Below are 575,936 nucleotides of genomic sequence, written 5' to 3' on the forward strand. Positions count from 1 at the left end.
AAAGATCCAAGGGTACCGGTAGAAGTGTGACATGTGAGGTGTTATGCATGTCAAAGGAATTGCAAGATTTCACCAATTCACATTAACTGAAACCCAAAGTATATGTATGGGAATATTTCTTAATGGTTTTGTAGTAGGGCAGAAGAAATACAATGCTGTATTAGCCTACGTGTTTTTGATATGGGTTCACTAAGTGGAGCTTCTGGATTCAAAGTGTTATTTCATGTGACTAGGAGTAACTCTTAATAATGTGCCTGAAAACTAGACCCAGTGGTGGTCCACCCTGAATAAAATGGAGGTGCCCAAACTTCCTTATTACAATGTAGTCTATAGGAAAGTGTACAACATTTAGGGAGATTGGTTTTAATATGATAGATGCTCACCCACCTGTTAAATATGTCCCCTGAGAGGCTCCAGAGGGCATTTCCTTCACCAAGCTTTGAACTCCCTTCACATCAGCAAAGGCTGGATTGGAATCCTGAAAGAACTTCCTAGTGGCGTTTCTCTGAAAGTCTGGAATAAGGAAATGCTGCCGCAGAACTGGGCTTCTTAAATTTAATGAGGATGATGGAATTCCATAAAGGCAGGAACCAAAGGGCTGCATTTCACTATCAGAGACCAGATGGGAATGGTTACCATAAAGGGCAGCAGAACCAAAGGGGTAAACGGAACGGTTTGACTTGCAAAGATTTTGGCTAATTGATCATGGAGTCCCTAGGACTGAAATAAGACAGGCATTCTACTGAAGTGTTAACTTTATTTGAATAAGTGTTAAATCTCTAGACTTTGTGAAAAGAGGTCTGATTTGGATCACCACATCAGGATATTGCATTCCCTTGGTCAATTTCCATATGAGAATAGGTTCACTGACTCAGACTCCTTGAATGAAGGGGAGGGTGAATCATTTTAAGGAAGGATCCTGCTACACTGTCCAATTTTATACTGTGTATTTACCTTCAGGTTTTCCCTGATGGGCACAATGTACTTACTGGAGGAAGGGAAAAAAATCAGACTTTTTGATGATTACTGAGTCTCATCTGATACTATTCCTGGTGATCCTAAATTCCTACTGTAGCCCCAAAGTCAGAGCAAGAGCTTATGGAAGTCAGATAATTTAATCAAGTTTTGACTTAAATCTGCTCATAAAGAACCCAAGAGTCTCTGATCCCCCCCACCCCCATAATTATTTTCCTAATTCTGGAAGGCATATTTGGAATAGAAATACTTAGAGACTGGCAGAACCCCTGCTTACCTTGTTGGTTCCATGATCTATAGAATGAAGGCTTTAAGATGATGATGGCAGTGGAAGACCCTAGAACTGTCTCCACATCCCAAAACTGGAAACAAAACCAATACTGCATTTTTGGAGGGATTTCAGAACTACTTCTATTATGAAGGATTTGAAGGACACAGAAATGGTAATTCCCAACCCCCCAACACTAGTGCCAGACTGAATATTTAAAAAAAAAAAAAAGACAGACATGGCACTGTTCTGTTGGGCCATTTGCTTCAGGGTGATGGGGAACATGGAAATACCAGAAGTTTGCATGAGCATGACAGCCCACTGCTTCCTTTTATTTGTTGTTTTATTTCAGGGAACCCATGTTACAGCAAATAAAAGGTAGCCCAGGCCTCATGCTCATGTAAATCTCTGGTATTACCATGTTCTCCCATCATCCTGAAGCAGATGGCCTGACAGAAAGCTGCAATGTCTTTTTTTTTTTTTCTTTAATATTCAGTTCTAGCACCAGCTGGGTGAAAACATTCTGACGATATTGTATCTGGTCTGATTCATCCACCAATACGTGGTGATATTTCCACCAAGATTCATGGATTTAGGAATCAAGGGACGTAATTGAGAATGTCTCTTACTAAGTAATTTTTACCTCTCTCATGTCCCTACTCTCTTACTTAAGATGTGTTGATATTAGTTAATTTTCTATCTCAGCAATTCAATGAAAGGATATACATAAGTAAGGGGCCATCTAGAAACCAAATGCCCCCCCATATTAAAAGGAAGGTAAAACACATGAATGAGGAAGCGTCACAAACTGCACAGATGTTGAGGTTTTACTCTACTTACGACCTATCACATGAGCCTGCACACTTTCAGGGCAAAAGACAGAAGACCCCTGAGTTACAGACAAAGGACTTTATTACTCACAGCAAGAGCAGTAGAAGAGAGGCAGCATTTTCTTGCACCGGTTTCCTGAGCCCCAATTGCCCCAGAGGGACACCAAGAGAGCCACATGATATTTGCACATGCAGTGGCTTAGATCACAGGAGAGAGACCCCCATTTTAGGGCCAGAAATCTATTTATAATGAGAAGTCAGCATATCTGCCCTTTGCTGCACCATCTCGATCTTCCAGGCTGCTCATTACACAAACATTCCTTAGAAGACGCTCCCGAACAAAAGAAGACAGTGCCGAGACGTGTAGAGACGTGAGAGACCTATGAAGAACTGCCTCCCAACAGGAAGCTTCACATATTTTATTGAAAAAAATCTAAGAAATCATGTGAATCATGTACAACATTTTCTCACAAGAAAACATTTAAGCTGGTTCTTTTAACGTTTCACAGAATTGTAAAACTTTTTAGTTTTCAAAAGGAAAAAACACAATGAAACTACCACAGTATTATAAGTGTTTTGTTTTTTTCTTGTTTCTAGGGGAAAAGCTGAAAAATATTTGGTAAATCTTCTCATGATTTGTGAGGCTAAGTACTATAGTCTTTTATAAATCTGCTAAAAAGATACAAGGAGACGGGTGGATCACTGCTTTCTTTGTTCAAAATATTTAAAAAAAAAGCTAAAATCTAATGACAACATGTTAAAATAATACATATTTTTGTAGGATGTTACCATTTCTATACTGATTTCTCTATACTATATCAACAGTGCAATGGTGATTCAGTGTAAATCATTACAGTGTTTCATTGTTAAAATACTTGTGTTCAAGTAGATGTTCATGAACATGATCAAAGTCTCTATTTTGACTTTTTTTTCCATTATTAAAATAAGGTTATAATTACAGTAGAATTTTTCCTATGGATATTTCTAAGTCTGAACCAAATTCATAATACATTCTCTAAAAACCTGTTCGACACGATGAGGTTTGTTATGTTTACACATTTCCTGTAGATTACAGAAAATGGGCTAATTCTGCATTAAGACACCAAAAACCAAAAATGATTTCTCTCCATATATAACTAAACGATTACATTAAGTTAGTATACATTCTGGATAACTCAATGGTATTGGCAGGGAGAGAAGAGCACCTTAGAGAGAGCCCTAACTGAAACAAAAAAAAATTTTTTTTAGAGCCTAATGATCTTGTTTTTTTCTTTTTTCTTTTTTTTTTTCCCTTTTTATTTTGATTCTGGAAACTGGATCCAACTTATTCATATAAAATTATTTATGAAGCCATATAGTATACGTCGAAATGTTTGTATAGCCCAGACAAACACCATACTGGATGTTCGGCAGGCACAAAAATAAATTAATTCGATTAAATTATATGTAATCTGATAATATTTGGCCTGAAAAACATGCTAGTGTGTGTGTTTATAAATAATGTAATTGCAAAGCGCTGTGAGCCAGCCAGCCTGCTTGAGGTCAACTCTTCTGCTGCAGCTTCTGGGCATAGAAGTCCCGGCAGGTACCACAGCAGCGCTGATACCAGCGCATGTCCTGACAGAGGTTCTTCTCGCGTATCACTCGGCAGTACACAGGCCACTGATCCCCCAGGCACTTGAACGTCAGCGCGGCTGCGAAGCAGAAATTAGGGAACTCAATGCATGCAGCTATCCTAGGTGTCAGGAGTAGAAACAAACAGCAAGCATTTAAGTGGGGGGATTTTGAACATTCACTTTGACTCATTTGTACTGCCTCCTGGAACTTAAAAGAGAGAAAGAAACACACACAGACACACACATCCTATGATAAGGAATAAAATGAATGAATAATGGTCTTACTCAGGAGCTCTTTCAGACTCATTAAAGCTAGACTTCCCAAATTCGGTGAGTTGTAATACAAATGGCTTTTAAGGTTCAATTGTATGGCTTTCATTTAAGCTTCTTTTGGATTTTTAGTTGAGAAGATTAAAAAGAAAAAAGGACTATGCTCGCTATATCCACTTTTATGGGATACAAATGAGTAAGTATGGTTATGGATGAAATAGCAAAACGAATATGCTCACACTTATTTCATATTCCTTATTTCTTTGAGAGCAGACATACTAGGTGGGCTATCTGGGGATCTTGATTTCACACATCTTTAAAATCAGAGCTGATTATCAAAAGTGATTGAAATTTACAGTTATTAAGTATGTGGAATCTTTCTTTTGCCACCATTCTAAGATGAATCATTATTTTATTTTTTAAAACCTCAGGGTTTCCACTGTGCTTGTGTGGTTGGGGATATACCTTCAAAAAATAATAAATAGAGAAAATGCAATTTTAATTAAATTTTACTTGTAATCCATCGTTTTCTGCCACATGATACTTCAAGAAGGACTCCAGCTAATTGCTAGAGAAAGGGATTATGTTGTTCTGAATACATGGATTTAGGGCATCTGCTCTAGGATTGCTTAACTTTTTGTCTTAATTACTCTTAATTCTACTTGAACTGATTATTTCCTAGAAATGTTAATTATTTGGCTTGAAAAAGAGAATTTTTGTGTTTCTGTGAAGAACCAGACTTTTCCATTTGATTGAATCCTATGCTCAAAAAATATCTAAGACAATGAAACTCCTTTCATTTTAGCAATATCGTTCTGTACGATTAAATTGTTACCCTGTAGGTTGTACAAACAGATTAAAAGTGAAGGTGTTAAACATAAATTAACCCAACAACAGTCAGGTGGCAGTGCTGTTAAAAGCCCCTAATTGCCAAAGAAATAAAAGCTAATTCATTTACGAAATTTTTTTAGGCAAGTGCAGGCTATATTTACTTAAAATACATAATCTACTTTTTGAGGATAGATTAGATTGAATAACACGAATTGAGAGTATATACGAAACCATTTATAACATAAGAAACTATGTAAATCAATATGTTACTAGCATTTATTTGTATATAATATTATGTCCTTAAGGATTCAAAACTGTTACCTCTTTTTCAGTGGTTTAGATCCAGGTACCCACTCTTCTTGAAAGTCATTTTTACTCTATGTCTCTCCGAAGGATAATTTGTACCCAGGATCAAAAGGACGGCTATTAACAATGGAGACATTGAAGATATACACCACAACCTCACCTGTCCAGAGACATTACCTTTGTCGATAGTTCTGCCACGAATCTGGTCAGAACCCAAAACATGGTTACATCCTGCAACCCTTTATAAGATGACCTTGAGAGGTGTGGCATTCGTATTTCCAGGACCAGGCACTGAGGAGACAGCTTCAGGAATCCTAAGTATTTAGTCTTTAGGATTTTTTACCCCCTGACCATTTGCCCTAAACTATAGTTAAATATATCCCTTTTAGTCAGAACAAAACTAACTCCTATAGATTAAGAACTTAACTTTACAATACTATGCAAAACAGAAGAAGCCATGAGCATTTCCATGTTTCTCAAAACCATCCTCTTTTTGGTCTGCTTACCCAGCCTGGGTGATGTTATGGTATTTACATTAATCTTCTCATTGCAGGGTTGAAGGTGGCATGGTCTGTATGCTGCAGGTTTTTCTGAAGAAAAACACTCATTTCCATGTCTTCCTGTGATCTTATGCATGCACTGGATGACACGGGACTGCATTCCTTTGCCACAGGTGATTGAGCACTGGAGAGATACAAGATGTGTTAAAAGTCCTTGTTGCTCTTTCCTTTTTCTAGATTGTGAGCCGCCTTTCCCAACCATCCCTTCCTTAAAATTTAACATGAGTCACAACATCCAGAGTTGATGCAAAACGGGGGTCAGAAATGTCGATACTCATAACTTGGGCATGCCGCTGTTCAGAACCTCTGGCTGACCTCAGGCACAGCATTGGGTCATGAAGGACATAGGTGAGTAAAGGAGAAAGAAAGGGGGACAGCATGACTTGGAGGGAAAGACAGTGAATGATACCAGGGATGCACTGAGGTGGACAGTGTTTAAAGTTCTAATATCTAGTTTGCAACAAATTCATTATTTTTTTTGAAGACTTTATTTATTTGAGAGAGAGAGAGCATGAGCAGGGGGAGGGGCAGAGGGGGAGGGAGAAACAGACTCTCCGCCCAGCAGGGAGCCCGACCCGGGGCTCGATCCCAGGACCCCGAAATCATGACCTGAGCCAAAGGCAGACGCTTAACCGACTGAGCCACCCAGGTGCCCATAACCTGGATTTTTTTAAATAAAATATCCTTTTAATAAATTCCTTATACTTTAGCTAAATGGACTTTTCTTCATTTGTAACATATTTTACAAAGAAGAACACACTTGATGTACAATGGTCTTTTATTAGACAAATATTTTGGGTCCAAATGTATCACCAGATTTAATTTGTTACACAAATAAACGGATGCTTATTTGACTGTGAAAATACAACTATTCTATGGGATCAAAATTACATGTGAAAGAGTAAACACGGCTTTGTTTCTGAAAATAATGATTTATTTGCAAATCATATTATTTTCTGCATAGTAAAGATTTAGCCTTATGTAGCCAAATAGTTGTAAAGAATTATATCAACTCCAAAGGACATGAACAAATCAAAGTAACACATCATTTTTCAGGATTGTAAAAAATAAAAAAAAGTAACTATTGACACAGGATGACTCAAAATATATAATTTTAGCAGATAATGGTTAAATAGTGCCTTTCATAAAATTTGAAAACTCATAAGAGAAAAAGATGTTAGTTGCATTCCTTATGCAAGTTAAGTTTTGTAACAATCTGGGAATAACCTGGAAACGAAAATAGTATCCAGGAAAAAATGGAAGTTCTATAATTCATTTAAGTAAAACAGAATCATTTCTGCCTTTGAAACTAACAGAATAAGCTTTATCACAAAATTAAATAGTCTAAAACCTTTTTTAAATAAAAAATAAAAAATGAAAATGAAAAAATAGTCTAATAGCCTTAGGATCTAATTTTCATTAGCATACTTTAGTAATAAAAAAAATCAGGCTCTTACTAGTAATAACCTTCTTTATAAAATACATTTTGGTAAAAATTTTATAGATGAAAAGTGAACAGATATTTGAAATAAAACAATTGAAATCACAAGGTATCTTCTAAATTAGCTCTTACTTTATTATAGAAGATACTACTAAACAGGTGGATAGTTCTTCAAATCATGTCACTATGATTAAAGACAGAGGTTAAAAGAAAAAGCCAAAATAATTCTGGCCTTGAAATGACGAGACTGGGCTCTAATATTGTCTCGTGCAACTAATTGACCTGGGACTTATTTTTCCTTTTTGTTAGGAAGGCATTGCAGTAGATTATAACTACACTTTCGGGTCTAAATTACTACGAAAGTAAAAATTCCCAATCACTGATTATGAAAAGTGACTGTAGTGGGGCAATTGTTAAGTGGTGAAGCTTCGTAACAGGAATGACTCTCTAATTTCATCATCTAGTCATTTAGTGTGCCAGCCAACAATAGTATGGTACAGGTTCTGTCAAGATTATAGTTTGATTAAATGTCTCAGAATATCCAATTGATTGATCACCCATTATGTTCAGGATCCCATGCAGAAAATAAAGACAGCAATAAAAAAAAAAAATATGATGGAGTTGGTGCTTTCATCCGTAAACTTTATTAACAAGACACTAAAACATATAAAACAGATGGACTCAGAAACAGATTATGAAACAAGGCAGAAGCTGGGCAATTTCATCCACTTTTAGCCAAGTGTTTAATAATTAATTAATTAATTAATTAATTTTTAATTTTTCCCCGATTGTTTAGTATTTTAAACAATGAGTTGCCCTATAGAACGACAGTTTGCCGCTTTAAGATCAAGGGAAACTGATACCACTCCCTCCAGAAGATTTTACTTCATACGATACTAACACTAGTTAGCACTTACTTAATATTTATTATATGTCAGGGCCTGTGTTAGGCCATAATTATTTTGGTATCTCATATGAAGCCCATGAATACTAGTTTTATTCCTTTTACACAGATAAGATAGAGGCTCAAATAAGTGAAATAAATTGCCTAAAGCTTTATAGTTAAGAAGTAGTGGAATTGGAATTTCAACTCACATATACTAAATTCAGAGATCGGATGCTTAAGCATTACTTGATAGTAGAACATTGCTAATACTCCTCTTTATGTTAATAGTCAGATATCTTTTCTTGTCCCTATCCTGCCCAATGGACCTCTAATCCTCGTATCTTACTATTAACTTAAACATTAGTGAATTAGAAGGGCTTTTTTGTTTTGTTTTGCTATGACCCAGGTTATAAGATAGGAGATAAACTTGTTCGCCTTAAAGACAATTCACATGCATGATTTGTCTTGAGACAGGGTGAGCATATAATTTCTCACCCAAATCAGGGCACTTGTAATAGAAGTGGTTAAAATTATTATTCCTATACTACAAGCACACATTGGACAGTCCTGGGTAATCTGGGGCATACAGTCACCTCATCTACAGACATTTTACTGGTAGATCTATGTATTAGATGATAAGGGAGATGATAGAATGTATTTATCTAATACATTCTAAATCTTGCTCTTCACAAAAGTACCAAGTAAATTTAAAATGTATTTGAAACAAGGCAGCACTCTAGACTTCCACTAAAGGCTAAAACGCTAAAATGTCAACATTAATTTGCCAGCAACTGGTAAAGAAACACAAGGTGTACCTGATAACTTGCCATTTGATATTTCTTTTACAAGGAAAGTTCCCTGACTAGAGTATTTTAAATAGAGAGACTTGTACTGTCTGACAAAAACTCAATAGTTAATCTTGCCTGGAAGGACCTTTGAAACAAAGCACCTCATGAATCAATTCCATGAACTAGAAGTCTTTAATTATGAACAGGAAATGCAACCTTGATGTCCCAGATTTACCAGAGTAAAAAGGAAACCGTCATCTTTAGAACAAACTTAAACCGTTCAGAAAATTGCTCACATGACTTTGGAGTTAATTTTGACCAAGATAACAAGGTACAAGGAGAACTAGTGTTGGTAATCTCTCTTTCCCACCAAAAAATGAGCCCCAAATTCTCTGGAAGTGAAATTTGTTTTACTGACTTAGTGATATGCATCATTTCAGTCTACTTGAGAAAATTATGACCTTCCCTGAACTTGGGAACACATGGGCCATATCTTTAGATAATATCACCATAGATTTCTCTTTTAATGGAACAAATCCTTCCTGGCCCTGGAACATTAGTGACAACTTCTAACACTGGATTAAATTATGTTTACACTGTACCTTACGTACCAAACACTAAGCATGGTTAGGGAAACTTTCTCAATAATTCACATTTTGGACTATTAAAATAATTAGGGAAGTCATTTAGTAAATGAGAACCATGAATACAAATGTTGGCAAATCAGTAAGAACGCTTTATCCTCTTTTAAAACGAGATACACATTTATAGAACCTTATAACCATTTCTATTACCTGAAATTTTATTTTCTTTCTGTCATTCTTGTGCCAGGTAATAAGAACTAACAGACTTTATTCTAGCTAAGAAAATTTCATTTAAACTAACTGGAAGAAAAATATCTGGAGAAGCAAGCGATGTACAAGTTGGGGGAAGCGTATGTGGATGTTTCCTTGGCTCATATATTTTTCTAAAAATGGCCAAGGATGACCTGGTGTTAGATACAGATATAAATCTTGGAAAGTTATTCGTACTGAGTTAGATGATAGCCCTGCAGTGGACAGGGACCAGCTTGGTTTCACAAACTTATGAATTGGCCTAAATGCAAACACATGAAGGGAAATAGAAAAAACGTAGGAAAAACAAACACACTAAAAACTTTCTTAACAAACTCTTAACTATGTGGCATTATTATAGAAAGAGATGAAATGAACTCTGAATGGCTGTGAAGTCCATCTCATGGGTAGGCCAAGGTGTGGAATCCTTCCTTCCATCACAAAAGATGGATGAGTGTTGAGGCACTGCCCAACCTGTGAACTGCAGGGAGAAACTTACCATGGACATTTCACTCCTGACATAATATTTATGGCATTATTAGACAGTGTTGCTCAGGTCTTGGTTTAAGACTTTGAAAAACATGTAAACACCTTAGAGAAGGTGTTCAAGAAAAGGCTGTATATCTTGAGACATTTTATTGATGCCTGATGAAATGATTTGTTTTCAAGTCTAATCTTGAAAGATTGAAGATAATTAGGTCTTAATTAGCACAGTGGTATAAATAAGTTTTTGATGCATCGAATACTACATAGAAGATATGAGTGTACTCTGCTGCTAAATTCTCATTATTTTATATAGAAATATTCCTTTTATGATAGATTTGAATATGTTTATCAAGAATCTGCATCTTTTAAAAATAATCTACATGTGTTGTTCCCTAAAGTTTCTATGAATACCATTATGCTGAGTGACATAAATTTACTAAATAGTAGTGAATGACAGCAAATGTGCTCTGTAATACACTTACATAAGTAAAGCATGCTTAATTCAAAAAAAAGAGCTACATAAGCACCAAGAAATAGCCACATACAAATTTATGAAGTGTCAAAATCACAGAGGAGAATGATTTTCAGAGATTCCCAATGTTCATAGGTTCTTGTCCATCGCACTACTTGAATCTACTTTTGCAATGTGATAGAATTATCTTTCTGTCAATTGAAAATTCATGAATCATGTAGGAATTTCCATAACAGCTCATGGTAAAATCTACCAAGTGTCATATCTCTGTTAAATTCATCAAAGAACATTGTTTTCTTCTTGTCTAAGAAGTGATCTACGTACTTCTAGAAAAGTTATTTTCACTTAAGAACCCTTTATAAATGGCATATCCACAAATATCTCTTAACTACCCACCTATGTAGAGAGGAGACTCTCATTCTTTGCACTGATCTCTGATTCTTACAGTGCTTCTGTGCTTGATAGGTTCTGAGATCAAGTAGATCTACTCTGCATACGTGATTCTGAACATGGAGCTAAAAACCACTTCCACATCTAGTCTTAGGTATGGAGATTCTGTAGTAAAGCGCCAAACTTTAAAATTGTTGGTTAAATGATAGTTTCTTACCTCTCCTTTCAGGACATTGGAATAGTCACAAAGACAATGTTTTGGTGCTAGTTATTTGTTACCCTGGATATTTAGATAACTCGGATTTGGCAACACACCAGGACAGTGTAGTATAAATAAATTTGTAGACTCAGTTAAATAATCAACTAGTTTGCCAGTGAGTTTATAGAACTATTAATCTGTGCATATTAAACTGTAAAACTCTTCAAGGTGTAAATGCTGTCAAATGTCCTCTGAAACATCACACCAAAGAGGCGGAAAACCCAACAGTAAAAATGCTACCCTAAGATATTTATTTGCAGTTTTGTTGCCTAACAAACATAACTAACCCTGGTTTGCTTTTGAGTTCCTTAGAAAGACAAACAAAATTTCAGTATATTCAGGGGTTAAAAATAATAATTCTCACACTTGGCCAGCAGAGAGATTACCCGAGATTCCTTCCTTCTAGACTGTGCCAAAGATATATATTTTGGAGAGAATGTGTATTCTCTAGGCCAACAGCTAAGGAAGGCTCTGTAATGCTTTACTCATTTCCAGCTGGCCTCTGTACGAAATAGGAATTCCTAAATTAAGAGAAAATTGTCACTGGCAAACAGAGTTCAAAAAAATTTTTGAAACCAATATAATAGGCAATCTCACAGAACCTGATATAATCTCTAATGATCAGTGCCAATCTATAACAAGGTTAACAGCATTGACTTGGATAATTTGTCTTTGGGAATAAGTGGATTATTCCAGAGTGGTTTAACAAGAGTGAATTAGCGTTCGCAGTGGAGAGTGGACCTCATAAGGAAAGTAAATGATGACTTCTACTGGAAATTATTAGCACAGCATTCCTATTCATTTATGTATATGTTTGGCAGGTCCATCTTTCAACTTTTTAATAAAGTGAGTGTGAAACAAGCATACTAAGGAACAAAAGTTAGGTTTGTTTTTTAAGATTTGCTATGTATTTTGGTCAGTGTTTCAGCGTCTTTTTAAAGTAGTTCATCTGCCTTATTTAACACATGGGTATTTGGAATTGAATCTATTCCTAGAGGTCAGACGTTTGAGGATTTTTTTTTGCATATGTGTTTAATTAATTCATCTTTTAGTTCTACAGTTCCAACTATTCTTTTCTCTTTAATGAAAATGTCTGCATATCATTAGAGCAAATCAAGGAAATGTGTGGCACAATCAAGCCGAATAGCTTATGAATGAGTAGCAGAGAAGTGAATATGTTATGAAAGGGCCATCAAATTAACCCCCCAAATAACTTTTTATATCAAAGTACACATTGATCACCACAATAATGGAAGAAAAAAGATGTTTTGCATTAAGAAGCAATTAATAAACACAGAGTCTTGAACACATTTGCGATTCTGCTAGCCTATGAATCACACGGTGTTGGAGAGGTGAAAAAAGACTATTGAGACATTTCTATTTTATCTCTATCATTCCAGTGAAACATCTTCCCACCAGAGAGAACTGTTTGGAATGACGGCGATTGAATTTCCTTTTCAAATAAAATGCTTTCCAGGTCTAGTTGAACAATTCTGTGTCCAAAATGGATCAGATCCCTCTGTGGCCATGTGAGAGAAGTGTGTATGTTTTGTTTTGTTTGTTTTAATAAAGTCTTGGTTTAAAATAGCACAGAGAGCACTATGTTAGTTACCTTTAAGTTATGCCAACCTGAAATAAACCAAGTATTTGCCAGGCCACAGAGAAAATTCGTAAGTGTGCTTTGCTTTCATCCACTGCTTTCTTTCCAGGTTAGATAACTGCCATCTAAACTGATGGCAGCAATTTCAGTCACATGGATTCCAGAGAATGCAGAAGAAGTCCACCAGCTACCTCAAAGCTCAATGTTAAGCACTTTTTTGGCTTAAGCAATATGTTATTCAAATAAGGGTGGATTTACCTTTCTTTTTTTAAAAAAAATCACATTTTTTAAGTAGTTTGACCCACCATACAGAAAAAGGTCAAGGGAGTCATATATTTACATAAAATTATACTGATTGATTTTCCTGAAGAAAAATAAGCTAGTTACTAATTCTTTTGTAGTAAAATATATGCGACATTGTAGTTCTTACAGAATTAGAGTCAGAAAATAAAATGGATCAGAAGAAAAGAAATGCAATGTTTAGATGTAGACTACATTTTTTGCTTACTTGATGAAAAAGTTTAGTGATCATTTATTCAATAAACATCACTAAATATAATGCAATATTCTGGTCACGCAGAGAGATTTGTGAGAAGGGTAAAGGGGGTTAAAATATTCTTTTTTTAAAAAAATATTTATTTATTTACTTGAAAGAGAGAGAGAAAGCAGGGGGAGAGAGAATCTTAAGCAGACTCTGCTGAGGATGGAGCCCAATGTGGGGCTCAATCCCAGGACGCTGAAATCATGACCTGAGCTGAAATTAAGAATCGGATATGTAATCAACTGAGGGATCCAGGTGTCCCAAGATATTCTTAATCAGACAGCAACAACATAAGGCAGTAAATAATTAACAGAGAAAAAGTAACATAGTCATTAAGTGCAAAGAAATTCTGTCATTTATTGTGGAAGCCTTTGAAAAATCAGACACTTCAGATGGTCCTTGAACGACTCAAGTATTGGAGGAAACACATTCTAGGTGAAGATATTTCAACAAAGACACAGAGAATGTACAAGTACAAACTGCTCAGGCCTCAGCTTAGTGGAGATACCCAATTAAGGAGAATAATAAGACAGTTCTCAATAGGTAAGTTAGGACCAGAATATGGAAAGCTTTGAATGCCAGCATGAGTATCAAAAGGCAATTCTCTGGAAATACTTAGGCTATAGGATAGAGTGATGAAGTCATCCCTGTGAGTGGATGGGTATGAAATAGGAGTACTCGGGGAAGGAAGCACATTAGAAACTGTTACTCTAATCCTGGGGGAAAAAAATAAAAAGGACTGCATTATTATATTGGAAGCAAAAAACAACTGAAGCAAAGCCCTATTTGTATCAAGAAGAAGAGCCAAGGATAGTTTCCAGCCCAAGGAGCTGGGAAGATGATAATTGACATTTTTCAAGAAAAAGGAAATTGGGAGTGGGGTATGGTTTGAGGAAATAAAATGAGGAATTTTGTTTCAAATATACACAATTTGAGGAACTCTTGGCATGCTGATGGCGGAGTCCAAGGGCAACTGAAGTTTGGGCAGAGAATAAAGACACAGCCTGCCTCTCCCTCAACTCTCTCCAGCTACACTCCCTTTTCTAGCTACACTCCCTCCTTGGGCACAATTAGACTTGAAAAATTTAAACATCATCTAAATGTGGATGATTCCAAAATTTATATTTCCATCCCAATTTCTCTTCTCTGATCTACCTACTAGATGTCAGTATTTAAGTCTTTTACAGGCAAATGAAACAGTTCAAAAGAGAAGTGGAAATCTTTCCCCTCCAACCTGACTCTTCTCTTAGGGTTTCCTATTTCCTATCACAGAAGAATCATCCGTACAAATTGTTCAGACCAGAAAGCCAACCTGGGAGTCCTTCTTAATACCTTAATACCTGCTTCTTCCTTATCTCCCTCCACAAATAACCAACCCCAGTTCTGTTCATTTTAACCTCAAAACAATTTCTCAAAGCCAACCATTTCTCCTCATCTCTACTTACACTACTATATGAATGGCCAGCATTTACTTGGTTACTATGTATCTGACACTATGCTAAGAACTTTCCATGAATTATTTCATTTGGATTCATTAACTTATCTGAACAGAAGATCCAGAATTCAAACCCAAGGCTGTGGGACTCCATACACTGAGCTATCATACCTCTTACAGATCCCAATCTTCTCCCCTCCCTAGGAATTTTGTAATATTCTCTCGGCATCTTTCTATACCCATGACATCAGTCAGTTTTGACATGGTAGCCTGAAAATATTTGAGTATTAGGAAAGTATGAGTTTTCTTTTAATTTCAGACAGAAAATGTTAACCTGTTTATAAAATTAAAAGTAATATATGGATATGGTAGAATTATAAGCACAGAAGGCCCTTTTTTCCAATGTAATTCAAATAAACTACTCTTTGTATATCTGTGCAGAAAATTTTTTGAAAAAGATTTTATGTATTTATTTGAGAGAGAGCAGGAGCATGCAAGCTGGGGAAGGAGCAGAGTGGGGAGGGAGGGGGACAAGCAGACCCCATGCCAAGCATGGAGCCCAAGATGGGGCTCGATCCCAGGACCCTGAGATCATGACCTGAGTCAAAACCAAGAGTCGGATGCTTAACTGACTGAGCCACTCAGGCACCCCCAAATTTTTAATATGTATAAAAATCATATATGTAAACAACTTCAGTCCATACTATATGACTCTTCTGCATAATATTTGCTCACTTAATAGTAGGTCTTGGAGAAACCTTCCCATCGTTATGTATTTATCTATAAATATATTTTTAAAAACTACAGTATGCTACTGTTTGAATATGGTATTATGATTTATATAACTAGTTAATGGACATATGGGTCGTTTCCAAATTTTTGTTGTGCCAAAGAAGGCCGCAATGAGTATCTTCATAAATACGGTTGGCAAATTAGGTAAGAATGTCTGTAAGGAAAATCTTTGGCACTGGAGTTGTTGAGTCAAAGAATGTGTGCATTTCAAAATGAGATATCATTTTTCTCACCTATCAAATTGGTTAAAAGAAAGTGTGATAACATCCAATCTTAGTAGTATGGGGAAACAGATATGTGGAGGCACCTGGGCAGAAAGAAGTAGAAATTGCTCCCCGTAGATGGAGCTTTCTGATTGTCCCATGGCACCCCTCAATCAACATCTCTTGTTGCCTTTCTGAGCCCTGAAGCCGCGCGCGCATGCATGTGCATGTGTGTGTTTATATCTAAACGTGTTTCCTACTTTTATTTTCCTATATGGACTTGTACATATTCTGTATATAGTATATAAAGTTACAGGTTTATATATTTCTAATCCAATCAATTTGTGTTTTGTCTCTAAAGTAGATCTTTCATTTTAAGTAGCTCAAAATACTCTTCTTTGGGCTAGGCACCATTTGGACCACTGCATCACTGACACTGGATTACTACTTTTACTTGCACAGTTAGAGCACTGTGATATTCAGAAAGACCTACAGTTGCTTTGGCACATTTTACAGCTGTAGGAATGAGGTTAGGGGGCCTGTGGAACTGCTCTCTGGCATACAAGATGGATGCTGGTTGTGCTCCTAGGCTCTCTGGGTGCCCCAGACAAACTTAAGCAAAACCAGGGACCTGTTAAAATAATTTTCCCTTTTGTTACATTCTGCATCCAAAGACCCCATATGATGCCTTTCTAACTGGCTACTCATTTGTGTATGTTTCTTGCATTTTAAAGATGTCTTTCTCTGGTAGTCCTGGTGATCTGGTTCTATCTATCTCTGGATATCCTCTATTTGGTAAACATATACTTCACTACATCTAAGCAAAAAACAGTGCTAAGACTACTGAATTTAGAACATTCTTATCAAATTTCTTTGTATTTTTTAGTGGAAACTTTCCATCCCCATCCAACAACCTACTGACACTCAATGTCCCCAAAATGAATTTTGGCATGTTCCATGCTCTATACCCTATAAAGAACATCAAGAGTAATTTTTTAATTAAGTCATATTTATTTACTGAAATGCTTTCAGGTATGATTTATAAAGTGAAATTACAGATACCCTGGTATGTAGCAAAAGAGCATTGACAGTATTATTTTATAAGTCTAGCAATTTTTCAAGGATTTATTTAGAAGACAGTATAATTAAGCCTTGTGGATTAAAAAAATCCTCTTGCATTTTCCAATCCAAAGGATGTTAAATACATGTTCTTGTATCTGCATTTATTTATTTATTTATTTTTTAATTTTTTTTATTGTTATGTTAATCCCCATACATTACATCATTAGTTTTAGATATAGTGTTCCATGATTCATTGTTTGTGCATAACACCCAGTGCTCCATGCAGAACGTGCCCTCCTCAATACCCATCACCAGGCTAACCCATCCTCCCAACCCCCTCCCCTCTAGAACCCCCAGTTTGTTTTTCAGAGTCCATCGTCTCTCATGGTTCTTCTCCCCCTCCGATTTCCCCCCCTTCATTCTTCCCCTCCTGCTACATTCTTCTTCTTTTTTTCTTTCTTAACATATATTGCATTATTTGTTTCAGAGGTACAGATCTGAGATTCAACAGTCCTGCACAATTCACAGCGCTTACCAGAACACATACCCTCCCCAGTGTCCATCACCCAGTCACCCCATCCCTCCCACCCCACCCCCCACTCCAGCAACCCTCAGTTTGTTTCCTGAGATTAAGAATTCCTCATATCAGTGAGGTCATATGATACATGTCTTTCTCTGTTTGACTTATTTCGCTCAGCATAATACCCTCCAGTTCCATCCACGTCGTTGCAAATGGCAAGATCTTATTCCTTTTGATGGCTGCATAATATTCCATTGCATATATATACCACATCTTCTTTATCCATTCATCTGTTGATGGACATCTTGGCTCTTTCCACAGTTTGGCTATCTGCATTTATAATTATACATGTATATGCATATATAATATATACATTACATATATATACACACATACACATAGACACAGAGACACCACTTCAATCTCTCTAAATTATAAATTTTCTCTAGATAGAAGATATAACACAGATAGTATGTGTGCATCACTTTTTAAGCTAATATATTTCTGCTATGTTCAATCATATCAGCCAAATGCTTTGACAACTTTGAGTAATTCAAACATTTTAAAATTTGTGGTTTTTTTCATAAATTCATTTTTTAAATATTTATTTATTTGAAAAAGAGAGAACAGAGAGAGAAGGGAGCATGAGCAGAGGGGAGGGGCAGAGGGAGAGGGAGAAGCAGATTCCCTGCTGAGCAGGGAGCCTGATACGGGGCTCGATCCCAAAACCCGGGATCATGACCTGAGTTGAAGGCAGATGCTTAACTGACTGAGCCACCAAAGCGCCCCCCCCCTTTTTTTAATGTACCTGGGGCAAGAGATCAGATTCTTAGGAGACTTTAAAACTAAAAATGGTAGCAATGCAAAAAATGCCCCACTCTCTTGCAGTATAAAGAGTCAGAGGCAAAACAATTTGATAGCCAATAGTTTGGGGATTTTGTGCATGGTTTAGAAGACAGCTATCTTCTCCAGATAGAATGGTGAATAGCAAATTGTGTAAATGCTCAGTGGATGTATCTGAACAACACAGTAGAAAGTCTTTCCTGATGAAAAGTATCCTGTTTATCACTAATTTCTTTACTCTGCACAGCTTACTCAGAGACAAGTGTATTTCGAAGTAAATATTCCTATAATGTAAAATATGTCTTCTGTAGGACATCTTGCCCAAATGTTTAAAACCAAACCCACAACCTCTGATTTCTTTAATTCATTGACTATCCAACAATGATAGATTTCAGTGTGACAGATTCATGTTCATTTATGAGGTAGCTGCTCAAATCTTCCTGTCTTAGGAGACTCTAATTGTAAAAAACGGTAGGCAGTTATCTTTCCAATGACTTGTAGACATAATTAGAAAATAATGCTATATAGAAATGCTAATCCACCAAGAAGAGTTTTTTAGATTATAGATAATTTCAGTTTGGCTTCAATCTACAAATTTTCTCCTGTTTCAAAAAAAGCACTTACAAAACTAGTGTTTCAAATTTGAGTAATCTAATGTAAGCCTTGCCAAAGTGTATTACAGTAAATAACAAACTAGCTATATGCTCTGCAAAAGTGATCTTTGGTTAAAAGAAAAAAGAAAAGAGAAACACTAGAGTCTCTCTTGGAGATTTACCAAGTATAGAAAAACGTTAAAGGATCTGAAAGTCCTATAGCAAACAGTATTTGATTATCTTTGTTTAACTACATTATTTCTCACACCTGGAGACCATATCCCAAGGAATGAGTTTTCCATGGAACTTAATGTGGGGAATGTAAGACTTAAGAATTCATAGGTTAATATAAATTTAGTCTTATAAAAAGGATGACATTCGGATCTTTGGTAAATATCAGTCTTAGTAATGTATCTATTTAACAATATATTCTCTCCATTATAGCAGTTGTCATTTTATTCATTCCTTTGATTCTCTGATGTCAGCTGATACTTAACATTTTCTATTTTTACATTCTATTAAGGTATTTAATTTGGTTATTTGCAGCTAATTATTTCTTTAAATTTGAATGGGAAATCCTCTAACAAGGGGTTAAACTTCCCTCTACTACTCTGTTACAAATCCACTTGGTTTATTTGTATTAAAAACCAGCAAGATATACATTTGGATTCTGCGACCTCCAGCAAGTGGATTTTAATTGGAGTGTGTGTATGCCAGCATTGGGTCAGTCCAGATAATGCAGAATTCCACAGTCCTAAAGCCTCGCCCAGCCATGGGGCAACAAGAAATTCCTCCTTTGGGAATTCTGGCTCTGGTTCTTTTTGTCTCTTTTGACTTAATGCAAAAATACTAGGTTCTGTAGGTGCATGATTAAAAACATAGTGTCATCTAGTCATTTAGTTTAGGACATTCTTGATTGCATTGGTCAGGATTTCTTTCTTTAATTTTCCTTCAATGATTCACTGAGCTTTCCTCCAGTGGAAGGAAAGGTCCTCTGTGATTATTCATAATTTCATAGTTTTTAGATTCCTCTTCAACTGAATATACTGGATATAATTATGGTTTCCTTTTACAGGATAAGTTAAAAATTACTCATTATACTGCAAGCTTTATATTTATCACTTCTAAAAAAAGATAGACCATATTATTTGTACAATTAAATCATCCAAAATGATTTATTGTGCTTCCAGCATTATTTTGAATTATACCATCACAAAAGACTCATCATCTCTTGTCCAAAAATCTATTCATCATGTCATGATGTGAGATGTGGCCAAAACTATTCATTTTCCAGAATTTTGAAGGAATAAATTAAATTCAAATTATAGAATATGAATTGAATCTAAGGACAAACCAGGAATAATTATGTATAATTCCAAGGTGTTTTGTGTCTCATTAAAATTCACTTGAATTGAGTTCTCTTGTTAATACTGCACAAAAAGTTAATGCTATAAAAGCTTCAGGAAGGACCAAATTTTGTGTAACAGGTAGATAAAACAATACTTTTTATTTGCTCCTCTATAGGCCTCCAATAATGAAAACAAGAAGCTGCAGACGTTCAAATAAAGGCAGAAAGGTCAAATTCTGGCAGACAATAAGGCATTTCATTAAACATAAGGGACTATGTTATTTTTCACGTCAGTATTCTAAGGACGGCTTAAATGAGTGAATATGGATTTTTTTACTGCCCAGAAACATATGGGTCATGTTCTGTTCTCCTGAGAAAGACCCCAAGGCCACATCTATATCCGAGATATAGTAGAATGTGGCATATAATTGTGTGAATAGTTAATGCAAGCCAGAGCTAAGCAGCCACACTGTTTGTATCCTATTTTTTGCCAATTTTCTAGTCTCAATGAAATAAACATAAGTACTGTCCAACAAAGGCTGTATTATATCTACTTAGAAATCAGAGGTGATGTTTTTATGAGTGATTTTTCTCTTTTGAATATTCCTGGATTTATATTTTTCTCTCTCAAATTGAGAGCAATTTCTCCACTGTTTACACAAAGCTACCAAAACATAAATGATGGAGATCACATAGGCTGATACGAATGCAGTGAACAGAGTTTGAGGCATAAACAAACCTTTTTCTTAGGAAGCTTCCATTTAGTCGATACACCACTGGCTCAGCAGTGGTTAACGACTTCTAGCCAGTGGGAGAGGCTGAGGATATATTTGTCTTTTAACTGATTCTCTAGTGATTCCCCCATATTATGGAGGGAAGAACATGGTTTCATAGCTAGATTTTTGTGGATATCTCATTGAATATCCCTGATTAAAGCCAACCCGAGGCTTCATTTTAAGTCTACTTCAGTTTATCAATAGTTTAAAAAATACTAGTAGAATCTGAGTGAAACTGACAGATTAATTGAACTCCGGGGAGCACAGAAATCCACCCACAATTGCACACATCTTGTTGCTATTCCTGTGCCAGGGACACAGCTGATAAGAATAAGAAATCTATGTGCTCCCTCTGTCCATAAATACTTTAATCACTGAAACTTAATAATCGCAGCATTATTCCGTTTCTCTGTAATTATTGGGGGATGGTTTTTATTTTAACATGAAAGTGATATGTTAGGAGTGAAAAAGGAGTGAAGTCAATAAAATTCACATGGAGCCACTTGCTTTAATTGTGCATGCTGTTTAAATCTGTTATGCTGAGACCTCAGTCATAAAAAAGAACAAGGAAACAGGTTTAAAGAAAAGAGCAGACTTATATCCATATAAAGAAAAAAATGCAACATACTGAATCTTCTAAATAAGCAAACAAAAATCAACAGGCTAACAGACAAAGGTAAAACATCACAGAACAAAGATGAATAGTTATTAGAACTATCTACTCCTTTCCTTACCCGCAAAGGCTATCTATGTTCAAGCTGGGTAGCAATATAATAACTCCACAAAACCAACTTAAAGTAATTCAGTTTCAGTATACCTAAAAAGGGACACACATGTTACTCTGGTAAATTGGAAAAAACATTTTTTCAGGCTTAGGATGGAAAACCAAAAGTTACGTTTTTTATGATCTCCCCAGTTAATTTTGATTTTGCCTAAGATGTAACCAGAGGCCACATAATAGGCACGTTTATTAATCAAGAGCAATAGTATGGGTCACGCAAATAGGATTTGCTAGCCACAGTTCCACATGCAGCAATGAAGGAGCTTATAGTTCTGTGCCATAAATTTTAACAACACCTGGATCTTCTGTTTTTTGCAATTACAATTTTTCTTTTTTAGAGTTACCTGGAGATTAACACTTATCACTTAAAGCATTTCCTTTTTTTAAAGACCTCACCACCTGGAGATCTTGACCTGAGCCAAAACCAACAGTCAGCCGCCCAACCGACTGAGCCATCTAGGCACCCCTCACTTAAAATATCCCTATTAATTAATAAAGCTGGAAAAGTAGAGCTCATCTATTCTAGTGGTTTTTAAACTTTTTCTTAGAAAAAGAACTGTTTCACTTAAGGAAAACACCTCAAATTTCACTAGCCAAAATAAACAAATGTGGAGTAGCTACAATGAAAAGAGAGCAATGGATGGTCTTTCCCATACCCCTCCAACTAGGACTTTCATTCCCTTGTCCTATTTTGTGCGTTCAGTGCTGAAGAAAGAGTTAATATACACAGAGCTTGAAAATTATGGTGTTATCTATTTTCCTTATTTCACTCATAGGGAAGCAAAGATACAAAGGTATTCAATAGCTTGACCAATTGGTCCATCTGTATAATGAGGGAGTCCAAACTATGCCCCTCCTGTCTTGACTTCCAAACCACGTCTTGCCCCTATCATCCCACTGTATTTCCCTCCCTTAGAATTAGGAAAACATTAACCCTAAAAATAAAATAAATTGTGGTTAATTTGGAATTCTCTTTCCCCTAAAAGTTGTTTCCTCTAAAGTGTGAAGTTTTCCTTCTATGGTTCACCAGTTCAAAGCTGCATGGATTGGGTTGAATATTTCCTAATTCTGTAGGGAGGAATCAATTTACATTGTCTACAAATGCATCCTTTAAAGAGTCCCAATGTAAACTTTGAATGTTGTACGTCTTTGAAAGAAGAGTATAGGTTATGAGAACATGGGATGCTAATATGCAAACAGTTTTAGAGAGGAAAGACATCAGTAATCACAAGAAAATAGATTTTCAGTGTCAGGAATTTCTTTTGGGGCAACGTTACACAAACTGGCTAACCACAGTGTGGTACACATTGAGAATATTTCTTCCAGAATGTCCTTTAGGATTCTTTATGAAAAGGCACCACACTCCCTACCATGCCCCAGCAGCTACCACTTGTTTTTTTCACATATAAAATAAAGGGAAAGAAGAGAGGATTTATTATGTCTCTTCTAAGCCTTAGTATTTTATGATTCCATGATAATAAGTATATAATATCACAGCTGAATGTGGCAAGGCACAGGGGATTATTTGATTAATACTTACATTTTTGAAGACTAGTATTTGAGAGCTGTTTTCACCCAGAAATGATCAGAATTTTATCTTAAAACATAGGATTTATTAATACTTTATATAGAATGAATAGATGAGCTGTTTTCTATGGCTCACTTATATATGAGATTCTACTTTATTCATAAATTTAAATATTTTCACAAAATTAAACTTACCATTCACCTGCCGTATGAATTGTGTCTACTTGATTTGACCAAACACCTTCAAGAATGCCGTTCCTTTCCATTTCTTCTATACACAACCCCAAAATTGGTGGGAAAAAGAATGCCTTTTACATATTAAGATGGAAATTGCCTCTGCGTGATGCTGTTACTACATCCCTTAGTTATATTTTCAATGTACTTATCTGATAGTATTGTTTATTAGATAAGTTTAATGCAAAAATATTCTGACAAAGAACGATATCAATAAAAATTCACATCAAAATAATAATAGATAGTATTTTTTGAGAGCTTCCTTTGTGTCAAACTACATTAATCTCACTTGATCTTTAAAATGGTTTTATAGAGCTCATGATCATGGACAGACAGATAGGATGTGAACCTGGGAATATAACACTCCATCTCTCACGATCCATACCTCTATAGATCCCCTAATACTGAGAATGTACAGAATGAGTCTCACCTTAGACCAGTCGCCCATTCGCCACACGTAGCATTTCGAGTAATCCTCACAGTCCTCAGCCTCCCTGGGTCTGGTGGAGAGGACGCATTTCTTTCTAGGGTTAGTACACCTCACAGTCCGATGACGTACACCTTTGCCACACTTGACCGAACACTAGAAGATAAGACCAGAGTCTGGATGAGGTCGGGGATTAAGAGATATAGACCAATGGTTAAATTATGTTAAGTAGTATTTCTAATCATCTCTTGTAAGCCTATCCCTCACATAAAAACCACGTTAAAGAATAAAGAGAAGGAAAACACCCATTACATCCCAATACCAGGAGCCAGATGAAGCTTAGCGCACAGTGTTGGAAGTAAATGAGTTTCAGGAACACAGGAGCATTAATACACAGAGCAATATAACATAGGATTGTTGATGAAAGACAAATAATATACGGTGGTCAAAATGTAAAATACTAAACTTGATTGACATCACATATTTATATACAGTTATGTAAGAAAATTCAAAAATTTATTTTTGCTAAGATTTAGTCTGTTTTAGCCCCAAGAAATGCTTGTGAAAAATGAAAATGTTTTTAGAGTGTTATTTCTCACAGACTTCTCTTAAAGCGAAAACAGAGAAAATCTTAGCAAAAAGAAAATATTTCATTGCATAATTATATACCCCTAGAAATCATCATTCTAAATGGCTATATGCATTGCAAATATAATTCAGTTCAAAAATAGTTTAGTTCACTTCATAAATAATTGATGCCTGATTTAAGATGGTGACATAACACATAAAGCACGTATGTATATTACACCTATTTTTTCTAGGTGCAACTTAGCATCTCATTTTCATTTATGCTCCTTGTTATGGAATATGTATAAAGCTTCTCAGTTTTACAAAGATACACCTCACTGACTATCTGGGCACAGGGACCAAAAGGGCATTGGGCAGGAGAAGGGAGAGGACAGAGAGAAGGGAAGGGATGAAAGATATGGCAAAACTTGAACATTCAATGAATAATTGTGTCTGAAAAAAGTCCAAAGCAAGATTTGCAGGTATACATTTAACAGTGATATAGTATACAAATAACCATGTGGACTCCAACAGTTGTGTTCCTGAAAATCTGAGCATGGAAGTAATGATATTTTAAATATGATAAATTTTGCACAAATGAGTGATTGTCTCATTGGCTTATGTTTGAACATGTTGGACTTTAAAGTGCACTACATGTGTAACTTGGCATTTTAATATTTATCTTTTTATTTTTTTTGCAACTGGAATTAACCCTGATCCCTAAAATCAATTTTTAAATTAAATAAAAACGAGAGAGAGATTTTTTAATTGGTAGACTGCATTGAGACATATTATTGCTCCCAGCTGGTGCCAAAAATCTGTATAGAATATTTCTGACCTATTTCCTCCTAAAGAGTTTGCAAAACTGTTATGGTTTGGCTGAAGGTGTGGTATGTTCCTTCGCTCATGTGAATCTTCTCTCCAGATCCAACTGATTGATTGTGATGTAAAATTAGATCCTACCTTCATTGTCAAAAGTATATTTTACCAATGAGGAAGAATCTGTTAAACAGCAAGGTATAACCCAGAAAAGGAAGCCAACAGAAAGTCATGCTACTTGCGGAGAAGCAAGATGGTGGAGGAGTAGGAGACCTAAATTTCGTCTGGTCCCAGGAATTGAGCTAGATAGGGATCAAACCATTCTGAACACCCACGAACTCAACAGGAGATCAAAGAAAAGAATAGCAGCAACTCTCTGAACAGAAAAGCGACCACTTTCTGGAAGGTCTCTTCTGATTTGTTTAGCGTATATTTTTCTGGGGTCGTTGTTACCCTGTTAGCATTTTGTTCTCTCATTCATCTATTCTCCTCTGGACAAAAGGACAAGATGGAAAAAATCACCTCAGAAAAAAGAACAAGAAGCAGTACCGACTGCCAGGGACCTAATCAATACGGACATTAGTAAGATGTCGGGACTAGAGTTCAGAATGACGATTTTAAAGATACTACCTGGGCTTGAAAAGTGCATGGGAGATACTAGAGAAACCCTTTCTAGAGAAATAAAAGAACTAAAATCTAACGAAGTCAAAATCAAAAAGGCTATTAATGAGGTGCAATCAAAAATGGAGGCTCTAACTGCTAGGATAAATGAGGCAGAAGAGAGAATCAGTTATATAGAAGACCAAATGATGGAAAATAAAGAAGCTGAGAAAAAGAGAGAAAAAAAATTACTGGATCACGAGGGCAGAATTGGAGAGATAAGTGATACCATAAGATGACACAATATTAGAATAATTGGGATCCCAGAAGAAGAAGAAAGAGAGAGAGGGGCAGAGGTATATTGGAGCAAATTATAGCAGAGAACTTCCCTAATTTGGGGAAGGAAACAGGCATCAAAATCCAGGAGACACAGAGAACCCCCCCTCACAATCAATAAAAATAGGTCAGCACCCCAACATCTAATAGTAAAACTTACGAGTCTCAGAGACAGAGAAAATCCTGAAAGCAGCTCGGGACAAGAGATCTGTAACCTACAATGGTAGAAACATTAGATTGGCAACAGACCTATCCACAGAGACCTGGCAGGCCAGAAAGGACTGGCATGATATATTCAGAGCACTAAACGAGAAAAATATGCAGCAAGAATACTATACCCAGCTAGGCTGTCATTGAAAATAGAAGGAGAGATAAAAAGCTTCCAGGACAAACAAAAACTAAAGGAATATGCAAACACAAAACCAGCCCTACAAGAAATCTTGAAAGGGGTCCTCTAAGCAAAGAGAGAGCCTAAAAGCAACATAGACCAGAAAGGAACACAGATAATATACATTAACAGTCACCTTACAGGCAATACAATGGCACTAAATTCATATCTTTCAATAGTTACCCTGAATGTAAATGGGCTAAGTGCCCCAATCAAAAGACACAGGCTATCAGATTGGATTAAAAAACAAGACCCATCAATATGCTGTCTGCAAGAGACTAATTTTAGACCCAAAGACACCCTCAGATTGAAAGTGAGGGGGTGGAAAACCATTTACCATGCTAATGGACACCAAAAGAAAGCTGGGGTGACAATCCTTATATCAGACAAATTAGATTTTAAACCAAAGACTATAATAAGAGATGAGGAAGGACACTATATCATATTTAAAGGGCCTATCCAACAAGAAGATCTAAAATTGTAAATATCTCTGCCCCTAACATGGGAACAGCCAATTATGTAAGCCAATTAATAATAAAAGCAAAGAAACACATCGATAACTTTAGTGGAGGGGACTTTAACACACCCCTCACTGAAATGGACAGATCATCTAAGCAAAAGATCAACAAGGAAATAAAGGCTTTAAATGACACACTGGACCAAATGGACTTCACAGATATATTCAGAACATTCTAACCCAAAGCAACGGAATACACATTCTTCTCTAGTGCCCATGGAACATTCTCCAGAATAGATCACATCCTAGGTCACAAATCAGGTCTCAACTGGTACCAAAAGACTGGGATCATCCCCTGCATATTTTCAGACCACAATGCTTTGAAACTAGAACTCAATCACAAGAGGAAAGTCGGAAAGAACTCAAATACATGGAGGCTAAAGAGCATCCTACTGAAGAATGAATGGGTCAACCAGGAAATTAAAGAAGAATTTAAAAAATTCATGGAAACAAATGAAAATGAAAACACAACTGTTCAAAAGCTTTGGGATGCAGCAAAGGCAGTCCTAAGAGGAAAGTATATAGCAATACAAGCCTTTCTCAAGAAACAAGAAAGGTCTCAAATACACAACCTAACCCTACACCTAAAGGAGAAAAAACAGCAAATAAAGCCTAAACCCAGCAGGAGAAGAGAAATTATAAAGATCAGAGCAGAAATCAATGAAATAGAAACCAAAACAACAGTAGAACAGATCAATGAAACTAGGAGCTGGTTCTTTGAAAGAATTAACAAGATTGATAAACCCTTGGCCAGACTTATCAAAAAGAAAAGAGAAATGACCCAAATAAATAAAATCATGAATGAAAGAGGAGAGATCACAACCAATACCAAAGAAATACAAACAATTATAAGAACATATTATGAGCAACTATATGCCAGCAAATCAGATACTCTGGAAGAATTGGATGTATTCCTAGAGATGTATCAACTACCAAAACTGAACCAGGAAGAAATAGAAAACATGAACAGACTTATAACCACTAAGGAAATTGAAGCAGTCATCAAAAATCTCCCAACAAACAAAAGCCCAGGGCCAGATGGCTTCTCAGGGGAATTCTACCAAACATTTAAAGAAGAATTAATACCTATTGTTCTGAAACTTTTCCAAAAAATAGAAATGGAAGGAAAACTTCCAAACTCATTTGATGAGGCCAGCATTACCTTGATCCCAAAACCAGACAAAGACTCCATCAAAAAGGAGAATTACAGACCAATATCCTTGATGAACATGGATGCAAAAATTCTCACCAAAATACTAGCCAATAGGATCCAACAGTACATTAAAAAGATTATTCACCAGACCAAGTGGGATTTATCCCTGGGTTGCAAGGTTGGTTCAACATCCACAAATCAATCAATGTGATACATTAATAAAAGAAAGAACAAGAACCATATGATCCTCTCAATAGATGCAGAAAAAAACATTTCACGAAGTACAGCATCCTTTCTTGATCAAAACTCTTCAGAGTATAGGGATAGAGGGTACATACTTCAATATCATAAAAGCCATCTATGAAAAACCCACAGCAAATATCATTCTCAATGGGGAAAAACTTAGAGCTTTCCCCCTAAGGTCAGGAACACAGCAGGGATGTCCACTATCACCACTGCTATTCAACATAGTATTAGAAGTCCTAGCCACAGCAATGAGACGACAAAAAGAAATAAAAGGCATCCAAGTTGGCAAAGAAGAAGTCAAACTCTCACTCTTTGCAGATGATATGATACTTCATGTGGAAAACCCAAAAGACTCCACCCCAAAACTGCTAGAACTCATACAGGAATTCAGTAAAGTGGCAGGATATAAAATCAATGCACAGAAATCAGCGGCATTCCTATACACCACCACCAAGACAGAAGAAAGAGAAATTAAGGAGTCGATCCCATTTACAATTGCACCCCAAACCATAAGATACCTAGGAATAAATCTAACCAAAGAGGCAAAGGATCGGTACTCAGAAAACTATAGAATACTCATGAAAGAAATTGAGGAAGGCACAAAGAAATGGAAAAACGTTCCATGCTCATGGACTGGAAGAACAAATATTGTGAAGATGTCAATGCTACCTAGAGCAATCTACACATTCAATGTAATATCTATCAAAATACCATCAACTTTTTTCCAAAAAATGGAACAAATAATCCTAAAATTTGTATGGAACCAGAAAAGACCCCGCATAGCCAGAGGAATGTTGAAAAAGGAAAGCAAAGCTGGTGGCATCACAATTCTGGACTTCCAGCTCTATTACAAAGCTGTAAGCCTCAAGACAGTATGGTACTGGCACAAAAACAGACACATCGATCAATGGAACAGAATAGAGAGCCCAGAAATGGACCCTCAACTCTATGATCAACTAATCTTCGACAAAGCAGGAAAGAATGCCCAATGGAAAAAAGACAGTCTCTTCAACAAATGGTGTTGGGAAAACTGGACAGCCACATGCAGAAGAATGAAACTGGACCATTTCCTTACACCACACACAAAAATAGACTCCAAATGGTTGAAAGACCTCAATGTGAGACAGGAGTCCATCAAAATCCTAAAGGAGAACACAGGCAGCAACCTCTTCGACCTCAGCTGCAGCAACTTCTTCCTAGAAACATCACCAAAGGCAAGGGAAGCAAGGGCAAAATGAACTATTGGGACTTCATCAAGATAAAAAGTTTTTGCACAGCAAAGGGAACAGTCAACAAAACCAAAAGACAACCAACAAAATGGGAGAAGATATTTGCAAATGACATATCAGATAAAGGGCTAGTATCCAAAATCTATAAAGAACTTATCAAACTCAACACCCCAAGAACAAAGAATCCAATCAAGAAATGGGCAGAAGACATGAACAGACATTTTTCCAGTGATATCCAAATGGCCAACAGACACATGAAAAAGTGCTCAACATCGCTCGGCATCAGGGAAATCCAAATCCAAACCTCAAGGAGATACCACCTCACACCAGTCAGAATGGTTAAATTAACAAGTCAGGAAATGACAGATGTTGGCAGGGATGCGGAGAAAGGGGCACCCTCCTACACTGTTGGTGGGAATGCAAGCTGGTGCAGCCACTCTGGAAAACAGTATGGAGGTTCCTCAAAAAGTTGAAAATAGAGCTACCATATGATCCAGCAATTGCACTACTGGGTATTTACCCCAAAGATACAAATATAGGGATCTGAAGGGGTACACGCACCCCGATGTTTATAGCAGCAATGTCCACAATAGCCAAACTATGGAAAGAGCCAAGATGTCCATCTACAGATGAACGGATAAAGAAGATGTGGTAATATATATATATATATGTATATATACACACACAGTGGAATATTATGCAGCCATGAAAAGGAATGAAATCTTGCCATTTGCAATGATGTGGATAGAACTGGAGGGTATTATGCTGAGCGAAATGTCAATCAGAGAAAGACATGTATCATATGACCTCACTGATATCAGGAATTCTTTTTTTTTTTTTAAAGATTTTTATTTATTTATTGAGAGAGAGAGAGAATGATAGAGAGAGAGCATGAGAAGGAGGAGGGTCAGAGGGAGAAGCAGACTCCCTGCTGAGCAGGGAGCCCGATGCGGGACTCGATCCTGGGACTCCAGGATCACGACCTGAGCCGAAGGCAGTCGCTTAACCAACTGAGCCACCCAGGTGCCCCAATATGAGGAATTCTTAATCTCAGGAAACAAACTGAGGGTTGCTGGAGTGGTGGGGGGTGGGAGGGATGGGGCGGCTGGGTGATAGACATTGGGGAGGGTATGTGCTATGGTGAGCGCTGTGAATTGTGTAAGACTGTTGAATCACAGACCTGTACCTCTGAAACAAATAATACATTATATGTTTAAAAAAAAAAAAAAAAGGAAGAAGATAGCAGGAAGGGAAAAATGAAGGGGGGGAAATTGGAAGGGGAGATGAACCATGAGAGACTATGGACTCTGAGAAACAAACTGAGGGTTCTAGAGGGGAGGGGGTGGGAGGATGGGTTAGCCTGGTGATGGGTATTAAAGAGGGCACGTTCTGCATGGAGCACTGGGTGTTATGCACAAACAATGAATCATGGAACACTACATCAAAAACTAATGATGTAATGTATTGTGATTAACATAACATAATAAAAGAAAAAAAGAAAGAAATATTAAAAGTTAAAAAAAAAAGAAAGTCATGCTACTTGCTAATGTACTTTGAGGCGGGGAGAGGGGTTGGGTTAAATGAATATTCCCAAACCTTATTATCTAAGCCACTTTATCCTTATTTTCAAAAGATTGGCTACTCATTGTAATCTAGCATTTTCCACTTGTCAGTTTTATACGCTAATAGTCTGAGATTAAGCATATGAATGATTTTGCTCTGGGTGTGCATGTGTCTGCCCACGTGTATGGGTGTGTAAGTGTGAGCGTGTGTGTGGGTGTGTGTGCATGGGGCCCCCTGCTCACCTAAAAGGCTTCAGAGCAGCTAGAAAATCTAAGTAATGACTGGTGTTGATTATGATGCACAGATATACATCATGATAATAGAAAAGAAAGCATACAGCTGGGCATGGAACACACCCGTACTTGGCACACGACATGCTAATGGGTGTGTGATGCAGTGAGTGTGATAGCACTGGGTTCAAATCCCAGATCTCCCACTTACATAGGATTTGGGTAAACTTCCCTGAGCTCTATTATAAAATGATGAAACTATTAACCTTCTTGGATTGGTGACTAAATATAAACAATATCCTAAATAAGAAATAATAAAAACAGAGTCCTTGCTTACAGGAGATGATTGTTAAATGTTAATGTCCTTTCTCCTTTCCCTTTTAAATGTTCAGGAATAGATGGTGAATCAAATGTGTATTAACATTAATGTCCACTAAAGGGTATACTCATGGTATATAAATGAAATAGCAGCATTCTAAAATGTACATATAATATGTTCTTATATTACAATATTGACTGGATGAAGTGTAAATAACTATTTTCCTGTTTGCAAAATTATATGTAATGAGTATATTCCTTTTATTTATTTTTATTTATTTTTTAAATAAAGATCTGATGTATTTATTTGAGAAAGTGAGAGAGAGCTCAGAGGGAGAGGGAGAAGCAGACTCCTCGCCGAGCAGGGAGCCCAATGCGGGACTCGATCCCAGGACCCTGGGATCATGACCTGAGCTGAAGGCAGACGCTGCACCGACTGAGCCACCCAGGCGCCCCATATATTCCTTTTATTATCAGAAAAATGAAGAGATGGTATTGACACTGCTGTGCACAGAGATTCTGAATGTGACAGCTCATGACTTCACACAAGCTGAGAGTCAGAGGAGAGCAAGGACACGGGAAGGGGCGGGGGTGTGCAGCGTACCTCAGACCACACTCCTGCCTCCCACACGGTCATGCAGTCCTGGCCCTCGCAGCGCTGGGCAGAGGCAGGCTTGGGCCCGGCGCAGTCCCTCTCCCGGGCTCTGGTCAGAGTCCCGTTGCTCAGTTGTTGGGTACAAGCCACTTGTCTGCTCTGCATCCCTTTTCCACAAGTTCGTGAACAGGGGGTCCATTCTGTCATCATCCATCTAAAAGTAAAGCAAGAACCACTGAAATCAAAAGATATCAACCCATTGTGTGTTTTGACATGTCTGGAGTTAAGAATTGTTGCACAGTGACTTTTACCCTTTTTTTTTATATAGTTTTGTCTAAAACACCTGTGCTTTCTATCATTTTGAGTTCTCTGTATTTCTAATGTCTGTCTTAGAATCTCAAAGACTGAGATTCTGTCCACGCCATACTACATGCTTTGCCTGTTACTGCTTATCACATTGGCCACACTGAGATACCCAATAAGTACGTAACTGCTAACATACATGAGTTATTCCTATTCTTTGTGTTTTAAATCTTCACAATTAACTCCATGTGTTGGGTGCTACAACTATCACAGCCTTTTACAGAAAGGGAAACCAAGGTAAGGGGAGATTTAGCAACTTACCAAGGGTCACAAGGTTGTAGAGTCAGCAATTGAAATGAGGCTGTAGATGATCTCACCATGAGACAAACACAGATATGAGCAAGGTAACAGAGCCCTGTCACTGAGGATACCCTTTTATGTGGGGGAAGCAATCGTTAGTACATCAATAATGGCCTGCAACAAGATTCTGTGTCTGGGCCACATCCTCCGGATAAAGCTACGTGGACTTCTTTAGGCTGGCTTCTATGTATTGCCATGTAATCCCAGACACTGGAGGTGCGGACTCAGAGGGCTAAACACGAAGTGACCTCATTTTAGAGGTCCTCAAGAACTCCAAATCTTTTTCTTGGATTTCACCGATTCAGTGATTCTGCCAATACATAGGCATTTTAACACCTAGATGGACATTCTTTTCTCAAACAATCATCAGGGCAGTGATACATATCTCTGGCACTTCCATTTCCAATGAGTTGGGATATAGCCTAAGGACCACTAATTTAAACACCTCCCCAAATTTATTTCAGGAAGAACCAAGGCTTGTGCCAGAAAAGTGATTCATGAAATTTGTATGATTCTTGTCAGTAAGACCTTCTCTGCATTTCCCATTATTAGGTCAACCCTATAGGGGGATCTAAGTCCACCCCAAACTACCTGCACAATCCAATTTCAGCACAGTGCAGGGCAGTGAGAAGTCCCGAGCTTAATTTTGGGTTCCTTACTAGTTGTGCACATTCTTGAAACAATACTCATAGCTGTTAAGTTTCCATTTTGTCATTTGTAAAAGTGTTTATTATTATACTGTCTGACATACAATAGGGACTCAGTATATAGTATATACTCTATATATGACAGTATATTTATAAGTAATTTATACTTACTCATTTCTCTAGCTTCATCTCTCATTTGTTTGGAAAAAAACCATATGCTCAGCTTGCTCCTCAAACACTTTCTATTTTCACCACATTGTACCTGTTTATGGAGCATCCACTGCCTGGATCCTTGACAGCCAGCTCCAAGTCCCTTCCTCCTAAAAGGGTTTCTCCATCCAACCCACAAAGATTGTGCTCTCCTTTGCCCTCTGGTACCTGGCTTGTGGCACTCATACAGCATTTGTTAGATATTCCCTAGGGAAGTGGAAGGGTTCACACCCTCCCTACAAAATTTGCCCTTCTTTTCCTCATTAGTATATAAACTCTTTTTTTTTAAAATTTTATTATGTTACGTTAATTACCATACATTACATCATTAGTTTTTGATGAAGTGTTCCATGAAAACTCTTTAAAGGCAGAGATCAATGTCTTATTCTTCTTTGCATCCATAACACATTGCATACAATAACTTGTCATTAAACATTTCTCAAATTAAACATCTACAGCCTCATTTCAAAACATTTCTGTTTTACAGAAATAGCATCAATTCTTCCAAATTTACTTAAGCCCAAATGCTCCTGGCAATGATCCAAAGTTTGGAAAGTCACATCTAATGCAATCTAGTTTTCTCATCTGTACAATGGTTTAATTCAAAATGATTCTATGCTTCTATTTCTGAAAAGGAAAAAAAAAATCCCGGTAATATTTGCATTCCAGTACTGCCTCTAACAAAGTTCTTGTCTGCTGGTCTATCAAGTATGATGCAGATCTACCATTTTGCTTGGGAGTCCCCTAGTGGATTTTTCCTAAAGTATTTATCTTCTAAATTTATTTAGTTTCTGATTCATCTTTCTACATGAAGATACACAGGTTATAAGCACAATTTAAACCCATTTTTGTACCTTTCCCTTTCCCTCCAATTATGGAACCAAGAAGACACAACCAAAAAGAGAAGTATTTGGGACTTCATCAAGATAAAAACCTTCTGCACAGCGAAGGAAACAGTCAACAAAACAAAGAGGCAACCCACAGAATGGGAGAAGATATTTGCAAATGACACTACAGACAAAGGGCTGATTTCCAAGATCTATAAAGAACTTCTCAAACTCAACACCCCAAAAAACAAACAGTCAAGTCAAAAAATGGGCAGAAGACATGAACAGACACTTCTCCAAAGAAGACATACAAATGGCTAACAGACACATGAAAAAATGTTCATCATCATTAGCCATCAGGGAAATTCAAATCAAAACCACATTGAGATACCACCTTACACCAGTTAGAATGGCAAAAATTGACAAGGCAAGAAACAACAAATGTTGGAGAGGTTGTGGAGAAAGGGGAGCCCTCTTACACTGTTGGTGGGAATGCAAGTTGGTACAGCCACTTTGGAAAACAGTGTGGAGGTTCCTCAAAAAATTAAAAATAGAGCTACCCTATGACCCAGCAATTGCACTCCTGGGTATTTACCCCAAAGACACAGATGTAGTGAAAAGAAGGGCCATATGCACCCCAAGGTTCATAGCAGCAATGTCCGCAATAGCCAAACTGTGGAAAGAGCCAAAATGCCCTTCAACAGATGAATGGATAAAGAAGATGTGGTCCATATATACAATGGAATATGACTCAGCCATCAGAAAGGATGAAGCCCCAACTTTTACATCAACATGGATGGGACTGGAGGAGATAATGCTAAGTGAAATAAGTCAAGCAGAGAAAGTGAATTATCATATGGTTTCACTTATTTGTGGAACATAAGGAATAGCATGGAGGGCATTAGGAGAAGGAAGGGAAAAATGAAGGGGGGGAAACCGGAGGGGGAGACGAACCATGAGAGACTGGACTCGAGAAACAAACTGAGGGCTTTAGAGGGGAGGGGGTGGAGTGGGGATGGGTTAGCCTGGTGATGGGTATTAAGGAGGGCACGTATTGCATGGAGCACTGGGTGTTATACGAAAACAATGAATCATGGAACACTACATCAAAAACTAATGATGTATTGTATGGTGACTAACATAATAAAATAAAATAAAATAAAATAAAATAAAAAGAAGTATTTGCAATTTCATGGAATCTCATATTTTTAAAATAAAATACATTTTTAGAGATCCTCAGTATAATGATAAAAGTTACTTTTTCTTTTTTAAAAAATATTTTATTTATGGGGTGCCTGGGTGGCTCAGTCATTGAGTGTCTGCCTTTGGCTCAGGTCATGATCCCAGGGTCTTGGAATCGAGCCCCACATTGGGCTCCCTGCTCGAAGGGAGGCCTGCTTCTCCCTTTCCCACTCCCCCTGCTTGAGTTCCTGCTCTCGCTATCTCTGTCAAATAAATAAAATCTTTAGAAAAAAAAGAAAAAATTTTATTTATTTATTTATTTGAGAGAGAGAGAGAGAGCGAGCGCATGCAAGCACGAGCTGGGGGGCAGGGAGGGGACAGGGAGAGAGTCCCAAGCAGACTGGGAGCTGAACACGGAGCCCAATGTGGGGCTCCATCTCACCACCCTGAGATCATGACCTGAGATCATGACCTGAGCAGAAACCAAGAATGGGACGTTTAACCCACTGAGCCATCCAGGTGCCCCAAAAGTTATTTTTTCCATTCCTTGTGAAAGCTGCTCAAAAATAAGAATTAGAATGTAAAACACATTCTAATAAAGCTCTTTGTATTTTAGAATTAATCTAGTTTGGAATTATTCTATTTCCTTATCTTTAAGATTCCTTCTTCCAAAGTTATTTACTATTACATTGATATATTTTATATTTGGCACATAGGGTTCCACCAGTCTATTTAGTGACCTTTTCAATAAATGGAAATGGAAATTGGAACGAAGGTTATGCTATGCCAGTAAGTCACAGAAAGTTTTCCTACTATGACCCCCAATAATTGCTCATGTCCATTTCTTACTTTTCAGTATTTTGGTTAACCTCACTGACATTGCTTCTTGGTGGTTTGCAATATATTGACTCCTTTTCCAAGAGAAGGAAGATAATAATCTCTAACAAAAAAGACATGCAGCGTCCAGCTGCAAAAATTTCTCACTCAGAAGTGTAGTGACCTTTTAAAACTATTCATTTTACCAAGTCATTAGCAAGGCATTTTCCCCCAAGATAGCTGAGGTCAGTGAATGAACAATAAATGGTGTGTATTGTACATTCTGGTCCTTTACAGACCAACTTAGGAAGTGACAAATATGCTCTAGTCCTCAAATCCAACTCCCCCAAGAATTCCTGATAAATCAGAAAAAGCCAGTGCTCTTTCCTCCAAATGGAAAAGTTATATGGTATATGAAACAAATGGTGTTTTGAAATATTTTAGCAAATAATTTAACACAAGATAAATTAGCATTTTAATATCTATTAAAAGAGATAAAGAAAAAGATAATTCTTATGAATGGTAATAACAAAAATGATCCAAGTTCTCTAGCTGACAGGGCAAAGGCCAAAAATTCTGCTTTTCTATCTGTCCAGCACTGAACGGAAGGGAGTCAAAGACCCGACTGCAGGTAACAATAATTCCCCTCGATCAATTTTCCTGTTGATTACTACATTGCCTCAGAAAAAAGCTTAATTAGTTCCTCTACTTATGAAGTTACCCTGAAAAGCAGAGAGCCAGGTACTGAGAGTATATTAATGTGCTTTTATCTTTTTGCACATTCTTTTACGTCTCATTCTTCTGTCCTATTCCTTAGAAGCCTAATTTTCCTTGGGGGTTGGGGAAGGACAAGAATATTAGAGCAGGAATGCAAAGGAAAGGAAAAGTTGATAATCAGCTTTTGTCACCTTAAATACACCAAATCTACAGAAAAACAAACCTTGAAATTTCAGCATTGTAGGGGAAGAAAGGATTTTCCAAATTCTTTTAAGCTCTCATTAACATAGCATGAGCTGGATCTGAAGGGCTTCATAACTGAGTTTGGCAGTGAGCCAGAAACAGAGGGAACTCAGGATCAGTGCTACATCAGAGGTAGGGGAAGGGGGCGGGGGGCGGAACAGGGAAGCCAGAAGAACTGAGCATTAGCCTGGATGACACTAATTCCCAAAGAGATTAAGACAGAGAGGTTTAAATATAGTTAATTGGCAACTTTGTTTCTCCTCCCTCCATACTTACTGTAGTGGAGGGTCAGGAAGAATATTCTATTAGTTACAGACCACTACAAAGCCACAGATTCTTTGCATATCTGAGATGCAGGACCTGTAAATTCACATAGTGCAGGAGCCAGTGGGAGGGGCGATCAATCTCTGCAGCTCCCTAGGAACTCACAACTAACTACACCCTCATTCATTGAGCCTCAACAGATCTCTGAGTGTCAAGACCCAACAGATGTCCCTGTCCCTGTATTCCAGAGGAATCACTGCAGCCTCACACTTTTTTTATCATTCTATCTCTGAAAGCTTTTAGGACCTTTGACACCAGGGGTCAGTCCCACTTAAGCCCACTAATTTTTATATGAAAGCACATGGATTTTCAAGGAGCCCTATAATGGGAACTGCTCCAAACAGCCTTGCTGCTAGCTCACTCCCAAATTAGACTCGGGCTCCTCGTCTCTGAGGGTTATTAAGGCATAGTCCTCTTTCTACACCACTTTCAGCTGCTCAGCATCACTGTCTTATTTCCTACTCAAGAGGTTTTTGCCGACTTTGTTGCCTCATCCTCACTGGGGAAGTCACAGGAGACCAAAACAGCTGACTGTTTGGTAACTAGGACCCAGTGCAGGGATCCAGCGAGCAGAGGTCAGGAATCGGGCAGTCAGATTGGGGGAGCTCTGGGAGAGGAAGTGAGGAGGCAGCCTGGGGAACCAGGAGGACCACACTGTCCCTGGTGTCCTGTGAGGGACTGGGTCCCGGCCAGTCCTGCTTTGGTTTATATCATCTTTGGCAAGTTCTAACACATCATTTCAGAGAATTCAAGAACAAATAGCTAAATTCAACTCGTAAGCAGATTTTTGAAGAAGTGACCAACAGATGACCACATAATTTTAATTACACGTCGTCCGTCCCACTTAGTTGTTTTCACACTGTGGAGAATACAGTGAAAGTTGAGGGAAATCCTAGCCTTGCTGCTTTAATACTCTTTCCATTCAGGCAATGATCTGCCTTTCCTAGACCTTGCCTGTTTAAAACCCTACATTTTGGTACATATTCCTTTGCACTGTCTTTAGGAAAAAGTGATTTTGTTGATATTTTGAGTATGTTTTAAGCGTTAGTAATCTAGGGGCCACACGGAGTTTTCACAAGTGGTGGGACTCGGTTACCTTGTTTGGCACGGCTGCTCATGGCACTTGCGGATCTGTGGTTCAGGCTTGCTTAAGTATTTGCACTTCTTGTTGTCCACGATGCTGATGTTTTTGTTCATGATTTTTGTGCAAGACACCGTTGTCTTCCTTTCTCCTGAAAAGAGCAAACAAACACGTAAAGAAATTATAGGCCTTTATGTAAATGACTTAGGAGGTGTGTATAGGTTTGTAATTTTCAGACTTCAAAAGGAATTTTAAGTTAGATCGATGAAGATATGATTTATCATTTACATAAAAATGCATCTCTAGGCTTAAGGAAGATAAAGGTCACTTTTTTCCTCATTAGAAATTACATGGCAGGGCATCTGGGTGGCTCGGTCGGTTGAGTGTCTGACTCTTGATTTCAGGGTCATGATCTGGGTCATGGGATCAAGCCCCGAGTCAGGCTCCATGCTCAGCACAGAATCTGCTGGAGATTCTCTCTTCCCTCTCCCTCTGCCCCTCCCCCAGCTGGCACATGTGTGAGTGCTCTCTCTCTCTCAAATAAATAAATAAATCTTTAAACAAAAGAAATTCAATAGCAAGTTTTATATTCCCAAGGGATTGTGGCAGCATAAGGTGCCAAGACATTAATTAAAGATTCGTTAGTAAGGACTATGCCATCTTTTAGCATTAAGTGGTGGAAAGCTGTAATTTGCAAACAACCTGTATGTCTTCATGAAAGCACATAAACACGCATGCATATTTTATCATTTGGCCTTATACCATCAGTGCTATGTAGTAAGTTATGGAAAGCAAGCTTGTTTTCAGTATAACTCAGAACTTTATTCTTACTGTCTCTGATGAAGGTATTCTAGAGCAATGAGGAATTCTTGAAATCCTCATTCCCTGTTTATTGTGACGTTCTCTAAGAAAAGCCATGGGACTCCTGTATTTTTCACCAGATTTCAGAAGAATTGCTTTTCTCCTTTCTCTGTTAGGATAAAGTCTGATTACAGGAGGTAAAAATGACCACTTGTATGGTGTATTTATTTTTATCTGGGCCCTTATAAGCACACTTACTTGACAAGATTTTCATTATTTCTTCTTGCACCTAAAGAGCCTACTAGACACGTGTTAATTCTCTTTCTCTACAAAAGTCTAAATATCTATATAAGATTTCATAATCTAATTTAACTGATTGTTTGACATTATGAAGTAATTAAATCAACCAACAATTTTAAAGCCAGATGGGTCATAAAGGATTAAGAAAATAATCACAAGTCTTCTGGGTCTCTACTGCAAGGCCATTAGTTAGGGTCCGATGACTGTCATGCAGTGATAATTAGGAAACAGAGCATTCATGCTGGTCGTGCCAAATATGCCTGGGCTGGTGGCAGAGAGGTCACTATGTCATTTAATTAACAGAGAGGGAAGGCTGGTGTCAAGAAAGAAGGAAAGAAAGAATGTAGAGAGAGAGCTACTTTGAATAATTTTTGAGTATCTCTGACCTGAATGGGGGATGGGGAGAGGCAACAGGGTGGCCCAAGAGAAGGCAGAAGAACAGGTATAGGTTTAGGATCTTTCCTTCCTTTCCCTCTCAACAACCCTGAGCACAGTCCCAGGACAATTTTTAGTCTACAAAAAAATGACTACCTCTCTCACCTCTCTCTCTCCCCTGCCGTGTGTGTATGTGTGTGTGTGTGTAGTAACTAACAATTATATCTATGATTATTGCATATCATGTTATTGAAATCATTTAGTTTTATCTTCAGTTTTATGTCCTAGTACAGGCAGCACAATGTTGGCCAATTATGCCTTATCTGGAGAATTCCAGGTCTGGTGCAATGCGACTTATTCTATGGGAGCACAATGCAGACAACAGAGTGCCAGGCAGGTAAAAGGTCTTTTCCCAGCTTGGCAAATAAAACGTGGGCTGAACTGCAGGACTCTATGGCCAGTTGCAACGTGAATGAACATCTCCGCTCAGAAGTCCGCTAAGCCTGCCCTGTGCCCCTCACACGGTCAGGCGAGCTGATGGGATCTGGTAGAGAAGAGACAACATTTCACGCCTGGGGTAAATGCTTTGGGGCTGCTCAGGCTATTCTCTGGTAGGTAAAGAAGGGGGGAGTGTGGCATTAGATTTACTCATAACAAGTGTTCAATACCTACCAACTTCAATTTTCAAATAAACTGCAAAAAAAGCAGAAAAGGCTTATGTTCATTCTTTCACAGAGAAAACTGGCCTCACAAGGTAATTAGTTACCTAAGCGTAAAAAAATTGGGACAAGGGGGTTGTGGTTAACTTCCTCCTAGTTTCCTATGCTCCAGGTGCTCCTTTATGACCTGATGCTCATACTAAATAGATATTGTGCAGATTCTGTACAATGCTAACATATGTGAGTACAACTTCTACATTACAATGATGCCTACTTTAAAGCAGGATTAACATGCAGGTTACTCTCATTAAATCTAAATGTTAGCTTTAAAATCTAATTTAAAGCCTTCAAATTCATAAGACACTCTTTTGCATTATAGATGGAGTTGCCTAAAGTAATTTAAATAGTGGCTTTCTGCCAACTACAATACGAAAAAAATGACTAACAGACATTATCCAGAGAACTTTTGCTGAACATATATGTAGCTATGAGGTAAATAACTCAGGGCTAATTATACGGCATTTTTTTTCTTTCTTCAGAAAATACATAATTTTAGTTATACTCCCCTAGAGCTAACATATTAAGCTCTTGAAAAATATCCTTTAAGTGTAAGTGTTGATATATCAAGAGACAGAGATACCTGTGTCATTTCAGGGATCACCTTGGTGTTCTAAGAAAGTAGAGAGGCATGGGATTGTGAATTGGGACTTCTCCATCCACAGTGTAGCAAGGAAGCTCACATCATACATGTTTTGGCAGATAGGATAAGCTTGGCCCTACTTTTAAAAAATTTCATTGAACAAAAACAACAGAATTGGGGGGAAGAAATCTATTGCTCAGCTCCAGGCACACCATGCCTATGAAAATACAACTAGATCTTAAAGCCATATGGAAATGTTATTGTTTGACTTTTTTCTTTTATATATTTTTATGTTCCAGCCAACACAGGAAATTTCCATTCTAGCATCTAATAGCAGTATTAACAATGCATCCAATACTGTGGAACCTAGGGACGGGCAGAAAGTGATGAAGTAACAGGCTTCCTGCCTGAACCACGAGTAGCTGCAAGCTGTTGACAGTGGATTACTTGCTTTACGGCAATTAACTTCACCTCTGGCTCATTCCTATTAAATCAGCATTGGGGAAATCAGTTTCGATGTTCTGAATACAACTAGGAATATAAGAACATAACCATTATGCAATTGGTCTCATTACCGAGTGTGGGCAAAATCTGAAAACGAACGGTAATTTTTATGTATTGACTCTTTCTTTGTTCTCTGAAGATACTTAACAAAGACTAGATATTAGATCGGGTGCCTTCTTTTCCCCTCTCAGATATAAGCTGATATTTTTTTCTAGGCTCTGTGTTTAACCCCATGAAATGGATATTTTTAATAAAAGTATGTTCTATCCATGTAGATCACATTTCTAGAACTGGCATCATAAATATGGAAACCTGTTCTTGGGAGTGTGTTCAGTGTTTCAATATACATTATTGAAATTCTCTCTATCTTACTGGATGCTCCAAACTTTTAAATAAACTTGTGAACCTCTATAAGACTGAGACTACATATGTTCATTCGTCTTTATAATTTTCTCTCAAATTATTTATTTATTTGTTATCGAACTAACAATGGCCAGCAAGTAAGTGAACCAAAAATAAGTGTATTTTACTGAGGACGAAGGGTTTTTCCCTGTGCACTTCTTAGAAATATGTAAGTTTTTTTTTTTTAAGCATACATTTATTTATTTATTTTTTTATTATGTTATGTTAGTTGCCATTCAATACATCATTAGTTTTTGATGTAGTGACCCATGATTCATTGTTTTTTAAATTGAACAACATCCAAAATTGTGCACGCCATTTAATTCTTAGCCATTTTTTGACATTTCTATAAAAATTTTCCCTCAGGGCTTGGGCTTAATATTAAAATGACTATTTCATCTTTTTTAAATGAAAATATTTTTATTTTGTATTGTTTACAACACCCAATATATAACCCAACCTAACCTTATCATTCCCATGCACATAAATAGTTTAATGGGACCCCATAACTTTCAAGACAAATTTAACTCGAGTGCTAGCATAACACTCAGGAATCTTCATGCACTAGCTTCTCTCTATAAAAAAGTAGAAAATGGTCAAAGTATCTCCCACTCCTTGATCCTCATATTTTGCACCCTAGAAATAAGCATTCTCACAAACCTCAGTGCCTTTGCACCTATGCATATCCCTGGAATGATTTCTACATCTTCCCATATCACTCTGTACAGTGATTTTATTAGCTGATGCCTACTAGATGAACAGTGAATCCTCTAAAAGCAGAAAGCACTCATCATTGGACTACTCAGCAACAGTGAGTGCGTATTTGGTATTGGTAAAGAAATCGATGAGTGAACTATAAGAATGTAAGTCAAGGCCAAAGTGCTTTTTGTACTAAGAAGTTGATCTTAAGACTATTTCCTAAAATGGTGAAAAGTCATTTGCAAAGCAAATGACTAGTTATGGGAGATAGTTATCTAAGGCAATTTTAGCTAATGAATTTTGTAGGTATTAAAATTTGAGTTTATAAAGAGTTCACATTAATATAAAAATGTTCTTATTAAAGAAAGTAGAATTTAAAACTGTATTAAATATTACTGAAATGAAATAATGCAGAGAAAAAAATATATTTTGGTGCATTTTCTTTAGGTAATAACATTTATTATGGTGCAGGCAATATGTCTTTAAAATGGAAAAATGGAAACAAACTGTGCCGGCAAAAAGATAGGGGTATTCTACTCGGAGCCTTAGAATCTGTTCATGCACAAAGAAAGCCATGGCTAAAGGATATCAGAGTGAGAGTCTTCAGCTGGTTGGGTTTGGACTAAAGCGAAGAACGTGGAATATTGGCTTATTTTTTTTCCCCTTCAAATTGTATCTATTTAGATTTCCTAAAAACATGTCTATTCATTTATTTCAAAATGGATTATTGAATTTGGGGGGCTCTTACTCTAGGTTTTATATCACTAATCCATCCACCAGCTCAAAATAAATTCTAGAGTAACGCAGTTAGTGTATGCAGTATGAGGAACACTAATTCAATGCACAACCCTCAGATACTATGAAATGATAGATCTCGAATGCCTCTCAAAACCAAGATCACTTAAAACAGGTCTTTTATGTAAAAAAGAACTTTATCCGGTGAACCATACTTTTGAGGTGCCAAAATAAACTTAAAACTTCCCTTCAAAGAGTTTTTAGATGCTTCAGAACACCAGTGCAAAGTAAACATTTATTTCCCAAATACATTTTAAGCTGTTTGAAAGTAAAAGGACTAATTTCAATGGCCAATGCTAAAATACGAAACGATATATATCCTTTCAAACAGTTCTAAAACTATCATTAGAATTTGAAAAGACGGTGCCAAAAAGCATACAGATGTTATACTGTTGGAAAAATTTTCCTGAGATCATCAACATCCATTTGATATTTAAAAATATTCCTTCTAAAAGGCTTTTCATATCTTGTAATAACTGATATTAATAAAAATAATTAAAATGCACAGTGAATTAACCTTAAGTCAGGTTTTCATTCTAAAACAGTTTGAGATTCTAATGTAAAAGATAATTAGAATAAAAATTTAGCTACACGACAGTAGGTATCTTTAAAAAATTTCTTTTCCCACTTATTGCTGGCAATCTAATGCTTTACAACAGAATCCAAAAAAATAACATGTCAAACATTGAAATTTTATATTGCTCTGTGTTATTTTATTTGCTCTTGCTTAATATAGTCCTGTGAAGTAAAATAGTTCTATTATTTCTCTTTGCCGTTGAAGATAAATTTTGCATGAATCTGTTTCCAATGTTCTGTGCTTTGAACTGACTGTCCTTCAATTCATGAATATGCTGAAAGATTACAAAGCTCTTTCAGGCTATAAAATGGGCAATATGAAGTTAGATATGATGCGATTCTTAAAATCCTGTCCATCCGCTTAATTTATGAACTGCAAAGGAAAATAATATCCAAAAGTCCAGAAATGTGTTGACACTGAAAGGAATATGTACCCAATTAACATAGTCAGAGATAACTGAAAACTGTTCACTAAACACAATGAAACAGATTTGAGAAAGAAGGTCTATTCAAGTGCAAATCATATAAAGGTTGTGTCTAATTAGGACTATTTTACAAAATAACCCATTTGAAATAAAAAATAGGGACATATCTACCACTATCACCACTGCTATTTAACATAGTATTAGAAGTCCTAGCCACAGCAATCAGACAACAAAAAGAAATCAAAGGCACCCAAATTGGCAAAGAAGAAGTCAAATCTCACTGTTTGCAGATGATATGATACTTTATGTGGAAAACCCAAAAGACTCTACCCCAAAGCTGCTAGAACTCATGCAGGAATTCAGTCAAGTGGCAGGATATAAAATCAATGCACAGAAATCAGTGGCATTCCTATACAACAACAACAAGACAGAAGAAAGAAAAATTAAGGAGTCGATCCCATTTACAATTGCACCCAAAACCATAAGATACCTAGGAATAAATCTTTTTTTTTTTTTTTTTTTAAAGATTTGATTTTATTTATTTATTCATGAGAGACAGAGAGAGAGAGAGAGGCAGAGGGAGAAGCAGGCTCCCCGCTGAGCAGGGAGCCCGATGGCGGGACTCGATCCCAGGACCCTGGGATCATGACCTGAGCCGAAGGCAGACGTTTAACCATCTGAGCCACCCAGGCGCCCTACCTAGGAATAAATCTAACCAAAGAGGCAAAGGATCTGTACTCAGAAAACTATAAAATACTCATGAAAGAAATTGAGGAAGACACAAAGAAATGGAAAAACGTTCCATAGTCATGGACTGGAAGAACAAATATTGTGATGATGTCAATGCTACCTAGAGCAATCTACATTTTAATGCAATCCCTATCAAAATACCATCCACTTTTTTCAAAGAAATGGAACAAATAATCCTAAAATTTGTATGGAACCAGAAAAGACTCCGAATAGCCAGAGGAATCTTGAAAAAGAAAAGCAAAGCTGGTGGCATCACAATTCCGGACTTCAAGCTCTATTACAAAGCTGTCATCAACAAGACAGTATGGGACTGGCACAAAAACAGACACATCGATCAATGGAACAGAATAGAGAGCCCAGAAATGGACCCTCAACTCTATGGTCAACTAATCTTTGACAAAGCAGGAAAGAATGTCCAATGGAAAAAAGACAGTCTCTTCAACAAATGGTGTTGGGAAAACTGGACAGCCAAATGCAGAAGAACGAAACTGGACCATTTCCTTACACCACACACAAAAATAGACTCCAAATGGTTGAAAGACCTCAATGTGAGACAGGAGTCCATCAAAATCCTAAAGCAGCACACAGGCAGCAACCTCTTCGACCTCAGCCGCAGCAACTTCCTAGAAACATCACCAAAGGCAAGGGAAGCAAGGGCAAAAATGAACTATTGGGACTTCATCAAGATAAAAAGCTTTTGCACAGTAAAAACAGTCAACAAAACCAAAAGACAACCGAAAGAATGGGAGAAGATATTTGCAAATGACATATCAGATAAAGGGTTAGTATCTAAAATCTATAAAGAACTTATCAAACTCAACACCCAGAGAACAAATAATCCAATCAAGAAATGGGCAGAAGACATGAACAGACATTTTTCCAAAGATGATATCCAAATGGCCAACAGACACATGAAGTGCTCAACATTGCTCGGCATCAGGGAAATCCAAATCAAAACCTCAAGGAGATACCACCTCACACCAGTCAGAATGGCTAAAATTAACAAGTCAGGAAACGACAGATGTTGGCAAGGATGTGGAGAAAGGGGCACCCTCCTACACTGTTGGTGGGAATGCAAGCTGGTGCAGCCATTCTGGAAAACAGTATGGAGGTTCCTCAAAAAGTTGAAAATAGAGCTACCATACGACCCAGCAATTGCACTACTGGGTATTTACCCCAAAGATACAAATGTAGGGATCCGAAGGAGTACGTGTACCCCAATGTTTATAGCAGCAATGTCCACAATAGCCAAACGATGGAAAGAGCCAAGATGTCCATCGACAGATGAATGGATAAAGAAGATATGGTATATATATATGATGGAATATTATGCAGCCATCAAAAAAAGCCCCCACGAAATCTTGCCATTTGCAATGATGTGAATGGAACTAGAGGGTATTATGCTAAGCAAAATAAGTCAATCAGAAAAAGACATGTATCATATGATTTCACTGATATGAGGAATTCTTAATCTCAGGAAACAAACTGAGGGTTTCACAGGGGAGGGGGGTGGGGGGATGGGTTAGCCTCATGATGGGTATTAAAGAGGGCACGTACTGAATGGAGCACTGGGTGTTACATGCAAACAATGAATCATGGAACACTACATCAAAAACTAATAATGTAATGTATGGTGATTAACACAACATAATAAAATAAAATTAAAAAAATAGGGGCATATCTAAATTCTTATTGAACAGATTAAATAAAACATCTCTCTGAATCCAAACAAAACTTATATGATCTCTAAGGGACATGTTCTATTTTGTGAAAAGAAATGACATTAAGCCTTCTGAGCTGCTCTTGAAGAAAGTATGAGACCTGAGGAGGAGAGAAGATTTGAATTTAGGAGTCCTGGATTCTAATCTGCCCTCTACCCCCACTGGGCATGTGGCCTTGAAAAATCACTTAATCTCTATGCATTTAAATTTTCTCATGTTAATAATTAAGAAGTTATGCTTAAGAATATCTAAAAGCCATTCTGAATCTGGACCTTAAGGAATTTACAGCAACCTCTATTCCTTAAGTTTTGGCAACTGGCAAAACATATTCTACGTTGTAATTAATGTGATTTTTGGGAAAAAATGTTAACCCCCCCAAATTTGTTTGTTCAAAGTGAAGATTGATAAATCCTGTCTGTTTACTTCTGACGTAGCTCCAATTAGATAGCAACTACAGAAGCAAGAAAAAAATGAGGAAAACAAAATTTACTGGGCAAACATTTTCCTGTCTGGACTTTCAAATACAAATGGATTTTAATAACTGCCTTTTTGGTGCTATAATAAGAACTCAACCTCTTTATCACTCCATTCCCCCACAGCCCACCATTGGATGGGGGCTGGTCTTTCTTGTCTGAGTTATATTAAAGAGAAAAGTCTAACCATATAAATTTTCATTTCAAATGTGTTTGTTTCTATTTGTGTTTTTGTTTTTTATTTGGATAAAGGATGTGAAGCAGAATCCCCTAAGTGAAATGGCCCCTGGCATCACTAAAGAATGGGACTTTGGGTGTGTTTTGGGAACATTAGCAGGAGGGGACGGGAAGGCAGAGGATCCCACGTCACTTGGCAATAATGGGGGCCCAGAAGAAACATGGCCTTTGAAAATGTCACTGTGGCAAGGATGACTGATAACATTTTTTTTTAAACTTGACATCCTTCTGCTGTAATTACTCTATATCCTCAGGAGTTAAGTGTGTCCTATATAATCTCATTCCCTCAATTTTCTTTTGAACCCACTCCATTTAGTCTTTTGAGCCAAAAACTTCATTAAAATTATTTTTGACAAGGTCATAATTGACCTCTATGTCTCAAATATAATAAAATATAATAAATATATTTAGATATAATAAATATATTTTAAAATACAGTACATATATTTAAATGCAATAAGCACATTTTAAAATATAATAAATATATTTAAATGTAATAGTCAATTTTCAGTCCACATTATTTTTTACTTTATAGCTTTGGATAGAGTTGATCATTCCCTCCTTCTTATAATACTTCCTCACTTGATTAACAGGAAAGCATTCTCTTCTGCCTGCTTCTTCTCCTGTGTTGGTGACCACTCATTTTAATCTGCTTTGCTGGTTCCTTCTCTCTCTGAATTCTAAATGGTAGAGTGTCCCAAGGCTCAATACTTTAGTAGCTTCTCTCTCTTGTCACTCACTCCTTAAGTGACTTGATTTAGTCTCAGCATTTGAAAATATCATCCATATATTTTCTTTTTTTTTTTTTAAAGATTTTATTTATTTATTCAACAGAGAGAGCGAGAGAGTACAAGCAGGGGGAGCAATAGAGGGAGACAGAGAAGCAGGCTCCCCACGGAGCAGAGAGCCTGACATGGGGCTCGATCCCAGGACCCTGAGATTATGACCTGAGTCGAAGGCAGATGCTTAACCATCTGAGTCACCCAGGCGTCCCATCCATATATTTTCTATCTCTACTCTGATCTTCTCTCCTGAATACCTCACTTATAGATCATACTTGATCACACTTAGATGTCCAATAGGGATCTCAAACTTCTGTTGGAAATCAAACTCTTTCCTAATCCGGCTGTTGCACAGGCTTTCCTAGGTAAGGTAATGGTGACTTCATCCTGCCAGTTGCTTGGCCAAAACCATCACAGTCAATCCTTGACATCTTTCTTTCTCTCACACTCCACATCTAGTCTTTCAACATATTCTATTAGTTCTACTTTCAAAAATACACAGAACCTGACCACTTCCCCCTACGTCCTCTGCTACCATTGTGGTCAAACTACTTTCATCTCTTTCTTGGACTGCTGTAGTAACTTTCTAACTGATCTCTTTACTTCTACTCTTTTCTTTTATTCCATCTACTCTCAACTCAGATACAGAAATAACTTTTAAAAACAAAAAACCGGAACAAATCACTCCTTTATTCAAATTCTCCAATGGCGTCTCACATCACTCAATAAAGGAAGGCCATCCTAGCATTTTTACTACTCCCTGAGCTCGCCAGCTCTACTCCTGCCTCGGAGCCTTTGCCTGGAACTCGTTCCCACCAGATACCCTCATAGGTGGTGCCCATTCACACTCACTGCAGATTTTTATTTATTTATTTATTTTTTTAAGATTTTATTTATTTATTTATTTGACAGAGCCACAGCGAGAGAGGGAACACAAGCAGGGACAGGGACAGTGGGAGAGGGAGAAGCAGGCTCTCCACTGAGCAGGGAGCCCGATGCGGGGCTCGATCCCAGGACCCTGGGATCATGACCTGAGCCAAAGGCAGACGCTTAACGACAGAGCCACCCAGGCGCCCCCCACTGCAAATTTTTAAATCAGTGTGATCTCCTAATTGAGACCTTTTGGACCACTGTATTCTGCACCTACCCCTTCCCAACTCCCAACCCATATTTATTTCTCAATCTTGCTTAATTTTTATCCAGAGTATTCACCACAATTTGATACTATGTTACTTACTTATATTGTATATTTTCTGTTTCCTCTTCCCCCAAACACTCTCCCCCACATGTTAGTCTAATGTGCACCTTTGCCCACTCTTGCTACAGTACCCTTAGGCTATGTGTATCAACAGTTTCTTGCCTAGAGAACAAAACTGATATTCCACTTCTCTTGCACAAGCTAGTTTATATTATACACATAATATATATGTAATATAGATATATACACATATTGTATATATACATTATCTATATTATATACATATTATGTGTATATATACATTATCTATATGTGTATATATTATATATAATGTGTATAATATAAACTAGTTTGTTTTTATTATATATACATATGTTATATATATGTCATAAACTAGTTTATTTATGTTATATATATTATATATACTAGTTTATATATTATTTATATATTGTTATATTATGTATTACATATATATTACATATATAATGTATATATATTATATTATGTATATATTATATTATGATAATATATGCACAATATATGATATATGTATATATCTTATATATAATTATATTATATATAGTCATATTATATATTGTTTATATTATATATTATATATACTGTTTTGTTCATATTATATATTATATTGCACAATATATGCATAATATACTTATGCTATATATAATATGTATTATATATAATACAATATACATATATATGTTATATATGTTATAAACTAGTTTGTTTATATTATATATACATATGTTATATATACACATATATTTTATATATATAATATTTTTATAAAATTTAATATAATGCTTCTTTTCAGCCTTAGGAGGAAGCTATTACTAAAGAACTATAGAAAATTTGTTATTAAATGCAGAACACAAATGGAATCTACACTGCTGACATATGGGATACAAAGGGAAGCTGGGAGCCTCATGCCCTGAGATCTTGTCTTGGCCTCACTGATTCTGAGAGTCACTGACCATCTGTTTAATCTCTGGTCCTCAAGGGTCTCATTAGTAAGATTAAGTGATTTGCTAATCTCACATTTTATGCTGAAGCAATTTGGTTTTTTTGCCTGCTAACTTCTAATATGAAAAAATAATTTAAAACTGTTGAGTGAAATTTCAGGATACATCTCTATTTATAGAACATAGTGACAGACACTTTTGGAGAATCAAAATAATGGAATAGGGAAAATTAAATGATTTTCTTCAGGTGCTCTGTCTATTCAAACTAAGTATGTGGATGGCACAGAAGCAAGCTCGATGTTACTCTTTCATAGCACCTTTATATTTATTGCAGGTCTGCAATTCTTGTGGGTAGATGTCCTCTGGAATTTAGAACTTTGTAAATTTTATAAAAATAAAAAAGTAAACATAGAAAGTAAATAGAAAAGCACATATATATGGCAGAACAACTTGTGTGGTGTCTAGGGCAGTTCCTGTAGGCAAATGCATTAATATTTATGCAAAGCAATGCAAAGACTAACTGTAAATGGCCTTTCTTCAGTTCACGTCAGATTTTGCCACACAAGAGTTCAGGCATTTAGACACTACACGTGTCACAAAAATCTTTCAGTTTCCAATCCTTTATGGAGTTTGGAATTTCAGATAAGGGCTTGCAAATGTGCCTTAATTATCAATGATAAATCAGAAAGCAACTGCTGTTTTGATAAGATAAATACTGGAAAATCCCTCACCTCCTCCACACGTGGCATCACAATCTTCCCAGCCTGTGTGCGTCCACATGAAAAGGGGTTCAGGTGCTTTTGAGCTCTGATTCTCTGGAAGAGGGTCTGATGGGATAGTATATTCATAGTGAAGGCCATAATTCTGGTCCTGAAATAGCAGCACCTATAAAATATGAAAGTGATCAAGGCAGCAATAGGGTAAAGGAGAGCACAGACAATGTGAAGTATAATACTAAGGATAAATGATACCTTAAAATGCTTATTGCATGGTGTGCACACTCCTTTTATATGTAGAATTGTGACATGATTACTGAAATCTTCAAAGTGACGTACTTCTGCAAAGTTTGGAGTTACACACTTACCCTGAGCTAAAGACATCATGACAAACAGCCCACCTGAATGAGGTCAGAGACATCGGGTCATTTTTTTTCAAGTCGATGAATGGACCAGGCAGTTTCCCAAAGTATGATATATGTAGATGATGACTTTAGTAGAGGGGATGGGGTTATCTGTCCTATCTAACATCAAGATATAACCCACAATCTATTATCAAATGTAGCCTTTCCATTCATATAAAACAGGAAGATGGATAATAAGTCCCTGTGTCAGTGGAGGAAGAGGATACAAGACCACAAGAATCACTTCACTCCATAAGGGTAGAGAATGTCTAACTGACCAGAGGACCATAATACCTTTCCATGTTGCTTACTGTTAACTTTCAGTTTTGGCAAGATTATTAATTTTCCATTTGTAGGAAAGATCATTTTGTTTGAAAAGAAATTTATATTCAACTGAACTTTTAAAATAAATATTAACTTAATGGTACAGTTATGTACACATATATAAACAGTGCAATAAACCATGAGAAATATCTGAGAATGACTGAACTCTGGGCCACACACTGGACTAACCCATAGTGGGGACCATGTCTGTTTTGCTCTCCCCTGGTACTCACTGCCAAGCTTAGGAGTGCATCATCATGGGCAATGTGATTTATTTTATTTTATTTTATTTTTAAATTTTTATTTGTTTATTTGAGAGAGCGAGCGAGCACGAGAGGGGGGAGGGGTAGAGGGAGAAGCAGACTCCCCGCTGAGAGGGAGCCTGATGAGGAACTGGATCCTGGGACTCCAGGATCATGACCTGAGCTGAAGGCAGTCTCTTAACCGACTGAGCCACCCAGGCTCCCGGCAATCAGATCTATTTTAAATGAAAGGAAAAAATGCCTGAAGTATGCTCATTTTAAATGAAAGAACGAATGAGAATATATGTTCCTTTATAAATACATTTGCACAAAATATGTCAAACAACCCCATGGATTATATCACTTCTATGAATCTGAGGATTTATGAAAGCAATCTATGTAATACAATATCATGCATAAAAATGTATCTAAAATTTAAATTATGTTAAATTGTTCAAGAACTTTGTTTGATATTAAGCCTCTATCAAGGTAGTTGTAATGACAGGTAATTCAGAGTTAACGCTCAGTGTGAAAAAATGGACACGAGCACAGGGTTAATTTTCTTTGCTTCTTCATCTTAATACTCTGCTCAATATATCAACAGAAATGCTAAGGTATATTTTAATACATGGATTTGGGAACTAACATAATGGAATTGTAAACCAGCTCTATCAACAATAAATATAATAGTTTTCAAATTCACATATACATAACATACCGGGGTACTCATTCTAAGTACATCACAGTGTTTACTTTGGCCTTAAATATCTCATTTGATGTCGCCAGTTATAAGGGACCTCCAGCTAAATACGTTAAAAAAGAGAGAGACAGAGATTGACTTATCTTGTTTATGGACATAACCAGACTATTACATAGTTTTTAAATTGATAAAAAGGACATAAATTATAGCTCTTTGCCAACTTCTTTAACTTAATAAAAACATGTCTATTTTTCCTTAAAAAACTACCTTTTCATTGATAGAACTTTAGATTGTCCTTGAATCTCTAATGCCACTTAAAATAAAGACATTGGCTACAAAATCATTAGCTCTTTCTTAAACCATTCGGATTTGGCAGTAGAGTTTTGCAAGAAGGAAAGTGTGACCGTGTTGCAGTGGAGGGGGCACACAGGGAAGCATGGCAGCAAAAGGTCTTGCCTTTCAAAATCCAGTACCGGCTTTCAATCTGTAATAGTCATTAAGGAAAAATACCTTAGAAGTGCAGTTTCCCTTGGATTACTGAATAAATCCAGGTCACATAGATGCCTTCTTTTAGACATAGTTCACTGATTTTAATTATGCTTCATGCTTCCAGGAAAAACCTTGGTAATTACCAGTCAGATTAAGGATTCTGCAGCAAGGAGACTCCCCCGCCCAACACTGAGGTCTCATATACTGTTTAAAGATTTTGAATTAGAGGCTCAATAAAGAGCTCCGGTCTTGTTTCATAAAAAAAATGTAGGTTACATTCATCTAAGGCAGGTCACCTGATGGCTTTCTCTGCAAACCCATCCTTAAAAAATACGTTTGTTGTTGATAATGTTGTTATTATAAGTGACCCAATCATGGAAAGAGCCAGATATTGGTCATACAATGTTTGTTTAGTCATTTTTTTTCTCTCTCCAGATGGCCCAAGGCACAGAGTAGAGCTTCTAATTCAAATTAAATAATAGGATCCAAAGGATCTGGAAGGAGATGAAGAACACAGTTATTGAAAGTATGTGTATACTTAGGATCCCACGTTGTCTGGTGTAAAGAGCTTAGAGCTGAGCCTTCCATCAGAGAGGCAGCAACAAAGATTGATTAATACCTGGTTTATTCACAGCTAAATAACTTACTGGGAGACACTGTGCACATTACTTAACTTTATCATACTTAGTTTTTTTTTTTTAATCTGTACCTTGGAGTAATAATGATACATATCACACAGGGCTTCTGTGAGGACTGAATGCTGTAATAAGCAAAGTACTTTTGAACAGTATCTGACTCAGTGCGCAGTGAATGGGATGTATTATCATTATTATGATGATTTGGAGCAGAAGGTTCCCATGCATCTATCTCACTTTGCTCCCTTCATTCCTGTTGGTCAGGCCCACGATTGCAGTTCTATAAAAAACTGTGATCTGAAATGTGGTCCCTGGACCAGCAGTAGTGACATCAGCTGGGAGCTGGTTAGAAATGCAGATCTCAGGTCCCTCCCAGACCAAATGCATCAGAATGTACATTTTAACAAGAACCCCAGGTGATCTGTAGGCACATTAAAGCAGGAAAAGCAAACGGGCTGATAAGTGATTTGAACTCTGGCTACCAGACCAGCGACACAGATGTCTCCAATTGAAGACAAATTCAACTTGAATCGTGCAGCGATATTAAATAATGTGGCACACCACACTCCAAATAAACAGTCAGATGATCGTGTTTTAGAGTTGTTTTTATGTGTGGACTTAAGGAGGTGTTGAAGTGTCTGAATTCCAGACTCTGCCACTAGGATGGAGAACATGCCAGCTATGCAGTCAGTCCTCAGGCTCCTGAGACATTACCACTGACTGCAAAGTTCAAGGTCAAAAGGAGCATGTGAACCAGCCACCAGCTTGGATGCAGAGCCCCACTGTTCGGCTTCCTTCACTCCATTCTCTGTCCTGCCTCAGACGCAGTCATCTACTACATAGTAAAGAAAGGTGTCATCCCAAAGATTCAAACTTTCATAATTCTTAACAGGAATCAATTCATCCAGTAAAAAAACAGAAGAGGGTAATTGGAAGCATTGTTAGATACGTTTACCAAAGCTTTTCCCACGCAAGTTATCATTTTATCAAAGGCATTTTATACAGATTCAGAAAATGCCCATTCCATGGATGCTACGAGTTGCCATATTATAACACTATCTTTACAGACACCTACTCCTGTTAGTAATTCACTAAGCCGTTGCTGCTCTTTTAGAAAAAACAGGCTCCTTATTGCCTGACAATTCACTTCTACTTTGAGTCTGTGAATTCCCTAAAACGTCTTGCTCTTCTCGCAATAATTTTTGGTTTTGACATCATGATTTAAAACACATTAAAATGAAAACCTAAACACCCCCCCTTAAATAATTTTGAACGTCTACCTGACAATTCAAACTTGGAAAAAAGATTAGAGAAGGTACAGTGGGAATGGCCTTTGATATAGGAAGTTGATTATGCAATGTTATCAGTTGGTCCCCTCATACCAGGAGGTGTAAAGGTGATGTAGTAGGACCTTTAGCGGAGATCTTCTCCCAGAGGCCTCGTCTTACATAATGGACAGTAGTGCCTGCTAAGTTGAAAGCTCCCGAGTGTTCGATCTTCCAGTCACTATTAATAGACTGTTTTCCAGTGTCTCGTAGAGCTATAAAGAGGTTCAAAAATATTACAATTGAACAAGTCAGCATCATTAATCAATATCCACTTCACATGATTTTGTTAAAAGCAGTTCATTCATTTCTAAACTAATGGGTTAAAACTCCCCGGTATGACACAAGGCATCTCCTCTTTAGGGAAGTACATAGTCAGAGCACATGCCATAAGCTCGCCTTCCCTCCTCACACTGACTACAGCTACTCAGCCACATTTATCTTTGCCTCTTCCAACCTCCTCTGGACATTTGACATCTGTAACCCATATTTTGGCCCATAATTATTTATTCTTTAACAGATTGTTATCTTAAGACTACGTGTGTCCATGGACACCTGGCTGGCTCAGTCGGTAGAGCATGTGACTCCTGATCTCGGGGTTGTGAGTTTGACTCCACTTTGGGTGTGGAGATTACCTAGAACTAAAAACTTAAAAAAAAAAAAAGACTCTGTGTATCTGTGTTGTCTATGCAGTAATCCCGTGAAGAATGTGAGGGCTGACACTACATCTTTTACATGCCCTGTGTGTCCCATGCCACCCAAAAAATTGATTAAGGAAAGGTCATTAAAAAGCATGTTAACAAACAGATCAGAATGACAAGGTTATATTCATTACAAAACAATTCAAATATATGTGTTGGTTTTATAAACAGAACTCAGGACTCTTGAACATCACGTTTGTGATTTGCTGTGTACAAGAATGGAAGATGAATGCTAATTCTTACTTATAAACAGCCATCATTTATACAGGATTTTACAGAATAACTTTGTTTACCTACATTAATTTTTTTCTTTCTTTTTTCTTTGATCTGATCTCTGCTACTATTTAAATAAGATTCATGACAAGGAACTGAAATGTCATAGTTACCATTTTAAACTAAGGATTCCTTCTTATTTTGTTTCAAATGATTTATTTGTTTAAACTTCCAGGCTCTTGCATATAATTGAATTCTCATCCTAAGAGACATCTACATGAAGATTAATTGAAGGTTTTTATGTCATAATTCTATGAAAATGTTTTGAAAACTTAAGCCAATAAATCTTCCTAAATATCATTCAAACTAATCTCCATTTATTGAATATTTGGTTTCCCAGTTTTTATATTGTAAATAATGCTCAGATAAATACACTGTATACTAAATATATGTGTATCTGATTATTTCCCTTGGAGAGAAGCCCAGATTTGGAATTACAGAGCCAAATAATGGAACATTTAAAGATTGAAAAACAATTTCAAGTTGATTTTCACAAGGCACCAATGTAGGCTTCCATAACAGTCACTGAGAGTACCATTTTTGAATACCTTCTGTGAAGCAACTTTTTCATGTAAAATATTTCATCATGACTGAATAATTACTTATTAACCAATAAAGTACAAAGTAGGATATACTCAAAGTTGTGGGACCTCCCAAAATTAACAATTATAAATATGTTCTCCAGCTTTATGGAATTTATAATCTAACTGGAATTCGCTGGAACTCGTGTAGGAAGAATGAAGAAAAACTTGTCTGAAGGACATCATTTCCCAAGGCTATAAGCCAGGGGAAAAAAGAAGTAGAGAGAGAACATTCAGGACTGAGGGAGCTACAAATGGGAAGGTCTTAAAGGTCCCACAGAGGGATTTTTCTGGGGCTGATATTCCCATTGTTATAAGTGACATATCAATAAAATGATTGAAATTTTACCTTATCAATCTTAATTTCTCCCAAATAAGATCTTTGCCATATACTGCATATAAGGTATAATGTTTTAGATAAGATATTAAGCATACATATTTTCAGATTTATGAAAAATATATAAGTATTCATTTTTAATTTGAATTTTAAACTTGAAGAGGTAATATGTTGACAGAAAACTTAACACTTTGCAAATAGCTATTACCATCTATAAATGGATATACTTCAGAAAATGCTAAACTGATTAAAAAAGTGATTTTGCCTAAAGTCAATCAGAGAAACACATGTATCATATGACCTCACTGATATGAGGAATTCTTAATCTCAGGAAACAAACTGAGGGTTGCTGGAGTGATGGCGGGTGGGAGGGCTGGGGTGGCTGGGTGATAGACACTGGGGAGGGTATGTGCTATGGTGAGTACTGTGAATTGTGTAAGACTGATGAATCACAGACCTGTACCTCTGAAACAAATGATGCAATATATGTTAAGAAAAAAAAAAGAAGAAGAAGATAGCAGGAGGGGAAGAATGAAGGGGGGGAAATCGGAGGGGGAGATGAACCATGAGAGACAATGGACTCTGAAAAACAAGCTGAGGGTTCTAGAGGGGTGGGAGGTGGGGGGATGGGTTAGCCTGGTGATGGGTATTAAAGCGGGCACGTACTGAATGGAGCACTGGGTGTTATACGCAAACAATGAATCATGGAACACTACATCAAAAATTAATGATGTAATGTATGGTGATTAACATAGCATAATAAAAAAAAAGTGATTTTGCCTAAAAGGTAAAATACTTCCTTGAATTTCTCAAAACCTATTAAATATTTTAAGAAACCTTTTTGGCCTAGATTTGTAACTGTGACCACTATAATTCCATATTTTTTCTGTATTTCAACATACACTCAGGACATAATTATAAAGAAATAATTCCTGAAAATCTCTAATAAAAATGCCTTAAAAAACCCTCTGGGGCTACAGTATAATGTTTAGACTCAATTGATATTTCTGGAATTCCGCATTTCCCCCAAAATGGCACACACACACGTACCTGAAAACTCACATAATTTATAAGCTTAATAGCATATGAAGAATCAGTATGCTGAGTAAGCAATTTTTCTTGTTCTATGTTTTTGTTTTTAATTCATTAACTCAAAAAATGTGCTTTTAGAAAACCTGTTTCTGGCCATACCTTAGTAAGTGGAATTGTACTATCTCTCGTACTTTCGGCAATGAGAAAACTGAACAGTGTATGAAACGACTGTTTTCAGACACTGGACAACAGCAAGAGAGAACTGAGGTCCCTAAGAGAAGGAGAACAAATGTGATCTCTAAAACTGTTTGACTTTCTGTCTGAAGATATTTCTCAGAACAAACCATAGGGAGGGGGGAACTCAAGCAGAGCACAGATAAGGGGGGCTTCAGTGAGAAGACAATGCAGAGAAGGGAGTTCAAATCGCCTGAGGCATCTGGAATCTATTTTATGGAGTACTGGAGAAGAGGGAGCTGCACAGACAAGCTCTAAAAATCTGCAAAGGTGTTCCTTTGAGCCTGTGGCTACATACCAAGCTGCAAATAAGTGTGGTGAGATTTCTCAAGGCTGGGAAAAGAGCAACTACATCGAGCCTAGAAACGATACAATTCCTGGAGCTCATGTAGGGTTGGCAGACATATGAGTTCTATTCAATTGGAGTGGATAGATCCTACTGAATATACAACAGAGACTTGAGTGGAGCACCTAAAAAAATTTTGCACATTAGAAATAAGGTTGGCCTAGTCTTAGAATAAAGGCTACTCTGGATCCACCCTAACAAAGCCTTCACAAAACCTTCAAGAACTTAAGCTGATCTGCAATTCAATTAAGTGGACAGCAAAATGAAGCTCAACAATCAATAAGAAGAATAGCCATTCGGTACTCTCACATTAACAGTGTCCAGCATCCAACCAAAAAATTACTAGCTATGTGAAAAACTTCAGAAAACATGACCCATAATCAGGGAAAAAAATCTGTCAATAAAATTAGACCCAGAAATAATAGAGATGATGAAACCAGCAGACCAAGACTTTACAAAAGCTTATATATATATATGTTCAGTATGCACAAGAATTTAAAGAAAAACCTATAATATTAAAGAGAAAAGTGGAAACTATAATAACCAAATCAAATTCCTCAGAAGAGAAATATAAAATATCTGAAACAATAAATTCACTAAATGGGCTTAAGGGCAGATTAGACATGGCACAATAACCCAGTGAACTTGACGAGAAGCTGATAGATTAGAACTAAGTGGAATGCAGAGAGAAAAATAAAGGCTGAAAAAATAAACAAAAGTGGGGCGCCTTGGTTGCTTAGTCGCTTAAGCGTCTGCCTTCAGCTCAGGTCATGATCCCAGGGTCCTGGGATTGAGCCCTCATCAGGCTCCCTGCTCAGTGGGGAGCCTGCTTCTCCCTCCCCCTGCTTGTACTCTCTCTCACTCTCTCTCTGTCAAATAAATAAATAAAACCTTTTAAAAAAATGAACAGAGCATCAGTGACCCATGGGAAAAAGCTGGTAGACTCATACAGGTGTAACTGGAATCCCAGAGAACAGGGGGTAGGCAAAAAAATTATTTGAATACATAATGTTCCAAATTTTTCCAAAGTTGAAAACCATAAACTTACTGTACTAATCAATACAATGGAACCCAAGCAAGAAAAGCACAAGGAAAGCTCACCAAGGTACATCATAATCAAACTGCTGGAATCCAAGGATAGGGAGAATAATATTAAATCCTAAAAACGTACTTTATATATAGAGGGAAAAAAGATTACAAATTTTCTGGATATACCATCAGAACTAATAGAGGCCAGAAGACAATGAACCATTACCTTAAAAGTGAAGAAAACAAAACAAAATAAAGCAAAACCAAACAAAATATAGAATTCTATATCTAGTGAAAATATCCTTCAGATAAGGAGGAAAAATAAATACACTGTCAGTAAACACAATCTGGGAATTTTGCTGCCAGCAGATTTGCTCTGCAAGAAATGTTAAAGGATGTTGTTCAGGCTGAAAGAACATGGTTCCAGGTGGAAACAGTTGTCTATGTGAAGGCATGAAGAATGTTGGTACAAATACATAAGTATTTCTTTTTCATTAATAAGTTCTTTATAGGATGATTGACTTTAAAGCAAAAATGATTAAAATCTATTTTGGTGACTGAGGCATATATGAAAATAAAGTGACTATATGAAATGTAGAAATAAAACGCATAATAGCACAAAGGAAGGGAAACAGGCAAAGGGAAATACACTTTTAAGGAACTTACATTACATGCAAAGTGGTATCATATAATTTGAAAGGAGACTGTAATAAGTTAAAAATGTATACTGTAAATCCTAAAGCGACCATTAAAGATATAAAACAAGAGCCATATACAGCAAATAAGCAAACAAGAGATTAAGTGGAATGCTAAAAACAAAAACAAAAACAAAAACCCTCAGTCCAACAGAAGACGCAGACATAGGGAAAAAGGAATAAAAAGGAATGGAAAACAGAAAATAATTCAATGTATCCATAATTATATTATGTTTAAATGCATTAAGGGTATTGGTTAAAAGAGAGAGACTGTCAGGCCAGAGGGGGGAAAAAGGCCCTACTATATTCACTTTAGAAGAATGCACTTTAAAAATAAAACATAGGTAGATTAAACCTAAAAGGATGGGAAAAATTAAGCATGAGACACTAATCATAAAAAGGATGTATTGGCTATATCAGTATCAGATAGCATGGACTTCAGGGCAAGGAATACTTCCAGAGATAAAAAGAGAATTTTTAAAAATGCCGTTTAAATTTAAATTACTCCTAAATGTGTAAGAGAGCATTAAAATGCATGAAGCAAAGCTGACATAATTGAAAGGAGACATGGACAAATCCACAATTTCAGTTGGAGTGTAGTTCTCTTTCCCTAATTTATAAAACAAGAAGAAAATCAATAGGAATACAGAAAATGTAAACCAAATGGAGCTAAGCAATATTTAGAGAAGAGTCAGCAACTACAGAATATAGCTTTTTAAAGTATAAATGTAATATTAACCAACATGGGCCATGGGCCATGAAACAAGTCTCAACTGAAATCACACTCAGTGAATCCTCTAACCACATAGATTGAAAGTAGAAATCAATAACAAAGTATCTATTTAAAAAATCTACAAGTATTTGGAAATTAAACAATACATTTATAAATAACCCATGGGTCAAAGTAGAAAATTACAATGGTAATCTGAAAATATTTTAAACTAAAATTACAATACCCATGAACTGTGATACACAGCTAAAGCAGTTTTTAGATGGATAAATTGTCATATTAACAAAGACGAAAGGACTAAAATCAATTATCTGAGTTTCCACCTGAAAATGGTATAAAAATGAGCAATTCAAACCTAAAGTAAGTAGGAAGAAAAATAAAGAGCAGAAGTCAAATTAAATAGAAAGTAGAATAACAACAAAGGCAATCAATGACATCAAAAGTTGGTTATTTTAAAAGATTGAAAACTGATAAAAGTCTAGTTTGACTAAGTAAAAAAAGAAAGATACAAATTAACAATATGGGAAATGAGTGAAGGAATATTGCTATAATGTTATAGACATTGTAGTATAATAGGAAAATGTGATAAACCACTTTAAGACAATAAATTTGACAAGGTAAGGGAAACGGCTTAATTCTTTGAAGACACCAATTACCAAATCTGACCAAAGAAGAAATCACCTGGACAGTCATATACATACACACATATGAGTGTGTACACACTCATTCACAGACACACACTAAAGAAATTAAGTTGGGATTTAAAAACCTTCCAACAAAGAAAATACCAACATTCAAACATTGAAGAAAATTTACTGCCAGTTTTAACAAAATATATTATAAAATAGAAGAGGAGGGGCTCAGAGTTCTTTAAATGTACTAAAAATAACTTTTAAGATGGATAATAAATATAAATACCTTTATGTTATTGTTTCCTTGATAAGTAATACATTAATTAAGAATATTTATTGGTATCTATTAGATATTCAGGAAAATTACATTTTTATATATTTTAGAGACAAGTTTTTTTAAAAAGATAAGTTTTTTTGCAAATATTTTTCTGACACTATGACTTGCCTTTTTATTTTCTTAGTGGTGCCCTTTAATGAGCAATAGTTTCACTTTTGATGAAATCAAACACATTCATTTTTGGGTGAAGGGGCTGGTATTTTTGCACATCTATTGTAAAGAAATCTTTGCCAGCCACAATGTCTTGAAAGTTTTCTCTTATTTTTTTTTAAAGATTTTATTTGTTTAGAGAGAGTGAGAGAGAGTGCATGAGCGAAAGCATGTGAGTGGTGGTGGGGGCAGACAGAGTGAGAGGGAGAGAGAATCTCAAACAGACTCCTGACCGAGCCTGGAGCCCCATGTGGGAGCTGGATCCCAAAATCCAAGATCATGACCTGAGCCGAAACCAAGAGTTCCATATGCTCAACCAACTGGGCCACCCAGGTGCCCCTCTCTTATGTTTTTTGCTAGAAGTTTTAGAGTTTTAGCTTTTTTGTGTAGATCTCCATTCCATTTTGAGTTAATTTTTGTGTATGATACGAGGTACGAGTTAAAGTTCAGTTTTTGCCCCTCACATAAGTACCCAATTATTCCAGCATTACTTGTTTAAATAATTTTATCTTAATCTGTGTTACCTAAACACGTTGGTTGGAAGTCAGTTCACGCCCATATTTAATGTATAATTTCACTATGACGGTAATTTGTTAATTTGTTAAATTTTCTTTGTCAATTTTTGCTTAAAAGCTTTCAAGCTAAATTCCTGGGTTCATACAATTTTAAAATTATAATGTCTTTATGATGAATTAAATTATTTTTTAATTATTCTGTGACTTCTTTTTATCTCAAACAATGCATTTTCCTTTAAAGTGAGTTCAGACTTGGGTGCCTGGGTGACTCAGTTGGTTAAGCATCTGCCTTCAGCTCAGGTCATAATCTCAGGGTCCTAGGATCATGTCCTGCATGAGGCTTCTTGCTCAGCAAGGAGTCTGCTTCTCCTTCTGCCCCTCCACCAGCTCACGCAGGTGTGCATTTTCTCTCTCAAAAATGAATAAAGAAAATCTTTAAAAAAAAGTGAGTTCTGACTTATATTACTATGGCTCTATCAGAATTCTTTTGGTTTGTATTTTTTCTAGTATAGTTTTGCATTCTTTGATTTTCAGTTTTTGTGACTCTTACATGAATATCATATACCTGAATTATTTTTAAAATCCAGTCTGATAATTTTTGTCTTTTAACTAGAGATTTTAGTTTTTAAATGCTTAAAATTGCTGGTATGTTTTGTTTTATTTATACCATCTTATTTTATGCTCTCTTTTTTTCCTTTTTGCTGTATATTTCTGTTGTTTTTCTCCTAGTCTTGTAGTTTATTGATTGATTGAGTTTTTAAAATTTAATTTTAAAAATTGTATTTGGTTATTTAAATATGGTTTTAGTCAATTTTGTTTATTCTTATTTTTAAATCCCTTTTTCATATTTTAAAACAACTATACTATTTTTGTATTTTCTGTATATGATCCAAATACATACCTGATTCTGCTCTCCCTTATTTTTGCTGTGTCTGTTCCCTGTTGTGTTTCCTGAACTTTTTTTTTTTACTACAAAATTATATTTGTTGAACCTTATAAAATTCCTTTGAGGCCTGGTTTGAAGGTGCATTACTTCAAAAAGGATTTGCATTTGCATATGCCAGCCACCTTGGTAACTTTATTAAAATAAATGTCTTGGAGTTTTGGACTTCCTAGTTGGGTAAATTAGTGCTACGAATCCATTGAGCATTTGTTTTGGGTTTGGAGTCTTCAGGGAAGTTCATTTTCTACTTCCACCCAGTACCAAAGTTAATACAGACACATTTCCTTTCGTTCTCCTTTTATGGTGCAAATGCATTTCTATGTCTCCTTCACACTGAGCTTGTAGACCTTTGGGGTCCTGCTTTATGTCAGTGTCTCCTGTTCCAGCCTCCACTTTATAAAGCCTCAGGCTTTGTTTTCTGTCCACGGTCTGCCTTGGTGTTCAAAATCTAAACTAGTCACCAGGTTTAAGCACAAGTGAGGTTTCAGTCAGCCTAATATTCTGGTTTCCTGTTCTCACTTTGTTTTTGGCCTGTGAGGGTTCCTTAATTTCTTCTCAGTTTAGAGGTAACTTTAAAATGTGTTTTTTTTTCTTCCTTTTATAATTTGCTCAACACTTTAAATTGTTCTTAGCAAAAAGTTTTTCCATAGTGGTTTGCATGCAAAACTGCAGGCAAGGTAAGTGGACCCATATGACCTTTATTTCTTTAGACTTTTACAAGTCCTAAGCTATAATGATTTTGTAAAGATGTATAGTCCATCTGAACTCCTGTACATTTTAGACTTTCTCATTAATTTTTAACAAAACAATTAAGCCATGATATTCAGAAACACAGATTATAATTACGTATGGGAATACAACTCAGAGAGTAATGAAAAAGAATAATGGTTTTGGGAGGGAAGTAACTGTCTCCTTTGAGGTAATATATAGTTTTATATATAGTTTGCCAGGAAATAATCCATTTTCCTAATGCTATTTCAGAAAAAAGATTTTCAATAACTTCCTTCCAATGCCTGAAAAGGCCTTTAGGAAACGTGTTTTATGATATGTATTCTCTGTAATAGGTTTGAAATCTATGATTTGAGGCTTAAAATCTAGGATTTTAATACTGTATCATTTTTTTTTACCAAATTTGACCCCCATCCATGTGTGCTATCTCAGTAAATGCCATTATTATTTGCCCAGTTGTTTAATCCAGAAATCTAAAAGTCATCCTTGAATCTTCATCTTCTATCAACACATCCATTTGCAAAAGTTTCATGAGCTCAACTTCTTCAGTTTCTAGAAGCCACTGGGTTCTTCCCATTCCCATTCTTCGATAGGATTATGCAAGTGGTCACTTTGTCTTCATTCTTGCACCCTTCCTCTAAATTCATCAGGATAATTGTGATTTCCTCAGTTAAGCAGAAAACTTAGTGGGTTCTTGAATAAACATGGTAACATATTTTCAACCCCAATCTCTAGAGTAGTATTCAGGATGTTCAGGAGCACTCATGCTGTTTCCTTATGAAGTAAAAGACCCTAATAACTTATGCCTAATTCTAAGTACAAAGAAAACTGACAATAATGAGGCCAGATATTAACACAGACATGTGGTTCCATTTTAAATTAAATGTTCTTTTCATAAGAAAAAGTAGTTGGAGATTTATGTTTAGAGATATGCATCAGAAAAAGAAGATGGGATCTGGCTGACCCGGAGGCAGTGATGGGAGAAGAAAACTGTCTTTTCATGATCTGTATTCCCCTGAGTTAGCTCTATACACTTGATCTCATTAATTAAGAAAAGGGGGGAAAGAAGGGAGTTTGGGGGAAAGTTCAAGGCCAATGTGTTCATATATGACATGTACCTTAAAATAACAAGTGTAATGTGAGAGGCAATGAATAAAAAAGTAAAAAGAGATACTAGGAATAAGATACTATGACCACACTGCTTGGTCTGAAATCCAAGATAACAGTTTTTTAGGTTTATGATCTTGGGAAAGAAACTTAAAACTCTCTTGTCCTTTAGTCTCTGATTTTAAAAAAATTAGTGGTGCCTACTTCATAGAGATGTGAGGATTTATTTAACAGATATATTTAATGAAGTGGCCCATACTAATTACTATACAAGTATGAACCATCTTTTCTTAATTAAAATTCACTCATAAAAAGTCTTTATTACTTTCTGTGTGCCAGAGTCTGCTTGAGTTATTGCAAGTGAAGCTCCATGCAACATGATCCCTGCCTTCAGAATTAACCATGGAGATACACAATATAAAAGCACACATGTGAACAGATAAGAAAACTCAGATGGTGATGGTGATAAATGCTCTAAAGGAGATAAAGCTGGACAGGGCAGCAGGGACTGACTTGGTGATGGGTCACAGTGGTTATGGAGAGAACGTGATACATTTGAGTAACTGACAGGACTCACTGATGCATTAGAGTGATAAAGACAGTCATCAAGGAGAACTAGCACTGGTATAAACTACTTGATAGAAATTAGTAACTGTGGTGGGATAAATAATGGCCCCCGAGAAGATAGCCATGTCCTAAGAGATAGATATCATTACAAAGTACCTTCTCTGACTATCAAGGGACTAAGTTAGATTAGAGATCAATCACAGGGAAAACTGGAAAAATCACAAATGTGGAAATGAAATAACACACTCAAAAAGCCAACGGATTAAAGAAGAAATTACAAGGAAGTTAGAAAATATCTTGAGACAAATGGATATGAAAACCCAACACAGCAAAATGTAGAGGACACAGCAAAAGCAGTATGATGGGGGAAATTTAGAGCAACAAACACATGAAAAGAGAAGAAAGATCTTGGGAAGCCTGGGTGGCTCATTAAGTGTCTGACTCTTCTTTATGGCTCGGGTCATGATCTCAGGGTCATGAGATGGAGCCCTGAGTCAGGCTCCATGCAGAGCATGGAGCTTGCTTAAGATTCTCTCTCTCTCCCTCTCCCTCTGCCCCTACCTCCTCCCCACATGTGTGCACCCAATCTCTCTCAAAAAAAAAAAAAAAAAAAAAGAACAAACATCTCAAATTAACAACCTAACTTTACAACTTAAGGAACTAGAAAAAGAATAAACTAAACCCAAAGCTACCAGAAGGAAGAAAATAATAAAGATTAGAGCAGAGATAAATGAAATAGAGAATAGAAAAATAATAGAGAAAATCAATAAAACCAGAAGTTGGTTTTTTGAAAAGGTCACCAAAAACAATGTAACTTTAGCTGTATTGACTAAGAAAGCAAAAAAAAAAAAAAAAAAAAAAAAAAAGAGTCAACTAAAAAGTCAGAAATGAAAGTGGGGACATTACAAGCTGATGCTGCAGAAATAAAAAGGATTATAAGAAAGTTAGTATAAATAATCCTCATACCAGTCAGGATGGCTAGGATCAAACAGACAAGAAATAACAAGCTTTGGCGAGGATGCAGAGAAAAAGGAACCCTCATGCACTGTTGGTGGGAGAGTAAACTGGTGCAGCCACTCTGGAAAACAGTATGGAGGTTCCTCAGAAAATTAAAGATAGAAATTCCATATGATCCAGTAATTCTACCTCTGGGTATTTACCCAAAGAAAATGAAAACACTAATTCTAAGAGATATCTGCACCTCTATGTTTATTGCAACATTATCTACAATAGCCAAGATATGGAAGTAACCTAAGTGTCCATCAATAGATAAATGGATAAATAAGAGATGGTGTGTGTGTGTGTGTGTGTGTGTGTGTGTGTGTATGTATATATATGTATATATATAACAGAATATTACTCACCCATAAAAAACGAGCTCTTGTCATTTTTGACAACACAGAGGGACCTAGAGGGTATTATGCTCAGTGAAATAAGTCAGACAAAGAAAGACAATGTGACTTCACTCATATGTGGAGTCACAAACAAGCAAACAAAAACAGAAACAGAAACAGACTAATAGATACAGAAAACAAACTGGTAGCTGTGGATGGTGGAAGGATGGATGAAATAGGTAAAGGGGATTAAGAAGTACCAACTACCAGTTATAAAATAAAGTTATGGGGATTAAAAGTAGAGCATGGGGAATATAGTCAAGTATACTAAAATAATTGTATGGTGACAGACAACAACTACATTTGTCATGGTGAGCATTGTGCAATGTATAAAACTGTTGAATCACTATACTGTGCAACTGAAACTAATATAACATTGTATGTCAACTATACTTCAACAAAAATTTTAAAAATTTGTATGCTAACAAATTGGATAACCTAAATGAAATGTACAAATTCCTAGAAACACAAAACTTACAAAGACGGAATCACAAAGAAATAGAAATCCTAAAAATATCTATAATTAGTAAGGACACTGAGTCAGTAATCAAAAATATCCCCCAAAAGAAAAGTGCTGGATGTTATGGCTTCATTGGCAAATTCTACGAAACATGTAAAGAAGAACTAACATCAATCCTCATGTTTTCCAAAGAAGTGAATTGGAGGGAAGACTTCCTAACTCACAGTATGAGGCCTAACTCATTCTTTGCTACCAAAGCCAGACAAAAACACACAGACACAAAAACAAAATTACAGACCATTTCTCCTATGAACACTGATGCAAAAATTCTCAACAATATACCAGCAAACTGAATTCACAAGTATAAAAGGTATTCAAATCAGAGAGGAAGAAATACAATTATTTCTGATCACAGATGATACGATCTTCTATGTAGAAAACCCTAAAGATTCTACACACACATACAAAAGAGCCTGTTTTAAAAGTAGCAGGATACAAAGTCAACACACAGAAAAGCAGCTGCATTTCTATACATTAACAATGAACAATCTGAAAAGGAAATTAAGAAAGCAATCTATGTACAATAGTATCAAAAATAATTAACTCAACTGGGCGGGGGGGGGGGGGCGGTGAAAGACTTATACAATAAAAACCAGAACACATTGCTGAAAGAAATTAAAGAAGACATAAGTAAATGGAAACACAACCCAGGTTCATGGATTGGAAGACTTAAAACTGTTAAGATGTCAATATTATCAAAGTGATCTACAAATTCAATGCAATCCTTACCAAAATTCCAATGACCTTTTTTACAGAAATAATAAAACCTATCCTAAAATCCATATGGAATCTCAAGTAACCCTGAATAGCCAAAACACACTGGAAAAAGAGGAACAAAGCTGGAGACTCATACTTCCTGATCTGAAAACTTACTAGAAAGCTAGTGTAATCAAAACAGTATGCTGCTGACATAAAAACAGACATATAGACAAATGGAAGAGAATAGAGACCCCAGAAATAAGCCTTTGCATATGGAGCCAAATGATTTTCTACAAGGGTGCCAAGATCATTCAACAGAGAAAGGGCAGTCCTTCTACCAGTGGTACTGAGAAAACAGAGTATCCACATGCAGAAAAATGAAGTTGTACACTTGACTAACATTATCTACAAAAATTAACTCAAAATGGATCAAAGATCTAAATGTAAGACCTAAAACCATAAAAGCCTTAGAAGCAAACATAAGGCAAAACTTTACAATATTGAATTTGGCAGTGACTCTTTGGATATGGCACGAAACACACAGGTGATAAAAGAAAAACAGACAAACTTCATGAAAATTAAAAACTTTTGTGTATCAAAAGACACCATTAACAGAATGGGAGAAAATATTTGTAAATCATATATCTCATAAGGGGTTAATATCCAGAACATACAGCAACCTCCTAAAACTCATCATCATCATCAACAGCAACAATGAATCAAACAAACAACCTATTTCAAAAATGGACAAAGGACTTGAATAGACATCTCTTCAAAGAAGATATGCAAATGGCCAAGAAGTACACGAAAAGGTTTTCAACCTCACTAATCATTAGGGAAGTGTAAATCAAAACCACATGAAAAATCACCTCACACCCATTAGGATGGCTACTACCTGAATAAAGGGAAAACAAAAGCTGGTAAGAAGTGGGGCGCTGGGTGGTTCAGTCAGTTAAGCATCTGCCTTCGGCTCAGGTCATGATCCCAGGGTCCTGGGATCGAGTCCCGAGTGGGGCTCCCTGCTCAGCAGGGAGTCTGCTTCTCCTTTTCCCTCTGCCCCTCCCCCCTGCTAGTGTTTGCTCTCTCTCGCTCTCTCTCTCTTGCTCTCTATCTCTCTCAAATAAATAAAATCTTTTAAAAAAAGAGTTAGTAAGAAAATACAGAAACTGGAACACTTGCACGCTGTTGGTGGGAAGGGAAAATAGTACAGAACTGTGGGAAAGGGTGTGGCAGTTCCTAAAAAATTAGAAATAGAATTACCATAATATACAGCAATTCCACTTCTGGGAATATACTCAAAAGAATGTAAAGCCGGATCTTGAAGAGATATTTGTACACCCACATTATTATTCACAACATTATTCATAATAGTTAACATGTAGAAGCAGCCCAAGTATCCATGGATGAACCAACGGATGAGCAAAATGTGGTATATGCATATCATGAAATACTATTTGGCCTTAAAAAGGAAGGAAATTTTGACACATGCAACAGCATGATTAAATCTTGAGGAGATTATCCTAAGTGATATAAGATAGTCACAAAAGAACAGTTACTATTCTTATGAAAGAACAAAAGAAGAGATACCGCATATAGAGAATATGATTCCACATATGCAAAGTGGTCAAATTCATGAAGATAGAAAGCATAATGGTGGTTACCAGGGAATGGGAGGAGAGGGGAATGGAGAGTTACTGTTAAGGGGGACAGAGTTTCAGTTTTGCAAGATGAGAACAGTTCTGGAGATGGATGGCGGTGGTGGTTGCAAAACAAAGCGATGCACTCAGAGCCACTGAAATGTACACTTACCATAGTTAAGATGGTAAATTTTATGTTGCAGGTATTTCACCCCAGTTAAAAAAACAAGTGTTATTAAGGAAAAAAATAAAAATCAATTTCTGAATCCCTGGAACCTATGAATGCTAACTTATATGGCAAATAAATAAATAACTTTGCATATATGAGTAAGGATCTTGACATGGGGAGATTATTCTGGATAGTCCAAGTGGGTCTGAAATAAAATCACATGTATCCTTAGAAGAGGTAGGAAGAGAGAACTTTGAAGACAGAAAAAGAGGAGACGTCAAGGACACTAGGGAGGCAGGCAGTGGAATGATGTGGTCACAAGCCAAAGAATGCTGGCAGCCACCAGAAGCTGGAGGAGGCAAGGAGTGAATGCTCCCCTAGGGTCTCCAGAGAGAGCACAGCTTTGCAGATGCCTTGATTTTTGGTCCAGTGAAAGTACTATGGCCTCTAGAACTGTGAGAGAATACATTAAACCACCAGATGGGTGGTACTTGATAGAGAACTCCTAAGATACTCATACAGTGACACAGACTATAGCAGGGTACGCTGAAGGAGGAAGAAGTATCAGCATGGGGTGAGAATACAATTTTTGACTTAGACTTCTTATTTCTCAGGTACACGAGATATCTGATAATTTACATCCAATAAACATGTCAAGCAACGGAGCTAGATGGGATTCCCTAGGGAGACAGGACAGCAAGGAAGGGGGCAGGGCCCAGGCTTGAGACCCACAGTATGGGAACATATGGAAAATATGTAGAGGAGGACAATCCATCGAAAGAGACCAGTAAGGGGCATCCAATGAAGTAGGGAGCCTCAAGTCTTCAAAGTCAAAAGAAGAAAGTATTGAATGAATGGTGGCCATTGGATGTGTTAATATGGAGGGCATTTGCTGACTTTATAGTAACTCCCTTTGCCAGAGGGGAGACAGAAACAAGACTGGATTGGTCGAAGAGCCTAGGAATAAGAAATTAGAGCATGGAGATGTCCCATTTGTAAAACTGGCTGGTTCTTCTAGTCACATTTGTTAAGTTACTAAAAATCATAGTACAATGTCGAGTTTTACAGAATATGAGAACATTCCATTTGAGACATCCATATTCCTTTCCAGCTTGGAAAAAAGAAAACATATTCCCAAGTGTAAGAGCCAATTGTTGGCTATTGAACGAATGTCCTGAAATTGTCTCGGTTTTGTACAGTGTCTCCAAAAAACAGGTATTAGTTTTAATCCCAATTTGGATATCTGGGATGATTCACTTGCACTTAAAATGAATTTAAAAACCTAGCAGATAAAAGTAGATGAAATTGGTAATTAATAATAACAAAACTAATGAGTGTGTCACATGACAAAGGATTTCTTTTTACTGTCCCCTTTCCTCATATTTTCCTACTCCTAGAAAGCAAACCCTAATGAGAAAAATAACTCAGTCCAAGAGTAGACTATTTTTAATATTGCAAAGTAGAAACAATCATGTAATATTGGGTTATTTTCCACGTACAAAGCGTTTCCCTTGGGATATTATTTCTTTTGAGAAAGAATAATGAGAACATTATTTCTGTTAAGAAAAAAAAAGACATGCAGGCTTTCTTTAAAGACAATATAAATACAACGTTTAAATTCTGGGAGAAACTTTACTGTTTTTCAGACCTAATCACATTAGATCCCTTTATCCGGGGATGCCATAACTATAGATGATCATTTCACATGACTTAATTGGTTTGTAATTTTGATATATAAACAATATGTATTTTGGCAACTATTTTCTTTCATATATTTAAAATCACTAACTGGCCTAATTAAAATGGCTGATACAATTCTTTCCAGATGCAATATTTAAAAATTTAAAATACTCTCTTCATAGGTGAAAATACCTGAAGTGAAACAAGACATAGCATCTTTTCCCATTAAAAGATTGTCTGTTCAGTATATCAGAATCTTTTTTAAGAATCCCACAAGATTTTCTATTTCTAAAGTAATCATTCATATATACGCATTTGCACATGCAATAAATATGTGTATATGTATGTGTATGTATATATGAAATAAATACATTCATGAAATATATATCCGTGCATATATATGAAATAAAACATACCTAAATCCTCCAACAAGTGTTTTTTTTTTAAACATGGACTAACATGTGGAAGCAATTTATACTCTCCCCAAAACATAGACAATCAGATTGCTTTTGCTCTGGTAAGTCCCCGGGAGAGAAGAAAAGAAATTCCTACTTGATATGACAAGAGGTGCTTCCTGGGAAATTCAAACATGTAACTAGAAACAGACTGATGTCCTCGTCACCAGAGAACTGTCAGGGCAGGGGGAGGGGGGCTCGTACTTGGATCGGCTCTGTGTCAGGTTACCTAAATAGCTATGTGCCGGCTTTTCCTCCACAACTTTGATTCTTCTTGCTCCAGCAGGTATCACCAGCACTTCTACATAACCTGTAAGAGTCCATAAAACATGAAATAAATCACGAGTTCTTTTAAGATCTCTTTTCTTAATTGACTTGCCCCCCTCCTTTTTTCCTTTTGGTTTTGGTTTTTGCTATGATATTTCAATACCTACACAAAGAAAAAAAGTTGTATATAAAAGCTGTCATAATTTCAAGTGGAGAAGTTTCTTGGAAAGATGTTGAGTCTATGGCACTATTAAGGGCAAACAGGTAATTGTATGTTATGTAAAGAAAAAAGCTCACTGATATCTCATGAAGTATGAGGGTGAAAAAAAGCACAATGGTCCAGCCCATTCAGAAACACAGTAGATCCTGGAACAAAGCAAATAACTTCAGATTTTGTTCATGAAACTCCTTTAAGTTAGAATGTGTGGGGAAGAAGGAAATGTAGCTGGAGAAAATACAGATGGCGGGATCAGGTGCCTGGGTAGCTGAGTATAGGACAAGAGAGACCAAGCACTCCCTTAGGAAATTAACAAAGGGTTTTGAAACTGGGGCTGGAGACAAGTAAGTGTCAGGCCACACCAAGCAATCTGGCGTCACCCTGGAAGATGTCAAACAGCTAGAAGGAAGACACATTTAGATGTTTCTTAGGAAAGGTTTTTCAGCAGAGGTTAGGGATGTAATACTCAAAGTGAAATAAGATAAAATAAAGTGAGAAAGAAGAGAGTGTGCAGAAGTCAAAATTAAGACTTCATTTAGTGCAGAACAGTGATAAGGCAGACATCTACTTAGGCTGAATAGTTATGTTTTAAATTATAATACATATGATGTATAAAATAATGTTTAATATTCTTCTTAATATCTGGATAGTTACATATATCTGATCAAAGTCTAACTTCAAAGTTAGTTTTTAAAAGGCACAATAACAAATCCCAGAATTGTCATGTGTTGATTAATTATTCGAATTCCTGAAATTGTTTAGAATTATTGGTATATACCCAAAGGTAGCATACACCCCACCTGGTGGCAGTGGCTGGAATTCGAGGCATGTACTTTTCGAATAATAATTTCCACTAGCCAATGCTGCTTATCCAATTTAACCATTTTTAGTAACACCAAACCATACAAGCACTATCACTTTGATACATGAACAAAATAGGCAGCAATGAAAATAGAAACAAATGCTTACTTGCCAATTTATACATAGAAGTACAGTAAGAAGATCTGGGCACTCAATGAGCTCATAATGAAATTGGAAAGACAAGGCAAAAATACCTTTTACAAATATGAGTTTAAAAAAACTTCCAAAATTATGTAAAAGAGATCATATGCAAGATGATATGGTTAATTCCCTGCTTAAGAATATAAACCAATGTTTCAACTGTCCTCCTAACTTGATCGCATCATCACTCAAAAGATTCACTGCTATTTTTAACTCACAGAATGGGATTTTTCTTGTTTTCCTTTTAAATTGTTATATGCAGTACTCATGTTTGAGAAACACTGGCATCAGCTGGAATCACTCTAATTCACAGAACATTTCAGAGAGTCAAGGAAAGCTTCATCAAGAAGTAAACAGATGTGGGGCGACTGGGTGGCTCAGCCGTTAAGCGTCTGCCTTCGCCTCAGGTCATGATCTCAGGGTCCTGGGATCGAGCCCCGCATCGAGCTCCCTGCTCGGCGGGAAGCCTGCTTCTCCCTCTCCCACTCCCCCTGCTTGTGTTCCCTCTCTCGCTGTGTCTCTCTCTGTCAAATAAATAAATAAAATCTTTAAAAAAAAAAAAAGAAGAAGAAGTAAACAGATGAACTGTCCCTGAAGAATGGACAGGATTTAGATATGTGTAGAAAAAGTATGAGTTTGCTGTATGAAAAGAGAAGTAAGAGAGTCAGTAATATTTTTAGTAACATATCAATAAAATAATTCTGTCAGAAAGAGAAGATGTTAGAATATGTCTCTGTTAAAGACATATGCATGCCCGGGGGCACCTGGGTGGCTCAGTTGGTTGGGCGATTGCCTTCGGTTCAGGTCATGATCCTGGAGTCCCGGGATCGAGTCCCGCGTCGGGCTCCCTGCTCGGCGGGGAGTCTGCTTCTCCCTCTGACCCTCCTCCCTCTCATGCTCTCTGTCTCTCATTCTCTCTCTCGCAAATAAATAAAATCTTAAAAAAAAAAAAAAAAGACATATGCATGTCCAAGACGCTGAATTGATCCATCTGAAGCTAGTGAACATTCTATAACAAGGAACTTGGTAGGTAGACACTGGTTTGGAGAAGCTTTATCTGACAACAGTATGCAGGATACTTAGTGATATAGTTGTGGATAACAGTGTCAGGAGGTTCCTATAAAATCCCAGGAATATGAGAGGCTAAGGAAGAAAATCCAGGGGGCCCTGTGAAGAAAAAAAAAAATCTGAACTTGACAACCAACAGAAAGTGGGGAAATAAACACTGAACACAATGCGTTCTTATTACTTCTGTGAGAATGCAGCCATAGTTTATAAGAATATGGAAGTCAAGTTTTGGTAGTAATCTGATAAGTTCGACTTTGCAATCTGTACTTAATAAAACTGTGTAACACACTAGTAAAAAATATCTGCTAAGAACTGTGGAACATCTGGAACTCCAGACAAAAGTCAGGCGAGTGGAGTACTTTTGTGAGAAAGTAATATCAGCCATGAAAGTAATTAGAAAAAATGGAGAGAAGAGAAGTGCAGGACTCAACCTAGGACAGCCATCGTTTTCACCAGACTGAAAATAAAAAAGAATCCGGAGAAGGAATAATCACAAGAAGACCTGGAGATCTGGCTGTTTTGGTGCAGTGGGATCCTATGGATTGGATTATCTCCAGGGGAGCCACTGGTCAGCTGTGTCCAAAGCTGTACAAGAATCAGAGAGAAAGGTGACAAAGGAGAGCCCATCGGATGTCACAATCAAGAGGTGACTGTTAACAAACAATGAATCATGGAACACTACATCAAAAACTAATGATGTAACATATGGTGATTAACATAACAATAAAAATTTTTAGAAAAAGAGGTGACTGTTAATCTCTGAGCAAAAGAATTCAGTAAAGTATTTGGAGAAGAGGTTAAATTTCAGGATGTTAAGAAAGAAGAGTAGAGAGAGAGAGAAGTAGAGGGAGTAACTGTCAATTCCTATTCGGGTTTAGCAGGAAACTCAGAGATTTGCTGTGCATTAGGACACCAGATATATCCAAGTTCATGGATATATCTGGAGCAATTCTCTATTACTCAACTGGAATGGCTTAAAGGACAGATGGGTTTAGACTGAGTTTAAAGAAGGAAGGGAGGGAGAGAAATACTGAGCAAAGACATTCGAAGAGAGATAGCCAATGACTGCGGGGCCTAGATAGTTTTCAATAATGAAGTCATTTAGCACAATTAAGAATGCACTGTTTTTCAAGTTTTTATTTAAATTCTAGTTAGTTAACATATATTTAAATCAATGAATACGAGAGTGGCTATTGCCGAATTTAGCAGTTGGAATAAAGTCTGTGATGTCCACGTCGTAAATTTGATCCTCATGTTGGATAGTTGGCTTTGTACACAGGAACATCTTATTTAATAACCAGAGATCCCATCCTGAAACAGACCTCTTAAGATACCAACAGCAGTCATTATCTTCGTGGTAATGATAATGATAAATGTCACATTTTGAACAACTGCTATGTGCTAGATACTACTACAGGCAATTTACATAAATTATTCATTTAATCATAATGATAGCATCCAAGGTAGATACTACATTTCTCATTTGATAGATGAGAAAATGAAGGTAGAGGGAAAAAACACCATTTTCAAGACTGTTTTGTCAGTAATTAGCTGACCAAAGCTTTGACCTCAGATCTGATTCCACTATGTGCTTCCAGCTAGGACCCGCTGCCACTGTTGCATAAAATAGAATACATAACACTATTTCTCTCCTTCTGCTATGCCAAACATACAAACCAAAAGCCTCAGACCATGTGTTCCTTATACAGGATCAGTATCATCATCTCTTCTCCTAAGAATAACACATTTTATGCCCAGTTTCTTCCTAGTATATATTGGTAACTATCTAATTCCACAACCAGCCAAAAATACAATTTATCTTTAAAAATTCCTTTAAAAACTTATCCTGCAGCTAGGCAAGTTAAAATGAAAGACATGATAAATGCACTAAGAAAAAAATCCTCCTCAAGTTTATTTTCTAGCTCCAACAAAAATGATTTAGCAAACTCTAAATAGAGCACAGGGACTGAAAACACCCACATGTGTCTGCACATGTGTTACTCATACAATATATACAGTGTGCATGGCCAATTGGACCAAAGAAGCCTGCAATTCCTTCAAGAAATTCTAGGAAGTCCATAAACTATAAGGATAAAATTGTCTCCAGAGAAATGAACACAACATTCTTTAAGTCACAAATAGATGAAGCCCATGATATAATTAAGGACTTACACAGATTTTTGTTTTTCAAACCTACTAAAAAATAATGTTTCATTATTAATTATGTTAGTAAATATTAATGGATCATACACTATGCTGGTCATGGGGAATATGGTGTTAAACAAAAGTAGTCAGGAGATTTTTCCGCATGATCTTAAAGACTACAGGGGAAACAAAGACGAGTAAATGTAAACTTACAAATGTGATTAGAGCCTCACCAGATGGATACAAATATGGTGTCACTGAACAAGTTGTTAGTGATGGGAGGTGGAGGATGTTCAGTGTTCACTGAAGAAGTGCCATTTGAACTGAGATCTAAGTGACGTCTAGAAATGAACCGAGCAAAGCTAAGAGAAAGCTAACAGAACCGTATTTTTAAATTCAAGGTGCTGGAGGGAGCATGGTGAGTTTGAGCATCTGTAAGAAATCTGGAAAGGAAAGGGACACTGGTGTGAGATGATCCTGGAGAGACAGGTAAGGACAACACCACGCAGGACCTTATGGTCCAAGCTAACAATTTTAGTCTCTTTCCTGAGAGTCATGTGAAACTAGCATAGAGTTGGAAGGAAAAAAAGCAACATTATTAGTCTCCAATATTCCCAGTATCTTAGGCATCTCAGACATTTTCCAAATAATAGCTTCCATTAACACGAATTACCAATAGCAAATGAACAAATGAACAAAAGTAGAAATAAAAGTGCAATAAAAACAAAGGAGGTTTGAAGTAGAAATCTGGGGGAAAATGTACCCACACAACTGCAGTCAGAATGAAAAGCATCACTCATTTTTAAACTGGTATTTCTGTTTTCTATGCTTAGTGGAAAAATAAAGTGTTACTACAACTAAATAAAGATGTCAGTGCTGAATGTGATCAGTAATCTTCAGTGAACTCTTTCCATGCATATTAAATAACCATGCAAGAATATTCTTCAAAAATTCTTGTATCTTTAAAAAATCTCTTTGGTCTTTCAGACTTCATCTGAACTTCTATACTGTAAGCCCTCCTCTACTACAATCATCCTGGAAAGCTTCTTATAATTGTAATTCTTAGTTGAAAGTCTGAGAGGCTATTACAGCAAAGTATGATTTTTCTAAATGAGTTCTGGCAGATTTTGACTTGTAGGACCTGTCACATTTTTCACAGCTTTGGAGGTTGAGATTTTGATCTGCAATTTACCCTGGGCCTCAGTTATTTTTAGGCTTCAAGATCTTCAAGCTCACTTATCTTTTATTCTGCTGGGGCTATCAAAAGGTTATATTCCACTTCAGAGGGCTGTCTAATTTTCTTTTTTGAAGGACTCTTTTATCCAGAATGAACTCAGTTTTCTTGATTATTCAGACACAAATGGATTGGTCTTTGTATTCAAACTAAAACATTCTTTAGTTTCAGATTTTTTGATATTTGAACAAGAAAAGAATTTAAGATAGGAAAAAACTGAGGTATGTAATAGAAGCATACTAATAATGATGAAAATATAATCATAAATACTAAGGAATGTTGAGAAGATGCCCAGGTAAGATGCTAATGTAAATGTCTGCTTACTCCCAGTAAGCTGGAGGATAAGGTGTTTTCTACATATAAAGCAAACCTTTGGGTCATTATATTTCAATACAAACACTATCACGTTTCGTTGTGGATCACTTTAAAACTCACACTACATGGATCATTCATGGCCATTTCATTCTCACATCCCTGGGGTACCAGTATTTATAGATGAGGATACAAGAGAAGAGGGGCTGACTTCCCACTATTAATGTATCTGGACCGTGATCCCACATCTCCTGACTGTCCCTGCTACCACTTCCACTCTACCACACTGCTACAGACTCTCTATTTCTAAAATCTTATTCCTTCAAATTGAATAAAAACATTAAGAAAAAACAAACAAAATGGAAAGCTGAAAACCTGAAGACTAGTACTCTCACTATAGCTGCCCTAGGCTGTTACAAATCTTTCTTCTCTGTTAGACATCATGCTTCGCATTGGAGAATTAGGTCTGAAGAAACCTGATAACATTAGCCAATGCAAATTAGATTATTCCCTTTCTGCTCCACTTTATTAAATGAATAACAGATGACTTCATATTTACATTAATGGGACATGGGCTTGTTAGAATCTCTGGCTCATGTCACATGTATCATATGTCATCACGAAAAATCACTCAATCCCCATTACAAAAGTCTTCAATTAGGGAGTCAGAACTGTGATTTCTAAGTCAACTTCAATGTAATCTCTCTGTTCTCGAAGACTGTTTGGATTAGTAATTTTGAAAAAATAAAAAAAAAATAATTACCTGCTCCTCTAGTATGATTAAAATCCCCTTTAATAATTTTGCATGATTTTCCATTGCCGTTGCATACGCCGCAGTGATCTTCCCTGGCAAGGGACCCTAATAAACCATCGCAGCCAACTTTCTGTAACAAGAGATTGACAGTAGATCATAAAGTGAGTTTTTTTTCCCTTTTGCTTTTTTAACCACTGATTTAGAACAAACCTAGTATCTCCAGACTAGACCTATCTAATTGACAGACTAGTAAAATGTCATATTTTCTGGTGCAAACTAATAGAGCAAGCTCATGTCGAATGATGTCATCAATAAAGTGACCAAATAGCAGGACAGTGATGAGGATATTTTTCCCATATTAAGAATTAAATGGTATCCTAAAGCAATTTGGAAAAACATCATTGAGACAAATGCAATTTATATAAACCCCAAAGGAAATCACATTTCTATTAAATATAACATTATTAATCTACTTCATCCTACTTAACATAGAACAGATACACTTCATTATATGGAAGGCTTCACTTCTTAAGGTGGTCGCAAAGCAAAGGCTAAATATTAAATATTAACTTTGTGAAAATCAAACATAAATGTTTATTTTCACTACAGTTCACGAATAGACTTCTATCCCCATCTGCTTTGGCACCCAGCGCATGAATGTGAGTAAGGCTGCTCACAACCCATGCCCCATGGCCACTGTAAGAAAATACGAACAGTGGGGAAATTCATTTTAATTTGCTTCCAAGGGAATTATGTTAATATGAATTTTCTGGGAAAAAAATCATTGACTCTTTTCTAGTGAATAATGTTGGTCTCCCATTGATATTCAGAAAATATGATTATAATTTGCGAAGTTGTGCATACTCAAAGGGCAGAATTTAATGTCAATATTGTCAGAACTAATGGTACACTTATTCTGTTACCCTTAATCAAGAAGGAGTTGCAAGAGAGGCTGATTTATAATGTTACAATTATTTTAGAGGAATTTTTAACATCTTAAATAAAACACGAACGAAAACAGGGTCCTTTTCTGTGGTTAGTGTTGGTAGTGTTCGGGTGGGGGAAGAAAGCAGATTATAAAATGCAGCTGCATGATGAATATCCTGAGAAAGCCAAAATCACATTAAACCTGCATAATATGGCATCCTTTCCTTTTATCAAGGGGATCTATCAGTGTCAAGAGGTAGACAAAGTAATGCATTAGTGGAGAAGTTTGATCTGCAAATCAAAGCTTATTCAGGGAGAAATAAAGAGAATGTCATGGATGAAAGAGGTGGCCACCACAGGAAATTCTCAAAATACAACAAAGGTACTGGAAGAGCTCACTAAGCAGGAGCCATAAAAAGACCTGAAAAAAAAAAATCTCTCATTTACGTACAAATGAGGAAAAATTGACAGTAGAGTGTAAGTGGTCTTTGAAATGATAAAAACAATAATAATGCTCTATCCCTAGCTTGTTTCTTGTCAAATACAATAAACCCGAGAAACAGTAGCTAAATGACTGAAAAATTAGTACCTACTAATTTATTAGTTCTTTCCAACCCTTGTAACTGGGATATTACAAGTCTGTAAACCTAAAATAAAGGCCAGGGATAGACATGATGTCATGGCTCAACAATCACGCATTTAAAAAATAAGAATAAAAGATTTTTTTATTTTGGGGGTGCCTGGGTGGCTCAGTCGTTAAGCGTCTGCCTTTGGCTCAGGCATGGTCCCAGGGTCCTGGGATCGAGCCCCGCATTGGGCTTTCTGCTCAGCAGGGAACCTGCTTCTCCCTCTCCCACTCCCCCTGCTTGTGTTCCTTCTCTAGCTGTCTCTTTCTCTCTGTCAAATAAATAAATAAAATTAAAAAAAAAAGATTTTTATTTTGTAACTGATAGTTTCAAGTATCCACACTTATCACAATATGCCCCCGTATCTCCAAAAGTTGAGGTTGAAGGACTTTGCAAAGGCAATATCATCGCGCTGGTGGTGGGCGCCCGAAGTGCCACCAGCATGCTGGAGTGGGCGGATAACATGATAATACAGAAAAGGGCTTGTTCTATCCTTTTCCACGACAGAAATATAGAGACAAAATGGGTCGTGAGGAGAAAGCTATCTATTTTCAACTGCCCTCCTTCGTCCCTCACCAAGTTTACAATTCTACATTCAGTTTCGGTGCTGTGTATTTTGTGTAGCCAAAGCTGAAAAATAGGAGCTTGTCAGAAAGAAAAAAGAAAGTAGCATGCTTTTAATTATATTCAAAGACAGAATGTAGCATTTTAGTTAAAAAGCCAGAATCTTGAAGTATTCCAATTCTGTCAGAAGGCACAATCTAGTTCATGGAACTTTAATTATAACCATCAGATTCACCAAGCGGTTAGGCAGAATTTTGTTGTTGTTGTTATAATTTTGATGTCTAGGGACTCTGTAAAAGATCTGGCTTACACAACACTGTTAAGTGAAAAGAATAGCAATTTAGGCTATTGTATTTGGCATATACAGTTAGGGAAATACATTTTTTTGAAGAACAAATTCATTGAAGACATGCACTAATCTGACAGACTTACAATAATGATGAAATAGAGTTAAAAGCTTTAATTGCACAACATACAGGTCTGAAAACAAAATATGTATAGGTAAATGCCTGCAATGATTTTTTTTTTACAGGAAAATGAAAAATTACATTTCAGGTTACTGATACAGGCTGTTAAAGAATAAAGGAAATTAAAATGTAATTATAAGACTGTTTCTTATGTCAATGGTATTACAGGATTCTGTGCTTTAACCTCTATAGTAGAGGTAAAGGTCTATGATTCAACAGTCTTACACAATTCACAGCTATGGTGAGCGCTGTGAATTGTGTAAGACTGTTGAGTCACAGACCTGTACCTCTGAAACAAATAATACATTATATGTTAAAAAAAAAAAAGAAGAAGAAGAAGATAGTAGGAAGGGAAAAATGAAGGGGGGGAAATCGGAGGGGGAGACGAACCATGAGAGACTATGGACTCTGAAAGATAAACTGAGAGTTCTAGAGGGGAGGAGGGTGGGGGACGGGTTAGCCTGGTGATGGGTATTAAAGAGGGCACGTTCTGCATGGAGCACTGGGTGTTGTGCATGAACAATGAATCATGGAACACTACATCAAAAACTAATGATGTAATGTATGGTGATTAACATAACATAATAAAACAAAGAAAAAAAAACTATAGCATGCTAGCAAAATATAAAATCTGAGAGCTGGGAAAGCATTTAAATTTCATAGTGTTTCCAAGTTTTTACCCAGAATTCCATAGGTCTCTATTGGAATACAGGTTGATCCACCCACACCTTGAAACTCTTTTCAAATTTTGGCGCGCACGCTTGTGTGTGTGCACGTGTGCACAGACATGCATTTTTCTGGGAAGAAAGGAAACTTTTCATCAAATTCTCAAAGGAGTGTATTGCACAAAAAAGTCAATGACCACAGGTCTAAAAACTTCATTTGACGTGTGCATACGGATTTTAGGTGATTTTCACAAGAATATAGTTTCTTAGTGGCTGCCATGGATTCAGCGCTGCTCTACTCAGATACCTCTTTCATAACTAAGGGATTTATTTCCTTCCTGTGCCCACCATTTCCTTCCTGTGCCCACCCACTTTATCAGCTGATAGCTCTCAGCCATCAGCCCTTGGAAGAAATTGCCTAGTCTGAAGAAAACTGCCTTTCCCAAGGTCCCATCCCCCTCCTGGTGCAGCTTGCAGCTAGACGTTAGGGGTAAAAAGGCCTGGTTTTCTCACCACAAATGAGGACAACTCTAAAGAGCCATCTCGGCTTCCATGCCCCTCACAGGGTGGGCTGAGGTCCTGTTGTGACTGTACCATAGCCCCCTTTCTCCCTGTGCCCAACCCTGTCTTCTTCCCCTCCCAACATGGATGTTGATCCATGTGATGTGAAGACACTTGGCATTAATCTTTCTGCCTATTAATCTCCCAGGGGGGAAGCCAACTTGAGATAGTGGTAGAATTATAAGTAGCAACTTTAAAGTTCTAGCCTTTGATCTTCCCACTATGCTGTCCATACTTACTCTCCTTTTCTAAAGATAAATGAAGAAGCATGCATAAATGCATGTAGTAAATGGAGATTGCTTTTAAAAAGAAAGATAAGAGCAAGTGAAATGTTGAAGGATTTTAAGAAATTTGAATATATATATATTTAAAAATCGGTTGGTTCCAGTATGTTAAAAATACTGTAATATTAAGTGAGTAACAAGACTGATTTTATAAGTTTTTGCCACATGGCTGAGCCTTGGGCACAAGATATGGAGAACTGGAGTACTTGAATTTTGGGTCTGGAGTATTTTGACAGAAAATGCCATTTTAGATGTGTAATATGTACATTCCAGAATAAAAATCTCAAGTTCTTTGAGCTAGTCATAGATTTTACAGATTATCTAGTACAAACCCTTCATTAGACACATGAAGGGAATTTCAAAGCAGATCAGACTTGCTCAAGATGACAGTTGAATCAGGACTCCATCCGCAGCTTTTGAATCTTGGTGCAGAGCTTTCCAGCACCCTGTGGAGCTGCTCAAAGCCTCCCTCAGCACATATGGTCTCCCTCCTGGAGTGTCTTACCTGACACCTGCCATTTGCACAGACATCTAATCCCTGATATCCACAAGAAGTTCCATCCATCACTTTTTCTGACAGAAGAATAGGCTCTTCTTTCCCAACAGGAGAGCAAAACAAGGCACATGGTTTTTCTACACACAGAGTGGATAAAAAAAAAAATGAGCAAAAGTTACTCCATAAATATTTTTATCTCGAGCTTTATTTTTCAGGACAGCTGTTGAGGAAAAAATATAATTTGATGTGAATGCAATAATGTAGCTCTAGGGTAGTTATTATGAGTAGTAAATGAGAAGATGCCTGGGAAAAAATAGATGTCCAGTGAATATTTATCTCCTTCTTAAGAAATATGTCTTCAGATTATTTTCAAAATGTATCACTTATTTTCTGGCCCCAAACCTCTACCTCTACCACACAAACCAATGATTCTTGCGCCCAAATATTTCAAACACCACCATTTCTTGCTCGTATCTTTTGGAATGAACTCCCTTTATCTTAAGTACATCTGAGAATTTTGCCTATTTCAGATTTACTTCGTTCATGAAGACTTTCTTGATGTGTCACTTCTAAATTCCCATACACGAATTTGCAATCTGATGCATTTGGCATTTTCTAATTGAAAAATTACTAAATGGAGAAAGAAGAATTTCTGAGATGAGCAATTCTCCTAAGATCTTCAATTACAAGGATGTGTAGAAACGCAACACAATCCCATGAGAACATCCACTGGAACGCACAATTGCTGAAGGGCTATCTAGGACTTAACTCCCTTCATTGCTTCCTTAGAAAGCATGCCAGTATATATGATATCTAGGGGGAGGAACACCTTTCTGGGTAAAGAGTTTTTGAATGGCTGGCAGTCTTCTTCAGTGCTTCATTAAGCAATAAGGTAGGATGGGTAGAGTTAAAAACGCTTGCCTATCAGGCTCAGTCAAGAGTGGCAAAATATTTTTAAAGGGCTGTTTCTATTTCTAAGCATCCTACAGAAGAACTGTAGTATTTGGTAACACCAGTAGGAGAATTATCCAAATCTGAAACTTCAGAGCAATTTCCATGCTACATTACTACTCTGTTGGCTTGATACCAGTCAGGCCCTTTACTGTTTATTAAGCTCATATAAATAGAATGGAAAATAGTTTACAGTCTTTGACACTGATCTTCGCTTATGTCTTCAGTAAAGTTCCACGTAAGCTGATGGGAGTCTATAAATACCAAATAACAGCCAGAGGCATGGAACAGGGTATCACTTTGCAAAGGGAAGACAGACAGTTAAATGAGCCTTCAGAATTGAACATTTCAAGCAGTTTTCACATGTGGCTTCTGAATACTGCTCTGAACAATTCTGGGGAGTTGGAACATGGCCTTCAATGTGCATGGTTTTGAAATTTTCCTTTAAGATGCCATTATAAGCCGCAATAAAGCATTTCAGTATGCTCTCACACCTCAAAGTAGGTTATGTTTATTCAATGACTGCTTACTATGTCATATCTTTGGACTTAAAAACAGCTGTTATAATTGCAACACTTTAAAAGTGATATTTTATACATACATACGTGTGTGTATATATATATATACATATATATATAATTCTCTTTCTGGAGTTTTCATGAAGAGAGGAGCAAACCAGATATATGAATAATGTGGAAAGGAGCTCATCTAGAAAATTCCATTCACATTCCAAGCAAGAATTCAGATAAAAATCTATTTCTCCTTTTACAACATATTGTCAATTCACTGTGCTTTACAGATGACATAAATATTTGATCCCAATCTTCCCTCCTGGAGTATACCCTTGAGATTGTGACATTAGAGTGATCCATGTAACATGCCAGTACTTACTTGGCAGGCAGGCTTTGTCTTGATTTAAGAGACCAACCCTTTCCAAGATATGCATTAAACATGGATTTCAGCCAAATCTCAACACAGTGTATGTAAAATACCTGAATGTTAAAGCCATGCATCTTTTTTTTCCTCTAAAAATAACTGTTCACTACAGCGCTGATATCCTGTATTTAATTTTCCTAGCCATAGATTCATGTATTACATAAGAATAACAGAAATAGCCCCTTGCAATTTAAGGTGTCATATGCTATGAAGACTTGGGGTTTTTAAAAGAATCATATATTCAGTTTCTCCCATAGTGCCATGTAACACATGAAGACTACTGTTGTGTATTTTATTTAACATATGGACTGATGTGTTTGATGGATATGTGTTGTAAAATTATAAAAAAGGTTAGCCTACTAATTATATAAGTATTTATTATGGATCATTCTGATGATAGACATCACTTTATAAGAGGTGGGGGCTTTTAAAATTGTAATTTCCAATGGCTTTAATATTTTAAATTGGCTCCCATACAATCCCGTTTTTTTTTTTTTTTTTAATTTGGAAGGAACCTGTTTCCTTTCTCTTATTTCACTTCTGAATGAACAGGCTTCAAATGACTTTAATATTATCAAACTCCACAGCTAGTTAGAGGCAGAGATAAGATAAATCCTCAGAAGATCAGATGATAATTTTCATTGTTTGAGCAGTCATCATTTCTACAACAAAAATTTATGCAACAAATATTTATCAGAAGCTTAATAGCTTAGTATCTGTCAGTCTGTCCCCTAAACACAGGTAATAGAGAGAATACAGAAACATTAAAATCTGTGATATTAGGGTGCTTGTGAGGTGCTTGGAAGGAGCACATACCCAATTTGGAGGATCAGGGGGATTCTTTTTTCCTAGAGGACTTGACATAAACTGAGTCCAAAAAAAATCAACAGGCATTTTTCAGGTAAATAAATGGCGGGGGCGAGGGGGAAGGGGAGAGAGAGAGAGAACAAAGCTTGAGAAATAAAAGGTATGCCAAGAAATTAGCATGTTTACAGGCCCAGATCTAAGAGAGCATGATGTGTATGAGGGATGGAATGGAAGTTGGTCTGGATGTGCTGGAGAACACAGAAGGGAATGACGGAGAAGAGGTGAGAGAAGCTAAAGGGGCAGGCCACACAAACAACCTTAAAAACCAGGCAGTGATGTTTGAGATTGGTCCTGAGAGCAGTGGAGCTCATGGAAGGGTATTACTTGGCACAGTGGCTGACAGATCCAGCCTTTGAAAGGCAAGTCTGGCTGGAATGAGGAGCAGGGTTTAGAGAAGACTATGGTCAGAGAGAGGGAAGGAAGCTGTTTGAGAATCCAGGTTTGAGGGAGTGCAATCATGAGTGAACACGCTGATAGGAGAAAGCTTTGGACAGACAGGGCTTGCTACTTGATTACAGATGGGTGGAGACTGAGGAAGAATGATTCTGGCTAAGTGGGAATGAGGTTGATCATGATGCCATTCTGTGTGAGAGAGCACCGTGAGAGAAGCAGATGGCAGGACTGAGAGAGAAAGGAAAGGGGCATGTTGAGTTAGAAAGAACGAGATGTTGAGTAGAGATGTCATGCAACAGATGGGTAAGCAATGAAGGGGCTTGGGATGGAGAGATCTGGGTTGGAGAGAAGTATCTGTGTTCCTTTAGCATATAGATGATAAATAAAACCTAGTGAATCAAGTAATATTATCCCAAGGGGAATGTTTAGTGAGAAGAGGGGCCAGGACAGATCAGTAGAAAATTCCTGTAAGGTACATCATTCATTCAACCTAGTTTATTAAGTGCCTATTCTGTTCAGGTACTGTTTACGATGCCACACATAGAGCAGTGTGAAAATAGGATAATCCCTGCTCTTCCAACAATTATGGGGGGCATATAATAAACAAAAGTAAAAGTATTATGGCGGATGGTGATGAGTTCTGTGAAAAAAGAATAAAGCAGGGAAAGGAAAGGCACTGTGTTACTGTTTAACAAAAGACCTGAAGGTGGTGAGAGACTGAAGCCTAACGATATCTGGAGACGATGTCACAGCAAGGAAAGCAAGAGCTTCCAAGACACTAGGACTTATTCTGGGAAGAGCAAGGGAGCCAGTGTGGGTGGAAGGGTGACAGGGAACAGTGGAGATGAAGTCTGAAGGTAAGAAGAAGCCAGGTAGCAGAGCTCCTTAAGTCCTTCCCTTAGAAGGAATGAATATGGACTTTGAGCGAACTGGGAAGGTACCCGAGGCTTTTGAATGGAAAAGTAACAGGACATGACTGACAATTTAAATGTATCACTCTGGCTGTTGAGACTGAAGGAGAACACAGGCATAAAGACCAGTTAGAGGGCTTATTGCAATCACTGGGGAAGAGAAGGTGGCTTGCGCCAGGGTAGGAGTTCTGGCGATGTTGGGAAATGATCAGACTCTGGATGTACTTCAGAGATAAGGTTCATGTCCATAAAAAAGAGTGAAATCTTGCCATCTGTACCAACATGGATGGATCTAGAGAGTATAATGCTAAGTGAAATAAGTCACAAAAAGACAAATTCTATACGATTTCACTCAAATATGGAATTTAAGAAACAAAACAAATTAACAAAGAAAAAAAGAGACAAACCAAAAAACGGACTCTTAACTCTAGAGAACAAACTGATGATTACCAGAGGGGCGGTGGGTGGGGGGATGGGGGGAAATAGGTGGAGGGAATTAAGAGTACACTTGGCTTGATGATCACTGAGTAATACATGGAAATGCTGAATCACTGTATCGTACACCTGAAACTAACATAACACTGTATCTTAACTACACTGGAATTAAAAAAGATAAGGCTAGTGTGACCTTACTGATATTCTGAATGTACAGTAAAAGAAAAGAAAAAAAATGATGACTCCAAGATCTTGTCGAAGCATCTGGAAAGAGGGAAGTGCCATTTATTAAGAGGACAGTGGGAACAGAAGGCTGTGCTTATCATTTCCTCTCAGCTGAGGAAACAGTCCATTTGGAGTCCATCATGGGGAAGAAAACAGGGCATGTTTGAGGCAGTCAAACAAGGCCAAGATCTGGAGTGCAGAGTGACAGGGAACAAGGTTCTAGAAGAGACATGAGGTAAGAGAAGGGAACAGATTACCTCCTCACCCTCTCACTGTCAAACACGTAACACTACTGTATTTATAGTGGAGTCATCTGCCTTGTTATCTGGCTGTTGCCATTAGTGCTTCTGTGTTCAGAAGCCTACATGAAGAGAAGGTTTCTGTCAGGTGCACTGAAATTGATCAACAATGGAATTTAGGCTGTTGACAAGCATATTATTGAAATGATGGAAAAGCACAGTACAAATTGACTAAGTCCAAATCAGGACAGGAGAGACTAGGGGCATGATGGTCAGGTAAGTCAGAAAATTCACCACCATGTTTGGTAACTGTAGCTCAAACCCATAGCTCACTGACTGACCATGGGCAGGAACTATCTTAAGTAAAGAAGTTATTAAGTTATTTCTAAGTAATGCTTTTTTTTTTAAAGATTTATTTATTTACTAGAGAGAGAGCACAAGCAGGAGGGACAGAGAGAGAGACAGAGAGAATCTCAAGCAGACTCCCTTCTGAGCGTGGAGCCTGATCCTGGACTATGACTTGAGCCGAAACTAAGAATCAGATGCTTAACCGACTGAGCCACCCAGATGCCCCCCTAACTAATTCTTAAGTAATAAGGTAGCGTATAATTTACTTAACATTCTTATTCTGAAATAATTAAAGACTTACAGGAAGTTGCAAAAATAGTACAGAGATCTCATATACCTTGTCTCCAGTTTACCCCAGTGGTTACACTTTGGTAACTACAGTACAATAGCAAACCCAGGAAATGGACATCGGTACAGGTATGTGTATACTTCTGGGCCATTTTACCACATGTGTAGATTTTACAACCACCAGCACAATCAATATATTTAAGAGTTTTATCAGCATGAAGTTCTACCTTATGCTACCCCTTTATAACAACACCCATCCATCCTTTTCCCCACCACCATCATTGACTTCTGGCAACCTTTATTCTGTTTTCCATCTCTACAGTTTTGTCATATATATATGGAACCACAGAATATATTATATATAAGTTATATAAATGGAATAAGTTATATAAATGGAAGCACAGAATATCTGATGTTTTGAGATTGGTTCTTTTCACTCAGCATAAAGCTCTGAAATTCACCAAGTCACTACACACTTCAATAGTTTTTTCCTTTTATTGTTGCATGTATCCCAGGGTATGGATGTACCTCAGTGTGTCTGACCATTCAGGTACTCAGAACTTTTTTGGTTGTTTCCATTTTTTGGCTATTGAAAATAAAGCTGCTACAAACATTCATGCATGTGATTTTTTATGGTTGTAAATTTTCACTTCATTGGGAAAAATGCCCAGGAGTGTGTTTTCTAAATTGTATGAAAAATGTATATTGAGTTATTTAAGAAACTACCAAGCTATTTTTCAGAGTGGCTGTACCATTTACATTCCAATCAGTGACGTATGAGATCCAGTTTCTCCTCATCCTCACCAGCATTTCCTATTGTCACTTTTTTAAAAAAAATTTTAGTTCATCTAATTGGTGTGTAATAATATACTCTGCATTTAAAAAAAAATATACTTGGAGTCAGTGCTTGTGATTATTATAGGTCATTAGGGTTCAAAAAAAGAGAGCTCTGAAATAATTTAGAATATAATCTGTATCATCTATTATATAATACTGACTACTACTGTAAAACATTTTGCAAATCTAGAAGTCTACTTAATTAAGACGGTGGCGATGTGGGTTGTCATACCTTCATCCATGACAGCTTGCCACTGAAGAACATGCTTTGGGTATGAAGTTCTAACACTATAGGCCTGACATTGCCAGTCTCTGAATCCAGGCAAACCTGCAGGACAAGGTGGATTCTCACATATTCTGTATTGTTTTCTGGGACCATTACAATCCCTTGCTTCAGAACCTAGCCTAGAAGAGATAGTACAAATAATCAATTTTATCTTATTTTAATGTTAACTACTCATTTAAAAAAATTAAAAGGCATTGAATTAATAAGGTATAATCCTTTATATTAAATCTACTTTTGAAAATGTGGATACGTTAAATGATTGCTAATGGGAGGAAATCCATACGCTTATTAAAAACCATATATATATATATTTCCTATTCTCAATCAATTTAACTTCTAAAACACATGAGAAATAAAAGCCAACTTGCCATGGAAATGGAAGAGTAAAGGGCAGAGGCTGGGAGCAAAATAGAAAGCCTGTGATTCCCGTGAAGGCGTTTGGCATTTTTACATCCTTTCTTTAAAATTGCTTATGAAGGAATCGTGCCACTGAGCCCACACCAAGAGTAAAAGCATAAAGCTGAAATGATTTTCTCACGCGCCTCCCTGGGATCACTCTAGGAAGCATGGGGTTGAGCAAGCAGACCCTGAAATGCTCCCTATCTGCACACGTGCTTAGCACATCTTCATTTTTCAACACTCCTCACTTATATTGACGTTGATTTTGCTCTCCTTCCCTCCCTTCCTGAAGTCTCATCACCTTCCTGCCTTCTCACAGTTCCCTTCATTGTGGACTTACTTTTTCTAATGCATGTCTCCCTGCTCATTTAAACACACCAGTTTCTTTGATTTACTCAAGAAACCACCCCATGCAACACTTAATTCTTTGTTCTTAGAAGCATTGGTCTTATTTTCTTCTTGGGAGATTTTTTTATCATTTAAACAGTTTGAGGGATTTTTCTGTTTCCCAACATGGGGTGGGGTTTGAGGGGCTTCTTCTGCTTTCCAACACTGTTTATCAGTAAAACCTTTGCCTTTGGAAATTGAGGAAAAAAATGCCCTCCCCCGATCCAGGAACTTTGGCGTTTACCCAGGACATTTGCGCTCCCGACTGCTGATCCCAGAACCGCAGGTTCGGCTACAGGGGCTCCACTCGCTCCACTCTCCGGCCACATGTCCAGGTGCTGAGGTCCTGCTGGTACATTCTCCAGCCTTACACCACTATTCCAAAAGTTATGTCTTAGGTGAACAAATCAGGGCACAACGGAAAATCATTCACTGGCTTACAGAGTCACTGGGATTGCGATTAAATCATGCCTCCTAGAGCCCCACACATACAAATTGAAAAAGACCAAACATAAGTTGGCATTTGCTTCTTGTCATAGTGATATAATGGTCCGTTCTCTCAGTTCTCCTGTCAGATCATATGGGCTTGTTACGAAAACAGCGCACCCATATTCGCAGGACAGCCCTGAGAATTCAGTACGTACGACAGAGATAGGGTAAAGAGGGAAGTTGGGGTGGCACAGCCACAAAGGAAAACTAACACAGTCTAAGAAACATAACAGTTTAAAAGGGACAAATGACAAAAGCACAGAGTCATACATCAGAATGGAAAATAAAACCTAAATGTTCTTCCATAACTGGAGTGAAGCAGACATTTCGGTAAACCTAGCAACTGTGATTTGAAATGTTGGTGGTCTTCTTTCCTTGTAATTAAAAAAAAAGTATGATTTAATTTTAGCACTTTCCTTTATGCCTTCTTTCTTTTTTCTGAAAGAGTTCCCATCAAATATAAACGTTAACATTACAGGAAGTTTTCTTTTGAAAGCCGTTTACTTGAAAGACTTAGGCAAATGGATTCTATGAAATTCCGTCACTTCCTTCCACTTATTCTGCAGCTTATTTTGTATTGATTAACTGAGAAAGATAACCATGAAAGAAGAGAAAGGAATATACTCATTCTCTTGTTTATATTTATATTTTCATCCACTTTAAACAAAGGCAGCCGAAGAGGCTGTTTCTGGGGCCACTAAGGAATGGGTGCCAAGACTTGGAAGGTAAACTATAATAATTTCTCTTTATTTCTGAAAAATCAGATATATCACGGTCATGGCAAACATGTTAGAAGTAAAATTAACTGAACAAAATCATGTTGAGAATAATAAGTAAATATTAGCAAAATTCAGATTAATGATTGTAGATGGAGTTGAGCAAGCTGATCCTTCCAGATCTAAACAATTTTCTGCACTTAATAGCAACATGATTTATAAGGGATTTTGCAGAAATTAGAGAAACACTCTAATCTTCACGTTTTCCATTTCAAAATGTGAATGATAATCATATTTACCTAATGGACTTTGCAGGAGTAGAATGAAGCACTAAGCACAGTGCGTAGCGCATACTAAACTTAATAAAAGTTAACAATAATTAATAATGATAACGACAAATTGTATGTAATATTATATTAATGTCATTAATTAGTTTCTAGAAGTCTAACCAAAATTCTATTCATTCTGATCTTAACTGATCTATATCTCTTTAGAATTTATTTTGAGATTAGGTTTTTAAATGCTGTTTTTAGAGGAGAGAATTTAGAAAACTGCTACATAGGTTTGTGTGAGCCCAGATAATGCTTTTCTAGGCAATAAAATAATTAGTTCCTGCAGATTTTTTCCAATAATGTCAGATTTTAAATTCAACCTCTTTTAGATTTCAAGAACTTTTAAATCTATGCTTGAAAAAAAAAATCTCAACAACTCAGTGTATTGATAGCACAGTACACTGAGATTTTGTATGAAGATTGCCATTAAACTGAGATTTTGTGTGAAGATTCAGTCTGAAAATTGCAGAAGGGGGGAAACCATGTCCTTTTAAACAATTTGCTGGCGTTAAGGATTAACAATCTAATGCTATTCATGGAAAAAAAAAATCCAACATGAAAACTGTCAAACTTCAGTTGGTCAAATCGTTCTGGCCTACTTGAAGGGTGTTTATGTTTCCCATTGTGAATATCATAGCTCTTTGCTCATTTAGCAGCAAGCTGGCGTTGAAAGGCTGGGCTAGCATTCACAGCAGACTAAAAATATGTTGTAAAAGACCAGCATCTGGGCTTGCACATCATTTAAACCAGACCACATGGGGCAGATGAAGAGAAATAGAGACAGATCTACAAGCTAAATTTGCATACACAAATCAGTGAAATTTAAAGAAAGCATAGTATAGTATTTAAAGTTCATCACCTTGCAGAGAACCAGATCTCTGGATGAAACCAGGGAGAACCTGCCTTTGTGTCTTCTAGTTGGTGTTGTACTTCAACATTGAGGGAAGTGTTAAATGTTTTGTTTAAATTATAGTACAGTTTTGTTCCATTTGGTTTTTGTTTAAATTATTATATAATATATTCCATTCGGTTTATGTATAAAATGACCCTAATGATGCTTTTCATGTATTTTCTGGCAGCATATTTTGCTTCATTTGTATTTTTGAGCCCCCCAAAAATGATATTACAACGTGGTTTTAAAAAGACAAAATTTGTCATATCTACTAATTCAGTCTGATTTATGAAAATGCTAAGGAAATATAAAATATAGGTTATTTCTGGGAGAGTACATGATCTAAAAAATTGACTGTATTTCCATTCTGTCAAGTTTCTATGTGGACATGTCTGGGGAGTTCATGAAAACATCAGATTGGAAGAGGTCTGTGAAGATGACAAAGGGAACATCATTGTCTAATCAAATCTTCTTGTACATACATTGTTGGATGAGAGAAGAGGAGGACAAAAGGCAATAAACTCTCTACATATGCAAATGTGTGAGTGTAAGGATATTACAGTCATTATATTTTCAATAAAGAATCATGACGGTAAATTTCAAGAATCTCAATTTAGGGAAGTAAATAACTAAAATATACTACGTAGAATTCTTCAAAACAGGCTAAAATTTTACTAAATTTGTATTTAACTTTCCTTTCCCCTCCCCCAATTCCTAGCAGGTTTTGTCAGTGAAAAAAACATAGATTTCTTGGTTTTTACTACATCATTTACCAACTCTTTAGCATCTCTTAAATGTAGATGTAAACATAGGTGATAGAATTATAAAAAGAAGAGAAGAAAGAAAAAGGCTGCTTTTAATTTGGAAAAGGCTATGTAGAAAGTGTAGATAAATCCCTATCTTTACAATTATTTTGAATCATAAAATTCTGTAGGCACCTTCTCAGACTTAATTATACACTCTTAGATGACCTAGTTATATAGTTAGATTAATATCACTCTACACTATCAAAAATTACAAAATTACACAATCTTGTAACAAATTGTAAAAAAATTCCCAGTTTTGTTTCTTGGTTTACAGTGTACCAGGCTAGCAGCATTTTGTGTGAGGTTGAAAGCATTCAAATATTTTAGCACTACAGCACTCCTCAGCCGAGTGTTGGAAACTATTTTCATAATGGCTCCTAGAACAGCAGGAACAGATGGATATTTGAAGAAGCCCACCTGGTCTGAGGAACTGAGAAGTCCATTAGTTATTTCAATACAAAAGCATTACAGAACCGCTAAAAGAATATTGTTAGCACAATTAGAGGGAAATAAAAACATTTTACTTTTGATGAGCAATTACAACTTTGATGGCTAAAAGAATTAAGTTTATTTTAGAGACCTTCAAGAATGCAAATCATTCTCATAAATATCAGATGAAAAAAATAATAGCAGAAAAATACTGAGGACATCAGTTTATAAAAATGAAGGGATTTTATATTGCTAAAGAACTAAGAAGAATGGGTTGTGTGATGTTTGAAGAAATACGGCTGAATAGTTGGTTATCTTTGTTTATTAGGGTTTTCATGTTTCAGGAAAGATAAAAACTATAGCTGGGGCAGAGTTTTATGATTCCAGCAATAAATTACTCAACATAATACTGTGAGGCTTGCCCAATACACACACATTATTGTACTTTTGTGTATAATTAAAAAAATAAATAAAACCAACCCAGATTCTGACTCTCCATATAAACTCACAGAAAAACATCTGGCACAGTCTGTAAACAACTGGCTGATAATTCACAGAAATTCCCTTTCCAGAAAACATTTTTCTATTGATTGTATCTAGTGATAAAACATTTCTAGTCTTAAAGATATTTTGTACTTAAACAGTTTGTACATTTTTTTCTTTTTTAATTAGAGAAATCATAGAAGTAATAAATGATGACACGATTATGTCAAACCAACCCAAAAGTGTCTGGGAAAATAATTTTATTTACCCTCAGCTACCCTTGCTTTCAGCCATCAATCCCACTTCCCTCTCAAGAGCTAACTACTAATTACAGTTTGGAGTTTATATTTTCAAACCATTTTCTAGGAGTTTAGTAATATATACAATGTATGTGTGTATTCATAACTGGTTTTTTGGTAAATATCAAAGGGTATCAAAGTATTAATTTTTCTGACATGCCTACATATTAATCATCATGTCTTTTAGATCTTTTCAGTTGGTATGTATATATCTACCTCATTCTTTTAACAGCTACATTGTAACCATTCTCCACATCATGAATATTTTCATTGTTTCTCATGCTCATCATTGCAAATTGCATCCTTACATAAGTATTTGTGTGTGTGTGTATTTACATGCACACACATCTATCTTGTGAAAGACGTGCATTTCCTTTGCACAAAATTCTAGCAGTGGAAAGGCTGAATTTCCATAATGTTCATTTTTAAAAACAATGTGTTTTTAAGCTAGCATTCTATATAACTTCATTGTTTTCATTAAGTAATTCACTCCAAGTAAGCTTTAAGTTGTTGTTTCTTTTTAAATGTAATAAACATATATGTTCTTCAGAGGCAAGGTTTCTGATCTTATATCTATAATGAGTAAAGTGATTAACCATTCCGCTTTCTCTTTACAGAATAAAAATTAGAAAATAATGTAAGCTATTGAACTGTTATCTTTTGAGTAAGTTTAACTATGGCTATATATTTAGATGGGATCTACCTCCTTCATATTCTTCAAAAGAAAATTATTTTTCAACAGCAATAATTTTGATATGAAAATCAAAAGAAAATTAATTTTCAACAGCAATTACTGTGATATGGAAATGTGTATTAATAAATATTTCTGTAACTTTACGAAACATATTAAATTAAACAACTCAGCCAAATATTTACTAATCTTCAAAATGTCAATTAGAATATTTTATTTATGATGTTTGAAATGACAAGGAAAAATTATACTCAGTGGCTTTTCTGAGATAATGTTTTATAACTGAAAGGATTCATTAGCTCTGGAAGTTTGACTTTATGCTATTATTTGTGATTATTTACCTCTGTTTAACTTAAATACTAAAAATAAATTCATTTTTTTGGTTAAAGTGATACACATATCTTTCAATGTTCTCATAATCAACAATAATAAAAAAACTGCATTTATGTTAACAAAACAACCATAGATTTGGTAAAATATAAAGTTAAAATTGAAAATGAGTGAAATACTGAAAATTTTTTATGTATTTACTGAAGGTATTCCACTGATATTAAGATGGATACATATATAACTGGCAGAAGAAAGTGCGAGTTTCTTGAGTTTCATTCCATGTTCTTAATTAACTTCAGACGACTCAAATGACTTACCTTACCAGCGTCACAATCAGTTCCATCCATTGGTGGATCTAGCTTCGTCCTGCATTCTTTCTCACCCTCTACCTTGCACCATAACCCTGTGCAAATAACATGCTGAAAACAAGGCCATAATAACTAATAAGGAGAGGCATCATATTTTTGAGGTGAAGTCAATAATTTTTGAGAAAGCTGTTTTGATAGAACAACAGAAATTGTTTGAAGAAAAATATGCTTTAGGTACTTTTCATATAAACTTATCATTGAAATAGCATATGGCTGATGTATAGTGATGAGAATATTGATACATGAAAAACAGAAAATCTGTTTAATATATTTAAATATTTGTACATTTCTTAAATAAGACACATGTGATTACTCAAGATTAAGTAGCTACAACAGAACAGTGTAGGCTAAAAACCATTATTTGTACCATTCCATGAACCAGGCTGGAAGAATAAAAGTGATGTGTTTGTGGTATGAATTTAGTGCCTGGTGTCCTAAAGCCTGTCCTCACTTACGCTCTGCTTTACACTGAAAGGCCATGGTTAGTATTTCATTATTTCACCAAATAGCTTTGGCCCTTGACACAATACAGACTCTGTTATCAGTCATTTTCACCTCAGTCTGAATGAGTTCTAGGTCTCCAGGATACAATGAACTTTTTCCAGGGAAAAGTTAGAGGGAATAGCAAAAATCCTGGGATAGGGCAGCAGAGACATAGTTAGTAACCGTGAAAGAAGAGAACTCTGAAAACAGGCAGGAAGGAAGACTGTGAGAAACCTAAGCCCCAGCTCCAGTGGCTGCCATCCCAGAGACAGAATGAGGCACACAGGACACATTCACATTTCATAGAAATATGAAATCCACGAGGGACATTTAAAGGTGATTCGAGTAATGCAGAGTGAAGATGACTGCGTTACCTATCCAGATACGTGGAGAAGGTGGAAGAAGACAGATCAATAAAGAGAATAAGTCATGGCAATGTGAAAGGCACAGTCTCAAATAAGATTTTAAAGTAAACAAGATTTTAAAGATTGAAAAACCAAGTCTTGAATACCACGAAGGACGAGGGACTCCATATTTGGAGGGAAAAAGAAGCCACTTAGCAGTTGACCAGCAGGTTGAGAAGATAAAAAGGCTATTTTAGGGGGTTTACTCTGATGGTATAGGCAAAATAGATGAAAAATCACCACAAAGTAAAAATTAGCTTATGACCCAAATTTATTAAATACTTTGGGAAAGATATTTAAATGAATGCTTTAAGCAGTTTAGTTACAATTCTAATACTGAATTTGTCACAAGGCTCCAAATAATATTTTCCTATTCTTTCTTTCTTTAAAAATATAATTTCTCTTAAAAATTATATAATGTATGGCAAGAGTGGGAAATATCCTATTCCCCTTATTTTATCTGCTGTGATAGCTTTCCCGCTTCAAAATACTGCATCCAAATATATTGCATTATATTTAGGAGATGATTTAGCTTAACTTACATGCTTTGTTTACATATAACATTTACCAAAAATTCATCCAGGGATTTACTTTAAAGAATGTCAATGTCTAAATCAAATTGCTTCTCTGCAATATTTTAGACTCTTTCAAATAAACAGATAGGTTTTTTATCATGTACTTTTGTGCACACATTTATATTTGAATTAATGGATCTCTAACCTAAGAATCACAGTTCCTAAATGTATTCTTCCCCTTAATAACTTTCTGTTAAGGTTGTTGTTTAATCATGGGATCAAATGCTAAATTTGCCAACAAAGAACAAGTTTGCTTTATGTGTATTCAATAAATCTTAGCTGTATTATTACATGAGTTATTTTTGCCAAGCTCATTAGTTAACAAATGCATATTGAACAAAAAAGCAAATCTTGTATACTGTAGTTTTATAATAATACTGGCTTACTGAACACTGTTGGTGGTCTAAATTCTGACCTTCCACTATTATCTGCTATTCAAAACAGCAGGTACTCTAATTGATTCCCACTTGAGGCGCTGGGAGCATAAAAGCAAACTTGGCAGCTTTTCAAGATAAGCACAATCATGTAGAATAAATCTCTCAGAGAGGAGATCTCTTTACCCTTTATGTTCTGCAGGTCCAGGGATCTTATGGGAAGTAAATTACAGCCTCATTCTTAAAAATAACTCAGATACAGGATTTCAAACTAAACTGTCAAAAGTAACACAAGAAAATGTTGAAGAAATGGTATGGACTGTTTTCACCTTGAGAAGTAGAATATCTCAGATGTGGATGTGAGGGCTAATATCAAGCCCTTCTTAAGATATTACAAGGATACTATTAAGGGGCAAGGGGCACCTGGGTGGCTCAGTCGGTTAAGGGTCCAACTCCTGATTTTGGCTCAGGTCATGATCTCATGGTCCTGATATCCATCCCTGCCTCAGGCTCCCCACTCCGTATATGTTAGGCTAGAGTCAAATTTTTTTTTTTTTAATAAGCCAATTGCCTTTTTTTTTTTAAAGATTTTATTTATTTATTTGACACAGAGAGAGACAGCGAGAGAGGGAACACAAGCAGGGGGAGTGGGAGAGGGAGAAGCAGGCTTCCCGCTGAGCAGGGAGCCCGATGCGGGGCTCGATCCCAGGACCCTGGGATCATGACCCGAGCCGAAGGCAGTCGCCCAACCAACTGAGCCACCCACGCGCCCCAGAGTCAAATAATTTTTGCAACTGAATTGCTAAAAGCACTTAATGTATCAATTAAGAAAAGAACTTTAAAACTTCAAATTCAAAGCTTTGCATAGGAATCCAGGACAGAAATGCACACCTCAGCTTTTCCTAGAAAACTAATAAATAATAATGCAATATTCTTTTTTAAAATTCTTCCATAATAAGAAAAGACCATTAAAAGCATATAACAGGAATTTGGATGTTTATCTCAAGTAGGCTTTTTTAAATGTTTACATAAAAATACCATATAGTTTAAATGAAATAATTTAAGTGGAAGATTAATTGTCCATGTATAAAAATCATAAATTTTATCTTCAAAGATAACCTATACTCATATCTTTCTTTATAACAAATAGTTACATTAAGATATTCTGAAATTTATGTCAAAATAAAAAAATCTTGGGGTGCCTGGGTGGCTCGGTCAGTTAAGCATCTGCCTTCGGCTCAAATCATGATCCCAGGGGTCCTGGGATCGAGCCCCGCATCGGGCTCCCTGCTCAGCGGGAAGCCTGCTTCTCCCTCTCCCACTCCCCCTGCTTGTGTTCCCTCTCTCGCTGTGTCTCTCCCTGTCAAATAAATAAATAAAATCTTTAAAAACTTTTTTTTTAAATTAAAAAGTAAAAAAATCTTAGGTGCATACATATGGAAGTAACAATTAAATCTTGTACATGTAACTCCTTGTTCTACCACTTATATTATCTTCCAAAATACAATTTCAATAAGTTAACATTTGGTTGCAAATGTAATTCAGTATGGGATAATATTATTAAAAACATTCATTTCCATCACAGATCATCATAGTACTTTTAAGGGTAGAAGAGAAGAAAAAGGGGGAGAAGGGTATTTTAAAACACAGAAAACAAAGACTCTAAGGGAATAATAAAAAGCAGGAATATAGTTCTTTGTAAATACTAATAAAATTGAAAATTAATAAAGAAAAAAGAGAAGGCAAAAAAAAAAAAAACACCCTACTATTAGGAATAAAATGAAGGTATAACTACAGATAATGTCAAGTTTAAACAAATAAAAAGATATGGACAACTTTCTGCCAATAAACTTGACAACTTATTGGAAATGAAAAGATATTTTAAAAAACTTACTAAAAACTTACTAAAACGGACTGAAGAAGAAAAAGAGAAGCAGAACTATTCTGTAACAATAAAATAGCTAAAAGTGATTGTTAAATATCTCCCCACAAAGGATACATCTGGTCCAAAAACTAACAGTCTTTCAAAAAACTTAGATTCTCATTTTATGTGAGCTCTCTAGAGAAGAGAAAAAGAAGGAACACGTTTGAACACACTTACAATATCCAAACTAGACAAGGATTTCAAAAGAAAATGAAAACAGTAATCTACCTTATTTATTAATCTAGATTTAAATATGCTAGATTAAATATGCTAAGTTTTAACAGCAAAGCATTAAAAAAATGCAATGCCATGGCCAAGTTGGGTTTTTCTTCAGAACACAAGGTTACTATAATATCAGAGATTTGATGAATATAATCAAGTGCATCAATAACTTTAAAATCTATGATTTCTATATCTATGGTACAAAGTACATAATGCAATTCAATATCTATTCATTAAAAAAAAAATCTTAGCAAACTAGCCACTGAAAGAAATGTCTTCACAATTACTGGACACCTATGAAACTCTACAACAAACAGCATGAAAAAGAGTGAAATGTTGAAAGTTTTCTTTTAAAATTAGGAAAATGGCAAAGATAGCATCTTGGCACCCACATCAGCAAGTGAGTACATGGTGTATTCAAACTGGCAAGAGGAAAAAAATAACTGTCAATGTAAACTCCTGAACTCAGCTAAAATTTTATTCAAGACTGACAGTTAAATAAAGAGTCTTTCCAGGAGACAAAAACTGAATATTTACCACCAACCAACCTTCTCAAAAAGGAACTTCTAACTGATGTATTTCAAGAAGGAATATGATCTCATAGGAAAGGACTGAAAAACAACAGTGAGCAAAGAGACTGATAAAAATGAGGATAAGTCTAAATAAATGTTGAATATGGAAAGCAACAATAATTGGATTTTAGCCTATGTTATAAAACTTCCTCATAGGGGGAAAAATACTAGAAATGTAGCTCATTTACATCTCAAAAACTTTATCCTTTAACAGAGAAGATTTGGCCCCTGGCAGTCAAATAAGCTTGATGTTTTTTCTCTTTTCCCTCCTCTACTCCAAATATTTCAAGATCTTTAGTGGCAGAAGTTGAGTAGCAGACATGGGGAAAAATGCAGTCCAAGCCCAGCCAAAAAAATAAGGCGGCAAGCTGCAAAGGACTCCTGAACAGAACACATCAGAAAGTATGAAAGAGAGTCAGGAGTGAGAAGAAATGTAGAGAAAGGAAGATTTTCAGGACCTAGTTAATGAAGCTCCAAAGAAAAGAAAAAGAATGTAAAGTAAAAAGGAACTCTCTGAAATATTTCAAAGAAAAATGATGCAGAAATCCCTAGTATGAAAGAGAGAGAAAAAATAAAAAGATTCCCCTTTTGCAATGGTGGAGTCAGTTCCCCAAGGCCAACCATCTTGTAGATCACAACAATCATTTGTGGGCAGAATACAAAAAACAACCACCTGCTGGTTCTGGAGAATGAACAGAGGTAGGTGAACTTTTTAGGGGAGCTGGAGGGATTGGCACAAGTTGCATTTACCACCTTTGTAGCTTTGATCTGACCATGGGCTGTGGTCATGGCATGACACTAAATGGCTAAAGCAACAGTGAGAAACATGCCATCTTTTTAGACTCGTGAAGACAGACACTGCTGTGGTGAAAGCTGTCAAAAACTGACTGGCCAATCTCAAAAGGAAGAGAGAGAAGCCTGTCATCAGCTTGCACCTGACCCACACATCCAGAGAACACACTCCGTATAGGCCAGATAAGGAAAAAGTGGACTGAAGATATGAGCTGTTGTCCACGGTGGGTAAGACAAAGTTTCCAGTTTGAATCTAACACTTAATTCTCTGGGGAGGGGTAGGGGTTGTGGATGAGTGCGGAGAGGAGATACTCTTTAGAGGAATATAACAGAATTCAGAGTACCTGCAACAGGGTCAGCAAACTTACTCTGTAAAGTGCCAAAGAGTATATATTTTAGGCTTGTGGCCATATGGTCTCTGTTGCAACTATTCAACACTGTCACTGTAGCTTGAAGGTGGCCAAAGAGAACATATGAACAAATGGGGGTGACTGTGTTCTAGTAAAACTTTATTTACAAAAGCAGGGAGCCAGTCCCCAGGCCACAGTTTGTAAGAAATTAATGTATTAATATATAATGTGTTAATGTACTCATATTGCAGAACAAAACATGTCTACACAAATATTTATTCACAAATGATCAGAGTAGCCTTACTCATAATAGCTAACATCCCAGATGTCTACTAAGGGGTGAGTTAATAAAGAAAATAGGTTATCTACCAGTGGAATACTATTTACCATGAGAGAAAAAGACTGATTCCTGATACACATAAAAGCATATAATGAATGTATGATTTTTGAATGCAGGGGGAAAACATGGTTTCTCTAATACGAAGTGGTAAAGGAGAAAAAGAGGAAAAATAGAATATAAATATGAAACACTAACACAAAACAGGTTGACAGAATTAAAATTCCAAATAAAACTAATTTAAATAAATGCAAAAATGTTAAATTAGCTGATGAAAATACCAAAAAAAAAAAAAAACCCTATTACATTGGTTTAAACAGAAAAATACTGCTTTTCTCTAGTAGACATATCTATATCTAGATCCATAGTCATAGGTATATTTATATCTGGAAAGGCTGAAGATAGAGGTATGGAAAATATTAGCCAGAATAGAAGTTTTAATGCCAGACAAAATAGATTTTAAGGCACAAGTCATAATAAAATGGAAAAGGAAAAAAGGATCAAGCAAATGAAAAACTGTGTGTATATACCTAGTAATATAAATCAACATTATTTAATATATATAATTCTCTGCATGAATAAATTAAAAAACAAATCCAAAATGTCTCTGGTGCTAAAGAAATATTTAAGCTAAAAGAAAGGGAAGGTACTATATAAGATTTTAATTCCAAAGTAGGGAAGAATGCGTAGAAGATGGAAAAACAAGGAAACAAACAAAAAATATAAATAGCACAACCTTCATGGGAGAATTTGATGGATTCATCCACCTCAAAATTAAGAGACAAAGGACAGTGTATAAAAAGTTAGTACACACACAACAAACACACTACTGCTAAGGCAAAAGGAATTTTTACCTAGAACATAGAACAGCAAATCAGCAAGAAAAAAGCCAGAAAACTGAAAAAATGGGTGAAAATGTAAATAGGCAATTTACAAAGATAGGGACTTAAAAAGATAAAAGCCCATGTCAATAAAAAGTCATGGGAAAAAATGAGTTCTAGGAAAAGAAGTAGCTGGATTATGCGGTCAAGTAAGTTGCCATGAAACTCATGTCCTCACAGACTAGGCAGTGCTAAAGCTCGAAGGATAAGATTTAGCTTTGATTAGAATACGACACATTCAGAATCAATTCCTGGTAGTTCTAACCCACCATAGTTTTACTGCTCTTATAGGAAGGAAGGATTTAAAATTTGCAACTTCATCAATCTTTTTTTTTTATTTTATTATGTTATGTTAATCACCATACATTACATCATTAGTTTTTGATGTAGTGTTCCATGACTCATTGTTTGCGTATAACACCCAGTGCTCCATTCAGTACGTGCCCTCTTTAATACCCATCACCAGGCTAACCTGGCAACTTCATCAATCTTGACAACATGTTTTATCAGTGATGCTATCTTAATTGCCCTAACAATTACTAGCCATCGAGGGCTATTTGATGCCATGTCTTTTCAAGTCCAAATTCCTGTTGCCTCTGGAATTTCACAAGGCCAGATCAAAGACTCAGCCTTTTAGAATTCTTCATAATCTACCTCATTTCAATGGCAGCCTCTTCACTGGATCAAATGAGAGGTTTTAGAAGTCCACTGCCTTTGATGTACCAATTCAATATAAGAAAAATGTGAAACTGGAACTTTCTTCATTACTTTTTTAAGTCACCATATGATTTGATCAAAGCAGGAAGCTTTCTATATGATATAATATACATCCAATTCACTATGTGCCTACTCCAAAACCAAAGGCAGATCCTTAGGTTTCCTGGAGGTCTTCAGGTTTTTAGCATACTTCCTTCTCACTCAAAAAAATGCAACTCTCATGCAGCCACTCCTTACTGTTTCTAGGAAAACACCCATACTTCTGAATTCTGAGCCAGGGTAAGTAAGTTCAGGAAGCTACTATGATGACTTGATGCTGTTTGGAGCTGGCTCAGCCACAAGATGCCAGATGGCCTAGAAGTACCAACTACTTAGGACTCAGGAACCAGCCTTCAAGAAGTTAGCACATTAAGTCAGAAGAGTGAGCTATTATTACTGGAGGTTGAGTTGTTTCACAATCATTTAAACATTGTCTTTATGCCTCAACAGATGTCTATTCCTTTAAACATTTTGCAGATGTAAGTTACGATCCTAAGGGTAAATTTACATCATTAATTAGATCAGCATGTATGTAATGTTGGAGTCTCTAGCACTTGTGTATAACTATCTGTTTACACATATGGAAAGCCATATTTCTTAGCTAATTCAAATACTATGGACCAACTGCCATTGTCTCTAAGACTCTACCAGAGACACACATGTAGAAGAGTTGCTATGAATCCTCACTCCATGCAACCTGATACTTATTTATAATTGATGGGAAATGGGATGATCATAGGATGCCTGATTAACTCACATATAAGATGTGAAACATAAGCCATCTGTACTTATAGTTGGTTTTTGTGTAATCACTGAGTTAATACTGAATAACATTTAGTTTATCTTAATGCTATCCTGATGTATGATACATCCAAGACTTGACTATGAGTGAAAATTTAGAATCATTATTCCATCATTCAACTGGTTCACTTCTTCATTTAACATATATTTTTTGAGCACTGTTTTAGGTGCCAGAGGAACAGTAATAAAAAGGACTGATAGATAATTTCTTCGATGTTACCAAGCCTGTTCTAAGAGACTTGTTTTGTTTATAAAGGCTGGATGACTGACTAGCAGATGTGGTGACTGCATGTGTATCCACGTGTGTGGCTTAACCAGGAAAACTCTCCAATATTCTACACTTCCACAACTATTTCCCTTATATTTTTAAGTTATACCTCCTGACACTTACATGTTCAGGGATTTCCAGATGGCTCCAACTCACAGAGTACCAAATCTTGTGGGAAAAATAAATAAATTACATATTCTCAGACTTCTTTTTACTCCGCTCTTTTCCGCCTTTTCATTTCCACTTTGAAAAATGTCTTCACTGAGCCTCCATGATCTTGCTTTCTCTTGGTTCCATTCCTACCAACAGATGTCTTCAGAGTTTTACTTGTTGGTTTCTCCTTATGTTCCTCGTCTCCAAATATGGTAGTCACCAACTTCTCTGTCTCTCCCTTGTCGTTTTTATCTAACTCCATTCCTGCTGTAGTCATCTAGTATCACATCTTCAATATCACCTACTTATTGATGACTTCCACATAAATATCTATCCCGGACCAACTTACAGCTCTAGCTGGATATTTAATGAGCATCTTAAACTTGAAACATGACTAAAACTTCATTCCAGGGCATTCTGCTTTCTCTTTTCTCTTTCCATATTCCTCCCACAATAAATGCATAGCCTGCTCTCTCACTGCCTTCAGATCTCAAAATAAATGTCACTTTCTCCAGGAGGCCTTCCCAGATCACCCTATAGAAAATAACATCACTCCTACCCTCCCAATCCCTGGTTTTACTCCTTATTCTTCTTACCTGGGTTTACACCTCTCCAAAACATTTATTACCAACTGACATGTTATAAATGTATTTGCTAAAATGTATTTATAAATGTTTTCGCCTGTTTTTTGCAACAAAAATGTAAGCTCCATGAAAGGTGGGGTCTTTGTTTCCTGCTCTATTATTAGTGTACAAAGCTGTGCTTGAAAAGTAGTTGGAACTCAAAGAAATATTTATAAACCAGTGACTATATTTGTAAATAATCTCTTCAATGGCTCTATTGATCTAGGCACTACACTTTGTACTCTGCACTAATTTGGAATTGAACTCATGATTTTCAGGAGTTGTATCAGAAAATGATTGTGGAATCACAGAGGTCCATTCTCTTAGCTCTAAGACTCAGAAAGATAACATAGTCCAACTTTTTGTTTTATAGAGTGTGTCTTAAAGAGAAAAAAATTTTTGACTAAGGCTACACAACTAATAAGAGGCAGAAGCATTATTAAAGACTGGGTTCATGGCCCTCCAACCAGTGTTCTCCAATCAAACCCTGACCCAGAGGTGTTGCTTTTCCACAGCAGTCCAATTCTTTCAGGATTGTTTTAAAAATAATCTTTAAGAAATATTACACACAGATATAAATAAAGAAAAAACTGATTTTATCAATAAAAATGTCAGACACATAAAACTTGAGGGTAAAAAAAGAATATTTCTGAATACCTGAAACTTAATTTTATTTACAAAATGCCTAGTTAAAAATACAGCAACATCCTAGGACACTGAGAAATACAGATTCAAAATCCTGTAATAAACACTTACATTTTCAGAGATGTAAGAAACTCCATGCAGGTAGGTTAGTGAGAAATAACATATAATAGAGGAGAATAGTTTAGAAAAATAAAATAAGTCAATTAAGATATTTCTTAACCCTAATGACGCAGATGCTGTAGCAGAAGAAACAAAGTCAGTTAAATAAACAGGATATGATTTATGATTTTTTTTTTTGAGACACAGAGAGAGCATGTGATGGGGGTGTCAGGGAAGGGCAGAGGAAGAGGGAGAGAGACAATCTTAAGCAGGCTCCATGCTCAGTGCAGAGCCCAATGTGGGGCTTAGTCTCATGATCCTGAGATCATGACCTGAGATGAAATCAAGAGTCAGACACTGAACCGACTGAACCACACAGGCACCCTGGGATCTGATCTATGATTTTAACCCTTAAAGAAGTTTGAGTTCCCTAAGAGGCAGTAAAGCACAGTGGTCAGGATGTACTCCATTGTTTGCATCTGCACCTAACCCTCCCTCCTGATGGGTATAAGAACTTAACAGTTATTTAACTTCTACAGGCCTCAAATTTTGTTTGTAAAATTTGTTGTAAAACAGGGCCGAGTAATAACTATGGCATATAATATCTATAGGAATCAAATTAGATCACAAATATAAATAATTAATGTACTATGAGGCATTTTTTGAGAGTTCAAAATATTGTAGAATGGTAGTAGTACGATTTAACTAACTGCAATATAAAATAATTTCTAAAAGCTCTTAAATACAATGCTTGTGAAAAATAATCTAAAATTTACCAAAATCATGTTTGCGGTTGATCATTTGCAGAGTTTTTCTAACACTTGGGGTGCCTTCTAAAACATGAAAATTTTACATTTATCAGCACTATCAATCCTCTATATCGCATGAACTGAAACTACCTCCCACATAATACTACAATGGGGAGCAGAAAGAGCCTAGTCTGTTTTCCAAAACAATGCTAATCTCAGCACGCGGAAATGTACCTCAAAACACTCGTTTTGCCATGAAGATTTAAGAAAGAAGACTATAACCCACTTTTTTGATTGTCTGAAGGCCCAGAATGAGAACAGTGAACAAGAAGGTCAGGGAGGTATCGGGCAGATTGTGCAGAGCCAAGTTGCCAACTACTGAATCATCACACCTGAGACTAAGTCTCAAGGACCTATAACTTTGCCACATACAAAGTTCCTTGGGAACCAGCTCACAATCACACACCTACACCAGCAGTTCCTTTTTTTTTTTTTTTTTAAAGATTTATGCCTGTGTGTGTGTGTGTGAGAGAGAGAGAGAGAGAGAGAGAGGAGGGGCAGAGAGAGAGAATCTCAAGCAGACTCCACACTGAGCATGGATCCTGACGCAGGGCTCGATCTCACAACCTCAGATCAGGACCTGAGCCCAAACCAAGATCAGTTGCTTAACTGACTGAGCCACCCAGCCACCCTGCCATCAGTTCCTTTTGAGCTCCACTATTGCCAGATGGATTCTATAGTCTACACATTTTTTGACATGTCACATTTAAGGCAGCTCCAACTCCTTCATACATTCACTTATATTAATCTTAAGTCAAACACTCACTGAATGCCTACCATGTGCCAGCCACTGGGCTAGATGCTGGAGAAATGCTCTCTGCCCTCCTGGAGCTTACCCACCAGTGTGGGAAATGGATAAGAAGAAAATGGTAAGTAAAAAACTCCTTGGATAAGAACTACAAAGAAGAGAAAGCATCAAATATTTCATAATGCCGTATGCTTTTTTACTTATAATGGATTTTAATTATGCTGCTAGTACTTCAAAACAGCATTATCTTCAACAAAGCCAAAGTCCTTTGAGGCAATCATAGAAACTTAGGTAGAATGAAATACAACTACCAACTAACTCTAAGCATGACTATCAGTTTATTCCTGCAATACAAAGTGTGTGTGTGTGTGTTGTGTGTGTGTGTGTGTGTGTGTGTGTGTGTGTGTGTTGGGAATAGATGGGAATAGATGGGCAAGTAGGGGATGGGCAGCCAAAAGAAAAAAGAAAAGAAAGAAGGGAAAGTAAGAAGAGCTAAAATTCTTATATCAATTAAGAAGGTCATTTTGCTCAATCTTTCAGACTTCATATTTTCTAGACTGGTACCATTTGCCTCTCTGAATAATTAGTGACCATTTGCGTATTAATATATAGATATTACAAAGTTTACCATCATATATTTACCCCTTTCCTGTAGTTCAACTATTTAAAAATGTACTCTCTAGTTTTTGTTCTGGTAGAACATATTTTTAACACTTTATTTTCAGGGTTAAAAAATATAATTCTTCCTCTCCAATTACATGTTCATGTATCTTTTCCACTATACTTTCACCCAGTTACCTACCATGTAAGAAAGTAAGAGATTTAAAATAGAAGCACTGAACTGGCACAATATAAATACTTCCTTGACTTCAGTGCCCATTTTTGAAATTGAAATTCTTGGGTCATTCCTTCCTGACTTAGATTAAATGTCCACACCTTATTTCTATCACTTCCAAAAGTGCTAGGGGAAAAAATGCAATAACCTTTTCTTAGAAAATCTCTCTTTCCAAGATTGGGGTGCTCTCAAAAGAGCCACAAACTCTGAAATAAAGTTACCTCTCCCACCTCCAATCGATGCTTCTAAACAATGAATGTGAACATACACTTAAAAAATCGCATCTGGACACAACCCTTACCTGCATCTCTTGACAAAAGGAAGCCAATGGCCCAAAGAGAATCTGACATTGCTCGTCAGCGGTGTATGTCATCCCTGGCAACTTGGAGGGAACCATCACGGAATTGACACTCTGGGGGTTTGTTTGTAGCAAGCAGTTACTGGCCTTCGACCTGGCAAAATGCAGATGTGTGTAAAATTTTGAATTTCATGTAAAAACTTGTTATAATTAGCATAGCAACAGGAAACATTTTTATAATGTTAAAAATACGTTCTTACTTTGATTTATAAGTTCTACCGAATATCCATAGAAATCATCCCCTATATGAGAATCATTTAGGTACAACTATATAAGATAATCCTAATAATAATAATATTCAAGTTAACAGAATGTTTTGGATTATAAAGGTCTCTCATAGGTCTTTCAGCTAATCTACATAACACGGTAAGGTGATTATTATTATACACACTTATAAGATGAAGAAGCTCAGACCAGGAGCGTAACTTGCCCAAAAATAATGTGTAAAGGTAAGAAATCAATTATATTTGGGGGCTGAGAGAATATATGGAAGGCTCTGTCGAGTGAGTATTAATAGTACCGATATTTTAGTACTTGACATTGTAATACAACTGCCATTTACGAGGTGACATTTAATTTTATCATGCATCTGATTCTTGTGAAGGCCATACAATATCACGCATGTTCCTTAGGAACTACTCAAGGGTTACTGTTGCAGTGAGGTGGTGAGATTAGATATTACAGGTTCTGCATGCTGTTCTCTACATCATTCACAGAATGTACTGCACATACCTCACACCAGAGTTATGGTATGGTAGAAAACATTGTATTTTGGTGGATTTTAATATTCATTGAACAGAAAAAATAGGCTTGCCAATTGAAATGGTATGGAAACCTGAATAAAATTTATCTGTACAGTGAACTTAGCTAGCTAGGTGCTCCTCTCTACCTTCGTGAGACTTGTGCATACTTGAAGCATCTCTCACTCACTTTGTATATCACGTACTATTTCAACTGCTCCTTTAATACCAAAGGGATAAGTAAATAACAAGGGCTTTAAAATGAAAAATAAAACAATAATAATATTTTTCATTTCTTTTTCCAACCAGAGAGAAACTGCTCCCGCTGTTGAAAGTGGGAAAGACGAGAATGAGGACTATTATAATGGTGACAACGACGTATTAATGAAAAAAATTCAGAGTTTAGAAGTATCACAATGGAAGAGTGGAGCTTTTGTTAAAGAGGTTCTTTGTGATAACGGATGTGCTGAGTGATGAGCAATGAGAATGTTTCCACGGGGAAATTTTGAAGAGGCAATTAAATACTGTGACAGATAATTTTCCAATCTTACAAATCATCTTGCTCATTCTTTTATAAGAAAATGTGGAAACTAAGAAGCAGATGGGTTAAATAATATGTTCCAAATCACACTATGAGTCAGTGGGAGAGCCAGCATTGGAACCGACTGCCTTGATCCTTAATCTGGTGTCCTCCCCACTCTACCGTGCCACCTTCCCTGGTGGGTAGCAGAAGCAGGCACAGGTAAACAATGACAATACAACAATAGTAAATGACCTCAGTACCTTAGAAATCTTTCCAAATCCTCCTTGCTACATCGGGACCATGAAACATCACCAAGATTTTGTCCTTTAATCCATTCACCAGACATGATATGAAGACCATCAGCACATGATGGGTGGTCATTGTCATGATTAATGCCCATGCTGATTCAGAATATAATTAAAATAAAAAATTACATTAGATAAGTATGTTTTAACTTTTTATAATGGCAATAAAATAACAGATAAATACTTAAAATAATGGGAGATGAATTGGTTTAAAAGACCAAAAATAAAACCAGGTTTCAGATTGATTTATTTTTTAAAATTCTGTTATTTTGTTAAAGGTAAATATTTTTATTTAGTAAAAAACATTTTCCCAATCTATCTGGTAAATAACATATTTAGTCACCTTTATCAAAATGATCTGTAGATAAATTTTTCACAGAGTAGTATATATGAAACACATAGAAATAGTCAAGTTTCTATTCAACCATACAAAATTCTTGTTCTTGCCTGGAGATCCTTTATTCATACCTTCTATCAAATCTGAAACCACATTAAAACTATTATTTTCCCCATCTGCTTCATTAGACTGCCTTCTTCCACTCATCATATAACAAAAACTGTCCCTGGGAAACCTTCCCATTCCTGGCCATCTTTATTTTTTCTAGTGAATCTTGAAGCTGTTGCTTTAAGTTGAAACTCTATTTAAAAATCTGACTTATCTCCAAATGGATGTACTAGGAGAATGTTAAATTCAGTATGTGGAAAAACTGCTCTCACTATTTTCTCTTTCAAACCTCTACTTACTCCTATATTCTTTTTCCTTCACTCTCTTCTTTGTGCCTTTGCTGGCCACCCAGTCTGCCAAATCAAGAATCTTCAGGTCATTTATCCCTTCTCTCAGATCATCATCCCCCCAGGCTATTTTATTTACTCCGTGTGAGAGGGCAAGTCCTGCCAGTTCTACTTCCCAAATATTTCTCTCATCTGTCACCTCCTTTCAATTCCTTTGTTACTATTAAAAAGGATTATAAAGTATTTAGTCTCAACAATTATTACGGCGTTACTGGGTTCCGGGGCTCTAATCTTTACCAACATTCTCTCTTCTTCTTCTACTCTGCCCCAGTGAAGTTAATTTAAAACACAACCCACTGCCATTACCTTCCCCATTACCCCTATGGCACTTCCCAGCTCTCTAACATGGTACAAAGTCTCTTTATCTTCTTCCAAATCCTTTACTGCATTTTCTTTTCAGTAAATGATTTCTCGTGTTGCAAACAGTATGTTCTTTCTTATTCTTTTACAATTAATTGTCATTTAGCATTTTCTGTGTGTCACACACCATACAAACGGGTTTATAAGCTGGAATTAAAGACTCTACGAGGTAGGGACCATTAAAACCCCATTTTTGCTGATGAGAAATAACTTTCCCAAGGTTCTACAGTGAGAGAGTGGGAAGTGGTGAAGTCTGTAGCGAGGTGGCCGGCTCTAGAATCAATCACGTGACGGGCCGCGATACATTTGGCATCTACGAATTCCATTCCCTCTCCTGCCCTGTCCAAGGTGTCTCTCCTTCAATGTCTTTGCCTGGATAAATTCTACTTCATCTCCAAGGATATTGTTGATTACCTTCATGAGGTTTTCTTTCACTAACTTCCATCTTATGTATGTGTACTCTGTCCTACCATCGGATTCTGCGGACAACGCTGTTACTGCATTTTCTACATTGCATTATCCATTTTAACTTCTGGTTAATGCTGCAACTTCTTGAGGGTAGGAACTTGCTCATCTCTCTAAGATCATGGCATACTGGAATCATACTCTATAAACCGTACTTAAATGCTGAATCAAGTCACCATGTAGAACCACTTCTATTGCAGGAAAACGTTCATATAATCCACACTGAATTCTCATAGTGAAGGTTAACAGTGAAGACACAGGAGGAGGAAAGGTTTGATTTTGTACAGGCCAAGTTTGAAATGATGGCAGGATAGTCAAGGGTTCCCTTTTCTCATTTTATATGATCTAGATAATAAAGTAGTCCTTTATAGTAAAAATAACAAAGAGCTAAAATATCTACATTATATTTTAAAATGTTAATAAAAGAATTGTTGTGGAAGCTGCTAAGGGAAATCACAACTAGACTACGTATGTGTTCTCAAATTGAAATAAAAATTTTCATGATGATCAAATTACTTTTTTTTTCTTTTTTTTTCAAGATTTTATTTATTTATTTGAGAGACAGAGAGAGAGAGAGAGCATGAGGAAGGGAGGGTCAGAGGGAGAAGCAGACTCCCCGCCGAGCAGGGAGCCCGATGCGGGACTCGATCCCGGGACTCCAGGATCATGACCTGAGCCGAAGGCAGTCGCTCAACCAACTGAGCCACCCAGGCGCCCTCAAATTACTTTTTCATTGAGATGAATTAAAACTTTGAATCAAAATTGTTATATTTAACATGTTTTGAAAGAAGAAAATGATATGGCTGGAATAAGTAATTAACTTCTGAGTTAAAAATAATGAATGAGGAAATCACTGTTTACTAACTTTTGAAGACTCCAAAAATTCTGGTCTAAATAAAACTGAAAATATATGACTGAATATCATTTTCCATATTTTCATGTTAGAAAAATTCAGCTCTATGTTGAATCATATTTTTCACTCCTATTCTAATTAATGTCTTTAAGGTCTGTATCAACACACATTAATAGGATGACTGACAGATTAGGAAGATAAATGTTTTTCATATTTTAATGATAAAGAGGAAAAGTAAGAGGTGATGTGGAGTAGGTATGGACCAGTTTAGTTACTGGGAGGTGCGGTGAAAGATGTTGAAGTTGAAAGAGATGTGAATTCTGTATCTCCCGCCCCCTTATTCATGGGTCTAGAGACAAGTAAATAATAATAAAGAAATGTGCCTCAGTTTCCTCATTTATGAAATATACTTTCCCAACTGGTTGTTAGGAAAATTACATGAGGATGATGTAAAATGCCTGCACGGTGCCTGGAATATAGTAGGAACCCATAATGATTCTTTTAATGGGCAAGAAATCAGAGAAACCTCATCATTCTAACTTGTCAAAAAGCACAAAAAGATAAAACATCATTATGTGAAATTTGCTGTTATTTGTAGAAGTTGCTTTGGGGGAAGTTGTGGACTTTAAGGAAAAACCAAGTAAAGAATAACGGCAAGAATTTACTTTGCTTTGATGTTAAATTAAGAAAAGAAATTGCTGGGGTGCCTGGGTGGCTCAGTCAGTTAAGCATCTGCCTTCGGCTCAGGTTGTGATCCCAGGGTCCTGGGATCGAGCCCTGTGTCAGGCTCTCTGCTCAGTCTGCTTCTCCCTCTCCCTCTGCCTGCCACTCTGCCTACTTGTGCTCTCTCTCTGTGTCAAATAAATAAATAAAATCTTAAAAAAAAAGAAATTGCAAATAAGGCAGAATCTCACAAATTGAATAAAATGCCTTAATGCATTTCTAACAGTACGGTTTGGACGCAGTCCTTGCCAGGATCACTGTCTCACCTCCACAAGGGAGGAATTCTGGCGGCAACACACGTTGCTGGGTGACCCTGTTTTATCAACAGCCACTTGCTCTGTGGAACATGCTCAGCTCTTCCATCTGTGATGGTACAGTCTTTCAAACCATACACAAATGCTATTACTTCTGAAAGCAACTGGTCTTTTTCAGAAACAATAAAACTTCTTAAATAATATGTCCATTTGAGAGAAGGAGAGGTTTTGTTTCCAAGATTTAGCAATTTGGAGATTTTCCCAAAGTAGTGTAATGTGATTTTCCAAATTGGGAAGATTACAACTTCTCATCCAGATGATCATTTTCCTTTTGGGATCGTGATTCTCATGTAAGAAATTAGCTCTAGCCATGGAGAGATCTGATGATTCAAGCATTGTTTACCATTAGTTCAATTTTCCTAAAGCTATTTAACTTGTAACAGAAAAGATTATCATTAAATTGGGATGGGGCTTTTTTTTTTTTCTTTCAACCACACATCTGGAACTATCAAGAAACATAGCTTAGTTCTGATTCTACAGATTTGAAATAAAACAAACTGTGAACCTTTATCTGCACCAGTCATTGTATTAATCATTAACAATGATGATATCACTTGATCCTCACAATATCCCCATCATGTTTCTATTATCATGATTTCTTTTCTATACATGAGGAATGGGTAGAGGTTAATGGTGGAGTTGGGACTCAGAGCCAGGCAGTCCGAAGGTCAAGCAGAGAGATCTCTAAACAACCAAACCTGAGTGGATCAAAACTCTCCATTTACGCATATGATTTTTTTTTTTGTTTCCTGAATAATTTTAAGTGTCTCTTCTCTGATAGCAGAAATACACCTCCAAATATATAGTTCTAAAACCAAGTCCCATGCATTGTACGGAAAACATTCTTGAAGTAAGACATTAGCAACACCTCTCCTCATACTGTGCAACTGAGCTACATTTTAATAATCTCAGTTTAAATTCATTTTGACAAAGAGCCTTGGGCAAATAAACTCTCCACTAACATTGTACATGGTTGTCAAGTCAACTGAAAAAATATTTTTATCTTATAAAACTTCTCAACTTGTTTAAAAGTCACTGCCAGGAAGTTTTGTGATATCCTGCGGAAAGCTGGAGAAACATTTGGATTTTGAAGATGGTCCCTTTTGATGTTTAAAGAGTTAGAGAGGAGAACATTTATGAATTCACTCACAAATTTTGCATAATTCGGAAAGGATCAGATTTGTAAACAGTAGTTCTTTAGAAGAGTAAACTTTTTTGTGCTAAATATATTAAATATTTTGTCATGGTGTATTATTTCCCACTAAAAGCCATATATTATATGGAAAATTTTATTTTAAAAAAAGAAACAAACTGTCACAATGTCTAAGTGGAAGTGTATTATGTTTCCATGAAATGACAATTTCATACAATTCTGTGGCTGTATCTGATGTGATATAAGTTCACTGCTCATGGGAAAAAAATCAAAATATGTTTATTACTTTTTAGATTTTAAGTAATTTTAATCACTTAAATTTCAGTTTTCATAAAACAATTAAATATGAACCTCTATTGGAAGTCAAAAGGCAAGGTAAAGCAAGTCAGTCATGGTGTCAAAAATAAAAAAAAAATAAGTAGAGGTACTGAAAGTGAGATTCCTTTCGACTTTGCTGTACATTATAAGACAGGTTTATCTAGGAACTGAACAAACGCTTGTTGAGAATGCACTGTGTGCTGGGTGCTGTACTGAGCTGGGGTCATAAAAATTAGTAAGATCCACTTCCTACCCTCAAGGGGTTTATCATCTACTGGGGTTAGGACACACTATTCTTTGCTCTTAGGAAGCGAACCCATGCCTGGATTCTATTAGTTCTGTATTCCTTAAAGCTCTCCCACCTATCCCGTCCTTTCTACAACTAGTTATATCAACCAGGACAAGTGTTAATTCTCCTCACTTCTGGACTCTGATAACGTCTGTCTGACTAGCCTCATGCCTGTTAACTTTTTGCTTTATTAAACCATGCTTTAATTACTTTAGCTTGTTATGAATACATTAATACAAAAAACTAGTTTCCTAGACAAAAATTTTTTTTTTTTTTTGAGAGAGAGAGAACAGGGTGGGAGGGTAGAAGGAGAGGGAGAGAAAGAATCTCAAGGAGACTCCCTGCTGAGTGCTGAGCCTGAGGAAAGGCTCAATCTCATGACCCTGAGATCACGACCCTAGCTGAAACCAAGAGTTGGACGCTGAACTGACTGAGCCATCCAGGTGCCACCCCACCTTGCAAATATTTCAGTATTCCTTGACAAGCAGTGATACTGAAAATGTGAATAATGAACCACGTACGTCAAAATCCTAGGGCATGCTGATGTTGGGTTAGTTAAAATGCAGAGTCCTGGGGTGCCTGGGTGGCTCAGTCATTAAGCGTCTGCCTTCGGCTCAGGTCATGATCCCAGGATCCTGGGATCGAGCCCCACATCGGGCTCCCTGCTCGGCGGGAAGCCTGCTTCTCCCTCTCCCACTCCCCCTGCTTGTGTTCCCTCTCTCACCGTCTCTGTCAAACAAATAAAATCTTAAAAAAAAAAATAAAAAATAAAATGCAGAGTCCTGGGTCCTGCCACAGTGGATTGAAAGAGACTATCTAGAGATAAGGCCCAAGAAACTATATTTTAACTTGTTTTCTGATGATGCTTACTCAAAATTTGTAAGAAGCCATGATCTATAGGACAAAAACCCAAGCTTTTATCTTATTTTTCAAGTGATCTGTAAACTCACTTCAACCTAATTTTTATTGGAACAGTTAATTCTGCTTTTTTGCACAATCCCTTCTTATCAAAATGCTTTCCCCAGATTATCTATATTTACAAATGCAACCCAAATTTTAAGACCTTATTCCTATATAAAGGACTCTTCAGTAAATTCTAGCATATATTTCCCATGATTGTTAACTTTGGTGGCTTTCCAATATATGGCAGGTATACATATCAGAACTACCTTCTTTTTCTGGCAAATTTTAAGTAATACATATAAGCTCTCGCCATCTAGAATTTAAGTGCTTGGACAACAAGAATTCTTGACATTAAATAAATGTCTACAGACTTACCAAGTGATCGAGAATCAGAGAAGCAACTAAATATTCTGTAAATTTGACAGCAAGTAGAAACTAATGTGGCCTCTTCCTGACTTAGAGAAATTATAAGCCTGAAAAGTCTGTAGAGGATCTGCTCAAGGAAGGTTGCTTGCCTGACTCTGGACCACACATTTGCCAAGATACATTAGAGAAATGGAAACAGAAAGCCAATTCTTATAAGACCCTTCATTAGCTGGGTGATTTTTTCCCCTCTTCCACCTACTCACTCTGACATCCAAACCTACGTTTGGAGAGAGTCTGTTGCGGGAACACTGCCACATCTATACTGGCTGAAGGCCCATTATGATTATTAACTTGGACAAACTACTTATTACTCTAACTGGTATCACTGTCTAAATAAAGTATCAAATGCAAAAGCTGTGTTAGTGGTCTATAAGGGTCTCCATAATAAGCTCACTTCCTGCCAATCCAGTAAGAATTCTGAAGGATGTGAATTCAGTTCCTTGAATGAAGAGAGACATATATGGCCAATGGAAATTGAAGATCTCCTTTTTACATTACAGCTTTTCATAAAAACAAATACACTACTACTAATTATTATTATTATTCATGCTCTCTGTATTATGTGTCAACCACTATGCCATGCAATTAAAGCATGAACAATCGAACAATGAACCTTGAAAGGAAAACTTATCCAAATTGTAGGGATGAAGAAAATTAGTACAGACACATTGACTTGCCTCAAGTTTATTCACTGAGTAGCTGGCATGACAAGAATTCAAGCCCAAGTCTATTGCTCTAATATGTTTTCCCTAGCACCTGCCCACTGAGTAGTTTCTAACCTTAACCAAGGCATGTATACCTCAGGAAGATACTTGTGACTTCGGCTACAGGGAATCCTAAAGAGTACAGTGTGGTAAAAGAGCACAATGTAGTTACATGTGGCCATTAACAATTTTAGTGGGTCAAGGAACATTAATTAAAGAATAATTAAATTTGAACATTTTAAGGAGCAATGGATTTCTAGGGGTGAGTAAGGGTATATTTATTTATTTATTTTTTACTATTACAGCAATTTGTTATTAGCTACTGTATTCCCATCCTAATAGTCCTAGATTATGATGTAATGCCTTTATCTTCATTTCTCATTTACTTTTTCCTGTTTGTCTACTGACCTTTAGAATATATCTTCTTTCTTATCGTAGATGCAAATCAATGTAGAATGAAAAGCAAAATTTTTACTCCCTTCTGAAAAGTACTCTTCTGGCAAGCTGAGAGAGATTAGGCAAATTTAGGTTTGACAGCATGTCTCCTGGGGCATATGCTAGCTTCTTACTGAATTAGCAGAATTTTAGATTAAATAATCTTAACTAGCTGAAGTGCTGGATTTGACCCTTCCAAGTCCCTGACTTCAGAACTCACATGAAATGTTGGATAAGCCTGTACCCAGACTTCAAGGTAGATTCATCATAACTGATACGTAATGTAAGTATTGCATTTCCTAATAGTTAATTTTATATAAGAATACAAAATATCATCAGGTACCCAAAATATCTTGCCATATTTATATTTATATAGTTATAAAACTACACATTTTTTTCTTCTCTCAGTTAAGGCAACTGCATTCCTTGACCCAAACTAATTCCTCATTTCTACTTCTGGAACTCAGCTATCCTCTACTTTGAATTTCAAGAGGACTGCCCAAGAGATGAGCATTTGTACAACAAATGCTTACTCATTCAAACACATTTAACGTACAATGCACTCAACATTGTGGTGTGGGAGAAAAAAATGTATCAGACAGTAAGTCTGTTTTCAAAGAGACTGCTGTTCAGTAAGATATGTGTGTAGCAGTTTGTAAATATCAGTACAAATCAGTATATATTAGAAATTAAGTGGTATTTACAATAAACAGTACAAAGGAGCTAAAAAAGGAAATATTTTTCCAGCCAGACTTTTAGGTCTAATTTCAGAAAAGTGATAGCTTTTGCCTTGGCCATTAACAGATAAGTAAAATTGCAAGAGATATAAATCAGTGGGACTGGAAGTTGAAATAAGAAAAAAGCATTAAGAAAGACAAAGTTTGAAAATTATGGATTGTTTGCATTCATGAAATAGAGAAGTGGATTATACAGTGAGAAAGGTAGACAAGGACCACTATAAAACTCATGAATCTAAGGCTAAGTAATTTGGAGTTCACTTGGGGCGCCTGGGTGGCTCAGTCATTAAAAGTCTGCCTTCGGCTCAGGTCATGATCCCAGGGTCCTGGGACTGAGCCCCGCATTGGGCTCCCTGCTGAGCGGGGAGCCTGCTTCTCCCTCTCCCTCTGCCTGCTGCTTCCCCTGCTTGTACACACTCTCTCTCTCTCTGTCAAAAATAAATAAAATCTTTAAAAAAAAATTTGGAGTTCACTTATTAGGAGGAAAAGGGCAATAAAGATTTCTGAACTAATGGGTGAGACAGATCCGAAAGATAAAGTGTTACAGTGTAAAGACCAAAGAAGCAGGTATTGCAATAGTCCAAGCCTGGAAGAATGACAGAAGTAACAGACAGATGGGATGGGGGGATGGGTTAGCCTGGTGATGGGTATTAAGGAGGACACATGCTGCATGGAGCACTGGGTGTTATACGCAAACAATGAATCATGGAACACTACATCAAAAACTAATGATGTAATGTATGGTGATTAACATAACATAATAAAAAAATAAATAAAAATTTAAAAAAATTTTAAAAAAAATTAAAATGAAAAAAAGAAAAATGAGTAAAATTTGGCAACTGATTATGAGAGGAATTAAGGGGAGAAAGAGTTAAAGATGTTTCAGATGTCTCAACTGAAGAACTGACAGCTGATGCCAGTAACAGAAATGCAGATATCTGAAGAAGCAGGTCTGGTCCTACCCTTGGTTCTATTCCAGGCAAAATTTCCAGCAGATTATGTAAGCAAATGTCATTGATTTCAAAGGCTTGTTAGTTCACAAGACATCTGCATTCTTGGTATGCTAGCAATACTTAAAACTTTAGCAGGTGCCCCAAATATTTATTGCCTTCAAGGAGCTAACTTTGCATATTTATTGCCTCATTATCCTCCCAGTTCTGAACAAACTCCTGAATTGCCAATTTTGTGGAAAAGCCGGGGCGCCACGCCAAAGATCAGTTAATATAGACCAGTCTTTTCCCCTGGTTCAACAAGTAAAACAAAATCCAAAAACACATAAGCATTTTTTTGGCCATATCAAAAAATGTTCTGTGTTTTTATAATGACGTGATTTATAATTTCCCCTCACTTATGTAATTTTATCCACTTATGTATTAGATTGCAAAGTGAGCAATCTAATTACCATATGAAAGTCTTCATCAGTAAATAAATTATATATGCTTAATGCACTTTCTTTTAACTTATCAAAATACAGAACTCTGCTAGAGCTTTTTTATTTTCTTGACATTGTTACAAGTATAAGTCCTCATAAATGTGCTAAAATCAAATTACAAAACTGTGTCATATACCAATCTCAAGACAAACAGTTTTGTCCACAACTTTAGGACCCTTGGACTATTTCAAAATATAACATACCTTAAAAGGGCACTTTTTATGTAGAGGAAAAGAAAGTACTGAGCCACCAGATGCTAATCGCCAAAAAATAAGTATTGTTTTATTAATGTAAAACAATGACCATTCTCAAGTCTTTAGGATCATTTTTATTGGCTGTGTGTTTTTTAAGTAATGGAACCAACTTTAGCTACTCAGAAAAACGTGAGATGTTCAACTATTCTAGTAAGCAGAGAAACACAAATACAAATTAAATTAGAATTTAAAACGTGTTATACTCAAAGCTGGCAAAAGGAGCTGAAAATGTAGGCACAAGCAGTCCTCTAAATTTGGAAAACTATTGCCCACATGGCCTCCAAAAATAGTGCGGCACTTTATACTCCTCTCAAAAATGTATAAGAATATCTGTTTCCCCACACATTCCAACGCTTTATACTCACACTGTTTAACAAAATATGATTTAATAGCTCTTTATTGAGCACATACGAAGGGTGTTAGACAATGTTAAACAACAACAGCCACATAAAAGAACAGAAACAAAAAACCAAAACAAAACAAGACACAGCCCCTGTCCTCAGGAACCACAATCTAATTAGACACTGAGAGATCAAATAATGATACAAATAATATAAACCTACAACAGTGAAAAAATTGGGAATGAAAACTACAGAGAGCCTATGAGAACATATGTTAAGAGATTTAACTATCCATAGAGCACTTTTGTGACAAAACGATCTGAAATAAAGTAAGAGAAAATGGGGAGGAAGGCAGGAGTTTTCTTGCCAAGGGAAGGAAATGGTCCTTACAGTGGAAGTAAATATGGATAAGATTTATGTAATCTGATAGGTGAAAGGAGAATTGCTGTGGTCTGAACTGGCATTCTATGAATGATGCTAAGTTTTGTGTTTGTTTTGTTTTGTTTTGTTTTGTTTTTATTTATTTATTTATTTATTTTGGTTTCTGAACCCAATCCTTTTTTTTTTTTAATTTTTTTTTATTGTTATGTTAATCCCCATACATTACATCATTAGTTTTAGATATAGTGTTCCATGATTCATTGTTTGTGCATAACACCCAGTGCTCCATGCAGAACGTGCCCTCCTCAATACCCATCACCAGGCTAACCCATCCTCCCACCCCCCTCCCCTCTAGAACCCTCAGTTTGTTTTTCAGAGTCCATCGTCTCTCATGGTTCTTCTCCCCCTCCGATTTCCCCCCCTTCATTCTTCCCCTCCTGCTACATTCTTCTTCTTCTTTTTTTCTTTCTTAACATATATTGCATTATTTGTTTCAGAGGTACAGATCTGAGATTCAACAGTCTTGCACAATTCACAGTGCTTATCAGAGCACATACCCTCCCCAATGTCCATCACCAAGTCACCCCATCCCTCCCACCCCACCCCCCACTCCAGCAACCCTCAATTTGTTTCCTGAGATTAAGAATTCCTCATATCAGTGAGGTCATATGATACATGTCTTTCTCTGTTTGACTTATTTCGCTCAGCATAATACCCTCCAGTTCCATCCACGTCGTTGCAAATGGCAAGATCTCATTCCTTTTGATGGCTGCATAATATTCCATTGTATATATGTACCACATCTTCTTTATCCATTCATCTGTCGATGGACATCTTGGCTCTTTCCACAGTTTGGCTATTGTGGACATTGCTGCTATAAACATCGGGGTGCACGTAGCCTTTTGGGTCCCTACTTTTGTATCTTTGGGGTAAATACCCAGTAGTGCAATTGCTGGATCATATGGTAGCTCTATTTTCAACTTTTTGAGGAACCTCTATACTGTTTTCCAGAGTGGCTGCACCAGCTTGCATTTGTTTTGTTTTGTTTTAAATAAAAGACATGGATAGACCTCCATGAGCTGTGTGATGCCATTTTTTCTAACGGGGCTTTTGTCATTTTTTGTATTGATATGTATGAGCTCTATTTATACTAAGGAAAATATTACTTTGTCATGTATCTTGCAAATACTCTCACTGATTGTGATTTATCTTCTGACCATTGTATTTCTTCCCTTGCAATGATATTTGAGTTGTTAATTATATGTGACTTTTCCTTAAATATTTCTAGATTTTGTATCTAGAATGACAGACATTCCCTAGTTAAAGACAGAAAAAGAAAAAAAGCTAACAAAACAAAAAATGTCAATGTACACAATCATTTTGGTGTGTTCTGATGTAATATATGTTATAGAATCAGATTCCTGTTGTATTTGTATACTTTTTTTTTTTTTTGAGAGAGAGAGTGCAAGTGTTTGTGGGGAGGTGGGAGAGGCAGAGAGGGAGAGGGAGAGAGATCATCTTAAGCAGGCTCCATGCCCAGCGTGGAACCCAATGGGGGGCTCAATTTCATGACCTGAGATCATGACCTGAGCCGAAATCAAGAGCTGGACACTTCACCAATTGAGCCACCCAGGCGCCCCAGATTCCTGTTATTTTTTTGACTGAATGATTCATTTCTTTCTACTGATTATAAGTGCAGCTTTTATTATATGCTACATTTCTACATCTTTTCCTACTTATAAGTTTACTTTTTTTACTCTCTCTTCCATTGACTTATTTCTTTATTCAAGCACCAACACAAACTGCTTTATCTATTATGAAATGTATTAGTATCTGATAGAGTTCACCCTTCTCCTCCCCATTGTTTTTTCTTTTTTAACAACAAATTTCTTATGTTGATTTTTCCACATGGAATATAAAACTGATATGTCTAATTAAAAAAAAGGAAAGAAAATTATATTGGCATTTTTGGGCAGGTCATAATAAATTTATATATAGATAATTGTCATTTTATAATATTGACTCTTCCTATCCCAAACCCGAAAATGTCTTTCCATTTATTTAAACCACTTTTATGACTCTCTGCGTGGATAAAAATTCTTCTTTTTTTATGTCTTGTACATTCCTTTGTAAGTATTTTCCTAGGTATTTTATCTTTTTTTTAGTTTTGTGTTATTTTATCTTTTGCTATCTTCAATATAATTGGATTTTTTTTCTTTCTTTATAGTGTCCAAGTGGCTCCTGCTTATGTACTGAAAAGCAAAAATTTTCATATACTTTTGTAACAGGCCAAAAAAATTCTCTTGTTCTAATAGAGCTTTTTTTTTAGCAGGTTGTCTTGAGTTTTCCAGTTATACAAATAATGCTCATTTTGCCATTCCTTTCTAGTTTTAATTTTCTTTTAAAATTATGAAACATTTTCATGAAAACAAATATGTGTAATATATACATTTACACATATTATATATATTTGTGTGTGTCTATATGTGTTATGTAGTCTAATACAACTTAAGCATTAAGGGAAACCATCACACAAATAAAAAATCTTAACAATCTGATCAATTCTAAGATCCATGTCAAATCTTTCTATCAGGTATCATGTTTCTGCCTTCAAAAGAAGACACAAAGTATGTACTGTTTTAGAAATCATTTCAATCCTGAAGTCCTAAAGATAGTGTCATATATTTTCTCTTAAAAGTCTTGTCTGTTATGTATCAGTCTTTATTCTATCCAGAATTGACTTTTATGAGTAATCTGATGGTATCCAATTTCATTTTTATATATGTAGTAAACCAACTGCATCATCACATTTTTCTGAAAAGTCAACTTTCTCTACTGATCTGCCAAACCTTGCTCAGATATCAGGTTTTCATGTAGCCATAAACCTGTTTATGGATTTTGTTCTATTAGTCCATATCTGTCCATATTTGCATAAATGTCAAAATGTCTTAGGTACTGTACTTTTGAAATTGGTCTTGATTTCTGTTAGGGAAAGATTCCCACATTATTCTCCTCATCTTTCTCTATCTGTGCCTCTATTGCCATCTCTTCCTTCTCCAATTAAGTTTTGGTTATTTTATCTATTTGTACTTAAATACAAATTTTGAAAACATTTGCCAACCACAGTATAAGAAGCTATGGTGGTCTATTTATTGGAATTTCCATGAATCTCTAAATCATTTACAGCAGAATTGACACCTGAAGAGAATAAATTTATCCACAAACATGGTATATTTTCATTGACACATTCAAAAAAATTTAATAATACTTTTTGTTGGATTCATTCCTATGTACTTGGTGTTTTCTATTGCTACAGTAAATAGTATTCTCTTTGTTAATGGCATTTTGTATTTTTGCGCTGACCACTGATTTTTGTGTATTTATCTTATATTTAATAATCTTACTAAATTCGTAAATTAATTCCATACTTTACTTCTACATTACATCATGTTTTTATAGGGAGTCACGCCATTTGCAAATTAAAGTAGGTATGTTTCTCCCATTTTCATCTCTACAGCTCTTATTTATTTTTCTGCTATGCTTTGTTTTGTGTCTCCAGTACATATTCGGATGTAGTAAGATCCTTGTGATTTTCTCAATTTTGTAGAAGTGTTTCTAATATTTCACCATTAAGAATGATGTTTCCCAGGGGTGCCTGGGTGCTCAGTTGGTTAAGTGTCCGACTCTTGATTTCAGCTCAGGTGTTTATCTCAGGGTTGCGAATTCAAGCCGTGTTGGCTCCATGCTGAGCCGGCTGCCTACTTAAAAAAAAAAATGTTTCCCATCAATTTTGGTAAATATACATCATTAAATTTTATCTTGTTGGTTTTTTATTAGGCATCTACTGAGATACTATAGTTTCTACCTGTAATCTATTAACGTGGGGAATAAGATTTTTAAATGACAAATGACCTTGGCTATCCTGACACAAAGCCAACTTTATTCCCTTGTATTACTTTGTTTACAGTGTTGCTTTATTTTGAAAATGTGTTTTTCATCGTTCTCAGATAAGAAAGGACTGTAGCTTTCCTTCCTTATAATTGTACTTATTGATTTTTATTTTTATTTTTTATATTTTTTAAGATTTAATTTTTTAAGATTTTATTTATTTATTCATGAGAGAGAGAGAGGGAGGGAGGGAGGGAGGGAGAAGCAGACTCCCCACAGAGCGGGGAGCCTGATGCGATGCAGGTCTTCATCCCAGGACCCTGGGATCATGACCTGAGCCAAAGGCAGACGCTTAACTGACGGGCCCACCCAGGCACCCCCCTTATTGATTTTTATATTACATTAATACTAGCCTCAAATAAGGAGTTGTAGGGGGTTCCTTTATTTACTAGAAAAATTAGATTAATATTAGCATTATTTATTCATCGAACCTATTCCTATGTCTGAACTGGTGTTTTCTTTGTGAAGATTCTAATGTGCTGACACAATTTCTTTAGACGGTTATAAGGCTTTATGTCCTTCTATTATGTTTTCTTAGATTTTTCCCATTTCATCTGCTTTTAATTTTTGTCATGACAGTATTCAGTGTATTTTCATAGTATCTTTTTAATACCTTTGGTATCTGTTATACCACCTTTTCTCATTTCTAATACTGATGAATTGTGCATTTTTTCCTTAATTAATTTTATATTTGTTAATATTATTTGCATTTTCATAGATCTAATTTTGACTTTATTTTTCATTTTCATCACATTTTTCTATTTTATTAGTTCCTACTCTTTGCAGTTTCTTTCTTCTAATATCTTTTAATTTGTTGTTATTTTTCTAACCTCTTAATATGAAAACTTAAGATCATTAATTTCATAATTTAATCTTTATATATGTGTTTAAAGTTACTAATTTTCCTCTATGTGCTGCTTTATCTTCAATGCTACAAACATGCAAAGTGGTATATTTGTTATTGTTTAAAACTGAATGTTTTCTGGTTTCCCGAATGCTTTCTTCTTTGATCTATGGGTTTTTCAAAAGTATGCTTATAAATTTCTTAATGTATGTATTTCTTAAGTTTTCCTTTTGTTATCGTTTGTTTAACTTAATTGTGTTGTGATAAGAAAAGTTCATCTGTATATTAATTTTAGGAAACTTGTTTAGAATTAAAGAATATAACAATATACCTTATTCTTCATAAATATCTGGTGTTTTGAAAGAGCAGGTTTTCTTTATTAATTGGCTGCAAGTTTTATATCTGCCCAGTATATCAATCTTTCTAGTTGTTCAAATCTTTTCTCTTCCACAGAGATCTTTCTGTTCAGTTGATCTAACAGTTCAAGAGAGCTGTGTTAAAACCTCCTACTATTGGGGCCCCTGGGTGGCTCAGTTGGGTAAGTAACTGACTCTTGATCTTGTGGTTGTAAATTCGAGCCCCATATTGGGCTCCATGTTTGGTTCCACCTGTGCATGGAACCTACTTAAAAAACAAAAACAAACAAAAAACAAAACAACAACAACAAAAATCTCCTACTATGACTGCGGTTATTTAACTGTTTTGTTAATGTGTCCATTTATGCTCTGAAGCTCTGTAATTACAATCTGTTTGATCTCGATGGATTTTTTTTTTTTTTCCATTCCATGTCCTGAAGCAAGCTACTTGCTTCTAGCAGGCTGGAAATACACATTGCCATGTAAGGGGCTATGAAACTTCGGCTCCCATTTACCAGAGTGCATTCAACCCTCAGCTCCTCCATCCGGGACCAAGATTTAGCCCCCGGTGAATGAGAAATTCCAGCTTTTTCATATGGAAAGATTCCTACCTCTCTAGCATGTGTAAGTTTCTCCTTCTGGCTCTTTATCCTGGCTATTTATATAAAAAATTCTCCTTTTGGGATTTTTGAGCATTTGTAATGGGAATGGGAGACTTTAATGTCTTTTCAACTTCCACTCAATCCAAATCTTAATGTGAATCCTCATGTGAATTTTTAATGTGAAAGGAAATGCCAACATATTACTTAGATATAAAAATGAAGTTCCTTAAAAAGAATATTCTTTTTCATTTCTGCCAGACAATTAGTACATTTGTATATTCAGCTCTTCAATAGAGCACAGGAGGTTATACAAACTACACTTTTAGAAATAACAAATTTCTCTTCACTTAATAAATACATTTTTGAGTATATACTGTGCCAAGTATGCAAGTACTATTGTTCTAGGATGCTGGGAATATTATAGTGAACTAAGGAGTTAAGAATTCACTATACACATACAGATAGATCAATAGATAGACAAATATATAGTTGGAATTGGAAAAGTTTTATGAAAAAAATAAAAGAAGACAGAGGGTCATAAGCTGAGGCTGTGGGTATGTCTACATTTTTAAGAAATGTTAACAAAAAGGTCTCACTGAGAAGGTGATAGTTGAGCAGATACCTAAAGAAGAAAGGCAAAGGCTTTGAAGTGGGTGTTTTGAGTTACAGAAAAGAAGCTGGTGCATCTGGAACCCTGTTAGTAATAATCCACCTGAGAGACGATGGTGGTTTGGTCTGGAATGGCAACAGTAGAACTAGTGAGATATAAACAGAATATGGACATATTATGAAGGCAGCTTCAACACTGGTGGATTGAATGTGGAGACTGAGAAACAGAGGGCTTAAGGATAATTTCACTGTGTTTGACTGAGCAACTAGAAGGATGGAGCTTCCAATTACTGTGATAGGAAGATGTGGGGGGAAGCACTTCTAGGTTGTGGGGAGTCATTTCTGTATCTGCATAATGGGATAAAGGCTCACTCCATGTGGTCTTGGGTATATTTACAAATACACAACATTATTTTTAAAAAACTTTACCTGATAACTTCTTAAAAGTTTCATACAATATTTAAAAACAGTCTAAACACTCTGTGCATATAGCATCTTTTCTCTAACAAATTTTCATTGACATTCTATGCATAAGAATATTTTACTAAGAAAATTACTATATTAAAGCATTCACTTATTTTATACATATTTACTGAATGCTTAATATGTCCCAAGCACTAGCAAACGCATTAGGAATCCCACGATAATGAAAAACGGGCATGGTTCATTACCTCTTGGAGCTTACAGCCTTTGAATGATGAATGAATGTACATTTATAGAGAGATAGTGCCATTAAGTGTTTAATAGAGAGACTAACCTACACAGAACACACCCTGTAGGAAATGATTATTGATATGGTATATGAATTATGATCAGTAAGAGATAATAATGCGGCTGCAGTGCTGACAATAAGAGGGAGCGTAGTGTGAGGTATGGCTGAAGAGATAAGGTAGGGACAGATAATACAGAGCTAGCCCACAAGTAAGCTGAGTAAAGTTAAGGTACTCAGAAGTATCTTTCAGGGGCCACTGGGTGGCTCAGTTGGTTAAGAGACTGACATGATTTTGGCTCAGGTCATGATCTCAGGGTTGTGAGATTGAGCCCGACAACAGGCTCGCACTGGATGTAGAGTTTGCTTGAAATTCTCTCTGTCCCTCTCCCTCTGTCCCTCCCCCTCCCCACTAGCACACACACTCTCCGTCTCCTTAAAAAAAGTATCTTTCAGGATTTGTGACATAGTACAGACTAACAACATGAACTCTGGTTTGGACAGCTTGACTCTGAGCATCCATGCGGGCACTTAATTAGCTGTGTGAGATTTGGCAATCAACTTCTCTAAGATAAAGCTAATATTACTACCTTCTGCAGGTGGGAGCAAGAGTCTTTGGTCTCGATGTGCTAAGTCAGTGTAGTTTTGCTGTTCAATAACTCTCCAGATTTAGCAAGGTCAGAAAAATACTCATATGGTTATGTTACTAACAATTATCTTTAAAACTATTATTTCCCTGATAATTTATATATTTACAATATCTAAGACCTGGGGATAAATTTTAGTAAGAGCTTATCCAATATGAGAGGTTATTTTACTTTTGGTTGGAATTCACAGAGAGGATTGAATTATTTATGACCATAAAGAAAAAGGATGTGATATGTATATATGGTATGTATTTATATTTTTGTTATATAAATTACATATGCATATATGTATTATGTATATATGATACATATATTGACATTTTTGTTATAACATATATATGTAAAATATATATATGTGTGTATATATATATATATATATATAAAACAAAACAATTTAAAACACCACTAACTACTTGTACAAAAAAACAACTTGTATTATTGGCAAAGGATTGTGTCGCAGAATTGACAGCTAAAAGTACTTCACAAATATATGAGAACAGACGTATACAATTCAATTACAGACCACCTTTTAGGCTAAAAATAAAAATGCTGGGCTCTCTACCAACTCAAACATGACCTGCAATGTAGCACTAACTTAGAATAAGTATTATGTGGCAGGGCTACTCAGAGTGTGGTCTGTGCCCTCCCTGGCTGCCATTAGATGAACTCTTTTTTTACAGATTTGTATCTAGAAATTTTAAGACCACTGAATAGATCAAAGTGAAGGATTAATTTATTAGGATAGCCCCCATGGATAAAACTCCTATTGTATGGATTTGAATTCCATTGGCAGTTTGGCACCAGACTGAATACTAGTCTAAGCCAAAATTTTCTCTTTAGTGTTTAGAAGCCCAAACAGGTTTTCCTTCAGGTTAATGGAAAAACAAACAAACAAACAAACCCCCCAACTATAACAGAACCCCATTAGCTTGACATTGAGTATGTTGAATGCAACTTGGCTTAGGTCACCACTATCTGCTATAGAATTCCAGATGATGAAAGCAAATTGGCCTATGGTAAAGAATTTGAAACCTAAGTGAGATGTAAATTTGTAAAAATTTACAAAAAAACTCTAACATAGCTGGCATTACAATATAAATCAGCTATATCACTAAGCACACAGTTGAATTCAGCTGACTGTATTTTCTTTTTTTTCCCTTTCTTTCTTCATTTCAAGACTTTTTCAATGAAGCAAGCAATATGCTGTATTCTGGCATAGCCCTTACATCATCAGAGACCACATTTTGAACAGTAAGATAATTTATTGAGCAGTTAATGAACAATCAAATTTAATGGAGAGAACTTTACTACATACACTAAAATAGGTTCTAGGTGGTCTTCTAGTGCTCAATGGTGAAAAAGGGAGAGAGAGAGAAGAATGAGAGAGGAGAGAGAGAAGAAAATATAAAACAAGTAGACAAAAATGTGTTTTTTAAATTTTAGAATGAGGAGGCCCTTCTAACTGTAAAAAGTTACAGAAGAAATAATAAAAAAATGACATTTGACTACTAAAAAAATTTGCAGTTCAAAAACATGAAAAAACAGGATTACATTAACTAAAAGAACTAGAGAAATCTTAACAATGTATTTGATTAAAAAAGAATGCTCTTAGCTACCATATGATCCAGCAATTGCACTACTGGGTATTTACCCCAAAGATACAAATATAGGGATCCGAAGGGGTACATGCACCCCGATGTTTATAGCAGCAATGTCCACAATAGCCAAACTGTGGAAAGAGCCAAGATGTCCATCGACAGATGAATGGATAAAGAAGATGTGGTATATATATACAATGGAATATTATGCAGCCATCAAAAGGAATGAGATCTTGCCATTTGCAACGACGTGGATGGAACTGGAGGGTGTTATGCTGAGCGAAATAAGTCAATCAGAGAAAGACATGTATCATATGACCTCACTGATATGAGGAATTCTTAACCTCAGGAAACAAACTGAGGGTTGCTGGAGTGGAGGGTGGGGTGGGAGGGATGGGGTGGCTGGGTGACAGACACTGGGGAGGGTATGTGCTATGGTGAGTGCTGTGAATTGTGCAAGACTGTTGAATCACAGATCTGTACCTCTGAAACAAATAATGCAATACATGTTAAGAAAAAAAAAAAAAGAAGAAGAATATAGCAGGAGGGGACGAATGAAGGGGGGAAATCGGAGGGGGAGAGGAACCATGAGAGACGATGGACTCTGCAAAACAAACTGAGGGTTCTAGAGGGGATGGGGTTGGGAGGATGGGTTAGCCTGGTGATGGGTATTAAAGAGGGCACGTTCTGCATGGAGTGTTATACACAAACAATGAATCATGGAACACTACATCAAAAACTAATGATGTAATGTATGGTGATTAACATAACAATAAAAAAATTTAAAAAAAAAAGGCTCTTAGTATCAAAAGAACTCCTGAAAAATTAGTCTCTATTAGCTTCAGTTTCCTCATCTATAAAAAGACAGTAATCACAAAGGATAGCTCCAGATTTTTATGAAATTGTACTATAGAGGAATACACAGTATTTAGTGCAATATCTTTTAATAAAAGAAGACATTATTATTTTTATTAGAAAGGTTTTAGCAATCTAATATAAATATGATACCTTAAAACTTAAAAAATATTATACAATTATGCAGTAAAAAGTTAACTCTGCAAGTTTGGGTGGTCCAAAACCTACATATAGGTCTAGTCCTTGCCCAGCTCCTGGGAGGTAACCTGTAAGCCTTTGGAATATCTTTTGTGATAAGAATATCTTTGTTTACCTGGGGGCCCTAGGGCAAGCCGGATAGCTTATACTAATGATATGATCTTGGGGTAGGGCTTGGCCAGCTTGACCTCTGGAGGGGATGGAGAATGAAGGTCTGCCTTGTGGGTGGTCAGTCATGCCTCCACGACCAACATTACCATCTATTAAAAACCCTGGATACCAAAGCTCAGGTTAGTTTCCTGGGTTGGCAATACTTTGTGTGTGTGTTTTCACGCATCATTGTTTAGAGAACTAATACACAGTTCATTCTGCACAACTCCACTGGGAGAAGACAACTTTAAGTTTGTGCCATATGTTCCCTGGATCCTGCCCCATATGCCTGTTCCTTTGCTGATTTTAATCTATACCCTTTTACTGTAATAAACTATCATTTGAATAACATGGCTTTTTTGAGTTTTGTGAGTTCTGCTAACGAATCAGTGAACCTGAGGGTGGTCTTGGGAACACTCCCCAAACACAGTAATCTAACCACAATCTATATATCGATAATAAAGAATGGCTTGAAATCAAAGTAAAATTTCTTACTTTAACAAATTATTGTTTATAAAGGTCATATAAAATACATAAAACATAGTGCATATGTATATACATGTGCACTCAACAAACTCCATCAAATTCATGAATAATTTCCTAAGGTATTATTTATAAAAATAAAGTTTTAAAAATAAAGTTTTAACCTCTATCACAGTAAAATAATGAAGCTCCCATTTGTATTTCATGGATATAAATACCTTTAATACCAATAAAAACGTTCTATTGTTGAAAATTTTGGTTATAAGAAAAAAAACCACACCCCCTTGACCTACTGTTTAGAAAGGAAAATAATTTTGAAAAAGAATCATAAACATTGGTATAAATCATTTATTTCCTCTTTCTTGCTATGGATACTAATCTATACTTTTGTATATAATTAGACAGAAGATTTTTTTTTTTTTTAAGATTTTATTTATTTATTTATTTGAGAGAGCGAATGAGAGAGAGAGAGAGAGAGAGAGCATGAGATCAGGGAGGGTCAGAGGGAGAAGCAGACTCCCCGCTGAGCAGGGAGCCCGATACGGGACTCGATCCCGGGACTCCAGGATCATGACCTGAGCCGAAGGCAGTAGCTTAACCAACTGAGCCACCCAGGCGCCCCTAGACAGAAGATTTTTTTATTAGGCAATTTCCCAAAGGAAAATTTGATACATTTTTACATTTAAGATTCCTTTGAAATAGTAAAAAAAGTATTTTTTTGTTCTCTTCAATTACTCAAATTGTCACCCTTAAGCCTCGGTTTTTATTACTTGGTGGCCCTTACTGTCCAGCCATATGTGGAGTTTCTCCGGGAAATTCTAGAAACCAAATTCAAGGTAACAAACATAAACACACTCATCCCAAATCAATGTAGAAACATTTCATGTGTGATTACAAAGGCATTCTTTAATTGGCAAGTTTAAATAGAATCATTCTGCCATTCTAAAATTGTGGTTTGCAGAATTATATGATCCATTCTCTGCATAAGGAAATAAATTGGAAAAAGTTATAACCTCTCCCCCACAAAAAAAAAAAAAAACAAAAGAAAGAAATTAGAAAAGACAAAAAATAAGAATTTAACCGATTCACTTAAGTAGTTGACTTAATTATATCCCTAAGTAAAAGAGCTCTATTGATTTCTGTGCGTGCACACATAGGATCCCTAGATATAATTATCTAACGTTTGTGAAAACTGCCTATTTGAGAGGCTATGTGTGTATGAACATTGTTTTTTATTTCTTTTTCCTACGTTTTTCTTTCATTGTGCTTTATATCTTACGCTGGATGATGATGATATAATTTATACAGATGACCTCTCTCCTGTCTGTATGTTCTTTGTTAAAGACACAATTATTCTGTTAATGTATCCCACTTTCTAGCATTAAGAAGAACAGTAGCCTCTACTTTTGAGACAAATATTGCTTACAAGTAAGGAGGATTTTTTAGTAACTAAGTAGTTCAATATATATCATATGTCCTGGTCTTAATCCATCAAGCATTACCCTACCTTTGGCACATTTCTATTGATTTTGGGTACAGCTCTATAAAAGTCAAATAAAATAATATTTTACTGCCATTTTAGCCATTCCAACCTGAGTTCCCGGTCATAAACCAATGTTTCTACTACATAAAGCTCAAGTGGCCTTTCCTTAAACAATATCATTTAGTTTTTTAAGTAGTTGGAAGTTCTTGACCAAGCCTTTGCATGTTAATAAAGTAACTTGCATTGTGGCAGGTTCCTTTAATTTGTGTTTTTCCTACATTTTAGAATTCATCAGAGATTAAAGAAATTTATTTTACATATACTAAAGTAAAGATTGCTTCATAAAGTGAACCTTCTACTATTGAGGTTACTTGTCTGTTTCATAAAAATATACTGAAATTGCTTGTATACCATGCTGTTAATGCATAGCTAGAGTGAAAGTTGCATTATTAGGAAACTAGCATTTAACTTATAAAAACTGTACTTGTGATTGAATTTGCCCTTGTGGTCTTAAAATTTTTTAATACCAACTTTTTCTTGCCTCTAAACATTATTTTCAGTATGTTTTGTTCAAATAAGGTACACGGTTTTCCTTAATATGATTAAACTGGAATATCTTTAAATTATGAAAATTATATTGGAATTAAGATTCTAAATCCTATCATTCCTGGAGTGGAACACTGAATTAGGTTATTGCAGGGCATACTTTCCCTAAAGGATGATGATCTTAAAGTGTTATTTATCTTTTTTTTTGTTTCTTTTTTGACTAACAAATAAACACTTTGTATTCTAGAACACTCCAAACTGACTACTGAAAGCCTGCATGGGAGAAAATGAAAGTGTATTTACACGTTTAAAAACAGTGACATCAAAAACCAACCACTGTTGATAATGTCTTATTTCTTAGAATAGGTTATGGGCACAAGGTCATGCTCAATTTCTGAGAACTCATTGAGCTATGTAATTATAACTTGATCATTTTTCTATACTTCAGTTTATTTGAATAAAAAGTTATTTTAATCAAACACCGTTATGTCCTATATAATTCTTCTTGTGAGCTTTCTCATACCAATCGAAGTCCATGGCTCAATTTACTCAGTTGTCTACCGAGTCCAGGCATATAATGAAAATAGAGGGAGCTGGGTCTACGGTACACTACAGTACTACGGAGCTGCAGCCTGTGATGAGCTGGGAAAGATGGGCCCAGTCTAAAGGGTACAGACGTTACTCAGCTCCAAGGAATGGCTGCCATATGGGACTGTAGGTCTAATGTTGCCAGGTCTGGAAATTTGCATTTTTATGTCAAATTTATACTTTTTAATGTTGGCAACTGATTCAAATTTTTAAACACTACCAGCCAAACTAAATATGTCTTTGACCAAAGAGGCCTCCATAAAGATCACCTCCCTGAGTAGGACCACTAAATCTGAGTCCAATTAAAATACTTTTCATATGTACTGCTGATCCTGCTAGCATGCAGGGAAGGCCACAGTCAAAATCCTGTCTGACTCCACACCATTTCTACTATAATATACTGCCTGTAAATATGTCCTTGTTCTTACATAATCTGAATCCCAGACCAAACTCATAACACAGGTATTATCCCCATTTTACTACTGAGGGATCAAAGGCCCAGAGATAGCAGATAAAAGCACAGAACAGTATGACTTCATTTAAATGGACTGAGTTCACATCCTTCCTCCAACACTTACTATTTTCATAACTTTGGGAGAACAAAGTAACTTCTCCATACTTCAGTTTTCTCCCCTGTAAGATGGGTACTCTAATAGCCATACCTCCCCAAAATGTTATGAGGATATATAAAGCACTTAGAAATGTCTTGGCACATGGTAAGTACTATATAAATGTTGCTATTACTAATTATGATTGCTATTAACATTATCTGTAAAATGAGATCCTTGCTTTTTGAATTTTAAATGAACCAAACTATGTAAAATACTTAGAATTGTTCCTGAGACCTACTGTTCATCACATAGTAACTGTGTGACCAGATGAAGTTTCTTTCAAATACCTTACTCCAAGCCATGCAGATTAATTTCTTTACTCTGTATCAGGTAATAATAAACATGCTATTATAGGTTGGAAGGATTTTTATTTGTACTAAATGTTTTCTTTGAACATTTGAATAATAAATAACTCTGTAGTGTCATGATTTATCGCCATGTTTATACCATTTGGAAATGTGTAGTGAAATGAATCATGTGCCATGTAATGAATATCCTAATGTGAATGTTAATAATGTAGTAAGATTTTATTCAAAGTATAAGGAATGGCTACAGTATTCAGAAGACACTTTATTTTATTTTTTTATTTATAGTTCCTGCTGTGAAGTTTGTTTTTTTCTATTTATTTTTTATTTTTTATTTTATTATGTTATGTTAGTCACCATACAGTACACATCATTAGTTTTTGATTTAGTGAAGACACCTTAAATTAGATGATATTCGCCATCTGTTTCCCTAAATTTTAAAAAAACCTAAACCCCCCAAATACAAAATATATGAATGTAATTCAATAACTCAAATTACAAAGTTATATGCTAATATGTGGCATAGCCAGAATTTTTACTTACTTGTGACCCATTTCATGAGCAATTGTAAATGCAAGATTCAGGCCATTGTCTTCAGCAATAATACATTTTCTCTTTTCACTACACATTCCACTCAAATAAGCTATACCTAGAAAACATACACATGAATTATCATATGTCAGAGTCAAATGTAAATATTTATGCTAGGCATCAGTAGAAGAAATGAAAAATGATGGTATTTCCATTCAAATAATGTCAATATTAAACTATGATATCTAGCCCTTATAAATGGAATTTTAAGGGAAATTGTGTATGTATAAGTCACTCAATAAACTTAATATTCTTTTCAATTTCATATTTCAGATTAAATTATTTGATCAATTATCCAATTCTCAAAACGCATGCTCTAAGAATATATTTTACAAATACCACTTGTCATTGTCATGTAAGATAAATGAATGGACACAACTTTGAAAATGTAAATCAAAAAGCAATGATTAAGTTAAATATTTTTCAATTCTTCTAAAGAACCTAGTTTCAGAGAAATATCCTAAAATAAAATAAACTACATATGTATGGCATTCTTGAACTTACACTGATATTGTGAGTTAATAAAATTTTGAAATTTTATTTTGTAAAATACCATTTTAACTAATATGAATAAGAACGACCTGTGATATTGGGAATATTGAAAAGTATTTCCTTTGAACATTTTTTGCTCACAAGATGGTCCAACTGCAGAGTATATGATAATGAAATATTATCTAAGACAACAATTGCAGTAAGATATTTGATCTTTTGGTTTAAATCAATGGTAAGATAATATGTAAAATCACTGATATTCCTTAGTCAAAGATTTATGTACTATATTACTAATTAAGATACATCCCTGAATAAATATCATTTAACACAAAGAAATGTAACCTTCCAAATATAAGTTTTAACGCATTTTCAAAAAACAAAGGTTATTAAAGTAATATCTAGTGTTTATTGAATTATATGTATGTTCCATAATCCTCATATCCTTATAAAATACATTTAAACTCATTATATGAAGAAATTAAGGCCTGTAAAGGTGAAATGATTTGCCAAAGATCACATGACTACTAAATATTATGGAATGAGGATTTGAAATGAACTTTGACTCCATCTACCAACTGACGCTTATTTTCCTGCTAGTTACAATTTAGTGCAGAGTGATCCCTAGTTAAAGATGGTTAGCTGACTGCTTGTGACTTTTCTTCTCTCTTCAGAAACATAAAAAATAGTGTTATGAAATGATTAATGATTACATTTATTTAAAGATGTAAATAAATCACCTTGCCCTTGTTTTGGAAATATAGAAGATTCACGGAAGAATATGAAATGATTTAGGGGAGCCACAGCCCAAATGACAGGGGAGAAGGATTTTATTACTATGGTAGAACCCCATAGAGACTCAAGACTGAAGCACACAGGTTTGAACAGAGGCATTGTTCGAGGATTGAAAATGGAACATCTGAAATCCTCAACTACTACTCTCAAGGCCTGGTATCCATTGGCCTACCAGAAAAATGAAGATACATTCTCTAAGCAAAATATAGTGTAAACATACTATTTTAAAAACATAACTATAGGAAGAAACGGCCAAGAGATGAAATATGCAAAGATGTTATTTTATCTATATACGTAGAAATATTTTATTAAAATATAAAATCAACAAGTAAACAAAATTACTTCCTTATGAATGGATGGACAGATGAATAGACAGGTGATAAGCCCTACTACTTCATTTGGCTGATTAACACAAATGGAATTACTCCCGGATTAAATCAAGATATGGTGGGAAGGAAAGATGAAGGTAGGGGTAAACACAGAGTGGTTAGGAAAGGGAGAAAAAGAGGAGGAGGAAAATGTATTTGTTATCTAGTTCCATTAAATAACAAATCAAATAAAAACTTCAAGAGATTCTTACCATAATGTGAATTTTAAGAGAGCTAAGTCATGCATTTATTAATGCAACAAAATATGGAAAACAAAGATATAAGAGTGACTGAACTTGTGTTATGGTTGAAAGGAAGAAGGAAGGTAAGAAAGATGGAAGGAAGGAGTGAAGGAGAGAACCAAAAGTATCTTCTCTTAATAATTCTCTTGCACATTTGAAAAATTTTAAATGTATATAATGAGAATAAATACAAAAATACTAAATTAAGTTCAACTATAATTACCATGTCAAAGATCATTGTTTGGTACAAATTTCCCTTAGGATGCACCTATATTTCACAACTACAATAATCTTATCACCATATGCAGATTAAAAGTCAGCCAATGCGGTTGTCATCACGTTATATCTCTTTGCTGTATGGACCAGTACATACTAAATTTAGTCACTTTAATAAGTTTTACATTTCTTCTCCTGTACCCCTTCAAATATATTGTTCCCACCAAAAACAGTATTATCATCTGTTTCTAATTCTTACCTCTTCTATATTATTCTTTCCATTCTATATTGGTATATTTTTTCCATACTGTTCTGTACCTTACTACATTGGCTAGGATACCTTTTTTAAAAAGATTTATTTATTTATTTGAGAGAGAGAGAGAATGGAGGGGAGGAGGAAGAGGCGGAGAGAGAGAGAGAATCTCAAGAAGACTCCCTGCTGAGCGCAGAGCCTGATGCACAGCTTGATCTCAAAACCCTAAGATCATGACCTGAGCTGAAACCCAAAGTCAGTCTTGCTTAACCAACTGAGCCACGCAGGCACCCCACTGGAAGGCTTTCACGGATACCATTTGTTAAGTTAAAGAAATTACTTTCTGATATTCTTGTATGTCAAGTGAAAGAGGATACAATGTTAGGTGAGGTGTGGGTCAAATGTAGATGGGAGTTAGTATTTTTTGAAAAAGAAACAAACTGGAATAGTGAGAGAAATGGGAAAGAGAGCTGATTAAGTACTAGGGGAATAGTTAACGTTCATGATTAGGTATTGCCAGGATAGCAGAGAAAGTTAGACGTCATCCAGATCGAGGTCAAAGGATTATTAAGTAGTATTGGTTGGACTGACTATATGAACTTGAAATTGCACATGATGACAATGAACTCAGGAAGGGGGGGAGGTGGCCAACATCCATGTGAAACGTGGGTGAGGATCAAGGAGAACAACCGATCATGGTGACAGAGACAGTTAAGATGGTAAAGTTGAAGAGCTTTAGCTCCAAATGAAGAGTTTTTATATGAGGACGAGAGATTTTGACTTAGAAGCAATAGCGGGAAGCAAGAGGAATGCAAGAGGTATAGAACTTTGACATTTTCCTGGCACCAACCCTGTGGGATAGGGGAAGAGAAAGAATGAACAGTAATCTCTCTGGGGGCCCTAGATTCCTCACCAAGCTATGGGAAATCAATGACTACTGTGTAGTCATGAAAGAAATTTGCTGATAAAAATTATAATTTGTAATGTAAAAGACATATTTTATACCATAAAATATAAATTTATATACAATGAAATGTAATTTAAAAATGAGTACATATTGGCATAGAGGTATGATTACACCTAAGTATTAAAAAAATCCATACCATCACATTTTCACAGGAGAACAAAAAGACTACATAAAAATGGGGGCACCTGGCTGGCTCAGTCGGTAGAGAATGTGACTGCACCTCAGGGTTGTGAGTGCAAGCCCCACACTGGACATAGAGTTTACTTAAAACAAAAAACTATATAATTACAATAATTTTTTAATAGCAATTGTATCATGTAGAGAGATAATAAGTAATTTTTCTTCCTCTTTTCCAATATTCCAAATTCATTTAAGTGTTTACAATACTTTTATAATGAGAAGATTAAAGACATAAATATGATAATCATGTCTATGAAATTTAAATAGTAATTAACAGAATTTCTTATAGACCAGGAAGTAGTTTAACAAACAAAATGATTCTCTCCTCCTATTCTTTTTTTTACTTATGTGTAAAGTCAGAGTCTTCAACTAAGACTCTGATAAATTCGAATTTCATTGTCTTACATTTGGCACACCAGGAAGATTTTCTTTAACTTGAAAGTTATGGAGAATAATTGTAACCATGACTAATTTAAATGACTTGCATTATTCTGTTTAAAAGCCTATGCTTTTCAGTTCCTTTCAAAAACTCACGTTTCTTATTATAATAAGGGGTAGAGTTTAAAGGGGAAAGGATTTAACACAGCTGTTATTTAAAGATACATATAATACAGACTCTTTTTAAAACACTCTTTGAATATACAAAATTCTACAAACACCAAGGACACCAAAAAACCCTCTAATTTCCCACCTAAAAATGAATCAAGTCATGTATGAGGTGTCAACAGAATCTCTCATCTGAAAACAAAAACATACTATCCTAGGATGTAATTTGATACCTCTTCAAGATAATCATGGACCCCCAAAACCCCACAGGAAGCATGTTATAATAATGGACTACTCAGGAAATCAGTTTTATGTGATCAGATGCACGTATCCTAACAAAATTAAATTGTCTAGCTCCAGCCCTGCTGTCTTTAAGCACTAGCTAGACTACCTAAGTTCAATATCTTGTCTCTCCTGGCACAAAATCCTGCATAGTTCTAGGTAAGATATTTGTCCTAGGATTGTATCCTAGGAGGAAAGTATTTTACCTCTAAGTCCTACTATTGCTTGAGGCCCTAATGGAACAAGTAACGTAAGAGGTGACAAGTACCAAAGGTACAAAGATGAATACATGCTGAGCATACCTTCAGGGGCATGAGCCACACAAATACTCATTTGAAAATGTGATCATTAAAACCTAGAGATGTACATAAGATATTATGGGAGAATAAAAAGAAACACCAAAGCAGAAGAGGCTTTTAGGGAAAGAAATAGCTTGGTGGTATCACTGAGTGGAGAGAGGTTAATGAGGGGAAAAGCAGAGGAAGTTTGGGGTGGGGGGCTGTCTGAACAAAGGACTGAGCAGGGAAAAGCCTAAGCAGATAGTGATGAGAGTTGCTATTGTTCACAGAAGGGTAGCTTAAGTTCTTTAAATGTGCACGCCATGTAGTACATCTCTGCAGCAATATGTATTTAGCATATCCTCAATCAAGGGTATATGAAATGAATGGCAGAGATGAAATTCCTTGAAACAAAGACCAATATAAAGTGTAACTTAATGTGGGGCCTTAACTAAAATGTAATTTTGAAGAATCAAAATGTATTTCGCCCATGAATTAGAAAAAAATTTTTAGAATTACTTAATGATGGTGCCCACATAATATGAAACCCATTTACATGATTACATTCAAATTGGGCTTTGAACATATTTTAAAATAACTTGCCTTACTAGCTCGCTAATTATCTGCCTCTGTTCCATTAAAAGACAAGATGATGATCTAGGAATATAAAAGTACAATTATGTAAGTTATGAGTTTAATATCAGTAGAGTTATAAATGTATTTTAAAAAACAGCCTTCCAGATTCTCTTAAATGTTTAATCCATAACATTCTTCCTAACAGTTTCTAAGAATACTAAGAAAAAAATGACTTCTAACAACAATAAATAGAATACCAGTTTAATAAAAACTACAGTAAATCTCTGTGGTCAAAAAGGCAGAATATTTTATAGACAGTAAAAACATTGTTTATGTGTTCCTGCAACATAGCAGACAGAGTCCTTTTGAGAAAAACACATAGAGGTGGGCCAAATAAAATCTAATATACAAAGTTTTTAATGTATAGTTAGTTTCGAGAAAAAAGATTCCCAAGTGCAAGAATAAAGCTTAAAATTTTTCAAATTTGGGGGCGCCTGGGTGGCTCAGTCGGTTAAGTGTCTGCCTTCAGCTCAGGTCATGATCCCAGGGTGCTGGGATCAAGCCCCACATTGGGCTCCCAGCTCAGTGGAGAGCCTACTTCTCCCTCTCCCTCTGCCTGCCTCTCAGCCTACTTGTGCTCTCTCTCGATCTCTCTGTCAAATAAATAAAATCTTTAAAAAATTTTTTTTCAAATTTGGAATGATAATATCATGAGTTAATGTTGTTAGAGTCTGCGTATCAGAAAAGACACAAGTCTTATTAAATAATGGGTATGGTTTCAAAATGTCTGCAGGGACAGGAATTAAGGAGTAAGGAACTGAGATCCATCATCAAATCATAAAGCCTGAAATTGCTATTAATGTGTGAAAGTAACCTCAAAAATCCATATGCAAGAGAGCAACAAGGAACCCTGGCTCAAAATAAATTCAGGGTATGCTAGAAAAGGCTCCACTAACAAACTGAAACCCAAACCACCAGCATGCACAGGTATGAAGCCACAGGAATATGAAGCCGTAAATACAATGCACAAATTGATCATACAATTTGGGGATCATACAAGGATTGGGAAAATCCTTGTCAGTTCAGTAAAAACAAATGAAGGATCACTATAACGAGACACTTTATCATCTCAGCAAGCATAGTGTTCCCACAGGAAAAAAAGTTCTACTGAAGATAAGCTCACAAATAAAAATGACAAACCAAGTAAAGAAATGGCTCACTGTGAGAAGGTGGCCACTGATACAAAAACTAGAGAGAAAATGATGATGAAATAAAGACATTTTCAACATAAAGGTGGGGAGCTTGAGATCCACATTCACTGGGCCACGGCAACCCAAATGAATCTTTTTGTAAATCAGAGAAAGAAACCATTTCTCCATGACACTTTAAATCAAAGTACTGGTGTAAAGAAATGTTAAATTTCTTCAAACAGAAGGAAAAATTCCAGACTAAAACATGAAAATAAAGAGGAGGAAATAAAGGACACCAGAAAGATTAAATGTATGAGTAACCATAAATTATTATTGAATACACAAAACACCAATTTTAATGTCTTCCAAACTTTAAAATAGTGAGAACTGAAGTAAAAGCAACAACACATAGTTCAAGTGCTCAAGAGTTCTAGCAATAATCAGTGATAGAATGATACATGTCAGAATATACAAAGTAATTGCAAAACAGTAAAATAATATATAACTAAAAATTATAATTACATAGATTGAAAATGATATACAAATATTGGATTTACCTATTTTTAAAGGCAGGGAAGGAAGAAAATAAGAGAAACATGACCTAAAGGCAAATATAAAACAAATATAGAAAGATAGCATCTCATACCAGGAATTTCATTAAATAAAAAAGACTATGCCATGAGAACTGTGACTGCCAAATTGAATGGATATTTAAATTCTCTAAGGTGAGAGTTGTGTGAATTAACTTGATTGTAATAATCATTATACCATGCATAGGTATATTAAAACATCATTGTCTACCTTACACTTATACAACTTTTAACTGTCAACTTTATCTTGATAGAGTTGGAACGAATGAATGAAAAATAAAGACTATATTAAGTCCAAACTAAGATTTTTAAGACTGAATTAAAAAAATAAACCCTAACTGCATTGTGCTTATAGGAGATACAGCTTAAGTATAAGAACATAAATAAGTTAGAAGTAAAAGAATAGAAAACAATATGCAAACATCAACCAAAATAGAGAAAGGGTGGCAATATAAATATTACAAATATACAAAATTAGACAAATTGAATTTAAGTGACAAGCACCTAGAGAGATAAAGAAGGATTTTTTTTATGATAAAAGGGTCACTCCAACAAGAAGACATACAATTCTATATCTGTATTTACTCAATAACTAAGCCTCAAAATATAAATAGTAAAAATGAACCAAATTAAGAGAGAAAAATCCACAGTGAAACTGGGAGACTTACTAAGTCTCTTAATAGCTGATAAAACAACTATTAAAAACTTCACTCAAGACATGAGTTCTGAACAAAATATCAGCAAATCTGTCTTAATTGATGTAATAGAACATCACATCCAACAACAAAATTCATTCTTTTTAAGTGGTTATGGTACATTTATAAAACTTGACCATATACTGAGTAGCAAAAAAAATCTCCACAAATTTCAAAAGTGGAAATAATCCAAAGTATGTTCATTGGGCACAATGAAAATAATTTGGAAATCAAGAATGAAAAAGGTAACTAGAAAAACCCAAACTGCCTAGACATGAGATGATACACTTCTAAATAGCCCACAAGTGAAAGCAATTATAATGAAAATTAGAAAATATGTTAAACATAGTTGCAGTAAAAATAGAACACATTAAAAATGTGTGGCCTGAAATGACAGTGCTCAGGGAAATTCATAGTATATTTTATAAAAAATATGAGACTGAAAATCAATGATTAAAATTCCTTACAGGAGCTGGAAGAGAAGAGAGCATCAAAGCTTACGAAAAGAGAAGGAAAGAAATAATAAAGAGTAAAACCAATGAACTATAAAACAAATGTAAAAGAAAATTGGCAAAACTGGTAATTCCCTAGTAAACCAATCAAGAATTAGAAAAAAAGAGAGACAAATACAAATTACCAACATCAACAAAGAATAAGGAAATGTCTCTATAATCCTAAAGACATCAAGGTAATATATATAAATGTATGCCAATAAACCTTACAATTTGCCAAAGCTGTCAAAAGAAATACAAAATCTAGAATTTTCTATTATAATCCCATGTATTCATTCTACTCCAGCTACATTGGCTTTTTTTTTTTTCTTCCCTTTTCTTTTCTCTTTTCTTGTCATTTCCATCTCAAGACCTCTTCACTGGCTTTTCCCTCTGGAACATTCCCTCATTAGTTCCTCTCTCCAGATCTTCTTGATCACCAAATTTAAATTACAAATACCCTTTTCCCCCACCCTGGAACTCCCAGATTATCTCTTACTTACATCTACTACTTTTTTTCCTGAGGGGGTTTATCTTTTAATGTACCAATTAATTTAATTATTTGGATATTGGCCATTAGATATTGGCCATTCTCTTCATTAGAACGTAAGCACCACAAGGGCAGGAAAGTACTGAGAAGTCAATTTGTTCATCCCCAATGTGTAGAACTGTATAGTACTATGTACACTACACATTGTATAGTGCCATGATAATACATTTTGAGGTGTATTAATATACATTTCTCTTTTTCCACACAGGTCAACCGCTTCTTGGCCTTTTGGCTAAGATCAAGTATTGTATTTCCACCCAGGTCATGTCTTCTTAGTCATCTACAGGCTTTGCTCTGAGGGCAGGTGCGAAGGGTAGGACTAGTGGTAGGTAACCTTTGGAACTCTGGAGGATAGCACATTGGGGAACTCCAGGCTGATACAGGATGACTCAAGTAGGGAATTAATGAAAACACTGGGTGAGTACGTGAAAAGAAGGGCTGGGCTGTCATGTCTGAGACTACTTTGACTCTCTTTCCAAGAAGGCAGGAAAGGTGGGCAGTTAACCTTGGGGGACCCATGAATGACATGACTGAGATTTGGCAGCATCTTCAGTAGCACTAAGACCTGGACAGGTAGGGACTGGGGAGGGTGGGAAGATAAAGAGAGTGGTGGAAAGAGTTGAACAGGAGTTACAGTGCCCTAATCAAACCATTATTCTTGAGTTGAACGCACCAAATGCATTTGAAGGCCAAGTCCAGCATGTAGACAAAGGAATTCACTGCAAAGATGTAGATAACCAACATCTCAGAGAGCTCTGTAGGAAGCTAGATGCAACATTTTCTTTTCCTAATTTAGTATTATCTTTGAACTTATAATGTGTATTGCGGCAAAATTAACTAGAGATGAGAATGTACATGTTAAAAAAAGTGTGTATGTGTTTTTAATTGGTTGCTAAAGGTAAATTAAACAGTCAATAATCACTCCTTTTATTTTATTATCCTAAGGTGTGATTGGAGGTATCTAAAGTCAATGAAGTACTGGACTAGACAGCATATGGATAGCATGTCTAATTCTCTGGCAAGCTTTATATGAAATATTAATACGATATAGGAAAAAGAAGGTGAAAGATGGTTCAAGTAAATGTTCATCATAAATAGTGAAAGAGAGTCCGGGGCGTGGGGGGAGCGGCATGCAGGGTAGGCAGAGGTGGCCAATTCCTAAATTCTGCTCTTTTGAGAGCTGGGGAGAATGTCATGGTCATGGACAAGTTCCAAAAGAGGTTTACTCGTTGCTTTTCTTGTTTTCACATGTCCTTAATCTTTATAATAAACTTTCCCACCAAGCAGACCCACCTTCTCCCGACATTAAGATAATGAAAAGGACTGCTTTTGTATGAAAGGAAGAACAACTAGGAAAATTTATGTCTGCAGGCTGGTTTTGTGCTCCCGCTATTGTATTATAGATTTATTCTACTTCACATTCACTTTTCTCTTTCAGAAAATTTAAGGGCAAGTTATTGGATGGTTTCAGAAGTTAAACTCTCAAATCCTTAGGGACTTTAAATTAAGCCAGACTCCACTGTACCTTACTGTAGTTTGGGTATATCTTTAATACATCATTAATAACATATACCATCTAAAATTCTTAATTTAGATTTCAGTGCAACTCTGAAAATATAATGTTTGTGGCACATTGATAAAGCCATATGTGGTAGATTATACATCTAACGCTTATAAATCAGAAATGGGAAATTTACTGTGCAGTCTACCACAAACATGGATTAAAATTGGTATTCGCATTGCTAAGTTAATTTAAAAATGATAAATCAGAGTTCTTAGGCTTTCTGTAGGACTTTGGCCACAAAAGCAAAACAAAAACAAAAACAAAAACAAACTAGGCTTAATGATTTCATCTGCCTTGGAGATTAAAAAACTGTCATGACTTTAAAAAATAGGTAAGATGAATCACAGTTAAAGATTTTTGTGAAGTAAGTTGAAGGATACAGCTGGAAAAATTTAAAAGTGTTCTGATTGCATATAAATCAGGAATTTTGGCTAACGCATTTTTATAATGTTATAACGTAATCATATCCTGAAGGCATTAAACAGGGACAATTAAAACTAAAAATATCATGCTACTAAAAAGCTCTATAAATTGTTTTTTTAGAATACTAGTAAAAACACTGACAGCATGCATTTATAACTATAAACCAACTCAAACTTCAAAACAGTGTGATACAACATTCTTTTTTCATCATGCCAATTTTTAATCATTTTGCTGCTTTTTATAACTTGCTTTCTACTCAGTATGATCAGTGGCTTTTATTCAAGTAAAGAAAAGAAATAATTCTATAAACTGGAAAAATCTGAAGAATATAATTACAATATATTACAATTACAAGTATCTAATATTCTTAAATCTCAACTACTAAAATTTAAAATATTAAGTTTAATACAGAGATTTGACATAATTTGTTAAATAAAACACATTTAATTAAGGACAAGTATTCCAACTTTAGATGCATTTTTAAGATCTCAGCATTTTTAGGGCGCCTGGGTGGCTTAGTCGTTAAGCGTCTGCCTTCGGCTCAGGTCATGATCCCAGGGTCCTGGGATCCAGCCCCGCATCCAGCTCCCTGCTCTGTGGGAAGCCTGCTTCTCCCTCTCCCACTCCCCCTGCTGTGTTCCCTCTCTCGCTGTGTCTCTCTCTCTCTGTCGAATAAATACATAAAATCTTTAAAAATAAATAAATAAAATTAAAAAAAAAAAAGATCTCAGCTTTTTAAAGGTCTATACACCAAGGGAGTTAAGAGTAAACTGGTTAAAAACCTTCTCAAAAATGATTTGATGTTTTCTAAAATCCGATTGGAATTCAACAACAAATTTTTCATGACCTGTTTTCTGCATGAAGTATAGTGAAGGCAAAATGCAGAGAATAAAGCTTTAAGAATCTATGCTCTTGGGGCGCCTGGGTGGCTCAGTCGTTAAGTGTCTGCCTTCGGCTCAGGTCATGATCCCAGGGTCCTGGGATGGAGCCCCGCGTCGGGCTCCCTGCTTGGCGGGAAGCCTGCTTCTCCCTCTCCCACTCCCCCTGCTTGTGTTCCCTCTCTCGCTGTGTCTCTGTCAAATAAATAAATAAAATCTTTAAAAAAAAAAAAAAAAAAAGAATCTATGCTCTTGTGTCAAAGATTCTAGGGCTTGAGTCCCAGGCTTGATTTTTAGCTGTGTGACCATAGGAAAGTTACTTCTTTTTTCTGAGCCTCAGTTTTCCTAAGAGTAAAACTGGAAAATTAACCATTTGGCTTAGGAATGCTAACTAATGTAGATAAAATATTTCAAGCCTATGTTGGCTTATGTGAAACATGGTAACCATTAAATATTAAACTTTCTTACCTGTCAAATGAGCTTAACAATCCCTTATGACACAGAGGTTCTGAAGGGTTAAAGGAGGTGATATATTTAAAAACCCATGGCATGTGGTAGATTTTTAATAAGTGTTCTCCTACACTGACAACACTGTGTAAGTGTGTGGTGAATACAAAGTTGCACTTGTAGACCTTATAATAAGAACAACTCTTAAAAACTATAAGGAAGACCTCAGAGTATTTTCTAAATTAAGATGTGTTTTGTTTCCCAAGGATATATTCAGCATATTTTAATATTTATATAGTGTTTAACAGTACCATTAAAATATTTTCTAATATAAACAAAATCCTATAACTAAATGAAGCTTTAACAGTAAAGGATCTTGAGAAGGAAAGTATCTTATGAACAATCACTTTCCATAATAATTCCTTAAGAATTATGTATCCAAGACTTATCCCTGTAACGTGTCGTGCCAAAATAGAAATATAAAGTGTCTGATTTATGTCCTGGCCAGAGCCTAATAAGAAATACACCAGCAGCCAAGAGTTAAACGAGATAAGTTCAGCTTTGCTTTTATTGTAAACCACAGGAAAAAATGTCATTTTCCTATCAGGAATTCGTTTCTATTCAGAAATACCAAGATGGAGTACCTGGGACGCTCATTACTGTGCTATGTGCTGAGGACACAGACAAGCAGGGAGCAAGATCCTTGATCACAAAGAGATCAGAAGGAGAGGAAATGAACAGAATGCAAGGTATATTGAATTCCTCCAAAAGCATGCCTGGTAGAGTCAGAGAGTCTAACAAGTCCAAAAGTGGAAATTAATCAGGGTTCTGAAAAATGGGTAGAATTTGAACAGGGATAAAGGAAAGAAAGGAAAACAAAGAAACAGACTTCCATTTGGAAATTCTAAAACAATACATTTGAACACACTCACTAAAGTCTGCAAAAATTATCAGCTCTTCAGCAGGGCCTCAGTTAGAAGAGTGCATTAGTGTGAATTTAAAAGGGGCACAGTGGGGAGATGAGGTTTTAAAAAGGCTTCCCAGTGAATGAGCAAAGGTGTTTGGTAGGTGAAGTCTGGGTGGGATTTCAGTCTCTTTTGTTCCTTAGGCCCTATAGATAGGTAATCTGTGCAAGATACAACCTGCTGAAACCTTTGGGAAATCCCTGGCTGGAATGCCAAAAGCAAATCTAATGATCACATAATTTCTTTCTCTCTTTTTTTTTTTTTTTTTAAATGTTTATTTATTTATTTATTTATTTATTCATGAGAGTCAGAGAGAGAGAGAGGCAGAGGCAGAGGGAGAAGCAGGCTCCCCGCCTAGCAGGGAGCCCGATGCGGGACTCGATCCCAGGACCCCGGGATCATGACCCGAGCCGAAGGCAGACGCTTAACCATCTGAGCCACCCAGGCACCCAATTTCCTTCTCTTTTTGTTTTAATTTTTAAATTCATTTACAGTAACATGTACTTTTTATTTAACAGTTCTACGAATTTTAACACTCACACTGATTCATTTAACCACCATCACCATCAGGAGCCAGAAAAGGTCCATCACTCCCCAAAACTGTTTTGTGACTTCCCTTTATAGTTTTTTAAAAAAACTTGCCCATTTTTAAAACAGGAGTGACCACTGAATCACTGATCTGATCATCATTACAGGGTTGTCTTTTAGACAATGTCATGTAAATGGATTCATAAGGCAGGTGACCTTACGAGACCAGCTTCTTTCACTGAGCATAATGCTCTGACAGTCCTCGAATTACTACAGATTGTTTAAACCATTCGCCTCTTGAAGGCCATTGAATTGCTTCCAGTTTTTCCCAATTGTGAACAAAGTAAGTATCAACATCCATGAATAGGTTTTGTATGAAGATAAGTTTTTGTTTTTCTGAAGTAAAAACCCAGAAATTGGATTGCTGGGCCATATGGTAAGTATATGTATATCTTTATAAGAAATCGCCAGATTGTTTTCCCAAGGGGTTATGAAATTTTGCACTGCCAGCAGCAATGTTTGAGGATTAAATTTGATCCACATTATCCACAGCACTTGATAGTGTCAGTATTTTAAATTTTAGTCATCAAATAGGTATAGTGATATCTCCTTGTGGATTTAATTTGCATATCCGTAACGACAAGTGACGATGACATCTGTGCAGTGTTTATTTGCCATCTATATATTCTTCTTGTGAAATATCACATCAAGTCTTGCACATTTTTAAATTGTTTGTTTTCTTAGTGTTGAGCTTTGAGAGTTCTTTATATATTCTGTATATAAATCCTTGTGTCTGGATATGTGATTTATGACAATGGTTGCCCCTTGAGAATGCAACGGGTAGAGGTGCTGAGCCCCCCAACACACACACAGTCAAAAATCCACAAATAAGTTTTAGGGGATCAGTAGGTTAAGCGTCTGACTCTTGGTTTCTTCTCAGGTTGTGATCTCGTGGGTCCTGGGATTAAGCCCCATGTTGGGCTCTGCATTCAGCAGGGAGTCTGCTTGAAGATTCTCTTCCTGTGCCCCTCCCCTGGCTCATGAGTGCTCTCTCTCTCTCTCAAATAAACCAATAAAATCATTAAAAAAAAAAATCCACATATAACCTTTGACTCCCCCAGAACTTAACTACTACTAAAAGCCTACTTACTGTTAATCAGGAGGAGGCTTACTGATTAACTGACACCTATTTTGTATGTTATATATATTATGTACTGTATACTTACAATAAAACAAGCTAGAGAAAAGAACAGGTTATTAAGAAAATCACAAGAAAGGTAAAGTACACTTACAGTACTGTACTGTACTGTATTTATCAAAAAATATCCACACATAAATGGACCCATGCAGTTCAAACCCATGTTGTTCAAGGGTCAATTATATTTTCTCCTGGTCCATAACTTGTATTTTAATCTCTTAACAGAACAAACGTGCTTTTGGTTTTGTTGTTTAATATCGATGAAATCCAGTTCACCAATTTTTCCTTTAATGGATCATGCTTGTGTTTTTATATCTAAAAACTCTTTACCTAATTCAAGGTCACAAAGATTTTCTCTTATGTTTCCTTCCAGGCTTTTATAGTTTAACATTTACATTTAGATTAATAATCCATTTTGTATAAACATTTATAAAATTTTATTTAAAAAAGTGAAAGAACTATATTATTCTTCATTATGCATAATGATGTCCAGTGTTTTCAAGACCATTTCTTGAAAGATCATTTTTTTAAAGATTTTATTTATCTTAGAGAGAGATAGAGAGTGTGAGCAGGGCGAAGGGCAAAGGGGGAGGGAGAGAGAGAATCCAAGCTGACTTCACGCTGAGCGTGGAGCCCAACGTGGGGTTAAATCCCAGGACCCTGAGATCATGACCTGAGGCGAAATCAAGAGTCAGACACTTAACCGACTGAGCCATCTGGTGCCCCTCTTTCTTTATTAAATAGAATTTGTACCTTGTAGAAAATCAACTGGCCATATTTGTGTGGATCTACTTCTGGAATGTATCTATGTATCTATTTCTTAATACCACACTGTCTTGATTACTGAAGTTTTGTAGTAAGTTTTAAAAACAAGTAGTATGATTCCTTCAAAACTATTTTTCTTTTCAAAATTGCTTTGGCTATTCATTTATTTGCCTTTTCATATAAATTTTAGAATCATCTTATTTATATCTACAAAAAAGAGCTCAAACTTTCATTTTGCGTTAAATCTATAGATCAATTTGAGAAGAGTTGCATCTGTGCTATGCTGAATCTTCCAATCCATGAACATTGTATGTCTCTCCATTTATTTAGATTTTCCTTTATTATTCTCATCAGCATTTTACAGTTCTTATCACCCAGATTCCACACATGTTTTGCTAACTTTATATGCAGATACTTCATTATGGAACTATGACAAATTATAGATATATTTATATTACATATGTATTTGTATGTATATTGTATATATATTTGTATGTATACACACATATATTTAAAATTTCAGTTTTGGAATGTTCAATTCTAGTACAGTAAACCACACTGACCTTGTTGACTTTGTATTCTGTGATCCCATTAAGCTCAAATATTAGCTTTAGTTTTTTCTTCATATATACTTCGTCATTTTCTAATATGTAAAGAATCATGTTTCTTGCAAAAAGGGACAGTTTTATTTCTTACCTCAAATTATTTATGTTTTTCATGTATTATCATGTTCCACTTCTGGACATCCCTAGGAAGGATGCAGTGGACAAACCTGCCTTGTTCCAGACTAAATGCAAAAGTATTCCTTCTTTCACCATTAAATGTGATGTTAAGTGTCAGATAGATAGATAGTAGATATTCTTTATTAAGCCTGTTCCCTTCTATTCCTAAATTTCTGAGAGTTTTTATTGTGAATAGATGATGAAATTTGTCACATGCTTTTTCTGTATCAGTTGATATGATCATGTCTCTTCTTTGGACTTTAAATAAGTTTAATTACATGAATTGATTTTCAAATATTTTATCAGTTTTCCTTTTCTGATATAAGCTCTATTTGGTTCTTTTCTGTTACTCTTATATATTACTGAGTTAAATTGCTATTTTTTATGTATGGTCATGAAGAATATTGGTCTGTAGTTTCATGGGTACTTTTCTCCTCGCACTTTGTGATTTGGTTTTTATATCAGGGTAATGCTGACTTCATAAAATGAGTTGGGAAGTGTCCTCATCTGTCTGTTTCCTTAAAGAGATAATATAGAATTGGTATTATCTTTTCTTTGAAAGAGTTCACCAATGAAACTTTCTGGGCCTGAAGATTTCATTCTTGGATGGTTTTAAACTACAAATTAAATTTCTTTAATATGTATAAGATTATTCAGGCTATTTCAGATCGGGGTAAGTTTTGTTAGTTTGTGATTCCCAATAAATTGGTCTATTTCATCTAAGTTGTCAAATTCATATGCATAGATCTCTTTGTATTATTCCCTAATGATTTTTTTTAATGTCTGAGGTAGTAAGATATGCCCTTTTGTTGCTGATATTATTTTTCCTATTTTCTATTTTTCTTTGTCAAACTTACTAGAGGTTTAGAATGTATTGACATTTTCAAAAAACCAGGTTTTCTTTCATTAATTATCACTATTGTTTTTCTGTTTTCATTTGATTGATATATACTCTTTAGTATTTCCTTCCCCCCTTTTTTTTGAGAGAGAGACAGAGAGAGCAAGAGAGCATGTGGGAAGGAGGGGCTTGAGGGGGAGGGTCAGAAGGAGAAGGAGAAAGAGAATCTTAAGCAGGCTCCATGCCCAGCATGGAGCCCAACTCGGGGCTTGATCTTATTACCCTGAAATCATGACTTGAGCCGAAATCAAGAGTCAGACGCTTAACCAACTGACCCACCCAAGTGCCCCAGTATTTCCTACCTTTTGTTTGATATGAATGTCTTTTTGTTTCGTTTGTTCCACTTTTTCCATTTATTTAGGTAGAAACTTAGATTATTGATGAGACCCTTCCTCTTTTTAATAAAAACATTTGATCATATAAATTTCCCTCTAAACATTGTTTTACCTGCATCCCATAATTTATATGTTGTCTTTTCATGGCTTATTTCTTTTTTTTTCAGTTCAAAGTCTCTCTTTTTTTTAAATTTCCTCTTTGACCCGTAAATTACTTATAAATATTATTTTCTAAATATTTGGAGAACATTTTCTTCTTATTTTTCTATAGTTCATTATTAGTTTAATTCCATTATATTCAAGAACGGAATGCATATGATTTCATTCTTTCAGATTTCTAAAAGTTTGTTTTATGAGCTAGAAAATGTTCTCTCAGAAAATGTCACTTGAAAAGCACATGTATTTTGCTATTTTGGGTAGAGCAGTGTGTCCATGTTAGTTGATGTGTTGTTCAATTCTTTTACATACATGCTGATTTTCTGTTGACAATCAATTACTAAGAGAGAAATGTCAACATCTCCAAATATAACTGTGCATTTGTCTATTTTTCCTTTTAGTTCTGTTGGTTTTTCTTTCATGAATTTTAAAGCTCTATTGGTAGGTGCTGAAATATTTAACATCATTATATCTTCTTGGTGAATTGACCCTTTTATTATATAAAGTCCCCCTTAGTTTTTAGTAATTTTCTTTGTTCTGAAATGTACATTTTAGCCATTGGACTATTCTTAGTTTTTCTATTCATGGTATATATTTTTCATATTTTTACTCTTACCTTACCTATTACATTTGAAGTGAGTTTCTCACAGACAGCAAAGAATGAGGTCTTTGTTTTTTTCAATACAATCTGGTAATTTTTTAAATTGGTGTGTTTAGACTATTTTAATTTACTCTAATTACTGGTATGTATGTTGGGATTTAGGTCTGCCATTTTGTTATTCGTGTTTAATTGTTGATGTTGAAAGCCCTCTGCTTTCCTTTCTTCTGTTTCCCTTTCCTGCCTTGTTTTTGTTCTTTTGAAATAAAAGCTTTGCTAAAAGGGAAGATTTCAAATTTTTTAGTATACCATTTTAATTTATTTATTGTGTTTTCAACTATATGTTTTTTTTTTTTTTTAAAGATTATTTATTTATTTGACAGAGAGAAAGACAGCCAGAGTGGGAACACAAGCAGGCAGAGTGGGCACAGGGAGAAGCAGGCTTCCTGCAGAGCAGGGAGCCCTATGCGGGGCTTGATCCCAGGACCCTGGGATCATGACCTGAGCTGAAGGCAGATGCTTAACAACTGAGCCACCCAGGCACCCCTCAACTACATGTTTCTATATACTTGTTTAGTAGAAGTGAAATGTGGGAAGTTTAACTTCATGTAGGTCCTTTTACCCTTCTCCATGTATGTTGGAGTTGTCTTGGGTATTACATTTAAATCTATCAAAAATACCATCAGATGATGTTATAATTTTGCTTTCAACTATCTAACATATTTAAAGTACTCAAGAGGAGAAAAAGTATATTATATATACCAATTTTCCATTTCTTTTGCTCTTTCTTTATTACTGATGTTCCAGTTTCCATTAAAGATAATTTGCCTTCCCTCAGAATTACTTACTTTGGCAGTTCTTTTAAAGATGCTCCTTTTGGTTATGAATTCTCTTAGTTTTCCTTCATCTGAGAATGCTCTTATTTTATCTTTATTTATATTGACAATCTTTTCTGTCAGTATTTTAAAAACAGTGTGCCACCCAACTGGCTTTCATGGTCCGTTGGAATAAATCTGCTGTCATGAATATCATCGTTCCCCTAAAACTAACAGTTTGTTTGTTTTGTTATTTTGTCTTTCTCCTTAGTTTTCACTGTTTGTGATATCTCCGGCTATGCATCTCTTCAGGTATTTCTTATTTGGAATTTGCTTGGCCTCTTGAATCTGATGATTTAAATCTTTTGCCTAATTTGAAAAGTCTTCAGTCCTATTTCTTCTCTTTCTGTCTCCTTCTGGGACCCATGATGATTACTTGTGATACTTCCTGCAGATCCCTAAGACTCTCTTCATATTTTTTTCCCAATCTTCTTTTCTCTTTGGTGTTCAGAGTAGATAATTTCTTCTGATCTATCATTAAGTTCACAAACTCTTTTATCTGTCCTCTTGATTCTACTACTCTGTACACGTAGGGAAATTCTTATTTTGGTTATTCTTCTAAAATTCTAATATTTCCATTTGTTTTGTTGTTGTTGTTGTTATATATTCTACTTATTTCCTGAGACTTTCTATCCTTTCATTCACTTCAAAAATATGTACCCTTACTTTTTGGAATATCTTTATAATAGATATTTTAATCTTTGTCATATAATTCCAAAATTTGCAGCATCTTGGAGTAGTATGTGTTGAGTGTCTTTTCTAAGGCAAATTGAGATTTTCCTATTTCTTTATAGATGGTGTAATTTGGGGTTGTATCTTGGACATTTTTAATACTATATTTTGAGACTCTCAGTCTAATTTAAATCCACTGAAGAATGCTGATACTTGAAAATTTTTTAGCATAAAATGATAAAAGTTCCAGAATTCCAAGGCTCTATAGGCTTTGGTTTCATTGTCAAATTTCCATTGTCAATTTTCAAAGCACTTTAGACTCCTATCCTATATGGTTGTCATCTAGTGACCAGGCTGGGAATTAGTGGCTCAGCAGCTTAGTAGCTCATTTTGCAAAGAAATTTTATGGTCGTGTTTACACATGCAAAGCTGAGGTGAGCAAGAGCAGTTGATAAGCAACTGTATGAGGTTACTTTCCCTAGCTCTTCCCTCTCCATTATCTCCTTTGTACTTTCCATGTTCTTATGGTTCTCATTTCAGTAATGCTGCCAGGAAATCTGGGCTTTAGATACCCCACTCTGTAGTGCACTTTTCATGACTGTGTCTAGGTTTGAGCAATAAAAGGGCTGAAACAAAAAGCCATGGTGTTCACCCTTCCTTCTTAAAATAAAAGCTCTATAGACCAGAGAGGAAGGTTCATCTCAGATTTTTATGACTTCTGGTACTGATACTGTTGTTGTCCCCACTACCACTATCATAGGATTGCTTGGTAGATGGGGCAGGAAAGAATGCAGACAACTTTTTTGAAGGGGGGAATTTCCCCCACTTTCTCTGAGCATTAGGAGACCTTCCAGGTCCTTGATGCAAACCAAAGGCATTTCCTAGCTCCCTCTCTCGCTATGCATGCCCTAATGACCACTTCCAAGTTGGGGCTGTTTTGAGTCCAGGACATAGAAAAATAAACTTACTGCTGGTTTGGTGGTACTTCAAATTTTTGCCTTATTCTCAATCCTCACACTACTATTTACCTTTTAAAATCCTCAAATCATTGTTCCATTCTCCCATATTTTATAGGTACAGTCTGAAAGAAGGATGGAGTATGTTCACTCCAGCTTACCTTAAACTAAATACATAAGTTTCTTCTCTGACCAAAAAAAAAAAAAAAAAAAAAAAAACCAGTAAGAACCAGCATTTTGTAATTTAAAGAAAATTACCTATGAAATTGTATTATTTCTACAATGCAAATGAAGTATCTCAATATTCTCTAGAGTCATTACCATTTCCAACCATTTAAGAACCAGAATTGGAAAGACTATTGCACATGCAAAGGAAAAGATGTGCTGTATCATCAGATTATTTAGGTATGAAAGACACAAAGCACTGTAATATCTGAAAAAGCATTTTCTTCTGTATGGGCTTACACAGTTGCTGCATTTTTTACCATCTAATAATTGATAATATCCTAATAGAACTGACCTACTGAAAAATTTCATTAAAATTATATAGATTACATTGATATTAGTACATACTTATAATTAAACAAACAGAAAAGATGATTTATAAATTCAATTTTCTTCAATCCTCTTACTAGAAGAAAATAAATGATATAGAAAAATTCTAACTGAGATCAAGACAGAATCTTCTGATCATGAGATTATTAAATTTTGATGACCCAAATTTAAAAAAAAAAAAATACTAACGCTTTTTGATACTTAAGAGAGGTGTATCAATAGATTTATGCTTGGAAGCCATGATGATATAAATGTGGAGAGAAAGCGTGATTCAGAGTAAAGGAAGACAAATGGGAAGTACTTTTTTAGTTACCTAGGCAAGAATAACAAAAGGAAAGCAAAAAGGAAAAGATTTAAAAGATTGTATAAATAGTTTCATTTTATTCACCACTCTGTCTTTAGCAACTAGCACCTAATATGTTTTTAGGCACAGAGCAGTTACTACAAAATACTGGAGAAAAAAAATGGATAAATGAAAAACAAAAAAGAGAAGGAGAGAAAAATAAGTCAAAAGAAGATCATCTGCAATGAAAGAACCAAGAAAAATCGAGGAGGAAGGACAAATAAAGAAGCACAGTTCCTATTACCCTCTAAGTCTGATTTGAGGACTTTCAGAGATCAGAATTTAGAACATGATGAAAATCATCACCTTTTTCTGATATATCTGACGGTACACTCAGACCATAATGCTCTGTGGAATCTGGATTGAAGGAAAGCAAGGTTGAGAGAAATGGTATAAAACCAGCTTCCAACACATGTAGCAAATGCTCTTCTGTTGATTCCTACTAAGCTTAATTGTTGTGATAGGGGGATTAAGTAATGAAGTACCTAAATTACAGAAATAATTATATCTTAAGATTTCTGAATTAAGTACTTTGAATGTATAATTTACAATTCTGAATAATATCTAAAATCATGTCTGAAGTATGTTAATAATAGAGTGACCATACAGTTAATCTGCCTGGGGCATTGTCTTATTTTATGCTTTTGTCCAAACGTTCTTATTAATTACACCTCCTTTAACTTTTCAAAGTCTCTTAGTGTAAATTATAGGTTATATGATCACCTTATCAGTATATGAATGTCATGGCCTTTTTGTTGCAAAGCTAGAGTGGCTTAATCTGACTCCTTGGGTTTTCTTATTTTCTTTGCCAAAAGCCCAAACTTTGGTGTATCTTCCTATATTCTGGTTTGGTGCCACCCAACTGACTTCCATTGACACCCAGTTTTCCCCACACTTTTCCTTGCTGCTCCACAGGGAAAATGTTCAGACCCGTTTTAATTTAGTATGTTTTTTGTTCATCACTGATGCAACAATGGGAAAAAATATTCAATGTGGAGAAATTGCAAAGATTGTAGGTTGTAGCAAATTCTTGCAAAATCCTCTTAAAATCCTTTCAATGTTCTACTGTCTCATCAGGTATGGTAAGTGAAAATCTCCTTGAATGTCTCCTTTTAACTTTTATTTTTTAACACATATTTTCTTTTTTCTTACTCTGGTTTCAGAGGGTCATGAACTATAATTTCATCTGAGATGGCTTTATTTTCTTCCAGTATATAAACCCCCAACATATAATGTATAATCATACGCAGCCTTTAGTCTGACAGTGTTAGTTTTCTCTAACTGCATAGCAAATTACTATAAATGTAGCGGCTTCTAGGGGCGCCTGGGTGGCTCAGTGGTTCAGCATCTGCCTTCAGCTCAGGTCATGATCCTGGGGTCCTGGGATCAAGCCCCATGTTGGGCTCCCTGCTCAGCGGGGACCCTGCTTCTCCCTCTCCCGCTCCCCCTGGCTTGGTGCTCTCTCTCTCTCTCTCTCTCTGTCAAATAAATAAATAAAATCTTAAAGAATGCAGTGGCATCAAATAACATCCATTTATTACTGTACAATCCAATAGGTCAAAAGTCTGGGATGGCTTAACTGAGTTTTCTGCTTAGCGTCTCACAGGGTCAAAATCAAGGTATCATCCAGGCTGGACTCTTAGCTCACGTCTGGAGAAATACCAGCTTCCATGTTCATATAGGTTGTTGGTACAATTCAGTCTCTTGCCTCTGCTTTAAAAGGTGAATGGAATTAGACCTCCAAATCTTAAGGTGAATGGAGGGAATGTACTTAAATCTGCGAAATCCCTTCACAACAGTACCTAGTTAGTGTTTGAGCAACCAGGGAACAGGAATGTTAGGAGTGTCATCTTTAGAATTCTGTCTACCACATAGAATATATTCTGTTTGCATTTCTGGGCACATCCACATTATTAAACACTGAGCAGCAATTTATAACAACATATCTCATACCAATATGATAAATTCTCGGTACTTCAAACCTGGATCTAGTTTAGTAAAAGAGATTATTAAACCTGTTAGACACATGCATTGCCTTAACTGTATATAATTTTATATAAACTAGATATATGCCACTAGACTGAGTGAGCAAGAGGGCCCACTGTGATTGTTGAATCTTTCAAGGCCTTGGAATGGGACTTTGAAGATGTTGAACACCCAAACAGTGTATTTGAATTCCCCTGAAGACTTAATTACATTACTAATTCAATTAGAAAGTAAGATTTATACAGGAAAAATGGTAACTTCATTCTTTGCCTGGTCCAAAAGAATACAAATTTCAAAATCCTGAATATGAAACTAGCATGATTTTTTGGTAGAAGAAATATAGTTCTAACCAAAAGGGTATTAAAATAGAGTTGATCTCAGTAATTACATATTTCCAGGCTCTAAAATTCTCTGTGCTCTAGGTGCCATAACGCAAAAGAAAATGGACAACAGCTATTTTAATGAAAATTAAGCTACTTAAAAAAATTGGCTTAACCTCTTCTTCTCACCCAATAAAAATGATTACTTCTGCTGAAATGTGGTTTGGAGAATGTACTGGTGTTTGAAAAGGGAAGTGTCTGGAGATTCTCACATGTACAGTGTCAACATGAAAGGGTTATTTAAGTATGTTTTAGTCTCTGAATATGTTTCTTCTTGGCAGTTGCTTTCTAGGTGGTCTGTATGCTTGTTTGACAATTCGCGAGTACATAAAATCAGAATTATTCAGAAGTGTGCAGAAGAATAAACCATCATTCCAATCTGCTAAAAGATAGGACAAGAAAGCTTATTAATAATGCAGGAGCATCCAAGTCTTAGCAACAGAATGCAGAGAGGATCAGAGCATCCCAGAATGGAAAATCTGGTGGTTAGGGATGCATAGCCTCTCTCCTGAACAAGAGCTAGAAAAATAGTCACAGCTAAAATCTCATAGTGACCAATGTATACCTTTGCCAGCTCTACATATTTACCCACGTTCTATACTTTAAAGTCCTTAGGAGGCTTCATTAAACACACACACACACACACACACTAGCAATCACTGACTTCTCACCATTGATTATCAATCATTCCCAAGTTACAGCAGCATTTCTCTAAGAGTGTTCTGCAGAATCCTGGGCTTCTATAAAATCTTTTCTAAGACCTTTTCAAGAGGTCCACAAGGTCAAAACCATCAATATTTGCACTGATGGGACAAAAGCCATGGTAGGTACAATGGCCTAACTCAAATAAAGGCAGGGGCACCAAACTTGGCTGTCAGTCATTTTATTTTTCACTGACACTCGCTCCCAGTGGGAAAAATGACAATTTCCCTTTAAAATGTCCTAGATGAAGCAGGAAAGGTATTAATTTTACTAAATCTGCACCCTTGAGTATACACATCTCTTAATATTTCATAACAAAAAGGAAATATAGATAAAGCATATCTGCTGCAGACTGAAAATATGATGTTATCTCTAGGAACAGGTCTGTGAGGCAGTTTGAGCTATGAGCTGAACTAACTTGGCTTTTCACTGAACACCATTTTTACTTGAAAGAATGTCTAACAGACAAACACTGGTTATTCAGACTTGGGAATTGGGCTGACATTCACCCCAAAATGAACAGAATGCAACCTGCCCCTTTAAGGTAATGAACAGGTGGTATGTGTAGATATACATAATGAATATGTTACCTATTGTTACATATGTAATAGGTAATATATATAACTGCTGGTGTGTGTGTATTTATCTACTTATATATATAGGCCAGTGACAAAAATCCAAACTATCAAGTGAAATCAGAATACTGGAAAACTTTCTTTTTTTACTTTTAAAAAAATTTTTATGAAGTTTTATTTATTTATTTGAGAGAGAGAGAAAGAGAGCGCATGAGCAGGGGGAAGGGGCAGAGGGAGATGCAGACTCTCCACTGAGCAGGGAGCTAGACCTGGGACTCGATCCCAGGACCCTGGGATCATGACCTGAGCTGAAGGCAGACACTTAACTGACTGAGCCACCCAGGCGCCCCAAATTCTTTTTATTTATTTTTATTTTTTTATTTTTTTATTTATTCATGAGAGAGAGAGACAGGCAGAGGCAGAGGGAGAAGCAGGCTCCCCGTGGAGCAGGGAGCCCGATGCGGGACTCGATCCCAGGACCCTGGGACCATGACCTGAGCCAAAGGCAGACGCTTAACCGACTGAGCCACCCAGGCGTCCCCCCAAATTCTTTTTAAAAATAATCTCTATGCCTAACATGGGGCTTAAACCCACAAGCCCCAAGATCAAGAGTCACATGCTCTACCGACTCAGCCAGCCAGGCACCCCAAATATCGGAAAATTTTCATCTGCCAATGTGAGCTTGGCAGCTTTCCAACACTTAAAAACTTTTCTGATGAGATTTAGGGTGATATCGACAAATATATATTTCTTAATAATTTCATATGTTATATATATGTTAATATATATAATTTCATTTTTAATATATATAATTTCATATGTTATATATATGTTAATATATTAACATATATATGTTAATTATGAAATTAACTCTAATACTCTTAAGGTATATGTAAATTTTTTTTATATATATTGCATGGTGAAATGTGTCAACATTTAGAAGATCTGCCCAACTCAGTGAACTAATATTTTCTAACTGACCAACAAATGATGCTAAAAAGCCAAGTACCCATCCATTTTCAAACTACCTATCTTTGTGAGGTCCTTATTTTCCTCAAACACTTCAACCAAAATAACAAATAGCAACACTGTATATGCCGAAGCACGTATAAGATCTGCGCTGTCCTTGACAAACCAGATATAAAGAGGTGTGCAAAAATATAAAAGCCATGTCTTCTCAGTATTTTTTGTTTTGAATAATGGAGTGAATTTTTATAAAAAGTATGTTCTTTATGCTAACCTCTGATGAGTTTATTACTGATCATTTTAAATGACTTAAAATATTTTTGAGAATTTCTCAGCTTTAACTTCTAATATGGTGACAACTGACAAATTGTATTGACATAAAAAAAGCCCTTTGGGATCTTCACTAATTCTCAACAGCATAAAAGGGTGCTAAGACCAAAAAGTTTATAGTCTATACACAATTTAAGTACCTACAAGGAAGCTTCTAAAACTATTTTTTTAAAAACTTGTGGGAGTCGTCATAACTATTAACACCAATTCTCCAGAAAACATTCACAGCACATGTGAATGCTGACAAAGTGAACTGTGTGACCAAGAGAAGCTATAGTGTGTAAAATATATTTTATACATATATACATGTATATATATATAATAATGCTTTAAAAGTTTTTCTGGACTTCCATTTCTAGCAGCAAGACAATTCTGTTTACAACCCTATACATATAAATGCTGAATGAAAAATAACAAAAATCCCCTAAATTCAAGGCTGAGTATATAAATAAGGGAAATCCTCCTGCAGGCCTAAGGAAAAGAAAGGAGAATGCGGAGTTCTGAGCTGGCACTAATAATATGTTAGCTCCTCTGGGTGTTTGCCAAACTCAAAATCAAAGGTGTTCAGGCCAAGTCATGACAGTGAGACAAAAAGAGAGACTGTTCAAGGTAAGACGTTGGAACTGAAACTTCTACATAAAGTTATTTCTATCTAAAGTGAGAAGGAGGGGATACCATTTTCCTTTCCCTCAACACAATGAAAGAGTAGTTTAGTAAAACAACTGCTCCCTGGCAAAAGGTAATGACATAAAACTTTGTCTACTTTGACCTAGACTCTCTTTTTAAAAAAGGCCTCCCCTGAGAACATTCATAGTTGGCATATCTAATTTACGTTACCTGAATGGTCCAAGGAATACTAACCCAAGAAATTAACTCTAATACTCCTAAGGTATATGTAAATGATTTTTTTCCCCACAGGTGCCCCTGTGAATAAAAATTTTATCTTGAGAAAGGTACTTCTTTTCCAGGCCATACAGGATTCCCACAGATAAAAGAAATTAAGAAATAAGAACTCAAATACAAAATTATATGACTGAGTGACTAGTCACCAAAAACAAGATTCAACAAAATGAGTAAATAGGACTAGAACCACAAGAACGTCAGTAACAGAATTATTAGTTAAGTGAATGTTCAAAAGTATACCTTTAATGATTTCAACCTAAAAGAAGAGACTGAATACATGAGGAAGGCTCAGTATGTTATCAAAATGCCATAGCAGAGAGAGAAAAAAGCCAAATGGGGTGTTTAGAAATAAAAGAGCTATTGAAATAAAAAATCCTTGATAGCTGAACATATGAAATTATTAAGAAATATATGAAGAGGGGCACCTGGGTGGCTTAGTCAGTTGAGTGTCCGACTCTTGGTTTTGGCTCCGGTCATGATCTCAAGGTCGTGAGGTCTTGAGGTCGAGCCCCAAGCTGGATTCCACACTCAGTGGGGAGTCTGCTTGAGATTCTCTCCCTCTCCCCCTCCATTTGCCCCTCCCACCCCTGTGCACTCTATCTCTAAAATAAATAAATCTTTTATTTTATTTTTTTTTAAGATTTTATTTATTTATTTGACAGAGAGAGACACAGAGAGAGGGAACACAAGCAGGGGGAGTGGGAGAGGGAGAAGCAGACTCTCTGTGGAGCAGGGAGCCCAATGCGGGGCTCGATCCCAGGACCCTGGGACCACGACCGGAACCGAAAGCAGACCCTTAACGACTGAGCCACCCAGGCGCCCCTAAATAAATCTTAAAAAAAAAAAGATATGTATGAAAAAAAATAGTCAATTGGTATAAACTGAGAAACACAGATGAAAAAGTTACCTGGAACACAGCACAGAAAGACAAAGATGGATATGAAGACCAAAGAGATACATAGAAATCAGAACAAGAAGCTGAAATGTGAATATATTAAGATTTCTAGAACAAATGGGAGATTTTTGTTCTGATTTTAAAAAGTGCACTTGGTAATATCAGACTTTTTTTTAAAAATCATTCTCATTGGCAGAAACCTTGTAATCTGAACGTCTTTCTTACTACTAATTTGGTTGACATCCCTTTCCTTTCTTTTCCTTCCTCCCTCCCTCCCTTCTTCCTTCTTCTTCCCTCCTTCTCTCTTTTTCTCCTCTCTCTCTCTCTTTCTTTCTTTCTCTTTTAATTCACCCTTGATGTATTCTGTTCTAAAAACGGTTGTTGGAGTCTTCGGTTCTATTTGGTACATCTACTTCTTGTTTGTTTCTTATAGATGTTGTTTTTTATATTCTGGGTTCTAATAATTATTGGTTACGTGTGTTGCAAATACATCACTAATTCCAAGATTCACGTATTTCACATTGTGATTTGCCTTACAGTCGATAGTGTCTTACAATTAAGAATTTACCGCATTGGTTTTTTTTTCTCTTCAGCGGTACATTATATAATGGTAAGTCTTAAAAATCAATGACAATAAAGGCACCTTAAAATCCATGAAATATGGTTGTCTTCTACCTCAGAGAAGTCTGTTTTTTCCCCTGGTGTTATTATGATATCTTTTGATACATAGAAATTTCAAATGTGAATATAGTTGAATTTATCAAGCATTTCCTTTATAATTAGCATTTTTATGTTATTTAAAAAAACTTGTCTCTACCTCAAAAATATAAAATTAATTTTCTATATTTTCTCTTCTAATTTTTTATAAATTCAAACCATGTGATTCATTTTAACTTGTCTCCTTGTAAATAAACTTCTTAACATCATGTGTTCTGCTCTCAGTGTTCTGGTTTATTTGTCAATTTCCCAAACACATGCAGCTGCCTTGTCCTATTTATCACATAATGTACTTGATATGTGATAAAACAGATTCCCCTTCCATATTCTTTCTTCACTAGTGTCTTGGCAATTCTTAGGCCTAAGCTCCTCCATAACATTTAGAATCAGCCTATCAATTTTCCTCCAAAACTCCCTTTAGAATTTTTATGGAAATACATTCCATCACTAGGTCAATTTGAGGGAAATGGCCATTTGGTTTCATCTTTAGTCTTTCAGACCATGAGTATAGTTTATATCTTCATTGAGTTATACCTTCTTGATTGAATTATAAAATAGCTCAATAATTTTCCCTATATATCCTATGCATTTTATTATTAGTTGTATTCCAAAGAATTTTATTTTTTCCATATATTTAATAGAATTTTTGAATTAAATGTCTCACTGAAAAATGCTGGTATATATAAAATGCAAGTGGTTACTGAATATTGCTTGGATATCCAACACATCACTTTCCTGTTAATTTTAATAATTTAATTGCATATTCTTTGTTTTTTGCTTAAATGGAGACAATTCATAACACCCACTGCATTTTAAGGCCTAAAATTTCCAATGCACTGTTGAATAGAAACAGTGATGATAAAATCCTCTCTTTGTTTCTGATTTTGAAAGGAATGCTTTTAATGCTTCACTATTTTTCAAAAGATATTTATGCATTTTGTGTAAATATCTTTAAGTGAGTTAATAAAGTTTCTACTTTGTTCTCTTTTGCCAAGAGTCTTTACCATGAATGTGTTTTGAGTTGTATGAAGGACATTTTCTTTATCCATTGTGATGATCATATGGTTTTTATCTTTAATTGTATTACATAGTTACATTTTAAGATTTTCTAATGTCAAACTACCGCTGTGTTTCTGGAATAAATCTCAAATAAAATAACCCTACTTGGTTATTTAAAAATACCTTGTGAGATGATATCTGCTAATATTTGGTTTAGAATTCTTTCATTTCTTTCCTGAGTGAGAAAAGCTTATTGTTTTCTTTCTTACACTGTCCTCTTCAGGATTTGGTAAAAATTTATATGGTTTTAATTCACCTTTTTCTATTCTCTAAAATAGCTTGTATAATATTAGAATGGTCTGTTCTTTGTAATTTTAGTAGAACTCATCTGTAAAATCCTTAGTGCTTGGTATTGGAAAGATTTTAAAGAATTGATTACATTTCTTTCACTGCTCATAGATGAGAGACTATTTTTTTAGTCTAGTCTCTCAGCTAGAAGTGTTCACCTGTCATTAATCATGTTTCTTAGCACAATCCTCATTTGTTGCTCTTTACATATATTTATGTATCATGATACAAATTTCTATTTTTTATCTAATGCAAAAATCATTACCAGTTCTCAAAATAAACTATAGGGTGAGGATTGTTGAATCCCCAGTCTATAAAGATTTGAGAGCACTGGATTTCTGGATTCCTTCTAAGTCATGGGAGGAGGTAATTGGTTATTGGAAAATATATTATTTTTCTACGGCTACTGTAATATGTTACCACAAATTTAGTGGCTTAAAACACCCAAGTTTACTATCTTAAATTCTCTACATTAGAAGCTTGGCCCAGTTCTCACTGGCTAACATCAAGGTCTCACAAGGCTGTCTATGCATCTTTCTGGAGGCTCTAGGGGAGAATCCATTTCCTTGCTTTTTCCAGATACTGCAGGCGCTGATGTTTCACTTTCCTCCACCTTCAAAGGCAGTAATGATGAGTTGAAACCTTCTCACATTACATCTCTCTAGGCCTTTCTTCAGTAATCACATCTCCCTCTGACTCAACTCTTCTGCCTCCCTCTTCAGCTTTTAAGGATCCTGGCAATTCCATTGGGCATAGCAAGAGAGCCCAGGATAATCTCCCTATTTTAAGGTCGGTTGATGGGCAGCAGCCTTAATTCCATCTGCAACCTTCATTTCCCTGTGTGATGTAACCCAGCATATTCCCAGGTTCCAGGGCTGGAACCCGTACATCTTTGGGGATCATTATCTTGTTGCCACAGAAAGTAAGGCAATTTCACCAGCAACACCAATAAACAGTTGCCACTTGCATCCAGAATTGTATATTATTTCTCCTGAAATTTGATGATATCACAGAGTTCACCCAACCTAAGATCTTAAAATTCTGAATTACACTGGCACAATTCTATAGGTCTCTGGTTACAAAATGAATCTCAACTTCAAGAATGTTAGAGGGTGAACATGCATATGTGTTAGAATTGATACTGTGTTGATAAAAACATTTAATAGCATTTTTTTCTTCCAGTACCTATATACCTATCCACCAATCTACCAAACCATACATGTGACAAAAACAACAGGAAAAAGTGACTGAGAAAATGGTAAAACAACTTTTACTTTTACCTTCTAAACAGCTTTTCAAATATAAGATTAATATGTACAAATTATCAAATGAATCATTTATTTATAATATCCCACAACTCCAATATAGCCTAACACATTTAAGATGTACATATCTTTTGCATCAGCAAATGAGCAAAATATCTTATTGTTGCAAAGTTAAAATGCTGATAAATAAGTTTTTTCCAAGTGTATATTTGCCATTTCTTTATATATTTTAATTTATACAATTTTATTCTGTAACTGCATTCAAACTTAGCACTTCTAGCTGTATTGTCCTCTATTATACAAGTATATTACATTATAGAGGAAAGCTGACTCATTATTCTAAGATCTGAGGCAGAGGCCAGTACCACCACTTACTAACAGTGATGCTGGGCAAATTTGTAACCTCTCACAGGAATAAAAGGATGTGATAGAACCTAGTGCATACTGAATGCCAATTAAAAATGAGCCGCTTTTGCAAATGTTACAGTTTCACAACATTCTGTGGGGTCAATAATATAGCTTCTATTGCAAAGGTGAGGAATCCAAACTTCCAATGCGTTAAATAATGTGCCCACATCCGTGTAGGTAATAAACAGCAGAAGTCTGATTTAAATCTGGATGTCTGACTTCAAAATCCATACTCTGTTCTATTCTGGTGTTTTCTTCACCTATAAAGTAATAATGATAATAAAAGAGTTTGGATTTTGAAGGAATTAAGTGAGATAATGTTCATTAACATGTTGCTCAAATTACAATGCATAGCCTAAGTCTAACCATTGTTTCTAAAATACAGGCATTCCTCTTATGAATAATTCATGTATACCATAAATTAAAAGTTTTGCCTGCTGTCTTTCCTCTCTTACTATACCTACTAAGAGACGTAAGGGAAATTATAATCTTAAAGTCATCATTCAGGCCTATATTATCCACACTAATAAATAGAAAATTCATGTTCCTTTCTCCTTCCTCTCATGCAGTTTTCATTATGTAGTATCCAAAGTGAAATGGGCTTCCTTCACATCAGTAATAGAAGAGGCAAGAAGGTATATGCTGACTTAAGAAAATCATTTGACAGGTGAGCCTGGGTAGCTCAGTTGGTTAAGCAACCAACTCTTGATTTTGGCACAGGTCATGATCTTGGGGTCATGATCTCAGCGTTTTGAGATCAAGCCGCACATTGGGCCCCATGCTAGGTGTGGAGCCTACTTAGGATTCTCTCTCTCCCTCTGCCTGTTCCTCTTCCACCAGCCCCCACCTCCCTCCAACTTGTATGAGCTTTCTCTCTCTCTCCAAAAAAAAAAAGAAAGCATTTGGCAAAAATACAGCCCATAGTATTATATAAGGAGATTTTTATTTTTTTATTTTTTTTATTTTATTATGTTATGTTAATCATCATACATTACATCATTAGTTTTTGATGTAGTGTTCCATGATTCATTGTTTCAAAACCAAAAGACAACTGGCAGAATGGGAGAAGATATTTGCAAATGACATATTAGATAAAGGGATAGTATCCACAATCTATAAAGAACTTATCAAACTCAACACCCAAAGAACAAATAATCCAAACAAGAAATGGGCAGAAGACATGAACAGACATTTTTCCAAAGAAGACATCCAAATGGCCAACAGACATATGAAAAAGTGCTCAACATTGCTCGGCATCAGGGAAATCCAAATCAAAACCTCAATGAGATACCATCTCATACTAGTCAGAATGGTTAAATTAACAAGTCAGGAAATGACAGATGTTGGTGGGGATGCAGAGAAAGGGGCACCCTCCTACACTGTTGGTGGGAATGCAAGCTGGTGCAGCCACTCTGGAAAACAGTATGGAGGTTCCTCAAAAAGTTGAAAATAGAGCTACCATATGACCCAGCAATTGCACTACTGGGTATTTACCCTATAAGGAGATTTTTAAATGTGTGTCAATGAACACTTTATTGAGCCCTAATCTCTTTTGTTTTGTGATACTAGAGATTGAGAGCTGTTAAGATGACCTGCAAGCCACATGTGTTTGTTTAACTTTGGAAATAATTCATTGAGGAGTTTACCTGCTTCCTCTTAATAATAGCAGAAATTATTAATATTGCCCCATATTCTTTTTTCCTTATAAATGAGTATATGAGTATCAGGGAAAATCTATGTCTTATGTCTTACATCGCAAGTTACAGAAATAAAAACCTTAAGTTGGTTTAAATAATAGAGGTATTTATTAGCTCACACATTTGGAAGCCCAGAGGTTAGCCCAGGCCCCTGGATGAAGGATGCAGTGATTCAACAATGCCATCAAGAAGGCGACCCCAAGAATCTAAGCACTCAGAAATAACGAGAGATCTCAGGAAGGGCATTGGACTTTCCAAATCCTATGTTATAGTATTTAAAACCAGTTTCTACCAGCTCTTAATGGACAGGATGGATAGAGAGAGGGACTGATTACAATGCTTTCCTGATGAACTCTGATTGTCCAAACACATCAAGGTACTTCATTATTCAAATTGTGCTTTAAACCAGAAAATAAGCTTCATAGATAATATATATCATGAATATGTATGCTATTTTCAAATAACAGATTTAGCAAGATGTGAAACACAGTCATAATCAAAAGGAAATTTGTTTGCCTTATGTTAGCACTTGCTTTCTTAGGCTGTGCATCCACGCTAGAAAGAGGTGGTTAGCATGCATAATTATGGGAGATACTTCCCCAGCTGCTGATTTCTCTCAGGTACTCGAATGAGGCAACAAGTGGATCTACCTATATTAAAGAAGGCTTTAGGGGCAATATAGTTGTTTAAGTGGAGGAAAAGGTAATTGTCTTGATAGAGGCTTCATCAGTAATTCAAAGCTTCTGCGGTTAGGTTGATTAAAACTCTACATCGAGATTTAATTTCTGGAGATTCCGACAAGAAGAGGAGAAAAAAAAAAACAAAACTGCAGGAAGCAGGTGAGTTAACATTCGAAAGATCATCCCTAAATCAAGTCAGCTTTTCCTTGGGGGGTCCAGATCTTTTTATGCTATAGCCCCTCACGAGCCAAACATTCCTTTGATTCCATCATTAACTGCTTAACACTATTATAACTATTTTCCACTTACTATCTCAGATTTTCATCACCCATGGTTGATGAGAACTTAAGATGATGGAACTAGTTAGGATGGATTTTTTTTAAACACCTGTACCCCTTTATGCTGCTTTTGCCCTTTTTGGGTTGCTCATCTTACCAAGAACATATGACACATCAAAGATGGTTAAGTGAAAATACATGCTACCCTACAGAAATAGACCCCACATGACATGTCAAAACCAGACCATGACTCTTAACTATACCTTACCAATAATGCCTTATTATATACAACTACATGATTTTAAACTAATATATGTATATAGCAATATAATTAATATATGGTTATATAAATACAAATAAGTAAATTATACAGATATATCACTTAGGTTAGCATATATGTAGCCATTCTCTCGAAGAGCTGTGGTTTCATGAATTCTACTGGCTGTATGGTTATATTTTAGGAATTTTAGATATCCAGGACAAAATACAGAAAATTTACTACTTCATGTATAGAAAATCCTCATTCACTGGGGAAATGAGATGGAGTTTCCATGACACAGTCTGCAAAGAACTTCAAGAATACATAACTCAAAAAAAAAAAAATTCATTAGCCTGAAAAAGGTCAATCATATTGACATTAATACATTTTGCCGAACCTATGGTACATCTCTGTGATAAGAAAATAAAACTCATGATATTCTTAAAGCATCGTTTAAAATTTTTCTCCAGTATGTAGTATATTTATGTCTTTAGGCTGTTTCATTAATAACTGAAGTGCTGACCAATGATTAAACACATAGGTTGGAAATACATACCTCCGACTTTCTAAAAACATTCCATTAAAACCAACGCTCTCAAATAATTTCCTATATTTAAACAAATGATGTGTTAAAGGTGCCTAGAACTCCTCAAAAGTGTAAAAAATTTTACGTGCACTCACCGACAGTATCACATGGTTCATCTTTGTGAACACAGAAATCTTTCCTAAAAAGGAAACAGAAAATGGAAGTAAAAATAAACTTTTCCAGTCAATAGAGATTATGAGACTCGTTTTTGATAGTTACGTGAACAATTGAACCATATACTTTATCTCCAAGAATTTAATAGAACTGGGAAAGTAAGATTAACTAAATTTTAATTCTAAGAAAATATGAGAATTATTAAATTTTTAATGACACATTTTTCCTGGTATAATCCTGAAGCATGTTGCCTTATTTCATTAAAAATATTTCAAAAATAAAGTTCTATCTTGTTTTGAATTTTACAGGATTTCATTTTTTTATTACAAAAAATAGTATCTGGTATTGGGACATGGCTTTCTATTTGACAAATATTGTAAGATCTCTGCTTCACGGGCACAAAAATAATCTCCAGATAGAAGATTCAAATGTAAAAAATACAGTTTAAAATAGCAAATATTTTATATCATAACATTGGCAAAATTTTTAAAAGACTGATAATAATCATTTTAAAAAGGGCATGAGGAAATTAGTATTTTTTACACAAGCAGGGTCTAACCATGAAGAATATTCTACAATTTGCTATTTGAATATTGTATCTTGAAGATCCAGAGACAAACTATATGAAAGCACAATTTTATCTACCTTTTGAATTTTACCAGCTATGTGACCTTAGGCAATTTACTTAACCTTCTTGTGCCTCTGTCATCTCTACAAAAAAGAGGGGGTAATAATGACATCTATCTACCATGTAGGTTTATAGTACAGATTAGGTGATTTAACATATATAAAACACACATACATACACACACACATTTATTTATTTATTTAAAAGAGACCACAGGCAGAAGGAGAGGGACAAGCAGACTCCAAGCTGAGCAGGGAGCCCGACATGGGGCTCAATCCCAGGACCCTGAGATCAACACCTGAGCCGAAGACAGATGCTTAACTGACTCAGCCACCCAGGCACCCCCACATATATAACGCTTTAACGTGAGTTTAGTGAATGTGTTGGATAAATTAACACACAGAAAACTTTAAAAGAATGTCAGGCACCTAGTAAGCTCTCCAAAATTAGTTGTTGATGTTTTTGTTGTATTTTGTTGTTCTTGCGGCTATTTCTATACTATAATTTAAGCAATTTCCTACTGATAAGCAAAGATGTTTAGATCCTACAGAATTTTTACTATTACAAACAATACAATAATTAGTCTTTGTGTGTGTGTGAGGGAGAAATAAAAAAAATTTGTTATTTATTCCTCTGTTATAGCCATCTGAATGCTGTTCTAAATGAAAAATGATGAAAATTAAGTGCAACACTCCTGTCAATTTCACCAATGGCATCTACTTTGATGATTACAATGGTTAGTTTTCAATTCACATTTTGCTTGGCTCATCAGGAGCAACTGTGATTTAACATCTGTGCATAGTTTTGTAAACGTGCCATGCTCATTTAAAATGTAAAGAAATAAACAAAAAACCCAACTCTTAAATATAGGTAAGTGGTGGGTGCCAGTGGTGGGTGCCAGAGGGCACGTGGGTAGGGGAAATGGGTGAAAACGGTGAAGGGATTTTAAGAGTACGTGTATGGTGATGAACAGTGAGCAAGGTATAGAATTGTTGAATCACTACATTGTACACCTGAAACTAATGTAACACTGCATGTTAACTATCCTGGAATTAAAATTTTAAAAACGTATATTCTCAAATTGTTTGGAGCAAAGCTATACATGTGATCTAGCTATATAACCAACTCTGATATAAAACTGCTTAAGAGAATGAGAAATTCTGAATTTATTTTTAAATCTGTTACTGAAAAAGAGGTGTTAAAATTCCATTGTGGTTATACACTTATTGTTTCCTTCTGATTCTGCTGATTTTTCCTTTATGTTGAAACTAAGTTATCTCTCTGAATTTTTAGAATTTATTTTGAATTAGTTTTTACTATTGTATAGAAATCCTATGTACCCTAATGTTTTCTGTGTTAAAATCTATTATGTTTGATATTAACAAATACTAATATATTAGTAATACATTGAGATTTGCTTGGTATTATCTTTTTTCCTTTTTCTACTTTCAGCTTTCATTTTCTCTAGGTCTCTAATAAACAGCATACAGCTAAAATTATAAAACCTATTTATATAACATAGAAGTGAATTTAATATTTTATTATGGATATATTTGGATTTCTCTATTATTTGTAAATTCTATTTCCCAAGTTATACTTTTGTTCTTTTCTTCTTTGTTTTTCTCTTCCTTCCTATCTAGTTTTATTTTCCTTTCTCTCTCTCTCTCTTTTTTTTTTTTTGCAACTGCTTGAAAAGTCACATTAGATTGTATTTAATTTATGGTTACTTCCACATTTAAATTACATTGTATTAGTTTCCTATTGTTGCTGTAAAAAATTCCACAAATATAATGATTTAACATAAGTGTATTATCTTATGGTTTCAAAGTCAGAAGTCTGGATTTCACTGGGCTAAAACCAAGGTATCAGCAGTATTGGGTTCCTTCCGGAAGCTCTAGGTGAGAATCCATTTCCTTACCTTTCCCAGCTTCTAGAGGTTGCTGTACTTCTTTTTTCTTTGTTTTTAAGATTTTATTTATTTATTTGTCAGAAAGATTGAGAGACAGAGCGTGCACAAGTAGGGGGAGCGGCAGGCAGAGGGAGAAGCAGGCTCCCCGCAGAGCAGGGAGCCCAATGCGGAGCTCAATGTGGGGCTCGATCCCAAGACCCTGGGTTCATGACCTGAGCTGAAGGTGACAGAGCCCCCCAGGTGCCCTGAGGTTGCTGTACTTCTTGACTCACAGTTCCCCTCCATCCTCAAAGCTGGAAATGGTATCACTTGCTCAGTCTCTGCTTCCATCATCACATCTCCTCCTTTGAGTCTCTTGCCTCTTTCCCTGTCACCTGTGATTACATTAGGCTCCCCTAGGTTATCCAGGATAATCTCCCAATCTCAAAATCTGAAACATAATCACATCCACAAAGACCCTTTTGCCCAGGTAAGATAACACAGTCACAGGGGCTATGGATTAGAACAGGGACATTATTCTGCCTACCACATTCACTTGAAATGTCTAAAGTTAAAAATTATCTTCAGGCTCCTCCTGAAGAAAAGACGTAAAATGCTTTTAATCCAACCTCCCTTCAATCTTTCGTGTTATTTATATATGACATTATAATTCTATCTCAATTTTTCTAATCTCAATTTACATTTTCTAAACCATTATTAGATTTGCCCATGTATTTAACAATATATTCTCTCAGTAATATCTTGGATCTTTACTTTCTAGAGAGCTCATTATTCTTTAAGTACATCCTTCAGGATTTCCTTCAGTGAGGATCTATGAATAATACACTGTTCCAGACTTGGTTGCCCATGTATTTATTCATAATGGAACAGTAGCCAAGTACAGAATTTTAGGTTAACTTTACTGGTCCTCAGCATGTGACAAATATTATTTCATTTCTTTCTAGCATTTATAAATATAGAAGTCAGTGTATATAAAAAATATATATAAATATACAAATAAACATATATATATACATATATATATATATATACACACACACACACAAGTTGGTGATCAACTTGCTCTTCTTTCATGCATTGGGTTTCTGGTTAATTTTTTATTGAGAAATAAATGACATATAACATGGCTTTTGGTTAATTTTAAGATTTCTTTTTGTCTTTGTAGTTTTGCAGTCCCACCTAGATGTGTCTAGGTACTGATTTTGTTTTTATTTATCTTCTTTGGTACTTGGTATGTTATCTAATTTGAAGAACCTATGAACACATACAAATTCTTACCATTATCTATTTAGCCTATTCCTCTCATACTCTCTCTAGTGTGCTAGAACTCCTTTAGGTGTATTTTTGGTCTTCTCATTCTGATGTCTGTAACTCTAAAGCACTCTTTTGTAATTCCATCTCTTAACTACTCTATGCAGCCTTCTGGTAGGATTTCACGGATTTCTCATCCAATCCACTACTGCTCTCTTCAGCTGCATCTAATCTCTCCAACTCAGAAATTGAGATTTTAAGTATAACTACATTCCTTTTATTTTCCTCAATTTTCAAATTAACTTTTTTCCCCAAAAATATCTTATTCTCATATTTCATTTTTTGGTGTGATCGTTCAATCATGTAAATATGATTTTTTTAAATAATCCCAGCTTTTTAAATTATTCTTTACTGGAATTCCTGGCTCTTACAATGGAAGATGCTGTCATTTTGTGCTTTGAAATTCTCTTGTGAACTCATTTAGCTGTACTTTATTTGCAGTTGCCTTGTGTGGTGTCAATCAAGAGAGGGCCCCTTCAGAGTAGTTTTAACTATGCTTTCAACAACAAGTGTTTCAATGTTGAAATCCTATTTGTGGTAATGAATACCCAGACAAGCTGTTTTTTTCCTGACCTGGGGTAATGACTGAAACAGAATGCTTCTTGTTGACAAACTGTCCTTGTTTGCTGAGCTTCTACCAGATCCCACTTTTATCAAGGGTGGAGTTATCTAAGGGTGCTGGCTATATGCAATCATTTCAGCACCACTTCCCCACTTTGCAAAGCCTCAAAGTTTTTTCTTCATGTGTTAAACCTAAGAATCCAGATTTTTAGGTCCAACAAACTCCTCTCAGGGCAGCTACCACTTTACCTCAGAAGCTCCACATTTTTTTTCTCTTTCTCTTTCTTTCTTTCTTTCTTTCTTTCTTTCTTTCTTTTTTTTCTTTCTTTCTTTCTTTTCTTTGCTTCTCTGTGCATGTAAAAGGATTTTTATTGTATTTTTTCTACAATTCCAAGATGTCTCTAATGAGAACACTTTATGATTATCTAGTGAGTCAGATTATCATATAATTAAAGGAAGTGGATACAATTTGTAACCTACCATATGGTAATTAATATAGAGAAATACATATCTACTGTTAACATTAGAACTTAATGTACATAGAATCAAGCCATATAGGTCTTATTCTATTATTACACTTTATATTATGCAGCTTCCTTTTCCAAACTATTAAAAAGACTGTATAACTGCCTCAATGAGATGTTCACATTGACCTCAAATAATATTTTACTTTTTTTTTCAAAGATAGCTTCCTACAAGTGGAGATTATGTTAATTATGAATTATTGTAAAAATGAGTAATCATTACAATACTGCCATTTCCCTTCCACAAGGTTGCAGCAGAAAGAAAAGTTTGTGTGGACAGCCATGGATATGAATGGACTACAGAATGAAGTAACTTAATATCAACAATTAATCATTATAACTTTTTACTATTCCTTCCGGCAAATATCTGACAGACATGATTTCTATAAAATAGATACAGAATCAATCCTTGATTACTAGAGTAAAGGAGAGAAGGGTAGAGTTCAAAAAAGAAGATGAAACATAACCTTAAATAATATATTTTCAACACAAGGCACAAAATGGACTTAATATAAACTTAATACATTTAAATCATATTCAGTATTTAGGAATATGTTTACTGTTCTGCAGTTATAAATAGCAAAATAATACAAGTTTGATAAGTAATCACATGAATTTCTTCACAAAGAATCACCTGAACTTTTATTATTCCTGTGGGTCTCTTAGCTAAGAACACCTCTCTGATATTTCACTAGGATTCAGGGAAGGCAGAAAAGGAGACCCTCTTGCAGGTTATCATTTCTTCTTCCTTTTCTCACTTAATTAATTCCACCCTTAAATATTTGGCTCTGGTTTGTTTTAGCAGCCATGCTTTCTCCTGTTTCTGGTTTATATTGCATATCAGAGATATCTTCGGTCTAGAGAGGACCTACTGGAGAGACCTCTCATTGGACTGCAAGGGAGTGGGTCATACCTAAAGTGCAATACACACAATGCAGTGTTACAATGTGCTATCTACTGATAACTGTGTATTTCCAAACAACAAAACAGCACAACATATTTTCACTACTTTAAATTTTTAAATGTTTTTTCTCAAATAGGCAATTATTTTTTATTCTGATGAATCTGAAAAAACTAGTTGATCCATTCTGGATATATGAAAGTTGGCTGTTATCACTTGATCCATTAATCTTCACTGCACAAAACATCTTTTCTTTTGTATATAGAAGATAATCTTATCAATATTTGCATATGCCTTAAAAATCTACTGTTCCAACTGAATTAATGCTTTAAAGTAGGTTCATTTTTGTTAATTATTAAAAAGTAAATAGCAAAGAAAAAGAAAATTTCATGAACTAAACAGACAGAATGTCCATCAGCATTGAGTGTCTTAATATTTAAACCTTGTTTTTGTAAAAATTAAAAAAAATCTTTCTGAAAATACATGCCCAAATTAGAAAGACAACTCTAAATAAATGAGGGAAGACACACTGAAATTTTATCCCATGAAAGTTAATCACTCGAAATACCATACCCTAAACTTCTAAGTTAAACCAGTGTACAGCACCCTTTTCAAATATTCAAGACACAAAACTAAAAACTTTATACATCTGAACAAAACATTCATTGGAACACTTGTTCCCAGGATTATAAGTGAAAATTTTTAAAATCCAAGTGATTGCTTGACAGCCACTGAGGAAGACCCTAACTATCCCCTACGCACCTCTCCACTGAGCAACCACCTCCAAATATATCATATTTCACCAGCTTCTAATCACAGAATTTGCCTCCCCACCCTATCCTGACCCAAACCCACTCTTTTCAGAGGATCTAAAGTGAATAATACAGTAGGAAAATACGAATGGCCCTGAATCATCCAAACCTAGTGGTTGACATTTCTAGAGTTTCCATCCTCACTGTCTTTCTTGATGTGTAGTTTCTCAATTCTTCCTCTCATTTTAAGTACTACATAGAATTTTCTCCCTCTGCCAAAAAATTCCAGAGAGACACCTCTTTTGGTGCTCAACTTGGGCAAATTTGGTCTCTGTGGCTCAAAACCAACAAAAACTGATGTAGGAAAATATCTCCCCATGGTGGTGGAACATATTCAGAACCTGAATATAACTACTGATGAAAAGGAATGGAAAAGGTTTGCTGACATTTTTATTATAAGTAAATGATCAGATATATTTAGCCCTTTTCTGCATCAGAAGATATAAAAATCAAATTTATCACAGGGATACCATGCCTGGTTGTATAGGCTGTGCACTGCTTAATTCTCGGGGTACATTTACATACACAACAATGTAAAAAGTTCCCTCCACTGTTGCGTAGTGCACAACCTGAACAATTAGATGTGGTTGGATTCATTAGGTGCCTCTTATATGCCAAGCAGTGGATAAAAGGGAAGAACACAAAGATAAGTGAAAAAGGCTTCCACCCTGAAGACAAAGAAGAGGGTGACACACAGTCATTTCTGTAATGTGATAAGGGCCCCACAATCAGTGAGTTAGAGGCCTGGGGAATTGTATTAAATAATGAATAGTTCTATTTTGCAATTCCCTTTGCCAGCAAACAAATGGAGAAAGAAACACCCACAACAGATGATACTGAATAATATGGTAATGCAGAAAATTAAAGAATCACATAAAAATCACAATCTTCACCGTAGGGCCAAGAATCACTGAGTGTAAAGTATATTCAGATGTAGATGGAAAGGGATTTTTTTTTCTTTTTCTAAACATACAATACATCATATCATAATGCGTGAGGCTGCAACATAACTATTTGATTTACATAATGTGAAACAAGGGACTTCATCTGTAACTAAACAACATGATAAAACTATGACAAATGCACTGCTTATTTTCAAGGGCACTTAGAGTCCTTGACCCAGCCAGTTTCTACTCAACAAACAAATGAATAAAGCAAATTATTTCAAAAAAAAAATGCAAGGTCTTTTCTCCAAAAGCACTGGATGTACCCCTCAGTACTACTGAAGAATAAATTGTGAGCAGCATTTTAAAAAAACTCTGATCAGACTGTAATTCTTAATCTTCAATTCTTCCATTGTCAACCTCTTTCAAGAGGGCCCAAATAATGTATTTTTAACTTCATAATAATCAAAGTTTTGAGGGGCGGGTGATGGGGGATAGTGATTTGTTTGCTGCCTAGACCTGTGATTATGCAGATTGAAATTCTCTCATCCTTGGCTCATGTGGGCTCAGCGCGCCTGAAGACTGCATCACAGAGTTTCATAATGTGAGTTTATGGAAATGATACTGTTAGAATCTGGCAACTGGGAAGGCCAATAAATTCTGTTCAAGTTCTGATTTATATTGAAAAAAAATGAAATGTAACCTTTAATTTCCAAGAATGAAGATGCATCTGAGAATAAGTCTCATTGTGCAGTTTTATAGTGCCCTGGGATATACCTATAAATGATTCATTCAGAAATTATTCTATGAGTTGTATCAAATTAATATATTTCTACCATTTGTATATCTTATTAAATTTTCTATCTTACTTGCCAATGGCATTAATTTAAAACTAACTTTCAGAAGTATTGCATGCACATAAACCAAAAACATTTCAGTAAATATGAGAAGCAAAGCATCATTAACAAAATTAAAGTCTAAATTTAAGAGTATTTTCCAAAGAAACTTACGTCTTCTTCACGATTTCAAGGAGAACTGTGACAGTTACACTAAGAAATCATAGAGTTGACAGCTGAGAGGACATGTTTTGTGTTTCTGTTACTATGAGCCCATAAGCACTGGGTCAGCTTTAAAATATTTACTTCATTGTATCACACAGAACAATTTAATAAATTTATTATGGCAGATAGGTTTGGATTTATGAAAACATTATTTGTTTTACTTGAAACCCAAATTAACAGCTATCTAAAATTCCTTCCTAATGTGCTCACATAACATAACAACGTTTAATAATTATCTAAGATAAGAATATATTAGAAACTAGTCATTCTGAGCCTAGCTTGTCTCATGTGGACGAGACCATGGAATCCATGGAGATTTAAATTTTTATTTTATCTTTCATAACTTCCTTACAAAGCTAAAGATTTGATCACCTTTATGTTTACACTAACTAAAAAGGGATTCTTCTACTTCAATTACTCAAACCTTTAATTTAGACTTTACTGATCAAATGGTGCTAGGCCACTTAGAATAGACATAACACATTCCCTCTGGGGGGCTGATTTTCATTGTTATGGCACTGATATGGAATGATATGGAGAAACAGGGATCCTTCAAATAAGCCTGATTCCCAGGAGGAAATAAAAGGAGAATTATTAGTCAGCAGCTACCAGTATTTTATGTGTGTATATCCTTTGATAGTTTTTTCCTATTTTCAACCAAAAATTTTTCTATTTTCTATTTTATTTCTATTTATTCCCATGTGATCCAAAAATCAAAAGCAATCTATTAGGTCTTATTCTAAGTTCTAGCTATCAGAGTACAAAAAATTGAAATCAACATTTCTACTAAAGGATTGAAGAGGTGTACAAAGATTTTTTTTTTCCATAAAACATGAAATGACAGCAAAACCATAGCAAAGTTTACCCCTCAACAAAGGCTTCTGCACTGAAATCCTGTTTAGACAATGAAACGTTGATTTTCTTTTTTTTTTTCATTTTTTTACTTTTTTATTATGTTATGTTAATCACCATACATTACATCATTAGTTTTTGATGTAGTGTTCCATGATTCATTGTTTGCATATAACACCCAGTGCTCCATATTGAATGGAGTGTTATATGAAACGTTGATTTTCTATCCATAACTAAAAGACCCCTTAGAAATAACCATGTCAGAATGCATTAGCCACAAATGAGTTTTATATACTTGTCACCTGATGAGATCTGTCTTCCTTCTCATGGTTGTTAGGTGTTCAAAATAATGCTTCTGAGACTGAAGAGGATGATACTCATAATTTGATTACTAATTCATATATTTTTCTCATTAAAATGTAGTGTATTTCTTATAGAAATTTAAGAAATACAAGAATAAAGTTAAAACATTAGCTTATAATCCCACTATCTGGGAATACTTATAGTTAACATTTTAAAGTTTATTTCTCCAGTTTTATTTCCTATGTATTCATATAACTAAATACATTGTATATAACTAAATACATGTAAAATGTATATAATATTAGGATCATACTCTCTACATGCAAGTCTTCCCCCCACCAATACTGTGATGTTAATTTCATTCCTCATTTCTAATACCACTTTTCTCTTCAAAGTCCTGAAAAAAGAAACTGTTGTGTCCACTATTTTTTAAATATGTTATAAAGGTTTAAAAGCCACTCTTAACTAACCCTTCTTACCTCCCTTGTTGCTAGTTTTCCCTAGCAATATAAGATAAGACAAAATAAAATGATGATTTTAGTGATGATTCTTAAATGTGTTAAGATAATGTGGTATGAAATTATAATTCTTTCTAAATTTTTTTGAGTGTAGTTGACACACAATGTTACAAAATTATCATTTTATAAAAAAGGAAAGTGAATTTTAACTATGGGCTGACAAAACTATAAATACAAAAACACTTATAATATAATAATACAACAAATGGTCTTTCTGATAGTAGGTCTTCCACATGAGTACGAGTCTACACACAGGATCTTACACAATTATTTGTTTGGAGTAAAATTATTGAACATTCGCTGTTTGGTAGATATTATACAAGATGTCTTATATTTTTGACCCAGTACTACTATCCTCATTTTGTTGATAATGCCAAGACTCAGAGAGGTCATTTAATCAATTCAAAATCACCAGCTAGTATTTGGACAAACACAGGTCATTTCTATTTGATCATCTTTCTTACTGAGTTTTAATCTTTTTTATATTTATATACTATATATGTGTATACACATACATACAAATATACATTTTCAATAAAAACGCTTTGGTAGACAGAAGTATTGCCACTATTTTCTCCAATCCAGGGCTTGTCTTTTCATTTTCATATCAATGTCTTTTGGACATAAGATGGTTTAAATTTTGAAGAAGTCCAAATGATTATTTTTAAGAATTTTTGATTAGTGCTTTTCTTGTATACTATCCAAGAAATTATTATCCTCCCTATAGTCATGTAGATATTCTCCATTTTTCTTTCTTTCTTTTTTTTTTTACTAAGAATTTGATAGCTGTAGCTTTCATGTAGCTTTTTATGCTCCATTATGAATTAACATCACATAAGTTGTAAAGCAGGGTTGAAATTCATTTTTTTTCACATGGTTACCCAGATGTTGTAGAGTCATCTCATTGATAGACTATCTTCCCATCACTCAATTATATTGGTGGGTTTTTTGAGAGTCAACTGACCATATATGTATGGTTATATTTCCAGATTCTTTATTCCACTTCATTCATCTTTACCAAGTTCCTGCCCAAACCCCATTGTTTTGATTACCAAAGCTTTATAATAGGTTTTGAAATCAGATAATGTAAGCCCACTCAGTTTATTCTTCTTTTACAAAATTATTTTGACTCTTCTATATCTTTTCTTTTTCCAAATACATGTTGGAATCAGCTTGCCAATTTCTACAAAAAAAAAAAAAAAAAAAGCTGGCACAAACTTTCATTGAGATTATAGTGACTCTCAGTCAATGTGAGGAAGATGGACATCTTGATAATATTTAGTCTTCCAATAAATAAAAACCTTTATTTAGATCTTTAATTTCTCTCAGCAGTGCTATGGAGGTATCATTTTAGAGGTTTTACTCATTTTTTTATTTTTCTTATATCTTTTATGGTTTTGGAGGTTACCATAAAATTTTTCCAACTGTTCATTTCTACTATATATATAAATAAAATTGTTTTTATAAATTGACTTTATATTCTGTGGCCTTAAAAAATCCAGTTATAACTTCTGGCAATTTTGCTGCTTTATTTCTTAAAATTTTCTTTGTGCCGAGGTGTATCATCTGTGAAGAGAAATGCTTTTTATTTTTTCTTCCCAATATGTATACCTTTCTTTTTCTTTTTCCCACCTTATTATACTGGCTCTGATCTTCAGTACAAAACTGAATAGAAGTATAAGAGTGGACATCCTTGCCTTGCTTCCAACCCTAATGGGAAAACATTTGTTTTTCACCATTAAGCGTGATGTTAGCTGTAGATTTTTTTTGTGTATACATGTGTAGATACCCTTTCATAGATTAAGAAAGCACATTTAAGAATTCATTGAGAGGGGCACCTGGGTGGCTCAGTCAGTTAAGCGTCTGACTCTTGATTTCAGCACAGGTCATGATGTCAGGGTCCTGATATTGAGCCCGGCACCAAGCTCAATGTTCAGCAGGGACTCAGCCCTGCATCAGCCTCCATGCTCAGAGGTTCTTTCTCTCCCTCTTCCCCTCCCTCCGCTCTCTCTGTCTCTTTCAAATAAATAAATCTTTTTAAAAAGTTCATTGAGAATTTTTGTTGATACATACATTAGAGATACCATTTTTATTGTCTTTTGGACTCATTTTTTTCTGATAGGAAGTCAGTCATCGATCTTAAGATTGTTTCCTCTGTGTAACGTATCTCTTTCTCTGGCCAATTTAAAACTTATTTTCGGTATCTTTGGTTTTCACTCATTTACCTAAGATACACCTAGGTCTATAAGGGTTATGTTTTTTTTTCCATCAATTTGGGAAACAATTTTGCCATTACATCTTCAAATAATTTTTCTTACCCATTGAGATTTCAATTACAATTCTTTGAACGGTAAATGCAACATCTGAACTATCTCAGGGTCAGTTTTTATTGACTACTTTTCCTTGACCGTGGGTCACATTTTCATGTTTCTTTGCTTGGCTAATTTTTATTATGTTTGAGACATTGTAGATGATAATGTTAAAGAGATTCAGGATTCTGTTATCTTCCTCTGAAGAGGGCTGACTCTTGTTTCAGAAGGCAGTTCAGTTACTGGCAGGTCACTCGGAACTTAGCAAGGTTTGAGTTTATTCCTTGGTAGGGAGGATCTATCTAAAGCTCAAGATAATTCCCAAGCTTTTGTAAATTGGTGGGACTCAACCTCCAAATTCTATCTTCCCTAATTATCTTATAGGTGCTTGGTTTCAGACTTTGTTAGGGTAGGTCAGAGTAGACATTTCTCCAGGTCAGTGTTCCTACTATGAAGGCTTGGCCTTCCTGTTTTCTCAGCTAAGTACCAGGAGTGATGACAAGGTATTAATAAAGTTGCTCCACTCTTGTGGCCTGAATCTACTCAATTCCTAGCATCTTTTAAAAATCTAACCTCCATAGTTATAGCACTCTGATGCTTTTGGAAAGTTTCTATCTATATATATTCAGACCAACCTTGCAAAGTACTCACAGATGGTCTACACATGGACTTCTCGGCACCATTCCTTGCATGGGACCCTCATCTATGGTACCCTCAGCAGGACCGCTGTGCTTTACCTAGATTCCAGCTTGCTGCACCAAAGAATTGTCCCAGCAAGAAGCTGGGTTGACTGTGGGGCTCACTTAATAAATTTTCCTTCTTTCAGAGATTGCAGTATTGCACTGCTCATGCTCCAATGACTAAAGCATTTGCCTCATGAATATTCTTCCGTTTTATCATTGTTTATTGTATAAGTCCAGTAGCAGGTCCACCTACATAGCTGGAAGTGGAAGTCCAAGTGTGTTCTTGCAATATATTTTTTTCACCTTTATGAATAATTTATAACTAGAATAGTTTTTATATAATTCAGCAACAAGAAGCTATCATGAAGTCAATAGACCCAATACAGAAAATCATGGTTAGATGTTACTATGTATTCTGTGATGTGAAATGTCAATGCTATTGATACTAACTTGCCAGAGAATAATGAATTACTAGTCATTTTTAATAACTCTAAGCAAGAAATTTATTATTACTAACATAGAGTGATCTTATAGAGTATATTGTTGCTCATTATTTCACCTTTTTATATTTACCCTTAATGCTGCATTACAAATATGTGTTAGTAGTAAGGACATTCACAATGTAAACAAAAATTAATTAGCTAGAGATTTAATTGAAACTTTTTTCTCAGATGGTAACATTAAGTTTATAAATTGCTGAGTTTAACATATTGGGTGCTTTATTCATATGGTGATGACTGTTGAAGTTCCACCAAAATTCACTTATCATCATCAATGGCTATGTCTTCGTATCAGAAATTGAGGGTAAAAATCTTTTTTGAATTAACTAGCCAAAAGTTTTGTCAATATGCCATCCAAAATGTGCCTGTTCAGAAATCAGTTATTATAAATTGAGGGAGATGACAAAAATCATTATGCCAAAAGTTTTTTGGAACACAAAACCTGGAATAAAAGCATTCTTTGAAGAAATTAATCCAATTAACAGCACAGCCATCAAATTAGGAATGTCATTTAATTGGCTTTGGAAAATTTACCTTGTTATAAGTATAGCTGCATCCACTGAAGTCATGTCCTCTCCCCAGCTTGTTGACATCTCTACATGTATATCATTCTTTTTGCCAAACTCTTCATGCTGCCACTTACAAAAACTCTCTAGCATTTTCTCTCCATGGTGCCCAATATATAGATCTGCCTGCAAAAGAAGATATTTCACTTTAAGGCAAATTATTCTCAGATATACAAAAAACTAAAAACTGAGGAGACATCATGAATTACTAAAGCAGACTGCTGACCATAACAACATTAATTAGAACCTGGAAGACATTCAGAATTAATTCAGCCTGAGCTAAAAATCTTGAAACTTTGTGAGGGTAAAATAACTACAAAATCTGTTCCATACTATTCTGAAAAAGAAGAGCAGTGTATTAAGAATGTGGAACTTTGAGACTTAAGTGACTTAATTATTTCTACAACTTAGAAACAAATGTTTTCCAAAGATCTAGTTAAGCAGCATACTAAAACAGTACCACAGAATATTCTCTGTCTAAAATGAATTACAGATAAGAAAAGGTTTCAAAAGCACATGTTTAAATAAGAAAATAAAACTGTCATTAAAAATCACTTTTAAAAATTACATCTTGGAAAGTTAAGGTTTGTTGTCAGGAATCTTGGAAACAAAGAACATTCCATTTTTAGAATAAAACTGAGGTATTAACCAAATCTAAAGGCCAGTTTCATGTATAGTTTAAGGGACTTAGTGGATATTTCTGGATTTTCAAGTCAATAAAAAACATACTCCTCACATTCACTTTACTTAAAAGTACCTGAACACAACTTCTCACCCACTTAATTGAACAAAAAACTCAAGACTTTCTTACTGGAGTTTCATGGAGCAGAATAAGCTTTATCACACGAAGATTGACCTGCACACCAAGACTCTTGTGTTGGAAAAGGTTAAAAACCTAAAAACAAATAAAAATAAAAATCCTAAAATAAAACTGAAAATCATATTTATTTTTCTTAAGGCCCAGACATGGGAGAAGTCTCAATTTAGTTGAGATATATATATTAAATATATATATATATTTTAAAAACATTTAAGTAACTTTAAAATTAGCTTAATAGGCAAGAATAACTTAGGTAATTCATTTTAAATACCAAGAAATTTAGACCTAGCTTCTGAGATACTCATCACAGCCTTGACTGTCTAGGCATTTCAGTGGGATACAGAGGGAAGGATGGCCTTTCACAATACTGAAGACAAGCATTTTAGTAACTAAACCCTAGAATTTTTCTTAAGACCACAAAATGCCAGTGTCCTCCTTTCTTCTGAGAAACAGTCCTGAAAACTAAGCCTGCATTATGCCACTTCCCGATTCATTCCTTGGAGTATTTTTTTTCTCTCCCCAAGCTAGCTGCCAAAAAGGAAAAGGGTTTTCAAAGCTCTTCTCTTCAATGCTACCCAGGAAGACAAGCTTGCAGGCCACTGTTGATTAATGGTATCAGATCCTCATTATAATTGTTTTTCCCAAAGCATGGTGTGTGTAGTAATGCTGGAAAGCAAGGTGAATTTTTATGTGGTGCCTTGATTTTTTGTAAAATATGGTATTGGTATTTATTTAATTTGTAATAGAATGTAAAACCAAACCTCTACTTTCAGTTATAGAACTACGTAGAAGAAACTGAAGTTGGTAGGCTTATGTTAGTCAACCCAGTAAAAGAATGCTGGCGGAGCGCTCTGGGGGTAGCTGAACATAGAAATGACAGAAGTATGGGAAAATCTGTTCACCACTCAAGTAAGCCAAATAGTAAAAATGAGCAAAAACAGTAAAAATAGAATTTTGTGAAACATCATATATTTATCCTCGAATCAGGGGTTCCTACCCTGCCTTATATGGTAACTGGAATCATAAATGGACATTTGCCTTTGGCTTTTATTTATGTTCATTCTCCCCTAAGAACCACTCTTCACTCCAACCTTCTAATTCTGCCTTGCAGGAGGTTTAACCAGCAGGGTATGCAATTAAGTCAAAGGATTCATTTGGTGGTAAATATCTGTAAGATGCTAGGTACAAACTAGATTTTTGCAGTCCAGAAATTGTTAACTGAACTTAGCCACATGTGATCCAGCTGCTTAAAAACTGAGCTATCTGCTATTAGGTCTTACTCACAAACTAGTATTATATCTGACATCAAATTTTACATACCTATGTAAGAGCTCGGGGGATTACCAACCTCCACTTTTGTGCCACCTCATAATGTATAATACTTTGGGTGGGGCCACACATACAAAGAAGTATAACATTTCTAATTTCAGCAAATGGCCTTTTATAAGAGAATGAAAAGAAGGGCATTTAAAAAAGGGAGAAAAGACTAACAGAGAGTTTTGCCACATCAAAATCAACAATAAGAATGGTTTCTTTTACTAGAAGATGTGAATTATTATTTTGATATCTCTTTTGAGATGGAGCAATTTGGCATACTCAAAGCATTTTTTTTTTTTACTGATGTCAATAAAAGAAAGGAATAGTAATGAGTTAATTTTTAAAGAATGTCATTATACTCACACATTTCTTCCTTAGAGTTTTCTTGAAAAAATTCCAAGCGCACTTTAAAGTTTGCCTACCATATTTAAGATGGTTAGAATGAATCTCCTGGCGGCATCTGCTCCATGATAGGAAACCATTGCTGGGTCTGCAACCACTACAGTCTCTATGTTGTATTCTTGAGGTAATTTGTATGAATATCGTTTCCCTCTTCCACTTTCTGTTTTTTTTTTAGATCTAGGTCTTCCTTTATCTGCAACACAAAAATGGATTTTCCAATGTGACTCCATATTAGCAAAGCAAATACAAAATTCCCATTTCTTCAATAATTCTAAGAAATGTTAACTTAATACCAAAATATGCTGATGATGATACAATGGTGAGCAAAAAACAAATAAGTTCCCTGCACACATGGAATCTATAAGGGCATCTGGCTTTGGAGCATGACTTTGGATCAAACAGACCAGACTTCTACCATTTATTAGCCCTGCCACTTGGGAAACTAATGTCACTCAGTTAGCCTTGGTTTCCTCATCTGTAAAGTGAAAAACAACGACATCTACTTTCTAGTGTTGTTGATGTCTTATAATAAGATTGCATTACTCAAATTTCTAGCACAGAGTAAATAAAATAACCCAATTAAAAAAATCACAATTTCCTTTTTGAAACCAGTGACAAAATAAAGGTCTACTTGCAGAAATTGCTTTAAGTGATTGCCTCACACATCCTCAATTCAGGCAGAGGCCCTTAATTACTAAAACATTATGCATGGGTTACAAAAGACTGGGTTCTGTCTTCCATCAGGATCCCACAGTAGAAGTTCCTTAGGGAAATAAAGATTCTTCAAACAGAGCCAACTAAAAGCAGTAACCACAAATAAACATATTTATACATTTAAGTACATAAAATGTAAAATTTGTTTATTAAAACATGCCACTATCAGAATGAAAAGCATGCCACCAAGTGGGAGAAGATAGTTACAATGCTTTTCCATAGTAAATTAAAAGCTATTCTAAATAAGTAACAGATAACCCAACTGAAAAATTGGCAAAAGACTTGAACAGCCATTTCTCACACACAAGAAAAGACATCCAAATGGCTAATTAGCATATGAGAAGGTGCTCAGTCTCATTAGTCTTCAAGGAAATGCAAATTAAAACCACAATTAATTAAAATACTAAAATCCCCAGAATGGCTAAAATAAAGAGATGATTATATTAAGTGTTGACAAGAATGTGGGGACAAATGGAAGTTCTATACACATACAGGCAAGGAGTTTAAATTAGGATAAACACTTTGAAAAACTGGCTAGCAGTAACCACTAAAGTTGAACACTTGCATACCCAATGATCAATGATCTAAAATATATACTCATCAGAAATGCATGAAAACCACATGTACAAATTATTCACAGTAGTACTATTCTTAATAGTTCAAATAACCATCTATAGTATAATGGATGAAAAAATTTTGGCCTATTAATACAATGGAATGTTCTAGAGCAAGGAAAATGAACCAACAACTGCAATGTGCAAGAACATGGATGAACCTCACAAATATAATGCTGAGTAAAAAAGCCAATTACAGAAGAGTAGGTAGTATATGCTTCCATTTATAGAAACAAAAACTGGGAAGATATGATATTAGAAGTCAGGATAACAAATATCTTGGGGGAAGAGATATTAGTGCTTAGGAAAGGGCATAAGGGGGACATCTGTGGTGCTAATATTTTCTATATTGTGATCTGAGTGTTAACTACATGGGAAAATTTGGGGATATTTTCATTTTCATTTTGGGAAAATTTAGCAGTTGGACACAACATTTGTGCAACTTCCTGTATGCATGTGATACTTCAATAATGAATTTATTATTTTAACAGCTTTATTGAGATATAATGTACATGACAACACATGGAGCCATTGAAGTGTACAATTCAATTAGTCTTAATAAATTTCTACACTTGGGCAACCATCTCCACAATGCATTGTTAAATTACTGATTACCTGTTCTGCTCCTTGCCATTTACCAAAATTCTGTTGATGCCCCTAAACTGCTACCACCTCCTTTCCCAAACTTGTACTTGGGAGCTGACATCTTTATTATATTCTTTACTATAATTTTAATGGAATCCCTAGAAGTAAATATGGGTGTTTAGTAGACTCCCATGGAGATAAACATGTGTGTTCAATTGGTCACGTTTTCCTGGGTGTCTCTAACTTTGTTTTGAATTTCAAAGTATGTATTCTCACAGTTCTAGCCCATGATGGTAGCTTCTGATAAGTTGCTTTCCTTGAGTCCTGTTCCAGGTACTGTGGCCTTGACCTGTCAATTCAATTCAAGGCTATTCCATTCTACTTTGCAGACTATCTATTCCACCTTTCTTGCCCTCCAACATCTTTTCATGGTGCCAGGATTAATTTATACCTTGAATTTCTGCATTACTGCTTCCCTTCTATTACTGACTTCTAGGGCCAACTGAGTTATCTCTGAGATCTAACATGAACTATATCCCACTACCATTGTTGGAAACTCTACTGTTCTGAGATATCTTCATAATTTACACTTTCTCCTTTTCTTCCTAGCAGTGACCCAGACTGAAGTCTATTTAATGAACAAAGTTTTACCCAAATTATCAAAAAGAATTAGTTAAGTAAGTAAACAAAAGTGTTATAAACACAAATGCAAAGACTTCCTATTTAATAATTTTTTAAAAAGGCATTATGTCATGAAACACAACGTTGAAGAACAAAAACAACAGAAGCCATCTGCAACAGGACCACAAGAGTTAAAAGTTCACTTTATGGATCCATATTTAGCAATTAAAACCAAAGACCTTGATGAAAGACAACATAAGAAATTGGTTTTATCTGTATCTTGATGTCTATAACAATTAGGAATGAATTTTATAATTTTTCTAATCATAATCTCAAACCTATCCACAGTTAGTATATTGTTGTATACACTTGTAATATTTAGTAGGAGGCATTCCTGCAAGTAGATGAAAAGACTTGTCTTGGCAGGGTCAACACCAAATAAACTAACTATAGGGGAGAAATATATATACAGCTCTCTTACAAGGATATGTCACTGACTTTCTATGTGAAAATCATGCAATGGTAGGAACAGAAAGGATGAAAAGATAGGCAAAATATTAGAAAGTAGACATCATCACAAGGAAAATTAATCAGACTTAGGGGAAGAAAAGGGATGTGGTTAGAATTACTCTCCTTTGTTGCTGTTGTTATTTGTTTTGGTTTGTGTGGGGGTAGGGGGTTGTTTAGTTTTTATTTTTGAGTGACTAGGTAGATAGATGGTGGAGGATATCAGCAGGGGAGTTTGGGAAGGAAGATGATGGGTTCAGCTTTAGATTGATTAAGTCTGAAGTGTCTGAGCGACAGCTGAGTACCAGTGACTAAACACCTGACAGGAGAGAGGTTAAAACGGGGATTGGAACTAATCAATGTATAAGTGAGGTTGAAGCCATGGATTTGGATTATATCACCCTTAGGAAACTGTGTGGTGCAAGAAATAGAAAAGGAGGAAGCCCAGGGAAATGCTTACATTTCGGGGGTGTATATATGGAAGAAGATATGCCCATGGAGGAGACAGAGATGCAAGAAAAATAAGACAAGAAGAAACCAAGGGGAGAGTTATAAAATGAGGGGCTTTTGAACTGTAGAAAGAATGGTAAGTAGACAAAGTAAGAGAGAGAAAAAAGTTTGTTTCCTTTATCACCCCAGCTAGTGACAGCCGTGTTAGCTCCAATCTGCCACGGTGCTACATTCTTATTTGCATGTTATATTTAAAGAGACTACATGGAACATCCTAGAATGTTTCTTAAGAATCTCAACTAAATGGTAGACTCCATCATACCAGTTAACCATTGTATATGAATCATGCATATTGAAGTAATCTTTTTATTAAGTTGTTCTCTTTGATGGCTTCTTGTCTAGTTGATACCACACACTTCCAGTTAGTGAAGAAATTTTAAAATGTGTAGTCACCAATGCTCAATGTGTGCTCTCCGTAATGCCCGACATATAATGACAGTAATCTCCACAACAGTAACAGATGGCATATGGAAACTATTTCTGGTTAAGTTAACTCTAAGAATAGAGGTCATCTCTATGTCCTGCTCAAATAGATCGGTGTTCTTCAGTTCTACAAATCTCCTTCTTGCAACAGTGAGTCCTAAAGATATCCATAAGTTTTTACTAAAATGTTATTTAATATATATTGATGTCACTTGCCTGCTTAAAACCTTTTTGCTCCCATGTAAAGTCCTTACCATAGCACACACAATGAAGTCCCTTCAGCATCCAGTTCATGCCCACCTTTGCAGAGTTGTATCTCATGTCCCTACTGCAGCCATTTGGCTTCAGCTCCCCCCCCGTGGATGCTGTCTCCTGCCTTCATGCTTTTGCACGCATTGCTCCTTTTGCCTAAAATGTTCTTCCCTGCCTAACAACATGCACTAAAAACTTCACACAAGTTTTTCACCTTCATACGTAATCTAATTTAATTCTGACAACAGCTCTGAGGTTCGGGTATCACTATCCCCATTCTGTATACTGTAGATGAAGCTTTTGAGAGAGAAAGTCGGTCTTCCAAAGTCGCACAGCTAGGAAGCGGTAGCATAAGTTTGTGAACATAGGCGGAGACTCCAAAGTCCATTATCAGAATCTGCACTCTCTGTTCCCCTTTTCCCCAGAGACATAAGTCTGTAATCAGGATAAGTTTTACTTGATCTTTGTGGCTCAGTCCCCTGATATCAGTTTCTTGTGTACTGACTGTCAGAGTTCTTACCATACTACAGTATAATTACTTACTCACCAGTTAGTAAAATAATACATTGGTTGCCTCTTAAGAATAAGAGCTGTGCCATTTAGCTCTATATCCCTGTGAAGTGACTGGTCATGCTTGTGTTGCAAATAAAGAAGCTAAGGTGCGGGGCGCTTGGGTGGCTCAGTCGTTAAGCATCTGCCTTTGGCTCAGGTCATGATCCCAGTGCCCTGGGACAGAGCCCTGCATTGGGCTCCCTGCTCTGCGGGAAGCCTGCTTTTCCCTCTCCCACTCCCCCTGCTTGTGTTCCCTCTCTCATTGTTTCTCTCTCTGTCAAATAAATAAATAAAATCTTTAAAAAAAAAAAAAAAAGAAGCAGCTAAGGTGCGAAAGTGGAAAACGGTATGGAGGTTCCACAAAAAATTAAAAATAGAAATACCACCTCACTCAGTAATTATGCTGCTAGGTATTTACTCAAAGAAAATGAAAACTTGAAAAGATATACTTACCCCTATGTATACTGTAACATTATTTACAATAGCTAAGATATGGAAGCAACCGAAGTGTCCATGGAAAAATGAATGGATAAAGAAGATGTGATATATATCCAATGGACTATCACTCAGGTATAAAAAAGAATGAGATCTTGCCATGCATGACAGCATAGATGGACCTAGAGGGCATTACGCTAAGATAAGTAAGTCAGATAGAGAAAGACAAATACTATATGATTTCACATATATGTGGAATCTACAAAAGATAACAAAAAACCACCAACCAAAAAAAAACCAAACAAACCCACAAACAGACTCATAAATACAGAGAATGACCTGGCGGTTGCCAGAGGAAAGGGGTGTGGGGTGATGGGTGTAATAGGGGAGGGGATTAAGAGGTACAAAAAATAATAAATAAATAAATAAATAAATAAATGCAAAGTACAGCATAAGGAATATAGTCAATAATACTGTAGTGACTTCGTATAGTGACAGATGGTAACTACACTTACTGTGGTGAGCACTGAGTAATGTACAGAGTGTCAAATCACTATGTGGCACACTTGGAACTAATGTAACATTGTATGGCAACTATACTAAAGTAAAATTTTTAAAAAGTTTAAGGGAATTGACAGAATACCGAGCTGGAGAAGAGTATTGAGCTGGAGTGAAACCAAAGCTATGCCTTGGATCCAGCGGGGCTCTGGCTCTCAACCTCATGTGCCTTCTCTCTATTATCTTTTATAGAAGAACACAGCAAGTCATCCTAAAGGATGAAGTTTCCTGTTCAGAAAAAATATTCATGAAGTCAATACATAGAAACATAATATACCTAAGCATTAAAATGATGAAGGAGAATAGTGCAAGGACCAATCTGAATACAAGGAAACTTTTTGATTCCATGGCATGAAGGCAAATACTGCAACATTATCCAAAGTTGAATCAAATTTTTAATATGTTAATACATCAGCCTGAAGTAAAAAGGGAAGAGCTACAATTAGACATATTGGTATAAGTAAATCAATATTTTATTTCACATATTGTTAATTTTAAAGCCATTTTTTAAATTCTAGACCTAAATTTAAAACATATTGGAAAATAGGTAAGCTGGGTGAATCATCCAACTGGCAGCTTAATACGCCTTGCATGCAAGTGCCTGACCCAAATAGGTCAATTAATACCTAACAGTCATGCCTTAAAAATAAACATAATAAGAAACTTTATGAGCAATGTTTGCCAAATATTAACTGTGTTTATGCTTTATAAACCTATTAATTATTAATTAATAATATTAATTATTATTTTCTAGAAACCTTTCTTCTGTGCACCATGGCACACACAGCCTGCTTTGTGTCATCCTGTACATGAGTAATTAGAAGAGCTGGAACTTACTGTGGTTTGAAAGTTGCACAGCGTAGATTTTTAGTATAATTCATACAAAACAATTTCCTTAAATGAACTAAATCCAAGTTGTTGCTGCTATCATTCCTCAACACAAGAGACTTTCTTTGGCTTGGTCCTAATGCTATGACTTCTGTTCAGCAGTTTTATCTCCTTCTCTCTTCAAAGAGAGAAGAGGGATGTGTCTCACTTAAATTGACTAAATCATGTCCGGTGAATAGTGGGGCACAGAGATCCCCTTAACCCCTTCTGAAGATGCTTCCCATACAGACTGATACCATGAGCTTTCACGGAAGAAAACAGAAATCGTGGATTAACTTGAGATAAATATATTTAAACAGAAATATATTGTAATTCTTTCTGAATCTGTACACCCTAAGCAAGCGAGGATAGCAGTGGCCTATGTCTGCTACAAATGCTACTAATTGCCACAAGTCATAGACCTAAACTCGCCTCAAATACCATAACCAATTTTTGAATTGGTATCTTGGCCCTAACTCTACTAACACCTAATTTTAAATCTGCAAGTCAACTTTTTATGTCTTTACAACAGAATTCTTGTATAAATTCATATTTCCTTAGATTCTAACTGGAAATGTTTCTCCTATCAGTGACTATTCACTGAGATGTCTGGATTAGATCTCTAAAATTTTTTCCTAGGGACACTTCTAATTATTTTCTGAGTGTTGGCTATGACTTTCAGGTCCTACTTACATAATAGAAATCATTCGTTTTCCTTACCGTTCTTGCTAACACAGACGTCTCTGCCAAAGGAAGTAAGAAAGTGCACAAAACAGTCAGCCCCATTTTATTTCTGTGCAGAACTGGCAGACAAAGACTAGGATTTGATGGTTGGAAATGTTTATGAGCTTCTGAAACGTCCAGGTTTAAGGTATTTTGATACTGAGAATAAAATTCAAAGAAATAAATCTTTACTCTTCTCCCTATTACACTGTTAATTTTAATCTCCAAGATGATTTTTACTTGGGCCAAATAAAAAAAAAAAGAAGAAGAAGAAGAAGAAAGCAGTAGAAGAGGCATCTGGTCGAAGTAAAGAGATATCTATCATGTGCTCAAAGAGGTGGACTAAAATAAGGCCATGAGCTCAGTATTCAGTTTCGGGAGATCAGGAATTCTCTTGATGTCATTTCTCTGCCAGTGAGGTGAACAGTATACCACGAGGAACACTTCACTGTTTGAGAGAGATACAGGGCATGTTATACGTTAATCTCTGAAGTCCTTCCAGAGCTCCATCTTTTGATACCAAAATGTAGCACTTTGCAGAAGACTAAAAGAGAAGTCTAAAATCAATATATTCAATTGATACTAACCAGAAGAGATTCCACATTTTAAGAAAAGCATAAAACCAGTAGTTGGATGGACGGACAGACAGGCAGAGGGACAGAGAGATGGACAGATAGGAAGAAAGGGAAGAGAAAAAGTCTTCATGTATTCATCTCATATTGCATATTTGTTAAACCCTTCCGGGAGAAGGCATTACCTGAAATGATACCACAGTAATGACTCTGAGGAGCTGACTTCTCTGTGACTTTTTCCTCCATGGACCTTTTCGGCCTATATACACGGTGTGGGTGACCCGTTACGGCCATTGTGTCATTGAGTGGTTCAATAAATATGAAGTCCTCATTGAGCTGTATAAATCCCATCTGGAATATATAACATAAAAAGATATGTAAGAAATACTATTTGGATAAATTATTTTCTAGGCTTTCCTACTCACACACACTCTATTTTCTTTCACACATGTGCACACATTCTAGGGAAGCTTTTTCAGCAATGCCACTAATAAGGTAACTGTCTTCCCATTTTATTACTTCATCTTTACATACTTTATTGCACTAGCATAAACTTCATTTAGTTAGACTTAGCCTGTGTGGGTGGGAGGCTAGATGCCAGCAACAGATGCACAGTAAAAATTCTGGAACAGTTAAAGGCACACTTTGGGAGACCCATGGGGTCACTTACATGTAGGCATGTATAGAAGAGCAATACGGTTTTTAATTGCATGCACCACATAGTCCAACTTCTCGACAATCACAATTTAATAAAGTAATGCATGTAACATGTCAAAGCAAATGCAGGGGACACAGCATTGAAATTATTATATAAAATACTCTTGAAGCTTTCTACTAAACATTTTTAAAACCTTTACACAGTAAATTACAGAAAAAAAATGAATCATCACTTACATAAGCATGTTTCATTTCATATAATACCATGTTTTCAAACTTAGCCAATTGTAGACAGAGAGCTAAAAACTGTAAAATACGGTTATTATCAATAAAAAGAACTTATAACAGTAGGTATCCTTTTATTATATTGAGGCTAAGCCTCGTCATTTCTTTCCTTCCTTTTTTAGAACATAAATTTATATTATAACTAGGAAAATATTCCACACAGAACATATGACTTGACCTTTTCGATTTTTATTATTTTATCCTGCTGTGGTATATATATTACATTTATAAAATATATAATACATATATTTGACTATTCCGTTAACTCTTTAGCCAATGTTTTTGAAGAAATAATCCCTTAGAACCTGCATTATTCATATCCAATCTGCTATCAAAGTTCTTCATTCTGTTTTGAATTAATTATATAAAAATTATGTATAGTTCATTTTAATTTGATCCACATATAACTAACATAGTAATAATATACTTACTTCTTCAGATATAATAATTCTTCTGACTGAATATTAAGAAAAATTAAATCTATACTACAAAGAGGTGTGTTTTCCTTAAAAGTACAGAAGAGACTTTTTCTTTTGTTTTAATCATTAAAGTATATTACATCTTCTCTCCAGAAAGACTAGGTGATTGCCAATATGCCATCTCATTTTATTCTATATCGAATTGATGTTAAAAGATCTTAAGAATAAATCTAAAAATACTCATCGCTTTTTTATCAAATTTTTACAACACTAATAAAATTCTCAAGTACTAGAATAACAGTTCCACCACCTCTGTCTGTTGTCCCCTTCTCTCTGTTTCTCCCTCTCCTCATCTTTCCTAGACACACACACACACACACACACACACACACACACACACACACACTGGGGGTGGGGATAATGGAGAAAATATTTACTGTGACAATTCTTGGAAAATAATCAGGCATGTATTATATATGTGGGCCATTTTGGGGGTAATTTTAATATGAATTCCAATGAATTCTTTTATTTTCCACACATGTGTTCATTGTCTCTGATGTAAAACTAGAATGAATCTTAAAGTAATTACAAGAAAGGCAAAAAAATCTTCCCTTGATAGAAAAAAGGACAGTAACAAATATTTAAAACTTGAAATAATAATCATTAAGATACAGTACATCTACACATGGACTGAGGGTGGATGGTATCACATTATATATATCACTGATGCATGCTGTGAAAATACAAAAATATGTTACTTTTATCTCATGTATCAGTATGCTTCTGAGGTTCAGTCAGTACTGAAGGTCACTAATATAACTGACAGTATGGCTGATGATTAAAATAATAAGTATCATGATGCTCAGTAAGAACATCTCAAGCAAACATGCTCAGTTTCCTTAAATCATAAATTTATAACCTGATACATTCTTTCAAAAGGTTATAAGTATAGTTGGATTTAGAACAATAAACCAAATAAAACTGAATTGCATACCAACATACAAAATTTAATGACTCCAAAAACAGATTCTGAACTTAAGATTATTTGGATTCATAACCTACTACCAGCTAAGTAACTTTGAGAAAGATACAGTGACTTAATCCACACAAGTGCTGCATAGGGCTGTCCAGAACATTCACTTTTGGGAAAAGCACATGTAATGCTCTTATCATAGGATGTGATACTGGGTAACCTTTCAATAAATGTTCACCATAATTTTTATTTTATTAATTAGAATAACCATAATAAATCATAGCACCCAAACATTTTAGTATGAACTGGAGACCTCAGGATTCCAAAGAATCAAAACGGATTCACCTTTGTACCCCCATATTACCATATTAAATATTTTCTGAAATAAAATTTTTTAAGTTAGGATTTGGAAACGACTTCACAGTAATTATTTGTTGTGTTAGAACTTTATCTACAGACATTTTTTAAAACAAGAAGGCCACTTTTGGAAAGGAACAAAATGTTGGAATAATTATAAATGGTGACTCACTCATTCAATACATATTTACTGTCTGACTACAGTTCACTCTGGGGCAGAGTTAGCACTAAGTGTTCAGCATTCTTTCTTCAGGGAAGGGTTTTCTATCTGACACCAGAATACTATCCTATAGCAAAGGAAGTGCTCTAACTTAGATCAGTATCTTTCAAGATAATTCTTTATATTAAAGCAGACTTGCAGAAAGACTTGAGGTTTTCTGTGTCACCATAAAGGCCTCACTTTTCCTACTAACCAAACAGAAATCTGTATCTGCAGTGCGATTTTACAAGCTATGGAAGAACATGAATCCATATTAACCTCTATGCACAAGGGTCCCTGTGTTCAACAATCCACAATTAGGCAGCATTCACGTTAGTACAAATATTGTCCTTTCGGTTTCAGAAGGAAAGAAGAGAGAATGTGAATGAACATCGTACAGCACATCATCTAAAATAAATGCAAGCTTTATAAGCATTTTTTCTCCCAGATTGTTTTTATTTAGATTTTTCAAAATGATTTTAAATATTTTGAGACATTTCACACAAAATTTGGAAATGAAATTAAGTTTAACAGGTGTTCCCTCCCTTATTTCTGTTATCATGTGCATATTCTCATATGGTGGCATCTGTTCTTTTGTCGTTGAATGTTATTCTTTGATTTCACAATTTAGCAAGAACTTCAGTATTTTGCAAATTTACCCTCACTTACATTAATATGTTACCACTCATTTATTTTCTTCCTAGTTCTGACATTTTATTTCTCTATGTACATGCCTCTGCGCTTTATTAAGACAACCAAGAAAATGGATCTTCATGTAGGTGCATTGACACTGTCATTAAATTCTAATCACATGAAATTTGATTTGGTCAATGTGCCAAATACGCTGTTGGTGAAGTGCTTCAATTAACCAAGATAAATGTTTCATTGTGTTCAAATTCAAGTTAATTATGGTTTACTAAATAGATCCTAAAACTCTAATGCAAACATAACTTAAAAATGACTTAAGGGGCACCTGGGTGGCTCAGTCAGTTAAGCACTGGACTCTTGGTTTTGGCTCAGGTCACGATCTCAGGGTGGTGAGATGGAGCCCTGAGATGTCAGGCTCATGCTCAGCAGGGAGTCTGCTTGAGATTCTCTCTCTCTCCCTCTCTCTCTACCCCTCCCCCACCCACACTCTCTTTCTCTCTCTCTCTCTTAAAGAAATCTTTAAAAAATGACTTAAAAATTAGAAAACAACACGGCACTCTCTCCACTCTTGTTCCTCTTCTTCTCTAACATTGCTACTTTACTTCCACACCCTAACTTCCCATTCACTCACAGAACTGAAGCACTACTATAGTTATCTCAAATTTTCTCTTCATTCTTCCCTGCTTCTTTCTGGAAACTTATTTTCCAGAACCTTGGTTTTCTAGGTAAGCTTTCAATGGGCTGGCTGAAGGTATTTATCTGAGGCTCAAACTGCGTATTGTCAGGCTTTGATGATGCCCTATTTTTAAAAATACATAGCATATCATAAGAACTCCATAGTGTAAGTGCTAAAGGACATGAGGAAGGTGTTAGATCATTATAATTTCAGGATATCAGAAGAGTCTTGACGGATAGCAGAATCTGGATACGATGAGGGCAAGGTTGTTCCCATGAGAGGAGATATTATGAGCAAAGGCAAAGAGGACATGGAGTCTAGCTAAGAGTTAAGAAAATGCCTGCCTTGAGTAGAGAGATGGGAAAATGTAACCCAAAAACAAGATGAACCCATATAATTGAAAACATCAAATGATGAAGTTCTTGATAGGAAAGTCAATGTCCTGAGGTTCTGAGGATGATTACTCTATTGTCTGACCATAGGTATATTAGAGAATTAGTGAGACACTGAAAGAAGCACAAGTGTTTTGTTTCTAAACAGCAATTACAGAAGTTGTGAAAAGATCTGGCATCTTGAGATGCTTGTGAAAATATTGTACACAAATGTCTGATGCTCCACATGATCTGAGCAATGTACATTTGGCTTTATTTGAGTATTTTTTGTATGGTAATGTTACAGTATACATCTCATTAAGTAAATAAAGTATATAAAGCATTATATAGTTCAGAGTGTAAGTATAATATAGGGCTTGATGTAAATTATAATACTATGGGATTGTTGGTGCTTTATTCAAAAGATATCATTTTCAATAATACTATAAATAGGAGTGATTTTTCATGCATTTGTGTATTCAATACATACAAGCAAGTTTATGAAAATACACTTCTGACACCCTATCCATCCTATTGTCTTATAATGCTAAACTCTTCCTGACTCGACCCTTTTGATGTTTCCCCTTTACACCCACAGGGGGAAACTAAATCCTTAATGAAGATATATAAAGTTTAAGGTCATGATAAATTCTTGCCTACCTCTCCAGCTTTATTTTTACTACTTAAACTTTATATATAACTACAACAAACACATTTTTAAAGATTTTGTTTATTTATTTGAGAGAGAGAGATAGCGAGAGATAGAACACTAGCAGTGGGGAGACGGAGAAGCAGGCTCCCCACTGAGCAGGGAGCCCTATGCAGGACTTGATCCCAGGACCCCGAGATCATGACCTGAGCTGAAGGCAGATGCTTAACCAACTGAGCCACCCAGGTGCCCCCAACAAACACATTTTAATTTTGTGAACAAATTTTATATTTTAACATATTTCAGAATAACTTTTAGTTGTATGATCACATCTTGGTACACTGAACATGCTATTTTCTCTTTCCAGAAAGTCATTCTTGGTTATTTCTTCAAAATCAAGCCAACCTGGTCCTCTCTCCAAAGTAACCACTGCCCCCCAATCCACTTCTACGCTGTACCTTTCCCGTTATTACACTAATACGTCCACTATAGTTATGGTTTTTGTGTGTCCCTGATTAGACCATGAGCTATTTGGGGGAAGGCTTTGGGCATAGAGCTCAGTTTCATGCCTTCAATACATAACGTCTGGTACACAGCAGGTGCTCAAGGAATGTTGCTTTTACCTTAACATTTTCTTCCTTTTTGAGATCAAAAGAAAACATATCCATTCAATGTTCTTGATAGCATCTATTCCATCTACTCTACCTGTAACTCCATCTGAGGGGAAATTACTATTTGATTTCTGCCTTCCGGCATTCCCAATGTTGCCTTCTTTGTGAGCCCAAGTTCTATCTTTAGGAAAAGCTTTCATGGGACCACATTGTTAACATTATTCTGTTTTCTTTCCTTGCCAAAGGGCTTCAGAAAGTATCGTGAAACTACAAGGGGAGAAGCAAACCTAGAAATCATCAGGCCATCAGCGGAGTTTTAAAATCAAGAAAACCAAGACTTAGAAATATTGCATAACTTGCCTAGAATCACACGGAGAGTTCATCCGAGTGTCAGGGCTGGAATCTAACACTCCCAATTTCCAAATTTGTTTTTGGTTTTAATACATCACTCTAAATTTGCTTGCTACCTGCATTCTCCTTTCCCCCACTGAACCCTGGAAATTGTTCAGGGCCACCCACCATTTCCTGTCCTTTGTTCTCCTCTCTAAGGCATTTGACCCTTGACCACTTTTCTTCTCCACGAATATCACATTGCTCTCGCTCTCTTCTCTAGCAACTGTTTCTGTTTCCTTAAACAGGTCAAGTTCCTCACTCCAAAGCAGGTCTTTGGTCAACAACTGCTGTCTGCAATGATCCTTCCCAAAGGTTTTATAACACCCTCTATGGAGCCCATACCCAAATCCCCAATCCCCCTCTTAGCCCACTACTTCCATTCAAGATCCATGCTCCTCCCTGCTCACTTCTCATCACCTCACGTCAGATGTCTGATCCTTCTCCGAAACCAGTGCCTCTCTCTGAGTGTGTATCTCTGTTCATGCCTCCAACTTGTTTCTAGTTACCAAGGCCGAAGAAATTAAGAAATTATAGAGTCCTTTTCTCTTTACTTCTTTTAAAATATTTATAAGAAAACAATAATGTAAGAAAATAATATGTCTGTGTGCCAGGCACTGTATATATATATACACACACACACACACACACATATATATATGATTTCATTTAATCAAACAGCAAACTTGTGACACATAGGCTAATCTCACTAGTTTTGTGGTTGAAAAAAGTGAGTTTCAAAAAGATTTACTGTGTCCTAAGGTCACACATCAGTATGTGGCGAAGACAGGATTCAAACCAAAGAGTGCCTTTGTGAGGCCATCTGAGGAAGTCTAGGCCCTGCCATATCATTGTTATTCCAAATAACTCTCATCTTTAAAAAATTCTGCACTGAGGATTTGACGTCAAGCACAACACCTCACAAATGGTAGATGTCCAAAATTTGATATCAACAGCAAGGCCAGGCCCCATCCCTCACAAAGCAAAAGACAAATATACTGCGTTAGGCTCTGAACTTTATCTTGAGCTGACTGTTTTATATGATGAGACATATTAGCTGCCAAAGGCACACTGGGTTTCCGAGAGGCCTGAGGGTTTCGCCCCTAGGCCTCCCTCAGTGCGACGAGCCCAATCACTCCCCCATGGCAGATTTGGGAGAATGTTTCAAGGATTTCATTTTTCTTTCCTTTTTCCTTAGTTTTACAACTCTCTTTTTATTTTCTTTCTTAAAATGTCTCCTGATCATAAAGCCAGAACATTTAAATAGCAGAACACTTAAAAAATATAATTAAAAAAAGCAAACAATTATCCCAAATCCCATTACATAGAATAATTACATAGGTATGTGTATTCTTCTTCCTAGTCTATTAACATACACACAGACACACAAAGTATATATGTGGGTATGTACCTGTGTGTATGTGCATGTGTGTCTCTGTGCACACATTTGCTAAAGTTTTATATTCTACTTTATTTTCCCATTTAAGAATAGCTTAATTGTTATTTTGTTTCTTAATGATATTAAATAATCTTTATAAGCCTGGTTTTTAATTGCTGAATAACAGTCTACCCTCTATATCATAATTTATTAGCTATTCATTCATTTGACCCTCTACTCAATAAATGAGTATTGACTTTGTACAGCCAGAGGTGGGGGGCAGCAGTGAGGATCCAGGTTGGCAAGACCCATCACCAACTTACACACACTCTAGGAAGGGATAGGATTTGCTATTTAAACGACTGAGTCAAAGTTACACATACAATTGCTCTATCACTGTTAATAAGCTTTACCTTGATAGTTTATACACTCATTTATGTCTGTGTTCTATTTCACACACAAACACACACACACACACACACACAGTTTCAAATATAGCCTGGAAGTATCCCCCCATATACCCAAGGGACAAGGCAGGCGCTGAAAGTGACCAACTAGAGAAGATGAACCAGCCTTCTTCAAAGAACAAGTGTGAAATCCCAAGAGACTGAGGGGCATCTTTGAAGAGGACAGCCTCCCAAGAACTCATCAGTGTGGCCCATGAGAGACAGAGAGTCACCATTTTAAGCACCTATCAAACATAATGCTCAGCACTACTGTCCCATGACACAATTACCATGCCATGACACTGTTGCCAAGCCATGACACCACTGGTCACCCAAACATACTCCTCTTTCCAGCCTCCCTAAAAGTTTCTGCCCCCGAGGAGCCAGAGGAAGCTCAGGGCACTGAGCAGAAGAAATGGAAGCCCAAGGTGGGGAAATAGCAAGGACTCTGACTTCACTCTTCCTCTTCACTGCAAGTGATTAGCTCTAAGCAAGCCTGAATGTGGAGGGCATGTGGCAGAGAGACTTCAACTTTATGGGGGAATTTTGAGGGTTTGATGATTAGAGGATAAATATTTTAACTAACTTTTGTGACTAAATTTACCAAGTGACTTCTCACAACCTAACTCGTGAACACCACCAGAAAGAAGACCAGGGGGAACAAACCCCCGGTTTCATTATGGCATCCTTTGAGTCCTGTTTACTCAGTGAAAAGCTGTATGTGTACAATATGAATTCAGGTGCCAAGTATTTCAAGGGTTAGAGAGTGATGTGGGGAAGGTCTTTCAGGTGAGGTGACATCTGAGCAGAGATCTGAGAGTTGGCCAGGGCAAGTTAGAGGAGAGAACATTCTAGGCAGAAGGAGAAACAAAGACCCTGAGAGGCCGGACCAACTTAGCATGTGTAAGGAGAAGCAAGGTTAGAATGGCTGGAGCGCAGGGATCCCTGGGAAAATGACAACTGGAAAGGAACCCAGGGGCATTCCATGGCTGTATCACTTATCTGATTCATATTCAAAAATAAACCCTGATGAAATCCTCCTGTGGTTTTTAGACTATTCTTCTTTTCTTGGACACTGGCTAGAGATTTTACTATGGGATGCTTCATGATGACCTTCTGTGCTATGTTCTTTCAACAGTCTTATTTTATCTTCGTAATAATTACTCAGGAATACACATCACTCTTACAAATGAAAAAAATACGCTTTCTCTCCCATTTTCTTGAAAACCATTGGCCTCCTCTAACTTTTCACCAGCATTTGACAGAGATATGCATTTTAAAACAATTTCAAAATGTTCATTTTTAACTCCATTATAGATGGAGTTAACAGAAGCTGTTCTATGTTGAAGATGTGAAAAGTGGTAAATGTGTAAAGTGAAAAACAAATGCTCCATCCTAACATTTAGTATCCAAAATTACTGACTTTTTGGTATTAGGATGGTTGTCTCATTTCTCATTTTATAGTCTAATTTTTGCTCAAATCAAGAAAAGCCATTGATCTTCATATACTTTCTAACATCCATTCACTTTACTGTAATCTCTTGTTGCTTAGAATGATTTTTAAATTAATCCCTGAGGGTTTTTTAAAACACACTTATTTATTTATTTTAGAGAGAGAGAGAAAAAGAACGTGGGGAGGGGAGGGGCAGACTCCTCACTGAGCACGGAGTTGGACATGGGGCTCAGTCTCAAGACCCTGATATCATGACCTGAACCAAAATCAAAAGTCGGATGTCCAAATGACTGAGCCAACCAGGTGCCCCATCCCTCGGGATTTTTATGGATTCTTTAAACATGCAAAAAAGTGAGTTGAGAAATAGGCACCAAATTCAGTTTTAAATCTACTTCTAAGTTTATCAACCAGTCTAGCCCAAAAGCTATTATGTTCTACTGTATCTTCCTGATGATTACATGTTACAAATGTACCTACTGCGTACCTGCTACATGACAGTGTGCAAGGCACTGAAGCTCCAAAAATGAAAAGAGATTTTAATTCCTATCTTCACGGGCCTTATGTATTAGGGGGAAAGACAGGAAAAATCAGGTATCCAGGCAAATATACTTAAGGAATTATAAATCATGAAAAGTCTCATAAAAAGAAACAAAGTTCTGAGAGAAATAGGATGGAGATTGAGATGCTAGAGAGGGTGGCCCATGAAGACATTTCTAAGGAAGGAGCATTGAAGAAGGAGCCAGCCATATAAAAAAGACTGTAGGCAAGAGAAAATTGTTGTATTAGGCAGAGGATGCCATATACCAAGACTATGGGAGGAACTCGACAGATTGACTTTGTGTTTACAAAAATGTACGCTTTTTAATTATTATTTATTACAATGTATGTTTGTGTTCTACATATTTATGCCACAGTAAAACTTATTTTAAAAATGAAAAACAAAGGATAAATAACGTAACAGTATTACTTCGCAATACAGAGGCAAGGGAAGTACTAAAAGAAATGCAATTGCTCCTGGAAGGCAGAAATCACGCACGGAAAGGAGAGAGCAGGATACTTTATTTTTTCCACCAAAATTTTTGTAAATATTAACTTTACAAACAATGTACAGACGTAACTTAGATTATACTTTAGTTTAAAAGGGGTTGAAATGGAAGGATATAAGACTTGTTGGAGGGGACACTGCTATAATTAAAGCAATTAATAATGGTGGCATTGGTGTAAAGTCTGTCAGTGAGGAAGACCTATAGATGAGCGAGGACAGCATGAAAGAATTGACAGGGAGACTGAGGCAGTGGCGGAAGTCACAGACGAATAATAATAGTAGCAAAATATAACAGAAGGGTTGGCAGGGCGTGATTCATGGAGAGCTCTGAAGACCATGAGAAGGCATTGAGATTTTACTGGAAATGTAATTGGAAGCAACTGACAGTGGGTGGCATAATCAGAAATTTTGAAGAAAGTCACTCTTGTTCTTTTTTTGGAAAACAGATTATAGGGTGACAAGAGGAGAATAAGGAAGACCAGTCTGAAGTGAGCTATAACGATTCAAGAGCAAGCCTATGGTGAGTAAGACCAAAGGAACAACATACAGTGGCTGAACTAAGGATGTGGAGAAAAGTAAACACATTTGAGATTGATTTTAGATACTCATACAAACCAGAGGGTGACCATTCCAATTGGTTAATGGTTTAGATGCTGGGACATGGAGGGACAACATAGAGAATTAAGGATGACTTAAGGGTCTCTGGCTCACGTACTCCAGAAGGGGAGATACAGGTCTGTAATTGAGATATAAATCAAAGGACCTTATTAGGTTTGATGTATCTGTGAAATATCCAAGTGGAGAAATCAAGTAGACAGTTGGAGTATGGAGCTCAGTGCAGAGTTTTGAGCTGGAGACATATGTCTGGGAGCTGCCAACAAAAAGATAATCTTTCAGTCCATGGGGAAGAGTGATGATATCCAGAAAGGGAGTGTAGATAAAGAGCAAAAGAGCCTAAAACCAAACCCAAAGGACCCTAACATTGAGAAACAGAGAAGGAATTAGCAAAGGAAGGTCCAGTGAGGTTAAAGGAAAAGTAGGAGCTAGTTGATTTTTTAAAATAAGAATTAACTCTTTCTAGAAGTGGCTATTAAAAAAAAAGACAGGAATAAGCTCTCATTCAGTTCACAATGTGCCCTAACCCACATTGCTTGGGTTAAAAATTCACTAGTCCTAGGCAAGATGATCAAACACATGTGCTCATGCTTCTGTTAAACTGAACAGCAAAAACCAAACGAAAGAACTCCCCTGCCTACATCAGTCAGGGTTCTCCAAAGTCCTAACAAGGCAACTTTTGTTTTGCGGCAAGTAAGAGAATTTTACATGTTCCATTTTTTTGAGTCATGAGGAGAATTTCAGTTTCTTAACTAACTCTGCTTGTCCTATGTACTTTTTTAACAGTTGGCTTCCAGCTCGCCACTCACCCTAGCACTTCATGAGCTGGTGCCTATTCAGTTGTACACCTAGTTGTTAAAGGGTTAGTCACTCGGTGATTTTGCAGAGCCACTCACCATGGTGATGAGCCCCTACAGCACTTATCTCATGCAATTCCAGCCCAGTTCTGTGCTTCCAGTGGAACTGAATGAGACCACTGAGGAAGCCGCACAGCTGCGATGTGGGGCAATACTCCTCACTGCCAGGTCTTACTGGTGACCTCACAATTAACAGAGACGTTGCCAACCTCCTACATACCCCTAGGGAGTGGATGCGAATTCGCTTTACCATGGCAACAAGATTAGTGGAGCAAACTCGTCAAGGGCCATAGCACTGGTACTCAGAGACATGGAAAATGTGCTGCAACTTCTTTTCCGGATTCAACTAAAGGTCAAATAAATAAAATAATGAATTTATTCGACAATATTTACTGAGTGCATACTATGTGTCAGCTAATGTGCCAGATGCAGGAAATACAGCAGTGCACCCAACATGTGAAAACAGCCAGTCTCAAGTATCTCTGATAATACAGACAGTCCCCCAATTACAACGGGGTTGACTTGTGAGAATACAACCTGATGATGGTACAAAAGCGATGTACGTTCAGTAGAAACCGTACTTCAAGTTCTGAATTTGGGGGCGCCTGGGTGGCTCAGTCGATTAAGCGACTGCCTTCGGCTCAGGTCATGATCTTGGCATCCTCAGCGTCGAGCCTGTGTCAGGCTCCCTGCTCAGTGGAGGGATTCTCCTTCTCCCTCTGCCCTTACGCCGCCCACTCGTGCTCTCTTTCTCACTTGCTCTATCTCAAAAAAATAAATAAAATCTTTTCAAAAAATTCTGAATTTGGAACTTTCCCTGGGCTGGTGACATGCATACAATCCTCTCTCATGAGTCTGGGCAGTGGGAGTATCCAGAGCTACCAGTCAGCCACGCGACCCTGAGAGGAAGCGATTGACGCGCCTACGACAACCATCCTGTACCCACAGAACCATTCTGTTTTTCACTTTCACTACGGTATTCAATAAATCACATAAGAGAGGCAACACTATATTATAAAATACACTTTGTGTTAGATGATCTTGCCCAACTGTAGGCTATGGTAAGTATTCTGACCACATTTAAGGTAGGCTAGGCTAAGGGATGATGTTTGGTAGGCTGGGGCATTGAATGCATTTTTGACTTACGATGTTTTCAGTTTATGATGGGTTTATCAGGATGCAACCCCATCGTAAGTCAAGGAAGATCTGTAAATAAGGAGTTTTCTTATTGTAGATTTTAAGTCTTCTTTCTCATTTTGCATGCACATCAGCAAAATGTGTTACTACTTTTCCATTTAGGACCCTTGGATAATTCAAATATTCTCCCCTACTCCCATTCTGAATGGCATTAGGTAATATACAAGAAACTATATTGGTGTTTTACTCCCTTGCAGGAAAAAAATAAATCTTGTACCAACAAAGTTCTTCCTCACATGGCCTGTTTCTTAACTTTACGATCCCCGAATACCCATCTATGACTAGGCAGTACTGAAAAAGGCAATTGAGCGTCTTTTCTCCCCACATTTCTCTACTCTCTTTTGTCCCATCAATGAGTACATGGGCTCAAAAAGCTACTGTAATATTGGGCTGACTTAAGAGATCATACACCTAAAGAGCTGAAAAAATCTGGTAAAAACCGGGAGACCCAAAGCACTCTGCACATACCAGACCACATCAGGAAAATTACACCCATGCATCACATTGTAAAAAAGACATTTATAAACAAGAGTGTATCCAAACCAGAAATCAGGGGTCACTTTGTTCCAAATTCCACCCAGAGAAGAAATCATTCATCAACACCTTTGATAAATATTTAATATTCTGCTTACACACTTCAATAGCTAATAGGGCAGTTACTGCTCTGAAGCAATCCAGGCCTCTACTAGACAGCAGTAAGTCTCAGAAATATTTCTTTAATCACCACCAGGTTAAATCATGAGTTCTGACTGTACATCCTAAGCACCTTTTCACATTTCAAATACATGACAAATACTCTCAATGACCTCTCTGTATGTGACCAGTTACCATAACGATCCCTGATATGAAATCTGTCTTCATTCTTTTCACTTTACTTGGATGCTCTCTAGTTTATGAATGTCATTCTTAGGTATGATTTTCTTTGATTTTAAGGTATGGAAGTGAATGTTCAATAAAAAATGTCTAGCACTTAAGATGAGTTAAAATAACAGGCTATAAGAAAAGTAGCACGTTAAGAACCTGGTAGAGACTGGTAGAGGACAATAAGAGAGAAAGTGCTTTTCTTTATAATTATTTACCATTCTTTATTAGGAAATATTTCAGACCTTCAGAAATATACAAGACAATAGAATGTCCAGGAATCCATTCCCAATACTTAAGAAATGTTAACATTTATGTACTGTAGATAATTTTTAAAAAATATAACAATTTCTTGATTCAGTTGAAATGGATCAGCACACATTCCCAAACCAATTCCCTTCTTTATTTTATTTTATTTTTTTAAAAGATTTTATTTATTTATTTGACATAGAGAGAGAGAGAACAAGTAGGCAGAGAGGCAGGCAGAGGGAGAGGGAGAAGCAGGCTCTGCACTGAGCAGGGAGCCCAATGCGGGACTCAATCCCAGGACCCTGGGATCATGACCTGAGCTGAAGGCAGCCGCTTAACTGGCTGAGCCACCCAGGCACCCCCAATTCCCTTCTCTTATTGCAAAGAGGTTAACTACTACACTGAAGATGTGTGTATCTTTTGCACTCATGTTTTAAATTTCCACTACATATGTATTGTCTTTACAAGTACTACGATGAGCATGCTTGGACCTATCTAAAAAGGTTCACTCTTGTGGCTGTGCTGAGGGTAAATTACAGATGGGGGAAAGGTCACATGATGACAGGTTACCGGTGGCTCAAGTAGAAGGTGAGCTTGTGATGTGTGAACGTGCACTCTGAAGGAAAGAAAGGAATTCGGGACCACACTGTGATTTTTGGCCCTTGCCAAATGACCATCAGCAGGACGAAGAATAATGTGGGGAGAGGAGAATGTGGGGTTGGAGTGGGAGAGATGATCACTTCAGTCTGAAACATGTTAAGTTTGATATATCTACTAGACCTCATGTTGAAAAGTGAAATACATATCTGGACATACGAACTTGGAGCTCAACAGAGAGGTCTAAATTAGAGTTACTTATTTTGGAACCATGGGCGTACAGTTGGCATTTAAGCTATGAGACTGGGTAAGATCCCCAAATAAGTGTACACAGGGCAGAAAAGAAGGCCCATGACTGAGCACTATGTCACACCTGTTGGGAAGATACAGAGAAGAAGAATGGCCAATGCAGCCGGAGAGGGAGCAGTCAGGGAGCAGTAGGGTCCTGGATGGCAAGTGATAAAAATGCATATCAAGAGGGAGGGACAGCATGATCAGCTATTCCCAATGCTGCTGTGGGTGAAGTAAGAGAAGAATGTATCAGTAGCCCCAAGTGAATACTTGTCTTTGTCTGGTCCACATCCTCCATCCTTTGCAATTAACTATTCTGAAATATAGATATTTATTTGTTTATAATTCAAATAAAAAGTTAGAACAACTACCATTCAATTCCTTATTTCATTAATGCTAAATGCAATATCAATTTCAATGGAAGATGGGGAAAATTTCCTCTGCAAATTCTCTTAGTAATCTAGGATGAAATGACACGTCTGTATCAGAACACATGGATTTATTTGAAGGGTTAGGGACTTTCTTGTCTCATTACCTAACTAGACTTCAATGCCACGTGGCCAGTACTTATTCCACCTTTCAAAAGCTTGAAATTAATTATTTTTTATTTGGTAGACTCAACATACGAATTTTAGCACTTTGTGTACCTTTCTTACAATATTATGAATTTATTCTTACTTGTAAAGTACTTAGCACAGTCCCTAGCTGTCTACCCATGTGCATTCTCTTCTCATTTCTGTTTCCTACACATTCTTCTGAAATTTTTGAAGGCTGTGTAGGAAACTGAAGGTTACAGGAAAACAAAGAAATCAACCCATCATTTCTGCGGGTATGCATTTTATAGTTACTTTGATCACTTGGCCATGAGAAGTCACTGTGTCGTTTATTTGTACTTGAATGCGGAAGTGTCAGAGTCCTTTTGGAAATCAGATCCTAGAGGCCATTTTAGCACTAAAAATTTGAAAGGAATTTTGGTGGAAGAATGTTAGTGAGAGAACTTCATTTCACTGCTCAATCAACCAACAGACATTTCCTAGAATGCAAGGGCTAGTTAGGTTTATATGTTTTCTTTCAGACCTATTTAAACAAATTGATGTACAAGTGGCTCATGGGTATACCACTACTTATCAACCTAATTTAATATTCCTCATTCACTTAATTAATAAAAAAATATCTAATAGGTAGCATTTCTAAAAGTCTAAAAGATTATTTCATGCACTGACCAAAATATTTTCCGTTCCTCATTTCCATTTTTCTTAAACACATTTAAAGCCCTTACAGTGATGCCAGATAAGTTCTAAGTAACTTACTACATCTTAAAAGGTGAAGACAGAGACACTGAGAGGATAAGTAAATTGTCTAAGATTACACAGTACGATTATAATAGGGGAGTTTGGATTCAAACCCACACAATGGCTCCTAAGTCCACACTCCTAATATAAAGGAGCCAAGGAGCTCCACAAGTAAGCTTGTTACCTCTGGCATTCTGTCTGCAATTACTAATGACTAAGGTTTTTTTCCTGTAAATTTAGTACTAAACTTAAAAAAATGTATATTCAGTTTTAGCTGCATGTAGAAGGAGCTTTTCCTAAATGGAGTTTTTTGGTGTTTGGGGCATGTTTATAGGTTGTAGCATATGAAATTGCTTTTTATTGTATGTCAGACATTCATATATTGACAATTTCATACAATTCAACCTATCCAGAACAGACCTTAAGCATAAAGGATAAGGCAGAGGATATGACCACTGAAAGACTAAATTCAGGACTTCATCACATGGGGCCAGTGTTAGCGTAAGCAAGTCATATAACCTCCTTGGTGCTTATTTTTTCATTGTTCGAGTGAAAAACACTAAGGTGTGTTGATCCCGATGCCTGAGAAATTAAGTTTAACCTGTAAAAAAAAAACCTGATCAACAACAATGTTCAAAACACCATGTATCATTCCAAAAAGAGAGCCAAAGCCCTAATCACAAAAGGTGGATGCTTCCAAAGCATCTGTATGACTCGGAATACGCTTCCTAGAAAATATGAAAACAAGCAATCTTGGGAAATTATAACTGAGCTGTGCATCCATCCAGGAAACTAAGAGCCAATAGTCTGGGAAAGATTCTCATAAAAGATAAAATGGAAGATATGAGATCACTGAATTAAAAAAGGAAAGGTTAAGGGCCTTGCAGTTCTGTTTGAAAACTGAAGCTAGCACAGGCCAGTAAGTTTTGAAATGGGCTTGTTCACAGGGACTTCACTGAGCATCTCACCACAGGCTATGGAGACAAGATCACCGTGGTTACCAAAAGGACCTTACAGATGATTAACACATTCCAAATTACACAGATGAACACAGGAAAGAGAATTCAAGAGGCACTGTTTCCTCTCACTTCTGTCACATCACCTTTCTTTTTCTTTTGATAATGAGCTTGAAGATGAGACGACCCACCAACAGTTTTAATTAAGTGTATAAATCATACTTTAATTTTCATAATGGGCACTCAGTACATGCTAGCCCGTATGTGATAATGTCAGAATTACTACCTACTGACTTGGGTAGTAAACCAAAACTATGAAAGAAAGCTAGATAGGCCCAATTGTGACATTAAAAGTCTGATCTTCATAGACTACTGAGGCTTTGTAACATTTTTAAATGTATTCTATACTCTGGATTCATTTCCTTAAACACCACTCATTCATTTAAAGAACACTCATGCCAAATTTGGTTCACTTTTCAGCCTTAGGAGCTAGGCTGATGCTTGGCAGATAAAAATGGGTGTGAGCGTCTGTGTAAAGCTTAGCCAGGACAAAGGCAACATTAAGAGTGAAATTAAAGCAACCCTTTCCTATCTTATGAATAACAGCTTCCTGTCCATTAAATGAAATGATATATGTGAAAGCACTTTATACAACTATAAATCTCTACAGAAAGCGAACTCTTCCTGTGTTCTACCTTACAGAGTCCTAAGTACTTTATCTCTAGATAACTAAGATTTTCAATTCAACATAAAAGCGTGGTATGTTTCTTGTGCTGACTGTTAATAGGATCTCTAGCAGAAAGTAAATAAAACCAGAGGCCTAAAAATCACACCACCCACACAATACAGAATTACAGTATTGCCTCATGCTTTCTTTGGGTCTTGTAATTTATCTGGGACTTATTATTTATTCAACTTATCCAACATGTAGACTTCAAATCCATATATGGGTATGAATCCCTTCAGGTCTGACTCAACAACTACCCAAAGAATACATATGAATTACAGTTCTCACTAATTCAGGATATGCCAGAGTAAATTGTTTTAAAGAGCTGAAGACACATGAGAATATTCCAAACTGAGAAAGTTCATCTAGAAAATGTTACGCTATTTAGAATTCAATACAGATGCCAAGAGAAAGGATAAATGTATTTATTACTTTACATATATAAAAAGAACACACAAAACTTTAAAATTCAGTTATATTAATTAGTATATATGCTAATTATATATTTTTTATATATATTATGGTCCAAGAATAGGAATCTGACCATTTAGAACCGAATCAAGACACTATGCAAGATAGTGAACTGGATCTGCCCTATGTTATTATAAACTATATATATACATATATATATGTATATATATATGCACACACACACCCATATATACTTACTATAAGACACACTTCTATTAAATTTAAAAACAGATCTCAAAGGCCATAAAATAGAAATACTTAATATTGACCTACTACAGAGGGAGGGTTTTTTTTGTTTTTTGTGGGGGAAGGGCAGAGGGAGAGAAAGAATCCCAAGCAGCCTCCACACCCAGCACAGAACCTGACATGGGGCTTGAACTCACAACCCTGAGATCATGACCTGAGCCAAAATCAAGAGTCAGACGCTTAGCCGACTGAGCCACCCAGGCACCCCTACAGAGTGAGTTTTTAAGCAACTTTATTTATAGAACTTTAAAATGGTAAGAGTTTAACTTTATGGTTGAAATGCACTGTTATATATATAATAAATAACATCATATGTTGAAAAATTACCATCTTGCTTTTTAAGCCTTGACTCAAATTTTTCTCTGCATCCTGACAGTGCCTTTGAAGAGAAGAAAATAATCTTGAAACTCCTCAGGAATTAAAACAAATGCCCAGGTTGTATAGATATCTAAGAAAGAAGTTTTAGTTGCCTCAACTTTACTGTTGAATCAGTAATAATTATATTGGAAAGAGTATCTCATTCAAGTTTCACATGTAGTAAGCTAAATAGTATGCGGACCTACAGAGGTGAGCAGGAGGATGCTAGAAGCAAAGGAGAAAAGAAGTGATGTCTCCTCTCTCTCTCTCTCTCTCTCACACACACACACACACACACACACACTCATTTATTGTAAATTGTCATTACACCTTTTGAATTTCCTAAACTCACTTTTTAGTTTTAGTAGCTATTTTATAGTTTCCTTAGGATTTTTCATGTATATAATCACATTGTCTGCAAATAAAAACAATTTTACCTCTTCCTGTTCTATCTACACATCTTTAACTTTTAAATTAGTTTATTTACTTTTGCTTATGGTACTGGTTAAGACTTCTGGTGCAAGACTGAATAGAAGTGGTTAAAATGGATATCCTCATCTTATTACTGATAATATACACACAGTCCTCTGCATTTAAAAATGATGTCAACCATGAGGTTTTTTTGTTTTGTTTTGTTTTTGTTTTTTGTAGACATGCATTGACAGGTTTTGGTACCTGCAATCTCGTCTTAGTTTGCTGAACATTTTTATCAGAAATTAATGTTAAATTTTGTCAAACTACTTTCCTGTATTCATTGGCATTGTTGTATAGTTTTTCTCTTTCATTTGTTTCATATAGTGAATGACACTGATAGACATTTTTAAGGTTAAGCCATCCTTGCATTCTTGGGATAAACTCCTTCTGGTCATGATATATTGCTCTTTTTACCTATTGCTGGATTTGATCTGCTAATAGTTGGTAAGTATTTTGGTGTCTATGTTTCTGTGAAATTAGACTACAGGTTTTGTTTTTTTTTGTTTTTTTTCCTGGCAGTATCTTTATCTGTTTTTTGTTTGTTTGTTTGAGGGAGAGAGAGAGAGAGATGGGGGAGGGAGCAGCAGGAGAGGGAGAGAGAGAATCCTAAGTAGGCTCCATTCCCAGCACAAAGCCTGACATGGGGCTCAATCCCATAACCCTGAGATCATGACCTGAGCCAAAATTAAGAGTCAGACACCCAAGTGACTGAGCCACCAGGCACCCCTCTTTATCTGTTTTTGATATCAGGATAATACTGGCCCCATAAAAGTATTGGGAACTGTTCTGTTCCTTCAAATGACTTGAAAGAATCTGTGGTATTTCATCTATAGATGATTAACATAATTCACTAATGAAGGCATTTGGGCCTGGAATTTTCTTTGTGGGAAAAGTTCTAATTACAAATTCAATTATACTATATTTAGGGCTCCACAGATGTTCCACATTATTTTTGTCAGTTTATTAATATGTATCTTTCAAGGATTTGTCCTTTTCACCTAGTGTTGTAAACTTTCTTAACATAAAGTAGTTCATAATATTTCCTTATTATAATTTTAATTCCAAAGGAACTGTTGTGATGTCTCCTTTTTATTCCTAATATTGATAATTTGCATTTTCTTTTTCTTTGATCAGTCTAGCTAGAGATATAGCAATTTTATTGTACTTTCCAGAAATTTTATCTTTCTCCACTTTTTCTGCTTTAACTTCAATGATTTCTGTTCTTACATATATTATTTCCTTCTATGCATTTTGGGTTTAATTTGCTCTTCTTTTCCTAATTTAACATTGAACTATCTTATTCCCTGACACTAAGTATTTAATGATATAATCTTCCCATAAGTATTACTCAGCTGCATCCCATATATTTTGATATAGTGTTCTCATTTTCATTCATTTCTAATTTTTTTTTAAGTTCCTTAGTGAGTTCTTCTTTGATCTATGTACTATTTGGTAGTGTATTGTTTCACTTAAAAATTTATACTAATTTTCAGGCATTATTTTGTCGCTGATTTCCATTAATTCCACTGTCGCCAGAGAACACATTAATATGTTTTCAGTTATTTAAAATTTGTTGAGAAGAGTTTAACAGCCCCAACACATATGATCTAGCTTGATGACTGTTCTATGTGTATTAAATACAGAATTTTCTGGAAGTGCCAGTTAAATCAAGTGGGTTGGTGGTATTGCTCAGTCTTTCCATTTTTAAAAACAAATTTTTCTACGGGCACATGGGTTGAATGTCTGACTCTTGGTTTCGGCTCAGGTCATGACCTTGGGGTCATGGAATTGAGTCCAGGGAGGGGCTCTGGGCTCAGCATGGAGTCTGCTTGGGACTCTCTCTCCCTCTCCCTGTGCCCCTCCCTCCCCCCATGCTCATGCTCTCTTTCTCTCTGTCATAAATGTTTAAAAATTTTTTTAAAAATTCTATTTGTTCTACTAATTACCAAAATGTGAGTAAAGATGAGAAGAAAAAATAACAGTTTGACAATACCAGGAGTTTGTTGGTATGGGTATGGGAAAATACAAGCTGGCAAGAGGAAACAGTATTATAATCACCATGAAGAACAATTTGATAATATATAATAAATATGAAGATGTGTATGTCCATAAGCCAACATATTACTGATAGGTATATACCTAAGAGAAACTCTCACACATGTGCACACAGAACTCACAAAAGGATGATCATTATTATATTGCTGGTAACTCCAAAATATAAAAACTAAAGGGGAGGGTGAGGTGGATAAACATCAATCAATAGGGGAATGGATAAATAAACTCTACTGTATACAAATAAATATTGCAATTTAAAGGGTGGACAAGATGTGCTCGCTTTAGCAGCACATAGACTAAAACTGGAATGATACAGAGAACACTGGCAAGGCCCCTGCACAAGGATAACAAGCAAATTCATGAAGCATTCCATATTTTTAAAAAATTAAATTAAAAAAACTCAAAAATGCAATATGAATTTTTAAAAGCCAAGTTCTAGAAAGATGTGTGTAGTATGATTCCATTTGTGCAAATGTTTAAAATACAAAACAATGCTGTTATAGACTTTTATGGATGCATACCCATATAATACAATTATTAAAGTATGGATGGAAAATATGTATACAAATTTGAGAACAGTGGTTACATCTGGGGACTCAGAAAATAAAATGGTTGTGGAAGAGCACCCACAAGGGCTTCAACATCATGTGCAAAATTTCAAAATAAAAATCTTAAGCAAAAAAATGGTAAAATGTTAACACTCATGAAACCTGGGTGTTAGCTGTATTTAATCTCTGTGCTTTTCTGTACACTTGAATAGCTTTATAATTGGAGATTTAGGTGTAGCCTTTAATGACTAAAAGAGTAATAGAAAAATGGGCAATGATTATCTGCATGCAATCCACGGAAGAAAGGTGAGTTGTGGAAAGAAACATTAAAAATTCACAAAATATGTTTTCATACAAAAGGAATGTTAATATTCACTATGGATGAGGATATGAAGAAAAGGGTGCTCTTAGGTACAATAGGTGAGAGTGTAGACAGGTCTAGCATTTCTGGAAGGTGATTTAGCAGAATATATCAAAATTTCAGTATTGTAAGCCCTGTGTTGCCTCCCCCAACTAAAATAACATTTCCAGGAATACCTCTGGTACTTACACTCATATAGGTGTGCAAAGATCTATGTAACTGATTGTGGTATTGTGAAATTAGTGTTATTTGTGTTAGTGGCACCAAATGGCACCAAAACCTAAAGCCTGGCAACATGGGAAGTTTTCTTAATGGCCACTACCAGGGAGAAGTATAGCAAGAGCCACCCACGATGTAGTCCATGCAAAGATCACCCCAGAGAACTGTGCTGTGCATGTGTCCAGCTTCATGTACCAGACTTAATATCATGTACCATACCAGGCTCTTCTCCCCAACGGTGATTCTCAGTGGGTATATTTGTATCCCCCACTCCAAGGACGGGGTGCAGAATCTGGCAATATCTAGACACATTTTTCGCTGTCCTGATGGGGCATCTAGTGGGTAGAGGCCAAAGATGCTATTAAACATTCTACAATGCACAGAACAGCCCCCCACAACAATTATCCTACCCAAAATGTCATTAGGGGTGAGGTTGAGAAATCCTGCTCTGGGAGTAATTTATTTGCATTATTTCTCTAATCTCAACTACAACCATATGAAATAGGAAGTATTTTTCCTTGTTTTAAGTATGAAGCAGAACGTCAGAGAGATGAAATATTTTATCCAAAGTAACAGAGGTAATAGATGGAAGAGCTGCTTGTTCTTAACTAAGAAGTTATATCAGCATTTTAAATAAATTATTGTACTCTTGTATTATGGAATATTATATAGTTGTTTAAAAATTTACATAAATGGCATAAAATGATCTTGAGGCTACAAACTTGTAGGAGATATTTGTAATGTGTATAGCTAATAAAATATTAGTATCCCAAAAGAATAAAAATCTCCTACCATTCACTTAACAAAAAAGTTATAGAAGACACATAATATATAATCCCATTTGTATAATATAAGCAAAATTAAATGTATGAAAATACCAGAAATGTTATTTACCCATGGCCCTATCTGCACATCCAAAGAAAATCCTAAGAATGGAATTTTCCTTAAAAGATAATGCTTTTATAAAAATTCATTTAGAAAATCTCAACATAAAAATATCTGATGAAAATCTGCCATCGTACACAGCAAATGCTGATGGTGTGATTTCTAGAAATGTAAAATAAAAGGTCAGTGATTAGTGGGAGAGGATGGTGTAGATGGTAATGGACAGTTACAGCGATGTCATGGAGCATCATCGATAACAGTTCTTGGTTCTTACAAGTTTTGTTGCAATGTAAACAAGTGTTTAGAGCAGCACTTAACTGAAATTTTACAAATCTATGTATAATATGATGGTACATTTTTTTTTTGAATCATTGTGTTCTTTGGGAATTAAGAAACCTGGTAGCTCTCTTAATTTGGGGCAATAAAGGGAACAAAATACCCCATATGAAGTATCTTCCATTCCATGTATATGGAACAGAAAAATGAAAAAGGTGAGGGGATAATTCAACTTGACACTGTCTGGATGACTGAAGGCCCTTAAATTGATAGAATTCATGATGTGAGCCATTTTTGCCTGGAGAGAGTTTATAACTACAAATTGAATTTCTCAATAGAAATAATGCTGTTCAGGGGTGCCTGGTTGGCTCAGTCAGTTAGGTGTCTGCCTCTTAATTTCAGCTCAGGTCATGATCACAGGGCCCTGAGATTGAACTCTGCATCAGGCTCTGTGCTTGGCAGGGAGTCTGCTTGAGATTCTTTCCCTCTGCCCCTCCCCCTGCTCATGCTCTCTCTCTCTCTCTCTCTCAGATAAATAAATAAATCAAGAAAGAAAGAAAGAAAGAAAGAAAGAAAGAAAGAAAGAAAGAAAGAAGAAAGAAAGAAAGAAGAAAGAAAGAAAAAAAGAAAGAAAGAAAGAAAGAAAAAGAAAGAAAAAAAAGAGAAAAAGAAAGAAAGGAAGAAAGAAAGAAAGAGGAGAAAAAGAAAGAAAGAAGAAAGAAAAGAAAAAAAAGAAAGAAAAGAAAGAAAGAAAGCTGTTCAGATTTACTAATTTTTCTTCAGGGAGTTTGGCATTTTGTGACATTATTTGTCCCTTTCATCTAAGTCACTGAATTTATTGTCACAAAGTTATTCATTATAGTCCCTTGTTATCTCTTTCATGCCTATTGCATTTGTAATGATGTCCTCACTCTAATTATTTACATTGAGCATTTGCGTTTTTTATTGTTTTTTCTTGAAAAATAGTTTATCGATTATTTTTATTTTTTAAAGCACCAACTTTTGATTTGACTAATTTTCCCTATTCCTGTTCTATTCTCTTTTTCATTGATATCAGCTTTTATTTTTATTTCTCCTTTCTGCTTAATTTAGGTTTCATTTGCTCTTCTTGTTCTAATTTCTTCATGTGTATACTGAGATAACTGATTTGAGATCTTTTTTCCTATGTATGTGATGCAAATATTTTCCTCTATGTACCAATTTAGTTGCAGTCCACAAATTATAATATGTTGTATTTCATTTCCATTCACTTCCCCATATTTTCTAATTTCCTTTGTGATTTCTTCCTTGACCCCTATGTTATCTAGAAGTGTATTATTTCATTTCCAAATATTTGAGGATTTCCCAAATACTTTTCTCTTACTGATTTCGATTTTTAATTTTGTTGGACTGAGAAAACTTACTTTGTAATATTTCACTCCCCTTAACTTCACGGAGACTTACTTTATGGCCCAGAATAAGGTATTATGCTGGAATATATCCTCTGAGCCCTGGAAAAATAATGTGTGCTCTGGGGTGGTAGGGTAGAATGTTCTACAAATGTCAGACCAGTATTCAGACAAATACACCAGAAGAACCCTCTGCACATCAGAAGGCCTCCCTTAAGGCACTGTTGTGTCTTCTTTAGTCCTTTGGCAAATTCTAGCTTCCTCGGCTTCTCTCAAATTCCAACCCTGTGTCTTTAATTCCATAAGATGCCGGGCTCCATTTTTGTTCCCTTTCAGGGCTGCAGCCTCTCTCAGGTTGTAGACTGGGACATATGCAGATTCTTCACTGGTATCTTTTCTCTGAGTAATGACTGCCTTGTGCTACCTTTTGTCCGATGCCTGAAAACCCGTTAATTCACATAGTTTGCCTGATATTCTAACTCCTATTTCATCATGGCTGGAAAGTTCCGGGAGTTCCAATAAAACTTTTTTATTCTACTCGGACACTTTTCAAACCAAATATTCTATGAAAATGCCATGATATTAAACAGAAAACAACGGAGCTGAGGACACTCAAAAGAGCTTAGAGTTCACCTCATACTCTTAACCCTCCCCTTCATTCTCTTCCGCTCCAACACCTGAAACATAGCAACTTCTGAAACAACACTTCGGAACTTCATAGTCAACTCAGTCTTCAAACCACCTCCATGAAGGGTATTAACTTTCAAACCAGGAAGACCTAGATTTGATTCCAAGCTTGCTTCCTTGGAGACCTCAAGCAAATTCCTAAACTTCCTGATCAACAAAATGGGTGTAACGACACCTTCCTCACAGGATTACTATAAAAACTACTCAGGTAACTGTCTAAAAACCACCAGGTACAGTGCCCCAAACTGAACTGATTCATGAATTATCATTTGTTTGTAGCTGTTTTCACAGTCATTGCTGACTATCATAAGAGAGATAAAGGATTCTATGTATTCCAAAGAACAAAACCAAGATTAATTCCAAGATCCCAGGATTTTCCAACAGCATTTTCCAACAATGAAACTGGCAAGTGACATTAATAAATTCTTTGGTTTCAGAAGTGTTATGGCATTAGACTCTGTCAGGCATATTTTAAAGAAAATCCCTCTACTGTGTGCTAATATCTTGCTTTAAATTTTTGAGAATACTAATACAAGACAGCAACTAGAAGGAGTAAGGAAAGATAGGTTACATTAAAAATCAGTAATTTCTGGGAGCCTGGGAGGCTCAGTCAGTTAAGCATCTGACTCTTGATTTCAGCTCAGGTCATGATCTCAGGGTTGTGAAATGGAGCCTGCTTAAGATCCTGTCTCTCCCTCCCCCTTCACTCCAGCCCTCTCTCTGCCTTTCAGAAAAAAATTAGTAATTTCTATTATGTCATATTCTATTCTTATATCTACTCCATGTCAATTTCCACCCTATACCTTCGATCAAAGAATTAAAATGATGTGAATGTAATACATCTCTGATAAATAAAACTGAAGCAACAAAATATTTTCACCACGTACACATGCACACTCCCACATGCGCGTGTGCACACACACACACACACACACACACACAGGTGTGACTTTGAATTTCACCTCCCGGCCTTCCCAGCTGCCTGATATGGATGATTTACTCAATATCCATGAGCTTCAGCATCTCATCTATAAAATCGAGCCAGAGCATATATCTTAATGGGTTTCTATGAAAGTCAGCCATACCAATGGTAGGATGAGTATGAGTATGAGTACACTGCATGGTAGTGCTCAACAAACATAGCTATTATATACTGGGCCTCGAGTCTTTCTTTCTAAAAATTGATGCAAATAGAATTCTTTTCACTCATCTTTATTGATCTGAAAAAGAAAAAGTTGGAGGTGTCACCTGCTTCCTGCCCTTATAGGTATGATTGGTAGAAAAGTCTAGTACCTCTATTTCTTGCAGGCATGTCTCTTGTATGCCACTGCCAGGGTATGGAAAGCTACTCACACCTATGCATTCGTTTGAACAGGTCATTTATTTTCTAAAAACATGCAGACATACCACAATCAAAAGATTTTGTTAATGCAGTTTATAAACTATAAAGTACCTTAAAGACCTGTTATTATCACAGTTATAACCATTTATAGTATTATGGAGGTCCTCCATTGTCTTCTCTTGCACTTCCATTGTATTTTTTTAAATCTCCAAGATTAATTTATTGGAATCCATTTCAGAACTACAGGAATGGGGGCGCCTGGGTGGCTCAGTTGGTTAAGCGACTGCCTTCGGCTCAGGTCATGATCCTGGAGTCCTTGGATCGAGTCCCACATCGGGCTCCCTGCTTAGCAGAGAGTCTGCTTCTCCCTCTGACCCTCCCCCCTCTCATGTGCTCTCTCTCATTCTCTCTCTCTCAAATAAATAAATAAAATCTTAAAAAAATAAAAATAAAAATAAAGAACTACAGGAATGGGAGGGGATATAAGCACTGAACAGAACTGAGTGTGTATCTTCTAGAGGAATGGGTAATGGAAAGAAATGAGAGAAGGATTAAGTAAACAGTTGATTATGCAGTTCCAATATAGAGTCTGATGTATTCTCTTACAAGTCTATGGTGAGTTATTAATAGGTTCAGAACACGTAAGACCATGTGACCAAGCACCCAAAAATTGGACACTGTGCACTTGTGGAGACTCCCCCGCCAAGGCAAGGGCAGCCAAGTTATTAGAACACTTACTAAAATACTACAACTGAGCTAACTATAGGCAAATGCTTTGGAGCTCTCTTAAACCATATCAGTGTGCAGTGCTGGGCTGTCCCCAGGGATGCTCTAGTATGTTATTCCAAAAGCATTTCAAATAGAAGTAAGGGGTTTCCACATTCTTAAGCTTAGAACACATTCTAAATATGCACCAGTGGATTTGCTTCTCCTCTTTCATCTTTCCAACCACTGACCCCCTTCATGACTCTACCTCTCTCCAAGGAAGGTTGTGTCAATTCACATAAATTATGTAAACTCTTGGGGCCTGACAAGGAGAAAAAACTATAGAAACTGAAAAGGCAAAATAAACCATCATGGGAATTAAATTAGTAGTCAAACATATTTCTTTAATTTACTATTCTACCAGCTTAAATTTGGACCCAAATTTCAAGTGGTATTTGTAAATATGTCTTGCCCATTTTCCCCTCACCACTCCAAAGCACCTATCCTGGCAGAATTCTTGGGCCATCATTTTATTTCTTAAAGCTCAAATTTAAGATTTACAGGGATGAAAATCTGGTTTAATCCTGACCTACAGTCAACTTACACAGAAGAAATTTAAGCACATTAAAAAAAAACAACTATAAAGATTTCCTGTGTTTATCTCCCTACATTATCATTCAAAACTAAAGATTTAAATATAAGTATTTGGATATCGTTACTTTTTATTTCATGAGCCAAGTTTTTCCAGAACAAGTTGCAACTAGGTATTCATAAATGTTCGCCTTCTAAAATGACACCAAGTCCACATTTGCTATCATATTAAATTTCATCAATTCTACGATGCTGTCAGTTTTATAACACACCCCTATGTAAGAGCTGCTAAAATGTGAAAAATTAGCTACTGGAATTAACTAAATACAATATTTCTATCTTTTATGAGTTCTCTTTATATCATTATTAAATTAATGACAAATACATCAACTATCTAAGGGCCTTTATTTTCCTAACATTTCCTCAATCATGATTCCTATAGCTAGAAGACATCTGTCTATACTCATATTACCAGAGAAATCATATTGCTTTGGTTTTTAATAAAAGGCTGTATACTGGAAATCTTGGCTCCGTTTAAATAAACAGAATTATTTGGATATAAGTTTACATTTAGGGAATAAGTCTGAATGTTTGTGACTAAAATCTACTTCCTGAAAAGGTTGATTTGGATTTTTTAAGTTTGTTTGAACTTACTTGTTTATTTTATTTGAACCTTGACCCTAACAACTTTGGTCTTTTTCACAGCAATGGGATATATGAAGCAGCACTGGAGTGTGATACCTAGATTCACACCCTAATTGTGCAAAGACATTAAGTGTAAAACTTCCTATTTTGTGTATCTTATTTGTACAACTCCAAATGAGTGGCTTTCCTTGTTCTCATAAATCCCTATGAATTTTAAATCTTGTATACTATAATATGGGCTATCAGTAGCTAATTCTGTTCCTTATCAGTCAACACAGTGTTCAAAAACGTCCCCTAATGACTGCTCCAGTAATAATAATTTCCAGATAACAAAAAAGCTTTTGTGTTGTTTCAGATGGAATTGCTCCCAAAATTGACCTTTAAACACAATTCCTATCAAAGGCCAGCAGACCCTATGTCAATATTAACAATCTGATCCTAAAATTTTGATAGAAATGTGAAGGATGGAGAATAGCCAAAACATTTTTTGAAAAGAAATCAAACTTGAAGTTCCCAAAAACATATTACAAAGCTACATAAATCATGACCTTATGGTATTGACATAAGGATAAACATTTATATTTATATAAAGAAGAGTATTAATAATTCAAAAGTAAACTTGTATTTATGGTTGACTTTCAACAAAATTCCTATGGCATTTCATGAGGAAATAACAAACTTTCCAGTAAATGGTGTTGAGAGAAAATTGGATATATACATGAAAGAGATTAATTTGGATTCTGCATTCACACCAAACACAAAAACTAACTCAGAATAAATCACAGACCTAAATATGAAAACCAAAAAAGTATGTAAGAAGATATATGCGACCAATGGGAGAAAGTCTATGCAACTTTAAGTTAGACACAGAGTTCTCAGATACAACACCGAAAGTACATTTGATAAAGAAAAAAATGATAAACTGGATTTTTTTTCAAAATTTATAAAAATTAGCTTTAGAAGACACCATTAAGAAACTGAATAGAAATGCACAGACTGGAAGAAAACAGTAGCAAATTGTGTATGTCTGACAAAACATTTACACCCAAGTATATAAAGAACTCTTAAAACCAAATAGTCAAAAGACAAAAAAAACTAATTTAAAATAGGCAAAAGATCTGATTAGACATTTCACCAAAGAGGATTTATGAGTAGCTATGAGACAGCACATGACAAGATGCTCCATACAGTCATCAGAGATATGCAAGTTAAAACCACAAGGAGATACCACTGCACAGCCATAGATTAGTTATGATCAAAATGAGAAAATAACAGGTGTTGTTGAGGATGTGGAAAAACTGGAATCCTGATACTTTGCTGGTAGGAATACAAACTGGTGCAGTACTTTGTAAAAGAATTCGCCAGTTTCCTAAAATATATATTTCCTAAAATATATAAAATGACCTAGCAATTCCGCTCCTAGACGTCTACCCCCGGGGAATGAAAATATATACCTACACAATGACTGTTCATATTACCATTATTCATAAGTGAAAAAGTGGAAACAACCCAAATTTCTACAACTTATGAAGAGATAAACAAAATGTAGTGTTATCTAAACAATGGCTTATTGGGGTGCCTGGGTGGCTCAGTCGGTTAAGCATCAGACTCTTGATTTCCACTCAGGTCATGATCTCAGGGTCATGGAATTGAGCCCTACACTGGGCTCCACGTTCAGCATGGAGTTTGTCTCTCTCCCTCCCCCTGCTTGTGCTCTCTCTCTCTCAGATAAATATATAGAATCTTTTTTTAAAAAAATTTTTTAAATGTTTATTATCCAGCAAGAAAAAAAATGAACTACTGATACATGCCACCACATGGAAGAACCTCAAAAACATTACACTAAGTTTAAGAAGCCTTAAACACAAGAGTCCAAATTTTATATGACTTCATTTATATGAACTATAAAGGCAAATCTATTGAAATAGAAAGTAAATTAGTGGTTTCCTGGGACTGCGGGTAAGAACAAAGTGACTGCAAATGGGTATGAGTGACCACTTGGGGGTGATAGAAATGTTCTAAAACTGGATAGCAGTGATGGCTGCACAATTCTATAAATGTACTAAAAGACACTGCATTGTACATTTGGGTGAATTTTAGGGTAAATAAATCATACCAGAAAAAAAAAGATAGTAGGAAAAAAAGCATTCACAATATCCTTTATGTTACATTTTAAATAATGATTTACCCTAGAAAAATCAGCTTGGCATATTCATGAATCTATCTTACTAATGAGAAATAATCATTTTTTTAATTTTATTTTTATTTTGTTATGTTAGTCCCCATACAGTACATCATTAGTTTTTGATGTAGTATTCCATGATCCATTGTTTTCTTATAACACCCAGTGCTCCATGCAATACATGCCCTCCTTAATACGCATCAGGGCTAACCCAACCCCCCACCCCCCTCCCCTCTAAAACCCTCAGTTTGTTTCTCTGAGTCCATAGTCTCTCATGGTTCATCTTCCCCTCCGATTCCCCCCTTTCATTTTTCTCTCCCTTCTCCTAATGTCCTCTGTGCTATTCCTTATGTTCCACAAGTAAGTGAAACCATATGATAATTGACTTTCTAATGAGAAATAATTAGATTCTACTTAGAAAAATTTCTGCATAGCAACATTCAACTTAAGATACTGATTCAATACTTTTTAAAACATTACTAATTAGAACCGCCTATTTTGAACTGACAGAATTCTAACTGGAGATCTACAGAGACAAAGGAATTATCCATGTTAGTAGACAAAACAGAGGATGCTAAATTAAATTTATTAAAAGACAGATATTTCCACAATGAATCACTCAGATATTACGCCTTGTTAGTTGTGTTTTTACATAATGGTTACTTCCATGATAAATGACTCAAACTTTCTATTTCGTTGTAATAAAATTCTGAAATGCTATGTATTCTATCTGCAATCACACAACCAGAGTCAGAAAACAGCACAAAGACTATGCTAATTATACGTAAGTTCCTCAAGTCAATAACTGAACTGCCCATCTAGGAATTGGGTACACTAAAATATTTGCTGATAATATAACACTTTTATAATGAAAATGTACCTATCACATTTTACTTACATACACTGGCATCTAAGTAATAATGGAAATACACCATTTGCACCTATTAGATTAGTGATATAATTATCTGCCTGGCCATTCCTCTTAGCAGGTTAATGTGTTGTGACTGTTAATTCTAATGAGTTTTATAGGACTCGTGACATCCAAACTCATAGAATATAAATTGAATAGATGAGACTTGTTATTTTATTTGTTAGTTATTTCTGCCATTTGAGATAGCTTACCATTTAATTCTTACACATCTCCCAGGTCCTCTTAACCCGACTACACTGTCCTGGCATTCCAGGGTAGATAATTTCTTACAAAGAGTTTATAATTTTCTCAGTGATTTTCTAATGTTCCTCAACAATGCACCTCAATCTTCATTTATCCACATCTAAATTGGCTGGCACCATAGACCCCTTTCAGTCTGAAGGTATGTTTCTTCCTTTGTTGCTGATCAACTTTATTTCATTACAATAACTATGGTGAAACAGCTGGAATAAGTCTCCTGTTAACATTACCCATAAAACTGTTGATACTTTTGTTGACTTACAAATTCTAGAATGGGAAGCAACTTTCAATTTCTATCTACTTTTTCACCTAAAGAGTAGAAAAACATTCGTACTGGCATGAAGGTCCCATTATATCACCTTCCAACTAACTAGTTCACATTTATAACTTGTTGAATAATGATTTGAAACCCATAAAATCCTTTCCAGCTCAATGAGATCTGAGTGGGTTCCTGGGAGGATGTTAAAGGCAAGGACAGAAGGTATCCAAGTTCACTGTAGGAGCTAAAAAGGAACATTAAAATCCATTCAAGACACCTAGGGTATAAAGTTTGGTGGATGTAACTCTAGTCTTTAAAGATGGTGAGTGCTGGAGTTTTCAAAGTCACTCAAAATTTAAATTCTAGTTAGTGAACATATAATGTAATATTGGTTTCACCAGCAGAATTTAGTGATTCATCACTTACATACAACACCCAGTGCTCATCATAACAAGTGCCCTCCTTAATACCCATCACCCATTTAGCCCGTCCCCCAACCCCCTTCCTCCATCAGTTTGTTCTCTACTATTAAAAGTCTCTTATGGTTTGCTTCCCTCTCTCTCTCTCTTCCCCCCGCCCTTCCCATATGTTCATCTGGTTTATTTCTTAAATTCCCAGTGGCTACCCTCAAATTTTAGCTTGCACAAGAATTACCTTGGATTCTTTTTAAATTCATTTCTTGGATCTGAGGCCCAGTCTGGGATTCTGATTTAAATGGAGAATTCCCAACTCCCTCAACCTCACCCCTACCACCATGATTTTGATAAAGCTGTCTGCACACCAGACTAAGAAAAAAAGCATTGAGAAGCAGTGATGTGGGCTCACTGCAGAAAGTGGTCATATATTTTAGATGAAGCCTGGCAGAAGTAAGAGGACAAAAAAAAAAATCTGGGGCAAAACATCTTTATGTGCTTGTGAAGAAAAAAACAAATGTTTAGATCTTATTTATTTATTTTTTTTTATGGAAAGCAACAGAAAAGCAGAAGATGTTAAATAGTGCCAAAATTGGCCTGGGCTCATCAGCTTCATTTCCTAATCATCTGAGTTAAAGCCTAAACAGTTAATAATTTATTGCAGATATATGCACATTAATTATGAAATGAAATCAAGTTTCTCTTGTTGGAAAAGTCAAGTACTAAACTCTCTAACCCCCAAGGGCCTTCTCAACACCGTCACGCAATAATTCTGTACAAATATCTGGGTAGCATTAAAATGGCTTAGTTCCCATTTTCTCACTTCTCTCAGTCTAGGGCTTGGCATAAGAATAAAGATGAGATGGAGACAAGATGATGTGCTCACTATGGCTGCACCCTAAATGCACTTTGAAGCAAGTTATGGTCCTCGCTTAGCCAAGGGAATCTTAACATTTCCTTTCAGGAAACCCCCCAAATCATAATCCAAGAGGGACAACTGGTTGTCCCACTGCCTCAAAATATGTCAAGATTACTTTCCTAAGGTAAGACACTTCCCATCTATCAGGAACCTGGAACTCCTCTGATTATTCGTTACTTTGTACATAGAAAGCCATAAAACCATCTGGGATAAAAATGTAACTGCAATTAAGCGGAAACATTCAATTGTGCATGAGTGCAATAAGAATGTGCTATTTTAGTGTTGCATAAAAAATACTTTAAGGCTCCTGTAAAGAATTTCCTGAATTTTAAAAGTATACCATACTATGATTCAGCTAATAAGTTCCAAATAAATATAAAACATTAATATTAATAATTAAATATTTAATAAGCAAATATTATTAAACAAAATTTCTTCTCATAAAATCGGTCCATGCCTGAATTCCTCAAGATATTAAGATATAGATTAATATATGATTAAAGAATTATTGACTTTTAATGTACAATGTCACTTAACCACCAGCATGATGATTCTTATTAGACTAATTTTTTATTAGAATTCACTGTATGATTGCCTTAAATAAGACTGGAGTATCTGCACAATCTACATACAGAAGCTTCTCGCGTGTCACCATTGGCAGAACCATGATCATACACACCATTCTGAATCTTAAACCATGGAATGCCTTAAACAGATGCGCTCTTTAAGGTGATAAAGAGATACTGAACACTTACTAAATCAGAGAATTGTGATGGACACAGGCAAGACAAGAAGTTGAAGCAAAGGAGCAGTTCCTTGGACTGTAAATACACTGAAGCAAGGAATTACTTCTTTTATTTTTTGGTCTCTGGGCATTCAGCACTCTCTCCATATATGTAAGTAGCCCACTAATTATGAATACTTACAATGTTCTGCCCTTGAAAACAACATCGCAATGAATAGGGTTATATATAAATCTTTTGCACACCTGTGAATATTCCTGAAAAGAAGAATAAGCATTTAAAATTTAAGTACATACAATACAAAAGCCTCGACCAATTTGCTCTCCTACAATGTGTAAGATTAAGTGTTCCCCAAGCATGGATATTATCAATTGGCATAATTTGTGCCAACCTAATGAACCAGAAATGATGTTTGAGGAAATCTGCTTTTACTAGCTTACCAATAAATTTGAAAACAATTGTGAGTGTTTATTTGATACTTATATTTCCTTTTCAGCATATACACTAAAAAGTGACTATCTATGGATGGTAAGTTCACAGATGACTTATTTTATATATTTTCCAAACTTTCTACAGTCAGCATGTATTATTTTGTTATTAACATTTATCTTTTTAAAACACTAACCCAAAAAGAGCTCTGGAATAGAAATGAAAAAGACTAAAAATCTAACAGAAAAATGAGTACAAGATATGAACTGTACATTTACAGGAAAGAAAGAATAAAAATATGAAAAGATTCTCAGCCTCACAAAAAATACCCGAAAAATGTCCATTAAAACTACAATGAAGTAACATTTTTTTTGCCTATTAGATTTCACAAACATCAATGTCTTTAACACCACCCATACTGGTAAACGCATGGAGGAAAGACGTACTCTCATACTCTGATTGCCTGAAGAGTACAGAGTGGCACCACCTCTGTGGGGTACAATCTGGCACCATCACCCCAAATTACCAATACAACATGCCCTTTGACAAAGATTTACATTACAAAGGCAAAATGGCATATCTACAGAGTCCTATTTATTTAATTTAGCACTGTTCATAATAGGAAAATATTAGAATTGATCAAATTATGTCAACACCGAACTGATTAAGTAGATTATGGAACATACTTGCAATCAGATAAAAGGGAACTATCAAAAAAAAGAAAGAGGGGGAAGAGCAAGATGGCAGAGGAGTGGGAGACATGGATTTCGTCTGGTCCCAGGAATTCAGCTGGATAGGGATCAAACCATTCTGAACACCTACGAACTCAACAGGAGATCGAAGAAAAGAATAGCAACAACTCTCTGAACAGAAAAGTGACCACTTTCTGGAAGGTAGGACATGCGAAGAAGTGAATCCGAGGCAATATTCAGGAGGATAGATGGCGGGGGGTGGGGCCTCCGACGGCCGCTTCTGGCAAGTGATAGAGCTGCGGAGCACAAAATCGGAACTTTTAGAGTCTGCTCCACTGAGGGACGTCGATCCAGTGGCTAAGCGGGGGGTGGAACCCTCGCAGGACAGTGTGGTCTCAGGACCATTGGGGTCACAGGAAGACCGGGCGTGCCTGAGTGCGGCAGAGCTCCCAGGTATCAGAGCGGGGAAGCCGGCTGCAGAGACGGAGCCGCGGCCCGGGCTCTCAGCTCGGGGTTGCCATAAACTGTGATCCGTGGTACAATCAGGCCACTGCTCCTCCAGCAAGGACCCAACAAGCGGCAGATCTGGGGAGACTCACCTTCCTCCCCGGGGAGGAGCGGCGCAGGAGTGCACCACAGGGATCTGCTGGGTTTGGAGACTCCAGACAGGGTCGTGTGCCAGAGATAGAAACCCTCGGTCACAGGCCGGGTGAGCATGGAGTGTGGCCGGAGACCGGGGAGATGGGAGTGACTGACTGCTTTTCTCTGGGGGCGCACTGAGAAGTGGGGCCCCGAGTTCTCGGCTCCTCTGGGGCAGAGATTGGGAGGCCGCCATTTTCACTCTTGGCCTCCAAAGCTGTAGGGAAAACTTGCAGGGAACAAAAGCTCCCGAGAGCAAACCCAAGCAGATTACTTAGCCTGGACCGGGCAAGGACGGGGCAATTCCGCCTCTGGCAAAGACATTTGGGAACCACAGCAACAGGCCCCTCCCCCAGAAGATCAGCAAGAACAGCCAGCCAAGACCAAGTTTACTGATCAATGAGAATGGCAGAACTCCAGCGCTAGGGGAATACTGCACATAGAATTCATGGCTTTTTTACCATGATTCTTTAGTCTTTCAAAGTTAATTTTTTTTAACAGTATTTTTTTTTTTGAATTTTTCTTTTTCCCTTTTTCAACCAAAATCCTATCAATCCCTTTTTTAAAAAACATTTTTTATTTTTCATATTTAGAGTCATATTCTATCCCTGCATAGTAGTTACCCTTATTTTTGGCATATATATATAAGTTGTTCTCTCTTTAAAATTTTGAGATATAGTTTCTTCTAACAGATCAAAATATACCATAAATCTCTAGTGTATGGCTTTGTTCTAGTCTCCTGCCTGATCACATTCTCTCCCTTTTTTTTTCCTCTTTTTTTTTAAATCCTCTTCTTTCTTTTTTCAACCAACTTCTTATTTTACCAATTCCTTTTATAAAATCTTTTATACATTTCATCTTTACAGTCATATTCCATCCCTTCATCGTATTAACCCTTTTTTTCTTTTAAGATTTTATTTATTTATTTGACAGAGGGAAACACACTGAGAGAGGGAACACAAGCAGGGGGAATGGGAAAGGGAGAAGCAGGCTTCCCACGGAGCAGGGAGCCCGATGCAGGGCTCGATCCCAGGACACTAGGATCATGACCGGAGCCGAAGGCAGCTGCTTAACGACTGAGCCACCCAGGCACCCCTTAACCCTTCTTTTTGTACATATATAAGTTTTCCTTTCCTTAAAATTTTGGGAGGCACTTTCTTGATACAGACCAAAATACACCCAAAATCTAGTGTGTGGCACTGATTTATGCACCAGCCTGATCATATTCTGGTTTTTTTTTGTTTTCTTCTGTTTTTGTTTGTATTTATCTTTTTCTTTTTTTTTTTTCTTTTTCTTTTTTTCTTTCTTTCCCTTTCTTTTCCCCCAGTTTCAGGACTTTTCTGATTTGTTTAGAGTATATTTTCTGGGGACGTTGTTACCCTGTTAGCATTTTGTTCTCTCATTCATCTATTCTCTTCTGGACAAAAGGACAAGACGGAAAAAATCATCTCAACAAAAAGAACAAGAGGCAGTACCGACTGCCAGGGACCTACTCAATACGGACATTAGTACAATGTCAGAGCTAGAGTTCAGAATGATGATTTTAAAGATACTAGCTGGGCTTGAAAAAAGCATGGAAGTTATTAGAGAAACCCTTTCTGGAGAAATAAAAGAACTAAAATCTAACCAAGTCGAAATCAAAAAGGCTATTAATGAGGTGCAATCAAAAATGGAGGCTCTAGGGCGCCTGGGTGGCTCAGTTGGTTAAGCGACTGCCTTCGGCTCAGGTCATGGTCCTGGAGTCCCGGGATCGAGTCCCACATCAGGCTCCCTGCTCAGCGGGGAGTCTGCTTCTCCCTCTGACCCTCCTCCCTCTCATGCTCTCTGTCTCTCGTTCTCTCTCTCTCAAATAAATAAATAAAATCTTTAAAAAAAAAAAAAAAATGGAGGCTCTAACTGCTAGGATAAATGAGGCAGAAGAGAGAATCAGTGATATAGAAGACCAAATGATGGAAAATAAAGAAGCTGAGAAAAAGAGAGATAAACAACTACTGGATCACTAGGGCAGAATTCGAGAGATAAGCTCTACCATAAGACGAAACAACATTAGAATAATTGGGATCCCAGAAGACGAAGAAAGAGAGAGAGGGGCAGAAGGTATATTGGAGCAAATTATAGCAGAGAACTTCCCTAATTTGGGGAAGGAAACAGGCATCAAAATCCAGGAGGCACAGAGAACCCCTCTCAAAATCAATAAAAATAGGTAAACACCCCGACATCTAATAGTAAAACTTACGAGTCTCAGAGACAAAGAGAAAATCCTGAAAGCAGCTTGGGAGAAGAGCTATGTAACCTACAATGGTAGAAACATTAGATTGGCAACAGACCTATCCACAGAGACCTGGCAGGCCAGAAAGGACTGGCAGGATATATTCAGAGCACTAAATGAGAAAAGTACGCAGCCAAGAATACTATATCCAGCTAGGCTGCCATTGAAAATAGAAGGAGAGATAAAAAGCTTCCAAGACAAACAAAAACTAAAGGAATTTGCAAACACGAAACCAGCCCTACAACAAATATTGAAAGGGGTCCTCTAAGCAAAGAGAGAGCCTAAAAGCAACATAGACTAGAAAGGAACACAGACAATATACAGTAACACCTTACAGGCAATACAATGGCACTAAATTCATATCTTTCAAGAGTTACCCTGAATGTAAATGGGCTAAGTGCCCCAATCAAAAGACACAGGCTATCAGTTTGGATTAAAAAACAAGACCCATCGATATGCTGTCTGCAAGAGACTCATTTTAGACCCAAAGACACCCCCAGGTTGAAAGTGAGGGGGTGGAAAACCATCTACCATGCTAATGGACACCAAAAGAAAGCTGGGGTGGCAATCCTTATATCAGACAAATTAGATTTTAAACCAAAGACTGTAATAAGAGATGAGGAAGGACACTATATCCTACTTAAAGGGTCTATCCAACAAGAAGATCTAACAATTGTAAATATCTATGCCCCTAACATGGGAGCAGCCAATTATATAAGCCAATTAATAACAAAAGCAAAGAAACAGATTGACAACAATACAATAATAGTGGGGGACTTTAACACCCCCCTCACTGAAATGGACAGATCATCTAAGAAAAAGATCAACAAGGAAAAAAAGACTTTAAATGACACACTGAACCAAATGGACTTCACAGATATATTCAGAACATTCCATCCCAAAGCAACAGAATACACAATCTTCTCTAGTGCCCATGGAACATTCTCCAGAATAGATCACATCCTAGGTCACAGATCAGGTCTCAACCGGTACCAAAAGATTGGGATCATTCCCTGCATATTTTCAGGCCACAATGCTTTGAAACTAGAACTCAATCACAAGAGGAAAGTCAGAAAGAACTCAAATACATGGAGGCTAAAGAGAAACCTACTAAAGAATGAATGGGTTGGGGCGCCTGGGTGGCTCAGTTGGTTGAGCGACTGACTTCAGCTCAGGTCATGATCTCAGGGTCCTGGGATCGAGCCCCGCATTGGGCTCCCTGCTTGGCGGGAAGCCTGCTTCTCCCTCTCCCACTCCCTCCGCTTGTGTTCCCTCTCTCGCTGTCTCTCTCTCTGTCAAATAAATGAATAAAATCTTAAAAAAAAAAAAAAGAATGAATGGGTCAAACAGGAAATTAAAGAAGAATTAAAAAACCTCATGGAAACAAATGAAAATGAAAACACAACTATTCAAAATCTTTGGGATACAGCAAAGGCAGTCCTAAGAGGAAAGTGTATAGCAATATAAGCCTTTCTCAAGAAACAAGAAAGGTCTCAAATACACAACCTAACCCTACACCTAAAGGAGCTGGAGAAAGAACAGCAAATAAAGCCTAAACCCAGCAAAGGAAGAGAAATAATAAAAACCAGAGCAGAAATCAATGAAATAGAAACCAAAAGAACAGTAGAACAGATCAACAAAACTAGGAGCTGGTTCTTTGAAAGAATTAACAAGATTGATAAACCCCTGGCCAGACTTATCAAAAAGAAAAGAGAAATGACCCAATTCAACAAAATCATGAATGAAAGAGGAGAGATCACAACCAACACCAAAGAAATACAAACAATTATAAGAACATATTATGAGCAACTCTATGCCAGCAAATTAGATAACCTAGAAGAAATGGATGCATTCCTAGAGATGTATCAACTACCAAACTGAACCAGGAAGAAATAGAAAACCTGAACAGACCTATAACCACTACGGAAATTGAAGCAGTCATCAAAAATCTCCCAACAAACAAAAGCCCAGGGCCAGATGGCTTCCCAGGGGAATTCTACCAAACATTTCAAGAAGAATTAATACCTACTGTTCTGAAACTGTTCCAAAAAATAGAAATGGAAGGAAAACTTCCAAACTCGTTTTATGAGGCCACCATTACCTTGATCCCAAAACCAGACAAAGACCCCATCAAAAAGGAGAATGACAGACCAATATCCTTGATGAACATGGATGCAAAAATTTTCACCAAAATACTAGCCAATAGGATCCAACAGTACATTAAAGCATTATTCACCACGACCAAGTGGGATTTATTCCTGGGCTGCAAGGTTGGTTCAACATCTGCAAATCAATCGATGTCATACAATACATTAATAAAAGAAAGAACAAGAACCATATGATCCTCTCAATAGATGCAGAAAAAACATTTCACAAAGTACAGCATCCTTTCTTGATCAAAACTCTTCAGAGTATAGGGATAGAGGGTACATACCTCAATATCATAAAAGCCATCTATGAAAAACCCACAGCAAATATCATTCTCAATGGGGAAAAACCGAGGGCTTTCCCCCTAAGGTCAGGAACACGGCAGGGATGTCCACTATCTCCACTGCTATTCAACATAGTATTAGAAGTCCTAGCTACAGCAATCAGACAACAAAAAGAAATCAAAGGCATCCATATCGGCAAGGAAGAAGTCAAACTCTCACTCTTTGCAGATGATATGATACTTTATGTGGAAAACCCAAAAGACTCCACCCCAAAACTGCTAGAACTCATACAGGAATTCAGTCAAGTGGCAGGATATAAAATCAATGCACAGAAATCAGTGGCATTCCTATACACCAACAACAAGACAGAAGAAAGAGAAATTAAGGAGTCGATCCCATTTACAATTGCACCCAAAACCATAAGATACCTAGGAATAAATCTAACCAAAGAGGCAAAGGATCTGTACTCAGAAAACTATAAAATACTCATGAAAGAAATTGAAGAAGACACATAGAAATGGAAAAACGTTCCATGCTCATGGATTGGAACAACAAATATTGTGAAGATGTCAATCCTACCTAGAGCAATCTACACATTCAATGCAATCCCCATCAAAATACCATCCACTTTCTTCAAAGAAATGGAACAAATAATCCTAAAATTTGTATGGAACCAGAAAAGACCCCAAATAGCCAGAGGAATGTTGAAAAAGAAAAGCAAAGCTGGCGGCATCACAATTCCGGACTTCCAGCTCTACTACAAAGCTGTGATCATCAAGACAGTATGGTACTGGCACAAAAACAGACACATAGATCAATGGAACAGAATAGAGAGCCCAGAAATGGACCCTCAACTATATGGTCAACTAATCTTTGACAAAGCAGGAAAGAATGTCCAATGGAAAAAAGACAGTCTCTTCAACAAATGGTGTTGGGAAAATTGGACAGCCACATGCAGAAGAATGAAACTGGACCATTTCCTTACACCACACACAAAAATAGACTCAAAATGGATGAAAGACTTAAATGTGAGACAGGAGTCCATCAAAATCCTAAAGGAGAACACAGGCAGCAACCTATTTGACCTCAGCTGCAACAACTTCCTCCTAGAAACATCGCCAAAGGCAAGGGAAGCAAGAGCAAAAATGAACTATTGGGACCTCATCAAGATAAAAAGCTTTTGCACAGCAAAAGAAACAGTCAACAAAACCAAAAGACAACTGACAGAATGGGAGAAGATATTTGCAAATGACATATCAGATAAAGGGCTAGTATCCAAAATCTATAAAGAACTCATCAAACTCAACACCCAAAGAACAAAGAATCCAATCAAGAAATGGGCAGAAGACATGAACAGACATTTTTCCAAAGAAGACATCCAAATGGCCAATAGACACATGAAAAAGTGCTCAACATCGCTCGGCATCAGGGAAATCCAAATCAAAACCTCAATGAGATATCACCTCACACCAGTCAGAATGGCTAAAATTAACAAGTCAGGAAACGACAGATGTTGGCGGGGATGCGGAGAAAGGGGAACCCTCCTCCACTGTTGGTGAGAAGGGAAGCTGGTGCAGCCACTCTGGAAAACAGTATGGAGGTTCCTCAAAAAGTTAAAAATGGAGCTACTATACGATCCAGCAATTGCACTACTGGGTATTTACCCCAAAGATACAAATGTAGGGATCCGAAAGGGTATACCCCGATGTTTATAGCAGCAATGTCCACAATAGCCAAACTGTTGAAAGAACCAAGATGTCCATCGACAGATGAATGGATAAAGAAGATGTGGTATAGGGGCGCCTGGGTGGCTCAGTCGTTAAGCGTCTGCCTTCAGCTCAGGTCATGATCCCAGGGTCCTGGGATCGAGCCCCGCATCGGGCTCCCTGTTCGGCCAGGAGCCTGCTTCTCCCTCTCCCACTCCCCCTGCTTGTGTTCCCTCTCTAGCTGTCTCTCTCTCTCTGTCAAATAAATAAATAAAATCTTAAAAAAAAAAAAAAAGAGGTGGTATATATATACAATGGAATATTATGCAGCCATCAAAAGGAATGAGATCTTGCCATTTGCAACAACATGGATGGAACTGGAGGGTGTTATGCTGATTGAAATAAGTCAATCAGAGAAAGACATGTATCATATGACCTCACTGATATGAGGAATTCTTAATCTCAGGAAACAAACTGAGGGTTGCTGGAGTGGTGGGGGGTGGGAGGGATGGGGTGGCTGGGTGATGGACATTGAGGAGGGTATGTGCTATGGTGAGCGCTGTGAATTGTGCAAGACTGTTGAATCACAGATCTGTACCTCTGAAACAAATAATACATGTTAAAAAAAAAAAAAAGAAGAAGAAGAAGATAGCAGGAGGGGAAGAATGAAGGGGGGGAAATTGGAGGGGGAGATGAACCATGAGAGACGATGGACTCTGAGAAACAAACTGAGGGTTCTAGAGGGGAGAAGGATGTGTTAACCTGGTGATGGGTATTAAAGAGGGCACATACTGCATGGAGCACTGGGTGTTATACACAAACAATGAATCATGGAACACTACATCAAAAACTAATGATGTAATGTATGGTGATTAACATAACAATAAAAAATTTTAAAAAAAGAAAGAAGAATCTCTGTGCACTCATATGTGGTAATCTCACATGTGCATGCATGTGTGTATGTGTATAAATAATGTAGGCTTAAAAACTATAAATTTATATACACATATTTATTTGTTTATTTATCAACTGCTTCTAGACCACACACTAGAAACTAATAACCCTAGCTACATCTAGGAAGGAATATAGCAATAACTGGAAAAAAGGGGTTTGAGGAAGACTTTTCATTGCATACCTTTTTGGAGGTTCTGTTTGGTAAAGTTTGAGTCCTTATAATTTTGAAAATGATATTATTTTGTCTTTAGGTTTGCATGGTAGTTTGGCTCTTAACTATAGAGAACAAACTGAGGGTTACTGGAGGGGAGGGGGTTGGGGAGACAGGTTAAATAGGTCAGATGGGTAGAAAGGAGGGCACTTGTGATGACCATTGGGTGTTGTATGTAAGTGATGAATCACTAAATTCTACACCTGAAACTAATATTGCACTGTATGTTAACTAACTGGAATTTAAATAAAAACTTGAAAAAAAAGAATGTTAGCTGGTCTGAGTCCTGGATTCCAAATCACATTTCCTCAGAACTCTAAAATTATCAACTCATGATCCTCTAGCATCTAACACTCATTCCATTAGAGATAATCATTCCCTTATTAAACCTGTAGAATTTTCTCTTTCTCTTTGATTTTCTAATATTCTCCCACAATATGTCTAGGCATGGGTCTCTACTAATACCACCGTGAGCTTGGTGATTCATCCTTCGATCTGAAGGTGTGCGTCTTCCTTTAACTCTGGAAATGAGATTATGATACAAAAAAAAAGCTGTGTTAACCTCTATCTAACCTATATTAGTTATATCAGCCAAATCAACTGGAATCACTGAATTAAATAACACTCTCCACACCATCTAGAAAATATGACCACTGAGGCATACAACATGCAGAATACACATAGCTCATAGATTCCTCTCGTCTTGCTACTTGAAATTATCTCTACCAACCAGCCTGTATGTTGACCAAGAATCAGCTGAATTTGCTTGAACGCACAAAGGTACAATGTTCTGTAATCATGTAATTTAATCAGACACTAAATATTAAACAGCAAAATACAAGTGCAAAAGTGTCTTTGTTTCCTTGAAAAATTTGGAAAAACTTGAGAAAGGTAAGTTGCTAAAGGAAAACTGCTCTAATTTTATTTGGGATGAAACAACTGTAAAAGATTTGAAATTTTTAAAAGTCCAGGATTCTACATATAAGTTATGTTGAGTCTGTCTTTAGTTTTTCTTCCAAATACAGAAATTTATATTGGAAATTAGTTTGTATGCCTGCTGGGTGAGGCTCACCTATACGACCTCACATCCAAAGCCTGGCTGATAAATATATATATATATATATGATTTAAATTAGATTCAAATCTTTAGGGTATATTGCATGCATTTTAAAAATTCTATCCTTTATAAATGGGCGGAGGTAAATAATCATATATGTGCTCAACGTTTACTGTATAAGGTGTTTATCATGGAGTTATTTATAAAAGTGAAAAATTGGAACAACAGGACATTGGTCAAATAAATTACACTACACTCACACACACAAAATTCTATCCTTTCACTTACTTTTAAAAGTTAACCGCTATTAGATAAATTTGAACCATCTAGATCTAGGATTCATGGCTCACAACTTTTCTTTCATACTGTGGATCCATTTGTCTTTTATATTACGTTCTGGGAGAATTTCTGGGCCTGATCTTCTAGGTCAGAAATTTACCTGTCAGTTCATTGATGGAGTTTTTAATTCTAATGACCACTTATTTTTAGATACATTGTTTTTTGTTTTTTTTTTTTAAAGATTATTTATTTATTTGAGAGAGAGAGAATGAGAGAGAGCAAGCACATGAGAGGGGGGAGGGTCAGAGGGAGAAGCAGACTCCCTGCCGAGCAGGGAGCCCGATGCGGGACTCGATCCAGGGACTCCAGGATCATGACCTGAGCCGAAGGCAGTCGCTTAACCAACTGAGCCACCCAGGCGCCCTATTTTTAGATACCTTGTATCTATCTTTTTTTTTTTTCTGGACAGCAGCTGTTGCTGTATTTTTTTTTAATTTATTTTTTCCATGAATATATATCCGCTCTTATACTTCTGTTAAAGTATCCATCTATTCTATTAATTTTGTTGCTCCATATACTAACAAGCCAGAGTCTGAGGACTCTCCTTTACATGGTTCATTTTCTTAAGAGTGTGATATTCTTGGATGTCAGCTCATATCTTTTTGGTTTCCCTGCTCACCTATCTGTTGTGACTCCTCAGGTTATTTGGTGAAACAGGTGGGCCCTTCTTCTGGGTGAAGGGAGCCAATAGATCATCTTTTTAGAAGGGAGATGCTGTGTCCTCTAGTGTCACCAACATGTCTGGGAAAGCTCAGCTTTTATCCTTTCTGTTCTTGCCTAGACATGCACATGTGGCTTCCACTGCTGGTCATAATTGGACATGAAAAAAAGCCAATGCCACCTCTGCTCCCTGCATTCCTGCTCCCTGCACTTCTGGTGAATCCCCACCCAGTTCATGGAGGTTTCCTAATGTCTCCATGTTCTCCATTAATCCAGTCCAAACTGTTTTCAGTCTTTAAGGAGATATTCAACATGTCTGAGGTACTAATGGCATTCTTTTATAATATTGCTTTAGATTTACTTAGAAGATCTTTTCTGTGGCTCCTAAGATTTGGCTTGAACCAAGAAGGTAGATGAGTGAGGTTCGTCTGCAGTCTTTACTTTTTTTCATTTGGATGATCATGCCACTTCCCACTCTGCTAGTACACGACCCTTCCCCGGACTCTGCCAGGACACTCCCCTCCTGCCTTAGTACTGGTACCTGAGAAAGTGCCTTGTCTGGAATGGATACCCTAAAATATTTAACTGTTCAAAACTGGCTGTGGCATCGAATGTAGTGATGCAAAAAAAAAAAAAAAAGGAGTAAACTGCCAAAAAAAAAGAAAAGAAAAGAAACTGAATTTACACAAGACTGCAGATTCTGTATAAAGAGCTAATCAAAATGACTACTGTATAAAACTTAAAAATTAAGGGGATAAAGTTTTAGTAGTCACTCTTCATCCTCCTAGAAGAATAATCCAAATATTAATGATGACCATTTCAACAGTCCATTTAGAGGGAACCACAGGCAAGGTGTATCATGATCTAGTTTATCCTGTTGACATGTGCTTTTTAAAAAAAAAAAAAATTAATGCGTTTGTTTTGAGCCAACATAATTGTTGCACTCTTTCATAATATTTAATTTGTTGCTTTTTTGTATTTTAAGTTTTAGAGATTGTTATTTAAAACATAATAAAGTTCTGTATATGCTGTATTTTGTTCAGTGATTTTTATTGAGTGCCGACTCAAAACCAGGTATCTTACGATGTTGTGGAAATGAAAAGAAATGAGTAAGAAAGTAGCATCAAAGCACTTGGGGCATACCTATATTTGTACCTATCTCAAGCTATTGTATATCCGTTTCCATTTGTCACTGGCAAGGCAGGCTGGAAGCTCCCTGAAACATACATCAAGGCTTTTTCATCTACTTTTTGTATTCTCCATATCTGCACAATGCCTTGCTCAGAGGACTTGCTCAATAAATGTTTAATTGCTTAGTATTAGGATATTTATGTGCCTACTGGATCTAATATGTGGCTCAAATAAGATTATTCTTCAATATTAGAGACTAAGAAGGGGAAACAGAAATAGTAAGAACACTTCATACATCTATTGCTAGTATATAAATGCAATTTGTGTGTTTTATAAATAGGAAAAATGAGATCCAGAAAGATTAAGTACTTTGAAGAGGCAGCACCTGACCATGTACCCAAAATATCTATTCTAGCACTTTCCCTTTCACAGCACAAGTCAGACTGATATCTGGAGAATGAATTGGCCAACCTTATAAATGTTTACCACTATGCAATACTGGGTAGTTGATGATCTATGTCCTCTGATAGAGACTCTTGGGTCTTTTCAAATATGCACTAATCCAAAGAGAGGGGAGGGGAAGGTACACTTAGTTATCTACTCTTTTTGGCAACTAAAGATCAGAAAGCTTTCACTTACTGAGAAGAAAAAAACTGTTGCAAACGAAAAGCAGTTGCATTTATAATTAATTCACCCCCACGGAAAGTCATTATGATTCCTCACATTAGAATGAGAGGATCACAGAATTCTGGAAATACAGAAGAATAAGATGTAGCCCCATGATAATCAACAGTTAGGAAAAGCCCATAGTCCAGCAGACAAGGCTTTTGAGGTCTGATCTCACCAAACATTTTAGGATCATTTCCCCTTATTGCACCTTCTAGCCCAGTCACAGGAGATTCTTATTTTCAGTTCCTTGATAGGTCTCCACTTTTATATCTTCAGCATCATCCCTTTATCTAAAACACTCTTCAGCCTTGTTCTGCCTGGGGAAAGCCTCCTCATGCTTCAGTTAAACTCTGCTTTGGGAAGCCTTCCCCAACTTTCCAAGCTGGATTTACCTCAGGCATAAGATCTGATTCAGCACCTCACTGTTCCATAGATACCTGGGTCATAACCACTTGTGTATGATGTCCTTCTCCCAATCTGTAAGTCCCTAATGCAGGATGTGGGATACATTTAACATCTAATAGAATTTCAATTCTATCCTCCAGTTTTTAATTAAATCATCCAATTCTCTCATTTAATGAATGAAAACTGAAGCCCAGAGAGGTAAGGGACTTGTCAATTGTCAGGGTACAAGCCAATGTCAGAGCTCAGATAACAAATTATGCTCTCTTTCCTTATCCACCCTCATAAGGGAAAAAGGCCTGGCATGGTAGAGTCTGGAGTAACAAACCCACTCTTCTTGGCTATCTGCCTAACTTTTTACTCAAAAGTCTGACTGCTATACTGTATTGCTGGCAACGTCAGATTTCCTCAATAACAAAGACTTCCCAGTTCAGAACATATACATATGTGGCTAATAGGAAAAGTGAGTAAAAGTCCAACATGATAAATAGGGAAGTATGTCAAACTCCTATTCAGTCTATGAAAAACCTACTCATAATTCTAACTTTGCTCCCTTAAGTATGGAGAGAAAGCATAGCTCATTTGGAAAATGTGACCAAAAGCCCACATTTCAACACAGTGAAATGCTTTATCCCCTATTGCTTCTACCACACCAGGAACTTTCTATATGTAATTATTTAATCCCTGGCCAAAAACTAGTGGACAATGAAATCCCCACAAAATGTTTCCCCCACTGAAGTGTTCAAATATCAGTTCCACAAAAAACATTTTTAAAAGCTTTTCGTGTATTTTTTCCATGCCAACTTTTTTCACTCATGGCTAAAAATGTCCATATTTGAATATTCATCATTATGAGCATCTGGTAAAATATAGCCCTGTCCAGCAATTTACATCATTGGACTTTGAGACCTTAGGAGGGCATAGGTAAAAATTTCCAGTTTCATTTTGTCTGGATTTTGACCATCTTTTTCCATTTCATGGCTTTGGGTGGCTTTAATTGTGCAGATATTTTCTGCTCTCCATTACTATTGGGTTTTTCTAGAAATGAGCAGGTTGCTTTCAGACAAGTCTTTGTGGATTTCATCAATGGCTCATTAGGAACAGCAAAATGAAGCCACAAATCACATGAGCGTTTTCAATATCTTGTGGGTTTTGCCTTAAACCAGTAATAAAGGCCACAATGATGATGGCTGCGTAATAACATGAAGGTACTTAATGCCTCTGAACTGTACATCTAAAAATGGTTAAAAGGGTAAATTTTATGTTATGTGTACTTTACCACAAAATAAAGGCCAACTTACAGGAGGTAACAATTATCCCCAAACCTGGGTCAGAGCAGAGGAGAGAAAATCCCATGATGATCTCTATTGTTCAGATAGAGTAAATGATTTTTATTTTCAGGTTCCAACAGGCCTCTCAGCAAGGCTCCCATCCCTACCACCTTCTACCATGGAGTGGAGAAGAGAAGAACCAACTATAGCCAGGTAAAATGTAAACCTCAGAAAAGAAAAAGTTAAATCACAGAACCATGACCCTTTGCATACCTACTGGGTTCTAAGGTCAGACTGGGTTCTAAGGTCACTCATCAGTCCACAGCTCCCAGTCTCTCAGTGACTCCTTCTCCACTCCTGTCCCTCCCAGAACACTGAACAGGTGTCCAGTGTGGCTGTGCATGCGTTTAAATTCTAGACAGCTGTCAGAATGTAATTCCCTAGAGAACTGTTCTGACAACTTTGAAGTAGGACATGAAAAAAAAAAAAGGTAATAAATGCAGAACTGGGGGTGGGGGCAGACCCAGAGGAGATTCTGCAGTGAGCAGATTGGTTGTCTTCCAAACTCCTAAAAGACACCACGTGGTGGGCTTATTTTGAAATACAGAAAGAAGTAAAACCAGTGGGAAGAGTTACCAGGAGACAGTCTGATACAGTAATCAAAAGAAACGTGTAACCGTATAGAAGGAGAAGGCTCTTAATCCATCCAGTTAGGCTTCAGATTCACTGACTGCCCTGGAGATTTCAATGGGAGGTAAACCGTATAGACTTCCTGCGTAGTGGAGACTAGGGTGAAGTTCAGGGCGACCACTTCGGAAGGGGACGAGGTGCATGCAAGCCAGCCTGGTGTGTGTGGGCAGAGGGCGGAGTGGCGGGAAAGTGGAGAGTAGGGGAAGGAAGGGCGCTTACCAGGCCACCTCCACAGGTGCTGAAAGAGGCCAGCGAGCCCGGGTGCCGCAGCACCGCTCCGGTGTAGAAGCAGGAGGCGTCGGGCGGCGCCGGAGGGCGCGGGGCGGCTGCTGCCCGCGTGGGGCCGGGGCCGGGGCCGGGACTCGGCCGCTGTTCCACCGCGAAGCGCGGCGCCAGGAAGCGGCCATCTCTCCGGAGCAGCAGGTACAGGTCCCGGGAGAAGGCCGGGATCCGCAGCAGTACCTCGTCGCCGTCCGGCTCGGCTTCCTGGCCCGGGGGAGGAGACGGGGGTGGCTGTGGGGGCGGCGGCTGCCACGAGGCCGGGGCGCCCGGGGACAGGGCGGCAGCCCCGCTGGATCCCCGCGGCAGTTCCTGCGACTCGAACTCCTCGTCCTCCTCGCCCGCCCGCGGCGACGGCGGCCGAGGCTGGGGCGGAGGCTCGGACTGGCCCTCCGCCGGCTCCACCGGCGGCGCCGGGGCCACGGAGCGCACCTCGCGTGAGCTGCCGGCCGCCTGCGCCCGGGCGCTTCCGCCGCGCACCCAGCCTGGGTCCGCGCTGCCCCCGCTGCCGCCGGCCGCGTCCACTGGCTCCCGGCGCCAGAGTGCAGGAAACACGACTTCCCACTCCTCGCGGTCGGGGGCGAACTGCAGCCCTGCGGGCGGGGCAGACAGAGAAGTGCGGGGCGTAAAGTGCCGCGGTTCCAGTAGCACAAGCATTCCCAGGCTCACACTCGGTTCAGACCCAAGGCTCTCGTGTTAATGTGTTGGAGACCACCCGTCTAGCCCCTGAAACTCTTGCAACCCCTGAAGCCTTGCGATCAGATTACAGACCCCAGCATTTTCCAAAATAAAAGTACGATTATATGGGGGGGAGGGGTGAAGGAGTGGGGCCGCAAAGTTTGGTGACAGCACTTAGTAGGTGAAGGAAAACCGGTGCAAAGACTCCAACACAGATAAATTATTTTCTTAAGTATACGTCAGAGCAAAGCATCGCTATCAATTGCTGTACTTCCCCATTTTCCTCCAGGTGCTGTAAACGTACCTTTGCAAACGTTACTGCTCTCATTAATTCCACGATGCTTAAAATGAGGTCGAGAGAAGTGCATTTCGCTCGAGCATGACCCCTTCATCTGCACCCGCACGCTCCTTTTTATTGCTACCCACTGAGTCCTGCTCACCGCGCACCGGCTGCACCAGCCCTGCCTCCCCGTGCGTTCCCGGTTTCCGCTGGGGAAGTTGGAAAGCCAGCCGAAAGTCTCGGCAGAACTCACCTGAAACGATCCCATTCGACAAGACCCCCAGCTGGTAAAGGAGGCAGCAGCAGCAGATGTGAGTAAGGCGCATCTCGAGGCTCTTTCCGTGACCGCGCTCCCGCGGCCGCGGCTCCCTGCCCCGCGCGCGCCTCCTTGCGCGATCCACCGCGGGCGCCGCCGCCTCCCCGGAGCGCAAGGAGGCCAGGCGGCGAGTTTGCCCAGGCCCTTTGTCTGCCGGGGGGTGGGAGGGGGGGCTGCTGTGTGACTCCGAGAGGCTGCTCGAGCCCGGGCGGGGGTGGGGGGGGGGAGGAGCGGGGGCAGGCAGCGCCGCGGCCCCGCAGCGCTCTGGCTCCCTGGCGAATTAGGTGATGAGTCTATTTTCTGTGTTCTGGACGTTGCGAGAGTTTCCGGAGCCCCACAGGATAGACCCAAAGTTCAGGAGCGAGCCGGCAGGCGCAAGGCGGGCAGTGCTGCCTCCGGACAGGCGGAGGACTGCCCCGCGCGGGCAGGAGCGCCGTGGTGTCCGAGCCGTGGCTCGCCGCCTGCACCCGCGCGGCACTGCCAGGGGCCGTTCCCAGCAACCCGGTGTGCCAAGCTCCGCACACGACTCGGGGCCGGAGTGCTGCAAGCTCTTACCCTGAGAGGCGCGGGGGGGAATTTGTGGCGGAATGAGGAGGAGACACGACGCGCGAGGTGGGTGTGGAGGAGAAGAGATTCACGCAGATCTGACAAGAAAAATGGAGCAAGGGGTGCCCGCCTCGTGTGACTTTGTGGGACAAAGGTCCCAGAACACCACACACGTGCTCACACACCCAATTGGGGTGGGGACCCAAATTCCCTCACCTGACTCCTGATTGGCCACTCTAGGGAGGCCGATTTGCATCCTTAGTTCAGTACCCACTCCCACCCCCACCCCCACCCCCCAGCTGAGGTGTGTGCAGGTAGAAGCTCCTCTCCAGTCCATCCCACCCCCTGGTTCTCTCCACCCCCCACCCACCCCCATCCTCACATCACACAAAGCAGAACTTACTGCAGGCTTGAGCACAAAGCTGTGGCCCCACTTTCCAAAGACCTTTGATTTTTCTATCCATCTTTGTCTGTAGGAATTTTCTAAGCCTGGAGATAATGTAATTCGTCATGGAGTGTGCTTCAAAGGTTCCCAGGACAGTAGAACCCTGACATTTCAGAGCCCCTTATACCACCTTATCTTTCAGGCTTCCCATTCATCACTGCTATCAATTTCCGCCCCCCTCCCCTCCTCTTGCTCTCATACTCTCTCTCTCTCATAACAAGGGTGAGATTAAAAGGACTGACATTAAATATTGTGTGCTAAAGATCTCAGATAAGGTGAGGTTATTTTGCCTTTTTTACTTTTTTGTACATTAAAAATGTATCTTTGTTCTTTCTGTCTTTTGGAGGGAAAGGCAAACTTAAATATTCTTGCTTCCTTTGTTACAGGTCTTCATGGTACCCACTCCCTTTTGCACACCTCTTCCTTGGCCACACCAAACCTTTCACATCAGACTCAAGAAGTTTGATCTAACCTTCCATATGTATCCTCTGGACTAGGCCAGTCACCTAAAAATGAGTTAATGCAAATCAGTATTTTTTAAAATTCCAGCACTGGGAGATTGGTTCCCCACATCCTTTGTTATTTTACCTTCTGTTCCTTGTGTCAAAGGTGACTACTATGCCTTTAAGGAAGACAGACTATCTTATTTCAAAGGAAAGCCATTGTTTGAATAAGCTGGGTCCTAGAATACTTTCTTTGAGTTGTCCTGGGCTTAAAAACAAACACGAAGACACTCTAGGTGTGTTTGTCAAGAGTGCTCTGCCTCCAAACCTTGTCTTGTAAAATCCCCTAAAACCGGAGCGACTAGGGTGGGTGTGGATTTCCAGACATTCAAGAAATATCTGGGTTACTTAGAAACCTACACACTCCTTTTTATGGGACTCAATTATACAGACTTAAAACTAGGCAAGAAATCAAAGGCAGTTTATTTTTAACAAATACAGCAAGTATTAAGGCAGACAGCTAGTTTTACCGAAACACCTCCACTAGGATATACGACTTAAATAAAATGTTTCTTATATAATTTGAACAACAATGACAACAAAAATATAAGGGTAAAATTGGAGAAGGAATGTATATTGTCTGTATTTACTGGAATACATTTGTGATTCCTTAAAACTAGATGAGCTATATGATTAGGTTAAATATGCTCAGAAGCACAGGTTGCCAATGTAAGTTCCTATCTCTGTCCTTTTTTGTCCCTATAGACACATGATCCATACCAATCCCTAATGGTAGAGGTTAATAGTGATTGTTACGGAAAGTTTTGCCTAATTCCCAGTTAACTCTGATCTTTCTCCCATTTGAAATACTGTTGTAATTTATTTGTATATTTTCTAAGACTTTTATAAATCATGTGGTTTTGTGTACATCGTGTACATATTTCTTCTACTAGCCTATCATTTTTTTTTGGAAAGGAAGGATTTCCTTTATATATCTTTTTTTATTTTTTTAAGATTTGATTTTTAAGTAATCTCTATATGCAACGTGGGGCTCAAACTCAAAACCCTGAGATCAAGAGTTGCATGCTCCACCGACTGAGCCAGCCAGGTGCCCCTCATATACATATGTATATATTATAAATATAGAGAGAGATTTTTTTGTAAACAACACCCTGTCTAATTCAATGATTTACACTGAATAGGTGTAGAGATTCTAAGGAGATTCTCTAAGATCATTTAGAAGATGATAGAAATCAATTTCTGCATGGTATTTCATTCCAATTCTAGTTCCTTAATCCAGAATTACAACACTAACTCTGTTGGTGATCAGCTATTATCAGCATGATTTATCTGGCTTCAGAAAGAACAAGCCTCATAGAGAAAGGACTTGTAGGAAGTTTTTGTGCTCTAACTAAAGAGACTTAGATGTGCAAATAAGAGCATCCGTTAAAGTGGGTTTGAGTGTGCATGCATGTATGTGAAAGAAAGAACTAGCCTGATTTGGAATTGAGTAAATTGTGCATGGTGAAATCAAGGAGAAAAGGCAGGACTGTGACATATGTGTGCATGACTAACCTCAGAGGGAAGAAAGGAGCAGCTGGGAAAAATATGTTGCTTAAGACAGGTCACTACATATGTCACCAGATGGTAGCTAGCATCAACCAAGCACAGCTTTTGTGGGGTGGAGATAAGTGACAAAGCATCAGAGTAAGTGGAACCAACTGTTGTTATGCACAAGGTGCTCAAATGTTGCATTTTATAAACCATGATTCTCTACATAGAAAGTAGGCTTTGATGCCTTCAGCCCTTCCTCATTCTCTCAACTCATTGGCCCTAAGCCTCTCACAACCTAAAGCTTATCTTAAATCCCTTCCCTTTCAAAAAAACCTTAAAATATTAAGAAAATACAAGGAATGCTTTCACTGGGTTGCATGAAGAGGCTTCTGCACAGTGAGGAGAAATCCAAACAGAACCCTGAAGACGAGCTGAGTAGAGAAGACACAACAAGATGACTAGAATTTACAGGCCAGTGTGCCAGAGAGGAGGGAGCAGCATGGAGAGTATAGTAGTTTTCTACTGCTACATAACAAACTGAGCAGTTTAAAACAGTAAATATTTATCACCTCACTTCATTTCTGAGCATCAGGAATCTAGGAGTAGCTAAGCTGGATATTTCTGGCTCAGGGTCTCTCACAAGATGGCAGCCAAACTCTTGGCCAGAACTATTGTTTCTCAAGACTTAACTGGAGATAGAGGTTCTGTTTTCTAAATCACATGGCTGTTGGCAGGAAACCTGCCACATGGACCTCTCCATCTGGCTGCTCATTGCATGTGTTCTCTCAGAACAAGTGATTCAAGAGAGAGAGTGCACCCACACTGCAAGATTTGGTCTTTTTATAACCCAATCTTGATAATGGCCTACCATTATTTCTGCCATATTCTGTTCATAAGAAGCAAATCACTGGGGCGCCTGGGTGCCTCGGTCAGTTAAGTGTCTGCCTTCTGCGCTCTCATCATGATCCCAGAGTCCTAGGATCGAGCCCCAGATCGGGCCCCTGCTCAGCAGGGAGTCTGCGTCTTCCTCTGCTCCTCCCCCTCTCCCTGCTCATTCTCTGTCTCCCTCTTTCATACATCTGTGCTCTCTCGCTCTCTCAAAATAAATAAAATCTTTAAAAAGAGAAGCAAGTCACTAAGTCCAGCCCACAGTGAAATGGAGAAGTATTAAAGAATTCATGGACATATTTTAAAAACCATCAGAGGGCATTTATGTCCCCTAGCCATAAATTATTTGCATTTCTTCCATGTGCAGAATGCACTCATCCCCTCCCAAGGCCCTCAAAAGGCTCATCCTATTAAAGCATCCCCTCAGAGTCCAGAATCTCACTATCTAAACCACATCAGGTGTGCATAAATGTTTTCAGCATCATTCGTTAGGTACAGCTCCTCGAATTCAGTCTTTCTCCCTCTATAGACTTGTGAAACTAAAGGAACAGTATATTTGCCTCCCATACACCCAACATACTGTGGTGGGACAGGCAGGGATAGCTGCTCTAGCTGTTTCTATTGAAAAGGAAGGAAAAGAGGAAGCACAAAAGAGTCACGGGTCCAGTGGTCCACAAAAGGGGCCACTGGTCTACGGCAATTCTGAAATCCACACAGGAAAATGTTTAAAGTTCCTTGATTATGTCTCAAGGTCTGGGAATAATTCTCCATGGTGCTGGGTCTTCCCCCTGGGAACTGGTTTCTACTCTGAGTCATCCTTCCATTTTTATGAAAGATGGTATGCATTTAAAACTGATTAGTTTTCTCAATTGCCTTCCTGACAGTAGAATTTATGGATCCAGCAACTCCATATCATTTTATGCAGTCTCTGCCCCTTTTTGTCCAGAAATATTCTTCACATTTAACTGTTTTTCAAACTTTGCAAGTATTCTGTGAATCTTCATGGGTTTCACTTTCACTCTATGAGACAAAAGCCACACCTTCAAATCTCTTTAAGATAAACCCTTCTCTACCTTGAGTTTCTGATGAGAAGCTGATGAGAACACTAAGAAGTGTTCTTAGACTTGTTAGAATTCCTAGTGTTTGGTTGAAAGGATCCAGGAGACACAATGTAAACACTTTAGAGGACCTTCACTCTGACACAAAAATGCTCTGAATGTCCAAGTTCAATCTCAATGAGTTCTTAACAAAGGATTTTATAGTTACACCTTTGGCTTCATCATTATGCCATGCTTTCGTGAAAATGCCCCATATTTCATTTTTGTTCTGGTGCAATTTCTTCTTAATTTTAGCATGAGTTTACAGAAAAAGAAGCTTAAAAGGCCCAAAGCCATCAGGTCCTGGCTGCTTTTTGTAAACAGCCTCCTTTAGTTTCTCCCCCTCCTTTCACATTTTCTATAAGCAAGAAAACACCAGGTAGCAACTTCCAAAATTTTTGGAAATCCCCTTAGCTTGATGAACCAGTACATTAGGCCCATTTTCTATAGCAGACAGCAGTCTTGCTAAATTTAATGTCAATGTATTACAAAGATTTTCTTTTCTTTAGTTTACAATATTTACCTCATTTTTCTACAACCCCTCAGCTATAGCCTAACCCAAGCTCATATGGCTTAAACTAAAAGCCTTTTCAAAGTATTAAAGAAATTACATTTTTAGTTTAAAAACTTTGGAAAAAGAAATCTCTAGTTCCTGATGCTTTCAGTGATTACTAAACATTTATTTTTAAAGTAACACCAATTCTACATAATCTTTCCCAGAAAATAGAACTTTGCAACTTAATTTATGAAGCTGGCATTACCTTCATACGAAATCCAGAGAAAGTCAGTACAAAAAGTCAAAATACAGATTAATATATATCATGAATATAGATATAAAATCAACAAACTATTAGTAAAATGAATTCAGCAATATATCAACAGAATAACGTAATATGGCCCATGAGATGTATTTGAGGAATGCAAGGCTGGTTCAATATTCTAAAATCAATCAATGTAATCCATTATAACAACAGGCTACAGAAGAAAACCTGTGTGACTATACCAACTGATGCAGAAAGGGCATTTAACAAAATTCAGCATCTGTTTATGATTAAAACTCTCAGCAAACTGAAATAGGAACAGAAGTGAAATTCTTCAACTGGGAAAAGAATATCTGTTTTTTAAAACTACAGCTGAGAGTGGAAGACTGAATACTATCCCTCTAAAATTGAGACCAAGGCATGGATGTCCACGCTCACCACTCCTGTTCAGCATAGTATTGGAAATCCTAACCAGTGCAATAAAGCACTTACAGGAAATACAAGTAATACAAATTGGAAAAGGATATATAAAGCTGTCCCTGTTTGCCAATGACATAATTGTCCATGTAGATAATTCTCAAAATAAATGCAAAATAATTCCTAGAGTAATGAGCAAGATCACAGGATACAAGGTCAACCCCCAAAATTGACTGTATTTTTATATACTAGCAACTATCAACTGGCAACTAAAATTAAGATTCAATACCATTTACATTAGCTCCCAATGAAATATTTAGGTGTAAGTCTAATCAAATATATACAGGATCTGTATGCTGAAGACCACGAAACAGTAAAAATTAAAGACCTCAGTAAATGTAAAGATATAGTGAGTTGGAAGAATAAGGATATAAGAAGTGACAATTCTGCCCAAATGTTCTTTTTGTGTATAGCAATTCCTATCAACATCCCAGCAGAATTATTTTGTAAATATAGACAAATTGTTTTTTTTTTTAATATACATGGAAACCACAGAAGCAAAAATATTGACAAAAGATAATAAAGTCTAAATACCACCTGAGGACTGAATACCACTTCATATTAGGGTTTAATCCACAGCTACAGCAACCAAGAGATTGTGGTATTCCATTGATCAATGGAACAGAATAGAGCCCAGAAATATTTTCCACACAAGTACAGTCAACTGATTTTTGACAAAGGTACAGAAGCAATTCAATGGAGAAAGGATGATTTTTTTCAACAAATGGGGTCAGAACAACTGACACCAAGGACAAAATAAAAACACTCAACTTGAATCTCATATCTTATACAAAAACTAATCCAAAATGGATCATATATTTAAATATAAAATGTAAGACTATAAAACATGAAACTTCTAGAAGAAAATACGAAACAAAATTGTTGGTCCTTGTAACTTAAAGTTAAACAAAGAGTTCTTAAACATGCTCTTTGGAAAAGAACAAAGAGTGCTTTCCTAGAAACAAATAAAATAATAATAAATTCATTAAAAAGTAATAGATTGGGCTTCAATTAAAAGCTTTTTTTTTTTCCTGAAAAAGATTGTTAAGAGAATATAAAACTGGGCCGCACAGACTGGGAGAAGATATTTGAAAACCACATATCTGACAAAGGACTTAAATTCAGAATATTTTTTAAAATCTTTGAATTTACTACTAAGAAAACAAACAATCCAACTAGAAAATGGGGAAAAAACTAGAAAAGCAAGTATATGCAGAATAAATAAGTGCATGAAAATGTATTAAATATCATTAATTGGTAAAGAAATGCAAATTAAAACCATGATTAAATATCATGAGATGCCTGTTAGAATGGCTAAAATACAAAATACTGACAATTCCAAGTGCTAACAAGGATGTGGAATCAAATGGAATTGTCATACATTAAATGAACTGTTGAATGGATCTCAGAGGTATGATGCTGAATGAAAGTCAATCTCAAAATGTCATATGCTCTATTATTCCATTTACATACTATTTTTGAAATGACAAAATTATAGTGATGGAGAACATATCAGTTGCTGCCAGGGATTAGACTTTGTATCTATGTAGAAGTGGCAAAAGGAAATTTCACTGTGATAATGAAATAGTTCTGCAGCTTAATCATAGCTATGGTCACACAAATCAATACATGATAATATTTCACAGAACCACACACACACACACAGCTGGTGAAATCCAAGTAAAGTCTGTAGTTTATTTATAATAACAACATATAAAACATATAAAAAAATAAACATATAAAAAATAATCTTTTATATCAATATCAATTTCCTTGTTTTGATAATGTGTTATGGTTATATAAGACATTATCACTGATGAAAAGTGGATGAAGTGTGGATAAGAAATATTTGTACTATATTTACAAATTTTGTGAGTACAAAATTATTTCAAAATAAAACCTGAAGTAAACCTTCTTCAAGGTACTTTAGGCTTTCACTAATACTCTCCCCAATGCTCACTACCCAGCTTCAAGCCACACTCACAATTTTTTTTAATTTTTTAAAAAATTTTATTATGTTATGTTAATCACCATACATTACATCTTTAGTTTTTGATGTAGCGTTCCATGATTCATTGTTTGCATATAACACCCAGTGCTCCATGTAGAACGTGCCCTCTTTAATACCCATCACCAGGCTAACCCATCCCCCCCCCGAGAACCCTCAGTTTGTTTCTCAGAGTCCATAGTCTCTCATGGTTCGTCTCCTCCTCCAATTTCCCCCCCTTCATTTTACCCTTCCTACTATCTTCTTCTTTTTTTTAACATATAATATATTATTTGTTTCAGAGGTACAGGTCTGTGATTCAACAGTCTTACACAATTCACAGCGCTCACCATAGCACATACCCTCCCCAATGTCTATCACTCAGCCACCCCATCCCTCCCACCCCCAACCACTCCAGCAACCCTCAGTTTGTTTCCTGAGATTAAGAATTCTTCATATCAGTGAGATCATATGATACATGTCTTTCTCTGATTGACTTATTTCATTCAGCATAATACCCTCCAGTTCCATCCACGTCATTGCAAATGGCAAGATTTCATTCCTTTAAGCCACACTCACAATTTAAGTTATTGTTATAGAAATACCTACCTGAAGGGGAGCCTGGGTGGCTCAGTTGGTTGGACATCCAACTCTTGATTTTAGTTCAGTTCATGATCTCAGGGTCAGGAGATTAAGCCCCCTATCAAGCTCTGTGCTCATCACAGAGTCCGCTTATCCCTCTCCTTCCACTCCTCCCCTTGCTCTGGTGGTCTCTCTCTCTCAAATAAATAAATAAAATCTCAAAAAAAAAAAAAAAAACTACTTCAAGATACCAAATATGTAAGAGCTATGTACTGCTACACAACAAATTACTCCAAAACTTAGCATCTTAAAAAAACACTTACTTGCTAACACAATCTCTAAGTGTTAAGAATTCAGGGAGGGCTTATCTGGATATTTGTGGTTTAAGATTTCTTATAAGGTTGCAACTCAGAAGGCGGCCAGCGCTGCAGGCCACAGTCACTGATGACTTGACTGGCCTGAAGATTCTGGCTTCCCTTGAAGCAGCTATCCAAGAGGAAGCAAAATAGTATACCCAAGAAAGAAGCCACAGTGTTTTGATAACCTAACCATGGAATTGATAACCCATCATTTCTGCCACAGTCTATTTGTCAGACATGGGTCACTAAGTTTAACTATGTGAAGGGAGGAGAATGAAATTCTACCATTTGATGGGAGGAATATCAAAGAATTTGTGGACATATCACAAAGAGAGAACTCTGGATGTTTGCTGAGAAAATTCTGAAGTAATTGTCTGTGTTCTGATTTGTGCAGGTATATGAAGAAAGTACCAACAGTCTGGTGGGGTGGGTGGGAAGCAGAAAATAGACAGAACAATATTTCAACTGCTGCATATTCCCACAAGCTAGAGTGGAAGAACCTCATAATTCAAAGGCCATTTGATAGTGCTCTCAGAAAATTATATGCTAAGGAGTGGGGCTAAATTAGCCCTGTAATTAAAACTGATTTGAACTCATTCCAACAAGGCTTAGAAGTAAGCCTCAAAATGATACATCTGATTCCAAGTAACTTAACAGGCTACTAGAACAAAATCCATCGTATTTAAAGAAATAATAATAATAAGCATCAAGGGTGAAAAACTCTCATCCTGTGGCATACCATATAAAATTACAGGCATGCAAAAAGCAGAAAAATATTATCTATAACAAGGAGGAAAATGTCAGTTAATAAAAATAGATCAGGCATGACAGAAATAATGGAATGAGCCAACAAAACCATGAAAGCAGCTATGAAGATATGCTGTAACTTCACAAGAAGACAGAGAAAAACATGAACTTGATGAGGCTGGACATAAAAAAGACTCAACTGTAAATTCTAGAGATTAAAACTACAATATTTCAAATGAAAAACACACCAAGTGGATTGAAAACAGATAAGACCCTCAGAAAGAAAGATTAGTGAACCTGAAGACTTAATAATAGGAATTATTCCAAGTGAAGCAGAGACAAAACGAACAACACAAAACCAAAAAACAAGAAGAAATGTCTTGAACATTGGTGAGTTGTGGAATAATAACAAATGATCCAACATATGAAGAACTGCAGTTATAGAAGGAGAGAAGAAATAGAAGGGGAAGAGAAACTATTTGAAGAAATTAGGCTGAAAATTGTCCAAATTTGTTGAAAACTACAACTATATATATATAGTTGCATATATATATATATATATATGCAAGCAGTGCACACATAATCAAAATTACGCCAACACATATCTTAATCAAATTGCTAAAAACAAAAGACAAACAGAAAATCTCAAAAGCAGCCAGAAGAGGAATGACACATTATGTAGAGAAACAAGAATAAGAATGACAGCAAATTTCTCAACAAAACCTATACAAAATGGGACAGGGAGGTGGGGGAGTGGGAATCCTTGAGCAGATACAAATTTTATAAACCTTTTCTCCTAGTTTGTGGCTTGCCGTTTTACTTGCTAAACAATATATTTTGAAGAGCAAACACAATTTAATTTCTGTAAAGTCTACTTTATTCATTTATCCATTATGGTTTATCCTTTTGGTTTCCTATTTAGGAAATTTTTGCATAACTCAATATCAAGTGTTTCTTTTTCCTACATTTTCTTCCAGAAGTTTTAATTTTTTTTTTAAGATTTTATTTATTTATTTGACAGTGAGAGAGGGAACACAAACAAGGGGAGTGGGAGAGGGAGAAGCAGGCTTCCCGCGGAGCAGGGAGCCCCATGTGGGGCTTGATCCCAGGACCCTGGGATCATGACCTGAGCCGAAGGCAGACACTTAACGACGGAGCCACCCAGGCACTGCTTCCAGAAGTTTTAAAACCTTTCCTCTTACATTTACCTAAATGTAAATGCAACCCATTTTTACATAATTTTGGTAGATAAGGTGAGAAAGGGTTCGTATTTTCACATATGGATATCTAACACCATTAGTGATTATAGAAATAAACATTAGGTCCAAATTAAAACCATCAACAGATAATACTACACACTCATTAGATTGGAGAATATTTAAACTATTCGTAATACCAAATGTTTGCTAAAGTGTGGAATGACTGGAACTCTCATGCATTACTTATATAAATGCCAAATGGTATAGCCATTTTGAGAAAAAAACTTGACAGATTCTTATGTTTCCTAAATATATATTTACCATACAACCCAGCAACTCAGTCCTAGATACTTACTAAGACAAATGGATATGTGTATATCCAAAGGACTACTGGCATTTTCATACCAGCTTTATTCATAATTGCCCCAAACTGGAAGCAACCCATATGTCCATGAAGGGGTGAAAAGATAAACAAGTTCCCTGTACCCTTGCAGTGGAATTTCACTTAGCAAAAAAAGGAAACAAATTTCATGTAATTATATGTAATGATGTGGATGAATCTCAAAAGCATTATTCTAAGTGAAAGTTATGTGAAAGTCTACAAAAGAAAAAACTAAAGTGATAGATAGGCTATCAGTCCCAGGTGCCAGGAACATCTGGGCACACAGAGGATAAAGGAGTATGAGGAACTTTCTTGGGTGACAGAAATATTCTGTATCATGATTATACTGGTTACACAATTGTGTTTTCCAAACTTGTTCCAACTGTACCCTTAACATCAGTGAAATTTATTTTATGTGAATTATAACTCAACAAACCTATGTAAGGAAAGACTTCAGATGAATATGTGACATTCCCAATGCTTCAGTTTTAGGTATCAATGAGTATATGAAGAGCAAATATGGATTTTCCTCCAGGGTTCCCCAGGTAAGTAAGAGCTACCACCATCCATCCACCCAGATGCTCCAACTATGAGCCCAAGAAGCCATCCTTGACCTATCTCCTTTATCACTAACATCCCATCAGTCATTGTTAGGTCATGGCACTTTTTTTTCTTTAAGTGGCCCTTAAATGCATTTACTCTCTCTAGCACTTCTAGTCCTAACCTGATGCAGCTGTCTCTCCTTGGAAACATCATAAATCCCAAGGTGCCTATCTAGTGTTCAACTTGTCTCCACCACAATCCCGTCTTTAGCCCACCGACAGAGTGGTGATTTCAAGTGAAAATGATACCCTTGGAATGAAATCCTTCAGTGGTTTTCCATTGTTCACAGAACAAAATTCAACATCCTTAACATAACCTAAACGCTTGGGTCATGTTGAGTCCTTTCATATCTTCTGTTCCATCCCATTCTACTCTTCTAATTTTGATCTCTCTAAATTCTTAAAACATACTGTGATTTCTCCAGTCTCAAGACAGCACTGCTGTTCCCTCTGCCTGAAACATATGCTTTCTCATCCTGGGCATTAGCTCAGGTAGCACCTGCTTATTCTTGACACATAGCTCTCCTCTTCTCTTCTGTAAGCATCCTAAGTACCAGTTAGGTCTCATTGCGCTCTGCCATAGTAGGACTTGACTTCCTGCTCATAGTCATCCCTGATCTAGCATTTATTTGTAATTGTCTTTTCAATATCTGACTTGGCCCAAATCCCTTGAACTGCCCCACAATTCTTCTTTCTATGAATAATCACTGCGTGCCCCTCAGACTATTATAAAACAAAAACATATTGACAAGTCAGTATAATACTATATGACAGACAAAATTAAAAAATATAAATAAACATAGCCTTCTCCCTCTCTTGCCTTCTAAGAGACAAGCTAAATTCCTCCTGCTCAGCACATGGGCCAAGCAGTTGGTTAATAGGATGAAAGCCTATCTTTCAAATTCATGTAGTGCAAAGAACTTTTTTATTAGAAAAAATAACATATCTGGGAAGGAAGAGGTAATTAGAAAGAGAGGATCCTAGGAAAACTAGTTTTGAGAGTTTCATTGAACTTTTGGATAAAGTGAAACAAAGTGTTACAGCGGCAATTCTATGCTGTGATGAATGGGCTTTGGAAAGATAGATAAATGAAGATTATTATAAGTTTTGGTTATGTGTTATATGAAGTTTACAGCATTTTATTTTTTTATATTTATTTATTTAATTATGTTCAGTTAGCCACTGTATAATATATCATTAGTTTTTGATGCAGTGTTCAATGATTCATTAGTTGCATATAATACCCACTGCTCATCACAACATGTGCCCTCCTTAGTACCCACCACCCTGTTACCCCATCCCCCCAACCCCCTCCCCTCTGAAACCCTCAGTTTGTTTCCCGGGGTCCATAGTCTCTCATGCATGGTTCGTCTCCCTCTCTGATTTCTCCCCCTTCAGATTTCCCTCCCTTCCCCTATGGTCCTCCATGCTATTCCTTACATTCCACGTAAGAGTGGAACCATATGATAATTGTCTTTCTCTGCTTGACTTACTTCACTTAGCATAATCCCCTGCAGTTCCATCCATGTCCATGCAAATGGTGGATATTCATCCTTTCTGTTGGCTGAATAATATTCCATTGAACTTTACAGCATTTTAAATAAACATTTTATTGCTATTCTTTTGGAGGAGTGTGAATATGGGACTTGCATTTTATTTGTGACTATGACATGACGGCATGAAGTGTCTCAGGTTTATCTGGAGTTTAAACAAAACTCAACACAGGAATTGGTTCTACGTAAGCAAGTATTTTAAGTTTTTTTTTAATAGTAACTGAGGCCAAGATTAAAATCTAAAAATGGGACTCCTCAATCCTCAAAATAGTGAAGTCCATTAGAATAAAGTTCTTCAGCTTCATCAACCCCGAAGACCATACTTTAGGCTTCTACATATACCACTTACATGTGACGTGGCAAGTTTCCATGCCACTGGAAGTTTACAGAATTATTCTCAGACAAAAAGGACTCTTAGCAAAAAAAAAAAAAAGAACTTAGAAAAATCCTCCATTTGTCGACTAGTGATCTAAATAAAAGTAGAATTTCATCTTAGTGGGCTGTGAGGGACATTTCCTTTGTTGAGGTTTTGGCTGCCCATCATTTGACCTCCCTTCACTTTGTCGTGAGAATCCCCCTGTTGAGAACATGCTGGGATGGGAGGGCATCAGTTCCCACTGAAGTAACCCAAAAGTCCAGGTTCTCATTCTCCTTATCCACTGGGGAGCAGGCTCATGACCTAGGGTCTAGCTAATTGAATGCTCATAGCTGGAGAACTGGAACAAGTAGCACAAAGGAAAGGAAAGCAGTTTGGAATTCCTTTCAACAGCAGTGACCAGTAGCTATGGTGGTGGTCCCGCCAGTACTTTGCTCAGTGTCCCGAGCCAGCTGCACAAGCATCCCACCCAGCTATTCCAGAGGTTGGGCCTTGGCTATAATGATACTGCCCAGCTTCCTGGGGTTTCTGCCTGCTTTCGGAGCTTGGTTTTCTAGCCTTCCCATCCATTAAGCTACACGAGGACATGATTTCATCAAACTCTTTTCTGCTAAAGCTAACCAGAATCCAATTCTGTTGCTACAAGCAAGATCCGTAACTGAAATCATTGTCACGGAGTAGGGTGCAGTCCAAACAACCTCAGAAAAAGCTAGGGCGTTGTACATAGCTCGGATTGGAGGCAATGAACATTCTGTAGGTATTCATCAGTAGGAATCTGTCAGTCCATGGTACACAGTGACAAAGTTTCTCTTTAAATTATTGTCTCTGGTCTACTGGAATGAAGTGTGCACTAAGATCACAATTTTCTGCAACTGTATATTTACCGTATGGAATTTAAGAAGTGGGGGTGGGGGTGGGGGGTGGGGGGCTGGGGGGGGTACCTGCTTCTAACAGTCCTATACAAGGTCGGTGAACAACTCAAATTCCAAAATTCTTGGCACAAAACACTTGCTGAATTCCAGGCCTATGAGTGGACTGAAAGAGTGTCTAACCTCTATCCATTCTAGAACTTCCTTGGGTTGTTAGGAAGAAGAAATCCTAAGGGCAGGAGATTAGAACACAGGAGGAAATTGATCAAGTGAGTTGTGTGCCCCCTGTCCCCGCTCCCCAAAGGCCTAGAAGCTGCTCCTTTCTTCAAGGCCTTGAAAAATGAATTTATGAGAGGACTAGCATCATCTCTGAAAATACATTAGTGATCGTTCTCCAAAGCTGCAAATTCTATTGTGGGCTGCCAGTAAAATGGTCTCTCTGACCCTAATAGGGCAACTCGGACCTTGGGTGACAGAATGGATCCTAACGTCAGGGGCCAGCCTCTGGTTACCAGTAATATAATCTAAATGTCCTGGCCCACAGAGATTTTGGTGATTTCTAATTTATCATAGGATTATTAGAAGGGAAAGGGGTGGGCTGCTTACTAAATCCTGCTTGATTTATGTTTAAAAACAAAATAGAATGAACAAACAAAAATATCCACTATGTCTAAAAATCCATTATGACAGAGGATCATGGTCTTCTTACCAAATTCCTATACCTGGCTTAGTACATAGCCCCAGTCCTTTGAATGAAGGGAAGCCTGGATGCCCCTGAGAAGACCTATGCTGACATCGTCTATAAGCTGAGCTTCCATTTTGCCTGCCAGAAAAGAACTTGTAAATATTTACTAAGATTACTTTGCTTAGAGAAATAGAATATGCCCAGATCTTTTGAGTCTTATTGTTGGACACTAATTCTAACAAAACTCTAATACCTGGGGGCGCCTGGGTGGTTCAGTCCGTTAAGCGTCTGCCTTCGGCTCAGGTCATGATGTCGGGGTCCTGGGATCGAGTTCTGCAATGGGCTCCCTGCTCAGTGGGGAGTCTGCTTGTCCCTCTCTCTCTGCCCCTTCCCCTGCTCATGCACGCTCTCGCTCTCTCTTTCTTGCTCTCTCTCTCTTAAATAAATAAAATCTTTTAAAAAATAAACAAACAAAAACCCCACTAATAACTGATGACCCAACATCCACTGCAATTTACTTGTTAGTGTTTGGGCTTCTGAAAGTCACAAATGAATTTCAACCAGAGTCTGCTTACAAGAGGCCCAGTGAAATCCTGAATTCACACTGTGTTAGACTACGGTAACTCTCAAATATATGATATGTAAATATATATCATGCTTCAGTACAGTGTAACAAATATAATTCTCAATATATAATGGCTAAAACACAATAGAAATATTTCTCATTTTTGTAAAAGTCTGGGCAGGTGTTCCTTATACTTTAGGACCCAGGGTCCTTCTCTCCTGGGGCTCTTCATGTCCCATACCCTTGCTGCTTGTACCCCACCTACGAAGGGGAGGGCACATGAAGAGGCAGACATGTTTCCAGAAAAATACTCAGCAGTGGTACACATCATGCCTGTTTACATTTTTTTGGCAAAATCTGATTATAGGATCATCTCTACATGCAAGGGAGGGTAGGCAATATTGCAGCCTAGCAATCTCTGTCAGAATGCTGTGTTTTATCCTCCACTTGCTGAATATGTACTAGGAATAGAAATACTGAGAACTGGCAGAATTCCCACATTAGTTTCCTATCACACAGGGTAAGGGCTACTGTGATAAGACACCAAATGGAAACCACTGAAACCCTCCTCCAAACCCAAATTATGAATCAAAGTAATCTTGAATTATTGTCCAACTATAGGGATTAGTGCCTCTATCAAAGACTTAGAAGATGCAAAGTTGGTGACTTTTTTTTTTCATTTTTCTATTTAGCTCACCCAAGAAGATGACAGATGGGCCCTGGAAAATAAATGACCATTGCATATTTAATTAATTTTAGCTGCAATTCTAGATGTGGCCTTTTTACTTAAGCAAATAAATATAGCCTCTGATAATTAATAAGCAGCTACTGATTTGGTCATATTTTTTTCTTTATCCATATTAATGTAAAGCGATGGAAACAATTTGTTTTAAAGAGATCAAAGTACAAATTCCTCCTGGATTATGTCTACCCGCTAATGTTTTCTGTAATTTGGTCCACAGGGACCTTAAACTTTTTATTCCTCCAAGCGACATAATGTTTTTCCTTAAATTAGTAATGATGCTGATAGAACACAGAGAGCATGACGTAGCTGGTCTGGACAGAAAGCACATATATTAAAGTGTAGGAGGTTAAGGACCTACCACCTCTGTTAAGTTCCTGGGAGTCCAGCAATTTGGGGCATGTCAGGATCTCCCTTTCAAAGTAAAGAATTATTTTGCTGTACCTTGTACCCCACCAATAAGGAAAACATTTTGTGCGTTCTTTGGATTTTGGAGAAAACATACACCTCCTTTGAGTTTGCTTTTCCAACCTATTTACTAGTTGATCCAAAGGATGACATAGTTTGAGTATACTTCAGAGCAATCAAAGTTTCTACAATTGGTCTTGTTATGGTGCAAATACCTCTTCCTCTCTACCCTATAAGCCCAGGAAATTAAGCTAAGACACCCAGGCATGTGTGTATTATCTCATCCTTGTATGGAGTGGTAGCAAGCCATGATTAGAAAATCAAAATGGAAGCCCTTACGAATCTGGAGCATTGTCAAGTCCTCTTCTGCAAATAATTATTCCCTTCTTTAAAAAAAACTCTTGGCTGTGGCACCTGGATGATACCATCGGTTAAGCGACCGACTTTTGGTTTTGGCCATGACTAAGACTGAATATACCTGACTACGAAATGGCAAATGTTCAGATAAACCGAACTGCCCATCACGAATCAAGTGCTATTTTGTTCTACTGGAACATTAACACCACAAAGCAAGGGACTGGCCTGTCTTGCTCACCAATATCCCCTAGATTATGGAATAATACCAGGCATGTAATAGTTGTTTAGTAAATTCTTGCTGGTGGATGGAAGAAAGGAAGAAGGAAGGGAGGGAGGGAAGAAGGGAGAAAGGAATCTAGTTCAACTTGTCTAGAAATGCTCAGCAAAGAGAACTTGCGTATACAGGACTGCATGCAAGCTGATGGTCACAGTCCCATTTTCGTAAACGATTCTCTCAGAAGATGAGCATGTTTGTTCACCTCACTGAAGTCCTTTCCACAAACCTTATCTGTTGTTTCTGGGAAATTCTCAAAGAGCAGTTGGTAACTAAAGAGGAATAAACTCAGCCGCGATTCACAGGTTTCTCTGTGCACTTTGCTGGCACCAACCCCAAGTGGATTGTGGCATGGTACATCTCCACTCTGGAATCATCCTGAAGGACAGCAGGCTGCATTTCAAGCAGCACATCTTTTTTTTTTTTTTTTTTTTTTGTCTAGCCAGCTGGAAAGAGGCATGGAATAAAGTTTCTATACTAATTAATGAACAGGGGTTAATGGTTTGCCAAGGTTGTAAGAAACTAGGAAGAAATCTGATGAAGGGAATGGTAAGAAAGTAGCCTGTGTAAGAATGATGGGTATGAACTTCTCCAAGTGGAAGTTCAAGAACTTTCAGGACTGGAAGACATGTGTCTGGTGTGAATGCTCCCCAAAGCTCCACTCTGTGAAAGAGGGGCTCATTCCCGGATTTTACAAAACAGCCCTCTCTGATGACATCAGCCAGCCACCTTTTTCTCCCCACACACATGGCTGATCAATAACCGCATTACTTAGAAGCACTGGTGGCTTGTATGGAACTCTTCATCAACTTGCAGCATCTATTTCCCTCATGAAGGTTTATCCAGCTTCTACTACTGCTGATTGTCTGATATGCCAGCGGCAAAAACATCACTCATATTTGAATAATCTTTGGCTGGGGAAGCCTTTGAAACAATATAGAAAGGGTAAAAATGATCAAGAAAAAGAAAGACATTTGACTTCAATTATTTTACGATGTATATACTATAAAATATATTTTATAAAGTCAAAAGTGAATAAGACCAAGGGCTAATATTCCTAATATAAAAAGAACTCCTAGAAATTAATTTTAAAAGAACACCGGCAGTCAGGAAGAAAAATGGGTAAAGGACAGAATAAGCCATTGAGGAAAGAGAAAACAATTGAGAAACAATCATAGTGAGAAGTCGCTCAGCTTCACCACTAGGGTGAGTAGGGCAGATTATTACAAAAAGATCCTGTTGTGATTTTTTTTTAATCCCCCCAAATAAAAAAAAAATGGTAAGACTCAGTGCAGGTGAAATGTGACAGGTGGGAACAGTGTTACCTTGCTTCTGAGACCCTGTGTGCTAAGCCCTCTTTGGAAATGGTACTGGTCATCTATAGCAAAATTTAAAATGACACATTCTGTTGATCCCGCGATCCCACTTGAAGAAATGTGTCTTGGAGAGAAAGAAGCCCAGGCCCCTAAGGACGTCACACAAAGTTTATGGCTCCATTGCTCAGAGTGGCACGGAACTGAATGAAAGCCTCTATGTTTGTTGTTAGGCAAATGACTGAATACTGCACATCTTACTATGGAAAATTCTCACTTACTTTTTAAAAGCATTTATTTTCTTTCTACTGATATGGAAAAAAGTATAGAGCGTATTATTATATTAATAATATAATAATTATAAAAACTTTAAAAAGTCATAGTGCAATGTGCGTAGCACTTCCTCTGATATTTGGTGGGTGTGTATATGCATATTAATATGCAGGAAGAAATGGCAGAACATGCAACAAACTCTTGATCTCACATCAAAGACAGGTGAATGTACGTAAAGCGTAATACAGCTATAGAGAGAGAAACATTTCATGATGTTTTCCATTTAATTCCCTATAACCTTAGAATGTATAAAGGAAAAAAATTACAAGTACTCAATGCTTCTCTGTTTTGTTTCTACTTTTACCTCATTGACTCATTAATGTTTATTGAGTGCAAGTGCAAAGAGAAAATCAGTCATTCTAGAATAACTGCCTTCTAAGAGAAGACTTTAAATATTAAATACCACAAATTGTTCAGGAAAAGCTCTTTTTTTCGTTTTGTTTTGGTTTGGTTTTTTTTACTATGACTTAGCTGTTAATTATTTGGGCATGTGTTTTAAACCTATGACTGATGATGCCCTTGAGGTTTTTTTCTTTTTCAGCTTGGGAGACATTTGTTTTAAATTTTTTACAATTTAACAAAAATACACTTGATCTGTAGAAGAAACTACCCTGGCTGGAATACTTCTTAATACATTAAGGTCACATATCATATGACTATTTAAATTAGAACCAGAAACTTACGTCTTCCTGTTTCTGGAAAGCCTTTCAAATGTTATCTCAGGATAATAAACGTAAAAAAATTCAAGATAGATTATAAACTGGTTTTGCATCTCAGAAGCATACATATATGTGCTCAATCTTGATTTTTATTCTAAAATGCTTTCTGAAAAATAGTGGTGTTCTCTTCTATGAGGGCAACAATGTATTTCTGTTCATCTAAACAGTTAATTTATATCACATTAAACTCATGATTTTCAAACTTTCAATGTGTAATTCTATACTATATTTACATGCCTAAATAAAAGATTTATTTATGTATGTATACACAATATACATACATATGCATGTATTTAAGATTACTTCAAAAGCTTTTTTAAAAAAATTTTAAGGAAACCTTGCTCTAGGACAAAACCCACTTGTAAAAAGGCTCAAATACAATACAGAAAAACAGTCAGGTAAAACAGAGACATCAAACAGCTGTGAATAAATAGTGTGTAGGTAACAGGTCTTAATTCCTTCTTTCCTGCTTTTTGTTATCCAACTAAAATAGTTCTCTGTTCTCTGAAAATGAGAAAACATAATTTTTGTGCTTAAAATATTTTTATTATATTACAAATATTTATGGATTTAATTGCAAATTCTCTGTGAAAAGTTGTCATGGACTTTCAATGATCTGTACTTAAACGATATTAAAGGATTTATTAGAAATTGACATGTGACTCGTTTAATGTAAACTACCATGAGAAATCGAAAAACGTTACAGTAATGTATTTACTTTATATACAGTGTTTTATAAGAATGAAGGGGGAGAAATGAGGAGAAAAGAGAAATTTATAGATGGACATAAGCCCCAAAGCTTCACACTAACTGACCTAGTTTATTCAGATTCCCTTGGCTGTCTCAGTTCTATTATAAGCCCCAGGTCAGGGGCTGTGTCTGTTCACTGTCAGGACTCAACAAATAATAAATAGTACTATTAACAGCAGTACCTGTGGGTAGACTTTGTATGATTGCTGTTTTTTTTAATAGCACTATTCAGCAGAATACTAATTGGATTGTCATTCAAGATTTTCTTGATTTTGTCATGTGTATATTATGCTGAGGAGAAATGCTCAAATTGACCGTTTATACTTTTAAAAATATGGCTTAATGAAAAAGCAATTTAGTAAATTGTTGAGGGCTGTTTTATATCACAGAGTGTTGTCTTCCCATAGAACAATTCCATTTAATGCAATTCCCTGGGAAGTTTAGTCTAAGCTGAAACACAAAATTGTTGCTGCCTGAAAGGTTGCATGCTTGCTTACTATGCAGAAGTTTCTAGAATAAGCATTCTTAGCGTCAGATACAAACCTTTTCCCCAATCTCTACACCCAAATCCAATCACTGAAAATTAGTGGCATTATGCACAAATTAATTCAGATGTTTTGATTAAATTTAAGGAAATCAGTTTAAAGTTACATTTACACAAACACACACTTAAACACCGTTGAGTCAGTAAAATAACTTTCTATTGGATTTGCATGTTTTTATTTATTTTATTACTCAAGCAATCCAAAAAAATACAAGTAGGTTTAAACCCTCGCTCAGTAAAATCAGTCTGAGTTCTTGTATTGGTAGAAATGTAAGGTAAGGATATAAAACAAGGTAAATCCATTTTCAGAGATATGAAATATGATGTATATAGAAAACATCATTTTTGAATTCTAGTATTTCCATTAGCTTTGATTCTTTCCTATATTTTCTGGCTCTAGGTTAAAATTGCTTATCTGTTCTTGCATGTTGTCTCTTTTCTATCAGAGCCTTTAACATATAATTCATAGTTATTTTAAATTCCTTGTCAGTTCCAGCCTTTGGTTATATCTGAGGCTCGTTTTGATAATGACTTTCTATCTTCAGACTGTGTTTATTCTTGACTTTTCAAATGCCTTGTAATTTTTGTTGGAAGCCAGACATATCGTACAGATTCTGAGAGACATTTATCTTATGCTTGGAGATGGGTACACTTTTCCTTCTCCTGCATCTTTAGCGTGAAGGCTTGTGTTAATCGAGTTAAACACGGGGTGGGGTTTGAAGTCTGGTGTTACAATTTTACCCTCCGTGCCCCAGAGGCTTCATATTCCTTTAGCGATACCTCATGTTTCGGTGTGCGCTAGTTTACCAGGGAGCGCTTCTCGATGTCTGTGTGCTGAGAAGCTGTTTCTCACAGTTCTCCCACCTGTGTCTTACTGAGTGTTTGCTCCCTCCGTGGGGAAGTGGGAGAGGAGGGGCATCCTCTGACGTTCTGAGTAAGCCTCGGTCTTGGCAGCCTCTATGAATTGGTGGAGCATGGCCTTCACAATTGCCCCTGTCCCTCTTCTACCTGTAGTGCTGGCCTAGCAAGTATTCTTACCCTGCCCCCAGGTAGAGCTTTTTTCTTTTTCCTATTCTCTTCTGCTAGTTGAAATGAGTTTCCAGTGTAGTAAGGTGAGAACTATTCTTGCTCTTTCCCCTGCAAATTAAGCTTCTGTGCTCTAAGAAAGACTGGGGGTGAGGAGTGGGGGTGGCATGGGAGGGTCTGGTTGTGATTCCTGACATTGCCTGTTGTTCCTTTCTCCCAGCTGACATGACTAGGAAGCATTCTCAAGAGTCCCCTCAGTCTTTCCTTTGAACATCTGCTGAGATTCAAGGAGGAAAAGGTGCAGCCCCCTGGAGCTACAAACTCTGACACTAGCCCACATTTTAGCTGAATCTTCCTTCAAGGCTATATGGCATCTGATGATCTATGCCCCAGGGAAGCAAATACCTTTTTTGCAGTAAGGTTGGTTGAATGGAATGGAATGTGAGATCACATGCCAGTGGATCCATCATTCCATAAAACTTTAATTAGCCGTGCTAGCTGGCACCCTATGAGTAGGAAAGGCAAACCCAAATTCTGCATATTTATCTATTCTTTGGAGAACAAGTTGCTGGCCTTTCCAGAATGAAAGGGGTTAAATATAGTTCATGGCACCAACTGACCAGTTGGTCTTCTCAAAGATTGGTGCCAAAATGGCGGATGATTGTTGGTATTTACTGTTGGCCATTTGGACCTTTTTCACTGGCTTTAAGTAGATCAGCTAGTAAGAGCAAATGCTGTTGGGCATGTAGCCTCCACCTCGGCCAATAGGACCACGTTATTCACATGCCCAATGTAGCAGCACTAGAGTGACCAATGAGAGAGATGAGCTGATGTCCCTGGCTGGGTTATTTTTAAATCTGGCCTCTTCTATGAGGAATGTTTTCTTGTGAACATCAACATACAACAATATTCGCACCCCACGCCCACTCTCTTGTGTCTATTTGTATGCTTCTACCTCATATTTCCTCGTACTTCTGTCTAATCTTTCCCTTTCTTTTCCTTCCAGGCCCCTGTCAACCATCCAAAGCACTGATCACTACCAATTAATCTTTTTTTTAAAAGATTTTATTTATTTATTTGAGAGAGCGCACGAGCAAGAGAGCACAAGCAGGGGGAACAGCAGAGGAAGAGGGAGAAGCAGGCTCCCCGCTGAGCAGGGAGCCCGATGCGGGACTCGATCCCAGGACCCTGGTATCATGACCTGAGCTGAAGGCAGATGCTTAATGACTGAGCCACCCAGGCGCCCCCCAATTAATTAATCGTAATATATTATATATTCTAAATTTAGGCCTCTTTTCTTTTAACACAGTGCAGATAGCCAGATTCATAATCTGAAGATCTACTAATTAGAAGGGTTTTCTCTACTGTCAACCAATGTTGCAGGCCACCCCTGAGTTAGGTGGTAAATCCACCATCAATTTTGTACCTATATACTGAGTTACTTAGGCATGATCTGAGGGATAGATGCTGCCACAACTGGTGTGGTGCCTTGGGGATTAGGTACCTTCTCATGCAGCTTGCTTGCGCTCCCTGGCATTGCTTATGCCTGATCCTGGATGTTTCCCTTTCAAGTTATGATGAATTACTAATGGGCATGCCCAACTTATGAGATTCACCAACATGTGGGTCTGACAGGATCTAGCTTATGATGGGCACTTGTGGCCACATCCTCACTTAACAGCCCATAGTCAGGTGCTCCAACTCTACCAAAGCCCACTAACATGCCAGTGGTTGTTTCTCAAAACAAGAGTTTCCATTGCAGATGGCATATGCACCAGGACCCCCAAACTCTTCACTGAGATTCTCCCAGTGGGACTTGCCATAAGCCCTAGACAGCCCCTTTCACACTACTGCTACCTCCAGCACCACAAAGGTCTAGTGGATCAAATGGCCCAAGCTTGGACCTGCTGCAGAGGCCATTCCTTCTCCAGAAAGGAACCCAGCCCTGCTGACCTTTTGATTTTGCCCCAGTGAAACTTGTATAGGACTTCCAACCTAACAGAACTCTAAAACAATAAACTGTGTTGTTATAACCCACTAATTTGTGGTAATCTGTCCTGGCATCAATAGAAAACTAATGCAACGTACAGAGAAGTCAAAAACAGTAATTAAAATGTTAGTTCAACTATTTAGGACAACCACAAGCTATGATAGGAAAAATAAGAGTGTGAGTTGGGAGAGAGGGTACTAATCCATGTTCTTTTTAAAACTATCCATAGGGTGCTTGGGTGGTTCAGTCGGTTGAGCGCCTGCCTTTAGCTCACGTAATGATCCCAGAGTCCCAGGATCAAGTCCTGCCACAGGCTCCTTGCTCAGTGGGAAGTCTGCTTCTTCCTCTGACCTTCCCCCATCTTGTGCTTTCTTTCTTTCACTCTCTCTCAAATAAATAGATGGAATCTTAAAAAAAAAAAACTACCTATAGAACATTAGGAAAATAGTTCATGGATAGTGGGGACGGTGAAAACAATTGGGTTTATCATACAGATTTGACTAGAGTATTTAGAGAGTTGAGGTATAATATTTTGGAGAATGTAAATACTGATGGATTTGCATTAAATACATAATAGGAAGAGATTCTGATTAGAAACAGTATCATTCTTAGTAATGGAACAGACAACTTAAATACAACCAGCTATACACGGTTTTTTCCTAGTTCATGCTGAAAAAAAAATAGGAAGAGGTAAGCATTAAATTCCTTTCTTTCCAAGGCTGGTTTCGAGCAGACTACTATTTTATTTCTTCTGACTATTATATTCCATTTAGTTAATATTAAATAACAAACCTGAAGCAAACATGTTTTATTTATGAATAATAGGCAAGCCAAATGTCACGTGGCAAATTACCTTGCTACAATGACAACCTCCAAGTACAGCACCAAGGAAGTTATCCCAGAGGACACAGAACAGCAAGGCTCACAGACTAAATTCAAACACTGAGATCATAGTTAGAAGGCACAATGAGGAACAAGGGAAAACAGAGCAAGCTAACGCACATTGAACAGTGCATAAGTGGGTGCAAGGACCTTACTACCCGAATCCTGGGGTGTGCCATATTCATATGCCCTGCCTTTCTCTCTCCTACCTCTGCTTTCCCTGCTGATGAGGTGAGGACTGGTATCAGAGTTTAGCAAGAGGGCCCACAGGTAGAAGGTATCCTGGACCAATGACACAAACTTCCTTTATCAGAGAATCACAGGGACAAGTGTGCTTGGTCAGAGCTGGAACTTATCAATTAGCCTTCCAAATGGCTTGGATTTTATTTGTATTTCTTGGGCAGAGGAGATATGGGCCAGAATGACTGTCGCCAGTGGGCGACCAAATTAAGCACTCATGAATATTGAGTGCTTCATATGTTTCATGTATATTTACAGCATTCTCAGTATGTAGTGTATCACAAATATTTTGTACCTGGGGCCTCGTGAATATTAGATAATTGTTTTTGCTTGTTCTTTCTCCTTTCTTTTTCTTTAGTGAGTTAGAAATTATATGCAAAACTGCACATATTTAATGTGTACAAGTCGACGAGTATGGACACGGGCATACACCCTTAAAACCATCACCACAATCCAGGTAAGAGACCTAGGTGTCATCTCTAAAAAGTTTTCTTGTACTTCTTTCACTGCTGTTGTTATAAGAACATTTAACATGAGATCTACCCTCTTAACAAATTTTAAAGTGTACAATATAGTCCTGTAACTATAGGTGCTATATGGTACAACAGATCTCCAGAATTTATTCATCCTACATAAATGAAACTTTATGCTCATTGAAGAACAACTCCCATTCCTTCCTCCCCTCAGATCCTGGCAAATACCCTTCTTTTTCTGCTTCTATGATTTTGACTCTTTTAGATACCTCCTATAAGGGCAATCATGTAGTATTTGTCCTTCTGTGACCAACTTAGTTCACTCAGAACAATGTCCTTCAGGTTCATCCATGTTGTTACAAATGGATCACAAGTGTTGGTAAGGATATGGGGAAATTGGAGCCCTTATACACTGGTGACAGGGATTTAAAATGTTGCAGCCACTATGAAAAACAGCATGGAGGTTCCTCAAAAATTAAAAATAGAACTACCATATGATCCAGCAATTCCACTTCTGAGTATTTACCTGAAGGAAACAAAAACGTTAACTCAAAGAGATATATGCACCCCCATATTCACTACAGCATTATTTACAATAGCCAAAATATGGCAACACACCAACGTCCACTGACAGCTGAATAGATAAAGAAAATCTGATATATCCATACATTGGAATACTGTCCACTCCTTTCTATGTTTAGGATTACTAGGCTACTAAGTACTTATCAACATTGAACACAGCCTAGGAATTGTGCCTACGTCTAACAAAATCTTTGCTTACAAGCTACCTATTTATACTTTATCTGTGTTTTACAAACTGTGGACCTATTCACATTTCATAATAAAATTCAATATTCTGAAAAGTAAATGTGCACTACACCAAGCCACAGAATTTCCTTTCGTGTAAGGTGACATGCAGTGTTTTAAGAGTGCCTGGTTAAATATGAATACATTATAATTGGTCTGTAACATAGGAGCAGTCCATCAAAGCCTGGAAAAAGCTGCACAAGAATCAGAGACTTCCTTTCTCTTGGTAAACTGAACTGTAGAGTCAGAGGCATTTTCTTGGTAGTGGGAACAGAGAGCTAAAGAGAGGAAAAGAGACCATAAATGGCTGAGCACAGACAGAAACAGGATCCACGTGTAAGCACAAGCTGAGGAGAACTTCACGGGAAAGAGTGAGTGATTAGTCTGGCAGAGGGAACAGAAACCAAAGGTGAAGATACATGTGATAAAGAGATAGAAATGTAGTGGGTAAATATTAACAAGATGGATATTGGTAAGCTTCTTATTCAAAGGGGACAGTTAGTAGGGTCCCTTTGGATTTTGAAAAACTGGCCAGTTCCCAAATTTTCTGAGGTCTAACTCCTCTGACAGTGGTAATTTTCAAGATACCTAGCTTGGGAGCTTTGTCTACACTCACATGAGATATAGCCCAGGGATTAAGATTCCTGTTGTCTAGTTTGTACATTCACTATAATGGAATGGACTTAATTTTTTTCAAGATGTACCCGTATAATGACCTGAATGTCTTCTCAGGAGGAATTATCTCAACTTTATTGACTATAGAGTATTATTACAATGTATCAAATAATTCACACATAAATGTTTAAAGGACACCAAGCAATACTTGGTACATAGACATTTTTTTTTTCTTCAAGGTTAATGTAAACATCAACATAAATAAAGCTACTGTCGTACTTCCTTGCATTCTTCAGTACATCTAGCATATGGTGGTGATATTAGGAAACTGACATAAATGATAATGCTAGAGCTTGGTAAAGAATTGGTTTTGGAAAGGATATCTGCCATTTGGAAAATAAATGGCAAGTGTACCATCATTCCCTCTTCCCATTCTATGGTTGACATTATTAATTAATCAGGGTTTTGTTTCTCCCCAAATCCAGATAAGTTCGTAGTTAGACCTCTTCACAGCATTATATTTCAGGTCTCATTACTAACAGATCTAAGCCAGCACCCACAATTAAAGCTCTTTGCCATCAGCGTGTTATTTCTTCCTTTGGACGTTTGCCTTCCGTGCTGGCTGTTTTCTCCAAGTGATTAATGTAACCTCATTAAGTTAATGAATCTGGTACTTTAGCATTTCTTCAAGGATAAAAGAACTAAAATTATTGGCTATGTACTACTCCGTACGCTAATACATTTTCTTAATTTATTAAAGGTGTTTATAAAAACTTAAGCATGATTTAGAAGATCTCAATCTCTAAATAAGTACCAACCCTTAGGCATTACTAAAGAAGAAAGGGAACCAAGAAAGCTTAAAAGAATTTATAGATAGCAATGTCAAAATTAAAAACTTTTAAAGACCAAACTCACCTCAAAGAAATAAAGACACTGGGAAAAACATTTGCAACATATGCAATATCCCAAGATGATTGATACATTAGTAAATAGAGTATTCCTATAAATAAATAAGAAAGTCCCTTGAATGACTGTTTATGAGGTGTTATTAGGAGCACAAAAGTGAGGCCACACGCTGAAATACGTTTTCCCCTACTTGTATACTAGAATAAGTCCATATATGTGCAGGGGTTTTTTTTGTTTGTTTGTTTGTTTTGTTTTTTTTAGCCTTAAGAATTCCCCTTTAAAGTGATAGTACACTTAAGAAAAAAGATGATTTTAATATGCATGAGCTGGAATTGGTTGGGAACAAAAATGTGACAATTTCCATCTTCAGAGCCAGGTAGAAATGGGGAATAATTATGCAAGACCTATGTAACTTTTAAGTACTCTTCAAATATTTTTGTACTGATTTGTTTATTCCAAATGTCATAAGATCACATATGAGTCTAGGCAGTATTAACCAATGGCTTATACCATCAGGCAGATGTGGATGATGGAAGTACACACCACTATGTAGTACTGTCTTCCCCCAAGCAAATGGTAACATGAATGTGGCCAAGATTCTGAATCTAATTAGAAATGTACAGGATAAATAAGGGTCAGTGGAACATAGTAAACCGCACCAAGAGAATGCAATCTACGAAATACACACTGTGGGAAACTGTACGTGATAAGCAACCTGTTTCTTCAGCGAGAAAAACTGGAGTGAGGGAGGGTGAGAGGAAGAGAGACTCTATAGATTAAAAATAGAACAAAATAATAAAACCAAAAAAAAGTATGAGGCATATCAACCAATCACAATTTATGCACTTTAGTTGGATCCTAATCTGAAAACAAATTATTAAAAAAATATGACAACTCAAGAAAGTGAACCCTGATGTGTTCTTTGATGAGGATGAAAGTTTGTAGGTATGTTAATAATACCTGTGATGACCAATTGTACTGCCTTTTCCAGGACTGGGAGGTGTTTTTTATTTTATTTTATTTAGATTTTATTTACTTGACAGAGAAAGAGAGAGAGATAGTACAAGCAGGGGGAACAGCAGAGAGAAAGGGAGAGGGAGAAGCAGACTCTCCAAAGAGCAGGAAGCCTGACGCAGGGCTCTATCCCAGGACCCCGGGATCACAACCCCAGCCGAAGGTAGACGCTTAACCGCCTGAGCCACCCAGGCCCCAGGATTGAGAGGTTTTTTGAGACTTGGAACTTCCAGTGCTAAAACCAAGAATGTCATGCACAAACAGTGATTTCCATCAAAACTAACTGGGATAGGAGTTATGACATTGGTGGGGCTAGAAATAAACTCAGTAGGCTTTTGGAGGAGAACTGTTCAAGTGTAGTATATGTTTGAAAATGGCCAATATTTTAAAAAAGTCACATGGACCAATATTGCTAGTATGTGGAAAGATGGAATGGATTTTACCAATATTCAGAAATTTCATGAAAGCATTATATCTGGATTTCTTTCTTTCTTTCTTTCGTTCTTTCTTTCTTTCACCAGTTTTTTGTTGTTGTTTAGTTTTTTTAGGTAGGCTCCACTCCCAACGTGGAGCCCAACATGGGGCTTGAACTCACAACGCTGAGATCAACACCTGAGCTGAGACCAAGAGTCCAACGCTTAACCTAATGAGCCACCCAGGCGCCCCTGGATTTTTTTCAAAACAGACAGAAAATGAGTATGAAACATACTATCATCCAAGATAATGCAATGCTAACTTTGCCAGTAAACTTGATTCTTGCATGTAATAAAATGAAATAGGCTGGTGATGACTTCTGAAAGTCCATCTATCATTGTAAAGTTTCTTGTGTTACAGTATTGCTAACAGACAGTATTTACTGAGTGCCAAGGCCCTGTGAGATCTCCTGACATAGTCCAAGTATGCAAATTAACCATGAGGAAGCAAGAGATTCTGTGTTTTTATAGAGCTCACAGGAGGAAGCACTCACTGATCCACATGTGTATCTGAGTATGTGATAATTGTATGCATTTATCCGAAATTTAACAAGATCTATACATCCACTAATATTGGAAATGGATGTTTGTAGGTGAATTTGACTGAAAGGGATAGCTTGAAAATTTTCACAGAATATGAGAATTTGTGGGAGTCTATTTCTAAACACTGCATGTATACCTTTGATGTGTGCTTCTTTTCTTTTTATCCAGTTCTCAGAGTACAAGTGATGAATTGTATAGTTTACTTCTTTTCCTAACAATATTGAATCAACAATGAAAAAAATGAAGTTATTGTAAAATAGCTTTTATAATCAAATCAGTGGCTTAGTGATTTATGTGGATCATGTTCCAAATAGGATAGTCTAGCATCAAAGTCCAAATTTCTTAGTGGAAGAAAATTAATTAATCTACCAGCCATCCTTCATTCAAATTGTGTGACGAATATCCTCTTTGCTCTGTTTCTCTCTTAGAATGGAGAAAGATTCCATTATTCTTGGCAGAGTAAAAGAAAAAGAAAAACAGTATTACAGAATTATGTTTTTCAAATGCATTTATTCATAAAACTGGGATGTGGAAGCTTGCAGAACAGGTTTTATAAGACCACATGAGTTGTGAGAGCATTTGCCATGTTACACACTGTAGGTGCTGTGTCTTTAAGCTGTTCTTCAGAGGCAAAGCCATCCAGTGCCCGAAATGGCACCAGAAAAGTTTGAAAACATCAAGGAGTGACAGAGCGATGGAGCATAAAAGTACCGGTTCTTATAGTCATCCTGAAAAATGGGCCAAGTCCCACGAGCTTCAGATTCATACAACCCTAGACAGTCTCTTTCTGTGAAGCATGGGCAAGGTGCTGTGGCAAGTTGCTTTCTGGGGGCTTCTCACTTTGTTGAATGAGGACATCCAAAAAGAAAAGGAAAGCTGAACCACGGAAGACTAAAGAGCCCCCGACCAATTTACTTGTTCTCAGAATATGCCCTGCTTTAAGTTCCTGCTTTTTATTGTGACTTCTTCTGCATTCTTTCTTAATCCCCCTCAGTTACTTGTCTAACCTGACCTACCCTTCTGTCAAAAGCCAGCCTAACTGTTTCTCCTGAAAAGAGTCTGATGAGATTCCCTCAAGCAGTAATTACCTCTCCTTCCCAGATATTTTCACAGGGCTCTCCAGAGACCTTTGTTATGGCATGTGTTACAGATTGCTTAAATCCATTATTTCTTATACGTGTGTATCTTCCACTGAAGTGGAAGTGACCTTTTTTTTTTAATTATAATATTTACAACAGTTCTAATACCACAGAATATATTTTAATAACATTGGTGGAACTGAAATAATATATGGGAATTGGTTGCTTGCGTTAGGGTCTCATTAGAAAAAAAACAGAGCTGGTAGACTATGCCTCAAAGTTTGTTGAGCACACACACATGCAAAGGAAAATGAGCAAATAAAATATATACCTGAGCTATTGATTTAGTTTACTTATCTTTTACTCATTCTACATTGAAGCTGCAAATTTTAGAACTCAGCTAATTAAAATGACTGATTCGTGGGTTACATATTTTCTTTTTGGAACGTGATATAAAAGTTATGGAAGTAACTACTCAGATGTAAAGTTTAAGTTAAGAAACCCAAGTTTCGAACATATCTTTGTCATTTGTTTAAACTTTAACTCAACATTATCAAAATGTTTACCGAATGTGCCAGGGTTATAAATGCAGTCAAATGTCAAAGTTTGTATTTTGCTCTCATCCCTTTTATTTCCATATAGGAAAAATGCTGTTTAAAAAGCCTTTCAGTTTACATTTCTAAACGATTTCAGAATTTTAAAGACTAGTTAGATAAATTGCTTTTAAACTATAAAACTTTGCATTCCAGACCAGAAACAATTGTCAATACATCTGCTTTATGATAAAAGGATGGAGTTATATCAAGATCAAATTACGTTACCCTTTTCAAAACTGCTAACAAGAGGGTAATTACTATGTTTCTGTCATTTTCTTTCTCTATCCTGCCTCTTTGTTTCTTTACTTTCTTGCTCTCTGTCTCCCAGGTCAGCAAATGAAATAAACACAATTTTGTGACTGCCTTCCTGAATCAATTTAAACCTTTCCTGGGAATCAAAAGCATGAAACAAAAAGCCTGGCAAAAAGTATTTCACTTAACTACTGAATCATTTTATATTTATGTGTATTACATTTCTAAATTATATTTGAAAAATCTATCATTTCTCCTGTATGTCACAAGTTCTTGTTGGTAGAGAGAGGCCAATGTAGACAGATAATTTTTTAAACAGTTTTAATGAGACATAATTCATATACTATAAAATTCACTCATCTAAAGTGTAAAGCATAAGTAAAGTATACGTTTTCAGTTTATTCACAGAAATATACAACTATCACCATAATCTAATTTTAGAACATTTTCATCACCCCTAAAAGCAACCCTGTACCCAAATAGCTTTCTCTTCCATTCTCTCTTCCAGCCCCCAGTAACTACTAACCTACATTTTGTCTCTATAGATTTTCATATTTTGGACATCTCCTATAAACAAATAATATAATATGCAGTGTCTTAGGACTGTTTTTTTCACTTTCTATAGAGTTGACAAGATTCAGCCCTATTGTAGCATACATCAGTACTTCATTTCTTTTTTTGACCAAATAACATTTGTTGTCTGGATACACCATGCTTGTTTAACCAGTCATCCTTTGATATGAGTTGTGTCCATCCTTTGATGATTATGAATAATCATTAGTGTATGGGTTTTTGTTTGGGCATATGTTTTATTTCTTGGGGGCAGCCAGATTATTTGGGGAATTTTACAAGAGTGTTCATGATTATAACTCTAGTTTGTCAGGAATGGTATAAAGAACCTGTTCACAGAGAAACATTGTGAAACTTGACTCCTTTTTTTTGTACACAGCTAGATTTAGATGTCATATATAAAATGTGAAATTCTGTGTAGACAGAACATTCAGTGTTATAGTGGTAGTACCATGACCGGTTTTATCGTTAACAAAAGAGTAGAGTTCAAAAATAATGAGAAAGAACAAAGCAGGCAAATTAAATTACAACCTACTTCCCTTTTTTCATGGGCACTGACTTGGAGATACCGCTAGAGGGTCTGAAATAACAAAGTTCTCATGATATTGGTTGAATTGTATCTCCAAAATATGAATGTCATGAATTAATTAATTTATAATAAACAATAAAGAAAAAAGAAAGAAACAAAGTCAGAAACAGAATAGGGCTTATTCAGATTTAAAAATTAATATGTGAAGGGACATGATCCAGAGTTAACCTAAGAGACACCTGTGGTCACAGCTCAAGAACTCAGTTACGTTTGCGGGCACCTGGGGGGCTCAGTTGGTTGAGGGTCTGACTCTTGATTTTGGCTCAGGTCATGATCTCAGAGTCCTGAGATCGAGCCCCTTGTCCATACTCCCTCTCTCCGCTTTGCGGGGAATCTGCTTGGGATTCTTTCCCTCTGCCCCTACAGCTGCTCACACTCTCTCTCTCTCTTTCTCTCTCAAATGAATAAATAAATCTTAAAAAAAAAAAAGAAAAAAGAACTCAGTTACATCTGGAGCCCTGGTATCAGTTTAGCCATGACCACTAGGACAATGGCTGAGCCCTTCATGCCTCTGAGCTGCAGTTCCTTTCAAAATGAAAACACTGGATTGGAAAATTATGAATTAGTCAGGTGGTATCCACACCCAATGGCTTTAGAGCGAGGTGTTTAAAATTTCCGAACCAATATCCGAACTATTAAGAGGGTCCAAACAGATAGTTCTGTTCCCCACTTGACTCCCCCAAATTCTCTCCCCTTCTCCAGAGCTAGATCATTTACATATTTATACAGTTGGTTTGTGTGAATCTCAACATAGATCCAGAGACTGTTACAACTGGAATCTCAGTAATCATTGGGCCAGTGATGCAACACTCTCATTTTACTGGTTATAAAAACCAGGTATGACTTGTGCAAGGACACATCCCAGCAACTGGGGACCCAAACCTGGCCAGGGCACCTGGCTCTTCCAACTCCATCGTGACACTTTTCCAAAGGATTCCTGGGAGTCCACTGATCCAAACTGTATCTGCAACTGTCACCACCACACAGAGAGGACAACTATAGTTGCTTTTTTAAACAGAAACAAAATAGCATTGACTTACTACCTCTTAAAAACAATAAGCTGCTGACAGACACTAAGGTTTTAAGTAAAGGTTATCCCTTGCTAAATTCTTCCTTTTTTCAAACACCTGGAACATCAATCAATGCATCATTCTGAATGAAAGAATGGACTCTTTTTTAAATCACTCATATCGTGCAGGGAGGTTGATGTAAAAATCTACCAATGATTTTTTTTCCTTCTTAGAAACCCTCAGCTATATGTCCTTTATTGATGCCACTGCTATTGAAGAAAAGAGCATTTACAAATTACTTGGCTTTGAGTAGTCACCTTCCGATTGATTGTTCTCTGCAGGGTCACACTGTGTTTCTCCTTCATAACAACTTCCGCCATCTGTAATGATCAGAGTTACTGATGTGTTCCTTTTTTATCTGTTATGTTTATAATCTGCCTTCTTAAGCTAAAATGCTCATTCTTTGGGTGACAGGAATTCTGCTTGCCTTGTTCACTGAGGTGTCCGCAGTGCTTAGCATAATGCCTGGTTCTTGGGTCAATACCCTTTGCTGAGTGAAAGATAGTAATACTTATATCAACAAAGAGTCTGCACAGGAGAGAGTGAGGAGCTCCATAGTTTTCTGCATTCCCGCGAACATCTGAATATGTGTAGACATGAAGATTGACATCTAGATATTTCAGATGTTTCTAGGTCAGCCTAGGGGCAAACGAGTTACATTCTTGTTACTAATTTCTGTACATAAAGATGACTTTATTGACTTACAACTAATTATTAATAGTGTGAATTATTAAAGTATTAAAATATTAAAGTATAACTTCAGGGGCGCCTGGGTGGCTTAGTCATTAAGCGTCTGCCTTCGGCTCAGGTCATGATCCCAGGGTCCTGGGATCCAGCCCCGCATCAGGGCTCCACAGGAAGCCTGCTTCTCCCTCTCCCGCTCCCCCCCTGCTTGTGTTCCTGCTCTTGCTATCTCTCTCTCTGTGTCAAATAAATAAATAAAATCTTTTTTAAAAAAAGTATAACTTTAATGCCTAATGAATGAAGCATATCTTTATTTAAAGGCATAGGTCAAAGAATGTAACTCTGGAATTAGGCCTATATTCAAATTTAGGTCTGCCAATTCTAGTCTACATCATCTTGGGCAAGTAAATCCATCTCACTGAATCTCTGGACTTTAGAAATATAGATATTAGAGATAATATTTTCTACAAGTTCCTGGTACAGTATGAAAATATTCAACCTGTCACAAATGTCTTCATTTATTGCAAGAATTAAGCTTTAATAATGCAACAAAATTATTGATCATCAGCACTAAATACAATAGGTGTCTAACAGATGTATTTATTTTTATTATTACTGATCCATGGCAACCTCAAAGATTCACACTATATAATCAAAAAGTGATCATGCCAACCTGGTCACGCTGTGATCATATGGCTTCAGTGTGAGCAGCACTGAGATTTTTAAATTAGTCTTTATCTGCCCTATGGGCAAGGACTCCCTGTGGACAGACAGGACCTCGGCAGTGTTATCATCTCTTGCCAACCTTTGTCCAGGCCAGCAGAGTGGGTTTCAAAGTAATGCAGCCATGATGATAAACGCCTGGCTTTGTTACAGAATTCTATTATCAGCCTTCCTGGTTTGTGTTTTGCCAAATACAGCATTAAAAGTAAGAGATGTAGTGAGTTCCCCGTCACAGAACATGTTCAAACAGTAAACTGGAAGAGGACAATGTGGACAAGATTCAGTCTTTGCTGCTTTGTTTTTAAACTCAAAGCACATTAGGGGTAACATTTGGAGGGTCACAAGTGCTCTGCAGTCATTGCTGATAGGTGTTTCACTTTGTGTTGGAAGTCGTCATAATATCGCTAATTGATTCCTAGGTGCGGCATGTGTTAAGGAAATCCTAATCAGAATCACAGACGGCTCCTCTAAGACTAAGGATTCTGTTATCTCTGACTACTCTTGGCACTGAAAAATTTCCAACGAAGTTTATAATGCAGTATCTTGCCAGATTCTCTGAAGGAGAATCTTTTGAAGTACTTTCGGTCTTCTAAGGACCGGCTGATCCTTCACTAAGGCGCGTGCCGACAGACTGCTCTGTTACTCTTGTGTGCTCTCTCACTAACCCCACGGTGAGGCTTTGATTTTCTCCTGCTAGATAAGGTCAAGAGTCAGTTTGTCCAGGATGCTAGAGAACCCTACGTTCTGGTGATAATTTTCAGTTTCCTGTTTTCTGTCAGCCTTAACAGCCCACTCACCTTTTATACATTTATTCCTAGGCAACAAATTGAACACCTATTATGGGTCACAGTTCTTCACTATAGACTCTGGAGACTGTTAGTGTGGTAGGAAAATGATAAATACTCACAATATATGTGATATGTAGCAGGAGGCTGAGAAACCTAAATACTAAGAGTGAGGTGTCAAGGAAGTCATTTCTCGTGGCCTGGGCAACAGACAGTCACCAAAGCTTCATTGAAGAAGTGAAAACCTAGCAGGAATTCTTCATGTGGGGATGAGGGCCAAGAGCTCAACTGTCACTGAGGCCCAAACCCACAAGCTTCCTGCGGAGGCAAACAGATCAAGAACTTGGGCACACCGAGTTGAGTGCTGCAATCAGCTAGTAAAACTGGTTAAAGAATTTTGCAAGCTGGTTGATAAACAGCCATTATTAAGTATCACATGATATAAAGTTATGATCAAATAAATTATGTTAAAAACAGAGATAATACTCAAACCTTATAACTTCCCAGTTATTTTAATGCAACTCTTATGAATGCTTTTGAGATTATTTATGTCCATTGCATATGAATGGTAGAAATACTAAATAATCCTGTTGCTACTGTACATCTCTCTCTGACCCTCATACGGTGACATCATGTTGGTAGCTTGAATTTGGCCATGGTCGGAGCATTTATGGCAGGAAAAATCAGCAAACACTACCAATTGAGTTTTTACTTACTGTTTTATTGATCGTCTGGGCCTAAGAAAGTGATGGAGGATATGTTTATGCGGATTGCTCTTAAAATATGTTGTAGTAATAGCTGTTACATTGTAAATAGAGCAAAAAAGTTGAGTAAAGATACTTCCAGTATTACAAAACTATTTACTGATTAAGCCAAGTTGCTTATGTCATTGACTGGCAAGTGAAGTTCCAACATATGCCATCATTGTTCACGTTCATCTTAATCACAAATGTAAATAAAAATATCATTAACATTCACATCAGAACTAAAGCTGTTTATCAACTGCAATCAGAGCTTGGCTCCAGATATAACAACAGTTCAGCAAAAATCAACAAAATCTGCCTATTAGAATCAATTGGCTATTTTGAATGTATAAAAGTATTGCATGTTTATTTTATTTGTAAACTGTATGCTGTGCATGTATATGATGTACGCTTTACATCACTGAAATATACTGAACTTATGTTTATATATATACATGCACACACAAGTATATGTATATATATGTGTGTATATTATACACATACCCTTTTTCCCCTCACGGAGAGCAGGCTGTTAAACACTTACAGACTTAGTACTGTGCATACGTGTTATTGCACCTAGTATGCCAGGCAGAAAGCTCAGCGAAAGTTAAGGGAACCATTTAACAATTTAAGAAAGGAGATACATGACTATCTACAATTTCGCAAACTCCATTTAACTGAAGTAAGGAATGAAGACAAGAAAAAATTTAGAAGACAACTCATTTCGTTCAGGTAAATAAATATTGAGGACCTTAGGTTAAATCAGAAAAAAAGGAAGAGACGGATCCGAGAGACACATTCCAGTTAGAGTTGTAAGAACATGGTGGCTGATTAACTGTGAAACAGGGACAACAGGAAGACCACCTCAGGTGTGCAGTTCTGAAGAAGAGTGGACAGCAAAGTAATTAAGTAGATTAAGTAATAATTTAAAAACCATAGACACATGCACACAAACACACACACATACACACACACTCACAATTTTTGGGAAAGGATTTAAGAGCTTAGTTTAGGACCCAGTTTGAAATACTTAAGATATTTAAACAGAATTACCCGGCTCACAGTTGATGATAAGGGTCTGAATGACAGGAAATGGATCTGGCTTGGGCTAGAAATTTTGGAGGCTTGGAAATTAGAGGGTGGGAAAAGACATGAGTTATGGAGGGAGGCATGAAAGAGAAGATGAGAATACATACCAGGGTACCTGGCTGGCTCAGTCAGTAGAGCATGTGACTCTTGACCTTGGAGTCATGAGTTCAAGTCCCACATTGGGTGTAGAGCTTATTGAAGAAAGGAAGAAAGGAAGAAAGAAAGATGGATGGAAGGAAGGAAGGAAAGAAGAAAGAAAGAAAGAAAGAAAGAAAGAAAGAAAGAAAGAAAGAAAGAAAGGAAGGAAGAAAGAAAGAAAGAAAAAGAGAGAGGGAGGGAGGAAGGAAGGAATAGAGGAAGGGAGGGAGGGAGAATATATACCACAAAAAGGAAAGAAGACAAGATTCAAACTTGGGAACCACCCATATTTAATGGTGAGATGAGGAAGGGGCTCGAAAATGGAGATGAAAAAGAATGAATACGTGAAGAGAATCAGGAGAGAGTGGTGCCTCAGAAATGAAAGTTTGATCTGCCTGGTGATGGGTATTAAAGAGGGCACGTTCTGCATGGAGCACTGGGTGTTATGCACAAACAATGAATCATGGAACACTACATCAAAAACTAATGATGTAATGTATGGTGATTAACATAACATAATAAAAGAAAAGAAAAGAAAAAAAAAGAAATGAAAGTTTGAAAAAGTTGTAACCACAGGTATCAGTGGAGTGCAGAGTCAAAAAAAAAATCCAAAAAACAAAACCAGTTTCACTGAGCACAGTGGGCCGACGTTAGATTACCTGCTGTGCCAACTCTAGTAGGATTCTGTTTCAGTTATCAATTGCTGCATAACAAACTACCTCCAAAATTAGAAGCTTAACACAACTAGTTTATTATTTCTCATGATTCTGAGGTTTGGTTGTGTAAAACCTGACAGTTCTGCTCTACATGGAGTCTACTGGAAAGTCCAAGATGACCTCCCTCACAGGAGGCTGCTGCAATGGCTGGGAGCCCTCTGGGTATCCCTCTCTCCCTTTGGAGTCTCTCATGCTCTAGGGACAGTTGGTCTTCTTTAAATGGCAGCCAGTTTCCAAGATAGCAAAATGGGAACTTATAGGGTCTCTTAAGGTCTGTCACAAGATCACTTCTGCCATTTTCTATTGGTCAGAGTAAATTGCAAGTCTAGCCTAGGTTCAGTGGTTGAGACCGTACACCTCACTGATTGGTGGAAGGAGTGGCATGCTGAACAGGGATAGGAGAAATTGTTGGTGACCATCTTTGTTGACACTCCATGTGTTCTTGTTTTGTGCAAGTTGAGTATTTTTAAGTCTTGGCGCCCCCTCCTTATTGTAGTCCAGGCAGCTCCAGGATTAATACGATGCTCCATTTACATACAAGAGAAACAAAGTGAGTGTGTGTATCTAAGATCCACAAATGAGCTCCTACCCAAGTGCAGGTCTTACGAATCACAGAAATGAATACCAATGGCTAGTGGCAAGATCTGGATTAGGATGTGGGAAAGGGGCCAAGGAAGAATGAACACACCAGAGACCCTCATCTATATAAAGCTGCAGAAATGCAAACAGAGCTTACTAACTTTCCCACCTAGGAGTCTGGGTACGAATGTCCTAACAGCCTCATTCCATTTCTTTGCTTCAGCACCCAGACATCTTTGGATCACTTGTGGCCACGAGGTATCAAATAACTGAAAAGGGGAGAGGAGACTTTTTGTATTGACAACAGGCTCTTTGTCCACACTGAATGTGGACAGCAATACCTTAATATGCACAGAAATACTGTAAACAGGACCTTTCGCAAGCCAAGCTTTCAGGACATATGTTGGCCTCGTTATATATCTCTCTGCCATATCACATAGGCTAGTGGATGAGCCTTCATGCTGACCATGCATACACAGATGACTAGAATTTTGTGTTTTGTTCATGAATTTCTAAAGTAAAGTAAGCTCTGAATATCTAGATAGGTAAATTGAATCACTGTTTTATTCTCCATTTTCGGCTTTCAAATGTGCCCACATGGGCTGATTTTATTATTTTATTATTTAGCATCATTTCTTAGGAGTAACAAATTTCCCTAACAATAAAACAAGTCCATAACACGAACGATTTGTACACGTAAGTACTGCATGATATATGAATGCAAACAGGCTGAAAGTCGTGATAAAATTCCAGACCCATAATTATAGTGGTTTAATTGTAGAGTCCATTTGGTGAAGTCCTTAATTATCATAGTTGGATATAGTCTAGCTGGCTGTGAAATCTTGAGCTACTCAGTTTAGGATTATGTTAGGACTAACAAATTTTTACACACACACAAAAATCACTTTTTATATATGATACAAACAAATCAATATTCATGTGTAAATTCATAACCCTGAATTTTATGAAAAGAGAGTAAGGACTGGCTTTGGTCTAATCTATTCTGGCTGGATGTGAAACTGTGAGCTAGTAATTTAACTGCATTGGAATGCATTTTTACAATTTTCCATTGTTAAAAAAAGTGAATAGAAATAGATTATTCCAGTGGTCCTTCCCCAGCTCTAAAATTCTACCATTCCTTGGTTCTGAAAATGATTTAGAAGTAACCAAACAAAAAAAACAATACAATTTCTAAGAACAACTTAATCTTTCTACAGTACACACAGCTAATTCATTTTATATGCCTCAGAGGATCAAAATGTCAGCATTAGAAGATTAGAATCTCATCTCCAACTAAGTCCCAATGAATCTTCCCCAAGACATCTCACTTTTCGACACAGGAATATTAAGGGCAAAAATCACTATCTAACCTTTCACATGAAGAAGATGAAAAATCATGACTTTTCAGAGGAACTGTTTCTACCACAGTCACACTTCACCTGCTTAAAAAGTCAGACTGTTCTAGATTTTAAAAGTACACAGGTGCTCACTACATTTAGCTTGATTTTCATTTGTTACAAAGACTTTAATTCTACTCTCATTGATGCTGATGGCTTTTGCCATCTTTTGACTACTACCAACATAATTTTTTTAATGAAGTTGTGTAGAACAAAAAAGGGGAGCTTGGATACTGACAAAAGAAAGCAAGGAACTGGCCATGGAAAGAAGGAGGCCTTCTGTTGGAGAGGCTCCAAATCTGAACCCATCTGTTTAGGGTGGCATGGAGATGAATAGCATCAATAGACTCTAGAGCATGAAGAACTGAGTTTGAATCCCAGCCACACTACTTATTAACTTCGCGTTCTTGGGAGAATTTCTTCATAACTCTAAACCTGTTTCTTTTTGGAATAATATTAGCAGCAGTACCATAGGCAGTTATTAGTGGGAAAATAGATCGAAGGAGCCTAGCTCTGAGCTTGACATATAGCTCATGCTCAAGTATTTGCTGTTGTTGTTATTCTAAGTACTACTACAACTATCATCAACATCACCAAAGCTAGGATCCAATTGATCTTTCCTTAAAAAGTCAAGTATCAATGAAATAATCATGAATGCTAATGATGTAATATTTATATACATCTGACTGTCATTATAAAAATCATTACTTTTATTTTTTATTATTTTATTTTAGTGTGATGCCAACATTTAACAGGAGATCTACTCTACTAACAAATGTGACTACTTCAGATACATCATATAAGTGGAATTATGCAGTAATTGTCTTATTGTGACTGGTTTATTTCGCTTCACATACAATCCTCAAGTTTTATCCCTGTTGTTGCACTTTGCAGAATTTCCTTCTCTTTAAAGGTGGCATAGTATTCCACTATGTGTATAGACCACATTTTCTTTATCCGTCCATCGTCAGTGGACACTGAGGTTGTTTCCACATGTTGGCTACTGTGAACAGTGCTGCAACAAATATAAGAAGACTAATATCTCTTCGAGATGCTGACTTTAGTTCTTTCGGATCATTACCCAAAAGTGGGTTTGCTAGATCATGGAGTAAAAATATAGGCCACGCACTGCCAAAATAATGCCTAAAACTAACCCAGGATTTTGACTCAGAATATATAAACAACATTTGTAGATCAATAAAAACAATTATCAAATAGAAGTGATTGAAAAACATCAATAGGTATTTCACAGAATCAATGCAAATGAATCACAAGCCTGTGTAAAGAAGCTTAGCCATATGCCTATCAGAGAAAGGAACTTAAATCTATAATAAAAGTCAATTTTATATTTAACAATTTAATGGTAATGAAAGTTAAATTAAAACCTATCAATATGGGGCACCTGGGTGGGGCTCAATTGGGTAAGACTCCGACTCTTGATTTTTGTTCAAGTCGTGATCACAGGGTCATGAGATCAAGCCCCACATTGTGTTGGGTGTGGAGCCTGCTTAAGATTCTCTCTCTCCCTCTCCCTTTGTCCCTGTCCCCATGCCACACCCCACCCCCATGCTCTCGTGCATTCATGCTCTCTCTCTCTAAAAAAAAACCAAACAAACACCAATCAATACTATGTATGTCCTACTATGAACGGGATTGTGACTGACATACTTATGTTTGTTGGTTGGTTGGTTGGTTGGTTGGTTGGTTTTGGCAATTCTAATAAAGATGAACATGCACATTGGCAGTTATTCATTGAGGTTGACAGGAAAGCTACCTACTAGAACTCAAAGGAAATATCTCCTAATGTGAGCAATGAAAACATATATTTTAATATTATTATCCAATAAACTGAACTGACTCATTTTACTCGATTTTATCTCTACCATATATCACAAAAATATTCAAAAAGGAAACAAAACAAAAAATAAAAATAAAAATCATTACTATTCACATGTTTGCCTATGGATGTGAAATTGAGCAAAGATATCAGGGTTAACCATTTACTTTCTAGGAATTAAAAAGATAAATCACTACAAATATTTGTGACCCCAGCTATACCAGTAAGTCGAGGTTTTAATTTTATGTGCAATCAGAAAGGACTAGTGAATGAGGTGTGTGTTAACAGCAGTACATGGGAGGAATCACCACGGTGGTTTTCTTTAGTAAAGGAAATTCTCTTGGAGAGATTAGACAAGTACTCATTCTGTAATTAAATTTTCTGGTCACTAATGCAATATATGATTCTTGTGAACATTTTTAATATAGAGAAGCATACAGTCAAATATTACCAAAAAATCAACTATCCAGAGATTATTGCTATTACTATCTTTTTCTAGATGGTTTCTATTTCCATCTTTTATTTTTATAGTCTTTCTCTGCAAAATTGGTATATATATACTGTATTTAAAATACTGTCATATCATAACATAAACACTGTCTGGCATAACAATTTATCAAAATTAATATGCTTGATTATTTAATGGTGGATATATACAGCTAATATTTTATTATGAATAACATTCTGAAAAAAAGCTCTTATGGATTTAATTATATGCCTAACTGACTGTTTCTCTAGAAAAATTCTCTTAATGGGAATTGTTGGGACAGAGTTGAACCTATTTAAGGCTGTTGATAATCTATGACAGGACTATTTGGAAGTTTCTTCGAATTATTAGAACAATTTGGGGATGGAAAGGGTCTTCTAGATTACTCCAGCTCATATTTACCTTTTCTTCCTCTGAATGTCATACCAACTGCTACATAAGCATATAGAGTATTGTCTGTCCTGACATTTAAATATCTCATGCAAGTGATTCTCATGTCTACAAGAGGGAAGTTGTGGATTGTAGATAACATATCATACAAAGTTTAAATGCATCAACAGGTACACACAGAGCTGTGCTGTGTAGTGTGCTTTGCATACTCTCTGGTGTACATAGTAACTCAATCAATACCGAGAGAAGGTAGAGAATGAAGACAACTCAGAAGAAGGAGAGCCAACTGACGACAGGAAATACTTAAGTGAGGACTTTCTAATACCTGATAATAACAAAAAAGAGAATAATACTTTGGTGGGGGTTTTTTTTGGTAAATGAGATGGAGTGAAACTCTCCTTAACAGTCCTTTGCAGTTCTGTCTTCCTGCTAATCAAGAAATAATATGCCTCTTTTTGGATAAGAGAGTGGACTTAACTCTACTGACATTTAATGCCAAAAGAATGGATAAATTAACCAAAGGAAGAGTATAGCGAGTGAAGAGAAAGTCTAGGATTTGGCCCTTGAAACTTGCAAATTTTACAGTACAGATTAAGAAGGAGAAGCAAGATATGCCTAGAAGGAACCGTTGGCCAAGGTAGAAAGGCTCATAAAACCTAGTAGAGGAGAATATTTTGAGAAAAACTGATAGGGCCACTGTGTCAAATGTTGCTGAGAATCTGAATAACCTCAGTAAAAAAAAAAAAAAGTCAGATGGGATTTGGAAAAGTGGTAAGAACGGATAAGAACAATTCCATGATGTTGGAGGTTGAAGCCACATATGGAACGTACGTGGATGGCTAATGAGGAAGCAGAGGTAGGTCATTCGATGCATTTTTCATAAAGTTCGGTGACCAAAGGGAAAGGACAAAACGGAACTCTAACGGAAGGGGAAGTGGATCAAGGGGACTTTTGTTTTTTTCTACGATGTACATTGTCCATTTCCCTCCAAGAATGATTTGCAGAGAGGAGAGAGCAGTGAATCAGGAGGGATAGGTGGTAACAGTAAGCGAAGTCCTAGGGACAGGGAGGAGGAGGGGGTCCAGCGGCTGAAGTTGTTTCGTGACTTGCTCCAAAAGCACTGCCGTGAGGAAATGGTAGTACATGTTTTTCAACGGGAGAAATGTGCTAATTCTTTCCTAGCTTCTAAAATCCTCCAAGCGAGGGTAAGCGACGCTTCCTCACTGCACGTAGCCAAGGCGAGGTCTACAAATTCCATTTGTGAGCATGTGATAGTGAAAGGCTCAGCAGACGTGCTGTGATAAAGATCAAAGTCAAAACAGGACTGTTAATACTGTGCATACCTTTTTTACCATTCCTGGAGAAATCGCAGAAGCATCTAGGATAAACCTGAAGCAATACTAAGCAGACTTGAGGGTTACAGCCGGAGAGTAAGCAAAACAAATGTCCATTAGATCAAGATAATGTAAAGTACTGTGGACACAGAACAGATGTGAAACAAATTCGCTTTGTTTCAGGAAGCACGGCAACTCTGCCTATTCAAATAATCAGGCCAACATCTTGCCGAAAGCACAATCCATGAAAATGTATTTGCTCACATTTCAGATAACCTAAACCAGGGCTTCAGTGGTTTCCAAAATCCCAAGTTCCCCTCTTATTAATGCCACGGAGAGGGGTTTTTTTGCCTTTAAAAATGAAATGAGATTACGTGTGTGAGAGTACGTAAACCAAAGCCTGGTACATGGCAGTCCTTTAATGATATGCTAATTAAATCCAAACCTTTACCCCAAGGGAAGTAAGCCAAGGAAATAAGGGACTATGACATTTGAGTCTTTATGAGAACTTCTGTGGTTAGGACTCTAGTAAAAATATTTCCTTTGATTTTATTTTTCTATTAAGGAGACAAAATAGTAAATATTTCATAAAGTCATAGTACTGGGGAGAGGAGACTGAATCAGCAAAATGGGACTTTTTATAGATTTGAATTGAACTAATTTTTGAGCACGTGACACTTGGTACATGCTAGTGTTCTTGGTTAGGCTAAATGGTAAGTAATATTCACTGAGCCCAATTTATGGACTTGCTTTTCTAAGAATAACACTTTAGTCCATGTATTTTGACTTAGCTTATCGGAGTAAGTTGAAATGAAAAGCACTAATCCCCATTAACTATCAATATCACTTTGAAACAATGTTCAGCCAAATTCGTTTTAATGAAAGTGAATGAGAGGACTTCCTTAGAAATCTGAAAATGTAACATTAATAAGCCTTGACAGTTCACTAAAATTTAATGAGTGACTTTCATGCATACTCAAACTATAGTCTATTATATATGCTTATATTAAATAAGTATTTCCAACCGTTAAAATTACAGCTAGAATATATTGAAAGATTTTAGGGTTTTAATGAAACACATGTCTTTTTCAGCTTGTAGCTTATCTTCTGATCTACTTGCAGTAGGACTGGATGCTTTAAGTTATTGCTTTTGTGCCAGAGAATATTCTGTTCTAAACAATGTACTTTCATTGCTATGATAGAGTTTATATGATGTCATGGACTGTGGGTTATAATAGTCTTAAATTACTAAAATATGCCTATAATTGATTGTTTCAATTTATTTTTCTCTTTTAGAGAAAGGACAGAAAAATTTATGCATCATGAGCCAGGGATTTACCTGCTGACTTGGATGCATAGTCGAAATTACACTCATCAAGAGGAACAGTGGGGGCATGAGAGAGAGACCACAAAGATCTTGGGAAACCAGTCCGCCCCGCCCCCCCCCCATTTGCTCTGACTCAGGAGCCTTACCAGAGGCAGGGGACAATACATCCACCACTCAGCCTACATATTAGTGAAAGACATTATATATAGCTTGATAAAAAGGTGCCTGAAAGACAAAGTGACAAGCCTTCAAATCACAAAAGTTTCAAAATGTCAACAGAGTTCTATTAATAAATGGTGTCCTGAGATTTCTGAGATCAGATACCACAGTTTCTTCGACATCTCTTATTAAGAGAAAGAGAACCTAACCGAGGAATCCCTGTGTTAAGGCTATTCTCCAGTCACAAAGGATATAATCATCGAGGCACAAAGCACTTGAGTTCCCTGTCTTACAGCTGCCAACCTGGCGTGAGCGAGCGACATCTTCTTTGAAGTTATCACCTCATCAGTATTCAGTTCAGCTGCAGTTTTCCTGGCATGCCCTCTGCTCTTGCTTAAACTCACACTGAGAGGGGAGGCACCTGATTATAAATGAGAGGACTGAAGGATCTTCTTTAGATGTGACAGTTCGAAAAGAATGTTTGTGGAAGTAGTTACTTGAGAGTAGCCTCAAGGGCAAATTCCAACAAAATCAACTCTAACACTTAAAATTAGAGGCAAAGATTATTTAAACAAAGTGAAGTGACCATGGATTTGGATGTCTTGGAAGAATTTAAGGTATTTTCCAGTAAGTTTAAAGAAGTTTGATTATTTTTCTATAATTAAAAGGAAACACAGTGGGAGAGATCACCTAGTCCATCCTCAATTTCCTCTTCTGTAAAGCAGTAAAATCTTTAAGTATTTGACAAATTTTTTAAAATCTCATCCATGAAAGCCGTTACTTGGCATCTAGTGACTTAAATTATCAGGGGAAAAAACCCTACATTTTAAGGCATTTTTTTTTTTAAAGATTTTATTTATTTATTTGACAGAGAGAGACATAGTGAGAGCAGGAACACAAGCAGGCGGAGTAGGAGAGGGAGAAGCAGGCTTCCCGCGTAGCAGGGAGCCCGGTATGGGACTCGATCCCAGGACCCTGGGATGATGACCTGAGCCGAAGGCAGACGCTTAACGACTGAGCCACCCAGGCGCCCCTTAAGGCATTTTAATACTCTAAAACAATCAGCTCAAGAAGAAATAAAATATTCCTGTATTTCTCCACTACAGTTTCTCAGAGATATTAGGTGAAAATACCTTTGAGCAAAAATATATATTACTCAAGGGGCGCCTGTTTAAGCATCCGACTCTTGGTTTCAGCCTGTGATCTTGGGGTTGTGAGAGCCCCTTGGGGGGATCCAAGCTCAGGAGGAGTCTGCTTGGGAATTTCTCTCCCTCTCCATTTGCCCCTCCCCCTTGCACATGTGTGTGTGTGTGCATGTGTGTGTGTGTGTGTGTACTCTCTCTCTCTCAAATAAATAAGTAAATCTTTAAACACACACAAAGAAGAAAGATATTACTCAAGCCATACCTACAGCAGACCCACTGCTCCACTCTGTGAACATAGATGATATCAAGAAAAAACTAAACCACAGAATTTAAGATTCTCTCTGGTATCATTTCAGGTACAGAGCGTGATTTACGTTTCCTTGCCTAATAAGAGCTTGTTGTAAGAGTCAAAAGGTGTTTAGCTGGCAATGTACATTTTACTGTTAATTGTCACACAGTCTCAGCAGCAGATTGAATGATCATTTCACATTTAAATCATAGGAAAAAAAAAATCTCCACTCACACTGTCTTCATTTGGAATGTTCTGGGATATCTGGATGACTTAAGAAGCTCTCCATTTCTCTCCTTTCTGCTTCTCCTGCCCATCTTCTTTTTTTTTAAAGACTTAATTAATTAATTAATTAATTAATTAATTTTAGGGAGAGCGAGCAAGCGAGAGAGCTGGGGAAGGAACAGAGGAAAAGAATCTCAAGCAGACTCCCCACTGAGTGTGGGGCTCAAGGTGGGGCTTGATTTCAGGACCCTGAGAGCATGACCCTGAGATCATGACCTGAGCCGAAACCAAGAGTCAGATGCTTAACTGACTGAGCCACCCAGGCGTCCCCTCCTACCCATCTTTGATCATGCCCTTTGGCACCCACGCTCCCTATACTTCATCAATCTCCAGCCTCCTGCCATTATCGAAGCAAGCTTGGGCTCTCTCTCTCATCAGAAGCAGCACACCTATTGCTTCTGCTCAGATCTTCTCCAGTTTGCTGGGTAACTCCACTTCACCTTCCATCATGCTGCCCACACCTTGTCATGGGTTTTCACAGACTCCTACAAGCAGAACTAATCATTCCTCTCCCTTTAACTCAGGGCTTGGTGCCTTTATTAGAGCATTTGTCATATCCTACTCTAATTATTGTTGGCAAGGTCAACTTCCATGTTATTTTCATCTCCTCTTGGGGCCACCTTTCTTTCAATAGTGACGCATGGTGTCATGTCATGATGGTGGGGAGTCAGTTGCATGGAATCAGAATCTAGAAAGATGTCCAACCCCCCCGCCAATGTATCAGGGGAGTATTCCCTGGATGATCTCCCTGAAGCCTCTATCACTGGGTTTGAAGTAAGGAGGCCTCTGAGGGAGCCAGGGAGGGGAAATTCCTTAGCATTCCAACACACCTCTGCTAAGACACTCTCCAAGTTTCTTCAAACTCCATTCTTTCATATGTTGATTCGGGGTAGCATTACAGAAGTGGCGGTTTGTTTACTTCTACAAGCCTTAAAACTGTGTGAGGCACTTGGTTTTGAAGGGTGCACAGAGCTGCTAAAGACTGTTTGTTTTTAACCTTTTGGGGCTGCAGGTAAAATTAAGACAGAAAGTTATTTAGAGAAACAAGTTACTGCCAGGCAAGAGTTCTAGAGAAAACACCCTAAGTTTCCCATACCCTCGAAGTAGAATTTGAGGGCATGTAAAAATTGCCGGGTCTCCCGAGTGGGCAGAAAATTAGAACTAGTGGGCCTCCATTGTGTCGTCCTTCCTGAAGAAGCACGGCAGAAGGAGGTGCGCTGGACAGCCCTTTCAGGGACTGAAGAAAGGCTCACAGCTCCATGGATCATCCATACTCGTGCGAGCTGAGTCAGTGCAAATGCACATTTGAGGGACAATCAGGAGCCAAGACTAACCTGCAGGGTGACACAGTGTGAATTAGGCAGATGCTCCCTGGGCTCCATGCACGCACAGACCGGAAGCAGAGTTCAGGTTATATTGCAGCCCAGATGTGTCCCCTCTGCTGAGCAGCATTACCTGAATGTGTGATGTCTTTTTTTTGAACATCTTTCTTTAAAATGAGTATCTGTCAACATACTGAGAAAACTGTAATAGATTTTATTCCAAGAACACTTTTCATAACTTAGGATAATATTTCAAAAGCAAGAAACATAACCAAACATAACTTCATTTAAATATCCTTTAAATATTCATCAGCAATGAGGAAAACATTGAGAGTTCATCCTCATCTCCATGGATGGCATGGAGATGACTCACAGTGTCATAAACATCTTTAAGATTTTCAGGCTAGTGCCGCAAAATAGACAGGCATCCCTCATAAAGCCACATGCGACTGGCTGACATAGAATAAGCTGTCATAAAAAGTCCTTCTATTAGCAATCTGTGACATGTGTTTCTAAAATAAGAGTTCTTTTGAAGTTGATACTTCTTGGCAGGGAGGCATTCTTAAGTGCACACTTAAAAAATTGGTTACTGTGCCCATTTATATCCTGGGGCAAGAGGGCTAGCATGATTTCATACCGGCGGGATGCTGCCTTCCTCACTCTGTATAAATACGCTAACCCCAAGATCCTTGTTATCGTAAGATCTATAGATTTTTTTAAGTGACTTCTCCATCAGATGACTTTTAAAAAAAAGATTTATTTTAGAGAGACCGAGCAAGTGGGGGGAAGAGTAGAGGCAGAGAGAATCCTTAAGCAGACTTCTTGCTAATTGCGGAGCCTGACATGGGTCTCCATCCCAGGACCCTGAGATCATGACCTGAGCCAAAATTAAGAGCTCTACACTCAACTGACCGATCCACCCTGGAGCCCCAAGATCTATAGATCTTTTTAATAAAATACAGGCACATTTTAGTCAGTGTGTCATATTTATACCAAATCCCATACAGGCTTTGCCGTAATGGTCTCTTAGGTTTTTATAATTGTGATTTTGGTGACTAAGAGAAATTGGGCATTTAGTCTGAGGAAACTGGGTATTTAAGTGTTCATCATCTTCTCTGTACATTTTTACAATAATTCACCAGAGAATTTCAAACAAAAGTACATATTTTAGTAAGCCCCCTTCTTATAATATGATTCCCTTTAACTCTGATACTTGTCCTAAGCTCTAGCAGATACTTGCTTATCTCCATCAAATGGCTTTGGACTGAACTGTTTAGAATGGGGAGAGGTTGGGAGAAAATGATTCACTAATCCCTAACAGTTTCTATACATGTATTTGTATTTTCTCTCTCTCTCAGACTGTTCCTTAGAACATACCCACCTTCCAACTTCTGTGCTTTTTAACTCAGTCATCATAAATAAATATGTATATATTTATAACTATGTATTAAATTATATATAAGTAAATTATGAAATATAAACCATCCATGATCATTTCTATGCCATCCCACTCTGTTTAGATTACCCTCATTTTTACCATTTTTGTTTGTCTTCTTACCACCTGACACCTCCGATCTTCCATCTGAGATCCTGCCTATTCCTTCTGAAGAGGTGTTTTTCTTCCCAATGTTAAGCTCCACTATTAATAGTTCTTTCAGGATCTGTTTGCCTGAAAATATCATTTTTTTCGCTTTAATTTTCTAAAGGCACTTTTGCTGTGTATGGAATTCTGCTGGGCAGTTATTTTCTGTCTTGAAAATATCACTCAGCTGTCTCCTGTTTTCCATTGTTGCTGTCGAGAAATTAGGTTTTAATTTAATTGTCATACATTAGAATATAATCCCTAAAGTTGTCTTAACCTTCTGATTGCTTTTCAACTTCCTCTTTGTCTTTAGTTTTCAGCAGCTGCTGTTGTGGTTAGGGGTGGATTTTCTTTTGTATTTACCTTGCATGTTGTTCAGAGTCTTTTTGAAAAAAAGGTTTTTAAAAAATGGTTCTTTGTCTTTCATCGGTTTTACAAAAATAATATTCATCATGTCTTCAAATTGTTCCTTCCATTTCTCTTCGTCCTTTAGGATTCCAACTACAGTTATGTTAAACATTCTTACCCCGTCCTCCATGTTTCCTGCAGTTTTCTCCCCTTTTTCTCTTTGTGCATCATTCAAGATACCTTAGCTCTTACACTAAAATTCCTTTTCAGTTGCTTTTAATTTATTCTTAAACCACCCACTGAGTTCCTCATTACAGTTATTTTTCACTTCTAAAATTTCTGTGCATTCTTTATAGTTAGCAATTTTCTCCTGAAAATTTTAATTCTGGCTATTATCACCTCATACACAGTATAATTATTTCAAAATTTGTTTCTGATATTTGGAGCCTCTGTTGGTCTGTTTTTACATGTCTTAAACCATTTGGGCTGCTATAACAAAATAACACAGACTGGATGGCTTATAGACAAATTTATTTCTCGTAGTTCTGGATGCTGGGAGTCCAAGACTGGAAGGTCAGCATGGTTGGGTGAGGGCCCTCTTCCTGGTTGCAGACTTCTCACTGTAAATTCTTGTGTAGATAAGGGCTCAGGAGCTCTGTGGGGCCTCCTTTATGAAGGCACTAATCCCATCAATGAAGGTTCCATTCTCATGATATGTAATCACCTCCCAAGGCCATACCTACTATTACCATCACCTCTGTAGGTTTGGATTTCAATGTAAGAATTTTGGGAGGACACAAACATTCAGACCACAGCACTACGTTTTGTTTTTGCTGTTGGTTTTCAATCATGCTGTTTTGTCTCCTCATTTATCTGGTTATGTTAGAATAATTTGATTATTATTATTATTTGGAGTTTTTTTTGTTTGGTTTTTTTTTGAGAGATAGAGAGAGAATGTGCACAAATGGGAGGGAGGGGCAGAGGGAGAGGGAGAGAGAGAATTTTAATCAGGCTCCATGCCCAGTGTGGAGCCTGATGCTGGGCTTGATCTCATAACCCTGAGATCATGACCTGAGCCAAAATCAAGAGTCAGACGCTTAACCGACTGAGCCACCCAGGCGCCCCAGATTATGTGTTTGAAAAGTTGTTTGGAGAAATAATTTGAGACCACATATGCTGTCATGTTCCAAACATGTCATCTTGTTTCAAAGTCTTTTTGTTTTCCTTCTCTGAGCTGCAATGGAGCACTAGAAATCTGGGATTGCCTCAATCCATCTGAGGCACGAGATTAGTTGGATCTGGGCTCCAATTCCTGGAAAGACCTTTTTACATAGAGCTCACTTTTACCCCAGGGTGGGGCTCTTTTCACCTAATAAATGAGAAGTCACCCAATTCCTCTTCTTTGGAGGTTTCTGGATTCCAATCCCCATCTCTTGGTCTACACCAGACTGTCAAAGTGCTTAATTCACCTCTGAGTACTTTGGCTCTCCTGTCTTGAGTGGCATAATTAGAGGGGAAAGTCAACCCCAAATTCCAGGCTTACCTCACTGGGGCTCTATCCTTTCCCAAATTCTGGTCTGATAAATTTTAACTCTCTTTTCCCACCCTCCAGCATTTTCAGAATACATGAGTTTTCCCCCAGCTTCTCTAGATATTCTCCTGAGAGGTTGGTCCAAATTATTTTACCTACTCTACTAGAAGCAGAAATGCCTTCAATAATATTTTTAATTACACTTATATTATTCAAATATCATTCGTGATCCCTCGTTTTGAATATCTGACCTTTGATTCATTTTAAATTTGTGTTATAAAACATGTCCCCAAAGCCAAGGCATTATCATATACAAGAACAAATGAAATTTCTTCCTTCATTTGTAAAACTGTGATCGACAGATAGTGAATGTATTTTTATGGAAATAGGTGGCATTTCTAATTATCCAGAAAATCTGTTAATTGGAAATATTCAGCAGAGGCAACCTGATGTGAATGTCCATTTACTTGGATCAAGATTTTCCACTCACAAGATGAGTGACTTTGGACAAGTTTTTTACTTACATGTGTTTCATTTTCCTCATACATATTATGTGATAATAACACTTCCTTTCATGGGTTGTTAGGGTTTAAATAAAGTATTTATAGCATTTGTCACAAAATAATAAAATCTCTTCTTTTTCTAGGACTGGTAGTTTGCTATTTTTTTTTTTCTTCTTGAGGCTTTCCAAATGACCCATTGTAGGAGAAAATTTATATTTTGGACATTGCTTCAAGCTAATTCTCTGTCATTATTTTCAGATCTTGAAAAGTGAAAATGAATGGTAAACACATTTATTCTCTAGCTGGATTTTGTCTTCACAGGGCATATCAATATCAACAATGCTCTAAAGTGCTGTCACAATTTCCCAATGTTCTCTCTCTAATCTACCACATATAACTTAGGAAAGCCATTTTTATTTGTAGGGTCTCTATTATTGTATCGCGGTATATTTTTTTATAGAAGAAAGGGAAGAGTAAAGTTTTGTAATTCATCACTTTTTTAAACAAAAGTGGGTAAACATGGTACAGGTCACAAAAGTGTGTGGGTGATACATATGTCCGTAAATTTTAGAAACTTTGATTTAGGACATGGTGGGGAGTCTTCTTCATCAAATTGAAGAATGCTTTGTGGAATTCAGATGGTAGTAATGCTTAACAAAATAATCTTTACCCAAAGTTGAGGAATAATTAGAAGAATCTACTTTCTATTTTTATCTTTTAAACAATTCCATGCACCATATGGAAATATATTTCTAGTTATAGAAATTCTTGACCTCTCTCATTAATAGGGTTATATATTTGAAAAACAACATAAATAGCAAAAAAGCACTTTGTACTCCAACTAAATACACAAAAATAAATGGAATCATACTGAGCGCTAACTGTATCCCAGGCACTAAGAGCACTTTTACATGTAATCCATCATTTGGTGCCCAATACGAATTTGTGGTATCTGACTTGTGAACTGTGCAAACAGATAAGATCATAAATAAATACAGATAACTTCTGTAGACATAGCTGATTTTTCACATCATGCCTTTCCTGGCTCTTCTCTAGTTTTATTTTTGTTCAAGTCAGTCACATGCCACCTAGTGATATTATAAAGAATTGCAATACTTATTATTTATTAATGTACATTTTCCTACAGTGAATCCGTTTCCTCTAACAACCTTCTTTTCTCTTTCTTCTCTTTCTCTCTACCCCGCCCCACCCCCACATGCTGAAAGGCAGTTAATTATATGGTAGCACTGTGTGCCTACCCATTGGTGCATGCTTGCCCCAGGCTACTCTTAACATAAGTTGTGCTACTAATTAATAGATAAAATCTCAGCTTTGATGGTCACAAAGAAAAAAGGAAGTGAGAAGAAAAGAAGTCAAGAGAAAATTTTAGTAAAAGTAAATATACTGAATGTCAATTACAGTTAGACAAAATACAAAAGGAAGTAACTCGTAATGTATTTTGATCTTACTGTGTAATACATAGCTGTATATCTTATGGTATTCTTCCCATCCCTTCAAGAAATCCTAATTATTTAAACATTCTCAAATTTAAAATTTCTCTCAAAGGAACAAAAAAACCTTGTCTTTGCTTAATATAATTTAAGTACAGTGTTTCAGAAGTTAGCTGCCTTATTTACATCTTCCTATTTTTCAATATCAAAGAAAAGAGCCTATCAGGTTACAGATTGAAAGAAAAAAATGCTATGATCGCAATATCCATGTAATGAGGTATCTATGTAATGCTATGTATATTTTCCCAAATATTCCATATCGACTCTCCTTTAAAAAAAAAAAAAGGTGATTCTACGCTGAGCCAGTTCACTTACATCATGAAAAATAACAAGGACAAGAATTACTACTTTGTGCTCAATGATTCAATAAGACTATAGTAGTAACCTCAGGGTGTGGAATCTTAAAGCACTTTCTAAAAGAGCATGGCCTTCAGGGCTTGCTATGTATAAGCTACCTGTGATGGGTCATTTGGGGAAGCGTCTTTGTCACCCAAAATACCTCTCCAACATATTAGCTAGACTTTCAGATTTTTTTCATTTAGAAATTGAGTTTGGAGCTATACAGTTAACAGGGAGTTGAATGTGCAAGTGAGCCCACAGTACCAGCTAATGGATGTACAAAAAGGATGAGCGCCTCCTCACCTGTATCCCAGCCTTTCCTCTAGCTTCATTTCAGAGCTGTCCTCGAGCCTGAGATGAAGCGGAGAGAAGGACACAGTGAAGAGGGGGAAAGTGCACAAAAGGGGATGCGAGAAAAGTACTCTGCCTACTCAACAATGTTCCCTCAAGTGATGTTCATTTCTCTTGCAGAGTTTAGAACTGAAGACTCTGCCAGAGCTTCTGGCCTTTACTTTTAGGCATGCCAGAGATGAAGGGAGGGCTGCAGGCTAGAGCCAGCCTCTGTCCACACGCAGAGGGACAGGAAGAGCTTGGGGCTGCTAACTTCCTGGGACAGCGCTCATGGTGGGGCAGCTGTGAGGAGAATGGCAACAGCATGGGAACGGGTGCCATCTTCCACACTCCTGCCCTTAGCCCCAGATCCTGGCGTGGAGTTAATATGGCTGAGTCACTTACAGCACAGTCCTCAGAATAACAAAATGTAGCAACCTTTAAAACTAGTATTGTAGGTATAGGAGACCAGGAAGAGAGGAGCAGATTCAAGTCTCGTAATTATAGGAAAGAAGCATTAACGCCACGTCCATGACGCCATTCGTGTCATTCCACATAAAGCCAGTTTCCATACAATTTTCTTTTTCACAAATGGCTTTATTTGTCTCTAGGAGGATGAGCAACAGTTTACACCAGCAAAATACACATTTTATATATGTGTATGAGCTCTAAGGGATGTTCAGCCTCTAAGAGATAAAACATTACGTGCATTAATAACCAATTACGCCCATTTAATTAACAGGGAAATAAATTACTTAATATTTTTAAAGAATAAATGACATTATAAGGAAAAGAAATTATTTTATATAAAATTTGTAGTGTTTCCTAAGTCTACTTATTATCTCTCTTGCACACACATAAACACCATACACACAAACTTCCTTTTTCATCTTCAATATTCTTCTAAATAAGCAGACTTCACAGGCCGGCCAGGTCTTGATGCCAAAATGAACCCCTTTCATTTGCTGATTGAGATCTGGCTCAACAGCCAATGTTTCCTGCTGGGTCCTTACAGAGGGTGCATTCATATTTTATCCTAATTTATTCATTATCAAACATCAAACCTTTGGAAGATAAAAAAAAAAACAGAGTGAACAATGTCGGCAGAATTGACTGGTTTGTTTTCATCTTCACCCTCAGATGAAAGAATTCTTCAGTAGCACTAGCCACTCTAACAATACATCATCCAGGTAATTGGGGGCAGGGGGTGGGGGAAATGACAGGCTGGGCCAAACCAACCTTCTGCATCCACTGGGACACACAATAATCTCCAACATCAAAAGTATCTAATGAGAACCTGAGAATCCATGGCATTGTATTAGTTGACCCAATCTTGTAATTAAGTATCAAAAATCCCCAAGCTATTTGTGAGCATTTACAAGTTACACACCCAAATCTCTACATATGCAAAACAAAAGACCCAAGTCATACTTTCCTTCTGGGAGGAAAGCTTTAATAACAGCTCTGGCCAAGCATCAGATTTTCAGTATGAAAGATCCCAGTTTCTGTGTTAGTTCTGCTGCTTCAAGATGGCATTAATGATGGGTAAGTCACATATTCTTATCTATACAAAGGGATATTACCTTCCTCAAGGGTATTTGAGAAGATGGATGAAATCATAATGTGAAAGTTGCTTACAAATGTAAAGTCGTATATACACTGATAATATTGCTTGCACCAATCTGGTAAAGCAGCAAGGACAGCAACATCCTCCGCTGTAGGTGGCCTCAAGTAGGAGTGGTTGCAAATCTGTTGGGACTTCACATACTATGTCTGTACCATAGTTGCTCAAATATGTAGACTTCTGCCCTACTTAAAATTCCAAAATTAAAAACGTATTCTTTGGCTTCAAATATGTTAGATTATGTCAAAGGTGTCCTAACAACATGAAGTAAACATAATTCAGTGACTATCATCTCTTGCGATTGTCACTAAAAATCAGGAGACGCAGTCATAACAAGACAACAGTACACGGAGTGGGAAAAGAGGTAAATTCACAACCACTACGGGCAGAAGCCAGAGCGATCTTTAGAACCCTGGCTGGTTTGAGATTTTCTGGGGTGTTTCACCAGTGTTGACATCATTTTAGTTTAGTGTTGCTGTTCCAGTGTAATCAGGACAACGCTTAAAACTCATCTCTGTCCAATTTTTGGCTTACTTGATCATTTGCAGTATGAAAACAATGAACGTTTTATTGAAAAGACTGCTCAACAATGGACTGACAGTCAAATGATTTGATGGATTTCCCTTCTTGCTACCACCCAAGGGCATCAGGTATTGCTGAATGTTGAAACACCTTCTTTAAAAATCAAACTAAGGGGCACCTGGGTAGGTGGCTCAGTCAGCTGTGTCTGATTCAGCTCAGCTCATGATCTCAGGGTCCTGGGATCCAACCCTGCATTGTGGGCTCCGTGCTCAGCAGGGAGTCTGCTTGTCTCTCTCCCTGTCCCTCTGTCCCTCTTCCCCTACTCATACTCTCTCTCAAAGGAATAAAATCTTAAAAAAAAATAAAAAATGAAAATGAAAATCAACTCAAAAAGATTTCTGACTATCTCCATCACCTCCTACTGGTCCTCAAATTTATTAAAGCACCTTGGTCCCTTATTGTGGATCCAAGGAGAGAAGGACCATCTCCTTTTAGCCACTTCCTGTATAATGATCAGCTCAAAAGAAGTAGAGGGTTACACAGCAATTTGGAAAATTCAGGACTCTGCTAGGGCCATTTCTGGATTTGATGCTCCTTTCCTTCTCTAATTGTAAACTCAGGCCAGCCTGGTTGGTATGCTTTCCAGATGACACCTGGCCAAAAGATGATCTAAGGAATTCAAACTTAATTCTGGTTTGGCTATCTAGATTCTCTTATTGGAGTGACACGATTCTAGATCATAAAAATAATGACCACTCGGCTGCATATACTGCTCACTATGAGACTACATGTGCCAAATTGTGATCAATGGGTCTCTGTTGGATAAAAATGCCCTTTCTCCTCTTGTACCTGTCCATTCTTGACACAGGTCCGGGCATAGATAGGGGATATTTGGGCCAAAGATGAAGTCAGAGCAGCTAAGACGGAACATTCTGATTCTGTGGTGGCAGAGAGAGAACAACCTTGGCACCAGAGTCTGAGGGAATATCTTGGACCCCAAGAATATTAGGGAAGATAAGGATATGTTTTTAAAAATTAAGATTAAAAAGACCTGTGATAAAAGCTTGAGCTTGGGAAATCTGAAAATGCTGCTTAAAAAGTGAGTGAATTCAAAGAACGCTCTGGAGTATCCTAGATTTGCAAGATGATCATATAAAAAATGGAGACACTTATTTGAAGACATGAACAGACACTTCCCCAAAAAAGACATACAAATGGCCAACAGATACATGAAAAAACGCTCCACGTCACTTGTCATCAGGGAAATACAAATCAAAACCACAATGAGATACCACCTCACACCAGCCAGAATGTCTAAAATTGACCATACAGGAAACAACAAATGTTGGCAAGGATGCCGGAAAAGGGGAACCCTCTTACACTATTGGTGGGAATGCAAGCTGGTACAGCGACTCTGGAAAACAGTATGGAAGTTCCTCAAGAAATTAAAAATAGTGCTGCCCTATGACCCAGCAATTGCACTACTGGTTATTTACCCCAAAGATAGAGATGTAGTGAAAAGACATGGCACATGCACTACAATGTTCATAGCAGCAATCCCCACAATAGCCAAACTGTGGAAGGAGCCAAGATGTCCTTCAACAGATGAATGGATAAAGAAGATATATATATTTATATGTACAATGGACTATTACTCAGCCATCAGAAAGGATGAATACCTACCATTTACATCAATGTGGATAGAACTCGAGGGTATTATGCCAAGTGAAATAAGTCAATCAGAGAAAGACAATTATCATATGGTTTCACTCATATGTAGAATATAAGAAATAGCACAGAGAATCATAGGGGAAGGGAGGGAAAACTGAATGGGAAGAAATCAGAGACGGAGACAAACCATGAGAGACTCTTAACTCTGGGAAACAAATCGAGGGTTGTGGAAGGGGAGGTGGGGAGGGAGGGGGTAATTGGGTGATGGGCATTAAGAAGGGCATGTGATGTAATGAGCACTGGGTTTTATATGCAACTAATGAATCAGTGGCCACTACATCAAAAACCAATGATGTATTATATGTTGGCTAATTGAATTAAGAAAAAGATTAAAACAAACAAAAATGGAGACACTTGTTTGATCCTGGATCATGGAAGCAGATTGGAGCCACTGATGATAAGCAAGGTGGCTTTACATATGGGACACATAATCTACTAATCCCTGTATGGAGTCAATTTAAAAATAAAGAAAAATAAATTAGAGAAGAGTTGTTTTTTTTTTAACATAAGCACAAATATTTGCTGTTTTGATTCTTTCAGCCCTCTAGGATTAATTTATCTTGAACAGATGTTGATTTTAACAAGACATCAATTTAATATTCATTTAGAGATAAAGATTAAAGTTGATTTTTTTTTAGAGGTGCACAAAGGAAGGTGATGATCCTTTGGGCTTTAAGGAAGAATTCTAGACAATTGAAGAAGAATTCACTACAGTTCGCTATATAAAAAGATGAATGTAAATCTTATTTTTACTTCCATGTATTATAAATAAATGTACACAATATACATACTTATATGTACACACATATATATTTCTACACTGCACACATATATGCATATAGAGAGAGACACCTATATACTTTAAATGATCATTGATTGAAATGTAGATATAGTTTTCTTCCAACTATCTTAAATATATATCACTAATTAGAGCTTTTTAACTTTATTTTCATGTTTAAGATTAAAGAATTTTAATGATATATATTTTAAATACATCATATTGGAAAATACAGTAATTATTCTCAAAGAGAACCAGCAAAGTACTAAAAATAATTGATTTTAAATAATTTCTGTTTACTTTTTTTTTTAAGATATTATTTATTTATTTGACAGAGAGAAAGACAGCGAGAGAGGGAACACAAGCAGGGGGAGTGAGAGAGGGAGAAGCAGGCCCCCCACCTAGAAGGGAGCAAGATGCGGGGCTTGATCCCAGGACCTTAGAATCATGACCTGAGCCTAAGGCAGACACTTAACCAGTTGAGCCACCCAGGCACCTCTAGATTTATTTATTTTAGAAAGAGAGAGAGAGCGCACATGAGTGCACACGAGTGGGGCTAAGGACAGAGGGAGAGGGAGACAGAATCCTCAGACTCCCAGCTGAGCACAGAGCCCCACCAAAGGGCTCCATCCCAGGACCCTGAGATCATGGCCTGAACTAAAATCAAGAGTCGGGTGCTTAACAGACTTAGCAACACAGGCACCCCAAATTATTTCTGTGTTTAAAAAGCAATTGAAAACAACTGTGTGAGAGTGTAGTGCCCAAGATCTTTGCTATTTTTTTTTTATCTTTGTCTTATTTCACGGATTGGCCTGTAATTAATTTTTACCCAAAAGCATTATGGTAATTTGGCCTTGTCTCAAAGACACCAGTTCTTTGACTTCTCTCTCCTGCCTTCTTTTCCTTCTCTTTCTCTTGCTGCCGTATTTTGAGAGTAGCAAAGCTCTTCCAAAGCCACTGAGAAATAGTTTTTCCTTATAAAATCACAAAACATTTCCTGAAATACTAATTCCATAGTTACTAAATATCAATATACCAATCACCAAAAGGGGGAAAAGATTCATTATTTTCCAAGATCTAGAGGGGAAATACCAGAAGAATTTTGGAGGATTTTATTTATTTTTTTCTCTCTTGGGACCACAGGTTGATTCTTAATCTGTTGCTTCTGATTTAAAAAATATTTCTAGGGATGCCTGAGTGGCTCAGTTGGTTAGGCATCTGACTCTTGATTTCAGCTCAGGTCATGATCTCAGGGTTATGGGACTGAGCCCCGAATCAGGCTCCATACTCAGCGGGGAGTCTGCTTGAAGATTCTCTCTCCCTCTCCCTCTGCCCCCACCCCCCGACTCTCACTCTCTCTCTCCCTCTCTAAAATAAATAAATAAATCTTAAAAAAATATGTTTCTAGATCCTAATTTCCAAGCTATTTTCTCTTTTTAGAAGTTGGGTAGGCACAGAACTTCTGTTTTAGTGGCTATATAAAGTTATAAATATAGGTTTACAAACTAGGAGTAAATGATATATGTATAAAACTAAGAAAATTGGAAAACCAAATTTACTAAAAGAATATGGTTGGGAGCACCTAAAAAACAATCTATTCTCCATTCCAGACACTTCCAGCTTTAAAGCCATTTTATTCCCTGAAAAAATACGTTTAATGCGAATAAACTTTGTGGTAGAAGAGGTTCCCATACAGTTCTAAATAAAGATTTACATATTTGTGAATACACTGGGTCTTATTTTAAATCATTTATAAAAATTCATGCCACAAAATGCCCAATGAAAGTCAAGTGCTTTTAACAGAGGACCCACATTTTATCACCACCATTCCTTTGGGGAGATATGTTTTAACTTTGGCATAAAGATCTACAACATTTAAATATTGGTAATACAAAGAACAAGCTGTGTCCTATATCTGATGAATAACTTCAATGGAGTTTTAAATTACTACTTGAGTTTCCGCTGCCCATTCAGATCACGTTTCCATTACTTTCTGTTACTGTTGAAATTGATGAACGATTCTATGCAAAGGAAGTCTATTGGAGGCACTCTGGACATTTTCAAGTCTCTCTTCTCTTTCTTCATTTAGGGCAGTTTCTTCCAAAAGCTAACGAAGCAAGCACATTTAGGAAGAAAGGCTAAATTCCTGATGCTTAAAACTTTCATTTGAGGATCGAGAGTTTAGTTCCCTTTCTAAAAAAAATGCAGATCAAGAATCTGAGCTTCTCAGTTGAATTCCAAGATGCTTCCACACAGCAAAGTAGAGTGGATGCAATAAAAGCATAACATTCTCATACCTGTCATAACACCTATTAGGAAGGAAAATTCCAAGAACAAAAACCAAACTCCAAGATCCAGGTGTTGAGAATGCCTATTCTAAATGTAGGGTTGTCTCTCTAAAAAAATGATTCATTTTTAATTGAGTTATCTTAGTTTGCCTGCACAGTGTGTGATCATCTACATTTTTCTGTATATGTGGATACCGTCCATGTACCATGACATTATGAAAATATTTGATTATACATATGCTTCGTCTTAAGCACATTCTTTAAAAAGTAACAAAAATAGATTTCATAATTTAATTGTGAGAGCTCTGTTCTGAATTTTTTTGAATTTCCAAAATAATATTGGTTCACAAAAATAATTCCAACACTTTGGAAAGTTTTACAACTAAAACAATTCCCTTTTGCTTTTCTCCTATTCATAACATAATTCTGCAACATGAACCTCTATGAAGAGTTATTGGATGTAATTTCAGAGATTTTTAACTTATATCCTGCATCAAAATAGCTTCTGCAAGATTTCTGTATCATTTCACTTGATTTTTCTGACCACTGAACTTTATTTATTTGAAACACTCTCAGCTTACATTACCTGGAATTAGTCATTTTGTTTTCTTCTGAAATATCCACCCTACTTCTTTCCCAGGTTCATCTACTGAAGTCCTACTCATCCTTCCATTCCTAGATGGAGTACCACTTTCTCAAGACATTTCTGCTGCAGTCTGAGACCAGGGCAGTTAGTTCCCAAAAGGGGGGATTTCTTTCTCCTGTACAACACCTATCAGAGTGATCATCTTAAATTTCTTAATGAAGTATTTTGATTGAGATTCCTTCACTACTGCAGCATAATCTCTAAGAGGACAAAGAATATATATGGTTTGAGTTCTGTTGTGTCCTCAACAAGTTGTGGACTTTCTGGAAAGTCACCAAGAACTTAAGAAATGATTATTAAATAAATCAATGAATCAATGAGTAAATGAATAAAAATTCTCCTAACAGGAATCAGAGGACATGTTTCATACTATTCAGAAGCTCTTCAATGCACAGTTTAGATGTATCTTTAAACTCTCTTGCATCTTATTTCAGACCTGTTATCTTCCATGATGAGCTTCAATTTGAATGCTAGGTATTGCTGGTTATGTTTATGAGGATGGACATGGGATTAAATTCACGGTGACAAGTACAAACTTAAAAGTACTTCATCTAATCAAATTTGTGACAATTCATGTTACAATATTGAATAATGATTGTAAATGACTGAAACACAATCTATGAAAATACTTGGGCCCATGATGATAGTCAACAAAAAAGGAATCTCAAGTCTTTATTCAAAGAAACTACTACAAAACAGATGAACATATGGGAGGGGGATAACGAGAGAGAGAGGGAAACAAACCATAAGAGGCTTTTAACGATAAAGAACAAACTGAGGGTGGATGGAGGAAGGTGGGTGGGGGAATGGGCTAGATTGGGAATGGATATTACGAAGGGCACTTGTTAAGATGAGCACTGGGTTTTGTATGTAAGTAATGAACCAGTGAATTCTACTCCTAAACCAATGACGCACTGTATGTTAACTAACTAGAATTTAAATAAAATCTGAAAAAACACCCAACTTTATCCAAATTAAAAAAAAAAAAGAAACTACTAATTAACTCTTTCCTTTGAAATTTGCTAATCAAAGAGCAATAATTAAAAATTTACTCTTTGTTGAAATAGCAACTGTAGTTCAGGGCACTAACCAGCCCCATTAAATAAGGGAAAGTAGAGAATTCTGTGAAAGAATCAGGAGGAATAATCAATTTTTGCCAATCTTGATGACAATATAGATTCTGACACTAATTAATCAATTGGTGTTAAAATTATAAAACTGGATGATGAATGGTTGATGGGAACGAGAAATTTGTACAATACCAACTCATAAACTAGAGATTACTTTTGTTTGCATGGGAAAAACTTTAATTGTACATTGGTCCTTATTTAAAAGAAATAAGAAGCAAATTAAATCCATGGTGTTGGGTTTCTCTTGGTTTGCATATTTTGGGGCAATAGGGCAAGTTTGAATTTAAATAATGATAATAGAGCATATTAAGACAATATTATTTTATTTTATTTTTAAAGATTTTATTTATTTATTTGACAGAGAGAGACACAGCAAGAGAGGGAACACAAGCAGGGGGAGTGGAAGAGGGAGAAGCAAGCTTCCTGCTGAACAGGGAGCCCGATGTGGGGCTCGATCCTAGGACCCTGGGATCATGACCTGAGCCGAAGGCAGACGCCCAATGACTGAGCCACCCAGGCGCCCCAAGACAATATTATTTTAAATGAGGTAATATTATTTGGGGTATGGAGGAAAATACTGTTATTTTTAAAAGATGAACACCAAAGTTGAAGAATAAAGGCAAAATAAAGATATTTTCTAACACACTTAAATTGAGAAGTTTGTTACTAGTAGATCATTATATCAAGTAGAAAAAAAAAATGACCCTGAAGGACAGGTGTGAGATGCAAGGAGTGAAGAACAGAGATAATGGAAAGCTATAAAAAGACTTGCCAATGGGGCACTTGGGTGGCTCAGTCCGTTGATCATTTGACTCTTGATTTCGGCTCAGGTCATGATCTCAGTGTCCTGGGATGGAGTCCTGTTTTGGGCTCCCCACTCAGCAGGGAGTCTGCTTGAAGATTCTCTCCCTCTGTTCCTCTGCCTGCTCACATACACGAGCTCTCCTCTCAAATAAGTAAATAAATCTTTTTTTTTTTTAAAGGACTTGCCAAACAACGAGAGTAGTATCTATAGTGGTTAAAAAAAGAAAAATCAGATAAATTTAAAATAATAGGTTGGGAATATGAATTATAAAGAATGAAGTTATGTGGGTCTAAAGAGTTGCTATGTGTTTCACGGAGCAGAAACGTCACACTCAGCTGGGAGTTTATTAGAACGTAGATTCTCCAGTCTACTCTACACCTACAGAATCAAAATCTAATCAAAATTTACTTTTCAACAAGGTCCTTGTGGGTGTTTCCATATGGACCTTAAACTCAGCAATCATTAATGTCTGGAAGCAGATGAAATATTATTAACTCTAGACTTCAATTATTTTTGTTTGAAATAATTTAAAATTATTAATATAACCAAGCCAATTAAAGAATAGAAATGTATTTCACATTTTCTAAACTAGAAGAGGGAGAAAAATGAAAAGGGACTAATTAAAAAGACAAGAAATGAGGGCGCCTGGGTAGCTCAGTTGGTTAAGCGACTGCCTTCGGCTCAGGTCATGATCCTGGAGTCCCAGGATTGAGTCCCGTATCGGGCTCCCCGCTCAGCGGGGAGTCTGCTTCTCCCTCTGACCCTCCCCCCTCTCATGTGCTCTCTCTCTCTATCTCATTCTCTCTCTCAAATAAATAAATAAAATCTTTAAAAAATAAAAATAAAAATAAAAATAAAAAAAATAAAAAGACAAGAAATGAGATAAAAACATAGACTAAGCAAAAAAAATAGAAACAGAAAATGTGACATAAATTCAAACAACAGAGTACAAGCATTAACCCTTTAAAAATTCTCTTGAAAGCCAGTCATTGTTTCTCACTCCTCCTAGTCTGGGATGACATGTATGGTCCCTGCTTAAATGGTAGGAGTTGGAGAGTTTTTCCCAAAATTATGTCCACTCACTTTCTCCCTCTACTCCTCCCTGTTGATTTGAGAAGTCCAGAAAACCAAGAGTAAAAGCTGTGGCTGACGTATAAACTCTTGTCAATTTCTGATGGTGAGTATGGATTGCCATTGAACCCCTTCTTTCATTTTATAGCTGCTCTGTGTGGCTTAGCTTTCTGGTATTTACTCATATTTTGGGTAATACTTTTAGTTTTTGTAGGTGGTAGAGATTGGGGAGTTTCATTCTCCCTGAGAACTCCAAGAATACTTTTGGATAATCCTCACATATGCACGCATGAGTTATCCATTGTTATGTAACGATTTATCCCAAGATCTAAAAGCCTATGGCAGCAAACAGTAATCTCACAATATCTGAGGGTCAGGGATCATGGTATAGGTGAGCTGAGTGGTTTTGGCTCAGGGTCTATCGCTGGGTTGCTGTCAACATGTCAGCCAGGCCTGCAGTCATATCAAGATTTGTATGGCACTAAAGGATCCACTTTCAAAATTACCCCCGATTGTTGCCAGGCCTCAGTTCCTCATGGGCTATTAGACCAAGGTTCTTAGTCCCTTGTCATATGGGTTTCTCCATAGCACTGATAACAACATGGCAGGTTGTTTAGTCCATGGTGAGTAACCAGAGAGAGAAGGAGAGGCACTATATTTTTTAACCTGAACATGGAAGTGACATATTATTTCTGGCCTATTCTATTTTCTAGAAGTGAGACACAAAAATCTAGTACATAGTCACAGGTACTGGAATTAAGCATTAGAAAGTAGAAGAAAGAAGAATGAAAGCATATGTTGATGTAGTTTTAAAACCACCACAATGTACATTTGTGGGTATACATGAAGGACTATAATACAGGATGGTGACTAGATATGTACTTTTTTACCGAGAATAAAAATGAAGATACAGTTATTACAGTAATACATAAAAGTGGCAGATAAGACCATTTTTGTCCAATAAATTTTTTCAATAATTTTATATTCTTATTACAAAAGGGATTCGTGTTCATTATACTAGATAGTATAAGAAAATATGAATAAGAAAATGATGTAAGCTCCTCTTCCGACAACTGCAAATAACTCTATATTTAGACCATCATGGTACCTTTTCTTCCAAACACTTTTATATACACATATTTTTAAATGCATATGGGTGTGTTGGCAAACCTCTCTTACTCCATATGTTTCTTCCCAGTGGTTTACGATTTTGCATACTTTCACATTTAAAGCTTTCTTAGTCCCTGAAAGAGAGTGATAGCTTCTACTTAGACATAAATCTGAAAGGCATAGAGTTTTGGTTTCTTGTTTTGTTTTTCCTTTTTTTGGTAGAAATTGATTAATTTCCAATGGCATTGTTTTCCTTGTTAAAGCTGAATAAATACGAGCTGATTTGTGATTTTGGCTGACTTCTTTTTAAAAAGTGGGTTAAAATGGCAGATTTCCTTTCTTTCTTTCTTTTTTTTTTTCCATTCCAATTTGGGTTTACTTAAGACAGACCTATCAGAAAAAGAAAGCCAGAGCAAACAGCCAAAGATAATGCCTAATCACCATCTATCACAATTAAGCTTATGACAGTGCTAATCTTGTGGAACACTTGGGACCTGGCAGTTACTGGAAACCTCTCAGTTGTACTTCGCCCATTGTTCTAACATTTTCCAGCATCATTCTCCAGCGCAGTTTTTTTTAAAGATCTTTTTCCTTTGCATTTGAAATGAATCCATTTCAATTTTGAAAGAGAATGATTCTATAGCAACTGTTGTAATCAAGATCCGTGAATGCCTGAGTATGAGTCATAGTGAAAATACAAACACTGTATTTCTTCTTCATATTTCGATTGTGGGTCCATTTACTTACACGTGTCCTTGCAGATAGATGCATACATACGGTGCTATGCTTTTTGATGTTGTTAGTTTTGTTTTCGGATTATGGGAAAAGAGAAAAAAATTTTGAATCACCTATCTATGAAGGGTAATGAGCTAGGAATTATCTTGAGCTGCTTGTAGCAGAGACTTGGAAATGTAACAGAGACTTACATTGATTTCAGATTCCTTTTCTCTCATACAACACGAGCTAGGATAGTGGCCCCATAAAGTTATCAGGGCCTAGATTCCTAATCTAACCTTCTGGCTCTACCATCCTTAACGTAGTGCTTCCATCCTCACATTCATCACATGATCACAAGATGGTTACTGGGCTGCCATAATCATTACTGCATTCCAGATAGGAAGATAAAGAAAAAGAGACAAGCAAAAGATCCCCTGACAGTCCCAGAGCACTTAAATAATTTTCCGCAAAGCTCATTCAGTGAATTCTACTCCTATATCATTAGCCACCCCATAAGCAAGGGAGATTAGAAAATGCAATTTTGGAGATGGGCACATTGCTGCTCCTAATGATATAGAGATTCTGAAAATAATCAAGAAGTAGGGAATAGATAGTGAGCAGGCATATAGGTCCTAAGGGGGAAAAATCTGAATTTTTACCACATAAGGCAAAGGTTAGGAAAACTAAGTACTAAGATTCTTTTTCTTTTGTATTTTTTTTTTTTTTTTTGAGGATAGATGACATGCAATGTTACATTAGTTTCAGGTGTTCAAGTTAGTGATTTGACAAGTTTATACATTCTGCCGTGTTCACCACAAGTGCTTCTTTAAATGCTGTCATCTAGATGCCATCATCATGCTATCATCAACAGATGCTTGATGGTCATGACTTCACATAAAACTCTATCCACTCAAATATTGAGGTTAATTACATATTAGATCAACATTAGAATAACACATATTTAAAAATTTAATCTATTATACATAAAGAGGAGATCTCAGGATTGTTTCATTTGAATTTGCTAATACTTATGGAGGTTCTTAATATCTGAAGAAATCCGAGGGGCACCTGGGTGGCTCAGATGGTTAAGCGTCTGCCTTTGGCTCAGGTCATGATCCCAGGGTCCTGGGATCGAGCCCCACATCGAGCTCCTGGCTCAGCCGGGAGTCTGCTTCTCCCTCTCCCTCTGCCTCTCCCACTGCTCATGCTCTCTCTCTCTCTCTATCTCTGTGTCTCAAATGAATAAATAAAATCTTTAAATATATATATATATATATCTGAAGAAATCCAAGCTGCTAAAAGTGAGGCTGGCTATGTGATTGCTAACAACAGTCCTCTCCTTTCTAGCCTACCATTCTTCCAGACCTTAATGCATATCTCTGCAACTGGATTCTGGAAGAGAATAATCAAAAGAGGATACATATTGCAGAGGAAGTAAAATTACAACACCATTTTACATTTGTGCAAGATTTCAAACTAAAAGCAGAGAGAAGCTTTGTATGTATGTTATTTCTAAAAAAATGCTTAACACTTCCGTGAGATGGACAGGTACCCTTATCCCCATGCCAACGATAAGGAAAACCATTCATTCTAGAAGGATCAAATAACTTGCACAACACCATCAAATACATTTGTGGTCTTGCTGGTTCTCGAATACAGATCATCTTCCAACTCCACGATTCTTACAAGAGTGAATAAAAACCCCCAATTGTTCTCTCTTAGAAGAGGACACTCAAGACAAATCAGGTACCTGAATTCATGGCCGCTGAGGAGTAGGACAATAAGATCATGAAAGTTGAGGCTTGTGAGTTAAGGGAACATTGAGCCCACTGTGCTGACAGGTGTGGGAGCTATGGAAGAGACAGGTTAGACCTACTTGAGTCACATGACTTTTTCAGTCTCAAGAATCATTTGGAACATATATGTAGACTGTGTAGACATGGGGTATCAGTGGCAGAGGTGGTAACAGCTACTCAAACAGGAAATAACCAGGCAATATCATGACCTGAATCACATTTTCATTGTATTAAAATGCAAGTCTCCAGAATGAGAGACTTTTAAAGTCCAAATTTCATTTGATAGAAAACTGGATTGAAAATTAATTAAGTGATTATAAAGACAACTGCTGTCATTCATTTTCCAAAGTGAAAATGGGTAAGGAAAAACAGCAACATTGGAGCTGAAAGTTCAACTTTTATAAGGCAATACTTGGTGCCAGACTGCTCCATAAAGAAGTATAGATGACTTATTAGTTACCTCTTTTAATAGACTGAATACAAACTCTTAACATCTGCTCTTGTCTTAAGCTATAGACTCCAGCTATGCATCACATAGTTTTGATGTTCAGATCACAAACAGACCTAACAGAATCAAGAAAACGACTCATCAGTGGCCATGAATCAGTCACAAACTGCCACTGTTAAAATGCAAATACATATTCATGCATAAACAGGAGGGTAGAGAGCATCATTCCCTTGTTATACTAAATCTTATAATGAATCCTTGACAAAGACTATAAACAATTTTATACAGTATCTTATACTGTATTTTGTGTGTGCGAACTTGGAAAGAGTATAGAGAAAAGTACAATAATGATTTAAAGGGCAAAAAAGGAAGATAAATTATATTTATTTAGTTTTAAGAAGAAAAGTTCCAAGAGTACCTAATCTCAGATCTTCAAGTACTTTATATGATAGGAGATTTGGACCATATATTTTAATCTTTAGGGAACAATATAAACATACCTTAACAAGATACATTTAAAATATAAATATGTAGAAAATTGTTCATTGTAAGAGCTGTTCATGAGAATAGTTGACAAGAGGACTTGGAAAATTTCCTTCCTTTTACTCATCTTAGGCGTACGGAAAATAGTCAACAACTAGACTTGTTGGGTGAATGATGAGATTTGCATTTGTACAGTAATGTGGAATACCTGGGGGTAGTGACTAAAACATAGTTGGGTGCCATATTGTGAATGACCATGTAACACAAGCTAAGTGATTTGAAAATTATTTTGGAAGCAATGTAAAAAAGCGGAAAATAATTTTTAACTGGAGAATGAAATCAGTTTTACTGAAAGACAGGAACTTAAACAGAAAATCCTTTTGCGAGGTCTAAGTTTCAATAAATTTTCACTATTTGTTGAGTTTTTTATTCTGTATGAGGCACTCTTTTGATAGAGTCAAAAACTGCCTATGAAATTGTTGGGAGGAGATATAAAGCCAAGTAGAATCCCTGCTTCAAAATTGTCAAAAAAATTCCTTCAAAATTCAAAATAAGAAGAGTTAAATTAAATATAATTTTACTATCTTTTATAACTTTAAATTCTCCAAGTCTATAGTTTTTAGGGATACATAACATTATTGCATCCAAGAATAACCAGCTGGAATCTACTGTTTTGTTCTTGTTTTGGTTTTGGTTTTATTTGAGAGAGAGAGTGAAAGAGAATATAAGCAGGGGGAGCTGCAGAGGGAGAAGCAGGCTCCCTGCTGAGGAGGGAGCCCAATTTGGGGGGGGGGGCGCTCATTCCAGGACCCTGGAATCATGCCTTGAGCTGAAGGTGGATGCTTAACCGACTGAGCCACCCAGGCGCCTCAGGAAGCTATTGGTTTTTAAAATACCGAAACATTAATTTTTTTGTTAAATATGTACTGTTCTTTGCTTTATAAAAGATGTCTTACTCTTCTGATACCATACCAAATAACTTAATGAGATTTATTACATAAGTGGTATTGCCAGATTAAGAGATCCTCAGAAAGTCTATTCCCTAAATTTAAAAGGTCCCTCCTACAGGACGCCTGGATGGCTCAGTCGATTCAGCGTCTTCCTTTGGCTTGAGTCATGATCCCAGGGACCTGGGATCGAGTCCCACATCGGGCTCCTCCTTGCCCAGTGGGGAGCCTGCTTCTCCCTCTGCCTGCCACTGCCTCTGCTTGTGCTCTCTCTCTGACAGATAAATGAATAAAATCTTTAAAAAAAAAATAAAACAAAAGGTCCCTCCTACTCTTAATCCAATCACAGTTAATTCGGACACAGGCTTAACTTTGCACTTTATTAGACATAGCCTCAAGATCTCTACAAGATAACAGATTCTTATGGGCCAAAAATCCTACCCATAATCGCGAGATTATAGAAGCTAAACCCACCAAGTTCATACTGACTCATCCCAACATTTACCCGGGCTTAGACACTACTATATGAAACCAGAAGTAAAAGACAGAATAAGATCCTTCTGGAAGGGCTAACAGACGTAGGACTGATCCCTTGAGTAGCACTTGTAAGTTTCTGTTTTTTTTCAACTTTACCCAAAGCATATTTTATAGTTATGGATTGAGGTTCTGCTTTCTTTAGATCCCATTACATTTAGATAATCAACACTTGTACCTTTACTTGAGAGAATAATCAAGAATACATGGACTGTCACACCCCAGAGATTTCAAGAAGCTTTGTCTTAATTTTCACAGGTTTCAGGACCTCAAATTCCCCAAATTTCTCTCCTCTTTCAATATGGGGATCCCTTGTTACAAAACTCTGAAGATGAAAAGAGCTCCCAAAGTCACCTTCCACAGAAAAAGAATGCAACACGTCAAGGAAAAAACAACTATCTTTTGTCACCTTACTTGATGCATGGTAGGCTTCAGGGGGACAAGCCTCTTACCTCTCATCAACCGTAAGTTATCGAAAGCTTCCCTAGGCAAATAAGTAAAAAATCAGTTCTCTAGAATTTAGAGATTCTCTAGAATCTCTAAAATCAGAATTCTCTAGAATTCTTGTTCTCACCACCTCTTTCAGACATTGGGCTCCCATCTTCCATGAAATCATTTTTTCTCTTCATGCTTCCAACATGAGGCTGCATTTTGCAAACTGAAGCGAGCTCTAACAACCCCCTCCCCTCCTCTAGGTTTGCCTAACTCCATAAACCTTTCTCTCTGTACACTCATAAACCATCTGGTCAGGCTTATAGCTAATTACAGTCTTTCTCTTTATCCAGTAACAAAGGCTAACCCATCTTTCCTCAAGGCTATAGAAGCTGGGGCAAAACACATGAAAGCTTCTGCTGACATATTTTTGGGGTCTTTCATGAATCTAATGATCATCTGGCTGAATAAACTTTGCTGGTTAATGAAAAATACCTATTTCCTCACAAGCTGGCTTACATTTCATGACCGCTGTTATGTCATCCTTTATATATTGCTATTCATAACAGTAATGCCTAACCATGACCTCTCCCCTTCTCTTATCAGAAAAAGAAAGAAAGAAAGAAAGAAAGAAAGAAAGAAAGAAAGAAAGAAAGAAAGAAAGAAAGAAAGAAAAGAGAAAGAAATGACTGTTTAGCATCTGTCTCACAATTATCTATGCCCCATGTATTCTTACTAGAAACTCCTTAGGAAAATCTAAACTTGACTCTTTATTGTTGGATCATATATCTAAAGGCAGAAATGAGAAATTACTAGACTGAGTATTGCATTATAGATTTCATTTCATCCACAGAATATAATCCCATAATGTAGACTAAATCTGTTAAAATGACAAAAGTGATAAAACAAAATGAAACCAGAGAGGGAGACAAACCATGAGAGATTCTGAATCATAGGAAACAAACTGAGGGTTGCTGGAGGAGAAAGGGGTGGAGGGATGGGGTAACTGGGTGATGGACATTAAGGAGGGCACATGATGTGATGAGCAATGGGTGTTACACAAGACTGATGAATCACAGACCTGTACCTCTGAAACCAATAATACATTATATATTAATTAAAAAAACAAAACAAAACAAACAAAAACAAAAACAAAAAAAATGACAAAAGTATTGCCTTCACTAGAAGTTTCCAACTAGCTAGAGAAAGAAAGTTGACTCAGAAACAGACTCTGGGTATGTCTCTGGGTGTCTGTGACATTGAGATTCTTTGGAAATATTGAGTCTCCCTAATTTCAGAAGGAACCCTAAAACGCTGGACAAGCCAAGCAACTTTTAGTCACCCTAATGCAGCAAAGGAAGATTCTATTATAAAGGTAGTTAAAAGAGTGAGCAAAAAGTGGCCAATCTGGACAAAGAGAAATACCCTTGCTCATCATTACACTGACCAGGCCATACTCGCAGAGGGATTTGTGACATCCTCCCAAACCAAGTCTGGTGGGGGTTAAAAGAAACTATACACAGAATGCCCCAATTCCACCTCAATGTCAGGTAAAAAAATATTGGAAATGGTTTGGATATAAGCTACTTTAAAATAATCTGACACTCTTAGACCAATAAGCGGGTTGTGGCATAAGAGGTCATGCAGAAATGTGCTAATACTTTACATGGGTGTCCACTACAGCAGGAACAAATTGGTCACTGTTATAAAGCAACACTCTAGTACGTAAGTTTTAAGCCACAGAGTATGTCTTTTGTGCATACCTCACCTGCCAAAAACACAATTCTAGCAAAATTGTCAAGGTGGGGCATGGACAAAAGTCAAAATTCCAAGACACATGTAAATACTTCCAATGAACTCCATAATAGCAGCCACCAGAATGGAATATGAATGTGCTCTGGTTGTTGTCTGTTATTTTTAGGAGGACTCCAGTCCTTCCCCTCTTGAAGAGCTACAGCTCTGAGAATGGCAAAAATGCTACTCAGTTTCATGTTTCCTGCTTGGAAAATCAGAATCTACCTTTGCAGTTACTGTCATTAATAAATTCAACAAAGCACCACCAGTTACCCAAATACTGTCTATACCAAGGGTTGGCAAAACAATGGCCCACGGGAGAAATCCAATCTGCCAACTGCTTCGTAAAGAAGGTTTTATTGGAACATAAATTCATGTCATATTGTCTATGGCACTTTTATGCTACAGCAGAAGAGTAATTACTAGAAAGCCCACAGGGTCTACAAGCCTAAATCATTTATTACCTGACCCTTTATAGAAAATGTTTGCTACTTTCAGGTCTATACCATCCTCGATCTTATTGCAAATGTAAGTAATTTTCATGTTATACTGACCCAAAATCTTCTCAACAGTTGAACTTTCCAGGCCCAATGCAATGTGTCCATAGTTAGAGTACAAAGAGATCAACTTACCTGGTGGTTAACTGGCTCTTTTTAGTTAGAAAAAGCCAACTTATAAATCCAGCGATACCACTTACAACCTTTGGCTGCAAGAGGACATGGTCAAATAATGCAAGTAACTCATCCAGTACACACAACCTTATCAAACCACACCATCTCTCTTCAACATCTAACTGATCAGTCCTTCCATGAACTAGAAGTTTGGAGACTTGGTCTTCTGGAATAGACATCAAAATGAAAAAAGCTCTTGAACTCTTTTGGAAAGAACCCTATTAGGTACTCTGAATGACTCTTTGCAGAGGTAATCTTCAAGATAGCCATGAGTCATGGATCTATGAGTCCCCGTTAAAGACACAATTACCTGTGGACTATAGGAAGGCCTACTAGAGAGCTCAACCTTAGAGAGAGGAATCCAAGAATCTGTTTCACATTTTGAAAAGATCACTTGTACTGTTGGCTGGAAACTAACTTGAAGGGAAGAAAAAGTTAAAGAAGGAAAATTGTTAAATAGCTATTGCAACTGTCTAGGTTGTCTGATAAGTGTCTGATAATTGTTTTGGATTGGTCACTTTCCTTTGTGTTCAAAATAGGAGAGATCTGAGACGTATTTTGGAGTGCAGACTCAGAGACGTAACTGGACAATTCTCAAGCAAAATATGATGAAAAAGAAAATTAGAAAAGACCAATAATCATTAAAGGAACTAAATCCCAAATCAAAAATATCTATTTTTCCAGGCCTTTTGCCCCAAATTGCAAAGCCCAGATATTTGAAGGGATGAGTTTATCAATTGTTAAGGGAAAAAATCTCTATTGTATACAAATTACTGAGAAGAAATACAAAGGAGGAAGGAGATAACAGTTTCATTTTAGAAAAGTGTGATAACACTGATATGAAAATTGAACAAAGACTGTTCAACAAAATAAACAGATAAGTTAATGTTACTTATTCACTTATGTATAAATTTGACATCAAGTATTACCAAATAGCTTCCTGGAGATTATGAAAAAAGGACATCATGTCCAAGTAGTGTTTATTCCAGGTATAAAAGGCATCTAATATGATTTTTCACCCAAAAAGATTAAGGAGAAAATTTTATGTGATCTTCTTAAAAGCTTTACATATTTTTATGTTTTGCTAAGAATAGTAATTACAATAGGTCATGAAAGTATCTAAATGCTTTTGAAACAGCTTTCAGTGGCAGGTGTTCTCTGCTAGATGTTTTATTAGCATTGTTTAGGCAATGTGTGACATGAAGGGTCCTCTGCACAGCTACCCTAGTGTTAAGTGGGTAGGTCAGTGCCTGATACCCAGTATTCATGCAAGTGCAGTACAGAATCGCCCCGAACCCCAAACAGAAGACTGAAAATCACTTTACTAAAAGGTAAGTAAAAATAACATCCATTTATCTACTTTAAAAAAGTGCCAGCTCTTGAGTGGCAGACAATGGAAAGACCAAAGGACTCAACATCCTAGGAGCACCGATGCCCAAGTGTTGAGCTCTGCCGCCAGGGATGAAGGGAGCTGGTCCTGTCCTGGCTTCTAAAGCTTAACTTAAGCATCCCAGGTTTTCATCTTTTGGAGTGCTTCTGTTTTAAGATCTTGTTTCTCCACTAAGTTTTTAAGCGGGCCAGCTTAACACACAGCCAGTCTTCCTCAGTCCTAAGGTCAAGACCAGGAAACGCTTCCTTGGCGAGGCTTAAATCTGAATCAAGAATGAGGAGGCCAAACACCAGGATCTTTAAAAACTCAAATGATAGGGGAACCTGGGTGCTCAGTCAGTTAAGGGCCTGACTCTTGATTTCAGCTCAGGTCATAATCTCAGGGTTGTGGGATCGAGGTCCAAGTCAGGCTCCACGCTCAGTGTGGAGTCTGCTTGTCCCTTTCCCTCTGCTCCCCCCTCCCCAATCATGCGTGCTCTCTCTTTCTCAAGGTAGGGAAGAAATTGGAACCTTCACGCACTGCTGGTTGAAATGGTACAGACACACTCTCTCTCAAATAAATAAATAAATACATAAAATCTTTTTTTTTTTTAAAGCCACGTGATGGTGGAACTAGTGCCCATTTAGAAAAGTACGCATGTGAATATATGCTGATTATGCAGGTAGGTAGGTTAAATTCAAAAGACAGAATATGAGGTGAAAATAAAATGGTTAAAATTGAGCTACAACTACTGTCTTTCATATCATTTTTCTACATCTTACACACTAGAATGAGGTCTTGGTGATGAAGAGCCAGGACCTATGACACAGTTGCCGAAACTACCTTGAGAGTTACTAGAACGGTAATATAGAAAGAATCCCTTTCCCTGGATATCTTTCTGGCTTAGAGCCATCCACTTGCCACGGACTACCTACCACCTGTGGATTAAGAGAAACACAACCTTTTGTTTGTTTGGCTTGAGCCACTACATTTTTCAGTTGCTTCATTATATAAACTTCACCTTATTTAGAAATCAGCCCCTGAAAAGTGGGATAGTACCACAATGAAACCTGTGATACTGATTTATTCATTAGTGCTGTGATGCACAGCAAGGAAACAGAGGGTACATTCTGGAAAACTGATGATCGCTATTATACCACAGCAAACATGTGACAAAACTCTGCCTGTGCTAACTCTGAAGGCAGATTATGTGCAGAATGAGACTGTACCAACAGGGAAAGCATTTTGAAGAAGTCAGAACAATGATATGTTCCACTGTTCCTTACTACACTCAGCAAGATGCAACAATCTAGGGAAAAAAGCATCCAGTTTTCAAATATTAAGGACAATTCTCTTCTAAAAAATTAGTACAGATGATGGGATAGAATATTGTAAAGCTATGGTGAGAAAGAAAGCAGTAACATCGCCAAAGGCTCCCTTGTGGCCCAAAACCTAAATTGACTGAGACTGCAGAAATCTGGGGGGAAACACTGCTTCAGTACCTTCAAAGATTAGGAAATGAAAATGAAACAGAGGGTTTCTTAAATGCCTTCCATTATTTTTCTCTGTTAATAAAAAACAATTCAGCAGCAAAACTCAGGTTAAGATTTTGACCTACTAGCTAGATGTGTAGATTCAGAAGACCTCAGGGTAAGTGCCATTAAGTTGAGGGTGAGGATAACAGGCCAAATATGGGGGATCAGAAAGCAAACATGTTAAGGATTAAAATAACGAGCAGCTACAATGAATTCCCATTTCATACACAATAAGGCGTCTGTAATCAAAAGACAGATAATGTCAAGTGTTGGCAAGGTAGGGAAGAAATTGGAACCTTCACGCACTGCTGGTTGAAATGGTACAGACACCTTGGAAGATAGTTTGGCATTTCTTCACAATGTTCAATATAAAGTTAATAGACGATCCATATCCATTATCTCTTGGTATAAATCCAAGAGAAATAAAAACATATCTGCAAAATCTTGAACCCAAATGTTCATAGCAGGACTATTCAGAGTAGCCAAAAAGAAACAATCCAAATGTCCATCAAGTGATGAATGGATAAATCACAGTATGTCCGTACAATGGAATATTGTTAAGCAACCAAAGGAAATGAGGGACTATTATATACCATAACATGGATGAGCCTTGAAAACATTATGCTAATTATCATACAAAGTCACAAAAAGATAGACAGTAAATGGTTTCATTTATACACAACACCACAATACGCAAATCTGTAGAGACAAAGTAGATTTGCAGTTGCCCAGGGCTAGCAGCAAATGGTAGAAGGGGGATGATGAGGGTGGGAAGTGACTCTTAATGGATATGGGATTTCTTTTGGAGTGATTAAAATGTTATTCAGTTTGTTGTGATGGTTGTACAATCTTGTGAATATGCTAAAACCTCTCAAAATATATACTTTAAAAAGGTGAGTTGTGTGGTGTGTGAATTGTAGGACCAGGTGAGAGATTAGCTATGCTTGACTGCACATGAAACTGACTGGAAATAAACAGATGTAGGAACCTACCAGTTTTTGTTTTTGATTTGAAGGAATAGCATTGCTGCAGAAATCACAAGCTTGACCTTCAATGCCTGTGTTGGCTCGACTTTTTTTTTTTTTCAAAATTTTAATAGATTTTATTTATTTTTTTACATTTTTTAATTATGTTATGTTAATCACCATACATTACATCATTAGTTTTTGATGTAGTGTTCCATGATTCATTGTTTGCGTATAACACCCAGTGCTCCATGCAGTACGTGCCCTCTTTAATACCCATCACCGGGCTAACCCATCCCCCCAACCCCCTCCCCTCTAAAACGCTGTTTGTTTCTCAGAGTCCATAGTCTCTCATGGTTCATCTCCCCCTCCGATTTCCACCCCCCTTCATTTTTCCCTTCCTACTATCTTCTTTTTTTTTTTTTTTAACATATAATGTATTAATTGTTTCAGAGGTACAGGTCTGTGATTCATCAGTCTTAACACAATTCACAGCACTCACCATAGCACATACCCTCCCCAATGTCTATCACCCAGCCACCCCATCCCTCCCACCCCCCACCACTCCAACAACCCTCAGTTTGTTTCCTCAGATTAAGAATTCCTCATATCAGTGAGGTCATATGATACATGTCTTTCTCTGATTGACTTATTTCGCTCAGCATAATACCCTCCAGTTCCATCCATGTCGTTGCAAATGGCAAGATTTCATTCCTTTGACTCTTACAGCAGACTCTAGGCTTCTAAAAAACGTACGAGATCAACTCAAAACACAAATGTCCCAAAGAAGACACAGTCTCTAATGACCACTTCAGATTCACAGAAAAGTCTCTGAGAGAACCAAAACAAGGACAAGGACACTTAGGCAAGGGTGCTTAACCAGGGTCTAAATAAGCAGCTTACTCTACTACACCGGGTCTTTACAATTCCTGCCCAGCAAGGCTGTTTGATAGGATTCAGTGAGTGTTGTGTTTCCTATTCTTCCTGTTTCTGAATGGGGCTTTTATTGCTATTAACTGTTCTTATCCCAACCTTCTTTAATGAATGTGTGTGTGCACGCGAGCATGCTCCCATATCATGGGGATGGGTGGGGCAGCTGACTCGTCTATTAGTTTACGTATCTCTGGACCATGGAGAACTACGTGTGACCTTAAAGACGAGACCACACTATGCCCAGAAATGCTGGACTCTGAGCTGGATAGCTGGATAGCTGGACTTTAGGTTGTCTCCTTTGGGGAAGAAGTGAGCGTGTATTGTGTGTAGATAAAAATGGTATATATGATAAAGAGTATGTATGGTATGGACCTCACCTTTTATCCATTTTTATCCTGGAAGACAGGAGACAAGAGTGATAGACGAACACAGTTTAGGTGGCCACAGGCTGAGAACACACTAGCTGCTCAGACTAACCAGGCTAAAAATCAACCATCACAGAAACGTGCCAATCCCCCTGAACCCATTGCAGGCTTATAACACTGACCACCCCTCAATGCCATCACAGAGGCAGGCCCCGCCAAATCTGGGCCAGGACGAGAGGGAATTGCATTATCAGTGGGCTGAGATTCCTCAAGTGCTCTGTGGGCTATCTCCTGATCTCTGATTTCTTGTGTTTTTTTCAAATGGTATTTTCCGGTTTCCAACAAAGAACTGATAGCTTCAGCAAAACATTATGCCTTTTCTTCTCCTTTCTTTTTGTAGATCTTATTTCTCCCCCAAAGGATTGATAGGACAATTTTTTTTTTTGGCATTCTTAATTACTGGAAATGGGAATCTGAATTTCTGCTTATTCCATATTGAAATATAGGAAGTGATGGATTCTATGCATACATAAATACGCATATATTTACATATAATTACAAAAGATACAAAAACTTCTAAATCATTACATATTTATAGATTAAAATATTACAAAATATTTGCCTATTTCCATTTTATAAAATATTTTATCTGGAGTGTCATTGATTTTGTCAAATCTTTTCCGACCTTTAAAAAATGGAACATTTTTTCACGTTTGTATTATTATGATTAATTTCATTACATTTCCTTATACTGAGACCTCTTTGTATTTTGGGGTGACATATATTTGGTCTCAGGCTGTTATTTTTTTTTCCTGGATTTTATTTTTTTTTATTATGTTATGTTAATCACCGTACATTACATCATTAGTTTTTGATGTAGTGTTCCATGATTCATTGTTTGCGTATAACACCCAGTGCTCCATGCAGTACGTGCCCTCTTTAATACCCATCACCAGGCTAACCCATGCCCCCACCCCCTCCCCTCTAGAACCCTCAGTTGGTTTCTCAGAGTCCCTAGTCTCTCATGGTTTGTCTCCAGCTTCGATTTCCCCCCCTTCATTTTTCCCTTCCTGCTATCTTCTTCTTCTTTTTTTTTTTTTTTAACATATAATGTATTATTTGTTTCAGAGGTATAGGTCTGTGATTCAACAGTCTTACACAATTCACAGCGCTCATCATAGCACATACCCTCCCCAACGTCTATTACCCAGCCACCCCATCTCTCCCACCCCCCATTTTTTAATGTGCTATTAGTTTCTGTATTTTTAATAGGTTAGAAAATTTTCATTGAAATTAAAAAATGAGGCTAGTCTATGGTTTTTAGTTTTTTGTACATTTTGTCTGGTTTTTATCATGATATGCTAGATCTATAAAAGTAAATAATAAGAATTTTTTAGGCATTCTATTACATTAGTAGAGTAAGCTGGGAAAATTGAAAAAATTCTTCCTAGCATTCTGTTTCCTTTCTGGAACAGAAGATTTCTCATCTTCCTGAGAGTTTGATCTAATTCACTTGGGGAAATGTTTGCACAAGATCCTTTTGGAGATCACATTGACAACTTTCCCTGTACCTATAATGGATCTAACCTGTTCAGGCTTTCTATCACCTGTAGGTCAATTTCGATAATTTAGATATTAATAGAAAAATTATCCACTTCACTGAATTTTTCTATTTACTGCAGTGTTACCTTCCAATCTATTTGAAATCCTTTGAAATAGTTTTTACATACTCACTTCCTCTTTTATGTATGTATACTCCTTTAACATTTGTGATCTAGTAGATTATCTCTACATTTTAAATAAATGAGTTCTATTTTCGAGTTCTTTTCAGTTTTCAGTTTTATTTTTGTTTTTGCTTTTGTTAGGTATAATTTAATAACATTCTGAATTTACTGTTATATTTATATTTCTTTGGTCTTTGTTAGAAATATAAGTATTTATCACAATAAATAATAATTTAGGGGCGCCTGGGTGGCTCAGTTGGTTGGGCGACTGCCTTCGGCTCAGGTCATGATCCTGGAGTCCCAGGATCGAGTCCCGCGTCGGGCTCCCTGCTCGGCAGGGAGTCTGCTTCTCCCTCTGATCCTCCTCCCTCTCATGCTCTCTGTCTCTCATTCTCTCTCTCTCAAATAAATAAATAAAATCTTTAAAAAAAATAATAATAATAATTTATATACAGCTCTAGTCAATGCATCCTGTAAGTTGTATACCACAAAATTTTACTAACATTTTATACAAAATCCACAACGTTGGTTTGATTTCTTCTTGTGACCTGAGTTGAATAAGGGTAAATTTTTTAAAAGTAATTTGAACACAGTACTTTTTGTTTTGATCTCCTTCTGTTAGCCAATGATCAATAAATGTGGTTTGGGATGTTATTTTGTTACCTGTATATGTTTCACAGGAACTTGAATTTTTAAATGCATTAATATATGTATGGCACATAAGCAACACTGTGTGTTTTAAATTTTCTATTTGTTGGGCACCTGGGTAGCTCAGTTGGTTAAGCGTCTGCCTTCGGCTCAGATCATGATCCCAGGAACCTGGGATCAAGTCCCCACAGTGGCTCCCTGCTCAGTGGGGAGTCTGCTTCTCCCAATATCCCTCCACCTGCTTGTGCTCTCACTCTCTCTCTCAATAAATAAAATCTTTAAAAAAAATAAAAATAAAGAAATTTTCTATCTGTTAATTAAATCTTCTCCACACTTATATGCTTGTTTCCTCAATCTGTTGTGGGTTGATAAAGGGGAAGTAGAGTTTCCTATTATCTAGTTGGTTCCCTTATTCCTCACAACTTTGTCAAATTATGCTTTGTCATTTCATATCCCTTCAGTTATAATACAATGGGATTTTTATTATGAAGTGTCGTCATTTTAATACTTAATTATGAATTAAGTATTTGATATTTTTATTAACTTTTGCTTTTATTTAGTTTACATGTATGTGTCTACATTTGCCCATCATTTTACTTCTTCCATCCCTAATCATTTGGTTTGGATGAATATCTTGTATACAGCAAATGGTAGGATTGCTTTACAATCAAACCTTTCACTCTAATAATTTCCCATTTAAGGGGTGGATTTAATCTATTTAAATTTATTAATATGATGTACTTATTACTTTTGCATTATATTTGAATAAATGCTCTCGAATGTTATGCTAAAAATACTCTGGTAAATGGCTTGTGTTGCTCTTGTTTGATTTCCAGTGTGTTTTATTTTGGTTCTTTGCTACTTCTGTAGCTGATTTGTATAACTCAACACAAACCAATAACTAATCCACTGGAATGTTGAGGAAACCAGCATACAGCTCTCATTCTGTCCATGTCTGATTTTCATTTTTTATTTTATAACTTGTCAACGTTTATAAGGTTTTAAAATTGTTCTTGCACAAATATTCATTATTCTTCGACTTTAGTTCTATATGTAAATGGACTGAATGATCATTTCTAATACTTACACTATGTTTCTCTATTTAACATTAGGGGGGCCAGAGTTCATCTTCATGTACATTTTCCATAAAGATTACCTGATACTATATTCCTGGTATTCCAAGTGTAAGACTGTTCTCTATAGTGAACGAAAATTTGGCTCATACAAATGTTGAAATAATATGTTCTCACACTAAGGGTGGAATGTGATCTACAATACCCATATATTTTTGACTTGCTACTATAAAAATGTGCAGCCATTCTCAGAACAAGAGAATGGTATAATGAACATACTGAATATTGGATGTTGAAAAGTTTGACTTCGTTCTGATTATTTTTAAGTGATTTGAATTTGTCCAATGGATTTTGTTTTGCTTTTAACTGGTTCTCTTGTTTTCCTCAGATCCGCCGTTTAATGTATTAGATTTTTTTCTGTCCTTCAAAAATTTCTTAATCTATTTTATCTGAAATACATTTTGAATACCTGTTTTTTTTTCTTTCACCACATCCATTTGCTTCAGGCATCTAAGCCCAATGAATATAAGGGTCACAAATGTGTGGATCTTTTTCATTCACAGAGGGCAAAGGATGAAAGAAATCGGTCCTTTCATAATTAAAGGAACTTTATGCCATGTATTCTAAATGCTGGAAAATAACACAAGACTGCCTTAATGTTTTCATTACCCACTGTCGATTTCATGCCCCCCTTTGTTCTTCGGAAACCACTGCTGTGACTCCCTTTCTTTCAAATGTATATTTGAATCTTCTTTCAAACGTTGCTGAACCTTGTTTACTGGGATATCCCTTACTTTCAAAATATTGCACAGAATCGCTTTTCAGATATTAAAGAAAAACATTGACTTACTACGCATGCAAGGAGTAAGTATTCAGAAGGCGGCCCAGTGATGTTTGAAAGAATGTTAACAGCTCAATAACAGCACACATTTTAGCTCAGTAAAAAAAGAGGACATCTTCATGCACACAACGTCCTTGGGCTTTCAGGAGCCTAATGCATTTTTCCTCTCCTACCTTTGTACGGATCTCTTGCTGATTTCATTCTGGTTATTAGTCATCTTTGAAAGGGAGGCCGTTTTTCCTTGGCCAGCTCTTTGTTAAAGGATGGCGTGAGGCACAGCTCAGACAGGGCAGGAGCTCAGTGGGCACACCGCTCCCTTTTGCTTTGGTCGTTTCCTGTCCCGTTGGTCCCAGGCACTAACCCAACATCTGCGTGCAGTCTGAGTCCACCCTGAGCTGGCGGGGAAATGCTGGGCCCAGGGAAGGTGGCTGTGTTCGGTGTGATATTTGGAGGTACCTTCCTCCTCGGATGAAAACCGGCATCCGCAGAGCTGCCTGCCCTGCGCTTTTCTCAGACCCTCCTGACACACCGTCAACCTGCCCAGTGTCTGAGTCATTCTTGTCTTTTTTTTCCCCACGCTTACAGGTTCAGAGGGAATCAGGGAGGCTTCCCTCAAGCACCGGCTGAAGCAAGGAGATCACCGGATTAGACCCTCAAATTATGGAACACATTTTGAAGGGCTTTCCTTGATACTAACGATCTGCATGTGCTGTTGAGTTTAAATAACCACCAACACCATTTCTTTTTTTTTTTTTTTTTTACTGTACTGTTTCAAAGAGCATGGCTCCTGGTTGTGGCTGTGTTCCAGGTTCATCAGAAATAATAATTCCTGATTTATTATAACACAGAGTAAATGCTTACCTAGCACTAGAGCGCCAATCTTTTGAGTTTTTATAAAACCCCTATGAGATAAAGACATATTCAGTCTCCTTTTACAAATGAGAAAAACAAGACACAGGAAGATTAAAGAATCTGCCCCAGAACACACCACTAGTGAAGGATCGATTCGAACCCAGGCAGCCCGGCTCCCAGTGCCTGTTTCTTGTTTTGTTTTGTTTTTAAAGATTTTACTTATTTATTTGACAGAGACAGAGACAGCAAGAGAGGGAACACAAGCAGGAGGAGTGAGAGAAGGAGAAGCAGGCTTCCCACTGAGCAGGGAGCCTGATGTGGGGCTCGATCACAGGACCCTGGGATCATGACCTGAGCTGAAGGCAGACACTTAACGACTGAGCCACCCAGGCACCCCACGAGTGCCTGTTTTTAATTCCTGTATACTCCATACATTTTTACTTGTTGATTTTTGCTCATTTTAGAAGGAAGATCAGGACAGGCCTTTTTTTTTTTTTCCCAGAAAATGTTATTGGAAATCCTCTCAAAGTTCTAAAGAGTGAAAGTGCTTTGAAAATTTTAAGGTCCTGGATAACAAAGAATGAATAAGGAGCATTCAAAATTTCATTTTATGATTATACTACTCTACTTATTTACACAATCCTAGGAGTTGAGTCTGAGAGTAAACTCCACACCATGACAATTTTTGAAAAGATTTATTTATTCATTCATTCATTTATTTATTTATAGAGATGGGGGGCAGAGGGAGAGAGAGAATCACCAGCAGACTCCCTGCTGAGCACAGAGCCCAATATGGGGCTCGATCTCACGACCCTGAGATCATGACCTGAGCCGAAATCAAGAGTCGGACACTTAACTGACTGAGCCACCCAGGTGCCCCCAGGCTAAAAGATTTTAATGGTTCCACAGCTTTTTGTTATTCATTAGCTCTAAAATTTTATTTACATCTTCTTTACAATAATATAGTATTTTTTAAAAAGAGCTGAATAATTTCATAATGACAACCATAATAGTAGCCAAGTTAAAAGACTAGAACAAAGGAAATAAAAAGAGATACACAATTTTAAAATATGTTTTTTACAAATGCATAAATCAATAGGGGATTAATAAAATGAATTATGGCCCTTGTATGTACTGGAATATAGCACACCTTTGAAAGGGAGGTTTATTTATATTCATCAATAGACAAGGTGTCCAAGATCGTTTGTGAAATTAAAGAAATCCTTCGCAAAGATATATGGTAATATGATCTTACCTATATAAAATTATAGGGATATAATACAGCAAAACGACAGTACATTCATAGAAAAAGATGGAGAAGGTGTAAAATAAGGATTGTTATTACCCTTTGGGGGAGATTTCAAAAGTATTTTTCATTTTTTACATTTTATGTATTTTTCAAATTTTCTGGGAATTCTGAAATATATTAGAAGAAAATCTAAATGAGTCTAAGTTAAAAATAGCATGTTTAGCTCAAGTCATAGGCAAAGAAAACTGGTATTAACAAGAAGGCAAATCCCACCTAAAAAGGGAATAGATGGTGTATTTCCAAGGACAATAAGACGAGAACTATCTAGGGAGACTGAAAATCTGGCGTGGCAGTGTGTAATGGTTGGGAAGTAACACAAAAACGTAAGAGAATCCCAGAGTACTGGGTCTTACTTTTGACTTGTCTAAGTACAGAATGGAAAAGTTTAGGTCTATTAAAGAAGTCTTTATACAGCATGTGCTACCAGATAACAGGCTACAAGAGGCTGAGGAAGGGGTTGCCTACCAATTCCTCAGAAGTCCCCATGTCTTTTCAGTAGGGAGATGGGACATAGCTGAGGACTGAGTCAGGGGTTCTGACCCAGGGCTGCCAGGGTGAGGAATGAAGGCATTCTACTTCACTTCCTCAGTTAAGGGTGGTAAGCCTAAGGGGGGGGTTTGTGGAAAGAGGAAAAACCAAGCTGTAGCCAGATGTGCATGAAGGACCAGGGGAACCCAACCAAGGCAAGGGCATCAGTCTTGAGTTTACTAGTACCACACACGAGCAGCACGGGTTATTAGGGTGTCCAGTGAGGCGGTGGTGAGGAAATTATCACAGAGACCAGTCGTGATCCAGAGGACAATGCAAACCATACATCCATACACATAAACACTATTTCAGGGAGAAGAAAGGAAAAAAATCATAAAAGTAATGAAAATTTGGGGCACCTGGGTGGCTCAGTCGGTTGAGCATCTGACTCTTGGTTTCAGCTCAGGTCATGATCTCAGAGCTCCGTTCTCAGCAGAGAATCTGCTTGCAATTCTTTCCCTTGCCCCTCCCCCCTGCTCTCTCTCACTCTCTAAAATAAATAAATAAATCTTAAAAAAATAAAAATTTACCCCAAAGAGAATGACTTAACCTGAGACTCCATAAAAAGGAAGAATCTGAAACAGCCTCAATTAGCAATTAATAAATTGCTGAGTCCAATAAATTCTTGGACTCCAAACTTCCAAGAAAGTTATAGATGAAGATTACAGCAATTACAGATATTAAAGCAACCACATTTCATTCATACTCTCATAGTAGAAAAGGAATTGTTTACAATCATGCAGTCTTAGCAAGCTTTCTCCCTTAAAGAATATTGAAATGATGGGCACGTGAGCAAATCTTATAATCTGAGGTTAAATCCTTTCAAATGAGGGAAGGATCTCAGAGATAAACATAATTGCCATTCTATAATGCTACCACAGGTTTTGAAATAGAAAGGGGTGAGTCAGTATCTGATCCCCTGGTAGACTTAATCCAGAATGGTCAGTGTGTTAGTCCATTCTGGCTATTATAACAAAATACCACTGACAGGGTAGTTTATGAACAATAACATTTTAATGCTTCCAGTTCTGGATGCTAGAAGTCCAAGATCAAGGCCCCAGCATGGTCAGTCACATGATGGTGAGGGCCCTCTGTTCCTGGTTCATAGCTGGAGAATTCTTGCTGTGTCCTCACATGGTGGAAGGAGCAAGGGAACCCTCTGAAGCCCAGTAACGGGACACTAATCCCATTAAAAAGGGCTCCAACCTCATAATTTAAACACCTCCCAAAGGCTCCCCACTTCCTAATCCTGTCATCTTTGGGGGGTTAGGATCTCAACATACAAATTTCGGGGTCCCATATACATTCAGATCACAATAGTCCGCTCTCGGAAATGATAACATTGGTTAAGGCGAACTAACTAGTCCTCCTACAGTGAAGCACGGTCAAGGACCATCCAGTCACAAATGGGAACACCAACCCCTAAACTGCATACTTGGCAATGTCAGAGGTCCTAAATTGACTGAGCATCGTAGTTAGGATTGAGGGTAAGAGTCCCAGAAAACAGAGACTTGCAGATCTCAAAGAAACAAAAAAAGAAGGAATTCAAATTAACAAAGATACAGGTTGAACTAATGTAGATTATTTTGGTACCCAGAGATAAGGACAGATAAGAGGTGAATTTCAACAACAGAGTGAAGATGTGGCCAGAGACATAATGACAGGTCCCAAAGACATAATGACAGAAATGTGGTGGATTTGTTTAAGATTTAACTAAAATTCAGCTTCTCAGATGAAATAATATTTCTGGTTAGACATGAACACCGTGTACTCAGAACTAGGATTAACATCTTTATCCAAAATCAAGGCCAACTAAGGAATATTTATCCAAACTTTTCTTTGCATGTAACTTGATCCCCGTCACTTTCAGCCCTTTACATGTGTTCATTGTTTTGTTTGGTTTTACTTTAGTTCCTTCCTCAACCGGCTTTTCAGAGTATATTCCAATTTGCTAAGATTAACACTTGGGTCCCTGCTTTTTTGAAAATGTCAGTACAGAGAAGAGCCAGGTGTCGGGGCAGCAAGCCCATCTGGTCGGTGTCCCTGGGAGATTCACAAAACTCGTTGGGACAGGTAGTAGAAATCAAGGCAGAATGTAGTCTAGACTAGTCGTGACTCCTTCTGTCTGGATTCTTCGTGCCTGGCAGGAACATAAATGAGACTGTAACAGAGACTGTAGTTTCTCTGTTATCAATTCTCCTCTTGTTCTTTTAATTATGGGATCCTCTCTTTTTATCTGAGTACAAAGCTACTGAATATAAGGCTCTGATTTCCAACCTCCATTGAAGATAGGAGTAGCCATTGACAAGTGACCTTAAGGGAAGTGTGTAACCTTAAAAAAAGAAGATCGTGCCCTTCCCTCTTCTTTTCCAATTTCACTACCTAGAAATAAATGTAACATATGGGCCACTTTCATGGACTCCCAGATGGAAGATGCCTGTTGCACATGGCAGACTAACACAGTGGAAAGATTTTGGGTTTCTAACAACTGTAAAGCCTCCATACCACTCTGGACCAACTCCTGAAAATTTTTTACAAGAGAGAAACAAATGTCTACTTTCTAAGTGCTTGTTGAATGCAGTCTCTCACAGCAGTGACATCAGTTCTGTAGGGTGGAGATTAAAATCATCTACAAAACCAACAAAGATTTTTAAATGTGACATTTGTGCAATCATCCATCTCTATACCAAATCTTCTCATTTTTTTTTTTTTAAAGATTTTATTTATGTATTTGATAGAGACACCGCGAGAGAGGGAACACAAGCAGGGGGAGTGGGAGACGGAGAAGCAGGCTTCCCACCGAGCAGGGAGCCCGATGTGGGGCTCAATCCCAGGACCCTGGGATCATGACCTGAGCCGAAGGCAGACGCTTAACAACTGAGCCACCCAGGCGCCCCCCAAATCTTCTCATTTTAAATGCATCTGGAGGAAATCTAAAATCTCAGGATCAAGATATCAAAATTTTTATGAAAATCTTGTCATTGTCCCTTAGCAGTCTACTAAGATAAACATGGTGCAGCTCTCCAATGTCAGTTTTACTTGATGGCTCACAGAAATAAAATAATTTGTGAAAGATCACAATACATAATATACAACGTTTCCTAGATTTAAATTCTCACCTGCTTTACTCCAAAGCCTATGGTTCAATCACCACTTTTTATTACACCCCTTTCTTAATATGGAGTTTTATATAAAATTACCATTACTTTTTAAATCAAAACTTGGTAATTTTAATGTTGTCTTCCAATCATCAGGGATTTTCATCCATTTTTGTCTATTGTGAATAGTATTTCAGAGATAAAAGTTTAAGAAGGAGTGTCTTAGGTCATTTTACTTCACAAATCCAAGGAATTTCAATATTGAAACCGAGTCCATTGAATCTCTGTTCAGGATAAACAGTTAATGTTGATGATGATTTTTTTTCTCTATCATTTTTCCATTTTTAGACTTAATATATATGACTGTTCCTTGTCAAGGAAAATGAGAACTTCCACTTATTGAGCAACTGAATATAAGGGAATGTGTTACATATATTTAAATAGTTATTTTATTTAAGTTTTATAACTGGCTATATGTTATTCTCCTTCTACAGAAAAGGAGCTGAGCTTCACAAAAGTAAAAAAAAAAAAAAAAGTGACCAAGGAATAAGAGAAGTGATGAACAGTGCCTATTTGGAAATACTAAAGCTTTCAAATTATGTTACTTGGATAACAATAAAAATGTTTACTTCAAATGGAAAGAGTATTTTTTTCCTCGTGTTTTCCCAAAGGAAAGTAAACCACTACTCTAGCATCCAACTCAGAGATCATCTTCAAAACTGGTAAAAATTTCCAATATCAACAACCCACTGAAAATTAGTGGATGATGAAACTACATCTCAAACTTTTATATAAACTTTATTAGACCCAAACATAGATATGCTTTACAGAAATAATAAAATACACAACGATTCCCAGAAATATACACATATATTTATAAACATACCTGATGCCTTCAGTTTCCCACTTGAAAATAGAGACAATTTTTCCAAGGGGGAAATGTCAAAAGAAAAGATAACATTTTTAAGCAAACTGAAAAATTCACAGATCCATAGGTAAGAGCCAATAGCTTCAAAAGCCCTAGGAAAGCAGGTGTACTCCCTATTTTGCTAAGTTTATCTCTTTCCATTGTTTACCACAATAACTGACACCTTGTAAGCACTCAGTGCAGATTTGTCATTGACTGGTTTATCTCATGAAAAGGAAAAGAAAGACAGAAACTGTATTTGTTAATAAAACTTTTTTTTTTTTTTAAGATTTTATTTATTTATTTGACAGAGAGATAGCGAGAGCAGGAACACAAGCAGGGGGAGTGGGAGAGGGAGAAGCAGGCTTCCCGCTGAGCAGGGAGCCCGATGTGGGGCTCGATCCCAGGACCCTGGGACCATGACCCGAGCCGAAGGCAGACGCCCAACGACTGAACCACCCAGGCGCCCCTGTTAGTAAAACTTTTGATAGATTTCATTTATTGGTGTATGTAGTCACTGATTTCTCATATAGGGCCTCATTAAGTAAATCAAGGTGAATTAAATAAGAGTAGTCTCACTAGAAATCTTCTAAGATTTTTAATCTATGACACTCTTCTACAAGTATTATGGGACTAACTAAAGAAAGCTGAATTCAAGCAGGCCTGTGCTCAAAGCTTCGCTAACTCTGAGATCTTGTCAATGCTAAGTTTTCAGGGTTGTAAGCTATTACTATTCTTAATATTTTATTTACAAAAACAATAAACTATGTAAGATCATATAGAAAAAAAAGAGGGTGCAATGTCTGTTCGATCTAAGAGCAAAGTGTATCCTTCACAAGTATGATAGAAATCCAGAAGTTATACACAGAGGTGCATTTTATCACATAAAAATTAGAATTTTATTACTGATGTATTTAGAAAAATCCACTCGAAACAAATTGGAAAAGGCAAAAGTACCAACTGGAAAAATAATTTTGCCCCAAATATAAGCATAGGGGCTTGTTATCACTTCAGCCTCAAGGAATTTCATTTCTATGAATTACCCGTACAAATAGCCTAATAACTCAGAGAGATTCCTTGCAGTTCTTAGACTAGTTGGATAAATCATATTATCACCATATCATTTTACACTTAGTAGTCATTACAATAAATGCTTTAGCTATGCAAAGATTTACAAGATATGTCAGGTGACACAGAGAGTTCCTAAACATTATATGTAGCATGATGCTCTTGGCAAGTCTGGAGGAATATGAAAGAAAACATACTCCTGGTGAGAGGTCTGAGTTTAGGATAGAGAATTTGTAACATTTATGTAATACCTACTTGCAGGGTTAACTTTTCCCCCACAAATGGCAGTTATTACTACCAAAAGATTGAAAACCATCTGTCATATTAAGTGGGAAAGGGTGTCCCATTTTTTTAAGTGTTTAATTTTTTTTTATAATTTTGAAGTGATGCTTCTTTTTTTTCAGCCACAAGCAAGGTTAGCAAGGGTTTCATCTCAAACCAGCATTATTATGAAAGTAAATTTACTTTTTTGTGTTCACACAGGAGCCTGAAAATAGTGCAGGTGTTTATAGTAACAATTATTTAGGACACTCAATATAAGAATTTCTTCAAGTGGAAAAATTCTTCTCAAGTGAAGGACTAATTTGAAATACATTCTCTCTCTCTCGTCCCAAGTCTAAAATGTATGTATTATCTCTCGTTAAAGGAAGACCTGAGATTTTTTGAAAACACTGCCAAGAACTTAATAAAACATTTGTCCTAAGTCTTAAATTGAATTGAATATTAATTTGTTCAGAACTTAATTGAATTTTCCTCATGTAATAGAAATGTAAGTAATCATAGAAGCATTAAAAGTCATTACGTATTTTTTTTATTCAAAAGCAATCATAGTTATTATTTCTTCTGGGTAAAGGATATTCTTGTAAATGTGTACCACCTAGCACTTAAAATCAATTCTGGTAAAATCTGTTTACTGTTTTTTCTTAGTTACTATGTAGCTTTCCTGTTACAAAAATATTTCAACTTTGCAAGTGAAAACTTATTTCCATCATGTTAATTTAACAAAAGTAATGAATTTTAGGAGTTTAAAACATTTACTCTAAAATGCCAAACATAAAATGACCAGGAGGCACCATTTTCCAAGCTCATATACTTCTGTTAGCACAGCAGAGCACAATTAGAGCAGTGAACAATCCAATATTGTACTGAAACATCAAATATATTCTGAGAATTGCAGAACAAGATTATTTATATATATATTAAGTCAATGACTTGGAGAAAGCACTAGAAGTGTTTGCCATTTTGAAGGGTTTGCTCCAAAGCAACATTTTGATTTAAACTTTTTAGATAAGCTGTAAGTGTGATATGTGCTTCATGTTTGCAAGTCACCCATTCTAATGATCTTGCCTGAGGGAGTCACATGTCCTTTCTGTGCCTTCAGAAGGATGAGAAATGGAGCCAGATTCCATTTCCCTCTTCTTCACTTGCTTGTTTTATTTGGTGGGAGCTCCTTTTGAAGCTGAGAAGGAATAAGAATTTGGCCCTTTGTTTCTGAATGGATAGTTAATCCCCCTTAAATAAATGCCTCTGACCAACCCGCTTCTAATTAGGATTGGATCTTTTCTCCTGCTTCAGAACTTTTCTGTGGGACTTAGGAAGTCTGGTGAATATTATACACTAAGAATAAACACACTGTGTTGTAATTGGCATTACAAAACAGCTCCTCCAATTAACATAACATTTTCTTCATTTTTTAAAAAAGTCGCCCTTCAGCAGGGTATTTTCGAGACAAACTGCAGAAAACTTCAAGACATTTTATTATATGACTATGTTTCTTTCCTCCTCCACGTCAATGATGTCCCATCTCTGAAAAAGCACAGCCTCCTTTAATTATTCCACTGGGAAATTATGAGCCCCAGTGTTATATTTGGTTGGTAGATTTACTGGATGCAACCAAAATCCAATTAGATGAGCTCCAATTTGATCTGATGCAAAAGATTAAATCTTTCAGAAATGTCTATATGCAAAGCAGCATGTCCCCACTTTTTTTTTTTCTTTTAAGGGAGGACAGGTATGTTTACGCAACTAGACCAGATTTGACAATGCAATTTTTAAAGGATCTGAATTACTATCTGATGAAAGGGATACTGGCCTTGGGTCCACAGTCATGAGTTCTAAACCTTGATTTATTAATTAGCTTAGCTTTCCAGTTTGCCTTTCTGTGTTATAGTTAGTTTTCATTCCACACATTTATTCAACATATGTTTATGAAGTTGGCACAGAGTAGCAGTTCAGTAAACGATATTTGCTTCCCTTCCCCTTGTCAGTGAGACTCCCTTTTTCCTCCCTCCCACTCACCTCGCTATTAATCACTTTTTACAATAGATTTATCACAATAAACTCTGTTTATTTTTCTAAATGAACCAAAATACCGTGTGCTCCTTAAGCACAGGGACTATAGCTTGTCCCACTTTAATATCGTAGCCACTGGAACACAAGAGATTTAATATATTCCTGATGATCTGAATAAAATTACATTTATTAATTTCAAAACTGCCATATATGTTGTCTACCCAGCAGCCATACTCTCTTCTTTCCAGCCACAAGAACCCTGCTTTCATTTGAACATGAATGTGTCCAACTCTAGGGTCCAAGATAGTTATGGTAGCATTGTCACCACTAAGAGTAGAACTCAATCCCATTTCTCATTAGTGAAATGTAAGGGGAAGTCTCCTGGAGAAGGGCTTTTGGGGAAAATATAAGGCCAGACTGAAGCCAAGAGAATATGCCTAAGTTCTTTCCTTCCCACCTGAGATACTATCATGTAAGGATGTAATTTTTTTTTTAAGTAAGCTCTCCCGCACAACGTGGGGCTCCCACTCACAACCTGGAGATTAAGTTGCATGCTCTACCTACTGAGCCAGCCAGGCGCCCCAATTAGGATGTGCTTCTTAAAGGTGCCATGTTCATCTTGTGACCAAGAGGGGAGACAATGGTGACAAACAGAGACTAATAGACAAGAAACCTAGAAAAAACTGGATCCTCATTTACCTCATTGCACAAACAAATCAAAATCACAGCATCTGCAAATAATGACAATTTTACTTCTTCCTTTACTGATTTGGATGCCTTGCCTGATTGCTCTAACTAAGCCTTCCAGTATGATATTGAATACAAATGGTCAAAGTGGGCATCTATGTTTTGTTCCTGATCTTAGAGACAGAAAATCAACAAGGAAACAGTGGAATTGAAGCAGACTTTAGACCAAATGGACTTAACAGACATATATAGAATATTCCATCCAAAGGCAGCAGAATACACATTCTTCTCAAGTGCACATGGAACATTCTGCAGGATAGATCATATGACAGGACACAAAGCAAGTCTTAGCAAATTTAAGAAGATTGAAATCATACCAACTATCTTTTCTGACCACAGTGGTATTAAACAGAAATCAACAGCAAGAAGAAAGCTGGAAAATCTACAAATATGTGGAAAATAAACAACACAGTTTTGAACAACCAATGGGGCAAAGAAGAAATCAAAAGGAAAATTTTTTAAAATCTTCAAACAAATGAAAATGTAAGTATAATATACTTACTTCACAGCACCTATGGGATGCTGTGAAAATAGCTCTGAAAATTCAAAGCAATAAGTACACAAAGAAACCAGAAAGATTGCAAAGAATCTAACTTTACACCTCAAGGAATTAGAAAACAAAGAATAAATTAAGCCCAAAGTTATCAGGGAAAAGGCCAAAAAAGAAATATCAGAGTAGAAGTAAATAAAATAGAAACCAGAAAAAAAAATTGAAAGAATCACGAAAACTGAGATCTGGTTTTTCAAAAAGATAAACAAAATTGACAAATTTTAGCTGGACTAAAAAAAAAAACAGAGAAGACTTAAATAAATAAATTTACAAATTAAATAGGAGATATTACAACTGATACTGCAGACGTACACAAGATTGTATGAGAATACTGTGAACAATTACATACCATCAAATTAGAAAACTGAGAAGAAATGAATACATTTCTAGAAATACACAATCTACCGAGACTGAATCAGTAAGAAATAGAAAATCTAAACAGACCAATAATGAGTAAAGAGATTAAATCAGGAATTAAAAACTTCCCACCACAGAAAATCCCAGGACCAGATGGCTTTACTGGTGAGTTCTATTCAACAGTTAAAGAAGAATTACTGCCAATTCTTCTCAGACTCTTCCAAAAACTTGAAGAGGAGAAAACACTTCCAAACATTCTATGAGGCCAGCATTACCCTGATAGTGATGCTGGATAAAGACACAAGAAAACTATAGACCAATATCCCTGATGAACATAGATGGAAAGATTCTCAACAAAATATTAGCACATTGAATTCAAGAACACATTCAAAGGATTATAAACCATGACCAAGTGGGATTTATTTTGGGATTCAAGGATGGCTCAACATATGCAAATAAATAAATGCGATGCATCACATAAACAGAAAGATAAAAATCACGTGACTACGTCAATAGATGCAGAAAAAGCATTTGACAGTTCACAACATCCTTTCATGAGGAAAACCCTCAACAAATTGGGTATACAAGGAAAACACCTCAACATAATAAAGGCCATATAAAAGAAATCCACAGCTAACATTATACTCAATAGTGAAAAAAAAAATCATGGAATTATTAAAGCTGAAGAAAACCTTTCAGGGTATGAGTGACTTATGCAAGATGACCTCGTCATTTATCTTCAGAAATGGAATAAACATCTAGGTTCCTATTTATCTGCTCCAGTGTCCTTCTCTTTCCACTGTGATGCCTATTTATTATCTCTACGCAGAAGAAAGCTTTCAAGATTGCATTATTCAAAAGACCCATTTCATGCTTTAGGAAAGCTTATACTTGAGAAAGATGGAGATTTCAATATTATTTCCACTTGCATGAAATAATCTCTTTTGACGATGTTTTGTTCTTGTTTGAAAACTTCTAATTATTTTTCATGTTTTGAAGAATAATCCCCCAAATATTCATTTGGCAATCCGGTCTCATCATTTCCTCCCTACATCCTGCTTTCTGATATTCTCCTCCTTATTCCCTACACATAATTAACTCTCTAATTTAATTTACTCATTGTCCTCTCAACATGCTTTGTGTTTTCTTTCTTTTCATTCCTATACCTATGTCAATGTTCCTTTGGGAAGATCCACTAATACAATTCAACTGATCCATAAGCATTTCAAAATAGCACCTAATTATTTAAGTATGTATGTGAATTGTTTCAAAAGTTCTTTAGCTTGTGTCAAACTTCCCCAAATTCTAAGCAACTCTGTCTGATATATCATTCACTTCCTTCTCCTATTGAAATCCTTTTTACTTAAATGTATAGAATCACCCCAATGCCTTTTCTACTCAAATCTCCCACAATGTTGTGTTGTACCAAAATAAACTGTTGAGAATCTCAGAAGGATCCTAATAAATATCATCCTTTTTCACAACATGAGTTATAAAAACTGTGATGGACTGTTTAGCAACTGAAACACCATACTTACTACTGATAAAGTCTAGGGTCTATTAGCCAAGTGGTCTTATTAATGTAATATAGGTAGATTTATTCACCTGTTCACTGTTATTATTGGACCCGGTTAGGATTCCATGGAAGAAGTAGGTCCCTGCACAATTTGTGCATGACAAATTGTGGAAAACTCTTGTTCCCTATGAGCAGGTTCATTTCTAGAGGAAGAAAGAGTCAGCGAGAAGTGAGTTAAGAAGAGGTGAAAACCTTAGCTGTTATAATCAGTAGATTATGGGGCACCTAGGTGGTACAGTCAGTTAAGCATCCAACTCTTGGTTTCAGCTTAGCTCATGATCTCAGGGTCTGAGATCAAGCCCCACATCAGGTTCCACTCTCAACGCAGAGTCTACTTAGGTTTCTCTTTCCCTTTGCCCCTCCCCCTTGCTCTCTCTCTTTCTCACTCTCTTTCAAATAAATAAATAAATCTTTTTAAAAAGTTAAGTAGATTATTGTGCATATGGAAGTAAACATCAGGAGAGGCCAATGAGTACACCCCTCAACACAATTCAATAAATAAATAAAATATATAATAACGTATCTGAAAACTCAACTTTTACCAAGTGTGAATCCTTTTTATCAAATTCTTCTAACACAGCTGGAAAAAAATACATTCTTTTTACTTATAAATAAGGTAACAAGTTAGAATTTCTTTCACTAAGCTAGAAGCCATGTTTTAATGTACAATTAAAACTCCTTAGCTTTAATCTCTAATCTCTAAATATCTAAATAATCTCTAGCTCGACTAGAGAATTCTGTAACTAGAAGAATAGTCCTTCTACAAATCCAACGCTTACGGTCAGATATCACAAACGGATTATGGTTTCAGTGGGTGTTCCTGAAACTGGATATGACCCCCATTTGGGGTACAGAATGTTCACACACCCTTTCAAAAGGTTATAGTTCCAACATTTAAATACACATCTCTCTATAGAAATGGCACATATCATCTTGCTTACATGACACCCATTTAAATTGCTGTTGCGAATTAAGAAAGACAGGGAACCTTTGAAATGACAAAGGCCAAAAAATGATATTGAGAACCAAGATGGACTCCATAAACACTCAGGTTTTAGGAACTTGTTCAGTAGAGTCATATTCTATCTCTTAACATGAATTAAATTATAAGCTTCCTTTTGTGTAATTAAAAACACTACAAAATAATACTTTACAGATATATTCTATAATACATATTAGGTATTACATATGCATGATACTTTTATACTCAAGGTTATGCTCCTATAACCACATTTCACATCATTTACAAGACTACTCCTGACTTTAAGCTATCTTTCTGTCTTATGTACTGAAACTACCTTCTACAACAGTAAAAACTTCACAAAAAGAAAACCTCAATTTTTTATTTAACAAGAGAAAGCATTCAGTTAGCTCCGGTGGTTGGGTAAGAAAGCTGTAGCATGTGCAAAGCAAAGCCGTTTATGAGGCTGCTGCTGCCATGCGTGCACTGGCACCCAGAAGATGGAGAACACGTGTGAGATTGAAGAGCAAGGCGAGGTCCTGCCCCTCCTTTATCTAAGACTCTTCATATTCCAACCAGTGCTGATCACAACCCTGGTGACTATGTCAATCTCTGTCATGGTAGTCATCCAGAAAACACATTGGTGTTTAAAAATTTTAAACTACATGCCTCTCTCCAACTCCTACTCTTACATATACCTATTCAAAGACATGGATAAAAATCCTCAAAAAATTAAAAACAGAGCTACCCTATGACCCAGCAATTGCACTACTGGGTATTTACCCCAAAGACACAGATGTAGTGAAAAGAAGGGCCATATGCACCCCATGGTTCATAGCAGCAATGTCTGCAATAGCCAAGCTGTGGAAAGAGTGGAGATGCCCTTCAACAGACGAATGGATATAGAAGATGTGGTTCATATATACAATGGAATATGACTCAGCCATCAGAAAGGATGAATACCCAACTTTTACATCAACATGGATGGGACTGGAGGAGATTATGCTAAGTGAAATAAGTCAAGAAGAGAAAGTCAATTATCATATGGTTTCACTTATTTGTGGAACATAAGGAATAGCATGGAGGACATTAGGAGAAGGAAGGGAAAAATGAAGGGGGGAAATCGGAGGGGGAGATGAACCATGAGAGACTATGGACTCTGAGAAACAAACTGAGGGTTCTAGAGGGGAGGGGGGAGGGAGGATGGGTTAGCCCCGTGATGGGTATTAAGGAGGGCATGTACTGCATGGAGCACTGGGTGTTGTACGAAAACAATGAATCATGGACCACTACATCAAAAACTAATGATGTACTATATGGTGACTAACATAACATAATAAAACTAAATTTAATTTAAAAAAAAAGAAAAAGAAAAACACTCTAAATCTTATTGTACACTTTCCTAAACTGTTTTAACTTAATCATGTTCATATAAAATACACATTCAAAATGTATATTCCATTCTTTATTCAATATGTACATATTATATTCTGTATTTTATTCATTTATCAATGTATCATAAGCATGCTTCCACGTTATAACATACTCCTCATAAAGATAATTCATAATAACTACAATATTCTGACAAGTATACAGTCCCAGAAGAGGAGTATGTTATTAACTTTATACATACAGAGCAATAGCTTTCTAAGCATTGTACCAATTTACACAAATACCATCATATTGTGTGGGAGTGCTTATTTCACTAATTTTTTTAACATTAATCTGTTTCTGGATGGTTTGTTCCATTTCTTAGATCTCTTTATCAATTCCTATGTCAGTACCATAGTTTAAATAGCAAAACTTTAGAGTGTGTTTTGATTTGAGACAGGCAAATATCCCCAAAGATTCCTCCTTTTTTACCAGTTCTTTAAAAAGTATATTAGGCTTTCCCCCATAATAACATTGCAATTGCTTCTAAACGTAGTAAAAACAGTCTTGTAAAAAAAAAAAAAATGCACAGGAACAACAGAGTACACAAACTGCTTATATACTCTGAGTCTTAGAGACGAAGACAATGGGACATTTGATGAGAAAAAAGATATTACGAGAAATTTGAGTGGAATATATAATATGTGTGGGATGGAAGGTGGGTGGCAGGTTTGGGACATTTGATCCATGGTGAGAGTTACAGTGTACTTGCCTTCAAAATTTTCTGGTAGAAAGGAGTCATATGACTCCTTGGGGGACAGAGACAACATCTTATTCACCTTTGTGTCTTGACCCCAGTAGATCATGTAATAAACCTTTCATGCTCAGTGGTTCAGAATTAATTATTTTTAAATAAAATAGTCTTCCTGTAAATCAGTTACTACTTAATCTGAAATGCTATCTGCATTTAAAAAAAAAATGAAATACACCTACAATTCTCTCCATAATCAACTCTATACAAAAGTACCATAAAACATAACTCTTGCTCCTATTTTGAGCTCCCATTGGCCATGTCTAACAATAATAAATGGTTTAAACTCAGTCTTTTTATTTATTAATGGTACAGTATAAGAAATAATAATAAATGTGAGTATTAAATTTGGTGTGCATTATGTTTTTTAACTGCCTTGCTTCTTGATTTTTATTAAATTTAAAGAGAGCATCATACAGTAAGGCCTGGGTGAGCTAGAGGGAAATCAAATTAAAATCAAAGACAACGTTTCATTCTCCATCCAGATTCCTAAAATCAAAGCCCTCAATTATAACTAAAACAGCAGCTGTGGATGTTTTGAAGGAAGTCCACCAGTTTAAGCACCAGGAATCATCTTGCCATCTCTCATTTTTTCTACCATGTGACTTACACTCTCTCCCAGGTGGGCTATAGTTGAGTCTTAAGAAAAAAATAAGGAGGCAAAAGACACTGCTTTTGACAGAACAATGATCTGACGTAAGAGAACCGGTTTGTTTCTAAATATGAGGCAGTGTCTCGGTGTTGAGAAACACCTAATTCCAGCTCCTCGCTCTGTTCTTCCAGAAGGACTCACAAGCTGGTAATTGCATTGATTTTTCTTTTTAGTTAAATTAACTTGCATGTAAACTTTGTCTTGATTCCTTACTGTGTTTTCTAGAATTTTGTTGGCAAACTATTTCCCTAAGAGCACAGTGAGTAGAAAGATGGTTTTAATCAAATAAATGTTTTCCTTTTAAAGAACCTAGCAGCCCCAGCACAGACTATACATTCTCATCACACAGAACTACAAATAGAACTAAAATGTTAAAATAATGTCAGCATAAAAATTATTCTTGAGGTTTGTATGTTTTATTAGATTTTGGAACTTAAAAACATGCAGATCAGTCTCTTGATGAGGTAATGGTTCAGTATCATCCATCTCAAGAAAACCTTAAACAATTTCTTATATATAGTATCTAGAAGATGGCAGAAGTCCAATCGATTTAAGATTAATATGACTTTCACCTTCTTCAGTTATATACTGTGCAGGTAGATCAAAATGGGAAAAGGACAGCCGCAGTATTAGATAGAGTTTGTGATCTCCCACGTAATAAATATCAGATGACTGTGAGCTAGAGAGGTAAATTTCATTTGTGTTATTTAAGCCCATGTTCAGTCATGATTCCTCATTCCTTCTTATTCTGAAAGAGGAGAAAAAAATTACAGGTTGCCCCTCAAGCTATTAGTCAAGTGACCTACTTTCAGTCATCCCTCTTCTGGGTTAGGCCAACTCTGATTTTTCCCAGATGACCATATTCTCTTTTTATTCCCATACAGGCATTCTTAGTGTTTTAAAAGGAAATTGTGGAGTTCCTCCAAAATTTGTGGTCAGAACACAAATATTTTGAAATAGTCTCCTTCCCGGCCTGCTGTAGCTATCAACAATATCACCAAGAGTCCTTTTTAATGAGAATCTTTGACAGATCTTGAAGACAAATTTTTTAAAATCCAGTTTTATAACCTATCATTCTTGGGACAGTCAATTTTACACAATTGGCATGCTTTCAAGGTTTTTTTGTTTTGTTTTCTATCTATGCTTTTAGAAGTCTTGTTTGTCAGTTGCTAGGGACGTTCAAAATAATCACTATCATTTAATGATAAGTCATTATACCACCACACAATGTGGGAATGGAAAAAGTATTTTGTAGGAAATAAAGCCTGTAGCTTTATCCTCATAGGAGAGGAAGGAGCTGTAGGTCATTTTAAATTTCTGGTGGGTTTAGAGTTAGCGTGAAGAATTACGAAATCCTTTTTGCCTCAAATAGAAAGAAAAGTGAACAGAGAAAAGCAGCTATGGATTTTTCCTGATTGAAAGTCTCTGGGCTAAAATGCCTAACACATAACACACACACTGAATATTATACATACACATATGTAAAATAAGTAACAATTATTTTTCCCTTTTTTTCTTATTTTATATAATAAAGTGGTGCTTAACATTGTAATTTGGTGTTTGCATTGGAAGCATTTAGGTGAGAATGTGACTAAATTGAGAAGGAATTAATTCTGCCTGTGGATGGCTATCAGGATAGCTATCCAGAGATAGCTACCATGACTACTGAGATGTGGGTATCTCCTTTAAGTAGGTGCTAAGAGCACCTCTCTTTGTAAGAAGGATGGTTGCTAATGACTTCATATCAAATGGAAACTTGTATTTCTTATTTTGTGGAAGGTCAAATATGTGTAGAAAGGTGTATATGAGTGACTGAATTGCATTAAAGAGTGCAAATGTATCCACAAAGTCAATACGTTGATACTGTGTTAACATAAATAAGGTCCCCAGTATTTTCCCATCCATTTTAAGGATCATTTAAAAATATGGCTCCCCCCATAATCCACATTCAATATCTTCTTCCATTACTGGTGTTAACAATCTTAAGTTTTTATCACAGTCATGTGTGAAGGTGAGCCAGTGTATGCTTTGTGACCTCACAGAGATTGAGGTATCTGGAAAAAATCTAACACTGTTCCCCAGCAGTGACCCCTGGACTAGAAGATTCACCAAGAGCCTGACACCACAGCTAGATACATCCCTTTGAGGATACATGACAGCCTATTAGTGGGCTTTGGTGGAGATCTCCCACCACTGAGACACAACAAATTATTCTGAGAAATGAAATACCTATTATGTTATATTGTCAGGAAGACATTCCTATTCAGCAGAGTTTATTGATAAAATGGGAAAAGTATATACAGGAACATGGTCCTGAAAGGGACTCTGGCTTGTGGGGGTTCAGGCGGAGGATGGACTGGTCAGGGGGAATCATTGTTAGGTTTTTACAACCCTCTTTTGGGGACTGATGACAGAATTCCCAGAACTGTCAGCTCCTAAAACCTAAGATTTTTCTCCTATTAAAGCACAGCAAACTTTCTTGTGTCTAATCAAAGTTCCTGAATTCAGACACACAGCACAGTCCAGAAATCTGCCAATGTTTTCCTTGCATTTGATAAAAACATTTGATGAGGCCAAATGGAAGGATAAGCACTAGGCAGGATTGAGGGGGAGTATATCTGGCAGTTCAAAATAACTGGACTCTTACCTAAGAAAATTTGTTTTTATTTTTGTGGACTCATGGGCAATGGCCAACTACCTTGCTATGTGGTCAGGCAAATGTGCCCTCGATGATTGTCCAATTAAGAATACAAGTGTGTACCTATGGAGATGCTCTAGGAATTCTAAGGAAGAATGAAAGTGAGTCCATGTAGCTACTCAACAGAAAAATTCAGCTCTGGGCTCAAAAAGGAACTGGGTTGCAAAAGCTGAGGACTTTGCTTCAATCTTAGTTGTACCTACATGTGAATCTCAAACTCTGAAACACCATGTGGAATAACTACACACTTCTTTACCACGTGATGAACCTACTCATACCATTAAATACTGTACACAATACCAACAGGAAATGAAGCTGTGTAATATTTCCCAGCGACAACAGCTGACCAGAACTAGCAGGCAGGATACTGAGGACCCCACCAGGAGCGACAAGTGGCTTCAAAGGAATTCTGGCTGGAATGGAAAGATCTTCCATGTCATTTTTGGGCTTTGGGCTTCACTTATTCTGGAAAAGAAGCAACAGCTAAGGATACTATAAAATTGGGGGAGTGTGGAATGCTTATCAATTTGTCCCAGGCTGTATTTCATTCAACGAATGTACACATTTTACTAAAAAACATCAGATCTTATGGGTTTATGTCCCTTTTCGCACTCAAAATTATAGTTTGACACTAATTCAAAGGGATACATGCACGCCTATGTTGACTGCAACATTACTTACAAGAGCCAATGTGAGGAAGCAACCCAAGTGTCCACTGAGAGATAAATGGATAAAGAAAATGCGGTGTATGTATAAAGGTATGTATATATACACACATACATACACATAATAGGATACTACTCAGCCATAAAGAAGGATGAGATCTTGTGGCAATGTGGATGGACCCACAGTGTATTACGCTCAGTGAAGAAGTCTGACAGAGAAATAAATACCCTATGATTTCACTTATATGTAGAATCTAAAAAAACAAATGTGTAAGCAAACAAACAAAAAGCAGAAACAGATCCTTCAGTGGAGAACAAAGTGATGGTTGCCAGAGGGGATGGGAGGGAGAGGATGAGCAAAATGGGTGAAGGGGAGCGTGAGGTACAGGCTTCTAGTTATGAAACGAGTAAGTCCACAGGAATAAAAGGTACAACATACGGAATAAAGTCAATGGTATTGTAATAACACTGCATGGTGTCAGATGGTGGCTACACTTGGGGTGAGCATAGCATATGAACTTATTGAATCGCTATGCTGTACACCTGAACTAACGTAACATTGTGTGTCAACTACACCTCCATAAAAATAATAAATGAAATAACATTTGAGAACTAGAATGGATAATTAAAAGTTAATGAAAGTGGGGGTGGTAAGGGATGAACGGCTAACTGACTTGACCAAATGAATGTACATGACATCTGGATATATGTAGTAACCAAGGGAGGGACTTTGCTGAGGTTTCTGAGCTGTGAGAGTGGGAATCAGGGGTAGAAAATTATACAGCCACAAACTATCTTTTGCACCTTGAAAATTCTTTTGTCTTGTCCAGTATGGGACTGCACTGACAGTCTGCAATAGGGAGATACTGCTGAGTTTATTCCTCTCAATTGTGTACATTCGTAAGGGAATGATGGCTAGATAGCATCTTCGTTTTCTCTTGTTGAACTAGGATGGACTCTACGTGCAGCCTGTCTAGTTATGGAAGTTGCCCCGTTCCATTTATTTATTCACCTTGCATTTATTAATAGAGCCTACTATATGCCAAGTGTTTTCTCAGGCACTGGGAATACACAAGTGAACAAAATAATAATAATATTACTGTAATAGCTAACTGAAGTGATTGCAATAATAGTATTTTTAAAAATATCTTCCAGAGCACACATTTACTCTAGCTGATTGCCTAGGATAAATTAAAATTTATACTAAAAATAATGTAAAGGCAAAGATTGAGTTAATATTCAGTAACTAACAAGCCCCATTCCATTTATTATTATTTTTATTGTTATGTTAATCCCCATACATTACATCATTAGTTTTAGATGTAGTGTTCCATGATTCATTGTTTGTGCAATCAAGAAATGGGCAGAAGACATGAACAAGCCCCATTCCATTTAAATCTGTGTTTGTACCCAAAGGAAGCTATAAGTGCTGTGTAGATGGGGGGGGGGGTGCCTGAATCAGAGATCCCACCCAGGGTGTCTGAGCCTGCATCAAAAAATAAGTGAAATTTTAACCAAGAAACCTACAAACCAACAGGAAATTCTGACAGAAGAGAAGTGATCATTTACAATGGTAATCACATCTTAAAGGAAAAGAGTATCTTAGATGAGAAGAGTAATTTTCCTAAAAGTAGGCCAATTTAGGGCCATTCCTAGACAAAGATTCTGGATTTATTTTGTGCTGATAAGTATCCTTACAGGTGATTTTTAGATCTACCCTAGAAGTCCCTTTGGATGGTTTGGAGGAAAGATATCAACCAGCATCCCTTGATGATAATGGTGATGGTGATCCTATGAGGACCTGCTTGAGTAATTGCCCTTGGGAGTCTGGACGGTGCGTTTTGTGCTTTTTTTGTTTTGGTTTTGATTTTCCTAGCTTTGTGTTGAACCACGCATAATGTTCCTGGAAGCTGGTAGCTGATATATTGTGTTTCTGTAAATCAGGACGTTGCCTGTTAAGGTATTACCTGCAGTATAGATGGCAGTATATCATTATCACCCGCTCTGTAGACTTTTTAAAGCAATTTTACTAGGTGTAAATGTCTATGGGATGTAACGCACACATCGGTTTAAGAAACTGGATATGGAAAATGCTGACCATTGCCATGATACCACAGCCACATATCATCAGGGATTTGCCCCAGGATAGGCAAAAACGGAATTTTACAAGTCTTAGGACACACTCAAACTGAATGGCAACTAGAAGTAGCATATGCTTTGTTGATCATCCCCTGGAGCACTTACTACTTTGGGAATACACAATATACTTGATCCTTTCTCAGAATTTCCACTTCTTTGCTTACATTTTGATCTGTTCTTTCACGTTTGCTACTTACCCATTAGATCCCTTATCATATTAATTACAGTTGATCTAGATTCAAGGTCTGATCATTCCCAAATCCCTGCCATAGCAAAGTATTGTTCTGATGTTTGGTCTCTCTTTGTAAACTGTGTAGACTGTTAATCCGCCTTGTACTTTTTTGTTGAAAACCAGCATAACCAACTGGGTGAAAGAAACTCCAGGAAAGAGACTTTGAATGACGTGGTTCCAAGGTCTGGGGGAGGGGAAGAGTTCTACACTCTGAGGATTAATTCTCAGGCTTTCAGCACAAGGGCTTCCCAGTCCATGAGCTGGTCAGGGATTTTACTAAGCCCCAGCAGGTTAGGCTGCCATAAAACCCCGAGAAGTTAAGGTTCTAGTAAAACAGTTTCTTTTGAGGGCAGGTCTCATTAATAACAGAATACTCAGGCATATTCTAAAAGTTACTCTTGCCCTCCCCCTTCCAGAAGAATGAGGGAATTGTTCTCTGACATTCACTTTAAGAACCTGAAAAGGCTCTCGGAGACAAAACTCACAAAAGTATGGAAGTTCTTCTGGAGTTTTAACTCTGACATCTACACTGAGCCTCCAGCAACTCATCAATCACAGCTCAGGCTTTCTCCACCGTGGTACCGGTTTCCACAGAGGTTTCTGCTCATGGATTTCTACTCTGCTGTGATTCTCCATATCTGTCTGTCTGTCTCTCAGTCATCAGGGCAGTGGTTTGCCCCATGACTTCACTGCTCCAACAAATCTGAGTAGAGTTGGTGATTTCCTAGTTAGTTCAGCCTTTTATTTGTTAGAATGGAGTGGTAACTTCCAAGGAACTTACACAGTGGATCGGAAACTAGAAGTCTTCCATAACACACTTGAGTTGCACTCATGCCATAAATAGTCAGAAGCAAACACTTTATTGGTGTTTGATTCAACACTAGCCCCAATCTACTGAGAGGAAATCCTGGTTTGGGAAACTAGTCTATTGAATCATGGAACTGGATCAAGACACAAATCTACCTTAAAAAAAGTGACACGTGCAGGTCAATGTCTCTGTCCAAACCTTTAAAAAGCTACTAATAATTACGTATGGCTCAATGGGCAAAAGTATAGTCCAAATGGTAAAGAAATATCATAACTTTATGAAGGGGTATAGTCAAACTTAATGTGTTTCCCCCCAACTGTTCATGGGATGATGGAAGTCCTCATAGTTAATGATGTTTTGATGCTTTAGTAGGTTTATTTTTATGCAAAAAAAAAAAAAAAAATACCATAGAAGTTTCTGTGTTAACAGTTATAACAAAAAGATGGAGGGAATGTTGTAAAAATAATGACAATAGTTGGGTTGCACCTGGAAGTAAGGGTTAACAGGCAATTCTGTGACCTTTCTTCTAGCTTTAGGGCTAAGATTCTTTAACCTTTGGCTGAATCCTCCTCGCAACACTAACTCATAGTATTACTAGGAGTATACCTACACTTTTTTCCTTTTTAAAAATTTTTTTTCTTGGTCTTAACTTCTTCCAGTATACCTATACTAAATCAGAATCTGATTGAGGATGAAGTACTAAACTCAGCCCCTGTGCCACATTCTTGATATTTTTCAAGGAGTTAATAATAATCGGTATTGATAAGATTCAGCTGCAGTTGAAGACTGAGCAGTAGTCTTGTACATTCACTTGAGGATCGCAGGTGACTAGCATTATACAAAAGCCGAAACAACCAAAGAGCTGATGAGTTTCCTAAACAGAGATTGTCCTTCTCCACTTAGCCTCCTATCTCTGAGCGCACCTTCTCCAAGCGTTGGAAGGGCATCAGACACCATGCCTGGGAGTCATAGGAGCTCAGCTGTGTTGTTGCTGCATTGTTGTTTCTGTGCTAGGGTCTTTCTAAGAGCTCAGTAAACTTTATGTTGCATGAAGACATGTATTTTTGCTTTGTTTTAGTGTGACTGTCAGTCCCAATCCAAGACCACTATTGCTAAAAGAAAATTTGATCAGGGGGACATTTAAATAAGTATATTGAAAGCATTGTATTTCTCAACGTCTATGTGCACCACTGGACTGAGAGGAAGTGTTATAGGCATTCTGTATCCTGAAAAGTTAGAAGTTCGGTTGCTTGATCAACAGCTTTTAGAACAATAAGAGTATATGTGTTTATAGATCCAACCAATTTTGTTGAGCACCTTCTACGTTATAGTTACCATGATGGAGGTGAGCATACAATGTAAATAAGGCAGATATGGCCTGTCCTAGTAAAGCATGTACTCTAGTGAAACTTTTTTTAAAAATAATATGCTAACAAACAAAATGGTTTTATTTCACGATACTGTAATAAGCTTTTCTCCAATGGGGGGAGAAAGCCAAATAGAGCACATTTCAGAGAATTTAATATTGAAACAAAAAGTCCACTGTACTTAAAAGTGATGAAAAATGAAAAAAATAGGAAAACCAAAAGGTCAAAAATTTTGTAAAGATGCTCACTGGGAATTTTGGATCTCTAAATTTAAAAGCAGTATTATTTCTCCCCATATATTTGGCAAAAAGTAAAAAGTTTTGATTTAAGAAAACAGAAGGCAGATGATAGCTCCATTTACGGTGAGCCTAGAATAGCACACAAAATTGTTGAATTACTATGCCAGCCACCTGAAACTAATGTAACATCGTATGTCAACTACAGTTAAAAAAAAGTAAAATAGAAGGCTTGACTGCTCATGGGAGTCTAATTAGTACATCAACTTCAAGAACAATGTGGCTGATCTAAACATGTTGAAAATGAACATAACCTCCAGCCTAGCGATTCTGCATCTAGATATATAACCTGGAAAACTCTCTTACTCATATATATACTGTGGTATATCCACACAATTTCTTAGTGTGAACGCAATAACCATGCCAGTATTTCACCGCTTACACTTACACTGATACACAAAATTGAAATGAATGTATGTGTTGACATCTAAAAAACAAGAGTGGAAAAAGTTGGTTGCCAAGGAAATATAAAGCATGTTTTTTTTTTTTTAATTTAAAAAACAGGGGCACCTGGGTGGCTCAGTCGTTAAGCGTCTGCCTTCCGCTCGGGTCATGATCCCAGGGTCCTGGGATCGAGCCCCACATCGGGCTCCCTGCTCAGCAGGGGGTCTGCTTCTCCCTCTCCTACTCCCCCTGCTGGTGTTCCCTCTCTTGCTGTGTCTCTGTCAAAAAAATAAATCTTTAAAAAAAATTTAAAACATTTTTGAATATACAAAACAATACTAGGTGGGATTTATAGACATGTGCCTATATAATAAATTATAAAAACCCAAATGAGTGGAACACACATACTTTTTTGTACAGTGAATGAACCAGAGTGTTTGTCTATGCGTGTATATTTTGGAGAAGGAACTACACAGATGTAAATGCACAGGTGATAATAAGAGGAAAAGGAGAAAAATACTAAGATATGAGAAGCAGTGCTGAAAAATAAGCAAAATACTGTCAGAATGTATCTTATACACACACACAAAATACTGCAACTCTTACAGGTCAGGGTGACTTTGACATAGATTTACAGGACGCAGAGGACAAAACACAGTTTTGAAACATTTACACGAATCCATTTTAAGAATGGAAATCAACAGTGGTGCCTGGGTGGCTCAGATGGTTAAGCTTCTGCCTTCGGCTCAGGTCATGATCCCAGGGTGCTGGGATCGAGCCCCGTGTCGGGTTCCCTGCTCAGCGGGGAGCCTGCTTCTCCCTCTCCCTCTGCCTGCCTGCCTGCCTACTTGTGATCTCTCTCTGTCAAAAATAAATAAAATCTTTAAAAAAAAGAAAGAATGTAAATCAACAAGTCAAACTCTTATTACTATTTTTGTATTTTGAAAACATTCTTTTTATCTTCCTCTCCTTGAAAACATTTTATTTTTCTGATTTGCTAGAGTATCTGTCTCTCTATTTTCTGAAGTATTTTGGACCAGAACTTATCCCTGTCTTTTTTTTTTTTTTCTCTTTGCCCCTACACCCTTATTGAGGTTTTGCTCTTATATGATCTTCTGAACTATTTCCAGGATCATTTGTTTCTTATGGCTATAAATTTTAAGTGATGGAGTACAACTGATAAAATCATCCTACATCTTTTTCTCTACTTTTGTACAGCTTTTTTAATATAAACTGTATTAAAAGCTAGCAAAAAAGAGGTTATGTAATTACTATCAGAACCTTCATGGCATAAAACAAGATTTAATCTAAATGAGGTATCTTAATAGTTTTGGAACAACAAATTTATCTAGTTTTAGCAAAATCTCAGAATGACTTAGATCTACAGTTGCAGATACAACAGGAAATAAAATGCCTTATGAATGTAACATAAAGAATGAAATCTCACCCATAAAACACTTAGGAGATTAATCATATTGTATACGGATGCTGTAAAATATTAATACGCTTATATATTTTTAGGTTGAATTAAAATTTCATTTATGATGTTATATCCTGATGTTCTTTAAAATCTTTGAAAAAATCCACCATAGATTTTTGTACTAACATTTAATAAATAAGAGTTAGAGAGAAAGACAGCATTAATGTAAAGACCATGGTGGATATTTTTTTAAAGCTCTTAAAAAAAATGGTGTGTGCATGTGTGTCTTACTGAGAAAGGGAGAAAGACAAAGCAATTAACATCTAGAAAAGTTCTGATGGAAAAATAGTCACTCCATATAGGTAAATTATTTTATATTGAGAGAAGAATTTACTCTGTTTTATAAAAATAAACAGGATTAATTTACAATTAAGTTAAAGTTAATACTCAATTTCCAGGTATAACTAAGATACTAAGTCATTTTTTTCTGGAAAGTTATAACTGCATATAGGAAGTCCATTTTCCAAACTCATAGTTTCTTAATTTATACAAGTATATTCTTAACAGTTAGATGATTTAATGTCTCTGTATAAGGAAAGGATCATCTGACATTTAATTTCAAGTAATCAGAAAAGTGGGATTAGAGTAACGCTAAGTAATTATACGTGCACCATTCTAGACTCTAGGAAAAAATAGTACTGAAGGACAAGCCAAACAATTTGAAATAGGAAGATGTCAGAAATATCTCCTTTGCTGCTGACAAGTGTGGGTATTAGGAAACAATAATGAGTAGAAGTATTTGTTAACGTTCTACTACAATGGCGTGATGTATAGCACCATACCTCTAGCCTGCAATGGTAATTTGTTTGTAAACCAACTTAGTAATACCACAGGGGAGAGGAAGTCACCATGCTGATCCTGCAATCACGCTTCTGATTTTGATACCATCAGACAAAACCCGAGAAAAGGACAAGTAAAGAAAAACTTTAGATTAATGGAATGGTTTAACACTTTTTGATATAGAAGATTTCTCTGTTTATATTGAGAAGTGTACTTGTCTGGTTAATTCAGTAGCTAAATTTCTGCCAAGTACCTTTTTGCAAATAAAGGGAAAAAAATACGTATTTGTGAGCTGACTTTCTAGTTAACCAGACGAACTTTGGAGAAATCCCCTGGACCAGAATAGAGAAGTGAGTTTCCTGTTAAGAAGCAATCTACCCCCAGCCTTTGCAGAGAGTTTGTGAGGATTACAGATACTGTGTGCAAAGTTTTTGGCAGATAGAGAGTGATCAAAAGTTGTTACGTTTACTTGAATCTAAATAAAATCTTGGAAGAAAAATAAGTTGTTACGTTTAACCATCATCAACAATTTATGGTATTATTTTTATGATATTTGGAGATAGGATTTATTTTGTAAGAATCAGGTTGTTTACATGTTTTTACTCTCCTTGTGCTTTGAGCTCTATTCTCAGTGAAAACTCGTACTTTTTCCTAACCTAGTAGCAACAGCTTGTCCCCTCGTTATTTTACTGACCTATGTTTCCTCCTATTTTCTTGTTTATTAATTGATTTTTAATTCCCCATTACAAGGAATTACTTTGGATTTGCTTTTACCATCTTTTTTCTTTTTTTACTTATTTTATTCTTTTTCTTTTGTGATTAATTTGCTTGTATCTGCCTTTTTCAATGCAAGAGCCATTTTCCTCTTGTTGAATTATATTACTTAACATTTTTCTACTTGCTACAATCCAATTAGCATTGTTCTATCTTTTATTATGTATCTTTACCTTATACAAGTTTCATTAGTCTTTTTAAAGTTTTTAAAGGAAAACGGAAACATGTAGAAAGACTAGCATAAGGACCTCCATATACTCATCACCCAATTTCCAAAATTGTTTCCACATTGCCCATCTTATTTATTACATATGTCTTTTGACATTTTTATTTTGTTATAGAACTCACCATTGTATTTAATAAACTAGGGATTGATTCAAAATTTATTACTGTTGGCCTCATACAATTTGGTTTTATAAATACGCATACTCTCTAACAAGCCACATCAAAATCTCATGTGTGTATCAAAATGTATACCATTCACACTCTAAAATGAAAGCTGGAATGGCTAAATTAACATTAAGAAAAGTAGAGTTTAAGACAAGAATATAGCGAGGACTTAGAAACAGAATAGAATAGTAGTTATAGGAGTTGGGAGTAAGGGAAATGGGGAGTGGTTGGTTGAAGGTCTAAGGATGTAGTGTATGACATGGTGAATATAGTTGATACACTGTATTGTACAATGGAAATTTGATAAGAGAGTAGATTTAAGTGCTCACCAAGAAAAAAAAAAGATAAACATGTGAGGTGATGAATAGATGGGTTATTCAACTCTGTTGTGAGAATCCTTTCACAATATATATGTATATCAAATCATCACATTGTATATTTTAAATATATATTACAATTTTATTTCTCAATTATATCTCAATAAACGAAAAGAATTTAGGGGCGCCTGGGTGGCTCAGTTGGTTAAGTGTCTGCCTTTAGCTCAGGTCATGATTCTGGAGTCCTGGGATGAGCCCCATGTCAGGCTCCCTGTTTATCGGGGAGTCTGCTTCTGCCTCTCCCTCTGCCCCTCCCCCTGCTCCTTCTTTCTTCCTCTCACTCACTCTTTGTCTCAAATAAATAAATACAACCTTAAAAAAAAAAAAGAATATAGCAAGGAATAGAAAAGGACATTTCATAAAGCTATATGGGTAAGAAGAAATTAAGTACCTGAAGGATATGCACCGAGCAACAGGGATTCAAAATACGGACAGAACTGAAAAGAAGTGATGAATCCACAACCACAGCCTGGCTTTCTGCACGAAACTCTCAGTGCTAGACCAAAGATAATTAAGATTACAGAAGATTTGAACAATACAATCCACTGGCATTTCCTCCTTGCCACATATCCAACACCACACCAGACCACAGAATACACAATCGTTTCAAGTCTACACATTAATTCACAAGGAAAAACCTCATTATAGTCCATAAAACAACTTCCAATAAAGTTAAGAGGACTTAAATCACACACAGTATATGCACTGTCCCAAGTGGAATTAAACTGGGAATCGGTGACAAAGATACACTAAAATCTACCTAATAATAATAATAATCAATAAAAAGAAAGAAATTAAAGAGTCTATGTGTAAGTAATCCATGAGTCAAAAAATTACTAAGGAAATTACAAAATCTGTTTAACTAAATGAAATGAAAATATGTGCCAATATATCATAACCCCTGAAGTAAAAACCACAATGGTAAAAGTTACTAAAGCTCAGGAAAATCCCATATAGAAATACAATGCTGTCAAGTCTTAAAGAAAAGAAAAAAATAAAACGAGTTTGGTGACTTTTCAAAGACCTGTGTTAATTAACAGGGAGTAGTGTCAATTGAAAATATCAAAAGCAGCAAAAACATTTAAAAAACCCATTTAGGGGTCGTATTATTATTGGTTTCTGATTTTGATTCTATTAAAAATTCTTCCCCACCTCAAGGTCACACAAAGATTATCTTGTATTGTCTTCTAATAATTTCAATGCCTAAAAATGTCTTCCCTGCTTTTCTGCATGTTTTCTACTTCTAGAACGACTATTACATGAATGCGTGGAGTCCCTTCAATCTAGCTTTCCTGTTAACTTGTTCTTTTTGGTTTTCATCTCATCCTTTGACTGCATCTCCTGTGAATCTCTTCCCTGTGTTTGTGAATTCTTCAGTGCGATCTTCCAATTCACAAATCTTTGTGACCAATATAGGTTTTCTCCCATGTATTGACTTTTAATTCCAAAAGATACACACACATACACGTATATACATATATACCCATGTATGTATTCAATAAGGAATTCTAATGATTTTTCCGTTGTTTCATTTTCCCCTATTTCTTAACATAATTTATTTTTTTATGATTCTTATTCCTCCCTTAACATTTTGAAGTTTAAAAAATAATTTAAAGATATCTTCAGCTTTTTGTGTTACTCTTTATATATTATTGGGCAGGAGTTCATTCCCATTGTATAATTTATTTTCTCTCTCAGAGTTACACTGGAATTAAGTGAGCTAATTTTAAGCTAAACACAGAATCTAAGAGCTGTAAAACTAACAAAACCTGACTAAATATTTTGCCTGGCATTCACCTGATAAAAAACAAAACGAAAAGCAAAACACTCAAAAGACCCAACTATACCCCTTTTAGGACTGTAGAGCCTTTTCAAGCAGCTGTAATTAAAAACACAATGGATTCTATATAGCAAAGGTCTGCAAGACAACACATCAAGACTACGTTCTAAGGGAGGCAGTTAGCATCTCCATTGACGACCCTCTGTAATTTACATCACTGTGAGAGTTGCAGTTTTTCCCCCTGAAGTACAACAAGGTGCCTTGCACGGCCTTGATTGTGAAATCCTCCCCTGACTTGGCAGGAGCAGCTCGGAGGAGAGTAAGAACTTTGGAGTCCTGGCCAACAGTCTGGGCAAAGTGGCTGTGACAAGGCCAGATGTAACATTTGGATGATGCAGCGGGGGTCTCCGAAGAAAGAGCAACCACAGTACTTAACAACATGCATGGGCAGCCAGATAAGTTTGCTGTTTTAAGACTTCATGTGCACAAACTACACATTTTAGATAGGTGGGGGGCTTCTCATGTTTAACCTTGTTTTATGTGGAAGAATTTTAGAAGCTTCTATTACCAAGTGATTCCTTTCTTTTACTGGAAGCCAGTATAATTACGAAGAGGACATGTGCCTGGCTTTAAAATTAATATATATAGATTTTATTATTTTCAAGTAGCCAACATATAGTACATCATTATTTTTTGATGTAGTGCTCAATGATTCATCAGTTGCATATAACACCCAGTGCTCGTCGCATCACGTGCCCTCCTTAATGCCCATCACCCGGTTACCCCATCCCCCCACCCCCTCCCTTCTATAACCCTCAGTTTGTTTATTTCTGTACAGGAACTAACTTTTGAATCTGCGGCCAGTCTGCATTTCCGTTACAACCGAGTGACAGAGTAAGCTGAGCTTATTCTATGATCACCTAAAACTCTGCTTCTGCTATTGGTTTTTCCTAAGCAACAATTTATTCCCCAACCAAATAACTGTATTTTCAGTGACAAATTAAACTAACAGTATGTTTTAAATTATGCAGAACATCCTGGAGATTCTCATGTATTTACTGCTCACAGTTTACTGCGCAACAGGGTACCAAAGGCTAAAAACAGGACATGAACACTGTTGCAAATGTTCCACAATACAAGAGAAAAAAATGAAACCTTGTCTTCCCCATGACTACCTAACCCATCATTCTGATAGGCTTCTCTTTCTCCCGCTATTGCAATCCACTCACTAGGATATTTTTTCTACAGGTTAAAAAAATTCTTTTGATTGCCACTTGGACAGAGGGAAACACATTATTGCTTAAGGAAAGGCCGATGGCGATCCTTCACTAAGTCTAATTTAGGGAGTTGTCTACTTTCTCGATTCACCAGGTGCTGGAACTTCGATGATGAAAACCTTTGTAATGAGAATTCATGTCTATTAAAACCATGAGCCCCATGTGGCAGCATGGGAAACAATTTCCCGCTCTTCAGGACTCTATCTGGGCCGCAGAGCTAGGAATTTAAAGGAATGTTTTACTCCTAACTTCTTCCTGTATTTGATGAGATTCTCTTAGCACCATCCTGGCGGCTCATCTATGGTGTTTAAAATTACCAAATGCTGACTCTAAATATTTTCTCCCACATACGTGTAGAGTTTCTATTCCAGGTAATGCACCACTGATCTGTATCTGCACATATGGATTCATTATGCTAAGCACAGAGACTACATTATTTCCTTTAATCCTCACGACTCCCAGATGACATGAAAAAATTATGGCTTTGAGAGATCAAACAACTCGCCCAAGGTCATGAATCCAGTAGTAACTGGTAGAATTGTGATTAATATCCGGATCTTTTTTATTCCAGAAGAGCTCTATGATTGTACAGATATGCTAGAAATGCAGTTCTGTGAATTTTCCTCATAACAATCTGAGAAACCCTCAAGAGTGTTTGGTGTAATGTTTTAGAATACAGTTCCCCCTAACATCCACACACAGGGTATTAACTGTAGTGGGATCCTGATTTGAACAAACCAGATATAAAATCTACCTAGAGGAAAAGGGTAGAAATTTGAGTATGGATAGGGTATAAGATAATACTAGGGAATTATTAATTTTCTTAGGTAGTTAATGACATGGTGGACATGGAAGAGAAGGGCCTTCTTAAGAAATGCAGGCTGAAGACTGTGGGGATAAAATGTCTCATCCATCATTTCCAATGTTTAGAAAATTTTCAAATGCATAGATATACAGACATACGGATAAAGCAATATTGCAAAATGTTAACAATTGGTGAGTAAACAGGCATTATTATACAATGTGTTCCATTTTCTGTATGAAATTTTTCACAATAAAAAGTTAATAAGGAAAAAAAGTATTTTATCCCTGAAGTCACCATCTCTGAGCCTGAATCCTCTACCACTTACTATCTTGAGAATTGTTATATTTATAGGCTTCATATTCTCATAGGTAGAAAGGTCATAATAGTAATAACTACTTTATGAAGAGTTGAGTACTTAGTAACTATAAATACACTTTGTTATTATTCAGCGGTCCCAAATTATTCTCAGAATGTGATTGTCTGTCAAACCCATATATTGCTGTTTGTGTTATCTGGAATCCCTTTGGGAACTGATCTAGACAGGCTCTTAAAAAACTCAAGTTAAATTAGTAAGAACGTGTGTAGCCAGGACTGGCTAGGAGGAGGTTTTGTTTTCCTCTAACTACAACAGAACCACGAAAGTTGATGGTTCTTACATTCTGCTGGGTGTAAAACAATTTTGACTATAGTTTTAAAATAGTAATTGACCATTTTGATATAAAACTAGGATAAGAAACCTCTTTGCCTCTGATAAGGAAAATCCAGAACCAGACAGTTTATTTATGCATGATTTTGAAGATAATGGTCATAGTGATTTCAGCCGAATATGAAATCTCTTCAAATGGTTATATAAACATTGGCTAATGGTCTCTTAGGAAGTATTCAGAAGTGTAACTCTTGGAGCTTAATAACATCCAATGAATTCAGAAGCATAAAAAAGGTTAACTCATTCTATAAAAATAAACTCATGGCTTCAGCTTCAACTTTATCACAATTAAAGCAAACTAAATCTAGATCATCTCACAGTAAGTATAATTTGTGGTTTCTTTATCCTAACAGCCTTTAAGTTTCCGTTTTTGGATTCCTAGAGCTAGTGACATTTACATAGATATGCACAAATCCTCACTAAAAAGGTCATCTTCAAAATGCCATCACTGTATTATCATCTCTAACATTGAATTTCTCATCAAATACTAACATACAACTTATACAGAGCCTAATACATACTTCCTCAATCCTCCAACTGTAAAAGCCATCTTCCTTGTTTCAAAAATTTAATTACGGCATTGTTTAAAATTAAAAACCCTAAATGTCAATAATTCTTGCCAAACTTAAGACTTGAGTAAATTTTTGTTATTTTCCTAGCATACTCTTCCTCCTTCACCTTTTCTTCTTGCTCAATGGTCTTTAATTCCTCTTTGGAAACTCGTAACTTCCGGGGAGCCTGACTCCACCTAAGCTCATAACCAAGTTTAAGCTGATCAGCAAATCTCATATTGCAGTGACTGGATGAAGGCTGAGCATGTGACTTAAGGCAATCCAAGGGGAAAGAATACTAAAGTTTTGCTGTGAATAGTAGGAAAGCTTTTACTGACTTTTTTGTTAATGTGCACAATCAGATTGTACAAGGAGCTGCTGAACACCATCTTGGATCCCCAGAAGTGGTCAGTCAGAAAATAAAGCTGACCTGTGGAAGAGGGAACAGGGAGATGGAAAGAAACCAAGTCTTAGATGGCAAGGTGGTACCAGCTGATCAGCCTCATATGAAACCATCTCTCTTTCTCTAGATAGTTACAAAAGGCACAGTTAGGAAGTTCTTCCCTGCTTCTGCTAGCAGAATCTGGACTTCTGTTATTTGAACCTTAAAGCCTTCTTACTAATACATGTTATTAGATATCCTCTATGCTGTGGGGCTAACATAACACACAACTTTGGCCTCCCATAAAATTCCTTGCAATTATGGAAACCAGAGTGTTATTGAACCTGACCCTTATTTGAAAAGTCTTTAAAAATTCAAGTCTTCAGAGAAAACAAATCACTCGAAGGAAAACAGTTTATTTTCTCTCTATAACTCAAAAGTTTACCAACACCAAAGTTGATGATTAGGAAATAAATATTATTCCACTGGCATGCTACCATCTGCATCGCTCCTTGTCACCATTCCCTTTTTGGTTTTGACTTGGCATTTTTCAAACCAATGTTAACACAAGAGATGAGTGTTTGCATAAACTTCTAATCAGAATTCTGTGAATCAGTGTTTTGTTTAGTGAGTGCCTAACCACTATTTTAGTTGACATTATAATTCAGTGGTGGAACTGTAAGACATCAAAGGCTTGCCTTTGATACAAAATTCTAGCTGGGTACCTAGCCACGCACCTAGCTGACCATATGTCTAAATACACACCTACCATCTTCAAGCGGATGCCTACCTGAAAGTTCAGTCCCTCATTTCTGTTTCTGCTCAGGTCTCCTGTAACTGCCTCCTTTAAATCTATTCACAGGCTGATGCAGAAAATAGTTCTTTTTTTTTTTTTTTTTAAGATTTTATTTATTTATTTGAGAGAGAGAGAGTGAGAGAGAGAGCGCAAGAGGGGGTAGGGTTAGAGGGAGAAGCAGACTCCCCGCCGAGCAGGGAGCCCGATGTGGGACTCGATCCCGGGACCCCGGGATCATGACCTGAGCCGAAGGCAGTCGCTTAACCAACTGAGCCACCCAGGCACCCCAGAAAATAGTTCTTGACCTTTGGCTCAGAACTCATTAGGATTGACGTACTGGTTGTGCGATGTTGATAAAACCAAAAATGGTTGAACTGGATGTTACTTCATTTACCTGAACAGGCATACTTTGTGAGTACTTTATAGGAGGTAAAAGGCCTTTTTATTTCCTCGGCAGAAAACAGCCTCCCTGAAATATCTGTTCTCAATTCCTCCCTCAGCCTCAACCCCCTAACCCCTTTCCATCTCCATAAGACTTAAATCAGTCTATAATCAGCCCTGCTGCTCTATGTGCTATACAATAAATGTGATAACAACCCTGAGTTCCTTCCAACACTCTTTGGCTTCAGATCACACAAAGCTTCCTTAGATGGGAGAGAAAATGGACTTTTGAAGATTAGAATTACCACTTAACAGATACACAGGAGCCAAAACCCACAGACCATTGAGAAGAGATTAAAAAAAAAAAAAACTGACTGTGATGTCTTTCACTTTCCAGTTTAACCAAAAGTCATTCCCCATCTCTGACACAGTTACCAGGCTACAATCTTATTTACAGTTAAGATGGCAAGATTTTTCTGTTTTAGGGTCTCTCTCTTTTTTTTTTTTAAATGTGAGTTCAGCTTCATTGTTGCTCACCAAAGCACCTTAAGTCAACTTGTATGTTTGAATTCTAAGTTCAAAAGACCACTTAGGGATACTGTGTAATCAAGCCAACAGAAAAAGAAACATAACAAAGGTAGACCATCTCATTCACAGCCTAAATTTATAGAGGGACTTCTGGAATAGTGATGTTCTGACTGTAACCAGGATCTTTGTGTGAAATGCCAACTGCTGTCCCAAGAGACAGAGGGAAGAAGAGAAACAAGAGTCCTGCAGTGATTTTTCTTTAAAGTCTCCAATAGCGGGACGCCTGGGTGGCTCAGTCAGTTAAGCGTCTGCCTTCAGCTCAGGTCATGATCCCACAGTCCTGGGATTGAATCCCACATCGGGCTCTTTGCTTAGCAGGGAGTCTGCTTCTCCCTCTCCCTCAGCGTGTGCTTTCTCTCTCTCTGACAAATAAATAAATTCTTAAAAAAAAAATAAAGCCTCCAATAGCCATGAAACTTAAAAAAACAATTAAATCACTTGGTTGGGGTTTTATTTTTCCTCTATTTGGTTATGTGAGCTTCTCCAAAGATACTATGTGTGTATATACATGTATATGCACATAGATATATATATACCAATACATATACACACACATATGTACATGTACATGTACACATACATATGTAAAATATTCAGCTAGGTATCTTGAGATTCAAGTATAATGCCTTAACTTGAAAAAAAAAGAATTGAATCAGTATCAGCTGGCATTGGGTTAATGGTATTTTTGTAAGGGCATAAAATGATTCACTTGTTACTTTTTATTTTAGGATCTCTATTCATTTCATAAATATTTATTACAAGTCAACCGAGTGCCAGATTTTATAGTGAGCACTCTATATAAAGTAAATATCCTCTCCCAATATACTATAATCAAATAAAATTTTTGAGTAAATATTTGTAATAGGTAAATTTGTGTAAAAATAATGAAAAATAATGGGATCAAAAATTACCCCATATATGAGTTCTTCCTGTTTTTTTTTTTTTTTTCTCCTCAGTGAATGCATGGCTTTTGTGAATTGGGTCCATTTCAGGAATCTCTTTTGTAGAGCACACTGGTGAGGGGCCTAACCACAGGAGATAGAGTGAGAACTGAGGTCAGATGGAGGGGTGAATAAAGAAAAGTTTTGAGCAGCTACTATGTGGGAAATGGGGAGCTCACCAAATGGGACTTTCAAAGAAGCTTTCCATATGAGATGCACTATCAAACTACTCTAGCTACTCCTCCAAAAGGAGTCCAAATATAGGTCTCTATTTTCAAGGCCTCTGGCGTTGGATACATTTCCTCTGAATGTGACACCACTTAGACCAAACCTCATGGGGTTATAATCAGGTATTAATAATAGATGAGAAGATTGTAAAGCACAATATGGACAAGAGGTCACAGGGCAATGGAGCCCCAAGAGTCACCCCTTATGGCCAGTAGGTTAGCTATTGTTCCTGGAAGCCATTGGGCCTTCTTCCATTTACAGGAGACAAAGGCATGCAAGCAAATTTCTAGAAGCTAATCTTTGTTTGTGGGTTATCTCCAAACTGCTTGCTCTGGTCCAGTGTTTTATGCTCTACATCCATACCTGTTCCTGACTCTCTAGGTTTTGGACCTGAGGCTCTTTTTCTGATTCCTGGGCTTAGGTATTAACCCCTCACAGTATATGCTCAGCAACACTTCCTTCGATTCAAGGGGTTATTGTCTTAGAAGACAATTTCTCTCACCCACTTGCATAGACCCAGGGATTCCTTACATCAGCCTAGTAACTTGAGTATGGGGGTTGGGGGAATGTGCGTATAGCTGAGGGATACTTCTCTACATTACAATTCCTGTAGGACAAGATTCAACTCAATTACAGAACAATTCAAAACCACTATCTTCTACTGCTTACCATGTGCTGTGAAGTGACACGTGACTTCCCTAGGATCAGTTACGTGTCACATTAAAGCCTGTGAAGAATGGATAGTAATTATCACTGCTACAAAGCAAAACAAAGTCAAGTCAAGCGAAGTGTTAAAGCACTGCGTTTTGGGAAAATAGTGCAACACAGTGACCTTTCTACCTACTCAATGAGGAACTTACACACAGATATCAAATTTTCTTTTTACTTTCGGTTTTCTGTTCAAACAATTTTGCCTGCGTCTCTCTTGTGGGGTTCTCTGCATGAGAGCATGACTAGTAGTTTCTGACACATCTGCTGATTTACAGAAAAATGCTTCCTAACCTCTACAATTACATTCTTAACGCAGAGCATTCGTGTACGCCACTCTCCACTTCATATTTTCTCTTAGATGTCTCTGAAACATTTCAGATTTAACTTTTCCGAATCTGATTTTCTCTCTTCAGACTTCTTCATCTAAGTCAATGCACCCCGCCGCCCCCCCTCCTGGCCCACCAGCACGGTCAGAAAACTGCTGTCTCTTTACTATCAGCATCATACAAATTTTCAGTTTGACTTCCAGAAAGTATTTTCAAATCGCCCACGCTTCCCAATCTCTAATTCAAATGACTGTCACCTACATCCTACGCTGTGCACTGGTCTCCTTTAGCAGCTTTCCTCTTCTATGGACTCTGACCTCCCTCCAATCCATTATCCACACAGCAGCAAGGGTGATCTTCTGAAAATGTGATGACCTTCCCTGCAGGAAACTCTTTTACAGTTCCCTGTTGTACATAGGATATGATCCAAATCTTAAACATGGTCAGCAAAGTTTTACATAATCTCTCCCTAATAATCTTTCCATCTCTTTTTATAATATGCTCTCAGGAACTTGCCAGAGTCCTCCATACTGACTTTTTTTCAATTACTTTAAAGCAGCCGACACTTTCCTTCTATTGTCTTAGCTCATGCTATTTCTTCTTCCTGACACGTTCATGATCTTTACCAGGCTACCTTAAAACATCATTTCTTGCCATATATACTGTCCAGAATTTTAAAATATTTTTAACTAGTATTTTTTTGTCTAGAGGTATTCTCTGACCAAAAGCTACTTGCTCAGCCACGTAAAAGGTAGGTTACAAGCACTGAGGAATTAATGCTTTCTCTCTGCATTCCAGGAACAGATTTCAACCAATGACTGATGGGAGTTTGACCAGCCCCCTCCAACTTTAATTGGGATGAGGAGTGGTGCCTACTGTCTCTCAGCATTCCTAGAGGGAGCGAGCCCCTCTCACCCAAGTGGTAACCTGTTTAACAATGAATTCTTCAATGATTCCTTCTTTTCTGTTTTGTATCTCCAGTCTCCTACTGGTACCTTCCATATACTTCATGCACCTTCATCCCTGCCTTGTGTTGGCTTCTAGAGGACTCTAACTTAAGGCAACAAGGCATTTTGCAACAAAGACAGAATCATTTCTTTAAGTAAGGCACATATACATAGAGCATAAATGGGAAATATTTCACTGATTATGACTGTTTTGATCAAAAAGAATTGATAAGTCTAGATTTATTCAATAATGCCCATGTAATCTACAGTTATTCATGTTTTTGTACACACAAATATGTTTATGTGAGTTAAATGTGGGACTATTTTAACTATTTATGTGTGAAATAAGTATGTTTGTATGAATTAACTGGGACTACTTTATCTAAATATTGATGGGTATACATGTGTGTGCAAACATATGTTTGCCTGAGTTACCTGTTCACTATGTGACTATTTGCATGGGGAGTTTTTTTTAAGATTTTATTTATTTGAGAGAAAGAGAAAGAGAGAGAGTGAAAGCATGGGGGGTAGGGGGGTAGGGGCAGAGGGAGAGGGAGAGAGAATCTCCAGCAGATTCCGTGCTGAGCACAGAGCCTGATGCAGGGCTCAATCCCACGACCCCAAGATCATAACCTGAGCCAAATCCAAGGGTCAGACGCTTAGCTGACTGCGCCCCCCAGGCACCCCTGCATGGGGAGTTTTTTAAAAGAATATTATTTTGATTATTTCATGGTAGGAAAACAGAGTTTGAAAGCCCTATTAAATAGACTTTTATTAAAAACATAGTTCATGGAGTAAACAAATTAGATACACTATTCAATGATTGAGTAACAGGTGGCCAAACAAGTGGCCTTGATGGCTTTTAGGACTAAACTTTGTCTCCCTAAGGAAAGCATTGATTCAGGTAAGTTCAGAGGCAGCAGCTTCCGGGAAGCACTTGAGTAGAAGGAGCCAAAATGCTGTCTGTTTGAGTGATTGTGGCTGTTACTCACACCCACCCTTTACGGGCCAGGCTGGTCTCCAAAGCTACTTCTCAGTCAGCCTTCATAGCCACAAAGACACACCATACTCCTAACACTCAACTTCAGAAGCTGCTTGACAGCGAAGACCCTGAGTGTGGTCACTTGAAAATCAGCAATACAAACAGAACTCATAGGTCATCCTTTATTAGAGAGTTAATCTATGGGGCGACTAAGAGAGCTCCCATTCCACAAAGATGGTATTTTACCACCTGTTTCTAATTAAAAATCTACTCTTAGGGATGCATTACATTGCCTTTTTATTCCCTCTTTTCTCTGAAGGCATACTTCCTCCCTCCTTCCACCTGAAGTTGGACATTGGGAAGTTTCGGTAATGGCAAGGTGGTTATGGAAGGAATGCCGATGTACTTGCTGAGCTCTCTTGTCCTCTGAGCTGAGCACCCGGAGATCTCCAATGCTGTAGGATACATACAATTCTTGGGTATCCTGAGTGACATCTATCAATATGTGGTTCATCCATCTGGTCTTTTGGATCATCACACAAGCACTCGTGACCAAGTTTGTAATCTATAAAATTGTATCTCATGCTGGTCTCCTTATCTTGGATACAAACGTCACTTACTCCTTTGATTTGCTTAGCACCAACACATCTCCAGAATAGTCACATGGAAATTCCTAAGCCTGACATGTATGTGTGGCCATCAGGGCTCTATCTCAAGCTAGTGTTTATAGACATGTCATCTGCCTTTGCTCTTCTGTTCCTATGCCATGTCAAACATAGATAGTGAAGCATTGGACCAGTAGAATTTTCTTAGAGTTTTCTTTGACTTCTCTAGGATTTCCCTCATGACATGCATCAACTGCTCTAATTTTTCTTAGCACATCCCTTTTATTTTTCTTTTCTAGGGTGAACTTCCCGTATGAAATATCCTTTGTCCACACTGCACTTTCACTTACTATTAAACACCAAACTTACATTACTCAAGGGTTGTTTTTTAAAAATATAAGGCAAGAGATGCCTCCAACTAAGAGAAAGATAACATTGAAGAAAAACAAGAGGAAAAAACTCCATCACTATATTTCAAAAATATAGTAATTTTCTGTATTATTTTAACAACAAATGGCACAAAGATTCACACTTCCATAGTCCTTTTTTTTTTTTTTTAAAGATTTTATTTATTTATTTGACAGAGAGAGAAGCAGCGAGAGAAGGAACACAAGCAGGGGGAGTGGGAGAGGAAGAAACAGGCTTCCTGCTAAGCAGGGAGCCCGATGTGGGGCTCAATCCCAGGACCCTGGGATCATGACCTGAGCCGAAGGCAGACGCTTAACGACTGAGCCACCCAGGTGCCCAACACTTCCCTAGTCCTACCTAGATTTTGAAAGTTGCCCGCTTTGGGATGGAGTCGTGTTTCTGAACATTTTTTGTTCTTCCAACTCTCCTTTTCCTTATCAATTGGCAATAAATGATCAAATCCTACTTTCAAAACTTACAAATGAGATGGTAAGCCCTCCCTCAGATCAGAGAGCACTAAGGATGAGGAGCAAAGACTGCGGTTTCCATTAATAACTAAAAGCAAACCATCCCTACACAAAAGAAAATTTACTAGAGAAATTTTGTAAGAAAAAAATAGCAACCATGATTTTATCCTGTTCTTTAGTAAGTAGTGGTCTATTACAAGATGGACTATTAGTTTTGGTGGATGACTTAATTTGGAAGATAGAACAAGTGTTGCAAAGTTGAGAGATCTGCTTTATTATTACTAAGGCATCCAACAGTTCAAAAAATTAGAACAAATTGCAGTGTCTTATCCAGTAACAATTTTTTAAAGGATAAGATAGTAAAGACGTGGGGGGACGAAATGAAAACCTAAAATAACATAGTATTACTCAATGCATTTCTTATGAACTTGTGGAATGTGATCACATGAAAAAAATTACACTGTCTCTCTAGGAAATAGTTCATCTGTCAAACTAGATTTTTATCCTTCTTGTTCCTCGTTAATTTTGCTCCACAAGCAGACAAGATACATAGAGACCAAAGAAAGGGGATTTTCTGTGTTCATTGTGATTCTGAAAATATACACTTTGATATGAATTTCTATCTCATATTCATGTAAGATCTCATAAATTTTGAATTTCACCTCAAAGTGAAGTAACTCAAGAAGAATGGTGCTTTTCATGAAACAATAGAGTATCATGTTTCTTATGATGTCAAAAACAAAAGCCGGCCGTCATGCACTGATGAATAACAGATCACAGAGTCCTTTTAAGCATGTCCTCTAAAATAAGTTTTTACTTTCTTGTTACATCAAAACTATACAATTACTTCATAAAGTCCAAATGCAAATACTCCAGAATAAAACCTACTGCATTTTGTTGCCCCCCCATGGCAATTTAAGCCAAATGTTTTTTTGATTTATATGGATTCTAATTTATATTTCTAAATTAAATTTTGCATGAAGTATGTGCACAAACATAAAATTTTGGTTCACTACAGCCTGAGATTTGAAGAAAATCACATTTCATTGATATTATGCCCTTAGCCTGAAAAAGCACCTAAGGTTTCTAGTTTTGTTGTCTTTGCCAGGTAACTTCTTTGAAGGCATAGCTACAAAAGATGCACTTGTGTTGTCTTAAACGGAAATAGGATAAGGTGACTGGTATATCAGGGATACAGAGGATTTCACTCTATAGTAATTATTCCTGGATGGGGTTCAGGGTAGTCAAACAGAATCCTTTTATGCTTGTAATACAATTTATAACACAGGCAACCTTAGATTGCGATGGAGGCATTTAGGTAAATTGATTTTATGGGCTAGTGAAGATAGTTTAGGGAAAATATAGAAATTAACAAGAGTTGTGTCCTATTCTTCTGGTTATGCCTTTAAAACCATCTGTAGGTGAAATAACTGTACCACCAAAGCGACTTTGTTCAAACACTGTGAGATGATACATATTGTCACATCCTCCTTTTTTCTTTTCACATAAAACTAGGGCATACCAGGGGGTCCTAAATGGGAAGACAAATGGGAGGAAAAATTATAAATGGTTCAACGTCTAGGAACCCATCTTCTTCAGTAACTTCATTTGCCTATTGAAGTACTTAAGCAGTAAATGCATAAAACTGATGATACTCATGGTGGCCACAGTACGAAAGCATAAAAATACAATAGTAAGACCTGGGTGGTCCTAGAGGGAAAGGGGCATTATGGTAACGTATATAAGGAAAACCTTGGGTCAAATTGCCTCAGGGAGCCAAAGAGCCACATCATAAAACCAACCCGAGCCCACAATAAAGTTAGAAGGAGAGTCTATCCTAAAACACTACACGTCTAAAACATCTTTGAAAAAGATGTCATTGAATGGAAACCAAAACCTTCTAAATCAGAAGTGAAATCCAAGCAGAAAGAGGCAAGTCCCCAGCAACGAGGGATAAAGGTAATCAGGTAAACGTTTTTGAACACCTGCCACACTATTCAATGTATGGTATGAGAAGTCAAGATAATCTTGCTCATTCATTCAACAAACAGTTACTTACTGAGTGCCTACGATGTACCTGGTACCACTCTAGAACCTGGGAATAGGCCAATGATAAAAAATAACAGAAATCACTGTCCTCATGCAGATTCCTTTTTAGTGGTGGATGGTAGAAAATAAACAACAGTAAATAAATGATATAGTGTGCTAGATGATGATAAGGGCTATGTAAGAAACAAAACCAATTAAGGCAGGTAAGGAACTTTGTAGAAAGGAATTGGATCAAGAAAGTTTTCACCGACCTAGTGGAAGTAAGCAAGCCATGCTGACCTTTGCGGGAAACGTGGTCCAGACAGAGAGAAGAGCAGGGATGGAATCCTAATAAAAAGAATGTGTCTGGCTTGTTTGAGGAGGAATAAGCAAGTCAATGTGACCAGAATGGAGAAAAAGTAGCAAGAGAATGGATTCAAATGATGTAGAGCCTTGTAGGCTATTCACTCTAAGGACTATGGCTTTTACTCTGAATGAGAGGAGACACTATGGGAAGCTTTTGAGCAGATAAGATGATGTTTTTTAGAACATCACTCGCAGGCTGCTGTGCAAAGAAGAAATTATACGGAGGTGAGAATGGAAACAGTTTTGGTCTCAACTTGGGTGCTAGTGATAATTTTATTTTGTGACGACTGTCTTGTGCATTGCAGGGTGTTGAGCAGCATCCCTTATCTCTACTAATTAGATGCTAGAAGCAAACCTTCACCTCATTTGTAACAAAAAGGTCTGTAATCACTTCCAAATGCCCTGGAGGCAAAGAAGTCAATTTTTGTTTAGAATAATTACAGATGCATTTCCTGGGCGAAGCCAAACGCACTGGAAAGACAGGAGTCATCTGTAACTATTAGCTATAGGATAGTCGAACTTTGGTCACCATGACACAAAAATTAGAATGGCTCAAATAAAACAAATAGGGGTCACCCAAGGACCAGCCTGGAGGGGAGCCCTGCCATCCTAAATATCTCTCACCTATGAGGTAACTCACAAGAACTAAACCAATTTTCAACTTGGCGGAAGGGAGAAAAAAACAAGATGGAGATCAAAGGACAATTGTTAAGAACGTCAAGCAGAACTTGCGGGCTTCACTTTCATTCATATCTCATAGTAGAAAACCGAGGCATACGGTGTGAACATATGAACATGTGAACAGTACTGAACATAGTAAGGTGCTTATCTGACATCCAAGAGAAATATTTACTAGATCACAACAAAGTTTCGTAGTAGAGACATAAATGTGGGAACTCAAGCCTGTAACATGGATCAGCTCACAAAACCGATCACTTCCCAAAGGGAGAGAATATGTAATAGTAAGGGATTCCAAGAAGTAAGTCTTAGGGTCCTCTACTGCTTCCAATTCATAAAGAAGAATAATCAACAAATGAGCCTTAGAAGTAGCAGCCAATAGGAAGAAAATCAGTGAAGTGTCCCTGAGGCTTAGTGAGAAAGGGCTCTAAGGGAAATAAAACAATCAATTATGTTAAACTCTGATAAGGCCTTAAGATGAAGATGAAAAATTAACTACGGTGATCTTGATAAGAGCAATTTTGATGGGATGTTCTATGTGAAAATGGTTCAGGAGAAAGTGAGACAAGGGAACTGGAAACAACCGTTAGGGCAACTTACCCAAAGAGTTTTACTATATAAAGCAGAATAGAGGGATGGAGCAGATACAGGGTGAGGGTGGGTGATGGTAAAGTAAAGAGATTTTTTACAAGCCGATTAGTAATCAAACATGGTATAGAACTTATCAAAACTATCCAGAAGAGAGGGGGAGATTAACATCAATTTCTGCTAATTATTTCCAGCACCTCAGAGGTTAACCAGCTTGAGCTCTGCTATAAACCCAATTCAGCTCATTATTTTCTACTTAAAAAGTAATATACCATGGAAAATTTTGTCTTTTCATTCAGAAAATGAAATATAATGCAAAAAACATAATACTTTTATGTATTAAATACCGTATAAGAGATATTATGTGGAATAAAAAGGTTGACATTCAGTTAATATGTGCTGGCATGGTCATCTACAACCCTAAATGTTTCCCTAAATTGATAATCTTTGTATCTAGCTATATACTACTCACATTAAACACAATGAAATAACAAAAAATAAAAGAGGATGAATGTCTGAAACAGAAAAAGAGATAATAGCCAAATATTAACAAAATAAAGATTGATATAACTAGGAATATAAAAAACAACTTTAAATCAAAAAGCAAGTTGGCATACAAAAAGGGTAATACATAAGGAAAACAATTCAAGTCGTTTGGAAGGTAAAACATTCATAAAATTGTATATACTTAATAGCACAGACTTAAATATATAAAGCAAAAATAGACTGAAATACAGGTAAACATTGACAAATGCATAATCACAAGAATTTTAATACTCAGTAATTACTAGAACATATACACACACACTAATCCATAAGCTTGATCTAAAGGCCATTAAGTAAGTATTAAAAATGGTTAAACACTGACCATAACATAAGTTAGAAACATTTTAAAATATATTTCCAGGGCGCCTGGGTGGCTCAGTTGGTTGGGCGACTGCCTTTGGCTCAGGTCATGATCCTGGAGTCCCGGGATCGAGTCCCGCATTGGGCTCCCTGCTCAGCAGGGAGTCTGCTTCTCCCTCTGACCCTCTTCCCTCTCATGCTCTCTGTCTCTCATTCTCTCTCTCTCAAATAAATAAATAAAATCTTAAAAAAAAAATATATATATATATATATATATATTTCCAAATAACACATAGGTCAAAGAAGATCAACCAGTGCCTTTTCAACTGATTGGTATCTATGCTATGATGCTCACCAAATATTTTTGTAATACTATCCTTGAAAAGATTAATGTAAAAGATAAACCTCTGGTATGATCAAGAAATAAACAAGAAAGAGAAAGCAAAAAAAAAAAATTAGGAATAAAAATAATAAAGATACACAGGTATTTTTAAAATTAATGGAATCGTAAACATAGGTAATAACAACTTTTATGTTAGAATGACACAATTCATTAAAAGTGGCTCAAAAAGATATAGCAAAAAAGAATATTCCATAACTATTAAGGAAATTGATTAAAAATACACACAGTTTTCCCTCTCTCTCAAAAGAAAACATGGGCCAAAACCATTTTGGAGGTGAGTTCCTACATCAATTCAAGCAGTAACATTCCCCAAATATAAGCTCTCTACAGAACATAAAATTAAAGAACAGAGAATGAATGAGGCTAGTTAGATCTTTGAGACCCAAACTACACAAGGTAATGCGTGTAAAGTTATAAGCAAATCTTATTCAAGAACATAAATGGAAAAATCCTATATAAAACATTAGCACACTGATAGCCTCGAATGCAGTAAGAAACTATAATGGCCAAATCAATTTTTTTCCAGGGAAGGCAGGGATTGCTCAACATTAGAAAATCAATGAACACAACCTCTGTTCAAGTAACATAATAAGCAGATGCTTTAAAAAACCCCTGGATTCCCAACTCTTACAAATGACAGAGTAAGCATAAAAGAGAGTTCTCACAAGTGCTACAAAGTGCTAACTCCCAAAAGACAATTTATTACTCTGTCATCTTCCTACCTTACGGGGATAAACCTTTGGTCATGGTATATTTGCTACTGAAAATACAGCTATATTTTACTTAGGATTTTTATTATGAGGGTCATTTATGAAACGGATATGATTTTATTTCTTCTCTGTGCATTGAGATTTCAAATACACACTAATTTTGCAACAATATTAAATAGCCTGTATCCAGAAACTTTTTAAATTATTATCTGTAAATTTAAAATTCGTTAGAACTTCCCTCTAATATGTCTGCCCTGTGCTGTCTTGGAAATGCTTTCCATTACTAGTCCAAGATTTTCAAGAACCCTTGGTCTATTGAGGGGTCTACTTTTTTTCTTCTTGTGCCAGTTTTGACATTTCACATTTTTCTCCCCCCCGCCAAAAAAAGTTTCACATAGGCTTTGAATTATTCCTATATGGTTGCTCAAAGTATTCCTTAATAAATTATAACTTCTGTTATCTATATAGCTCTTCCTTTTTTATTTTGTATTTTATATTTTCTCATTTCTTTCACAGTCTCAGAGAAAGTTTGTTCTACTTGCATTAATCTTTTCAAGAAGTACCAATAATTTCCTTTGCAAAGTAAGAAAAAAAATCAAATATTTTATTTTCAAACCTCCAGTATCTCTTTTACAAAAGATTCATTTAAATGATTGATAAATGTATCCTAAAGATTTATCAGTCTTAACTAAAGTAAGTAAAAATATTAAGACCATAAAAATAGACTACAAAATGAAAACCATGAAAATGACCATCAGCCAACTATTATTTAACCTTTCAAGAAAATTATTACTATTCACTTACCATCCAAGATTTGAAATATATAAAGCTAAAACTGATAGGGGTTATTAGGAGAAACTAAGAAAGCATATTGAGAAAATGTCATAAAAATCCTATCAAAATATAAATTTCTAAAAAGTCAACAGATCAAACAGACCCAAATTAAAAAAAAAAAAGGATTCAAATAATATACTTAATAAAAAATAAATATATACTGATAGAGAACTCTGCATCCAATAGGGAATATACTCTCATTTATAATGTGAATTGGATATAGATAAAAATTGGCCCAGTAAAAGGCTACAAAGTAAACACAACATATCAAAGAGTTGATAATGTAGGTGGTATTTATGTGTCAAAATGAAATAGCTTCAGCAGTCCACAGAAACAGAGGCTCACCCACAGAAAATCTACAGAAAGAGAGGCTCACTCACATCTGCAGGGATTGCTGATTTCCCAGCTAATCTAGGTTGGGCCACTCTGGGAGCGCAGACATCACTTGGTTTTGCTATTGTGCTCTCCGGGCAGCAAACCCAGGCAAGTTCTGATGGTAAATAGCCAAGTGCACGAGTCAAAGGAAAGCATGCAATGCCTCTTGGAGGCTAGGCTTGGAAGGGACACACTGTCAGTTTCAGCTCATATTATTGCCCGTAGCAAGCCAAAAAGAAAACCCAGATTCAAGGGACAAGGAACTGGACTCCAGTCTTCATTGAGAGGAGCTAGGAAATTTACATGGCAAAGAGAGGCTTCAAGGCAGGGTGAAGAACTGAGACCAGTAATGGAATTCCATCTACCACATGAGAGCCTAGAAAAGAGGGTCTATGGAGTGCTTAACAACTAGTAAGTGGGGGCGCCTGGGTGGCTCAGTCGGTTAAGTGTCTGCCTTTGGCTCAGGTCATGATCCCAGGGTCCTGGGATCGAGCCTCGCATCGGGCTCCCTGCTCCGCGGGGAGCCTGCTTCTCCCTCTCCCACCTCCCCCTGCTTGTGTTACCTCTCTCACTGTGTCTCTCTCTGTCAAATAAATAAATAAAATCTTTAAAAAAAAAAAAACAAAAAACTAGTAAGTGCATACGCAGTATCTGTTGAAAGAATATGAAAAAGGAGAAAGATGACCTACCTGAGCACTCTCCAAAGTAAATAGGATACAGCACAACAGGATGATTATGGGAAAATGTTTTTTTATGGGCAAATAACTCCTATGTCTTCATAAATCCAAAAGAATAAAAATAAATGCAGGATTTGCTCCAATTTGCAGGACTATCATCTTGATAAACTATTAACACACTGGTATTAATACGATTGCTACTTGCCCCTGCTAATGTTTCTCTTTTCCTTTCTGCTTTCCACTTCACTTTGCCCTCAAAAAAACTGTGAAGGGACTTCAAACACTCTGTTGTGATCTTTTAGTCTTTCCAGGAGGAAAAGTTATTTAAACTGCTTCAGAGGATTCCGTGAAAAGTAACAGTTTCTCATCTTTGATACATCTATGACTTCATGATACTTCCCCTTCTGGGGGAAAGTAGAACAGCTTTTTGCTTAATTTCCTCATCAATTAAAATCTCACGGCAAAAGCTTTGTACATCGTATGATGAAAATAAGGGAAGTACTGAAGGTCCTCACTAAGCACTGTGAACTGATGAAGAATTTTAATAATGGGTGATGAATAATACTATCATACCATAATGGTTTCATTATGCTTCATGATACTGCCACCTATGTATCCTTGGGCATTATTCTTTTATGCTATTCCTCAATTCAAAAAGGATTTGAAGTTCCGAATGGTCTTGCCTCATTAAAAGTTCTCTGCGATGTTAAGAGACCATTGTTTTATGATTAACTCCTGATATGCAATACTAGAAAGAAGGGCGGGGGGGGGGGCGGGGGGAGAAAGGACTATTTTTTCCCTTATTCATCTGCCATATTGCAGTAAAAGACCACAGCAACACAGTGAGGCTGTCAGGAGAAGGGTTCTAACAGTAATCTGCAACGGTATTTTGAATTAAAATTGGAGTTCTCTCTACAGAATTGCTACATTTTTCTGCCCCCCTGGAATCTCCAAACAAATGAATTATACTTTAGTTACACGTAAAGAATGCTTTATTTTCAGAGAATTTTTAAACATACTGCATAAAAGATTAATAGATGCAACAAAATGTATTAGACAGATGTGGCTAAAGTACCTGCTCCAAACGCCAGCCGGGTTTGTAATTACATTTTTGGAGAGACTGAAGACCTGAACGGTTGCACTGAATGTGGTATATGATATTTCCTGACAGTCGGGGCTACTTATTGGTTGCTCTCTTTTAATTAAAAAGAACACACACATTTATTTGATACACATGATGCATTTTGTTATATTTAATATATTTGAATTAAAGATATATATCCTTTAATAAATATAAGAGAAATTAATATTAGAATATATACCCTTCTAATAAAAACGAGATAGGTATATATGATTTCTTTTTTGCAAGATTTAATTTCTATCTCCTTGCCTTTAACTAAAGATAGAAAGCAATTCCTAGGAAAGAATACAGGAAATAGCTCCCAGATTATTTTAAATAAACTATTTTAAAATAGTTTGATCAGCAGCCCTGATATTTCTTATTAGCACAGATACTAAACAGATTTATCTGCCATTTCAATAAATGTGTAACTGAGAAAATCAGCAGATGGGTCAAAAAAGACAACCAATTCAAAATGAGATGCAAGAGAAATCCCTTCAGAACTATCCTGCTAGATTTATATACTGTTAACTAAAAAACAGGGGATCACAGATCTGCATTAAAGACCAAAAGATGTTGGGGTGCCTGGGTGGTTCATTGGCTAAGCATCTGACTCTGGATCTCAGCTCAGGTCTTGATCTCGGGGTGGTGGATTCAAGTCCCCACATTGCCCAGTGTGGAGCCCACTTAAAAAATAATAAAGGCCAAAATATAAGAGTGAGTTGCAAATGCCCAGGTATGTATAAGGAAATTGCTTTTTAAAAAGAACAACAGTGAAAAATTTCTTCCCTGCTTCCCTTCTCTGCTGACAGGGGTCATCCTCTGCAGGTGTCTTTGAAAAATGAGGTCGGTTTGTCTCACGTGCACTCTTCCCTTACCACCAAGACAGCTCTCCACTGCCCCGCACTGCTCCCAGCGCTGTGGTGGATTATCACCGCACTCTTTCCCCACAGAGCTCACCAGGGACTCCCAGCCTGGCTCTCTGCCACACAAGGCTGTTCCTGACGTGGCCACCTCAGCGAGGGGGACAAGTGAGGATGCTGTCTTTTTTCTCACAACACCTGAGCTTCATTCCCTATTTTCTGAAACCTTCAGTTCACTGAAAGATAGGAAATATCTAGGAAGTATTTTAACAAAGATGTCTGTAGGAGGGAGGAGATAGTTTTAAAAGTATCTTCTGATGATGAGTCTTTTGTGAGTCCAAGAAAAAACCAAACGTTAGTCTTTCACAAAGGAACTCCTTATGGGAAACCTCCTTTTTTCTAGCTTTTACCTTTCGGTCTGAGGGTCTCCCCCTTCATTCCCTCAGAGGTAAATTCTGTTTTTCCTCTTCCCTATGTAAATCCCCAGTTTTCTTTAAGAGATTCTCAGGGCTTTACCTTCAGAGGGACTTCTGGCCCGGGAATCTAGTCCCCTCCTCAAATGTTCTAGTTCATCCATTCGTCCAGATTGAATTCCTGAGTAAAGGGTAATAGTACCTCAGGATACACTAGCAGGAGACCACAGTCAGGACATGGCGCCCTGCGCTCAGGAGACGCAATCTGCTCTGCTCGAGACTCCCCTCCACCTTTGAGAGAGAAACATATGCTTTCTTGGTCTTCCTAAAACAGGCTGTGTTGCTACTTTTTAAAAACACATCCCCACATAATTCTTATCATGTTAACAAGTTTTTCCATAAATGGAACATTCTCCCCAGTGAAGATAAACTAAATTGATATGACTTAATTAAATTTAGCAAAGTCTGTTTCCCTTTGTTCAAACTTATTTTTCCAGATGATGTGTTGAGCCACCGTTTTTGAAGTACAGTTTGGGGACCTCTGGAGGTTTAAATAGTTTTAAAATATTTAAAAATAATAACTTATATGTTATTTGCCTTTCCTAAGCTCATTCTAAGTGTCAGTGAAATTTTCCAGAGGCTAGATATCACCTATTGTCATCATCATTCTGACAGGTAACCACATACGTGCTTGGGGGTCCTTATGTCTTCTAAAATATTCCGAACTAAGTTCTTTGGGGGCTTTGTTAATTTTTTAAAGTATAAAGAGGTCTTGAGACCAAAGCATTTGATAACCATTGGCATATGAGATAATAGAGACAAAGCCACGCATTTCTCCTTCTTTAAACCATGGACTGATCCAGCTGTGATGGACCCCCTTCAGGTGTACCACACACACTGAGAATTTTACAATTCCATTTCTCGCCCTGAGTTTGCCAAATATGTGGCCCAGATGTTCTCCCACACACATCCTTTTCAGCACAAGGCTAGCAGTGTAGTTTCTTTTTAGCTCAAAATTTGGATTTTTATTCCCTCCTACCTCTCAAGTTGAGATTTTCTTTCCCTAGGAGGTATCAATCTTTATCTAAATATTATATATAGATTCACACTATGCATGGATAAAGTCTTGCTGTTAAAACTGACTCTTCTTACAGACTATAGATAAGACATCAAGGAATTTCTGTAGCTACTATGTCATCTCTATAATTGATAAGCATTCAGACTTTAGGAAATGATAGTTGGTATAAGAACATACACACACAGCCCCTCATTTTATTAGAGAACAAAATGAAAACGCAAACCAAAAGAATGGGATTTGAAATTCATTCATTTATTTTATCCAGAATGAGCTATAATAGGTAAACCTTGAGAAATATCAGAGTGTCATTTGCCCTAAAGTTTGAGAGCAACCCACCAGTCAACACTGACCACCTAATTATAGTTAAATAATGAAAAATAAGCTTTCTAGTTTTGAATTTCTTTTGGATTCCCTGTATTCTAGCCACCCTAACAACAGCAGGAAGGAAAAAAGTGCAGGAGAACTGTATCAATAAGCAAAAATTCATCTGTAAAGCTGATTTCTGGTATTTCTATTCCATATGGCTTCTATGTGTACTGAGCGGTTTCCTGTTATTTACTTAGAAAGTACTTCTCTCCTTGACTACGGGACCTACCCATTATTTTATCCCAGATCCTCAGAGGCAAAGCACAGCTCAAGAACTTATAAAATGCAACTTATTCAGAGACTCTTTCCCACTTGAAAAGTTACCTCCCGGTGCCAGATGTACTGAGAAAACACTAAAAGTGGGTCACAACCAAAAATAATGGGTCAATGCAAAAAGACTTAGGAATTAGGGGGGAAAATGACCTCTATTTCATAATTACTACTTTAAACATATTTTTAAAAATCAACTTTGTTTTATGATCATTCAAGCATTGTAAAACCTAGTTGGAAGTTACTTCAAAGTCTTTTTCCCTGGCTTTTCATTTTGTTAGTGTTAATACACAGAATTGAAATAGCAGGTGTGATTTAGAACCGAAAACAAACCCCAGAACCTACACAGTTCCCAAGTGCTTATATCTTGGAAAAAGAACAAAAATATCTAACATTCCCTACTTTGTACCTTTAAACTCAGTACAACAGTTACAATAAAAGAGGTTTCTATACATACCTGTATTGTGAAATGGTCTCAGTATCTATTGTCGTCATAGTCATGTTTCAAGGTGCCAGCCAAGCCGAAACCCAATTCTTTAGAACTGAGCTTTCAAATCAAATCAAATCAAATCAAAACCACACTGAGATACCACCTTACACCAGTTAGAATGGCAAAAATCGACAAGGCAAGAAACAACAAATGTTGGAGAGGTTGTGGAGAAAGGGGAGCCCTCTTACACTGTTGGTGGGAATGCAAATTGGTACAGCCACTTTGGAAAACAGTGTGGAGGTGCCTCAAAAAATTAAAAATAGAGCTACCCTATGACCCAGCAATTGCACTACTGGGTATTTACCCCAAAGACACAGATGTAGTGAAAAGAAGGGCCATATGCACCCCAATGTTCATAGCAGCAATGTCAGCAATAGCCTAACTATGGAAAGAGCCGAGATGCCCTTCAACAGATGAATGGATAAAGAAGATGTGGTCCATACATACAATGGAATATTACTCAGCCATCAGAAAAGATGAATACCAAACTTTTACATCAGCATGGATGGGACTGGAGGAGATGATGCTAAGTGAAATAAGGCAAGCAAAGAAAGTCAATTATCATATGGTTTCACTTATTTGGGGAACATAAGGAATAGCATGGAGGACATTAGGAGAAGGAAGGGAAAACTGAAGGGGGGGAATCGGAGAGAGAAATGAACCATGGGAGACTATGGACTCTGAGAAACAAACTGAGGGTTCTAGAGGGGAGGGGGGTGGGGGAATGGGTTAGCCTGGTGTTGGGTATTAAGGAGGGCACGTATTGCATGGAGCACTGGGTGTTATACGAAAACAATGAATCATGGAACACTCATCAAAAACTAATGATGTAATGTATGGTGATTAACATAACATAGTAAAATAAAATTAAAAAATAAAAAAAAGAACTGAGCTTTCAGACACATTCTCTGCTCAACTATTGAGCCCATGTGTAAAGTTCATGCCTTTTTTATCACATCCAGCCTAGAGAGTTCAATAAGTGGGGCTGGATCAAGCAGATAGTATCTTTAAGAATTTTAACTAAGAAGAACAGATGAACTGACACATGAAAATAGCTAGATGGGGGAAAGCAGCTCCCCTCCTACACACACACACACACACACACACACAGACATCTACACACACCCCATCTAGAGTACACACATGGCCTCAATTGGGCCACATATCCTGTGAGAAAATACTTGCCCTTCTCAAGATCCATCCCACCTCTCCCTCTGGCTGATACAATAATAACTAGGATCAAAACCTCAGCATAGCCCAACCAGGAAAATACTGACCCACACAAGATAAAGAGATTATTCCTGTAAGGACCTGCAGGACCTGGCACATAGGCTCCAGCAGGAACTGAGAGAACATGCCCGGGGATAGGCTCTGCATGTACTAAACCAGGGTGCAGTAGATAGCTGAATAATGCAGAGTTTGCTGACAGGGGATACGGTCCCACGACTTAGAACCCATGCAGTTGCCACAAGGTGCTAGAGCTGCCTTGACCTTGACAGCAAAGGGAACAAAAGGCTCACAGATATAGCATATTGGAACGGATCTACTACGTAGGACTCCAGAACTTACAAATGATAGTGTTCACTAGGGAGACAACAGAATGTGTCCTGCACTAACACATAAAGAGATGTGCTAGTGAAGAGATCAAAGTACCACTGAGCTCAGTAATGGCTCAGTAATGGTCCTCTGCTGGACAAGACCGGTGGCAGGGGTGGCGTTACAGAAATGGGATCTTTGACAATTGAGATGCGAAGATTCTGAAATAAAAAGAGGCCAGATCGCAGGACTTACCATAAGATTGGAGTCTGATGAGGGTGCCTGGGTAGCTCAGTCAGTTAGGCGTCCAACTCTTGATCTCAGCTCAGGTCTTGATCTCGGGGTCGTGGGTTCGAGCCCCACATTGGGCTCCACACTGGATGTGGAGCCTATTTAAAAAAAAAAAAAATCAAGTCTAATGGAATTACTGTAGCTGGCAGCAAGCCCAGATTGCTAACTAAGGGACTGTGGCCCATGGAGATTCATAACACATAAACATAGGGGCAACATAGATGGGAAAACCATAAGTTGTTATTCTCCTAGCAGAAACAATCACAATCCCTAGCTTGCTCAGTTTCCAGTCCCAAGCAAGTTCTCAGAGCCAGGGCCCACTGAGTGAAGGAGAGGATTAAGGCAGGAGGATGGGTCTCTGTAATACTAACGGAAGTTGTAAAAGGGAACCTATAGCCAATTACCAAGTAAAGGAACACTGGGAAAAGTGTCCAGATACTTTCAAAGCTTTTGTATACAGGACCTGATCTATTGTAGATACTAACGGGCCCCAAACACTCTTTCAGCCCCCCAGTTACTTAAGGACATATGCAGGCCAGAGTAATAATATCCTGGCCCAGGTCCGTCTCGTAGTGAGGCCAGGGGATCCAAAACACCACCTGGTGGTCATTTTCTGAATGCCTAATCACAATGGATATATTCGGGAGCTGGCAGAATCCTCACATTGGCTCCTTGCCCTGCAGAATGAGAGCTATTACAATAGGATATTCCAAGTGGGGGCCTCAGAAACAGTCACCTCTGTGACTCACAACAATACAGCATTCTAGGGGCGGGGGGGAGGTGCTTGGGTGGCTCAGTCGGTTAAGCATCTGCCTTCAGCTCAGGTCATCATCTCAGGGTCCTACGATCCAGCCCTTCCATCGGGCTCCCTGCTCAGCAGGGAGTCTGTTTCTCTCTCTCCTTCTGCTCATGCTCTCTCTCTCTCTCTCTCAAATAAATAAATTCTATAAAAAAAGAAAACCAATAATGCAGCATTCTGGGTAAAATTGAAACATCTGCAGACTCAATAACTTCAAGTTCTTGTTTACGTTGTGATATCCCCAACAAGGTCAAGAGCACTTCACACTTCCTATCACTAAGAGGCACAGAGCTTAGCAGTCTGCTTCTGGTTTCAGAAGCAGTATATACTCTTTGGGAATACCACGCCAATCTATTTTTATTTCAAGTTTTAAGAAGAGAGCAGAGCAATGACAGGCTATGCAGTAACAAGTGGGAGGCTGCTTGGGCCACATGACCCAGTGGTTTACCATGTGCCAGACATACCTGGGATAGATAAAATACAATTTGTAGTCTCTGGCGTGCTACAATCGGGCATGTGCACAGACATCGAAGACTTAGAAGCAAGGCTATCCCTTCAGAAAACAGTTTCTGGCATGCTACCTGGCCCTGACAATTGAGATGCGAAGATTCTGAAATAAAAAGAGGCCAGATTGCAGGACTTACCATAAGATTGGAGTCTGATGAGGGTGCCTGGGTAGCTCAGTCAGTGGAGACGGAGTGTCTGATCCTGAGACACCAATTGCCTAGACACCCTAGCCACAAATTGTGAGCTGTGAGCTCTCAAGGCCACCAAGTCTAAAATCTTAGGTGGGCACAGCAGACATCCATTGGATAACAGGAATGGTCCATTTGGGATTAAGCCCTAGAATGTCCTGAGGACACAAGTAAATTCCAGGAAGAGTTATCTCAGACCTCCCTCCCCCAATGTCATGGACCTCGATTATACCAATGATCTCACAGCAGTTGGCATTCGGAGGTCCCTAATGACTAGTTGAACAGACAAAGAGAAAACACAGGACTGATTCAAAGACACATCAACTCTCTATGTTGGTGCTGGCCAAACATCGATTGCAGCCACATCACAGCCCCACTCACTGGAGGCCCTCAAAGAGAATGTGTACATGTGTATGGATGATGGGGTATGTTCCAGTGGGCAGAACTTAGGTGCCTGTAGTCTCTGTTTACATGTAAAGAGAGAGGAGCTTGAGGGAAGAAGACCTGTGGATTCCAGAGCAATGGAAAAAGGTTTGGCTAGATGGTCTGAGGACAGGAAGGAACAATATTGCAAAGTTGGGGCCCAGTGGGTCTGCTAAGAGGAAGTGCCTATTCTAGACTTGCCCATTTTTCTATGAACTTTTTTTTCCTTACTGATTTAAAAAAGCTCGTTTATTTTAGATACAAACCTTCTGTTGTCACATGTACCACAAATACGTTTTCCTACTGACTAGTTTGCCATTTCACCCTCCTAAGTGTATAATTTGATGAACACTCCTAATTTTAATCTAGTGAAATATATGAACTTTCTATTTTCCTTTAGAAAACATGCTTTTGTGCATGTTTCGTAGATGTCTCCTGACTCTCAAGGACAATCTTTTTGTCCAGATGGTTTTGTGTTGTATCTTTCCCATTTCAATCTACATAATAGCTGGAGTTAATTTTTGTGTAAAATGTGAAACAGGAGGAGGGTGAAATGACGTAGGATTTTTTCAGTTTTTTTTTAATACAGATATCCAATTGAACCAGGACTAGTTATTGAAACACCACTCTGTCCCCACTGCACAGCAATGTAAACTTTGTCACAAGTTAAGTGACTTTAAGTATTAGGTTTGCTTCTGGACTCCCCAGTTGATTCCAGTCATCTGTTTCTTTTTTCTCCTGAGGACAGTTAGCTACTTTAATTATTACATCCTTAGAATAATTCTTTTTTTTTAAAGATTTTATTTATTTGAGGGGCGTCTGGGTGGCTCAGTTGGTTAAGTGACTGCCTTCGGCTCAGGTCATGATCCTGGAGTCCCGGGATCGAGTCCCACATCAGGCTCCCTGCTCGGCAGAGAGTCTGCTTCTCCCTCTGACCCTCTCATGCTCTCTCTATCTCATTCTCTCTCTCAAATAAATAAATAAAATCTTTAAAAAAAAAAAAAAGAAAAAAAGATTTTATTTGACAGAGAGAGAGAGAGAGAGTGAGAGCAGGAACACAAACAGGGGGAGTGGGAGAGGGAGAAGCAGACTTCTCCCCGAGCAGGGAGCCCTATGCGGGGCTTGATCCCAGGATCCTGGGATCATGACCTGAGCCGAAGGCAGACGCTTAACAACTGAGCCAGCCAGGCGCCCCATCCTTAGAATAATTCTTGACTTGAAGGCTTCTGGCTTCATTGCAGGTGTTGTTTCTTCTTTTCTTCTTCTTCCCCTAATTGCCACAGCTTTTTTTTTCCCTAAAGATTTATTGATTGATTTTAGAGAGAGTGTGTGAGTGAGCAAGGGGAGGGGCAAAGGGAGAGGGAGAGAGAATCTCTCTCAGAATCCCCAGCAGAATCCCAAGACCCTGAGATCATGACCTGAGCCTAAATCAAGAGTCTGACAGCTTACCTAACTGAGCCACCCAGGCGTCCCCAAGTCTTTTTTTTTTTTTTCTTTACATTTGTTATCAATTCTAGAATCAGCCTTGAATTACAACAAATGGCAACTGCTACTTTCATTGAGCTTCACTGAATCTACAGATGAGTTTAGAGAAAACAGACATCTTTACCACAGGGAGTCTTCCAAAACATGAACAGGAAACGTCTCTTTAAGTCTTTTTAACTTTCTTTCATTAATGTTTTGATGGTTTTAGTATAGAGGGACCATGCACATCTTTTGTTAGATTTGTTTGTATATATATGATGTTTTACTATTATAAGTATTTAGAATTCTGTTTCGTACTGGTCACTGGTTTGTAAAAACAATGGATGTACACATACTCATCTGGATCATACTGAGTTCCTTCTCCGTGGGTTTATTTTTCTCTTGAGAATAGGTGATGTTATTCTATTTCTTTGAATTTTGGGTCACTGCACATCCTATCCTGGATGTTATGTTTGTTATATTTTGAGGATTTGGGGTGCTGTAACATTCTTCCCAAGAGTGATGTTTTTGGTTTCACACACAATTAATGTGTCTGGATATTATCTGTAACTTTGTCTTGTAGGCAGCAACTCAACCAATTCAGCTCCTGCCTACGAAACTAGGCCCTTCTTAGTCTATCCCGTGCACCTTTGGTTCAGGTATCAGCCAAAGGTTATAGGCAGAATTTTGGTTTTCCCTTCTTTGGCTTTTGCTTCTTATTTCATTCCAGTGCCCACAACTCTGTTCTCTGGTTCTTCTGGCCAGAAATACTGTGGGTTTCCTCTTCAAGCTTTTTAGTCATGCCACATGGGTACAGAATGGGGTCTGCTTGCAGGCTAGAAGCTATGAAAAAGGGAAATTCACTCATTGCTTTTTTGTTTTTTACACAATTCACAGTCTTTCTTGCCTTGGTTTGGGTAGTGTGGAGTACTTCCATCCACAGTTAATGGTGATTATCTGAAGAATGGGTGGGCACTTGGTCTAACAGGAGCTATGCTATCAGTTGTTTTAACCTTAAATTGGCTCCTCTGTTTTGTTTTTTTCCTTTGTTTTCCCTCTTAGTCTTCTTTTGGGGGTGTTGCATGCAATTTTTTTATTAACAGACCTTATATATAAAAAAATTTAGAAACTCTGGATAACGTTATTTCCTTCAGAGAGGGATAACCATATTGAGGGGGGCAGAGCACCTTAATCCAATCAGGGACTGGGTTGGTTTATAGCACTGTAAATTTGTTTACTTGCTTCTAGGACTGTGGCTCTTTAGAGCATGCAATTAAGAGAACAAGGTATTTAACAGGACCTGTCTTCTTTGATCCTAAATTACAATTTTTCCCTCCTCCTCTCTCGGTGAAAGTACTAAACACCCCCTCCCCCGCCCCCACTTTCCAGAGGCTTTCTGCTTAGTATCTAAGTCTCGTGTCTTATGTATTTTAAGAATTTGGCCACTTCCATAAGGTGAGAGTCAATATTGAATGTGTGTTGCTCTGCAGCCAACTACCCCTTCCTATTTAGTAATGGAAGCCTTTAATACATTATTTTGAATAAATGGATGAATGAAAATCCTTTAAAGAACCCTGTAATTGCACACTGCCCTATGTAGTGAGTGCACTGTGCTCTTCACTCTTCAAAGCAAAACATAAATATCTTACGTATGTATTAGATATCAAATGCATTTTCCAAGTGAATAGGAAAAATAATACACATTAAGGGTACATAAAAATAGTGTATTAAATCATACAAATAGATGAAGCTCCAAGTTTCACATCCAGATTACAGATGAATCTCGAAAGTGTGCCTGCCATATGTAAATTTCGGGACAGACTCAGCATGGACACACAGGCGTGTGACAAGGAACCTCAGCACTTTGTGTTGCTGTTTATCAGTTTTAAGGAACTACTTGGTAAAAGTGTATGGAAAGTCCAAGAAGGATGCTAGGGAAGTTATGGCTCTTGTCGTAGAGCCGGGTAAGAACCAGTCCGATCCGGTGGAAAGGAGATCTCACAACGGTTGAGATACAGGATACAACTGTGAGTCCAAAAAGAAGACAAATCAGATGTTCTTTTTCTATACCCTTAGAGGATCTCTTACTTATTAAAAAAACAAAAAAAAACAAAAAAACAAAGAACACCTCTTTTTAATACGAGAAAAAGTTTAAAAGCTCAAAATAAAAAGAGTGACTTCTGGGTAGTCTTTTGAATGCTCAAATGCAGCTTAGCTCTTTCTCGGATTACTCTTTTACAGAATTCATATATACTTGTAAAATTAATGTAATAAAAAACTTTTAAAATAAGTACCTAAGTCCTTCCCCATTCCCTCCACTTACCCACTTCCCTGTCAGCATCAAAATAATGTTAAATGTGAGTATGTCCCCAGGGGCTTTGTTTTCCTGTGTGCATCTCTATATGCTTACACCTTTGCATATGGGTGTGCACATCTAATATATATACACACATTTGTAAGCATTATTTTTTTTCTTTAATCTTGCTCTTTTCACGTAATAATTTATATTGAACACTTTCCATGTCATTTCCTAAAGATCTAGCTGATCCCTTACATTTAGTATGATGGTAGCACTTTTTTTTTTTTTTTAAAGATTTATTTATTTATTTGAGAGAGAGAGTGCTTGGGAGTGTGAGGGGCAGAGGGAGACAGAGAGAGAATCTCAAGCAGACTCCCCATTGAGCATGGAGCCTGAGGTGGGGCTCAATCCTAGGACCCTGAGATCATGACCTGAGCTGAACACAGGAGCCTGTCGCTCAACTGACTGTGCCACCCAGGTGTCCCCACTTTTTTTTTTAATTTCATGATCAATTTACCTACTTTATTTCCATGTTTTTTTGCATTTTTAAATAAAGTTGTAATTAATACCTTTGGATATTAACCTTTTGACACGTGTTAGACCTTATCTATGGGACAGAATTTTTGAGAAGTAAATCCTGGCAAAATATTTGCTAAGAGACTCTCCACATTTATATTCCTACTACAATGTCTACAAAGTGCTGGTTCTCCCTTTTTTTTTTTTTTTAAGATTTTATTTATTTATTTGACAGAGAGGAAGAAAGAGACCACAAGCAGGGAGAACTGCAGGCAGAGGGAGAGGGAGAGGCAGGCTCCCCGCTGAGCTGAGAGCCTAACATGGGGCTCAATCCCAGGACCCCGAGATCATAACCTGAGCCGAAGGCAAACGCTTAACTGACTGAGCCAACCAGGCGCCCTGAGGTTCTCCATACTCTTAATAACACTTGGTATTTTCAACATTTCCAATCATTTTGATCAGGTAATAATATTTCTATCTCAGTTTAATTTTGTTTTTTATATACCTGATTTGTTGATTTCTAGGAAAACTTTATTCTATTTTTTATTTCAATTAATTAACATATAATGTATTATTGGTTTCAGAGGTAGAGTTTAGTGATTCATCAGTTGCATATAACACCCAGGGCTCATTACATCATGTGCCCTCCTTAATGCCCATCACCCAGTTACCCCATTCCCCACCCACCTCCCCTCCAACACCCCTCAGTTTCTTTCCTGTAGCTTAGTCTCTTACGATTTGTCTCTAAGAGAACTTTAAATAGCATGGCTATTAACCCATTATTATTCATGCTGCAAATATTTCCCTCAAGCCTATTTTCTAAATTTGACAGATGTTATCTCTTGCTGAGCAACATGTTTCTCAATTTTAGGTAACTGTATTAAACTTAACTATATTTTTCAAAACCTGTGGATCCTTGGGTATTTTGTTTATTTGGTCTTGTCTTTACTGAAAAAAAAAAAAAAAAAATGTCTTACTGCTTCCCAAAATGATTCTTGTTTTCTCTAGTTCTACTCGCTTTTTGAATTTCAAAAAGTTTGCACTATTATAGGTGTAAAGTACATCATGACCTATCTTTTTGGAAGCTTTGCCTCATTTCTCAACAAATACTGTTCTTCCTTAAAATTTCCCACTTTCCTCTTTTCTGCTAGTCATTTCTTGGTTCACGTGGGTTCAACTACTTAGATCCATTTTTGTTCTAGATGGTTCCCTTAGAAGCAGCTACTTAGATGGTCTTTTTAAAACAAAACATAAGATCTTTGTCTTTAAAGATATCTCATTTATTAAATTTTTTTTCTTTCTTTTTTTTTTAGTTTTTGATGTAGTGTTCCATGATTCATTGTTTGCATATAACACCCAGTGCTCCATGCAGAACGTGCCCTCTTTAATGCCCATCACCAGGCTAACCCATCCCCCCACCCTCCTCCCCTCTAGAACCCTCAGTCTGTTTCTCAGAGTCCATAGTCTCTCATGGTTCATACCCCCACTGATTTCCCCCCCTTCATTCTTCCCCTCCTGCTATCTTGTTGGGTTTTTTTTTAACATATAATGTATTATGTTTCAGAGGTACAGGTCTGTGATTCATCAGTCTTACACAATTCACAGCGCTCCCCATAGCACATACCCTCCCCAATGTCTATCACCCAGCCACCCCATCCCTCCCACCCCCCACCACTGCAGCAACACTCAGTTTATTTCCTGAGATTAAGAATTCCTCATATCAGTGAGGTCATATGATACATGTCTTTCTCTGATTGACTTATTTCGCTCAGCATAATACCCTCCAGTTCCATCCACGTCGTTGCAAATGGCAAGATTTCATTCCTTTTGATGGCTGCATAATATTCCATTGTATATATATACCACCTCTTCTTTATCCATTCATCTTTCGATGGACATCTTGGTTCTTTCCACAGTTTGGCTATTGTGAACATTGCTGCTATAAACATCGGGGTGCACGTACCCCTTCGGATCCCCACATTTGTATCTTTGGGGTAAATACCCAGTAGTGCAATTGCTGGATCGTATGGCAGCTCTATTTTCAACTTTTTGAGGAACCTCCATACTGTTTTCCAGAGTGGCTGCACAAGCTTGCATTCCCACCAACAGTGTAGGAGGGTTCCCCTTTCTCCACATCCCCGTCAACATCTGTCGTTTCCTGACTTGTTAATTTTAGCCATCCTGACTGGTGTGAGGTGATATCTCATTGAGGTTTTGATTTGGATTTCCCTGATGCCGACGACGTTGAGTACTTTTTCATGTGTCTGTTGGCCATTTGGATATCAACTTTGGAAAAATGTCTGTTCATGCCTTCTGCCCATTTCTTGATTGGATCATTTGTTCTTTGGGTGATGAGTTTAAGAAGTTCTTTGGATACTAGCCTTTTATCTGATATGTCATTTGCCAACATCTTCTCCCATTCTGTCGGTTGTCTTTTGCTTTTGTTGACTGTTTCTTCTGCTGTGCAAAAGCTTTTTATCTTGATGAAGTCCCAATAGTTCATTTTTGCCCTTGCTTCCCTTGCCTTTGGCGATGTTTCTAGGAAGAAGTTGTTGCAGCTGAGGTTGAAGAGGTTGCTGCCTGTGTTCTCCTTTAGGATTTTGATGGACTCCTGTCTCACGTTGAGGTCTTTCAACCATTTGGAGTCTATTTTTGTGTGTGGTGTAAGGAAATGGTCTAGTTTCATTCTTCTGCATGTGGCTGTCTAATTTTCCCAACACCATTTGTTGAAGAGACTGTTTTTTTTCCACTGGACATTCTTTCCTGCTTTGTCAAAGATTAGTTGACCATACAGTTGAGGGTCCATTCTGGGCTCTCTATTCTGTTCCATTGATCTATGTGCCTGTTTTTGTGCCAGTACCATACTGTCTTGATAATGACAGCTTTGTAATAGAGCTTGAAGTCCTGAATTGTGATGCCACCAGCTTTGCTTTTCTTTTTCAACATTCCTCTGGCTATTCGGGGTCTTTTCTGGCTCCATACAAATTTTAGGATTCTTTGTTCCATTTCTTTGAAAAAAGTTGATGGTATTTTGATAGGGATTGCATTGAATGTGTAAATTGCTATAGGTAGCATTGACATTTTCACAATATTTGTTCTTCCAATCCATGAGCATGGAACGTTTTTCCATTTCTTTGTGTCTTCCTCAATTTCTTTCATGAGTATTTTATAGTTTTCTGAGTACAGATCCTTTGCCTCTTTGGTTAGATTTATTCCTAGGTATCTTACGGTTTTGGGTGCAATTGTAAATGGGATCGACTCCTTAATTTCTCTTTCTTCTGTCTTGTTGTTGTGTAGGAATGCCACTGATTTCTGTGCATTGATTTTATATCCTGCCACTTTACTGAATTCCTGTATGAGTTCTAGCAGTTTTGGGGTGGAGTCTTTTGGGTTTTCCACATAAAGTATCATATCATCTGCAAAGAGTGAGGTTTGACTTCTTCCTTGCCGATATGGATGCCTTTTTATTTCTTTTTGTTGTCTGATTGCTGTGGCTAGGACTTCTAATACTATGTTGAATAGCAGTGGTGATAGTGGACATCCCTGCCGTGTTCCTGACCTTAGCGGGAAAGCTCTCAGTTTTTCCCCATTGAGTATAATATTCGTTGTGGGTTTTTCATAGATGGCTTTTATGGTATTGAGGTATGTACCCTCTATCCCTATACTCTGAAGAGTTTTGATCAAGAAAGGATGCTGTACTTTGTCAAATGCTTTTTCTGCATCTATTAAGAGGATCATATGGTTCTTGTTCTCTTTTTTATTAATGTATTGTATCACATTGATTGATTTGCGGATGTTGAACCAAACTTGCAGCCCAGGGATAAATCCCACTTGGTCTGGTGAATAATCCTTTCAATGTACTGTTGGATCCTATTGGCTAGTATTTTGGTGAGAATTTTTGCATCCATGTTCATCAAGGATATTGGTCTGTCATTCTCCTTTTTGATGGGGTCTTTGTCTGGTTTGGGGATCAAGGTAATGCTGGCCTCATAAAATGAGTTTGGAAGTTTTCCTTCCATTTCTATTTTTTGGAACAGTTTCAGAAGAGTAGGTATTAATTCTTCTTGAAATGTTTGGTAGAATTCCCCTGGGAAGCCATCTGGCCCTGGGCTTTTGTTTTTTGGGAGATTTTTGATGACTGCTTCAATTTCCTTAGTGGTTATAGGTCTGTTCATGTTTTCTATTTCTTCCTGGTTCAGTTTTGGTAGTTGGTACATCTCTAGGAATGCATCCATTTCTTCCAGATTATCTAATTTGCTGGCATAGAGTTGCTCATAATATGTTCTTATAATTGTTTGTATTTCTTTGGTGTTGGTTGTGATCTCTCCTCTTTCATTCATGATTTTATTTATTTGGTTCATTTCTCTTTTCTTTTTGATAAGTCTGGCCAGGGGTTTATCAATCTTATTAATTCTTTCAAAGAACCAGCTCCTAGTTTCATTGATCTGTTCTACTGTTCTTTTGGTTTCTATTTCATTGATTTCTGCTCTGATCTTTATAATTTCTCTTCTCCTGCTGGGTTTAGGCTTTATTTGCTGTTCTTTCTTCAGCTCCTTTAGGTGTAGGGTTAGGTTGTGTACTTGAGACCTTTCTTGTTTCTTGAGAAAGGCTTGTATTGCTATATACTTGCCTCTTAGGACTGCCTTTGCTGCATCCCAAAGATTTTGAACAGTTGTGTTTTCATTTTCATTGGTTTCCATGAATTTTTTTAATTCTTCTTTAATTTCCTGGTTGACCCATTCATTCTTTAATAGGATGCTCTTTAGCTTCCATGTATTTGAGTTCTTTCCGACTTTCCTCTTGTGATTGAGTTCAGTTTCAAAGCATTGTGGTCTGAAAATATGCAGGGAATGATCCCAATCTTTTGGTACTGGTTGAGACCTGATTTGTGACCTAGGATGTGATCTATTCTGGAGAATGTTCCATGGGCACTAGAGAAGAATGTGTATTCCGTTGTTTTGGGATGGAATGTTCTGAATATATCTGTGAAGTCCATTTGGTCCAGTGTGTCATTTAAAGTCTTTATTTCCTTGTTGATCTTTTGCTTAGATGATCTGTCCATTTCAGTGAGGGGAGTGTTGAAGTCCCCCCCACTAAAGTTGTGGATGTGTTTCTTTGCTTTTGTTATTAATTGGCTTATATAATTGGCTGCTCCCATGTTAGGGGCATAGATATTTACAATTGTTTATCTTCTTGTTGGATAGACCCTTTAAGTACGATATAGTGTCCTTCCTCATCTCTTATTACAGTCTTTGGTTTAAAATCCAATTTGTCTGATAAAAGGACTGCCACCCCAGCTTTCTTCTGGTGTCCATTAGCATGGTAAATGGTTTTCCACCCCCTCACTTTCAATCTGGGGATGTCTTTGGGTCTAAAATGAGTCCCTTGCAGACAGCATATCAATGGGTCTTGTTTTTTTATCCAATCTGATAGCCTGTGTCTTTTGATTGGGGCATTTAGCCCATTTACACTCAGGGTAACTATTGAAAGATAGGAATTTAGTGCCATTGTATTGCCTGTAAGGTGACTGTTACTGTATATTGTCTGTGTTCCTTTCTGTCTATGTTACTTTTAGGATCTCTCTTTGCTTAGAGGACCCCTTTCAATATTTCTTGTAGGGCTGGTTTCGTGTTTGCAAATTCCTTTAGTTTTTGTTTGTCTTGGAAGCTTTTTATCTCTCCTTCTATGTTCAATGACAGCATAGCTGGATATAGTATTCTTGACTGCATATTTTTCTCATTTAGTGTTCTGAATATATCATGCCAGTCCTTTCTGGCCTGCCGGGTCTCTGTGGATAGGTCTGTTGCCAATCTAATGTTTCTACCATTGTAGGTTACAGATCTCTTGTCCCGAGCTGCTTTCAGGATTTTCTCTTTGTCTCTGAGACTCGTAAGTTTTACTATTAGATGTCGGGGTGTTGACCTATTTTTATTGATTTTTGAGAGGGGTTCTCTCTGCCTCCTGGATTTTGATGCCTGTTTCCTTCCCCAAATCAAGGAAGTTCTCTGCTATAATTTGCTTCAATATACTTTCTGCCCCCCTCTCTCTTCCTTTGTCTTCTGGGATCTCAATTATTCTAATGTTGTTTCGTCTTATGGTAGCACCTATTTCTCGAATTCTGCCCTCGTGATACAGTAGTTGTTTATCTTTTTCTCAGCTTCTTTATTTTCCAACATTTGATCTTCTATTTCACTAATTCTCTCTTCTGCCTCATTTATCCTAGCAGTTAGAGCCTCCATTTTTGATTGCACCTCATTAATAGCCTTTGTGATTTCGACTTCATTAGATTTTAGTTCTTTTATTTCTCCAGAAAGGGTTTCTCTAATAACTTCCATGCTTTTTTCAAGCCCAGCTAGTATCTTTAAAATCATCGTTCTGAACTCTAGTTCTGACATCTTACTAATGTCTGTATTGAGTAGGTCCCTGGCAATCGGTTCTGCCTCTTGTTTTTTTTTGTTGAGGTGATTTTTTCCGTCTTGTCCTTTTGTCCAGAGGAGAATAGATGAATGAGAGAACAAAATGCTAGCAGGGTAACAACATCCCCAGTAAATATACACTAAAGAAATCAGAAAAGACCTGAAACCAGGGGAAAAGAAAGGGAAAGAAAGAAAAAAGAAAAAAAAAGAAAAAGGAAAAGATAAAAACAAACAACAAAACAAAACAAAACAAAAAACAGAATATGATCAAATATGATCAGGCTGGTGCACAGATCAGTGCCACACACTAGATTTTGGGTGTATTTTGGTCTGTTAGAAGAAAGTGCCTCCCAAAATTTTAAAGAAAGAAAAACTTATATATGTACAAAATAAGGGTTAATACGATGAGGGGATGGAATATGACTGTAAAGATGAAATGTATAAAAGATTTTATAAAAGGAATTGATAAGAAGTTGGTTGAAAAAAGAAAGAAGAGGATTTTTTAAAAATAAATAAATAAATAAAGGGAGAGAATGTGATCAGGCAGGAGACTAGAACAAAGCCATACACTAGAGATTTAGGGTATATTTTGATCTGTTAGAAGAAACTGTTTCCCAAAATTTTAAAGAGAGAACAACTTATATATATATATATATATATATATACCAAGAATAAGGTTAACTACTATGAAGGGATAGAATATGACTCTAAAAATAAAAAATAAAAAAGATTTTTTAAAAAAGGGATTGATAAGATGTTGGTTGAAAAAAGGGAAAAAGAAAAATTTTTTTTAAAAAGTTAAAAAAAATTAACTTTGAAAGACTAAAGAATCATGGGAAAAAAGCCATGAATTCTGTGTGAAGTATTCCCCTAGCTCTGGAGTTCTGTCATTCTCATTGATCCGTAAAATTGGTCTTGGCTGGCTGTTCTTGCTGATCTTCTGGGGGAGGGGCCTGTTGCCATGGTTCCCAAATGTCTTTGCTGGAGGCAGAATTGCCCCGCCCTTGCCGGTCTGGGCTAAGTAATCTGCTCGGGTTTGCCTTTGGGAGCTTTTGTTCCCTGCAAGCTTTCCGTACAGCTTTGGAGGACGAGAGTGAAAATGGCGGCCGCCCAATCTCTGCCCTGGAGGAGCCGAGAACTCGGGGCCCTGCTCCTCAGTGTGCCCCCAGAGAAAAGCAGTCAGTCACTCCCATCTCCCCGGTCTCCGGCCACACTCCGTGCTCACCCGGGCTGTCACCCAGCATTTCTATCTCTGGCACATGACCCCGTGCGGAGTCTCCAAACCCAGCAGATCCCTGTGGTGTGCTCCCGTGTTGCTCCTCCCGGGGGAAGAAGGGGAGTCTCCCCGGATCTGCTGCTTCTTGGGTCCCTGCTGGAGGAGCAGTGGCCCAACTGTGCCGCGGATCACAGTTTATGGGAGCCCCGAGCTGAGAGCCCGCGCCTCGGCTCCATCTCTGCAGCTGGCTTCCCCACTCTGATCCCTGGGAGCTCTGCCACACTCAGGCACCCCCAGTCTTTCTGTGACCCCGAGGGTCCTGAGACCACACTGTCCCACGAGGGTTCCACCCCCCACTTCGCCACTGGAGCGACATCCCTCAGCAGAGCTGACTTCTAAAAGTTCCGATTTTGTGCTCTGTGGCTCTATCACTTGCCAGAAGTGGCCAACGGAGGCCCCCTCCCCCGCCGTCTATCCTCCCAAATATCGCCAGATTCACTTCTCTGCAAGTCCTACCTTCCAGAAAGTGGTCGCTGTTCTGTTCAGAGAGTTGTTGCTATTCTTCTCTTCAATCTCCTGTTGAGTTTGTAGGTGTTCAGAATGGTTTGATCTCTATCCAGCTGAATTCCTGAGACCAGACAAAATCCAGGTCTCCTACTCCTCCACCATCTTGCTCCTCCCCTCTTCATTAAATTTTTTTACTCATGATAAATTTGATTTTTTTTCTTTTCTTGTTTGACATTTTTTAATTTCTCTTGACAAGTTTCTTACTTTCCGGTATTTGAAGATAATCTGAGTTAAGCTTGCTGCAGATGTTTTATTTTAGCAAATCATTTTTTAATTAATTTTTTTAAATTAACCACTCAGACCCGATTTAAAGGCATATTATTCTTAACATATCGCAATGTGAAAATATTTTTTGATGACTCCTAGAATTCCTGATTATAATGGTCTTATGGAGCATTTGGAAGGCTTTGGAGAAGCCAAGCCGATGAGTCAAACCTTAGCATATTGGAGACATAATTGTAAAATTTTATAATGAATTTTAAGAGAGCCAGAAACAGAACGTTTGGGTCAAATATAAGCAAAACTGTTCCCATTTTCCCTTTTTCCTGCTCAGTGAGATACTGCAAGCAGCCAATGTTTGCACACGGTTTCCTTCCTTCTTTCCCATAAAAAGGAAGGGTCACAATGGTTCTGAAACTTTAATTCTATTAAAGTAAGAAATGAGTGGAAACAATCTAAAGTGTTCTACAAAATTACTGGTATTTTAAAGGAATCCTAGACAAAAGAAATCAAGCTCTCTTATGTGGAATTTCAGATACTATGCAATTGGTAGAAATACAATCTTTTAGCAGACTCTTCTGTTCTAGAAACCACAATACCAAGTATTGTGCTGACACTAAAAATAAAAAGTAAAAAAAAAAAAAAAAGAAATAGAGAGAGAGAAAATATTTTATCTAGAAAATCAGTATGACAATGCACAATGCAAAGAAGATGCCCCAATTCAGATTAAGGTAGTCATTAAAAATCATTACCTTTGGTATCAGACTGGCTTTAACCCTAGCTCTATGACTTCAAATTCTTGTGACCTGGGATCATAGAACCTCTGTGCCTCATTTTTCTCATCTGTAAAATAAATAATAGCACACAGCACTTTTTTTAAATTACAATTTAACGAAGACGTATATTTATGTATACACACCACACACACACATATTTAGCATTTAGCACAGTGCCTTCATGGCCTATCATAAGTGTTTGACAAATATAGTTATGTTTACCCAAGAGAATAAGCCATTTAGCTTTCCATGTCATGATAGCTTCATATAATAAAAAAAGCAAATCCTCATCAATAGACTATTTCTCAAAGAGAACAAAATTCTGAGACGTACTTATGGACATTCATAATGAACACTAACAATGTGAACGAAACTATTTCTAAATGATTTATACTGACTCTTGCCCAAAAATGAAGACATGAAGATAGGATATAAGAAGGAAAATGCTCCCTTTGTATGTAGGCCATTTTTTCCCCCACTTCTTTTTTTTTTTTTTAAGATTTTATTTATTTGACAGAGAGAGACACAGTGAGAGAGGGAACACAAGCAGGGGGAGTGGGAGAGGAAGAAGCAGGCCTCCCGCTGAGCAGGGAGCCCAATGCGGGGCTCGATCCCAAGACCCTGGGATCATGACCTGAGCCGAAGGCAGACACTTAACGACTGAGGCACCCAGGTGCCCCTCCCCCACTTCTAATATGAAAACATTCTTAAAATACCTCCACATAAAGAAAAAAATGTGTATGATTAGACAGAGATTCTAATTCTGTTTTATTGCCACGTCTTTACCAAATATATAATTGTACTCATTCAGGTGCTACTTAAGCCACTTCTGACTCAAATCAGATTGGCAGATTTTTAATTCTAACTCCACACCTCACTGTCTATGTCATTTTTTTCTGTCTTTGGAGCAAAGTACGTAGTATGTTTATACTGCAGTTTCCTCCATGGGATCCAGTAGATTTATATGCTATCATACAGGAGATAAGGTCAACTCAACCCACGGATATATTTGAAACCTCCCTGGCATCTTTAAAGCCCTCTCCACAGCACCAGGGACAGGAACACCCAGGTGAAGCTAGTCTCATCCCTGCCACAGAGCCTCACAGATACACGGGAAGAATGGGGGCTCCAATTGCAACATCTACCATCAGCAGACACAATTTTCTGAGCTTCAAGGGGAAAAAATGGAGGTTTGTCCCCCAGTCACAGATGTAAGTCAAACAAGGGCATCCACCAAGGGTAGAATATCTGAAAAATCATGTCTGGGAATGAGAAAGATCCAGAGTATGATGGTCATCTTAGAAACTTCCTTGCATCCCACACTCCTCCTGTGTTGGCTAGAATGGTGTAGATAATCTTTATGTGCTAGATACAAAAGGAAGTTCCAAAAGGAAACAGGCTGCACAGAGGTCCTAGAGTTTGAATAAGGGGAAAAAAACAAGGTAAGAAAATCTAATGTCTTCTCCTCTCCACTCACATCTTTGCCTCTCTCTGCCTCTATCTTTTTCTCTACCTCTGTCTCATCTTTCTCTCTGGGCGCATCTCTTCCTCTCATTTGCTTTCAATCTCTTACACTTTTTCTTCATGTCTCTTGGGATATCTCTCCTTCCTTCAAACATTTTTTGTAGCCTCCAAAGAAGACAGGCAGTATGAAGAGATTTTCCAGTAAGGTCAATACTTTATATAATAGCCAGCACATCTGCGCATGGGGCGTGTCTCAGTCCCTTCTCTATAGTATACCTCAGCTTTGAGTTTTGTATCCAAATTTAGAGCCATTCTATTGTTCTAGTCTTTTTTCATTCTCTGTTTTGTCTATTGTAAAACAATCCTGGTTGACTTGTTTCACATAGTCTTTCTAACCACAATAAATTATCCTCCTCAAAAGACTTCTGTTAACATTCTGTTGTGCTCAAGAATAGTAATGAACCGTTATTGTCTTTTGGATCAAACTTTAAAGGAGTCTAGCATTCCAGGCTCTCCTGTGAGCACCCAATCTCACTTTAAATGGACTCCGAGGGCGCCTGGGTGGCTCAGTCAGCAAAGCACCTGCCTTCGGCTCAGGTCATGATCTCAGGGTCCTGGGATTGAGTCCATCAGGCTCCCTGCTCAATAGCGAGCCTGCTTCTTCCTCTCCCTCTGCCTGTCCCCCTGCTTGTGCACTTTCTCTGTCAAATAAATAAAAATATTTTTAAAAATAAAAAGTAATTAAATGGACTCCGAGCAGTTCATCAGCTGTCAAGCCAACTCCCTCATTACACTCACCACTAGCTTTCTCCGGCTTGTGTTTGCTGCTCAGAGTATCTTCACCCCCTTGAAGGGTCTCACTCTTTCACACAATCTATAAAGTCAACTGTTTCAACTTTTGAAGAACCTTCCAATTACAGCCTTTTTTCCCCTAAGATTCCAATTATTTTGAGAAACAAAAAGAGTTTTCCTCACATTTCTATCTCTAGGGCTTGAGAATAGAATTTTTTTCTATAGAGTCCCTTCAGTGTTAGCAGAGTTATATTATAATTTCAATCTCTATCTAAATCACCCACCAAGGGGTGAGTCTGCCTTGACAATTCTCATCATGATAATCACCCTTTATTTTGTAATGTCTCTTCAATAGTTCATTAAAAATATAAGACTATCCTGTTTTTCCATTTTTAGCCTGCTATAACATTTGCTTATAAGCATGAGAGTACATGCTCTGTTATGTACTTTATTCCTGCTTAAATGGGTTTTATCAGGTTTTTAGCCTCTGAAAATCCTAATTAAGTTCCTACTGGCTTAATGGATGAATGTATGAAGAGGTGAATGTATGCTTACATAACTGACCGATCTACATCGGAGGCATCTTTGGCATGTTTACAAAACACATGAAATTGTTTTTGCTTCTTGCTCACTTAACTGCATTCGACCTTTCAGTCTGTTTACATAATTTACTTGGATCCTTTCCGGTGAAGGTGAAGTACAAGAAGGAGATGATGCCATTTGGGTATTTCAAAAAACATCTTTTTTATCCTTGGCTACTGCCTAAGCAATAAAGTTATATAGGGTGGCAGAAATAGGTGAAGTGGAAACACCTTTTTTCTTCGAATTTATGGAAAATCACAATTTAAAAAATTCTAGATGGCAACAGCAGTTCTGCCACATTTTTTTTCTTTTTGTTTTCAGCTATTTAATTTTTTTAATTTTTTTATTATATTATGTTAATCACCATACATTACATCATTAGTTTTTGATGTAGTGTTCCATGATTCATTGTTTGTGCATAACACCCACTGCTCCATGCAGAACGTGCCCTCTTTAATACCCATCACCGGGCTAACCCATCCTCCCTCCCCCCTCCCCTCTAGAACCCTCAGTTTGTTTCTCAGAGTCCATAGTCTCTCATGGTTCTGCCACATTTTTTTAACTTTAAAATTCTCCAAAATATCTTAGAGTTCATCTCATTTATCACAGTACAGTAATACTAGGTCCTGAACTAAAAGACTATAATATCTTAAGTAAACATTAACAATAAAACTTGGAATTGGAGTGTACAATAATCATAGTTTTCACTGATTATTGAGCAGCACCCACATTTACATGAATGGATCGTAGAATATGCATCTTCAAAATTTGTAAAACTTTATACCCTTAAAAACAATTCCAATTCTCTAGTCTCAACCTACTTTAAAATTTTGTCTTTAGAGTTAAACTCATTACACATGGGTGTACTTCCAGATTAAAAGGAAAAGCCAGAAGTTCATTCTAAAATGTAATTTAAATTATATATTCCTGTTATAAAAAATTCAACATCAAAGAAGAAAGGTTCCCTTCTCTGCATTCCTGCCTCTGATTCTACTGCCCTCCTACTCTTCTCATTTCTCCATGGAGAACATTTTCATAGACTGACATCAATGTATTTGGATACGTGCAAATATTTAGTTTATGCTTTAGCTTTTTATTAAAAAAGTAATGCTTGTCTATGGTCACATTCAAAGACTACAAAAGCGTATACAATCCAATATAAGCCTCTTTCCATAAACAGACTCCAAGTCCCTCTCCAAGAAAGACTGTAAGCTTACATATGGTGTATGTGTTATGTGTGTCCAAGAGATATGTGTAGGTACAGACACAGAGTCATAGAAATAGAACATACTGGATTCATTTTGGCAAATAGAAGCAGAATACATTAATTGTTTTGGTCCTTGCATTTTCCCCTTATGATAATCTTTCCAAATCAACACATAGAGAATGACTTGTTTTTAACCACTCCATTGCAGAGTGGTATCACAATGTATTCAACCGTATATATGAACACTTAAATTTTTTTAAGATTTATTCATTTATTTTAGAGGGGGAGGGAGAGAGAGGGAACAAGCAGGAGAGAGAAACTTTAGCAGACTCCATGGTGAGCACAGAGCCTGACATAGGGCTCGATCTCACAACCCTGAGATCAGACCTGAAATCAGACCTGAGCTGAAATCCAAGAATCTGACACTTAAATGACTGCACCACCCAGGGGCCCTTGAACACTTAGATTCTTTAAAGTCCTTTGTCAACAAAGAGAATGCACCAGTGAATACAGTTCAAAGTAAATCTTCACACACGAGTATGTCCCCAGTAGAACTGTTGAGTTAAAGGGTGTATTTTTCACTCTGATATGTGTTGCCAATTGCCCTGTAAAGATAATGTCTTTCCACTCATATCTTTCAGATATTGTGTATTACTTAATGTTTTTCTGTGTGAAGTAGTATAGTGATTTAGAGTTCATACTCTGGTGAGTGACTGCTTAATAGCAAAAATTATTTCAGCCACTGATGAGCTTTGTGTCTTTGGGCAACATGCTTAACTTCTCTGTGCCCCAGGTTTGTCATTTGAAAAACAAAAACTTATTCTATCAGTCAACATATATAGAGTACCTATTATGAGCTAGGCACTTTTCTAAGTACTACCCATCCAGATCCAAGAGTAAACAAAGCAGACAAATTTACAAATTTACAAATGCCCTGCTTAGGACACAGCAGACAAATTTACCTGTATCCATGAATGTTAAACTCTAGGGGGAAATAGTAATCCCTTAGGATTTTGTGAGGATTAAATAACTCGATTCATATAAAGCACTTAGGACAGGACCTGGCATACAGTAAATGCTCAGTAAACCTTTATTATTATTGTTGTTGTTATTGTTACTACAGCCTTATTACTATTGTCAATAGTATTTGAAAAGAGAAAAAAAATAACTTCTCAACATTTTCATTTCTACTTTAATAATTTCACCAATACTGAATGTATCTTCATAGGCTAAAAAAAATTTGAGTTTTCTTTTGCTGCAACTTGCTACTTTATGTTTCAGTTCACCTTTTATTGCACCATGGTCTTTCTCTCAATACTTTGTAAAAGCACCCTAAACATTTAATAAATCATCTTTTATATGACACAGGATTTACCATATAGAGACTTAAAATTTAAATCTTCAAATGCAGCAATCTCTTAACTGCTACATTTCTAGGTGTCATGTTTTTATAATGGCTTCCTTAATCCAAGATTATCTTTTAAAATTCCTTAATTTTATTCTGGAACTTTAAGACTCTCGTTTCTTTTTTAACAATTTCCTAGTGGATGTAATTTTCAGTTCACAAAACTCAGGAATGTAGAAATTATGATTTTACTTTTTCTTGACTCAAGTTTTTATTTGAATTCCTATCTCACTTCATTGATAGGAACCCCAATCTGTCTTTATGTTTCCTTTTAGTCTCCCTCAAATTCTCAGAAGTTCTAGGGACTCTCACAAAGCCAAATTTTGGGAAAACAGCCTTTATCATTGATTCATTTGTCCAAACAAGGTTCGCCTCCCATCAACTCAGCACTTCAGAACTCACAGCTTAAAAAATGCCCTGCTTAGGACACAGCAATCTTTTGTTTTAAAACCACCCATGACCTCATCTACCTAGTTGCACTCCCCAGCCGCTTCCTCCCTGGGGTCTTGCTGCCTTGCTAAGGGCATGTTAGCAAAGCTTGCACAGACATCTCTCCCATGTCTCTATCCTTAACTCTCCGTCTCTCAGTCCTCAAAAATTTCTAATTTGAGATGACCTATACTAAACCTTGATTCTGTCCCAGACATTTTATCAATCCCATTCTGGAGCATAAGTTTTTCAAAAACAAAGCCGGAATTTCTGCTCAACCCAGTTGTATCCCTTTCCTTAGGCAATGTGGCAAGAAGGCTGAATAAGTACTTAAATGGGACAAGAGGGAAGTGAGAAATCCGAGTAGAAAAAAAAAAAATACATAGAGCTGGGTATTTAGCTTTGTAAAGCAATAGAAATTAACTCTAGCCACATAAAACAAAAAATAACAGTAATTTATGAAAAGGATATTAGTTAGCTCCTAATCTCCAGGACAACTGGAGGACCTAGAATACAAGGTCCACAACATCTAGAATCAGGCCATTATAATAGACCACCATAAACATCACTGCTGTCTCCACTAAGCCAGACTCCACAGTAAGTACTGCTTGATGGAGGCCACTGGATCTCACCACCACAGCTGCCATGCCATTTCTAATGTCCAAACATGCAAATTACTACCACCACCACTACTGCGTAGTTGACCATCACGAAAGTATGTTCGATGGTTGATTTCTCTCTTTATGTCACAAGTTACTGACTGAAAGTCTATCTACTGGTGATTGATTGGTAGTGTTTCAGTCATGGGCCTTGAATGGAAAGGAAACTGCCAAGCAGAGTGTTTGGCATTTTCAGCTTTTACAGACTGGAGTCATCTCTGACACATAAGGTGAATGAATGCTTGTCCAAACGTAAGATAGAAATTTATGACTAAAAAGACAAATGTTTACTACAGAGTCTCACCTTTGGCTATGCCAAGTAAGTATTCTTATTTCTGCTTCCAAGCAGAACAAACTCAATCCTACCTAACTCAAGTAGCCCTCATAGAACAATGACAACAAAAATGCATGTAACTACTTTGTAAAAAGCATACATTCAAGATATCCTCAGTTAACACTTCCAGATCCAAGTCCAGGATCTCTGGGAGACATGCATTCTTCCTATGGTTCCACCACGCTTCCAGAGGAGTATTATTTAACATATTGAGCAAGTGATACATTTTACCACTATCACCATACTCTCTAATATACATATATCAATATCGCATGGAAGAAAAAAACAGTATCCTCAAGTGATATGGACACCTTTTAAGTATTTATAATTTCCCTCCTCTATCACTCTTTGATCTTTTGCTTCAGTTACTACCTCAGTTGAATGGAGATTTAGTACCAAATAAAGAACTCCAGCCATTATTCCTGAGGGAACTCGATACTTGCAGATTCTGCTTGCGGTAGCTACAGCTTCCATTAACTTTTACCACTGAACCCAGAGACCTCAGCCTCATTGTAGGATGGCGAATGACTGGTGATTCCTGGTCAACATGACCCAGGTAGGACTATGGCCTGATTCATTCATATTTTCTCTGCAATTAAGAAACAGCAGTTGATAAATAGTAGTTCACTTCACTGCTGGGTCTTTGGAGGAAATTAGGTAATGAGAGATAAAATGTGAACCCCTTCCAAAATCTAATGGAAAAGTTGAAGGGGCGACAATACATTAGAAGTCGTTGTGTGTCTAATGCCAAGGACTTGTGGGAGAGCCCTTCAAAACTCTAAGCCCTGATCAGGGAATGCTGTGCTGCCATAGTACCAGCTAATCTTGTATCTAAGACTTCTGGCCGGATGAGGAAGGGAGAATCTGAAGACATTACTGAAAAAGAGATGGCTGGTGCTTATTTTCCTATGAATGCCAAGATCCTTATTGTCATTTGGACAGGGATCCCTAGATACAATTATATTTCCCAAACTCCTCATAAATAGGCCTTGGTTCTTAAAACTCTTCTTCTTCTCTTTCACACTCCAACTGTCATTGGAGTGTTTAATTCTCCTGAACCACAAAGATGAGAATCAAAATAGGATGTCTGCAAATCCCTAAGTTCAGCCCATTAAAAAGTGTTCTGCAAAGTGACTGACAGTATTAACTAAGACAATGAAATAAGGGAGGGGTGTTTGGAGGATAAGACAATGAGCTGAGCTTTGCACGTGCTGTGGATGAGGGGTGTGATCAACACTGAGAGGAAGATGTCCAATAGATGGGGATTATGGATCAAGATTTGAAGAAACAAGTTAGAATTATAGTTATATTTGGCAATCACTGTCATAATAAAAGTCCCACCCATGGCACTGACCATCCAGAGAAGGTATTCAGAGAATCAGTGGAATAGGACCAAAGATAAAACTCTGAAAACCACCAAAATTTAAGCAGGAAGATTAACTGGAAGAGAATCCACAAAAAGAAGACAAAACATGAAAAGATAAAAGAGTAAGTTTCAGAGACTTTTCTTATGTCTTCAAAAGGAGACACATTTGATTTATTATGTTATTTTTGAGTTTCTTATTCAGTGGGTGGGCAGGGAAGTGGGGATGGGAGTTCTCCTTAATAGATTAAATACAAGAAATTTGTCTATGGATGCATGCCAGTCACAATGTTCTGAGGAAACTGAAAGTTTGAGTGTTTTCACTGAGACAAATGGGAGAAATCCAGAGGGGAAAAGATTTCCATATAGCTAGATATCCCTGGTGTGAAATATGATAGAGAAATTAAGTAGTATGAAGAATGCAAATAGGCTACTGGATTTGGAACATATATCACTGCAGAACTTAGTAAGACTATATTAATGGAGTGTGAATTCATAGAAGAGCATATCATTACCTTTCCCTTCCTCCTACTAGACTGTACTTTTTCCCTAATATATAAGCAATCACTGAGGAGAAATACCATTCACATTCACCATCCCCTCTGTGGTTTCCTGGATACTGCATTGCATGGAGTCTCTAGGTACTTCCCCCTGAAGCCCAAAGGCCTGTGGCCAGCACCTAATTCCCTTCCGACCCCACCTACAAGTTAAAACAGCTCTTCTCCTAAGCTCCGTGAGTAAATAATAACTGAGAATTCTATTCACGGCACACACATATTGAAGCTACAATGATTAAATTAGCCTGAAAGTACTAATTCAATCCTTTCTGTGACTCTGTCTTAGCACTCCTCTTCTCAGAACTCCCTCCTCAAGGTGGAGGAAAACCAAGGCATAACACTACCGGGACATGGGGCGCCTGGGTGGCTCAGTTGGTTAAACAACTGCCTTCGGCTCAGGTCATGATCCTGGAGTCCCAGGATCGAGTCCCGCATCAGGCTCCCTGCTCAGTGGGGAGTCTGCTTCTCCCTCTGATCCTCCCCCTCTCATGCTCTCTGTCTCCCATTCTCTCTCTCAGATAAATAAATAAAAAATCTTTAAAAAAAAAAAAAAAAAAAAACACTACCAGGACAGATGAAAGCATGGGCTTTTCCCTCATGGCTGAGCTAACTTCAGACTTGGGTGGGTGACCATCTTTAACTACAGTGGCTCTTGACACTCTCACCCACACCGCCAGAAACAATGGGCCATTACACAATCCTAGCACGTCCCCAAACACCTGGGGCTTTTCAGTGGCTACCCCGTAGCTGCCTTTACTTAGGGGGGATTTCCTACAGTGGGTAATGACTCACCCGAGAATAAAAGGCTATTTTGAAAAGTGCCTTTTCAGAACAATAAGTGTAAGTACATGACCCTCGGGCTTACTCTTTTTTTTTTTTTTTTTAAGATTTTTATTTATTTATTTGACAGAGAGAGCGAGAGCAGGAACACAAGCAGGGGGAGTGGGAGAGGGAGAAGCAGGCTTCCCACCGAGCAGGGAGCCCGATGCGGGGCTCGATCCCAGGACCCTGGGATCATGACCTGAGCCGAAGGCAGACGCTTAATGACTGAGCCACCCAGGCGCCCCCTCAGGCTTACTCTTAAATTGGAAAAGGGCCTGGCTCCTCCATATTCATTTCTCTAACATTTATTTATTTTTTTTACTTTCTGTTGCAGAAGCAAACAGATTAATAAACTTGCAGAATGTCTGAGATGGGAACTCACAAACAGCAATGGCAAATTCTATACTTGCCAGTATCACCTCAAGCTTTTCTTTTTTAATTATTTTTACCAACAATTGTACATTTAACACCTTCATGTGAGCAGAAATCACAGGAGGTTGTTTACGGGCTCCTGAGCAGCATCTAGGATATAAGGCCACCTAAAGCTTAAGCTTGTTTCTATTTCCAAGGCTCAGATTGCCCCCAGAGAGTCCCTAGTGAAATTAAATTAAAAAAAGAATTCTCTTGGTTTTTAGGTGACATAAACTCCTTGTAACTTTTTCTTCATTTGGTTTATTTTGGTAACACCACTTCCAAATGATGGTCATAGGAAGCATATCCCTTCAAAAAGGGACAATAAAAAGGAATCACTGTAGAATTTCTGATTTTATAGTCACATTTAAAATAGCTAACGATAACCATGCAAACCATTAGGATATCCTTATGCATTTCAAGTAAACAATCTTTGTTAATTCAAGAGTTGTTTCTATTTAATGAAATACATTCCCTGGTAACCAAGACAACCAGTATTTTTTTTCCACATAATATAAATTCATTGTTTCCAGGTTTTAGAGACAGAAAATACAATACCATCAATTTATACTTACTTGTTATTTCTCTCTATTCTCATTATGGAGCCCCAAGAGTGATATTTAAAAGTTGGAGGCTTATGAACATTCTCTTTAGCAAGATAAAGGACTGTTCTTTTGGCTAGGACTCAAACAATAGATGGAACAAAAAAATTTACAGATTTTGGTGTGAGTGATGTGACTTAGGTTTTAATATCTATTTGTGAATCTATTCTCATGAACATCTCATACCCTTTTGGAGCTTATGTATCAACACAGAAACATAGTAAATTTAACAAAGGGGATTTGATTTGATCTCCTGGCCTCTTCTCTCTTACTGCACACTTAATCTTGTTACTAAACTGTTCTATTCCTACAGAAATGAGAGCGATCAAGAACGAAAATCCAACAGTCTCAGGAAAGAGGTGAATAATATTGAGACATATGGAATACAAATTAGTGATATGAACTTTACTTAGAAAACATGCATAAAATAGATAAGTAAATGTTTCATTATCCTCAGACACAGCACCTACTACAGTGGAATTCATATAAAAAGAGGAAGAACACAATCATTAAAGAAATAAGAGATGGTAACTCAAAGTTCAATGAGGGAAATAGAAAAAGATGAACCTTTAGGTATGGTATCTATTTTAAGTGGAAGTCGAAGTATGCCCATTGATCTCTTCATTACTGGCATTTATTCATACTTCTGTCACTTCATATGGCCTGATAGAAACAGCAAGGGTTTACAAGTACTTAGAAAACATAAGCAACTCAGCACTGTTACTTACTGAGCAGCATTATACATCTAAGCCTCAGTTTACCCAAATGTGAAATTATAATGACAACAGTCACTATCAGGCAGAACTCCTCTGAAGACTACATGAAATAACTCAAGTAAATTCTGGCATCTAGTAGCTACTTACTGAGCGTTAAATGCTTTATAAAATCAACCCCGTTTTTCTAAAACTACTCAGCACTTAATTCACTTTATTATCAACATGGTATATAAGGCTTTACGGATTCTGTGTCAATCCCTCTTCTTTTTAAGGCCATTAAGTTAGATGACTTGATATTTTAATGTGATTTTAGCAATTTGAGAGTTTCCTCAACTATCTTGTTTTCCTGAAATGAAGCAATTTTAAGACTTCGAACTGTTTTTATGATTCTGGCCAAGGTGTATAGCTGTATAAATACAAACATCTTTGTATAAATTATAAACTAAGGTGAGGGACTTACCTCAGTTGTTTAAGCGTCTGCCTTCAACTCAGGTCATGATCCTGGGATCCTGGGATCAAGTCCCACATCCCGCTCCTTGCTCAGTGAGGAGCCTGCTTCTCCCTCTTCCTTTTGCTCCCCTTGCTCATGCTCTATCTCTCTCTCAAATAAATAAAATCTTTTTAAAAAATTATAATAAATTAGGGCGCCTGGGTGGCTCAGTTGGTTAAGCGACTGCCTTCGGCTCAGGTCATGATCCTGGAGTCCCTGGATCGAGTCCCGCATCGGGCTCCCTGCTCGGCAGGGAGTCTGCTTCTCCCTCTGACCCTCCTCCCTCTCATGCTCTCTGTCTCTCATTCTCTCTCTCTCAAATAAATAAATAAAATCTTTAAAAATAAAAAATAAAAAAATTATAATAAATTAATTTTTTCCAGATCTCCCAACTTTTATTTTATTTTTTGTTTTTTGGGTTTTTTTTTATTATGTTACGTTAATCACCATACATTACATCATTAGTTTTTGATGTAGTGTTCCATGATTCATTGTTTGCGTATAACACCCAGTGCTCCATTCAGTACGTGCCCTCTTTAATACCCATCACCAGGCTAACCCATCCTCCCCACCCCCCTCCCCTCTAGGACCCTCAGTTTGTTTCTCAGAGTCCATAGTCTCTCATGGTTCATCTCCCCCTCTGATTTCCCCCTCTTCATTTTTCCTTTCCTGCTATCTTCTTCTTTTTTTTTTTCTTAACATATAATTGGGGGGTGGGAGGGATGGGGTGGCTGGGTGATAGACACTGGGGAGGGTATGTGCTATGGTGAGCTCTGTGAATTGTGCAAGACTGTTGAATCACAGACCTGTACCTCTGAAACAAATAATACATTATATGTTAAAATAAATTATTTAAAAAAATAAGGTGAGTATGTATCTGTTTAGTGTTTTCAGTCACTGACTTACTCATTTGAACAACAGCAAGTCCAAGTTATGCAGTTGATGCTATCCAAGTTCTAGGGAAGTATAATAGACTGTTGGCCTTTATTTACATGAGGCCATATCTTATGACTTTGCTCTACCTTATGAAAATAGTCCTAGGAACCTGCCTTCTTAGGATTTTATTTCCTTGCCTCCAAGGGTAAAAATTCCTTCAGCTACATGATTTTCTTCATGTAAGAGTTTAACACAGGGAAAAATCACTGCAGGAATCTGAATATTCTTGTTAGATGTAAAAGATCATGTTTAGGATAAAGTTCCAAGCTCTTCTCCTCATGGAGAAGCTTATACCGGGGGCCCCTACTGGGCCACCTTACTTACTTTACTTACTTTACTGATAGGACTGGTCTATATATAATTCAACAAATGTACACTTGGCACCAATGCAGGTCTTGCACAGATTACCACGAATGAATGTGAAACAGATGGAATTAACATGTTTCAGCATCTATGGTGTGCCACACACTGTGCGGCATTCCTGTAACAGACATTACTTAAATTATCTCACTAATCCTCATCAGCATCCACGAATGCTATTAGCAGTGTCTTTCTAGAGGTGAATAAACACATTCAGAACATGAAGTGATTTTCCTAGTGCTCAGTTTATTTATTTTTTATTTTTTTTTCCCAGTACTTAATTTAAGTCCTAGGGTTTAAACTTGGTTCATGTTGCTCCATGTTGCTCCAAACCCCATCCTATTTGCATAATGTCATATGGACATTTAGGTAAGGAAATAAATATAATTAAATACACATATATGTATATATATGCATGACTAGATGCATGTGTACTTATGCACATACCCTTATGCATTTACATGAAGAGTTATGGGATATCAGAACATGCAGGAACTTTGAATCTGTGCCTACCAGCACTAGATGGGGGAAAAAAAGGAGTTGAAAAATAGATTATCCAACTGATAATCAATTATTATTGTACACCATATTAATGGAATAAGACAAAAGCATTTGACAATAATCTAATATTTATGATGAAAACTCTCAATAATAACTTACGAGTAGAAGAAAACTTCCTAAAGCCTATAAAAGGAATTTATTAAAACTTATAGCTGTCATCACAGTATTGGTGAAATACTGAGGGCATCAGAAACAAAACAAAGATGTCCATTCTCACCACTCTTAATCAATACTGTATTAGAGATTAGTGCCAGTATAATCAGGCAAAAAAAAAAAAAAAAGAAAGAAAGAAAAGGCAGCTAGGTTAGAAAGGAAAAAAATCAGTCTTTTCAGACATCATCTTGTATGTAGAAAACTTTGAGAAATCCATACATATACAAAAATAAAAACCCCAAAACCTATCAGATTAAATAAACTCCAATAGAGTTAAAGGATAGAGTAATACACAAAAATACAAGAAAGATACAAAGGATACAAATACAGAAAAACAAATTGTATTTCCATATACTAGCAACTGTATTTTATTTTCTAATAATCTAAAAGTGGTATTAAGATGACAATTCTATTCACACTAGCATCAAAAAGATGAAAATATTTAGTAATAAATTCAATAAAGCAAGAGTAAGACTTGTACATTGAAAATTCCAGGGGCGCCTGAGTGGATCATTTGGTTAAGTGTCTGCTTTTGGCTCAAGCCATGATCCCAGGATCCTGGGATCGAGTCCCGCATCGGGCTCCCTGCTCAGCGGGCAGCCTGCTTCTCCCTCTCCCTCTGCCTGCCTCTCCCCCTGCTTGTGCTCTCTCTCTCTCTCTGTCAAATAAATAAATAAAATCTTTTTTAAAAATTCCAAAAAAAAGTTTTAAATAAATGGAGATATTTCATGTTCATGGATCAAACATAATAGTAAATATAAGATGAGAATGCTCACTATAATCATTATACAATACTGTATTGAAGATTTTTGTCAATACAATAAATTGTATATATATGTGTGTCTGTGTCTCAGTATATATATATATATACACACACACACATATATGTAATTTATATATATTATATATTTTATTATTTTATATATATTATATATAATTTATTATATATAATTTATATATTATATAATAATTTTATAATATATAATATAGTAATATAATGTAATTAATGTAATGTAATTAAGATAATATATTAATATATTTTATATTATATAATATATAAACAATTTATAATATATAAAATTATATAATTATATACATAATACAATATATTCTAATATATAATACAATTATAATTAATATTATATCATTAATATTAATGATATGATATATTATTTTATATTTTATATAAATTATATATATTTATATATTATATATTATGTAATATATATTATATATAAATTATATGTGTATGTATATATATATACCAAGATGCTTGGTATATATATATGCTTGATGCTTCCAAATGATATGATCGCATAAAATATTCAAGAGGCTACATGAAAAAAATTATTAGAGCCAATAATGCCAGACACCAGACACAAGGCCAACACATAAATAAAGATTCTTCCAACCTACCTGAAAGGAAAAAATTATAGCACAAGTGTTAGAAAATTTGGGGATTCACTTAGATACAATTAAATAAAAGTTGGAAGGTTTTTCATGGAGAAAATTATAAAATTATTAATAACATTTAAGAAGATGAAGGAACATCTTATTCACAGAAAGGAAGACAAGCTATCAATTCTCCCTAAACAAACCTATACCATAATTGCAGTTCTGATCAAAACATCAAAAAGATTTTACAGTGAACAAACTTACTAAAATTCATATTAAAAAAGAGAAAAAACCAGAACCATGTAATGTCAAGATTTACTATAAAGCTGTAGTAATTTTTTAACAATGTTACATTGATCCAGGCATAAACTAATCATCCTGTTAATTGTGCTAGAGTCCTGAAAACAGATCTAAGCATAAATGGTGAACTCAATTGAAGAAGAGATGTTATTTTTTATCAGCTAGGGAAGGAATACCTGGAATTGACTTTCTCTTTGGTCAAGTTTAGATGTCTAGCTCACAAACAAAATTCAAATGTAGTAAAGACCTACATGTGAGAGACAACACAAATTTTAGAATATGAAAAAAATCTCATAGTAGGGATAGGATAAATTTTTAAAAATAACCCACACACATTTGGGGCTCCTGGGTGGCTCAGTTGGTTAAGCGACTACCTTCGGCTCAGGTCATATCCTCGAGTCCTAGGATCAAGTCCCACATCGGGGCTCCCTGCTCAGCAGGGAGTCTGCTTCTCCCTCTGACCCTCCCCCGTCTCATGCTCTCTCTTTCTCTCACATAAATAAATAAAATCTTTAAAAAAAAATAACCCACGCATTCAAAAAAGCTATAAAAAGAGATCAATAAATTTCACTACACCAATATCAAAAAGTTATATATGTCTAAAGAAATCATAACCAATGTTAAAAGACAGACAACAACTTAGAAATACATAAAATAAACAGGACTAACCAATTCAGAAAAGACAAACAACCAATAGCAAAATGGTCCAAGGATTTAGGATACTAATCTCAATCTAGACTCCCAGAAAGAAAAAAGAAATTGACATTTTTTAACATCACTGTTATTCAAGGAGATTGAAAGTCTACTAACAGTTCAGTACCATTTAACATCACTGGAAGAAACTAAAGTCCAACAATATCAAATACCGTTTTCAATACTCAGCTAAATGCTGGTGATAAAAAAAAATAAAAAAAAATTGGTCTAACCTCTTTGACATGTAATTTACCACCATATAAGAAAATGTGAAATATAAGTGACCTATGATGGACAATCAATCTTGTTCAAGTTAAAAATTTTTTAAAAAGGAATTTACTAACAGAAATTAAAAATCCAGAGCATATATTCAGAATTTAGGATGCTTAGAGGCAGGTGTGCAATCCGTATCAAATAGCAAAAAGAGTAGAGCTCTCCCTTTTAATCTGCCTCCTTAGTAGTGTTTCTCAGTGTGTTGGCTCATTCTGAAGACATGATCTCTCCCCAGGGGGCAAGAACTTTACTGACCCTTGGAGTCAACAAAGGGCAGCTCTTTCCATGTAGCTTACACAAAAGTCCTGGAGTGTACTCCAGGGTAATGGACTCGGTGGCGTAAGCAACTTTTCTCAATTGGCTGAGGACTTTCCAGGTTTTAGCATTGAAAATCTTGCATCTCAGGAACCCACTCAAACCAAAATGGTTTGCCCAGGACTGTCCCAGTTTTAAAACTGAAAGCCCCATGTCCTGGAAACCCTCGTTCTCCAAAGGCAAACTGGAATCACTGTTGTCCTACAAGATGGGGGCATGTTATTACAGCTCTACCTAAGTGAGGATAAATGGAGAGTTTATTCAAGAAAACTCTGATGAGAAGATAAAATGTCAATGTCTATAGAGGATGTGGATTGCCTGTGCTGTGGTATTCACCCAACCCAATCTGGCTACATGCAAGAAATACAAGAGCTAGAAAATAATGCACAAAAACTTTTGAACAACAGTGAGGTTTCAGCAGCTTTATCCTTCTCTCTACCAGAGCATCATCCTTCACTCACATGTACACATTAGTTGTATATTTTCTTGTCCCTTCTGATTTACTTGCTACTTAAGAAAATTGCTTCAAGGTATCCTGGAGTGAGTCGGTTTTTAAAACCTCCTATTGTCAATTCCAGGTTTCTACTTATACAATGGTGCTTATTAATGCCTGGTCCTATTTCCTCTTCTGGCTTCACTGTCGACTTCTCTCTAGGTGACTGTTTTCCATTAAACTTAAAAAGGTCAGTGAAAGCAAAGCTGTACTGTTGACATTAACAGAGCTGGTTGTCACCCCTGCAATCTTACCTCACTCAGCTTCTAAGAAAAATCAGTTTGCCTGCCTGGTTTCTTTGACCTCCGTTTGCATCCTTCTGACTAGAGGAGAGCCCAGGACAAAATGTGGGGTGCTTCAAGTGTGATGAGCTGCTCATCTTCCCGCAGTATCAGCCTGAGAACAAAGAATGGCTCCAAGTCTGCAGGAACTAATTTTTCCAGTCATTAAGGAAAAATCAGAGGTCGGAGGTACAGATGAAGAAATCCAAGAACTGTTCGTAGAGTTGCAAGATAGAGAGTGCATTTGCAAATGTCTATAACCAGCTGGATTTGGTAAACACTGAAAGCAGCATAATTTTATTTACATTTATTCTAAGTTATGAGAATGCCTTGGCTTCTAAAGCAGAGCAAACTTCCTTAAATAGAACTACATTGTTTCTCATTAAAATTCATTTCTAAGAACCACAGGTAAATTTTTATTTGTTTCAAAGTTGTAAAGTTAACCTTCTTTTGATTTGGAGTGCTAACCCTAAAGCCTCATTGGATATCAGCTATACTGAATCAATCATAATTTGAATATGGATTTAATTGAGTAAAAAGGGAGTTTAAGACAGAAAAACTATAGAAATAAACACTGTCTATTCAGAAGTTAGCCCTGAGTAATAGAAAACCGTAATGCAATTTCAGTTGATTATAAATTTTACATGAGCCGCTATAGTGATATGATTGTTAGAAATATGCCATGAAGGCAGACTGTATTAGAACAAATAGGCGCTTTTGGGTAGAGATTTGTATCTCTCTTACTTCACCTAGAAATCATCTGCTCTGTAGAGGGCAGAATAATGTGTTTCCCACCAAAGATGTCTACATCCTAATTCATGGAATCAGTCAGTATGTTTACTTACACAGCAAAATGCACATTGCAAATGTGATATCAGTTAAGGAATTTGAAATAGAGAGATTATCCTGAATTATCTGTGCAAACTCAATCAGATCACGTAAGTCCTTAAAAGCTGAGAACCTTTCTTGGCTACAGCCAGAGACCAGTGAAAATAGGGTAAGGGTCAGAGAAATGCACTATTTCTGGCTTTGAAGATGAGAAAGGAGCCACAAGCCAAGGAACGTAGGCAGCCCCTAGAAGCTGGCAGATACAAGAAAATGCATCCTCTCATATAGCCTCCGTAAGGAGCACAGTCCTGCCCATACCTTGATTGTTGTCCACTGGGATTGACGTTGGACTTCTGACCTGAAGAACTGTTCGACCATATTTCTGTGTCAAGCCACAAACTTTGTGATAATTTGTTATAGGACCAACAGGAAGCTAATATAGCTCTTAATAAATCAGTATGAGGAGTCCTATAAAATTACCAATGTTTATGATATTGTCTTTCCTTTCTTTTCTTAAAATATCTAACCTTACTAGAACAGTGTTACCACAGTATAAAAAACAAGTCTGTGGCTTATCCAGGTTTCCATAGTCCTAACATTTAAAGTTGAGCTCCCTTGTTTCATTGACAGGGCTTTGCAACTTTAACACTTCACTGTTGGAAGTAATCTCATCCTTAAATTCCCATGTCAAGATTTTAGTCACATAATTATATGTATATATTTATATATCCTTTTCAATAATTTATGTTTAAAATTCCCTAATATTTGCTCTCACATGAAGCTCAAACATTATCTGAAGATTCCACCAGTGGAGCCTAAATCTTTCTAAAAGACAGTTACATACAGCTTATAGAAACAGATCTTCACTCAAAAGAAATGTGATACAGGAAGACATGTATCTAGGGGCACCTGGGTGGCTCAGTTGTTAAGGGTCTGTCTTTGGCTTAGGTCATGATCCCAGGGTCCTGGGATCGAGCCCCGCATGGGGCTCCCTGCTCAGCAGGAAGCCCGCTTCTCCCTCTCCCACTCCCCCTGCTTGTGTTCCTGCTCTCTCTCTCTCTCTCTCTCTGTCAAATAAATAAATAAAATCTTTTAAAAAAAAGAAAAGGAAGACATGTATATAATCAAATTCCAGTGGCATTTTATAACCTAAACATATTGATGCGCTTTGGTAAACAGTTATTGTAGTCACTCCACTGAACAACATAATTACTTATCTATCAGCCACATCAGTGGAGGATAGCAACTATCTTCAAAAGGAGAGGAAAACTTTCAAATTCCTTTCATCCTCCAGTACACAAAGCCCTTCTTGCTCAGGTTGGTCTCCATTTCCATGAGCATGGACAAGATTAAGCCCTTTAAAACAAATTTTTTTTTGCTCTTTTCATTTTTGAAAAGTCGGTGCTGGACCCCTGTCAAGAGTAAGACATGGAATTCTTAATAGTATTTTGAGTATTTGGATGAAATTACAGTTTCCTAAGCAAAACATTACATTTTCCTTGTATACATACATTGTTTATACCAAGGATACAATATTTTTGTTGTTTTTAGATTCATTTCGTATTTTCAGTCTCAGCCAAAAAATTTAATTGAATAGAAAGTAAGCAGTAATTTTATCATAAACATAGAAGACATCTCAAATAGTTGTTCCCCTGGTATAAAACTGAGAGTATAGGGAATATAGCCAATAATATCATAATAATTTTGTGTGGTGACAAGACGGATCATGGGGGTCTTTCTGTAATATAAAAAAAATATCTTATCACTCTGATGTGTACCTGAAACAAACAGGATATTTTATGTCTGTTATACTTCCATTTTAGAAACAAACAAACAACTAACTAAATGGATCTCATTAGGAAATTTAGACCCTACAAATTCTATGATTAAGAGACTAGCCATTTTGGACATTGAGGCAAATCAGTAAGACCATTTTAAGATCAGTGGGGTTCTACTACGACACAAGCTTTCAACAATGTTCAGGAAAAAGAAACCAAAAATTGCCACTTTCGTGCTTCACAATTACAACAATATTACTAAGAAAATATCTTTAAGACTAGGAGAATATCCTTCCAGTGAAAATGAAATGTAACAATAACAGAACATAAACATGAAAAAGAGGAATCTTAAACTAGAAGAAACCAAAGGATATTCTGGAAAAAATTAAAGATCTTGATGGTTTATGTTTTTTCAAATAAAAATACAGAATTTTTTTTCAAAAACCTATTTGTGACATTGCTTTGAAGGTGGAAATATTGTTGTTGCTATCATTTTTTTTTTTAGAAATTACTTGAGGGGTGCCTGGGTGGCTTAGTCCATTGAGCATCCAACTCTTGATTTTGGCTCAGGTCATGATCTCAGGGTCATGAGCTCAAGCCCTGCATGGGGCTCCATACTCAGTATGGAGTCTTTCCCTGTCCCTCAGCCCCCCAACCCCACCAGCTCACAGGCATGCTCTCACTCTTTAAAAAAAATTACTTGAGAAATTACTCTTCAGCGTAGAAATTTAATGGATAATTGTGGTGACTCACCCGGTGTGTTGGGCCAATGTACCCATTCTCCAGCTGCTCTAACTGTTGGATGATAACTACTTAGAGCTGCACATATCACCTATGATTTGACTTTGGCCTGTGCAATCACTCTCTCAGGCATGGCTCTGAGCAAGGAACTGTCTAACAAAGGGGCACATTAGGCCCTCGCACCTCAAAGAGAGTGATTCTGGGGCACCATTCATATATTGGAGCTCCCTGGGGTATTAAGTCTAGGCCAGGCTTCAGCTGAATCTCTATCTTTGCCTAGCTTCTTCCCTTGTCTTACTCAGCTTTGCTCACTCCCTCACAGATTTCTCTTGAGAACATTCCCTCAGTAAGTATCTGTTCTAGAGTCCCCATGTGAAGCTCGGCTTTCAGGGTAACAAACCTGAAACATGAAGAAAGTAATGAAATAGAAAATGAGTAAGATAGAGTTGGAAGATGAAAGGCCAGGAAACAGAATATAATTCTAAGACTTCAAGTGAGAAAGACTAGAGGACAAATAATCAAAGAAATAAAGGAATTTTCCTAAATTGAAGAATGTCCTGAATTCTTTCAGATTCAGGCGCCTGGGTGGCTCAGATGGTTAAGCGTCTGCCTTCGGCTCAGGTCATGATCCCAGGGTCCTGGAATCGAGTCCCGCATCGGGCTCCCTGCTCGGAGGGGAGCCTGCTTCTCCCTCTGCCTCTGCATCTGTCTCTCTCTCTCTGACTCTCATGAATAAATAAATAAAACATTAAAAAAAAAAAATTCTTTCAGATTCAAAGGATTCCCCAAATGATAGGAATATCTAAAATCCACTGCCATCATTTAAGATTATTTGGAGATTCTCATCACTAAATGAACTAAGAAAAATCAACAGTACCAGTTTGAAAAAAATAAACAAAATCACCATTATTTGCAGATGATTTGACTACAGACCTAGAAAATCTAAGAACTCAAGCAGGAAATTATTCAAACTAGCAAGAATTCCAAGAGATGGTCAAACTATGTAATCAACCAAAAAATAATAATAATAATAGCTTTCCTTCATAGTTGCAGTGACTGTTTAGAAAACATAGTGGGGAGAAAATTCCATTCACAGGATCAACAGAAATTATCAAGTTCCTAGGAATAAAATCAACATACAGGAACTAGATCCACTTTTTAAAAGAATTTATAAAACTTTGCTGAAGTACAAAAAACAAGACCTATAGAAGCAAATCAAGGCTCCTAAATGAGAAGACTATAAGGATGTCAGTTCTTTCCAAATTAAAATAAAAATATAATTCAATACAAATATGAGTGCCAAACTTAGGCGACAGTTTTTTGGTTATCCAAGTCTTAATTAAAAATGAGGTTCATCTGGATAAATAAATTCATGTGTTCTATTTAATTAAAGATAGATTTTTGACACAAAAGAATTACAATTTTAAGAACCGCATTAGAGAACCAATTTTCAGTTTTATTAAAGTTGTCTGGATTGCTCATGGGTAGGGTAACCAGAAAATTTTTCATTGAAACTTGACCGTGAAAGAGGGAACTGTGAGTATTTACAGTAGGACAATGGGTGTTAACAGGCCTGGGACTTGGACAAAGACCCCAGTTATACTATCCATGGACCATATTTTATTAGAAAACATCTTAGTATCAAGAATATTAAGAGTTAGCGGGCGCCTGGGTGGCTCAGTTGGTTGAGCGGCTGCCTTCGGCTCAGGTCATGATCCTGGAGTCCCGGGATTGAGTCCCGCATCAGGCTCCCTGCTCAGCAGGGAGTCTGCTTCTCCCTCTGACCCTCCCCCTTCTCATGCTCTCTCTCTCTCTCATTCTCTCTCTCAAATAAATAAATAAAATCTTAAAAAAAAAAAAAGAATATTAAGAGTTAGCAGGCTAGTTATCTCATTAGTAACTCAAAATTCACCCTTAAAATAAAAACCCAACTATGTTTCTTTAGACTCATTCCAGCCATCTCAAAAGATCAAAAATTACTACTCTGTAAGTATAAAACTTAGAAACATAACTTTGCCTACCTATTCCTCTTCCCAAATCATTAGGTTTATAATGCAGAATACTAATTTTTTATTTAAACACTTGTATGATACCTGAGTATACAAGTTATTTCGACAATGGCTGTGTTTGGCCATGTGGGGGCAGTGTCTATGAAGCTGTCTTAATATGTATACAATTAGGTCTAAATTGCATCTCAATTAATAGTAACTGGGTATAATTCACCCTAGTTCATCTATACAGGAAATTCAGATAGAGGCTCTGAAGCTCTTAAATTAATGGCTCAGTAGAATTAACATGGCGAGTTTTAATGAGTACTTTAAAAATTCTTTTCAAGAATTTTTTAAGTACATACGTACGCCTATTAAATTTGATCTTCTCCTGTTTAAAAAAAAATTCTTTTCCAGGTGTTCATTATATTACTTCAATAATGTTATCCAAGTCCAGAATGTATAAAATTTATCTGTAATTAACACAGATGATGAAAGAAATTCAAAGTGCAATATGGCTACAGAGCTTGGGCATTTTTTCCACAACCTCAGTAACTTTCCTTCTTCTAATTTTTTAATTGCTGGTATCTTTCAACCTCTGATACTCGCTACCATAGGGGCTGACAGTAAGAAAAACCTTTGATCACTTGACAAGAATCTTATAATTAAAAGATGAAGAAGAAAACAGATACTATTTCATCAGTATAAATTTAAAATACATACTGATAGCTGAAGGGATGTTCTAGTTACTACAATTTTCTGTTTCACTAATAGTTTCTTTTGAAACATTAACAGAGCATGTAATTACATATTCCTGACAATTTCAGTGAATCCAAGTTAGTAAAACTTTTAAGTCTCTACATTTGCCACTAATCTGAACAATAATCTTTGCATAATAATACAGGTGAAAAAACTCAGCAATTTAGTTTCAGTATGCAATGAACTCTGAATGTAACCAGTAAAAGCTATATTAGCTTCCTATTGCTGATGTAACAAATGACCACAAACACAGGGGCTTAAAACAGTGCAAGTTTATCATCGTACAGGAGTGAATCTGTTTCTTTGACTTTTCCAGTTCATAAAGACTGCCCACATTCCTTTTTTTTTTTTTTAAAGATTTTATTTATTTATTTGAGAGAGAAAGAATGAGAGACAGAGAGCATGAGAGGGAAGAGGATCAGAGGGAGAAGCAGACTCCCCGCTGAGCAGGGAGCCTGATGCGGGACTCGATCCTGGGACTCCAGGATCATGACCTGAGCTGAAGGCAGTCGCTTAACCAACTGAGCCACCCAGGCGCCCCAACTGCCCACATTCTTTGGTTCCTGTCCCCGTATCCCTCCAACCTTAGCTTCTGTAATCACATCTCTAACTTTTCTCTTTCCCTCTCATAAAGAGGCTTGTAAATACACTGCAATCACCTGGATAATCCAGGATAATCATTCCACCTCAAGATCTTTAGCCACTGTGAAATCTCTTTTACGACTTAAAGTAACACAAACACAGATTCTGGAGATTAGGGTGTAGACCTCTTGGCTGCCACTATTCAGCCTACCACAAGGCTGTGTGAAAGGACAGGGACTATTTTAGCTTGTACCTCCACATCTGCTCTTCTCATCTAAAGTAGCAAATGGCCAGAATGGGGGAGACGGAAAGGCGGACGAGGACAAAACTCAACTCACTGTTCCGCTTAATGGAGTACTAAGATATGCCTCATATCTGGCGAAGAGAGAGCTACATGTATCAGTAAATGCAAGTGCCAAAACATTGGTGAGATAGAACTCTTCTCCAGACTCAAGTCTTCTAAGACAAAATGTTTCCATTATAAATTCTCAGAGGCTTCACTTTCCCATATAGAACTAGAGTAACCTATGGTATTTATCTGCTGTTCTTCCTAAGACATAACAACATCTATGAAAGATCGTCCTAAATGCTGGAAATAAAATAACACCTAAAACCACACACACACACAAACACACACACAATGTTCTGAGAAATGTGAAGTACTTTTCCTATGTTACCCTCAAGTATCTTTTTTTAAAATTTTTTAAAAAAGATTTTATTTATTTATTTGACAGAGAAAGAGTGAGGCAGGAACACAAGCAGGGGGAGCGGGAGAGGGAGAAGCAGGATTCTCACGGAGCAGGGAGCCCGATGTGGGACTCGATCCCAGGACCCTGGGACCATGACCTGAGCCGAAGGCAGACACTTAACGACTGAGCCACCCAAGCGCCCCCTCAAGTATCTTGATAAGGTTCAAAGCCCTTACCCCTGCATTACAACAGACCCAGAGAATATAAACTGCCCTTTCAATATTATGTGGATATTGAATAGCAGAGCTAGAAGCACAGCCAGGCCTCTAGAATCCTGCCCGTGTCCCCACTGAGTGAGAGCAAGGGTATGAGAGGGGGAGCATTTGAGGGGCAGGGTGTTTTAAGAGCAATCAGCCAGCTATGTTTTTTATATATAGTCTCTGAAGTTTCAAGATAACAAACCAGACAGATGGGACAGAGCCTAACCAAGCACATCTCTAGCTGCTGAGTGCGGGGGGAAAAATAATCCCAGGAGTGAAACAAAGAAAATAACTGCTCACGTTTGGCAAATATATAGCAGTGTTACATGAGGAAAATATATGTGGATGAATAAACCATTCTTAAGAACTGGAAAGGAAAACAGTGCACATTTCACCCAAAAACAACACAGAAAAATGCACGTCTTTCATATCCTAGGGAACATATCTCCCCGAAATTTATGTCACTTCTTGGCTTTAGTGGTCTTTTTCACTGAGGCTGTCTTTCCTGAAGAACACCATCAGTGGGAACCCGAGAAGTCCCCAGTCTCCATCCCCTGGAGATTAATGGCCTATTAATAAAATCTCAGAGTCTGCAAGTTACTTGACCCATTTTTTCAAGTCCCTCATTAACGCATGCCTCAATAAATCAATACTCCCATTTTCTTCCTATTTGCTCCCATGTTCCAGTCTCTGCGCATGCCATTTTCAATATCTGCAAGGACAGACTCAATCATCTACTTTTCCCATGCTCATTTTGGGACTGTCTTGTTGCTAAATCCCACCTTAGAGATCACCTTCAGCTTTATGGCTTTTTATTTTTATTTTTTTATTATTTTTTTAAAGATTTTATTTATTTATTTGACAGGGAACACAAGCCAGGGGAGTGGGAGAGAGAGAAGCAGGCTTCCCGCTGAGCAGGGAGCCCGATGTGGGGCTCGATCCCAGGACCCTGGGATCATGACCTGAGCCGAAGGCAGACGCTTAACGACTGAGCCACCCAGGTGCCCCAGCTTTATAGCTTTTTAGATAAGAATATCACAGTGGTTAACAGGCAGATCCTGGAGTCAAACTGAATTTGACACCCGGATCAACTATTTCCTAGTTATGGGCAAATTAACCATCCTTTACTATAGTTTCCTCCTCTATTAAGTAAAGATTAAAGGTTTAACCTACCACAGAGTTATCGTGAGGATTAAGTAAATGAAGATACATGAAGAGCACTAGAATAACTGACTAATGCACAGTGAATTCTCAATAGGAGTCACCTGCCAAGTTTCCAAAGTGAAACTAATCACAATTCACCCTCTGATTCCAGCTGTACTTTTTGTTCTTTACCCTTCTTTCCATTTTGAATTATTAACGTATAAATCTTACCTGCATGCTCAATTGTGTTTTCTCTGAGGATAGGAGACAAGCCTGCCATAACCCTTCCATATTAAAATAATTGGGAATCTAGCATTTTCACATATATATAGCACATACATGTAACAGTATGTGCCAGGAGTTAGGTGTGCTTTTCATACTCATCATCTCATTTAAATCTCCATAACCACTTAATGTGGCAAGTGATATCAATCATCCCCACTTTACAGATGAAAGGACAGGTTAATAGGGATTTTCTGATTCTAAATCCCTAACTCTTAACCACGATGTTCTTCGGTCTCCTAGCTGCTCTGCCATAAATGTGTTGAATGACACAGTGAATGACCATAACCTTCACCTTATATAGATTTTTATGGACTTCGCTATGTGGTGGGCACCTTTATAGACAAGCACTACCTGTCTTGGAGAGCAGCCTGGACAGCATTACCTGGACACCTGCTACAAATGCAGAACAGTCTGGACCTAGAGGCATTGAATCCCTATCCATAATTTAATAAAACCTCCGGTTTAAAAATCATTACTATAGAGGTCATCAACCAGCAATTCTCTATTTCTTAAGAATAGAATAAAAGAAAATTGCTTGGACTTAAGGAGATTTTCTTCCTAAAAGCAAATGTTAAGATATCATGGAGTAAATTACAGAAGCAATGGTGTAAGAGTGTCTTTTCAAGAAGTTACTTTTAAATGACAGAGTATCGTTGATCTACAAAACCTCAACCAAGAAAACGGCCTTATTTCCTGTGCATATGGAAGACTACAGTTCATTCTAGAATATAACCTTCCTGCAAGCAGAGTCTTTGTCACATTTATTACTGTATTTTCACTGCATAGGACAAGGGATTGGCACATAGCAGGAAGACAAGAGAACTATGCTAAATGAATAAGTGTATGTTTTGGAGATTCTTAGGGCAATTTGAGTATATCCTCCAAAGAGTAGGATTGGGACACCTAACTTCTAGGGTTCTAACTGGCTTTAACTTTGAAGTGTCATTGTCTATGTGTCCTCATAGAGAAGTTTTCTGCCATTAAGAAGGACCCAAGGAAATGAAGAGAACACAATATTATTACTTTAATGTGTCTTACAAGGGGATCAATTATAAATTACTCAACAGAAAGGAAAAACATCTTTTCTGATGGCTAGGTAGCAGTTCCATTTTCTTGCTTTAGAAAACTCTTGGGAATAATAAACACAGATTTTTTTTTCCTTGAACATTTTCCCAGGAGTTTGGCTTGGGAGAAAATGATTGATTCGGCACTCTTCCTAGACTAACCGGTGAACACATCTCAGAATAGGCCCCAGAACAGAGTCAGAACTTGAGCACAACTAGTGTCAAGACAACAGCTGTTTTCACTCCAGTGTCTTACTCACAACGAAATCTTGCACTGTGTCCTATCTTCTGAATTAAGTCTCCAGTCCCAAGAAACAATCCTGACAATATTATAAAGAAAAATATCAAACCAGACTAATTAGCCCCTAAGTTGAGTTCAAGAAAACTATAGACACAAAGTGACTGTCTTATTAACTTAATACTGCATAACCATGATTTCTCATTATTCCAGAGTACTGATAGTATCTGATTCATTTACCAGTTTCACTCTTAGACTGTTGTTGCAAAGTTTTTGCTAAGGTTCAAGGATGAGGCATTCACCATCAACGATCAAGTCTTAGAACAAAAAGTGCTTTATCACCATTATCAATAGCAATTTTGAATGCTTTTAGCTAAATAACTGAAATAAAACCAGGACTACTTTTATTGTCTCACAAAGCCATCTATATTAATGTCATTTTCATTATATTCATATTGTCATTTAATAATAGCAAAATTTTTTATTTAGGCTTTTTTAAAAAAAAACTTCATCTCTAAGTAGGAGAATACTAAGATTTTTTTAGTTTGTTTTACCATCATGACAGAAGTGCAATGTTTAAGGGAAAAAAAAAAGCTATTTTCTAAGAATTTAACAACAGCAAAGCCCTTGAACAGGGCCATTGTTCTTTGGAAACGTTCTTGGCCGTGCTCTCGCTGTGCCTGCTTCTGAAAGCCATCTGCTTACCTCCCTGATAATTCTCGTGGGTAAACCCAGGGCAGTAACTCCTATGACAGGGAAAACTGAAAATATCCACAGAGGAATGAAGCAGTATTTCAATCTACCGAGCAAAATAATTCGAAAGCGCTGATGGATGAGAGGTCAAAAATGCCAAGTGCTCCAAAAAATTAAATAGTTCACTCATAAATCATTCAACACAAGCAAGAGCAAAAATAATAGTGCTTGTCCCAACAATCACCAGAAAGGACGGACATATTCCAGCCATTATGACCACACGGCTTTCTGTGTACCCTCTGAGAGCACCACGTTTGGGAACATACGTAGGACAAAGAAGAGAAAGGACGGAATTCTAGAACATACTCCGAAGAATCATGAAAAAGAACTGCTGGTGTTTAGAGAAAAACAAAACAAATCAAGAAACCAGAACTGTGCCTTTCAGCAGAGAGATCCCTAAAATACCTGCAAAACTATAAAAGCACTGAGTCAATTTTAGCTGAACTAGACAAAGCAACCACAAGAACATAAGGGTCAGAGTGGCCTGTTCTTCCCGTGAGGTACACACCAAGAAACAAAAGATGCTTAACAGGTTCAAGGTCAATAGTTAGGGTAGCCGATTAGTCATACAAATATGAGTTACTATGTACATATTCCTAAAGCTGCCTGAGGTTGCTTACCTCCAACTGAAAACTGTCAAACCAATGACCTGTCTTTTCCTTTTTTTTTTTGACCTAGTTCTTTGAAAATAATATTGCTATTAGTATATACCTCTTAAATTTTGCCTTTGTGTATGTATGTCATATATTTGGTTTGTTTGATTAGTTTTCTGCACGAATCAAAGCATATTTTATATGTACACAGGCACTGTTCTGAACCTGGTGTCTTTTTGCTGAAAATATATTTCAGATCTTTCTTTATTGGCGCATAAACATCTGTCTCACTTTTAATGGACTAGATAGTATTATATTGACCAGATGTCCCATCATATATGCAACTAGTCATTAATACCAAAGTTATTTTTGTTCTTTATAATTAAAAATAACATAGTGACTCTATTTGTCAGGTTATATTTGTACATGTACATGAGTATTTCTGTATAAGTTGGCAAATATTGAATTATTGGCTAAAAATCTTTCTTCCCAATTCTGATAGACACCAAGTTGTCTTTATTTTCCATTTTTAAAAAAATTTTTTTTATTAACATATAATATATTATTTGTTTCAGGGGTACAAGTCTCTGTCACTTCATTTTTTTTATTATGTTATGTTAATCACCATATATTACATCATTAGTTTTTGATGTAATGTTCCATGATTCATTGTTTGCATATAACACCCAGTGCTCCATTCAGTACGTGCCCTCTTTAATACCCATCACCAGGCTAACCCATCTCCTCACTCCCCTCCCCTCTAGAACCCTCAGTTGGTTTCTCAGAGTCCATAGTCTCTCATGGTTCGTCTCCCCCACCGATTCCCCCCCCCCTTCATTTTTCCCTTCCTGTTATCTTTTTTTTTTTTTTTTTTTTTAACATATAATGTATTATTTGTTTCAGAGGTACAGGTCTCTGATTCATCACTCTTACACAATTCACGGCGCTCACCATAGAACATACCCTCCCCAGTGTCTATCACCCAGCCACCCCAACCCTCCTACCACCCACCACTCTAGCAACACTCAGTTTGTTTCCTGAGATTAAGAATTCCTCATATCAGTGAGGTCATATGATACATGTCTTTCTCTGATTGACTTATTTCGCTCAGCATAATACCCTCCAGTTCCATCCACGTCATTGCAAATGGCAAGATTTCATTCCTTTTCATGGCTGCATAATATTCCATTGTATATATGTACCACTTCTTCTTTATCCATTCATCTGTTGATGGACATCTTGGCTCTTTCCACAGTTTGGCTATTGTGGACATTGCTGCTATAAACATCAGGGTGCACATACCCCTTCGGATCCCTACCTTTGTATCTTTGAAGTAAATACCCAGTAGTGCGATTGCTGGGTCATAGGGTAGCTCTATTTTCAACTTTTTGAGGAACCTCCATACTGTTTTCCAGAGTGGCTGCACCAGCTTGCATTCCCACCAACAGTGTAGGAGGGTTCCCCTTTCTCCGCATCCCCTCCAGCATTTGTCGTTTCCTGACTTGTTAATTTTAGCCATCCTGACTGGTGTGAGGTGGTATCTCACTGAGGTTTTGATTTGGATTTCCCTGATGACGAGCGATGTTGAGCACTTTTTCATGTGTCTGTTGGCCATTTGGATGTCTTCTTTGGAAAAATGTCTGTTCATGTCTTCTGCCCATTTCTTGATTGGATCATTTGTTCTTTGGGTGATGAGTTTAAGAAGTTCTTTATAGATTTTGGATACTAGCCCTTTATCTGATATGTCATTTGCAAATATCTTCTCCCATTCTGTCGGTTGTCTTTTGGTTTTGTTGACTGTTTCTTTTGCTGTGCAAAAGCTTTTTGTCTTGATGAAGTCCCAAGTTCATTTTTGCCCTTGCTTCCCTTGCCTTTGGTGATGTTTCTAGGAAGAAGTTGCTGTGGCTGAGGTTGAAGAGGTTGCTGTGTTCTCCTTTAGGATTTTGATGGACTCCTGTCTCACATTTAGGTCTTTCATCCATCTTGAGTCTATTTTTGTGTGGTGTAAGGAAATGGTTCAGTTTCATTCTTCTGCACGTGGCTGTCCAATTTTCCCAGCACCATTTGTTGAAGAGACTGTCTTTTTTCCATTGGACATTCTTTCCTGCTTTGTCCAATATGAGTTGACCATAGATTTGAGGGTCCATTTCTGGGCTCTCTATTCTGTTCCATTGATCTATGTGTCTGTTTTTGTGCCAGTACCATACTGTCTTGATGATGATAGCTTTGTAATAGAGCTGGAAGTCCAGAATTGTGATGCCACCAGCTTTGCTTTTCTTTTTCAACATTCCTCTGGCTATTCGGGGTCTTTTCTGGTTCCATACAAATTTTAGGATTATTTGTGCCATTTCTTTGAAAAAAGTTCATGGTGTTTTGATAGGGATTGCATTAAATGTGTAGATTGCTCTAGGTAGCATTGACATCTTCACAATATTTGTTCTTCCAATCCATGAGCATGGAACGTTTTTCCATTTCTTTGTGTCTTCCTCAATTTCTTTCATGAGTATTTTATAGTTTTCTGAGTACAGATTCTTTGCCTCTTTGGTTAGATTTATTCTTAGGTCTCTTATGGTTTCAGGTGTAATTGTAAATGGGATTGACTCCTTAATTTCTCTTTCTTCTGTCTTCTTGTTGGCATATAGGAATGCCACTAATTTCCGTGTATTGATTTTATATCCTGCCACTTTACTGAATTCCTGTATGAGTTCTAGCAGTTTTGGGGTGGAGTCTTTTGGGTTTTCCACATAAAGTATCATATCATCTGCAAACAGTGAGAGTTTGACTTCTTCTTTGCCGATTTGGATGCCTTTGATTTCTTTTTGTTGTCTGATTGCTGTGTTTAGGACTTCTAACACTATGTTGAATAGCAGTGGTGATAGTGGACATCCCTGCCGTGTTCCTGACCTTAGGGGGAAAGTTCTCAGTTTTTCCCCATTGAGAATGATATTCGCTGTGGGTTTTTCATAGATGGCTTTTATGGTATTGAGCTATGTACCCTCTATCCCTATACTCTGAAGAGTTTTGATCAAGAAAGGATGCTGTACTTTGTCAAATGCTTTTTCTGCATCTATTGAGAGGATCATATGGTTCTTGTTCTTTCTTTTATTAATATATTGTACCACATTGATTGATTTGTGGATGTTGAACCAATTTTGCAGCCCAGGGATAAATCCCACACCAAGTACTCTTAAGGATGCCAATTTGTCTTTTGAAAAGAGTTTAAGCCACCACCAAACCTGTGTGAGAATGTGTGTTTACACATCCTGTATTTGATCTGTGGTGAGTCTAATGGGAGAAATGGCATTTCCTTTTGTCTTTTAATTTTATTTTCAAAATTATAAATAAGATCAACGTCTATTCATACTTCTAAGTGCCATTTGCATTTCTTTAAATGTGAATTTGGATTATCTTTCACTGCTTTGTCAAAGCCCATTATATTTCATATTCCGTCAAATCTAAGACATCATTAATTTTAATAAGAAAGAAAAAAATCCCTATCAAATTGAGAAAAAGTGCTTTCTTATCACCTAAAATTTCTAATTTGAATGTATTAAAATCATTCTTATACAGGTAAATAGACAGGTATTTTTGTCAAGTTTCATTCTCACACCTATCAACAGGAAATGAAGCAAAACTAAATGTCTCCAGTTCCGTGTCCGACTCTTCAGAACCCTCGGCAGCAACGAGTCCTCCACGTCCATGGTCTTTCCTGAAACTGTCCTCTGCACAATCCAAAGCAAGGGCATGGAAGCATTTCTTAAAAACAGCCCCTAAAAAAACTAAAAGCTGGGCTGTGCTCTCACATGGACACTGCGACTCACGGGAAGCAGACTGCTCTTGACTCCAACGGCAAGAATGTTGCTCAAGGAGCCTGATACACCACCTACCCGTGGGTCTCCCAGGCCTCGTGTTCCACGCGGTGATGCCATTTTAGGAAGCTTCCACACATCCCCGTTCCACAGAGGTTGAAATGTGGGGAAGATGTGAATTACAACAAACAAAACCCTCAGTAAGGAAATGAGCCTTGCATGAGGGGTTGTGAATGTCTTTTCTCAGTTTTACTTTTATTTCAAATTTGAAAGTATTTACCTTTTCATGTAGTCTTTTTTTTTTTTTATGGAGTATGAATTTTATGTCTGGAGGTTCCTCACACCACTATTACAGAAAAAATTGCCAGTATTTTCCAATAAAGAGTTTTGCTTTGTTTTTTAACTTTTTAACTTTGGAATCTAATAGGAGTTAGGGGGTGTGTATTTTTTGTGTTTAGTAGGACATCTGAAATAAAATTCTAGCCTTCTTTTTACCCCCAAATAATTACCCATGGTTTCCATCATCATCAGATACTGCATTTCTGCATTTGTGTTAATTTTACAGTATAATATCCTCTCTTTTATACACTGATCTTTATTCCCATGGAGTGTGACAAAATCGTCATATAGTGCAACTTCATGAAATACTACAAATCTTGCAAAGTTAATGGACTTTCAATACTTTTTTTCCTTAAGTTTTCTGCATTTTATTTCTGTGCTTCTTTCTCTGAATTTTCTGATCAGTTTAAGCTAAAAAAAAATTATTTTCCTGTTTTCATTGTTACACTATTGAACATACATAATTTAGAGAATTGAAATCTATTCCATTTTTGCATTTATTCAATATTCTTATCAAAAATTTAAATAATATATGATGCTTACTAAGTGCTTTAATAAAGCTAACATAGTTCAGAATGTTGGTTCACAACCAAAGGTAATTTTATTCACTTTTTAACATTCCTAAAAGGGCAAGCAGATTCCCTAACAAGACAAAATCAGCCCCTAGGCTTAACTTTCAAAACACTAACCTAAATATTGAAGTCAAACTATGAAATTATCACAACAAAATTTAAGAACTAGGATGAATTCCATTTCTGACAATGTAATGGGCTAGTTGCCAGAATTAACTGTTCCACCCAAACCAGTAAGTACTCCTTGATATAATATGGAATATTACATCTTCCACGATACATCAATGAGTTAGCATAAGAGTAAGAAGTTCTCAGGGGAAGGAAGGGAGGGAAGATACAAGGAGGGAAGGAAGAAAAAAAAAACAGGAAAAAAGGAAGGAAAAAAGAAAAGGCAGCTCTAGGGGTATAAGTAGAAAACTGCTGAGTGCAGTTACCTTGAGGGTATTTGCCTTTATAATACTGTAATAGTATGTTATTCCCTAGGACTATATCACCCTATGGGAATAATCCAGAAATCCTATCACTGCCTCAGGAATTTAATTCCTCATACCTGGATACTAAGTTCAAAAAGGGAAAAACCCCCACCAATAATTTGCAACCAAAATCTGTTCTAAAGCCCAAATTGAAACCATTCTCACTGAGAGAAAACTAAGGCAAGGATTTCATTGAGAATCACTCCGAACCATTATGGGCTCTAGGCCTCAGCAAGATAAAGTGAAAAGTCTCTCTGCAGAAGACCTTTCCTTCCAAGTTCACAAAGAATGTTCAAAAATAAAATTCTAAAGCCAATAAACATCATACCTATAGAAACTAAACACTCAAGAGCACTGTAAAAACAAACAGCAAACAACAGAACCAGACCTACATATGGCCCAAATATTCAAAGTGGAAAATAACTATAATTAATAAATTAAAGGCTTCAGAGGAAAAGGTAGACAATATATATGAACAGATGGGGAATTTTAGCAAAGAACTAGAAGATATTTAAAAAGAGTCCCTCGGATAAAAATCCATGATAACAGAGATAAAGAATGACCTCCTCAGGGGGTACCTGGGTGGCTCAGTCAGTTAAGCATCTGACTCTTGATCTAAGCTCAGGTAATGATCTCAGGGTCTTGTGATCAAGCCCAGCATCATGCTCCTTGCTCAGCGGGAGTCTGCTGGAGATTCTCTCTTTCCCTCTCCCCCTCTCCCCCAATCACATGCACACACTCTCTCTCAAATAAATAAATAAATCTTAAAAAAAAAAAAAGAATGACCTCATCAGGATCAAAAGTAGATTAGATATACCTGCACCCCTGTGCTCTCCCTTTCTAAAAAAAAAAAGGGGGGGGCACCTGGGTGGCTCAGTCATTAAGCATCTGCCTTCGGCTCAGGTCATGATCCCAGGGTCCTGGAATAGAGCCTCACTTCGGGCTCTCTGCTCAGCGGGAAGCCTGCTTCTCTCTCTCCCACTCCCCCTGCTTGTGTTCCCTCTCTCACTGTGTCTCTCTCTGTTAAATAAATAAAATCTTAAAAAAAAAAAAAATTAAAAAATTAAAAAAAAAATTCAGTACTTTCAGTACTTTACAAAACAAGAGCAAGTCACTAAGGACACAAAAGGCCTGCAAAAAACTACTAACCAATTTGACCTAAGTGTTATTTACAAAACAATTCACCAAACAACACAATACAAATTATTTTCAAATACAGGTCTCTAAGGAGGTAAGCTATGGTGGAAGCTCTATTAATCCTGGGACATCTCCAGGGTTCTCCGTCTTTAAGGAGACACTATTTCCAGTTTCCAAGGCATATTCTTCAAAAATGGCTTTTGCTCAGAGGCTTGTCTTGTGCAGGAATACAAGAAATACAGGGAGAGCTGTTCCCTCTAACAAAGAGCTAATAGGTATTTCAAAGAACTGAACTCACAGAATGTGTAGTTGTATGGGATGCAGTTAAAACAGTGTTTAAAATTTATAGCATTAAATACTGATATTTGAAAAAGAAAAAATGTATCAAATAAAGTAAGTTTTAATCTGAAGAACCTTAACAAAGAAGAGTCAATAAACTTGAAGCAAGCAGGAAAGAACAAAAATCAGTAAAACTGTAAACAAAGGAAGAGAGAGAAAGGGAGAAAGCAATCAATGAAATCAGAACCTGAATTCTTGTAGAGATCAATAAAATTGATAAACTTCTTAACATTGATAAAAAAAAAAAAAATCCAAACCACCAGAGAAGACACCAAATACTCATATCAGGAATCAAAGGGGGAACAATTTTGTGGCTCCTAAAGACATATAAAAAAAAAATCAAAAGACAGTATTACCACTAATCTCTGCCCCAAAACACAACAAGTTAATGAAACAGATAAATCGCTTAATAGACACAACTTGCTGAAACTTATGTAAGAAGAAACAGATCATCTGTACAGTGCTCTATCAACCAGAGGAATTTATAATCAAAACACTTACAGCACAACGATCTCAAGGCCCAGATTGTTTGGTTAATGAATTCTACCAAAGCATTAAAAAATAATACCAGTTTTACAGAAACTCTCCCAAGAAATCACTTTATAAAAATAAAACCAGTAAAAGATATAAAAACACAATTTAACATCCTTCATGAACATAAATGCAAAAAAATCTTAAATATAGTATTAACAATTTTAATCCAGCAAAATAGAAAAAAAGAGAGTGCCTCATGATCAAGTGTGATTTATCCTGGGACCCTAAGACTGTTTTAATATTCAAAATTCGGCCAAAAGAATTCATTATATCAGCAGACTAAGGAAAAGCCACATGTTCATCTCAACAGATGCAGAAAAAGCATTGCTAAAATTCAACATCCATTCATCATCAAAACTCAGCAAATTAAGAACAGAAGGAAAGTTGCTTAACCTGATAAAGAACATCTGCAAAACTCCTGCAGTTAACATGTAAATGATGAAAAATTGAATGCTTTCTCCCTAATGTCGTGAAGAAGGTAAGGATGTCCTCTTTCATTACTTCTGTTCCCTGTCCTAGCCAGTCTAATAAGGTAATAAAATTAAATAAAAACGTCCAGTTTGTGAAGTAGAAGATAAAACCATTTCTATTCACTGATTATAATTGTCCACGTAGAAAACCTCAAGTGATGTATACAAATGTTCTTTGAATTGAATTTAGCAAAGTTTCAAAATATAACCAATATACCTAAATAAATGAGTGAATGAATAAGTATATCACTATATACTAGCCATTAATTATTTAAAACTCAAATTGAAAGAAGAAAACAGTACCATTTTTTTTTTAAAGTAGGCTCCACACCCAGCCTGGAGCCCAACATGGAACTTGGACTCAGGAACCTGAGATCAAGACCTGAGCTGAGATCCAGAGTCAGATGCTTAAGCGCCTAAGCCACCCAGGCAGCCCAGGACCATTTTTGCTAAGACCAAACACGGGAAATACTTAGGTACAAAGTAAAAGCACAAGATGAGAGTAATAAATAAATGGAGAGCCTAAATAAAAGCAGAGCTATGCCATGTTTATAAAGTAGAAAAACCGCTGTTTAAAATGTCAGGTGTTCTAAGTCACTAGATTGAAGACATTCCAATCAAAGGGCATCTGGCTGACTCAGTCGGAAGAGCATGTGACTCTTGATCCTTGGGGTCATGATATCCCACTCAAAATTCCAGCAAGAATTTTTTTTAATTTTTGATATTCCTTATTTTTTTTTTTTTTTAAAGATTTTATTTATTTATTTGACAGAGAGAGAGACAGCAAGAGAGGGAACACAAGCAGGGGGAGTGGGAGAGGGAGAAGCAGGCTTCCCGCCGAGCAGGGAGCCCGATGCGGGGCTCGATCCCAGCACCCTGGGATCATGACCTGAGCCGAAGGCAGACGCTTAACGACTGAGCCACCCAGGTGCCCCGATATTCCTTATTTTTTAAATTTAACTTTTTTATAGATAATAAGTACACATGATTGAATCATATAGTGAAATTCACACTTCTCTCACTGTGCTACAGCAATCCTGCAATTCCCACAGATAATTGTATTTGCTTCTCATCTGTCATACGAGTGTCTTTTTAATATTTAAATTCAATGAATTAACATAAAATGTATTATTTTTTCAGGGATACAGGTCTGTGATTCATCAGTCTAGTATAATACCCAGTGTTCATTGCAACACATACCCTCCCCAGTGTCCATCACCCAGTTACCCCATCCCTCCACACCCTCCCCTCCAGCAACCCTCAGTTTGTTTCCTATGATTAAGAGTCTCATGGTTTGTCTCCCTCTCTGGTTTCATCTTGTTTCATATTTTCCTCTCTTCCCCTATGATCCTCTGCCTTGTTTCTTAAATTCCACATATCTGTGAGATCATAGGATAATTGTCTTTCTCTGATTGACTTATTTTGCTTAGCATAATACCCTCTAGTTCCAGCCACGTCATTGCAAATGGCAAGATTTCATTTTTTTTGATGGATGCATAATATTCCATTGTATGTATGTATAGACATAGATATATAGATATAGCTACATATACCACATCTTCTTTATCCATTCATCTGTCGATGGACATCTGGGCTCTTTCCATAGTTTGGCTATTGTGGACATTGCTGCTATAAACATCGGGGTGCAGGTGCCCCTTTGGATCACTCCATTTGTATCTTTGGGGTAAATACCCAGTAGTGCAATTGCTGGATCGTATGGTAGCTCTATTTTCAACTTTTTGAGGAACCTCCATACTGTTTTCCAGAGTGTCTGCACCCGCTTGCATTCCCACCAACAGTGTAGGAGGGTTCCCCTTTCTCCGCATCCTCGCCAACATCTGTTGTTTCCTGACTTGTTAATTTTAACCATTCTGACTGGTGTGAGGTGGTATCGCATTGTGGTTTTGATTTGTGTTTCCCTGATTCCAGCAAGAATTTTTTTAAACACTGAAATGCTTATTCTAGAATGGATGTAAGGAGTCAATGGAACTATAATATCCAAAACAATGCTGGAAAAAAATGGGTGGACTCACATTACTCAATTTCATGACTTAATATAAAGCTACAGTAACCATGACAGTGTGGTGTTGGTTAAGGATAAACACATAGATCAAAAGAACAGAATGGAGAGCTCAGAAATAGACCCATGGGGGAGAAAAAGACCTCAATCATACCTCACACCATATACAAAATGGACCTAAATATAAAGCTTAAGTTTCATTAAATGAAATTTTAAGATACCATTATAACAAACACGACCTGTGAGGGGTATACTTAAAGTATGCCTGAACTTTACAATTTAAACTACAAATACTGTACAGTTATTAAAGATGATGTACGTAATTGCAGAGGTATATCATGTTCAGTCTGGAACACTTACTAAGTTGCCATTTTCCTTCAATCTAATCTGTAAATTTTAAAAAACTTGCAAATTTCAGGATACTTATTTGTAAAAAAGCCTATTCTTAAATTAATATAAAAATGCAAAGGATCTAAAATAGCCTGCACAAATTTTTAAAAAATGAAGTTGTTGGAATTACATTATCTAATTCCAAAACTTACAATAATACTACAGTAATCAAAACTTCTTAAGGATAGTTATACAGATCAATTGAACAAAATGGGAAGTTCAGAAATTCATCCACATATATATGATTGATTTTCTATTATATTTTCAAGATAATTCAATGTATTAAAGAAAATATTCCCAGCAAATGGTACTAGTATAACCAGATATTTCTATGTGGAAAAACATTACAACTTGACCGTACCCCCATAACATACATGAACATCAACTTAAAATGTATCATTGATTTAACATGAAAGCTAAAACTATAAAAGATAAATTTGCTTTTTGAAAGTCACTGTAAGAAAATGAAATGTCAAGACACAGCTGAGGAGAAAATATTTCATTGCAAATGCTTGTATGCAAGTTATACCTCAGGAAAATTTTATAGAAATCTAAATAAACACTGACAATATAATAGTGATCATAACAATAATAATGTCTTACTGAGTTATTAAAACAAGACTAAAATGCACAGGAGCTTTGGGCTCTTAAGTAGGTAAGGAAAAGATAAACTCAACATTTTCTAAAATCCTTATATCATCTGCAATAGATTTTTAAAAATTTACTTTTGATTTTGTTACATTTTAAGACAGAAGAATCACAACTTATATTAGAGAAGCAGAGTTAATAACTTCCAGATTATATTAAATAGTTTTAATTATAATTAAATAATTAATTATATTAGCAGTATTAAAATAAGTGAGAAAGTGGTGCCTGGGTGGCTCAGTCATTTGAGTGTCTGACTCTTGATTTCTCTTCAGGTCATGATCTCAGCGTCCTGGGATCATAACCTGGGATGTGGAACCCAATGCAAGACTCCACACTCAGTGGGGAGTCTGCTGGAGATTCTCTCTCTCCCTCTGCCCCTCACCCACCGTGTGCATTCTCTCTTTCTCTCAAAAAAAAAAATTTAAAAATCTTAAAAAATGAGAAAAAACATTTAATCATCCCAGAAGTAAAGAAAGGAAAGAGAAATGTACAACATGCAGGAAAAAGAAAATGAAGTAAGTCTAAGATTGTCTGACTTGATTTTTCAAAAATCAACTTTAATATACTTATAAGAAAACACATGAAAACATGAGTCAAAATAAAATGATGGAATGAGTTTCACCATGCAAACTGTCACCAAGAAATAGTTCCAGGATTAATATCAACGTAGACGTGAAGGCAAAAAACATTACTAAAGACAATCACTTCATGGTGAAAAAAAATCTAATCCCTAGGAACAGTTCAATTCTAAGTTTTAAATCTAGATGAACCTAAGAATACATCAAAATACATGAAAATCCAGTTAAAGGGAAGTAGGATTTATGTTCTTAACAAGTTGGCCAGGGTTCAATGCTCCAAAAATAGAAAATATTTTCTCCTAAAAAATGCCAACTACATCCTGATAGAATCCAGTTCTCTGATTTAAGGATTTTCCCTAGTCACACCATGACTAAAGCATCTTGTGTCCACTTGGCCCCAATAGCCAGTCAGTCTCCTTCTCACAAAAGCTCCACAGATGGAAAGTCTACACAGAGTGGGTATGTTTCACTCCATTCATTACTCCTACTAACTGTTAGCACAGCACATTCCTCAACTAAATCCCTTTTTAACTGATGTTGCAGAAAAACCGTGACCTAAAATGATCAATGCAGTGCCACTGAAGTCTAAAGATGAAAAATGAGAGTTGAAATGTTTATTTTGGATTCAATAATGAATACACTGAAAAAGATTTAAAATGTTGATAAAAATAATTTTTCTTCATCTCTCCACTCACATTTCTGTAACAGGTTGATCCTCACCTATAAAACACACAATCTACCAGGGCCCTACCACATGTGAATCCTAAAACAAAGAAATTTGCTGGTGTTTGGGTGGTGGATAATCTTTAAATGTCCTGTGATATAAACCTGGAAATATATGAAACTTTGTTCTAAATTTTTTATGGTTACAGTTTTTAAAAGAAGTCAAAAGACATTCAGCATGATTACAAAATTCAAGTATGGCAATAGTGTATGGAATTTTATGCCCTTTACTTAGAAATGCTGCTGAAAAATTGAACAATTTTAAATACACGAAGTCTTCTAAAGGAAACTTTATGTTAAAATTTCTCTGGCAGATTTTTTGGTGAATCAAGTCATTTTTAATATAAATAACTATTCATAATGCATATAATTTTGATGTTGATAGTTTTACATTTTACATGTATACTAATGATATACTGGTTGCTGTAAGCCATCAAAGGTGTATAGAATTGTAAAAACGAATTTTAATATGAAAGTTCACGTTTAGTGATTTTAACATTTTTCTGCATATGTGCTTAGTTTTGATGTGGTGAAAACACAGCTTAACATTTTAATCATGACAATAATGTCTTTCAGGTGTATATGTGGGCCTTAAATGTTTGAGAACTTCCCCTACTTTCCCTGGAAAATGTTTGGAAACATACTGCTTAAATCTAACTTTCAAGATGCTCAACATCACTCATCATCAGGGAAATACAAATCAAAACCACAATGAGATATCACCCTCATACCTGTCAGAATGACTAAAATTTAATAATACGGGAAACAACAAGTATTGGTGAGGATGTGGAAAAACGGGAACCCTCTTACTCTGTTGGTGAAAATGCCAACTGGTGCAGCCACTCTGGAAAACAGCATGGAGGTTCCTCAAAAAGCTAAAAATACAACTATCCTATGAAACAGTAATTGCACTACTAGGTATTTACTGAAAGAGTACAAAAATACAGACTTGAAGGGGCACATGAACCCTGATGTCTACAGCAGCATTATCAACAATAGCCAAACTATGGAAAGAGCCCAAATGTCCATCGACTGATGAATGGATAAAGAACAAGTGGGGTGTGTGTATGTGTGTGTGCACGCGCAATGGAATATTACTCAGCCATCAAAAAGAATGAAATCTTGCCATTTGCAACCATGTGGATAGAACTAGAGGGTATTATGCTAAGCAAAATAAGTCAGTCAGAGAAAGACATACTGTATGACTTCACTCATATGTGGAATTTAAGGAACAAAACAGATGAACACCTGAGAAAGAAAAAAAAATGGGAGAGAAGCAAATTATAAGAGATCCTTAACTGAAGAGAACAAACTGAGAGCTGATAGAGGGAGGTGGGCAGGGGATGGTCTAAATGGGTGATGGGCATTATGGAGGGCACTTGTTATGATGAGTACTGGGTGTTATATGTAAATGATGAATCTCTAAATTCTACTCCTGAAACCAGTATTGCACTGCATGTTAACTAACTACAATTTAAATAAAAATTTGAAACAAGCGAACAAACAGAAATCTAACTTTGAACCTTTGAGCAGGAATAGGACTAAATTATCTCCAAATAATTTACATTATCTTCTCTTGAAGGACATCAAGAATGCAGCTTTCAGTTTCCTCAATGCAAGTCGTACAAGATTTAAAATCCTCAGACTTATGAAATTAATACCAAACAAGATGCTTAGAACAACAATCTCTTCTCTTAGATGCTGATCACTTATTAAGGGAGGAAGAGCTTCTCAGCCATCATTAGATATTCAAGAGTCAAGGGAATTTTAATAAAATTACAATATCTCTGAAAACAGCCCAAACCAGTGACCGCCCCTCCATGTTTTAGGAACATACTCTGTAATATTCAGAACTCATTTTAGAGCTGTGACGGAAACACAAATCGAACTAACTCAATCAAAATGTAGCTCAGTCAAAAACTCCCTTTCAACTGAGGGAAAGAACAGCTAGGTAGTTAGGACAACTTGCTCATTTCTTCTCTCTGCTTCTTTGGCACATGGGCTCTACGCTCTTCTACACAGATTAGCTTTTTCTGTATTATCAGAGATATGCCAATAGAATCTCTGGGTTCATGCCTCAATCATAGAACTGAATGATGACGAAGCAAAGTAACAGCAATAGCACAGAAAAGGGAAAGTAAAAGACTTCCTCTAAAGCTGTGAGCGAAATATGCAGGCAATATTTTCAGAACTAAAGAACAAGGGTCTCAAAATTATAACTGATCACCAAGTGCCTAGCATAATGGATGGATGAAAAAAATTACATAATCTTAGTGAATAATAAAGATCCCTACATCTCTGGGGTGTGGGGGAGCATCTATAAAGAGAATGGGCATCAGAAAAGCTTTGGCTTCTCCAACACTGGGTAGTAGGAGATAATACACAGCACAAAGCCTATTATTCCGTATACATCCAAATTATCCCTCATGAGAGAAGACAGCATGAAAATATTTTTCAGCCAAGCAAGGATTCCAAAAATATTCTCTCGCATACTCTCTTAAGTATTTATCACAAAAAAATTTTTAAATCAAGTGACAGAGCAAACCAAAAAAAAGGAAGGCATAGATCTAAAAAACACCTAATCCAGGAGGGGTCCTTGGGTTCCAAGTTATACATCTATTATTGGAAATTGATTTGGTGCATCTACACTTCTAGAGAGCAGGACAGAGAGAGCAAGAAAGGGGATCCCAAGGTAAGACTAGACCAACAGGGTTAGTTTGGAGCAGAAAGATGTACAACTATGCAAATGTGGTCATCAGTGGGAAGAAATAAAAGCTGATAGAGATTTTCAAACTGTGAGCAAACATTTGGATTTATAACTATAAGATGTATGACACAGCTCTATGCGTATTTGGGGAAAACTGTACTAAACATAGAAAGCAATCATTACGCTAAAAAAGCAAAAAGCTATAAAATTTCAGAAACTTAGGTAAAGCACACTCCTTGAATCAGCAAGGAGCAATATTTCCACAAACATGTAAACAATGAGTACTGACTTAGGGGATATGTAAAAATAGCAGTGTAAGCCTACGATTTAGAAAAACTGAGTGAAATGCAAATAAAGAGAACTGGAAGTTGAAAGTAATTGCCTTTATAAAATTTATAGAATGGTTTTAACTATGTACAGCTATTTGATAAAAGTAAAAATTTAAAATAAGCCAAAGCAGTCTTCCCCACCCCATTTATACTCCCTAGAGGACCGCTGATAACAATGTCTATTTTAATTCATTCTGGGTACTTAATATTAAACTTTAAATAATATGCTTATTTTGTGTGTGTTGATTTATTAAAATGAGACAACATATTAATCACCATATGTGAGATAGGAGGAATTTGTACACTTATGCTAGCTTCTAATTCTTTTGCTCCTTCTCAATTTTTATTGGTTATATTAGTATTTGTTCCTATACTCAAAAATATTTACAGAACCCCTACTATGTTCTAGCCACTTAAGATATATAAATGAACAAAATAAATACCTGGCACTGTGTAGTGTACATTCTGAAAGGAGAAGACAAAAAATTAAACACAAAGTGAATGTAAGCAAATAATATACTAGAGTCAGAAAATGTTAAGCCTGTGTCCTTGTCAGGCCATTAACACAACTGGTTGATCACCATTACTGCTGGGCGGAAATGCACCGAGATGCCCCCATAATCTCCTGCCCTCTAGACATATGCTTCTCTGTACTCATTGTATAACACCAACCATGGTTCCTCATGGTGACTGGAGTCAATCATCCTTGCCGCTATGGTAACCCCTTTCTTGAACTGATAGTCCATCGGCAGTGACCTGGAGTTGAAAGTGTCCAGGTTATCATCATACTTTCAAGTTCAGTAGAACACTTACTGTATCCTTGGATAGAAGCATTCTTCCACAAATCCAGAAATGTCCACAAGTGCAGGCAGAGAAAAGGGCCATGTTACAAGTGAATCACCCCCAGGTGATAGTAAGAGGAGCCCTTCTTGCTTCTTCCCTTTCAGTTCCCAAAGCAATGTGTTCTAGTTAATGGGACAACACTACTATTGGTGATCGGTTCAGTGCATGGTGGTAACCACAGCCTACAGTACAGCATTCCAAATCCTCAGAGTTTTGTCCTCAAGTTAGCTTCTTACCTGAGCCTGTAATATAGGCCATGCCACAACTGTACCTTTGGGTCATAAGGTACATAGACAAATAGACTCCATGGGGCTATGAGCCATTTATCACACTTCTTGATAGAGAAGGTGTTTCTTTGTCTAAAAAATTTCGTATAGAAGACCCATGACAGTAGATGAGGCACTCTGTGAGTGCTAGAAAAGCGCTTACAGAGGTACTGTACACAGGCCAGAAAAATACTTATGTTTATAATGATGAATTGTTGCCCCCCTCCAGGATGGAGAATCAAATATAACCAATCTACTGCTAAGGGGCTAGGTTATGTCTCTGAAGGACAGTGCTTTTTCGAGGGATCAGTACTCGTCTCTGACACTGGCATGGTGGACATGGAAGTGGCAGTTGCTAGTTTAATTCTGTTAAGAGCAAGTCCCTGCTATTAGCCATCACCAGCACTCAGGCCGAGCATAGCCCACTGGTGACGGGGTGTCTAAAGACGTCATTCTGCCTAGCCACTTACTGATGACTTCTTGGCAGTGAGGCTTTTGGTTGGACATTAACTTGAACACAAAAATCCACGTCTTGCAACCACTCCCAAAAGACCATCCAGAATCCAGTTTCCCACCTATTTGTTACTCTGATCTTTTAATTTTACTGCTTTGAGACTCCTACCCAACCACCAGCTCAGCTACTGCTCACTCTTTAGGTGCCCACATGTATCCATATCTCTTCTTTACCCATGCCAAGTGAACTTCCATGAATACAGGTCACAGTTTTGCCTCCTAGGGGAATTTGCCTTTTCCAATGGTCAGAGTGGAGCCAGAGTTCACTTCTGACAAGCACCAACATGGTGTTCCATTTACGGCCGTGTTCCATTACGGCCAATTATGTAATTCCATTCCGTAAATGGAATTACGGTTCCATTTACTGGACCCAACAGTTTCCCTCTCTTTCAGTTGATCATAGGGTATCATCCCTAAGTAGAGTGACCTTATACCCAGTTAACCTAACAATAATTCTCATATGTGCCAGGTATCCCAGAGCAATTATTAGTAACAGTGTATGTACTCACCTTGGGTTTTGTTCTTTTTCTAGTTCCTGTAGGTGTAAGGTTAGATTGTTTAAGCTTTTTCTTGTTTATTGAGGTAGGTCTATATTGTTGTATACTTCCCTCTTAGAGCTGCTTTCACTCTGGTCTTGGACTGTTGTGTTCTCATTTTCATTTGTTTCCATCTATTTTTTTTATTTCTTCTTTGACTGTTTCACTTACCCACTAGTTGTTTAATATCCTCTTTTTTAGTCTCCACGTGTTTGTGTTTCTTTTTTCTTGGCACGTATTTCTAGTTTCATTACTGTTGTTATTGGAAAAGATGCATGGTATGATTTCAATCCTCTTAAATTTACTGAGGCTTGTTTATGGCTTAATACATGATCTGTTCTGCAGAATGTTTCATGTGTACTTGAAAACAACGTGTATTCTGTTGTTTTGGGATAGAATGTTCTATTCTACACATATGTCTATCTGATCCAATGCATCACTCAAAGACATTGTTTCTTTATTGATTTTCTGTCTGGATGTTCTATCCGTGGATAGGAGTAGAGTGGTCAAGTGCCCTACTATTACTTCAAAAAAACCCAAAACCAAACAAACAAAAACACCCCAAAAAACATCACTATTGAAAGAAAAGGAAATCTAATTTTAAAGACTTACAATAGCAACAAATTATGTGAAAAATCTTGATTATGACCACATAATTAGTGACTTTGCTAGAATGAAAGCTAGAAAAGAATATTATCATTATTATTATTAATAATAGTGGATATAATGAAACTCAAGTCATGGTGAGTATAGCGGTTATAAAGTCATTTGGCATTCCATGGTCAGGGACTAAGTCTTTACCAAGGCCCCAGAAAAGGCCAGGAGCTATTTTTGAAATGGTGAATACTTTTCCACTGCAGAGGAAAAGGCCTTGCGGGGCACCTGGGTGGTACAGTCACTTAAGCATCTTAGTCTTGATCAGCGTCAGCTCAGGTCGTGATCTCAGAGTGGTGACATTGAGCCCCTTGCCAGGCTTCACGTCCAGCGCAGAGTCTGCATCTGCTTCAAATTCTCTCTCCCTCTCCCGCTCCTGTTTGTGTGCACGTTCTCTCTAAAATAAATAAATCAGGGATGCCTGGGTGGCTCAGTCGTTAAGCATCTGCCTTCAGCTCAGGTCACAATCTCAGGGTCCCAGGATCGAGCCCTGCATCGGGCTCCCTGCTCCACGGGAAGCCTGCTTCTCCTTCTCACACTCCCCCTGCTTGTGTTCCCTCTCTCGCTGTGTCTCTCTCTGTCAAATAAATAAATAAAATCTTTATAACAATAAAATAAATCAATCTTAAAAAAGAAAAAAGAAAAAATTCTCGAAGTCTGCACTTTACCTCTTGATTGGGGATTGCAGTGGATACCACAAGCATCCCTTTCTATCAAGGAAACTTCTACTTAACCTGTTGTAGACCCTTTCCCTTATTCCAAGCCCCTAACTTGCCGGTCTTCTAAGTCACCCAATAAGTGGGACTGAGCATTACTGCTATGTGCAGTGTACCCTGTCACTTCATTAGTGGTCAGTAGTAAAGATGATCTACCAAGCCACAGACTTCACCAATATTGCTGACCCTGAATCTTCACGGGGCTTATTACCCACCCTCTCAAATGCATATGCCTTCTTGTTAGTTTCAGAATATTTGTACAATATTTGTCAACTCCTGCTACTTGATCTATGTAGCACGATACCATTAATAAAATTTGCCGGCAGGAGTGTTCCATTAGAATAGCAAGATGACAAAGATCCCTGCAAACTTTGCTGTGACACCAATCAGGAAGAACATAGCCCATAGCAGGAAAATAAGTATCTCTTGCTTCTCTTTCCATATGAATGTAAATTATTGCTGATCCCCCTAATGGGAATTGAGAAGAACACATTTAACAGAAAAACAGCACATTCTAAATGCCAGAGCTATTGTCAATCTGCCTAAAACAACAGGTCCAGTACAGCAGCTGGGTCTGGGATTACTACTTGGATCAGTTTATGAGTAACATCATCATCTACTAGAATTCATCTCTTTGGCGGGGCGGGGGGAGGTACAAATAGGTCAATTAGAAGGAATATAGTAGGAACCTCTGTTCCTAAGTCCTTTAAGTCTATGAAGATGGGGATAATCTTTTGAAATTCTGGGTGCAATGTGATGTTGCTTCAGACTTAACTTCTCTGAAAGGATGGAAAATTTCCCATTTGGCACTTTTTACTTGGATTTTATTGGCTGTTACTTTATAAGTCAGCAAAAAAAAAAAAAAAAGTGACTCTTCTGTCAGTTACTTAGTCAGTGTGTGTACCCCTCTTCCCCTACACACAGGCACCCACCAGAAGCACTGTAAGATTATCTTGTGCCAGAACTCCAACCTCTCCTTCGCTTCCTTTCCAAGCGCAGAGCCATGATGGTGTTTCCAATGGCACAGTAGAGGAAACAGCTCAAGCCACTGTATCTGAGAATCTGCCATCAGTTTGAATATTCCACTCCTTCTAGTTCACAGTTAACCTGGCAAAAGCCTGTACATTCCTTTGGGAAAGGATCAGAGGAATGTTTATCTTATGTCCTTGTGGCTTTGCAAGGTCCTTCCAGAAGGATCTTTAATCAGTGGGTTCTGGGTCAGTGAACTGGCTTTGATCTGTAAACTGGGTGAAGAACTGATTTTTCCGTTGCAATAGCTGACATCAATGTTCTGTTTGCCCAGACTGGATATTTTTTTGGGGGGAAAGGGGTGTTTCCTACAAGCTGAGTCACATCCAAATTAGTCATTTACCTATCTCACCATTTGTATACCCGGATTTATTAGCCATCTGCAGGTATGAGGGCCAAGGCACTCTTGAAGTAATTATGTCCACTTTGCCTCAGAGTTACATGGCACCATCTGGCCTCTACAATTCCTGAGTAACATCATCCCCTTCATACTAAAAAAAAAGCCATGCATCCCTAAGAGTCAACCCAGACTGCAGAGGAAAGCCATCCCCAGACTTCTCCAAGACACTGCTGTCTCCCTCGGACATTCCAGGGCCTTCAAGAATCACATCTGTACAATGTAGCGCAGTGGAAGGAGGCAGGGCTTGGTAATTACATGGCTCGAGTTTCAATACTGGCTCTGCTATTTACTGTGAAAATAACTTTTCTGAGCTTTGTTTCTCTCAGCTGCAAATAAGGAGGTAAAAATACCTTGGATGGTTGCTTTTACAGTTCAAAAACCTCTAGCACAGCAAGAGCTCAAATTTGAGACACACAACAAGACAAAGTCTAAATACAATTTTTACTATGACCAATTCTCTTTACAAAACAGCAACAGCAAGAACAAAAGACTCTAGCACAATGCCTAAGACATATACACTCAAACGTTTCTTTCCCTTCTCTACTCCTTTCCTGCCATAAGGTAAACCATACATCTCATTTTCCATCTGGCCTTTCACCACTTACATACAGCCACCACTCTGTCTATGACTTTCACCCACCATTTTCTTTTTTTTTTTTTTTTTAAGATTTTATTTATTTATTTGTCAGAGAGAGAGAGGGAGAGAGGGAGAGCACAAGCAGGGGGAGTGGGAGAGGGAGAAGCAGGCTTCCCGCCGAGCAGGGAGCCCGATGCGGGGCTCGATCCCAGGACCCCGGGATCATGACTTGAGCCAAAGGCAGATGCTTAACCAACTGAGCCTCCCAGGTGCCCATCACCCACCATTTTCAAAAACAGTAAAAGCATTAAGTCATGTCAGTGATTCTTCCATTCTTCGGCTGGGGTCTTTTTCCAGGTCTCTCCCCTTCATTTGCACTGCAGGAACATGAACCGAATTTGTACCAAAGGCTTGTCCTACTTTTTTTTTAACAAACTAAAATAAGGATATTAAGATAGTGCTAAGAATTGCAGAAATTATGTAAGCTTATATGCAATGTACATATTCTAGAAAAAAATTCCTTTTTTTAAGAAATAGTTAAGATTAAAATTTTTAAAAGTTGAGATTTTTATTCTTAGAATTATTAATTCCAATGGTTTCTTTTTTAAATAATAGAAATAATTCATACAGATTTTTTAAAATCACACTAATTAGGCACCAAGAGAAAAGTGTAATGGAAACTGCAGCCTAAAACTCTGAAATAGCTGATTCTCTATTTCTTTCACTTGGTTCTCTGTTTAAGGTTCTCTGAAAACATAGATCAGGGTCAGTAAACTAGTCTGCTGGGAAAACTGCACCACCACCCCCCCCCCCGCGTTTTCGGCAAGTTTTCCTGAGCACATTCACACCACTCATTGCTTATTGTCCATGGCAGCTCTTAAGATTACAACAACAGAGCTGAGCAGTTGTGACAGAGACCATCTAGCCCCTCTGGATAACAGAAATTATTCACTCTCTGGCTTTTTACAGAAAGAGTGCCAATCCCTGACAAAGAGGGATGCCATCAATAAGCTTGTGCAAGTTCACATTACAGATGGTTACACCAAGAGAAGCAGAATGCAGGCCTTCCAGAATAAATCTTAATTTATGGGATGAAAGCCCAGATAAGAATGTTCAGACTTCCTGTTTTATTTCTAGCATTTTGAATCTGTGTGAATGAACAATCGTCTTGCTAAAGGTGAACTAAAACGGTGTCTTCTCTAACATATGTAAAATTATAAGTATTATAGGTGATGTCTTCCAACAGACTAAGAAATTACCTTAAACACTGCTTTTCAATCTTAAATTCCGTATTTGAAAACCAGGAATAACTGGCCGATTCTATAAATTTTCTAAAGCATACTCAATGAAAGCTCGAAAACACCAGTTCCATTTTTAGGCTTGCCACTTTTAGGTTGTGCCACAACTACACAACCTCAGATTAAAGAATCTAACAGTACCTAGGCTTTAGCCTGCTCTTTTCCCAGCCCAAGTTAGGGAATTTAATGTCCGACACAAGGCAAGCAATTTTAAAGTTTTAGTACTGCAATAATCAAGCACACAAGCTGACCACACATACTCTTTTTGCTACAGCAGTACTTCAGTAATTTCTGGCAAATGCTGATCCCCATTCTCATCCATCGTGCTTTGCAACTTACGGGTAAGATTCTCAATTTGTTAAGAATGAATAAAAATGCTGAAGCAGGGCCCTGTCACTTTGATTTTTCTGGATAAACTCGGGTTCTAGTGATTTTATTTTTCTGCAGGGAGGGTGCTCTTGTTTTTCCATTGCCATTAGTTTGTCAATCGCTTAGAAATTCTACCTCCTATTTTCATTTCTAGGTATATATAATCTCACTGGTTTTAATCTCATTTTCTTTTTTTTTTTTCTCCAAGTACCAGTCATCTTTTATTGGATGTTAATTCTGAATTAGAATATGAAAGGATTCAAGGGTGCCAGGCAAAGGTCATGATCAGGAATGCCGAATGTGCCTCCACAGTGGGCCCTCTTCAGTGGTACTTGCGTAGCCGCTCGTGTTTGAGTTCCTTGTAACAACGACAGTAGTTGAAAAGCACATAAGCTGCCAGCACCATAGAAATCCCAGCAACGCCCCCTTTCTTCACATTGACATACTTGTTGTAATACCGGTAGTAACCTCTTCGAAATGCTCCAGCAATGCCCTTAGGGGTGAAATCCCGCATCAGTATCCAGCTGGGCAGCTCTCCCAGTTTCACATCCATGAGCTTCTTCTCCTTCACTGGTACGACTGACGCCATCTTGGAGTCCTGGTAATCTCATTTTCTGAAAGTATTTTTCCTGGGGCACATGCCCCTCATGAGTGCAAAGCTCATTTGCTCTTAGCATCATTTTCTAGACCTTTCCTACTCACTGAGTTCTGTTCTCTCTCCTGCCCACCCTCCCTCCCTTCTTCACAGACATATTACTTGGGATATTTTTCAGAAACATTTGAGAAAATCATCTGTGAAATGAAGAGATTATTACTAAACAAGTCAAAACCCATACCTAACACCAACTAAAGAAAATGTCCCTGGTTTTTATTTGTAAATTGACTAGTGAATAAACACATCTGCTCAGAAACTTGGAAGCTTCTGTTGTTCGGAGAGTGGTCCCTCACACGAGTGGTAGAAAGCTCTCCGTTTTGCAGAGGAATTTTCACCCCTATAACCCAGCCCCTTTCCACCACGCAGCCTCTGTGAGGGTTTCGCCTCCTGTTGTCCGATTCAATCACAGTGCTAGGCTTTCTGATCTACTATGTCCTTCCTCATTCCTTCAAACCCCCGCCGTTCTTACCCACTGCACACACCCTCCCGACTTCTCTCCATCCTTCTAACTCCTACCTGCTCTTCAAACCTCAGCATTGCCCCAACACCTGCTCTGACCCTTCTAGTCCGTACCACCATCTAGGAAAGTCCTATAGTATTACTTCTACTTCCCAGACAGCACACGGCTACCTTACAAACTGACTTCTTTTTCCCAGTATGTTGTCATGTCTCCCCATCAGATTCAAGGTTCTTGGAAGATAAAGGATGTGCCTTTTTTTTTTTCCCTTCCATTTTCTTATTGTAGCACACAGGATCTGCTGCCCACACTCTATGCTCAGTCAGTGATGGCTGATTAATTCCTGCACATAAATTTACCTGATGAGTGCAGCCCTGATCTCCTCAGTCTTACATAGAGATACAGAAAAGCAATCTGGACAACTTTTCCTGGCTGTTTTGACAGTAGGGTTGAATTACAAGTATTGTAAGTGAGGCTTTCCAAAAGACTAAGAAGTTACCTTAAATGCTGCTTGGCTACTCTGAATACCATATATGAAAGCTATGAATGAATGGCCAATTCTTTTTTTTTTCTTTTAAGATGTATTTAACTGAGAGAGAGTACACATGTGTGCACCTGAGCAGGGGGAGGGGCAGAGGGGGAAGGAGAGAGAGAATCTCAAGCAGACTGCCTGCTGAGCATGGAGCCCGATTTGGGGGGTGGGGGCGGGATCCCACAGCCCTGAGATCATGACCTGAGTGGACATCAAGACGAGGACACTCAATGAACTGAGCCACCCAGGCATGCCATGAAGCCAAGTCCATATAAAATTTTTAAGGCATATTTCATCAAACTGCTAAAATAATAGTTATTAGAACAAAGAAAATTAGAATCTATCTATACATTGTATAAAATTTAGGTATAAAGATATTGATTGCAGCATTCAAGATTCCCCACCCTCCTAAAAGCTAAAAGAGTAAGTTCTCAAAATGAAGTTTTTAAGGTTAAACACTTTTTAAAATATTTTTCATTACATGTTCTTTTTCAATAAAAGACAAAATACAGCTCCTATCAAGCATATAGAATTAAAGTCCCAAACAAGGATGCCTGGGTGGCTCAGTCAGTTAAGCGTCTGCCTTCAGCTCAGGTCATGATCCCAGGGTCCTGGGATTGAGTCCCACATCGGGCTCCCTGCTCAGTGGGGATCCTGCTTCTCCCTCTGCCTGCAGCTCTCCCTGCTTGTGCTCTCTCTCTCTCTGACAAATAAATAAAATCTTTAAAAAAAAAAAAAAAGTCCCAAGCAAATAAGAACATCTGGAAAATAAGGGAACACAATGGGGGGGAAAAGGGGAGGAGAGATTATAAAAATAGTATTTTATATGATTTGAATCTTAGAAAAAAGACAAAAATGTCATGTCATGAAAGAAGAGCTAAAAAATAAAGTAATAAATTTATGTTTTAGAAAAGAAGGTTGAGAATATATACTGGTATTATCTTGTTAGAGAATATAGAGCATTGTTATCAAAAGCCTTAAACCAATCATATTTAGTCAATAATTACAAATCTCCTAAAAAATATGATAGATTTTAACCATATAAATGTTCCTAACACTTTTATTTGCAATAATAAAATATTCAAAGCAACCTAAATATCCAAGAGAAGGAGATCTGGGTGTTTTGTATAATGGAAACATTAAAATATATTTATTTTTATAGACTACCATGAGGAAATGCTTATTTCTACCAGGAATTCCTAAATAGGAATTTTTAAACAGCAAGAGGGTAAGGATATTTTATTTCCATCTGTGCACCTTTATGTAATTTCTAATATAAGCATCTCTATCTTTCATGAGGCAGGAACCGCAGGTGGAAAGGAATGAGTCAGCCGTCTCAGTGCACGGGGCATTACTGCCATTCATCTGTTCAATGTCCCCTCTCCTTCATGCGATTACTGGTTCTCTTTTATCCCCATTCCCATGCCCTAGTCGTCCCTCATAGTCATTCTTGTGACCTTATGGTGTGTCTTTTAGTTATGGTATGTTCTTCTACAAACTGTATTGTTCTTTGTATGTCTGTATTTTAATAAATAATATTGGGTTACATATACTGTTCTTCCTTTTTCCCCTGAGCATTATGCTTCAAGGTGGACCCATATTGCATTGTGTGTGTGTGTGTGTGTGTGTGTGTGTGTGTGTATTCCCCAAACACATATCATATGCATTATGTAGGCAATACCACATTCCGCTCTAACAGAGTATTAAGCTTTTGTGTTTTACCACCACTTTTTCTGTTTTCTAATTACTTGGTTTTCTAACACGACCAGGTATTAGTGGATAATAAGAAACATCAGCTTTAAAATAAATGGATCATGATGCTGAGCATTTTGATGGCTCAAGTTCATCTTGAGTTTAAACATTTCAGTAAAAATAAATCAAGAGACCATCACTGCATGAGGTCAAGGTTCTTATCTACTGTAATAACATTTCTAATGTGTAGCATATAAGTCCTTAATAAATATGAGTTTAGTATATGAATGGAGGGATGAAAATTAGTAAATGAAGAGTCTGGAATAAAGGATGGGAAGTGTCTGAAGGTCAAACAACAACACGAAAAAGAAGATTGAGATTTACGAATGTATTAAGCAAGCCTTTCTTTAACCTCTGATAATCAAGAACAAATACTCCCTCAGCACTTTGAAGTAACATTACACAACAGATAAAAGCATAGGTTTTAGAGTTCTATAACCAATATTTAAAAAGCAAGGATATTGGACAGAGTTATGTTGACAAACTCTATCAAAATACCCTGGGAAAATGTAAAATCACTGTTTTATTTTTACAGTATTTTATTTGACAAATATTTCTGACCATTTCATCTCATAAAATCCATCCTAAATACTGGAAGCATTCACTTTCTTCTTAATGAATTTCACTGTTTTGTGTAAGTTAAAAATGCATGCAAAAAAATAAAGATATTTAGGCTATTTAAAACAAGTTAGTCTTTGTTAGCATTTATGCCCTAAAACTTATGAAGATACTTAACCACATCAAATATAATTTCTATTTATCATTGAGGACACAAAGAGCTATTAACACTCCCATTGAGGATTTCTCATTCAATCTACAACACAGAATAAAAGATCTTGTTACACATCCCTGCTTCAGTAACTAAGATATAATTTAATCAGGGTAGAATTATCAGGAAACAAAATCAAATACATCCAGTTCAATAGAGAAGCCAAAAGCAGAGGTGTTTATTGTCAAGATTTCCAAATGCAAAACAAATTGCATTTGTCACAATCACTTTCTGTCAAGTGACAGAAACCGGACTCAAAGTACGTTAAATAAAGTCTAGTATCTTCTTCAATATTGACCGCACTTTCCAAAATGGCTCCCGTCTTTCCTGAGGGTATGAATACTACCAAGTCCCATCTCTGTTGTGGCTTGATCACACTGGCTCATGCTCTCACCCCTCTAGGTGGGGAAGTGGGGCCACATGATTGGCAGTCCAACCCGAATCAAGCGAAATTAGAAAAGCTAAACTCACAAAGGGAGAGAGGATGTGGATCAGGCAAAAGTTTCAAATGCCACCTACACAAATTAATTTTCATATTAAGGAGATAAATCCTTGTGCTTGAAATTAAATAAGTATGACCACTGAAATTAGGAAGAAACTCAGAATTTTAATGCTGATTTTCAAAACACAAGTTTTGAAAGTTCTGGCATCCAGAAGATTGCTTCCAATGACTGATGGCTTTTTAAGGTATGAGCAAGTATAAAAATAACGTGACTCCTGCTTCTAAGTAGCTTCCCTGCCAAGTAACGTATAAAATCTAAGTAACTTGAGCCCCCCACTACCCAGACTCCCTTCTCATCTCCGATTTCCAACTCAGAGGATAAGCAATAGGGTCAATTTTAAGGATGGAATGAGACTTAAAATTTCATTCCTTTCTCGCAAAGAACATCTACAAGTGAAATCATTTGACTGTCTCACCAAAAATCTCCCACTGCTGGCTTTGACTAATCAAGAAGTTATTCCATTAACTCTCCTATAAAAAAAGCCCTGGAGGATGAAACTTAGGGTGGCTCTGTCCAATATGCAGCAAGAAACAGAGGTTCCTGGTCCAAGAGTCTGCAAGGATCTTAGTCCTAGCAAGAAAGATGTTAACATCTTTGTTTTTGTTTTTTTTTTTTTAAGATTTTATTTATTTGAGAGAGAGAGAATGAGCAGAAGAGAGCAGCAGAGAGAGAAGAAGACTCCCCACCAAGCAGGGAGCCCCACGTGGAGCTCAGTCCCAGGACCCCGAGATCATGACCTGAACTGAAGGCAGACGCTTAACCGACTGAGCCACCGAGGTGTCCCAGGCATTAATATCTTATGTAATGTCGTCATGGAGGTAACATCCTATAACCTTTGCTGTGTTCTGCTGGTTAGATTGAAGTCAAAGGTCATGTCCATACTCAAAAAGAAGAATACACAAGGGCAAGAGTTCCAGGAGATGGAGAGAAGCGGGATCCACTTCAAAATCTGTCCGCCACAGGCAGGGGGGGAAATAGGTTAAGTATAGGAATACCTCAGCTTTCATAATCATGATTACATTAATATTGTCAAATTTGAAATATGGACTTGGAAAACTAATAACCTCAACCTGATCACTCTAATAATTTTTTATAACCTTAAAACACTTTTAAAAAATAGCTTTCATCGTAAAGAAACACTTAGCAAACCTCAATATTCGCTTCAGTTTCCATTGTCTAGTTACTATCACATTTAAGCGAAAAGAAATTTAAAATCTTGATTGAAAATCTCATGTGTAACATAATTCCACTGTTACATTTTTTATCTTTCTATCCAAATATATTTAATAGAGCAACATTTCAAATAACTCGTTTTGCTCTTTTTCTTTCATTTAAAATTTTTAATGAACATGTATCATTTTTATTTATTTTTAAAGATTTATTTATCTATTTGAGAGAGAGAAAGAGAGCACAAGTGAGAGGGACAGAGGGAAAAGGAGAAAGAGCATCTCAAGCTGACTCTGTGCTGAGCGCAGAGCCTGACAAAGGCCTCGATCTCAGGACCCTGAGATCACAACCTGAGCTGAAACCAAGAGTTGGATGCTTAACCAACTGCACCACCCAGGTGCCCCAAGTATGTATCATTTTTATAAAAAATTCCTAAGTTATGTCTGTATCACCACATTTAGCCTTCTCATTGTTATGCTATGAGCTAACAGTATTATAAACAAATGTGTATTTACACATTTTATAGAGCATTCGACAGTAACCAAGACTTCCAAAGTTGTTATTACCCAGTATTACCCAGAATGAATACTAAATAACACTTTATTAAGAAATCCCTTGGTAAGAAACCTAAGAAAAACACAATGAGATTAGGAACATGTATGACTGTCTTGGGTTCACTAAAAACAGTCACTTTTATAACAAGTTACATAAATCCTAATTAAGTATTAATTCAATTATCAGAATTCCTTGACAAAGAAACTTTGGAAAACTAGTAACATGAAAATTCAGCAGCGCTGTAATGGTCAAAGTGAATCTACAGGGAGTAAAAGTTTAAGAAATAGTTTACACACTATGAAAATACATGAATTATTACCTTTGAATCTTATCCAAACTCTAAGTGTTTATGTGACGGTTGGTAAATTTTAATAGATGGCTCACTATGAAACTGAACAGGATGCCTGGTATGAGCCTTGAGACCCAAGTGACAGCTCTTAGTGACAGTGTGTAGAAAAGCATCTTATACGTTTTTATGCATTTTGTTGACTGGAAAAGATGCTGAAGCCGAGAAAGGTAATATCATCTCAACACATCTTAAAGTATTATTTTCCAACTCTTAAAATATCTTCAGAAAATTATAATCTTTGGCATATATGTTTACATATGTACACTCAGATACATACGTGTATGCCATTATATATACGTATATACATATATGGATACACATACATAATGTTATGTGACAGACAGCTTTTGTGCTATTGAAATAATTAGCAAAAATATTCACACTAGAATTCTTTAGTAAGGAGTAGGATTGTAAAGTCTCCTTGTCTCTTTCCATTGGTTTTGTATTTTGCCTATGCAAAATTACCATAAACTTGGTGGCTTCAAACAATACTATTTTACATTTCTGGAAGTCTAAAGTCTGACAGAGGTCTCATTGAGCTACAATCAAGATGTCTGACCATATTCTTTTCTAGAAGCTCTAGCGGACAGTCGATCTCCTTTATTTTCTAATTTCTAGAGTCCCCCTACATTCCTTAGCATTTGGCACCTTCCCCCATCTTCAAGTCAACAGAGTCTTGAAATTTCTCTGGAGACACGGAATCTCTGGCCTCCTCCTTGCCCTTACAAGGACTCTTGTGATTACATTGGGTCCATCTGGATAACCCAGGATTATCCCCCCAAATCACGGTCCTTTATCACATGTGCAAAATCTCCTTTGCCATGTAAACTAACATCCTTACAAGTTCCAGGGATTAGGCTATGGACATGTTTGGTTCTGCCTACCATACGCTGCATTCAGGTTCATTTTTTTGCGTGCATTTTCAGGCAAATCTTACATTAAGGATTTTGTTTCTAAGATTGTTTTTAAAGAAAGAAGAGAGGAGACCAAAGGCTGATTGCCTTAGGGTTTCTTAAGAACTGTCCTATCAAGTGCCAAGTTTTATCCAGAATAATTCCTTCTATAGCTCTATAGGAATGAAGCTTCTAATTTGGATAATCAAGGGAAGGTTGGTGGAAGGGCCCTTGGGATAAAATATTCTTTAAGAGGCCAGTCTTCTTGGGAGCATGGAGACGTCATTTTAAATGAGGGTTCGAGCTAGGGAGACATGTCAAAGTTAGAGAGGCAATAGACACATATGGGGATGATGAACCCAGCATCCACATAGCTACTGAGAAAATCTTTTCTGAGATTAAAATTTTATTAACTTCCCAATGAGAGACTGGAAAACACAATCTCAGAGGAGAGGCAGGTTTGGATTGGCTATAAGGGGACAAGGAACTGAATTAGTTTTAAAATTTTGCTTTTAAGAGCATGATCTATTACACATCAACATGGGGGCTGGGTAAAGCTTGCAAGTCTGGAACTAGACTTAATTTGCATGTTCAAAAAGAGAGCATACATGGGAGACTATGATGAAGCTGGTTGGTAAGAGGATCTACCTCCACTTTACACCACCACTGTGGAAGGGCAGAGTCCGAAAATCTACAATAATCTAGAACACAGTTTCAAAGTCAGAAACCATAAAGACGGCTCAAAGCCTGGAGATGAGTGATAGTTCTACCATCTTAAATGGACTAGCCAATTAGTGTGCTTTCTGACCCTGCAGTCTACCATCAAGAAGAGTGTGTATTTTGATTATGTTAATATTTTTACCTGGCCAAAAATTTAAGGGCTTATAACATGCTTTTTGTTAAAAGAGGATTGCTTAACACTTTAAGATCAGAAAGAAACTTATTAAGAAGCTTTTAAAATGAGGTTAAAAATTTAGGATATAGTCTTGACTTACGAGTATGTGAGAAAAAGCCATTGAGTAAATGGAAATTCATCTACACATCCAACTATATATTAAACAAAGGTACTATGTCTAAGTTAGACTTAGGGAAATGTGTTATCCAAGACTGGCACATTCCTAGAGACCCCACTGATACACACAGCAAACTGCAAACTTGTTTTAGCCTCTACGAAGTGGCAGGGAGGAAAATCATGCATCAGAGGTAGAAGGAAGGGGTGGGTGAATTGCCTGTGAAGTTTGGTATGCTGCCCAAGGGTCCCAGCTAGGTCTGTGTGGGGTCATTCTTTGCTGAGCCTGATCAAGTATCCCCTAGAAGGAACAGAGAAGCTTTTTATCAGGAGGTGAGGAGAAAAGGAAACATAAATGTCAGTCTTTTCAAATGCAGGGCAATCCTGTTTGTAGGGCACCTAAGTAGCATTCCACAGGTCACCCTCAGCTCATGTTTTCTTTCTCCTTTCCGTTGTAAATAATTTGGCTCAACAGCTACACAAAGCTCAAAGAACGGTGAAAATGTTGCTTATAGCCAAAACTTGTTTTCTGGGAGAAGAGACGACAGGCAGGCTGCCTCCTAGTTTATGAAAGGGCTGTATTTTAAATGTTCCTTGGAATATAAATAGTTTAGTACTTGGAATTTATTCTCATAGAAACTGTGCTATAAATAAGATTTATTTCCCTTGAAAGGTTTCAAGAATCTATTTAACTTATATTGTTCTGCAAGCATGGTTTCAATCACCCTATCTTAGTTACCTATCAGTTCATTTTTTTTTAATTAACAAGCTATTCCTTTCTTTCACAAAGTTGTAGGTGTATTTTGTGATATAAAGTTTATTGTATCTGAAACTAACTTTCCCATACTGCAGAGAGACTGACACTGCTAAAGATGATTCCAAGTACAAGAGGCAACTCTAGCTAGGATTTATGCCTTTTCTTAGATCTAGTTATCTCGATACTCAGTCTCCAGACTGTAGGAACACAAATGTTCTCAAGTGCATGTCCCACCTTCCATGATTCCTCCCAGCTACTACAAGCTTTGTAGGGCACTGTAACTTTACGATCATGTGACAGGAAGTAATTTGATCAAGCACCCTCTTCAGAGGGCCCATCAAGCAGGAAGCCAGAAGATTAAGTCCAACATGGTATTTTATTTGACCTACATAGAATGTTTAAATCTGGAATTAATGGACTGACATTTAAAAATTGGATAGATCTCACAAAGCAGTCTAGATTTCCAACTTCTCTTAATAAATTGGAAGACGGGCAAGACCAGGCCTACATTTTCAATGTTCGTTAGTAGCCGAATGGTCATTTAACAATTACTGAATACCTGTTGTGGTTTTCCGGAGCAGTGCCCCTCCCTATGTTGTCACCTTCCCCACTGTGCCTCCTCATCAGACAGTAGGTGGTGCTCCCTGCATTTATATTAACAGGCTTCTGTGGAAGCATTTGAATTCCGTTCTCAAAGGGTAGACAAGTGCTATTTCCGCTCTTACAGGTACTGGGAGAATGGCCTCAGAATTCTGTCCCTCTATACATAGGCATGGGCCTTTTTTTTTTTTTCTTTTTTTAAGAAAGGGAGAGAGAGTGAGGGCAGACGGGAAAGGGAGAGAGAGAATCCCAAGCAGATTCGTGCTGACTGTGGAGCCCAAGGAGAGTTAGATCTCATGATCCTGAGATTATGACCTAAGCCGAAATCAAGAGCTGGATGCTTAACCGAATGAGCCACCCAGGAGCCCCTGCATGGGCCATTTTTGAAACCAGGAGTGTATGGACTTGGACTATCTTCTACTGCTTAACAGAAGATCAGTAGTAAAAATTCACAACTTGCTCATTTATTAGCCTTCTAAGAAAATGGAAAAATGCTTTAGAAACTGACACACTGTATTAGTGTTTATTCCAGAAATAAGGACACAGATCATTAAAAAACATTTTTCTTTGGTATCCAACATTCTGATTTGTGTACTTTGATATACTTCATATTTTCCTCTATGCTTTAAAAAACTTATCTTCAAAAATGAAAGAAAAGATAAAAATGGTTATATCTAACCCAAAAAGTGGTTTCAAGTGGCCTTAGGCCCCCCATGATGTAGATCACACTTTCTATGCCAACCCTCTGAACAAGTGTGGTGTCCATGCAAACACGTACTCAAAAGCAGCTTTCTGCGTCCCAATCTCCTTGTCGGACCAGCATCGTAAAACTCTAGCACACACGAATTCTGGAGCCTCCCGTTAAATGTTATTCAAACAATCTAAAAAGTAAATTCTCCAGTCAGTTAAATCCCCAGTCCTCCTCCCCTAAGGCAAACACTACCTCTCTATAGCTGATATCTATCTACAGCTGATATAATACTCCCTGTATGTTTTCACCAGGTAGGTATTAGGAAAACAAACACTTTTTTTTTTTTTAAGATTTTTTGTTGTTGTTGTTTATTCATTTGAGACACACAGATACAGAGAGAGAGAGAGAGCATGAGCAGGGGGAGAGGCAGAGAGAGAGGGAGAAGCAGGCTCCCTGCTGAGCCAAGAGCCGGGGGATGCGGGGCTCGATCTCAGGACCCTGGGATCATGACCTGAGCCGAAGGCAGACGCTTAACCATCTGAGCCACCCAGGTGCCCCAGGAAAACAAACACTTTAATCCCAACAGGATTTTAGGTTAAATTCCCTAATTTGAACAATCTCTTCCCAAATCTCAGACTACTGAATAAAATCTCGATTTTTCCGCTGTCATGCCTTTGCCCTTGGCTTCCCCGAAATGCTTCCCAAGTATTCTCATGAATGTGAGGGAAAGCTATCTTCCATGTGTATTCTCAAATTGCAGACATTGATAAATGACCAGCTCTAGACCCAGGTGACTATTGCCATCTGCTGCTATGTGATTCTTCTCCCAGGATCTCATTTATCCCTTGTATATTCATTAGGAGCATACAACACACCAGACACTGTCACAGAGGGCGGGGATGAAGTGGTACACAAAACTGAAAATTCTAACTTGCAAAGAGTGTACATTCTAATAAGGAGTGTCTAACAATAAATGAATAAAATATACAGTTCCTTTAATTAGAAGTTCAAGAGGTGAACAAAAAGAAGAGAAGGAGGCGGGGGAGGGCGCTGTTATTAAAAGGAAATCAAGGAAGGCCTCTACTGAGAAGGTGACATTATAGTAAAGATAGAAGGTAGTGAGTCAACAATTATTTAAAGAAGGGGTATCAAGAAAGGTACACAGGCCGATTATGGTCCATCGCCTATTTTTTCACATTCCTTGGGCTAAGAATAGTTTCCCCATGTTTTAATTAATAAAATAGGGCCATTTTGTGCCACATCAAAATTATATAAAATTCCAATTTCAGTGTTGATAAATACAGTTTTCTTCAAATACAGACTGTTTGTGTATTGTTGATGGCTGCTTTTACAACACAATGGCAAAGTTGACTAGTTGCAACAAGACATCTGACCTACAAAAGTTGAAAATATTTACTATTTACTGTTTGACTCTACAAAAATACTTCCTGAGTTATTTTAGGGGAGGAGCAAGATGGCAGAGGAGTAGGAGACCTGGATTTCGTCTGGTCCCAGGAATTCAGCTGGATAGGGATCAAACCATTCTGAACACCTACAAACTCAACAGGAGATTGAAGAAAAGAATAGCAACAACTCTCTGCACAGAAAAGCGACCACTTTCTGGAAGGTAGGACGTGCGGAGAAGTGAATCCGAGGTGATATTCGGGAGGATAGACGCCGGGGGAGGGGCCTCCATCTGCCGCTTCTGGAAAGTGATAGACAGCGGAGCACAAAACTTTTAGAAGTCGGCTCCACTGAGGGATGTCACTCCAGTGGCTAAGCGGGGGGTGGAACCCTCGCGGGACAGTGTGGTCTCAGGACCCTCGGGGTCACAGAAAGACCGGGGGTACCTGAGTGCAGCAGAGCTCCCAGGTATCGGAGCAGGGAAGCCGGCTGCAGAGACGGAGCCCAGGCGCGGGCTCTCAGCTCGGGGTTGTCATAAACCGTGATCCGCGGCACAGTCGGGCCACTGCTCCTCCAGCAGGGACCCAACAAGCGACAGATCCGGGGAGACTCACCTTCCTCCCCCAGGAGGAGCGGCGCGGGAGCGCACCACAGGGATCTGCTGGGTTTGGAGACTCCACACGGGGTCGGGTGCCAGATAGAAAGGCGCGGTCACAGGCCGGGTGAGCGCGGAGTGCTGCCGGAGACCGGGGAGACGGGAGTGACTGACTGTTCTTCTCTGGGGGCGCACTGAGGAGCGGGACCCCGAGTTCTCGGCTCCTCCGGGGCGGAGACTAGGAGGCTGCCATTTTCACTCTCTGCCTCCAAAGCTGTACGGAAAGCTTGCAGGGAACAAAAGCTCCGGAGAGCAAACCCGAGCAGATTCCTTAGCCCGGACCAGCAAGGGCGGGGCAATTCCGCCTCCGGCAAAGGCATTTGGGAACCATGGCAACAGGCCCCTCCCCCAGAAGATCAGCGAGAACAGCCAGCCAAGACCAAGTTTACCGATCAGTGAGAACGGCAGAACTCCAGCGCTAGGGGAATACTGCACATAGAATCCATGGCTTTTTTACCATGATTCTTTAGTCTTTCAAAGTTAATTTTTTTTTAACTGTCTTTTTTTTTTTTTAATTTTTCTTTTTCCCTTTTTCAACCAACATCTTATCAATCCCTTTTTTAAAAAAAAAAATTTTATTTTTCATTTTTAGATTCATATTCTATCCCTTCATAGTAGTTACCCTTATTTTTGGCATATATATATATATATATATATATGTATATATGTTGTTCTCCCTTTAAAATTTGAGATACAGTTTCTTCTAACAGATCCAAATATACCCTAAATCTCTAGTGTATGGCTCTGTTCTAGTCTCCTGCCTGATCACATTCTCTCCCATTTTTTTTCTTTTTTTTTAAATCCTCTTCTTTCTTTTTTCAAATAACTTCTTATCAATTCCTTTTATAAAATTTTTTATAATTTTCATCTTTACATTCATATTCCATCCCTTCATCATATTAACCCTTATTTTTGTACATATATAAGTTTTTCTTTCTTTAAAATCTTGGGAGGCACTTTCTTCTAACAGACCAAAATACACCCAAAATCTAGTGTGTGGCACTGATCTATGTACCAGCCTGATCATATTTCATATTGTTTTTTTTGTTTTGTTCTGTTTTTCTTTGTTTTTATCTTTTTCTTTTTTTTTTTTTCTTTTTCTTTTTTCTTTCTTTCCCTTTCTTTCCCCCCGGTTTCAGGTCTTTTCTGATTTGTTTAGAGTTTATTTTCTGGGGATGCTGTTACCCTGTTAGCATTTTGTTCTATCATTCATCTATTCTCCTCTGGACAAAAGGACAAAATGGAAAAAATCACCTCAACAAAAAGAACAAGAGGCAGTACCGACTGCCAGGGACCAACTCAATACGGACATTAGTACAATGTCGGAATTAGAGTTCACAATGATGATTTTAAAGATACTAGCTGGGCTTGAAAAAGCATGGAAGTTATTAGAGAAACCCTTTCTGGAGAAATAAAAGAACTAAAATCTAACCAAGTCGAAATCAGAAAGGCTATTAATGAGGTGCAATCAAAAATGGAGGTTCTAACTGCTAGGATAAATGAGGCAGAAGAAAGAATCAGTTATATAGAAGACCAAATGATGGAAAATAAAGAAGCTGAGAAAAAGAGAGATAAACAACTACTGTATCACGAGGGCAGAATTCGAGAAATAAGTGCTACCATAAGACGAAACAACATTAGAATAATTGAGATCCCATAAGACGAAACAACATTAGAATAATTGAGATCCCAGAAGAAGAAGGAAGAGAGAGGGGGGCAGAAGGTATATTGAAGCAAATTATAGCAGAGGAAATTATTTCCTCCCTAATTTGGCGAAGGAAACAAGCATCAAAATCAAGGAGGCACAGAGAACCCCTCTCAAAATCAATAAAAATAGGTCAACACCCCAACATCTAATAGTAAAACTTACAAGTCTCAGAGACAAAGAGAAAATCCTGAAAGCAGCTCGGGAGAAGAGATCTGTAACCTACAAGGGTAGAAACATTAGATTGGCAACAGACCTATCCACAGAGACCTGGCAGGCCAGAAAGGACTGGCATGATATATTCAGAACACTAAATGAGAAAAATATGCAGCCAAGAATACTATATCCAGCGAGGCTGTCACTGAACATAGAAGGAGAGATAAAAAGCTTCCAAGACAAACAAAAACTAAAGGAATTTGCAAACACAAAACCAGCCCTTAAGAAATCTTGAAAGGGGTCCTCTAAGCAAAGAGAGAGCCTAAAAGTAACATAGACCAGAAAGGAACACAGACAATATACAGTAACAGTCACCTTACAGGCAATACAATGGCACTAAATTCATATCTTTCAAGAGTTACCCTGAATGTAAATGGGCTAAATGCCACAATCAAAAGACACAGGCTATCAGATTGGATTAAAAAACAAGACCCATCGCTATGCTGTCTGCAAGAGACTCATTTTAGACCCAAAGACACCCCCAGATTGAAAGTGAGGGGGTGGAAAACCATCTACCATGCTAATGGACACCAAAAGAAAGCTGGGGTGGCAATCCTTATATCAGACAAATTAGATTTTAAACCAAAGACTGTAATAAGAGATGAGGAAGGACACTATATCGTACTTAAAGGGTCTATTCAACAAGAAGATCTAACAATTGTAAATATCTATGCCCCTAACATGGGAGCAGCCAATTATATAAGCCAATTAATAACAAAAGCAGAGAAACACATCAACAATACAACAATAGTGGGGGACCTTAACACCCCCCTCACTGAAATGGACAGATCATCTAAGCAAAAGATCAACAAGGAAATAAAGACTTTAAATGACACACTGGACCAAATGGACTTCACAGATATATTCAGAACATTCCATCCCAAAGCAACGGAATACACGTTCTTCTCTAGTGCCCATAGAACATTCTCCAGAATAGATCACATCCTAGGTCACAAATCAGGTCTCAACTGGTGCCAAAAGTTTGGGATCATCCCCTGCCTATTTTCAGACCACAATGCTTTGAAACTAGAACTCAATCACAAGAGGAAAGTCAGAAAGAACTCAAATACATGGAGGCTAAAGAGCATCCTACTAAAGAATGAATAGGTCAACTAGGAAATTAAAGAAGAATTAAAAAAATTCATGGAAACAAATGAAAATGAAAACACAACTGTTCAAAATCTTTGGGATGCAGCAAAGGCAGTCCTAAGAGGAAAGCATATAGCAATACAAGCCTTTCTCAAGAAACAAGAAAGGTCTCAAATACACGACCTAACCCTACACCTAAAGGAGCTGAAGAAAGAACAGCAAATAAAGCCTAAACCCAGCAGGAGAAGAGAAATTATAAAGATCAGAGCAGAAATCAATGAAATAGAAACCAAAAGAACAGTAGAACAGATCAACGAAACTAGGAGCTGGTTCTTTGAAAGAATTGACAAGATTGATAAGCCCCTGGCCAGACTTACCAAATAGAAAAGAGAAATGACCCAAATCAACAAAATCATGAATGAAAGAGGAGAGATCACAATCAACACCAAAGAAATACACACAATTATAAGAACATATTATGGAAAACTCTATGCCAGCAAATAAGATAACCTGGAAGAAATGGATGCATTCCTAGAGATGTATCAACTACCAAAACTGAACCAGGAAGAAATAGAAAACATGAACAGACCTATAACCACTAAGGAAATTGAAACAGTCGTCAAAAATCTCCCAAAAAACAAAAGCCCAGGGCCAGATGGCTTCCCAGGGGAATTCTACCAAACATTTCAAGAAGAATTAATACCTATTCTTATGAAACTGTTCCAAAAAATAGAAATGGAAGGAAAACTTCCAAACTCATTTTATGAGGCCACCATTACCTTGATCCCAAAATCAGACAAAGACCCTATCAGAAAGGAGAATTACAGACCAATATCCTTGAGGAACATGGATGCAAAAATTCTCACCAAAATACTAGCCAATAGGATCCAACAGTACATTGAAAGGATTATTCACCAGACCAAGTGGGATTTATCCCTGGGCTGCAAGGTTGGTTCAACATCTGCAAATCTATCAATGTGATACAATACATTAATAAAAAAAGAGAACAAGAACCATATGATCCTCTCAATAGATTCAGAAAAAGCATTTGACAAAGTACAGCATCCTTTCTTGATCAAAACTCTTCAGAGTATAGGGATAGAGGGTACATAGCTCAATACCATAAAAGCCATCTATGAAAAACCCACAACGAATATCATTCTCAATGGGGAAAAACTGAGAGCTTTCCCCCTCAGGTCAGGAACACGGCAGGGATGTCCACTCTCACCACTGCTATTCAACATAGTATTAGAAGTCCTAGCCACAGCAATCAGACAACAAAAAGAAATAAAAGGCATCTATATCGGCAAGGAAGAGGTCAAACTCTCACTCTTTGCAGATGATATGATACTTTATGTGGAAAACCCAAAAGACTCCACCCCAAAACTGCTAGAACTCATACAGAAATTCAGTCAAGTGGCAGGATATAAAATCAATGCACAGAAGTCAGTGGCATTCCTATACACCAACAACAAGACAGAAGAAAGAGAAATTAGGGAGTCGATCCCATTTACAATTGCACCCAAAATCATAAGATACCTAGGAATAAATAACCAAAGAGGCAAAGGATCTGTACACAGAAAACTAAAAAATACTCATGAAAGGAACTGAGGAAGACACAAAGAAATGGAAAAAAGTTCCATGCTCATAGATTGGAAGAACAACTATTGTGAAGATGTCAATGCTACCTAGAGCAATCTACACATTCAATGCAATATCCCCATCAAAATACCATCCACTTTTTTCAAAGAAATGGCACAAATAATCCTAAAATTTGTATGGAACCAGAAAAGACCCCAAATAGCCAGAGAAATGTTGAAAAAGAAAAGCAAAGCTGGTGGCATCACAATTCCGGACTTCCAGCTCTATTACAAAGCTGTCATCATCAAGACAGTATGGTACTGGCACAAAAACAGACACATCGATCAATGGAACAGAATAGAGAGCCCAGAAATGGACCCTCAACTCTATGGTCAACTCATCTTTGACAAAGCAGGAAAGAATGTCCAATGGAAAAAAGACAGTCTCTTCAACAAATGGTGTTGGGAAAATTGGACAGCCACATGCAGAAGAATGAAACTGGACCATTTCCTTACACCACACACAAACATAGACTCAAAATGGTTGAAAGACCTAAATGTGGAGTCCATCAAAATCCTAAAGAAGATCACAGGCAGCAACCTCTTCGACCTCAGCTGCAACAACTTCTTCCTAGAAACATCACCAAAGGCAAGGGAAGCAAGGGCAAAAATGAACTATTGGGACTTCATCAAGATAAAAAGCTTTTGCACAGCAAAAGAAACAGTCAACAAAACCAAAAGACAACTGACAGAATGGGAGAAGATATTTGCAAATGACATATCAGATAAAGGGCTAGTATCCAAAATCTATAAAGAACTTCTTAAACTCAACACCCAAAGAACAAATGATCCAATCAAGAAATGGGCAGAAGACATGAACAGACATTTCTCCAAAGAAGACATCCAAATGGCCAATAGACACATGTAAAAGTGCTCAACATCGCTCGGCATCAGGGAAATCCAAATCAAAACCTCAATGAGATATCACCTCACACCAGTCAGAATGGCTAAAATTAACAAATCAGGAAATGACAGATGTTGGCGGGGATGCGGAGAAAGGGGCACCCTCCTACACTGTTGGTGGGAATGCAAGCTGGTGCAGCCACTCTGGAAAACAGTATGGAGGTTCCTCAAAAAGTTGAAAATAGAGCTACCATACGACCCAGCAATTGCTCTACTGGGTATTTACTTCAAAGATACAAATGTAGGGATCTGAAGGGGTACGTGCACCCCGATGTTTATAGCAGTAATGTCCACAATAGCCAAACTGTGGAAAGAGCCAAGATGTCCATCGACAGATGAATGGATAAAGAAGAGGTGGTATATATATACAATGGAATATCATGCAGCCATCAAAAGGAATGAATTCTTGCCATTTGCAACAATGTGGATGAAACTGGAGGTTGTCATGCTGAGCGTAATAAGTCAATCAGAGAAAGACATGTATCATATGACCTCACTGATATGAGGAATTCATATCTCAGGAAACAAACTGAGGGTTGCTGGAGTGGTTGGGGGTGGGAGGATGGGGTGGGGTGGCTGGGTGATAGACATTGGGGAAGGTATGTGCTATGGTGAGTGCTGTGAATTGTGCAAGACTGCTGAATCACAGACCTGGACCTCTGAAACAAATAATGCAATATATGTTAAAAAAAAAAAAAAGAAGAAGAAGAAGAAGAAGAAGATAGCAGGAGGGGAAGAATGAAGGGGGGGAAATCGGAGGGGGAGACGAACCATGAGAGACAATGGACTCTGAAAAACAAACTGAAGGTTCTAGAGGGGAGGGGGTGGGAGGATGGTTTAGCATGGTGGTGGGTATTAAAGAAGGCACGTATTGCCTGGAGCACTGGGTGTTATACACAAACAATGAATCATGGAACACTACATCAAAAACTAATGATGTAATGTATGGTGATTAACATAACAATAAAAAATTAAAAAAAAATACTTCCTGACTGCTAATCTAGAGCAAGAATATTCCAAGAAGATCTTTCTTCATTTTTATGCCATTTTTCTGTATCTACAGACTTCCAAGTTAGATCTTAATTATAAATTGTATCCTTTATTATTCATCTATATTAAGCTAATTTAAGGTTTTACCTTGAATTAAAACTTCCTAGTGTTAATATTCTAATATTTAGTTTTAGTTACAAGTAAGTGGTATGTCTTTCCCCATCCTAAATTTCATCCTTGTTAATTCAGGTGTCGATGTTGTTCAGCCAAAGGGACCAGTAACTCACCTATAGTTGAACAAAGTTGGGTTTATAACTTGTTGGAATGGGGAGACCACATACCATGGGGAACCATGGAGTGTCTCAGTAAGAGGGTGTTACAGAATTTCGGTGCTTTGGAAGAAGGCACAAGGAAGAGGTCTTGGCTAAGGATTAGATGATGCCACACAGTGCAGGAAATTTTATAATTTTATCTTAAAAATTCTTATCTGTTTAATAAAGAGAATGAAATGAAGCTAAACTGTAACTGATGAGGATGTAGGAGTCACTCATATTAATCATTTTAATCACGTGAGGGAAAGGTCTGGATATTTCTGTGGTTTGGGCAATGTTCCCTTTTTTAAAAAATCTGTGTTCAGGCATGACTATATAGTAGTTTTGTTTTGGTCTTCATTCATATGGTGACCAGCAGACTTTGTGATGCTGGTGTTCCATGCAATTGTTATGTTCAATAGAAGATTATTATAGACTACTTCTGAGAACAAGTCTAGATCCTCCTAGCAATACTATGGTCTAGATTATATATTTTTAAAAGGCAATTAAGAATCTTTACTCAAACTATTCTTTAAAAATAGATAAATACAGACATTTCCAAATAACCAAAGACTGAGAGAATTCATTGCTAGTAAACTTGACTTACAAGAAATACTAATGGAAACGCTTTGGGTGAAAAGGAAATGGTATCAGACAGTAAGTTAAATCCATGAAGAAATTAGGAACACCAGTAAACTATTACTTAGCTAAATATAAAACAAAGTCTGAATATATTTTTCTCTTCTTTTGACTGATAAATAAATGTGCAATAAAAAAGATAAAACTCTTCTATAACTTCTAATATAATATTTAAAAATACAGTATTTATGAGAAGAATACCACAAAGGATAAGAGAGGGGAAGGAACTATATTGGAACAAAGTTTATTTCACTTGAATTACATTAGTATTCATCTGAAGCAGATTTTAAATTAACACGTGTATTATAATGCTCAAGAAACCATTGAAAAACTAACTCCTCCAAAACTATTTTTTAGGTGGTACCCTAAATGATCTATTTAATTCAACATAAGGCAGTAAAGGAGGAATAGCAAATAACAAAATGGCTGACAAAATTCAAACATATCAATAATTACACCAAATGTAAATGGAATTTTCCAATCAAAATGCATAGATTCACAAAATTGAGACCACAAAAATATGACACATTTGTACTCTCTCCAAGAGAAATTCAGTTTCAATGACACAGAGACTGAAAGTGAAAATATGAGGAAAGCTCTATGAGGCTAAGAGTAACCCTAACAGAGCTCTAATGGCTGTACAGTTATCAGTAAGAAAATATAGAGTTTCAGATCCAAAAATGCTAACATGGTCAATTCAACAAAAATACAAAACATATAAACTTATTAATCTAATACACTATCTCCAAAAAAAAAAAAAAAAAGTTAAAAAAGTGACAGAATTGAAGGAAGAAATAGAGATTTCAATAATTGAAGATTTGAATACTACACTATCAATAATGTAGAGAGAAACTAGATAAGAAATCAGCAGAGATACACTAGGTTTGAGCAACACTATCAACCAACTTTACCTATGGATATCTCTAGAACACTCCATCCACTACACGAAACATACATTGTTTTCAAATGCAGATGGATCATTCTCCAAAATAAACTAAATACCATACCATAAGTCATGCATCAATAAATTTTTAAAAATCAAAATCATACAAAACATGATTTCAAATCAACAACAGAAGGAAATTCAAGGAATTCACAAGTATTAGAAATTAAACCACATACTTCTAAATAACCCAGTATGTTTCTATTGATAGAAAATACCCACAAATGCCAATTCTATACAGATAAAATGTAGATTAGTGATTGCCAGGAGTTGGGAATGAGAACCAGTATCTATGGCAAATGGACATTAGGAATCTTTTTAGACCATGGAAATGTGCTCAAAATAGATTGTGGTGATGGTTGGGTACTTACATAAACTTAAAAAGAAAAACCATTGATTTTTAAGCTTAAAATGGGAGAACTTTATGATACATAAGCCATATGGCATAGAACACTTATAATCTATAGTTCAGAGAAGAAATCAAAAGGTGATTAGTACGTGTTTTTCTCTAAATGAAAATGTAAAGACAACATATCAAAATTTGTGACATGCTGCCCAAACTTACGGGAGCCTTTATAGCAATAAATGCCTACACTGGAAAAGAAGAAGGTATAAAATCAATCACTTAAGCTTCCAAATGAAAGCTAGAAAAGGAAGAGCCAATTAAACGCAAATTAGGAAGATTAAAGAAAATAATATCAGAAGGAAAAAAGAATCAATAAAATGGAAAACAAAAAAAAAATAGCAAAAAATAAACCAAGAACTGGTTCTTCGAAAAGTTCAATAAAACTAATAAGCATTTGGCCAGATTGAAAAAGAAAAGGATAGCTACCATATCAGAAATGAGGTAACATCGATACATATTGTAAAGACATTAAAAGGATGAGAAAACATGAAAAACTTTATGGAAAGCTCAAAAACGTATGAAATAAATTGCTTGAAATACATACACCAAAGCTCACCAAAGAGGAAATAGACACCCTGAGTAGCTTATATCTATTAAAGTAATTTAATTTATAATTTAAAAGGAGAATTCCACATCCAGGTTATTCAATGGTGAATTCTACTAAACACTTAAGGAAGAATTAATACCAATTCTACACAAACATCTTTGAAAAAATTGAAGAGGAGGGAATACTTTCTAACTTATTCTATGAGGCCTCAAAACATCAAAGACATTGCCAGAAAACAACAGACTACTATTTCTCCTGAACATAGATTTTCAACAAATTAGGCTATATTAAAAGGATTAAAAATCATAACCAACGTGGGTTTTCCCAGTAATGTCAGGCTGAGTTAATGTTCCAGGAAGAAAAAGTAAAATCTATGAATATAATTCGCAGTATTTGATAACTAAAAAGACAGAAACCATAGGATCATCTCAATTGTTAGAGGAATATTTGACAAACTACAAGATCTATTCCAAATTTTTAAAATCTCAGCAAATTAGAGATAGAAGTGAACTTTCACAAAATGGCAAAGCATATCTACAAAATATCTACAGCTAAAATCATAATGAATGGTTAAATACCGTACTGTTCTCATCAAGAAAAAGAGCTCTTAATTGCCAAAGCTGGAACAATTTGAACAATTAAATACATAATATTGGATGATTAACCAAAGAATAAAAAAGTTATGTGAGTCCATAGTAATAAATGATTACTTAAATCAATACATACAGAATAAAAAGATAACTCTCCTGCACAGGAGACTTCCAAGTGATTAGCATAGATATCTCCTTAAAGAGGTGGGTCACAACACACTGTGCATAAGTACAGGCTACACTCAGTGACTTGCTTCTACACCTCAGTGTGTAAAGGAGGGAAAAAGTGACTTTTCAGAGGCAAAAACTGAAAAATACTTTGATATGGTAGAGTCAGAACCACTTCACCTCTGTGGTTCTATTCTGGAGATCCTCAACTATAGTGTAACCATGAGAGAACCATCACACAAATCAAAATGAGGCACTGTCGAAAATACCTGAGAAGTACTTCTCAAAAATATCAAGGTCATCAAAGGGGCACCTGGGTGGCTCAGTTGGTTGAGCGTCTGCCTTCGGCTCAGGTCATGATCCCAGGGTCCTGGGATTGAGACCCACATCGGGCTCCTGGCTCAGCAGGGAGCCTGCTTCTCCCTCTCCCTCTGTCTCTCTCTCTCTCTCTCTCTATCTCTGTGTTGCAAATGAATAAATAAAAAATCTTAAAAAAAATATTAAGGTCATCAAAAACAAGGCAAGTTTGAGGAATAGTTATAGTTCAAAGGAATTGAAAGAAATATAACAACTAAATGTAATGTGATATTCTGGGTTGGATCCCAGAAAAAGACATTAGGGAAAAATTAGCAAATTTTAAAACTATGGAGTTTAGTCAATAAACAGAAACAAATTTCAAGGAACAAATTTCTGATACATGCAACAACGTAAGCATGATGCTAAGTGAAATAGATAAGACACAGAAAAGTATACATTGCCTCATTCCATTTGTATGAAATTCTAGCAAAGTTATAACTACAGTGACAGCAGAATGATTGCCAGTGGCCAGAAGTGGAGGGATCGGGTCTGATAGCACAGGGACACTAGGGAATTTTCAGTCATGGAAATGTTCTACGTGATGAACCACTACCACAGTGGTTACTAGAATATATACATTTGGCAAAATTGGTGACTTTTTATACATTAGATCTTTTTCTTTTAATAGGACTGTTTAATAGCTTTTTTGTTATCTTTAATGCTCTTAACATTTAGTCAATTTCACAGCTTCAGGTAAAAAGCTAATACCAAAAGATAATACCCGCATGATGTAAGCATGCTGATTGAAGTAAGGTGGCATATTATCTCAATATTCAGGATAGCTGCCTGACACCACAGGGTGGAGAGGATCTTAGGGAAGTCTTCCCAGAGTCCCTGAAAGAGATTTTACTATTCCATCTTTTTGCACGTTTTACGGGTGATCAGTTTGTTCCAGAAAGACATTCCATTTTCTTTACATGGCAAACCCAGGGAAACTAAGTTTTTCTGAAGAACACAGTAATTTAATAGAATATGATGTACTTGCCATGTGACCTCTATACATGCCTCGGCCAGATGCTAAATTAGTTATTATGTGTTAGTATCAGGAATTCTAATTCAATTCAACTCATTGACATTGTTAAAGGAGGGTGAGACTTTAAGGATTTGGGGGGAAACCCTGCAAATGAAGGGGCAATTACTTTTCCAAGTTCATGTAAACAGAGTTTGGCTTGCTGTGAAGCTTTTAAGTTTATCACTTTCTCGAATGTTCTGTCAGCACCAGAAATAGTCTTTCTTGGAATATACTTATGTGATTTTTTTTTTTCCTTTTCCTCCTACTACCTTGAACCACCCTATAGCAGCTGGTTTCAATGAACAATTTGAAAGTTAGCAGATTATTTTCAAAAGAAATATTCAGCGTTGATCTTGAACCCTCTGCCTGGTGCTTTGTGTCTTCTTACTGCTCTCGTCCCTTAAGAATAAATGTATTTGCTTTCCTCGCACATATAAAAAAAAATCACCTCTTATTTTTGCTGAAGATACAACCATCCCCCCAGTTGCCCAGGTTCACATTATTGGAGTAACTTTTTAATCCTTTCTCCCACTTGATCTCATATACAATTCATCAGGTATCTCCAACTCCTTACCCAAATCTAAGCTCTTATTTACCACATATCCTTCCATCCTTGAGATTACCATCCTTCTACCGCCTCCATTTCTTCTGGTCTAAAACACCCTATATACACTGATATAAGTCCTTTTAAGTATCTTTACACTGATACCTCTTTCTATACAAGAATCTATACCTCCCATTGCCTGCTCTAATAAAGCCACACTTCAGTGTCCAGCACGCAGGGCCTCATATAAACTGTTCTTTTAAGTATTTTGCGTACCTCAAGAAAATTGGTTTGGTTTCCCCATTTGGAGTTTAATGTTCACTAATTTTAACATGTGATTCTCACATTAAACCTATACAGTAGATAATCTTATCATCTCTTTTTTACACATGGTGAAACCAAGAAGAAAAAATCAAAGTAACTTGCCAAAGGTCACTCACTTTGTAAGTGGTAGAGTTATTACTCTATTCTAGGTCATTCTGACTCCAAAGCCTATAGCCATAACTACTTATATGCTACTGCCTCCAAATCAAATACCTGAGTTTTAGGGGTCATTTTGTCCACCTAAAATCTCTCTTCTCCTCCAATCTTGTCCACGTTGCCTTTAATCTAAATACCCACCTGGCTGTGCATTCCTTTTCCCTACTCTTGTCTCTGGGTTAATGTACTTTATCTGTTTGCTCTTGTTTATAGGTAGTCTATAACTCACCTGCAGAAGATGCAACTTTGAGAATTATGGAAATCTTGTATAGACTATAGCCCCAGCATCTAGTAAGGTGCCTGGTCTACTGAACATGATCAATAAATATCTGTCACCAAAAAAAGGGGGGGGAGGGGTGGCTCAGTTGGTGAAGTGTCTGCCTTCAGCTCAGGTCATGAACTCAGGGTCCCAGGATCAAGCCCCATCTCAGGGTCCCTGTTCAGCGGGGAGTCTGCTTCTCCCTTTCCCTCTGCCCCTTCCCCTGCTTGTGCTTGCTTGCTGTCTCTGTCTCAGATAAATAAATAAAGCCTTTTCTTAAAAAAGTATCAAAGTTCTGAATTTTTAGGAGCCTCCGAGTTCTGTATCTCTGAAACCCTTCAGTGGTTAGTACACTTCTCAGCACACAGTAAATATTCAGTAAAGGTAAATGCTGGCTCACTATGTAGCTATTACTTTAAATAGGACCATATTTGTAGATACCATTTCTTTTGAAAAATACCTTCAAGTTCTTTGGGTTCTCTTGGACTTCAGCACTTCATTTCATTCATGCGTAATGGTAGGTAAGCAAAGGAGTACATTGCCTGAAAAAGACTTCAGAGGCTAGAGCTACTCTTAAATCCAACAAATATATGGCTTTGGCAACTTATACCTCATGGAAATGAAATAGAATTTTAAAATGGCCAAAAATAGTTGAACATATAAGCAATAGGAAAATCATTTAACATTTATGAGTACCATCCTTTTAAGATCCAACACGATGACCACCACTGTCATTCATAAGGAGACATCTTAACATAAATGGCTGTGAAACAAAAAAATTTTAAAGTAAGGAGAAATATTTGCAATCACATAGCATTTTATCCTTCTCACAATGATGTCACTGTCATTTTATGTTTTCACCCTTAAAACATCACAAGCCAGGATGGGTATTAGTACCTCTGTTTTACTTATGTTTTTTAAACATAAGAGATTAAATTATTTTTGCAAAGTGATGAGGCCAATAAGTCACACATCTGGGACTCGGAATCAGGTTTTCTGAATCACAATTCGATATTCTGACATGTTTAAATATTGCGGCCCTTACAGGCAGTAATTCATTCACAATTGCTTGTTTCATGATCAGGGATGTATTTGTTAAACAGCGCTACCACCTGCTGGTAAGTTTTCCAATGATGCACATAATAGCAAATTTTAAAAAGGCCAAGAAGTAAAAGGATAACCAATACCATTTATTATTACAACTCCATTTATCTACGACATTTTGTAACTGTACTTCCTATTGTGCTATCCTATCCGCTTAGGTACTGCTTTGTAAAGTAGCTGGATGGATCCTCCACGATTAAGCATCCCAACATGTCTTTTCTCAAGACCTTCTAATTGGATTGATTTCACATACTTGTTGAGAGGGTTCAGAAGACACACCTTCCACCAGTACAGTGAGGAATCAACTTGGAAGGTGAGTCTCAGCAATCTTGAAGAGCTCTGTGATTGCTCTTCTCTGTAGACCAGAACGCACAGTGGGAAGTTCAGTCACTGAAATGGGAAATCTAAATGCAGCGGGAGTAATGTGATCATGGGAAGGCAAGGGCCAAGTGGCAGTGCTCAACCACCCAGGACAAGGTAGAATGGTTACAGTCATGGGTTTGAGAGTCAAACAGCAATCACAATAGTCTGACTTACGTAAACCTAGGACACTGGCTAGCTACTTTAAGTGTTCTTACAAGTAAAATAGACTGGAAACCTATTAAATTCTTATTGAATCTGTGTAACCAAAGAAGTCGTGGTGGAATGAATAAGAGTCTAAACTGAATCAGAGAATTATGGCTCCTCATTCCCAGAGGTAAACCAGTTTATAGACCTAAACCCGTTGATGAGGGGAAGCCAGGTCCACTACAGCAAGGACCCCATTATACTACCAAAAATTTATAATGTGTTAATATTTCATCCAGCCTTCATTAAAGGGACCTATGGCCTTTTACCAGGGTAACCATACATTCGAGGGAAAGAAATAATCAGAACCTGCAGTAACTACTCGACACTGGCTCTGAAATGGCACTAATTCAGGAGACCTAAAACCTTACTGTGGCTCACCAAAATAAGGACTTAAGAGGTCAGGTGATTAATGGAGTTTCCCCTTTGGTCCATCTCTCAGCTGACCAGTGGTCCTGAACCAATCCTGTGAGTATTTCCCCCGTTTTAGAATGTGAAATTGCAATAGGCCTACTTAGCAACTGGGAGAAACCCCAGGCCCCAGAAATGCCTGACCTACGGAGTGAGGGCTATTACGGTAGGAAAGCCCGAGTGAAAGCCATTAGAACTGCCTCTACGTAGGAAACTAAGGCAAGAGAAATACAACATTCCTGGAAGGATTGTAGAGGCTTGTGCCATCATCAGGGACTTGAAAGATACAGATTCCCTCACCACATGCTGACTCAACTCTCCCATTTGCCCTGGGCAGAAGACAAATGGTCATTAGAGAATGACAGTGGACTATTCTAAGATTAACTAGGCGGTGCCTCCAACTGCAGCTGCTGTACCAGATGTCATTTCATTACTTGAGCAAATTAACACATCCCCTGGTACCAGATATTCAGCCATTCATCTGGAAAACAGCTTTTTCTCCATCTCTGCCCTTTATGTCCACCAGAAATCTTTTTTTTCAAGCGGCAAGGCTAGTAACACACCTTCACTTATGCAAACCTATGATGTTGGCTAGTTAATCTTGGTCCTGCCTCAGTTGCATATCACAACTCTCCAGTCGTATGTCATAATTTAGTTCAGAGACAGTGACCACTTTTATGTTCTATAAGGTAGCACATTGGTCTATTCTACTGATGACAAGATGCATATTACACCTAGAGAGCAAGAAATAGCAACTAGTTTAGAATGGTGATATCCGATCACCATGCCATAAAGTTGGGCGTGCACAGCAAGACTCCATAATCAAATGGAAGTGGTACACCCATGACCACCCTGAGCAGATGCTGAAGGTACAAGTTCCAAAAAGTGGCTCAAAAGCCCCTGATCAGTATTCCTGCTACACCGTCTTCTCTCTCCCAGGCTGATCTAGGGCCTCATAGGTATTTCCTCACTATCACTGATACAAGACTAGAGCCTAGTTTAAAATGGTTCTGCACAGGGGCGCCTGGGTGGCTCAGTCAGTGAAGCATCTGCCTTCTGCTCAAGTCACAATCACGGGGTCCCAGGATCAAGCCCCACATTGGGCTCTCTGCTCAGTTGGGAGCCTGCTTCTCCCTCTCCCTCTGCCCCCAGCTCATGATCTCTATCTCAAATAAAGAAATTAATTAATTAATTAATTTAAACAAACAAACAAATAAATAAAATCCTTAAAATGGTTCTGCACAAAATGCAGGTCCTCCCTTATAGCTGTAACACTATAGATGTCTAGATAGATCTAGCAAATGGCTAGATAGAATAGCTCTCTGGGGGATATCCCTGAAGGAAAATGATGAAGAGAATCCTCTCCATGGACAGTGCACATGGTTTTTCACTTTGCTCAGAAGGAGAAATGTTGGACAGATAGGTAATTATATACCAATTCATGGGTTGTAGCAGTAGTTTGGCTGAATGGTCAGGGATTTGGAAGGAATAGAATTAGAAAATTCAAGACAAGAAAATTTGGGGATGAAGTATGGGGCTAGACTTCTTTGGGAGAAAAAAAAGGTATTTGTGTCCCATGTAAACTCTCACCAAAGGGTGACCTGAGAAACAAAGTATTTCAATAATCAAGTGACTAGGAGGACTTGATGACCTGTTCTGTAGATACCAGTCAGCCTCTTTGCCCAGTCACACCATCAACACCCAATGGGCTCATGAACAAAGTGGCCATGATGGCAGTAGTGTAGGGATGAACAGGATCGTGCATATGGACTTCCACTCACTGAGGCCAACCTGGCTATGACCAGCACTGAATGTCCCATCTGCGGCAGAGGCAAATTCCAGGTCACCCATACAGCACCACGCCTTTAGGTGATCAGCCATTAGCAGGTTGACTACACTGGACCATTTTCATCATGAAAGGGCTATGTCTTGTCCTTACTAGAATAGACCCTCACTCTGGATATGGACTTGCCTTTCCTCCATTCAACGCTTCTAGCAAAACTACCTGCCATAGATTTACAGAATGCCTTATCCATCATCGCAGTATTCCACACAGCAATGCTTTAGATCAAGGAACTCGTTTTACAGCAAAAGGAGTGCAGTGATGGGCCCACGCCCATCGAATTCACTGGCCTTACCATGGTCCTCACCACCCCAACGCCACTGGCCAGATAGAACAGAGTAATGGCCTTCTGAAGACTCAGTTACAGTGCCACCTTACTAGCAATTGCTTGCAGGTCTCTAACAAGGCTCTCTAGAAGGCTGTATATGCTCTGAATCAGTATATGGTGCTATTTTTCCAAAAGCCAGGGTAAACAGGTCCAAAACTCAAGTAGTAGAAATAGCAGTGGGACCATTCAATATTACTCCTGATACCTCCTGGCAAGATTTTTGCTCTGTGTTCTTGAGGTAATATGCTCTGCTGGCCTAGCCATGTTATTTCCCCAGGAGGAAAATCCCCCAGGAGACATAACAATGAGTCCATTTAACTGGAAGTTAAGACTGTCACTGGCTAGCCACCTTGGGCTCTTCACATTTCTGAATCAACAGGCCAAGAAGTGAGTTTCACTGTCAACTGGAGTAATTGATCTAATATCAAGAAAAAAACTGGACTACCACTCTATAAAGGAGGCAAGGCAGAGAGTATGTCTGGAATACGGGCAATTCCTTAGGGCATCACTGAGTAGTACCATGTCCTGTGATTAAGGTCGATAGGGAACTACACCAACCCAATCCAAGCAGGAGTTCTAATTGCCCAAATACTTCCGACATGCAAAACTGGGTCACCTCACCAAGACCAACTGAGGTGCTTCCTGAAAACAAAGAGAATACCATCTGATGAGGGCCCGAATAGAATAAAAGGCAAAGGAAGGAGGGATTTGCCTCTCTTTTTTCCTGCCTCATTAGCTGAGCAGAGACATCCCATCCCATCTCTTTTAGTCTCAGACCAGACTCATAGCATTGGCATCTCTGCTTCTCCAGCCTTCGGACCTGGAGTGAATTACACCACCAGCCTTCCTGGCTCTCTAGCTTGCAGATGGCAGACTGGGAGACTTCTTAGCTTACATAACCAAGTGAGCTAATTTCTAGTAATAAACTTCCACATAGAGACACCCACATGCATATGGACACATATATACATATCCCATTGTTTCTGTTTCTTTGTGGAACTAGGTTTCTTGTCTGGACATTCTAATTTTGTCATTTCTTGTCTGGACATTCTAATTTTGTCGTTTCTTAAAGGGAATCAGAAAAAAAGTATTCTTTTAAGTAAGCACCCCAACTTATGAAAAAAGTTGCAAAGCTCAGACTTAAGCAAACAATTTATACTGGCTCTACCCATAGTTGATTTAGCCAGTCTGATCAAGTCTAAGAATCCTTCCAAAATTCAGTTCTTCTGAAGAGAAATATGGGGGCTATAGCAGAATCCAATAACTAAATTTCTCAAAGAACCTTCCATTGTGGACATCTTTCCAACGTAAAAATTTTTCAATAGTCATAACATTTATCCTTGGAAGACAAGCCAATGTAGTAACTGAATTTTCACAAATAAAAATATTGGGAATATCTTGTTTTATTTAGTCAGCATGTTGGTATTCCAATTAGTTATCCCACTGTACCATAGAAGAATCGTAAAAAAAAAAAAAAAAAAATTAACCTTAATAAAGGAAAAAAAAAACTGTCAACATCAGCGGATTTAACAAAGTAATATTTAAAGTGTCTTGAAGTAGATTTTTTTATCATAATCCTTTAACTTACCCACTTACAGAGTCTAACTGAACAACGTGAGCACAGAAAGATAACAACCAGGAGAAACTGAAGAGCTTCCCAGCTGTAATTGCATTAGTAACAGTTCCTTGGGCACATCATATGAAATCAAGGGAGTTCATTTTATTGATTGGTCCCAAGTATTAAAATTCAAGAAAAAAAAGTCTCCATTTGAACCACGTAAGAAAGAGAAAAACTCTTGATCTTTGATTCCATATTCCTGCCAAATATATTAGATCTTTAAATTCACAGATGATAAGCAGTTATTTCTAGTTTCATAATAAAAAAATAGCATCTTTTCATATTGCTTGCCTGTTTTAAATTCTTTCCACAGAACCCTTAGGTCACATTGAATAGCAATACATTTGGCCAAAGGAGAAACCTAGTCATCTTTATTTTCTGTTCTCTCTCTCACTTTCAAAATCCAGCCTATTTCCAACATTCTCATGCTTACCTCCTAAGCATCTTGGAGTCTGCATAGTTCTCTCCATCCCCACTGCCATCCAGCATCCAAATCCCCATTCTATCTGACCAGAATTACTAACACACCCTACTACAAAAACTTCCTGTGTGTCATCTGGTTCCTGTCCCGTTAATTCTCTCTTCTGAAATCACATCTCTCTTTTCAGAACACAAACAAATATTGATCATATTTTATGCTCTGCTTGAGATTCCTCAAACCCTCAGGAGACTGCTGGTCAAAGTGTGGTCCGAGAACCTGCAGCATGAGCAACACCTAGGAGCTTATTAGAAATGCAGGAGAACGAGCTCCACTTGAAAGCTAGGGAGTAAGACTCCCTATTATTAATTATAGGAACTATATATATTATAGTAACATTCCCAGGTGTGAATGCACATTAAAGTTTAAGAGCCACCGCATCAAGATCTAATCCAAACTTCTTCACAAGGCCAGCAAGGGTCCTCATGAAGTAGCCCCCACTTACCTTTCCTTCTGTTGCCCCTGACAATCCCCATCCACCCAATGAAGATGGTATGAGGTCCCGCCATCTTTTCCATACCATCCTAATTCCTTGCTTGCTGACCTTTTTAATCTTTTAAAAATTATTCCCCCAAAGAAAATCACCTGGTAGACTGAGATAGATGTTTCAACTAGGTACTGTAATGACTCTTTCTACAACCTTATTGTAGAACGTCTCTCAGTATTGTAATGGTCTGTGTCCTCCAGACTACCCTAAGTACCCCAGAAATAGAGACCTAGTTTAAATCATTTGCTGTAGTGTATGTGACACCAGAAAATAGCATCTATTCATGTGCAATAGATATGTGTTCAAAAGTTGAAAGGGGAAAAAAGGTTATCTCATAGCCTACTTGGGTGTGGTTTTTTCCATGCCAAACTACGCACAAGAGCAATTTTGTGGGTTGTTTTTGTTTTTAACTTAAAGGAAACTAATTCTGGAAACCGAGGCTAAATGTAGTAGGACATACTCAGACAGTCACTTGGGGACAGTTAGGGAAGAGGAGGCAATCCAAAAGGTAGTATCTCAGAGAAAGATGAAGTCAAAGCCAGGTAAATGGTCTAGGAAGTTGTTAATCTCAATGTGGCAGTTAACATAGGCATTTACAGGTACATAAAAGGGAAAGACACTGAGTAAATCATATGGGAGCACGTTGGTTCTCAGTGGGACAGAGAACATGCAAAAAGTCACCGAGTCAAAAAATTGAGCTTATAAAGAGAAGTCTGCAACCTTAAGAATGGATCGTTCAAGGAGTAAAGAACCCAATAGGTCAGAATGTCATGCTTTTCTGTTCTCAAGGATCTTTTCTCTTCCTCCGCATCTCATTTTTTTCATCTACAAATCATTTCCTTTGTCTGCAGAGGAGGATTTCACACTCCAAGTGGCTTGTATTTTTAAGATGCTATATACTCTGCAGAGCTATGTGGATAAGGAATTACTGGATTTCCAGAATGGATGCTAGGAAATCAGTGACAATAAACCAAGCTAGTTAGTGTCAAAGCCTGGACAGTGATTGTGGCAGTGAAAGTGGAGAGCATGACATACATTTGAGTGACAGTAAAGAGGCAGGGTTGATAAAGGAGATTATGAACTGAAATAGAGCCTCATTGGTGATCTTGTTTAATACCATAATATCTGATCGATCTAATACATTGCTGAGGGAATTCTAAAAATAAAGTATTCTCTTCCTAGGCCAGTGCTCAACAGGGAGGACATAATTCAGGTAGAGCATAAAGATTGTGAAGCCTAATGGTGAAAAGCCAGGCAACTTCTAGTCCACCATCTCTCAGGCTCTCCTTGGGCTAGAGATTAATCTCCAAGCTGAGGCCCAGCCAGGGCAGCTGAATAGAATACCAACAAAGGAAATTGAAGTTGACGGTGATCAAAAAGGTATCATAATCTTTTTTTTCTTTCTATTCCTCAAATGAAATATTTCTAGGAAAAAAAAAAGTCTGGTAAGTATGTGAGTTAGAGAAAAAGTTGAGTGGGGAGCACATTGTCTTCAATGCTCAGAGGAGAATTCTGCCTAAGCCAACTTGAAAAAGCTGTATAAAAGAAAGTAAAAGCATTCCAGAAAACACACTCTGACAGCTGTGCACATGTGATCCTGGAGACTTAGTCTTCCCAAATGAAACTGTGAGAAAGAAAATTCAGGTGAAATTGGATGCCAGTCAGCTCATTAAGGTTTGTTTAGATAATGCATGGCAGAACAATGTGGAACATCAAGTTGCAACTGTTTCTTGTGTTTGTAAGAAGGTCGTGCACAGGGATGGTCATTTGAAATCCCCAGAGTTTCAGCTGTAAACAAAGATGACAGGATATCCTTCACCTAAACAAAACAGAATAAAAACAAACCCCACATTTATATAAAGGCAATTTCATAGCCTTTTAGAATAGAATTTTAAAGACATACCAGAAATAAAAGGAGCTTTTTTCCAGATTGATAAAGGCCCAGACAAGCTAACACATATTCATCCTATATAGACTCTTGTCCCAGAAGGTATCACTAAGGTATGGTTACCTATAACTACTTAGTACCTAAGAGAGTGACTTGCAAATATTTAGGTTAGCATTTACATCATTTTGCTTGCCTCTTTTTATATTGCCAAGAAAACAGCAGCAGAGAGATCTTATTAACACCTCTCTAACACCCCATTAATATCATGCGCACTCAGCACAGACCGAAAGCCAACTCTGGAAATAAGGACCAAGCCCTAAGGTAAGGCCTACTTTAAACGTAACCTAAAACAAATTAAAACCAAGTCCTGAAAGATCACCAAGGAATATTTTGAAGATTTACTTCCCAAGTAAGAAGGGCTTGAGAAACACCCTGAGCTTTTCAGAGACTCTAAGAAAGCATTAAATCAAGCCTATACAAGTCCTAAGTGTTCAGTTAATAATTAACTGCATGCTCACAGAAAAAAACCTAGAGTTTCCACAAAATGGTTTCTCAGTAATGTGCTTTACACATAAAAAAATAATGCTAGAACTACAAAAACTGAAGTATTGTTAAACATAGTTTAAAAAAATTGTTATTAGACACCTAATCTAAATTGGCCAAGATGGTAAATTTGGCAGACAATATTTAACACAGGAAGTATAAATATGCTCAAACAACTAGAGAAAAGGATGTTCAAAGAAATAGAGGAAAATACAGCCTTGATGAATGAACAGATAGGAAATAGGAGCTGAAAAATGAAAATTATCAAAACTAACCAGGAAAACTCTACTTCTCTCCAGGAATGGTTAATTTTGAGAGGATTTCACTTTATAAGTAGAAAACTTAACAAAATGCATAAAACAACTGATATATTTTCATTATACATATTTTAGTTTAACATTACATTCTTTACCTTCATTGTATTTCTAAGACCACCATATTTCAGGCAGCCCTTATTAAAACAGTTTGTGTTAAGAATTTTAGATTTAAAATATAAATATCGGCTAGAAAGCTTCAGTTCTATTTTTAAGTAATAAAAATTTTCTCAGTTTTCTCTAGAGCAGTATACTTTACAGGTAAGGAAATTTCTTTTTACCCTGTCAAATATAACCTTTTACTTCCAGAGAAATATAATTGGTGTCTTTGAGAGAAATACTCTGGGGCCCTAAAGCAAGAAACAAAGAAGTTGATTGAGATCAATAAAAACAGCAATTGCTGATTTTAAAGCAATGACAAATTCATAATTTGTCAACTGTATGTCTGAAATCCATTTTCCTTAAAAGGTTAGCATGAAATATAAAGAAGCCAAGATTATCTCATCAAAAAAGTGCAGAATATTTAAACAATATTAGTATTAGCATAGTAAAATATGATTTGAAATAAGTATTTTAGTAACTTAAGTTCCCATAGTGTACTCTAAATACCGATTCCTAAGAAACCTTTAAATAAAAATTATATCACAGATAAAAATGTTGCTTTTTATTTAAGAAAAAAATCTCATTGATCTTATTAATTTATTCAGTCAACAGATATCTATTATTGAATACCTACAATGCTCTTGGCATAGTTGTAGATGCTTGTAGACAAAAAAGATAGAAAAAGATCTCTTCCTGCATGTAGCTTTTATTGTACCATGGAGAGAAAGCAATGATTAATAAATATGATATATTAGTCAAGTAACATGTTAGTAGTTAATAAGTGACTTAGGGAAAAAGAATAAAGAAAAAGTAAACCAGAATAAGAATGATCAAGAGTGCCAGGGTTTTGTGTTTGTAAAATCCTCTTACCAAATGAACTGTAGCTATTTTTTCCAACATACTAGTTATTTTAATAAAACATTTTATAGTGCAAAACAGATCCTATGTTAAGAATGCAATATCCATGGGCGCTTGGGTGGCTCAGTTGGTTGAGTGTCTGCCTTCGGCTCAGGTCATGATCCCTGGGTCCTGGGATCGAGCCCCATGTTGGACTCCTTGCTCAGCAGGGAGCCTGCTTCTCCCTCTCCTCCCTACCTGTGCTCTCTCTCACTATCTCTCTCTCTCTCTCTCAAATAAATAAATAAAATCTTAAAAAAAAAAAAAGAATGCAATATCCATACATAACCAAATATTCCTTTGAATTGCCATCTCTTTTGGAATTTCAGTTAAACAAAGTTCAATTCTTCATACCTTATTTATCATGTGACATAATTTTAAGAAGAATTCAATTAAAACGTTACAGGAAATATGTTACTTTTCTGTGTATCTTTTTTCAGTAGAACAGAATTTTCACGTAAAGCTAGAATTCTATCACCATTTATTTCTCTACACAGGAAACCAGAAAATCCTAAGACATTATCCACTTAAAGGTTAAAAGTAAAAGATTAACCTTTTACTGAAGAATATCTTGTGATTATTATTTATAGTCATACAGTTTATTTGTATAAATCCCCCAGATTTATTATTATGATTTGTCTTATAACCCAGTAGTTAATGCTGAAATTTAAAAATGGTCAATAGCTATAGTTTATTACCTTAATTTTAATAACTATAATTTTTAGTTATTTTTAATTTTTAGTACTGCTTAATTGCAAAACTGAGTTGACTTTGAAGCAGCTCAGCATACAGGTCCCTGCCCCAAGGTTAGTATAGTTCACTGATCCAAAATAGCCAAGAAAAGGGGTATAGATCAATGTACCCTGGGACTAGTCATCTGCCTGTCAAAAGTCAGCTTCAGTTACCAGAGAAGAACCCGATCCTTGTGAGAAGAAGCTGTTGTACCCAGAACAGTGATGGATCAGTGGAATGTTCATACTCTAATAACTTGTGACCCAGAGGGCACCTGATCCAAAGCCAATCCTCTCTCTGCACAAGTTCAACAAGTCAGAGACCAGCATTTTCTGCTCTCCACAGCCCAGAGTGGTCAGATGGTTTCAAGGTAGCATCAGTCACTAAAATTTTTTTAAAAAACAGTTTTAGCTCAGCATAAAAGGACTGTTGGACAAAACGACATTATTCTTGAGCTCGTAGTCACAGAAACACATCCATGTTCCTCATTCTTCCGTCCCTTTTAACTTCACTGTAAATAGGTGTGAGGTTGACTTGTCAACTCAAGTTAAACCTCTAAATGCTTCTGCCAAAATCATGAATTTTAATTCCCCTCATGTTTATTTCAAGAATTCCTTTAAAGACAGGAAAAACTCTTGAGTGACTGGCACAGCATTCAATGTGTTGCCCACAAAGTACAAAAAGTTCAAGACCTATTTTATCTTCTCCATCCCATGTCCAATTTAGTAAGGAATGCCACGTGGACAAAATTAGTTCCTTAAAATGAATTGAACAGGGCCAGAAACTTAGGCTGCAAGCAAGACTAGAAGCTGTTTGGGTGGGATCAGATACCTGTTCACCTCTCCAAGCAAGAGATGACTGCTAAAAGAGGCGCGAACAAATTTAGGTTCAAACGCAGGCTCCTGGTATCTTTGGCCATCATTCCAAATGGAATCAATAGCACCTCTCTCACTGTCTTCATGGAAATTTGTACCTGCAGAGAGTCTTTGTTTTACCTCATACTTAGGTCTTCTTGTTTCTTCTACTAAATCGTAATCAGCTTTAGTTCAGGGATAATATTTAATTATCTCTGTAACTCTTGCAGTCAATATAGTCCTTTTCACACAGAAGCCAGTAAATAAGTGGTCACTGAATAAAAAAATGGGGGGTTAGAGGACCCTGGCCTGAGGAGTCCCCCAGGCACCAAATGTTCCCACATTGCTTTTTAAAAAGGCTGATTCTTATCTTCTGCAGAAGAAACAAAATACCAATTGTTTTATGGTAAAAAAAAAAAAAAAAGTTTCAGCACCTTGCCTAGGAATCGTAAGACTAAGCAACATACAGCACTTGGATATTATAAAACTACATGAAATATGCCAGGCTCTCTCCGCCTAAGAACCTAGTCTGCATAGCTCATTCCAAACACGTATTAATCACTAGTCGTATTCTAAAGGTACTTTTCTCAAAATGTGTGCTCATAACTCATTCTAGTTTTAAAAGACTTACACATATAGACTATAAAATGTACATAGACAAGTTTTAGGTTTAATCACAACTGAAATGAAGGTAAATTTAAAATGTAGGTATTAGAAATTAAAGTATATAGCTTTTACTCTGTATCAACAAAATCCCAGGCACTGGGTTGAATTGCTTAGGTATGTAAGAGCATATATTCTCTAAGTTGGAGCTTGCGGGGCATGTGGGTAGCCCAGTTAGTTGAGCATCTGACTCTTAATTTTGTCTGGGGTCATCATCTCAGGGTCATGATCTCAGGGTCGTGAGATAGGGTCCTTTGTGGGGGTCCTGGCTCTGTGCTGCCCAGTCGGCTTGGGATTCTCTCCTCTGCCTCTCCCCCGTCCCCCCATGGGCACTCACTCTCTGTCTTTCTAAAAAATAAAAATAAGTTGGAATTTGCTTTACCCAAAGTGAAGAAAATATTTAAATGACAATCTAAGGTTCCTCGCCTTTAAGGGGTAATGAGAAACTAAGTTCTTAAAGGAAAACCATTCCTTCTTAAAGTAGTTTTGATGAATTAATCAATGAAGAAATTAAACGGTTTTGGTAAATGTAACTTACCAGGAAGACAATTTCTTTTATAAATTAGTTAAACACAATCTTTTGCAGGTGGGGGAGAGAGGCAATGTGAAGAAGGAGGGGTGGTAATCTGTTTTCAGAAGTAACAAGTTTTTTTTTTAAGATTTTATTTGTTTATTTGACAGAGAGATAGAGAGCACAAGCAGGGGGGAGAGGGAGAGGGAGAAGTAGGCTCCCCGCGGAGCAGGGAGCCCAATGTGGGACTTGATCCCAGGACCCTGGGATCATGACCTGAGCCAAAGGCAGACATTTAACCGACTGAGCCACCCAGGCGAGCCTACTAACAAGTTTCTATCCGTAAGTGCTCTTATAAACTCAAAGTGGAGAAGGAGAAGACATTTTTGTTATGAGTAACTGGCATAAAGAAAAATATTTTTATGTTAAAATACAACAGAAAAGGAAGAATGGTCACTTACAGAGGACCTGATCTGTGCCTTATAAAATACACTGAAAAAGAAGTATTTTATAAGCAGTAATATCATTAGAGTTTTTTTTCATTATAGATTTTTTTTTAACCTAAAAAGTAACTGTTGAGAAAATACTCAAGTTTTAGAGATAGGTATGTATGTTGGTATCCCTGTGAACTAGTAAAGGAATCAGTATATTTTGGCTCTTCTACTTATCTCCTGACACTTTTAGAAAGGACAATAACCACGCCCTCCCACAATAGTGCTTTGGAGTCTCTACGGAAAACAGAGCCCAGGGGGAGAAGATCATGTGATCCCCCAACCTGGAGAGACAGAAAGCAAAGTTTAAAGGCTGTACCTCTTCCTTAGTTAATAGTCTGTAGAACTGGGCGCCTGGGTGGCTCAGTTGGTTAAGCGACTGCCTTCGGCTCAGGTCATGATCCTGGAGTCCCTGGATCCAGTCCCGCATCGGGCTCCCTGCTCAGCAAGGAGCCTGCTTCTCCCTCTGACCCTCCCCCTCTCATGTGCTCTCTCTCTCTCATTCTCTCTGTCTCAAATAAATAAATAAAATCTTAAAAAAAAAAAAAATAGTCTGTAGAACTTCATACAATTAATAAAAGTGTTGATGTGTGTGAGGTGAGTCCTCTCTTTATCCTTATATACACACATTTTATAGGTTAAGAAAAAATAGTAGGAAAAAAAAAAATTCCCCAAGAGTTCACCTGTCCTCTATCAACCCAATGAAGTGAAAACAGGTCCTGCCTGTTTGTGAGTGCCCAGAGTATACATCCTGCTGTTTCATGGTTATTTAATTACGCAGTGACTCATCAAGTTCTTATTCAGTCAGAGAATTATAAAAAAGCAATCATCATGAAATCAACACTGAGGATAAGTTATACCAAGGGGCAGGATTTAGAAAAGTTATATTGCTGTTTTCCTTCTTTGTTGGCCCCTCAGCCTCGAATTCTGGATGGTGGTCAGGAATCACTCACCAGTGAGAATGATGAAGAATTTTCAAGATGTGTTGATGGAACATTGGAATATTCTCAGTTTACCTCTGCCTGCTGGCATTTTTCTGCGTCTGCTTATGGTCTTTATGACAAAGGAGGTTATTTTAAAATCAGAAGTCAGTTTTAGAAACGCTGTGGCAGGGGCGCTTGGGTGGCTCAGATGGTTAAGCATCCGCCTTCAGCTCAGGTCATGGTACCAGGGTCCTGGGATCGAGCCCCGTATCAGGCTCCCTGCTCAGCGGGGGGCCTGCTTCTCCCTCTCCCACTCCCCCTGCTTGTGTTCCTGCTCTCGCTATGTCTCTCTCTGTCAAATAAATAAATAAAATCTTAAAAAAAAAAAAAGAAAGAAAGAAAGAAAGAAAGAAACGCTGTGGCAATGAAAACCAAGTCCTAGTCAGAGGACTGTATGGAGTAGACAGCAGTCTTAATCTTGATTGTGTCCTGGCTGAGGCACAAATTAAGCAATTCTCCTAAAGTGGGGCATTAGGCAGCATTGGGAGCCAAGCGTGAAACCCAAGAATCTCAGCTACTACTTTTAAGAAGCCCACATGCCCGAAAACATTGGCTACCGGGCAGGTAACCAGAACGACAGCTATGGAGACACGGAACTAATGAGCAGCCCGAGATGGGCAGTGGAAGCCAGGATAGAAAGGGGAGCCTCTTGAGGCTGGGCCAAGCGCCTGGCACTGAGGCTTCCCTCTCCTCCTCCTTCCCACGACAGTCGAGGAACACAAAAATAAATGAACGTGTAAGCATAAAAAGAATTGTAGGTGGTCACCAGAATGTTAGAGACCACTAATTTCCTGCAACTGTCAAAGTACATGGCAATATGCTAATAAAAATAAAGTCCAGGAGAGAATTAAAATGGAGATGACAGGGACGCCTGGGGGGGCTCAGTCAGTCAAGCATCTGCCTTTGGCTGGGTCATGATCCCAGGTCCTGGGATCGAGTCCCACATGTGGCTCGTTGCTAGGCAGGGCAACTGCTTCTTGCTGCTCTCCCTGCTCGTTCTCTCTCTGACAAATAAATAAAATCTGGAAAAATAAACAAAAAATAAATAAAATGGAGATGAAAGCCCAACTCCCTGGTGGAGCCCCAGACTAGCCAAAGCTCAGTGCATACAGCAGAGAGAGCAGGAAAGAGAAGAGCAAAATAAAACACAAGTTTTCATTTTGTGTCTTTCTACAGAGCAAATACGCCGCCAAGTACACACAGCTTACCTCCCTCTTTCAGCCTAAAACTCTTTTAGCTTCTTGTAAAGATCTGTAAAAAGCTGCCTGGAAAAAGCTATAGTCCTTTTGTGGGTGCAGATATCCCAGAAGAAGTCCTCATTCTGGCATTTGGGGAACTCCTCATTTATAAGGCCGTTCTCTGGCTCCGACCACACAACCTATTAGTCAACAAGACTTAGAGCAAGACAGACAGACATTGCACTCAGCCTTCTCATTCAGGGGAGAGTCCAAATGAGTAAAGCACATGTACATGCAGAAGAGAAGCCCATACCAGATACTTGCTATCATCACAGTTTTGGGGTTTTTAAGATTTTTTTATTTTTATTTTTATTATTTTTTTTTTTTAAAGATTTTATTTATTTATTTGACAGAGAGAGAGAGAGAGTGAGAGAGGGAACACAAGCAGGGGGAGTGGGAGAGGGAGAAGCAGGCTTCCCGCCAAGCAGGGAGCCCAATGCGGGGCTCGATCCCAGGACCCCGGGATCATGACCTGAGCCGAAGGCAGATGCTTAATGACTGAGCCACCCAGGCGCCCCTAAGATTTTTTTATTTTTAAATAAAAAACACACTTAACGTGGAGCTCGAACTCACAACCCCCAGATCAAGAAGCGCATGCTCTCCCAACGGAGCCAGCCGGTTGCCCCAGTTTTTGGGGTTTTTTTGTGTGTGTGTGTGTGTTTTTAAGATTTTATCATCACGGATTTTAATTCTTAAATTTGAGCAAACAGCCACTGATTATCGACCATTTGAAAATACCCAGCAACAAAGAAGAGTAAGAAAAACAAAAGTGATCTTGATAAACAAATAATTCAACAATGAAAAGAGATTTTTTAAAAAAAAATAGAGTAAGCTGCCCAGATTCTGATTTATCTTAACATATACTGCACCTCACAACTGAAATCTGTTCATCAGGCCTAGAATTGAAATGGTCCAAATTAGAAAAGGAATCAATGCACTCTAAAATGTCTGCCTTCTGATGAGAATGTCATGATTATATTCAATAAATAGAAATGACTGAAAGTTTGGACAGATTTAGGTATTTTTTTAAGAAAAATCAAGGGTTTTAAATAACATTTTTACCAATTTTTTTTTTTTTACCAAATTTAAAGAGAATTACACTATGCTCTGATTTTTGAGGAGAGTAAGAGAAAGTAAAATTCACCTGACTTGTACGCTTAGAACATAAGAAATGGAATCCTAGCACATAGAGAAGTTTTACAGTAGAGTATACATGACAACAATGTCCAGTACTTACCGCTTTTCTACATTTAGCTTCAATCCACAGACAAGGCATAGAAGGCTATGTTGATAGCAAAAAGAAAATGTGTCTGTGTTAAGTATTTATATTAATTACCTAGAATTTGGGGCATTTGTCTATTGCTCTATAACAAAAATCTCTCAGCTCTTAGAGGCCACTTGTAGGTCTTAACGATTTGTTGTTCTCCTAACACGGGGCTTACCTTTTCAAATCCACCATGAAAATCTCCCTTCTGTCTCAGATAGCAAAATGCTGTCACAGGAAGGACTGCGGCATCACCTTCATTGCGGTCCCCTTATCTTCACAAGCCCTGCTCTCACTCAAGGCGAAGAGATTATACACAATACATATACTAGGGGGTGGGAACCTTGGGGTCATCTTACAACTCCGCCCACCTCATTATTTAAGTGTGTACCGGGGGCGCCTGGGTAGCTCAGTCGGTGAAGCATCTTCCTTTGGCTCAGGTCATGATCTTGGGGTCCTGGAATTGAACCCCACATTGGGCTCCAAAGTCACTGGGAAGCCTGCTTCTCCCTTTCCCTCTGCCCTGCTCCCCCTGCTTGTGCTCTCTCACTCTGTCAAATAAGTAAATAATAAAATCTATAAAATAAAATAAAAACAAGCAAACTGTCATAAATGAAAGGAAAATAAAGAAATATGAGGAGTCAATTCAATTGTAGTAACGTGTCCTGGAAGCTCAAACAGGAAAGGGACAGAAGCACAGAAATCAGTGTAATACAAATAAAGTCTGGGGTTTAGTTATTAGAGATGTACCGATGCTGGTTTCTCATATGTGACAAGTAGACAGTGATAATGTAAGACGTTAAGAGTAGTGAGAACTGTACAGTCTTTGCCATATTTCTGTAACTCTAAAACTCAAAATTAGTTCAAATAAAAAATTTGATGTAGCCACTAGTATTTACATCTGACATAGTAGAGAAGCAAGGGAAATTGCTTAAAGCTGACAGGAGATATGCATAAGAATATTAAGAATATTAATATATAATATAAATATATAATCAACAGAAGAGGTAACCATCATTTGGGGAGGAAGGCGAACAGGGGGTGGGTGCCGTTAAGTGCATATACAAGGTTATCTGTAGTCATTTGTAAAGGGATGGAACTGCCTTGGAAATCAGTCTGGCCATTTCTACTACATCTCTGTGAATGGACTACTTAAGACCTAGTAATTCCATTCATACTAATCTGCCTCGTGGAAATCTGTGCTTATGTTCACTAAAAAGATACACAATGATTGTTTGAAGCAACCCTATTCATCACAGCCCAAAGTGGAAACCACAGAAATGCCCATTGATATTAAAGTGGATAAAAAATTGTATCAACTTCAAAAACAGACAAAACTCATCTATTGAAGGATAAGTCAGAACAGAATTGACTTTCAAAGGGAGGGAGAAGGGAGGAAAGCAAAATACAAAAAGTGCTCCTCAAAAATGGGTAATGTTGAGCAAGATGGCGGAGGAGTAGGAGACCTGGATTTCCTCTCCTCTCAGGAATCCAGCTGGATAGGGATCAAACCATTCTGAACACCTACAAACTCAACAGGAGATTGAAGAAAAGAATAGCAACAACTCTCTGAACAGAAAAGCGACCACTTTCTGGAAGGTAGGAAGTGTGGAGAAGTGAATCCGAGGCGATATTCGGGAGGATAGACGGCGGGGGAGGGGCCTCCGTCGGCCGCTTCTGGCAAGTGATAGAGCCACGGAGCACAAAATTGGAACTTTTAGAAGTCTGCTCCGCTGAGGGACGTCACTCTGGTGGCGAAGTGGGGGGTGGAACCCTCGCGGGACAGTGTGGTCTCAGGACCCTCGGGGTCACAGAAAGACCGGGGGTGCCTGAGTGCGGCAGAGCTCCCAGGTATCGGAGCAGGGAAGCCGGCTGCAGAGACGGAGCCCAGGCGCGGGCTCTCAGCTCGGGGTTGCTATAAACCGTGATCCGCGGCACAGTTGGGCCACTGCTCCTCCAGCGGGGACCCAACAAGCGGCAGATCCGGAGAGACTCACCTTCTTCCCCCGGGAGGAGAGGTGCGAGAGCACACTGCGGGGATCCGCTGGGTTTGGAGACTCCACCCGGGGTCGGGTGCCAGATAGAAAGGCGCGGTCACAGGCCGGGTGAGCGCGGAGTGTGGCCGGAGACCGGGGAGACGGGAGTGACTGACTGCTTTTCTCTGGGGGCTCGCTGAGGAGCGGGACCCCGAGTTCTCGGCTCTGCCGGGGCGGAGACTGGGAGGCCGCCATTTTCACTCTCCGCCTCCAAAGCTGTACGGAAAGCTTGCAGGGAACAAAAGCTCCGGAGAGCAAACCCGAGCAGATTACTTAGCCCGGACCGGCAAGGGCGGGGCAATTTTGCCTCTGGCAAAGACATTTGGGAACCACGGCAACAGGCCCCTCCCCCAGAAGATCAGCGAGAACAGCCAGCCAAGACCAAGTTTACCGATCAATGAGAATGGCAGAACTCCAGCGCTAGGGGAATACTGCACATAGAATTCATGGCTTTTTTACCATGATTCTTTAGTCTTTCAAAGTTAATTATTTTTTTTAACTGTCTTTTTTTCTTTTTTCCTTTTTTCTTTTTTTTTGAATTTTTCTTTTTCCCTTTTTCAACCAACATCTTATCAATCCCTTTTTTAAAAAAAAACATTTTTATTTTTCATTTTTAAAGTCATATTCTATCCCTTCATAGTAGTTACCCGTATTTTTGGCATATATATATATAAGTTGTTCTCTCTTTAAAATCTTGAGATAGTTTCTTCTAACAGATCAAAATATACTCTAAATCTCTAGTGTATGGTTTTTTTCTACTCCCCTGCCTGATCACATTCTCTCCCTTTTTTCTTTCTTTTTTTTTTTAATCCTCTTCTTTCTTTTTTCAAACAACTTATCAAATCCTTTTTTAAAATTTTTTATAATTTCCATCTTTACAGTCATATTCCATCCCTTCATCATATCAACCCTTATTTTTGTACATATATAAGTTTTTCTTTCTTTAAAATTTTGGGAGGGACTTTCTTTTAACAGACCAAAATACACCCAAAATCTAGTGTGTGGCACTGATCTATAATCCAGCCTGATCATATTTGATCACATTCTATTTTTGTTTTGTTTTGTTCTGCTTTTGTTTGTTTTTATCTTTATCTTTTTCTTTTTTCTTTTTTTCTTTCCTTTTCTTTTTTCTCTCTTTCCCTTTCTTTTCCCACTGCTTCAGGTCTTTTCTGATTTGTTTAGAGTATATTTTCTGGGGACGTTGTTACCCTGCTAGCATTTTGTTCTCTCATTAATCTATTCTCCTCTGCACAAAATTGCAAGACGGAAAAAATCACCTCAACAAAAAGAACAAGAGGTAGTACCGACTGCCAGGGACCTACTCAATACGGACATTAGTACGATGTCAGATCTAGAGTTCAGAATCATCACTTTAAAGATACTAGCTGGGCTTGAAAAAAACATGGAAGTTATTAGAGAAACCCTTTCTGGAGAAGTAAAAGAACTAAAATCGAACCAAGTAGAAATCAAAAAGGCTATCAATGAGGTGCAATCAAATATGGGGGCGCTAACTGCTAGGATAAATGAGGCAGAAGAAAGAATCAGTGAGATAGAAGACCAAATGATGGAAAATAAAGAAGCTGAGAAAAAGAGAGACAAACAACTACTGGATCACGAGGGCAGAATTCGAGAGATAAACGATACCATAAGACGAAACAACATTAGAATAATTGGGATCCCAGAAGAAGAAGAAAGAGAGAGGGGGGCAGAAGGTATAATGGAGCAAATTATAGCAGAGAACTTCCCTAATTTGGGGAAGGAAACAGGCATCAAAATCCAGGAAGCACAGAGAACCCCTCTCAAAATCAATAAAAATAGGTCAACACCCCGACATCTAATAGTAAAACTTATGAGTCTCAGAGACAAAGAGAAAATCCTGAAAGCAGCTCGGGAGAAGAGATATGTAACCTACAATGGTAGAAACATTAGATTGGCAACAGACTTATCCACAGAGACCTGGCAGGCCAGAAAGGACTGGCAGGACATATTCAGAGCACTAAATGAGAAAAATATGCAGCCAAGAATACTATATCCAGCTAGGCTGTCATTGAAAATTGAAGGAGAGATAAAAAGCTTCCAGGACAAACAAAAACTAAAGGAATTTGCAAACACGAAACCAGCCCTACAACAAATATTGAAAGGGGTCCTCTAAGCAAAGAGAGAGCCTAAAAGCAACATAGACCAGAAAGGAACACAAACAATATACAGTAACAGTCACTTTACAGGCAATACAATGGCACTGAATTCCTATCTTTCAATAGTTACCCTGAACGTAAATGGGCTAAATGCCCCAATCAAAAGACACAGGCTATCAGATTGGATTAAAAAACAAGACCCATCGATATGCTGTCTGCAAGAGACTCATTTTAGACCCAAAGACACCCCCAGATTGAAAGTGAGGGGGTGGAAAACCATTTACCATGCTAATGGACACCAAAAGAAAGCTGGGGTGGCAATCCTTATATCAGACAAATTAGATTTTAAACCAAAGACTGTAATAAGAGATGAGGAAGGACACTATATCCTACTTAAAGGGTCTATCCAACAAGAAGATCTAACAATTGTAAATATCTATGCCCCTAACATGGGAGCAGCCAATTATATAAGGCAATTAATAACAAAAGCAAAGAAACACATTGACAACAATACAATAATAGTGGGGGACCTTAACACCCCCCTCACTGAAATGGACAGATCGTCTAAGCAAAAGATCAACAAGGAAATAAAGACTTTAAATGACACACTGGACCAAATGGACTTCACAGACATATTCAGAACATTCCATCCCAAAGCAACGGAATACACATTCTTCTCTAGTGCCCATGGAACATTCTCCAGAATAGATCACATCCTAGGTCATAAATCAGGTCTCAACCGGTACCAGAAGATTGGGATCATCCCCTGCCTATTTTCAGACCACAATGCTTTGAAACTAGAACTCAATCACAAGAGGAAAGTCGGAAAGAACTCAAATACATGGAGGCTAAAGAGCATCCTACTGAAGAATGAATGGGTCAGCCAGGAAATTAAAGAAGAATTAAAAAAATTCATGGAAACCAATGAAAATGAAAACACAACTATTCAAAATCTTTGGGATGCAGCAAAGGCAGTCCTAAGAGGAAAGTATATAGCAATACAAGCCTTTCTCAAGAAACAAGAAAGGTCTCAAGTACACAACCTAACCCTACACCTAAAGGAGCTGAAGAACAGCAAATAAAGCCTAAACCCAGCAGGAGAAGAGAAATAATAAAGATCAGAGCAGAAATCAATGAAATAGAAACCAAAAGAACAGTAGAACAGATCAACGAAACTAGGAGCTGGTTCTCTGAAAGAATTAACAAGATTGATAAGCCCCTGGCCAGACTTATCAAAAAGAAAAGAGAAATGACCCAAATCAACAAAATCATGAATGAAAGAGGAGAAATCACAACCAACACCAAAGAAATACAAACAATTATAAGAACATATTATGAGCAACTCTATGCCAGCAAATTAGATAACCTGGAAGAAATGGATGCATTCCTAGAGATGTATCAACTACCAAAACTGAACCAGGAAGAAATAGAAAACCTGAACAGACCTATAACCACTAAGGAAATAGAAGCAGTCATCAAAAATCTCCCAAAAAACAAAAGCCCAGGGCCAGATGGCTTCCCAGGGGAATTCTACCAAACATTTCAAGAAGAATTAATACCTATTCTTCTGAAACTGTTCCAAAAAATAGAAATGGAAGGAAAACTTCCAAACTCATTTTATGAGGCCAGCATTACCTTGATCCCAAAACCAGACAAAGACCCCATCAAAAAGGAGAATTATAGACCAATATCCCTGATGAACATGGATGCAAAAATTCTCACCAAAATACTGGCCAATAGGATCCAACAGTACATTAAAAGGATTATTCACCACGACCAAGTGGGATTTACCCCTGGGCTGCAAGGTTGGTTCAACATCCGCAAATCAATCAACGTGATACAATACATTAACAAAAGAAAGAACAAGAATCATATGATCCTCTCAATAGATGCAGAAAAAGCATTTGACAAAGTACAGCATCCTTTCTTGATCAAAACTCTTCAGAGTATAGGGATAGAGGGTACATACCTCAATATCATAAAAGCCATCTATGAAAAACCTACAGCGAATATCATTCTCAATGGGGAAAAACTGAGAGCTTTCCCCCTAAGGTCAGGAACGCGGCAGGGATGTCCACTATCACCACTGCTATTCAACATAGTATTGGAAGTCCTAGCCACAGCAATCAGACAACAAAAAGAAATCAAAGGCATCCAAATTGGCAAAGAAGAAGTCAAACTCTCACTCTTTGCAGATGATATGATACTTTATGTGGAAAATCCCAAAGACTCCACCCCAAAACTGCTAGAACTCATACAGGAATTCAGTCAAGTGGCAGGATATAAAATCAATGCACAGAAGTCAGTGGCATTCCTATACACCAACAACAAGTCAGAAGAAAGAGAAATTAAGGAGTCGATCCCATTTACAATTGCACCCAAAACCATAAGATACCTAGGAATAAATCTAACCAAAGAGGCAAAGGATCTGTACTCAGAAAACTATAAAATACTCATGAAAGAAATTGAGGAAGACACAAAGAAATGGAAAAACGTTCCATGCTCATGGATTGGAAGAACAAATATTGTGAAGATGTCAATCCTACCTAGAGCAATCTACACATTCAATGCAATCCCCATCAAAATACCATCCACTTTCTTCAAAGAAATGGAACAAATAATCCTAAAATTTGTATGGAACCACAAAAGACCCCAAATAGCCAGAGGAATCTTGAAAAAGAAAAGCAAAGCTGGCGGCATCACAATTCCAGACTTCCAGCTCTACTACAAAGCTGTCATCATCAAGACAGTATGGTACTGGCACAAAAACAGACACATAGATCAATGGAACAGAATAGAGAGCCCAGAAATGGACCCTCAACTATATGGTCAACTCATCTTTGACAAAGCAGGAAAGAATGTCCAATGGCAAAAAGACAGTCTCTTCAACAAATGGTGTTGGGAAAATTGGACAGCCACATGCAGAAGAATGAAACTGGACCATTTCCTTACACCACACACAAAAATAGACTCCAAATGGTTGAAAGACCTCAATGTGAGACAGGAGTCCATCAAAATCCTAAAGGAGAACACAGGCAGCAACCTCTTCGACCTCAGCCGCAGCAACTTCTTCCTAGAAACATCGCCAAAGGCAAGGGAAGCAAGGGCAAAAATGAACTATTGGGACTTCATCAAGATAAAAAGCTTTTGCACAGCAAAGGAAACAGTCAACAAGACCAAAAGACAACTGACAGAATGGGAGAAGATATTTGCAAATGACATATCAGATAAAGGGCTAGTATCCAAAATCTATAAAGAACTCATCAAACTCAACACCAAAAGAACAAAGAATCCAATCAAGAAATGGGCAGAAGACATGAACAGACATTTTTCCAAAGAAGACATCCAAATGGCCAACAGACACATGAAAAAGTGTTCAATATCGCTCGGCATCAGGGAAATCCAAATCAAAACCTCAATGAGATACCACCTCACACCAGTCAGAATGGCTAAAATTAACAAGTCAGGAAATGACAGATGTTGGCGGGGATGTGGAGAAAGGGGAACCCTCCTACACTGTTGATGGGAATGCAAACTGGTGCAGCCACTCTGGAAAACAGTATGGAGGTTCCTCAAAAAGTTGAAAATAGAGCTACGGTATGACCCAGCAATTGCACTACTGGGTATTTACCCCAAAGATACAAAAGTAGGGACCCGAAAGGCTACGTGCACCCCGATGTTTATAGCAGCGATGTCCACAATAGCCAAACTGTGGAAAGAGCCAAGATGTCCATCAACAGATGAATGGATAAAGAAGATGTGGTATATATATACAATGGAATATTATGCAGCCATCAAAAGGAATGAGATCTTGCCATTTGCAACGACGTGGATGGAACTGGAGGGTATTATGCTGAGCGAAATAAGTCAAACAGAGAAAGACATGTATCATATGACCTCACTGATATGAGGAATTCTTAATCTCAGGAAACAAACTGAGGGTTGCTGGAGTGGGGGGTGGGGTGGGAGGGATGGGGTGACTGGGTGATGGACACTGGGGAGGGTATGTGTTCTGGTAAGCGCTGTGAATTGTGCAAGACTGTTGAATCTCAGATCTGTACATCTGAAACAAATAATGCAATATATGTTAAGAAAGAAAAAAAGAAGAAGAAGAATGTAGCAGGAGGGGAAGAATGAAGGGGGGGAAATCGGAGGGGGAGAAGAACCATGAGAGACAATGGACTCTGAAAAACAAACTGAGGGTTCTAGAGGGGAGGGGGGTGGGAGGATGGGTTAGCCTGGTGATGGGTATTGAGGAGGGCACGTTCTGCATGGAGCACTGGGTGTTATGCACAAACAATGAATCATGGAACACTATATCTAAAACTAATGATGTAATGTATGGGGATTAACATAACAATAAAAAAATTAAAAAAAAAAATAATGGGTAATGTTGTGTTTCTTAATTTGCTAGTTATAGGAGTTCGGTCACTCTGTGAATTCACTTAGATGTTCAGGTATGATATGCATACTTTTCTGGACAAAAAAAGTTATTAAAAAAGTTGTTTGATTTTTTTAAGGGGTTGGGGTTAGGAATTGTGGTGAGAAAGAAAGGAGCAGGCATGTTATTGTTTTAACAGACATGTTCAACTATTTCATTTTTCAAACCTGCGTTTTAAAATTTGCATTTTAAATAGAGGCCAGGGATTATCTGATTTACCTTTTTCTCTCTAGCATAAAACATGCTGCCCACCGGATAGTAGGTACTCACTAAACATAGAGCAGATGAGGGCGTGAATGCAGGAAGAGAGTAAGTAGCAACTTCAGAGCTCCAGGAGATGACAAATCAAGACCTCTAAGAACATCAAGTGGTTTCCACAGAGAACAAAAATCACAGGTATATCTAATTAACCTGGAAAATAAACATCCATTTGTATTTGACTTGAAGGGAACCATTATACACCTATTAGAATGACCCGAAGCCCAAAACAGAGACACCACCGCGTGGGGCCAACGGCATGAATCCACACGAACTCTCACTCACTGCTGGTAGGAATGTGAAATGTGAGAGCCACTTTGGCAGTTTGCCAGGTTTTTACAGAACTAAACATATTCTCACATATGATCCAGCAAATGCACACCTTTATGGTCTCTGTAAGGAGTTGAAAATTCATGTCTACACAAAACCGCATGTGGATGTTTACAGCAGCTTTATTTGTACTTGCCAGACCTTGGAAGCAACCACGTGTCCTTCAGGAGGTGAATGAATAAAAAACTGTCACTTCCAGACAATACAGTGTTATTTGGTGCTTAAAAAGAAAAAGGAAAAAGCTATCCTGGCCTGTTTAGACATGGAGGAAACGTCAACACTTATTACTAAGTACAAGAAGCTGATCTGAAAAGCCAATCACACACACTGTAGGATGCCAGCTCTATTACGATCTGGAAAAAAGCAAAACTATGCAAACAGAAACATCAGTGGTTGTCACAGGGTGGTGAATGTGCAGGGAGGAGGCAGGGGTGGGGGCGGGCAATAATGAAGCAGGCCACAGATGGTTTTTAGGGCTGAGAAAATATTCTGTATGATACTATAATGATGGATCTACGTAATTTAACATTTGTCCAAAGCCAGGGAATGTAGAACACCAAGAGGGAACCCTAAGGTAAACGATGGACTTTGGGTAATGATGATGCATGTAGGTTCATCCTGGATAAAAAGTAAGTACATCAATACCATGCTGGCAAGTGAGATTAGTAATGGGGAACAGGCTGTGCGTAAGTGTGGGCAGGGGGTATATGGGAAATCTCCATCTCTGCCTCAATTTTGTTGTAAACCAAAAACTGCTCTAAAAAAAAAATCACATCTTGAATAACTTTTCTACGAAATAGGGCGAAAAAGGGTATGAAGGAAGACTTAGGAAAGGCACTAAAGCTGAACAGAATCAATGAGTCTAAAGTACCTGGATTTTACAAATCAACAGGCTTAAACCTCATCGTGTGATATTTAGGGTTTAAAAAATTCCTAATATCCATGAGGTCAAACACCAGAAAAAGCTATCAAAGGTAACTTCTCTCCAGCATCTTTGAAAGAATACAACTTCTTTGCCTTCAGGGGTTTAAAAGTGGCTCTATTTTATTGAGTAAATGGGCCAAGGAGACTCTATTTTGTGTGTAAGCCTGTCTCTCAGATTTATGCCATTTGGTTTAAAAACCGAAAAAATCTACTTGCTGGCATTTTGCTAACTATATCCTAAAACACTCTATCATACTGTTGGTTCACCCATTGTTCCCCATACACAGAGGTTAAGGAGAGACCAAAGAAAGAGTCAGACCATCTCCGATTGATAGATGGCAGTTCTAATAAGCAAGGGAAGTTAACAAGGCTTACCTTGGGCAGCTCCAAGATAAGGAGGTATCCGCATCCACCTGCCCAAATCTTAATAGTTTGTATGTATGTATGCATGTACACACACACACACACACACACACACACACACAAGTCAGATATACCATCAGGGTCTCAATACCTTACTCTCTCAAAGTTATATCCCTGCAAGGGCTCTCACTATGACAACAGTGCTGGAACTCCATTCCAAGGACAGGGAAGGGACGAGGGGCTTCTGATTGTCCAGATCCAGCTTTAGAGTCAGGCATGTCCTCTTGATGACCTCCTCCAACACATACTTGCTAGTCCCAAAGCTGGGATGTTACCGGTCTTGACTGAAAAATTCCAACTTTGTTTCACATGTTTCTATCACAGCTCATCTCATTCTGCCAACTGTGAATGGCCCCTACAACCTGTATGATTATACATTCTTGATCTTGGACAGAAATGCCACCTTGTTGATTGTGCAAATGTCCCATGTACAACTATCCCAGAAATCTATTCACTGTCTACTGATTACTTTATCAATGAACACAGTTTATTTTAGTAATAGAGGCTCAGGAAGGGAGGGTTTGGGGTCTGACTCGGCACCTGTGTGTGAAAGCGTGGACAAGTCCACTCATCTCCCTAAACCTTGGTTTCCTCAACAGTAAAATCAGAGTATTAACTCAATACTGTTTCTTAGTCTAAATGCCATGGATGCATTTTCATTTTCAAGGGTGAAACATCATCTGTTCTGGTACATATGGCTGGGATCACAAGGAAAGTAGCTCCACCCATATTATTCAAGTAAACCAGTTCCCAAGCATGGTTATGAAAGCATGTCTGTTCTGCCTCACAGTGGTTCCAAGTCTTCATCATTTGGAAGCAAAACTTCAGTGTCTTTTTTCCCTTCCCAAGGCCTCTTGCTACATCTGGACTTTTTTTCCCCCGGTGAGATCTGTGGATCAACAGAGTATCTTTTGGAGGAAAAGAGAAATTATCACATGAAGGTAAGAATGAGCCTCACTTAACAACTTACTACCTTTGAACACCCTGGCTTCTTGAACTTTGGATTTTAATTTGCAAACTTTCCCATTCATTCTCCTAAGCCATTATTTTAAATTTAGAATATTATGTCAACTTACTAGCTTTTTGTTCCCAAGTAAAAACCCCCACTGATGGACAGTTTCAGATTACATTCACAAACTATAATGTCACATTAAAAATAAATCCAGAATGGTAAAGTCTATTAATTTTAGTTACTAGGAATGCATGTATTTTTTTATCCTTTTTTTTTTCCCTACTTGATGTGTCTAGTTAGATAAGTCTCCTCAAGTTTCACAATCAGATGGAAGTTCACTATTTCCAAAAGATTAAAAGGGAAAACCAAAACATCTCCAATAAAAGCAACTGTATCCATAATTCTGATAAAGACCTAGGAAAACTGAATATTCACAAGAAGCAACACCATGATGAGCAAAAAGGAAAGTGTTTCCACTCCTACAAAATATAGGTCCTTGAGTCAGTCACTTCTCTAATCCTCAGTGTCCCCATCTGTTAAATGGGTATTATTAAATTCCATCCACACAGAGTCGTGGAGGGGTTAAAATGTCAGCTCTGAACGATCAGCATCCTGCTACACTTTATAGACCTCTAAGGGCTGTTAAGCCTAAGTATATACTTAAGAGCTGGGATGAGAATCAGTAAGTTTTGCTCCCAGTTACTTAAAGCCAATCCTCCGCGATCCTCCATCTGTGAAAGAGGGTGCTCTCTTAGGCCATGTGATTTCTCCATCAACTATGGAATTTTAGAACTGAGTAATTGCGAGCTGGGTAAATTTATGATTTGATGAGAATCTCAGTCTGGGGGAAACGAATGTCCTGGTCTCACAGAGCCTGCCAGGGACAAGACTGAACCCAGTGTACTTTCCACTCAGCAATTGTAGGGTCTGTAGGATACCTAACACTTCCTGAATCAATCAACAAACCCTTATGAGGCCCTACTTCAAGCCAGGCAACACATTAAGCTCTTAATTAAGAAGTTTTAATTATATCTGTTTTTTTTTTTTTAAAAAGTGGCCTATCTCTTCCATCACCCTCTCATCTATAGACTCTCAAAATGAAACAAAAACAAAACCCTTTCAAGACTAAAAATCCACTAACTACACTTAAGTGCTCCAATACCTGATGGGTTGACAAAACACATCTGCACTGTTTCATTAGCTAGGACAGCTGTTCTCTTGCTCTTTGTACTGTAGCACATAGTTTCAACATATGCACTTTACAGCTCCATTGTCCTAAGTCTCCAGGATACAAGACAACACACACCAGTCTTGCACAGGATAGTCAGTTCATGCAAAAGCCATTACTTGAAAGTAATTTCCATTTTTATGGCAATTTATAGGAAATATGGGTAAATGTCCAGGCACACATTATCTATTCATAGGATTTCATATAGATGCATCTTCCTGTGTTTATTTTGCTTTAGGAAACTGTAAAAGGAAAATAGAAGTAACAAACATTTATTTGGAGGCATATTTTAATTCTATGATTAGGAAGATATTTTTGTGACAACCATATTATCACAACACTGAGGATGAAATATCAAAGGTCAGTGGGGCGGTTTCACAGGGGGAAAGAATAACCTCAAGGATTTTTATGTCAGAGAAAACCCCAAAGCCCCCAATCAATGTTTTCTGAACTGTTGCTCATGTTTAACATCCTTCCTGAACAGCGTAATACCCATCTACAAAATGCCAAAAATCACAGGAAGAAGTAAAACATCCGCTTCTATTTGGAAGTTACTGTTAGCACCTGAGACAGGCCGGTGTGGGGCACCTGCCTGGCTCAGTTCCGCAGAGCAGGAGACTCTAACCTCGAGGTCCTGACTTCAGGCCCCACGTTGGGTGTAGAGCTTACTTTAAAAAAAAAAAAAAAAAAGACAAGCAGGTTTGAGCTCACATAGCAAAGAACTGGAGGCCCTGTTTCCAGCAGAAGGTAGTAAAATCCACAGATAAAGCATTATCAGCAAGCAGCAATAAGGAACCACCTAAATCTACTTCATAGATTGTATCCAGTGTTAGGGCATGACCATGCATGAAGTATCACCATTTAAGTTGATTTAAAAATACACCTTAAACTGGCAGCAAAAGATCCCCAGGATGTACATATACATTTAAGAATCCCTAAGCTCTACGTGAGTGTTTAATTTTCATGTGTTCATTCTGAGGTTGAATCCAATGGAAATGTGTTCTGCTCACCGGAAAGCGAAAAATCCCCTTTTGCTGTGAAACTTCCAACTGGAATTCATTCTCCTAGAACTAGGTATCCGTTTCTCAGGTTAGTATTTGCCCTACAAAGGTATCTGGAAGACTCTTCAGCCTGAAAGAGGCCTCCCCTGGAGGATGGCCGGCTCCAGGTTGAGACACCACGACTAAATAGGAAAACCTGCCAAGAAAACAACTGTCATGCTCAAGGTGACCCAGCCCTTTCCATCGACAGGAAAGCAGAGCTCCTCAAGCTGACCTGTAAGAAATGCTCGGCATTTAACTGTGCAGACTTTGCAAGCTACCGCGAGCCAGGCTGGAGGCAGAGAAGCTTGGAGACAATTTCACCCCTTCACGTTTCCTGGTGCATATGCTTCAAGCCCCAGGGTGCTTACTCTCAGTGTTTTTATGATGTAGCACTGCCATCAGAACCACTTCAGACAGCCTGATAAAAGTCAAGGTTTGGCCCAATTCCAAGCTTACAGAATCACAATCTCTTGGGCCCGAAAATCTGCTTCACACGAACCGCCCCAGGTCATTCCGATGCCCAGACCAACAACGACCACTCAGGTGGAACGGGTAATCATGCAACCACGCAGCACCTACCCCTGAAGAACCCACTTCTTCCTCCCCACTACCCAGAAGATGGAGCGTCAGTTCAGAGTGGGAGAAATGTCAAGCAGCTCAGGATTCTGTTAGGATCCAGGGGCATCATGGTGGAAAGAAAGCCTCTTCACAGGTGTTCTCATTCCCCACATTCTCACAGTATTTCCTTGTCAGGAGACATTTGGAAAAATGATGTTCAGAAAGTCTATTATTAGCTCGACAGGATGATGGCTATCCATAAAAGAGTTAAGAGACAGGCATACATTTTTGCATACAGCTGGGGGCTTTCAATATGTAACATGTCCAAACTCTTAACGGGACAAGGAGAACTATCTTAGTCAAACTATCTCAGCCTGATAATACTTAAAAAGACCAGATTTTCATTTTTTTTTTTTTTTAAGAGAATAAGCTAAATAACCTGATCTTTGATCACACGTAAGAAAGCACGTGCTCTGGAGGAAAAAAATGGTAAATAATGAAAACCATATGGAATAAAACACAAGACATTAAATATCGGCCTCAACTAGAATGTAAGTGCTAAAAGCAGGGATTTTTGTTTGAGGCAATGCTGTATATATAGGACTTTGGCAATAGTCAAACTGGCTAGTCAGTAAATATTTGTTTAATGTGACTCAAAAGTCAATGATAACTAATGGCTATTCTGACAAATTTCCTCTCAACCATTTATATCCATCCATGTTTCTCCCCTAATAAATAACAGGAATGAGAAATTGTTCTTTAAATTTCGAGAACATGTATTAACTAGTATTAATGTGTATTTTTTATTTTACCATCTGCCCTCTGGAAAGTCTGTACCAATTTACACTCAAAACTGTAGGAAATGGCCACTTTGTTTGCTTTTGGAAGTATTGTGAACAGTGGTAGCTTCCTATATTTTACTTGTAATTTTTGAGGATTAATTGCTGAACTTTTTTTTCATGCCACCGTCATTTGCATTCTTTGTTGGTACATACCTGATAATTTCCTATTTGCCTCAATTTCTTTTTTTTTTTTTTAAAGATTTTATTTATTTATTCATGAGAGACAGAGAGAGAGAGAGAGAGAGGCAGAGGGGAAGCAGGCTCCCAAGGAGCAGGAAGCCCGATGCGGGACTCAATCCCAGGACCCTGGGATCATGATCTGAGCCACCCAGGCGCCCTGCCTCAATTTCTAATGGAAAAGTCTTTACATAAGAATGTTAAGTTTTTAAATTAAATGTTGTAGAATTTTCCCTAGTTGTTTGCCTTTTTATATTACAGGCTTTTGTCCAATAAAAGATTTTAATTATGTTGTGGTCACATTCCTTCAACCTTGAGCTAAGCCTAAAGCCATCAAAGGTGTATTTGGTCATTATGTATGGGGGAGGGGGAATCAGTTTAAATGAGAGTGAAAAATATAGTTGCTGTGTAAGTTAATACATTTGATGAAAGAAATACACATTCTAAGCATGAGTGTTTGGAATATTTTTTCATTATGTGACCCTTAAATATATTTTATTATCATTCTCGATTCTATAAGATTAATTCAGGTAGGCTTAGAAAATGACCATTTTGTGGTCTGATTAGTGCCTGTTCCAAGTGCACCTTGTTCAGACATATTCTGTCTCCTTTCTGAGTCCTTCTTCGGCTGTCGATGAACTTTCAACCACACCCAGTCGTCTTCGTCAGCTAACTTCTAAGTGTGATTCCTTGACAGAAAACACACACTATTTAGAGGCTATATACATCACCTTGTTTTTCCCTGAACTTACCAGTTCACCTGTCTGTCCTTATTGTAGGGTGGACAAAATCAGCCATCTTGAGAAGGCAACTGCATTCATTTAAAATTCTCTTTTAAAGAACAAAAGTTATGTAACACTGTGAACTCTACTGGAACTAAAACAATAAAAATGGGGGGGGGGAGAAATAAACTACTGAAAAATAAAGGACAAGCCATCAGCCCATCTTGCCTTTAAAATGACCTAGAGGGCACCTGGGTGGCTCAGTAGGTTAAGCATCCGACTCTTGGTTTCGACTCAGGTCGTGATCTCACAGTTGCGTCAGATTTTTTCTCCTTCTCTGTCTGCCCCTCTCCCCCAAATACATAAATAAAATCTTCAAAAAATTAAAAATAAAATGACCTAGAAAGTAGGTCCAATGGTGAAAATTCACTTCTGTTTTACTATTTAAGTGAAATAATACATACAAACTTATTTGTCATACAACTTAAACAATTATCTCAGAGTATACTCCTCAATTTTGTATAGAAAGGTTTTGTGTTTGTTTTTAACAATCTGGGGTCATAGAACTACACAAAAATTCACTGTGGAAAAATATATTGTTGGATTATGGCTTTGCCAAAAGTCTTTATCTCATTAAATTAGGTTTCCTAGCATTTCCTCTACTGCTGTAGTTTCTAGTTCCATTACGAAAGAAAAATTCTAACACTTCCAAATACCTGAACGAATTTAGTTTCACTAAATGTTTTGAGTGAAAAACTAAGCTTTTATTATATATGGTATTACTGATTAGTTAGAGCAATTAACAGTTAAGTTTCACTTCTGCATTCTTAGATGAAGTAGACTTTCCCTTCAGAATATCTAAGGGCCTGAAGGTAAGATCATTCCTGGTTAGCGTCTTTTGATCAGAAGTCATCTCACAAGTAGAAAACACAAAAATCAAAGTTGGAGATAAAACAGAGCTGAGAGAAGGAGTAATGATCCCTGTCCAGTTCAGTGTTAGTCACGTTTCTGACTACTTATTTGTAATAAAAGGAGTAAACAGTCAGCATGGACAACACTACCAAATCCAACAATTCGAGCTGACTGGCCTGACACTCAGCAGGGCGATGGGGTTTTCCTGCATTTGCTCATTTTCTCGCCCCTGCGTGACTTTTTAGGCATCCACAGCGCAGAGGAGACACTGAAATACAAATGTTCATCACATCGAGGCATTCAAAAACAACACAAATGAGTAGGTTAAAAGCCTCTCAGGAATTTGCATCAAACAGTATAGGATTCTAATTAGCTAAAAATATTAAGCATACTAATTCAAAAATAATTTTCCAATTTACCAATTCACACTAATAAATAATAAATCCCTATTTTTCATATCTTGATACAGGTTTTCTGTCTGAAGCTACAAGGCCTTAAAAGCTTTGCTTACCAAGTAAACACTAGCCCCTCAAAGCTGCAGGGGAATCTCAGAGGCCTGGATGGGGCTGGGTAGGAAGACAGGGAAGCCCACTGAACACACTGATGACTGAGAATGGACGTCTGCACCTCAATCTCATCCTTGAAAGATGGAGGGAATTTCTCAGGTTGCATTTACTGGAAAATTCTTCAATTTCTAATTAAGCATTCACTCTGTCTCAATGTAAGCTCACTATGGAGATTTATTAGTATCATCACAAAAGATACATGCCTTCCCACAAACAAGAACAGACAACCAGGGGGGAAAAATACCTAGGAACCTGTTACTAAAAGACAATACGAAAGTACTGTTGGAGATAACACAGTAAGAGGAGATTCACGATTTTCCTTTTCTTCAAGTGGTTTCTAGGTGATCTGACCCATTTTTATAAAATGAAAGTTGACCTACCTCCAGAATGTAAGCTCCACAAAGCCAAGGACTCTTATTTTTCTATAAATGATGATGTCTTTGGAACATGAAAAAACTTAATTAAGAGTCAAACTACTCTGGATGAAGGCAGTGTTAAAGCCTTATTTCCACAGTGTGTCCCCAGGGGGCGCCATAGAGCTGGCGCAGGTAATTCGTGACTAGGATTCAAGTCGGCTTGTACTGTGATAAGGATCTTCCCAGCCCTCTGAACAGCCAGAGCATTTGAGTATGTTGCCTCTCCTGGACAAATGCTATCAGTTTACCCCAAAGTGTCTTACAGCTGTTAGCTTTTCATTTCTATTCCTGCCACGATACAAAGATCGTAAACCACTGCGGTACATGACCAAGATAAATAAGCCTGTTACTCAAGATGAACAGGTGTGATCTTTTGGCCCCTGTGACCTTCCCGTACATTGGATTGCAGGCTCATCACATGCATTAGCTTTCCAGCATGCCCCACAAGGCTAAATTGAATTGCTCAGCTGAACTGATTAATTTGTCTTGGGGGAGAAACAGAACTTCATTTTCACATTAATAAGGATCATTTGGCTTCTCAGGGATATCTCTTGCTTCATTATGGTGAGCCATGCCATCTGCATAAACAAAGGTAATTATTTTTCTTATTTTACGTGATTAGAAGGCATACTAGTTCATTAAAAAAACTGCTTTCATTTTGGTCTAAGTTAAGGTGTAGCCAAGTTTCTTGATGCACACCATTTAAAGTATCTTCTGTCAAGAGAAGACATTCTGCCTGGTTGGATTAGGCTCTGAGAGATATAGAGACTTCATACTGTGTCAACTGCTTTATAAACATTTTATGGAGTTTGATAAGTAACACAAAACCCTATCTTCTTTTTTACAGCTGAACAGTGATATAATTTGTTTTATTCCAGGTGATCTCCAAGTCCCCTCAGGTAAGATACCTGGCTGACTCATTCTGTACCATATTATGGGCCTTTACGTGACTGCAGGTTTTAGACTGAGTCTTCTCTCTACCCCATCAGAATCATCTCTTTGGATTCTCTGTGAAAGCACAGTAAATGTGCATGCTTCTACTCCTTATTTTTTTGAACACTTTTGCTATGTACACGGATGAAAAACCACAGAGTGAAGGCCTGCCTATTTACAAACTAAGGCAGAACAGGATGAAATACGTAACCAAGCATCATTTATTAAAGGACATGCACACAAAGAATATTAAGTCTTTAGAAGAAAATACCTTAACTAAAAGACTAACTCTTCAATCCACCTTCAAGAATGGCAAGTGAAGAGTTAGTGTAAGTAATTACAAAACATTCACACCTAGATGGGACAGCTAACAGTTTCGGTAACACGCAAAATTCTCCTAGTGTCTTTCTGAGGTATCAGAGGACAACACCGTGAACAAAACTGAACTAAGGCAGTGATCTTCAGCCCTGGCAGCACATCAACCTCGCTTTGGAAAGTTTTTAAAATACTGATGCCCGGGACTTACCACTGAACAATTAAATGAGAATCTCCCACGACAGGCTATGCATACAGGTTTGTTTTTACTCTGTGTTGATTATAATGTGGGGCCACAGTTAAGAACCACTGTGCTAAGGATTAAAAATGATGTCCAACTTGTCCCTTGATAATTATTAGGCAATGATTCTCAAACTTTGACCCACCGAAGAATTACCTAGGAAGCACAGGGTAGGGCTTGCGATTCTGTATTCACCACGGGCAGGATGGTGATGATCTGAGGGGCACACCGAATAGCCAAGTCTTCAAGCATGGGTTCTTAAACTTGGCTGCACATTGCAAATAACCTGGGGAGTTAACACTCCAAAAGTGTCTCGGTCCTTCCATGGAGATGCTGATTTCCTTCACATGGGGCATGCTCTGGGTATTGGGGTTTTAAGAACTCTCCAGGTGATTCTAATAGGCAACAAAATCTGAGGCCACCGCCTTAGCTTATATGGAGTGAAACAGCAAGGACTAACTAGTAAACCATGAATGAAGAGGAATTAGAGTAGCATCATGTTTAAGTGACGGGTTGCACATACAGGTGTCATGGCCAATGGACCAACATCTGATAAGTCATGCTTTTCTTTTCTACAGGATTTGGAAGCTCTGCCACCACCGGACCTGCATTCCCCCGTGGTAGTGAGCAGGTGGGGCCACGTAGAGTCGGCCCCTTTAGATCGTCCACGCGCTTTCCCACGTGCCAGCATACCTGCCCCATTCCCTTCATTTGTATTCCCTGCCTTGCCCTGTTGGCAGTCGAGTTTGAGAACTTTGGGTTCAGCAAAGCCTACTGCACACTGACTCCAGGTCGCTTGGCTCAACGAACAAGCTCACTTTAATTAAGAGTGACTGTATACAAAATGAAAAATTAGCTTCTTCAATTTTTAGATGCTGTATATGCACTGACGAGCTGTCCTTCCCCATACATGGTATTTAGGAATATTCAGGGCCACACAGTTGGGGATAAAGCCCATGAAACAGGTCACACATTCCATCCTTGGGCTCCAGGTTCTTACCCTCTATGTGTAAGGATAATAATAACCCTGTCAAGGTTTTGAGAAGTATAGACAGATATAAAGCACCTATTAAAGTGCTGGACTCCTAAACAAGTGTTCAATCAATGTCAAGCTGCCATTACCCATTTTGTATCTCTGCCCTTCACCTGTGCACAGAAGCTGGATAGGCCCTGTGCACGCTGTGAGCTTGGTGCAAAATTTCCTATTCTTTTCAAGTAAAGGCCAGAAAATATTTGACCAAATCAAACCAAACCAATCACCCACTAAGCCCTAACAAAATTAAAATGAGAATAGGTTTTGGACTTAGCTCTAATCCATCTGGGGAGAATCTGTCATCGCATTCCCTAGTGGTGTCCAGTATGTCATCTTTGTACGGACCATGCCGTGTGGCCTTTATCACTAGACGGAGTCCCTTCGGAAAGAATCGCTCTCTCTTTTCTCAACTAACCCCAGTGGGGAGGCTTTCGCAAGGCAGGTAATCAATAAAGCAGTACTCAAAGAATGAACAAATAAACCTACATATACTCATTCCAGAGAACCCTTGGTAGCTGAAGTCGGCTGGCATTATTTTTCTTAGGTGTTAAAATATTTCAGAATCTCCGCTGCCAGTCTATCAGTGACCAAACAGCTGATGTTGGAGAATGTTAATAGAAACAAATCCCTGTGCACCTAGACTTCACGTTTTCCACATCCCAATTAGCTAAAACTGTTAAAATTTGGATTGTACACACACTATCAATAATGATAGGGTTGTTCATTTTTCCAGAACTGTGCTTCATTTTTTTGCGAGTTAGTATGGCTTGAAATCATTGAATGCTTTCCCACATACCTTTCATTTTTATCTTTGTTAGATCTTTCAGTAAGTACAAGAGGTAAAGAGGAGATGCTAAACCTACCTCCAGATGTTTCGACTCACCAAGCTGTACAGTACTATTCAGCAAAAGTGCTGTAGTCACAGAATTTATTCCTGTCAATTTATTTAAAGTAAACACCTATCAAATGGGTTTCAAAAAAAGCAAGCAATGAACTCATCCATTTGGTCTTGAAAAACAATTTTCCAACAATGCAGTCACTCTAAAATCTCTCTAAGCTAGTTCAGCCATTCCATAAAGATGATCGTTTTTTTAAATGCTCCTAACACCCTTATGCTTTACCCCATCACTGCATTTATGATTATCCAAAGAAAAAGAAAATGAGATAGCATTTCTTGTCATGTATTCGTAATTGTGTTTGCATTTTCTAAGATATATTTCTCTTGAAATTACAAAGGGCATCCTTGATTGAACGATTACAATGATTCATTTTCTAAGAATCCATTTAACACATGATGGCAATCAGCCGGACTATGTTTGCACTGCTTGGTTATGTGAAAACTCTCTAAGGCTCATTTTTTAGCCTTAGGCAAACTGTGTTATTTTAAATGAAGGCTTTCAGAAAATTCTCACACCCAGTAAGTAGATGAAGGGGTAGACCCTTTTTGGCATCTCACCCAACTCCGCTTCCTGTGTGAGAGAACACAGAGATGGCTCAGAAAGTCTTGGGGGCCACTACAGAGAGCGAGCTAGCCCAAGAACCAGAACCCTACAGACTCTGTCCTTCACACTGCAGCATGCCCCATCCACTGTGGGCAAGTACAGTCCTTCTTGGGCTCCATCTGGGTGATGTACCATGTCTTCTAGACCCTTAACGCTTCTACCCAGGCCATTTCTCAGTGTTGTTTCGGCAACTGGTCACCTTGAGAGAGGACCTTCTGGATGAAGGGCAGCCTTGCTTACATAGCTTACTACAGAAGCTCAGTGTGCACCCAATGAGTGCAAGCCTTCCAGCCAGCACACACTTCATCACCCCTGTAGATGCCTTAGCTCGTAAGTACAGTAACATCAAATCCGAAGCCTGGCAATGATTTTAGCTTGAAAATTCATGTTTACAGTTTATTATAGCAAATGATTTGATTAGAATTACTCAGAATACGGAGATTGGCAAACAGTATGGCAAACAAAAACATTCAAGGACTCTAGTATATGGGTGTTCCAGTAAGTTCTTATGCTATTTTTGGTCCTCATCATTCAGGTCTCGAAAGACTTTATATTTCACTGACCTTCAAGCCAACTAAAATATTCAAGTGTTTAAGAGATAGCCTCAGTCTTAGGTGGGTATATTTTGTTATTGAAATAAGCAGAAATTAATTTGTCAAAGGCAATGAGTATTCACCATAGCTAAGGTATTTACCTCTGAAAGTTTTGAACACATTAGGTTGGGTGAGTCGGTAAAACAATTTCCAGCTAAGAAAACTGCATTTTGGAATGCAAATCTAAGCAATTTAATGAACGTTTCAAGGAAGTTTAGAGAGCAAGAGAGTTGACATTTAGTGAAATTTTTATGTTTCTCAAGGAGCTCTCTAAAGAAATTAAATATTTAAAGTAAAAAGTGAAGTCTTCAAAACAAAAATTAAGCTATTTATAGCAAATCTCAGAGTGCAGAGAAGGTTACCTATACAAAGCACAAACTTGGGCCTAAAGAACTCCCCTTTGCTACCCATGCTTTAAGCGGCATTAAGGCTTGCTCTTAGGTTTCCCTAGTGCCTAGAGGGGGGTGTCTGGCTCACAGCACAGCAGGAGGGAGCATGGCAGAAAGGTTACCGCAGTCTCTAAATTCCAGGCTCAAATCTGCAGTCAGAATCTAAGTCTCAGGGCGCCTGGGTGGCTCAGTTGGTTAAGCAACTGCCTTCAGCTCAGGTCATGATCCTGGAGTCCCTGGATCGAGTCCCACATCGGGCTCCCTGCTCAGCAGGGAGTCTGCTTCTCCCGCTGAACCTCCCCCCCTCTCATGTGCTTTCTCTCTCTCAAATAAATAAATAAAATCTTTAAAAAAAAAAAAATCTCAGTCTCACCCCTTCCAAGGAGCTCAATGACCTTGGGCAAGTTACTTATTCACTCAGATCTTCATTTACATAATAGGGTTATGAGGTCTCAGTTCATATAAAGTACTTTGGTACCTGGCACATTTCCTAAGATGACAGGCCCTCAAACAAATGTTCGACTTAATTCACTTTCAAAATCTGAAGCACAGGATTTACAACTGCAATGAACCTTACTCCTGATGCGGTGTAGGCCAGCCTCTTCGTTGTGCAGATGAGAAATCTGCTCCAGGGGCCAAAGCTAGGAAGACTGAAGCCAAGTGTGCCATCTCCATGTATTACACGAGCAGGGGCTACTTTGCCAGTAAGAAAATCTCCCGTTCTTCTCTTTTCTGCCAACTCCATTCACCAACAACCCCATTTTTTTTTTTTTTTTTAAAGATTTTATTTATTTTATTATTTGAGAGAGAGAGAATGAGAGACAGAGAGCATGAGAGGGAGGAGGGTCAGAGGGAGAAGCAGACTCCCTGCTGAGCAGGGAGCCCGATGCGGGACTCGATCCCGGGACTCCAGGATCATGACCTGAGCCGAAGGCAGTCGCTTAACCAACTGAGCCACCCAGGCGCCCGTTTTTTTTTTTTTTTTTTTTTTTTTTTTTTAATTTGAGCAGAAAGGTATGGGAGACGCATCCACACACAGTGGTGTATTGAAACCATGCTATCTATCTGCAGGAATAAATTGCTGAAATACAACATTGGTATGGTAAGATGCTTAGTTTTGCCAAATTCGCTAAAATAATAAAGCGCTTACTTATTGGCGAACGAACAATACAACCAAGAAGCTACTAACGTCTGGGTGGCAGCCAACAATTTTCACTTGTGTTCTTCGTAGGTATCATGCATTCTTTCTAGGGTCTTAATTTCTTAAAAAAAAAAAAAAAAGAAAAACTCCATATTTCCAACTTGTAATTTACAAAGCATTCCACATTTTCAGCTGAGGCTGCCAAACAGGCTATTCTGAAAGCACACAGGCATTTTCCAAAAGCCCAACTCAAAGCTGCATGTATTCGATATACGTCAACAAGGAGTACTTGTGTATTAACTGTATGTCCTCAGACACACCCCCTTTCATTTCTTGCATTTAGTGCCTGAAGTGGGAGGAACAATTTAACAAGGAAGCAGCTGCAAGAACAATGAACGAATCTAAAGCCTAGTGACTTTTAGAGTTCCGTAGTAAAACATACTGTGCAACTAACGATTGCTGCATTGAAAAATACAAAAAGCCAAGAGGACAAGGAAAAATGCAGTATTAACATAATAGACTAGAGGACATACATTTTCCCTCCCTGGCCCACTTTTCTGCAAACAAATTAATAAGAGCTCATTGGAATGTAAAACATAGACATTATTTTATTCTCTTGACAGCATCCCACTTACTTCCTTCCTCCTTTTCTTCAGGGAAACATGATTACAAATTACAAAAATAAATAAAAGCAAAATATATTAGCTCCCCATTGCTGTGTAACCAATTCTCGCAAGTGTAGTGACTTAAAAGAAATGTATTACCTCCCAGTTCTGTAGGTAGAAGTCCGGGTACACTGTGGTTGCATTACCTGCTCAGGATCTCTCAAGGCAGAAATCAAGATGTCAGCCAGACCCCGTTCTTCTCTGCAGCTTCTGGAGAATATTCTTCCAAACTCTACTCATGTTGTTTGCTGAATTCAGCTCTTTGTGCTTGTACAACTGAGGTCCTCGTTTCTTTGCCAACCACCAGCATTCTGAGGCTTGCAATCCCCTCCATCTTCAAAGACAGCAGCAGAGGGCCCCCCTCCCCCAGGGAATGGGGGATCTCTTTGCTCAGGAAGAAGACCAGTCCCTTTTAAAATCTCCCCTCATTAAATACAAGCCACCAAGCCAGTCTATCTTAAGGTGCACTGATTTGAAACTTGAATCACCTGAGCAAATCCACTCTCCTGCTTTACTGACACGGGGGGGTTTAATTGCCTACCTGGGATCCGGAGACTGCGCACGTTCCCACACCACAGTGGGAACTTTAGGAGCCATTTCGGAATTGTGTTTCCTATGGCCGGCAAATCGGGATTATAGTCTATTCAATAGGAATTACTAGGTTGTTTTTACTGAACTACCATTTTGGATTTTAATCTCTTCTAAAAATATAAACTTTCTTGATATCTGTTCAGACCTAACTGATGAAGAAAAGCAACGTGGAAATAAGCATTCTTAAAGCCAATTGCAATTCTTTTAAAAATCCGTTTCCATCTCATCTAAGTAACTGATAATTCTCATTATGGTATCCTAGTGATTTTTAAATTCTTTTTAATCAAAGGTTAGTCGTTGACAATTAGGCTCCGTGGAGGATTAAGGAAGCATTAATGATGTGAAAATATTGATTTGTAGTTATTTAACAATGCAAATAATTTCCATATTACCAGCCATCCTCCCGAATTAGTTAGAAAGCCGTCCGGAGAGAAAGAAGACTAGATTGAAGACTGCGGGCCCAGGGAGAGCTATGAGCACAGGGAATATCCCATCGGTTTTGCTAATGTCAACGGCTGTGCTGTTCTACAAACTGTAACATGCTTCTTTTTCATTGTTCTCTCCTTTCCTTCTGATCATCTTCACAGCATGAACCACCGATGTCAGGAAGTACAAGACAATGTGCCAAGAAATCTGGTCCTCGTTCTGCTACACTTTTAACCATACATGCATGTTTAGAAAAGGCATTTATCTCAGGGTCTCGCTGGCCACATTTGTAACATAAAACCATGTCAGAAAAAAAAAAAAAAAACATGTTAGAATTTTAGAGCTGAATCGCACCTTTGAGATCATGATCTTTCAAGTTCCAGCCAGCTCGAGTCATATTTATCCAAACATCAACTTGTCAAATATTCCAATTAGAGAAATGTGATATTTAAATGGATATTAACAAGGTATTTTGTTTCCTGCTTGGAGTAAGTTATCACTTTTATTTCTTTTAATTTTAAAGTTCTGCACATGTTTTTACATTTCAATAAATGAAGCATCTTAATCCTGTTCCTAACCCCTCAACACGGGACTACTCTTCTGCTTCAGTGCTTAACTTCTTTATTTCCACCAGTTAAAAGAATACTGTAATCCTACAAAATTGTAGGCACTTCCCAACTCAAAGCCTAATGTATTAAAATCAATTCAGTCTTCTCATAATAATAAGGCCATGTCACCTTACTTTGCATGATCTGTGAAAAGAAGGGAGAAGCCAGAATTCCCAATTATATTCTTCTGAACTTTGGTTTATTGACATTCCTGAACTTTTGACATAACCTATTTCAATTTACATTTGCTGAGAGGTTATGATATATCTGACTTTGTACCAGACCAGAAGTTTCCTAGGAGCATCTTTTTATCCTCAGCACACAGCACAACGTTTAGAACTTAGCAGGTTCTCAAAATGTTTCCAGAATGAGTGTAGAAACTGCACAGGTCCCGCTTTCAAAGAGCTGACAATCTAGTGGGAAAGATGGGTTTTAGCCCAGTGATACCCATTTCAGGTTTCTAACCTACAAAACTGTAAGATACTAAGTTTATGTTGTGTCGAGCCACTAAGTTTGTGGTAATTTCTTACGGTAGTCATAGGAAGCTAACCTGGGGGTCAGGGAATGGGTTTCAGCTCTGACAAGGCTTCACTGTGGTGGTATGAAGGGCGTGCATGCAGGGGAGGGAAACAGGTGTTGTTACTTAAATCCTTGCTATTCAAAATGTGGTCCCTTCTGAGCAGCCCCGGTGCAAAGTGGCGTTTTTATTTGGAAACGCAAAATGTCAGGCCCTTGGGCACACCTACTGAACCAGAGCCAGCAGTTTAACAAGATCCCCAGGTGAACTGCATTCATATTAAAGTTTGAGGAGCACTAGGTTGAAGTTCTTTTAAAAACTATTTTAAAACGTGGAGAAATCTCTGATTCTTTTTTTTGACACCCAAATTTGCTGGGGAAGAAAATACTCAACTGCACACACAAGATCACTGGCTGCTGTCGGTTACCGCCGACCAAAGAAATAAACATTTCTACTGCTCTTAAATAATGACATGGCCCTTCAGTAAAATCCATTTGCCCCACCTGCAAAGGAGCTTCCTTTGAAAATTCCCTTTGGTTGAGAGATTTTACATGTCAAAAGTTTTACACCTTGAAATAAGTATTAGAATTCCTGGCAGAGTACTTACAAAGCCATGTTGTGGGGGACAAAATAATTTCATTCACAGAATACATTTTCTTTAATTACTTTAATATAAAAGACAGCAATGTTCCATATTTCACATAATATAAAAAAAAGTTTTAGAACCGTCTTATAAGTTTTTAAAGAAAATAAATTTATTGAAGGGTAGCAATGACTACAAAATTAACACGATCAAATCATGACTCAAGCCTTTGCATTAACTATAATATTTGGAGGGTAGGTAGAGAAAAAACCAAATAAGAATATGGACGTTTGAAAACTCCATTTTATCCAACCTGTAACTCTTTGCTAAATCTGGTGCATATTAGAAGATGTATTCAACACTGTCGCAAACACATTTGGCCAAAGTAAAAAATTTAAAACAGCTCTCCACTAATTTTATAACATTGCAAACCATTCTGTTTGCAAAATTAAAACAAAGAATGGCCCAATGAGTATTTCTAAGTAAAAGATTCTGCTAAAAAAAGAGAGAGAGAGAACATTAACAGAGAATGAGTGACGGCAACTAGAATAAGAAAATTAGCAACGTCAAGAAAGACATATAATTATTCAATATACATTTGTTTGGTTAGATCAATGCAACTCACTCAAGTAGTTGACTGCATTGTGAAGGAAAGGGTAGCATGATCCACAGGCCTGTTTGAAATTCTCACCTAATAATCCTATTTCAATCTACTTGTAAAGTAAAAGCACTGAGTCCATACCACAACAGACATCTTAACAATACTACGGAAGTCAAACCATTACCGGTACATTTTTTTTTTTTTTTTACAGTGCACAATTTAAGAAAACATCACGAGAGTATTCACTTTAAAAAATAATGACCAGTGGCGGGCGCCTGGGTGGCTCAGTTGGTTAAGCGACTGCCTTTGGCTCAGGTCATGATCCTGGAGTCCCGGGATTGAGTCCCACATCGGGCTCCCTGCTCAGCGGGGAGTCTGCTTCTCCCTCTGACCCTCCCCCCTCTCATGTGCTCTCTCTCATTCTCTCTCTCTCAAATAAATAAATAAAATCTTTAAAAAAAAAAAAAATGACCAGTGGATACAGTATACACAAAACAGACACCTCCATTATAATATTTTTTAATAAATAAAAGCACATTAACAAAAAAAAAAGAAGAATTAGAAGAAGAAGAAGAAGATAGGCAGCACCTGAAGCCTTTGACATTTGTAACTAAATGCTGGCACCCAAATGGTCTAACTGGTTATGTTTGACTAAGAGGCGCAAAAAAGGAGCCAAGTTTTGACTTTAACATTTTAATTCTAGTAGAGACAAGAGCTAGTGTGGGCTTACAGTCCTGTCACCTGATGGTGAGTACCATACCAGTCCTTCAAATGTCCTTATACTTTGGAAAGCAGGCCTGACTCTGGAGCACACGCCTTAATTAAATTCTGAATTTCCTTGAATTTTGGATGGTCTTTATCTGCCAGCAGCTGCAGCAGAACGGCCTCGCTCGTGGTCACTATGATCCCGGTTCGAGCAAGACGCTTTAAAAAAAAAAAAAAAAGGACAAATCAAGAAATGAGCATGACAAGGAACACTGTATTACAATAGCAAAAGCTATGGCGGGTCACAATAATTAGTGTCTTCTACTAAAACCATGGTCCAGTCGCTTCTTAGCCTTGTGGCTAAGATCATGTGTAAAAACCATGGTCCTTAGCCAGACCATCAAATCCAGTGATGGGGACAGATTTCAAACTAGTCACACCACAAACCCATTATGATTATTCTCGATATCAGTAATACGGACTAGAAATAAGCAAAAGAAAACATGAAGCTAATATTATGACTTCTAAGTGCCAGGGACAGAAGGGAAATCAAGACTATGAGTGTAAAACAATGCTCTTTGATTTCCTTTTTCTGTCTCCAAACATCTGACATACATCTGATATACAGCGATGTGTGTCCTTCTCCTAAGTAAGAAATGACTGGTGGTAGGAGAGCCTCAGGGGCACACGTGTGAGAATGTGCCCCTGGGCTGATAACAGACCCACCAGCACCGCCACCACCATAAACTTCAGAATCACGAAACAAGAGCATAAAATTTAAAGTTTCGCTGACAGGTCAAAGAAGGTCCTTGCCAAATCGCCCCAGTGGAACTGTAATAGAGAAGCAAGGACAGAAGTCTCAAGGAGGGAAGGATGGAGAGAGGAGGGCAAAGAAGACAAAGTCGAGAACAAGCAGGAGAGGGGCAGAGAAGGGAATGAGAGAGAATTCTGGAGTTAAGAGATGTCTTTTCTGGCTGTCTCTATTACCAGAAACCATAGGGAAAAACCCGGCCAACTGCTGTCCCAAGAACCATCAGCTCTAAGAACCATGGAAGACAGGTGGTTAGACACAATTCCTAGGCAGGCCAGAGGAAAAGACCCGGAGCAGTCATTCCTCATGAAGGAGGAGTCAGGACAAGAGCCAGAACATCCTCGTAGAGTGAAGGTGACGCCTTCAGACACTTGCGGATGCGCAGGCCCAACCTTCCCACGGGCAGAGCAAACTCTCCCTTTTTGTGCCCAAGCACGCAGGAGGGAGAAGCCAGAGCCCACTTCCTGGGAAGCCAGTGTGGACCCCAGCCCAGGAGAACGTGCAGAAGAGCAGGCAGAGCAGCTGACCAGAACGCTCAAGCAGGATTACGCAGGAAAGAGGGAGAAAAAAACCCAAGCATGCTGGTACCCTTTATGTTGGGGACAAATACCCGAAAGCGAGTTTTCTAAAGACTTCTGGAAACTAAAGTCCTCCTTTTAGTCCACTTCTGACGATCCTATCAAAACCTTTAGAAATCTCCAGGACCGTGTGCTTCCCTCCCAGAGAAGAGCAGGGGGCAAACGTAAGACTAGCTGCAGCTCAGCTGTCAGGTGTCAAACGCGGCTCCCGCGCTCACCAGCTGGAGGCCCGGCCCGGCCTCCCTCCCCGCCCGCGGTTCAATCGGGGGACTCTCAATGAGTCACTCTGATTCTCAATCACACACTTGCAGTGTCTGTGAAAGTGCCTGATACGTGCAAAAGTGCCGACAGAGGTCAGTTCTCGCTCATCTTTCTAGGTCCTTCGTGAGGCAGGAAGGACAGAGAACTGTTCCCAGGTCTAAGGAAGAAAGCTGATGACCCCCAAAACACCAGCATTCCCCAGTGCTCCGCTGACCACAGTCTGGTTGACTCCAGGCCAACACTCCTCGGTGAGGCTGAGAGTTGGGTCACCAGGGCAGAGGGAGGCTGGGATGCTCGAGGCACAGAGACACATCCTAGTCACCTGACACCAACGCAGCATTCCGTAGCTTCAAGACGGAGCTATGGCCAAGGGTGACTGGATTCAAAAAAAAAAAAAAAAATGAAGCCAAAAACCTGTGTAAGCAGAAGGCGCGGCTCAGCAACATGCAAAGTTTTCCAAACAGCCTCCCGCACCTTCCCACGGTATCTGCCAACCCCAAACTGAAAGGTGACTGGGCAGAAAGAGAAAAGCAACAGCTTCTGTAGACGGGCAGGTTTGTGCACACTCACGTGCGCTATTAGGACACCTACAGCCCTGCTCCCAAATTCTCGTTCTCTCCTGGCTGAAAATGAGGTGAAAACTTCAAACAGTGGCTCTTTAATGCACACAGGTATAGAGCTTCGTCGGCTTCCCAAGTCCATCCCCTACACTCACAAAATCAGTCCAGCAAGGCCAAAGGCAAAGTTACTCTGACCCACAAACCTCAAAATGCAAGGGCACAAAGCCACGAGGCTTTCAGAGAGGGCAAAGGGGGAAAAAAAAAAACCTAAACCCAGTAAATTTCCCATCAACATGAACACCCCCCGCACCCCCACAAGTCCAAGGGTATCAAGTTCCAGAGAGGGTTTCATTCTATTTTATTCTACATTTACTCTACAATTACTAGTTGGAAAAAACAATGCCTGACAAATGGTCGGTGCTCAAAATATTCTGTTGAAGAAAGCACATGCCACAAACCCCAGCACTGAAGTTTCAGTAATAGTAACTAAAATCTTATTAGTATATTAATCTCAACAGGCAATATGGGTAGTCTCAGGAATTCCGTGAGTAGCTATGTTCTAAAGGAAGAGGGAAGGCGAGCTGGCCAGATTGCTCTTTAACTTTCAAAGTCCTACAGTAAGAGAAAAAAAAAAACTAACCTTTCTCCCAATACCTCAGGTACAGACTACAACACCTCCATCGAAAATTAAGACCTGCGTTCAAACCCGTGTTATCCCTCCCGGGTCTGGACTCCTAATCACTGAGGTCAGACTACTTCTCAAAGAGTGTCAGGCGGTAAAGAGGTTCACCATGTTTTTATTCCCAGTCTTAGGAGAAGACAGAAGTGCCAACCATCATAATTTTCTGTAATAAATGCCATAATAAAGACATGTCTCAAAAACTGATTTGATCGGAGGACAAAAGTCCTTGCGATTTCTTTATAAGCAAGATTATTGTTATTTTTGGATGTTTTTAGTTTTCCACTTCCGTGGAAACACTTCAAGTTCTGGAGCTCAGCCTTCCTAGAGAAGGGACGGCCAACCAGGGCCTTAAAGAAACTGCTGCTGCCAAGCCCAGACTTGCTTCCGCATCGGCCCTCTGCACTGACTTTGCTCCTTCCTGGCCTCTGACGCTCTCATGTGCTCTACCTCAACACCCCTGGGAACGCTCTCGGCTAACGCGATGACTCTGCAGTCCAACAGAGAAAGTGGTTCATAGGCCAGCTTGGGCCTGAACACCGGAGGATCTCAACAACAACGACAAAAATATCTGTATCTCCCATTCTCAGTAAAAATCATCAGTTAAAGAACATGCCAACTCAATCCACATGGACATGCTAAAATTATTACAGAACTAGAATTAAATGTGAGAGAAACAACAATCCACAATATGGAGTGACCTGTTTCAAAGGATTATGTGGTAGTTTGCTTTTCAACAGTCTTGGAAGAGAAAACGCTTATGAAAGAGTACTGTTAAGCAAAACTGACAAAACATCTCTGATTCCCTGACCGTGGTCCACCCTGACCCTCTGGGGCAGACAGCCAAGAAACACTGTGTGTGAGTGGCATCCACGGGCACTCACACACCTCCCATGCCCAGAAATTCAAGTCCGAGGAAACCCAACAGAGGCTGAACCAGTCTTAGGCCCACCATGCCCTAGGGCTGGGCTGAGTTCAACCTAGGTGGGCTGTTTCTGATTTGCAAATCTCTCAATGATGCAGATTAAGCTTACCAGAATGCCTCTTACAAGTTCATGCATCAAACTATAGCAAAGTTATGAGGAAAGATGTACAAGAGCTTTTGGTGTCACCAGAAATCTAGATCTGAGGAGACAGAGGATATGAAACAAGATTTAGTGGCAAGACCTCAAAGGGCGGTCAGCGCACCATCAAGACTCTGGAAGTCGATGAGTCTGATGTTGTTAGAAGAAACTAAAATTGAAGATGTCACTCTTTCATTGCTATGAAGTATTCATGATTCTTCGAATTAACTGGGAAACGTTGATAAATTATTTATTTTCAAGCAGGACAATTACCTCAAGAGCAAACACCCGATCCATCATGCTTCTCGATGAGGTGGCATCAGCAACAATATGAACCTCAATACCTCGGCCAACTAGCTCCAGAGCTGTTTGCTGGATGCACACATGAGTCTAGGAGGAAAATTAAAAATCCTATGTAATAATGCAGTCACACATTTTACAAACATGCAACAACACGATAAAGGAAGAAAAAGCACTACAGTTCTCATGACCTCGTCCTACATCTGATTTTGCCTCTAATTTGCTAGGTGATCTTGAAAATAAACAGCATCTCAGGCTTTGGTTTCCTCACTGTAAAGTCAGAAATTGGATTACATCACGCTTCCTCATACTAGGATCCTCGAACATATTCTTGGAGCTCCATGAGAATTTTTTTAAAAAGATTTTCATCTGTCATCTGATGACCTTCCTAGGGCTGACTACTACCACTCCATTTTGATGCCACTCGCGGTTGGTTTATTTCTGAACTCACTCTGAGTGCCTAACACAAAGAATGAGTCAGCAGTACTGGAGACGGAGAAACAAGTAGAAAAACTAAGTTGGTACGAGGTATCCAGTAGTAAAGGTAGGCCAAGTTAAAAATAACAAGTGACAAAGGCAAAAAATATCCAGTATACAGCACAAGCAGATGTATTATAGAGATTCCATCTTTGTAGGTACTAACTTGTAACAATTCATTAGCAGAGAATACAGAGCAAAACCATGCCCGACAAGAGCTCCGTTATATAAGCAATGAAAGCACATTTCAATCATACCAGGATGCCAACCTTATGTGCGTGTGACGAGTGAGCTTTGGAGAATTATCAACTGACATGCCATTAAAATTGGCACTGGAGGAGTGTTCAAAGATGATTTTGATTAGGCATGAGGTCTAATAATGATGAATGAGCAAAAAAAGTGCCCAAGTCAGCGACAATATTTGGCATGACATATTTACATAAACAGGCTTCCTCTATATTATCATTATTGAAGTCAAGATACAAAAATATTTAATGCACACCTAAACCTAAGGCTGCATCTTTCTACTCTTAAAACCTACTGTATAAAACCTACCATCATAGGTATATTAAATTAATACTATTTGGATTTCATTGTATTTATGATTTTTTCCATAATTCTTAAATGTAATTCAATAGCTGTTTAAATGCTATGAATAAATACATATATCTTGTTTATACATATGCAAAAAAAGAGATCAACAAAAATCATTTTAATCAGCATGAGGAATCCATGAGTATTTTTTAAAAAGATATGTCAGTGATTTAAGCATAAAGGACAATGAACTACATGACTTCTAAGGTTTTTCTACAGCAAAAATATGACCAAGGTGAAATCCTACAACACATAAATAAAAATAACGCCTCTGATGAAAATGTGCCCCAAAAGTAGTAGTTAAAAGCAAAGGCCCAAGAATTGATCAGCCTAGATTCAAATCCAACTCCATCCCTTAACCAGCTACATGCCTCAAGCAAATTGTATAGCATGTGTGTTTTAGTTTCCTCATCTGTAACAGGGGGAGACCAAAAGTACTTAATTGGCTCAGAAAGTCACTGGGAGTGTTAAATGAATGAAGAGATACAGATCACTGCCATGCAAAGAGTCAACACTCAATAAAGGGTGGATGTTTTTCATCATTACTATCACCTACCACCTAGTCTATATATAAAATTGCACTGTCAAAATAACCAAGTTCTTCTACAAATGCTATTGTATCCCAAACATAACAATAGGCACTTACTTCTACTCCAAATAATACAACACTCCGGACTCCAGGAATCTCAGCTAACGCTGCTTCTACTTCTGGTACTACCATTGAAAACTTGGTCTTTGGAAGGACGAGTTTTACACCTGTTAGATCAATTTCTTGAACGGTGCTTCCAAGACCTTTAGGGTACTGTTCTGTTACAATAACTGGAATTCCTAACATTCGGGCCCCTTGTAACTGGAAAAAACAAAAACCAAAGATAATTAGCAATATACATATCTGTAAATATATACATGTATATCATGCTTCAGGAAATTGGAAAAAATAAACAAGCAAACATACCAATCTTTGTCCCACACTAATAATATCCCCAAAATATTTGATGGCTGGTCTGAATCGTTCCTGCATATCACAGCAGAAAAACACAGTGCTTGAAGGTGTAAGATTTCCCAGGGTGGTGAGCTGAGGAGAAAAGAAAAAAGAAGGATTTGGCACTCGTTATACAACGACATTTATTTTCAGTGGAGGTCAATAAAGGAGAAAAGTGTTCCTACTGTTTGACCCAGTAAGTCAATTTCTACAACTATTATCCAAAAGAAGAGATCCGAATTACAGAAAAAAAAAAAAAGTTATCCACAAAGATGTTGACTGAATTGCTTTTAACAGTGAAAATGAGAAATAAATCAAGGACCAACAATACAGAAATGATTTCACAAATTTTAACACAGTCCCATGATAAAACATTTTTTTAGAGAACTAAAATAACATATGAAAATAAGTGTTCAAAATATTTGAACCACCTATGAAGAAATACTCATGATCTAATGTTAATTTTAAAAAGAGAGCACAGTTCAACAGTATCTCAATCATGTAAAAATATAAATAGAAGCCAGAAGCAAATATATGAAAGTATTAACAAGTAGTTACACAGTTATGGGTGCTGGTAATATTTTTTCTTTATACGTTTCTTACCTTCTCCAAATGCTACTTAAAAACCCTCCCAAATGTTATTTAAAAATATGCATTGCTTTTATAATTAGAAAAAAATGTTACAATAGTGAACAACTAAGTTTGATGATGGCACTGCTTACAAGTACGAAAAGTAATCCTGAAAATAATCTGTAGCAGAGACTATGGAACATAACACTGAAAAAACAGAAACAAATCCAGAATCGCTCTGTCATCAAGACAGAAATATTAAGATGCTGTTCTCAGGAATAACTTCTCTCAGAGTTCAAGAAAGAAATGCAATGAAATGATGCCAGGCACATCACCACTGTTCAATGGACAGACATAAATTGGACACCTGCATTCTTCAACATATTCATCACCATCAGGAAATTAATGAATTAACGTTAAAAACAGGCATTAGATTACCCAGCTTTAATTAATTGCCAGAGTCGCTCTACAGGAACAACTTGGGCCCAGTATGAATCTACAAAAGAAGTGAAAACCACTGGTGAATGTTAAGAATTTCATGTCACTCATGGATTCTTAAAGGTCCATGATGCTTTTCTTCTTACCTTCTCAAATTTCAGAAAGCACTGTAGAGGAAGCAGTCCAGTCCTGAATGAACCCACGCCCCTCCTCTTACTAGCCAGCCCTTAGATCTCCCCTCTAACTTTCCCATTTTGCCCTAAAACCACCCATGGATAATAGCTGTTAATAATTTTCTAGAGAAACCTGTGTCCCTATTACATGGTGGTGGCTTCCCCACCAGCCTGGCCCTAGACCCTCCCTACAGACCCTACTACTGAGGGCTACTCTCAGGAAACAGTCACCACAGGAATTAAGTGAATCATTAAAAGGAATCTTTTATCCTTCCAGTGAGTTTGTACTTTCTTATCTAGGTGCTCTGGTACCCATCTCCCTTCGGTGTGAACTCTACAGACCAAGTTCATGGCAGAATGGGAGTGCCATCTGTAATTCTAACACTATGCATAGGGTTTCCCTACTTTGCCAATAAAGTATGATTAAAATAAATATCCAAGCATCTTAAATTATATATTCTATCTTTAACTGTTTGCTCCCTTAAATTTTTAATGCAAGTATCATTTTCCAAAACAGTGAGCATGTATATATAAGTACCTAGGACACAATTTTTTAAAACCAATTACTATTTATAAATAGGTATTTTAAATTCTCAGGAAAAATTAAATTTTGGATCAAAGGGCTCAAAGTCTAAGTGGGTCCCTAGACACCCACAATGTGTTTAGGGCACATGACGGAATGTGGTTTACCTGCAACTGGTCAGTTTCAAATTAGAGCAATGCAACTCAGCCATTCTCGTCATTCCACAGCAGTGAAAGCAGTAAGCAGGCCAAGTAAACCAAAGTAAGTGTGCCGGATGGCCAACCATTATCATACTTAGGGCTCATAGCTGCTTTATCTCCAGCTTGCAGATCTCATCTCAGATAATGGACAAACTCAGTATGCATTCCTAACAAGTTCAGTCATCCTGACCCTAAATTCACAGAAGGTTATAAACAGCAAATCAGAACGGAAGCTGCTGGAGATAGGCAAACTGGTATCGGCAAGAAATGATAGATGACAGAGACAAGATTCAAAATACACTGAAAGATCAAAACTCAACTAGTTCCACATCTAGACTTCTAGTGGAGAAGTATGTATATAACTTATAAATTGGGACATCATTTTAGCACACTCAATAAGAAAATGTTAAATTATATAATACTTCAGGACCACGATATTGAAATGGCCAAAATATTTACTATTGGGATACTTAAAGGAATAAAGCCTTACCTACCCAGAAACCCTAAATATTCATAGTTGTGGTCTCCTGGGGTTTCTGTTCCTACCTCCTTTCAGCTGTGAGGTCTCCTGTTCTGGGCAGGGGGCCATATCAGATATACGTCATAGTAGACACAGACTGAGGACGTCAGAAAATGCTGCCATAAAATCCTCACCACCTTGCAAAACCCTTTTAGTACAGGAACTCATCTATTAACCTTCAGCAAACAGAAACGACAGAGATAATGTGACAAGGCATGTTTTTGTGCAGAGATGACTGGTTATAATTTAGTGAATCAAAAATGCCCAGATATCCTCCTCTCTGTAAGACAGAGTCAAACTCCTGACATCCCCTTGGATGTGGCATGAAGTAATTTGCTTCCTCAAAGTAGAATACAGAGGGGGTCAGGTGACTATTGACAGTGGGAAAACCTGGCAGACACTGCCTCAGCCGGGTGATCAAAACCGAGATAATCAGTGATGCCACACTGATAGCGTACCATCTTGAAAAAACGTGATGAGAACGACCTTCACGATCTGCCTCTCAAAATCCCACAACCCCATTTGAAGCATGAGAAAAACATCAGATAAACCAAAACCGAGGTACATTCTACCAAAATATCTGACCAATACTCGTCAAAACCATCATGTCATCAAAAACAATACAAATCTGAAAAACTGTCATTGCCCAGGGGAGCCTAGAAAGACATGACAACTAGACATAATTAGCATCCAAGAATGGATTGTAGAAGAGAAAAATGGCACTCGGGAAAAACTGGTGTAATGTGAATACAGTGTAGAGCTCAGAGAATCATATGTACCAATGCTGGTTCCTTGGCTGTGACCAGCATTGTGCCCAGTAATGTAAGATGTTAGTCAGGGGCGGAAACTGGTACAAGTATCCAGGATCTCTCTGAGCGATCTCTGCAACTTTGCTGTAAGTCTAACACTGCGCTAAAACTAAAAGCTTTTTTTTTTTTTTTTAAAGAAAACAACAAAAAAAGTATCCCTACACTATGGTAGTTGGGGAAAAAAAATGCTACTTTATGAATAACCTGCATAATTGATAAGCCAAAAAGAAGGCTTTGAGGCTACAATAAAAAGGAGAAAAAACAAACAAAAAAACAACCCTGAAAAACTCTAACCATGTCCCACCAACTCACCCCCAAATCCACATGAATTCAAGTAAGTTATTAAATTACACCCTGAGTCTAAAATCTGGAGACTTTTTTTTTTTTTTTTTAAAGATTTTATTTATTTATTTGACAGAGAGATACAGCGAGCAAGAGAGAACAGTGGGAAAGGGAGAAGCAGGCTTCCCACCGAGCAGAGAGCCTGATGCAGGGCTCGATCCCAGGGCCCCGGGATCATGACCTGAGCCAAAGGCAGACGCTTAACGACTGAGCCACCCAGGCGCCCCAAATCCGGAGACTTCTTAATTTCAGTCATGAATTTCTCTTAAACCCAAACCTTGTAGATAACTAAAAATGCTGCTCGGACACACGCTCTAACTGCAAGATAACCAATTAAAAGTACACTTGCCCAAATGCCGTCACAAGTAAAAAACAGCAATTACAGATCATTGCATATTCAAGAAACATGAAAAAAATCACATATAAAAATATGTGTGCATACACACTTTCATATACCTATGTATCTACAAACATCTCTATACATACACACACATAGATAATACATATTTCAATAAACCTATTTAAATACAAAAAACTGATCAGAGCCAATAGCCTCCTCAAGCAAGAGTTTCAGAGATCAATTTCAAGTATAAATTTTTGTCCACTTTCTTAAGAAATGTCATAGCTGGAATCTGACCTTAAATTTCACAGTCAAGGGCGCCTGGGTGGCTCAGTTGGTTAAGCGACTGCCTTCGGCTCAGGTCATGATCCCGGAGTCCCGGGATCGAGTCCCACATCGGGCTCCCTGCTCGGCGGGGAGTCTGCTTCTCCCTCTAACCCTACCCCCTCTTGCACTCTCTCTCTCTCTCAAATAAATAAATAAAAATCTTTAAAAAAAAAAAAAAAAAAATTTCACAGTCAAAAGACTTTTCACCCCCAAGTCCCATTATTCTGGTTATCATGACAGTATTTCCCTTTCTTCACTACCACCTATGTTCTGACCATTTTCTTTTTCTTTTTTTTTTTTTTTAAAGATTTTATTTATTTATTTGAGAGAGAGAATGAGATAGAGAGAGAGCATGAGAGGGGGGAGGGTCAGAGGGAGAAGCAGACTCCCTGCTGAGCAGGGAGCCCGATGCGGGACTCGACCCTGGGACTCCAGGATCATGACCTGAGCCGAAGGCAGTCGCTTAACCAACTGAGCCACCCAGGCGCCCTGTTCTGACCATTTTCTAACAGTGGCTGTCCATCTGCAAGGAACGCGTCCCTCCTCTGCTAAGTGTCCCTGGTTACTCAGGACGAGCACATACAGGGAGGCTGGCCTTGCTCAGTGATGCTCTTTCCGTGCCCCAGTTCTGTTCTTCCATAAAAGCAATTCACGGTGTTACATGTTGAATTCTGTCCCCCAAAATCCGTATGTTGAATTCCTAACCCCCTGGGACCTCAGAAAGTGACCTTATTTGGAAACAGAATCATTGAAAAATAATTAGTCAAGATGAGGTCACACTGGGGCAGGGCTGAGTGCCGACACCAACATGACTAGCATCCTTATAAAAAGAGGCAATTTGGACAGAGAAGGCCTTGGGAACATGAAGGCAGCGATGAAGGTGATGGGTTTATATGCCAAGCAATGCCAAAGATCGCCAGCAAACCACCAAGAGCCAGGAGAGAAGCATGGAAGAGGTTCTCCCTCACGGTCCTCAGAAGGAGTCAACCCTGACTGCTAGCCTCCAGACTGTGCGGAAATAGACTGCTGTTGTAGAAGCCACTCAGGGTGTGGTACTTTGTTATAACAGCCTTCTAGCGCGAACTACTACAGTGAGTAAACTGTGTATCTTTAGGCATGATTAAAGTTTCAAATTGTAAGTGGGATGTGTTCAAAACTGTGGTAGTCTACGAGAGTCACAAGATAGGCATGATGTGCTCAGGAGAGAGTCCAGAAGGGCGGTCGGATATCATTATTTCACTCACAAGTATTTGCAAGGAAATGTGATTACCACAGCTACAGCAAGGCCTTGCTCCAACATGGACTCCCTTAAAACAGAGTTTTATGACGTGATTCCCCCGGGGTTACAAGGCTCCCTACACAGCAGAGCTGTGGGCGTTAGAATCTGAGACCAAATCTCAATTTCCCTAAATTCAATCACATGAAATCAGACAAATCATTTACATTTTCAAACAGCAGTGTCTCAATCTGTAACAAAGCAACAAAACAGTATCCACCTCAGAGGGCTACCTCAAGGTTTCAATGGGCTTCATGTAATCAATCAATAGATTCATAGTTCCCACACTCAAACACAGCTTATTTACAGGTAGGCTCCACAAGGGGAAAGAGGCATACAGTGCAGTAATCTAAAATGTTAAATTTTTTGGAAGTTACACACACACATACACACACACACACACACACACAAAATCCCATCAAACCAATGGTGGAGAGACCAACCACATCTCTCATGATCCAGATGTTTCCTCTCAGTGCCCTGACACTGTTCACCTCCCCGAGATCTGTCCCGCCTGCTCCTACTGTTTCTGAGCATTACTATCTATCTGCTCCTCCTACGTGCTCCCACAGTAAAGGTTTCATAATCAGAAATCACCACCTTCAAACCAGCGAGCCCAAGGGGGGACAGATTCCTTTCCTTCTTCTTCCCAAACCCTGTCTTCTCTCCCTTCCCACCATGAACTCTGGGGTCTCTTCTGGCTAGTAAATGTCATGCCCTCTGTTAAAAATAATAACAGTAGTAATAAACCTCTAAGAAAGTGAAGGTGCTGGAGCCAAATCCCTTCCCAATTAACCATCTCAGGAAAGGTCAAAATAACGTTCCCAGGGAAGTCCTTATCTCCCGCCCCACACGAAGCTGCCAGAGCCTTCCCTCCTCCGGAGGCAAAATGGCCTCACTGGCATCCTCCTCCTCATGTCCACCTCTTCCTCTCTTCTGTTCGGGCTCTGCCTTCCATGGTGACAAGCTGGAAAATACACTGGTGGTGGTAGGATATCAAATGTACAGGAGTTTGCAGGGTTGAATGCTTCCGTTAGTAAAAACTTGGGAAATGCCTTTGGAAAAATTAAAACTTATAAGTTATAAAAATGACCCAAATGCCCACCGTTTAATCCTCTCATTTACCTTTCTTCCTCTGCGTCTCAAAACGCCTCAGACTTCAAGCATTCTGACAAAGCCGAAGACACATAAAACATGAGCTGTCTTCAGCTACCTGAGCTGTCAGCAGACGCTCGGTCACTGTGACAGATGATTTCAGAGAAGGCGACACTCCAAAGTCCCATACTGACACCGAGGGTCTCAACGATCGGTCCCCACAGAACCGCTAACCCACCACAGGTGCACAAGTATGGCACAGGAAACCACCGCGTTTTACAAGATCATAGCAGTAACAGAACAAACATGAAAAGAAAGTCACTCCCCTATGTAAATTAAGAATATACTCTAGAATATATAGTATGTGAGCCAGGGCCCTAGAGGCTCTAAGCTCTATGGTCAAGGAAATAACAAGTTATATTATTTAAGCAGTGGACTACATGGGGCCAAACTTATGCTCTCTGTCCCTGCCTCTGGGAGAAAGGGCCTATCGTGCCCCAGGAGCACGGCCTCACTGATGGGCCATCTTGAGCCTTCCTAAGTGACAGGCATTGATTCCAAAGAACAGTGAACACCAGCCAAACAAATAATATTACAAGTTCAAGTTTGTGGCCTGTCCTCTATTCTGCTTGATATTTTCATTAAGCACGAAGAGAGAAGATGAATGCTATAGTCAGCTACGAGGGAGGACTTGATGCTCCCCCATTACCAGAGAACCTTGGGCAAATTTCCTCTATGTTCCGCTCTTTTGCAAAATCAGAGTTCGGTTATCAGGTAAGGAACAAGAATGGGGTCTTATCCATGTTTGGATTCATCGTGCCAGGCACTTAAAGCTGCCACTCAAATGTTCTTGCGATGAACTCTATGGTCTCATTTAGCTATAAAATGTCCATGTCTCTAGGATCATACAGCTAGGTTCCAAAAACGTGTAATAAAACGTTCATGAAAACAACTATCTTCCCTTTCACTTCTGAGTATATACACACATAAGGATATATATATATATATATATAGACACATATATACATACAAATAAGTATCAGCATAGCTTTACGGATATATATGGAGTGTGTGTAGCCTTCCACATTTATTTTATGGCTGGAGGAGGCACCGGGCCGAAGAAGTCATAGTATTATGATTACTAAAAGGAGATAATATAAAGAAAAATATTGTTAAAAACTTTAAAATATTTAAAGTATTATATAACAGACTCTTAAGAACTCTTGGGCTATTTAGTGGGCTATAAATAACATTTTTAAAAAGATGGAACAGAGTTGTGCTATTATTATAATTATTTTAAACATCAGCACCAAAAAAAATGTTATCTCCTATACCAAGCAAAAGCCACAAGTCACCTGAATTATAAAATGGCTTTTGAGAATGTACAGGACATTTCAGGTATACACATATACATCATTAATTTCCAGAATGTTTCATTAAAAAGAGTTGGCAGACCTAGGCCTTGAATGTTTCAAAATAAATAAATGTGAACTTTGGGGGGTTAAAACAGACTTAGAAATGTGGGGTGCGGGGGGTAGCTAGTTTGACAACATCTTACTAGATATAGCCCACCCTCCCTCCCAACCACTACAGGAAATGCATCACAAAGAAGTCTGCATCTTCAGTTCAGCTCCAGACCTCCTCAGTTAGAATCTGGATTCTGGCCTTTATTAATGGATTTGTCAAAGGTGCATCCAACTTCTTGGGTATTTTGGCAACAATAACCTAAATACACTGACAAGGAAGGCTGCAGAGAGGTGTCAGCCATGAAAACTCTGGAAGACATAAAAATGGGGGGCTAGTAAACACCTACCCACCACGATTCTCACAATTCTCTGTATGGAAAACAGAGCAAATTCTGGGGAATCAGAGATCATCCCTCTAGGATCCCCACAGGGGTAAACAGTGGAATCTCATAGCCTTTGTCCTCTGAACACAGGAAATTTATCCAGGTAAAAGTATCTGCTTTGGAAGCTTCTGGCATGGGTGCTGGGGTGATAAGAAACAAAATCAATTCTGCAGCTAGCTGACTACAGCTAGGGGAAAAAAAAAATCTAGAGAACAATCTTAAGAATATGACACGCAAAAACAAAAAAAGATAAATATGACACTTGAATATTAAAATGCCTTCTAAGCCTGATTCCCAAATTTCAGTTTGGTCTTCCGAAGAAATGGCTTATCAGTTTCTCAACGAAAGAAAAATTGATAGTGTAGTACCTAAAATATACCTTATGTCCTCTCTTTTCAAAAATAAAAACCCTCCAGTGAAGCCTCTGAGCGTAAAAAGGACAAGAGACAGGCTCGCATAGTTATTAGTGCATGACTTCAAAAAAAAATATCTAAAAGCTATAAAATAATCCTCAGGTGCAACAACTTTCTCAGCCAGCACCATCGGAAAATCCTGGTGGAGCGGAAGTTGGGTAATTAACAAGGTATTACAGTCCTGGAGTCAAATGACTTTTTCAACGAAGGCGACGCATATATCATCAACAGATTCAGTAACCAGTTACCAGGACGAGGCTACGCACTTAAGGTTAGGGGAGGCTTAAGCTCCAGGAACTGCAAGCTGCGGAGAGGAGCCGGGAAAGGTCTGACTCCTGAAGTTTGTGTTTCCGCAAGTGGTAAACACAACTCCGGGTAACAAACCCTTAGGCCAACACTCCGCGTCAACTCTTTACCCCATTCGGCAGCACTCCCACAAAAAATCACAGTTAGTACCGCACAGCCCTTGGGTTACGCAGGCGGCTGGACTTGCTCCTGGCACACAAAGCGGATGCGGGCGGTCGAGGACCACACACGTGGGGGCGTTCTCGCCCGCCCGGACGCGCTGGGAGGCCCACGCCCCCGCTTCGGGCGACGACAGCTGGTGACCGTCACCTTCGGACTGGCCCATTCTCTGGGCCGTCCCCGAGGACTGCAATCGCGGCGCAGCCCTTCCAAGCCAGCGAGGCGCGCAGGGCCCGGCGCCAGGGCGGCGCGGGGCACCTGAGGAGCGCGGCGGGGGCGGGGACAGGGACGCGCGGGTACCGGGAACAGTGGCGGGGCGCGCGGCCCTCCCGCGGGACCCACCTGGATCTGAAGCGGCACGAGGCGGACCTTGCAGCGCTCGCTCACCGCGAAGCCCTTGGGCAGGTCCACGTACTGGCCCCACTCCTCGGCGAAGAGCTGCACCACGAATTTGCGGTGCATGTCGATCTGGTCGCCGTACAGGCTGAGGAACTTCTGGATGAGCAGCTCGTAGCCCGCGCCGTGCGGCACGGACGAGGGCCGCGCGAAGACCGAGAAGCAGAAGAGCACGGGGACCGTGCCCGACGGCGCCCCCGCGCCGCCGCTATTGGGGAGCGCCGGGACAGCCAGCTCCGCCGCCGCCATGTTCCCCCGAGCGTCTGCCAGCTCCGAGGCCAGCGAGGCGCAGACTGGGCCGGCCGCCGCGGCCCCGCCTCCCCGCGCCGCCCGCCCGCTCGGGACGGCGAAGGGGCGGGCCCTGGCGGCTGCCGCTCGCGCGCCCTTCCCCGCCCCGCAGAGGGCGGACAGCGGCGGAGGGCTGGGCGGTGGGGCCGGAGTGCGCGCGAGCCAGCGCCTGCGCCCGCCGCCGGGACCGCCCCCTCCAACCTGGACCTGTCTGGGCGGCCCCGGGGCGCGCCTAGTGCGCGGGAGAGGTGTGTGCCCCCGCCCCTTCGCCCGCGCTCCGCCCCCCTTCGAAAGAGCGCTGTTCGCGGGGAGTTTACGTAGTGCTTGGGGAGCCAGGGCTGCCTGGCTGAATCTGCCGGGACGGGTTACCTGTTGGCCTTGTGCGGAGACAGGCGGGCAGTCCTCTTCGGGGGTGGCAGCAGTAATGTCAAAACCGATAGGTCGGACTGATAGAGACTCTAAGAAGAGCAGCAGAATCTAATGTTTCCTTAGGAGGGTCATCCGAGGCCCCGAATTTCCTATTTTTTCAGTCCCATGGAATACAGTATCTCTAGGAGTGAATTTGAGATCTTGGCCTCCCTTTATCTCAGCCCAATTTCACGGAGAACTTGGATTGGGAATTGCAAAATATAAAGAGGTTTATGAGTAAAAATCGAGACTTTATATTCAAACTGAGTTTTTCTGTTTTTAAGTGAGTATAAGGTCAAATAAAGTAATCCCCTGCCTTATGAACACCATAAAGCACTAGCTACAATTAACTGGAATTAGAGAAGCATACACTATGAACAAAGTTTCCTTTACATCAGGTCGTGGGTCAAGATAGGCTCACGAGTCTAAACACATTTTAGGTATTGAGCGTTTCCTCTTCTTGGAATGTAATTAACTGTTAAGTCAGGGTTTCTCCGCTGGCATTGTTGACATTTGGAAAGCAGACTACTTTTTCATGGGGGGGGGCATCTTGTGTATTTGTAGGATGTTTAGCAGCATCTCTGGCCTCTACCCGGTAGATACCAATAGTCCAGGCTCCTCCCTAGTCTTCACAATCAAAAATGTTTCCAGACATTGCCAAACATCCCCCCGGGGGGCAAATTTGCTCCCAGTTGAGAACTACTGCTTTCAAGTAATGCTAAGACCTCCATTTGGCCTTTATTGCTCACTTGTACCCAAATTACTAAAAATAGTCTGTTTTCTGGTTTCTTTTCAAACTCTGAGAGATTCCATTAAAAACTCTTATTGCCTGAACCCATCAGACCCCAAATGATATTTTTGCAGCTATCACTCCATTGCAAGGTCTTCCCTATGCAGATATAAAAATCTGTGCTAATAAGAGTGACAATCGCAAAGCTCCATTGATGCTCTAGAAAAAAAAAATAGGGAAAAGATAATTGACAATTAAAAGCTAAGTATGAAAACCAGAGGCCTTTTCAGTAGCATTGAAAAAGGTTTTCAATTCCTGCAGTAGGAAGACAGGGATGCTGAGGACCAAATATTAAGAGTAGCAGAGCTCCAAAGAGGGTTAAACTCTTAAACAGTGCATATTTTCTATGCCAAGGCCAGAGCCCTGGTTGGAAATGGGACCATGACACAAGAGATGGGGTTGATGATGCCCAAAATCATGAGTCCTCAGATTCCTTAATGACACATTCCTCCATTTTTTTTTAAGACAATGCAGAGGCTTTTCCTCAGCAAGACATGAATTCCCCCAGGATTTTCCCCCCACTTTTTTCTCCTGGTACCTAGGCCCCCTAACATAGCCTTAAGTAACACCAAAACTAGACCACAGATGTGCTGGGGCTCATAAGGAAGGAAAGGGACTATATCCCAAAGCAATAGTAGAATCCAAAGGAAGAGCTGAGAGATTATGTGTGTCACTGGATTATGAGGGTGCATGATCAAAGATGTGGAGCAAAAGTTTACCAGTTAAGAAACACTCTACCAACATACAGGTTTTAACACCCTGGTAAAGCTTCGGAGTGATAGACCGAACACGGTGTGTCTAGGGTAGCTCCTGCACGGGCCATACATTTACATTCTCACCCCAAAGCTATGTTAACTGTTTTTCCCTCTGTCGTACTCTGGAGAGACATAAACGGGCTGGACACCCTGCAGAATATCACATTTGTCCACTATATTGATAACATCATGCTAAATGGACAAGATGAACAAAAAGTAACTATTTGTGGAAGGCCTTGGTAAAACACAAGAACTCCAGAAGAGAGGGAGAACCTCTATGAAGTTTTAAGGACCCACAACATTAGCAAAATTTTAGGGTCCAGTGCCCTAGGGCATGGCAAGACATCCCCTTCCAAGTACAGGACAAATTACTGCTTCTTGCACTTGCACTTCCCACCATGAAGAAGGAAGCACAGTGCCTAGAAGGCCTCTTCAGATCACAGAGACAGCATATTCCACAACTGAGAATAATAGGACTCATTCTGTCTGACATGAAATGTGGCCAGCTTTGAGTGGGGCCCAGCAGTAGAAGTGGTTTTGCAGTAGATCCAGGTAGCAGTGTGGACAGCCCTACCTCCCAGGCCATATAACCCGATAGATCCTATAGTATTGGAAATACCAGTAGTAAAAAGGATGCCATTAGGTTGACGGCAAGCCCTAATGCAAGAACCACAATCCAGACACCATCGGTTTTGGAACATAGTCATGCCATGTGCAGCAGAAATTTCTACTGTTCTGATAGGACATCAAGGAATCATGCAGATGGAAAAGCCAACCCTGAGCTGATTTCTTTCAGATCCACCAAGACTTGGGGTTAAAAAGGCCCAGAAGAAATCCACAGAAAGTTGGAAGTGGTACCTACAGGATCAAGAACAAGCAGGACTGGACAGATCAAATGATTAAATGTATCAGCTAGCTTAGACACCCACATTATCCACTACCTCTCCTTCAGGTCACATGGGGGATCCATTATCACTAGTTGACAGAAGCTAAAAAATTTGAGCTTGGTTCACGAACGCATTGGCTTAATATCTTGGTGCAAGCCTTGGAAGACAGGAATGAGGAGAAATTCTCCCCAGGGGCAAAGTTTGGACAGTGATTTGGTTATCTACTTTTCATGGAAAGAGAGGTTACCTGAGCTGGGCCTAAAAAATACACAGAATCATGGACAAAGTTAAATGGCTTAGCAAACCAGTCAGGAACCTGGAAAAAGAACAACTGGAAGATCAGGACCAAGGAGATCTGGGATAGTGACATGAAAATGTTCATATGGGAAGGAGCACCAAGTGTGACAATTTTCATATTGCATGGTAATGCTCACTCAAGAGGATCCACTAGAGAAGAGACACTGTACCAGCAGGAATATAACCAGAATATAAAAAGGACTCCTTCTACTCCATGATAAAAAGACAAGCTAATTAAAAGGGGAGAAAAGACTTGAACAAGCACTTCATAGAAAAAGATGAACAAATGTCCAAGAAGTACATGAGAAAGTGCTTAACATCACTAGTTGTCAGAAAAACACAAATTAAATCAACATAAAAATTCTATTTCAGGGCGCTTGGGTGGCTCAGTTGGTTAAGCGACTGCCTTCGGCTCAGGTCATGATCCTGGAGTCCCTGGATCGAGTCCCGCATCGGGCTCCCTGTTCAGCAGGGAGTCTGCTTCTCCCTCTGACCCTCCCCCCTCTCATGTGCTTGCTCTCTCTCATTCTCTCTCTCTCAAATAAATAAATAAAAAATCTTTAAAAAAAAAAAATTCTATTTCAAACCCACTAAAATAGTTAAAATCAAAAAGACAATAACAACAATATGGAACTAGAGTTTTTATACGTTGTAGCGGGTGTGTAAAATGGCACAACCGTTTTAGAAAAATTGACATGGCAAATTTTACATAGTTAAACATGCATCTGTTCTTTACCCACAAAATCTCAATTGGTAGTTTTTATGCAAGAGACATGAAAACCTACATCCACAAAGACTTATACACAAATATTCATGGAAGCTCCATTTATGATATCCCAAAACTGGAAATAACCCAAATTTCAGTGAGGTTTGATAAACTGTTGGTGATATATTCACACAGTGGAATGCTACAGGAAACAAAAAGCAAAGAATATCTCATACACAGAACAATATAGATGAATCTGAAAAAACAAAAACAAACATGAAGCCAGACACAAAAGAGTGTATATTGTATGATTCCATTCAAACGAAGTTCAAAAAGAGATAAAACTAATCTCTGTGATAGAAATCAGAACAATGGTAGCCTATGGGAGGATGGTAAGGATTAGAAAGAATCACAGAATTTTCTGCATTGTTGGAAATATTCTGCATTTCATTTGCGTTCATTTAATTAGAATCCACCTGCGCATTTTACCATATGTAAATTTTTACCCTAAAATAAAAAGTACAATCCAATGTCTTATATTAATTATTTCTCTGATCCTAATTTCTGCCACTCAACCCTCTGCTCCAGCCCCACTGACCTCTTGTCATTCCTCATCCTTTGTACTTGCTATTCTTTCTGCCTGAGAATTATTCTGCTCCCAGATAGCCACGCTATCTGAGTTTTAAACGAGTCTATATGAGTTCCTGCTGCCTCATTGAATGTAGGTCTATGTTCAAATATGAACCTCAAATCAAAGAGGTCCACCCTTATTTTCTTACATAAAATAGATCACTTACTGTGATCGCAATCTATATATCCATTTCCTGCTTCACTTTTCTTGTCTTTCTTAACACTTATCCCCATTTGTATATATAGTGACAGCAGAAACTTGTTTCCATTATTTCCTGCTGTATCACAACCCCTAGATCACTGCCTGGCACATAGTAGACTCTCCACAAATAGGGTGAAGGACTGTCACAGTGAATATATCTTTAAGCTAACTGTACTGCAAAATCCAAGGTATGCTCAGTCAAAGGTATTATTTAGGTGAATGCTTTGTCTACATTGTAAATTAATCCTGGGACAGCTATGATTAGAGGATTACCGGATTTCTAAGAAGGCTCTAAACAAGATTATCCAACTCCATTCGCATTTTCTGAAAACTTTGTGATAAGAAAAGCAAAGAAAGTCAAGTATCACACAGCTTTTACACCCTTCTTCATGGGGAGTTCTGACAATTTTCTGCAAAGGAAAGGAAGGGTGTCAAGATGTCATTTCATACATAGATGTGATGTGGTACAGTGAAATGATGTGAAGATCTACCCGATAAATTTAAGAACCGGAGGGGACCTTAAGATCATCTACTAGAGACACTCTAGCAGAAACCTATTGCTAGGACTTATTATTATTTTATTATAACATCACCAAAAATCTTACAGTTGATTGCTGGTACATCCATCTGTGACTATCTCCCATAATGTTAGTCAAACTCATATTAATATAAAATTCAATTGCTTGAATTCTCATCTATTCAATCAATGAATACTATACACTTAGGATTCTGCGGTGAACAAGAAAGATAATAAATATTCTTACAGAGCTTCTTGCTGTTCTAGAGCTGACAGTCTGTCTACTGGGGTAGGTAGACAATAAACACATAAACAAATAAATGACCTAAATAACCCTGGGTAGGAAAAAGGCTATGAAGAAAGTATCATAGACCATAGCTGGGAGGGGTAGGATGCAGGATACTCTAAATAACTTGTCTGCGATCTCCTTTCTTGGAAAGCAGCATCTAAGCTGAGATCTGAGCGGTAGGAGAAAGTACCCCAGAGGGAGGAACATGTGCACAGGCTCTGAAAGTGTAACCAGCCTCCTATGTTTGAGGAAGGCTGTGGTTGGAACACAGTGAATTACATGAGACAAGATAACCTGATCAATGGCTATAAGCACATAAAGAATTTGGGTTTATTTTGAGTAAGGTGTTTTAATCAGGGAAATGACATGAACTGATTTATGATTTAATAAAACCTCATCTTAGTACTATGTGGGAAACTGAATGTAGAGGGTCGAAAGCAGAGACAAGGAGACGTGCGTGGTTGGCTGTCAGAGTCCTGCAGGCAAGAGGGAATGGCTGATTGTTCTGCAGCAGTGGTTCTCAGCCAGGGGCGATTCTGCCCTGGGGCATATTTGGTAATGCCTGGAGACATAAACAGCTGGAGAGAATAGTCAACTATGCCTAATACTGCCCGAGAGATCAAGCAGAATGAGAATGCGCATAGAGAACATGGGGACATCAAGTCTCTTGGTGACTTTGACAAGGGCAGTTCCAGGGGAAGATGGGGGATAAGAGCCTGGTTTTATTGAGTTTGAAGAGAAAATTGGTAGTGAGAAATGAGTCCATCAATTCGTTAGATTAAGATGGACAGGAGTTTAGGAGAATTTCTTTAAGGATAGGAAATGCTAGAGACATTAGATTATCATTTTACACTGGTGAGAATTAAGCAGAAGAAAGGGAGAGGTTTATAATGCTCTAGGAGAGAAGATAATTGAAGGAGCACAGTCCTTGAAAAGTACAGAATCCAGAGCACAGAATGGGGGTTGTGCTTCTTGTGGGAATGGAGATCCTTGTTCTATTGAGAATAAAAGGCAGAGAATTGGGGTAAACATAGAGGCAGGTTAATAACTGGAATAAGAACATAAGGGAGTCTATTTTCTTTTGCATGATATATAATATTGCATATGACTCTTAAATATCTATTATCCTTATTTCTTGGTATAATTTAGATAGGGGTTATTACATTAAAGCCAGTCATAATTTTGGCCTGGTCTGGTATTCCTAACTCTGTCTTTTCTTCTTCTGTTTTCAAAGGACATACTTTGGGAGTCACCTATTTCAACACATTCCTTTTACCATGACCACCTTTCGAAGATAGAGAGCTGTTTATAATTTGTTCTATTTTGTATATCAGAACTTCCCTGTATCTCCTCAGGAAGTTTCTGTCCAATGCGGCATCTGGTTCATTTTTCAAAAAAGGGGCTCCTGGAGTGGACAGGAAACAGTGAAATCATAAATTTTCCAGAATTTCCATTGTCTCCAAAATTTATCTTAAGGTCTTGAAGTCAGATAACCTAAGACAGTTGAGCCACATGGCTGAAATCACAACCTGCGTGGCTTTAGCTTCCCAAAGTTCAGTTACGGCTCCTTTGGAATCCTTAATCACCTTGTTGCCCCTCACACTGCTCTGCTACCTGTGGGCAGATGGAGTACTGTGATTTGCCATTCTTGGACAAAAGTTCGTAGAGCCTTTCACGTCAGCATAGCATTTAGTCCCCATCTTCCCTCCTGATAAGTACTATGTTCACTGTGTTCCAACCACAGCCTTCCTACAAACATAGGAGGCTGGTTACACTGATAAGTCCCCATCCCTTCCCTCCCTCCCTGCTCCTACCAAAGGCTCCCCTTGGGCCCTGGATCCTCCGTCCCTCAGAGACCTCTGTTCTGCAATTATCCCCGACCCTGTTCTATGTGAACAAATTCCTCCCTCTCTCCTGGATCTTTCTCACTGGATATGAGTTAAGTGAGGAGATAATAAATGAACTCTTCTGCTCCTCTTCTTCTAAAAATAGGGTCCTATTTCTCTTGTGTCAATTGAAAAACTTCTTGGAAAATGTGACTCCACTTGTCTTTCCATTTATTCCCTAACTCACCCCGCTATGGCTTCTACCTTCCTCTGTCCTCTCAAACTGCTCTTGTCAAGGTCATCAATGAGCTGCTTCTTGCCAGTCTCATCACTATGCCTACCACTAATGACCACGTCTGCACTCTGAACTTATTGGACTTTTTAAGCATATGCAACACGTCTCTCATCACTCTCTGCTTTGTGAAATCTTTTTAGGTGGTAACTGCCATTCCCCTGGTTTTCCTTCTCACTGACTGCCTTCACCAGGCTTTTTTAAAAATCTTCTTGTTCTCCCATTATCTGACTTCTAAATGTCAGCACACACCAGACACCAGTCTTGAGTCCTCTTTTTTTCCCCTCTCTGCACACTTTCCCTGATTGATCTCATCTCGTTCCTAATCACCATCTATATGTTACAACAATCAAATTTTTATCTCTAGTGCTGATTCCTCCCTGACATTCAGACTTATATGTCAAACTGCCTACGTGGCCCCTCCACTTGATGTCTCCAGAACTTCCCACATACACCATGATTATGATCGGGGTGCTTGGGTGGCTCAGTCAGTTGAGCATCTGACTCTTGATTTCAGCTCAGGTCATGATCTTGGGGTCGTGAGATCGAGCCCCACGTCGGGCTCCAATGCTGGGCGTGGAGCCTGCTTAAGATTCTCTCTCCCTCTCTCCCTGCCCCTCCCCGCTTGTACACTCTATCAAAAAAAAGGAAATGAAAAGAAAGAAAGAAAAGAAAATTCAAATACACCACGATCAACACAGAACTCTTAACTTTCATCCTATATATATCTTTCTTCAGAGTCTTCCCTCATCTTAGAAAGTAGAGTCACCTTCCAGTGATCAAGCTAGAAACCTGTGAGTCATTCTGGACTGATCCCCTCCGGCACCACCACATCCATTTTGCCAGCAGAGGCCTGTGGCTTCCACCAACCAATTTTGTTCAGGTTGCCACCATCCTTGTCGAAGCACATCAGCTCTCTCCTGGATGGCTGCCAGTAGTTTCTCTGATTCAGCTCTTGCCCCTCAGGCCATGCTCCGCACAGCAGAGTGAACTGTTGACAAAGTAAATGAGAACATCTCACTTCTCTGCTTACAACCCCTCATTAGCTCCCAACTAGACTTAAAACAGAAGGAAATCCATTTCCGTAGCACGGTCTGCTAGGCCTTACAAAGTCTGACTTCTGTTCTAACTCTCTGCTCTCATCTCCTGTCTTCCTATCCTTAACTCCCACCGCTCCAACGACATCGAACTTTCCCAGAACTTTCCAGCTTCAAAGCCTTGCACTTATTCTGCCTGTAGGATTTTTTCCCAAGATTTCCCCCCGGCAGGGCTCCCTCTCATCCTTCAAATCTACCTCGAGTAGATTCTCTCAATCCAACCCCTTCACTCTTACTACGTTATTGTCTTGATTTTCTCCTTGGCCCTTGCCATTCAGTATTCATTTTACATAAGCTTATTGATGAAGTGTACACACACATGAAGGCAGAAACCCTGTCCATCTCTTCTGTCAAAGTGTTCCCAGCAACCCACTGCCTGCTGAATAATACAAACTCAATAAACACATGAACAAATCAATGAATGATTCAATGTAACTGATCTACCTTTCTCCTTATTCTTTCTATTCTCTGGTTGAGTAATTTGAAGTTATTTCCCACCCTCTCCCCAAAGATATTCTAGGGGAGTTACATCTTTGTGTGTTCCAAGGTCCCTGAACCTAAAGAATTGACCATCTGATTTTATTGTATAGATCGTGTCGATTACAAATACAGTTCTTTTCTCTTATCAGTGGTTTTGCTTTCTGCTGTTTCGGTTAACCCACAGTCAAGCACCTTCCAGAAGCAGATGACTGTCCTTCTGATGCATCCTCAGAAGGTCAGTAGTAGCCTAATGCTACGTCACAATAGCTGGGTCATTCACCTCACTTCAGCTCCTCAGGTAGGCATTTTATCATCTCACATCATCACCAGAAGAAGGGTGAGTACAGACTAATACATTTTGAGAGAGAGAGACCACATTTATGTAACTTCTATTGTATTGTTATAATTGTCCTACTTTTTTTTAAAAGATTTATTTATTCATTTCAGAGAGAGAGAGAGAGAGCACAAGCAGGGTGGGGCAGAGGGAGATGGAGAGAGAAACTTAAGCAGGCTCTACACTGAGCGAGGAGCCTGCTGCCAGGCTTGATCTCACGACCTTAAGATCATGACCTGAGCTGAAACCAAGGCTCCGAGGCTTAACTGACTGAGCCACCCAGGTGCCCCTAATTGTTCTATTTTATTAATTATTGTTAATCTCTGTGTTAATACTGTGCCTAATTTAGAAGTTAAACTTTAGCAAAATATGTATGTATAGGAAGAAAATATGGTACATGCCCTCCCTTGGACTTGCAAGTAGGTATTATGGTACTCAGGAAGAAGGAGGGAATGGCTTCTGGTGGACAACAGAGAACAAAGGCTATAAACTATTACAAGATTAGCCAAATGCAACCTTTCCTCTCTGGCCTTGCTTCATGAAGGCAGCAATGGCAGCTGCCTCAGTTTACACTTCATTATGCAGCTCGCAATCTTGGGATGCTTTTCAACACGAGTGTTGCAGGCGAAGCCGACAAGGACGCTTCAGGCTTTTTTCCACTCGGGTAATGCATGTCTGGCTTTCCTACATGGCCTCTGCGGCCACTTTACATTGTTGATTCTATCACCTCCATTAAAATTTAAAGTCTAGCTGCGATGAAGTTAAGTGATTTCTCATAACCTCCTTTCTGGAGCTAAAACTTGGCAAAAATAGGATTTCTGTAATTATTACTGCTTTATGCTGGCACTTACTTTCACTGGCTGGCTTTTTCCCCAATTTTAGTTTATTAAAAAAATTGGACTATCTCCTATTACTTTCTTTTCAGGAATAACCTCTCCAATCCTAATAGGCTACCCCCCAAAGTTGTGCTACGGGGCCTTCTCTACACCTAGAGAGTAAGGAAAAGAATATCTTGGGCTAAAACAAAAAACCTGATGGGATCTTTTGTGCACATATTCTTTGCATTTTTCCTTAGCCCTATCTAAATCCATTATCTACTTAAACCTCTATGTTTCTGAGTGAATTAGGGCCTTGGTCTTATCTTTTTTTGGATAGCATTTATTGACTCTTTACGGCTCACTAGGTCCAAGACTAAGCACTTTCCATGTATTTATTTAATTTGATTCATTACAATAATCCATTGAGACAACATGTCTTCACCATCCACTCTCCTCCGGAATTCTCAGCTTACAAAGCAAACTAAGGACCAGAGAGGTGAAGTGGCTGCTTGGAATCCTATAACTTGTAACTACAGAGCAGGGACCCTGTAGGAGGTCATGATTTTACTGCCTGGAATATAAGTAGAACCTCTTCTTAATTAAGCGGAAGGGGAAGGCTTGGGAATGCGGCCGCTGCTTCCCTCTAAGGCTACCCAGGTCCCTTACCCTTGTTGCACCTGATCAAAATGTCTGCTGGTGGGAGGGGGGCTGCCACATGGCATGTTCTTTTCACTTACTTCTTCAGAATAAGCTTCTATCTGGAAACCCCTTCAGTACTCAAGTAAATGCAAATTCCTTGAAAATATAGAGTTAGTAGCCCTTGAGCTATCCAATGCTGAGGACTCCAGCGTGTAAGGTTGTGGCTATCTTCTTGGAATACTAATAGCGAACTATAATGCTTGGTATGTTATAAGCATGGGTCTATTTGTTTTTGTTTTCTGTGACTGCTCTAACAAAATTATCACAAACTAGCTTACTTCAAACAACACAAGTTTATTTGCTCACAATTCGAGAGGCCAGGAATCCGAGCTCAGTATCACTGGGCTGAAGTTAGGATGTCAATGGGCCTGGGCTACCTCTGGAGACTATAGAGAAGAATCTGTTCCTTGCTCCATCCAGCTTTTGGTGGCTGTTGGCATTCCTTGGCTTTTGGTCACATCACTTCAATCCCTGCCTACATCAACGTATCACCTTCTATGTCTGCATGTGGTCACATTTCCCTCTGCCTTCTTCTTATATGGATACATATAATTGCATTTAGGGTACATCTGGATAATCTCCCCATCTCAAGGTCCTTAACTTAATCACATTTGCAAAGACCCTTTTTACTATGCAAGTAGACACGGACAGGTTCCAGGGATTAGGACCAGATAATGGAGCCATGACTCAGCCTACTGCAATATTTTATACATAAAACTCACTTAATCCCATAGCCATGATTCATTACAATAATCCATTGAGACAACATGTCTTCACCATCCACTCTCCTCCGGAATTCTGAGGTAAGTATTGTGATTATCCCCATTTATTGATGAAAGTGAGGCACAGAGGGGTCATACAACTTATCCAAGATCAAATAGCTATTAAGTGGCAGTGTGTGGATTTGAACCAGGTTTGGGACCTGAAAAACTAGCTGCCACTGTAATTAAATGGAAAAATAATTCCTATAGAAGAATTCCCTAGGCTGAGTGTGCCAAGATCGAAGTCAAATGTAAAGAGGTTTCTGCTTTAAAGGCAGTCCTCCTAGCTTATGGAATTTCCCCACTTTCTCCTCTTTGGCAGGACTCCTTGTTCTGTCGTGTACTTTATCATCTCATACATACACAATCTCTCTATGTGCGGGGCTCTTAGAGTAACGTGAGAAAATTGTGCTGGATAAACTGTAGTCAGTGGAGGTATTTGCTGAATGAATGGACTTTTAACCGATCCATCAAAGAAACACCATGTTTGAATTGGCAGCAAGCAGTAAGCAATCCATCTCCTCGTCATTTTTAATTTTTTTAAAAGATTTTATTTATTTATTTGAGACAGGCGCAGGGGGAGGGGCAGAGGGAGAAGTAGACTCCCCGCTGAGCAGGGAGCTTGAAGTGGGGCTCAATTCCAGGACCTCTGAGATCATGACCTGAACCAAAGGCAGACGCCTACCCGACTGAGCCACTCAGGCACCCCTGCTCTTTGAAATCTTAAACCTATCCATCTCTGATTCTTGCTCAGGTCAGGCTGTTTTAATCAAGTAGCCCATTTCTATATGCCTGTTCTGGAGACTCTTCCAGAAAGCTCTGTATTTATATCCTTTCCCAAGTCTACATTCTTTATAGTACCCTTTTAACCAGTTCATTTTTGTTTTTCTCCCCCATACACTGAGAGTTTCACCAAAACAATTTTCATAGTTCTTCATATCACTATACTCTTAGGGTCAGGTCACTGGTCTGGAAGTTTATTTCCTTCCATGTGAATCTCATTCTCCCTTGACCAACTAGCACAACCAACATGCTCCTCAATTTACAGCCTTAAGCTATCCCACCAGTGCTGGGACACACAGGTATTACTATTCTACAGAATACTGGAAAGACGTATTCAAAAATAATACCACATCAAATAATGAAAATGTTTTTAAAAATATTATATGTTGGCAGATGAATTAAGAGTCCCTCATACATTTCTGGTGCGCATGTAAATTAATACAAGTTTTTAAAAAGCCAAATTGCCATCATCTATGGAGAACCTTGAAAATATTCATTATCTTTGATCTCTGAATTCTACTGTATAAGTTGGTATAGGTTAAGATGCTATAACTGAGAGATTCAAGCATGTAAATTGGTTTAAAGACAATAGAGGTTGATTTCTCACTCACGTGATAGCCCTAGTTGAGTGACTTTCTTCAATATAGTGATTCAGAGACCAAGCTCCTTCCTTCTAAGGCATTGCCATCCCCTCAGTCTTCGTCATCTGCATCCTAAGGGAAGAGAGAGCAAGACCTAAGGGAAGAGAGAGCAAGGGGAAGATACATTCACTTCAAGTTTTAATGCAAAAGTGACAGACATCACGTCCCCTCACATCCAGTGATGAAAACCCATCAGTCAACTTTAAGAGAGAAGAGAACACAGTCTAGCCTACATGCTCAGAAACAAAAGGAATTGATTTTTTTTGTTGAGGAACAACAGCGTCTGCTACATCAAGCTTTCCAAAGAAGCCAGCCTCAATATAATGCCAAAAGCAGAGTGTAGTGGGGATATAACCCCCAATACAGAGCATATACAAGCAACATGGACGGATAGGTGAATTCAAGTTAGAATGCTCACTCTGGCCCTCAGAAGGTGGGGCCCTTATGGAATTTAAAAGTTATCTCATTTTATAGTTTGCATAATTCTTTCACAAAGGGATTTGGTGAAGATTAAATGGGATATTGTATTCAAAACACTTAGTCAAGTATTTGTTACACAGTAATCATTTAATAAGTAGCTACTATCATTATAATTGCTATTATGACAGTTATTCCTGTTGAGCCAAAATAATCTAAATGTATCAGTGAGTTAACCACAGCACATGCATTCAATAGAATAGAAAACAATTCTTTGAAAGTGATGCAAAGTCTGCAAAGTATAATACAAAATGGATATAAAATGTAAAAATTTTAAAGCAGGAGACATTTTTAAGGAGTATGAATTTAATTAGGTTAAAATATTCTTAGCTATGTAAAAAATACAAAATGCAATAAAATTTTAACCAATGTTATCTATAATTTTTCATTTTTCTTTGTTTTGACTTTGTTTTTGAATTTTTAGTGACTTTTACTGTTTTTTTCTTGTTTTTGCTGTTTCTTATGTTAAAACTTCTTCAAAGTAATAAAATGCTATAGATATATTTGAAATCCCTTTTACAATCCCTTCTGATATGCCTCTTTCCGTCTGAGAGAAAACTTTTTCTTGAGTTGGTGTATGTCCTTCCTGATCAAGTATTTGACTCTGGCCATGGATGTGTTTACATAAAAATATATCATAATTTGGAATTTTTTAAATTACATGAATGGAATCCATCTTTGATTTATCTTTTCATGTAATATGTGTCCAATTTTTTTCCACATTTAGCCTATAGATCCAGTTCATTTAAAGTTCCATGGTCTTTAATTGGATGAGTATAGTACAATCCATTCATTCATTCACCATGGATGAATAATTAAAGATTTCCAGTTTTGTGCTATCTCTAAGAAATATTGCAGTGAACATTCTTTTCTATGCTCCCCGTGAATGTGTGTGATAGATTCCCTACGGTATACAATCAGAAGTGAAATTTATAGGTCAAAGGGTACGATCATACTGAGGTTTATTAAATATTGCCAAATTGGTTCATATCTATTTTATATTCTATTATGAATATACCAATTTTCCATACCTTTTTCTCAATTCTTTCTGACTTCTTTTTTCCCAGTATGACAGTATTTAATAATATTTTTCTGTGGCTCTACTTTTCCTTTCACTGATAATTTATGAGGCTACACATTTTTCATATTTTTCTTAGGCATTTAGATTTCAACTTATACCTTTAGTTTTTTGCTATTTGCGATAATCTTTTACTTACTCATCTGTACGGTTCTTTCTCTGTATATATATTCCCAAAACTAAACACATTTTACAATACAAGCACCCCAAATGTCATTGCCTATATTGTGGCTAGACGTATTGCTTCACAAACTTAAAAATCAAGCTAGTATTTGGTAACTCTGGTGGAAAATTAAATTTCTTGGGGCGCCTGGGTGGCTCAGTTGTTAAGCGTCTGCCTTCGGCTCAGGTCATGATCCCAGGGTCCTGGGATCGAGTCCCACATCGGGCTCCCTGCTCGGCGGGAAGCCTGCTTCTCCCTCTCCCACTCCCCCTGCTTGTGTTCCTGCTCTCGCTGTCTCTCTCTCTCTGTCAAATAAATAAATAAAATCTTTAAAAAAAAAAAAAAAAAGAAAATTAAATTTCTTTTCCAGGTGTTTTTATTGTGAATAATAGATGTGGTTCACTAAAGGGATTTCTGGGGACAAATGTATATTCCATACAGATCAAAGAAAGGCAAGCCACTGGATCTCTTGCCGAGTTCACCTTCCCTGCAGCTAAAGACAACAGAGTCTAAACATGCTGCCAACTGTCAGGGATTTTCATACTGCTCATCCAGGCTTAAATATCTGCTAATTTAGATAATGGCTACAGCCCCTCTCATAATAATATTTACAACAAAAACATATGGCCAGTACTTAGAAGGCCAGTCATTAGCTAATATGAGTCATTTCCAGATGATATAGAGATAATTTATACTGTCAGTATGAATTCTATTTGAGTGGTATGGCATTTACCAGAGTTGACCCTTCAAGAATAGACACTGGTGGCTACTTCATGTGTTAACTCTTGAGGGACTCTGAAAAAGACTACCTGTCCATCACAATTTAAGGAATACAGACTGAAAAAGCACTAAAGGTTAAGGGAGGTGGACGAGAGATGAAAGAAGGAGGAAAGAAAGAATCAGAAAAGAGTAGGACAGAGACTGAGCAAGCTAAAGTCTACATTAGACAGAATAGGTGCTAGATTCTGCTGTAGTAACAAATTGTCTCTAATAATGATGGCTTAACCCAATAAAATTTTTTCTTGCTTACATTCATGTTCACTGTCGGTCAGAGAGGGCTCTGCCCAATACTCCTCAAGAGGTAGAAGCTTCTGTGATCATCAGAACTTCCTCCCAAAATTGATATATACCATTTCTGATCACACTTGACTGTCCACAGCAGATCCCATGGCCACCTGTAACTTCAACAGGAACTGATATATCTTCCATGCTAGCCTGGAAGTAAAGGAATGGGAAACATTTGGTAAACAGCATAGTGACTACTAAAGACCACCATTTTGGTTATCAAATGTTGGTTCAGGGGTGCCTGGGTGGATCAGTTGGTTAAGCATCTGCCTTCGGCTTGGGTCATGATCCCAGAGTCCTGGGATCAAGCCCCGCATCAGGTTCCCTGTGGGGAGCCTGCTTTTCCCTCTCCCTCTACCCCCTACCCCCTGCTTGTGCTCTCTCTCAGATAAATAAAATCTTTTAAAAAAATGTTAGTTCAAAAAAAAAAAAAAATGTTAGTTCAATTAGTTCAATCTCTAGTCCCAAAAAGAGAACACATCTACCCCTACTCCAAGAAAGACAACCCCAAAATCCCACTCAGTCGTGGTATTACCAAACCCCAAGTTTGGCTGCCTGTCACTCAAAAGGCCAATACTCAAGAAAAAGTTTTGATTGGAAAGGAATTTGAGCTTTATTTAGGAGGCCAGCCACCTGGGGAGAAGGCAGACTCTTGTCCAAGAGCCAACTCTGAGGTTTATGCCTGGTCCAGGGGTTTTGAAAGGGGTTTAGGGCAGTTAATCAGTGAAGGGAGTGCAGTGGTCCACAACATTTCCGGATTACGTGCAGACTTGATGGTGCCAGCTAGAGATGTTATCTCAGTGCCCCAGGGGTTGGGAGAGCAGGTCCAGTTCTTCTTTGATGATGTGTAGGAATACTCTGTTCTTTCAGGAGGGCAAGGTCTACAGATACACAAAGGGAGGTTAGTAAAATCATTTGCGTGACCTGAAAAAAGAAAAACATTTTGCTAAAAAAAAAATGCTAGGCTAATCAAAAAGCTGAGGCAGCTTCAAACAGACTTGTTGGCCTCTGTAGCCTGGGAAGGTTTTGGTCCTCACTCCTCAAGGCCAGTGGCCTGTCTGCTACTAATCAAGGGACTTGGGTCAGCAAGTAAGGACCGTGTCAACTTGAAGCAAGTTAACCCTGCAGACCGGTTCGAGTGCGTTATAATGGCATTAAGCTCAACATCTTGGAAGGGGAACCCTCTTACACTGTTGTTAGGAATGCAAGCTGGTGCAGCCACTCTGGAAAACAGTATGGAGGTTCCTCAGAAAGTTAAAAATAGAGCTACCCTATGACCCAGCAATTGCACTGCTAGGTATTTACCCAAAGGATACAAACATGGTGATTTGAAGGGGCACCTGCACCCCAATGTTTATAGCAGTAATGTCCACAATAACCGAACTATGGAAAGAGCCCAGATGTCCATAGACAGATGAATGGATAAAAAAGATGTGGTGTATATATGCAGTATTACTCAGCCATCAGAAAAGATGAAATCTTGTCATTTGTGATGTGGATAGAACTAGAGAGTATATGCTAAGCAAAATGAATCAGTCAGAGAAAGACAAATACCATATGATTTCACTCATACGTGGAATTTAAGAAACAAAACAGGTGAACATAGGGGAAGAGAAGGAAAAATAAAATAAGACGAAATCAGAGAGAGAGACAAACCATAAGAGCCCTTAACTATAGGAAACAAACTGAGGGTTGCTGGAGGGGAGGGGGGTGGGGGGATGGGGTAACTAGGGCATGGGCATTAAGGAGGGCAGTTGATGGAATGAGCACTGGGTGTTACATGCAACTGATTAATCACTAAATTCTACCTCTGAAACTAATAACACACTATATGTTAATTAAATTGAATTTAAATATATATTTTTTAAAAAAGCTCAACAACTTGGACCTTTGCATTATATTCTTCCATATCTACCTTAAGTTTGGATTCAGCTACTCCTGAAATGGAGAACTATTAACGAAAAAGACAAGTAAACACCTTCCAACACACAGACATACACACATGCCTCATACATTAGTGTAACAGAAACATGTAATCATGCTAAGGCTGGAAAATAAAAGTCCAGTTCAAATAGTGCAGAACTGTGGAAAATTGCTAGTTTAGTGTGGTTTCTGTGAATCTTACCAACGAGCAGAATCAGGAGGCTGTCTGGCATTTCTTTCACCAAGCTAGGTTTATGGTGATACCCAGAAAAGACAGACACAAGGAGCTTCCACTACTCAGTACTTTGCTAAATTAATACGCTAAAATAAAACCATCTGCAGCATGTACAAAGATGGGTAGACACCACGATAGGACACAGTTTACTTTTACCCCAGGCTTGTCTGTCAGTTTCTGGATGTGCAAAATTAAATTCCCTTGTGGGGTGACTAAATTTAAACTCCAGGACTCCTTTAGCAAATGCATTTCTCTTCTATTTCCACCTCACTTTCTTCCAGCCCATGTAGTCTGTAGGCCCTGAGCTCATTTAGACTGGAGTCTAATATCCGTGCTCCTGGCATCTGGTCTGTTTGGTCCCAACTGAGTCTTACCCTTCCGAAGATAGATCTATAAAAAGAAAAAGGATATTTTTAATAAGGATGGAAAATTTTCGTATTACAGATGTTTTCAGTAACTGACAGGACAATTGGTTGAAAAATAAATTTGAAATGAGAGAGTATGGGGGTATTTTTTGGGGGAGGGGGTGGGTATTTTTTAATATGTAGAGGATACGTCAAGAGGGATAACACCCTGGGATAATAACCTGGGGAGAAGTACAGAATGCCAACACCAAAGGGAATAAGCAGCCTGGGGAACTTTTAAACAGAAGTCAGTCGAGGAAGCTCACCCTTTGTGTCCAAGCATGACCTAAGCACTATAAGCACGGATATCATCTGGGAGGTTGTTAGAAAGGCAGAATCTTGGGTCCTGAACCTTACAGTATCAGAACCTGCAACTTAACTATATCATCTGGTGATTCCTATCTGTGTTAATGTTGGTACGCGTCAAGATTTTAATTATTAAGAGTTCTTTTTAAATAGTAAGGTATAAGTGCTCACATATTCTTGCATTCAGAAAGCAGGACCTAACACAGTTACCAAAGCTAACACAACCTAACTAGATGGTTATTTGTTATTGGTAACTATTATTAAAATCAAGTCATGGGGCACCTGGCTGGCTCAGTCAGGGCATTCGACTTTTGATCCATCCAGGGGTTGTGAGTTTGAACCCTATGTTGGGTGTAGACATTATTTAAATCAATAAATAAAAACTTAAAAATAAAATCACCTCTTTTGTAGTGAAAACTTCTGCTGTGTTGACTGTTGTTGCTAAGATAAACTTTATGTGGATGACAAAGCAATAAATATAAAATTTGAAAGAACAACTTGAAGTGGAGGAATGCCTTATCATTTACTTATTTACATATTCCTGTATATGTACACATGTAGAAGTCATGTATACAAATATATAAAATGTAATATAAATTAAAAGTGTACACATTGTCATGTAAGTGTCTTTATATAATAAAGGATACCTAGACAGAGAGAAGTTAAATGTATCCAACGTCACAAAATTTTTAAGTGGCAGAATATGGAATACAATCTAGTTCTCCTGAACATATTACATTGTAACTAATAACTCTGATGTTTAAAAACATTTATTAGGATTAACTACAGTAGTTATTTCATGATGAGTTTCAAGCAAGAATCAAACTACAGCTTGAATGGTATGGATTTTATGTTCATGTTTTTCTGGAATTTTAAATAAATGAAATGTCTGTCTCACAGTTAAAAATATTTTTCCTATATTATAATTTCATTTTTTAATGTTTATGTTATCTTATTACTATGGACTTTTCTACTTTCTAAATAAGATGGGCTAAATTTAATTTAAACATTAAGTCTTTAACTCAGAAATTTTATTTCACTAAAGGCTACCACAGTTTTAAATATGAAAGCTTTTCTAATACTTGATTCATTTTAATCTATTCAATTTTTATAATGGAAACCATAAAACATATTAAGTAAAGAGACTAATTTATTGGGTATTTTCCATGTGTCATGCACTTATGCCATATTTTTGTGCCAATAAAACTTCCTTCTCTTTAAAATATTGATATCTATTAGTTCCAACTTTTATTATATATAAACAATACTTTATATCTATATTTTAAGGAATGTAGAAAATCAAAACATTTATGTTACAATGATCCAAAATTGCATGTACACCATGATTACAATATAAAAATATTCATGCATATAGACAGTGAAATGCAAAAATAAGTTCATTTTCTAATATAAGGTTATAGATTTTTGCTACTCTAGACATTTACATAATATATTATTTTCAATAAAAACTGAGCGCTCTGTGTGTACATGTTTCTCAGATGAGAAAACAAATGTTTTCTCATACTGTGGCTTAAATTTTTATCTTCTTAATGATCGATGCAGAGAAACATAGGTCTTAATTTTATTGAATTAGAGACATCAGTCTTCTTTATAGTTAGTGTTTGGTTCTGTTTAAATTTTTACATATCACAAGTTCATATTCTCTCATCTTCTGAAAACATCATAGTTTTTACTTTCACATTTAAATTTGCAATTGATTTGTAACTGATTTTTGTTTGTGGCAGGATGTTGAAAGAAGTTTCATTACTTTTCCACATGGATATCCAATTTTCACAACATGGTGTTTGGAAATCATTGTCATTTCCCCACCACTCTCCAGGGCTACTTTTCCACACAAGTCAAAAGTCCATATGCACACTGGTATGTTTTCTGATTCCCTATTCTGGTCCTTGTTTTATTTCTCTACCTTTGTGATACCATGATAATATCTTAATTATTTTAGCTGTATAATAAATCTTTAATTACAGATTTTATTTATTTAATAGAAGAATATTCAGATTTACAATCTCCTTTTCTATCAGTTTTATTAAGTTGTATTTTCCTAGAAGGCCTAACATACATTTAACTTAAGTCCCAGAAGGAAAAAAGAGAAACAAAGAATGAGACAGAAGGCATATTTGAAGTGATAACAACTAAGAATTTCCCGAAACTGATTAAAGGCTTCAATTCATAGATTCGAGAAGACCAAATTTAGATCTAGATAAAATTTAAGTTAGAGGCAAATAAGTGAGAAAATCGTTAAAGAAGTCACAAAAGTAGAAAAAGGAACAGCAAAGAAGCAAATTACATAAAAAGGCTTTAACTCACATACTGTGGATATTAGTTACAAATTCAAATACCAGTTACACTGCATGTAAATATAGAAGTGCTAGGATCGGCTGTTTCAGGACCTCTCAGATGCCTTCAAGCTGTTGTGCAATCTCTGCAGGAGCTCTCATTCCCTGTCTACCCCTACAATGCCATCTTTTGAGCCCTAATCTAAAGCACCACAGGTTTAGAAGGGTCCCCACCATTGCTATCTTCTGGAGTGCTTTTGTCCCGTATCCCCCAGATTCCTTCAATAGTGAGGATGAGCTTCCTGGCCACCACTGCTAGGTTAACCGAAGACCCCTGGGCCGAAGCAGCCCTGAAGGGATTTGGCATTTCTCTGCATTTTGATCAAGACTCAATTATCTGCATTTCTGTCTTGTCATCCAGTGATGTTTTACTACCTTGTTAGGATCCTGATAACTTCAAGTAAATTTTTTTTTTTTAAAGATTTTATTTATTTATTCATGAGAGACAGAGAGAGAGAGAGAGAGAGAGAGAGAGAGGCAGAGGGAGAAGCAGGCCCCCAAGGAGCAGGGAGCCTGATGAAGGACTCGATCCCAGGACCCTGGGATCATGACCTGAGCCGAAGGCAGACGCTTAACCATCTGAGCCACCCAGGCGCCCTCAAGTAAATTTTTTTGCAACATATTTGAGGCAGGTTTTCTACTTTTCAGTGGGAAAAGTGGTCTTAATTACCTAGTTTGTCACTACCAGTAAAGATAATTCCACTCTCATTATGATTTTTTACATGCAGAGGGGCTAGCATTCCACCTTTCTAATCTAGTTCAAATGGTCTCTTCATTTCTTTTTTTAAAATTTTATGTATTTATTAGAGCGAGAGAGAGAGTGAGTGAGAAAGCACGAGTGGGGAGAAGAAGAAGGAGTAGACTACCCACTGAGCAGGGAGCCTGATACGGGGCTCTATCCCAGGACCCCGGGATCACAACCTGAGCTGAAGGCAGACGCTTAACCGACTGAGCCACCCAGACACCCCTCTTCATTTCTTAAACTTATGAAAAATAAGGGTTTTAATATAAACAGCATAAAATCTCATTAAAAGTCAGGAAATCTCTGAGTTTAATCATTAATCTTATATTTCATATTTATAGGCCAAGGGTTTAACAGATTTATTGCATGCATTGCCCTAGTACCCAATTCCATCAAGATTCAAATGGGTCTAAGTTTTATGCAAGCATATTTAACATCAACTTTCTTCAGCTTAGCTAATTCTAGGAAAAAACATAGTAATAATAGATATAATATTAGAGATATGGGGCAAGTGATCATCAAACATTTATAATCTGGAAGACACTCAAGAGACAGGGGCACCAGGAACTAAAAGGAAGGACAGAAATAAAGGGGAATATGTGCAGAAGACAAATTCCATTTTTTTCTAGAATCTACTACAATGGCTCTCTGGAACTGATCTAGAAGAACTGGTAGTTTATCTAGTATGCAAATAACGTTGAATGGGGGGTTCATGTGAGTATTTCTTCCATCTCATTTTCATAGCTTTATGCTTGCTTATGCTTCATAATGAAAACAATGCCAGATGGTATGGCCAGTTAACAGGCTCTAGGAGACAGCCTCCAGAACTTAAATGGGAGTTAGTCTTAAATAACTCAGTTCAGTTGCTTTTCTTACCGTGAATGGGAAATGTGCAGTCAATTGGCCAGAGATAGACTGAGTTACTTAAATACTTCAAGCTTTGTTTAATGCAATTCTGTTCAGAAACTGCTTATGGAGTAGGGAAGATTTCCGGATAAAGACAAAGTCTCTGATGACTGTTGAATAGTGACTATGAATTACCAAGGTTGAGAAGGGTATGGGGGAAGGGTAACCAGCACAGGGATATATTGAAGAGATGTATTTTAAAATCTTATCATGGGAGAAGCAAAGGAGTAATTTTTGCCTCTAATCAGACAAAAGTTTCTGATCTGACTCACTGCATGAATGGATAATGGTGCAGTTTACTGTGATCAGGAATACAGCAGGTTGAAATCCTAAGATGTATCAAATTTAAGAAATTGGATTAAAAAGAGGGGCAAAGGACTTTGAGATGAAATGGAAGAGAACCCAGAGAAAACAATATCCTAGAAGTCAAGAGATTCAAGAGTTTCAAAAAGAAATAAGCACCCAAAGATATCAAATGAAGCCCATAAGTCTAAACAAAAAATAGCAAAAAGCCATTGGATTTAACAATATGTTGATTATTAAGGATGTTTAGAGAGCAATTTTGACATCATCATGGCATCAAAAATAAGATTGCAGAGGGCGCCTGGGTGGCTCAGTCGGTTAAGCATCAGACTCTTGGTTTCAGCTCAGGTTAAGATCTCAAGGTCTGAGATCCAGCCCCATACCACTGCCCCTGCCCCCTGCTCAGTGGGAGTCTGCTTGAGATTCTTTTCCTCTCCCTCTGCCTCTCCCCCACTCATGCTCACTTACACACATTCTCTCTGTCTCTCTCTAAAATAAATAAATCTTTAAATAAATAAGATTTCAATGAGTTAAGATGCAAAGGAAGTAAGGAAGTAGAAATAACTAGGGCATAGTAGACTTTCAAGAACCTTGTCTATAGTGAGATGGAATGGTATCTACAAAGGGAGGCAAGTTTGAGGGGAGGGCTCTGTCTTTTTTTTTTTTTTTTTCCAGCAAGAGTAAATGGAGAGATCAGAAAGACCCAGGGGACTAGTAGGATAAATAGAGGAGAAAAAGTACACAAATGATGGAGAATATACCAAGTGAGAAAGGGAGGTCTTGCTGGAAAGGAGTGGTAAGTGGTTGGTCATAAAACAGAAGGACATTTTGAACAACTGAGGGCAGGCAAAAGTTGCTTAATGAAGATATAGATCTGAATGTGTCTGGAGAGGCATAGCTGTGTAGATGATGCATGATCAGACCTTAAACTATGCAAGATACATTGATTAAGCTCCACTCTGAAAACTCAGGTGAAGTTGATTTTTAATACAAAGGATGTAATTAAGAGAAATAAGACAATTTGTAATAGTCATCCACGTAATAAAGACTCTAAGTAAGATAAATGATATTGTGAACAAATCCAACAAGAATATTTTAATTAAAACTCTTGCATTCAAGACTGAGCTTGAATGACAGTTATGGGATGGAAGGGAATCACTGACGTCCATGAAGGCCACGTTCTCAGCAGTAAGGCTGCGCTTAGGGTTCAAGGACATCCAGTCCATCAACCGAAGAAAATGCCAGTGGTCAGGACGGGGTGAGTATTTGAGATGGCAGAAGTCAAGGGGGAGGACATGCCTAAAAATATGATGGAAAATAAGAGCTGAGGAAAGAGTTTTTGAAGCATTCACCACAATTCATTGCACCTGGTTATCTTCTATTTCTATTGGCCTCTGGGATTTAGCTAGAGCTCATACATCCCTGTTTGCCTGGTTTATATCTGTTGTCACAGCATCGTTTCCTATTTAACATTTATCATGGGGGGAACCTAGATGTAGGCACACCTGGTTGAACATTAAAACTAAGAAGGGTCATGTTCACACAGTGAAGTGAATAGGTCAAGTTAGGAGGGGTAAGAAATTTTTAAATCAGATTGCTGTGTCCATTGGTGTTTGCCCAAAGCCACTCCCAGCCAACGCATTTTGCTTTAATCTAATTTGACCTTGATATGCTTGATTTTCTAAGCTTAGCTGTTCAAACTGCAGGAGATTAGCTAAGGCTGAACTACTGACCTGATGATAAAGATCTAATCACGGGAAAAATGCCCAAGAGGCTCATAAACCCCTCGAAGCTTTCTCACTGAATCCCAGCGCTTTTTAGGTTAAGAGCTAGCTACCTGAAAAGAATAGTTATTTGTGGCCACAAGTGGTAAGTAAAGGATTGTGTTAGTATTATCTTTTAAGGAGAGAAAAGGGGAAAGAAAAAAATCAAAGTAATAGCTCCTTTTCCTGTTAACTTGCTTTGCCTTTCCTCTTTTCCCTCCCCATCCTGGAAAACTAACTTATAATTTAAATAATGTTTCTCGGGGTGCCTGGGTGGCTCAGTCATTAAGCGTCTGCCTTCGGCTCAGGTCATGATCCCAGGGTCCTGGGATCGAGCCCCACATCGGGCTCCTTGCCTGTGGGAAGCCTGCTTCTCCCTCTCCCTCTCCCCGTGCTTGTGTTCCCTCTCTCGCTGTGTCTCTCTCTGTCAGATAAATAAATAAAATCTTTAAATAAATAAATAAATATTGTTTCTTGAATACAAAATCAATGCAAGCCACTCTATAGACAGATAAGGGATTTTATACTTCAGGGCAGGATTTTCTAATTTGGGTGTTAAAAATGCCTAGAAGGCTTGTTAAAACACAGGTTGCTGGGCCCTGCCCCCAGAGTTTCAGTAAGTTTGGTATCTGAGGGGGAGAATGGAATGGACCTAGGGGACCGTATTTCTAACAAGTCTCCAGCTCATGCGAATGTTGCTGGTCCCAAACCACACCTGAGAACCACTGCCTAAATGTAGGCAGCTGCTCAAAAGAGCCTCTTCTTTGTGTGGTACTTAAGGAACCCTGACTCATTCTTCCTCCATCATACTGCTACCCAGATTCAGTGAGAATTCAGGCCTGCACCAAAATCCCAGGTCACTCCTGATTCTTCAGATGCCTCAAGAGGCTCTTTCTGACCTTCAGGGGCTCACATGAGAATTAACTGAGAACATATTAAGTTAAGTGGCTACCAAAGTGAAAGGCCTGCTCACAAATCCAAAAGTCCACTGGTTACCAACACAAAGCCTATGGGAAGCAGAGGACCAGCTTAAATGAACACATCCCCCATTTGTAGAGAGTGCTCAACATGGATGCCTGATCAGGCTGGAAATCGCTCCTTTGTAGTCACTAATCAATTTCTTTCATATCTTCATATGACTGCAATCTTAATGACAGTGGGTGATTTTGCAGATTACTTAATAAAATTAGACAAACAGTGGCGTCTGGGTGGCTCAGTCGATTAAGCGTCTGCCTTCGACTCGGGTCATGGTCCCAGGGTCCTGGGATCAAGACCCCGTGTTGGGCTCTCTGCTCAGTGGGGAGCCTGCTTCTCCCTCTCCCTCTGCCTGCCGCTCCCCCTGCTTGTGTTCTCTCTCTGTCAAATAAATAAATAAAATCTTAAAAAAATTAAAAAAAATAAAATTAGACAAACAGTGAACCACTGTAGTGCTTCTTAAAGTTTTTTAGGTCCTGAACTTACTTGGAGAAACTGAGGAAAGCTATGGATATTTTCCCCAAGTAAATACATCCAATTTGTTGGCGGGGGGAGGGGGGGGACAGTTCAATACCTCCTGAGAGATCTATATTCTCCAGATTCAGAACTTCCTGCTCTGAGGTTTCAGGTTGATGCCCTCCTGCTGAATGAGCAGTCTCACAATCCTAAGATATGAAAGGCCACTTGCGGGGAGATTTCAGAGTCAGGAGGAGATATGCCCCCGTTGACGTGACACAGTCTATGTCTTTACCTCAGTCTTCCTTTGTCCTAGAACTGTATTCATTTTAGTTGTGAAAAATTTACCACAAACTTTGCAGCTTTAAAACAACACAAACTTACTATCTTATAGCTCTGTAGGTCAGAACGTCTAAAATCAGCAAGGCTGCATTCCTTCTGGAGGATCTGGGAGAGAGAATCTGTTTTCTTGCCTTTGTCAGCTTCAAGAGGCCACTTGGATTCTTTGGCCGGTGGCACCTGCCTCTGTCCTCAAAGCCAGGAGCCTAGCTTCCTCAAATCTCTCTGTTTTCATCTTCATATCTCCGGCCGTCATTCCAAGGCCCCTGCTTTCCTCCTTCCCTTTGTAAGGCCTCTGTGATTACACTGGGCCCATCTGAATAATCTCGGATGCTCGTCCCACCTCAGTATCTTTTTTTTTTTTAAGATTTTATGTATTTATCTGACAGAGAGAGAGAGAGAGAGAGCATAAGCAGGGGGAGCAGCAGAGAGGGAGAAGCAGGCTCTCTGCTGAGCAGGGGGCCCGATGCGGGGCTCGATCCCAGGACCCTGGGATCACGACCCGAGCCGAAGGCTGATGCTCAACAGACTGAGCCACCCAGGTGCCCCCGTCCCATCTCAATATCTTTAATTTGATTTCTGTAAAGTCCCTTTTGTATTTAAGGAAACACATTCATATGTTCTGGGAGTTAAAACATGGATCCTAGGGTATGTGTGTGGGAGACTCTATTCTGTCTACCAGAGCATGCATTTTATTATTATCCTTCTAATATACTCTAGTGCTTGGTTGATTATCATTAT

The 575,936-nt window shown here is 37.5% G+C and overlaps 2 protein-coding genes, 1 long non-coding RNA gene, 1 other non-coding gene and 2 pseudogenes across 4 annotated transcripts; 3 read left to right on the plus strand and 3 right to left on the minus strand.

The window, feature by feature from the left end:
* Positions 1-3,391: 3,391 nt before the first annotated feature.
* ADAMTS19 (ADAM metallopeptidase with thrombospondin type 1 motif 19) lies at positions 3,392-252,087 on the minus strand. Its single transcript, XM_078067553.1, has 23 exons — positions 251,960-252,087; positions 250,689-251,341; positions 199,968-200,133; positions 191,870-192,042; positions 190,122-190,205; positions 189,279-189,436; positions 174,970-175,013; positions 139,267-139,372; positions 113,267-113,407; positions 111,687-111,837; positions 98,684-98,785; positions 93,144-93,274; positions 92,060-92,232; positions 85,407-85,534; positions 80,817-80,937; positions 74,038-74,118; positions 56,374-56,531; positions 52,213-52,366; positions 39,180-39,315; positions 32,464-32,668; positions 23,897-24,049; positions 5,603-5,780; positions 3,392-3,767 (listed from the first exon to the last, which is right to left on the minus strand). The coding sequence occupies exons 1-23, from the start codon at positions 252,030-252,032 to the stop codon at positions 3,616-3,618; spliced, it is 3,621 nt and encodes a 1,206-aa protein (XP_077923679.1). The 5' UTR covers positions 252,033-252,087; the 3' UTR covers positions 3,392-3,615.
* Positions 221,857-221,963, plus strand: LOC118533507 (U6 spliceosomal RNA). Its single transcript, XR_004916262.1, has one exon. It is a non-coding gene; the product is annotated as a U6 spliceosomal RNA (small nuclear RNA).
* Positions 250,817-285,484, plus strand: LOC118533318 (uncharacterized). Its single transcript, XR_004916185.2, has 4 exons — positions 250,817-250,892; positions 251,716-252,017; positions 278,076-278,174; positions 282,072-285,484. It is a non-coding gene; the product is annotated as an uncharacterized LOC118533318 (long non-coding RNA).
* Positions 285,485-460,700: 175,216 nt separating this feature from the next.
* On the minus strand, positions 460,701-461,094 carry LOC118532915 (ATP synthase F(0) complex subunit f, mitochondrial pseudogene; annotated as a pseudogene).
* A 25,459-nt stretch (positions 461,095-486,553) lies between these two features.
* On the plus strand, positions 486,554-494,669 carry LOC118532930 (small ribosomal subunit protein eS7 pseudogene; annotated as a pseudogene).
* Positions 494,670-532,133: 37,464 nt separating this feature from the next.
* ISOC1 (isochorismatase domain containing 1) lies at positions 532,134-548,542 on the minus strand. The gene is made up of 5 exons (XM_036082060.2): positions 548,150-548,542; positions 538,441-538,560; positions 538,132-538,335; positions 536,388-536,504; positions 532,134-532,380 (listed from the first exon to the last, which is right to left on the minus strand). The coding sequence occupies exons 1-5, from the start codon at positions 548,450-548,452 to the stop codon at positions 532,234-532,236; spliced, it is 891 nt and encodes a 296-aa protein (XP_035937953.1). The 5' UTR covers positions 548,453-548,542; the 3' UTR covers positions 532,134-532,233.
* Positions 548,543-575,936: the final 27,394 nt, after the last annotated feature.

The sequence above is a fragment of the Halichoerus grypus genome, chromosome 2, assembly GCF_964656455.1.
Source record: "Halichoerus grypus chromosome 2, mHalGry1.hap1.1, whole genome shotgun sequence".
Lineage (NCBI taxonomy): Eukaryota > Metazoa > Chordata > Mammalia > Carnivora > Phocidae > Halichoerus > Halichoerus grypus.

Bases quoted from the DNA above. Each gene is read 5' to 3' on its own strand.
- ADAMTS19 (XM_078067553.1), bottom strand. From the start codon at position 252,032: ATGCGCCTTACTCACATCTGCTGCTGCTGCCTCCTTTACCAGCTGGGG. The intron at 92,233-93,143 runs GTAAACGCCAAA...TATCTCTTCTAG, and splicing joins CGGGAGCGCAAATGTCCTGG to GCTAGGTTCTGAAGCAAGGG. The intron at 52,367-56,373 runs GTATGAGGGGAC...CATATTTTATAG, and splicing joins CATCACCTTTACACCTCCTG to GTGCTGCTATTTCAGGACCA.
- ISOC1 (XM_036082060.2), bottom strand. From the start codon at position 548,452: ATGGCGGCGGCGGAGCTGGCTGTCCCGGCGCTCCCCAATAGCGGCGGC. The intron at 538,336-538,440 runs GTATGTTTGCTT...TGTTTTTTCCAG, and splicing joins TTAGTGTGGGACAAAGATTG to TTACAAGGGGCCCGAATGTT. The intron at 536,505-538,131 runs GTAAGTGCCTAT...TTTTCCTCCTAG, and splicing joins TTGTATTATTTGGAGTAGAA to ACTCATGTGTGCATCCAGCA.